We start from the raw sequence: 466580 nt of genomic DNA on the forward strand, positions 1-466580 counted from the left end.
GCAGAGGGGTCAGGTGTGTGGGCTCCGGAGGCAGGCTGTCTTACCAACTGAAGACCCTGGACAGGTCCCTTGACGTCTCCATGTCTCTGCTTCCTCATGTGTAAAATGGGGATAGAGTAGAGCACTTAGGAGGGTTCTACACAAGGCGTGGGGCCCTATTAAGTACTACGTTCCCTCCTGTGGTCACCCACACGTGTGGCACGGTGACAACCACATCTCAGCACCTGATGCTGTCTGAACCTGAGCCCTGTTCCTAGCGTCACTTCTCAGCACTGCTCCCCCAATCCGCTTCCCTTGTCTACACCTGCCCCACCCCACCCTACTTCATCTTTCTTGAGCTTGAAGAGGCAGCAGTCAGAAATGCAGGCTCCCTTCTGGGAGACTATTTTCCCACCACACTCTGCACTCTAGGCAGGAGGGTTGAGAGAGGCCTGCTTCTGGCTGGCTCCTCTCACTTAGGAGGACCTGTCAGGCTGGGCGAAGCCCAGCTCCTACCCCTCAGCCAGGAGCAGCCACCGTCTGAGAATTGTCCAGAAAGACCATGAGCTCTGCCATTGACACTGGCACCTCAATAAACACCCTGTGCCTCAGTTTCCTCAACTGTAAAAGAAGGTAATAAATATCTCACAAAGTGGCTTTGAGGATCAGGGAGACAAAACAGTTTGTAAACCCTAAGGGTCTATACACTTGTTACTCATTTTCTCTGTCCCCTCTCCTCTGGCAGAAGCCTTTACTCTTCTCTAGGAAAGAACTGTGAATGTCTGTACTCCATTGTAAATTAATAGGATTTTTATCAAACATTGGTTGAGAAAGGAAAAAAAGTGACAACACACCCAAACACCTCTGAATGTTCCTGGACAAGTTTCAATTCTGACATGAAGGAGAGTCAATGATTGCTTTCTTCATCCCTCTTTACACACCAAAAGACTGAAAGTTAAGATGAATTCTAAACTAAAACCTGAGCCTATTGTTTGTGCTTTTCATGGCATCATGTATAGGCCTTCAGTGACACTTAACCATTCCTGAGGCTGGGCCAAAAGGCAAGCCGACTCCACTGAATCCGGCTAGGGCAGAGAGCCAGGAGAACCACCTGGAGGCAGAGACACAAAGTCCACAAGGTAAAAGACAAACCTCGGGAAAATGGAAAGTGAGCTGAGAATGTCTACCATCCATTGTCCAGCACAGTGCAGAGCACATAGTGGGTGTTTAATAATGGATACATGAGTGAGAAAAACGATGGAATTTAGCCTTCACAAGACACACTACAACCACGAAACAGGACTAACCCATGCATGCACTGGCAAAGACAGTCTCAAATCTAAAACCAGTTTAAGGTGGCCGGGTGCGGTAGGTCACACCTGCAATCGTAGCACTTTGGGAGGCCAAGGCAGGCAGATCACCCGAAGTCAGGAGTTCAAGACCAGCCTGGCCAACATAGCAAGATCCCATCTCTACTAGAAATACAAAAATTAGCCAGGCCGGCCAGGTGCAGTGGCTCACATCTGTAATCCCAGCACTTTGGGAGGCCAAGGCGGGCAGGTCACGAGGTCAGGAGATGGAGATCATCCTTGCTAACACGGTGAAACCCCATCTCTACTAAAAACACAAAAAAAATTAGTTGGGCATGGTGGCGGGCGCCTGTAGTCCCAGCTACTCGGGAGGCTGAGGCAGGAGAATGGCGTGAACCTGGGAGGCGGAGCTTGCAGTGAGCCAAGATCACACCACTGCACTCCAGCCTGGGCGACAGAGCGAGACTCCGTCTCCAAAAAAAAAAAATTAACCAGGCATGGTAGCACATGCATGTAATCCCAGCTACTCGGGAAGCTGAGGCAGGACAATCGCTTGAACTCGGGAGGCAGAGGTTGCAGTGAGCCAAGATCATGCCACTGCACTCCAGCCTGGGCAGCAGAGCAAGACTCCATCTCAAAAAACAAAACTACAACAACAATAAAACCAGTTTAAGGAGTTTAAAGTACAAGTGTTTGACTCAATTCTGCCTGTAGTTACTACATAGTGACTCTATGCAAAGCCTAGACACAGAGGCAAAGGGAAAAGCAGCATCAAACACACCCTCTGACAAGTGGTGGCACCAGGACCCTGTCAGCCCAAGCCAAAGGCCAAAGACCCCAGCTTTTAGTGCACTCCTCAGGGACTCTGTGCAATGCAAATAAGTGCTCAGATCCACATATAGGTGCCATGACTGGGCTGGCCACACACATCACAACTGCATTTGAAAACAGAGTTAAATATATACGTGATCATCTCAGTAATGAAGGCAGCCTAGGCAAAGAAAGTGCTCTCTGAGTCGTCTCTGAAATAGACCTGGCATTTGTTTCTGGGAAAGCTGTTTTCTCAGATACAAAAGGAATCAAACCCATACAGTAGGCTGTGACATTTGCCACTCTACAGACTAGGTTGGCTGTCCAGATAATTTGCAATATGAGAAATTTTTTTTTTTTTTTTTTTTGAGACTGAGTTTTGCTCTTGTTGTCCAGGCTGGAGTGCAATGGCGCAATCTTGGCTCACCGCAACCTCCGCCTACCGGGTTCAGGCGATTCTTCTGCCTCAGCCTCCCAAGTAGCTGAGATTACAGGCATGCACTACCATGCCCAGCTAATTTTTTTGTATTTTTAGTAGAGACGGGGTTTCTCCATGTTGGTCGGGCTGGTATTGAACTCCTGACCTCAGGTGATCTGCCTGCCTCAGCCTCCCAAAGTGCTGGGATTACAGACGTGAGCCACCGCGCCCGGCGCAGTGTGAGAAATTTTTAAAGCAGCCTTGCAGAAGAATCACAGATGCTCCGGCCTGAAAGGGTAAGACGTGATGGAAATCCCAACCTTGATGGGCATCTCATTAAAGCAAAGAAAAAGGATTACAGTTTTGGAGTCAACACCACTGCCAGGGGAGCTGGTCATAATAATGTCAACACTGCCTTCTCATCTAGTGCTCCAATGAGCTTGATTTCCTATCTAATCCATAAACCGCAGTTAGCCTTTCATTTTAGATTTATATAATCTCTGATAAAACACAATGTTTAACAAAATATTTATACTTAGGATGTGCATCTTTAGCTATATGGTTCTTAGAAAGTCTTTCATTTAAAAATATTCTGGGCCAGGCGTGGTGGCTCACGCCTGTAATCTCAACACTTTAGGAGGTCCAGGCGGGTGGATCACCTGAGGTCAGGAGTTTGAGACCAGCCTGGCCAACATGGTGAAACCCCATCTCTTCTAAAAATACAACAATTAGCTGGGTGTGGTGGTGTGTGCCTGTAATCCCAGCTACTTGGGAGGCTGAGGCAGGAGAATCACTTGAACCCGGGAGGTGGAGGTTGCAGTGAGCTGAGATCATGCCATTGCACTCCAGTCTGGGCAACAGAGCAAGACTCCATCTCCAAAAATAAAAATAAAAATATTCTGACACTTTGCAATGAAGTGGATATGAAAGTTCCTAAAGCCATTTCTCAAGTAGAATTTGTATAGAATTTGCAGCTTATAATTTGAAAATAAATATTGTGGCCCAAATGATATGCTAGTAGCACGGTAGATAGAGGACTGCATACAACAAATTATTTTATCTTTACTACTAGGAGATTCATATTCTTCAAAAAGCAAATATTAATACTATTTATGGTGAATGTTACATGTAAGACACAAAATTTCAAAGTTGGCTTATCACACTATGCCAACTATTTCCTTCTGTTTCTTTCTAACTATAACCAGCACTAATGAAAATTTAAGATTAGTACATTATTAATATTTTCATCTTTTTTTTTTTTTCTTTTTTTAAAGACAGAGTCTCGCTCTGTCCCCCAAACTGGAATGCAGTGGCATGATCTCTGATCACTGCATCCTCCCCCTGCCGGGTTCAAGCGATTCTCATACCTCAGCCTCCCAAGTAGCTAGGATTACAGGCACCCGCCACCACATCTGGCTAATTTTTGTGTTTTTAGTAGAGCCAGAGTTTCGTCATGTTGGTCAGGCTGGTCTCGAACTCCTGACCTCAGGTGATCCACCAGCTTCGGCCTCCCAAAATGCCGGGATTACAGGCGTGAGCCACTGCCCCCAGCCCAATATTTTCTTATATAATAGAAGAAGGAAGCAAATACCAGGACACCTCTAAATAGAATATATGTCAATTGAAAAACAATCAAGATTGAACATTTTAGGCATTTCCAGACAGAAGAATACATGCCTACTCAAAGTTGCACATGTTATTTTACCGCCTAAATACAACACAGCCATCATGGATGATAAGGTAAGTTCAGATTACAGAAGCAAGTGCACACTGTTTAGGAATGGCTCACATTAAGGGTGAAGAGAAATAAGAAAGTAGCAGCACAGACTGTGTACGCTTTTCTGAAAGAATATTTCTATACACTGCGTAAGACTCCAATTTCTAAACTTCTTTAATATATGTATTTCTTAAAACATTTTTGTGGTTTAAATACCTTCTGTCCAATTAGCCCCAAGAAAGGACTTTAACCCTAAAGAGGCTTGGTCTCTAGGCAACATGAGGCATTCAGGAAGTGTTACTGTTACTGTGCGGGCTTCTCTGCGGGTGTTTATGATATTTTTAATTGTCTCAGGACAGATGAGCTCATGTTCATGTTTCCACAGATATTTTAGTCTGCCTTCAAGAAAAGATGTTCCATTGGGTATGGACATAAAGATGGCAACGATCAACACTGGGGACTACTGGCGGGAGGCAAGGGTTGAAAAATTAACTGTTGGGTGCTATGCTCAGTACCTAGGTGACAGGATCACTCATACCCCAAGCCTCAGCTTCATGCAATATGCTGAGGTAACAACCTGCACATGAACCCCCTGAATCTAAAATAAAAATTAAAGGGAAAACAAAAAAGGTTTTCCTTTTTCTCCCTAGTTGCAGCCCACCTGAAGCCAAACTTAATTGCAGCCTTTCTTAAGGGGCTTCTCAGAACAACCACCTATGGTCTCTGGGTGAGACGATCCCAGAAAGGGTCTATCGGTACTGGGTCAACAGAGCAAGGCTGTGAACTTAAGAAAGGCTGGCGGTTATTTACCAAAGCATGAGACAAATTTTTATTTAATTCTTTCTTCCCTGGTCAACGAATTGGTTTCTTCCTGCTTCTGGGTTTTTTAACTTTTAAATATTTTACTGTAATAAAATACACATAGCACAAAATTCATCATTTCACCATTTAAAAATTGTATGGCCTTTTAAATTTTGGGTGTTTGTTGTTGTGGTGGTGGTTTTTTTTGTTTTGTTTTGTTTTGTTTTGTTTGAGACAGTGTCTTGCTCTGTCTCCCAGGCTGGAGTGCAATGGCTTAGTCATAACTCATTGCAGCCTCACACTTCTGGGCTCAAGTGATCCTCCTGCCTCAGCTTCCCAAACTGCTGGGATTACTGGCATGAGCCACCACAACTGGCCCTTAACCATTTTTAAGTGTAGTGTTCAGTGAAGTACATGCATTTGAAGTACATTCACAACCACTGCCACCATCCATCTCCAAAACTTCTTCATCTTCCCAAACTGAAATTCTGTACCCATTAAACAATAACTGTCCATCCTCTTCTCCCCTCAACTCCTGGCAACCACCATTCTACTTTCTGGCTCCATGATTTTGACTACTTACTGTAGGTACCTCATATAAATGGACTCATACAGTATGTCCTTTTGTGTCTGGCTTATTTTACTTAGCATAACCTTCTCAAGTTTCATCCATGTTGTAAAATACATCAGAATTTCCTTCCTTTTTAAAGACTAAATGACATTCCATTGTATGAGTATACACCATTTTGTTTATCCATGCATGTACTAATGGTCGTCATTTGGGTTGCATCCACCTTTGAATAATGCTGATATGAACATAGGTGTATAAATATCTCTTTGAGACCCTGCTTTCAATTCTTTGGGGTATTTACCCGGATCAGAACTGCTGGACCATATGGTAATTCCATGTTTAATTTTTTGAGAACTGCCATGTGGGTTTCCACAACAGCTGTATTATTTCACATCCCCACTGGTAATGCACAAGGGTTCCAACTTCCCCACATCTCAGCAACACTTATTTTCTGTTCACTGATTTTCTTTTTTTAAATGACAGCCATCATAATGGGTGTGAAATGCAGGATTTAGTTTTTTGCTGCTCCATTTTTTTTGAAACAGGGTTTCATACCCGTAGCCCAGCTGGAGTGCAGTGGCACTATCACGGCTCACTGCAGCCTCGACTTCACGGGCTCAGGTGATCCTCCCACTTCAGCCTCCCCAGCAGCTAAGAATACAGGCATGCACTATCATGCCTAGCTAACTTTTTGCAATTTTAGTAGAGACAGGGTTTTGCCATGTTGCCCAGGCTGGTCTTGAACTCAAGCCACCCACCTGCCTCGGCCTCCCAAAGTGCTGGGATTACAGGCGTGAGCCACCATACCAGCCAAGTTTTTTGCCTCTTTCATAATCATCTTTTCCTTCCTTTCCTTCTTCCTGCTCTCCCTTAGCCGTGACCTACTGTCCTGTCTCTATTTTATTACACAGTAATCCTGGCAAACTGGCTACGGTCAAACTCCCGGAAAACTTTCCCCGTGCTCACGTGTAACCTGCTGGTCACCAATGCCAGTGGTCTGCCCTGCTCTTTCCTGCCCTCTCTCAGCAGCACTGGACAGGCGCCCATGCCCTACCCTCCCCCTCCTCCCCAGTCCTCAGGCCACAGTACTCCCCTTTCTCCAGGCCCTCCCCACTCCACTGACCACCTCTTCTCTAATCCAACCCTGAGCACTGACATTCTCCAACTGCTGAACTGGGTTCTCTTTTGTCACAGAGGGCTTTAAATATCACGTCCTTGCCAATGACTTCACAATGTATACCTCTTTCCCTGACTTCTTACTGAGCACTATGTCTGTATTTGAAATAGCTAATGAACAGTCGGGCGCAGTGGCTCACGCCTATAATCCCAGCACTTTGGGTGGCCGAGGCAGCCAGATCATGAGGTCAGGAGTTCGAGACCAGCCTGGCCAACATGGTGAAACCCCGTCTCTACTAAAAATATAAAAATTATTTGGGCGTGGTGGCACGTCCCTATAATCCCAGCTACTCGGGAGGCTGAGGCAGGAGAATAGCTTGAAACTGGGAGGCAGAGGTTACAGTGAGCCAAGATCGTACTACTACTGCACTCCAGCCTGGCGACAGAGCGAGACTCAAAAAAAAAAAAGCCCAAACAACAACAACAAAATGAAACAAAAAAAACCTGAACCTACCAACTTCTCTTTCTCCAACAACAAACCTGATCCTCCCTCATCTCTTGGGTCTTGAGCTCACCCTCTTCTCTAGCCAGCTCCGCCTGCCTCCCACATCTAAGCAGCTGCTACATCCTGCTCTCTTGAACTCTGCCATATCCCTCCTTTCCAATGACCCTATCCCACCACACCCTCATCTGAATTCTGGCCCTCATCCCCTTGCACCTTCTCTGCTAGCATCTAGTGCCCTATCCAGTCCCTTCTCTCTCTGCTTCACTTTACCCTGGTGGCCATTATGCTTCCAAAAGCATGTCTTTGACCTCTTTCCTAAATAAATACCTTTGGTGGTTTCTGCAAAGGTCCAAGCTCCCTGGCGTGGCATTTGAAGAGCAACCTGATTCTCCACTTCTCCCCTGCGCTTAAGCCACATCCTAGCCTCTCTCCTGCTCCAGATGCCTGCACAGACCTCTAAGGTCCCCTGCCTTTGACACTGAGTTCATGCCAGTCCCAGACTCTCCCCAATCTCCACAGCTTAACACTCAACTCAAATGCCAACCTCCTCTAATCCCTCTAAACAGAAACAACCCCCACTTCTCTAATGCCCACAGTGCTGTACCTTTCTTGTGCCACTGTCACTTTCACTCTCATTATAGAACTAATGACTCCCCTACAGACCAGAGGAAGGACCACATTATGGTTCTATCTTTAAAGCTCTTTGGTGGCCACTAGCAAAAAGACTTACATGTGGCCAGCACTCAACCAACAGTAGTTGATGAATAAATGAAAGGTCACTCTCCTGAGACAAAGCCAGCCAATCTGTTTCCTAGACCAATCGTCGTGATCAGCACACTAGGTAAATAGGCACGGAAAGAATGGTGGAGAGGCAGCTCTGGCAAGAGAGAAGAGATGATTGCTGGCCCCACATCAAGGAAGGGATGAGGAAAACTAAGAAGCGGCTGCGGCAGCAGTGGAGGGGGAGCACAACAGAAGTGGCAACAAACCCAGAACCTCAAGAATGGGTCAGCTTCCTGCAGGAGAGAGAAGAATCCACTTGATAAACCTTCCTGTCATCAAAGGTTGGGGGGCAGGGGCCTTTGACAACTTCAAGAGAAGATTTTCATCATTTAGAAAAGTCGTGTATGTGAAACAGATCATTTCTCAATGATGGCGAGTTAATGAGGCATCCCATATCTACCCTTACACTCAGTCCTTGGATGGGTATAACTAAACTCCAGACACTAACAGAAATATCAGAATGACTAAAGCTAAAAGACCAAAAAGATACATAGACTTTTTTTTCTCCATAATAAAGGAGGCTTACTAAAGCTACTACCTTAAAGAAATAGATAAGGGGTGGCCATCAGATACGTTTTAGATGGGTCATTTTCATTATTAATTGACCAAAAATGTAAACATGATAAGAAAGCTTGACTCCACATATATAAAATTTTTCATCCAACAATGAACAAATCCGCATTCTTCAGAGACACACACAAAGCATTTATGCAAAATAACCATGTACCAGTCCATAAAGAAAGTCTCTACAAATTTCAAAGATGTGTATCTTTCAAAACCTTTGAAGTCTTAGAGATTTAAGTCTATAGGCTATGACAATATCCCTAAGGAAAAAAACCCTTTCGGCTTTAAAAAATGATCAACAAAAAAAAGAATATAAATTTCACTGACTCTGCCTAACCAACACGCCAACATTTTTCACAATATAATTAATTTCACCCTGATGTTACTGTTGAAAGTATTTAAATGCTCAGGCACTGACTCCAACCCACACACTCCTCCCTGATCCCACATTCCGAGTAGATCAGGTATTTACACACTTGGTTCATCTTTAGTGAAGACTGTAATTAAATCTTTAATTTGAAAAAAAGGGTGAAAGTCCAGCACTCACTGCATTATTGGCTGGCTTCGAAGCTCAGGGCAGACAGCAGTCAAATAACAAATGGCGACCTCAGCTCTTTCAAGCATAAGTAATCTGCTAATTTCAGAAATTACCAGCTCATCTCAAAAGTGACCAATTTACACGTAAAAATGCTTTCCGCTGTTAGGCGCAAGCTTCCTGGGAATCAGGAATGTTATTTCCATTGCACAAACTCTCAGGTTTATGGGCTGCCTGGCCTTTTGATTACACCATAATTTAAAAAGTATAAATTTTAGAACATGCTTTATTTCATATCCCAGATGTTGGAAGAGGCCTCTTTGGGAGCCGAGTACTCCAAGGAAAACAGTAACTACTGTTAGTCCTTTTCTTAATCTACCCCCACAACTAGCTAAAACTCAAGCATAAAAGAAGGCAGTGTGGTGCTAATTTGGTTACTTAATTCACAGAATATTTACTGAGCATCTGTTCTGTGCCCAGCACTGTTCTAGATACAGGGAACATGGCTGTGAATAAAACAAGGCTCTGTTCTCAGAAGAAAAACACCTGTAATCAGACACACCTGGGATTACATTCTGGCTGGGTCACTTACTAGTTATGAGACCCTGGGCAATCATTTAACAGCTCTGAGCCTCAATTCCTCATCTATTAAAGGCAAACAACAGTGTTAAAGGCTGTTGTGATTTTTAAAAATATACATAGCATAGCAAGCTCCTTAGCTCAAAATAGGCATTGAATGGACACTGGCCCCCTCCCTTCCCGTAATAAGAGAGCAGATAATCAGCAAGTGCTTCAAACTGGTACCAGGGACTACCTGAAACAGAATCAGAAGAAGGTACTGGTTTTTTTTCTATTATGTGTTTGCCTGGTCCTCTGCATCTTCCTCACATCTGTGCTTCTTTTCTGTTCTTAGGTACCCTGTGCCCCTTGGTCCACTCCCAGGATCTTGTTTCTGTCAAATTACAACTTATATCCTCCCTCAATCTGCTCCAGAACAGTTCTATTCTTTGAGTATATTGCTTGGAGCTCCTCAAAGAAAAGCATTCAATTAAACTAATTCACCCAAGAGGTACATGCAAGCTCCATGCTGCCAACCCTCTTGTTGGTATTTTCATTTTAAAGAGGAAGCTTCCAGACATTGCAGAGATGTCATCTTTGGGGGCAGGGTAAATTGCAAAAGTGTCATCTATACCATTCAGTATACAGAATGCACTGCTAGGTAAGTGGATAAATCAAGTTTTATTTTTACTACATCAAATTTTCATAATGTACAGAAAAGATGTATTCTTGCTGATCAAGGTTACTGTCTATGTCTGGTCTGTGTTTCCAGCTTACCAGAGGCTCAGCCTTTCAAAGTGATTTACCAGTGAACTAATCTCAAAATCATCATCAGTTGCTCTTTAACTCTGCCTTCCAGGAGCTTAACTGGAATGGAGTCCTTACAGCCAAACAGAAATGACTGGTATTTAAAGAAAAATATATATTAAAATACATTTATTTTTCTGCTAGCAGTTAACTCTCATGTTGTCTAGTGCTTCAGTGAGGCTCTAGAATTTAATTATTTGTCAGAAATTTTAATAAAATGAACTTTTAATTATTTCCATTAGCAAATATTACTAGTTGTAATACTGAATCAGATAAAATTGAGAGAAAAGGCAAAAGACACAAATATTAGCATTAGCTAACTAATATGCCTGGTAGTAAGGGGGATATACTTTTTATAATCCTAAACCAAGGTCATCCATTTATTTAAAAAGCACTTATAACTTTCTATATGAAAACAACTATGAAACAATAAAGTATGAAACATTTTCGTAGTCATAAAAAGTGACAGAAAAAGAAAGCAAGGATAAAAGGAAATCCAAGAAAACAGTCATTTCTGGAAACACTGGTTTTCACTTGAACTGTAGGAGTGCGATGCGTTCTTTAACGAGTCGGGGCCCCGAGATGCTGGAGAAATAAAACAGGAATTCTTACGAAGTCTCATCTACCAGCCTAAGGCAGGAGCTGGTAAATGCTGACTTGGGGAAGCAGGCTTGTGAAATGAAGTTCAGCCCACATTACTTATTAGCATAATTATTAATAATAATTACTGTCATTCATTGAGCCCCTATCATGTTCCAGGCATTGTACTTCACCATCTTCACAAAAACCCTTTGGGGAGGTGGATATTAACATCCTTACTTGACAGATTTTAAAAACAGACTCAGATTAACATACCCAAGCTCACACAACTGCTGAGTCTCAGAGCCAGAATTTGTACTCAGGACCTGAATCTGGGACTGCCCACAAGAGACCACAGTGCATCACAACAAACTTGCTGGTTGTATTCCTCACGCTGCCTTCCTGCTGACCCAGAGAGCCCTCTGCAGTGAGCTTTCCTCCTTCACATCCACAAATCTGTTGCCCAAGTACCTCTCTAGATAGTCATGATTTTGTTGGAAAAAGACAGCTCTCAAGTCTAAGGCATCAACTGAGTTGTAGGTTTGCCTTCTAAAAATGAGCTGAGCAAGGAGAAATCCAAGAGACCCCAATTCCCACATCTTTCAATCCACTTTCCAAGCAGAAGAGACTTCAGCAATAAAACTACTATATGATCCAAGAATGCTACTTCTGAGTGTATATTCAAAGAACTGAAATCGGGATCTTGAAAAGGTATCTGCATACCCATATTTACTGCAGCACTAGTCTCTGTACCCAAGGAATCCATGGAAGCAACCTACACGTCCACTGACAGACAGATGAATAAGGACAACGTGCTATATGCATACAATGGAATATTATTCAGCCTTAAAAAGGAGGAAATCTTACTATTTGCAACTGAGTGAACCTGGAGGACACTGTGCTAAGTGAAATAAGCCAGACACTGAAGGACAAGTACGCCATGATTTCCACTTACACGAGAAATCTAAAATAGCCAAACTCACAGAAGCAGAGTAGAATGGTGGCTACAGGGGCGGAGAGAAAGGGAAAACAGGGAGGTGCTTAAAAGGTACAAAGTTTCAGTTACACAAGATAAGTCCTAGAAATCTCTACAGCTTGGTGCCTACAGTTAACAATATTGTATTTTATGCTTAAAAACTTGCTAAGAGGGTAGGTCTTATGTCAAGTGTTCTTATCACGAATAAACAAAATAACAAAGCAGACAGTAAGAAACTTTGGCAGGTGATGGTTAGGTTCACGACACAGACTGGTGATGGTTTCACGGGTGTATGCTCACCTCCAAACTCACCGAGTTGTATACACTCAATGAGAACAGCTTTCGGTATTGTCGATCATACTTCAGAAAAGTTTTTTTGTGTTTTTTTTTTTTTTAATTTCCCCCCCAAGAGAGGCTCTTGCTGTCCCAGGCTTCAATGCAATGGGGCTATCATAGTTCGCTTGCAGTCTCGAACTCCTGGGCTCAAGCGAGATCCTCCTGCCTCAGCGTCCCAAGTAGCTAGGACTACCTACAGGTATACGTCACCATGCCGGTTAATTGTTTTATTTTTTGCAGAGAAAGGCTTTGTTGCCCAGCCTAGTCTTAAACTCCTGGCCTCAGGGGATTACAGGTGTGAGTCACTGCCCCTGGCAAGTGTGTGTTTATTTTTTGAGATGGAGTCTCGCTCTGTTGCTCAGGCTGGAGTACAGTGGCACGATCTCGGCTCACCGCAACCTCTGCCTCCCAGATTCAAGCGATTCTCCTGCCTCAGCCTACCAAGTAGCTGGAAGTACAGGCACCCACCACCACGCCCGGCTACTTTTTTTTTTTTGCATTTTTAGTAGAGACAGAGTTTCACCAGGTTGGCCAGGCTGGTTTCGAACTCCTGACCTCAAGTGATCCGTCCACCTTGGCCTCCCAAAGTGCTAGGATTACAGGCATAAGCCACCGCACCGGCCTGTTTTGTTTTTTAAAGGAGAGACTTTAAGGACCCATTGTGTGATTCGGTGGAGTAAACTGTCGGGTGGCCACTCATCTGTTTGCTTCCTGGCAGATTGTGAGTGTTTCAGTAAACACAGTGTAAGCTGCTTGATAAAATTCCAGGTTTTCTTTTAAATCAACTACTGTTGCATAGCCTGCTGCGCCCCAACACAGCGGAGCACAGAGGAAGGATGGTCTGTCCCGGGCCAGCAGAGAGGCTTCCAACAGGCCGTGGAGAGGAAGCTGACTTCCACAGACTCTAGGGCATCTAATGGTAGAGTCTGAAATGGAACCGTAAGGTCTGGGAATTTGAAAGCTACCAGACACCCAGATGTCAAAGAGTTTTCAAGAAGTCTTGTTTTTCCCAGTACTTTCATGTCCCTGTGGAGAGGAGAGGAGAAAAAACGGGCCAAATAATCTTCCTAATATAAAAGCTTTGCTTTTCCCTTCATCTGATTTAAGATAATGATGAGAAAAACTGTTCATTAAAGCACACTTTCAACAGAGGGGAGGAGGGGCGGGCCTGAGCAAGCAGGAGGTGGGTTGCAAGCAAGGCAGGCTCCACCCCACAGGCCTCAAGCTCCCCACTGTGTTCCCAAAGCACAAAGCGGCAGCACAGGAGGCCCACATTCCCTGCAAATCCATACAGGTGTGTTTTCAGAGTAGATAAGTAATTACCCAATTCCACCTCATGTGACCTTCCGTGAAGTGAGGGTGGAGAAAATGAAAAATGAACTGATTCACCCCAGTGAGCTCCAGCGCCTCCCAGTCAGCGGCAGCAAGGGCTCCTGGAACATCTAACAGAAACACCGCATGGCTGACCCCAGGCCCACTGCTGGGAGAAATCCATTCATCAAAGAAGCTAACACAAGAGTCCAGCTCCAGCTCAGATCTATGACTCCAGCGACAGGAAATGGTTAGTAGTACAATAATAAAACTTGACTTCAGACTGTATTTGTCTTGAAGGGCTACACCGTCCCCCTTGGGCAAGTCATCTCTGGGGCCTCAGTTTCCACATCTAAAGTGAAGGGGTTGGTAGGGAGGTGGAGGTTGCAGTGAGCCGAGATCGCGCCACTGCATTCCGGCCCGGGCAACCCAGTCAGACTCTGTCTCAAAAAAATAAAATAGAAATAAAGTGAAGGGGTTGAGCTCAGTGACCTCTAACTTCTCTTTCAGAATTTAAATTCTATCATTTTGTTATGATTTCTCCAATCTCCATTTCTTTTCAGCTCTAAAGGTTTGGTGCCTGCTCAAAGTCAGAATAAATGGAGTACAAAACAAGAGTGGATAATTTAGCATTGAGTGATTACTTCTGAAGCAAGAAATTACGAGCTTTCCTTCCTTAATAGACACATTAACATTTTCTGTCAATAATGGACTAGGCCGGGGGATTCAACCTTTTGGCTTCCCTGGGCCACATTGGAAGAATAATAATTGTCTTGGGCCAGACGTAAAATGCACTAACAACAGCTAGAGAGCTTTAAAAAAAAAATCGCAAAACAATCTCATAATGTTTTAAGAAAGTTTACAAATATTTGTTGGGCCACATTCAAAGCCATTCTGGGCTGCATGTGGCTGTCGTCCCAGGGGTTAGACAAGCTTGGATTAGGCTCTTTCCATTTACTGGAATTCAGCCACTAAATGGGGTAAGGATCAATTCCTCTATCCTTCGGCTGCTGTAGACGAGTTGCTTCAAATGACATGACAGCCTCTGCCTCATAATAAACTGCCAATCATGTAACTGGTCAAAATCAAATCATTAGTTAAATCTGCATGATGAATTTCCTCACATTATTGGCTCTTTGGTATCTTGATGGGCACAGTCTATGAATCCAGTCCCTGCATTGTCAAGCACTGCTCTATTGTGTGAATCTCAATTACTGCCAGTGTAACCTTGCAGACCTGGACGTACACACCCATTAGCACAGAAAGGACATACTCCCCAACCTTTCCTACCAAGGAGACAGCACATTTTTTAGCCCAAATGGAAACACAATTGTCCCCACACCATGTCAACAAGAGAGCAGGGTGGAATTGCCTTCTGCTTTCTGGTTTTATTTTGGGGAGATCGCCTAGTAATGAGAAAGTAGCTACAAGGAAGGAAAGTCGCAAGGCTCTTTACCAGAACCTCTGTTTGTACAAAAGCCAGCGTTTTTATGTGGAGATTGATTGGGATTCAGTGTGAGGTGGCTGTTAGGCAGAGATGGACTATGCCGGGGCTTGTCTTATGACCTGTGACCCACTCTTGTACTTTTTTTGCAGAGGGAGGAGAGAGCCATGGTAGATGAAATGGTCCAGTTACCTGGCACTTCAGGCACTGCACAGATGCTGGCTGGGGCACTTCCCTTACCACGCTGGCTCTGATGGAAATGGAAATAAAAACCACCACTAGACTCCATTTCCCATCCATCCAATAGACAAAAATGTACATGTTGGATAATACCGAATTGCTAGGAATACATTGCTGCTAGGATTGTAAATGGGTGCAGCCAGTCTTGGGGTTAATTTGGCAGTATTCAATACAACCTTACTTGCAGGCTTTCATCTCTCCAGAAAAACACCAGCACAATTGCACAAGGAGAGGGCAGCATTTATTTGTCAAATCAAAAAAAAGAAAAATAACATGACTGCCAATAAATAAGGAAATTAACTAATAAACCATGCTCCATCCAAACTGTGGAATAGTGATGCCAGTTAAGAATAATAAAGTAGACCGACATGTACTGAACACGTAAGATCTCTAAGACCAAAGCATTGAGTGAAAAAAGGAAAGCACTGAGGAACAATACATTGACTACGATACCCCTTATGTTAAAAAGCCAAGCAAACTGCATTTCTACAGAAACACACATCTGCATGTGATTTCATAGCAAAAGGTCTGGAACGACACACACCAAGAGTTTAGCTCTTGAGGTAACTGTTAAATAAAATGAGGGAAAAGTAGACCATAACACGGTATTACGCCAAGATTACAACTGGCAAAAAAAAAGTGTTTGTTTTTTTTTTTTAAAGCAACTCATCAGGAACTACAGAGAATAAAAACAGCAGTGTTCTGTTCATTTAAGAAAAAAAAAATAAAGCTGTCTTAACTATACGTTGAGTAACATGTTCTGAAAAACCAGTTTTCCAGTTATTTCTGACTGCTCTCTTTTAAATCTCTGCTTTTAAAGGTATTTTTTAGATGAATAAAAGTACAAAACACAGCAGTGTAGCAAGTTTCATCTTGATGAAAGTATGAAATGGCTGATTGGAAATTATTTTAAAAGACAAAAACAGGCCAGGCGCGGTGGCTCACGCCTGTAATCTCAGCACTTTGGGAGGCTGAGGCTGGTGGATCACCTGAGGTCACGAGTTCAAGACCAGTCTGGCCAAGATGGTGAAACCCTGTCTCTACTACAAATACAAAAAAATTAGCCTGGTGTGGTGGCAGGCACCTGTAATCCCAGCTACTCAAAAGGCTGAAGCAGGAGAATCACTTGAACCTGGGAGGCGGAGGTTGCAGTGAGCTGAGATCGAGCCACTGCCCTTCAGCCTAGGCAACAGGGCAAGACTCCATGTCAGGAGAAAAAAAAAAAAAAAAGACAAAAACATTAGAATCTAGCTAGCTACACTGTTAAGATGAAGCACTTCATTTTCATTTTTTGAAAATGCTATTTTGCAAAAGATCTAATTTGTTGATAAAACTTGCAGTAGATTTCATTATTATTGTCAATGTGTTTTTATACAGCTCCTTTATCTGACACAGGTCTGGACAATTCCCTAGATTAAGTCGGCTGTTTGGGGGACATGAATTTTAGGCAACTAGATTTACTAAATTATCTTGTTAACTTTGTAAGTGGTCACGTGCTTTCCAAAGCAAGTAATTGACTAATAGAACTAAAATATACCATAGTGCCTATGTTTGAAACACCATAGAATAGTAATATTTTACAACAACATAACCTTTTATTATAAGCATTTGATATCATAATGGGTGCACAAATATAGTATTTGGAATAAAACACAATTTAAAGCACTTCAAAAGGCAAGAATCAGGGCTTGGTACCACTTATCCAAAAAAGGTTGTTACTTATAAATGAAGGCAACAGATTTCTGTTCTCAAAATGTGCCTGCCACCCAAGGACCGAAATATCTGAAATTCCACCATTAAAGATCCATTTCTTCAGAATAAATACCGATCTCTTTTTACAATGCAAATAATCAGGAGGACCAAGACGCAAAATCAATTTTATTTTACCATGTTATTTATCAAATCGTTTTCTCTCAAAGGAGGGAGAGGTAAGAGGGGAGTGAGCTGCTGAAAATTGTATGTGCGTTTATGTGCTTATTGTGTGAGGATGCTGGAGGGGAGATTACAACAGTCTAATCCTACTAAGCATACTGTTTCCTGGAATTACTCTTGACTGTAATCTTTCCACTGAAATCTTTCAAAAAACTGTGGCAGGTTCAAAATCAGAAATACATAATAATTAATGAGATCATGGAACTCCTGGACAACTAATAAAGGTAACTACAAATTAGTGAACATTACTCATGTGCCAGGTGCAGTGTTAAGCCCTTTACAAACACCATTTCACTTACTCCACACAAAAACTAAATGAAATGCATCCTATCACCTCCAACTTACAGTCAGGAAAACTAAGGTTTAGAGAGGGGAAGAAATTTGCCCAAGTCAAATGATGCCCAAGGTTATATGGTTACTAACTGATGACCCCGGTCTGAGAGACCCCAAACGCAGTACTCTCAACCATTATGCAATGCTGCCCCACTCTAACAAATACAAGGGAAAAGAATCTGGCCACAAATGAGTGCTTAAGCCCAAAAGCCAACCACATACTCTGAAGGATACCTTTAAACTCATCTTTTCTTTAAATCAGTGTATTTTGGTTAAGAAAAATAACTTCTTTCCCATCGTGCTTTTTCGGCTTTTCTTACAAAAAATAAATCCTCTTGAGAATGGGGTACTTCAGTACATTGTAATCTGCTGGCAGATCTTTAACACGTTATTTCCAACAATCCTCCCTAACCTCTTGCTTCTAGCGGGAGAAGAAGTCCATTTCACTATGGACCACATACATATCCCCACCATCCCCATGACCTTCAGACTTAAAGGAAATAAAAATAATTATCAGCACCCCAAATCCAGGACATAAGTGTTAGACAACTGTGTATTACTTTCATAGAAAATATCTGGGTAAATGTACTGTCATTTGTGAGTTCCAGTGACATGCCTGTTGAGAGAGTGTCCTAGTAGCCCCTGGTGCCAGCTCTCATTCTCCAGCCAACACCTCTGTGAAAGCATCACCTCACCTCCTTGCAACCTGCATGGAGAAGAGACTATCAGTCACATCCTGTCCCGGGGTTATTATCTTTCAAGTACACAGGTGCAACTTAGAAGTGAGGGGGTTCAACACCTCATTGAGAGATAAGGGCCGATGGGAAGGTAAATACTCTATTTTATCCTCAGATGAATGACTCTGGGAAACTCAATAGGAACTCTGCAGAAAGCCCCGAATCTAACACTTTGCCTTCACAATTTTATGTTGGGTTTTCTTCCTCGCCCTGATCTTTCACTCTTACTCCTTGGAATAACAACCTGATATGCTATCAAAATGCAAATCCTTATTGTCTTTGGTTCTGCTTTTATGTGAAACCCAAACTAAGACACAGATATCCTGTATACTTCACTAAGCAGCATCATGTAGGGTTGGGGGCGGTGGGGGTGAGCAGACGTTTAAAGTCAGATCTGGGTTTGAATTCCTGCTCTGCTATTTATTTGCCACATTCCTTAAGGGAGAAATTCTTTGAGGCAGGTGGCTTAAATAACACCCCAATGTTTTTTGTGAGGATTGAAAAAAAAAAAAAGAAATAAAGAATTTCAAAAGTCTCTTTAGAAACAACTCTAAGTTATATTAACCAAAATTTACACATGCACAAGTAAAGTCATGATGTTGCTATGAAATGACCAATAAAACCAGCGAACCTCTGGAAAATCTTTGAACACAAGAAAATAAACAAAAGAAAAGCAAGAAACTTGAAACATACCTCCAGAACCACAGGTATAGCGTTTTTAAAAATTTAAGAGATCACCATTACAATTTTATATCAAGTTTAAAATGAAAAATAGGCCACGCACAGTGGCTCAAACCTGTAATCCCAACACTTTGGGAGGCCAAGGCAAGCAGATCACTTGAGCTCAGGAGTTCGAGACTAGCTTGGGCAACATGGCAAAACCCTGTCGCTACAAAAAATACAAAAATTAGCTGGGTGTGGTGGCACACGCCTGTAGTCTCAGCTACTCAGGAGGCTGAGGTGGGAGGATAAACTAAACCTGGGAGGTTGGGGTTGCAGTGAGCCATGATCATACCACTTCACTCCAGCCTAGGTGACACACTGAGGCCCTGTCTCAAATAAAAAGGAAAAAGAAAATTGTTATTTCTCTTTCAAGAAGGACATTGCCAAAACTGAGGAAGAAAGCTTGTTTTTAAAAGACTACCATAAAAGAAACAGAAAAGTTAATCAAAAGATTTACTCCCCATCTCCAAAAAGACCAAGGCCTAGACAGTCATGGGCAATTTTATTCAAATACCAAGATGTGGTCACATCTATGTCACTTAAAATGTCTCAGAGAATAAAGGAAGATGAATGGCTTCTGTTTCATGGTATACATTCATTATAACCATGATATAATAACATTACAAGGATACCACAAACTAGGATAGAAAGCCAAGCTCACTTCTGGATGTCAGTGCAGAAGTCCTAAATAAATAAAAGTAACATGAATCCAGCAATGTACTAAAAGGATAACGTCTCATAACCAGGTAAGATTTATTCCAGGAATATAAGAATCATTCCACATTAGGACATTCATTAATGTCACCTACTACATCAATAAGGAGAAAATAACGTGATCATTTTGATACATGCAAAAAAGATACTTGATATAAATATAATGTCCATACTTTTTTCTTTTCTTCCTATTTTTTTGGTGGTGAAATACATGTAAACATAAAATTTACCATCCTAACCATTTTTTAACTGTACAGTTCAATAGCAATTAAGTTCATTCAGGCTGTTGTGTAACTAACCATCTCTACCCTCCATCTCCAGAACTTTTTACGTTCTCAAACTGTAACTCTGTACCCATAAAACAGTAATTCTCCATTCTCTCCTCCTCTCGACACCCAGCAACCACTACTCCACTTCTTTCCTCTATGTTTTGACTACTCTAAGTACCTTAAATACATGGAATCATACAGTATTTGTCTTCTTGTGAATGACATATGTAACTTGGCATAATGTCCTCAAGGTTCATCCATGTCATAACAAGTGTCAGATCTTCCTTCCTTTAATATTCCATTGCGCGTGTGTGTGTATGTGTGCGCTCACGCATGCACCATATTTTCTTTGTCCACCCTCTGTTGATGGACACTTAGATTGACTCCCATTTATGCTGCTGTGAACAGGAGTATACAAATGTCTCTTTGGACCCTGCTTTCACTTCTTTGGGGTATATATCAAGAAGTGTAATTGCTGGATCATATGGTAATTCGGGTTCATATTTTGAGGACCCACCATACTGTGTGCATAAAGGCTAAACCACTTTACATTCCCACCAACTGGGCCCAAGGGTTCCAATTATTCCACATCCTTGTCAACATCTGTTTTTTTTTTATAGTAGCCATCCTAATGAGTGTGAGGCAGTATCTCCTTGTTGTTCTTATTTGCCTTCCCTAATGATTAGATATTGAGCATCCTTTCATATGCGTATTAGCCATTAGTATATCTGGTTTATAGAAATGTCTATTCAAGTCCTTTGGCCATTTTTGAAATGGGTTGTTTTGCTGTTGATGAGTTTTAGCAGATCTCTGTGTATTTTGGATATTAATTCCTTATCAGACATATGATTTGCAAATATTTTCTCCCATTCTGAAGGTTGTACCTCTTAACTCTGTTGAATAGTGTCTTTTGATGTACAGATTTTAAAACTTTTCAAGTTCAATTTTTTTCCCTTGTTGCCTGAGCCTTTATTCAAGAAGTCATTGCCAAATCCAATGTCATGAAGCTTTTCCTCTGTTTTCTTCTAAGCCTTTCATAATTTTAGGTCCTTCATTTAGGTCTTTGATCCATTTTGAGTTAATTTTTGTATATGGTATAAGGTAAGGGTCCAGCTTCATTTTTTCTATATGGATAGTCAGTTTTCCTAGCTCATTTGTTGAGGAGAATGTTCTGTATTGAATGTTCTTAGCACTCTTATCAAAAATCATCTGACCATACATGTGGGAGTTATTTCTGGGCTCTCTATCCTAGTCTATTGGTCTCTATGTCTATCTTTCTGCCAGTATAATGTCCACCCTATAGCTACTAATGACTATTTCTACAATATACAGAGGAGGGAGAGGAAAAATATGTAGTATCTATATGAAAGAAATCATAAAACTTCACTACAAAATTTCTGGTTTTATTTTGTACATTCCTATATTATTTGACTTTTCTCCCCAGTGAGCTTGTATTACTTTTGGTAAAAATGATAAAAATCACCTTGTATGAAGCACTAAAATAGGAGTTAAGCAGAGAATAATACAAAGCTGTCTTTGTAGCTGAGGTGTGCATTAAATGCCAATAAAGAAACAATAAAGTCCAGAGAACAAACGAGAGAAAGAATATACAACAGAGAACAGGACAAAATATTTTCAACATGTGTGAGGAAGTTTCATATTTCAAAACAAGACTGGCCACGGTAAATTTACTGTTTTTGTCATTCATTTTGGAAAATATCCTGACATAGGAGTTTTAGAGACGGCTAATTAAAGAAGAGGACTTGGTAAATGAGGGAAGTTAGGAGGAACTCGGTAGGGAGTTAACATTGTTCCCAGCATATGGTGCAATCTGAGAGTTAAGTGCAACAGGAATGAGCAGACAGTTAAAAGGAGATCCTTAGTGGCCTGGTAAGTGGTCTCTAGAGCAGAGGGTAAGCACTGTGATGGAAGCATCTTGAAAGGAAGAAGCTGAACTATCTAGGACAGACAGAAGATGAGCAGGGCTAGACCAGGATCCACTAAATCACGTAAACGAAGAGGATTCTTAGGGGAAAAGGATGCATATGGCATAAATGGGATGTCACTGGTACCTTTGAGGTAGGCCTAGAAGGCTATGGAGTGGGGCAACCCCACCTAACCAGTGAAGGCAGGGGTGAGTTACAAGATCACCCAGCAGTTGACAACTCCACCACCCACTTCTTCATAGATTAATGATTATTTTAGATTAAAGATTCCAGAAAACAAGCAAATCAGGCTATTAATGTTCAACATAATTAAGGTCGTACACGAAAAACCCACAGTTAAACATCACATTCAATGGTGAAATAATAATGCTTTCCTCCAAAATCAGAAAGCAAAGAAGGATGCCCACTTGTGCCACCTCTGTTCAATACAACACTATAAATTCTAGTCAGAGCAAATAGGCTAGAAATAAAAAAGCATCCAAATTGGAAAGAAAGAAGTACAATTATCTTTGTTCACAGAGGACGTAAACTTATTGTAGAAAATACTAGAGAATTCACAAAAAAACTGATAGAGCTAATAAATTCAGCAAAGTTGGAGGATATAAAATCAACACACAAAAATCAGTTGTATTTCTATGCCCTAGTAACAAAATATTAAGAAATTCTATTTACAATACCATCAAAAATAATACTCAGAAATAAGTTTAACCAGGGAGGTGACAGGCACAGATAAAACTACTAAAAAATGCCTAAAGAAAGTATTAAATACCTAAATAAACAGAAAGACATCATCCCATTTCATGGACTGGAAGACCTGATATTGTTAAGATGACAATAGTACCCAAAACAATCTATAGATTCAATTCGATTTCTATCAAAATCTCAAAATTTGTTTTTTTGCAGAAATAGAAAAACCCATTGTAAAAATCATATGGAATTCCAAGGCACATCAAATAGCCAAAACAACTTGAAAAGAAAGAACAAAATTGGAGGGATCACATTTCATGATTTCAAAACTCACTACAAAAGCTGCAATATAAACTCTCAAATATACAGTCAACTGATTTTTGACAAGTGTGCTAAGACCACTCACTGGGAAAAGGAGTCTTTTCAATAAATAATGTTGGGAAAATGGGATATCCACATACCAAAGAATAGAGTTAGATCCTTACCTTACATTATATACAAAAATCAATTTAAAATTAATCAAAGATCTTAAGAGCTAAAACTGTGACTATAAAACTCTTTAAAAAAAACAGAAGTAAATCTTTACAACCTTGCATTTGACAATGGTTTCTTCAATATGACACCGAAAGCACAGGCAACAAAAGAAAAAATAAGTAACTTGGACTTTATCAAATAAAAAAACAAAACTTTTGTGCAAAAGACACTAAAAAGAGAGTAAAAAGACAACCCACAGAATGGGAAAAATAATACTTGGAAATCATAGCTTATAAAGGATTTGTATACAGAACATAATAAAGAACTCCTACAACAACAAAAACAAAAAACCAAACAGCCCAATTTAAAAATGGGCAAATGACTTGAATAGGCATTTCTCCAAAGACGATATAAAAATGGCCAAGCAGCACATGAAAAAAACGCTCAACACCATTAGTCATCAGTGAAATGCAAATCAAACCCACAATCAGATTCCACTTTACACCCATTAGAAAGGCTATGATCAAAAAAACGGAAAATTGTAACAAGGGTTGGGAAAGACGTGGAAAACGCTGAACCATCATGCACTGCTGACTGGAATGTAAAATCATGCTGACACTGTGGAAACTAGTTTGGCAGTTCTGCAAAAACGTAAGCATAAGATTACCATTTAACATAGCAATTCTTACACCTAGATATATATCCAGAAGAACTGAAAGCAGGTTGCAGGTTACGCACACAGATACTTGTACACCAAACTTCACAGCAGCATTATTTCACAATAGCCAAAGAGTGGAAACCCAAGTGCCCATCAACAGACGAACAGATAAACAAAAGGCATACACATACAATGCAATATTATTTAGCCATAAAAAGGAATGAGGTTCTGACAACCACATGCCACAACATGGATGAACCTTGAAAACACTGTGCTTAGTGAAATCAGCCAGATACAAAAGGACAAATATGGTATCATTCCATTTACATGAGGTATGTGAAATAGGTGAATTCATAAAGATGGAAAGTAGAATAGAGATTACCAGGGGCAGGAGGAAATGGAAAATGGGAAGTTATTGCTTAAGAGGTAAAGAGTTTCTGTTTAGAATGATTAAAAAAAAAAGTTCTGCAAATACTGGTGATGGTTATACAAGATTGTGAATGCATTTAATGCTACTGAATTGTATGCTTAAAAAATGTTAAAATGGGAAATTTTGACATTTTATGTTTTATATATATATTTAACACAGTACGAAAAAATGTAATAAGAAAGGACTATCAGGGCTTCCTTGAAGAAGACTTTTTTTTTTTTTTTTTTTTTTTGAGATGAAGTTTTGCTCTGTTGCGCAGGCTGGAGTGCAATGGTGCGATCTCGGCTCACTGCAACCTCTGCCTCCCAGGTTCAAGCGATTCTCCTGACTCAGCCTCCCGAGTAGGTGGGATTGCAGGCACCTGCCACCAAACCCGGCTAATTTTTTTTGTATTTTTAGTAGAAACGGGGTTTTGCCATGTTGGTCAGGCTGGTCTGGAGCTCCTGACCTCAGGTGATCCACCTGCCTCAGCCTCCCAAAGTGCTAGGATTATAGGCATGAGCCACCACACCTGGCCTGAAGAAGGTATTATTAATATAGCTTAATAACCTCATAGGAAATGTTAAGTGGAAGAAGACAATGGCCCATCAAAAAAGCGAAGAAGAAAGCCAGGAGATAGTTCTTTCATCTGGTATTAAATATGAAACACGTATTTCATAACCACAGAGCTACTACAATCAAACTGCAGCATCTATGTCCTACCAAGAAGGGGCAGACTTCTGATAAGTCTAATTTGCAAAAGGAATGCATACATTTCAACAGTTCTCTCTTGACTCCCAAGTAAATAAATATCAAGCAACACACATCCTTCATAAAGAAGTGGAGACAAGCAATCCAAAGAGAGAGAAATATATTTTCCAAAATTCACTTTCTTTTCATAGAAATGATTGGGACAAGAAACCATGCTTTTCTGAGTTCTGTGCATCGTTGCCACATATGAAGTAGTGGTTAGAGACAGGCTGCTCCCCAGAGTTGTAGAATTACAATAAAGTGTCTCCAGCCTTGAAAACGACTTTGGGATATTTCACTTATGGGAGGGTGGGGATAGGTGGCACTTTTCCACCTAACAATACACAGAATTTCCTCTCTGGTTTCACAGCAGTGGAGTGCTATTCACAGGATTAAAAAATGAACAAATCATCTGCCTCCACTTCCTGGAGACAAACATTTGGTTTGATAAGTAAACAAAAAAGTCATTTATACTCAAAAGACCACTTGGATGGATATAAACAGTTCTGATTTACTCCAACGGGTCTGGAGGGGGTGTAATTTATTACAGTCCACTTAGCGCTGTAACAACTGCTTTTCAAAACCCGACATTGATTCATGAAAATGAACATACGGACTCTCTTTGCAGCATAAACCCTCACAGCCTCAGGCAAGTGCTGATAGAAATGTAGTACAAGGCATTGCGAGACTGGTATGCGGAAGCAAGCAATTACGCCAGTACTTAACCCAATCTATCGCTCATCAGAAAAGTGTTTAGCACCGGAGTCAGACCCAGACAGGCTGACAAGGAGCAGAGCCACTTAACTGTCCCCTTCAGCAATTACACTCTCTCAACCCAAGAGTGTGTCAAATTAAAACAACTACACATTGACTTTTCACTTCTGTAAACATTAAGAGGTGATTGACAATTTCAGGCTGCAACCAGCCAGGCATTATCCATTTGCCCCTCCTTTGCCTATCTGCTCTTAGCTCTGATAGTCTGTTTCTTTAGGAATATTCCTACAGGACACCAGAGGATATAGGGGCTTTTCCACTGGAGCTTACCATCTTTTACATATAAGCAGTTATAGATGACCCTTAAAAACTGGGTATTTCACCCAAAGGATTATAAATCATGCTGCTATAAAGACACACGTACACGTATGTTTACTGCGGCACTATTCACAACAGCAAAGACTTGGAACCAACCCAAATGTTCATCAATGATAGACTGGAATAAGAAAATGTGGCACATATACACCATGGAATACTATGCAGCCATAAAAAAAAGATGAGTTCATGTCCTTTGTAGGGACATGGATGAAGCTGGAAACCATCATTCACAGCAAACTATCACAAGGGCAGAAAACCAAACACTGCATGTTCTCACTCATAGGTGGGAATTGAACAATGAGATCACTTGGACACAGGGTGGGGAACATGACACACCAGAGCTTGTTCAGGGGCGGGGGGCTGGGGGAGGGATAGCATTAGGAAATAGCTAATATAAATGACGAGTTACTGGGTGCAGCACACCAACATGGCACATGTATACTGTTTGGACGAACGGAGGCAAGATGGTGCACTTCCGGGTTCTTCTTCACCACCAACTCTTCCCGCGCGCGCGAAAATGCAGCCGGCTCCCAGGGAGGGTGCAGACCAACTGGGCATGCGCCAGGTGACGTCAATCCGAAGAGACCAAGATTTACCTGGTCGCACCTGCGGAACGCCCCTGACACGCCCGTGCCCCGCCTATTGCCCTCCCACTCCTAGAAAAGCCGCTCTCCGCCATTGAGCCACGCGGCCTTCTCACAGCCCGGCGGCCTTCTCACAGCCCGGCGGCCTTCTTGCAGCCCCACTCCTGTCGGGATGTCGGGACTGTGGGAAGTCCGTCCGAGAGCCCCACGGGGGACTCTGCCGGCCTCCTTCGCTGGAGGCCGACAGACTTCTCCCACACACCTTAGGTTACCAAAATAAACCAGCAGTTTTGCTGTTACACTTGCCTACCCGCTGGTTCTTTTGCACCAGGCTGGCTCGGCTGGTCTTAGAAAAACAAGACATATACATATGTAACAAACCTGCACGTTGTGCACATGTACCCTATAACTTAAAGTATAATAAAAAAAAAAACTGGGTATTTAAAAAATTACCATTAGTCACTTTCAATTAGAAAAAAGCTAGTCACTTAGAACTAGAAAAATTGAAAATCACCCACAGTCTTTAAATGCACTACTATTTTCACTGCTTCTATTATAAGTCCTTATTTTGGAGGATTCCCTTCCCTGGTTAACCTATACGCCTTTATTTCAGAACTGTAGGAAAGATATAGTTGAGACAGCTGGGAGAGACAAACCAAAGGAAGAAAACCTAGAAAATATTCATCAGAGAGATCCAGGTGTGTCAACAATTGCCAATTTTATAGGCTTGTGCTTAGGACTCAACATTCAATGTCTGGTGTTCTCTGATGCTCACAGAAAAGGGCCACAGTCACTTGAAAGTGTCAAAACTTTCCTCTTTTGCCACTTTGTCCTCTTGGCACCAAGACCATTTAATGGGGGAAAGGAGAGTGTTTAACAAATAGCGCTGGGAAAAACTGGATATTCACGTGCAAAAGAATGAAGCTGGACTCTTCCCTTACACCGCATACAAAAATTAACTCAAAATGGATCAAAGACCTGGATTAAACCTAACAGCTAAAACTATCAAATGCTTAGAAGACAATGTGACACTGGATTTAGCAATGATTTCTCTTTTGAACATTTTTAAATTTTTTAATTTTTGAGACAAGGTCTCAATCTTTTGCCCAAGCTGGAGAGCACTGGTGTGATTACAGCTCACTGCAGCCTCAAACTCCTGGGGCTCAAGTGATCCTCCTGCCTCAGCCTCCTGAATAGCTAGGACTACAGGTGCATGCCACCACACCCAGCTCTGATTTCTTAAATATAACATCAAAAGCACAGGCAACAGATGAAGAAACAAGACAAACTGGACTTCATCAAAAATTAAAAATACGTATGCATCAAAGGTCACTATCAACAGAGTGAAGAGGCAACTCACGAAACGGGAGAAAAGATGTACACATCTTCTATCTGATAAGGGATGAATTGGGCCACATCCCCACTTTTGCTTTTAATGAAAGCATCCTTGCCGAGTCTCCAAGGCTCACATGCTGCTCCAAGGCCATAAGACAAGTTTTCCACTCTCGGCAAGTACTATTCTTAGACCGAAATCAACCAAGTTCTAGCTGAGTTACTCACTTACATCATCCATTTTTTTTTGTTGTTGTTGTTAAGTGTGCATCACAGGTTAGGTCCAAGGATCAACTAATTCTATCAGCAGTCACTCAACAAGTCTGTCAGAAACAGCTCCTCAACCCCACAGGATATTACAATAAGGGCTGATGTTCGCACAAAAGTCAAGATCTTTAAATGATGTTTGTGACCATATGGGACTTGTTTTCTCAGGTTTAAACCCTGCATTATCCTTTCCTGTCACTGTAAAAGAACCGAAAAGTTGCCAAATAGAACTGCCTATGATGATGTAAATATTTTGTTTCTGCACTATCCAATACAATTGAACTAGTCTCTTGTAGCCACAGAGCACCTGAAATGGGCCTGGTGTGACAGAGGAATTGCATTTTCCATTGCAATTAAAATTGAAATAACCCTATGTGCTGGTAGCTGCTGTACTGGATGGTGCAGGTCTACGACATCAGGCTGAAGACAAGGGTTTCAACGCGGTTTGACAGCTTGAGGGTGAAAAGTGTCCCGGGAAGAAACCAGGTCAGGAGAGATAAGGTCACCCTGCTCCACTCCTAGCTGTGTTACCCATTCTCTCTACTCAGCAATCGGCTTACGGATAAAATAGGGTCAGTGATTTTTGCTCTACCTACCTGTGGTATCACAGAAACATATTTGGTCTTTGTCCTTCGTTCCTGGCACGGAGTTCCTAAAACGCTTGGAATTTCCTGAGTGATAAGGATGTCAGAAACCTCTTTTGTTCTAATAAGGTGACTTGGCGGCAGGCAGCTAGATAACTTCAGGATGGGGGCTGGTCGCCTGAAAGACCCTAAACCTTGATTAAAACCTTGGAGCTCTCGCCCGGTCGCGGTGGCTCACACTTGTAATCCCAGCACTTTGGGAGGCCGAGGAGGGTGGATTGATCACCTGAGGTCAGGACTTCGAGACCAGCCTGGCCAACATGGTGAAAGCCCATCTCTACTAAAAATACAAAAATTTGCTGGGCATGGTGGTGTGCACCTGTAATCCCAGCCACTCGGGAGGCTGAGGTAGGAGAATCGCTTGAACCTGGGAGATGGAGGTTGCAGTGGGCCGAGATCACACCATTGCACTCAAGCCTGGGTGACAAGAGCAAAACTTATCCCAAAAACAATTTAAAAAATAAAAAAATAATAAAAGCTTGGAACTCTCAAAGGGCAAGGAGATACCCTGCCCTACGCACATCTTCCATTTGACTGCTCCTGAGTTGTATCCTTTATTTAAAAACTGCTAAGAGTAAGTAAAGCACTTTCTGAGTTCTGTGAGTCATACAGAGAATTAATGGACTAAAAGGGGACTGTAGGAACCCCTAACTTGTAGTCAGTTGGGTAGAAATGTGGATAGCCTGGGCACCCCATTTTCAACTGGAGCCTAAAATGGGGGCAGTTTTGTGGGACTGAGCCCTTAACCTGTGACATCTGGGCCAACTTCAGAAAGTTAGTGTCAGAATTGAATTGAATTGTAGGACACCCAGTTTGTGTCAAAAGGAAAAAAACCTCTCATTACCTAGTAAGATTGTTGTTAGGACTGAACAAAATGATCTATGTCAAAGTGCTTCCAAGAGTAAAAGATTATTTTTCATATTTGGATGGTCTATACAGACATTAGTTCATGAATGTTAGCCATGATCAGTTTACTCTGAAGTTACCATTGCATTGGCTCATTATAACCTCAAGAAATGACGCACTGCTCTCTCATTCACGTCCCTGCGTGTGGAGGCCCAAATTCTGCCGGATCTGCCAGAAAACTTGGCAAAGTCTTTCACTTCAGCAGTACATCAGAGTTAAATTGTTTAAGGTTATGCAGAGCACTTCTTAAAAGGCAAAGATGGCATGGGTTAGAAATTTTCTGAAATTCAGAGGTAGAAATGAAATGAAATGAAATGATATTCTAGGGAGTTAAATGAGGAAAAGAAGAGCAACAACCTGGAAAAGGGTTCCTGTGAGTGGGGTGTGAGTAAGCACTGCGTTCTCCATCTCTGAGAGCCACCGCTGGCTCTAGGGATGCAATCTGCAGATGAGGACCTGACGTGGGCTGGGGTCTCTGTGCTGGAGACTTAGGAAGGTAAGTGATCAGCAAAGACCAGAATTGAGGCAGTAAGACCTGGAAACATACAACATACTCCATTCATTTTACACACACTGACCCACCAAATCTCATCAAGAAGAGACATTTAAAGACATAAAACCCTTCAATAGTGTTAGTGACCGAACGCAGTCTCCCTGCCAAAACTACTGAAGCCTAGCTCCCAATGTGACTGTATTTGGAGACAGGGCCTTGAGGGAGATAACTGGGGTTAAATGAGGTCATACTCTCTAAGACTACTGTCCTTATAAGAAGAAGAGAGACCAGAGCTCACATTCCATTCTCTCTCTGTGTGTGTCTGTCTCCACACACACACACAGGAAAAGCCATGTGAGGACATAAGACAGCAGTCTACAACCCAGGAGAGAAGCCTTACCGGAAAGCAACTCTTGACTGCACCTTGATCTTGGAATTCCAGCCTCCAGACTGTGAGAAAATAAATTTCTGTTGTTGGGACCACCTAGTCTGTGCCTTTTTGTTACGGCAGCCTGACCAGACTAATGGAAATAGTATTAGCATAAAACGGGAAAATAACACGGCCTGGACTGCTCAATGTCCATATGCACCACATTCCTCTCACTGCATAGAGGAGGTTCTACTCATTACATTCGTATGCTGAATTCAAAGAACTGGAGATTTAATGAAATGAGACAGAACAGATATTTCACTTTGATAATCTTGTGGTTTAATAGTCTTTCTTGGTCCTATAATAGTTTTTGAACTAAAAATAAACCAAGTCCCTCCATATAATGAAATGTTACTTGATTACAAAAAGAAGTGAAGCTCTGATACAGGCTGCAACATGGACAAACCCAGAAAATATTATGTTAAATGAAAGAAGTCAGACACAAAAGACCACATAGTCTATGATCCCATTTATACAAAAAGTCCAGAATAGGCAAATTCATAGAGACAGAAAGTAAACTAGTATTTTGGCAGGGGCTGGAAGGGAGTTAGAAATGGGAGTGATATGGGGATGGTTTTGAGGATGATAGAATGTTCTGGAATTAGATAGCGGTGATGGTTCCATAGCTTTGTTAGTGTACTAAAATCCACTGAATTATACATTTTAAAATGATTAATTTTATGATACGTGAATTATATTTTAATAAAGCCATTATAAAAACAAACAAACAAACAGGGCTGGGCACAATGGCTTATGCCTGTAATCCCAGTGCTTTGCGAGGCTGAAAACAGGAGGGCCACTTGAGGCCCAGAGTTTAAGACCAGCCTAGGCAACACAGCAAGAACCTGTGTCTACAAAAAAATTTTAAAAATAAAAAAATAGGCCGGGCGCGGTGGCTCAAGCCTGTAATCCCAGCACTTTGGGAGGCCGAGACAGGCGGATCACGAGGTCAGGAGATCGAGACCATCCTGACTAACCCGGTGAAACCCCGTCTCTACTAAAAATACAAAAAAAAACTAGCCAGGTGAGGTGGCGGGCGCCTGTAGTTCCAGCTATTCGGAAGGCTGAGGCAGGAGAATGGCGTGAACCCAGGAGGCGGAGCTTGCAGTGAGCTGAGATCTGGCCACTGCACTCCAGCCTGGGCGACAGAGCGAGACTCTGTCTCAAAAAATAAATAAATAAATAAATAATAAAAAAATAGCCAGGTGTGGTGCTGCGCACCTGCAGTCCTATCTACTTGAGAGGCTGAGGCAGGAGCATCACTTGGGCCAAGGAGTTCAAGGCTACAGTGAGCTATTATCACGCCACTGCACTCTGGCCTGGGTAACAGACAGGGACCCTGTCTCTAAAAACCAAATAGAACAATCAAGCTCCATCCTACCTCTATAGCTATGTGATAACAAAGGTGAAGCATGCCTGGAAAAGGCTCCATATTTGGAGCATTTATCAAGAATCTGACTGTAATCCTGGTTTCTCTAACTTGAGAAGAAAACACCCTCTTAAGTTTATGAGGAAGACTTCAACCAGGTCTTGAATAAGGTCAAGAGGACTAGGCACAAAGCTACTCCATCCCACACCCTACAGAGGCACAGAGGCAAGGTTGTTCTGCAGATAGGAAGGGAAGGGAGGTGTCCCTAAGACTGCTGACCTTTCGCTATCACTGCAGCCACGCCTTCTCTCATGGTTCAGCTCCCAGAGCATTATGCGAGGCCCAGACACTAACTGGCACTCAATGAATTTCTCACTTGTTTACTGACGGAGCCATCAGTTTACATCCCGGGGGGATTTAAGGAAAGAGACACTGAGGAACTGGCCCTGCAGAAGAGCTTTAAGAGTCACCGTTTGGCCTGGCACAACCAAGGGGACAACGAAACAAAATGCATGAAAAGTATAAATTTCCATGTTCATTCTGAACAGCAGTGGATTAACTTTCATTTACCATATACCAATGTGTCTAGCCTATAAAATAGAAAGAAAGAAATAACAGGCCGGGCTTGGTGGCTCATGCCTGTAATCTCAGCACTTTGGGAGGCCGAGAGGTCAGGAGATCGAGATCATCCTGGCTGATACAGTGAAACCCTGTCTCTACTAAAAATAAACAAAAAAAAAATTAGCCGAGCTGGTGGCGGGCACCCGTAGTCCCAGCTACTCAGGAGGCTGAGGCAGGAGAATGGTTTGAGCCCAGGAGGCGGAGCTTGCAATGAGCCGAGATCATGCCACTGCACTCCAGCCTGGGTGACAGAGCGAGACTCCGTCAAAAAACAAAAAAGGGAAAGGGAAAGGAAAGGAAATTCTTTTGACCTTTCTGGACCTATGTATCACCCAAACAGAAGAAGAAATAATATGTTAACATGTTCAAGGATAAACTGCAATCCAGAAACTTTTCACCAAAAAATTACTAAACAACATCAACCAAAATAAGACCTTTCCAAGCATGATTAGCATTGCTCTCTTATACTATTTTTGTAGAAATAAAAATGATACTCTGGAGGCTAAGGCAGGAGGATCACTTGAGCCCAGGAGCTTCAGTCCAGCCTGGGCAACATAGTGAGATCCTCATCTCAAAAAAAGAAAAAAGCTGAAACCACCCTTAGAATTGCTGAACATGCTTAGAGAAGGTACTGCGCTCCTTTGTGGACTTTCCATTTTTGCCTTCTATCCCAGGGTGTTTCAGAGAAGACACAGATGAAGTACGAGGTTGTCAGATTTAGCAAATAAAAATACAAGATGCTGATTTAATTTAGGCCGGGCATGGTGACTCATGCCTGTAGTCCTAACACTTTAGGAGGTTGAGGCAGGTAGATCACTTGAGATCAGGAGTTTGAGACCAGCCTGGCCAACATAGCGAAACCCCATCTGTACTAAAAATACAAAAAATTAGCCAGGCTTGGTAGCGTGCGCCTGTAGTCCCAGCTACTCAGGAGGGTGAGGCACAAGAATCTCTTAAACCTGGGAGGTGGAGGTTGCAGTGAGCCAAGATCACACCACTGCACTCCAGCCAGGGTGACAGAGACTCTGTCTCCAAAAATAAATAAATAAATAAAAATAAATAAATAAAATTTAAATTTCAGAAACAATTCTTAGTATAATAAAATATTCATATAACATGCTTATACTAAACATTTGTTGTTGTACATCTTAAACTTAAATTTAACTGAGTGTTCTATATTTTATCGCTAAATCTTAATAAAGTGACTGGACGTGTTGGGCCGACCACCCTGGCAAAAACAAACCACTGGGCTGATTTGGGGACAGTCTCTCCTTCTCCAGGAGTCAAAGCCAACGGAAAGCTTCTGGCTCCTCTACTGCCCCTAGAGGTCAAGTGCCATACGCCTGTGGTTGTTTCCTTTGCTGCCTCAGGAAGCTCAGACCTGGCTGAGGTTAATCATCTCTAGTAAGAAGACACCGCAACTAAGAGGCAGAGAGTATGGCTGGGAAGGATATGTTAACCCCTGCATTTCAAGTGAGGAAATCCCTAACCCAGATTTTATGCAAGTATACAAGGGGGAGAGATACTGGATCCAATGTAGAGCCAGGTGTTTAAAGACCACAAAATGATTCTCCTAACAATCCTGCTACACTTAACAGAATTTTAAAATATGTGTGTTAAGCAGATGATCATGGGACTGCAGAGCCGGCTGTTGTCTCTGAATATTACTTTTTTATGGAGCTCATTTTTAATATCGGCATTTTTAGCGTGAATGTAAATAAACCTGATCATGCAATAAATTCAGTGTGCTCTTTTATTTTGCAGATTTAAGCTAAAACACCATCAATCTCTTGGAAGCAGCATCTTTCAGTATAACCCTAGGCAGCACTAGGATTTTGACACCCACTAAAAAAATTAATAAAGAAACCACTGACTTCACAGACCTCCCCAAGCAGATGTGCTCAACAGGACAGGCAAGATGCTCCACAATGGGTGGCAACAGTTGTACGGGTTTCTCCTCTTTGCCCTCCTATCAAAGGGGCATTCCAGTGTACCACAATACTCCCAGGAAAAAGTGTTCCAAGTTTTCATAAGAAACGATGGCAAATATGATCGCTTCACACACAGCAAAATCAAAGCTGCTTCTAAAATGAAATAGCCATCTACTCTAGTTCCCCCCGAAGATTCCATTTACGCCAATTTCAATGGACAACAGTTTGGAAGGTACATAAAACCTGGTCACCATTCTTTACACCAGGAAGCACATTTGGAACCTGACCTCAGCATCTATTGTATACCCTGTGTATATGGGCAAGATGGGAAGTATATGCCTATATATAAATATAAATACATATAAAGCTAACTTTCAGTGTTCAGAAAACAAAAGCTATCCCCATATAACAGCCAAATTCTGACATAACTCAATTTGGACACCTCATCTGGTGTGCACTGCACTCATTCCTAGTGTAAACCCCACCGCGCCGGGCAATGATATACTGTAATGTCACATCGCAATCTGGATTTACTATAAAGGGCCGCTGACGAGCTTCAAAGCAGTAAACATTGCAGCGAGGTGTATTTCACACTGAGCTGGTTTTTATGAAGAACACTTCACCGCCCAGGCACGGCACCTGGATGATGAATGGTGAAAGATGCATGACAAGCTTCATCATTGTTTGTAAATCTTAACTGTTCCTGCTCACTAACTCTGGAGGCAATTTTCAAAGACAGCGGCCGACAGAAGGACAGCACAGCTTTCCTGAAGGTTATTCAAGTTGTACTTGGCCTGGGCCGTGCCGCTGAAGAGGCAAGCAGGGAAAATAAACTCCAGAAGTACTCCACACCATCCCTGAAAAAAATCGCTAGGGCCCTGTGGATTCAGGTCAGATTCAAATGAGGAAATCTTATGAGTGATGATGCTGGAAGCTCTAACCCAACTGGCTACTGTCACATCCAAGGAGTGCCCAACAGACACACGCCAGTTCTCCAGGATGTTTAAATACAAATGGTTTCTAAATGAGTAACAGAAACTGGCCAGCTTGATTTGTGATGTGCCCACAAGAGAATTGGGTCAATCTACTGAGCAGGCAGGGAGGGAACTCACTGTCACACCTGAATCCCATGAAGATAACATCAGCATTGAAAACATAGACAAACAATGTTTTCTAGTAATTGTGTTCAACCTGGCTACGTCAGAGCATTTAGGAATTCCTAAAATGTAGTTTCCAGAGCTTCTCTCTCTCTCTCTCTCTCTCTCCCTGTATCTTCTCTAGGCTGCAATTTTTAGCCAAAATGAAAACTCTGTGTAGTTGCTCTGTGTACTGAATCTATAGCTTTTAAAGAATAATGACGTAAAAGCAATCTCATGATAAGCTACTGACAGACTAGGTGAAGATTAAATAACATCTTCCTCAAAAATTATCTGAGGAAAACTGCCAGGCCTCTTAGTCACAGTAATTTAACAATAAAATAACAAGTAGAATATGTAATCACTTAACAGCTGATGCCCACAGGGAAAAAAGAGAATAAATATTTTTGAAAGTAGTTCATTGTGTTTCTACTTGCACTTATGATTTCAAAGCTAATCACTAGTCATTTAATTTTGTGATTTCTGCCCTTATCAAGTATCAACCCTTCCACTTGACTCTCTCTTATTAAATAAAAGGAAAATTCAAATATAACCACAAAATTAAAAGTGACTTTACTGTGCTTATAAAGGTATCTTAAAGTCTATACTGAGCTTTGGGAATAGCCATGTAAAGAGAAATACCACCCCTGATATGCCGAAGGGTTTAAGTTTGCTTTTGAGTTTTTAACTATGACACAAATGTGCTACTGAAAGACACCCCCAGATGGGGGCATTTCTGCATAAGGCATGTGCTAACAGAGCAGGTTTTGGAATCTCATCATTACAGCTAAAGAAATTGCATCCACGCCTTTAGTCCCTGCAAATAGAATATTCCCAAGTGCATTCTCAACCCCAGTCACAGCCCATTTCCTTGAAAATACTTAAGACAGGAGGGTGCTAGACTGTAGCCCAGTGAGGCCTTAGATAAACGGCATCATCACTGAGTTTCAGTTCCTTCATGTGCCACGCAGGAACAGGACCCCTCCTTTCCCCTACCTAACAGGCACTGTCTCTATGCTTTAATATCCTCATCTGTAAAATGGGGATAATAGCATTATTCAGAGAATTAAATGAGTTACACACAGAGTGGTCAGACATTGTCTTACAGACACTGGAGGAGCTGGACATGTGTTTGTAAGGGAAGAAAAAGAAAAGGAAGGAAATGAACAGAAAAACACAGGATATACTAGACGAAAGAGTGCCCAGGAAAGTGATTCAGGATCTGAGTTCGTAGGCTGGCTCCTCCTCTTAAACACTTAGCAACAAGGCTGAGAGGAAGTCACGGCACTCAGCTGCACACCCACCCTCTGTTAAGTGTGAATACGGAACAAGCACTCTGACCCTCCGGCGGTGCTGCATTCTTAATCAAAACACCAGTCGCATATAAAGAACTAAGTCCCTAAAATTCAAGTTTTCCAAAGGGAAGATTCTACATGGCATAAATCCAGGATGTCTGTGGCCTGGGGACAGTACACCATGTTTGCTGGTGTCTGATTTATTTCACTGAATGCCTCCCTGGAATATCCAACTCCAGGTAGATGAGGAATGAACAGAAAAGATTCCACAGTTGGTTTCTTACTCATTTAAGAAACGACAAACCATCCCGGGAGTCATCTGAGAACACTGCACAATGGCGGGCACCTGGAGGAGTACAGAGCTGACCCTCCGTGTGGGCACACGCCCTGATCATTCTTGCTAACGTGCTGCAGTGAATGGACCTTATCCTTACATGAGTGAGCCTGACCTCCCTGAGGTAGGCCCCTGGGAAGTGCCTGCTATTTCCACACTACAGCCTGGAGGAGGTCTTGTCAAATGGCACTGCTTTACACAGAGGACATGTTGCTCTCAATCTTGCCCACAGTTTGCCTTGTGGGGTGCTCTTTGTATGGAGAAAGAGAAAAGGTTTGAAGGAAAGACAGAAATCTGCTTTTCCTCATCCAACAGCATGTCAGCTTGCTTCTGTACTACTGTCCTTTAGGCATAAAGGGACCTGCTGATGTTCTTCACATTCCCTGTAAAGCACCGGTGTGTTTTACTTGGCAAACATATCATAAGTGTAATATATTAAAAATACATCTTTAAAGCTGCCATTTCCAAATGTTTATTATCTGCTTAAAATTAGTACGCTCCATCTTCCTCACTCTGCAGACCATGATGTCTAGCTAATTTCAAGAATCATGATACACATACGCTTAGCCCTCCTTAATGATAGTAATCATTTTCATTTGTACAGCCCACTGCCAGGCACCTGCTGAAACAGAAAGATACATAAGCCATGGTAAAAGGTCTACATACAAGAATAGGAGAGTTGACAGATTCTGTCATACTTTTACATAATTCCTTATGTGATCCATATATATAAAAATAGATACATCTGTTATTATTGTCTTCCACTTTTCAGATGTAACTGAAGCTCTAAGGGATTGATCAGGCCAGGCGCAGAGGCTCACGTCTGTAATCCCAGCACTGTGGGAGGTTGAGGTGGGCAGATCACTTGAGGTCAGGAGTTCGAGACTAGCCTGGCCGACATGGAGAAACCCCGTCTCTACTAAAAATACAAAAGTTAGCTGAGTGTGGTGGTGCACACCTGTAATCCCAGCTATTCAGGACGCTGAGGTAGGAGAACTGCTTGAACCTGGGAAGTAGAGGTTGCAGTGAGCCGAGATCATGCCATTGCACTCCAGCCCGGGAGACAGAGCAAGACTCTATGTAAAAAAAAAAAAAAAAGAGAGAGAGAGAGAGAGACTGATCATCTTATTACTGGCTCCAGAGCTGGGGACGTGAGCAAGACCTCGTCTCCTGGGATAGCTCCAACACCCTTCCATTCACTGGCCTTGTTGCCACTGAAAGCCCCACTTACTTCTCTGTTCCAAGTTAAAGCTGAGAACAAAATGGTCACATAAGGAAAACTGATTTACCTACAAAGTGCTCTTTTCTTTGAAATTTAGCAAATAATAAGTCATTTCTAAAGTGTCAAGTTTAAGTTAAACTGAACATTTTCTAAACGTTGCATAAAACACATTCAGCTTTCCTTAAAGCAGAGAAAGACAAGGGTTGATGCTTTTCTCTCCTACTGGCTGAGAAATACAGCTCAGGGCAGGATGCACACACAACAAACACAGCCTTCTGAGTCCTTACCCCACTATCCTTCGTGCCAGAGCCAAACTCTACAACATTTCGAAAGCATCATTTTCCCTTACAAGAAGAGCTATGTGAAATGCCCACACAGCCCTCACAGGAAAAACTGGGGAAAGTCATGATAACACCTGCCATTTTTTACCTGTATTTTCCTCACCCTCTCTCAGCAGGTAGGGAAACCGAGGCTCTCAGGGAAGCATCTGGTACTGCCACATAACCTGCTAAGTCATGGGTCTCATTCAGATTCCACGTACAGAATTCTCTACCACCCTACATGGCCACTTGTCACAGAATGTCGCCTCACCTCACATAAAGGGCACCTTTGGCATTCTGGATCAAGAGCAAGTAGATCTGAGGGTGCTCCCAACAGAGGGAAGAACCTCAGTGTTCTCACCCGCAAACTTGGGGGGTGCAGCCAGATGACCTTCCCTAAAAGTCCAACTCTGACGTGCAGCATTAAGCAAGTCCACTCCCTGAGGTGCAAGCTACCCATTTTGCATGCAGTCCTGGTCATCATGAAGGACAGGCCTATGGTTATCAGTGAAATCAGGCACTGCTAGACTCCCTGGTCCACGGCATTATTAACGCCAAATGGATTCGAAGAGTCGTATTTGGGAGCAGAGAGGCTTCTGCAAGCTGCTCACACATCACAGAGGAGCATGAAGCCTTCACCTGCATGGAGCCTGTCACTGCCGGTGGCCCTCTGACCTTTGGGTAAAATGTAGATGCTCTGCACTCGCTTCACGGAGCTGCTGGCAGCCTCTGTGTGTTACATGAGTCATACATGAACACTCCATGATCTCTAAGAAGCACCTCAAATGTTTCTTTCTCCTGAAAAGAGTGCAGCTTGGATGTGAAGGAAGGCTGAGGTTGCACAGGAGGCTGCCACTCTGAGTCAGAACCAAAAGAAGTAAGGCACCATTTCTTTTTTTTTTTTGAGACGAAGTCTTGCTCTGTCTCTCACGCTGGAGTACAGTGGCGCGATCTCGACTCACTGCAAGCTCCGCCTCCCGGGTTCAAGCCATTCTCCTGAGAAATAAGGCACCATTTTTAACTTTTAAACCGAGATCACAAAATAAATAGACAAACATATCTAAGTGTATTACCTTGACCATCTGAAACCTAAATCTTTTTGCAGGTGTTGGCCAACCATGTACTCCAGCAACTTATACTCAAGAATTCAACACGCAGAGAACGATGTCTGTTCTCAGATGTGCAGTGCCACCCACCTCTAGACAGAGGTGCATCTGTTAAAACAGAGGGGCTGCTGCAGAGATGTCTTTTCATTCCCAGTTGGGGAAGCATCATTTCAAAGCTGTTCCCACTATCACTTCCCGAACAGCTTGCATCTGTTACTATGATGCGGCCACACTCAGATAAGGCAACCTTCCATGCAGGCACTAGACAAGTGATCTTCAAACAGTCTATGGAGGGGGAGGGGCCTGCTTTAATTTTTTTTTTTTTTTTTTTTTTTTTTTCAGTTTCCAACCCACCATGGTCTGGTACTTTGGCAGAATACAATAAAAATGAATTACTAGAGCCCCCCAAACTTTTTTCTTGGCCAGGTACAGTGGCTTACACCTATAATCCCGGTATTTTAGGAGGCTGACACGGGAGGATCGCATGAGCCCAGGAGTTCAAGACCAGCCTGGGCAATATGGCAAAACTCTGTCTCTACAAAAAAAAAAAAAAAAATTAGCTGGGCATTGCGGTGCTCACCTGTAGTCCTAGCTACCCAGGAGGCTGAGGTGGGAGGATCACCTGAGCCTGGGAGGTTGAGGCTGTAGTGAGCTATGACTGCACCCCGCATGCTTGCCTGTGCTACAAAGCTGGAGGGCTGCATCGTGATGCAGTGCTGGATGCAGTGTGAGTCTCAGGGTCTCGCTCTGTCACCCAGGCTGGAGTGCAGTGGTGTGATCATAGCTCACTGCAGCCTGAAACCCCTGGGCTCCAGCGATCTTCCTGCCTCACCCTCCCAGGTAGTCAGGTAGTCAGAACTACAGGCATGTGCCACCAAACCCAGCTAATTGGTTTTTTTTAATTTTTTTTGTAGAGATGGGGTCTCACTATGTTGCTCAGGCTGGAAACTATATTTTTTAAATAGAAAACAAGTGTTGGCAAGGATATGGAGAATTGGAACCCTCATATATTATGGTAAGAATGTAAAACGATGCAGCTGCTGTGAAAAACAGTAACGTGTTCCTCAAAAATTAAATACAGACTTACCATAGGACCCAGCGATTCCACTTCTAGGCATGTACCCAGAAGAAGTGAAATCAGACATTCAAACAAAGACTTGTACACAAACATTCAAAGCGGCACTATTCACATTAGCCAAAAGGTGAAAACAACCCAATATCCGATGAAAGGCTAAACAAAATGTGATCTATCTATCCATACTATGGAATGATACTGAGCCACAAACAGGAATGAAATACTCATCTATAAGACAGTGTAGCTGAATCAGGAAAACATTTAAGTTACGCGAAGCAAGACACAAAAGGCTACATATTATGAGATTCCATTCCAGGACAGGCAAATCCATAGAGACAGAAAGCAGATTAGTGATTACCAGGGGGCTGGAGGAGGGAAGATGGGGGTTTCCTTTTGGGGTGATGAAAGTGCCTTGGAACCAGATAGAGGTGACGGTTGCCCAACTCTGTGAATGTACCAAATGCCACTGAATTGTACACTTTAATAATGGTTCATCATGTTAGGTGGATTTTACCTCAACAAAAAATGGGCTACTAGAAAAATGAAAGACAAAAAATATAAGCCCCAATATTTTATTAGACTCAACAGACAAAACTGCTCTATCAAATTGCTGTCAAGTTTGTTTCCTCTCTATTTCTCATCGCCCCTCTTAGACAAGTAACAAAGCACCCCCAGACCCACATCAGACCATGGTCCCCACTCTGCAGACCCTTGGATCCCACCCCACCTGGCTTGCTCAGGGTCACCCCTACAGCAATTGTGACCCCACGCACTCCGTGTATCCACAAATTCTTCCTCTGTTGGGATCACTTCATCAGCATACAAGCCTATTATAAAATCTCTCTTCTTTAAAGAAAGAGCTAAGGCCCTTCCTTGAACTCACTTCCCCATGGGTTGATGCCCCATCCCACTATTCCTCTTACAGCAAAACTCCTGAAGAGCTGCCTGTACTCACTGCCCCAGTTCTTGTCTCCCATGCACTCCTAAATACGCAGGCAGGCTTTGGTTCTCACCTCCCACCAAAGTGGCCACTAAGAAGTTCATTGATCACTTCCAACTTGCAACAGCCAACAGTCGATTCCAGTCCTCATCTCATTTGACCTATCAGCACTCTTTGGCTCTTATTAAAATCCTTTCATTTGGCTTCTAAGGCACCAGTCACCCACAGTTTCCCTCCTGCCTCCTCCCTCTTTTCTTTGCTAGTCCTCCTCATCTACAAGGGCATAAACACTGGAGACATGCAGGGCTCAGTCCTTGTCCTTTGTTCTACACCTACATTCATCTCTCCAAATGATCTCATCACATTGACTTCAAATAACACCTATGCACTGAACCCCCAAATCTTCATCTCCAGCAGAGGTATTTCCCCTCCACCACAGACTCCACACATCCAACTCCTAATCAACAATCCACTTGGGTGGTTCATGGACATCTCAAACTTAACGCATGCAAAGTTAAACTCGTAATGCACACAAACTTGTTTCTCCCATAGTCTTCTTTACCTTAATAATTGGAAACTCCAATCTTCCATTTGGTCAGGTCAAAAATTAAGGAGACATCCTTTGCTCCTCTCTTCCTGTCCAATCCAAAGCCCAACAGCAAATCTTGTTGGTTCTATCTTCAAAATATATCCAGAATTCGACCACCCATCATCACCACCACGCTCCCACCCTCACTCAGCCACCATCTTCTTTTGCCAGAATTACTGCCATCACCTTCTAACTGGTCTCTCAGCTTCCACCCTTGCATCCCTAGAGTCTATAAGAAAACAGTCATTAGGGTGATCATTTAAAAGCACAAGAGAGACAAATCACCCTGTGCTTGAACCCTCCTATGGCTCCCCATCTCACTTGAAATAAAAGTCTAATTGTTTGCAATAGCTCTCAAAGACCTGCATGATCTGACTCCACCATCTCTCTGATCTACCCACTTAACATTTTTCAGGATAAGGAAAGAAGGAATGGCTCCTATCCTTTTACAAAAAAAAGCATTAAAAAGCAGTAACATGACACAAAGAAAACGTTCCCTATAAAATTCCTGCCCACCCCCTGCCCAATATCCAATTTTTTTCATGTTGCCAGCTTTAGCAAATCCAGAGAAAGACACTGAACTTGGACTCATTTTTTTAGATGATAGAGAAGCTAAGCTTAAATTTATTTTTAAAGAAACTGAAGAAACATGGATTTAATGGGCAAATTCATACCTGAATAAGACTTTAAAGACATGAAACCTACTGAAAACTCTGTCTTTCAAGTTATTTAGAAATCCCTATTTAGAATAAATAATAACTTATGTATTAACACAATCAACCAAAGGAACTTAAACTTGATGGATCTGCTAAATGTACCTGGTTATGAGACAGCCTTTGCCAATGTCTCACAAATGAATATACTGATGCCCACATCCCCACCCATCATTTCCTGTCTCTAGCCTCAGCCCTGCCTCCCAGAAGGGCTAACATGCTCTCAAAGAACTCCCCACTGTGTCAATGCTGATAAAACTGAGGGTCCAATGTCCCATGAGATGATCTTTGAGGTGTCCTTACTGACTTCCAAACACAATACTTCCTTTACCTTCCCACTTGCTTTGTAAAAATTCATGCAATATTAAAAAACCCAAAATAGCTCACATTTGGAAGACATTAAGCCACACTTCTTTCAAAACTTAGCTGGGATTTTGATTTTTCTACATATTTGTACACTCCTTCTCGAAGATAATTCCAAAGTAGATAATGCTGAGATTTTACTGTAGTTCTTCCCGGCTCTCCTTTCTGAAGCTTGAGCCTCCTACTTGTTAGTGGGTTAGCGGGGTCCCAGGAATTTAAGCCTGGGGTCTCCTCACACACTACTCTTTCAAATAAACACATGGCCAGAAAAAAGTTATAAGAAATTGTAGGTGGTGTTCACCTATTCTTCTTTCCCTACGAGCGCTGGTACGGCTGGTCTTTTTCTTTCCTGGACTGTAACCTCTTTCCTTCTGAGTCGCTTCCTTTTCTGCCATAAATTCAAATGCCTACTGCTCCTCTCCAAATTCACTCTTCTCTGCTCTAATAAATTGCCTCTTATATTTTTGTCTTACTGCCTTGCTCTGAATTTACACCTTTGTCTCACGAATGCCAACGCTTCTAAAAATATTCCATTATTCCTGGAGTAAGAAGCGCAGGCAATTTCTTCCTGAAAGTGGGTTTCATTCTTAATTCTTTGTATAAACAAATGTTCCTTTAACTGCTTCATCCCCAAATTGTGCAGAGGCTCCATCAGACAAGCCAGTTAGGATTCTGACCTTTCATGCTTGCGCTCCCTTCCAGGGCAAGCTGGGTTAAAAATAATACCAGATTCCTTTGGGAGGCTGAGACGGGCGGATCACAAGCTCAGGAGATCGAGACCATCCTGGCTAACATGGTGAAACCTCCCGTCTCGACTAAAAAAATACAAAAAAAAAAAAAAAAAAAAAAAACTAGCCGGGCGAGGTGGCGGGCGCTTGTAGTCCCAGCTACTCGGGAGGCTGAGGCAGGAGAATGGCGTAAACCCGGGAGGCGGAGCTTGCAGTGAGCAGAGATCCGGCCACTGCACTCCAGCCTGGGCGACAGGGCAAGACTCCATCTCAAAAAAAATAATAATAATAATAATAATAACACCAGATTCATTCATTCACTCAACCAACAAATAACAAATAAAAGGCATCATAGCAGGTAAGAAGGTATAGAAAATGTGTTGTTTGTTCTTAGGGAGCTTATAAACAAACAAATACATAGACTCAAAAGCAGTATGAAAGAAGGACCTATGGGCACATATTATATAGTATGAATACTTACAAAACAGAGTTCTGCTTGTCCACTCCCAATAGAAAGTAATTCTTAATAAAAGTGAAACTTCAATCAACAATGTGTGCTTCCACCTCTCTGCAGCTCAAGCTATAGAGGCTCCCGTGACCTATATATTTCATATTAATAGGACTCCTTTATTTTAGGTTAATATGGTAAATAAAGCATACCTTGCCAAGCTATTTTAGACTTTATGGCTCTGAATTTGGAAATCAAAGCATGGTTCTGATTCTCATTCTCTAAGTTCTCTAGAGAGTCAAGTTATTTAGAAAATGAACATATCCATTTACTTAGTACAGAGTAAGTTCTCCTAGATTGGTTTCTCTTCCAAGACACTCGCTACTGCCCTGATTTCCACTTACTGCCTGTTGTGTATGTTTCTCACTTTCCTACATCAAAAGAGGATACTTAACTATAAAGAACTTAAACATGGGATCTGGAAACGCAGCAGCTGTAAAGACCTGCCTCTCACCACAGTGAAAATGCTGGGGGATGTTAAAATTGAAGTTGAGGAACTATGTATTTCAAAGTGCTTTGATTCATTAAACAGTCATTTTTTATTTCAAAGCCATTATATCAGAGTTATTTGCATTGCTACTGCATAAACTCTGAGATCTATTGTATTCAAAAATGTTTTATTATGTTATTTCCCCCCAAAAGATGAATATGCCTTCAATTTCAAAACGAAAGTCTTCGGGAAATGAATTTTCAATATACAGAAACTCACTTCACAAAAAATACCAGGTCTTGAACCACATTTAAAGTGCCCCTGTATTTCATATTGATCCTCTATAAAATACATTTTTAGCTTCCAAAGGGGAGTCTCTCATCTTACTCCTGTCACTCTAAGAATCCAGAAAGGAAAAAAAAAACATGGTATTAAGAATCAAGCAAAGCAAAGTCATTTTATAACTAAATTCTTTAAAGGATACTTACCCAAGCTTCACACAGCAGTAAACTTTCCAACAATTACTAACAGCTAAGCCATTAGAGACAGCTAATGACCCAGTACTGTATAGCCATCCTCTCTCAACCCCAAATCCAGTCTGTATGACCAGATACCTACCGCTCGCCCTGGCTTCCGGGTAAGGGGGAGCATCCTCGAAAGTGAAGAACTGGGGCACGCTCTGGCCCAGGTAAGAGGGAGGCGGGTAGTAAGAATGCATCCTGTACTGGGAGCTCATTGCATGGCGGTTCTCCATGTTCTTCATCTGCTTAAGAAAAAAGAAGAAATATATTGAGACCAACATTGGATGTTACAACTAGTACAATAATTACCTAACACTTTAAAATAAGGTAACAGGCTGGGCACAGTGGCTCATGCCTATATTCCCAACACCTTGGGAGGCCAGGGTGGGAGGATCACTTCAGCCCAGGAGTTCAAGACCAGCCAAGGCAACACAGTGAAACCTCTTTTCCACATAAAAATCAAAAAAATGGCTGGGTGTGATAGTGCACAAGTGAGATCTCAGCTCAGGAGGCTGAGGTGGGAAGATCACTTGAACCCAGGAGTTTGAGGCTGCAGTGAGCCATGATTGCTTGCATTACTGCACTCCAGCCTGGGCAACAGAGCAAGATCCTGTCTCAAAAAAAAAAAAAAAAGCAAATTAAGGGAATGGCCTATTTAAGTTGGAAGTGGCCTCAGCCATGAACATGCTCCTCCAATGTACTGGACCTAGAACTATGATGGTGCCCTTTATATCTTAAGGTCCCCTCTAAAGCACCCCTGAAATTCCTTCTGGTCATTTGGTGCTCAATTAACCAGTATAAAAGAGAACAGGGTGGTGGAGAGGGGACAGTGCTGCTTAGGAGACAACACAATCTGCTGTAACACTAACACATCTGTTTGAACGGGAGCAAGTTATCAGACCTCTTCCCATGTTTCTTCATGTGTAAAACTGGCATTTTATCTTGGTTACCTTACAGAGTTCATATGAGGAGAGTATTTAAAAAGAATGTAGGCTGGGTGCAGTGGCTCACACCTGTAATCCCAGCATTTTGGGAGGCCAAGATGGGTGGATCACGAGGTCAGGAGATCAAGACCATCCTGGCTAACACGGTGTGGTGTTAGCCAGGGTGTGGTGGCAGGTGCCTGTGGCCCCAGCTACTCAGGAGGCTGAGGCGGGAGAATGGCGTGAACTCGGGAGGCGGAGCTTGTAGTGAGCTGAGACAGTGCCACTGCACTCCAGCCTGGGCGACAGAGCAAGACTCTGCCTCAAAAAAAAAAAAAAAAAAAGATTGTAAAACAACACGCAAACCATGTGTAATGGGAAGCTGTGGACATCAGCACGATGCCATGCTGGATCCTGTTACTCAGTGTCTATTCCCAGCTCCTTCTGTGCTGCTCCCTGCAGCAAGGAACAGGAGTCTGAGATCTGAATTCTGGAGGCGATTTGGATTCTGCTAACTGGACACATGAAGCAGAGCGAAACGGGGAAGGCAGGAAGGAGGCACAAGCGCCCCTCCAGCAGCAGTGGCAGCTGCACGTGAGCTCAGCAGTCATTCACTTTTTTCTGGCAACCAGACCCTGCCTTTAGGATCATGAGATAGCTTTTATATAAGAAGCAGTTCATTCCCTGTGGCTTCCTGACTCTCATTCAAAGCTAAGAAGATACGACCTGATGACTCAGAAAGCGCCCCCCACCATTTCCACTTTCCAGGCCAGGTTGATGACTCTGATAGTGTAAGACCCACTTCCATGCACATCTAGATCCTGGTACAGACACTGAGCGTCCAACTCATGATCGTATCTTTATGGCAACAACAGAGCTGGACTCCAGTTATTTATATAGTTCTTAAAAAATTAAATTTAGATGGTACTCACTTTTAAACAAAATCCAATCTAAGGGAATGTTCAAGATAAACCAGTTCTGTTCAGAAATATGAATAATTTCAAAATCATCTAGAATAATTCAAAATCATGTTTTTCAATCAAATATTTTAAGTGCTACTTGAAAAAGAAAATAGGACTAACTTGACAGAGCCTGGTAGTATAAAACTAGGTACTGGGCTTCCTCATTTTCTATGAACATCTAGATTCTGGACAATTCGCCAACTAACGCTGGCCTAAGTGTACTTTGGGTATTACGGTGCTATTTGGTAGGAAGAGCTAAGTCCCTGATTTCTGCCTGATGCTTTGGGCAGCTCAAGGAATTTATTTTTGATCTCTACTGCTCTCAAGCTCAAATCTACGTTCTCATGAGTGGATTACTTCTTCTGGAGAAGCAAAGAAAACACCACTACAGGTGATTATTTCCTCTCAAGTGAAGTTTACCTGGGCAAATCCCCTCTGTCCTTTCTGGTTTGTTTTTCTAGAGTACATTACATGGTGTCTCTTCTAGGCCAATCACCCCGTTTTCACTTTCTACCATTACATTAAATTTTTACTAAATAAAAGGTTAAAGAAGCTATACTTGGAAAATAGCAAAAAAGGACAAACTGGCTACCCCTAATGAGTAAGACCACACGGCAGGAGAGCCATTAAGAAGCCATTAAACCATTTAAGAGAAAAGGGACAATCGTGGTACCTATTTACTACACATACCCAGTTATCAATTAGAACAGTGCAGCATCTTTCAGTGATTCCCAGCATCTCTCAATGTGCATATGAATGGCCGGGGGTCCTGTTAAAATTCAGGTCCTGATGTATAGTTAAGACTGGGGTGGAGGCCGGTCACAATTACTCACGCCTGTAATCCCAGCACTTTGGGAGGCTGAGGCAGGCGGATCACCAGGTCAGGAGATCGAGACCATTCTGGCTAACACGGTGAAACCCCATCTCTACTTAAAAAAATACAAAAAATTAGCTGGGCATGGTGGCAGGTGCCTGTAGTCCCAGCTACTCGGGAGGCTGAGGCAGGAGAATGGAGTGAACCAGGAGGTAGAGCCTGCAGTGAGCCGAGATTGCACTCTAGCCTGGGCAATACAGTGAGACTCTGTCTCATAAAAAAAAGACTGGGGTGGAGATGCTGATACTGCTGGTGCCCAGGGACTAGAATAAGTGATCCTTCCTCTGATATTTAGTAACCTCTCACAGCCCATGACCAAAGGAAAACCTTCTAAAAAAATTTTTTTTTTGAGACAGAGTCTCATTCTGTTGCACAGACTGGAGTGCAATAGCACAATTTTGGCTCACTGCAACCTCTGCTTCCTGGGTTCCAGCGATTCTCCTGCCTCAGCCTCCTGAGTAGCTAGAGTACAGACGCCTACTCTACAGACACGCACCACCACTCCCAGCTAATTTTTGTATTTTTAGTATAAACGGTGTTTCGCCATGTTGCCCTGGCTGGTCTCGAATTCACTTGAGAGTGATCCGCCCGCCTCGGCAACCCAAAGTGCTGGGATTACAAGCGTGAGCCACTGCCCTTGGCTTAAAAATTTTTTTACCAGCTGTTTACAACCATCCAGGTTCCAGCTGAACTGGAAGAGGGAAAATATGTAAATAGCAATTTTTAATTTTCATTCTTTTTTATTTTTATACAGAAAATTCGCCAGAACTAAAAGTTTTTTTTTCAGGGGTCTGCTGCCATCTATAACTGCTGCAGCAGTAAAAACAAACTCAAACACACTTTGAATTGAAAAGCCATTTCTGTCTCCATAGACTTCCTTAAGTCAATTACACAGTCTGAGTAATGAATACTGAATTTAGAAGCAAGGTGCCGACGTAAGCCGTAATATAAATAATGGAGCCTCTCTACTCTGGGTGCTGAGTTTGTCACATCTACTTCAGGTTTGACAATATCTTCAAGCCAGTCCTTCAAGGCAAATGCCTTTCAATTTTTCCAGGGTACAAGAAAAGTGATAGGATTTGAGCCTAAATGCTCTGCAAAATGCTGGATTTTTTTTTTAATACTATGAAAGTTTACACAAATCTTCCTTTCAAAATGTTTGAAAAATGTTAACCGTGAGTCTATAGCAGGGGTCAGCAAACTTTTTATTGTAAATGGTCAAACAGTAAGTATATTTTAGGCAAGCCATACAGTCTCTAGCAATTTGTAAAATGAATGGACATGGCTGTGTTCCAATAAAACTTTACTTGTAAACAGTGGTACTGATTTCTTCTCAAACTTCACTCTCGCTGGAGTAAGGTGAGAAGGGAACCCAGTACTGATGCCTGGACTCCACTCAAGAAAATCTGGTTTAACTGCTCTGGCATGTGGCCTGGGCCCCAGGTATTTTCAAAGATCCCAGGTAATTCTAATATGACACCAAGATTGAGAACCACTGCTCTACAATTACCAACATATTGTCCACATACCTTGGAAGTACGAGATCCCAACAATCCCCTATATTAACTAAAACATGTGAAAGGCTAAACCTGATAAATAGACTGGCTAACTGCTGCCAATCCCAATGTATATATTATCTGACAAAAAGATGAAGATGAACAGTAAAATTCTTTTTTTTTAAACTAACGCTTACTGGAAAATAAACAATTTCAAATCCATGCGTATGCTTATTTATTCCCTTAATTCCTTTTCCATGTTTTCAGAAAGCATGAAATAAAAAGAATTATTAGGAAATAGGAATTTAGTTATTTATACTCAAACATTCACTATCCTTAATGAATCCCCAAGATCACTGAGCTATAAAAGACTTCCAATAAAAGAAGAAAAAGATACGAAGGGTCAGCCTCCATTTGAGGTTACTAGAATGTGAACTGATATGGTTTGGCTCTGCATCCTCACCCAAATCTCATCTCACACTGTAATCCCCACGTGTCGAAGAACAGACCTGGCAGGCAGTGACTGGATCATGTGGGCGGTTCCCTCGATCTGTTCTGATGATATGGAGGGAGTTCTACTGAGATCTGATGCTTTAAACGTGTTTGGCAGTTTCTCCTGTTCTCTTTCTCCTCTCTCCTGCTGCCTTGTGAAGAAGAGAAGGTGCCTACTTCCCCTTCGCTTTCTGCCATGCTACAAGTTTCCTGAGGTCTCCCCAGCCATGCTGAACCGTGAGTTACTTGGACCTCTTTTTTGTTTACAAATTACCCAGTCTCAGGTATATCTTTATAGCAGTGTGAGACCAGACTAATACATGAACTTACTGAGGTCATCAGTCACTTCAGCTACACCCACCTCAAAGAATAATCCACAAACAACCCATCCACGTGCAACTTGCTCATAGGAGGACAGTTCTATGTGTTTCTAAGTGCACGTGTAGTCATGTAAACATGACGTTAAAACTGCAATTCATGGATGGGCGTGGTGGCTTACGCCTGTAATCCCAACACTTTGGGAGGCTGAGGCGGGTGGATCACCTGAGGTCAGGAGTTCAAGACCAGCCTGACCAACATGGTGAAACCCCATCTCTACTAAATACAAAAAAATTTAGCTGGGTGTGGTGGCAGGTGCCTGTAATCCCAGCTACTTGGGGGGACTGAGGCAGGAGAATTGCTTGAACCCAGGAGGCAGAAGTTGCAGTGAGCTGAGATTGCACCATTGCACTCCAGCCTGGACGACAGAGTGGGACACCGTCTAAAACCAAAAACAGAAACTGCAGTTAACCCAGAAAAAGGCATGGCAGAATGCAATTTCAAACTAAATCACTTACTGCTCTCTTCTAACTTTAAAAAGAAAATCACAACCCTGCTACTTTTGGCTTAAACAAAATGGGAAAATAACGAAGCCTTTGAAACTCACTTTACTTTAAGCCAGTAGTTCTCAATGAGGGGCAGTCTGGTCCTCCACGGGGCATCTGGCAACATCTGGCGACGCTTTTGATTGTGACAAGGGGGCAGGGAGTTGATGCTGGCATCTAGTGGTCAAGGTCAGGGATGCTGCTGACTGTTACTACAGGGCAGTGTCCTACAGTTCCCACAGGATTACCCAACCCAAGGCCTGAACAGCACCAAGGTGAGAAGCTCGCTTTAAACTAACCTAGCACCACCCCTGTGCTCAGTCCCTCACCTCCAGCTAGAAGAAAACAGCTAAGTGCTGCTGAGGGACAAGAGCGGCAAAGAAATTAGAGGAGCCATCGTTTTCCTGAAGGGATATATATTTTTCTCCTTTGTGTAATGCCTCCTTGTTTCCTCTCAAGGGTTTTTTTATTCCTTTAAGCTAAGCAAATAAATAAACCAAGTAAACCCTAAAAACCCAGGATTCCAGTGAATGATGACTACCATTATTATTAGCAGTGGTCACTGGCAAGCAAGAGGCATGTTTTATATGTTATTACCCATCCAAAGTCTCTGAACCAGAGTACGACTCATGGATAAGAGTTGGCTGGCAGAGGATGCTCATGGTGTTAGTATTAACCTTGCAGGAAACCCAAGACCTTGGAGTTCTGTTTCATTAAATTGTTAAGAATATGCATCACAGTAAATCTGAGCCATCATTTCCTTTCATACATGTTAGTCACCCTATTTTATAGTAACAGTAATATCTGAAAAAAAAGCATAAACATGTTTGAGTTCACTTCTTTTTTTAAAAAAAAATCCCAAATACCAGTCATTGGTTGTCTAGTAACAATTTAGGTAAGGTGAGTGTCTGGTCTTGCATCAAAGTGAACAGTCTCTCCAGGTGAATAACTAAAAGGGATTTGTGAAGACCAAATTGCCATCTAGTTGTTTACTAAACATGGCTCAGCTGCATAAAACTGGAGTTGATGTAAGAAAGGGGAACAGTCTTAATGAGAAGAGTTTTTCTATAGGATAACATTCCTAACTGCAAACTGGTATTTAAACAAATAGTGTAACGACTCAGCCAGGCACAATGGCTCATACCTGTAAATCTCAGCACGTGGGAGGCTGAGGAGGAAGGATTGCTTGAGCCCAGGAGTTGGAGACCAGTCTGGGCAACATGGTGAGACTTCATCTCTACTAAAAATTTACAAAATTAGGCAGGCGTGGTGGCGCACACCTGTGGTCCCAGCTACTCAGGAGGCTGGGGTGGGAGGATCACTTAAGCCCAGGAGGTTGAGGCTGCAGTGAGCTGTGTTTGCCCTGCTGACTCCAACCTGGGTAACAGGGTAAGACCCTGTTTCAAAAAAACAGAAACAAAAAAAAACTCCCTTGGTATTGATATGTGGCTTACAGTCTTTTAAATGGCAAAAGCCGTATTTGGGGTAAACATTTGGATTCCCGAACAGAAACCTTTTTATACAGGTAGGACTCTTCACAGGCTGTGGAATTCTGGGTCTTCTGGTGGTGCTGAGTGTGAAGGCTGGGGTGGACTTTTACCCTCATTAAATGATGGCTTTAGTTTTAACAGACACTTCTTTTCAAACCATCTAAATGGGATGCCTGTTCCCAAGCTCACCTAAGCACACATTGTGAACTGTCTCAGCCTACAGACTTCACCTGTGCAAAGGGCTTCACCCAAAAAGTCCTGTTCACCTTCCAAAATACACACCTCATTCATTTTTCAGCATTCCACATTTCATGCTGAGAAGAAAATTTTAATATATAGGCTAAAAATGATTGCTATTATGCACACATTTCAGAGATTACCGAAGCACCAGGCCAAATGCTGAGGTGTGTGACCCAAGCAGATTCCCATAGCGAAAACCCGCCCTCCTGACTTCCTTTCCTTTTGTGTCCAGTGCTCTGAAGATGAGTCCTTTGCTCCCTTCCTCTCCTGCGCTCACCTTGCTTTCTCTTAGGTGGTCCTGCTATGGAACGCCCTCCACTCCCCTCTTAGAGGGAGGAAAGGAGCGGAGGCAGACAGAGACAGGCATTTGTGAGGACTCGGCCTTCATCAGGGATTCCCACAAAGGCCAAGAGGATCCTTCAATGTGTGTGGGGGCGAGGGGTGGACAGGGGTGAAGGTGCTGTGCTACGCGTGGGACTGGGGCTGGGCATTCAGATGCTGAAGAACCCAAGAGTCCTTTTTCCAAACGAAAGCTCTTCCTCCAAATGCGCCCAGGAGAGGTGGGAGGGGACAATGGGGTAGGAGTGGAGAGGAGGGTGCTCACACAACAGGGCAGAGAGAACTAATCATTTAAGAACTGATACATTTAAGATGTTTTAAGTTGTAAATTCCAAATTTTCCACTACACCTGCAAAAACAAAAGAAAAAGTGTGGGTGGGTTTTTCAAAAAAAAGAACCCAAGGAAAGTTTGTATCACAGTAGCTCTAAAAATAAAAATAAAAACCAGCCCTAAGATGAACCATAAAAAAATAAACAAGTCATATGGAAATACAGAACCAAAATTGACCATGAGGATATAAAGCAAGCCCTCCCCCAGTTTCCAGAAATTGTGGAGAGGGCATAGAAGAGAATTCACATCAGTCTTTTTTAAAAAAAAAAATTTAGAGACAGGGTCTCTCTCTGTCACCCAGGCTGGAGTACAGTGGTGTGATCGCAGCTCACTGCAGCCTCTGATATCATGGGCTCAAGAGATCTTCCCACCTCAGGCTCCTGAGTAGCTAGAACTACAGGCGCACACCACCAAGCCCAGCTAAAATTTTTAATAGTTTTTGTAGAAACAGGGTCCCACTATGTTGTCCAGGCTGGTCTTGAATTCCTGGCCTCAAGTGATCCTCTCACCTTGGGCCCCGCAAAGAGCTGCAATTACAGGCATGAGCCACCATGCCCAGCCCACAACAATCGTGAATACCCATTAAGGACAGAAACCCCATAGGATATCAGAATTACACTTGTATTTATTAGTGGTCCATTTTGCTTATCTTTAGCCAAGAAGCAATTCAGATGTGAGTATTGTGACATTTTACAAAGGCCAAATTATTTTTTTAACTTGTATTGCTCAACTGTTTTCACCATCTGCCATCAGTGGTACTGACAGAACAACAGTGTACTTCTTGAGACCATGTTTTCCAAAAGGCGGGAAGTGCTACCTTTTATAGGGCCCTCAAATAATTCAGTTTGCAGTGTGTCTACATATATATGTGTGTGTGTGTGTGTGTGTGTGTGTGTGTGTGTATCGTGCACACATATATATTTTAGAGAACTGTATGGAATTGAACAGAATGCAATAGAACAGAATAGAAGAGAACAGTATATAAGAATTCACTGCATATACAATTTGGGTAAGGGGTAAGAGCTGTTCTACAAAACTTGCCATTTTGTGTACGTGTGTGTAAATATATACTGGAATACAGTTTCTTACTATGGGTTCTCAATCTAAAATATTTGAAAGACACCGATGTATAAATCAGGTAAAAGGACGCAAGTACCTCTAAAAGGAGGTAAATAGTAAGAAAAAGCCAAATTTTAAAAAATGTTTCCTTTTCCTAAAACCTCAAAGGGTCTTGGTGCATTTCAGGGGGTTCAAAAAGAGTGGTCGGTTTGGACCAGTGTCTGGCTGGGACTAGCTCAGCACCTTCTTCATCTTAAGAAATCCATGAAAGACTTTCCAGTTCCTAGGTTGGAAACCTACATTTGTCTAGTTCACAAATCTAAAATACAGACCCTGACTTCCCAGCTGAACCCACATATACCAGGCATAAATGCAGGTAACATTTACATAAAAGCCACTAAGAAACAGAGTTTCAGTAAAATGGCTGGAGAGAAAAGACATTTAAAAGGTTGTATTTTTAAAATTCAGTTAATAATGATCAGCATACTCCACTCTCTCACATGTCCAGTCTCTGAAGGTGTTCTACAACACTTCTGAAGACTGTGGTGTGTGTTTGTATGGATGGGGGTTGTACTGGTGATATTCTTAATGTTAATTTTCCTGAGAAAATACTGGTTACTGACAATGAGATTAACCAAATTTCAGAGGAGGAAAATGAGCATCTATTGAGAAATAAATATAGAAACTTGTCTCATTATCTCACGAGTCTTCATAATTTAATAATCATTGATATAGGAAGAAACTGCTCAGAGAGATCAAATAACTTGGTTCTGGTCGCAAGGGATTAAGTAGAGATGGCAAGATTCAAAGTAAATCACCCTCAGACGCTTCTGATATTTCTCTCTACTCAACCGAGGAAACTTTCTAATTTTAAATGAAGATATCTGCTTAGTATAAAGACCTACTTTGCTGCCTTTAGCTTTTAACAACTCTTCACTTTTTCTCTACTTCTGGAGCAAATAAACTTTATTTTTTGATTGTCTGAAAATGAGAAGAAAAGATGCCCACAACCGCACATTCAGAAACTTTGATTTCAGAACCAGAAACATCAGAGGCATCCATATCTGCTCCCACCTTGATGGACAAACTTAATTAACCTTTGCTACTCTGTTCCAACCTACTGTTTTAGACAAAACTAGTGACCCAGAAACAATATGTTACCATCACAATCTCCAGGGCTGCGACATCAAGAGATATAGCCCTATCAGCAGTATAGGGAAATAAGCCACTTGAATTAGCTGCTCTAAGAAATATGGATTATATTCATGTCACACATGAGCTGTCAGAAACATTAGGATACTTTTAGCATAAATCAGCAGTGTGAAGGGTATCTTATGAGTACAGAACATGAGAGCCTGCCGGGAGGGCAAGGTGAGGCTGTCTGGGGCCACATTCTAACTAAGCACACGTGCACACTCACATCCTTTACCAAACTGGTATTCACGATCTGAATGCAGGCTGGTGACTCTGATGGACACTCTCAATTTGTGGGTGGCATGAAAAAGCCCTGCCCATTCTAAGACCATGAAGAGAGTCCACCTCCAACTAATTGAAATGACACAAGAATGACCAAAAGCATCACGTTACTACTGTTCCCTAAAGTACTTTGATTTGGAAGAGTGTGTGTGTGTGTGCGCGTGCGTGTCACAGAAGCATGCATGAGAGACAGCATGCCTAGTGATTTTCCAGAATTTCAGGGTTTTACAAGGAAAACCAAGAAATGTGCACTGCACTGCAAGGAAGGCAGAGCCACCATGGGAACAAAGGTGCCCTCTGCAGTCAGGCAAACTCCAGTTCAAACTCCAGCTTCCCCGCTTCCAGCTGTGCCATACTAGCTAGCTACTGTATCTCCCTGAGCCCCAGTTTCCTCAGTCACACAAGGAGGCTCACAGCCCTGAAAGGTTGTGTTTATGGATGAAACGCAATAGGAGACAGGAAGTGCCCAGCAGCGTGACGCTGTTCCAGGGCTGTTCTGCTCACACCCTCCTCTTCCCCTCACAGGTCCACCTGTTTCTATCGACAGGAGAATGGACGACCGCAATGAAAGACTCCTCTTCAGGGTTTGCAAACAAATGACTCAAACAAAAAACCTTTCCATTACACACTTTAAAGATTATTTTAAGTACATAGACTTTAGTTTGACATATCCTTCAGTGCCACAAACACACACACATACACAGAGGCAAGGGAGTGAGGAGACAGCGAAATTTCCAGGCCTTCCCATTTTTTGGTTTTATACAAATACTCCAGACATAGAATTATGTCTGCCTTCCTTCTCCTAGAACTGGGACTTGCCAGAATGAATGTTGTGAGAAGGAATGTGATAAATAAAATGTGGAGATAATACCTTTTCCTCGTTCCTCAGTGTTGATCCTACAGCAAGGGTAGTTGTAAGAATTGGTGCCTGCGATGACAATTTTCCCAGTGGCTCTTTGTCTGGAGCCAAAGCTCAGGGAGGGTGGTGGTGGGCAGTTTCACGCCCACCCCCAAACTGTAGGGGTGTTCCTGTGAACACCCTTTCCAGGAGGTTGTGCATCTCAATGGTGATGCCCGCAGGGCCAATGCTATACCAAGGAGGGGGTGCTGAGGGCAACCCATGCTGGGTGGAGGCAGTAAGGGGGTGTACTCAGTGTGGGATAATTTTTTAAAAATAAAACCCACTAAAGTCAATCTATCACCATGCACTGGAAATTCTAAACAAAGTTGTGATCAAACACTCGTCCCCACCCTGCCTCTTGGAATGCCATAGCAAGGGCGCATCTTTCCACAAGGGATCACAGCTCTCCCAGGCTCTGATCGAAACAGGAATAACAGAATTACATGTGTCCTTTTTTTTTTTTTTTTGAGACGGAGTTTTGCTCTTGTTGCCCAGGCTGGAGCGCAGAGGCACAATCTCTGCTCACCACAACCTACGCCTCCCGGGTCCAGGCGATTCTCCTGCCTCAGCCTCTCAAATAGCTGGGATTACAGGCAGGCGCCACCACACCCAGCTGATTTTGTATCTTCAGTAGAGACAGGGTTTCTCCATGTTAGTTGGACTGATCTCAAACTCCTGACCTCAGGTGATGCACCCGCCTCCGCCTCTCGAAGTGCTGGGATTACAGGCATGAGCCACCGCGACCGGCAACATGTGTCTTTTGAGTTTTCTTTCTCATCCATTCTACCGTGAGCCAGTACTTGAGTCTCTAGCACAGTGCCATGCACGGAGCAGCCACTCACTAAAAACAATCAACGAATGCATAAAGGAGTCTCTTATACATACTCTGTAATACAGTGGATATTTTTTGGCAATTCTAGTCTTTTTTTTCTATCCTATTCCTATTATGGTATTTTAAAAAAACAGGGCAAACCTGTCTGTTACGCATTCCTCTGATTTTCATCTTTATTCAAATGATGAGGAACATTTAAGAGACCACAGAAGTACAGACTCCTAAGAAATCTGAGAATCACTTATACATGTACTTAAACATTCTAAAAAAGCAACTAATTTTATGTCATATTCATGTCTACTTAACAGGAAAAAAAAGTAAGCTAAAAGGGCAAACATAAATGGGTAAGATTTTGCCCACCGGCCCAACCAAATCAAATCTGAAAGCTTTCAAAAACTGTGATCTAATTATCTAAATTTCAAGCCAATTACAGAATCCCCAAATGACTGTATTATTTACTAACCTAATGCTATTGTGTCAGATAATAGGTAATGCAACAGCCTCACAAGACTAACAATATACTTCTGCCTCCGAGTCCATTGTGAAGTAGCCCCTGGAGTACATCAGCACTTTACAGTGCAGATTTCTTCCTCAGCCCAGATCAAACTGAAGTCATCTAACAATGGAAATGAATCTCTATGACAGCCCAGGACTTTCACAAGTCTTCCGAAGGTTCCTGAAAAACCTAAGGTTACACTCTCTCTGGCTTTCCTGGGATACTACCGGACCACTTCAACCAGACTGAGAAAACAATCCCTTAGGATGCCCAGGTCCGCACTCCTTCCAGATATTCTCTGAGTCAGAGCTGCCTGTTCTCCAGGGCCCCAGGTATCTAGAGGCCAGTTCTAGTTTCTTCTAGAATTTACATATTTTTAACCAAAATGCACTGCAAAAATGTCTCTCCTGTGCACTACACTGTAGCTAAGGGATATTCCTAAACCCAACCTCTCACCATCTATCTGGGCTTAGTGTCTAAACTGCCCACCACCACCCTCCCTGAGCTTTGGCTCCAGACAAAGAGCCACTGGGAAAATTGTCATCGCAGGCACCAGTTCTTACAAACAACTACCCTTGCTGTAGGATCAAAAGCGTGCAAGTCATTAAGCTTTCATCATCTGTGAAACAAAACAGCAATTCCTTCAAGGAAAGGTGTAATAAAAACCAGATGACGAATGTCACGATCATCACTTGTCATCAGTTAAAACGAGACAAAATAGAAACTCCTTGGTGAAAGTGCAGGCAGGTGAGGTGATCACTTAGAAACAGAAAGCCAGGACTGCATTCACCCAGGCTTAATGCTTCAGAGGAGTAATGGGGGGAGACGGGAGGGACAAGGCCTTCTCACTGCTCCTTACAGGGCCAGCTGGAGAAAGAAAGCTTTGCTCCCTGCAGGAGTAGGACTATGTTGTAAAGACCCAAGAGAATTGGGTCCACTATTTCTCCTTAAAAGAGAGGAATCTAATGAGCAATTATGTTTCAGAGAAAACATCATAGGCATGGCTAAGACTTGACAAGCCATTTAAGGCAAAGTTTATAGTAATGGCAATGTGACCCCCAAACTCAAGGAGCCTGACATCTTTAATTCCACTGGCTTTAAATTTTCTAGGGTCTATCATGACTTTGGAGTTGCATTTCCTTAAACAGAAGAGTCTCCAAAACTTGCCTACTGACCTAGTAGGCCCAGTCATTACATCCTCACCGTGTACCTGATGGCAGAACCTACTTGGGGTTCCTGTGAATGAATTCCTCAAAATGCTAGACTAGCACGAGGGTGTTCCCATAGCTGTCATAAAAAGGAGGAGAAAGCTGGGCACGGTGACCCACGCCTGTAATCCCAGCACTTTGGGAGGCTGAGGTGGGCGGATCACTTGAGGTGAGGAGTTCAAGACCAGCCTGGCCAACATGGCGAAACCCTGTCTCTACTAAAAATATAAAAATTAGCTGGGTATGGTGGCGTGTGCCTGTAGTCCCAGCTACTCAGGAGGCTGAGGCAGGAGAATCACTTGAACCTGGGAGGCAGAGGCTGCAGTGAGCCGAGACTACATCAGTGCACTCCAGCCTGGGCAAGACAGCAAGACTCCGTCTCAGGGAAAAAAAAAAAAAAAAGTGGTGGGGGAGGGGAAGCACCCTGCGGGTCAAAAAGTAAGCACAAATTTAAGTCCACATAAGGGAGCACACTGAAGCCTCTAAAGAACTTCACTGTTGTCACAAGGACACACTGAGTACTGCAGTGGTCTTTCTGGATTTCATAGACCAGTAAAATGTGAAAAAAAAAAAGAAAAAAGAGGGGGGAGAGGGGGGTGCAGGAAGAAGGCAAGAGACAATGGGTATCAACTTTCTATATTGCTGAATAAGAGCATTAACAAAAAAAATCCCGCCATCTAATAGAATCATCACTTTACAGTTTAAAAAGTTGAAAAGTGGCCGGCAGGATGGCTCACGCCTATAATCTCAGCACTTTGGGAGGCTGACGGAGGTGGATCACCTGAGGTCAGGAGTTTGAGACCAGCCTGGTCAACATGGCAAAACCACATCTCTACTAAAAATACAAAAATCAACCGGGCATGGTGGTCCATGCCTGTAATCCCACCTACTCGAGAGGCTGAGGCAGGAGAATTGCTTGAACCCAGGAGGCAGAGGTTGCAGTGAGCCGAGGTCATACCTCTGCCCTCCAGCCTTGGCGACAGAGTGAGACTCTGCCTCAATAAAAACGATTTCTTGAACTGAATAATCTGGCCTTAAAAAAAACTCACTTGTCCTTATTTTCCTCGTTTCTCTGTAAACCGGCACTGGTAACGTCCTGTATATACAATAGTGAACCACTAGAAACATTCCCAGTAAAATAAGGAACAAGACAATGACACCTGTGCCTGCCATCACTGTCTAAAGTGAACAATGCACTAAGAACATGAATTAGAACCGCAGGAATGTAGAGAGAAGTGAAAATGTCAGGAGCAATGTTTCCATGGAACAAATGCCTGCCTAGAAACTCCAAAATAAGCAACTATAAAATTATTAGAATTACAGAGTTCATAAAGGTGGCCAAATACAAAATAAATACCACATCATAGCAACCGAACATGTATAAAAGAAATATTTTCAGTCATCAACAAGAATTTATGTCTTTATAATCCCCTTGAAAAAACAAATTATGGTTGTTAGCCTAAGAGCCCACAGCAAATATCTATTTTCAATCTCCTTTCCTGAGGAAAAAAATTACTTTAAATGCTTCCAACTGAATATGTCTTCATGAATTCCTTTTATGCCTGCTTACAAACTTTGTCAATTTTTCTTTCCAGAGGGAAAAGCCAGTCAATGTGGGCCTACCAGTAGAGAATGGCCAATAACCAGTTGGCTGTAAAAAGGGACACTAGGGCCGGGCACGGTAGCCCATGCCTGTAATCCCAGCACTTTGGGAGCCTGAAGTGGGCGGATCACGAGGTCACGAGTTGGAGACCAGCCTGACCAACATGGTGAAACCCCGTCTCTACTAAAAATACAAAAATTAGCTGGGCCTGGTGGTGCGCGCCTGTAATCCCAGCCACTCAGGAGGCTGAGGCAGGAGAACCACTTGAACTAGGGAGGAGGTTGCAATGAGCTGAGATCGCGCCACTGCACTCTAGCCTGGGTGACAAAGCGAGACTCTGTCTCAAAAAAAAAAAAAAAGGCAACAGGGCTAGTTTCACCTGCTGATGGTGTGGGCCATGGGGGTGAGAGGGCAGCCTTGGTGACAGGGTGTGATCTTGTGGATCACAAGACTGTGAAGGGTTCCTGGCCAAAGGTGAGAGGGCCCAGGGCAGGTTCCCAAGGCAAGTCACTCCCGCTTTCTCCATCCAGAGCTTCCCAGGAGTTTCCAGTGAACAGATAGATGCACATCATCCTGGGAAACCTGACCGTGGAGCTCAGTGGCAAAAAAAACTCATGTGAAGTCTCCTACTATGTCTTAAAAATTGGTCAGGCGGCCGGGCTTGGTGGCTCCTGCCTATAATGCCAGCACTTTAGGAGGCTGAGGCAGGCAGATCACCTGAGGTCAGGAGTTCGAGACCAGCCTGGCCAACATGATGAAACCCCATCTCTACTAAAAATACAAAAATTAGCCAGGCATGGGGGCGGGTGCCTGTAATCCCAGCTACTTGGGAGGCTGTGGCAGGAGAATTGTTTGAACCCAGGAGGTGAAGGCTGTAGTGAGCAGAGATCACACCACTGCACTCCAGCCTGGGCAACAGAGTGAGACTCTGACTCACAAAAAAAAAAAAAAAAAAAAATTGGTCAGGCTTTGATGACTCATGCCTGCAATCCCAGCACTGTGGGAGGCCAGGGTAGGCAGATCACTTGAGAGCCCAGGAGTTCAAGACCAGCCCAGGCAACATGGTGAAACCCCATCTCTACAAAAAGCATAAAAATTAGCCAGGTAAGTAGTGGTACATGCCTGTAGTCTCAGCTACTCAGGGGGCTGAGGTAGGAGGATCGCTTAAGCCCAGGAGGTGGAGGCTACAGTGAACTGAGATTACGCTACTGCACTCTGGCCTGGGTGAGACAGCGAGATCCTGTCTCAATTAAAAAAAAAAAAAAAATGAAATGGAGCTAGGCACAGCAGCTCATGCCTGTAATCCTAGCACTTCTAGAGGCTGAGGCATGAGGATCACTTGAGCCAGAAGTTTAAGATCAGCCTCAGCACCATAGTGAGACCTCCATCTCTACAAAAAAAGTTTTTTAATTAGCCAGGTGTGGCATGGTGGCACACACCTGTAGTTCCCAGCTACTCATGAGACTGAGATGGGAGGATCACTCGAGCCCAGGAGTTGGAGGCTGCAGTGAGCTATGATTGCACTATTGCACTCCAGCCTGGGTAACAGAACACGACACTGTCTCCAAAAAAAAAAAAAAAAAAAAAAAAAATTTAGAATTTGCATTCTGCTGTCTTCTCCCTGTTATGTCTTTTTTTTTTATTGAAGAATATTTTTAAATCATATTTGTTCATTATAACTGTCTGCTGAGAGCCAGCTTCCGCCTTGTCTTCCCATGGCCCCACCTTCACTGCTCCTTCCTACAGCACAAATGTGGCACAGCTGCAGAGAGCGCTCTGGCCGCACCCGCACAGCAGATGCTTTGGAAAGTGACTTGTTTTGACCATTCTTTTAAGCTAACAAACAGGTTGTCTTGATGCTGAGCCACACTTAAAAAAAAAAAAAAAGCGGGGGGGGGGGCGGTGGTGGCAGTGTGACAATGAGAGCCCGTCTGGCTGCTCCTCATGGCGGACAAGCAGTGAAAAGGTACTGGCTTTTCTGACTGCCCTGCCCAACCCTCCCACCCTCAGCAGGCAGAAGGTGCTGGAGCACCAGCCCAGGAACACTCACAAGGGGGCACTTCTTTCTGTGCTTCAAGCCCCAGATGCCAGAAGTCGGTTTCCTTCCTACCTGTATCTCAGTTTCAAATATGGAGTGGTTTAGGTGCTCCCCAACTACAGGGATCAAGAAAAAACAGCCTTCTCCCAAGACCTACTTTTCTCGATTTTTGTGTGTTGTTCATTGGTAGATCCCTAGCACGTAGTAGGCTCTCGAAGCATGTTAAGACATGAATGCATTCCTGCGAGGTGCCTTATCATCAACAGACAACCATAAAATACTTCAGAGGAAACCACATAACCACCAGAAAGAATGAAATCACTGCCAGTGCTGCCATCTGACCACACCCTAAACGTGGCTGGAATGTAAGTCTACACATCTGGTGGCACAAGCTTTGGAAAAGCAGTCAAGAGGGCGCCTGCCATAGGGCCTGAAAGGAGATCCGAGGCATAGCTCAGAGTCCTCCCATATTTATTTCTGCTCACTTGATATGCACCTCTCCCTTGTCAACCTGGTACAACATGTTTATTTAAGAGATAATGTTGCCGTGGAGGAGTGCACAAGGCAATAAACAGCTTTTGCAGGCAATTAAATGCAGAAGTGAAATTGAGCTGCTGGTCAGCGGAACCAGCCATTCATCGTGAGTTTGTTCCAGTGTCACAAATGTTATTCCTGTTTCACAACAGGACAGGAATCTATGATTGGGCCACAAATCTCCTCCACTGGCTGAGGCAGACCAGAAGCAATTAAAAGCAGCTCTCAGCAGGCAGGGCATTTACACAAAAGAGCCTTAAGATTCTGGAATGCTGAGCTAGGAGACTGCTCTATTTTTTAAGTAGGTTTGGCACTTAGTAGGTGCTCAGTAATTATTTGTGGCTTACTTGTTTTTATAGGGAGGCTTGCAGGAAGTCTCAACTGTACAATAAAAAGTTTAAACCCTTTCTACTCATCTCTAAGAATTCGTTCTGGCTTTCAAAAGTTATGATGATCTCCACTAGAGTCAGTTTTGTTTTGTTTTTTCTAGGAATCAAAAAGGAGTTACTGGTTTTAATACAAATTGTTTTCTTGTTTCTTTTTTAAAATGTTGATTTTTTTTTTTTTTTTTTGAAGAAGTATTTGAATCTTTCTTGATCCTGACATAAATCAGAAAGGAGTTATCCTACAGGATACAAAAATCAACATACAAAAATTAGTTAGCATTTCTACATATGACTAGTGAACCATATGAAAAAGAAATCAAGAAAACAATCCCATTTACAATGGTTAAAAAAATACATGTAATCAAAGAGGTGAAAGATTTCTATACTGAGAACTATAAAACACTGATGAGAGAAACCAAAGACAGATAAATGGAAAGATAATTCCATGTTCATGGACTGTAAGAATTAATATGGCTAAAATGTCCACACTTCCCAAATTTGCATCAGAATCTAAAAGAAAAAGAGACTTTGTATCCTGCTAGGCAGGATAGCTAATAAAAAGATGACTCCATCTGGTGAAGTTAGGAGGAGAGTTCGGCCTTAGCAACACAGTCAAGAAAGTAGTTGAAGACCCAACCTCAGATTCTGGCCCTCAAGGTTGAGCCATTTTCACACCAAGTAAACGAACAGCACAGGTGCTCTCCAAGCACAGCTGTGGGGCACCTTCTACAGAGAAGAGAGAAAAGCAAGGCAGCAACCAAAGAAGAGCCCCCGACTCTGCCCTCTCCTAGGAAGCTGCCACCAGGAGGGGTAAGGCATTGTCCAAAGAGCAGAGTGAGAGAGCCTTCCAGGAATAGCAAAAAAAGCGAAGTGCCAAACGGATCACTGTTTCTGACACTTCTGCTACCTCTCTGAGCCGGCCACGATGACTCATGCCTGTAATCCCAGCACTTTGGGAGGCCGAGTGGGCGGATCACTTGAGGCCAGGAGTTCGAGACCAGACTGGACAACATGGTGAAACCTGGTGTCTACTAAAAATACAAAAATTAGCCGGGCGTGGTGGCACATGCCTGTAATCCCAGCTACTTGGGAGGCTGAGGCACAGGAATCACTTGAACCTAGGAAGTGGAGGATGCAGTGAGCCAAGATCACTCTACTACACTCCAGCCTGAAAGACAGAGTGAGGCACTGTCTCAAAAAAAAAGAAAAAGAAAACAAGGAAAAAAGAAGAACGACTACGGTTAAAAAGTGGGCCATCCAGTTTCTCTCCCTTCGACATTAGCTAAAGGTATTATTTGTAGGTTTTTACTATTTAAATACTTTACAAAAACATCTATGTCTTAACCCATTTTGCACCATTATAATTTTTACCTATGCTTTATGTTTTTTATTTCCTAAGGGGATCAAATTCTTCTCTGACGATATAGAAATCAATCCATACACATTCATACTTGGTCCATATTCACATGTCAGTCTTTTAATAATAATTAACATATGTATTTTTGTACCCTATCTTGCTACAAAACGGATTTGAGGTAGCTAACGAAAATACATTATGAACAAACAGTGAAGAATTCAATAGATTTTTTAGGCTGGGTGCGGTGGCTCTCACAGTTATAATGAACAAATATGATTTTAAAACATTCTTAGAAAAAACCAACAACAACATAATAGGGAGAAGATAGTAGAATACAAAATCTCCTTAATCTTTTTTTTTTTTTTTTTTTTTTAGGGAGACAGCGTCTTGCTCTGTTACCCAGGCTGGAGTCCAGTAGCGCAATCATAGCTCACTGCAGCCTCCAGTTCCCGGGCTCTCATCTTAGTCTCAGTTCCATAAATCATTGCATTTCCTTTATATGCATATTACTTCTCAATTCCAATATCAATGTGCTTTAAGCTGCCTTCAAAAATAGTATGATTCCCTCACGCCTATAATCCCAGCACTTTGGGAGTCCGAGGCTGATGGATCACGAGGTCAGGAGATCGAGACCATCCTGGCTAACATGGTGAAACCCCGTCTCTACTAAAAATACAGAAAAAAAATAGCCATGCATAATGGCACCTGCCTGTAGTCCCAGCTACTCAGGAGGCTGAGGCAGGAGAATCACTTGAATCTGGGAGGCAGAAGTTGCAGTGAGCCGGGATCGCGCCACTGCCCTCTAGCCTGGGTGACAGAGTGAAACTCTGTCTCAATAATAATAATAATAATAATTCCAAATATAAAACGTATGGAAAACTTAAGAAAATTTGTAGCTCAGGGGATTAAAATTGACATTTTAATATGCCCAAGAAGTCAGATCCCTGAGGATAGCAAGAGAACCAAAAAGGGGAATGACTTCAATTTTATCAACCTAATGACTTCAATTTTAACAACATTTTAATACCTAAAAAAGGCAGAGGCAAAATGGAACAGAATGGCTCAGAGGAAAATTTCAACTCACATTTTCTTGAAGTGGGCTTAGGAAGGTCAAATAATTATTTTTTTCTTTTAAGACAGAGTCTCACTCTGTTGCCCAGGCTGGAGTACAGAGTCTTACTCTGTCATCTAGGCTGGAGTTCAGTGGCATGATCTCCACTCACTGCAACCTCCGCCTCCCAGGTTCAAGGGATTCTCCTGCCTCAGCCTTCTGAGTAGCTGGAACTACAGGCGTGCGCCACCACACCCAGCTAATTTTTATATTTTTAGTAGAGACAGGGTTTCACCATGATGGCCAGGCAGGTCTTGAACTCCTGGCCTCAAGTGATCTGCCCACTCGGCCTCCCAAAGTGCTGGGATTACAGGCGTGAGCCACCGTGCCTGGCCCAAATAATCCTTAAAAAGTCAAACTCACAGAATCAGAGAACAGAGGTTGCCAGGAGCTCAAGGTGGAGGAAATAAAGAGATGTTGCATTAGCCGGGAGTGGTGGCTCACGCCTATAATCCCAGCTACTCAGAAGGCTGAGGCAGGAGAATCACTTGAACCCAGGAGATGGAGGTTGCAGTGAGCCAAGATCGCACCAGCCTGGGTAACAGAGGGAGACTCTGTCTCAGGAAAAAAAAAAAAAAAGACTAGAAAAAAAATCTCAGCTTAAAATGTTCTTACTCCTTCAACAGAACCAAGATACTAATGGTTGACAAATATCTACTGGTCAAATCAAAGCATTTATAAACAACAAGAGAAATAAAATTCATTGAGCTGGGGGGAAAAAAAAGATGATGGGCAAAGGGTAAGTAATTTCAGTTACAGCTGGAAGTGGTGGCTCATGTCCAGCACTTTGGGAGGCTGAGGTGGGCAGATCACGAGGTCAAGAGATCCTGGTGAAACCCTGTCTCTACTAAAAATACAAAAATTAGCTGGGCGTGCTGGCAGGTGCCTGTAGTCCCAGCTACTTGGGAGGCTGAGGCAGGAGAATCACTTTAACCCCAGGAGGTGGAAGTTGCAGTGAGCCGAGATTGCACCACTGCACTCCAGCCTGGGCGACAGAGCGAGACTCCCTCTCAAACAACAACAACAACAACAACAACAAAAGTTTCAGCTATAGGATGAGTAAGTTCTGGGAATCTAATGTACAGCATGGTGACTGTAGTTAGTAATATATTGTATACCTGTAAAATGCTAAGAGCGTAGGTCTTAAATGTTATCACCACACACATAAAAATGGTAACTATGTGAGGTGATTAATGTGTTTGCTAATTAGCTTAATTGTGGCAATCATTGTGCAAGGTATACATACATCAAATCATCACATTGTACACCTTAAATATATACAACTTTTATTTACCCATGATACCTCAATAAAGCTGGGAAAACGAAAAAGAGGGTCAAACACTTGCACTGAACTCCCAAATATATATGTGGCACTGCATTGAATCAAATCCCTACTGAGAAAGCCTGAGCATGGCAAATGCATCCAGAATGAGAACAGTTCTTGCAGAATCCTGTCTTTCACTTGGAAGGGGGCTTGGAGGTGTTGAGTCTAATCTTTCACCTACATATTCCCACAACATACCTCTGTACATGGTAATCTAGCCTCCGAATGCTTTTGATGCCTTGAATCTGCTGCTAACAAACAGGCATGATGAAAATGGTTGCAACTGAGGAAGCAGAAGAGCCCTGGATAAACGCTCCCTTCTCCGATACAGTAAAATGTTTTGTTTTACTCCAAATATCAAACGCTCTTGATTGCATGCTATTTTAAAAACACATACTTGGGGCCAGACATGGTGGCTCATGTCTGTTATATCCCAGCACTTTGGGAGGCCGAGGCGGGCGGATCACTTAAGGTCAGGAGTTCAAGACCAGCCTGGCCAACATGGTGAAAGCCCATCTCTAAGAAAAACACAAAAAATTAGCCGGGTGGGGTGGTGGGCGCCTGTAATCCCAGCTACTTGGCAGGCTGAGGTGAAAAGAATCACTTGAACCCAGAAAACAGAAGTTGCAGTGAGCCGAGATCCCACCACTGCACTCCAGCCAGGGCAACAGAGTGAGACTCTGTCTCAAAAACAAAAACAAAACAAACATACTTGGAGAATGAAAGACTGACCTCTATTCCTAGCAAAAAATACACCCAGGTTGGGTTCAGCTCAACAGTGACCTAATTCCTTTTCTTATCTTTCTTCCATGCAGATTATGGCCTGTTTCCTTCCCAAGGTGCCAGTTCATCACGCAGAGTACTGCCACCCAGAAGGCTTTACCAAGCATCTTCTAAGGTGCCCAAGGAAAGCAGTGGACAAAGCTGGAGGAGGTGGTACCTCACTCAGCACTGGTGAATCTGCCTCTGGCCAACTGGTTATTTATGCAACATTCAAAACATGAGAAAAAATTTGAAAAAGAAAACAAGTTTGTACATTATTTCTTTCCAATTCCTTGCAGCCAACCTTTGGGGCTAAAGGGCATTATTGACAGAGTAAAAACATCCTTACACGTTTTGCATATTGTGCCTACATGTGTGCAAAATGGCACACACACATACGTGTTATGTGTGTACTTGTGTGTATGTCACCTGTGTGTGCCTCTGTGTACACAAGTGCATGTGTGCCTCTGTGTGTATGTGCATGTGTGTGCACATGCATGTGGCTTTCACACATCCAGTTCACTCTCTGGGTAATTAATGTCATACCTGCCACTGGTTTCCTGTCTGACCAGGCACGTAAGGTCCTGGGAGGCCCCGAAGGCTGTTCTTCACAGGGGATCCCGCAAGGGGATTTCCCACCTCCCCAGAAGCAGAATCAGCAGCCAAGGCCATGGAGTACTGCGGGTAGTTGTATAGATTGTTGTAGTAAGGAAACAGAGACGGCTGGTAGAAGCTGCTGTAGTAGGTGGAGTCTGAAACCACGTCAGGTGTGTTCTCCACGTGCCCTCTGCTGGTGACAGCAGGAATATCCTGGATGACCATACGTCCCTCTAAATTGGAAGAAAAAAGAAAGACAACATGGTATTAATGTGAGTCCACGAAACTTTACCTCTATACCTTCCTACTCGAGACCTGCGGAGGAAAGCACCTGAATATGCAGAGGACAAAACCGTCTGTTGCTTCTCCTATAGCCAAGATAAGGGAGGGTTTCTAAGGTTCGTTGCACTCTGGTGGCACAACCGAAAGACTCAGCTGATTGTTTTTACTCACAGTACCAAAACCATTTTAGAGGTGATTTGAATTACATAAAGCCCGACACCACAACTTCTATCCAGAAATTCCTATCCTAATGTCAAGATACTGAAGACCAAACCTAGTTGACCTGATTGTGCATTCTTAAAACAAAATTAATTGTAGCCACATAGATATGTCAGAAGGTCAAAAAGCAAGTGGTCAAGAGTTTAAGCGAATTTAGGTGAACACTGTTTCCTTAACTTCCTTCCACAGCTGATCATGTATCTTCAGAAATCTGGCCAAAGGTATGGACCATGGGCAAACTTCTAGTGTAAGAGGTCAGTAACTATTTCAGGCTTTCTCAACTATTCCGTCACTGCTGCAGCATGCTTGTACTGCAATAAAACTTTATTTATAAAAACAGGCAGTGGGCTGATCTGACCCAAAGACTAGTTTGCCAACCTCTGGCATAGACATTAAACAGTTTATTGTCAATTCCAATAAATGAATTCCTAAGTTACCCATCCAATGGACATTTATTAAACAATGTTCTAAGAACCAGTCCGGGTGCCTGAAACGTCTGCCAGGCTGTCTTGCCCACAGGGAGTCTACAGTCTAGGACAGAGGATAAGAAGGGATTACAAATACCACCACCTACCATCATACAGGAAGACCCATAAACTTTCATGGGAAGTCAGAGGAAAGAGAGACGGTGTGTAGCCTAGTTAGGAATTCATGGACAAAACTACACCAGAGTTGCACTTAAAAAAAGAAGGACACAGGTGAAAAATGAAAAAAGGAGAGGAAGGAGAAAGGACCAGCAAGGACAAAGGAGTGGAAGCAGGAAAGTGGGGATAGAGTTTGGAATGATGGGCAGGGCAGTCAGGCTGAGGAACTAGATGAGAAAAGGTAAGGAGGCCGAGCGCGGTGGCTCAAGCCTGTAATCCCAGTACTTTGGGAGGCCGAGATGGGCGGATCACGAGGTCAGGAGATCGAGACCATCCTGGCTAACCCGGTGAAACCCCATCTCTACTAAAAAAAAATACAAAAAAAAAAAAAAAAAAAACTAGCCGGGCGAGATGGCGGGCGCCTGTAGTCCCAGCTACTCGGGAGGCTGGGCAGGAGAATGGCGTGAACTCAGGAGGCAGAGCATGCAGTGACCTGAGATCCGGCCACTGCACTCCAGCCTGGGCGACAGAGTGTTGACTCCGTCTCAAAAAAATAAATAAATAAAATAAAATAAAAGAGAAAAGGGAAGGAGACATCTAGTATGAAAGATGGGCTAGGACAAGGTGAGGCGGGCCTCAGTCCAGCTCTCCTGACTCTGGGATGTAATGGGAACCACTGAGATCTGAGCAAGGAGGTTACACCCTCAGAGCTGTGCTTGGAGAAGATTTATCTAAGGGCAATTGCTTAGGGCAAGTGAAGGAGAGAGAGATCAGAGGCAGAAAGACCTGCTAGGGAACCACCAAAGTAATTCAGGGACAGATCTCTAAGGCCTGCAAATACAAGAGAGGAGCCCGTTCCAGGGACATGTGGGGGATGAAACGCAACAGAACTGGAGGGCTGAGGGGTTGCCAGGAATTAAGATGCAGGAAAGGCAGAGAGCAGGAGCCTGGATGTGTAGAGCAGAGGGCGGGCAGGTGCGCAGGTAGAGGGCTGGGTGAGGGTGAGGAACATGAAACGCGTGCTTTTGGGAGAGGCTGAGACTAGAAGCCAGATCCAAGAGCCACCACTGGAGGTGCTAGCTCCATCTGGGCAAGGAAGGGAGGAGCTGTTATGGAATCAAGGAGAGCCAACGCCAGGAGTGTGAAAAACAGAGAATACAATGTCAGGGAGGTTAAAGCTGACATGAATCACAGAGCGAGCAGGCTGTGGTGTCAACTGCTGCTAGGACATCAAGCAAACAGTTCTGGAAAAGACCAACACACAACTAGGTCTTCAGGGCCTTGTGTTTTTAACCATGATGAAAGGAGCAGACGCAGGCCTGTAAGACAGCAAGGAGCAACAAGCAACAAGAAATCCAAAGAGAAGACTCCAGTGAATGGCCTCCCTCCTACCAGGACTACCAGGATGCAAGAAGGCCCCCAGACTCCGGGCACACCACGGTGTCCTCCATGCTTAGCACGCTGCCAGACACAGTGGCTCAGTATTTGCTGACAGGACTGAGGAATAGTCATTTTTCAAGTCGCTTGGCATCAAAAATAATGTGAGTTAAAAGTAAAAGCTCCAGCTAGGCGTGATGGCTCACGCCTGTAATCCCAGCACTTTGGGAGGCTGAGGCAGGCGGATCACGAGGTCAGGAAATCAAGACTATCCTGGCTAACATGGCAAAACCCTGTGTCTACTAAAAATACAAAAAAGAAAAAAAAATTAGCCAGGCGTGGTGGCACACGCCTGTACTCCCAGCTACTCAGGAGGCTGAGGCAGGAGAATCTCTTGAACCTGGGATGCAGAGGCTGCAGTGAGCTGATATCAGGCCACTGCGCTCCAGCCTGGGCAAAAGAGCAAGACTCTGTCTCCAAAAAAAAAAAAAGTAAAAGCTCCAGGGAGTCGTAAGATCATGTCGTTTCACTTTTATTTTGTTTATTTATTTGAGACAAGGTCTCACTCTGTGGCCCAGGCTGGAGTGCAGTGGCGCGATCTCGGCTCACTGCAACTTCCTCCTCCTGGGTTCAAGCGATCCTCCCGCCTCAGCCACCCAAGTAGTTGGGAATACAGGCGCAAGACACCATGCCTGGCTGATTTTTGTATCTTTTTTCAGTAGAGACGGGGTTTCACCATGTTGTCCAGGCTGATCTCGAACTCCTGAGCCCAAACAATCTGAATTTTAGTAAGCTCTTAGGAGATTTTTTTTTTTTAATAGGGTCTCACTACATTGCCCAGGCTGGTCGCAAACTCCTGAGCTCCAGCGATCGACCCACCTTGACCTCCCAAAGTGCTAGGATTACAAGCATGAGCCACTGCACCTGGCCTTGTTTCACTTTTTAAAAAGGTTTAAGGCAGGGCGCGCGGTGGCTCATGCCCGTGATCCCAGTAGTCTGGGAGTCTGAGGCAGACCTGATCATTTGAGGTCAGGAGTTTGAGACCAACCTGACCAACACGGTGAAACCCCGTCTCTACTAAAAAAAAAAAATACAATAAAAAAAAATTAGCCAGGCATCAGTGTGGTGGCACGCACCTGCAGACCCAGCCACTCTGGAGGCTGAGGCAGGAGAATCACTTGAACCTGGGAGGTGGAGGTTATAGTGAGCAGAGATCGCACCACTGCACTCCAGCCTGGGTGACAGAATGAGACTCTGTCTCAAATTAAAAAAATAAATAAATAAATAATATAAATAAAGAGGTTTAGGCATCCTTAAGCAGGGAGAAGGGCATAACTAAAGTGCAAGCTCTGGAAGGTTTGGCTGAGATCTACAACAGAATTATTTTTGAAGCCTCATTTTAAAGTCAGCACTGGTGTCTCTTTTCTCTGAAAGGAGACCAAATCCACCTATCCTAGGCTCCTGAAAATGCACTCCCAAACCACTATTTTATTCTATTCCTTTCCTTTCTTCTCTCCTCTTCCCAGCTAATGAGATGAGACATTCCAATGTCATTATTCCACACCCCCAAGTCTGGAGAGGGCACATATCCATTTGCTCCTCCTTAACTTCCCCCTTGGGCCTTTCTCTTATTTTAAACACCAGTTTGGGCCAGACGCGGTGGCTCACACCTGTAATCCCAGCACTTTGGGAGGCTGAGGCGGGCAGCCTGAGATCTTGGCCTGAGCCGAGATCATGCCACTGCACTCCAGCCTGGGTGACAGACCAAGACTCCGTCTCAAAAACAAACAAACAAACAAACACAAACACCAGTTTGGTGGCGTAAGTGGTGGTTTTCTATATCATTCTTTTGTTTTCAAGGTCATATCTCTATAGTTTATCTGATTACAAAAGCAGTATGAGCTTCCCAAATTTAATAAATTATATGAGCATGTAAGTCAGAAAAAGAATAAATGACCTATCCTACCATGCAGTCATAAGCATTAATGGTTCATTCCTATACAATCTCATAGACGTTTAGGAAGGCATTTTAGACACTTAGGCCTGTCCCTGCAGTAAAAAAAACACTGAATACCTCCCACTTAGGGCCTGTCTTTCAAAAGCAAGCTTCTTAAAAAAGAAAATAAAATACAGTAGCAGACGAATAATTAAATAGAAACCCAAGGATTCCAGCATTCTAGAATCACGGCACAGCACAAGTTGTTGAATTTCTGCAGTATAACCTTAATCTGCACCTTTCATCAGGCCTCAGTTTATCAAGCAACAAAATAATGGCAGTAATAACTCTGCAGGAAACAAGAGAACGGCTTCAATAAACTGCACAGTAAACCTCAAATAAAATGTTATGTCAGGTCAAAGCAATAATTTGTTTTGTTACAGCTGACTGTAATTAGTTAACACCACCATCACTTTTCCCCTTACCCATATTTTATTTACTCTTTCAAGTTATACCAGGCTTTAAGAATAAGTATGAGATATGTATTGGAAAAGTTGTTCCATACCAGTATTTAAATAATAAAACCATTTGAACTTTGGAAGAGGAGATGTCTACCTTTACACTGTTAAAATGTTTAACCACTTTTAAAAAGTTAGATTTGACAAAGTACCATGTTTATAAACCACCAACTCTATTTGTTAAAAATCCAAATTAAAATTCTCAGTCAGTGTTAAAAACAGCTTTATAACTCCTGGCATTTATATGAACACTACTAGTACATGGAAAGGTTGAAATTAATATCTGTCAAGCTACATGTCTCTAATCCAATGGTTTGCACCATGTGGTCCCTCAATCAGTAGTGTCAGCATTACCTGGGAACGTAAAGAAATGCAAATTCTCGGGTCCCACCATAGACTGACAAAATCACACACCCTGAGAATGGCGCCCAACAATCTGAATTTTACTAACCTCTCCAGAGATTCTTTTTTTTTTTATACAGATGAGGTCTCACCATGTTGCCCAGGCTGGTCTCAAACTCCTGGGCTCAAGATATCCTCCTCTCAGCCTCCCAAAGTGCTGGGATTACAGGTGTGAGCCACTGCACCCAGCCCAGGAAATTCTGATGTGCTAAATTTGTTGAGACACACTGGTCTACTCTGGAAATTCAAAGCAACTGCTCCATACGCTATTCCTAAAAATATGAGATACCTTCATGCCGCTGACTGCATCATTGTGACAGTCCTGACAATTAAATAAAAGTATACAACAAATGAGGTCAGGCACAGTGGCTCATGGCTATAATCCCAGTACTCTGGGAGGCCAAGACGTGAGGTTCACTTGAGCCCAGGAGTTCGAGACCAGCCTGGGCAAACAAAATCCCTCTACAAAACTAAAAATTAGCTGGGCATGGTGGTGCATGCCTGTAATCCCAGCTACTAAGGGAGGCTGAAGAAGGAGAATCACTTCAGTCTAGGAGGCAGAGGGTGCAGTGAGCCGAGATTGCATCACTGCACTCCAGCCTGGGCAATGGGGCAAGACTCTGTCTCAAAAGGAAATAATAATAAAAAAAAGAATTCCATCGTATTGAAAAGGTGGGCTTCTACCTCAATCACTCAGAGCTCAGATCCCAAGCTGTATGTGCTGTGTGTGTATCGCTGCCAAATGGTTGTGACTTTCATGGCTTACATCCAGACTTTCTTCATTTATTCTAACCACAATAACTTAATTCATCTAGTCAAGTGCTTACTCCAGTTGACAAATATTTATTAAGCACCTACTATTTGTCAGGCATTTGGTTAGGTACAAAACATTGCAGAATCAAAACTTAATATTCTTCAGAAGACTTCTGGGTAATCCAGAGGAGCAGGTGTTACAAAAATCATTTACTCTTGACCTGAAGTTATATTTTTATATTTAGATCTGATTCACTCATTAGTTATCGTATAACAACTATGCTCAAAGCTTTCTTTAAATGTTGTCAAAGGCACAAAAAACATTTTAAACATTTCATTTCTTCTTAAGAATTTGCCATCTATTTGGGAAAATCAGGTGCAAACTGGGAAATCTACAAAGCAGTAATCCAAGTGCCACAGTGACAGTACAGATAATATCACCAAATGGTTCTATATAGAGAGGTGTCAGAAAAGGCCACGGTGAGTGATGAGCCAGAATGGAGGTGATTTAGAGACAGTGGGTAAACACTCAAAAAAGGAGAATAATACCAACAGAGTCATGAGGGAGGTCAACAGACTCCCAAAGGAGAGAAAGGACAAGACGCATTCCAGTCACAGTGACCAGATGAGCCTGGCTGGAGTGCAGAGTTCACAAGAGACGACTGCAAATGCGAATGGAAGGTTATGCTGGAGTTAACTGCTGAAGACCTTGAATGTGAATGCCAGGCCAACAAGTTCTCCTCTAGGGAATCAATGAAGGTTTTCAGAGCAAGGGAGTAGCAGAAAAATATTTAGGAATCTGATCAAAGCACAAAAGACAGACCTAAGAGAATAAGGAGGTAGGGGAATAGACTAGGCGCTTTAAATACTCCAGGCAAGAAGTCACTACAAGCTTGCATAAGGAGGCTGTAATAGAGGGACTTCATGAAAGTCACTGGCAGGTCTCCTATTCCATGAATTCCCTCCAAACAACTAAGTTACATTGTTTTGTTTGTTTGTTTGTTTGTTTGAGAGGGAGTCTCGCACTGTTGCCCGGGCTGGGGTGCAGTGGGGTGATCTCCGCTCACTGCAACCTCCGCCTCCCAGGTTCAAGTGATTCTCCTGCCTCAGCCTCCGGGGTAGCTGGGATTACAGGCGCCCACCACCTCACCCAGCTAATAAGTTACATTGTTAATATCTATCACCCAGGGACCAGGAAAGCCATCCAGGTTCCCTTTTGATGCTTGTTCACCTGCTGAGTGATCATAGGATACTCTAGCTTCAGAAGGAACATCTGACTCCTTGCCCAGACTGACAGAGGATAAGCATATGAGCAGAGTATACCTACCATCTGTCCAGCCCGTGCTACAGCAAACTCCCCAGAGAGAAGCCAGCAACATTCGCTTCAACACTGGGGTGTCAGCAAAGATGGCAGGCCAACCTAAGTGTCCCTATTAATTGACGATAAACCTAACAGTAATATTTCCAACTGATATGCCACAAAATATACAAATTTATCATACAAAATTTAAAATACATACATATATTTATATATACATAAAATTTTCAAAAAGTGGTTTTCCACATACAATTAATAAGCTCCCCCAACTATATCCATTCCCACCCTGAGCCACAGAAAAAAAAAAAAGTCACAGTAAGAAGTGAGTTTGGCCATGCGTGTGGTTCATGCCTGTAATCCCAGCACTTTGTGAGGCTTGAGGTCAGGTGTTTGGGACCAGCCTGGCCAACACGGCGAAACCCTGTCTCCACTAAAAATACAAAAATTAGCCAGGCATGTTGGCCCGTGCCTGTAGTATCAGCTACTCAGAAGGCTGAGGCAGGAGAATCGCTTGAACCCAAAAGGAGGAGGTTGCAGTGAGCCGAGATCGCGCCATTGCACTCCAGCCTTAGTGACAGAGCGAGACTCCGCTCAAAAATAAAAAAAATTGGCTCCATGAACCTGAGCTGAATGCACCAATGTTTATCAAGCTCTGACTGTGAATTACTCCTGCCAGTCTCCATGGCTCATGTGCACTGTCACAGGGACTTTTAAAACTGCATAGCCAATACAACTAAGTACAGCAACCACAGAAGTATATTGAAGGGAAACATTTTAATGAGTCTGCTGAAAATTCTTAAGCTAGATCTCACTCTCTTATTTTTCTAGAATGATAACTGGCCAAAATTGCTCAATGAATAATAACAGAAAGCTAGCAGCCCTGTTTTCAAGAGAATGTGCTGTATTATTATAATGAATAACAACAGAAAGCTAGCAGCACTGTTTCCAAGAGAATGTGTTGACTTTCTTAACCAGCAGTCCCTTACAGAATTATCAATCTGTACATCTGATACAGAAGTGGGCAGGGAAGTGCTGGGTAGAGGAGAGCGTGGCCCCTGGAGAAGGCTCCACTGCCGGGGCCTGTGCCCATTGACCAGGTGAAGACAGGCACTTCTGCCTTCACACCTAAATGCTGCATTTCCCAAGACCACCCTGGACTGCCACGCCTCCATCCGTGCCTATAAAAACCCCCGAAACCCTAGTGGGCAGACATACAGTGGCTGGGCGTTGAGAGGACTAGATTGGTGAAAGAGGGCAAGCAGCTCAACATCGAGAACAGAATGACAGGCACTGGCAGGTCATTGACGGGCCTAAGCCATTGACCAGCAGAACAACGCTGAGTTTGGCTGGGAAGTAGAAGAGAAGAGTCAGGCCGCTCGACAGCCTGATTCCAGGGGAAATCATCTCCTTTCTGGCTCCCCCATCTGCTGAGAGCTACTTCCATTCAGTAAAACCTTACACTCATTCTCCAAGCCCATGTGTGATCTGATTCTTCTGGTACACCAAGGCAAGAACCAGGGGATACAGAAAGCCCTCTATCCTTGCAGTAAGGCAGAGGATCTAATTGAGCTGACTAATACAAGCCACCTACGGACAGCTAAACTAAAAGGCACCCTATAACACACACCCACTGGGGCTTAAGCTGTAAACATTCACCCCTAGACACTGCCATGGGGTCGGAGCCCCACAACCTGCCCATCTGTATGCTCCCCTAGAGGCTTGAGCAGTGCAGCACTGAAGAAGCAAGCCATGCCCCCTTCACACGCTCTACAAGGGGGACAAGGGAACCTTTCCCATTTCAGATCTGCTGTTATGACACAAATGGAAATATGAAGTTAGATGTTTTCGTTTTTGTTTGAGACCAGGTCTCACTCTGTTGCCCACGCTGGAGTGTAGTGGTGTGATCTTGGCTCACTGCAACCTCCACTTTCTGGGTTCAAGTGATTCTCCTGCCTCAGCCTTCCGAGTAGCTGGGATTACAGGTGCAAACCACCATGCCCGGCTAATTTTTTAGTAGAGATGGGGTTTCACCATGTTGGCCAGGCTGGTCTCAAACTCCTGACCTCAAATGATCTGCCCGCCTCGGCCTCCCAAAATGCTGGGATTCCAGGCGTGAGCCCTTCACCTGGCCAGATGTTTTAAGTGCTACTATTGGTATATACTCCTAATTTGTGCAGTAAGAACAAAAGATCAGAAGGACTGGATCCAACCACTCCGAAAGGCAGCAGGAACTCAATAAATATATATCTGGAAAGATTACCAATAGCATTTGTCCCCCAGACCGTAACAGAGCTCACTGTCTCCCCTCAGATGCATCTGCAGAGATGTTGCTTATGAGCTCAATCACTTCTTATTCTAATAGTCATGTTTATGGCTCCACCCGTTTACCTTCTGCACATCCAGTTCTTTGACAGGGCTTCACAATCCCTCTGCTACTTTTTTTTTTTTTTTTTTTGCACTTACATAGGCAGTGTGAAATATGATTCACTCCTTCATGAGGGATCAATACCTGCACATGATAAATACCCTTATCGATCCCGAGTGTTATATGCTGGTCTCTGGGCCCATGGCATATTAATAGTAGTTAACCAGTAATTCATTTTAAGGTGGGTGAAGGCTTGCGGCCCTCTTTGCTGGTGTCATGATTCCCAAAGTTGTTGCACTTTGAGTCCTTTGTGTTCAAATCTGGATCTACCTCCATGAAAAAACCAAATGTCACAGTTTTCAGCACGAAGTAAAAAAAGGTACCAAATAAAATCAAATTTACCATTTACAAACAGTAAGACTACTTGTGACTCACATGAGCTCATGTAAATGATTAATTTATATACTCCAGATTTTCTCTTTGTAACCCCATACCTTGCATGGTGCTTGTGCTACTTAGCTTCTGAGTTTTAAGTTACATATCAGTCAGGCAAAATTATTCACCAGTAAGTGTGAAAACTATCCATCACCAACTAAAATGTTGTGTTGAGCGCTAGGAGGGTATAGCAAAAGCGTAAGCTGTTTCCCCGCCCCCCCCCCCTTTTTTTTAAAGAAATAGTTCTTTCTCCGCCCAGGCTGAAGTGCAGTGGTGTGATCATGGCTCACGGCAGCCTCCAACTGCTAGGCTCAAGTGATCCTCCTGCCTCTGCCTCTCAAGTAGCTGGGACTAAAGGTGCACGCCACCATACCTGGCTAATTTTTTTTTTTTTTTTCTTTTTTTAGAGACGGGGTCATGCTACGTTGGCCAGGCTGGTCTCAAATTCTGGCCTCAAGTGATCCTCCCACCTCAGTCTCCCAAAGTGCTGGGATTGCAAGTGTGAGCCACTGCACCCGGGCTCTCCTTCTGGGGGTGGGGGGGTTAACGTATTTTTTTAAAAGACTGTATCATTCGATGATGACTGATTTCATGGAATCTGGAGGATGGCACTGGGATGCTCCTCACTGAGGGGAGAGAAGGATTCATCCCAACCTTCAAAGTACAGGTTCCGCTGATGTTGGCTCACTAGTGTCGCTCTTGTAGCACAAGACACGGAATGTGGTAGAGCCTATTTCTCCTTTCTCCCAGGAAGAGATTTTTGTCTTGTCTTTTTAATGTAATTTGGTTCTGAAGGAATGTCAGCTCCTTTTTTTTTTTTCTTGGTGTGAACTCTTTCCATAGCAAAGTGAATCTAAAGTTGGCTTTTAAAGATAGGAGCAGGCTTGGTTCAAAGGGGAGTGGAGCATCAGTGTGGGAGGGATGGCAGGCTATGTGCATGGAATCTGGAAAGAGTGAGAGAATGAAAAGGGCGGGATGGGCAGGCTTGGTGGCTCATGCCTGTAGTCCCAGCACTTCGGGAGGCTGAGGCAGGAGGATCACTGGAGGCCAAGAGTTCAAAACCAGTGTGGTCAACATGGCGAAACCCCGTCTCTACTAAAAATACAAAAATTAGCTGGGCGTGGTGGCAGGCACCTGTAATCCCAGCTACTCAGGAGACTGAGGCAGGAGAATCTCTTGAACCTGAGAGGCAGAGGTTGCAGTGAGCCGAGATCACTCCACTGTACTCCAGCCTGGGGATCAGAGTGAGTGAGACTGTCTCAGAGAAAAAAAAAAAAAAAGATGCAGGGGAGAGGGGGGCATCGTTGAGCACAACCAGATCAAAGAAATCAAGCAGGGAGAAGACAGGAAAATACAAACGTGAGGCTGAGCAAACACAGGCCTTGAAGGTGAGCAGGTCTTGATTTGAAACAGGCTGCCCTGGGGCTACTGAAAAACCCAGGGAGTCAAAGTCCACCCATTGTGTGCAGCAACTCCCAAAGTGCTGGCTGAGAAGAATGCAAATCCCTGGCCTGGAGGAGCTCAGGTGATTAACAGTGCAAAGGAGAATGTAAAGGATCCAAAAAGGTTTCCCAGAAGACACCTTTAAGCAAGAGAAGGTTCTGGATGTAAAAAGGGTAAGAAAGGAATTCCCAGTCAAGGAAAGAGAGGAGACACACAACAAGAGCTTCGAGGCACAAGTAAGGTTAAGAGAAGAGCCTGCAGAGCAGGTAGAGCACAGGGTACACTGCAGGAGGAGAATGGGGGTGCTCCTGGCACAGTGGTATGGAATTTGGGATCCCCCTTCACACCCCCAGAGAAACTTAATTGGGCCTGAAAAGGCTGGCATGTAAGGCACAGTGGCATGCCAACGTTCGTGGAATCCCACTTCCACCTGCACGGGTTTCTGCCTCTCCCTGCCCTGATTCCTGCTCTCTGCAGCTTCCTCCTTCTTCCACACCTCTGCCTGTGCCTCAGAATTCTCCCAAGTCACTGAGGAAAACTGTTAATCCTACAGTGAGAGTCAGATTTGGAGGAAATGCCATTTCTCTGACCCTCCAAGGCAATGGCTCATGGCCATGAAAGCCTGTCCCACGGCCAAGACACAGATTTCTCTCTTTAGGCCAATTCAGAATGTCCTACCATTGGCAAGATACCAGAGACAGTTTGGGACTCTATCAACACCTCCCAGCAGATTGGAGGAGCAGGTTGTGCCACAAACAGGCCAATGGGAAAGCTTGAGTTTGGGGGTGGAGGAGAAGAAACAGATGATTCCCAACACAGTTCCTCTCCATCAAGGGCTACATTCTAAAAGAGGTCTTACGGAGCATCCCTAATCGAACCTTTCAAATATTTCATACACTGAGGATGTTTTAAATTAGGAACTTGTTTGGCTGACTGTGTACATGTGTTTAGATCCCCAGAGAAAAGATCTGCTCTGAACTGTAATCAAACAACTTAAAACAGAGAAGCTTAATTTATCAGGGTCTTTCTCTCTAGAGCATGAAGGGAGCTGGACAGAAAGGTAGCGAAGATACATGTTTAAGTTTGCTCATGGTCAACTCCATGTAGATTTAGGATTCAGATCCTGCTTTGATAACTTTCTTCTACTAGTAAGATCATAGATGTTTTGTCTTTGTCCCTGCAGGTCCCAGAAAGTGATGTGCAGGAGTGAGTGGACCTTTACATAAATGTAAACAGTTAAGAAACAGAATTATACCTCACCATATTGTTTCACATAGCTTCCGTTCAACTCAAGATTATACCTAGTTCAATTCATTATCGCCAATTTTCAATCAGGCATTTGTCTTGTAAATTTTTCCACTGTCATGAACAGTAACTTACCCAATTGTACAGGACTGCAGAGCCCCCTCCTTACCAAGAATGTTTCAGAACCTGCCTCTAAATCATAAGTTTTCAAACTTGGCTGCACAGGAGGAGGAGGTCGGAGGGGGGCCGTCTATAGAACTCCCCATGATCAGACCACACCCCAGACCACTTTGCATGACAGCCTCCCGCAATGGGACCCAGGCCCCAAAATTGTTCAGCACTCCCAGGGTGACCCCCTTACATACACACACACATAAAGCAAGTTGAGAACTGCTTTAAACCCATTCAAGCTTGGTGCTTTGACGTCAAGAAATCACACCCTTATATCTTATCACAGCAGCTGTCAAAATGTGGTTGGAGGTCCTGGCCTACAACTTCCTTCTGAGGGCCCAAGAGGTCAAAAGTATTTTTGCAATAACATAAGGATGTAATCTGCCTTTTTCGCTGTGGTGACGGGCACTGATGATGCAGGGGCAAGGGTGGAGAAGACCGCTGGTCCTTAGAACACAGCAAGCAACCCAAAGTATACTTTTTTTTTCTTTTCTTTTCTTTTGTTTTTTGAGACGGAGTTTTCATTGCCCAGATTGGAGTGCAATGACGCAATCTCGGCTCACCGCAACCTCTGCCTCCCGGGTTCAAGCAATTCTCCTGCCTCAGCCTCCTGAATAGTTGGGATTATAAGCATGCACCACCATGCCCGGGTAATTTTGTAATTTTAGTAGAGACAGGGATTCACTATGTTGGCCAGGCTGGTCTTGAACTCCTGACCTCAGGTGATCCGCCCACCTCGGCCTCCCAGAGAGCTGGGATTTACAGGCGTGAGCCACCACACCTGGCCCAAGCTACCCAAGTAGCTTGCGTATTCCTCATTGCTATGAAGGAAAACATTAAAACTTTTTAAAAATGTTATGTCAATTTTGCTAAAGATGCCCTTGATGAAGCAGAAATAGTAACTTGATCAAATCTGTACCTCAGAGTACTCGTCTTTTTAAAAACTGTGTGACTCAATGGGAAGGACTCATACAGCCTTTCTGCACACCAAAGGAAAAAGGGCATTTGTACAACTGTTGAAGAGCTACACTCACTGCTTTTTCTTAAAGGAACACCACATCCTTGGAAGAATGACTGATGACAAACTACACTTGCTGAAACTCGGATATTTGGCGGCATTCTCTTGAAAATGAACTAAGTGAGTCTGTCACTTCAAGGAAAACAACTGACAGTATTTATTGCCGAAATTTGAGTTTTCAAGTAAAAATTATAATTTTAGAAAATTTATGGCCCCCCACTATGTCACTGACAGCTTCCAAACTTGAAGATTATTCTAACAAGATCAGCAGTAGTATTCATGAATATGATTTTCTGGTATTTTGTAATAAAATGTGTCAACATTTGGAAGTTGTACATAACTTGTCAACTAATATTTCCCAAATGACCAATGCATAATGTTATAAAGTCATACACGGATGAAAGAGCCATCCAAAGTACAAGAGCGTCTACAGCCATACCACCTTGAATGCACCGGCAGATCTAGTCTTGGAAGCCAAGTCTTGGATCTAGTCTTGGAAGCCAAGATCTAATCTTGGAAGCCAAGTCTGAGACAGATCAATAGATTTTAATGAAACAGAGTACAAAATGTTCATTAGCATAGTTTTAGTTTCCACACCACAACTAATCTTTAAGCAATTACCACTTGTCAAGTTTTGGGTCTAGTATCAAAGAATAGTGACGATGACGTAAAAGGCTATTAAAATACTTCTATCCCTCTTCTAACTATCTACGGGAAGCTGAATTTTCTTCTTGTATTTCCATTAAAATAACAGCCTGCCTGAAGCAGCAGCTATGCAAACCCACCTACATCCTATTAAGCCAAACATAAAAGAGATTTGCAAAAATGTAAAAAAAATGCCACTGTCTTCCTTTGTTTTTAACTTTGAAAAATGTAGTAATTTTTATTGAAATATGTTATGTATGCTAAGAGATAATGAGTTTATTATTTTAAAAGGATATTTTTTTTTCATTTCTCAATTTTAGTTTCTAGTATGGTATTGATATAACCCACATAAATAAAAGCCCTTGAGGTCCTCAATACTTTTTGAGGTTGTAGAGAGATTCTGCAAATCAAAAGTTTGAGAACTTCCATCTTACAGGCTCCTGTCTTTTTAGGGGGACTGATTTGAGAGAATTAGAGCCTGGCATCTCATTCTGAGCTGGCTCTCAGGGTTGTGTTATTAGTAGACAGCAATAAAGTCCCAGCCAGGCAGCTCTAGCTTTATCCTTATATCTGAAATATTTCTTTCCATGAAACAGGCATTAAGAATGACACAATATGGCCAGGCAGTGCAACTTCAGGTTGAGAGCACTGGCTCCCAAGCAAAACTAACTGATCGGATCTGAAATCTACTGCCATGCAACCATGGGGCAAATTATATACGTTTTGCATGTCCCAGCCTTTGCATGTAGCACAGAAATACTACTACTTGAGAATTATATGAGAGAATACATGTACTTAGAAAGGTTCTGCCTCGTGTTGAGTGCTCAGTAAATGTTAGCTATTATTATTATCACAATCACAACACAGTGATAACATTTTCTGCCATCAAGCAAGAAAGCCACCAAATAACTCCGCACAAAAAGTTATCCTTGCTCCAAATCCTCATCATCAGGGTACTGCAGGAGGGCTGGGCTGCACCTGGCCAGGCTTCCCAAACTCAGCTGAACTTGGAATCTTCCACTCCTGGCCTTCTCTGAGGTCAGACAGTAGCCTTGAGTGCATTTGGTGTGATATTACTCCCTAAAGTCATAATCAGGAAATGCGGGAACAATGTGTTTCTCCCACAAGGCAATCATGACAGGGCTATTTTAAACGTCAAACACAAACCTGGCGCCAGGAAAGCAACAACCGCTTACTGTGCACCTCCTGCAAGCCACCACCTCTACTTACTGAGGCAAATGCAACCCAGTGGAATAGAGTGCACCATTCCTTCCCTTTTCCAAAGTCTGTCTCCCCCAGCCCCATCTCCTCCTTTATTCGATTCTGCTTTTGAGAAGTGCAGCCACTCCTGTGATTCCCTTAAGACAGGCAGACATTTTTATTGGAGGAGGGCGGGGCGGCAGCTGCAGTTCCAGGGCTGAACTTTTAGCTTGCTATAAAGTTAATGTGCTATTCAGTGTTCGTTCCAGGCAAGGCTGTGGGGCTGTGTATTTTCTGCCACCCCCGGAAGGCCATTATCTGTAATTGCCCATTACCATGCATAATTATTTCTCCTAGCATGGTCTATGACCTCCAGGGTTGCTGGTTGTTTTAGCAACCTGCTCCACCTAACCAAATTTGTGAAGGAAGCTTTTCTGACCTCCAGTACTTTAATGGTATATTCCAAAGCCAACCTTGGGTCATTGTACAGGCACACTTATCCAGAATCAGGAATATTTCAGATCTCTTCCAGGTGTACTTTCCTCACCTCCATGGAGTTTTACCTCCCCTAAAAAAAATAATCAACTCTCCATTGTGTGGGAGCTGATAACCCAAACTGGGAATTATCTGGAGCCCTTTATACTCCCTTTGCTTTGATTCTGCTGTTTAATTGTATCGTGCTTTTTTTTTTTTTTTTTTGAGACGGAGTCTCGCTCTGTCGCCCAGGCTGGAGTGCAGTGGCCGGATCTCAGCTCACTGCAAGCTCCGCCTCCCGGGTTTACGCCATTCTCCTGCCTCAGCCTCCTGAGTAGCTGGGACTACAGTCGCATGCCACCTTGCCCGGCTCGTTTTTTGTATTTTTCAGTAGAGACGGGGTTTCACCATGTTAGCCAGGATGGTCTCGATCTCCTGACCTCATGATCCGCCTGTCTCAGCCTCCCAAAGTGCTGGGATTACAGGCTTGAACCACTGCGCCTGGCCTGTATCGTGCTTTTTAAAGATTGCTACTGGGAAAGTTAACAGACACAGGGAAACTTTACATCTTAAATTCAATATATACAATCCCATAATTTAGCTTCTTTTTTTGGAATGGGAGGAGGAATTATGTTCAAATTAGTGACTGAAATGAGATGTGCAGATTCCCTGTGGATTTAAAATATTAATGCTGGAACTGACATCTAGTGCTACATTTGAAAGTGTAGCTTTACATTTAGCTTGCTTTTCAACATTAGCAGGGAAAGAAAAGGGGCAAACAGGGTTGCTGGCCATACATGTGCCCAGCAAATGCTTAGCCACTTGTGGGCATTTCTTTGTCTCCTCCACCATCGCCTCCTTCAGAAATCTTACTGCAGGTGGGTGAGACATACCTCTAAGGTATTACATGGTTCAAAAATTGTTCAGCAGAGTGTACGCATATCCTGGGAACGAGACCACTCAACTTTTGCGTGGCCCCTACTAATGTCTTTACTTTCCTTCTGTCTTCCCCTCCTTTGGAATAAAGCTTCTTTGACATTAAAAGAAGGTGATTCTATAAATAAAAACTCATCCGTTCTTTCAACCATCATTTTTACCAAAGTCAGGGAAGGTGAACCACAGAAAATTAAATCCAATAGCCTTTCACAGAATGTGACCACAGAGAAGTCCTCGGAGGTAATTTTATCCCTTGTTTCTACACCCAGAGAAGTTCAAGTGGCAAGTCTGAGGACACACATGTAACTGGAAGTGGGACATGGTTGAGGCAGCCTCATCTGAGACCTCACAGTTGTCTACCATGCTGTGTCAGAAGGGGAAGAGGAAGTCATGGAGACTGGCTGATACACCTTCTCAGACACCTGTTACCTGGGCACAGTGGTCATGCCCGTAATATCAGCACTTTGAGAGGCCAAGGCAGGAGGATTGCTTGAGGTCGAAAGTTCCAGACCAACCTGAGCAACATGGCGAGACTCCATCTCTACAAAACATTTTAAAATAGCTGGGCATAGTGGCACAAGCCTACAGGCTCAGCTACTCAGGAGGCTGAGTGGGGAGGATACTTGAGCCCAGGTGGTGGGGGTTACAGTCAGCCATGATTTCACCACTGCACTCCAGACTGGATGATAGGGCAAGAGTCTGTCTCCATAGATTGAAAAAGAAAAAAAAGAAAAAAAAAAAGGCCTATTGACAAGGAGTCAACCTAGCAGTTTCCTGGAAGAGAATATAAATGACTACTAACTTTAAGTACTCACATGAGAGTGTGTCAAGCACAGAGGTCAAGTTCTTAAGCTCCAAAGACAGACTGTGATGGTCAGAGCCTTCTCTCTTTTTCAGCAGGGAATGTCAGGTAAGGCAGTGGCTGAGAGTCATCATTTGGCCCCAGGTCACTTCCCACTGGCCCAAAGTCCCTGACTTGTGGCTCTTCTACCTTATCCTGGAAGCAGCTCCCTCTAAATTCTGGCTTCTTGTTTAGCTCTGTACTTGGAAACTGCAGCCTCACTGTCAGCTGCTGCTAACCTAACTGTGTTGTGCTATTCTCAAAGGATGTACACAAGCCACTCTGAACCACGTAAGAAGATCTGTCGCCCAGCTCTCAATTGTGTCCCTAGGGCTAACTGCTCCACCAAATCTACCACTAACCACAGGGATAAAAGGGTGCAGCAAAACATGCCACACTGTGTCAATTCCAGCAGCCCCGGTGTGGGGACGGGAACTCAAGTTCCCAGCCAGGCATGTGACACAGCTCTGACAATCACATGTGGCATCTCTTTTTGGCCAGAGACAGAGGCTTCTGGCTTTTAAATACTGGAGGCAGCTATTTTCCAGCAGTTCAAAAGCCCTGAAGGCTCTGGTAACTTGCGATATGAGTGTATATATCTGTGTGTGTGTACATACACACATGCACACACACACACGTACACACACATCCATGCATACACATACAAATGTCTCAAAATCTTACCTGAAAAAATCAAATCTGAACTGAAAGAAATGACTACCAAGAGCCATTCTGGGCTTCTTAGCTAAAATGTCTCTATAGCAACCAAGAAATAAACAGCATGGCAGAAGCTATCTAACTGGCCCACAACTATAGTCACACCATCATCCATATATTTTTATCTTCCTCATGTGGTGATCTTCATTGTACAGAATTCGTACATCTGGATCACCAGAAACCTAACATGCTTTCTGAAATTTTTCCTCACAAGGTCTTGATACCTCTCAAGTATCAAGAACTATGTGACAGTACTCAGAATAGATGCAGAACCTAGGAAAATCTCTGTGGGGAGGGTCCAGCCTGTGTCAGAGAAGTACAAAGACTCTAAAGCCCTCGAGCCCAGGTTTGGGAGCCCTATCTGTGGAAAGTGAGTTTGCAAAGTCTGTGGGCAGCACCTAGTATCATCTGAACTGCGTCAACCACTAGCCTCACCCGCAATTTTCAAGGTTTATTCCACCACGGAAACAATACTGGTTTTAAGAGTAAAAGAATAAAGATATGCTTTTTTAAAATTTACAATGAGGCAAGGGTCATTATCAGAATGACAAGCACATACTCCTACAAACATACAGGTTTTAAGATTAAGTTGCTGGCCGGGCGCAGTGGCTCACGCCTGTAATCCCAGCACTTTGGGAGGCTGAGGCGGGTGGATCACAAGGTCAGGAGATCGAGACCATCCTGGCTAACACAGTTAAACTCCGTCTGTACTAAAAAACTACAAAAAATTGGCTAAGCGTGGTGGCAGGCACCTGTAGTCCCAGCTACTCCGGAGGCTGAGGCAGGAGAATGGTGTGAACCCGGGAGGCAGAGCGTGCAGTGAGGCAAAATCGCACCACTGCCCTCCAGCCGGGGCAACAGAGTGAGACTCCATCTCAAAAAAAAAAAGAAAAAAAAGATTAAACTGTTGTTATTGTTTTTAATAGAGGGTTATGACAAGTCCCAAGAAGAGAGGAAGGAAGGCCGAAACAGCCAAGAAGGAAGTTCCTTTTGTGTTCACAGAGAGGATGCATACCTAAATTTTACTCAAGAAATTAACGCATCAAGATTTGAAGAAAGGGGTGCTGCTTTGTTCCAAATTCCTTTCAGGCATCATGGCCCTTTTTCTAACTAGGAGCAGGAATTTTATGGCAGTTGCCATCATTAACAAGAATATCCAACTTAGTATGCACAGACATGTATTTAAGGCTTGTGTGTGTCTCATACACATTTGCTGTATATATTAAGATTGTGTATAATAAACTTATATACACGTTCAGAAACAAAGGGCTGAAAATGACAATGAAGGTCAAACAAAGAACTAAATCTAGATATAAAAGGGATCCAACTATATCTCAACTGTATAAATATTAGATGCAGGTGCTATGATTCTGATGTTCTAATCCATGAATCAAAATGTACACAATCTCAAAAAACAAAACAAAACAATGTAATAGAATCTCAAGACTGGGAAAAAATTTCAAGAGGTATTGTTGACTCATCCATTACCTTCAAAGAGAATCACACACTCAAGGAGAAATGGGATTCTATCCCCTATTCAAAGCTGAGAGAGCACCATGCCAATGCTAAAATCTCACTTACCAAAAGGACTACATTTTAAATTTGCTTCCTCATTTAATCTTAGAGAAATACAAAATACATGGTCACCATACTCTGTAAGAATAATTTATTTCCTTGAAAGTTTTTAGGTACTTTCCATTTCCAAGTTAAATATACCCACTTCCTATATTTCTTTTCCCCTAATAATTGAATTTCTAGGGGAGTACTAGAAGGTGAACTTTTTCTCTTCTTTTCTTTTTCTCACTTCCAAATCTATGCATTGTCTATTCTCTCCCTGCAGGTCATCTTTATCCTTAGTCTCTCCAAAAGGACAATACAATACTTAAAAGGCATTAGAAGGCCATTCCCCCAGTTACTAAAACACCTTTCCACTGCCTTTCACCTCACCTTTGCCACTGCCAAGCTAATGGGTTTCCCTTCCTTTATTTCACTCATTCACAAGACCTAGGATAACCTAAGAACATAAATGTTTATAGAGGCCAGGCATGGTGGCTCACGCCTATAATCCCAACACTTTGGGAGGCCGAGGCGGGTGGATCACCTGAGGTCGGGAGTTCAAGACCAGCCTGGCCAACATGATGAAACCCCATCTGTACTAAAACAAACAAACAAACAAACAAACAAACAAACAAAAAATACAAAAAATTAGCTGGGTGTGGTGGCGGGCGCCTGTAACCCCAGCTACTCGGCAGGCTGAAGTGGAGAATCACTTGAACCTGGGAGGCAGAGGCTGCAGTGAGCCGAGATCATGCCACTGCCCTCCAGCCTGGGCAACAAGAGCAAAATCCATCTCAAAAAAAAAAAATAGTTTATAGAAATGTGTTTTAAAATTCAAACTTAAAAAACAAACAAAAAGACTTACAAATGGGCAAAGGACTTGAATAGCCATTTTCTCTAAAGCAGATAGACAAAAATGGCGCGGAAGTGCTGAGAAGATGCACAACATCATTAGCCATCAGCAAACTGCAAATCAGAACCACAAATGATACTACTTCATGCTCACTAGGATGGTGTGATGGTTAATTTTAGATGTCACCTTGACTGGGTTAAGGGTTACCTAGCGAACTGCTAAAGGATTATTTCTGGGGTGTGTCTGTGAGTGTTTCCGAAAGACACTGGCATGTGAATCCGTGAACAGAGTAGAGAAGATCTGCCTTTCATGTGGGGGAGCCAGCTGGCTCAGACGGAACAAGTTTTTGTGTAAATGTATGTTACACTGCTGGAAATGTAAAACAGTGCACCCACTTTTGAAAAACCTAGCAGTCCCTCAAAATGTTAAACACACACCCACCACATGAACCACCAAGTCCGCTTTGAAGTATAAACCCAGGAGAATACATACATTTACACAAAAATTTGAACATAAAATGTTCTCCATTAACTGATGAGTAAACAAAATGTTGTATATTCTTACAATAAAATACTAGTAAGTAATAAAAAGAAGTCCTGATGTCCTGAAATATGCTACAACATGCATGAACTTCAAAAACATGCTAAGTGAAAGAAGTCAGACACAAACAATCCCACAGTGTATGATTCCATTTACATGCAATGTCTGGAACAGGCAAGCCTATCAAGATAGAAAGTAGATTAGCAGTTACCAGAGGCTGGGGAAAGGAAGAAACCCGAGTAACCAGTAAGGGCTATGAGTATTTGGAGAGGGTATGAGGATGTTTTAGAATTTGATAGTGGTGATGTTTACCCAACTCTGTGAATATATTAAACACCACTTTAAGATAGTGAGTTTTGGCCAGGCGCGGTGGCTGAAAGCCTGTAATCCCAGCACTTTCGGAGGCCGAAAGTGGATCACGAGGTCAGGTGGACCACGAGGTCAGGAGTTTCAGACCAGCCTGGCCAACATGGTGAAACTCCGTCTCTACTAAAAATACAAAAAATTAGCCAGGCATGGTGGCAGGTGCCTATAATCCCAGCTACTCGGGAGGCTGAGGCAGGAGAATGATATGAACCTGGGAGGCAGAGCTTGCAGTGAGCCGAGATCGCGCCACTGCACTCCAGCCTGGGCGACAGAGCGAGACTCCGTCTCAAAAAAAAAAAGAAAGAAAAATAATTCAAAGACCAATAGGACACAGTGGTTCATGCCTGTAATCCCAGCACTTTGGGAGGCCAAGGTGGAGTATTGCTTGAGCTCAATAATTCAGGACTAGCCTGGGCAACATGGCAAAACCCAGTCTCTACAAAAAATTAGCTGGGCATGGTGCTGCACACGCCTGTAGTCCCAGCTACTCAGGAGGCTAAGGTAGGATCTTAGGCAGGTCATCTTTATCCTTAGTCTCTCCAAAAGGACAATACAATACTTAAAAGGCATTAGAAGGCTATGCCCAGAAGGCAAAGGTTGCAATGAGCCTATGATTGCCCCACTGCACTCCAGCCTGGGCAACAGAGCCAGACCTTGAGTTCAAAGACCCCCTGAAACCCAAGAATACAGTTTTAAAAGGCTTGAATGTATGAGCACAATGGCTCACAACTGTAATCCCAGCACTTTGGGTGTCAGGAGGATCAGCTGAGCCCAGGAGTTCAAAACCAGCCTGGGCAACATGGCGAAACCCTGTTTCTACCAAAAAAAAAAAAAAAAAAAATTAGCCACGCATGGCAGTGCACACCTATTATAGTTCCAGCTACTTGGGAGGCTGAGGTGGGAGAATCACCTGAGCCCCAGGACTAGAGACTGCAGTGAGCCATGATCACGCCACTGCACTCCAGCTTGGGCAATGGAGTAAGACCCTGTCCCAGAAAAAAAAAAAAAAAGTCAAGAAAATGAGAAATATGAGATCCTAAGGTTAAAGTGTAAACAAAATAAGCAAAGCCTTTAGACTCACCAGGGGTTCTTTCTTGGACACAACAGAGACCAGAAAAGTGACAGACTAGAAAAGTATCAGAAAGCTGCCGGGCGCAGTGACTCACGCCTGTAATCCCAGCACTTTGGAGGCTGACGCGGGCAGATCACAAGGACAGGAGATCGAGACCATCCTGGCTAACTCGGTGAAACCCCGTCTCTACTAAAAATACAAAAAAATTAGCCAGGCGTGGTGGCAGGCGCCTGTAGTCCCAGCTAGTCGGGAGGCTGAGGCAGGAGAATGGTGTGAAGCCGGGAGGCGGAGCTTGCAGTGAGCCAAGATCGCACCACTGCACTCCAGCCTGGGCGACAGAGTGAGACTCTGTCTCAAAAAAAAAAAAAAAGAAAAGAAAAGTATCGGAAAGCTTAACCTTCTGAGAAGAGACTACAATGCTGTGGCTAAAAGGTTTTCAGAGCTGAAGAGCTAACCTTAGTGAAAAAATTATGATGGATGCTTGTCACAGGAAGGATTCACCAAAAAGTCAACCACAGGATAGCTACCAGAGCTGGGTTTTCTTGTTTTGTTTTGTTTTGTTTTTTTTGGTTGTTGTTGTTTTTGTATTTTTGAGACAGAGTTTCATTCTTGTTGCCCTAGCTGGAGTGCAATGGCGTGATCTCGGCTCACGGCAACCTCCACCTCCCGGGTTCAAGCGATTCTCCTGCCTCAGACTCCCGAGTAGCTGGGATTACATGCGCATGTCACCACGCCCGACTAATTGTTTTGTATTTTTAGTAGAAACGGGGTTTCACCATATTAGCCAGGATGGTCTCAAACTCCTGACCTCAGGTGATCCACGTGCTTCAGCCTCCCAAAGTATTGGGATTACAGGCCTGAGCCACCACGCCCGGCAAGCTGTTCTTTCTTACAAGTGGAGTAGTCACAGTAATTTGCCCCAAAAAGGTCAACTTCTGAGAGAAAGCTCTCAAAAACTTAAGAAATTTATTCATTCAACACAAACTGGGTGCTCAACTGTTTATCTCCAGGGCCGTATTTTTACATTACCATATACACGTGCAGGGGTCTTCAGGTTCAGCCAAGTCTGTAACTAGGAAGCCCACCAACTACACAGAATACACAGGACTTTATTACAAGCCAAAATACAGACACAATGCAGAGACTTGCATTAATAGCTAATATAAACCAAATGGGGAGAAGAGGAGAAAAGACCATTAACTGTGCGACAGAGAATGTGACACCTTAAGAAAAAATAGAAAATAATGAGAAACAGATTATTAAATTCTCGGGGACTGAAAAAGCCAAACTAGGGAGGAGAAACAAAGTCACTGTAGATTAAATATAGAGAGCTTTAAGCCAATTATAAAAGATCAAAGAGAACAAGAGAGGGGAGGAGTAGCCTTACAAGTAACCGAGATAGGAGACCTTGGGAGAAATATGGCCAGAGTCAAATCATTACAGTTTACAGTAAAAGTAATCTAGGGATGACTATGGCGAAGAATTCACTAGAGACGACAACTAGGAGCAATGACCTGGAGACGGAAATTCAAAAAGCTCTTAATTTTAAAAGGTACACAATTCCAAAGAGAAGGTAATTCCTATGGAGGACAGCTAGGAGGATTGGCAAATGGAAAGGTGCAGATGAATACACCTTTGTATTCACAATGCAAACGTAGATGAATATGCCAGTGCCTTGAGCCACATTTTGATTTCCATGCCACCCACCTTTAAGATGTGGCATGGTCTCCATTGCATGTCACCATAGTGAAAGGGGAAGAAGAGGCAAAAGTTGTGGCCTTAGTAGAATATCCTTGAAATTCACTGGGTACTTTCTGTTCTGCCCCTGATAAAAATCTAACAAGGTCCTTTGGATGTCAACTTCCTCAGAAGCCTCAACCATCCTAACTATATCAGATTTTTACCAAGAGGAGCTGCACTGAGAAAAGAGCTGCTACTATAAAGGATGCTAACTTTTACTTTTATTATTATTTTTTTCAGATAGCGTCTCACTCTGTCACCCAGGCTGGAGTGAGGGGGCACGATCACGGCTCAATCTAGCCTCAACCTCCCCAGGCTCAGGTAATCCTCCCAACTCCGCCTCCTGAGTAGCTGGGACCACAGGTGTGTGCCATCATACCCAGCAAATTTTTTTGTTTTTTGTAGAAACGGGGTTTCACCATGTTGCCCAGGCTGGTCTCAAATTCCTGGGCTCAAGCCATCTACCTGCCTTGGCCTCCCAAAGTGCTGGGATTATAGGCATGAGACCACGCGCCCAGTCAATGCTAACTTTTAAACTTAACATTTTTCATGTAAGTATACTCTGCAATTCATAAACAACATTTTACGTATATTCATTCAAACGCTACCTACGACAACCTTGTAAGGTTGAGAGACCAGGAAGTACAATGGCCCGAGACAGAGGAGCTCGCTATGCTTAGAAAGGTGCCCAGCACACAAAGAAACATAGCTGGAACTGCGATTGAAACCCAGGCCTTTTGATTCCAAGTTCAGTAACTTCTTGTAATAACACGAAAAACCCAGACACACAGCTCTTCACTTTTATTCTAAGTAGTGAATACTTCTATGAATTTTGTTTTTTTAAAGCTATCATCATCAATACACCGGATATTATCAAATATCAGAGACAGAAAGCTAAAGAAAATACATAATACAGCTAAGAGATCCCCTGTAAGATCCAGGATAATGCTTCCCTTGTAAAATATTTTCTTTCAGGCCAGGTACAGTGGTCACGCCTGTAATCCCAGCACTCTGGGAGGCAGAAACGGGCAGATCGCTTGAGCTTAGGAGTTTGAGACCACCCTGGGCAGCATGGTAAAACCCCATCTCTACAGAAAGATACAAAAATTAGCCGTGCATGGTGGCTTGCTCCTGTAGTCCCAGCTAATCGGGAGGCTGAGGTGGGAGGACTACTTGAGCCCAGGAAGTCAAGGCTGTAGTGAGCTGTGATCGCATGACTGCACTCCAACCTGGGCGATAGAGACCCTGTCTCAAAAAATAAAAAACAACAATCGCTTATTTCCTAAGTGAGATTGTACATATCACTATATAATCACAAGGATGACTAAAAGCCTATAGTGTAACTTAATTTACAGAATGATAAAAGGTAGTATGTTAATAACACTGCACTTACTGGTGCAGAGAAAGTATATCTCAAGAAAGGAAAATAAGAGAAAAAGAAAGCAAAGGCAGCCTTGGCCATCAATTATTTTACTTACCCCTGTACCAGAATACAAACCACCTGGCCACCTACTGGGTCCCAATTACTACTCTCATGACCACAATGACGGAGTAACGGAGCCCGATGTAGGGCATGAGCATGGGCTGTGGGTCACAGACCTGGGTCTGAGTTCCAACTCCACCACTTAATACATGTGCCATCTTGCGGAAGTTACTGAACCTCAATTTCCCTATAATTGAAAAAAACATACTTCCTATTTACAGAGTTGTGGTAAAGATTAAATGAGAATATAAATAACAAAGCAGCTAAGACAACACCTGCCACAAGGCAGACACTCGGTGAATGAGAGCTACTCGGATTATAATTATTACTACCACCTATGAAAATGTAATGCCAAAGAGTTGAGAATTAAACCGACTGCATGCTCAGGAGGCACAGAATAAAGCACTGCCCGCTCTCCTGGCTTCACAGAGAGGAATTAGGAAAATGTGATTCAGTCGTGTGTGGATCTTCAGTTTGACAAACGTCACTTCTTCCTCCTACCATACTGCATCCTGGAAACACAAACTAATGCGAGAATTACATTTCTTTGCTTAATCACCTTATTATGCTTTGTTTTTTTCAGTCCTACCCAATTTCCCCCGGCTCCTAGATGCATGCTTTTGTTCCCTGTCAAACTCCTCTCCACTGCTGTAAATAATCTCTCTCCCTCTTTTATATTACCTTTCAAATATTTATAGACTGTTATTCTCCTTCTCTCCAAGTCATACATCATTTTTGTTGCCCTTCCCCTGGATTCTCTCTGGTTTATCTACATCTTTTAGAAAAAAACAAACCCCAGGTGCTTCATGATGAAAATAGCACACCCAAAGCTAACAACCCCAAACCAATAAGGCCCCTTATTCAAAGCCACACAAAAAGGCTTTGATGTGCCTCTTACTCCTTTCTCCTGTAACTCATAATTCCATCTCTCAGATAAAAATTGAGGGAGAGGGTGATAAGGAAAATGAACACCACCCTCATCAAGTGGATGACTGCACTCTACAAGGTAGCAGCTCCTGGGGTGGGAAGCCATGGGACAGTCTCACACACATCTCAGACTCGCTAATGAGGAATTATGCACCACATACATACATTGCTTCCGTTTGTTACTTTCTTGCCCATCCACTGCATTTGGTATCAGTGTAATAGCCCAATAGTGTCCTTGAGACTCCCTCATTGCTTTCTGTTTTGCCCCTAATGAAAAATCTGACAGTTTATTTTCAAGTAAACACAAGTTTTGAGAGTGTTTTCAAGAAGGAAAACTTCTGAAACTAAACACTTAAAAATACTATCCCCACCACGGGGTAAGTGAGTCCCTTTTGCAATGGATCACAGTGTGACACACTTAGTTCAGCTTTCCCACGTTGCTTCTTAAAGGTGGTGATGACGTTCCCTTGTCCCACCCGCAGCTCAGTGCTGATGCCTCCTGCTTCTTAATCTGACATGCATGTCCTGATGATTTCTAAGCGTGCATTGATGGTGCTTTACCTGTTATGCTGAAGGTAACGTCCCAGTGTCTCTCTTTTTTTTTTTTTGGAGATAGACTCTCACTCTGTCACCCAGGCTGTAATGCAGTGACGAGATCTTGGCTCACTACAGCTGCTGCCTCCTGGGTTCAAGCGTTTCTCCTGCCTCAGCCTCCTGAGCAGCTGGGATTATAGGTGCCCACGACCACATCCACCTAATTTTTGTATTTTTAGTAGAGACGGGGTTTCACCATGTTGGCCAGGCTGGTCTCGAACTCCTGACCTTAGGTGATCTGCCAGCCTTGGCCTCCCAAAGTGCTGGGATTACAGGCGTGAGCCACTGTGCCGTGCCCTGCCCTCTCTCTCTTTAGAAAGGATGACAGATGGCCAATACTGAAGGCATCTATCAGTGAAGTCAACAAAACAGAAAAAGAAAAGCAAGGTCATGAAAAGAAGGGGGAATACTTATATTCTAATGGGACAGTTTAATACATTTACCATGTTTGAGCATAGATTCCTGGCAACTAGGGGTGTAGGGAAATGTGATGGGTTACGTAATCCTCACCCAAAGATGTAATTCTTGTTGTATCTGTTCATGTAGCTTCATTTTGCAAAAACTAGTTTATGGCTACAGGATAAATCATATCCTGGCTCATTAATCTGCTCCTCCTATTAATATCTGAAATGTGGGCTCTATGACATGTTCATGTACTTCATCACAGTGTACAAAGTTATTTTTTCATAAATATCTTATATTTCATATACATCATATATAAGATTTATGAAAAAATTAAGTACCACACATATTTTAAGAAAACAATGAGCACTCTAACAATTCTATAAGATACACTAGATAGATATAATTTTATTCATTTCACAAATGAACAAATAGACAAAGTTAAATGAACTGCTGAAAATCAGAGAGGTGGTAAGAAACTGGGCCAGGTCTTTTGACTCCAGATCTTAGGTTCTTTCACTGAGAGTCCTTTCCAGGTATGAAGTTATCAAGATAACAACCAATCTCTTTTCCAGGTGTCTTCAATATTCGAGACCTTTGATCGAGCTTCCACACTACCATATACCATTCTCTCAGGGAAAACCTGGAAATGTCATGCAGGAATAATGACAATGCTCATTCCACATCAACGCAAACAGTAAAATGACTCTGAGACAGCTGAAGGTAACATGCATTCTAATTCCATGCACACTGACCATACCAGTAAGAATAAGATTAGCCTCTAGTAACCAGAATATGTGACTGGATAGTATATCTCCCCATTCCTGCATCATGGTCAAACCACAGTTTATTATATAATGGATGGAACTGTGAAACTTCCAAGCCATGACTGTGAAATGATTTAGTCACTGAAGCTTTTGGCGTAAAACTTGAGACCTACTCATGGTTAAAATTGAACTGAGGAACAGAAGTTAAAAGAATACTGGCGGGCAGGCGCAGTGGCTCATGCCTGTAATCCCAGCACTTTGGGAGGCTGAGGTGGCTGGATCACGAGGTCAGGAGATCAAGACCATCCTGGCTAACACGGTGAAACCCTATCTCTACTAAAAATACAAAAAATTAACTGGGCACGGTGGTGGGCGCCTGTCGTCTTAGCTGCTCAGAAGGCTGAGGCACGAGAATGGCGTGAACCCGGGAGGCAGAGCTTGCAGTGAGCCAAGATTGCGCCACTGCACTCCAGCCTGGGCAACAGAGCGAGATTTGGTGGCTCACACCTGTAATCCCAGCACTTTGGGAGGACAAGGCGGGCAAATCACCTGAGGGCAGGAGTTCAAGACCAGCCTGGCCATCATGGTGCAACCTCATCTCTACTAAAAATATGAAAATTAGCTGGGCGTGGTGGCAGGCACCTTTAATCCCAGCTACTCCTCAGGCTAAAGTGGAGAATCGCTTGAACCTGGGAGACAGAGGTTGCAGTGAGCCGAGATCATGCCACTGCACTCCAGCCTGGCGACAGAGCAAGACTCTGTCTCAAAAAAAAAAAAAAGAAAGAAAGAAAAAAGAAGAAGAGGAAGACGGAGAAGGAGAAAGAGGAGAAGAAGAAGAGGAAGGGGAAGGGGAAGGAGAAGAAGGAGGAGGAGGAGGAGGAGGAGGAAAGAAAGAATACAAAGAACACATTGGTTTAGCCATTCTATGGCCATTTTCATTTGGACTGAAGAACGGCCTACCAACAGGAACTGGAAAAGTTACAGGCTTCTCTGCTCCTCTGCTTGTCCTCCAAAGAGTGCAGTGACGAGGACTCAGTCCTGGGGCTCTTCTCACCTCTGCAGTCTGTCTCCTGCCAGTCTCATATAGTTTCCTGGTTTAAAACACCAAATAGTGGGGGGAAACTTGCAGCTCCTATCAAAAAGGGCCCATCTCCACAATAAATAAGGAATTTCTTGATGTTGGCCGGGATCAATAGAGAAATAGGCAAAGGACATAGACAGTTCAGAGAAAAAAATACAAAAGACCTTTAAACATATGGAACGATGTTCAACCCCACTAACAAGGGAAATCTAGATTATAAACTATACCAGTTGCATTAGTCATCTTTCATTGTGTTAACAAATCACCAGAAATTCAGTGGCGCAAATGACACAAATTGATTATCTTAGAGTTCTGTGGGTCCAAAGTCTGACGCCAGTCTCTGTCAAGGTGTCTGTGGGGCTGCATTTCTTTCTGGAACCTTTAGCAGAGACTGTTTCTTTGCTCAATCAGTTAGTTGGCAGAATTCCGCTCCCTGTGTGTTAGTGGGACTGAGGTCCCATTCCTTGCTGGCTGTCGGCTGAGGGCTGTTGCTAGCCTGTAGAGGCCTCCCATATTCTTTGGCTGAGGGGTTCCCCTCCTCTACCTTCAAAGCCAGCAACAGCAGGTCAAGTCTCCCTTAAGCTTGGAAACTTGCCTGTGTCTTTTGTCATAGCATCTCTGGGAGCAGCCAGGAAAGGTTCTGTCCACCCTTCCCCTGCCCTGTATTTTTTTAAGAGACATGGCCTCACTCTGTCACCCAGGCTGAAATGCAGTAGCATGATCACTGTTCACTGCAGCCTCAAACTCCTGGGATCAGGCAATCCTCCCGCTTTAGCCTCCCAAGCAGCTGGGACTAAAAGCACTCACCACCACACCTGGCTAATTTTTTTTTTGTAGAGTCCTGATCTCGCTGTTGCCCAGGCTGGTCCCAAACTCTTGAGCTTAAGCAATCCTTCAGCATCAGCCTCCCAGAGTGCTGGGATGACAGGCATGAGCTACCACACCCAGGGAGCGCTCCAGTTTTAAGGATTCATGCCATTAAATTGTGCCCATCCGGAAAATCCAGGACCATCTCGCTCATCTCAAGACTCTTGACTCAATCACATTTGCAAAGTCCCTTCTGCCATGTAAGGTACCATCTTCACAGGTTCCAGGGATTAGGGCACAGGCATCTTTTGGGGCCATTATTCACCTGACCACACTGATGTACGTAACCTCACCTAACTAGGAAAACCCCAACAACCTAGTACTGGCAACGCTGTAGCAGCCACTCTTGTAAGGGAATACCATTGACAACACCTACCAAAATTACACATAAATGTACCCCCAATATAGACTTCCCGTCCCAGCCTTTCTTTCCATCTCTACTGCCACCACCCTAGTCTAAGCAGCTCTCCCCTTCACCTGGACAACAGCACAACCTTCCCATCAATCTCTCACCTAGGTCCCTTCGAACACCACCACACAACAGCAGAGAGATATTTTTTAAGAAAGTAAATGAGATCACACCATTCACTGCTTTAATAGTTAATGGCTTTCCACTGCATTCATGCTAAACTCCCAACCCTTTCCGTGGCCTACACAGGCAGCTGTGCAGCCCTACTGCTAAGAGCCCATGACACAACCCCACTGGTGTCACCCTGTATGCACAGCACTCGGGCTCACAGCTGCCTGCCTCAGCACAATCTCACCTTGCTGCTCCTTTCTCCTAAAATGCTCCTTCCCCAGATCTTGATGAAAAGAGCTCACTGTCATTTGGGACTAGCTCTGATTTAACTTCCTTAGACAGACCTTCCTTCTTTGACCACCCTATTTAAAACAGCCACTGTCCCCTTGGTCACATCCATCATATCACTTTGTTTTTCTTTACAGCACTTACCACTTACAGCAAATATCTTGTTTATTGATGTACTTGTTTATCAACTGTCTTCCCCGGCAGCCCCCCCAGAGATATAAGATCCATGAGAGACATATATGCACTGCTATATATCCTGCACCTACAACAGGATCTGGCTCAATGCAGCCACAGAATGAACATTTGTTGAATGAATAAAGAAGTAAAATGGAAAAACAGAGGAAGAGGAGCGAGGGAGGAAATCTTGCTCAGACAGCAAACTCTCCAGCAGAGATGAATTCAATTCAATTCAGCAAACATTTATTGTCCTTTGATAAATTCAATCTGCTTCACTGAACTAATTTGCATTTTATATATATATTATTTTACTTTTTATGTATTTAATTTTTTTTTGCGATGGAGTCTTGCTCTGTCGTCCAGGCTGGAGTACAATGGCACGACCTTGGCTCACTGCAACCTCTGCCTCCTGGGTTCAAGCAATTCTCCTGCCCCAGTCTCCCAAGTAGCTAGGACTACAGGCATGTGCCACCACGCCCGGCTAATTTTTGTATTTTTAGTGGAGACAGGAGTTTCATCATGCTGGCCAGGCTGGTCTTGAACTCCTGACCTCAACTGATCCACCTGCCTCGGCCTCCCAAAGTGCTGGGATTACAGGTGTGAGCCACCGTGCCCCATTATATATTTGAGATAAACCCTAAAACCTCAGGACTAGAGTTAACAGGTAGTTAAGGGCAATTTTTATAAGTGCTGAAATCAACATTGAAAGTCATCTGTTAGTACACACTGAATGGCAATGGATGGCTGAAGCAGTATCTAAGAACCCTCAATGCCAATAAACATCAGAAAATCTGCTATTACTATAACACTGAATTGATTATTTTCTTTTGACAACTACCCAGTATTTATAGTCTACTTTAAGAGTTTCTTATACATTTTTTTCTGGAAAGCATGTTCAGTGGTATTGTACAATAAGACCAGATTAGCAACTACGAAGTCTGCCTGCAGATGTTAAAGAGATTAGCATAAACTTGGTTTGAAGTGTAATTTGGTTCAACAACAGTTATCAGTATTTATGTGAATTTTCATAGGAGAGTCAAAAACACTGGTTTTTTTATCATTTGGAAAGTGAAGACACCTTCAGGCTGAAACAGAAATGCACATATACATTTGCACAGCTGCTTCTAACAACCGCAAAAGGGACCTTGACAAGTCAAGACTCAGTGAGAGAGCATTTAGAGCCCCACAGGACCCACAGGCACCCCTACTCCACTTCCTTTGCTTCCCGGTACAACTAAGGGCACTCCTAGGCTCAGAGTCCAGATCATCAGACAGAATTTACAGTGTACTGCGTAAGGTGTTAGTATACAGTCCCCTGCATCCCTTCCCTATAAACCTCAGTTATTTGATAGACTTTGGAGCCCACCATTACCCAACAGGCATAGGTTTGAGCAGCACATAAAACAAAGAAAGAAGTCAGCAATACAGGAAACATTTGGGAGTTAAGAGAAGAGAGCAAGAAGGGATGCTGGCAAAGATCAAAGGAATCACCTTAATTCATGTGAGTCTACAGGTGATTTCAGAAGCCAGGAAGCTTTGAAGAAAACTGGGCTTGCAGAAGAGACTGGCCTCAGTCATAAGTTAGTTCATGAGAGAGGTAAATGGGAAATAACCGTTTAATGGGTACAAAGTTTCTGTCTGGGAAGTTCTGGAGATGGATGGTGGTGACGGTTGCACATTATGGTGAATGTACCTAATACCACTGAACTCTATGCTTAAAAATGGTTACAAGGATATATATATTTATTTATTTATTTATTTATTTTTTGAGACAGACTGGAATGCAATGGCGCAATCTCAGCTCACTGCAACCTCTGCCTCCCAGGTTCAAGCGATTCTTCTGCCTTAACCTCCCAAGTAGTTGGAATTACAGGCACCCACCACCATGTCTAACTAATTTTTGTATTTTTAGTAGAGACAGGGATTTGCCATGTTGGTCAGGCTGGTCTCGAACTCCTGATCTCAGGTGATCCACCCACCTTGGCCTCCCAAAGTGTTGGGATTACAGCCGTGAGCCACCGTGCCCAGCCTAAAATGATAAATTTTAAGTTGTGCATATTTTACCACAATAAAAGATTTAAAAAATAAATTACTTAATATAAAAAGAGGAAAAAAAGACATTCACAAGACTCCAAAAGTAGTAGGTACCTGAGGGGTGATCAACAGGACAAGATTCTCAAACCACGAGGTAACTAGGAATACGTGAGTTAAAGAACTCCAGGGGGACGCTGCTGAGTAAGCAGGTGACACTGATGACACAGATGACCTTTGTGACCTTCCAAAAGTTCCCTATGGCAGCAAGTGCAAGGCAGCACCATACAAGGACGATACCTAGTATCACCACCTATGAAAGTTCCCCAATACTAAAACCGGGTATGAAAGTCTGTGAACTGCCCTCTTCCCACTGGCCACATGAAGGACAGCTGTCCATTTTTACCAGCTCTCAGGTTTTCTCTTTCACTCCCCAGAAGAGTGACAGTGGTTCTCCAATTTTAGAAACTCACAGATTAAAATTATTCTTGCCAAGTTTTAGGGCAACAGAATTCTTGCTCCCTCGTTTTCAGGAAACACATGTCACCCAAAGTCCAAAATGTTACTTTAGCCCTTCCTATAAGATACCAATATTTCTACCAACCAATAATACAGCTACAGCAAAGAAAGCCTTTCCCCAGGTCCCTTTATGAATCGCTTGACTTCCACAAACACTGTTCCTTCCAATATAAACTCTATGTGACAATGAAGTAAGAAAGGAACATTTTTCTTTCTTTTTTTTTTTTTTTTTTTTTTTGAGACGGAGTCTCGCTGTGCCGCCCAGGCTGGAGTGCAGTGGCGCGATCTCGGCTCACTGCAAGCTCCGCCTCCCGGGTTCACGCCATTCTCCCGCCTCAGCCTCCGAGTAGCTGGGACTACAGGCGCCCGCCACCACGCCCCGCTAGTTTTTTTTTTTTTTGTATTTTTAGTAGAGACGGGGTTTCACCATGTTAGCCAGGATGGTCTCGATCTCCTGACCTCGTGATCCACCGGCCTCGGCCTCCCAAAGTGCTGGGATTACAGGCTTGAGCCACCGCGCCCGGCCTAGGAATATTTTTCAAAGACTGAGAAATATATATATATATATAAATTTTTTTTTTTTTTTTGAGACAGTCTTGCTCTGTCGCCTAGGCTGGAGTGCAGTGGGGCAATCTCAGCTCCCTGCAACCTCCACCTCCTGGGCTCAGACAATTCTCCCACCTCAGCCTCCTGAGTAGCTGGGATTACAGGCATGTGCCAGCACATGCCTGTAATTTTTGTATTTTTGGTAGAGACGGGATGTCACCATGGCAGGTTTTGAACTCCTGACCTCAGGTGATCCACCCACCTCAGCCTCCCAAAGTACTGGCATTACAGGTGTGAGCCACTGCACCCAGCCTGACTATTAACATGTATCTACTGATAATAAAATGCAAACCTATAGAATCCTTCATAATCTAAACTTGCCATGAGAGGCTCTCACAGGGTTTTAATTATCTGTGGCTTGCTGGGATAAAGGCATCTTCCCTTGTAACGTAAAAAAAACTTAGTTTGAATTTTCTGGGACCCTCATAGACTGTTGGTAGGAATGTAAAACAGTGCAGCCTCTTTGGAAAAGTGTGGCAGTTCCTCAAAATGTTAAGGACAGAGTTACCATAAAACTCAGCAACACCACTCCTTGATATATACCCAAGAGAATGAAACACATATTCATTCAAAAACTTGGGCGCACAAGTTCACAGCAACATTACTCATAATAGCCGAAAACCATAAGCAACCCAGACGTTCATCAGCTGATAAACAGAAACATAATGTGGCATATATCCATATAATGAAATATTACTTAGTAATAAAAAGGAACGATAATAATTAAAAATACATACTACGACGTGGATAAACTTACAAACATCAGGCTAAGTAAGAGAAGACACAAAAGGTTACACATCTTATCATTCCAGTTATATAAAATTTCCAGGATAGACACCTCTGTAGAGACAGAAAATATACTAGTGTCTGTCTAGGGCTGGAGTGACGAGTACATGGGGAGTGACTAAAACGTTCTGAAACCAGAATCTTGTGACTGTGGTATGCTGTTATAAAATTTATTTGTAAATTTAACCCTGTATTTAAGTGTTTCCTGGCTCTAGATGTTTTCTAAACTTCCTTTCTAGTCAAAGGTAGACCAGTAGGTTACTTCCTGTGTACTCTGTTTTTATAATTGCTTTATTAAAATACTTCCCACAAAAAGTTTCAATCTGACCAATTAAACTGCTATACTTGACATATAAGCAGACTATCCCTGAGATAAACAAAACTGAGACACTATCTAAAATGGGCTATCAAAACCATCAGCCCCTGGCCGGGCACGGCGGCTTACCCCTGTAATCCCAGCACTTTGGGAGGCCGAGGCAGGCAGATCAGGTCAGGAGATCGAGCATCCTGGCTAACACAGTGAAGCCCCGTTTCTACTAAAAATACAAAAACAAAAAATTATCTGGGCGTGGTGGTGGGCGGCTGTAGTCCCAGCTACTTGAGAGGCTGAGGCAGGAGAATGGCGAGAACCCGGGAGGCGGAGCTTGAAGTGAGCTGAGATCGCGCCACTGCACTCTAGCCTGGGTGACAAAGGGAGACTCTCACTCAAAGTAAATAAATAAAATAAATAAATAAATAAATAAATAAATAAATAAATAAATAATACAAAAACAAACGAACCAAAAAAAAACCCACCAGTCCCATTAATCTTAAGTGTTTTCTTTCATTTCTGCCTCTACTGCTTCAGTTTAAGGAGTTTTGTTTTGCTAGAAACTCTGAAAAATTGTTTTATTTGAAAGTAAAATTTGGGAATGTTTTTATCTGAAAGCCTTTTTCTTAATCTAATATCATTTCCCATTCTAGCTGTAATTGAAAGCTGTCTAAAATCAAATGGATCTCATTTAAGTGGCCAAAATCTTTCAAAAATAAACTCCCAATCCAATTTGTATAAAACACTTTTATTGCTTATTTGAATAAAGTATTTCCTTCTTTACAACATAAGAAAACTCCAAAGATAAGACCAGCTTGGCCAACATGGCAAAACCCTGTCTCTACAAAAAATACAAAAATTAGCCAGGTATGGTCGCATGCGCCTGTAGTCCCAGCTACTCAGGAGGCTGAGGCATGAGAATCACTTGACCTGGGAGGTGGAGGGTGCAGTGAGCCAAGATCACGCCACTGCACTCCAACCTGGGCAAGATTGAGACTCTGTTTCCAAAAAAAAAAATTAGCTGAACATGTAGCACACCTGTAGTTCCAGCTACTTGGGAGGCTGAGGCAGGAGAATTACTTGAGTCCAGGAGTTTGAGGCTATGGTGAGCTATGATTGTGCCACTGCATTCCAGCCTGGGCAACAGAACGAACCTCTGTGTCTTGAAAAATTAAAAAAAAAAAAAAAAAAAAGGCCTTAGTGTGTAGGCTCACACCTGTAACCCCAGCACTTTGGGAGCTGAAGCCGGAGTTCAACTCCTGGCTGCTTGAAGCCAGGAGTTCAAGACCAGCCTGGGCAACAAAGCAAGACCCTGTCTCCACAAAACGAAAAAATGTTTAAATTAGCCAGGCATGATAGTGTGCACCTGTAGTCCTAACTGCTCAGGAGGCTGAGGAAGGAAAATTGCTTGAGCCCAGGAGTTGGAGGATGCAGTGAGCCATGATGGAGCCACTACACTCCAGCCTGGGAGACAGAATGAGACCCTGTCTCTAAATAAATAATAATGGTCAGTCCTGGTGGCTCATGCCTGTAATCCCAGCATTTTGGGAGGCCAAGGTGGGCGGAGGACCTGAGGTCAGGAGTTCGAGACCAACTTGGCCAACATGGTGAAACTGCCTCTACCAAAAATTAAAAATTAGTGGGAGTGGCTAATTTAAAATACAAAAATTAGCCAGGTGTGGTGGCGCATGCCTGTAATCCCAGCTACTAAGCAGGCTGAGACAGGAAAATCCCTTAAACCTGGGAGGCAGAGGTTGCAGTGAGCCGAGATCGCACCACTGCAACCCAGCATGGGCAACAAGACCAAGACTTCGTCTCAAAAAACAAAAAAAGAAAAATTAATTAATTAATTAAATAAAAATTTAAAATAAAATAAAAATTTGCAAAAAACTCTAAAATGTTTAAAATGCTATCTGAAATTTAAATAACCTCACAGAGATTTTTTAGGACAGTGGCAATGCTCTGAATACTACAGTGGTGGACACAGGCTATTATACATTTGTCCAAACCCATAAAAAGTACATCAACGAGAGCAAACCCCTATGCAAACTACGGATTCTGGATGACAATGATGCATCAACGTAAGTTCATCGATGCTAGCCAATACACCAGTCTGATGGGGGATGCTGGTAACATGGGAGAGGCTCTGCATGTGTGGGGTGCAGGGAGTATATAAAAAAATCTCTGTACCTTCCTCTCCATTTTGCTGTGAACCTAAAACTGCTCTTAAAAAGTGTTTTTAATTTAAACAACTCAGTAGCTTCCACTGTGAATTCACCAGCCATATCTCTTACTTGTAAAAACTGCATGGGACACTATTCCATTTTCAAATGAACACATTTCATGTTTTATGAACTTTCAAGCACTTAAACATACAACACAATGTGTTTCCCAACTGGCATGCGCTCTCTTGCTGTATGCTCTCCAAGTGGAGTAACTGCCGAATAAAAGTGAAGGAAAAGCCCCTTCAACATGAGACACAGATCCTGACTGACTCTCCTAACAGGGGAAAGGTGACTGAAACTGGGCCACGAGCCACGGAAGAGGCTGGAGCTGCCCAGGGGGGCCCAAGGTGGTTTGATCTGGGGGAGGGTGAATGTGAGTGTGGATGGAAGTCCCGGGTGCTCCAAAAGGGAGGGCCCCAAGACAGATAACATTCAGGTCCTTACAAAGGGCACACATGCAGAAGTGAATTATCTACAATGCAACCCTTCATCTGACACTTTCTGCACAGAAAAGGAGAGGCAGAGAACTATGCAGACCCTAGCATAAGTACTGTGTCAAACAGCATTCTGTAGGAACATGGAAAGTTAAAGAAAAAGTAGAATATTAAATAAAACAAACAAAGAGGAGCCTAAATTTACAAAGAGGAAGAAGACCTGAGATTTAAGTCAGCTAATAACTTTTGAAAAAAAAAAAAAAAGTACATTTTATGCCAAAGTTCAAAAAATGAAACCACAGGAAAAAAAATGTAAATTTGCCATTAATTCTTTGTCATTTGTAGCCAAAAACGTTTATCTATTTTTTTTCCTGAATACTCAAAAATGGCTGGGAATAAACTATTTGCTTATCAATAGCGTATCTGCGGCTGGGCACGGTAGCTCACACCTGTAATCCCAGCACTTTGGGAGGCCGAGGCAGGAGGATAACTTGAGGTCAAGAGTTCAAGACCAGCCTGGCCAACATGGTGAAACCCCTTCTCTACTAAAATACAAAAAATGGGTAGTGGCAAGTGCCTGTAATCCCAGTTACTCAAGACGCTTAGGTACCAGAATCTCTTGAACCCGGGAGGCGGAGGCTACAGTGAGCTGGGATCGCGCCACAGCACTCCAGCCTGAGCAACAGAGTGAGACTGTCTCAAAGAAAAAAAAAAAAAGTGTACTGTTAACAACTCTTCCTGATAGCACAAGCAAAAGCAACAGCAATAAACAGAATTTCTTCAAAAGGCTATTTCTTTCCACAGTAATACCCACAGTCATATAAGAAAATAACAACAAAAATATTTTATACTTGTTATTCAAAGGCTATCCAGTTAATGTGGTCAGCCTTAACCAATCTTTGGCTAAAGATTTTAGAGGTTTTCTTCCAATATATGTTATCCTCCTCAGAGAGGCCAGTTTCTCCAATAAATGAAACAATACTTAATTTCCTTCTAAGCGTCCTCAGAATTTGGCCAATAATCTTGGCAATAAATCTTCAGCACTTCTCTTCTTCACTTTTGGCCCTTTTGGGAGCCCAAAGGAGATAACTAAGAAACTTCAAGGACTTTAAAGTCTACTAAGGCCGGATGCAGTGGCTCACGCCTGTAATCTCAGCACTTTGGGAGGCTGAGGCGGGCAGATCACTTGAGGTGAAACCCTGTCTCTACTAGAAGTACAAAAATTAGCTGGGCATTGCCATGCACACCTGTAATCTCAGCTACTCAAGAGGCTGAGGGGAGAGAATCGTCTGAGCCCAGGAAGTGGAGGTTGCAGTGAGCCAAGATTGCGCCACTGCACTTGAGTCTGGGCAATAGAGTGAGATTCTGTCTCAAAAAATAAATAAATAAATAAAAGTCGACTAAATTTCACTAAGCTACTGACCTAGTAAACACTAGACATCAGGTATCAGAAAGTAGAAAGTTAGTAACTTGCCCCAAGGTGTGCCAGGTTGCTAGGTTTTACTCCTACATGACAACTCCTACAACTTTCACCTCTCACTGCATAACTACAAATCGTAGCCTTCCACATCTATTTTTCTTTCTTTCTTTTTTTTTTTTTTTGAGACAGAGTCTCACTCTATCGCCCAGGCTGGAGTGCAATGACACAATCTCGGCTCACTGCAACCTCCACCTCCCAGGTTCAAGAGATTCTCTTGCCTCAGCCTCCCAAGTAACTGGGATTACAGGCGTGTGCCACCATGCCCGGCTAATTTTTATATTTTCAGTAGAGACAGGGTTTCCCCATGTTGACCAGGCTGGTCTAGAACTCCTGACCTCAGGTGATCCACCTGCCTCGGCCTCCCAAAGTGCTAGGATTACAGGCATGAGCCACTGTGCCTGGCTGGCCTTCCACATCTATACAGTGGAATTCTAGGTCACTAAAAATTCTCAGCTGTAGTAAATGAAAAAAGCTAATTAGACACAAGTAGGAACAATACACTTGCACTATATTAATTATGTAAATATTTTACATGTACATATGAAAAGGATAAACAGACACATACATCTGTACATGTAGTAAGTTATCCTGGAATGACAAAGAGAGCTGCAGGTTGGGGTTAGAAGAACAATGATCTTTTATGGAATATATTTTTGTACTCCACTATACATGTTTACCATTTACCTGCATGAAATTATTTTAAGTAAAGCCAATCTCTGAAAAATGAATATAAACTTGTTAGTAGGAAGCTATCGAAGAAGTTAAGCTCCCTTTGCTGTATACAAGCTTCAGGACTCTCCACAGTCAGTCAGTCTGTTTTTTTCTCTCTCCCCCACACTCCCACATCCCATCTTTCTGTGTCTATATTTATGTAATTTAATTCTGCTGGCATTTCAATTTCCCTCTTGCTCACATCCTAACCCAGTCCAGAAGTTATCAATCCCCACTCGGGAGGTCTGGTAGCAAATCCCATGAATGACAGCAACCTGTGGCTCCTGCCCCACAGAGATGAGCTGGTTAGCAGAGAACCTATTGTTGGCTGGGCGTGGTGGCTCATGCCTGTAACCCCAGAACTTTGGGAGGCTGAGGCGGGCGGATCACCTGAGGTCGGGAGTTCGAGACCAGCCTGACCAACATGGAGGAAACCCCGTCTCTACTAAAAATACAAAACTAGCCAAGTGACGCATGCCTGTAATCCCAGCTACTTGAAAGGCTGAGGCAGGAGAATCGCTTGAACCTGGGAGGCGGAGGTTGCGGTGAGCCAAAATTGTGCCATTGCCCTCCAGCCTGGGCAACAGGAGCAAAACTCCGTCTCAAAAAAAAAAAAAAAGAGAGAGAGAGTGAGCCCATCGTCCTCAGAAGGTAAAGGCTTCCCCGGAGCCACTTGCCCATCTGTGCCTGAGCAAATGAGCACAGCACATTGTAGGCTTCCACATTCCCCTTCCCTATGAGTGCTAGTTGAAGGCTGTAGAATGACTCCGAGGTCTGTCAACTCCACAGGTGAGGAAGGGACTCTGGTAAAATCCTCCTCGACCCTGAACCCTCCATCTTGCCCCGCTACTGCTTCCTTTTATAACTTTCCCTATCACCACTCTGAAACACACTTGTGAGAGTCGTTCTGAACTCTGCACAACCTAAAGTCCTTCTCTAAAGCTCTACTATCTTAGGGTTTATAATCAAACTGTGATATCATGCCACATCCAGCACTGACACTGATCCATCACTGGCCTTTCCCTGTATTTCTTCCTGTGAAGATCCACGGCTGCTGTCTTCTATGCCAAGATAGAATGGCAGGAACTTTTCCCCTAACATTGTTGCTTACTGTCCACCAGCCCTAAATTGCTCTGAGGATTAGACCACAGCCTCTAAACAATCATAAGTGTCCATTTTTCAAGGAAACATGACAACTGGTCCCAGTTAAGTAGAATGGGAAATCCATGGGTTTTGGAACTAGACAGGCCTGGAATAAATCCTAGCTCAGCCAGCTCCATTCTGTGGCAGCCTCCTTACCATTTACTAAGCCTTGGTTTTCTTACCTGTAAATGAGGATAATTCCTACCTCCTGAGACGTTTGTGAAAATCAAATGAGTTACTCCCCTACGGAAAACCTGGCACTGGGACTTGCCATCTTTACTCATGTGACACATCCCATTTCTCATCTCAGCCCCACAACTAAATCCACCAGATCAGCCGTGCCCTGTATCATTTAGTCACTAAACCTTGGACACATCTTAAAATCTTAAAGCATAAAGATCATATTTCTGATATACTCCTTCCTTTCTATGAAAAGCAAAGTTTTGGCTGGGCACGGCAGCTCACGCCTGTAATCCCAGCACTTTGGGAGGCTGAGGTGGGTGGATCACTTGAGGTCAGGAGTTCAAGGCCAGCCTGGCCAACATGGAAAACTCCATTTCTACTAAAAAATACAAAAATTAGTCGGGTGTGGTGGCAGGCGCCTGTAGTCCTAGCTACTCAGGAGGCTGAGACAGGAGAATCATTTGAACCGAGGAGGTGGAGGCTGCAGTGAGCCAAGATCACACCACTGCACTCCAGCCTGGCAACAGAGCGAGACTCCATCTCAAAAAAAAAGAAAAGAAAACTATTAAAAGGACATACTATTGAGCAGCCAATCCAAGCAAAGAAAAAAAGAGTATCTTGACCTCTGTTAATTACATAGTCAATAACTTCAGTAAAATACACAGAGACAGACACAGACACACCTTCCTGCTTTCTTTGGTGCTTAACTTCTTTTTTAACTTCTTTTCTGCTTAACTTCCTTTTTAATAATGGCCAAGATTCATAAGATCTTTATGACCCTCAGGAACCCTTTCCCTCATTTTTGACAAGAGGAAAACAATGGCCCAGAGAGCTTAAGTAACTTCTCCAAAGTTGCACAGCTAGTTAATGTATACAGTTGTGTGACTTTAGTCACACAGTGGTTAAGCCCAGCAAACTGAGTAATTCATGAAAGCTTAATCAAGGTGATTAACACACTGCTAGGCTGTATTTCATGGAGTTTAGAACACTTTAAAGACATTTACAGATATTCTGTGAATTATAGTATGTGTATTTAATTGCCAGGAACAACAAGATTCCACAGGTCTTTATTTGGTGGATGTCTTATAGCTCCCACATTCTAGACCAGTGCCATCAAATTAGACTTTCTAAGAGACAGAAATGCATTATCCAATATGGTAGCCCTGAGCTGTATGTGGCTATTGAGCACACGAAATGTGGCTAGTATCATGAAGAAACTGAATGTTTTCATTTATTTCATTGTAATGAATTTAAATTTAAATAGCCACATGTGGCTGGGGGCTTCCATACTGGAACAGACTCCAGACTCCTGTAATTTAGAGACCTAGTGCAGTAAGCACATTGAGTATTGAGCTTTGGAGACAGATAAACTCATTCAGATACTTTCTAATTCAGTAAACTTGGCCAATCCCGTAACTGCCTATGTCTCAGGTTTCACATGTGTAAAACAGAACACACTCCTCCTTAGCACCCAGGGGAGAGAATTCAAGCCAATGTGGCCTGCCTTCCTGTGTTACTTTCCAGTGCTCATTCAAATCTGACACTAGGATTGGGCCTTTCTAGACGCTTTCCCCAAATGGATGCAGTGGAGAAGTGGACTTCTAGTTCTAGGAAACAAGGACATTTAGTTCCCACAAGGATGACTGGAAAATGAAGGGGTGGACTGAGATGAAATCTGAACAAACTCACCTCTCTCTGACATCATTCCCTGTCCAGATTCAGTCTTGACTAATAATCAACAGGAAAGAGTTGAACCTGCATTTCTAGAATGCATGGCCCCTGCCTTTGTGATGCAGGCAAAAACAGACCTTCAGAGGGAGAATCCTTTACAAAATCCTCTAAGCTCTAAACACTGTATGTAGCTCAGGGGAGTCCTGTTTCTGTGGCTGCAGCCCTTCTTCCTCCCTCATGCCCAGTCTCCATGTGAACCTCAGCGCCCCCAGATTACCTGAAGCTGCAGTGGTGGGGACACTGGCTGGTGGTGGCTGAGAGGGGCCACTGCTCTCAGTCATGAGGCACGGGTTGCCGCCATTGTTCTCTCTTTTGACAAGTAGCTCGGCTGCATTGGGCAGTGGGATGGGGTGGCTGATGCCCAATTCCTCCTCCTGGGCCTGCTGCCTTCTCAGGGCCACCTGGAAGCACACGACAACGAGTCATCCTCCAGCACTCCAGAATCAGCTTTGCCAAAGCACAGAAGCCCCACCCATCCCAGACACCACAATTCACTAGCTCTGGAGGTGAGGTCTGAAAATCTCCCATTTCTTCTTAAACCCACCCAGGTAACTATGATATGCAAAGCTTAGAAACAGTTTTGAGCCAGACAGTAGGTGCTCAAAAAATGCTTGTTGTCAGATATGGTGGCACATGCCTGGAATCCCAGCTACTCAGGAGCCTAAGGCAGGAGAATCACTTCAGCCCAGGCGTTTGACGCTGCCATGGGCTATGATCGAGCCACTGCACTACAGCCTAGGAGACAGAGTAAGACCCAGTCTCTTAACAAACAAACAGAAAAGCTTGTTAAACAAATCATTGTGTAGAATAAGGTTGGCTAGGGAGGATCAGGAAAAAACTGTAGTCAGCCAAGTGAAGGAGTACAATCTGAAGAGCAGAGTGGGTCAGAAGCACTGACAGATTAGGAAGGAAAATGGGATCACTCACTCCTTCATTCCACAAACTTGTAAAAGGCCACTGTACTAAAAACAGGGATCAGTAAGAGTAGATTGGATCCTACATTATTTACAGTTTAACAAATGAAACAGGGCCAAGAATGGTGGTTAACATCTGTAATCCCAGCACTTTTGCCGTGGAGGCACAGGTGGGCCAATCACCGGAGGTCAGGAGTTCGAGATCAGCCAGGCCAACATGGTGAAACCCCATCTTCACTAAAAAAAAAATACAAAAATTAGCCGGGCATATTGGCCCACCTGTAGTCCCAGCTACTCGGGAGGCTGAGGCAGGAGAATCGCTTAAACCCAGGAGGCAGAGGTTGCAGTGAGCCGAGATAGCAACACTGCACTCCAGCCTAGGCAACAAAGCAAGACTACGTCTCCAAAAAAAAATTTTTTTAAAGGTGAAACAGGAGGCAAGCAAACATGCCACTACAACACAAGGCAAACTGTGACAAACACCACAAGAGTGGTACACAGAAGAAAGTACCTTTCACTCCTACAGAAGAAAGAGAGAGAAATGTCTTTAACACGTTAAAATCAGCCAGCAGTAGTATTTGGACAGAACATTGAAGAATAGGATGAGGAGGACTTGGATAGGCAAGGATGAAGGGGCAGAACATACTGGAACAATATGGAACAGGGTGGACAGGAAAGGCAGGAGCTGCTTAGGAAAGCCTGGAAAGCCCTGTTTCCTGGGGTGGAGGGAGCATGTGGGAGAAGCAGTGGAGAAAGGGACTGGAATCTGGCGTTGAAGTCCCTGAAGGCAGAAGAGGCAGAAGGCAGGGAGGAAGGGTGAAGACAGGTGTGTGATATTCCAGACAGACGAAAGGAGAGTCAGAACTGGAGACTGGAAAGGACCTGACATAGTCTTCATGGTCCCTCTTCAATTTATCTTTTTAAATAACATTGTTAAAGACTGAAAAAAGGCCAGGTGGGGTGGCTCACACCTGTAATCCCATCACTTCGGGAGGCCAAGGCAGGGGTAACACCTGAGGTCAGCAGCTCCAGACCAGCCTGACCAATATGGTAAAACCCCGTCTACTGAAAATACAAAAATTAGCCAGGCATGGTAGCATGCGCCAGTAATCCCAGCTACTCAGGAGGTGTAAAGGAGAATTACTTGAATCCAGGAGGCGGAGGTTGCAGTGAGCCGAAATCAAGCCACTGCACTCCAGCCTGGGCGATGGAGCAAGACTGCTTCTCAAAATAAATAAATAAGATTAAAAAATAGGTTTAAAGAAAATTAATTGTATTTTTACTTACTGCATGTAAAAAGACTTTCTGTTGAAACTGACTAAGGTATGGTGCTCATGAAATGACAGTGAAGCCCCAGCACCGCAGAGCTGCCCAAATATAAGCCAAAGGTAAAATCAAAACATTAGATTACAAAACTCAACTACAGGCCAGGTGCAGTGGCTCACACCTGTAATCCCAGCACTGTGGGAGGCCGAGGCAGGTGGATCACCTGAGGTCAGGAGTTTGAGACCAGCCTGGCCAATATGGTGAAATCCCGTCTCTACTAAAAATACAAAAATCAGCCGGGTGTGGTGGCGTGTGCCTGCAGTCCCAGCTACTCGGGAGGCTGTGGCAGAAGAATCACTTGAACCCGGGAGGTGGAGGTTGCAGTGAGCCAAGATCAAGTCACTGCACTCCAGCCTGGGGGACAGAGCGAGACTCCAGTTTAAAAAAAAAAAAGAAAGGAAGAAAAAACAACTACAATTTATATGTTGCTTTAGGAAAACTACAGTCCAAACATAGAAAGCTGATGAATTGGGAAGTAATTTTTCCTCATAGCCAAAAATAGTCTTTGACTTAGAAAAATTGACCTTAAATAATTAATGACTTAAGATTAAATAATTAAGCTTGAATTTCCTATTACTAACCAAGAGGCTTAGAAAGAGAACATCAATGAATCTGACCAGAAAGAAGTTTTAAACCCCTGCAAACCTCTGAAGTATGTCAGTGCATACTCACATCCTTACTTACACAAACCCGATGCATATCCCAAATGCTCAGGTATCTCACTAAGGACCTTCTCTCAATGTTTCTTAGGAAATATTATATAAAAAGGAAAGGGGATAACAATTGATTAAAAATGCAACTACATATGATTTTAGAATCATATGTAAGATCAGTTTCAAATTACTTAAAAATGACTAAAAAGTAGTTGTTTTACGGATTTTTAAGGATTCATCTGGCACAGGACACACATTCTGGTGTAGAAAAAAATACTTAAGTTTCCCATTCTAAGTGACCTTGAGTTGCTTTTGTTTTTAACCGTGTAAGCAGCCTCCTCTACTAATAAAGGTTATTCAAAATTAATTTCTCTACTAGAATATTTTTACTACATTTTGAGAAATCCCCCAAGCATGTTCTCCACACTAAACATTTAAGCCAACGACTAAATGTTTAAAATATTTTTCTACCCAGTGTAATTTAAAAGTCCATTAATTTTTTTCAGTAAACTCATTGTGACGCATTTTATTGCCACACCCAGTGTATTCTTTTCATCCACTATAAATTAAGCTTAAAATGTCTATTAAGAAATTAAGCAAAACAATATCTATTTTCATGATTGCACTCGCCATCTGTGAAGTCAAAACAGGTTTAGTATAAAACATATTTGTAAAAATCTAAAGTATTACATAAAAGCATATAACCTTCGGGCATTTGTTTTCAATGGAGGATATTTACACGTTCCTAATCAAAACTAGCACATCGTTAGCAAACATTTCTTTGTTATCTTTTCATTTTAAATAACCTGTCTTAAAAAGATAAAACAACTTTTAGCTGGAAATAACGTAGATTACTGCCTTCTAAAAATCCTTTTAGAATACTAACGACGTTAACTTTCCGTTAAAATGTTAAATTACTAGCCGACTTACGACCCTTTAAAAAAACAAAACCACAGACGGACAAAAATCTCAAACCCTAGCGCGCTTTTTTCCACCTGCGCATATTTTTTTAAATTCCTAAGCATGCTTTATAACATATTCAAAGAATTTGCACTTTAATCCTTGGTAGAGAATGCAAATTTTAAAACGCTAACAAAATTTCCAGAGTTCTCAAAATGGCTGAGACGCTCAGCCTCCATCCACGCGGGACAAAGATAAAAAGTGCGCCAGGCGCTCAGGGAAGACCACGCAACGCGCGTCCACTGCTGCGACTTTTCCAGAAAGACAAACAAGGCTTTCCACAGGTTACCCTGGTAAGCAGCAGCCGGGCCGAGTCTCCCTTTCCCCCAACCGAGCGGCCAGCACTGGCGCCCTCCAAGATCCTTTCTTATTTAAGTGCAACTCAGCAAAGAGGCAGAGTCAGGGATTCTGGGGCGCTCGATGAAATCGAACCCCGAAACCCTCAGCTCCCAAGGCACGGTCGGAGATCTTGGGACCCTGAAGCGGAGAGAATTCCGCAATACTCTGCTGGGAGAGTGGGGCTAGAGATCCCGGGGATTCCCTTGGAGTCGAATCCTCCCCACTACCCTCACTTCGGAGGGCCGGAGCGAAGATCCTGAAGACTCCTCGAGACCAACCAACCCTGCCAGCTCTGTTGGAGCGCGGGCTCTGGGATCGCGGGGAAGCCCAGAGGGGCGAACCCCGAAATTCCCTGCCCTGAGAGCGGGATCAGGGATCTCAGGGACCCGGGAGCACAGGGAACCCCCGCGACTCTCTTCAGCGGCGCGAGTTAGAGATCCCATGGACTCCCGTACAGGCTAAGCCCGCAACTCCGCTGAAAGGCAGGGTCAGAGATCGTGTGGAACCCCGAGCCGAGCGAAGCCCGCAACTCTGCCCGGTGGGCGGGATCAGAGACAAGTCTCTGGCCCTCCCAGACTGGCGTTGTAGCGTGGCCGGGAGCCCAGGCCCCCAAGCGCCGCGGCCGTCGGCAAGTACCGCGGCATCTCTCCACCCAGGACCCACATGGCGACGGCCATGCTGGGGGGACTTCATTCAAAAAACTCGGGCCCCGCCGGGAGCGGTGGCCCACGCCTGTAATCCCAGCACTTTGGGAGGCCGAGGCGGGTGGATCACCTGAGGTCAGGAGTTCGAGACCAGTCTGACCAATATGGTGAAACCCCCATCTCTACTAAAAATACAAAAATTAGCCGGGCATGGTGGCGTGCGCCTGTAGTCCCAGCTACTTGGGAGGCTGAGACAGGAAAACTGCTTGAACCCGGGAGGCTGAGGTTGCAGTGCGCCGAGATCGCGCCACTACAGTCCAGCCTGGGGCAACACAGCGAGACTCCATCTAAAAAAAAAAAAAAAAAACTAGGGCTGAACCCCGGCTCCCGGACGCCCGCACCCACCTGCGCGGCCATCACGCGCTGCCTCTCGGCGATCAGGTTGCACTTCTTGCACTGGCAGTCCCGCCACATGCAGAAGCGCTTGTGGCCCTTGAGCGGCGACGCGTAGCCGTGGTTCCTACAGCGTGCGCACTTGGGCAGCCGTGGGGACTTCTTGCTCCCGGCACCCAGGCCCGACGCCCCGGAGCTGGAGCCGCCTCCGCCGCTGCTGCCCCCGGCGCTCGAACCGCCGGCCGCCCCCACTAGCGCCCCAGACGCTTTGCCAAAGCCCCCGGCTTTGCCCTGCGGCGGTGCCCCGGGGGCGTGAGGGGCTTCCGACGGTGTAGAGGGCTTGCTGAATGCCTCGTCGTTGGGCATGGTGCCCCTAGGAGAAGTGCAAGCACTCTGGCCGCCTCTCTCGCCTGGTGATTGCTGCGAGGTATGAACCCGAAGCAAGGCTCGGGAGGAGGAGGCGCAGGAGACGTGTTCGCTGCAGCCGGAGGTGCAGCTGGAGTGGCGAGGTCTGGACACGCCACGCCCGGAGTGGTGGGGGGTTGTGCCTTTTCTTTTGGCGCGCGCGCGCGCGACTCAGAACTTTTGGATACTTTTCAGAACATTCCCGGGACTGCCTGGGAGGGAGCGTGGCCACGCCCACCGCCCCCCGACTCCAGCCACCGCTCTCCAGCTGCTTGCAAACTTGCACCGGCTGCAAGCATCCAGGGCTTTGCTGCAGGGTCCCTGCAAGCCCACCGGGAGGTACAGAGCCGCCTGGGAATCGTGGGCACCCCTCCCCCCGCTCTCGGAGGCGCCAAGACCCGGTTGCCAAAGCACGTTGCACCGAGGAAGCTGGACTCCCCGGGTCAAGAGCAGAGCCATGCTTGCATGCTTGGAGGAGGTGCAAACCACCCTACGGGGTCTTCTAGCTCCCTTTCGCCCAGAGAGGCGCACCGGATTTGATAGAGCCTACTTTGGCAACAGCCAAGTCAGAAAAAAAAATTTTTTTCTCTCTTAAGAGATATGAGGTGGAAGGCCTCAGAAATGTATAGGGTAAATAAGATTTGCCCTATTTGTACGGCAAATAAGATCCTCAGTGTGCGGGGCACGAGCACTTCAAAAATGTCAAAGGTTGGAACTTTCTGTTCTCCGTTTATCCCTTCCTGTACCAGTGTTCATTTGCTCACAAGACTTCTACCTCCTTCGCTCCAGATAAATTTACGATCTACGATCTACTGTTCCAGCCCGTATTCCTGTTCACTTCAGGTGCATATAGCTTCTTGCCTGTGAGGCCGCTTAAACTTACACTCTGCAGGCACGGGAAACTCAAAAAGAAACATATATATTAAAAAACTGAGATGGGGGGTGGTTACACATATGTAGACATTTATCAAAACTCATTCTACACTTCATATCTGTGCGTTTTACTGTATGTCATTATACCTCCAAAAAAAATAAATAAATAAACAAACCTGGTTCGATCATCTTACAGCCCGTCCCAGGGTTCTCATCCTGAACTCTCGCCCCAGCCATGCCTGTGTCCTTTCTGCACCTGCACAACAAACGCTCAGCAGCTAAGGCCTGCTGAGCAGTTCTTCCTACTCACCCACGTGCTCCCTAAGGCCAGTCCTTCACCTCAAGTCTGAATCTCTGCAGTAGCTCCCAGCTGGTATCTCCATGTCTTAGTCTTCCGGTATATTCTATACACACAGCAGGGGCCCCAGCAGTGCTTTGCTATTGTTTTCCATGTTAACGAGTTAAAGACCCCAGGGTGGGTCTTAATGCACTTTGAATGCTCCTTATTTTCCACCAGCACTGGTATTAACCTTCAGGATCCTGCGCCACCTCCAGACCTAGGGGATTATTTCTCCAAAGAGGCATAGTCACCCTGTTCAGCTTCTCATCAAAATGGTTGTACTGTGGCCACCTCTTTCAGCAGTTTGGTGTTTTCAGTACTGAGTTCTGAAATCCTCGAATCTGCCTTTGGAGCTCTAATTCTGAGGCCTCTCTCACGGGTCCTTTCCCTCAGTCTGAAATTTCTCCATTAGTATTCTCTGTCTGAAAGTGACTTCCAAAAGAAGCTTCTAGCTTTACACAGCACCTCTACCTGTGAAACCAGTGAAACTCTACTCCTGACAGGAGCTAGGATGCAACCATCTATCCCATTCTGGAACCTTATAAATGATAACCACTACTTTGTTCAGAATAGCTCATGCTTCTTAAATCTTCCATTAAAACACGCATGTCAGTTGCTATTATCCAATATTTATATTTTTTTTCCAGATTTATATTTTATTTATTTATTTATTTTTTAGAGATAGAGTCTTGCTCTGTTGCCCAGGCTAAAGTGCAGTGGCACAGTCATAGCTCACTGTAGCCTCCAGCTTCTGGGCTAAAGGGATCCTCCTGCCTCAGCCTTCCAAGTAGCTAGGACTAAAGGCATGTGCTACCACGCCTAATTTTTCTTTTTCTTCTTCCTTTTTTTTGAGACAGAGTCTCGCTCTCTCGCCCAGCCTGGAGTGCAGTGGCGTGATCTCGGCTTACTGCAAGCTCCGCCTACTGGGTTCACACCATTCTCCTGCCTCAGCGTCCCAAGTAGCTGGGACTACAGGTGCCTGCCACCATGCCCAACTAATTTTTTGTATTTTTAGTAGAGACGGGGTTTCACCATGTTAGCCAGGATGGTCTTGATCTCTTGACCTCGTGATCCGCCCGCCTCCCAAGGTGCTGGGATGACAGGTGTGAGCCACCGAGCCTGGCCCCAATTTTTAATTTTTTGTGGAGACAGGGGCTTACTATGTTGCTCAGGCTGGTCTCAAACTCCTGGCCTCAAGTAATTCTCCTCCCTCCACCTCCCAAAGCACTGAGATTTATAGGTGTGAGCCACCATGCCTGAGCCATATTTATATTTTAATACTAAACTGGAGCTGAATCATTCCTAAGGTCCTGTCCAGTTTTAGACACTGAAGTAGATGCAGGAAGAAGCAGCTGTCAAATCCCAAATTACAAGGGAATATGTGTTCTTTACAAGCATCCTATCACTGGAATCTGTGAAGGAGGAATTTAAGCCCACAGAAAATTCAAGGCTAAGAATCTGTGTGACCAAGGCATAAAAACATAAAATGTTGTGATGAAGTTGATGGCCTAGTAAAGTTTTTATTCACAAAACACAGAAGAGGTACCAGACAGGAGACCACCAAAAATAGAGACAGGCCCTGCACAGTGGCTCACGCCTATAATCTCAGCACTTTGGGAGGCCGAGGCGAGCGGATCACCTGAGGTCAGGAGTTCGAGACCAACCTGGTCAACATGGTGAAACCCCTTATCTATTAAAAATGCAAAATTAGCCAGGCATGGTGGTGCATGCCTGTAATCCCAGCTACTCGGGAGGCTGAGGCAGAATAATCACTTGAATTCGGGAGGCGGAGGTTGCAGTGAGCCAAGATCATGCCTTTGCACTCCAGCCTGGGCAAAAAGGGCAAAACTCCGTCTCAAAAAAAAAAAAAAAAAAAAAGTGGCCGGGCGCAGTGGCTCACACCTGTAATCCCAGCACTTTGGGAGGCAGAGGCAGGTGCCTCATGAGGTCAGGAGTTCAAGACCAGCCTGACCAACATGGTAAAACCTCGTCTCCACTAAAAATACAAAACTTAGCCAGGCGCGGTGGGGCGTGCCTGTAATCTCAGCTACTCAGGAGCTGAGGCAGGAGAATCTCTTAAAACCCGGGAGGCAGAGCTTGCAGTGAGCCGAGATCGCTCCATTGCACTCTAGCCTGGGCGACAGAGGGAGGCTCTGTTTCAAGAAAGAAAGAAAAAAAACAGTCTGGGCGCAGTGGCTCGTGCCTGTAATCCCAGCACTTTGGGAGGCCAAGGCAGGCAGATCACTTGAGGTCAGGAGTTCGAGACCAGCCTGGCCAACATGGTGAAACCCCATCTCTACTAAAATACAAAAATTAGCTGGGCAGGGTGGTGGGCACCTGTAATTCCAGCTACTTGGGGAGGCTGAGGCTAGAGAATCGCTTGAATCCTGGAGGCAGAGGTTGCAGTGATCTGAGATAGTGCCACTGCACTCTAGCCTGGGTGACAGAGTGAGACTCTGCCTCAAGAAAAAAAAAAGAGACAGAGACAGGAAGTCCCCAAGAATGACCAGATTTGTACTGGATATTTCGAGTAGCCTGGCTTTGTTGTCTCCTTTCTCTCCTCTCCTTTTTCCAGACATGGAAGCCATAAAGATGATACAGATCCGTATTTACTGAAATAGAAATATGTCCAAGACATATTGGTAAGTGGGGGGAAGGGCAGTTCTAAAACATGTCAGGGTTAGGCAAAGACTTCTTAGGCATAACACCAAAAGCAAAAGTGGGCCGGGTGCAGTGGCTCATGCCTGTAATCCTAGCACTTTGGGAGGCCGAGGCAGGTAGATCACCTGAGCTCAGGAGTTCGAGACCAACCTGGGCAACATGGTGAAACGCCATCTCTACTAAAATACAAAAAATTAGCCAGGCGTGGCAGCCTGCTCCTGTAATCCCAGCTACTGAGGAGGCTGAGGCAGGAGAATTGCTTGAACTGGGGAGGCAGAGGTTGCAGTGAGGCAAGATCACAACACTGCACTCTAGCCTGGGCCGCAGAACAAGACTCCAGCTCCAAAAAAAAAAAAAACAACAACAAAAGCAGAAGTGTTAAAAGGAACAAAACTGACAAACTGGACTTCACCAAAATTCAAAACTTTTGTGTCTTCAAAAGATACCATTAAGAAAATGAAAATATGGCCTGATGTGGTGGCTCATGCCCATAATCCCAGCACTTTGGGAGGCCAAGGCGGGCAGATCACCTGATGTCAGGAGTTCGAGACCAGCCTGGCCAACTTGGCGAAACTCCATCTCTACTAAAAATACAACAATTAGCCAGGCGTGGTGGCAGGTGCCTGTAATCTCAGCTTATCAGGAGGCTGAGGCAGGAGAATCATTTGAACCCTGGAGGTGGAGGTTGCAGTGAGCCAAGATGGCGCCACCACACTGTAGCCTGGGCAACAAGGGGAGACTCCATCTCAAAGAAAAAAAAAAAAGAGAGAGAAGAAAAATGAAAATACAAGCCAAAACATTTTGTGAGAAAATATTTGAAAATCACATATCTGATCATCATACACCTGATTTGCATCCAGAATATATAAATAACTCTTAAAATTTAATAATGAAAAGACACCCCATTTGAAAAAATGCGTTTAATATAGCCGGGCATGGTGGCTTACACCTGCAATCCCAGCACTTTGAGAGGCTGAGGCAGGAGGATCTCTTGAACCCAGGAGTTCAAGACCAGCCTGGGTAATATAGGGAGACCCCATCTCTGTAAATAATTTGAAAATTAGCCAAGTGTAATAGCGTGCACCTGTAGTCCCAGCTACTCAGGAGGCTGAGGTGGAAGGATCACTTGAGCCTGGGAGGCTGCAGTGAGCTGAGATGGTGCCACTGCACCCCAGCCTGGGAGACAGAGCGAAACCCTGTTTAAAAAAAAAAAAAAAACGGCCGGGCGCCGTGGCTCAAGCCTGTAATCCCAGCACTTTGGGAGGCCGAGGTGGGCGGATCACGAGGTCAGGAGATCGAGACCATCCTGGCTAACACGGTGAAACCCCATCTCTACTAAAAAATACAAAAACCTAGCCGGGAGACGTGGCGGGCGCCTATAGTCCCAGCTACTCGGGAGGCTGAGGCAGGAGAATGGCGTAAAACCCGGGAGGCGGAGCTTGCAGTGAGCTGAGATCCGGCCACTGCACTCCAGCCTGGGCGGCAGAGCGAGACTCCGTCTCAAAAAAAAAACAAGATTTGATTAGACATTTTACCAAAGAAAATATTCAAATAGCCAAAAGATGTTCAGTATATTTACTCATTAGAGAAATACAAATAAAAAACATGATAAACTATTGCTTCACACTCGCTAGGATACCTATAATAAAAAAGACCATAGCAAGTATTGACTAGGATGTGAAGAAACCAGACTCTCATATACTGCTGAAGGGTATGTAAAATTGTGGAAAACTTTTTTTTTTTTTTTTTGAGGCGGAGTCTCGCTCTGTCGCCCGGACTGGAGTGCAGTGGCCAGATCTCAGCTCACTGCAAGCTCCGCCTCCTGGGTTTACACCATTCTCCTGCCTCAGCCTCCGGAGTAGCTGGGACTACAGGCGCCCGCCACCTCGCCCGGCTAGTTTTTGTATTTTTAGTAGAGACGGGGTTTCACCGTGTTAGCCAGGATGGTCTCGATCTCCTGACCTCGTGATCCGCCCGTCTCGGCCTCCCAAAGTGCTGGGATTACAGGCTTGAGCCACCGCGCCCGGCCCAAATTGTGGAAAACGTAATATATGACCCAACAATTTCAATACTAGGTTTCTTCCTCAGAGAGGTGAAAACATACGCCCATGCAAAGACTCGTACATTAAAATGTATAGCAACATTTTTTTTTCTTTTTAAGCAGAGTCTCACTGTTGCCCAGGCTGGAGTGCAGTGGCACGATCTCGGCTCACTGTAACCTCTGTCTCTCTGGCTCAAGCAGTAAGCCCTGCCTCAGCCCCCTGAGTAGCTGGGATTACAGGCGCCTGCCACCACACCTGGCTAATTTTTTTTTTTTTTTTTTTTTTTTTGGAGACGGAGTTTCACGCTTGTTGCTCAGGCTGGAGTGCAAAGACGAGATCTCAGCTCACCGCAATCTCTGCCTCCTGGGTTCAAGTGAGTCTCCTGCCTCAGCCTCCCAAGTAAGTGGGATTACAGGCATGTGCCACCATGCCTGGCTAATTTTCATATTTTTAGTAGAGACGGGGTTTCTCCATGTTGGTCAGGGTGGCCTCAAACTCCTGACCTCAGGTGATCTGCCCACTCAGCCTCCCAAAGTCCTATGATTACAGGCGTGAGCCACCACACCCAGCCTAATTTTTGTATTTTTTAGTAGATGTGGGGTTTTACCATGTTGGCCAGGCTGGTCTTGAATGCCTGATCTTAGGTGATCTGCCCGCTTTGGCCTCCCAAAGTGCTAGGATTACAGGTGTGAGCCACCACGCCCAGCCCAGCATTATTTATTTGAAACAATTCAAATGTCCATCAACAGGTGAATGAAAGAACAAACTGTGCTATAGCCATACAATGGAATATTATTGAGCTGTCAAAGGGAATGAAGTAATGATACATACTACACCATAGATGAACCTTGAAAACATTACGCTACGTAGAAGAAGCCAGATTCAAAAGACTACCTATGGTAAAACCACATTTATATGAAATGTTCACAAAAGGCAAAATCAATAGAGACAGAAATTAGATTAGCAGTTGCCAAGAACCGGAGGTAGATACTGGGAGTAAGTGCAAATGCATATAAAATATTCTTTGGGAAGCCAGGCATGGTGGCTTGTGCCTTTTGCCTGTAATCCCAGCTCCTTGGGAGGCTGTGGTGGGAGGATGGCTTGAGTCCAGGAGTTTGAGGCTGTAGTAAGCTATGATCATACCATTGCACTCCAGCCTGGGCAACAGAGTGAGACTCCATCTCCAAAAATAAATAAATAAATAAGTAAGTAAATAAATAAATAAATAAATAAATAAGGCCGGGTGTAGTGGCTCACACCCATAATCTCAACACTTTGGGAGGCAGAGGCGGACGGATCATGAGGTCAAGGGGTCAAGACCATCCTGGCCAACATGGTGAAACCCTGTCTCTACTAAAAATACAAAAAGTTAACTGGGCATGATGGCATGCCTGTAGTCCCAGCTACTCAAGAGGCTGAGGCAACAGAATCACTTGAACTCAGGAGGCAGAGGCTGCAGTGAGCCAAGATCTCACTATTGCACTCCGGGCTGGTGACAGAGCGAGACTCTCTCAAAATAATAAAAACTGTTTAAAAATAATAAATAAATAAATATATTTTAGGGGTAACGAAATGATCTAAAATTGGATTGCAGTAATGGTTGCAAAACTGTAAATTTACTAAAATTATTTGTATGATTAAAACAAATTTTATGGTATATGAATTATACCTCTAGGAAGCTATTCCAATTTTTTAATTAAAAAACACAAAGAAAACTAGCCATAATGTACAGTGTGGCTCCACTGTGCTTTTTTTCATTGTTGAAATACAAACTAATGCATGTTTCTATCTGCTTGAGCAGGTTATATAATTTTCCCTGTGTGATAGGATTATTTATGGATGGTATCCTACTTTACACTCTTTTTTTTTTTTTTTTCTCCCAAGACAGAGTCTTGCTCTGCTGCCCAGGCTGGAGTCCAGTGGTGGGATCTCAGCTCACTGCAACCTCCCCTTCTGGGGTCCAAGCGATTCTCGTGTCTCAGCCTCCCAAGTAGCTGGGATCTCAGCTCACTGCAACCTCTGCTTCTGGGGTCCAAGCGATTCTCACGTCTCAGCCTCCCTAGTAGCTGGGATTACAGGCGCCTGCCACCACACCCAGCTAATTTTTATTTTTATTTTTATTTGTTTTTTGTTTGTTTTTGAGACGGAGTCTCGCTCTGTCGCCCAGGCTGGAGTGCAGTGAGTGGCGCGATCTCGGCTCATTGCAAGCTCCGCCTCCCGGGTTTACGCCATTCTCCCGCCTCAGCCTCCCGAGTAGCTGGGACTACAGGCGCCCGCCACCTCGCCCAGCTAGTTTTTTTGTATTTTTTTTTTAGTAGAGACGGGGTTTCACCGTGTTAGCCAGGATGGTCTTGATCTCCTGACCTCATGATCCGCCCGTCTCGGCCTCCCAAAGTGCTGGGATTACAGGCTTGAGCCACCGTTCCCGGCCTATTTTTATTTTTAGTAGGGACAGGATTTCACCATGTTGACCAGGCTGGTCTGGAACTCCTGGTCTCAAGTGATCTGCCCGCCTCAGCCTCCCAAAGTGCTGGGATTACAGGAGTGAGCCACCATGCCCGCCCTATCTGATTTTTTTTTTAACACTTAGCAGGCATTACTTTTACTATTAGAATAAAACAATACATTGTTTTATTGGTGAGGCAATATAGCATATTGATTAAATGCATAGTTTTGAATCCAAGCTCTGTGACCTTAGGCTCCTTAACCGCTCTGTGACTCAGTCTCCTCACCTATAAAAAGGGGTTAATACTAATGCCTACTTCAAAGGGTTACTGGGAAGACTAAATTAGTTAATACTTGTGGAGTGCTGAGAAAAGTGGTGCACAGTAACATGTCTTTTATTGTGGTTGTTATTTCCCAATTGGAAAGAAAAAAAAAGAGTACAGAGAAAGTAGATATATATACATATACACCTTCCACATATTGGAAGAACCTGTGGGGAGGGGAAGCTACAGAAGGCACTGATGATCAATTCCATCTACTTTGCATTTCGTCCACAAAAAGCTGTTTTTGTCCCTTGGTACAACAGGTCAAGGGAAACTTCTCTGTGTTGCCTCTGACCATATATATGAAGTGAGATACTATATGATCAAAATATTCAGCTCCCTGTGTCAAACGTGCAGCTGTGAGTCAGCTGGCCTGAACGGACAATAAGGTGCACAGCTGTGTGTGATCAATGTCCCTGTTGATTCCATCTCATGCAAGTCCTCCTCCACTAAATGCTACTACTCCTACCAGCAGGGAGAAGGGACAAGCGGGACTGCTAGGACCTGAAGCATTTAGTGGAGGAGGACCTTGTATGAATGGAAGATTGAACTGTAGCCACACAGGATTTGAGGAGGCTGAGAGGAGAAAACAAGACATTCTAGGTCATGGGAACAACGGATGGAAGGCTGGGCATTGGGAGTGTGCCTGTAGGTTGGGGGAGAGGGCACAGACATGCCAGTCTGGAACAGAGGAGTCAAGCTGGAGCCCAGCGGGAGATAAGGTTGGAAAGATAGCATGGCACCTTGCCTGCCAGTGAGGAATTTGGCTTCTATTCTTTAGGCAATTGAGAGTGATGGAGGCTTTTGTCCTTGGGGTGTTTGAGGAATGAAAGTGTAAATGTGGGTTCTGCCAATCACTGCCTGATCGGAACAAACCAGTTAGCAGCGTCTTTGAGCTTTCTGTCCTTACACAGGGACAATATTAGGTATTAGGGATGTTTGTGAAACACCCAGATGTTTGTTCTATGCCTGCCACATAGAAATTGCTTGATCATTGTTGGTAGCTGATGCTGACTGTAGTTTGGATTGGAGGAACAGGAGGAACCTGAAAGCAGATAGTGCTGGCATGGACCTAGTTGTTCAGAAAGATGGCTATGTTTGAGGTTGCAGCAGTGAAATCTAATTACCAACCACTTTCCTCTACACATTGAGTTCCCACCAACATCCATGCAGACAAACAAAGGCAGTCAGGATCCTGTGTATCTTAGGTAAGAACACAGGCCTCACAATCAGACTCCCTGTGTTGGAGTCCCAGTTTTGCTATTTACCAGCCATATGCCTGTGGACAAGTCACTTACCCTCTTTGTGCCACCCTTTCCCCATCTGAAAATTGAAAATAACCTGACAACTGTTGTGAAGATGCCATAATTGATGGATGTAAAGGGCTTAAAACAGTGCCTATGAGAGAATAAAGACTGCCCGAGTGTGAGCTATTACTGTTTTCTAATTCTGTCAGAGGAATTTTTTTTTTTTTTTTTTTTTTTTTTAGACGGAGTTTCACTCTTGTTGCCCAGGCTGGAGTGCAATGGTTCGATCTTGGCTCACCGCAATCTCCGCCTCCCGGGTTCGAGCGATTCTCCTGCCTCAGCCTCCCGAGTAGCTGGGATTACAAGCATGTGCCACCACACCCAGCTAATTTTATATTTTTAGTAAAGATGGGGTTTCTCCATGTTGGTAAGGCTAGTCTTGAACTCCTGACATCAGGTGATCCGCCTGCCCTGGCCTCCCAAAGTGCTGGGATTACAGGCGTGAGCCACTGCATCTGGCTCTTGTAAGAGAAATTTTGAAGCACAAATTGAAGATGAAGGGAACTAGGAGGCAGGTTTTAGGATCTGAGCAGTTTGCTAGTTCTTCCCAAATAACGTGTTCTCAACAATGTAAGTAATTAGAACCCCAGCTTGGAAACTGGAAGTAAATGACAAAGCCTCTAGGTTGTAAACATTTGTCACCAGCACAGCATCCTGATGTTATCTGAGCATCCAGAGCCTGTCTCAGGCTCTTAGGAAGATGAGGGGTACACTAAGGTGGCACATCATAAGCAGCACACTGGCAGGCTAGCAAAATGGAAGGCTGATGACATGGGGTTTCACTACTTTGGCCAGGATGGTCTCAATCTCTTGACCTTGTGATCTGCCTGCCTTAGCCTCCCAAAGTGCTGGGATTACAGGCGTGAGCCACCTCGCCTGGCCAAGATATTTATTTATTTATTTTTTTTGAGACAGAGTCTCACTCTGTCGGCCATGCTGGAGTGCAGCAGTGTGATCTCAGCTCACTGCAACCTCTGCCTCCCGGGTTTAAACAATTCTCCTGCCTCAGCTTCCTGAATAGCTGGGATTACAGGCGCCTGACATGGTGCCTGGCAAATTTTTGTGTTTTTAGTTAGAGATGGGGTTTCACCATCTTGGCCAGGCTGGTCTCAAACTCCTGACCTTGTGATCCACCCACCTCAGCCTCCCAAAGTGCTGGGATTACAGGCATGAGCCATTGCACCGGCCCCAGGATATTTATTTTTAAGATAATTGTAGATGACTTTTCAGTATTAACTGCTGTTTTGAAACAATCAGGAGAATGACTCACATTAATCTAAAGAAAAAAAACGGTTTACCATCATACATTTTTCTTGTAGAATCAATTGCTTAAAACTCCAAGAAGAGGGCCAGCACAGTGGCTCACGCCTGTAATCCCAGCACTTTGGGAGGCTGAGGCGGGGGTGGATCACTTGCAGTCAGCAGTTCAAGACCAGCCTGGCCAACATTATGAAACCCTGTCTCTACTAAAAATACAAAAAACTGCTAGGCTCGGTGGCTCACACCTGTAATTCCAGCACTTTGGGAGGCCAAGGTAGGTGGATTGCCTGAGGTCAGGAGTTTGAGACCAGTCTGGCCAACATGGTGAAACCCTGTCTGTACTAAAAATACAAAAAAATTAGCCGGGTGTGGTGGCATGCACCTGTAATCCCAGCTACTCAGGAGGCTGAGACAGGAGAATCACTTGAACCAGGGAAGTGGAAGTTGCACTGAGATGCACCACTGCACTCCAGCCTGCGTGACAATGTGAGACTCTGTCTCAAAAACAAACAAACAAAAAACCCAAAAAATTAGCTGGGCGTGGTGGCATACACCTGTAATTCCAGCTACTCGGGAAGCTGAGACAGTAGAATCACTTGAACCCGGGAGGCAGAGGTTGTAGTGAGCCCAGATCATGCCTGGGTGACAGAGCAAGACTTCATGGCAAAAAAAAAAAAAAAAAAAGGCCGGGCACGGTGGCTCAAGTCTGTAATCCCAGCACTTTGGGAGGCCGAGACGGGCGGATCACCAGGTCAGGAGATCGAGACCATCCTGGCTGACACGGTGAAACACCGTCTCTACTAAAAAATACAAAAAAACTAGCCAGGCGAGGTGGCGGGCTCCTGTAGTCCCAGCTACTCCGGAGGCTGAGGCAGGAGAATAGTGTAAACCCGGGAGGCGGAGCTTGCAGTGAGCTGAGATCCAGCCACTGCACTCCAGCCTGGGCGACAGAGCATGATTCCGTCTCAGGAAAAAAAAAAAAAAAAAAAAAACTTCAAGAAGAAATCTGCTTTTAAAAATATCTATTTTGGGCCGGGTGCGGTGGCTCATGCCTGTAATCCCAGCACTTCGGGAGGCCGAGGAGGGTGGATCACGAGGTCAGGAGGTCAGGAGATTGAGACCATCCTGGCTAACATGGTGAAACCCCGTCTCTACTAAAAATACAAAGAAAAAATAGCCAGGCTTGGTGGCAGGCACCTGTAGTCCCAGCTGCTGGGGAGGCTGAGGCAGGAGAATGGCGTGAACCCGGGAGGCGGAGCTTGCAGTGAGCCGAAATCACGCCACTGCACTCCAGCCTGGGCAACAAGAGCGAGACCCCGTCTCAAAAAACACGAAAAAACAAACAAAAAACCATCTATTTTGCAGCTGGGCCATGTGGCTCAAGCCTGTAATTCCAACACTGTGAGAGGCTGGGACAGGTGGATTGCTTGAGCCTGGGAGTTTGAGACCAGCCTAGGTAACATGGAGAAACCCTGTCTCTACACAAAATAGGAAAAATAGAAAAATAGAAAAATTAGCCAAGCATGGTGGTGCACCCTGGTATTCCAGCTACTCAGGAGGCTGAGGTGGGAGGATCACCTGAGCCTGGGGAGGCTGAGGAGCCAGGGAGCTGAGATTCTGCCACTGCACTCCAGTCTGGGCAGCTGAATGAGACCCTGTCTCAGAAAAATAAATAAATAAAAATCTATTTTGCAAAATTGAATTTGATGGGGGATAAACTAACAATATACATGTACTGCTTGAAGTTTGTTAACAACAAACAAATGTCAAATTGCTATATTAGATTTTTTGTTGTTGTTGAGACCGAGTCTCCCTCTGTCACCCAGGCTGGAGTGCAGTGGCGGGATCTCGGCTCACTAAAACCTACACCTCCTGGGTTCAAGCGATTCTCGAGCCCCAGCCTCCGAGTAGCTGGGATTACAGGCATGAACCACCACACTTGGCTAATTTTTGTATTTTTATTAGAGACGGGGTTTTTACCATGTTGGTCAGGCTGGTCTCGAACTCCTGACCTCAGGTGATCTGCCAATCTTGGCCTTCCAAAGTGCTGAGATTACAGGTGTGAGCCACCACGCCTGGCCTGCTTTATTAGATTTTAACTTATTTTAAACAACTTTTTTTTTTTTTTTTGAGATGGAGTCTCACTCTCTCACCCAGACTGGAGTCCAGTGCTGCGTTCTTGGCTCACTGCAACCTCTGTCTCCCGGGTTCAAGCAATTCTCCTGCCTCAGCCTTCCGAGTAGCTGGGATTAGAGGCGCCCACCACGCCTCGCTAATTTTTGTATTTTCAGTAGAGACGGGGTTTCACCATGTTGGCCAAGCTGGTCTTGAACTCCTGGCCTCAAGTGATCCACCTGCCTAGGCCTCCCAAAGTGCTAGGAGTATAGGCGTGAGCCACTGCGCCCCACCTAACCAACTTTTTTTTTTTTTTTTATATGGAGTCTCACTCTGTCGCCAGTCTGGAGTGCAGTGGTGTGATCTCGGCTCACTGCAACCTCCACCTCCTGGGTTCAAGCAATTCTCCTGTGTCAGCCTCCCGAGAAACTGGGACTACAGGCGCGTGTCACCATGCCCATCTAATTTTTGTATTTTTAGTAGAGACAGGGTTTCACCATGTTGGCCAGGATGATCTCGGTCTCTTGACCTCGTGATCCACCCTCCTTGGCCTCTCAAAACACTGGGATTACAGGCATGAGCCACCATGCCCGGCTCAACTATTTTTTAAAAAGGAGATGATTGCTTTCTGAATTTAACAATCCATCCAAAATTATTGTCTATTTAAATACTTTCTTGTACAATTAATGATCTGATAAACCAAGACTATCTCAAGCTTTCCTGTGCCTTCTGCTATAAGAGACCTAAAAGAATAGAGGAAACAGTGAAAACAAATACTGAAATAAAATTTCATTTAAGAGTTTCAAGATGAATTGGAAGTTAAAATGTATATCACCAAAAGTGGTCAGATACATCCCCTATTGGGTTCAATAGCCACTATCTTTCTGATTTTTCAGCTTGTCAACAAAATAAAAACAAGTCAAAGAGATTAGCATATGGATATTGCTAGGATAAATAACAATGTAAGTGTACCTGTATTTTTATCATAGATCACTTACACCGGGTAGAGAGTTGGGAATAGTAAAATGAATATTTTGTGACTGATTCAAAGTTTAACAATTGAAACCCTAAGTAGACACATATATGTAGGCTATTAGGTATTTTATCAATATTTTTTCAAAGAAGGCCTTGTTAGGTTTCTGCTTTACCAGCTATTGGAGAAAACTACACCATTTTAGAGATACATTATAGAAACAACAACTCACCTAATTACAGAATAGAGATGAGCCAACAGACACAGTCTGGCTCTGTCAACCAGGCTGGAGTGCAGTGACATGATCTCGGCTCACTGCAACCTCCAACTCCATGGTTCAAGTGATTCTCCTGCCTCAGCCTCCCGAGTAGCTGGAACTACAGGCGCATCATCACACCCAGCTAATTTTTGTATTTTGGGTAGAGACGGGGTTTTGCCATGTTGCCCAGGCTGCTCTTGAACACCTGACCTCAAGTGATCCACCTGCCTCAGTCTCCCAAAGTGGTGCTTATATATTTCTATATGCCAGAGTTGATTATATGATTATTGCCACAGCCGTCTGCTGCGACTTGAAGGGTCAAAACTACCTTTAGCCAACCATGCCTTCAGGTCCACTGATAAAAAGCATGTTCCTGGCCCTTGGAAAATAAGGAAAATGAGTGAAATATTTCACCATAGAAAAAAATTAGCAACAGTTCCAGAGGTGTTGTGACTCATTGCTGAACCATTAGTGCAAGATTCATTGCTAAAGTTTACCTTAAGGAAGTTAAGGAGTTTAGAAGAGAAAAACACTTAGGATTCGAGCGGGACGGGAGGCTTCCTGGAAGAAGCAGGCTTCCAGGAGAGCAGTTTTTGGATTTATGAAGCATATCAAGGAGTGGTAAACATACAAAGTAGAATTCGATCTTCTAGGAAAGGGCTGGGTCTCATGGTGGGGACATTCACGCAGTCCTGACTCTGCCCTCGACATTCCATCCCTGGCACAGTTCCCTGTCCCCCAGCATTCCTTGCAGACTTACACTGTCCTACTCTCATAGGCTCAGGAGGAATACAAAGCCTTTCCTTTGTTTACAGATTCTTTTTGGAGACAAGACTGGGGTATTTTTATTTATTACTATTTACAAATACTAATAAAAGCTGCAAACAGTTACAGAAGAGATCATCATAGTGCCATGAATTGACACACTGGGGCCTGCAAATTGTAACCTCCCGTTCTTCTTCCTGAGAACACCAAAAAGAATTGTTCTTGACTGGGGCTTTACCAGCCCGCAGCCAGGCTGCCCCTGCCCCATAGACTCACCCCACGTGACTGGCGCCATCTTCCTGCAGCTCACGTGCTGGGGAGAGGCGGTCCTCAGGCCCGCTCCCCACTGATTGACAGGGAATGTCTTTGTTTTCCCGCCCACACGGTGAGGTCAAAGGGCTCTCCACGTGGGACTATACAGTGGTAACCGGTAACTCTCACTGCGGGAGAGGATGGAGGTGGGGAAATGGAGCTGGGGGTGTGGGGGAAGGGAAAAGTAGGGAAGACAGGAAGGAAAAAGACTGGGAGCACGGTGAGGGGTGGGCGATGGGCCAGTAGTGTGGGGGATGGGGGTGAAGGATGAGAATATGTTTGCACCTGGAGAGTACTATAATATTTGAATTAGGCGTGTCGGAGAAAATACGTAAATATTGCATGGGACATATACTTTTAAAAAGTATCCCTTGTGGCCGGGCGCGGTGGCTCAAACCTGTAATCCCAGCACTTTCGGAGGCCGAGGCGGGCGGATCACGAGGTCAGGAGATGGAGACCATCCTGGCTAACACGGTAAAACCCCGTCTCTACTAAAAACTACAAAAAACTAGCCGGGCGAGGTGGCGGCGCCTGTAGTCCCAGCTACTCGGGAGGCTGAGGCAGGAGAATGGCGTGAATCCGGGAGGCGGAGCTTGCAGTGAACTGAGATCCGGCCACTGCACTCCAGTCTGGGCGACAGAGCGAGACTCCGTCTCAAAAAAAAAAAAAAAAGTATCCCTTGTTTACCTAAAATTCAAATTAGCTGGGTGTTCTGTATTTTTATTGCTAAATCTGGCAATCCTACTTTTAAGGGTCCTTGGATACACTATTTCCCCCAAGGATTCATAGAAATAGAAAAAAGGACCGACGCGGTGGTTCACGCATGTAATCCCAGCACTTTGGGAGGCTAAGGCAGGCGGATCACTTGAGGTCAGGAGTTTGAGACCAGCCTGACCAACATGGTGAAACCCCCTCTCTACTAAACATACAAAAATTATACAGGCGTGGTGGCGCCCGCCTGTAGCCCCAGCTACTCGGGAGGCTGAGGCAGGAGAATCGCTTGAATTGGGAGGCAGAAGCTGCCGTGAGTCGAGATCATGCCACTGCACTCCAGCTCTGGGCCACAGAGCGAGAGTCCACCTAAAAAAAAAAAAAAGTCTGGGCAACTTAGCATGCAAGACCTGTTCTCTACCAAAAAAAAAAAAAAAGTGCTGGGCATGGGCATGACTATAGTCCACAGATGGGAGGATCACTTGAGCCCTGGAGGTCCAGGCTGCAGTGAGCTATGATTGAGCTATTGCAGTCCAGCGTGGGCGACAGAGCGAGACCCTGTCTCTAAAACAAACAAACAACAATTGAAAAGCAGTGGAAAAAAAGATCCTTTATACCAGTAGTCTACAAGCCACAGGCACTTCCGCCAAATCCACCTATCTTCTGTGTTTGTATGGGCTCCAGCAAAAAAATGAGTTTTACTTTTCTTTTTGAGGCGCAGTCGGTCTTGCTTATTGCCCAGGCTGGAGTGCAGTGGTGTGATCATGGCTCACAGCAGCCTCAGCCTCCCAGACTCAAACAATCCTCCCACCTCAACCTCCCAAGTAGGTGGTACTGGAGGAGCATCCCACCACACTCCGCTAATTTTTTTTTTTTGGTAGAGACAGTGTCTAGCTATGTTGCCCAGGCTGGTTTAGAACTCCTGGGCTCAAAGGATCCTCCTGTATTGGCCTCCCAGTGCTGGGATCACAGGTGTGATCTATTGTCTCCTGCCAAGTTTTACTGGTTTTTTTTTTGTTTGTTTTTTGTTTTTTGTTTTTTGTTTTTGAGACAGGGTCTCACTCTGTCGCCCAGGCTGGAGTGCAGTGGCACAATCACAGCTCACTGCAGCCCCTGCCTCCTGGGTTCAAGCGATTCTCCCACCTCAGCCTCCTCAGTGGCTGGAACTACAGGCTCGCGCCACCACACCCCGCTAAAGTTTGTGTTTTTTGGTAGAGAAGGGGCTTCACCATGTTGGCCACGCTGGCCTCAAGTTTCACATTTTTAATGGGTGAATGAAAGTCAAAAGTAAACTATTTTGTGACACATGAAAATGGTATGAAATTCAAATTTCAGGGTCCATTTATAAAATGTTATTGGAACGCAGCCACACTCACCCCATTCTTGTACTGTTGAGCTACTTTGAAGGTAGAAGGGCAGTCAGTGTTCAATAGTTGCAACAGGGACCAGATGACCCACAGATCCTAAAATATTATCAGATCCTTTACAAAACAGTGCATGACTCCTGCTATAAACTTTCCTTTTTCTTTTTTTTTTGAGACTCCCAGTATGATTTTTTAAATGAAGATAAGTCAAAAGGGTCTAACATTTGGAGGTATGTCCAAAGTCTTATAAATGGCAGGTATGGTCTAAAGTGGTCATCCTGTCCTTGCCCCTCAGACAGTCCCCTCTCCCAGGCACCTGCTAGCTTAACAGATGAACAGGACGTAGACCCTGCCATTGCAGATCTCATGATTACCAGGAAAGGTGGCCATGTAAGTCAAGTAGGACAATGGCACTTTGAGGAGGGAGCAGCTAATTTCACCTGAGAAAATGGGGAGAGTTATTCTGAGAGTCCAGCCTTACCAGGCAGACAGGGAAGACAAGAAACCTAGTCAGCCAAGCAGGCAGGTGCATGATATATTCCAGAAGTGGAGACATGTTATGTTTGGCTGAAATTGAGGGAGATGGGTGGTAGGCAAGGAAGGAATGACTAAAGATAATAGCAGTAACTAACAAAATCCGCATATTGCTTTCTACATGCCTACCACTGTTATGAGTGCTTTGTGTATTCATTTTTATTTTTATTTTTTTGAGACAGAGTCTTGCTGTGTTGCTCAGGCAGGAATACAATGGTGCCATCACAACTCGCTGCAGCCTCAACCTCCCAGGATCAAGTGATCCTCCCACCTCAGCCTCCTGAGTAGCTGGGGCTGTAGGTAGGTGCCACCATGGCTAATTTTTTTTTTTTTTTTTTTTGTAGAGATGGGGTCTCTGTATGTTGCCCAGTCTGATCTTGAACTCTGATTCAAATGATCCTCCTGCCCTGGCCTCCCAAAGTGCTGGGATTAGGGGCATGAGCCACTGTAGCAGGCCATATTAATTTATTTAGTTATGTGGCCTGTATATTTATTTAGTTATCACAACAACCATCAACAGAAGTCATGTCATTATCACCACTTTAGACTTGTGGAATCTGAGGTGTACAGAGGTTGACTGATTTGCCTATCTAAAAAAAGGGGAAGAGCAGTCGGACCCAGGTTCACTTTTTTTGTTGTTTTTTAAAGAAACGCTGTCTTGTTCTATTGCCCAAGCTTGAGTGCAGTGGTGTGCATGCGTTCTATTTTTTTGTAGAGCCAGGGTCTTGCTAGGTTGCCCAGGCTGGTCTAGAACTCCTGACCTCAAGCAATCCTCCCACCTCTGGCCTCCCAAATGTGAACCTAGGTTCACATTTTTAACCACATCCTAGGAAGGTCCCATTGCTCTCTCTTGTTCCTCAGATGGTGGCAGTGGGAACAAGTGGGTAGTGGGAAGGGAGAAGTGGGATATTTCTTAGGTCCTGGGATGATCTTGGACAATTGTGTGAACAGTGACAACAACTGAGTGTAGGTGTTCTACACTGAGCACTCTTGAAGCCACAGCAAACAAAACAAAGGGGCAGATAAGTAATTGTTAAGTGTGCTGCAGACTAGTTCTAAATGCTATGGAAAAATCCGGAGAGAAGTGGAAGATTTCTGTTCATAGAGGAGTTATGACTGGTGTCAAAGGAGCTGTCTTTTGGATACAGAAAACAAGGGGGTGTAATTAGCTGGGTGTGGTGGTGCACACCTGTAATCTCAGCTACAGGGAGGCTGAAGGAGGAAGATCACTTGAGCCCAGGAGTTTGAGGTTATAGTGAACTACGATTGTGCCACTGCACTCCAGCCTGGGTGACAGAGTGAGCCCCGCTCTCAAAACAAAACAAAACAACAAGAGGTGTGACGTCTACAGAAGTCTTTCCCATCTTTTCTATTTGGCTTTGTTCCTATCGGTATCCCTAGCACCCAGACCAAAACCTGTTATCCCCAGGGGGCTCATGAATTTTTTTTTTTTTTTTTTTCTAGACAGAGTCTTGCTCTGTCACCCAGGCTAGAGCTCAGTGGCACGATCTCGACTCACTGCAACCTCTGCCTCCTGGTTCAAGTGATTCTCCTGCCTCAGCCTCCTGAGTAGCTGAGACTACAGGCACGCACCACCATGCTCAGCTAATTTTTGTATTTTTAGTAGAGATGAGTTTTCACCATGTTGGCCAGGCTGGTCTTGAACTCCTGACCTCAGGTGACCTGCCTGCCTCGGCCTCCAAAAATGTTGGGATTACAGGTGTGAGCCACTGCACCTGGCCGGTTTTACATTTTCTGAGATTTCTTGCAGAGTTACTGTGTGCAAACACAAGTAAAAACGTGCATATGTGTGTTACTTTCCACTTCCCCTCCACATTTTTTATACACATGGTGGCATAGTATACATACTGTTCTATATGTGGCTTTTGTTCACTGTGTATATCAAGATTATTCCCTATTTGTTCACTGTGTATATCAAGATTATTCCCTATCAGTCCAGAAGGATCTTTTTCAACCTGTTTGACTGCTGAATCCACTGCATGGATGTGCCACACTTTATCAAGTCCTTTACATTAGTCATATAGGTCTTGTTCTTCCTTGGCTCTTAGAAACAGTACTGCTATGAGGAATGTAAGGATGATGAATGAGGAGGTTCTGGGCTAGGGAAGTAAAATGATTTAAAATCATCACTCTTTTTGACTAACCAGAAGTCCCCACCACTCATGAGTGTGAAACCACCCACTGTCAGAATCTGATAGCCTAAAAAGTGGCCCAGTCTAATGAAAGAAAGACAGTGGGCTTTGGGGCCAGACAAACTTGAATTCCTATCCTTGCTCTACTCCTTATGACTTTGATTCCCTTGGAAAACCTATCAAATTCCTTTTCAGTTTTTCACATCTAAATAGGGGATGGTAGTGCTCCTAGACTATGAAGATTAAATTAAATAAGACAATAAATATTAATAGATTGCTTAGGTACATGGTACATAGAAGGGCATTTATTTCTGCCATCATCTCATTGTGCTGTTGTGTCATAGCCCTCAGAATTCTCTTTCTCATTCTTCTCTTTCTTATTATTCTCTTTGCCCCTTTATTCCACTTATCTTGACAAGAGCAATTGAATAATCTGGAGGGCTATGGCCTGGATAAAACCTGAAGACATTACGCTAAGTGGAAAAAGCCAGTCACAAAGACCCACGTATTATATAAATCCACTAATACGAAATGTGCAGAAAAGGCAAATCTATAGACTGATGGTTTCCTAGGGTTAGGGGTTGAGGGAAAATGGGGAGTGACCACTAATGAGTACAGGATTTCTTTTTGAGGTGATGAGAGTTTTTGAAAATTGACTTGGTTGCATAACACTCAGTATACTAAAACTCATTGAATTGTACATTTTGAATGGGTAAATGTTAAGACATATGAATTAAAACTCAGTAAAGTGCTAGACCAGGCGCGGTGGCTCAAGCCTGTAATCCCAGCACTTTGGGAGGCCAAGGCAGGCAGATCACGAGGTCAGGAGATCGAGACCATCCTGGCTAACACAGTGAAACCCCGTCTCTACTAAAAATACAAAAAATTAGCCGGGCGTGGTGGTGGGCGTCTGTAGTGCCAGCTACTAGGGAGGCTGAGGCAGGAGAATGGTGTGAACCTAGGAGGCAGAGCTTGCAGTGAGCCAAGGTCATGTCACTGCAGTCCAGCCTGGGTGACAGAGCAAGACTCCATCTCAAAAAAAAAAAAAAAAAAAAAACTCAGTAAAGTGCTTATAAAAAGTGCTCCAGGCCAGGTACCGTGGTTCACGCCTATAATCCCAGCATTTTGGGAGGCCGAGACAGGAGGATCTCTTGAACCCAGGAGTTCAAGACCAGTCTATGCAACATAGGAAGACCCCCATCTCTACAAAAAGCTTAAAAATTAGCTGGCATGGTGGCACACACCTGTAGTCCCAGGTACTCGGGGGCTGAGGTGGGAGGATTGCTTGAGCCCTGGAGGTTGAGGCTGCAGTGAGTTGTGATCACGCCACTGCACTCTAGCCTGGGCAACATAGCAAGATCCTGTCTAAAAAAAAGAGAAAAAAAAAAAAAAAAAAGCTCCAGCAGGAAGGTAGAAGAGAAAGAGAGGAGAGGATTCTGGAGCAGCAGAGAGATAAGACTGCACACAAGGTACAGACCTCAGATAGCACTGGGCATCAGAGGGCCTAAACTTTAATCCTGGCTCTGCCTCTTGCTGACTGTGTGACCTTGGAAAAGCTCTTTCACCTCTCTCTACTTTGTTCGCCTCATTTAAAAATGAAATGAAATGATGACCTAGGGTCTCTCTCCTGACTAAAAGTCTACAATTTGCCCCCTGCCTCAGGCTGGGGGAGGAGAGGTGAGGGGAAGCCAGAGATAGGAGGAGAGCAGAGATCCTTGCAGGGCCTTTCTCTCCTTTCTGCCCTGCCTGCACCCTGCCCTCCCCTTGAACCCTAAGCCTTTGTTCAGCTTCCCCCAGCCCTGGAAGTCATGCATGCAGGGGAGAGTATGAGGGTTGGGTCGGGTGCAGGTCATGAGGAGGCTGGGACAGGAGCCACGCTGTCCAATACTATTCCATTTTCTAGTAGAGATTATAGACCTTGGGAAGAAAGCAACTTGGGAAAATGAGTGAAGAACCAAGGCAAATGTTCCAGGCAGAGAGGTGGTTTTTCCATCTACTTATAATGTTAACTTTTCCATCATTAGGGTCAAGTAGCATCCTTTATTTATTTATTTACTTTTTTAAAAAATTTTTGAGACAGGTGTGCTCCACCACACCCAGCTAGTTTTTGTATTTTTAGTAGAGACAGGGTTTCGCCATGTTGCCTAGGCTGGTCTCGAACCCCTCAGCCCAAGCAGCCTACCTGCCTCAGCCTCCCAGAGTGTTGGGATTACAGGCGTAAGGCACTGTACCCAACCAGTAGCATCCTTTAATATATGGTAGTGAGCTGTACTCAATTAAGTATGTGCGTTTCAATTTTTTATTGTGGTAAAATATACATAAAATGTTCCATTTTAACCTTTTTTAAAATGTACAGTTCAATGGCATTAAATACATTCACTTGGTTGTGCAACCACCACCACCATCCATCTGTTTTTAAATTTTTATAATGAAGTATAAGGCCAGGAGCAGTGGCTCACACCTGTAATCCCAGCACTTTGGGAGGCCGAGGCGGCCAGATCACCTGAGATCAGGAGTTTGAGACCAGCCTGGCCAACGCGGTGAAACCCTGTCTGTACTAAAAATACAAAATTAGCTGGGTGAGGTGGCACATACCTGTAATCCCAGCTACTCAGGAGGCTGAGGCACGAGAATCACTTGAACCCAGGAGGTGGAGGCTGCAGTAAACCGAGATTATACCACTGTACTCCAGCCTGGGCAACAAAACGAGACTCCATCTCAAAAAAAAAAAAAAAGTTGGCCGGGCGCGGTGGCTCAAGCCTGTAATCCCAGCACTTTGGGAGGCCGAGACGGGCGGATCACGAGGTCAGGAGATCGAGACCATCCTGGCTAACATGGTGAAACCCCGTCTCTACTAAAAAATACAAAAATCTAGCCGGGCGAGGTGGCGGGCGCCTGTAGTCCCAGCTACTCGGGAGGCTGAGGCAGGAGTATGGCGTAAACCCGGGAGGCGGAGCTTGCAGTGAGCTGAGATCCGGCCACTGCACTCCAGCCCGCGCGACAGAGCGAGACTCTGTCTCAAAAAAAAAAAAAAAAAAGAAAAGAAAAAAGAAAAAGAAAAAAAAAGGAAGTATAATACATATAAAGTGCAAGAATCTTAAGTGTTTACGAGTCAGTTTTTACATTTGTATGTATCCACATAACTAATACTCAGATTATGATACAGACTATTTACAGCACACCAGAAGTCTTCCTCTTGCTCCTTCTCATCAATTATGTTTTTTGTCTTTGCTAAATTTAAGTCTTTGCTGGAAGAAAAAACAAAAAACAAAACGTGGTTCTTTTGCAAGCAACTTAAGTGGTTTTACAAATTGCATAGTTAGTATTTCAATGTTTCATTCCTAAAGGTTCAAGTCCCAGTGTACTCTGGCAGGAAGGCGCTGTGCTAGCACAGCGAACACATTGCTCTGCAGAGAATCTGCTCTCCTTCAGTCGGATGGAATCCCCTGTTGCACATCCCAGGGCCAGTTTCCAGATTAAAGAATTCTGAATGTGCTCTAAATTCTCACTGCAGATGGGTCAATGGTAACAATCCTTTTGCTAAACAAAATGCAGAAGATACATTCTACTAGCTGCCAGGTAATTTACTGGGTAAGGCATCTACACTTATGCCCCACCAGTGACTTCAAAATATTTGCTGATTCTGTAGCTGGATTAGAAATGACATTTTAGCCCACTTTACCATTCTGTAGCAGAAGCTGAAAGCTATAGAAGGTTAGCATTAGCCTGTGATTTATTTTTCTTTTCAGTAATTACATTTATTTATAAATTATTTATAAATAAATATTTATATTATCTATTTTGCCTTGTTCAAGCAAAATAGATAACATAAATATATATCTAAATATAGCTATATTATAAATATTTATATATTTATAAATATATACATTTATAAATATATTTATATATTTATATTTATATTTATATTTATATTTTTTGAGATGGAGTCTCGCTGTGTTGCTCAGGCTGGAGTGCAGTGGCGCCATGTCGCTCACTGCAACCCCAGCCTCCCAGGATCAAGCAATTATCTGCCTCAGCCTCCTGAGTAGCTGGGATTACAGGCACCGGCCACCATGCCTGGCTAATTTTTTGGAGAGACAGGGTTTCACCATCTTGGCCAGGCTGGTCTTGAACTCCTGACCCCATGATCCACCTGCCTCGGCCTCCCAAAGTGCTAGGATTACAGGCATGAGCCACCACGCTTGGCCTATTTATATATATATATGTTTTTTTGAGATGGAGTCTCACTCTGTCACCCAGGCTGGAGTGCATGGCGCGATCTCAGCTCACTGCAACTTCCGCCTCCCAGGTTCAAGTGATTCTCCTGGCTCAGCCTGCTAAGTAGCTGGGATTATAGGTGACAGGCACCACGCCTGGCTAATTTATATGTATGTATGTATGTATGTTTGTATGTATGTATGTATGTATTGAGACGAAATCTAGCTCTGTTGCCCAGGCTGGAGTGCAGTTGCGCGATCTCAGCTCACTGCAAGCTCCGCCTCCCGGGTTCACGCCATTCTCCTGCCTCAGCCTCCCGAGTAGCTGGGACTGCAGTTGTCTGCCACCATGCCCAGCTAATTTTTTGTACTTTTAGTAGAGACGGGGTTTTACCGTATTAGCCAGGATAGTCTCCATCTCCTGACCTCGTGATCTGCCTGCCTCAGCCTCCCAAAGTGATGGGATTACAGGCGTCAGCCACTGCGCCTGGCCAATTTTTGAATTTTTTAGCAGAGATGAGGTTTCACCATGTTGGCCAGGCTAGGCTGGTCTCGAACTCCTGATCGCAAGTGATCCGCCCATCTTGGCCTCCCCAAAGTGCTGGGATTACAGGTGTGAACCACCGCCCCTGGCCTAGGAAGGTGACTTTTTCTTTTTTTTTCTCTCTGTTGCCCAGGCTGGAGTGCAGTGGCGCCATCTCGGCTCACTGCAACCTCCACTTCCTGAGTTCAAGCGAGTTGCCTCAGCCTCTCAAGTAGGTGGGACTACAGGCAGGAGCCACAACACCCAGCTAATTTTTTTGTATTTTCAGTAGAGACAGGGTGTCACCATGTTGGCCAGGCTGGTCTCAAACTTCTGACCTCAAGTGATCCACCCACCTCAGCCTCCTAAAGTGCTGGGATTACAGGCGTGAGCAACCGCACCTGGCCAGGCAGATGATTTTCAAAATGAATTTTGTGGACTTTCTGGCAACAACAAAATTCATGTAATGCTATTTTCCTAAAAATAAATTCTGATATTTAGAATGTATTGAGCTTTCCTGTGTGACTTAATCCTTAATGATAATTTGGGAGTGTGGTCTATGGCTATTTTAAAAGGCTGTATTATCTCTGGTAGGTTCAAAATCTTATTTATACACAGATACATGCAGTCAGGCTCATTTTGTTTTCAAATGCTCCACATTCTTGCTTGATGCCCACTGGATTTGTTGATTTCTGAAGAAAGTGTGAACACAGAGCTGTTCATTTCCTCTCTTGAATTAATTCGGATTTTCCCTGTATAGTTTAAAGCTCTGTTGTTGGGGCATAAAGACTCATGATTATTACATTTTCTCAGTAGATTATACTTGTTATGGAGGATGAAATGTCTTGTCACTTTTAATGATTTTTTTCTTGAATTTCATTTTGTCTGGATCAGTAGTTTTTACACTTGGTTTTCTTTTTCTCATCTTCTACATGTAGTTGTTTCATTCGTATTTTACAGTGCAGACTGAATCAACATAAAAAAACATGCAAAACTTTTAATTTTGCATTAATTCTTAAAAACCTAGACAAAAATTCATTAGGCTAACAGAATAGACTTTTTTTTTTTAGAGATGGAGTCTCACTCTGTCGCCCAGGCTGGAGTGCAATGGCATGATCTTGGCTCACTGCAGCCTCCGCCTCCCAGGTTCAAGTGATTCTCCTGCTTCAGCCTCCTGAGCATCTGGGACTACAGGCGTGTGCCACCACACCCAATTAATTTTTGTATTTTTAGTAGAGACGGGGTTTCATTATATTGGCCAGGCTAGTCTCAAACGCCTGGCCTCGTGATCCACCTACCTCAGCCTCCCAAAGTGCTGGGATTACAGGCGTGAGCCACTGCACCCAGCCTTTTTTCTTTTTGAAGAGACAGGGTCTCACTGTGTTGCATACTGGAGTGTGGTGGCACAATCGTAACTCACTGTAACCTCGACATCCAAGGGTCTGGGGATCCTCCCACCTCAGTCTCCTGAGTAACTGGGACTACATCTGCACACCACCACGCCTAGCTAATTTTTAATTTTTTTTATAGAGATAGGGTCTCACTATGTTGCCCAGGCTAGTCTCAAACTCCTGGCCTCAAGCTGTCCACCTACCTCAGCACTCTATAGTGCTGAGATTATAGGTGTGAGCCACCATACCCAGCCTAAAAATAACTTTTGTAAAGTATAATTTAGAAATCATAAAATTCACCTGATTCAAGTATAGAATTGGATGATTGTTAGTAAATGTACAAGTTGTGCAAATATCACTGTAGTCACAGTCTTAGAATATTTCATCACTCCAGTGAGATTCCTCTTATCCATTTACAGTCATTGGCTATCCTTCCTACCAGCCCAAGGTAGCTACTAATCACTTTCTCTCTCTAAGATTTGTCTTGCTTGGACATTTCATGAAAATGAAATGATACAATATAGAGACTTTGGAACCGGCCTTCTGTTGCCTAATATAATGGTTTTGTGGTTCATCCATACTGATGTGGAATACCACATTTTGTGTATTTATTAACCATTTGATGGACATTTGCATTGTTTCCACATTTTTTAGTGTGATGAATGAAGCTGCTGTATGTCTTTGTAAAGGCATATGTTTTCATTTCTCTTGGATAGATACCTAGGGGTGGAATTGCTAGGTTATAGGGTAATTTTATATTTAACGTTTTAAGAAACTGCTAAATTCTTTTCCAAAATGGCTACACTGGCTGGGCATGTTGGCTCACACCAGTAATCCTAGCAATTTGGGAGGCTGAGGCAGGCGGATCACCTGAGGTCAGGAGTTTGAGACCAGCCCGGCTAACACGGTGAAACCCTGACTCTACTAAAAATACAAAAATTAGCTGCGTGTGGTGGCGGGTGCCTGTAATCTCAGCTACTTGGGAGGCTAAGGCAGGAGAATCACTTGAACCTGGGAGGCGGAGGTTGCAGTGAGCTGAGATCCCGCCATTGCACTCCAGCCTGGGTGACAAGAACAAAATTCCATCTAAAAAAAAAAAAAAAAAAAGCAAAGTGGCTACACCATTTTACATTCCCACCAGCAATGTATGAGGGGTCTAGTTTTTCTGCATCCTCCACAACACTTATTATTATCTGTATTTTTTATTATAGTGATCCTAGTGGGTGTAAAATATATCTCACTGTGCTTTTAATTTACATTTCCCTAAGGCTAATGATGCTAAGCATCTTTTATGTGCTTATTAATTATTCCTATACCTTGTTTAATAATCTATTCAAATTATTTGCTATCTTAATATGAGATTGTTTATCTTCTTCTTACCAAGTTTTAAGAGTTCTTATTCTAGGCCAGGCATGGTGGCTTATGCCTGTGATCCCAGCACCTTGGGAGGCTGAGGCAAGAGGATTGCCTGAGCCCAGGAATTTCAAGACCAGCCTGGGCAACATAGTGAGATCCCGTCTCTACTGAAAATAAAAAATTAGCCAGGTGTGGTGGAACACAGTTGTGTTCCCACCTACTCAGGAAGCTGAGGCAGGAGGATTGCTTGAGCCCAGGAGGTCAAAGCTGCAGTTAGTCATGATCACACCACCGCACGCCAGCCTAGGCAACAAAGCAAGACCCGCTCTCAAAAGAAAAAAAAAGAAAAAGAAAAAGAAATAAGCCAGGCACAGTGGCTCACACCTGTAATCCCAGCCTTTTGGGAGGCAGGTGGATCACTTGAGGTCAGGAGTTCGAGACCAGCCTGGCCAACGTGGTGAAACCCCATCTCCACTAAAAATACAAAAAATTAGCTGGGCATGGTGGTATGTGCCTGTAATCTCAGCTACTAGGGAGGCTAAGGCAGGAGAATTGCTTGAACCCGGGAGGCGGAGGTTGCAGTCAGCTGAGATTGTGCCACCACACTCTAGCCTGGGCAACAGAGTAAGACTCTATGTCAAAAAAAAAGAATAGAAAATGAAAAGACAAGCCACAGACTGGGAGAAAATATTCACAAGTCATGTATCTAGTAAAGGTCTTATGTCCATAACTCTCTTTCTCTCTCTCTTTTTTTTTTTATTTTTTGAGAGAGTGTCTCACTCTATCACCTAGGCTGGAGTATAGTGGCATGATCATGGCTCACTGCTGCTTTGACATCCTGGGTTCAAGCGATCCTCCTGCCTCAGCCTCCTGAATAGCTGGGACTACAGGTGCATGCCAACATGACTGGCTAATTTTTTAAAACATTTTTGTAGAGATAAGATCTTGCTCTGTTGTGCAGGCTGATCTTGAACTCCTGGGCTCAGGCAATCCTCCTGTCTTGGCCTCCCAAAGTGCTGAGATTATAGGCATGAGCCACTGTGCTGGGCCCCGTGGCCTCTTTTTATTTTCTTAATGGTGTCTTTGGAAGTATAAAAGTTTTGAATTTTGATCAAGTCTAATTTATCCATTATTTTCTATTATGTCTTGTGTTTTTGAACGTTCTAGCTAAGAACTCTGCCTAACACAAAGAAAACCGACCTGATTTTGCTGAATATACAGTTGGAGAGGAAAGGATAAGTTGATTGCTTTAGTAGTTTTTTTTTTTTTTTTTTTGAGACAGGGTCATGCTTTGTCGCCCGGGCTAGCATGCAGTGCTGTGATTACAGCTCACTGCAGCCTCAAACTCCTCGGCTCAAGGAATCCTCCTGTCTTAGCCTCTTGAGTAGCTATAGGTGCTACTCAGGACTATAGGTGCACAGCACCATGCCCAGTTAATTATTTTTAGTTTTATTGTTCTTAGAACCTCACTGTGTTGCCCGGTTTGCTCTTAAACTCTGGCCTCAAGTGATCCTCCCTCCTTGGCCTCCCAGAGTGCTGGGGTTATCGACATGAGCCACCATGCCTAGCGTGGCCCTAGGAGGTGACATTTCTTTGTTGTTGTTTTTTTTTTTTTGAGACGGAGTCTTGCTCTGTCGCCCGGGCTGGAGTGCAGTGGCCGGAGTGCAGTGGCCGGATCTCAGCTCACTGCAAGCTCCGCCTCCCGGGTTTACGCCATTCTTCTGCCTCAGCCTCCCGAGTAGCTGGGACTACAGGCGCCCGCCACCTCGCCCGGCTAGTTTTTTGTTTTTTGTTTTTGTTTTTTTTTTTTTTTTTTGAGACGGGGTCTGGTTCTGTCGCCCAGGCTGGAGTGCAGTGGCGCAATCTCGGCTCACTGCAAGCTCCGCCTCCCGGGTTTACGCCATTCTCCTGCCTCAGCCTCCCGAGTAGCTGGGACTACAGGCGCCCGCCATCTCGCCCGGCTAATTTTTTGTAATTTTTAGTAGAGATGGGGTTTCACCGTGTTAGCCAGGATGGTCTCGATCTCCTGACCTCGTGATCCACCCGTCTCGGCCTCCCAAAGTGCTGGGATTACAGGCTTGAGCCACCGCGCCCGGCCTAGTTTTTTGTATTTTTAGTAAAGACGGGATTTCACCGTGTTAGCCAGGATGGTCTGGATCTCCTGACCTCGTGATCCGCCCGTCTCGGCCTCCCAAAGTGCTGGGATTACAGGCTTGAGCCACCGCGCCCGGCCTGAGGTGACATTTCTATGTGTCGTTGGTTTAGAACTTTCCGAATGCTTTTTGAGGTAATATTTGAATGCATGTCTCATGAAAAATAATTTAAATCTGGTAATCAGTTTATAATCAGAATAAGAATGGCTAATATTTATTAAACTGGCACTTGGCTGAACTCTTTAAATGAACAAATCTCACTTAATCATGATACCCAACCTCTGGAGTAACCACTGTTATTCTCATTGTGTTAAAGATGGGGGAACTGAGGCACTGAGAGGATAAGTAAAGGGATGAAGTAAGGGTTGTAACCCAGGCAGTCATAAACGAGAGTTCAAGTATGCTCAATCATGATGATATACTCACTCCATGGTGGGTAATACTTCAACTTCTGGCTCCAGAATTCTGTGAGCCTCATCTGAATGCACAAGTACAAGCCTCCTGATTCTCAGCTACTCACTGGGAGCTAGCTGTGGGATCAACAAGTCTTAAGTGATTTTTAGGTCTTGCCTGTATAAAAGTTTTTTCTTTTTCCCCTTTCCTTCCTCCCTTCCTTCCCTCCCTCCCTCCCTCCCTCCCTCCCTCCCTCCTTCCTTCCTTCCTTCCTTCCTTCCTTCCTTCCTTCCTTCCTTCCTTCCTTCCTTCCTTCCTTCCCCTCTCTCTCTTTCTTAGGCAGAGTCTTGCTCACCCAGACTGGCGTGCAGTAGCACAATCTCATCTCACTGCAACCTCCATCTCCCGGTTCAAGTGATTCACCTGTCTCAGCCTTCCAGGTAGCTAGGATTACAGGCGCCTGCCACCACGCCTGGCTAATTTTTTATATTTTTAGTAGAGATGGGGTTTTGCCATGTTGGCCAGGCTGATCTTGAACTCCTGACCTCAAGTGATCCACTCGCCTTGGCCTCCCAAAGTGCTAAGATCACAGGTGTGAGCCACCACGCCAGGCCCATAACATTTCATTGAATGTGAATCTAGGCCTACTCTTTCTGAATGATTATAAACTCCAAGATGGTTGGAATCATGTTTTCTTTTTGCATGCATTTTAAAATGTGGGTTTCTGGGCTCATGGTCTGTGAAGCTTTATCTGTGGGAAAGGCAATCTAGGTTGAGGGTATGGTCCTGTGGAAAAGTTCTGCATTTGCTTCTGCCAGCTGCTCCTGAGGGTGTTAACAGCCCATAACCATTTCTTGACATTAATATCTCAGCCCTCACAGGTAGTTTAACTTCCAGCCCTAAAACTCTGTGAAGATAGGTTTGTGGTTACAAATTTTCATGGAAGATGTCTTCCCCATATCTTGTCCCATGCATCCAAAGCCAAGGCCCAGGTAGACAAGCTCCCTCATCATCTTTCTTGGCCAATGGTGTGATTTTCTAGTCCACTCTTTCATTCAGGATATATCCCTTTGACAACCCGAGCTTTGTGTTGGTTATCAATTCTAACTCGCTTTTAGGAGAAGCCAAAGGCCTTGTCTCTTGGCCCTGTGAGACCCTTAAAACCCAAGTCCCTTCATCACTAAAACAGGTGCAGCCCACACTAGGGTATCCAAAGTGTCCATTCTCTTACCTTCAGTTGTTTAGCTGCTTCTTTGTGTTTGACCTCTGGGGATTTTCTTCATTTCCTTGTGAGATCAACCATGTATTTATAGGATAATTATAATATTTTGTTCATAATGTATAGGTCTTGTGTTGTGGGGAGTTGTTCAAAGCATCTACCTTGCCATTTTGTTGGAAATGGAAGTCTACCAAAAACCGTATTTTTATGTCTTTCCATTTTCTGCAATACCAACACTGTTTTGTACACAGATTGATTGCTTAATCATAAATAATGACTGAATGAATATCCATGCTATTCCCAAGGGATAACATATTATTCCATGAAAATATATTTGATTATCATATTTTCATTTTGCACTGACACCAGATTCATTCCCTTAACAGATACAACACATCTAAGATAGGGGAGCTTTAGTGGAAAAATAGAGAAGAAATGAACGACAAGGACAAGATTCAAAAGTTAGGCCCAGGCAGGTCCTTCATAGGTTAGGGAAAGGGACAGGGTTGTCAGGCAGCAGGTCACTGTGATTTCATTAAAGGGAGGGACTTCTGGGAACCTAGTCCCAACTTCTGCAAATTATTATATGGAGGGCAGTTTCTTGAGTATCACTTTTCCATTTATAAAGTCTCTAAAAGTTTGATAAGAAAATGTGGTAATGTGTGAACAGAGGTTAAACTTGCTTTCCTCAATTTTCTTTTCTTTTCTTTTCTTTCTTTTTTTTAAAAAAAGGGTCCTTTTGGAAAAATTAGGAAGAGAAAAGAAACTCCATATTTTCTCTTCAAACGTGTGCGTGGTGAGATTTAGAAGGGGCAGACATGTTCACTAATTCTTAGTAAAAATATTTGTTGAACACCCACTGAGTACCAAGCCATGTGCTGGACACAGGGCTATAGCTGGGAACATGGAGTGAGGGCCTGGCTCTGTGGTACTTCCATTCCATTTTACAGATAATCACAGAAAGAGATGTAAACATGCAGATTATGAAGCATGTTAGGAATGCAAGTCCATGAGAGTGTGGTGGGCCGGGCGCGGTGGCTCACGCCTGGAATCCCAACACTTTGGGAGGCCGAGGCGGATGGATCATGAGGTCAGGAGATCGAGACCATCCTGGCTAACATGGTGAAACCCCATCTCTACTAAAAATACAAAAAATTAGCCGGGTGTGGTGGCAGGCATCTGTAGTCCCAGCTACTCGAGAGGCCAAGGCAGAATAATGGTGTGAACCCAGGAGGTGGAGCTTGCAGTGAGCTGAGATTGCATCACCGCACTCCAGCCTGGGTGACAGAGCGAGGCTCCATCTCAAAAAAACAAAAACAAAAAACAACAACAACAACAACAACAAAAACAGTGTGGTGAAAGACTATAACCTGGGGTTGGTAGGGAAGGGAAATCAAGGAGCATCAAGAAAGGCTTCTCAGAGGAAGCAGCTCTATGCAGAGATCAGAAGGATGGGCCTGTGTTAGGCCAATAACATGCAGAAGAACAAATGGTGGAGGGAACAGCCTGTGTGCAGTTTCTCATTAGTCATAAACGTATTTGCAGAAAATACTGAAGTGTCTGCTTCATTATAATATTACCTGCCATGCGGTGGCATGTGGCGGCTCCCTGATTGTTTTCCTTGAGCTGGGCAGCCCGGCATCATCATCTCCACTTTCAGGATGAAGGTAGCAAGGCTCTAAGGTGCCTGGCTACCTGCCCAGGTCACTCTTTATATTTTAAAGAGTCATAAGGCTGGGCACAGTGCCTCATGCCTGTGATCCCAGCACTCTGGGAGGCTGAGTCGGGCAGATCACTTGAGGCCAGGAGTTGGAAACCCGCCTGGCCAACATGGTGAAATCCCATCTCTAATAAAATACAAAAACTAGCCGGATGTGGTGGTGTGCGCCTGTAGTCCCAGCTACTTCTGCTTGGGAGACTGAGGCAGGAGAATTGCTTGAACCTGGAAAGTGGAGGTTGCAGTGAGCTGAGATGACTCCACTGCACTCCAGCCTCAGCAACAGTGCAAGACTCTGTTAAAAAAAAAAAAAAAAAAGTCATTCATGGAGCTGGAGGTTGTGCTCTGGTTGGTTAAGTAGTTTGTGTTTAAAGGGAAAGTTTGAAAGGCCCCCAGAAACAAGTGGTTTTCTTTCAGACAGCAGCCTGGAAGCTTATGGGATGCCCAACAGAAATGACTAGCAGTCTCTCGAAATAAATGACATTTTGAATAGGACAGAGGCTCAGGAGGAAGAGGTCCTAGCGGTAGATTTAACTGCAAGTCATCATCATAAATATAACCTGTTTCATCAGAGCTGTAATAAGGTTCTTATGGGTGGAGTGTGCTGGTTTTGCTGTCAGAAATTGAGTAATGCAGTGTTAGTGCTACAGCTATTGACAACAAAACAATTTCTATGGAAATTACTTTTAATATTGAGTTACTACAACTTAATGGCCACATTTTTTTAAAGATCAGCTAAATCAAAGAATACTAACTCCTCTCATCATTCATAAAATTACAGGTGAAACAGCAAACAGAGTTGAAAACCCTACCTAGTCAATGAAAAACACTGCCTCGTACCTTTCCCTTTATTTTTATGTATGTATGTATGTATGTATTTATGTATTTTTATTTATTTATTTTTTGAGACAGAGTCTCGCTCTGTCACCCAGGCTGGAGTGCAGTGGCGCGTTCTCTGCTCACTGCAAGCTCCACCTCCCGGGTTCACGCCATTCTCCTGCCTCAGCCTCCCAAGTAGCTGGGACTACAGGTGCCCGCCACCATGCCTGGCTAACTTTTTGTATTTTTAGTAGAGATGGGGTTTCACCGTGTTAGCCAGGATGGTATCGATCTCCTGACGTCGTGATCTGCCCACCTCGGCCTCCCAAAGTGCTGGGATTACAGGCGTGAGCCACCACGCCCGGCCAATGTATGTATTTATTTTTGAGAGACAGGGTCTCGTTCTGTTGACCGGGCTGGAGTGCAGTGGTGTGATTATGGCTCACTGCAGCCTCGACTTTCCTGGGCTCAAGTGATCCTCCCATCTAAGCCTCCTGAATAGCTGCAGCTACAAGTGCACACCACCATACCCAGCTAATTGAAAAAAAGATTGGTAGAGATGGGGTATCACTACATGCCTAGGCTAATCTCAAACTCCTAGGCTCAAGCAGTCCTCCTGCCTCAGCCTCCCAAAGTGCTGGGATCAGGCATGAGACACATTTCCTTTTATTGCTAGAGATAGTTCTAATATGTTCTGCAAAAGGGCCTAAAGCATGTTTCTCACGTTTTTTGATATTGTTAATTTTTACTCTGCTTTAGCTCAGGCTGCTGTAACAAAATGCCATAGAATGAATAATTTAAACAATAGACATTTATTTTCTTACAATTTTGGAGACTGGAAATCCAAGATGAGGGTCCAGCACAGTGAGATTCAGGTGAGGGACCTCTTCTGGGTTGCAGACCGGTGACTTCTTTATCCTCACCTGGTAGGAAGACAGTGAGAGCTCTCCAGGGACTCTTTTTTTTGTTTTGAGACGGAGTCTTACTCTGTCACCCAGGCTGGGGTGTAGTGGTACGATCTCGGCTCACTGCAAGCTCCGCCTCCCGGGTTCACGTCATTTTCCTTCCTCAGCCTCCCGAGTAGCTGGGATCACAGGCATGCACCACCACACCCGAGTCGTTTTTGTATTTTTAGTAGAGACGGGGTTTCACCATCTTGGCCAGGCTGGTCTTGAACTCCTGACCTCGTGATCCACCCACTTTGGCCTCCCAAAGTGCTGGGATTACAGGTGTGAGCCACTGTGCCTGGCCTTTCTGGGGTATCTTATAAAAAGCACCAATCCCACTCATGAGGATTCCACCCCCCATGACCTAATCACCTCCCAAAGGCCCCACCTCCTAATACCATTACATTTGGGGTTAGGATTTCTTTTTTTTTTTTTTTTTTGAGATGGAGTTTCGCTCTGTCGCCCAGGCAGGAACTGGAGTGTAGTGGCACAATCTCAGCTCGCTGCAACCTCTGCCTCCCAGGTTTAAGCGATTCTCCTGCCTCAGCCTCCAGAGTAGCTGGGATTATAGGCTTGCACCACCATGCCCGGCTAATTTTTTGTATTTTTAGTAGAGGGTTTCACCATATTGTTCAGGCTGGTCTCAAACTCCTGACTTCGTGATCTGCCCACTTCAGCCTCCCAAAGTGCTGGGATTACAGGCATGAGCCACTGCGCCCGGTGGGGTTTAGGATTTCAGTATATGAATTTTGAGGGAATACAAACATTCCGTCTATAACATACTTTCTAAGGAGAAAATTTATGGTAATTTAATAACTTTAAACTAATTAAAGTTAAACAAATTAAGTTCCATAATAGGAAATTATAACATATATATAATTTAATTTCTCTATAATGTGAGAAATATTAAAGAAGATTTTGTCAGGTACTTTGGAAGGCTACACACTATTGTAGTATCTAGGATTTCTTGGCCACCCCCAAGAACTAGTTTTAACTTCTGAGAATTCATGACCTAAAGGAGAAACAAAGAAAACACACACACACACACACACACACACACACACACATTGCAGAGCTGCGTTATCTTATAAAGAATTGTACTAAATGGGGCCTAAATGGTCATTGTGATGGTTAATTTTTTTGTTTTTTTGTTTTTTTGTCTTTGGGGTTTTTTGTTTTTTGTATTTTTTGAGACCGAGTCTCTCTCTGTCACCAAGCTGGAGTGCAGTGGTGCGATCTCGGCTCACTGCAACCTCTGCCTCCTCAGTTCAAGCGATTCTCCTGCCTCAGCCTCCCGAGTAGCTGGGACGACAGGCACAAGCCACCATGCCCAGCTAATTGTTTTGTATTTTTAGTGGAGACAGGGTTTCACCATGTTGGCCAGGATGATCACTACAGTAAGCATTTTGCTTGCATTATTTATTTAATCCTCAGAACAACCCTATGAAGCATATACTACTGTTGTTCACCTTTTATAAATTAAGAGAGGCTCTGAGAGATTAAGAGCTATCAGCTTTTAAGTAGCAGAGCTGTGAATCCTGTCATCTCTGTTCCCCACACAGTGCCCAGGCTGCAGCCACTGCAGAGGATAGCATCCTCTGGAAGTCGTCTTAGTATCTCTGCGAATTTTATCCTTGGGGCCATCTCACCTCTCATTCCCCTTCTCTTCCACTCCTGGCCTGCTCCCGTGTTCCTATTCCCCAGTATAAAACTTATTCCTCGTGAATCAGGGTTGGAAAGCAATCTGATAAATAGTTATTATTGACTTGGGATTCCTAGCATTTGCCTTTCAACAAAGGATACCTGTAACTCCCAAAAACTGAGTGATGGGATTTGAGTGGGGGGGGAGGAATTTCAGCAGGTGGGTAAGGTATTTGGAGGTGGGTGGTATCCTTAGGTGGGGAATGGAGGAGAATTTAATACAGAGATAAGTTACAGAGGTTTGAGGAAGTATAAGGGAAACCAACATGGGATAGCAACAGCCCTCCCCGGGGATGGCAACACAGGGAGCCAGCACCACCTGACACCTGAAGGGACAAGGAGTATCCTAGGAACCCAAGAAAGGGGCTGAAGCTTTGGAGAAGGCCACCTGGCAGAGGTCATAGCTTCAGCAGAGACCTACAGCCAACCTCTGGTCACCAGCAGGGAGAAAACCAGGGAAAGAAACACTCCTTCCTCGCCCTTTTCCTACCCTCCTACTTGTATGGGTACCTCTTATGGCCGCACGCAAACTGAAGCCAGAGGACAAGGGGCCCGTTGATGCAGTCCATAGAGGCCAGATTTCAGGACACAGAGCAGAGTGGAGAAGAGGGCACAGGGGACCTGGAGGGCAGCGCTACAGCCTAGCATGGTGGCCCTCTGTGACAGGTGAACACAGGGCCAGTTTCATAAATGAAGCACAGGATACCTCAGTTTTCATCAAGTGGCTGGGAGAACAGCAAAGAAGGACAAAGGGAGCTGGACTGCCTGGCTTGAAGACTGCCCTGCCACTTCTACATTGGTGGCCTTGGTGAAGTTCCTTAACCCTCTGTGCCTTGGTTTCCTTATCTGTGAAACAGGCATGATAATCTGTACTCATAGGGTTGTGAGGATAGAATGAATTATAGCACTTGAACAAGGTCTGACTGAATTAACACCATCCTTATGACATTCCAGGTAGAAAGCAGGTAGGAAGAAGCAATGTGCCCCCAGGTACTTACACGCTAAGGGGGAGACAGACACACCAGCCCCACAACACAAGGTTAGGTGAGCTCTCAACTGAGGAGAAAGACTTGGCCGAAGGAGGGGCTGATCCTGCACCTCAGTGGGTCAGGTAGGGTTTTGCAGAGGAGGAGCCTTGAGCAAGGACTTGCAGAATGAGTTGATTTTCAGATGCGCCCAGTGCACATCAGTTAACAGTTCTGGACCTTTAAGGAAGGAAGGAAGGCCAGCTGGGTATTAAAAAGACCAGTGGATTTGTGGATTGTCAGAGGACGAGAATGAACCCTGGAAATTAGGGCGTGACTAAGCAGTGCAAAAAGAATCCAGTAGGTGGCATAAATATACCATTCATTTGGAGTTCCATTGTCTTTTTTTGTTTGTTTTTGTTTTTTTGTTTTGATTTGGGGGCTTTCTTTTTTTCTTCTTCCCTTCCTTAAGCTGCCCATTTCACCAACACTGTTGTTAGCAGTTTAATGTGATCTTTATTTAATGAGATTAGATTTGACTTTAGATCAAAGCCAACTATTTACAATTGATATAGTAACTAGGCACTTCTCCAGAAACAAGCTTGACTGCTTTGCAAGTATGAGCCCATTGTCTTAGTCCATCTGTGGTGCTGTAATGAAATATCACAGACTGGGTAATTTACAGCCATGAGCCACTACGCCCAAGGTGCTAAGGCCACCTCTTCACCTTTTTTTTTTTTTTTTGGAGATGGAGTTTCACTCTGGTTGCCCAAGCCGGAGTGCAGTGGCGTGATCTCAGCTCATTGCAACCTCTGCCTCCCAGGTCCAAGCGATTCTCCAGCCTCAGGCTCCCAAGTAGCTGGGATTACAGGCACACACCACCACACCTGGCTAATTTTTTTGCGTGTTTAGTAGAAATGGGGTTTCACCATGTTAGCCAGGCTGGTCTCAAATTCCTGTCCTCAGATGATCCGGCCGCCTTGGCCTCCCAAAGTGCTGGGATTACAGGTGTGAGCCACCGCACCCAGCCTAAGACCACCTCTTAATACATCATATTGGTGATTAAGTTTGAACACATGAATTTTGCAGTACATTCAGACCATAGTACCATAGTTACAGAATGGCTGATTCACATTGAGGTTAACCATCTAAACCCAATTGTCATTATATTGTTTTCTAGAAAATAGATTAAAAAATAAAATACTCCCAAGCTTGGCATGGTGGCTCACACTTGTAATCCCAGCTACTTGGGAGGCTGAGGCAGGAGAACCGATTGAGCCCAGGAGGCAGAGGTTGCAGCGAGCCAAGATCACCCCACTGCACTCCAGCCTAGGCAACAGAGCAAGATGCTGTCAAAAATAAATAAATAAATAAAATAAGGAAGGGAGGGAGGGAAATAATATTCTAGAAAGCATATAAAAATATTAAGAAAGGGAAAAAAATGTTAACTCAGGTATCTTTGTAGAAAATGCTAGCAATTTGAGGTATTGCCTTCCCTTTTCTTTTTTTAAGAAAATTAAATCACTTATTGATTACAGATGATAATAGATGATACACAAGCTTTCATTGCCATCTATAATTTTATCTGGCAGCATCATTCAATTTAGATACGTTGCATAGGATGTGCCAACAACCATTTTTAGAACCACATGATTTAGCTTGGGTGATCCCTTTTAACAGTGAACTTCAGGTCAGAACAGTAACTGTCAGATCAACTACACCAAGATTTCTGAAGACAATGGCATCTCCACCCAAGCAGGTTGTAAACAGATTCCAAATAGAACCTGTCATCACCCTGAAGGAATTCTAACTTCACACTGTTGGGAAAATTTACCAAGACAGCTTCAGAATAGACTAACTTTACACAGCACATTTTTCAAAAAGACATTTATTCAGCATCATGATCAGACTATTACATTTAGCAATCAACAGCATGGGTGCAAAATAAATACATTAAAACCCTTTGTTGGAATGCTCTTCACTTTCCACAGAGCAGAAACTAAAATAAACTGTTACACAATAAGTCACAAATACAGTCCTTGAGTTTTTTGCCCGTACACATGAGTATTTGTCTAAAACGTGTCTTCTTTGGAGCAGCTATTGCCTTTCTTTTCCTTTGCATATTTTCTTTTCTTTTTTTTTTTCTTGTTTTGAGACGGTATCTCGATCTGTTGCCCAGGGTGGAGTGCAGTGGCGTGATCTTGGCTCACTGCAACCTCCGCCTCCCAGATTCAAACAATTCTCCAGCCTCAGCCTACTGAGTAGCTGGGATTACAGGTGCACGCCGCCATGCCTGGCTAATTTTTTGTGTTTTAGTAGAGACAGGGTTTCACCGTGTTGGCAGGCTGGTCTCTAACTCCTGACCTCAAGTGATACACTTACTTCGGCCTCCCAAAGTGCTGGGATTACAGGCATGAGCCACCGCACCCAGCCACGTATTTTCATTTATTCATAGAACAGATACTAACTGACCACCTTTTATTCTAGGATATGGGGATGTGATAGTCAATAATTGGCAAAGCTCCTGTTATCATAAAGTAAACCAGAAAATGAATGAATAAGCTGAAATAAGGATAATTTCACATTCACCAGAGAAGAAAATTGAAGAAGGTGATAAGGAGGCTTGTGTTCTCTTCTTTAGATTGGGCTTTCAGGGAAAGTCTCATAAGGGCATGATGTTGAGCCACGCTTGACTTCAATTGCTAGGAAGGATATAGCATGTGAAGAGAGGGAGAAGGGCATTCCAGTCAGAGGGAAGAGCTGTGCAGAGATCCTGGGATGCAAACAAGCTGCATGTGTATGAGGCACCAAAAGAGGTCCTGAGTAACTGGAACTCAGCAAGAGACCAGGAGAGAGGGAGGAGATGTGGTCAGAGAGCTGGACAGAGGACTGAATCATGCAGGCCCAGACAAAGGTGTGGGACTTTATTATAACTGTTAATCATTGTATATGAATTTGTCTTTTTTTTTTTTTTTTTTTTGAGACGGAGTCTCGCTCTGTCACCCAGGCTGGAGTGCAGTGGCCGGATCTCGGCTCACTGCAAGCTCCGCCTCCCGGGTTTATGCCATTCTCCTGCCTCAGCCTCCCAATTGGCTGGGACTACAGGCGCCCGCCACCTCGCCCGGCTAGTTTTTTGTATTTTTTAGTAGAGACGGGGTTTCATAGTGTTAGCCAGGATGGTCTCGATCTCCTGACCTCGTGATCCGCCCGTCTCGGCCTCCCAAAGTGCTGGGATTACAGGCTTGAGCCACCGCGCCCGGCCATTGTATATGAATTTGTAAGAACACATTTGTCGTTCTGCCTTTTTCCCTTTGATATTATTAATACACTTTCCCCATGTCATTACATAGAGCTCAAAGCCATCATTTAAAATCAATACATACAATTCCTTCAAGGAGATAATAATTTACTTAACTACTTCCCCCATGAAAAGCATGTCCTCTTAACAAATATCCCTGAGCGGAAATATGTAGGCCAAGCACAGTGGCTTATGCCTGTAATCCCAGCACTTTGTGAGGCTGAGGCACAGATCATCTGAGGTCAGGAGTTCAAGACCAGCCTGGCCAACCTGGTAAAACCCCATCTCAACTAAAAATACAAAAAAAATTAGTTGGGTGTGGTGGTGGGCGCCTGTAGTCCCAGTTACTCAGGAGGCTGAGGCATAAGAATCTCTTGAACCTGGGAGGCGGAGGTTGCAGTGAGCCGAGATTACGCCACTGATTACGTGACAGAGATCACGTGACAGAGAGAGACTCCATCTCAAAAAAGCAAAAACAAAAATCAAAAACAACAACAAAGAAAATCACGGAAATAGTTTGGGACATAGACATGTGCACAGGGAGAACACCACGTGAAGATGAAAGCGAAGATGAGAGTGATGCTTCTGCAAGCCAAGGAACAACAAAGATTGCCAGCAGACATCAGGAGCTAGGGGAGGGCCTGGAACAGAGCCTTTCCTCACATCCCACAGGAAACCAACCCTGCTGACACCTTGATCTTGGACTTTAGCCTCTGGAACTGTAAGACGGTAAATTTCTGTTGTGTGTAAGCCACCCAGTTTGTGCGAAGCCCTAGCAAGCTAATACAATAGCTGTGCCTGCTGGACAGCTAATGAATTAGAGAGTTCAAAAATATGTGACTCTGTCTTGGAAAATACAGAAGAAATAAAGCCCATAAATACATGATATTCATCTGAAGCCAATTTGTGGCTGTGGGCTTGAGTGCCACAAATTGCCAACTACAAATTACAAAGATTTCCTAAAATTCAAATTAAAGCCCATGTGGTTTCTGGAGACTTTGAATGGTCTGGCTTTGCTCAACTATGGTGTGTTATAGACAAATTATGCTACCCCATATTAACGCTGTTGGAGGGAGGAGCTAGGAACTGAATGTAAGCATCTTGGTTAATTCTTTGTATTTTTAGAGGGTTTTCATGTTTTTCTTTGATTTCTAGGTGATATAATACATGGCAGTTGTTTTAAATTTTGTTCCTTTTCTTTCTTGAGAGCTATACCTTTGTATATGGGAAAAGTCACATTCCTGTTCAATTTTAAATTCTCCTCTTCTAAGTTGTGATTTCCTTTAGCTGTCCCCAGCCCATCAGCTCTAATATTCCTGCATAACAGTACACAGTGATGTTATGGAGGAAGATGACGAGTGGACATGGTAGGGACAATCTGCAACCCCCCAGCTCACTCACACCACGGGGAGGAAAGTGTCTCCTGAAGGAGCAGTGGCCAAGCCATCTGAAGGGCAGATAGAGCCGCCCTTCCCTTCCCAAAGCGCTACAAGGAGGTGGCCCTTTGGGGAGACTGACTCTTGGTTTAGATGACAAAATCTCTCTTCTGAGGACTCAGCAGTGAAAGTACAAAGTCTCAGCACAAAATCCAGTACAGTATAACCTTTTAAAGCCTTTGTCCTATTAAAGACTATTTACCTGAGTTGGCAGGTAAAATTATGGCCTGAGGATAAAAACATGTAGGGCAGCAAATGAAAGAATCAGTGCACTGTTAAAATGAGATTTGTCATTCAAGCAGAGAAACCTTTGCCTGTTAGGGCTGTTGAGGGCACCTTCAAAGGTCTTGGGCCAAGGACGCTGACAGGGCCAGAGAGGAGCACATTTGTATCCACATTTCAGCAAGACCCCTTTCCTGCACTCGCCTCCCAATTCTGCTCTGGCAAGAAGAGTACAGGAAAGGATGGATTCATTGTGAGCACTGCATTTAAAGTCCCCTTGCCAATCCCCTCACCATTTTGATGTATTTATTTTTCTTGTTTGGCTCTGATAATGAGTTTGATTATCAGGTGGCCTGGGGTTTGGGCCACTGGGATGCCTTTGCTTTTTAAAGTGCAAGAAAATGGGCAAGAATTACAAAAAGGCAAGTCAGAACCAAGGCATCTCAAAAACAACTTGATCGCTCTGCCTCCAGTGGCCTTTGGAGGAGGAAACATAATTGAATCAGTGACTTTGAATACTGAGCCACTTTGCATGACTCATTAAACTGCCATTTCCAACACTTTTGGCTCGTGCTGTAAGAATGATAGAATCCTATAACAATCTATATGTTTAAATTCTTTTCTATTTGAAAGCGCCTTGTGGTACAAGTGCCTTCAGATGTGAGCGCAGACATCAACTGAAATACAAGACAGTCATAATAGAGCTAAATTTGATAAGGCACTCAAGCATGACCTAGGCAACCCAGCCTGTTAAATCAGGATGCAGAATTAATTGCTACTCTTTTATTTATTATCTTTAATCCCTCATTGGATACAGTTGACTTGTTACTTCCTGGGATGAGGCCACAGCATAGGCGGGGATGAATAATTTTTAAATTATGAAGCTATTTCTTTGTTACAAACCTGGGCTCAGATGTAAATTCTAATCATTTCCTTTTCCCAGGACAGCGTCCTCTGAACTCAAAAGGGCATTCATCCTTTTCTTCCTTCTACTCATAGCGGGTAGAAAGCCAGGCATGTCTAATGCTTAGAGGTCATTATTGTTTTTCTTGCCCTCACTAAGGAATTGGCATATTCCCCTGAGACTCCTTTTTGACACCCTAAAGTCTCATTTAAACCTTATCTTATATTACAAATAATAAAACTCTCCTGGGTGAACTCGTTCTTTCTCCAACCCTCTCACACCCTGCCTCTGACATGGCTTCTTCATTCATGTTCATTTTTTATTGTTGTTTTTTTTTTTTTTTTCTGAGACAGAGTCTCACTCCATCACCCAGGCTAGAATGCAGTGGCGAGATTTGAGCTCACTGCAACCTCCACCTCCCGGGTTCAAGTGATTCTCCTGCCTCAGCTTCCAAAGTAGCTGGGATTACAGGTGCATGCCATTATGTCCAGCTAATTTTTGTATTTTTAATAGAGAGGGGGGGTTTCATCATGTTGGTCAGGCTGATCTTGAACTCCTGACCTCAAGTGATCCACCCTCTTTTGCCTCCCAACATTCATGTTTATTTTAGCAAGTTTTATACCTCTTAGGAAATAAGGTTTTTCTCACTCTGAGCTGTCAGTGGTTTTGAGCTGAGCCAGAATGAATAAATCAACCAAATGAATTGACAGGCTTTGATTTCAGGAGCCTCAGGAAGCAATTTTCCTTCCTGCTTATTCCACAGCTTCCTCCATTGTCTTGATGTTGCCTAAAATGCCACTCTTAGGAATTTCATCCTTTGTCTTTGTTTCCTGGTAAACATACATTCTTATGGCAAGCATAATGCTTTATACCTTTTTACAGTTGAGCTTAAGTTCACATAATCCCATCCTGAGAGGAGGCCATGTAAGGGGGAGGAGAGGAGGGAAGTGAAGAGTGGGACAGTTGTGATGGGGGAAGGGCCACACATCTGGAGATACCCAGAGAGCTGGAAATTGCATTGAGGGAGCACTGATGTGGGAGAAAGGCATTACCATGGAGGGGTGCAGCACAATCACCCCTCGGTCTCCACGGGGAATGGGTTCCAGGACCCCCCTTTTTTTTTTTTGAGGTGGTGTATCACTCTGTTGCCCAGGTTGGAGTGCTGCAGTGTGATCTCAGCTCACTGAAACCTCCACCTCCCGGGTTCAAGCAATTCTCCTGCCTCAGCCTCCGCAGTAGCTGGGATTACAGATGTGTGCCACCACGCCCAGCTAATTTAAAAAAAATTTTTTAGTAGAGACAGGGTTTCGCCATGTTGGCCAGGCTTGTCTCGAACTTCTGACCTCAAGTGATCCTCCTGCCTCAGCCCCCCAAAGTGCTGGGATTGCAGGCATGAGCCACCCCGCCCAGCCCAGGACCCCTTTCAGATACCAAAATCCATGGATGCTCAAGTCCCATGGCATAATGTTTGCATATAATTTACATAGACTCTCTTGTGTACCTTAAATCATCTCTGAATAACTTATAATACCTAAAACGATGTAAATGCTATGTAAATAGTTATTATACTGTATCAGGCAGGGAATAATAACAGAAAAAAGTATACATTTTAGGTACAGAAGCAACCATCCATTTTTTGCCCCAAATATTTTCCATCTGCCATTGGTTGAATCCACTGATGAGGGTACCCACAGATACGGATGGCTGACTGTACATATATACCCTAAGATGCTTCTTTATTAAAACAACTCTTCCTGATTATAAAAGTAATTGATACTTATGGCAGAAAACTTTATAAAACTTGTAAAATATTTAAAATGCCCATAATCTTTACAGTCCAGAGATATCTAATAATTTTCCATGGCGATTTTTCATGGCCCCATAATATCCTGTCATTTATTTTACCAATTCCCCAACAATTTTTGCTATTACAAGTGATAATAGCTAACATTTACAAAGCCTTCTAGGTTGTTTTCTAAATGGCTGTTGTCAGTTAATTCACTCAACCTTCAAAGCAGCCCAATGAGGAGGTACAGGTATTATTCTCATTTTAAAGATGAGGAGACAGGCAGTGGGGGATAACCTGTCCAAAGCCACACACTAGACAACAGTGAATTCAAGATTCATACCCTGGCAGTTTGTCTCCAGGGCGTGGGCTCTTAATGTTTCTGCACAAATTGTTTTCTGAGGCTATTTTCCCTAAGATAGCATCGCTGGGTCCAAAGTTCAAGAGCATATTTAAGGCTCTTGAAACACCGCTAAATTGCTCGCTGTAAAATTTACTCTTTTGGCAATGTGTTTCCACTTCATTTGCTTCCTTGATGTTTAAAAACAAAACGAAACACCTGTGTTGCTGCAGCTGACTAGCTCTATTGACATTTTGTGTCCCATCCCTGAGCTGACAGCAGGAGAAGGGACCAGAGAAACAAAGATTTGTCGGCACAGGAGGCCTGAAGTCCTTGAATTAAGGCAGCTTTGGAGATTTCTAAAAGCACATTTAGATCAGGCACATCCTGGACTTGGCCTCCCTGTTCTTTGAGTTGCCTTGGATATGAGGCAAATTATCAGTGTCACTCCTTTTGGACTTTTTTTTTTTTAACCCCATGTCTGGGAGTCACTGACAGAATCCTCCCCAGCCCCCTGTCTTCAGAGCACAGTATGTGCACTTAGGACGCTGGCGTGGGGGAGGTGCCCCCTGGAAGGGCAGCAGGGACCAGATAGTAGCCTGAGCTAGAAAGCCCAGAGATTTACTTGGTTGGTTGGTTGGTTGGTTGGTTGTTTTTTGGAGATGGAGTCTCACTCTGTTGCCCAGGCTGGAGTGCAATGGCGTGATCTTGGTCCACTGCAACCTCTGCCTCCTTGGTTCAAGAGATTCTCCTGCCTCAGCCTCCCGAGTAGGTTGGATTACAGGCACATACCACCACGCCCAGCTAATTTTGCATTTTTAGTAGAGATGGGGTTTCACCATGTTAGCCAGGCTGGTCTTGAACTCCCGACCTCAGGTGATCCACCCTCCTTGGCCTCCCAAAGTGCTGGGATTACAGGCATGAGCCACCGTGCCCAGCCTATTTGTTTTTTATAAAAAAGGCTTTTAAATGTCTCGATACCCATTCAATGGGATACTATGAATGAGGTAGATCAGTATACACTGACATGGAAAGATGACCAAGGCATTCTTTCAAGTAAAAAAAGAAACAAAGAACAAGTTACAGAACTACACCCATCATATAATCCCATTTCAGAAAATGCATAGAAAACATTTCCTCTAGAAACTGGGATGGATAGAGTTTAGGGCCTTCCATTTTCTTTTTGAGATGGTGTTCACTCCTGTCACCCAGGCTAGAGTGCAATGGTGAGGTCTTGGCTCACTGCAACTTCTGCCTCCTGAGTTCAAGTGATTCTCCTGCCTCAGACTCCAGAAGAGCTGGAATTACAGGTGTGCACCACCACTCCCAGCTAATTTTTGTATTTTTTGTAGAGATGGGGTTTCGCCATGTTGACCATCCTGGTCTCAAACTCCTGACCTCAATTTGCCCGCCTCAGCTTCCCAAAATGCTGGGATTACAGGTGTGAGCCACCGTGCTGAGCCCCATTTCCTATTTTGTATATATTTCCTTGAAATTTTCAGTGAACATATGTTCGTTTTAAAATTAATATAAAATCAATAGAGACTTTATAGTAAGGTAGAACAGTTGGATTATAAAAATTTAAAATATGCATCACTTGAGCCCAGGAGCTTAAGACCAGTCTGGGCAACACAGCAAGACCTCATCTCTCCTAAATAAATAAATAAATAAATAAATAAATAAATAAATAAATAAATAAATAAATAGGCTGGGCGCGGTGGCTCACGCCTGTAATCCCAGCACTTTGGGAGGCTGAGGAAGGTGGATCATGAGGTCAGGAGTTTGAGACCAGCCTGACCAACATGGTGAAACCCTGTGTCTACTAAAAATACAAAAATTCGCCAGGTGCGGTGGTGTGTGCCTATAGTCCTAGCTACTTGGGAGGCTGAGGCAGAAGAATCGTTTGAACCCAGGAGGCGGAGGTCGCAGTGAGCCAAGATCGCGCCACTTGCACTCCAGCCTGGGTGACAGAGTGAGACTCCATCTCAAAACATAAAATAAATGAATGAAATTAAAAAATTGTATCTTAATTAGCTGGGCATGATGGTATATACCTGTGGTCCCAGCTGCTCAGGGGACTGAGGTGGGAGGAGCCCTTGAGACAAGGAGGTTGAGGCTGCAGTGAGCCATGGTCACCCCATTGCATTCCAATGTGGGTGACAGAGTAAGATCCTGTCTCTAAAAAATATTAAAATAAACATTTTAAACATGCAAACATATAAACTCATATTTATAAATAGAGAAAATTTTATATGATAAGTAGAAAACAGGATCTCAGGGAATATTAAAATAGTACTAATTGAACTGGTGTTTGGGGAATGGAAATATGTTTTTTTCCCTTTGTATTTTCTAAATGCTTGGTAATTTGATGGCATAGCTACTGTACACTATTAACATATTTTAAATATAGATGCAATGAAAGAAGGAATGAAATCATATTAAAATTAAAAAGGCAACTCTGAAAGGAAAGGAGAGAATGTGGAGCAGCCTCAACAGTGGAAACCTGGGATCCAGACACCTGACTTGTCCCTGAGGCTTCAACTGTGTGATCTGGGGCAAGTCACTCGACCTTTCTGGGCTTCAGATTCTGCATCTAGCTTGGGTGTTCTCAAACCTAACTACACATCAGAATCACCTCAGGGGCTTTAAAGCAATCAATGTTCCAGCCCCTCTGAGGTGGGGGCCTGGGAAGACTCAGCAGGTGATTCTGATGAGCAGACAAGGCTGGGAACACTGAGTCAGCCTCAGCTCTGGGAGGGGCCCCACCCTTAACCCAGGCCCAGAGTGACCATTTAAATAAGTAAATAAGTAGATGTTTGTGCAGATCTTGAAGAGCCAAAGACACAATGTGGCCAGATCACCCATCGGTTTTGAAAAGTGGTTGTCCCTGGTGGTGGTGGCTCACGCCTCTAATCCCAACACTTTGGGAGGCTGAGGTAGGCGGATCACCTGAGGTCAGGAGTTCAAGACCAGCTTGGCCGACATGGTGAAACCCCATCTCGACTAAAAATACAAAAATTAGCCGGGGGTGGTGGCGCACACCTGTAATCCCAGCTACTCGGCAGACTGAGGCAGGAGAATTGCTTGAGCCCAGGAGGCGGAGAGTGCAGTGAGCCAAGACTGTGCCACTGTACTCCAGTGTGGTCGACAGAGTGAGACTGTGTCTCAAAAAAAAAAAAAAAAGAAAGAAAAGAAAAGTGGTTGATCTTTGCTTATAACAGCCGCTTTCCACTGGGGCCTTCACTCGGCATTTGGATGTAAAGAGTATGCATTTTTAAAGCTGTCCAAATGCCTATTTATGCAGCAGACCATAACTCCTCTCTTGATAGGCTGCTATGCTTTATCAAGTAAATGATACACATTTAAAAAACTGTCTGAAGGAGCATTTACCTGAGGGACTGTTATTGTGTTTGGGTTTTTTTTTTTTTTTTTTTTTTTTGAGCTCTCATGGTTCATTGGGTAAATAATATCTTTCAACCAATTTTTAAATAGACATGTCTAGCAAGATGCCATTTTATCAATCTTACACACTCTCGTACCCTTCAGAGAGGGCTCCTTTAGGTCATTTTAGTTTTAAATTTCACATTAAGGCCCGGTGCAGTGGCTCACGCCTGTAATCCCAGCACTTTGGGAGGCCGAGGCGGGCGGATCATCTGAGGTCAGGAGTTCAAGACCAGTCTGGCCAACATGGGGAAACCCCGTCTCTACTAAAAATACAAAAAAGAAAATCAGCCAGGCGTGGTGGTGGGCGCCTGTAATCCCAGCTACTCAGGAGGCTGCAGCAGGAGAATCACTTGAACCTGGGAGGCAGAGGTTGCAGTGGGCCGAGATTGTGCCATTGCACTCCAGCCTGGGTGACAAGAGTGAAACTGTCTCAAAAAAAATAAATAAATACAAATAAAAAATAGTTTCACAGTAAGATATTTTACCAAAAAAGGAAAAAGAAAGGATCAAATCTTTAAAAATGGGTTTGAAGCAGGCATCTGGCACCTGACTTTTTTTTTTTTTTTTTTTACCTTTAGTAGATAAAAAGACTTTTTTCACTTATTATTCTGTGGTGCTACTTCAATACTAAATTCAGAACATTTTTGCCTTTATGGTAATAGACCTTAGCCCTGTTGTTCAGTGAGGATTTGTGGTTGGATTATTTTTGGAGAAGGTGGGGAGATTGGAAATGTTACAGAATGAGAGGGAGTTACTTAGATATGATTGGGAAGTGGAACAACTTCTGGTAGGACAGGGTTTGTGTCAGCATGAGCCATGTGACTCCTCTAAGAACTAGAGACAGGGACAGGGCATTGACATAGGGATCCTAATTAGGAGAAGAGGAGGATTCAGTAGAAAATGGCAAGTAACTAGAGCATCAGTAAATAAGACCAAGGATCATATGTGGATCAATGTTCTTAGTTGCAGACAACGGAATTCACTCAAGCTAGTTTAAGCAGAAAGGGGTTTACCAATGGGTATTACTGGATTAACAGAACCCCCAGGAAAGTCACACAACCTTGGAAGTTATACAAAGGAACAGTGCAGCCACAGATAGAGCAGCCACGAGAAATGAATCACACTTTTAAAGAGTGGTTTCCAAAGTGTGTCCCCCAACTACCAGCATCAGCATCACCTGCAAACTTCGCACAAGTGGGAACTCTCAGGCCACTCCTCAGACCTACTGAAGGAGTTGGGGCCCAGCAATCTGTGTTTAATAAGCTTTCCAGGTGATTCTGATGTACTGTGAAGTTTACAAACCACTGCCTGATGATTCTAATGCAAGCATTAATGCTGCTGCTTCCCACTCTTTGGCACCTGCGAAATTGGGGACTGGATGCTGGAGATTCTGCCAGAGCTAATGCAGAAGAATCAGCTGTGTCTGCTCATGTCTTTGCCGAAAGAACTCATCCCTCCTGTCTATATATGGCTGCTGCCTCACACTGTTCAGTTGTAGCTCTGAGACTCCTGGAAGTCATGCTCTGGGGAGAACCAGAACCATGTTATGTATCTGCACCCTAGCTGCAGAGGACACAAGAAATGAAATTTAGGCCAGGCGCAGTGGCTCCTTCCTGTAGCTCCAGCATCTTGAGAGGCTGAGGTAGGTGGATGACTTGAGCCCAGGAGTTTGAGACCAGCCTGGGCAACATGGCGAAACCCCATCTGTCCAAAAAAATATGAAAATTAGCCAGGCAGGGCGGCATGTGCCTGTAGTCCCAGCTACTTAGGAGGATGAGGTGGGAGGGTCATTTGAGCCCAGGAGGTCAAGGCCGCAGTGAGCCAAGATTGTGTCACTGTATTCCAGCCTAGACAACAGAGTGAGACCCTGTTTCAAAAGTTAAAAAAAATGGAATTTAGCTTTCCAGAATCTTTAGTTCAGAATTTAGCTAGAAAGCAATTGGAATGGACATTGAGAGAGCCAACATCAAGCCATTGACTCCATGTCGCCTTCCTCTTGTGGATGGCCATGACTACATGTAAGGCAGCCTTTTACAGCAGGGTGGGTACAGAAAATGAAAGCTATTGAGGCTGGTTACCCGGTCCTGGCTCCACACAGGACAGACAACATCCCATAGGAACCCCAGCTCTGTGAAGTCTACTCCAGCCACTGCGTGGAATCCAAAGACTTCCCCTAGATTTCAGGGAGCCTTAACTCAGACACAGTCTGAGTTACCGTAACCACAACAGAAGAATGGTAGAAGTGGCCTGTGGTTTAAAGAAAATAACGTCCTTCCTAGCTCCCTTTTAAAACAGTAAATCGAGGTAGAAGTTGTTCCCAAGGGAACATCCCTTCCTTGCCTTGATGAAGGGGATTGTTTCCCAATACTGAACAGTTAACAAGCTTATATCCAACTGCGTGCACACATTTCACAATTGGAGCAAAATCTTTGTAAATACGTTATTTGTATTTACGCTTGTCCTATTAAGTAGCATTGCTTTAACAGTACTAACTGGAAGGTATATCAAGGCTCATTACCAACAGCAGAAGTTCATTTACTTGGTAGGCTCTGCCTGCCCCAGGTGGAGGCAGTCCAGGAAGACCGAATAAATTCAGCGTTGTCTCTTGAGGCCCCGCTTCAACCTAACAAAGCTGTACCTCCTTGTAATTCTGCTCAAACATCGTCTCCTTAAAGAGGCTCTGCTTGAGCACACAGCTCACCTTGTCCACCCAGAGGTCACCGTGGATCACAGCACCTGCATCAGCAGCTTCTCAGTACTTAGCACGCTGAAATGGGCTCATGTTTATTTCCCTGGCAGAACGGAAGCTCCATGGGGGAGGGACTGGTCCATCTTGTTCACCATGGCGGCTCCATGCCTTCCTTCCCCAGTGTCTAATAGGCCCACAATGCAATGAATATTGTGGAATGGACAAGTGAGTTTGGGTGGCCCCAGGGCTGCAGTGCTGATGTCATTAGAGTGTGGTGGGAAGCTATCACTCACCTCGCAGGTGGGAGAGGTGATGTTGGATGTGGCTCCTTTAAAATATCCACCTGTTCTGGCCAGCGCAGTGTCTCATGCCTGTAATCCCAGCACTTTGGGAAGCCGAGGTGGGTGGATCATGAGGTCAGGAGATGGAGACCATCCTGGCCAACACGGAGAAACCCCGTCTCTACTAAAAATACAAAAATTAGCCGGGTATGGTGGCACACACCTGTAATCCCAGCTACTCAGGAGGCTGAAGCAGGAGAATCTCTTGAACCTGGGAGGCGGAGGTTGCTGTGAGCTGAGATCGCACCACTGCACTCCAGCCTGGTAACAGAGCGAGACCCTGTCAAAAAAAAAAAAAAAAAAAAAAAAATTCCTGCCTGTTCTTTTCTTTAGAGATGGGTAGAGCAGACTCACAGGGCACAGCTGGGAGGGAGGCACCCCGTGGAAGAGGCATCTCGGGCATGGCCTCGGGAAGGATTGTGTTTGTGCCAGAAGGATTGTTTCCTCCAGGCTACTCCTGAACCTGGAAACGAGCTTCTCTCTCAATCAAGGAGAAACTAGAGGCAGCACCTTCCCTTCGGGTGCTCATGGATGGCGTCAGGGAAGAAACCCAAATCATGACACGACACGAAGGTATCTTACCCGGGGTCTTTGGTTGAAATTTGCTGTGTGTGACTGATTTGAAGAGATTTGTACTGTTTCTCACAGGTAGGCTTTTGCGTTCTCATTGCTACGCAGCTGTTCTAATTATCCTGGTTAATTTCCTTTCAGATGTTTTTGTTTTATTTTAAAAATGTGAACATTGACCAGGTGCAGTGGCTTACACCTGTAATCCCAGCACTTTGGGAGGCTGAGGCGGGTGGACCATTTGAGGTCAGGAGTTCAAGACTAGCCTGGCCAACGTGGTGAGATCCCTGTCTCTACTGAAAATACAAAACTTAGCAGGGCATGGTGGTGTGCACCTGTAGTCCCAGCTACTCGGGAAGCTGAGGTAGGAGAATCATTTGGACCCGAACCTGGGAGGCGGAGGTTGCAGTGAGCCAAGATAGTGCTGCTACACTCCAGCCTGGGTAATGGAGTGAGACTCTGTCTCAAATAAAGATGAAAATAAAAATGTGAACATTAATGTAGTATTTCCCCCACATATTATAGTTTTACATTTCCTAAAACTACAAAAAGTAAAATCAGCATAAAAGAAGCATACTTTGTTCAGACCTAAGTGCGCTGATACCCTAGTTGCCCCCATACGCAGCAGAGCGTGTGGGTTAAGAACATGGGCGCAGAGGTAGTTTGGTTCACTTATGGGGGCCTCTGTAGTTCGTTTAACATCTCAGAGCCTTTAGTGCCCTCCTTTTTTAGATGAGGATAAGAACGTCTTAAGATTTCTGTGGTAATGTAATGAGCTACTGCCTGTAAAATTAGATATAGCCTGGCCCAGAATAAGTGCTCACCTATCATTACCTAGGGGCAGACCAGGGGCTAAGGTAAAGGTATCCTCAGAGTAAGCTAATCAGCCACTTTGGAACATGTCCCCAGCTCTCACACAGGAAGATTTAGTCACTGTCCTGGGTTGACAAGTGTCGTACCACCACCCCCACCCAATTCATGTTCACCTGGAACCTCAGAATATCTGATTTGGAAATAGGATCTTTGTAGATGTGATTAGTCAATTTAAAGTGAGGTCAGGCTGGGCACAGTGGCTCATGCCCATAATCCCAGCACTTTGGGAGGCTGAGGCGGGCAGATTGCTTGAGCCTAGGAGTTGGAGACCAGCCTGGGCAACATGGCAAAACTCCATCCCTACCAAAAATACAAAAAGTATCCTGATGTGGTGGCATGCACCTGTAGTCTCAGCTATTCAAGGGGTTGAGGTGGGAGGGTTGCTTTAGCCCTAGAGGTCAAGGCTGCAGTGAGTCGGGATCCACTGCACTCTAGCGTGGGTGACGGAGAACGGGTCCAAAAAGCCAACATAAAACAAATTGATACCATACTGGATGACTGGATTAGAGAGGGCTAATTCCTGGTATCCTTATACGAAGAGGGAGAATGTGGACACAGACACACGGGGGAGAGCACCATGTGAAGACCCAGACACAGGGAAGAGGCCCTCATGAAGACAGGCAGAGTTTGCAGAGATGCATCTACACACCAAGGAATGCCAGGGTTGCTGGCCACCCCTGGAAGTGAGTGGAGACAAGGGCTCTCGTAGTCTTCAAAGAAAGCTTAGTGATGCTAGCACCTTGATTTTGGACTTCCAGCCTCCAGAACTGTGAGACAATTTATATTGTTATTTATTTATTTATTTATTTATTTATTTATTTATTTATTTATTTATTTATTTTGAGACGGAGTCTGGCTCTGTCACCCAGGCTGGAGTGCAGTGGCGCGATCTCGGCTCACTGCAAGCTCCGCCTCCCGGGTTCACGCCATTCTCCTGTCTCAGCCTCCTAAGTAGCTGGGACTACAGGTGCCCACCACCACGCCCAGCTAATTTTTTGTACTTTTAGTAGAGACGGGGTTTCACCGTGGTCTCGATCTCCTGACCTTGTGATCCGCCCGCCTCGGCCTCCCAAAGTGCTGGGATTAGAGGCGTGAGCCACTGCACCTGGCTGACAATTTATATTGTTTTAAGTCACCCAGTTTGTAGTAATTTTGTTATAGTAGTCCTTGCAAACTAATAGTCATTTAGCAGAGACCGCACTGCATTGTGCAGGCCTTATGCCCTGCCTTCAGCTAAAGCCTCTTGCTTTCTTTAATTGGAAATTTTAGCATGAATGAGATTAAGAGAACAAGACTTTAGGGTTTTGACAAATGGGCTGTAGCTGATACTTTATTAGATGATCAGGCATGCAAGCAGATTGAGGAGGATCTTAGAACTTGCATTAATTACTGTTGAACTCAGAAATGTTGCTGCTGCAGCAGCACCGACAAAAGCTTTCCCTGTGACTTTTTTTTTTTTTGCCAAGGTCTCACTCTGTTGCCCAGGCTGAAGGGCAGCGGCACCATCACGGCTCACTGCAGTCTCAACCAGGGCTCAGGCAATCCTCCACTTCAGCTGTCCGAGTAGCTGGGACTACAGGCATGTGCCACCATGCCTGGCTAATTTAATATTTTTTGTAGAGATGAGGTCCTACTGTGTTGCCCAGGCTAGGGTCAAACTCCTGGAGTCAAGCAATCCTCCTGTCTTGGCCTCCCAGGGAGTTGGGATTACAGGTGTGAGCCACCACACCCAGTCCCTGTGACTTTTTTTTTGATGGAGTCTCACTCTGTGCCATGCTGGAGTGCAGTGGCATGATCTTGGCTCATTGCAGCCTCCACCTCCCAGGTTCAAGCGATTCTCCTGCCTCAGCCTTCTGAGTAGCTGGGACTACAGGCGTGTGCCACCATGCCCAGCTAATTTTTGTAGTTTTAGTAGAGATGGGGTTTCACTATGTTGGCCAGGATGATCTCAGTCTCCTGACCTCATGATCTGTCTGCCTTGGCCTCCCAAAGTGTTGGGATTACAGGCACGAGCCACCGTGCCCGGCCCCCTGTGACTTTTGAGAGTATGTGTAGTACTGTGCAGTTAGGGTATTTTACAGTGCAAAGTGCCCATCAACAGAAAACAAGTGAGAAATCAGCATCACTCAGCGTGGTGCAGCCTTCCCTCATTAGACCCTGTGCCCTGGCCTGCAGGGTATGTGCGGTGGCCCAAGAAGCAGCCGCCCCTACTATAGCATCTTAGCTGGGCTCCAGCCCCGCACAGGGTCTTGTTCATTTATTTGCTTACTACACATCTACATCTCTCCTAAACAAAATCAATTGAAGCGACAACAAAAAACTATTGCTCCATCTTGCAGCCCTGGCTACTGCCATTTAGCCAACCATCTTTCCCCATTCAAATGTCCATTTCCTTATTCAACATAGATAGATGGAGCTCATTTATTGTGCTGAACACTGTACAAGCTGGGAATAACAGCAGATCCTTAGCACTCTGTTAGGCACTGTGCTGAAGGATTTGTATATATTATCCCTTCCAATCTTCACAACCCCACTAAATAGGTCATAGAAAATTTTCTATTTTACAGATGAGGAAACAGGCACAGTGATGGCAGGTGACTGGTTCAAAGTCATAGAACTAGATCAGCTAGGTCTGTGAGCTGATCACAGAGCTAGACCAGCCAGCTCAAGGCCTATGTTCTTTTTTTTTTTTTTTTGAGACGGAGTCTCGCTCTGTTGCCCAGGCTGGAGTGCAGTGGCCGGATCTCAGCTCACTGCAAGCTCCGCCTCCCGGGTTTATGCCATTCTCCTGCCTCAGCCTCCCCAGTAGCTGGGACCACAGGCGCCCACCACCTCACCTGGCTAGTTTTTTGTATTTTTTAGTAGAGACGGGGTTTCACCGGGTTAGCCAGGATGGTCTCGATCTCCTGACCTTGTGATCCGCCCGTCTCGGCCTCCCAAAGTGCTGGGATTACAGGCTTGAGCCACCGCGCCCGGCAAGGCCTATGTTCTTTACCACTGAGGCCTGTGTGTCTCTTAGAGTAAGATACAATCCCACCCTCCAAGGAGCCCATCTGGAAACTTCCCAGCACCTTTTCCTACAAGCTTTGATCCTGGCCGGACGACCTCAGCTTTCGTTTCTTCATCTATAAAATAGGAAATCTAATACTCTCAGCTTCTTAGAATTGTTAAGTGATGCCTAAGAGTGATAAGCTGAGTGCTCCAAGGTGTCTGTTGAATGGAAGTGACAACAATTTATATTAATTGATTACAAATGAGTATTCATTTATTGTCATGGAATCAGGTGTGTTCAGCTCAGTTTTGTGGGTTCAAGGTCATGACACCCCTTTCTGTCCTCTCTGCTACATACTGGGCAAAAGGGGCCTGAAAAGGGTGGCCTCCCCTGCTACAGAAGCATGTGATAGGGTAAGACCACATAGATGAGAACAGAGCTAAGATTTTCTCAGTCCTTTTCATCTTTCTTCAACCAAATGCATCCTGCAAATGAATTGACCATATACAGATACCTTCTCAAGCTCGTAAAGACTCCAAACAGTACCTTTTAGAGGGTGGCTCTTATGGGCTGAGTTGTGTACTCCCCACCAAAATTCCTATGTTGAAGTCCTAACATTGCAGGACCTTAGAAAGTGACTATATTTGGAGATAGGGTCTTTAAATAAGTAATTCCATTAACATGAGATAAATAGGGTGGGCCCTGATCAGTGTGACTGGTGACCTTTTAAGAAGAGGAAATTTGGCACGGTGGCTTATGCTTTAATCCCAGGCCTTTGGGAGGCCAAGGCAGGCAGATCACCTGAGGTCGGGAGTTCGTGACCAGCCTGGCCAACATGGTGAAACCCCGTCTCTACTAAATACAAAAATTAGCTAGGCGTGATGATGGGCACCTATAGTCCTAGCTACTCGGGAGACTGAGGTAGGAGAATTGCTTAAACCCAGGATGAGGAGGTTGCAGTGAGTCAAAATCAGGCCATTGCACTCCAGATTGGGTGACAAGAGTGAAACTGTCTCAAAAAAAAAAAAAAAAAAAAAATTTAGATACAAACATACATGGAAAGAAGATGTGAATACACCTGGGAAAGACGACCATGTACAAGCTAAAAAGAGGCTCCAACAGATCTTTTTTTGTGGTCTTAGAAGGAACCGACCCTCCAGAAACCTTGCTCTGAGACCCATCCTGTGGAACTGTGATGCATACACTGCTGTGAGGCCACACAGTCTGTGGTGCTTTGTTCCTGCAGCCCTAGAAACCGAATACAGTGGCTTGCACATTAACAGGTTAAACTCTTTAGGTTCCAGAAGGTTGGGGGGCAGGGAGATTTTGTGGTTTAATCAAAGTCTTTAGCGATATCTATACAAAAAGGCCTGAACTGTAGTGTGAGACAATCAGTGAAGACACTAAGATTTGTAACTTTTAGCTCCCAAAGAGTATTTTGGACTCAACTTTATGGAACGTTCCTAAAAACTGAGCAGACTCTCCCTTGCTTATTAGGGATTAAATCACTGTAGAAAGAGTTTTGGAGTAGCTATTAGGAAGAGGCTTGATTTTTTAGTCCTTTCTGTGCTAGTATTAGGATGGGTTGGGTTATGCTGTAGAAGCCTACAAGCTAAAAATTTAAGTGGCTTTAAATGACATATTTTTGCTTTTTTGTTTTTGAGACAGCTTTGCTCTGTTGCTCAGGCTGGAGTGAAGTGGCATGATCTCAGCTCACTGCAACCTCTGCTTCTGAGGTTCAAGTGATCCTTCCATCTCAACCTCCCAAGTAGCTGGGACTCTACGTGCACACTACCACACCCGGTTAATGTTTTTGTTGTTCTTGTTGTTTGTTTTATAGAAACAGGTTTTACTTTGTTACCCAAGGTGGTCTTGAACTTCTGAGCTCAAACAGTCCACCCCCGTCAGCCTCCCACAGTGCTGGGATTACAGGGTGAGCCACTGAGCCTGGCCTGTTGGGTTTTTGCTCATCCCACTTGTCCATCAGTGTTTGGTTGGAGGCTCTACTTTGCATCCTTCCTGCATGCCCCAGGCTAATAGAGCAGCCATTCTCTAGAACATTCCCAGTCATTGTAAAGGGAAAGGGAGCTCTGGAGGGTCTCACACTGATAATTACATGCCCAGGCTCAGAAGTGACACATGTCACTTCTGCTCATGATTCATTGGTCAGAACTAGTCAGTCTCTACCAACAAGGGGGACAGGAAGTGCAGCCCTACCCTGTCCCCGGAATAGGAGAGAGCTAGAATACTTGGTGAACATCACTAATATCTGTAACAGTCTACCCATCTGGTAACCAAATATTCAATTCACCCCTCCTTCACACACAATATAACCATCCCCCTCCCATTTCCCAGGGAGCCCAAGCGTCCCATCCAGTTTCAGTATTCAGCTCAAAGTTTAGGATCTCATGACAGTCTACTTTAGTGAATGAGGCGCAGTCTCATTGATGTGGGGTACGGCTCCTCTTCATTTTGAAACCAGTGAACTAGAAAGATGAGCTATTCGTGTTCTCCTCTCTCTAAAAAGGCAATAGTTGAATAAGGCTGGGATAGCAGCATTAAATGCTCCCAGTGGAAATGGGAGAAGTGGGAGATATACAGCATTCACTGGTCCATAGCAATCCTGAAGTAGACTAAGGGTGGGCGGACATTCTGAGGCCTCCACTCCTGCAGAGACGGTGTGTTTCTTGAATCGGGTGGCCCTGAGTCAACTCCCATGAGTAGTTCCTTCTGTGTTCTCCGTGGCACTTGGTTCTGCTTTTTTACTTTCCTGGATATCATCTGAAGAGGGCACTAGTGAGATGATCTGTTAAATACTGTGATATATATGTCATATATTTGAAAGAATACACTCAGGTTTTCACCCACATTTCCTGGCTCATAACTCCCATAGCCCTTGTTATAATGTTAGGGCACTTTAGGCCTTAGAAAACAGAATCTCTCTGACTTTCTCCTGCCCTCCTTTCACTTGCTCGTTTTCTTTCTGAGGCAGGAATCTTCCCCCAGCCTTTCTGTCTTAGAGCTGACCATAAAGAAATTCTCTGATCTATCTTGTCTGATTATAGGTCATAAGATGTAAACAAAGGGTCCTGCCCCATACGCAGGAGGAAGGAATGCTGCACAGAGAGGCCAAGAAGAATCTGAACAGGCAGGCCTTGCTGAGTTTCCCCACTCAGTCTATTAGTATTTATTAGATCACACCTTTTTTGTCCAGCCATTTCCATATGGCTATCCCATACCTTTTTTGCCTAGCCATTTCCACATGGCTATCCATCTTTCAGTCATGCCTATCAAATGAAGTCTCTGTAAAAGGCCCAAGGGGATGGATTCTCCATACCTCCCTAAAAGTGTGGAGAACTTCTGGATAGCTGAATACGTGGAGGTTCCTGGAATGCAGTGTCCCTAGGGAGGGCATGGACGCTCCACACCCCTTCCATACATCTCTATGTATCTTTTTATCTGTATCCTTTGTAATATTCTTTTTTTTTTTTTTTTGAGATGGCGTCTCACTGTGTCACCCAGGCTGGAGTACAGTGGCATGATCTTGGCTCACTGCAATCTCTGCCTCCCGGGCTCAAGCAGTTCTCTTGCCTCAGCCTCCTGAGTAACTGCGGTTACAGGGGCGCACCACTATGCCTGGCTAATTTTTTTGTATTTTTAGTAGAGACAGAGTTTCACCATATTGGCCAGCCTGGTCTCGAACTCCTGACCTCAGGTGATTGACCTGCCTTGGCCTCCCAAAGTACTGCGATTACAGGCATGAGCCACTGTGCTTGGCCTGTAATATTCTAATAAACCAGTAAACCTAAGTGTTTCCCTGAGTTCTGTAAGCTATCCTAGCAAATTAATCAAACTCAGAGGAGGTTGTGGGATCCCCAATTTACAGCTTGTTGGTCAGAAGTATGTAACACAACCTTAGGCTTTCAGCTGGCATCAGAATTGGGGGCAGTCTTGGGGGACTGAGCTCTCAGCATGTGGTATCTGACACTGTCTCCAGGTAGATAGTGTTGGAGTTGAACTGGATTGGAGGACACCCAGATGATGTCACTGCATGTTGGTTACTTGCTTGGCATGTAGGGAAAAACCCCTACACATCTGGTCACGGAAGCCCTCAGTGTTGATTATTGTGGAATAAGCATAGAGGAAAGACAGTTTGTGATTTGACCTTACCACCTCCTTGGGGAATGAACAGCATTCTCAGACTGGTTGCTGCTCCAAAGTGATGATGGGCGGCGGGGAGGGGAGGAATAAGGACTGGGGAGGGGAGAAGGAAAGGGGAAAATGGGGAGAAGCTGACCAATATGTACCAGGTTACAATTAGACAGAAGTAAGTTCTGGTGTTCTGTCAGGTGATGATGATTAATGGTAAGGTACTGAATATTATGAAACAGCTAAAATAGAGGCTTCTGTGTGTTCTCGCTGCAAAGAAATAAGTGCATGAGGTGACACATTAAATACCCTGATTTGATCATTATACAGTATATAATATCACAACATCAAATTGTATCCCTTAAATATCTGTAATTACAAGATGTCATTACAAGGATCATTTAAAATCTCAAGCAGTCACAAACATTTTTAGGCTGGGCTAGTGATTCTTTTAAAAACATGGTTAACTTCTTGACTATTTTAGTCAGTGTGGAGGCTAAAGCAGCTCCATCTTTGATGCTAATCCTGGGAATGCCTGTGTAAGATTTCTACTTTCATATACCACAGATCCTGCCCTTCGACTGTTTACCTTGATGTTAATGTAAACACATACTTACCATAAATTCTGCCCTGAGGCAAATTCTGTCTAATATGTAAGCCCTGGGTCTGGGGTGGGGGTAACGGAGAGGGGGATACACCATCTCTTCACTTGCAGCCTGAGGCGTGGCTTCTGTTTTTAAGGGCCTGTTAGATGTCCTCCCCCCGAGAAAATGGATTTGTTGCCTCCTCCTTTGGCCCTCAGCTGCCTCAGACTTTGAGGGTAGGTTTACATAGACCTGCTTAGGACACAACATTTTCAGGTGCTTTTTTTTTTTTTTTTTTTTTATAACTGACATCTTGTAATTATAGATATTTATGAAATACAATTTGATTTTTTGATATATATTGTATAATCAAATCAGGGTATTTAATGTGTCATCTTATGCACTTATTTCTTTGTGACGAGAACATGCAAAAGCCTCTATTTTAGCTATTTTATACGGTACTTTACCGTTAATCATCATCACCTGACTAACAGAATGCCAGAACTTCTAATTGTAACCTGGTACCTGTCGGCCAGCTTCTCCCCATTTTCCCCTTCTCCCCTCCCCAGTCCTTATTTCACTTGATGTCCTACAGGTTCATGCATATTGTCACAAATGACAGGACTTCATTCTTTTTTATGGTGGAATAGTATTGTGTATGATACTACATTTTCTTTATCCATTTGTCAGTTGTTGGTCACTTAGGCTGATTCCATAGTTTGGCTATTGTGACTAGTCCTGTGATAAACACGGATGTACAGCTATCTCTCCAACATACTGCATTTCCTTTAGCTATCTGGTAGTGAGACTGCTAGATCATGTGGTAGTTGTATTTTTAATTTTTTGTGAAACTCTGTACAGTTTTCCACTATACTAAAATACAGTCCCATCAACACTGTGTTCCCTTTTCTTTGCATTTCCCTGATAATTAGTGATGCTGAAAATTTTTTCCTGTATCCTCTAGCCATTTGTTTGTCTTCTTTTAAGAAATGTCTATTAAGGTTTTTTGCCCATTTTAAAATTAGGTTATTATTATTTGCTGTTAAGTTTCTTATATATTCTGGGCTGGGAGCGGTGGCTTATGCCTATAATCCCAGCACTTTGGGAGGCCGAGGCAGGTGGATCATCTGAGGGTCAGGAGTTCGAGAGCAGCCTGGCCAACATGGTGAAACCCCCTCTCTGCTAAAAATGCAAAAATTAGCCAGGTGTGGTGGCATGCACCTGTAATCCCAGCTACTCGGGAGGTTGAGGTAGGAGAATTGCTTGAAGCTGGGAGGCAGAGGTTGCAGTGAGCCGAGATTGGGCCACTGCACTCCAGCCTGGGCAACAAAGCAAGACTCTGTCTTGGGTGGGGGAAAAAAGTTCCTTATATATTCTGGATGTTAATCCCTTGTCAGGTGTAGAGTTTGTAAATATTTTCTCCCATTTTGTAGATTGTCTCTTCACTCTGTTAATTGTTTCCTTTGCTATGCAGGAGGTTTTTAGTTTGATGTAATCCAATTTGTCTATTTTTGCTTTTGTTACTTGTGCTTTTGAGGTCTTTAAAAAATCCTTGCTGAGTCCAATGTTGTAAAGCATTTCCCCTATGTTTTCTTCTAGTAGTTTTATAGTGTTGGGTTTTACATTTAAATCTTTAATCCATTTTGAATTGATTTTTGTATAAGGTGAGAGGTAGGGGTCTAGTTCCATTTATTGAAGAGACTACCTTTTCCCTAATGTATGTTCCTGATACATTTATTGAAAATCAGGTGGAGTATGGTGGCTCAGGCCTGTAATCCCAGCACTTTGGGAGGCCAAGGCGGGTAGATCACTTGAGGTCAGGAGTTTGAGACCAGCCTGGCCAACATGGTGAAACCCCCTCTCTACTAAAAATACAAAAATATTAGCCGGGTGTGGTGATCCTTGCCTGTAGTCCCAGCTATTCAGGAGGCTGAGGTGGGAGAATCGCTTGAACCTGGGAGATGGAGGTTGCAGTGAGCCAAAATGGTGCCACCACACTCCAGCTTGGGTGATAGAGTGAGACTCCGTCTCAAAACAACCAAAAACAAAAATATCAGTTGGCTGTGGGTATATGAACTTATTTTTGGGCCCTCTATACTGTTCCATTGTTCTGGGTGTCTGTATTTATGTCAAATTTAACCATAGTGTTTTGTTTACTAGAGTATAATTTGAAATAAAGTAGTATGATACCTCTAGATTTGTTCTTTTTGCTCAGGATTGCTTTGGCTATTTGAGGTCTTTTGTGGTTCCATATGAATTTTAGTATTTTTTCTATTCCTGTGAAAAATGTCATTGGCATTTTGATAGGGATTGTGTTGAATCTCTGGATCACTTTGGGTAGTATGGTCATCTTAACAAAATTATTCTAATTCATTAACATAGGATATCTTTCCATTTATTTGTGTCATCTTTCATCAGTGTTTTATAGTTTTTATTGTAGAGATCTTTCACTGTCTTGGTAAAGTTTATCCCTAGGTATCTTATTGGTTTTGTAGCTATTGTAAATAGAATTGTTAATTTCTTTTTCAGATAGTTAACTATTAACAAATAGAAACACTTGATTTTTGTGTGTTTATTTTGTTTCCTGTGACCCTAAATTCATTTATTAGTTCTAACAGCTTTTTGGTGGAGTCTTGAGGGTTTTCTATATGTAAGATCCTGTAGTCTGAAAACAGGGACAATTTGACTCCCCTCTTTCCAATTTGGATGCCTTTTCTTATTGTCTAATGGCTGTGACTAGGACTTCCAGTACTATGTTGAATAGGAGTGGTAAAAGTGGGCATCCTTATCTTGTTCCTGATCTTACCCCATTCAGTATGTTAGCTATGGGTTTGTCATATATGGCCTTTATTGTTGAGGTACATTCTTTCTCTACGTAATTTGTTGAGAGTTTTTTCATGAAATTCATGATTTGAATTTGTCAAATACTTTTCTGCATATATTTAAATGATTTTTCTTTTTGTTAATGTGACATATCACATTTATTGATTTGAGTATATTGAACCATCCTTGTATCTCTTGGATGAATCCTATTTCATCACAATGAATTATATTTTTAGTGTGCTATTGAATTTCTTTACTAGTATCTTGTTGAGAATTTTTGCATCTATGTTTATCAAAGATATTGGCCTGTAGTTTTATGTCTTGTGTCCTTGTCTGGTTTTGGAATCATGGTAATATTGGCCTCATAAAATGAGTTTGAAAGTATTCCTTCCTGTCAAGTTTCTGGAATAGTTTGAGGAAAATGGTGTTAGTTATTCTCTAAATGTGTAGTAGAATTCAGCAGTGAAGCCATCACGTTCTGGGCTTTTCTTTTTTTTTTTTTTTTTTTTTTTTGGGAAGACTTCAAATTTCCTGAATTGCTACTGATCTGTTCAGATTTTCTATTTATTCATAATTTAATTTTGGTAGGTTGTATGTATCTAGGATTTATCCATTTCTTCAGTGTTCTCACATTTCTTGGCATATAGTTATTCATAATGATCTCTTCTGATCCTTCACATTTCTACGATGTAAGTTGTAATGTCTACTTTTTCATCTATGATTTCATTTATTCGCGTCTTTTTTTCCTTGGTCTAGCTAAAGGTTTATTGATTTTGTTTATCTTTTCAAAAAGCCAACTCTTCATTTTGTTGATCTTCTGAAATGTTTATATTTTATTTCTGCTCTGAGCTTTATTCTTTTCTTCCTTCTACCAATTTTGGGTTTAGTTTGTTCTTGTAGTTCCCTGAGGTGCATGGTTAGCTTGTTTATTATAAATCTTTCTCCTTTGTCGATGTAGGCATTTGTTGCTGTGAACTTCTCTCTCTCAGAACTGTTTTGCTGTGACCCATAGGTTTTGGAACATGCTTCCAGTCTCATTTGTTTTAAGGAATTTTAAAATTTTCCCCCCTTATTGTCTTCATTGACCCACTGGTTATTTAGAAGCATGCTCCATTTATTTCTAGGGTTCCTAAAGATTTTCCTGTTGATTTCTAGTTTTATACCATTGTGTTCCAAAAAGATACTACTTGAGTTTGTTAAAACTTGTTTTGTGGCCTACTGAGATTTCTTAGCTTTTGCTTGTCTGAGAAGGTCTTTATTTTGCCTTCATTTCTGAAGGATAGCTTTGCCAAATAGTTTATTCTTGGCTGAAAGTTTTTTTTTCTTTCAGCACTTTGAAGTTTATAATCCCATTCTCTCCTGACCTATAAAGTTTCTGCTGATAAATCTGCTGATAGTATAATGGAGATTCCCTTATATGTGACTTGATGTTTTCTCTTACAGCTTTTAGAATCCTTACTTTGCCTTTGACTTTTGACAGTTTGATTATAATGTACCTTGAAAGGGTTTCTGGGGGTTGAATCTTTTTGGGGACTTTTTTTTTTTTTTGAGACGGAATCTCGCTCTGTCGCCCAGGCTGGAGTGCAGTGGCTGATCTCGGCTCACTGCAAGCTCTGCCTCCTGGGTTCACGCCATTCTCCTGCCTCAGCCGCCCGAGTAGCTGGAACTACAGGTGCCCGCCACCATGCCTGGCTAGTTTTTTGTATTTTTAATAGAGACGGGGTTTCGTTGTGTTAGCCAGGATGGTCTCAATCTCCTGACTTCCTGATCCGCCTGCCTCGGCCTCCCAAAGTGCTGGGATTCCAGGCGTGACCCACTGCACCTGGGACTGGGCCCTTTTTTTTTTTTTTTTTTTTTTTTTTTGAGGCAGGATCTTGTTCTCTGTTGACCAGACTGGGGTGTAGTAGTGTGACCATAGTTGATTGCAACTTCAAATTCCTGGACTCAAGTCCTGCCCCAGCCTCCCAAGTAGCTGGTAGTTATTATTAGTATTGTTTTTTTGTTGGAGACAGGGTATCACTGTGTTGCCCAGGCTGGTCTCAAACTCCTGGACTCAAGTGATCCTCCTGCCTCAGCCTCTCAAAGTGCTAATATTGCAGACGTGAGCCACCATGCCTGGTCTCATTGGGGACTTTTAAGCTTCCTGGATTTGGATATACATCTCTCTCAAGATTTAGAAAGTCTTTAGCTGTTATTTCATTAAATAGGTTTTGTATTCCTTTCTTCACTTCCTCTCCCTTTGACATTTCTATAATATACTTGTTTGCTTAATGTTGTACCATATGCTTTTCTTCATTTTACATTTTCATTTCTTTCTTTCTTTTTTTTTTTTTTTTTAAATGCTTTGTCACCCAGGCTGGAGTGCGGTGGTGTAAACATGGTTCATTGCGACCTCAACCTCCCAGGCTCAAGTAATCTTCCTGCCTTAGCCTCCTGAGTAGCTGGGACCACAGGCACTTGCCACCATGGCTGGCTAATTTTCATGTTTTGTAGACACGAGGTTTTGCCATGTTGCCCAGGCTGATCTTGAAGTCCTGAGCTCAAACAATCTGCCCATCTCAGCCTCCCAAAGTGCTGGGATTACAGGCAACAGCCACCATGCCCAGTCAACACCTGTCTTAAAGTTCAGAAATTCTTTCTTTTGCTTAATCTAGTCTGCTGCTGAAGCTCTCAGTTGTATTTTTTTATTTCATTCATTGAACTCTCCAGCTCTAAGATTTCTTTTTTTTTTCATGGTATCTATCTCTGTGGAATTTCTCATTCAGATTATAAATTGTTTTCTGGTTTCACTAAATTGTATTCTCTTGTATCTTGCTGTGTTTCCTTAAGATCATTACTTGGAATTTATTTTCAGGCATTTCATAAATATCCTTTTCTTTGGGCTCTATTATGGAGATGTATTGTGTTCCATTGGGGGTGTCATGTTTCCTTGATTTTTTTATGTTTCTTATATCCCTACATTGATATCGATGCATCTAGTGGAACAGGCACTTTTTCCGATTTTATGGAGTGGCTTTTGTAGGAAGAGGTTTTTTCCCTGTAGCTGGGTCCTAGGATATTGATTGGGAATGGTGCATTGCTTTTGGTTCTGGATGAACTCGGTAACATGGTATTTATACAGATTCTTCCACTGTAATTCTTGATTGTGATGTCTGCAATTGTCTCAGTGACCTAGGCCATGGGGGTTCATGATAGTGGTCCTGCAGTTTTGCTGGGGCTGGGGGCACTGGGTTGGTTGTTAGGTCAGAGGGGGTGTGTGTATGTCATGAGCTAGCAAGCTGTACAGTGAGCTCTGCAGAAGGGCAGGGCCACCACTAGGCTGGGTGCAGGCATGGCATGCCAGGGAGCTGTGTGGGGCTCTCTGGAGGAACAGGGTTGCATCCTCTTGGCTGGATGTTTGGCTGAGGGTGTGTACATGAGAGCTGGGTAGCTATGAGTAGCTCTCTCTGGGAAGCAGGGGGCATCTCTAGGCTGGCTGTCATGCCAGGGGCAGGCACATGCAGGCTAGGCTGCTGTTACAGCTTCCCCACTGTGCAGGTCCTCCTGTTTCCCTGGGGAATAGGGTGTCTCATGGGTTCAGACATTGGGGTTTTGGTCATTCCTCCAGGCCTAGGCTCTGCGCAATTGGAGTATTGGTGCTGCAAGTCCCATGTGAATGTCGTGGGATGATGGCAGGGCCTCAGGAATGGGGGGGGTTAGTGGCTACTGGTCCCTAGGACAGGATGTACTGCAGCTATGGGTCTGGTTTTAAGATGGCATTGTGCCCTACCAGCTTAGATCATGGAGGCTGGGAGTACCAAGAGTGTTTCTGTCTTAGGGCAGGGCAGTGGTGTGGACTCCTGGCAACTCTTTCTCCTGGATTGAAGGCCTGTGAGGACTGGGAGACCCTCCTATAGCAATGACTTCCGGTATTTATGGCAGTCACGGGGACCCGTAAAGGGTCTTCAGCTTACCTTTTTCCCCCTAAGAAGAGGTCTCCTCTGGCTCTGAGCTGAATCCAGTTGGGGAGACAGTGTGTCAGAGGCAGGATGCCTCACGCCCCCTCTGTGGTGCCAGCCTGAGCTTCTGGCCCTGCAGGGATTTTACCACTCCACTGGTACTTTCCAGCATTTAGTCGAAATACAGTTTTTTGGTTTTTTGGTCTTCCTCAAAGCCAACAGGGAAGAGTCTTTTTCACAAGACAGGCATTAGAAGCTTCGTAATAAGGGTCAGACGTGGTGGCTTACTCCTATAGTCTCAGCACTTCGGGAGGCCAAAGCGGGCAGGTCACTTGAGGCCAGGAGTTTAAGACCAGCCTGATCAACATGGCAAAACCTCATCTCTACTAAAAATACAAAAGTTAGCTGGGTGTGGTGATGCATGCTTGTAATCCCAACTACTTGGGAGATTGAGGCATGAGAATCACTTGAACCTAGGAGGCAGTGAGCCGAGAATGCATCACTGCAATGGTAACGTTGCTAGCCTGAGCAACAGAGCAAGACTCTGTCTCAAAAAAAAAAAAAAAAAAAAAAAGTTGCTACATCATATGATCAAAAGTGACACTCTATCACCCTTTGCCATATTGTTTTGATTGAATCAAGTCCCGGGTCCCACCCACAGTCGAAGATGAACATCACAAAGGTGTGAATGTCCCAGGCCCAGATGATGGGACAACCATAGAGTCTGTCTGCCACACTAATTTTCTGATTTTATATATATATATATATATGAGAGAGGCAGAGGCAGGGGGGCAGGCGGTTGGTAGAGAGAGGAAGAGAAAGAGAGGTGGAGTTTTGCTCTTGTTGCCTAGGCTGGAGTGCAATGGCGTGATCTCAGCTCACTGCAACTTCTGCCTCCCAGGTTCAAGTGATTCTCCTGCTTCAACCTCCTTAGTAGCTGGGATTGCAGGCACACACCACCGTGCCTGGTTAATTTTGTATTTTTAGTAGAGGCAGGGTTTCTCCATGTTGGTCAGGCTGGTCATGAGCTCCCGACCTCAGGTGATCCACCCGCCTCGGACTCCTAAAGCGTTGGGATTATAGGCATGAGCCACTGTGCTGGGCCAATTTTCTAATAATTTGACGTGCACATCTAGCTTCTGTAATAATGTGCTATTTTAAAAATATTGGGCCAGATGCAGTGGCTCATGCCTGTAATCCCAGCACTTTGGGAAGCCGAGGTGGGCAGATCACCTGAGGTCAGGAGTTCCAGATCAGCCTGGCCGACATGGTGAAACCCCATCTCTACTAAAAATACAAAACAATTTGGCTGAGCATGGTGGCACTTGCCTGTAATCCCACCACTTTGGAAGGCTGAGGCGGTGGGGGGCTCACCTGAGGTCAGGAGTTCGAGACCAGCCTGGTCAACTTGGTGAAACTCTGTCTCTACTAAAAATGTAAAAATTAGCAGGGTGTGGTGGCATGCACCTGTAATCCTAGCTACTCAGAAGGCTGAGGCAGGAGAATGGCTTGAACCTGGGAGGCAAAGGTTGCAGTGAGCTGAGATTGTGCCACTGCACTCCAGCTGGGGTGACAGAGCAAGATTTGGTCTCAAAAAAAAAAAAAAAAAAAAAAAAAAAAAAAAAAAAAAAAAAAAAAAATTAGCTGAGCATGGCGGCCAGTGCTTCTAATCCCAGCTACTTGGGAGGCTGAGGCACGAGAATTGCTTGAACCTGGGAGGCAGAGGTTGCAGTGAGCCAAAATTGCACCATTGCACTCCAACCTGGGTGACAAGAGCAAGACTCTCAAAAAATGAATAATGTTGTATTAAAGTTCTAAAACTATAAAAATTCAACAGAAAAAAAGATTATAAATGACCCTACAGGGTACTGATTTCTTTGTCAAAATTTTTTTAAAGTTATGCTCAGTTCTAATTATTGTGCTTCTAAAGTTAAAGTGTATTTAATAAAGCTATAATAGGAAAGATTGAATTTTTTTTTTTTTTTGAGACGGAGTTTTGCTCTTCTTGCCCAGGCTGGAGTGCAATGGTGCGATCTCAGCTCACTGCAGCCTCTGCCTCTGGGTTCAAGTGGTTCTTCTGCCTCATTCTCCTGAGTAGCTGGGATTACAGGTGCACGCCACCATGCCCAGCTAATTTTGTATTTTTAGTAGAGATGGGGCAGACTGGTCTCGAACTTCTGACTTCAAGTGATTTGCCTGCCTCAGCCTCCCAAAGTGCTGGGATTACAGGCCTTTTTTTTTTTTTCTCTGAAACCTTACCTCAGATAGGTGGAGGGTCACCAAAAATTAAAATAATCTCAGCATTTAGGGAGGTCGAGGTGGCTGGACCACCTGAGGTCAAGAGTTCAAGACCAGCCTGGCCAACATGGTGACACTCTCTGTCTCTACTTGAAAAAAAAAAAAAAAATTTAGCTGGGCATGGTGGCAGGCTCCTGTAGTTCCAGCTACTCCAGAGGCTGAGACAGAATTGCTTAAACTGGCGAGGTGGAGGTTGCAGTGAGCCGAGATCATGCCACTACACTCCAGCTTGGGTGACAGTCACTCTATCTCAAAAAAAAAAAAAAAAGCACACTCGTTGGCAATGGGGGTCATGTCCAGAAGGCGATGCCTCTCATCAAACCTTCATGGAGTTGTCTCTAGAAATCCAAATGTTTCCTCCGGAGGCTGTCATGGAAGGAGATCTAAACTAGAATATGGAGGACCTGGGTTCACTTCTCTGGGCTTTAATTTTCTTTTTCTTTTATTGAGATAGAATTTTGCTCTGTTGCCTAGGCTGCAGTGCAATTTTGGCTCACTACAACCTCCGCCTCCTGGGTTCAAGCAGTTATCATGCCTCAGCCTCCCGAGTTAGCTGGGAGTATAGGTGCGTGCCACCACACCCAGCTAATTTTTTATATTTTTAGTAGAAACAGGGTTTGGCTGTATTGGCCAGGCTGGTCTCAAACTCCTGACCTCAGGTGATCTGCCTGCCTTGGCCTCCCAAAGTGCTGGGATTATAGGTGTGACCCACTGTGCCCGGCCTAATTTTCTTATATTTAAGATAGGAATAAAAATGATACTTGCACCAGTTGACTCTTTAGAGGCAGATGAATGAGAAAAATCAATCTATACCATTTGGCTTTCTAGAAGTTCAATGTCTAGAGTCTATAGATGGGGCATTCTTAATCCTCAGTTTTTCTTTTTTTAATTTCATTTTACTTTGAATTCTGGGATACATGGGCAGAACATGCAGGTTTGTTACATAAGTATACATGTGCCATGGTAGTTTGCTGCACCTATCAACCCATCTAGGTTTTAAGCCCCACGTGCATTAGGTATTTGTCTAATGCTCTCCCTCCCCTTGCCCCTTACCCCACCAACAGGCCCCAGTGTGTAATGTTCCCCTCCCTGTGTCCATATGTTCTCATTGCTCAACTCCCACTTATGAGTGAGAACATGTGGTGTTTGGTTTTCTGTTCCTTTGTTAGTTTGCTGAGAATGATGGTTTCCAGCTTCATTCATGTCCCTGCAAAGGATATGAACTCATTCATTTTTATGGCTGCATAGTATTCCATGGTGTATATGTGCCACATTTTCTTTATCCAGTCTATTATTGATGGACATTTGGGTTGGTTCCAAGTCCTTGCTATTGTGAATAGTGCTGCAATAAACATACATATGCATGTGTTTTTTTTAATAGTAGCATGATTTCTAATCCTTTGGGTATACACCCAGTAATGGGATGGCTGGGTCCAATCGTATTTTTGGTTCTAGATCCTTGAGGAATCGCCACACTGTCTTCCACAATGGTTGAACTAGTTTACACTCCCACCAACAGTGTAAAAGCATTCCTATTTCTCCACATCCTCGCCAGCATCTGTTGTTTCCTGACATTTTAATGATCGCCATTCTAACTGGTGTGAGATGATATCTCATTGTGGTTTTGATTTGCATTTCTTTAATGACCAGTGATGATGAGCTTTTTTTCATATGTTTGTTGGCTGCATACATGTCTTCTTTTGAGAAGTGTCTGTTCATATCCTTCATCCACTTTTTGATGGGGTTATTTCTTTCTTGTAAATTTAAGTTCCTTGTACATTCTGGATATTAGACCTTTGTCAGATGCATAGATTGCAAAAATTTTCTCCCATTCTGTAGGTTGCCTGTTCACTCTGATAGTTTGTTTTGCTGTGTAGAAGCTCTTTAGTTTAATTAGATAGGAATTGGTTAATTTTAGCTTTTGTTGCAATTGCTTTTGGTGTTTTAGTTATGACTTTGCCCATGCATATGTCCTGAATGGTATTGTCTTGGTTTTCTTCTAGGGTTTTTATGGTTTTAGTTTTTATATTTAAGTCTTTAATCCATCTTAAGTTAATTTTTGTATAAGGTGTAAGGAAAGTGTCTAGTTTCAGTTTTCTGCATATGGCTAGCCAGTTTTCCCAACACCACTTATCAAACATGGCATCCTTTCCCCCATTGCTTGTTCTTGTCAGGTTTGTCAAAGATTAGATGGTTGTAGATGTGTGGTATTATTTCTGAGGCCTCTGTTCTGTTCCATTGGTCTATATATCTGTTTTGGTACCAGTACCATACTGTTTTGGTTACTGTAGCCTTGTAGTATAGTTTGAAGTCAGGTAGCATGATGCTTCCAGCATTGTTCTTTTTGCTTAGGATTGTCTTGGCTATATGGACTCTTCCTTGTGTTCCATATGAAATTTAAAGTATTTTTTTCTAATTCTGTGAAGAAAGTCAATGGTAGCTTGATGGGGATAGCATTGAATCTATAAATTACTTTGGCCAGTATAGCCATTTTTCACAATATTGATTCTTCCTATCCATGTGCATGGAATTTTTTTCCATTTGTTTGTGTCCTTATTTCCTTGAGCAGTGTTGTAGTTCTTGAAGAGGTCCTTCATATCCCTTGTAAGTTGTATTCCTAGGTATTTTATTCTCTTTATAGCAATTGTGAATGGAAGTTCACTCATGATTTGGCTCTCTATTATTGGTATAAGGGAATGCTTGTGATTTTTGCACATTGATTTTGTATCCTGAGACTTTGGTGAAGTTGCTTATCAGCTTAAGGAGTTTTGGGGCTGAGATCATGGGGTTTCTAAATATACAATCATATCATCTACAAACAGAGACAATTTGACCTCCTCTCTTCCTATTTGAACACTATATTTCTTTCTCTTGCCTGATTGTCCTGGCCAGAACTTCCGATACTATATTGAATAGGAGTGGTGCGAGAGGACATCCCTGTCTTGTGCTGGTTTTCAAAGGGAATGCTTCCTGCTTTTGGCCATTCAGTGTGATATTGGCTATGGATTTGTCATAAACAGCTCTTATTTTGAGATGTGTTCCATCAATACCTAGTTTATTGAGTTTTTAGCATGAAGGGGTGTTGAATTTTATTGAAGGCATTTTCTGTGTCTATTGAGATAATTGTGGTTTTTGTCATTGGTTCTGTTTATGTGATTACGTTTATTGATTTCTGTATGTTGAACCAGCCTTGCATCCCAGGGATGAAGCCAACTTGATCATGGTAGTTAAACTTTTTGATATGCTGCTGGATTCAGTTTGCCAGTGTTTTGAGGATTCTCGCATTGATATTCATCAGGGCTATTGGCCTGAAATTTTCTTTTTTTGTTATGTCTCTGCCAGGTTTTGGTATCAGGAGGATGCTGGCCTCATAAAATGAGTTAGGGAGGAGTCCCTCTTTTTCTATTGTTTGGAATAGTTTCAGAAGGAATGTACCAGCTTCTCTTTGTACCTCTGGTAGAATTTGGCTGTGAATCCATCCGTTCCTGGACTTTTTTTGGTTGGTAGGCTATTAATTACTGCCTCAATTTCAGAACTTGTTATTGGTCTATTCAGGGATTCAACTTCTTGATTTAGTCTTGGAAGGGTGTATGTGTCCAGGAATTTATCCATTTCTTCTAGATTTTCTAGTTTATTTGTGTAGAAGTGTTTATAGTATTCTCTCATGGTAGTTTGTATTTCTGTGGGATTAGCAGTGATATCCCCTTTATCACTTTTTATTTATTTGATTCTTCTCTCTTTTCTTCATTAGTCTGGCTAGCAGTTTATCTGTTTTGTTAATCTTCAAAAAACCAGCTCCTGGATTCCTTGATATTTTTCGAAGGGTTTTTTGTGTCTTTCTCATTCAGTTCTGCTCTGATCTTAGTTATTTCTTGTCTTCTGCTGGCTTTTGAATTTGTTTGCTCTTGCTTCTCTACTTTTTAATTGTGATGTTACAGTGTCAATTTCAGATCTTGCCCGCTTTCTGATGTGGGCATTCAGTGCTATAAATTTCCCTTTTAACACTGCTTTAGCTGTGTCCCAGAGATTCTGGTACATTATGTCTTTGTTTTCACTGATTTCAAAGAACTTATTTCTGCCTTAATTTTGTAATTTTCCAGTAGTCATTCAGGAACAGATTGTTCAATTTCCATGTAGTTGTGAGGTTTTGAGTGAGTTTCTTAATCTTAAATTCTAATTGATTACACTGTGGCCTGAGGAGACTGTTATGATTTCCATTCTTTTGCATTTGCTGAGGAGTGTCTTCCAATTATGTGGTCAATTTTAGAAAAAGTGCAGTGTGGTGCTGAGAAGAATGTATATTCTGTTGATTTGGGGTGGAGAGTTCTGTAGGATTCTATTCCACTTGGTCCAGAGCTGAGTTAAAGTCCTGAATATCCTTGTTAATTTTCTGTCTCATTGATCTAATATTGACAGTGGGGTGTTAAAGTCTCCCACTATTATTGTGTGGGAGTCTAAGTTTCTTTGTAGGTCTCTAAGAAATTGCTTTATGAATCTGGGTGCTCCTGTATTGGGTGGATACGTATTTAGGATAGTTAGCTCTTGTTGCATTGATCCCTTTACCATTATGTATTGCCCTTCTTTGTCTTTTTCAGCTTTGTTGGCTTAGTCTGTCTTTTCAGAGACTAGGAATGCAACCCCTACTTTTTTTCCGCTTTCCATTTGCTTTGCTTGGTAAATATTCCTCCATCCCTTTATTTTGAGCCCCTGTGTGTCTCTGCACATGAGATGTGTCTCCTGAATATAGCACACCAATGGGTCTTAGCTCTTTATCCAATTTGCCAGTCTGTGTCTTTTAATTGGGGGCATTTAGCCCATCTACATTTAAGGTTAATATTGTTATGTGTGAATTTGATCCTGTCGCTAGCTGGTTATTTTGCATGTTAGTTGATGCAGTTTCTTCATAGTGTCATTGGTCTTTATATTTTTGTGTGTTTTTACAGTGGCTGGTACCAGTTTTTCTTTTCCGTTTAGTACTTCCTTCAGGAGCTCTTATAAGGCAGGCCTGGTGGTGACAAAATCCCTCAGCATTTGCTTGTCTATAAAGGATTTTAATTCTCCTTTGCTTATGAAGCTTAGTTTGGCTGGATAAAAAATTCTGGGTTGAAAATTCTTTAAGAATGTTGAATATTGGCTCCCACTCTCTTCTGGCTTGTAGGGTTTCTACAGAGAGATCTGCTCTTAGTCTGATGGGCTTCCCTTTGTAGGTAACCTAATCTTTCTCTCTGGCTGCCCTTAACATTTTTTCCTTCGTTTCAACCTTGTAGAATCTGACAATTATGTGTCTTGGGGTTGCTCTTCTTGAGGAGTATCTTAGTAGTGTTCTCTGTATTTCCTGAATTTGAATGTTGGCCTGTCGTGCTAGGTTGTGGAAGTTCTCCTGGATAATATCCTGAAATGTGTTTTCCAACTTGGTTCCATTCTCCCTGTCAGTTTCAGGTACACCAATCAGTTGTAGGTCTTTTCACATAATCCCATATTTCTTGGAGGCTTTGTTCGTTCCTTTTCATTCTTTTTTCTCTAATCTTGTCTTCATGCCGTATTTCAGTAAGTTGATCTTCAATCTCTGATCTTTTTTTCTACTTGATTTGGCTATTGATACTTGTGTGTGCTTCATAAAGTTCCTATGCTATGTTTTTCAGCTCCATCAGGTCATTTATGTCCTTTTCTAAACTGGTTATTCTAGTTAGCAGTCTCTGTAACCTTTTATCTAGGTTCTTAGCTTCTTTGCATTGGGTTAGAACATGCTCCTTTAGCTCAGAGGAGTTTATTACCCACCTTCTGAAGCCTACTTCTGTCAATTCATCAAATTCACTCTCTATCCAGTTTTGTGCCCTTGCTGGAGAGGAGTTGCAATCATTTGGAGGAGAAGAGGCATTCTGGTTTTTGGAAGTTTCAGCATTTTTGCTCTGGTTTTTCCTCATCTTTGTGGATTTACCCTCAGTCTTTGAGGCTGGTGACCTTTGGATGGGGTTTTTGTGCGGAGATCCTTTTTGTTGATGTTGATGTTACTGCTTTCTGTTTCTCTTCTAATAGGACTGGCTGCTGCAGTTCTGCCGCAGCTTGCTGGAAGTCCACTCCAGGCCCTGTTTGCCTGGGTATCACCAGCGGAGGCTGCAGAACAGAAAGATTGCAGCCTGGCCCTTCCTCTGAAAGCTTCATCCCAGAGGGGCACTAGCCCAATGCCAACCAGAGCTCTCCTGTATGAGATGTCTGTCGACCCCTGTTGGGAAGTCTCTCCCAGTCAGGGGGCGCTGGGGTCAGGGACCCACCTGAGGCAGTCTTGTTCCTTAGCAGAGCTCGAGTACTGTGCTGGGAGAATCCTCCTTGTCAGGATCCGCTGCTCTCGTCAGAGCCCGCAGGCAGGAATGTTGAAGTCTGCTGAAGCTGTGCCCACAGCAGCCCCTTCCCGCAGGTGCTCTGTCCCAGGTAGATGGGAGTTTTAGCTATACGCTCCTGACTGGGGATGCTACCTTTCTTTCAGAGATGCCCTGCCCAGTGAGGAGGAATCTAGAGAGGCAGTCTGGCCACAGCCGCTTTGCAGTGCTGTGGTGAGTTCTGCCCAGTCCGAACTTCCTGGCATCCTTAGAACTATCAGGGGAAAGCCACCTACCCAAGCCTCAGTAATGGTGGACGTCCCTCCCCCACCAAGCTCGAGCGTCCCAGGTGAACTATCAGAATGCTATGCTGGCTGCAGGAATTTCAAGCCAGTGGTTCTTAGCTTGCTGGGCTCCATGGGGGTGGGACCTGCTGAGTGAGACCACTTGGCTCCCTGGCTTCAGCCCCGTTTCCAGGGGAATGGACAGTTCTGTCTTGCTGGGGTTCTGGGCACTGCTGGGGTACAAAAAAAAAAAAAAAAAAAAGCTCCTGCTGCTAGCTCGGTGTCTGCCCAAACAGCCACCTAGTTTTGAGCTTGAAACCCAAAGCCCTGGTGGTATAGACACACGAGAGAATCTCCTCATCTGCGAATTGCAAAAACGATGGTGAAAGCATAGTACCTGGGCCAGATAGCACAGTCCCTTATGACTTCCCTTGGCTTGGGGAGGGAGGCCCCTGGGTCCTTGCGCTTGCCAGGTAAGGTAGCGCCTCACGCTGCTTCTGCTTGCCCTCTGTGGGCTGCACCCACTGTCTAACCAGTCCTAATGAGATGAACAGGGTACCTCAGTTGGAAATGCAGAAATCACCTGCCTTCTGCATTGGTCTTGCTGGGAGCTGCAGACCAGAGCTGTTCCTATTTGGCCATCTTGCCAGAGCCACCCCTAATCCTCAGTTTTTCTAGGAACTCAAATTTGGAAATCAAAAGGTAGATTTATTTTTTTTTTCTATTTGTATTCCTCCTATAACAATCTCAAATCTCCCTGAGGCATAAGAATTACCTTAGGCTAACTAGGGGAAAAGTCATTCACAAAATGTAAAAGGGAAAAATACATCTAAAATATATTATCCTTATTACATTCTTTCAAGCTTTCCATAATGTCCTTTACCTTATCACCTGTCACCCAAAATCCCTGTTGAGCCCTGCCCAAATTGCCAACTGGAATAATGACAGTAATGGTTGTTTATTGGCTACTTAGTATCCGACAGATGTGCTTTTAAACTTTACCATAACCTTGTAGATGTTCATATCCCCACTGAACAGATGAGAAGCTGGATCTTAGAAAAGGAGACTTGTACAAAGTAGCAGAGCTAATTTTGGGGAGAAAAACTGTTTAGAAAACTCATTTGTGTCTTTGCTTTTTCTCACTTTGGCTCAAGTCATTCATTCAAATGCTGCAACTTTAAAACTTTAAAACACAGCTAGAAAAACATCCATTAAATAACATGGATGCTTAACACACTGCTCAATAAATGGCAACCAATATTATTTATTAATATTTCTACTGATGACCAGGAAGATAAGTATCTTAGTGTGCAGAGAACAGTCCATCATGGCCAAAATCTTGGTACAGTTTGATGTTTCAACAGCTGGGCAGGAAAGAAGGTAAAGTGCTTTGAGAAGACAGAGTCCTGGGTGAGATGGAAACGGGGGGTTGGGTTTCCCCTTTTCTTTTGGATGGGAATCTAGAACACCTGGGATCTTGTTCAGGTTTGGCTAATACTGTGGAGAGGCCATTTAAGGACCTTGTGGTTTAGTTTCCTTACCCATAAAATGGCAGGTCGGGATGTTGGCGGCGAATCTGTACGGGTCTGCAGCAACTTCAATGCTTGCCTCCTCAGAAGAAAGAATTTGAGGGGCATAAGGCAGAGGGAGAGACTGAGGCAAGGTTTAGAGAGTGTCGATGAAAAAGTCAAACTCTATAAAATATTCGAAGACATTTATTCTGAGCCAAATATGAGTGACACAGCCCTCAGGAGGTCCTGAAAACAGATGCCCAAAGTGGTCAGGGTGCAGCTTGGTTTTATACATTTTAGGGAGGGAAGAGACATCAATCAAATACATTTGAGAAATACATTGGTTTAGTCCAGAAAGGTGGGGCAATTCAAAGGCTTCCAGGCTACAGGTGAATTTAAACATTTTCTGGTTGGCAATTGGTTGAGTTTGTCTAAAGACCTGTGATTCATAGAAAAGGAGTGTTCTTAGTTCATCTCTTCAGGATTGGGAGGGTCTGGAAGAAAAAGATCTAGCTATGTTAATAGAGGTTCTTTACAGGTGCAAATTTTCCCTCATAACAGCTTTGCAGGACTGTTACAAAATATGATGAACATGTTTTGGGGTAAAATATTTTGATTTTATCCCTTGTTTCATAATGTTATGCCAGAGTCAGGTTGGAAAATAAGTCATAATATATTGGGCTGAATAAAACCCATCTGATGAGAATTTATGATTTGTAGGGTATGACTCCCCAGACCCCTTAGATAGGAATTTGGGCAAGATTAAAAAAAAAACAAAAAAAACAGATTTTAGTCCTCATGGAGTTTCACCATGTTGCCCAGGCTGGTCTTGAACTCCTGACCTCAAGTGATCTGCTTGCCTCAGCCTCCCAAAGGGCTGGGATTATAGATGTGAGCCACTGCACCCAGCCTGACCATATGCTTTGCAGGCACTTTATCTGTGATATTTCATTTAATGTTTATAACATCACACCCATTTGCCTTTCTTAGAAGTTCAGTGGTTACAAGTCTAGGGACAGGCATTTTTACCGTCCATATTCTACAGATGTAGAAACTCGGGCTTGAAAAGGTAAAGTCCCTTGCTCAAAGTCTCGACTGGTAAACGGGAAGCTAGGAGTCTAAGTTAGGTCTGTCTGGTTCCAGGGGCTCCTCCTTTCTTGAACCCTGCAACATGGTGGCGCTTGTTCTCCACTGCAGAGCACTGGGGATGGTCGTAAGGTGATGGTGATGGCGGTGGCCAAATGGTAGAAGGAACTTCATCCCTCGCAGACCAAGGGATATCGGGAGTGCAGTATGCAGATTCAGACACTAGGTGGCAGAGTGCCACAGGGCAGACAGCTCCCTACGCCTGGATCTGCGGGGTGTGGTTCTCTCCTGCGTCCTGAATTCTTTTAAATTAAGAAAAGGCTACATTCTCCTGTAAACCCTGCGGTCTTTTACACTAGGACCAAGATATGTGCACCTAGATATATGCTCAAATTGTATGTGTTTCATCCTTTATTGCGAGACATGAAGGAATTAACGAAAAACAAGTGGAAAGGAAAAGAGCAGTGGACTCAATACTGTAAAAGGCAAAGATTCCCTTTAAATTGCTTTTTAAAAAGTTTTTTTCAAAAAGATGTTTAAAATTTTTTAAAAAGAATTTTAATAAGAAATTACAATGTTTTATTTGGAAACATTTAATATTAAATTTCCTTTAATTTCCACTTAGTTTTTTTAATTGTTATTTTTATTTTACTCTGTCGCCCAGGCTGGAGTGCACTGGTGCCATCTCCACTTACTGCAACCTCCACCTCCTCAGCTCAAGCGATTCTCCTGCCTCAGCTTCCAGGGTAGCTATGATTACAGGCGCCCACCACCATGCGCAGCTAATTTTTTGTTTTCAGTAGAGAAGGAGTTTCGCCATGTTGGCCAGGCTGGTCTCAAACTCCTGACCTCAGGTGATCTGCCCACCTGGGCCTCCTAAAGTGCTAGGACTATGGGCGTGAGTCACCATGCCCAGCCTCCGCTTAGCTTTTGAAAGAAGTATTTAATCTCTTTGAATTCTTTTCTTTTTCTTTTTTTAAAAGACAGATTGTTGCTCCTCGCCTAGGCTGAAGTACAGTGGCATGATCTCGGCTCATTGCAACCTCTGCCTCCTGGGTTCAAGCAATTCTCCTGCCTCAGCCTCCCAAGTAGCTGGATTATAGGCTCCTGCTACCACCCCTGGCTAATTTTTTGTATTTTTAGTAAAGACAGGGTTTTGCCATGTTGGTCAGACTGGTCTCGAACTGCTGACCTCAGGTGATCCACCTGCCTCGGTTTCCCAAAATGTTGGGAATATAGGCACAAGCTACCATGCCCAGCCAATTCTTTCCCTTTGTTTTACTGGAGGGAAAAATATCATTCTTCCAATTCTGGAAGGAAAGTATGTATCATTTTATAAGAAAGAAGTCTAGTTTGCTGTTTTATTCTAGTCTTAAAGTATTTTAGAGTGTTAGACTAAGGCTCAAAATCATGTGTTTCTACTATAGGTAAAAATAGGCTTTTTGAATTTGTGTGTGTGTGTGTGTGTGTGTGTGTGTGATGGAGTCTCCATCTCCCAGGCTGGAGTGCAATGGCATGATTTTGGCTCATTGCAACCTCCACCTTCCAGGTTCAAGCCCTTCTCCTGGCTCAGCCTCCTGAGTAGCTAGGATTACAGGTGCGTGCTACCATGCCTGGCTAATTTTTATATATTTTTAGCAGAGACAGGGTTTCACTATGTTGGCCCAGATGGTCTCAAGCTCCTGACCTCCAATGATCTGCCTGCCTCGGCCTCCCAAAGTGCTGGGATTATGGGCGTGAGCCACCATGCCTGGCCCCAAAATAGGCTCATCTCTTGATGTTGCCCATAAGTGAATAAAGTTAAGGCAAGAGGTAGATCTCGTGTAGCTGGCTCCAGAAGCCCCTCTTTTGGCTCTTACCTTACTTTAGGACAAAGTAGAGTCTGTCCAGTGGCCTACAAGAGGAAGTAATTCTGCCTTTTCCAAAGTTGTCTCTGGAGCATGTTTTCAAAAATGCAGACTCTCACTTTAACCATATGAAGTCTGGAGCACACTATTTTGCATGCCATGATTACTGGTTATTTAAGCTTCATCAATGAAAAGAAACAGCAGAGCAAGAGTCAAGCTTTAGTCTAATAAGAAATGAGAAACTGAAGCTGTCAGCCACCGAATGGGAATGAGGGGACACTGAGCCAAGGACATGTCACCTTCCTACCCTACAACTCAGAACCTCACAAGGGGAGGCTGTTTTGCCTCTTTAGTCCCATGTTAAGCTGGTTTTAATCTCCATCTTAATTGCCTTCCTTCCAAATGGATGGATATATTCAGAGAGAGGATCCTGATCAATCCTGATTGTCTGCCAGGATATCCGCTGATATGGATAGGGCCACCTGGCATACCCTTATAGGGCCATGCTCCTGTGAATCAGGCAGTCACATTCGGTGGCAAAGGAGACCTGCATTTGATGTTCAAAATGAGCCCAAGCAGCTTCAGCTCTTGGTTGCAACACTGGGGACAAACTATGAATATTAAAGTGAGTGACACAAGGGCTTACGGTCAAGAACTCCTGTGGCATTTTGGTTTAGCTCAGTTGGAGGTGTGGGAGGAGTGTGATGGAGCTGAACCCAGATTACAGAGGAAGCTCCATCATGCCAGACCAACTTGAAGCCATTGAGTGACTTTCAACAAGAATAACATGACTGCACTGAAGGGGACAGGGCTGGCAGTGGGGAGACCGGTTCGGATGCCCTTGCAGCAATCCAGGAGAAATGCTGGTGCTCTGACCTGTTAGCAGCAGTGGGAGAAGAGGGTGGACCCGAGAGCCGTGGGGAGGAAGAATCTGTAGACTTGACCCACCTCGCTGACGTATTCCTGGGAATGAGTCTTGGAAGTTCTACAGCGCACCTGGAGGGACGGTGGGGTCAGCGAGGCCGACACTGAGGAACACAGGCGTGGATGCTTGCGCACAGCCTCGCAGCAGATCCTGATTCCGGGGAGGACCCCCTTTCCTCCCACTTTTTTTTTTTTTTTTTTTTTTGAGACGGAGTCTCGCTCCGTCGCCCAGGCTGGAGTGCAGTGGCCGGATCTCGGCTCACTGCAAGCTCCGCCTCCCGGGTTTACACCATTCTCCTGCCTCAGCCTCCTGAGTAGCTGGGACTACAGGCGCCCGCCACCTTGCCTAGCTAGTTTTTTGTATTTTTTAGTAGAGACAGGGTTTCACCGTGTTAGCCAGGCTGGTCTTCATTTCCTGACCTCGTGATCCCCCCGCCTCGGCCTCCCAAAGTGCTGGGATTACAGGCGTGAGCCACCGCGCCCGGCCTCCTCCCACATTTGACATGGACAGTCTAGGCGGATTCCTCAGAAAAACCTCCTCACTGCCCACAGGTTGCTTTTCCTTGTTCCCCATGGGAGCAGCCTGCTGGAACTCAGCAATGCAGTGGACGGTCCAGGGGTCAGACCAGCTATTGCCCATAGTTGGGGGATAACTTGGAAGACAGTGGTTTTTGTGTGAGTGCCTGTGTGCTCTGGGGAGATATGCCAGTGAGTGAAACTGGAATGAACAACCTGACCTCAAGGAAAAAAGTGACCTTATCGTTAGCAAAACAGCAAACGCTTCCACAATGCCTGTTTCCAGAGCACTTCACAAGCATGAGCTCATGTGATTTCCTCATCACTTGCTTTTCCAGCTACGACAGGTTTGGAGAAGGCAGCTGTGGATTCTCTTTGGCTTTTGTTTGAGAAGTTTCTCTTTTCCTGGTCAGGAAGCCACATGACCTGAATGTAACTCGGACGGTGTTGTTGAGCGCTTGCTTGTGGGCTCCTCTGGGGTCTGCAGATGACTGGCAGGACGCTGGAGCCTGCAGGTTTTGCTAGTTTCCTGTTTGCATGGATTCTTTGTTGCCCCAGCTCTGGATAGGTTCCCAGCCTTCATTAGAATTCAAGGATGTTTATCTGCAGAGACTTCTGGACAAGAAGGTGTAATGGTTCTTTTATGTGTCAATTTGTGTTAGGTGATGCCCAGAAAGCTGGCAAACCTCTATGCGGCTGTCTGACAGGGATGAGCATTTGAGTTGGTGACCGAGTAAAGAAGGCTTTCCTCACCACTGCGGGGGGTACCATCCAGTCTATAGAGGGCTTGAATAGGACAGAAATGTATAGGAAGGTAGAGTTCCTGTCCCGCTTGAGCTGGGACCTCCATCCTCTCCTGCCCTCAGACACTGGCTTCCCTGGTTCTCAGGCCTTTGGGTCTGGGCTGGAGCCACACCGCTGCCTTTCCCGGGCCTCCAGCTCACAGATGGCAGACCACGGGACTTCCTAGCCTCAGTAATTGTATATGCCAATCCCTTGTAATTCAATCACTTTCTATATATCTCGATGTATATCCTATTGGTTCTCCTCCTCTAGAGAGCCCTAATACAATGGAGTATCATGGGACTGTGCCCTGCAAACCCTATGCTGTGTAGCACCCTGATTCTTGTGACACCTTCCTTGTGATGTAGGAGATGTTAATACTGGTGGTAAGATTGAAAATAATTTTTTAGAATGGCTAGACACACAAAGTAGCAGTGCGTTTAAACCTTGTCTCCTATTTTAGTAGCGTGAGGCATTCCCGAATAAAAAGGAAATAGCAGAAACAAGCAGGCCGGTTGCTTGGGAAGGGCGCCTTGAGGGGCCCTTATCAGGGCTACAGCCCGAGGTACTGTGGCAGGTAAATAAGTTCTGTTCTTGACTGATCAATGGAAGTGTTCAGACTTGCTGGCGAAAACCACAACCTAGAGAACGCAGATGGCCTCACTGCAAGGACAAGGCGTCTCTTGGAGCTCAGACTTTCTAATGATATATTTTCTCCACAGCGCCTGGAAATTGTGTCCTTGTTGGTTTTCTGGGAGACAGCAAAGCCTCCCTCCTCTTTTCCCCCATCCTCAGGGTGGGAGTGATAGCCTCATCACTTGCATTTCCAAGTAAATCTGGCTTGGAGAAAGCAGCTGTGGATTCTTTGGCTTTCTTTCTAGAAGTTTCTGTCTTCCCAGTCAATGAATCCCATGACTTAAATGTAACAAGGGCAGGGTTCTCAGGTGCCTGTGTGATGCTTCTGGGCTTTGTAGAGTACTGGCAAACCCTCCATGGGGGCCAGGGTAGGCTGGGGTGTGGGACTCAGGCACACGGAACCCTGCACAGTTGGGATTTCAGGAGCAAGGGCATCTCCAGAATCAGACTTCTGTGTCCTTAAGCAGGGTCTAGAATGTGTCAGGGAACCCATTCCGGGCCTGAAGAATTGTCATTTGTCCTGTTGTTCCTAGACTGTCATGGTCAGACGAAGAGACTGTCTCACAAGCCCCATGCAGAATTTGGGACCATTGTTTGTGTAAAGGCAGGTATAACTTTGCAGTCTTTCCCTTGGAATATATTTGTCTTCCTAAGTTAATCTGTTACAGGACACCTTATTTGATTTCTTGTCTGGAATTTGAGTCTCTTATCACTAGAAATACGATGTTGCTTTGAAGAATGCTTTTCTCTCTGCAAGAGGGGCAGTGCGGCGAAGTGATTGAGTGCAGGGACTTGGCGCAGCTCTGCCTGGCTTTCTCACTAATAACTGTGTGATCTTGGACAAGTTACTTAACCTCTTGATGTTTCTGTTGCTTCATCTATAAAAAGGAGATAGTAATGGTGTTCAACTACTTCATAGGTTTGTGGTAAGGAGAAAGTCAGTTAACATGAACAGAGCACTCACAACAGTGCCTACTGTGTAGTTAAGTGCTATCTGAGGGTTTGTTGTTTTTCACGACTTGAAATTGGAACAGAATATGAAATAAAGGGTGTCAAGGCAAAGCAGGCTCTCAGTAACTTGGAGTAGTGACAGAAGTCTTGGCTTAGAAGGCAGGAGGCCTGCTCTTTCTGATCAGGCTTCTCACAAAGTAGTGGGCTCACCCTGAACCAGCCTGAGCTTCACTTCCTTTATTTTAAAATGAGGTGGTGGCTGGGTGTGGTGGCTCATGCCTGTAATCCTAGCACTTTGGGAGGCCGAGGCAGGAGGATCATTTGAGAACAACCTGGGCAACATGGTGAAACCCCATCTCTACAAAAAATTCGCCAGGCGTGGCAGTGCACACCTGTAATTGCAGCTACCGGGGGGCTTGAGGGGGGAGGATCACCTGAGCCCGGGAAGTCCAGGCTGCAGTGAGCCATGACTGAGCCACTGCACTCCAGCCTGGGTGACAGAGTAAGACCTTGTCTCAAATAAGATGAGGTGGTGATAACAGATGAATGGATAAACAAAAGGTGGAATATACAGACAGTGCACTGTTATTCAGCCATGAAAAAAAATTAAGATCTGACATGTGCTACAACATGGATGAACCTTGAGGACAATATGCTGAGTGAAATAAATCAGACGCAAAAGGCCAACTGTTGCATAATTCCACTGTGTAAGCTATCTAGAATAGGCAAAGGCATAGAGACAGGAAGTGGGACTGAAGCTACCAGGGGATGAGGGAGGGGATATGGACAGTATTGCTTAATGGTTATGGAGTTTCTTTTATGGGTGATGAAAATGTTTTGGATATGAATAGTGGTGCTAGTTAGAAAACATTGTAAATACACTTCATGCCACTGAATTATACACTTAAAATAGTAAAAATGGCAAACTTCATAGTATGTATGTTTTACTACAATAAAAAAGTCAAACATAATTAAAAAGAAGAGTGAAGTAGGCTGATGTTGAAAGAAAAAGTTACTTGCTATAAACTTTGAAACTTTTCTAGACCATGAGGCTACCAGAAAAAAAAAGTGCCCAGCCTGGGCAACATAGAGAGATCCTGCTTCACCATTAGCCGGGTGTGGTAGAGTGTGCCTGTGGTCCCAGCCACTTGGGAGGCTTCCGTGGGAGGATTTCTTGAGCCTAGGAGGTTGAGGCTGCAGTGAGCCATGACTGCACAACTGCACTCCAGCCTGGGTGACAGAGTGAGTCCCTGTCTTAAGGAGAAACCAAAAAACCCCAAACACATCTTATTTTGTGACTGAGATGATACATATATATACACACACATGTAAAGTTTCATGAAATGATGTTGACCATTACTATATCTGATACAATCAAAATTTCAGATTCATTCCACTTAAAAATGTTTGTAGTTACATTAATTTTGTAACCCATTACGTCCTGTTTAAAAAACCTTGTTGGCCAGGCACGGTGGCTCATGCCTGTAATACCTGCGCTTTGGAAGGCCGAGGCAGGTGGATCACCTGAGGTCAGGAGTTTGAGACCAGCCTGGATAACATGGTGAAACCCTGTCTGTACTAAAAATACAAAAATTAGCCTATGTGGTGGCCTGTGCCTGTAATCCCAGCTACTTGGGAGGCCAAGGCAGGAGAATCGCTTGAACCCAGGAGGTGGAGGTTGCAATGAGCTGAGATCGCACCACTGCACTCCACCCTGGGTAACAGAGCGAGACTGTCTCAAAAAATAAAAAAATAATAATAAAAAATAAAAAACATTGTTATTGGGAGACTGGTTCATGCTTGGATGTGTCTATCACTGGCCACTAGGGGGAGCTTCACTCCTCAGGCTGAGGAGTGAAGGGAACTGGTGGGGTTGCAGGTGGTCGTAGTCTCTGTGCTGGCTGGGACCCCACTCAGCTAGCCTCTTGCACTCCTTACTAAGGCCTTTCACAGAGGGGCGGGTGGTGCTTGTTTGCAGTTTAGCTGAACGAATGTCTATTTGAAGAAACCTTTCGTGTCTCATTCCCGCCTGGGGGGAGTCCATTTAAATGTGTGCTAGTTGGATTTTTGGCTCAGCACTTGGACCCTCTTCCTCCTGGAGAAACACAGAACGTGTCTCTTTCCTGTTGGCATAATGGCCCCCTTCAGATGTGTTACTGACAGCCTTAAGACTTGCCATGAATGGCGCGGTGGCTCACACCTGTGATTCGAGTACTTTGGGAGGCTGAGGCAGGCGAATCATGAGGTCAGGAGTTCGAGACCAGTCTGGCCAACCTAGTGAAACCCCGTGTCTACAAAATATACAAAAAAATTAGCCGGGTGTGGTGGTGGGTGCCTATAATCCCAGCTACTCGGGAGGCTGAGGCAGGAGAATCATGTGAACCCAGGAGGTGGAGCTTGCAGTGAGCCGAGATCGCACTTTTGCACTCCAGCCTGGTGAAAGAGTGAGACTCTGTGTCAAAAAAAAAAAAAAAAAAAAAAACTTGCCATGAACAACCTGCAAAATTCACCTCATTGGACAGGTTATGAACCCTACTGTGCGTCAGGTGCCCTCCTCTCAACCTCAGCAAATCAGGCTGGTTCTGCCTGCCATTTTGGTTGTTAGGAAAATGGCATCCCTAGAAGGGAGTTTGAAGCTTGAAGCTCAGCAGGGAAGCAGCATAGAGAAGCAGCCCTGCACGGTGTCAGAAGCCAGCTGCATTGGGGACTGCCTTACCTGCCCTGGGCTTTCTCTGAAGCAGGTGTGAGAAGTCACCTATCTTGGCTGGGTGCAGTGGTTCACGCCTGTAATCCCAGCACTTTGGGAGGCCGAGGTGGGTGGATCACCTGAGGTCAGGAGTTCGAGACCAGCCTGGCCAACATGGCAAAACCCCGTCCCTACTAAAAATACAAAAAAAAAAATTCAGCCGGGCGTAGTGGTGGGCGCCTGTAATCCCAGCTACTCGGAAGGCTGAGGCAAGAGAATCGCTTGAACCTAGGAGTTGAAGGTTGCAGTGAGCGGAGATCGCGCCACTGCACTCTAGTCTGCGTGACAGAGCGGGACTCCTCAAAAAAATAAAAAAGGTCCCCTATCTTAGCTCCAGGATCTCTTCAGTGTTTGCAGGGAGAAACCAGAGGTCCTGAGGCATTTCATCCTCCCTCCATGAGCACAAGGAGGATCAGATCACTGGTTGATGAACCCCATCATCTTTAGTGCTTCCAAAAATGTTGAACATGATTTTTATCTGTGTTCCCCCATTGCCTCCACCTGCTCTCCTATAAGGCTGCTGTTCATGCTTGACCAAAGTGATGACTGCGGCATGTTCCACCTTCAGAGCAGGCAGAAGAGCTGAAACGTCCTTGGGCAATGAGGATTCCCTTAACTTTATTAGCAAGCGGTAATGCTCTCCTCTCAGTCAGCTCCTCCACTTCCATCTCCTGGGGTCAGTATGGCACAACCAATGTCCAACCCCTATGTGACAAGTTAGTCTGGGATCAGCTGTCAAGGTAAAGAAGATGCCTTCAGGTCACTGCCCAGAGACAGAGCTAGACTTGCTGGATAAGACTGCCTCAGAGTCGTTCTTCCACAGGAATTCAGAAATGACTCTGCAGCCTTTTCCTGTTGGCCACAGGAAATAGCCATGGCTTGTGGTGAAATAACGCTCACCAGCTAAGGGTTTAAGGGGACTCTGTGATTCATGCCTGTCCCTGCTTTGATTCTCAGTTGGAAGCCAAAGGCTGTGGAGGTCAGATTTCCCCAGTGCTTTATGGTACAGTCTCCTCAGTGGGAACAGGCTAGAGATGGAATTCTTCCCTCACTAGTGCCTCACCCCGGTACTCCTCAAAAATACCGCTTGAAACTAGCTCCCAAGGCCGTGCATGGTGGTCATGTGTGTAATCTCAGCAGTTTGGGAGGCCAAGGTGGGTGGATCACTTGAGGCCAGGAGTTCGAGACCAGCCTGGCCAACATGTTGAAACCCTGTCTCTACTAAAAATACAAAAATTAGTCAGGCGTGGTGGCACATGTCTGTAATCCCAGCTACTCAGGAGGCTGAGGCAGGAGACTCGCTTGAACCCAGGAGGCAGAGGTTGAAGTGAGCTGAGATCGTACCACCGCATTATAGCCTGGTGACAGAGCGACACTCTGCTTTAAAAAAACAACCCCCCAAAAACTAGCTCCCAAGACTTTTATGATAGCTGTCTTCTCTTACAGCTGTTTTCGGGTTACCACCCCCATATTTTCCAACAAGCTACCGTTTTCTACCTTCTGCTTACATTCACAGTCACTGGACACTTAGCAGATGGCGGCTCTTTGCAGGGGCTTCTTGATGGCAGCACTCAGGGTAGTGATAATGGTGTGGCTGAGAGCTTACAAAAGGGCTCCACCACAGAAAAGGCTCTGCAGTCATCAGTCTCAAGGGTGGACCAGAGTTCCTAGCTCCACCCTTCCCCACAGGTATTTAAGTAGGTTATTAGAAGTATGTCTCCCGATCAATTCCAGAATCCTGGCTGGAGCTATTATTGGGAGAGGATCCCACTGTGATGGATTCATTGCATTTTATGGCTCCAAATCCTTTCTTTCTATAGCCAAACATTGCGGCATGTGGCTTTGCAGTTCCTTTCACTGAAGGATTTGTTTCCCAATCTCTTTGAATCTGGACTGGTCTTCCATGAAGTTAATGGAGTATGAGTTCTGAGCCTGAGCCTCCAGGATCCTTGTCCACTTGTATTCTTCATTTCTGTTATGGCCATGAGAACACACTTTAGCTATCCAGCCTAGGTCAGGTGATAGCTGTGAGACTGGCCAAGGTCACAGAGCCTCTTCGCTGAGCACCCAGAGGTGTGAGCAATACATGCATACTATGGTAGGCTACTGAGGCTTTGAGGACTGTTTCCTAACAATATCGTGACCATAAATAACCGACATGTTCCACTTAGAAATCAGAATGATGCACTACTTGAAGAGTTATCAGAAGCAACTTTCGCCTTCAAATAAAATAGTTCCCTGTAGATTGCTTCTTTCCTTGCATTGCCCCAAACTGAATATCTTTCATTGATCTTCAGTGCTATAGATGTATTTCATATCTTGCTAAAAACTGGACAGTGAGCACAAGTGCAAAGTCATTCTTTATTAGGCATCAAATGAACAAGAGGGGGAGGCAAAGGGAAGAGTGACTGCCTACATTTCTGTAGACTCTGGCTAACAGCCTGTCCACCCAGTAGGTGGATTGCTAGTAGCAGTTAATGTTCATATGCTGGCACCTGGGTGAAACTCCTCTCCATGCAGAGGTAAATGTAGGTACAGATCATTGAAAAGTAATCTTTAATTGTTTTTGAGACAGAGTCTCACTCTTGTCACCCATGCTGAAGTGCAGTGGTGTGATCTCAGCTCACCGCAACCTCTGCCTCCTGGGTTCAAGGGATTTTTCTGCCTCAGCCTCCCAAGTAGGTGAGTAGCTGGGATTACAGGGGCAAGCTACCACAACCGGCTAATTTTTGCATTTTTTAGTAGTGACCGGGTTTCACCATGTTGGCCAGGCTGGTTTCCAACTCCTGACCTCAGGTGATCCCCCTCTCCACCTTGGCCTCCCAAAGTGCTGGGATTATAGGTGTGAGCCAACTATGCCTGACCAAAAGGCAATCTTCAGAAGACTTATTGTGGGTGATGATAGTGTTTGGGTCCCCTAATTTAAAAAAGGGTTAGAAGCAGTGACAAGAATTTGGCAAAACAAATCTCTGAGACCAAGACTGTTGTGCACTGGCAAGTGTGGGATGTTTGTCCTCAGCTGGAGTCCCTAAACTCCGACACACAAAGGTAAGTAAAGTGACTGTGCTCTACCCTTTTAAATACTGAAGGCCAGGCACAGTGACTCATGCCTGTAATCTTAGCACTTTGGGAAGCTGAGGTGGGCAGATCACCTGACATCAGGAGTTTGAGACCAGCCTGGCCAACGTAATGAAACCCCATCTTCTAAAAATACAAAAATTAGCCAGGCATGGTGGTGTGTGCCTGTAATCCCAGCTACTCGGGAGGCTGAGGCATGAGAATCGCTTGAACCCGGGAGGTGGAGGTTGCAGTGAGCCAAGATGTTGCCAGTGCACTATAGTTTGGGCAGCAGAGTGAGACTCCACCTCAAAAAAAAGCTCTACAGACCAATATCTACAGCAAGGTTTATAAGAGACAACAAGCTTCTGGCTGTTTGGTTATGTAGTGATCATATATCTCTGACGATGATTGAAGCATATGGGGAACTTCTTTAACGTTCCTTTGGTCATTCAAGGCCTTCCATCAGTCAGTCTCAGCAAGTGTACTTTCTGAGTGTCCTGTCTCCTGGAGGTTAATTTATAGATGAGAGAAGATGTAAACAAGTTGCCCCTTTCCCAGTGAAACACGATGTCTTCTCCCTCTTCTCAGACTCATCTTCGTCTCTGACCTCAGAGCTGTGGACATACGGTATATATCCTTAGGCAAGAGGATCTTCCGTTGGTTTCTGGGTCCACTGGGCCCCTGTGGCTTTCCAACACAGATTACTCAGTCTCTTGGATCTTAGTGTGAACACTTAGGATGACAGTTTTTCTGCTCTGGAACGGAAAAACTGTGCAGTTCTGCCCGATGGCAGAATCAGAACCCAGGAAGGAATGCAGAGGCAGCAGCTGAGAGGGCAGCAGTGCAGCACACTCTGCTCCATACCACCCGGGTTTCCAGAGGAGACCATGATTTATTTTAAATTTTTATTTTTTGAGACAGAGTTTTGCTCTGGTTGCCCAGGCTAGAGTGCAACGGCACTATCTTGGCTCATTGGGTTCAAGCGATTCCCCTGCCTCAGCCTCCTGAGTAGCTGGGATTACAGGCGCCCACCACCACGCCCGGCTAATTTTTGTATTTTTAGTAGAGACAGGATTTCACTATGTTGGCCAGGCTGGTCTCGAACTCCTGACCTCAGGCGATCCACCCACCTCAGCCTCCCAAAGTAGTGGGATTACAGGCGTGAGCACCCGGCCAACCATGATGTTTAAAATATGCATTCATAAGGGAGTGAGCCGACACAGACTCATGGGATTAGCATAAAGAAACATTTCTTTCCAAGTGAAATGTATGAGTCATTTTTTTTTTTTCTTATAAGACTGCTGTGAGTCAAGTTGTATGGCCAAATTCTGGATGAATACAGGATTTATAAACACTTGATATGTTGTCCAAGCTGTAGAAAGACAGACTTCCTATTGGGCAATGGTATCTTTGTAGAATTTGTTTATACTGGGGAGCAAAAGTTCCACAGGGAACAGGTTAACCCCATAAGGCTCAGTCACTGGAAACTGCAAATAGATGAAAGCCCTACAAAGATGAAAGAACACACACTTAGAGCTCCCTGATGGACAGGAATCCTGTTTATCAGAGCCCTTCCTTTAGAGCAGCATTTCTCAAAGTGGGGTTTCGGGACCAGAAGCACCAGCATCACCTGGGAACTTGTTAGAAATGCCAGTTCTTGAGCCTTTCCAGACCTACTGAATTGGAAACGCGGGGTTGAGGCCCAGCAATGTGTTTTCACAAGCCCTCCCGGGGATTCCGATGCACACCAAAGTTTGAGAGCTACACATTTCTAAGAGACAATCTAGGCAGACTGTACAAAGGAAGTGGCTTTCCTTTCACAAAAATATTTAGTCCCTAGTGCCCTAAGGCATCCGTTGTAGATAATAGGATTACTTTCTCTCTCTGCAGCTAGGATGGTACTGGTCTGTACCATCCCTGGGGATTATTAAGACAGGCATCCAAATAGTTGGCATTGTTCTATGATTAAGTCCCCCGTGACAGTTTTGCTGCTGTCCACCAATCAACTACTAAGCCTTTTGGTTACACAGTAGCACGCCACTCCGAGGAACCAGTTTCTGTATCAGTAAAGGAAACCTAAGTGATGCTGTGCCAGCAAATCTCTCCCTAGCTTCTCTGGCTTAGCATGATAAAGGATTATTTATTGTTCCTAATACACCTGTGGCACAGCTTGGCAAGGGGACTCTATTCCACATAGTCACTCAGGAACGACGCTAATGGGATGTCTATGTCAACACTTGCTTCCGTGATCATCACTATGACAAGGGAGTGTAAGATATGGTAAACTGGACTGGCTTTTAAAGCTTCTATCTGGAACTGACACATAACCTCTTCTGTTTCATTGGAGAAGTCACATGGCCATGTCTAACTTCAAAAGTAGGTGGGTAGTACATCCTATCCTGTTGTGCCCAGAAAAAGAACTGGAGTATCTGAGAACAGCCCTCGTGACTGCTATTCAAGGTTATGAGTGGGCCACAAGGGCCATCATGCAAAGCTATGTGTTCACATTCAAGAAATAGCAGGGCTAAGACTTTCCAGGTTTTACATTCTTTCACTATGTCTTTGATCATATTGACTCTCAAATCTACACCCTCCTTCCCAAGATCTTTTTTGATCAAACTTTTTCATTTTCTTAAATGGGGGAAAAAAAGAAGTTAATACACATACAGGAAAGCACACAAATCCGTGTGTCTACAGCCTGATGAATGGTCACAAAGTGAGCATAACAGTGCAGCTACCCCCCAGGCAAGAAATCGACCATTACCAGGAGCTCACCAGCCCCGTCTGGGCTCCTTCCAGGTCCCTCATGGCAACACTCCTGATTTCCAACACCATACTTCAGCTATTTTTTTACACTCATTCATTCAACTAGTATTTCTCAAGTAGGCACCGGAACTTCTCAGTCCTGGCAGATGGTGTTACAAACCCAAACACAAGATTTCATCCTAGTAAGCTTCCTGTTGGTAGACTGGATTTTCTGGGGCGTGACATATTTTAGGCAGGATTGGGGGTGGGTGAGCTCTCTGAACTCTCAGGGATTTTACCTAATAAATATTTTTCTTATTACCTGTTTATTTAAGCACATCTAGTACTTCCTAAAAGAGCAGATGGGACCATAGCAAGAATCTCTTTGCTGCCTGACACATGAGAAGCAGCCTGCCCAGCTGGCACCTGCTGTCCTACAACCAGCCTCAACACGGCATCGAGCTGCCTGCACCAGTGACAGCAAAGCAGCACTCGCCTGTCTACAGCTCAGGTATTTTCTCTCGCTCTCAGTCTCACAGCCTCAGCCTTCCAGGAGGTTTCTAGGGCTGGGTAACTAGTTCCTTCTGGGTTGGGGAATGGGGAACAAGTGTACAACTTACTTTGGCTCAAATATAAGATTGACATTTGGTTTTAGAAATAGGAATATTTCTTATGCAGCTTCCATTTTATGAAAATTAGGGATACATTTCCCATCCTCTTATCTATTTAATCAACAAAGGTCTTAATGGAGGAGTGGACAGCTGGATTCTTAAAATCCCAGTATCCTCCAAATCAGACATTTCTGTTTGAGTATGCACCTGCAAAAATGCTATGTTGTTTTCCAGCTTCACTGCAAGATCCTTGCCAGAATTCAGGATAGGTATCTCAAGGATACCATTACAAGTTCCAAATAATTCCATCTTTCATGCTTGAAAAGCTGTGACTGTAGGGTCCCTGTAGGGAATAGCTGGTGCCTTCCGTGGGGAGGGGCTCGAGAGTGAGCAGCTCAGGGACACTGTGGTCTACAGTTCAGCCACATCCTTTGTGGTAATAAACTGCAACAAAATGTACTTTAAATATATTTTTATAATCAGTTGGCTTTTAAATTACAGCCATGCTGAATAAGAGCAGAGAAAACATATGATTAGTAATTTCCTTATGTAGAAAGTGGAACAGTTTCTGGCTAAGGCCCAGGGCTTTAAAAAATGTGCTTTTAGTAAAAAATCAAAATGGAAAACTGTCTTTATTCCAAAGCCAAAGCGATGGTTCATGGCCTCCTGAGCAGTAACAGTCCAGCTCCACGAGGAAGTGGAAATGGAAAAGATTAGCTTGGGAAATATTCTAAGAGCTGTCTGCCTACCCAGCCACTGTCATCTATATACTGAGCCACCCTCTCTGGTCCTTATAAGCACAGAAAAATGGATCTGTGGCAGCCGTGGTTACTGGCCTTTTAGAAATGACTATTCCAGGAGATGCAGAAATGCTACTGAACATGGATGTGTAGCACAGAAAGCCTGATCACCAGTGAAAGGCCGGCTCCTTATAGAGCTAAGGTAAAGCCAATGTTTGTTTTGATGTAGCTCCCCCACCTTGCCTAACACATCTGGGGAAGAACAGATGTATGTCTCATAATTTGGGAGCAACAGCTTCTTAGTGTGGACCAAAGGCTATGTTCAGAAACACCTGGAATGCTTGTTAAGGACGGGGATTCTCAGACTGAAAGATAGAATCCTCAGAGCAGGCTGGAAATGTGCTTTTTTTTTGAGAACAGAGTCTCGTTCTATTGCCCAGGCTGGAGTGCCATGGGGTGATCTCGGCTCATTGCAACCTCCGCCTCCCAAGTAGCTGAGATTACAGGCATGCACCACCATGCCCAGCTAGTTTTTTGTAGTTTTAGTAGAGATGGGGTTTCGCCATGCTGCCCAGGCTGATCTCGAATTCCTGAGTTCAGGTGATCTGCCTGCCTCGGCCTCCCAAAGTGCTGGGATAATGGGCGTGTGCCACCGTGCCCGACTGAAATTTGTATTTTCTACCTGCTCCTTCTGGGAATTTTTAAGTATCCTGTGAAGGGAAGGCTTATATAAGATCATAAAAATGTAATTCTACTTGTAGCAAGCTCCCCCCAAAAGATCTAGCAGGATTTACAGAAAGGTTATATTTGGGCATTATTTCCTTTGAAGGAGAAATGGTTTTCGTATGTGATTCCATCTGCAAGGATTGTCAGATATCGTCAGTACTTCAGTGCTACAAAAATCAGGGATACTGTTCTTCTCCCAAGTATTGACAACTTATAAGGAAAGGGCTCAGTGCTTCATTTATTTTGGAGACCAGTGCTAGATGAAATGTTCCTAGTAAATTTCTCCAGAAGCACCCTTCCTCCCCCTTGGTGAGACATTTAGTTGTCAGTTTAGTCGTAATAGTGTCAGGACAAGTTGCCAGGTTTTCTTTTTCCTTTTTTTTTTTTTTTTTTTTTTGTAAAAAGAGATGGGGGTCTCACTACATTGGCCAGGCTGGCCTCAAACTTCTGGACTTAAGCAATCCTCCCACCTCAGCCTCTGTCCCGGTAGCTGGGATTACAGGTGTGAGCCACCACACTTGGCTTAGTTTTACTTTCTTAACATTAAACTCTCAAAAGTCCCACTGTTCCATTCCTGTTGTCTTGGGGTGGCTCCCAACTGTCAGTGGCTTGACTTCCCAGGCAAGGTTTCTGGGAAATTGGCTCTTCGTCACTTAAAGGTTTAAACCTTGTGTGTGTGTGTGAGACAGGGTCTCACTCTACCACCCAGGCTGGAGTGCAGTGGCACAATCATGGCTTACTGTAGCCTTGACTTCCTGGGCCAAGGTGATTCTCCCGTCTCAGCCCCCAAGTAGCTGGCACTACACTGCATGCCACCACACCCAGCTAATTTTTATCTGTTGTAGAGATGGGGTCTTGCTATATTGCCTAGGCTTGTCTCGAATTCCTACTCTCAAGTGATCTGCCTGCCTCAGCCTCCCAAAGTGCTAAGATCATGGGTGTGAGCCACCACACCCGCCTAGACTTCTCTTAAGCTGGAAAATAAGATCAGGAGTTGCCAACCCCATGCTGGCCTTACTTGGGAACCTTGCCCAAGTCTCCTGTCACAAATCCCTTTTATGGAGTTTGTACCTCAATAAACTGTAGCCGTACCAATGGGGATAATCAGGCTTGTTTATATAGTGTACCAGGATCCCAAGATAAAAGGCATTCCAAATGCCTAGTGTGATTAGAGCAAACAAGGTACCAGCTAGCACTCATTACATAGAGGTTAGATACATATCGTGTAAGACCTTACTCAACAATAAAAAAGGCACTCATTTTCTTTTTCAAAATCTAGCATGAGAAATCAGAGGGCAGCATGCGGACACGGGGGTTCATTTGCTCATTTATTTACATTCATGCCTTTCCTTTCTCAGATGGAACAAAGAAAATTCCCAGGCCCACAAACCACCAGAGATATAACAAACCACCAGAGATATAACCTTATTTGCTCAAAAGGTAGGTCATGTCCATAAGGGGCAGGCCACGCACAGCTCTACCTCTACACACACACACACACACACCCACCCACCAAGGGGCAGGCCACGCACAGCTCTGCCTCTTGCTACACACACACACACAGACACCAAGGGGCAGGCCACGCACAGCTCTGCCTCTCTCTACACACACACACAGTCTTCGGCTTTTATTGTGCCATTTTGGATCTGTAGGAACTTGGGCTTGAACAGCTACATGATCCGAAACTTAGCACGAATCTCAGAGCTAGCAGGTTATGTCCTGAGAGGGACGTGCCTCTAGGTGGCTGTGACCTCACTTTCACAGTTCATGCAGAGGAGGAAGGTCGTCCATGTGGTCCTGGGAGAGCTGGTCTGTTGCTGCCCAGGTCTGCCTGCATGGCTCTCACAGCCCCCCCAAGTTTTCCTCCAAAAGGTTCAGATCTTGACTCTGAAACAGACCTCATAATGAAACACCTATGGGAAAAGTCTGTTCTCTGGCCTTTTTCCTGAGCTCAATAATGTTTAATTTTTAAAAAGGGAAAGGAGGGAGGGAGGGAAAGAAGTCTGATATTTCTCCAGTGCACTTGGCTCTCACAGGTGGCCTTGGTCAAAATTCACCACCAGCAATTGTGCCAAAATGCCTAGTTTGAATTCTGGCTGTCATGCTGCTTCATTTAATGAGATGGTTCCAATTTCCTTTACTGTTTAAAAAGAATTTGAGGCCAGATACAGTGGCTCATGCTTGTAATCCCAGCACTTCAGGAGGCCGAGGCGGGTAGATCACGAGGGGTCAGGAGATCAAGACCATCCTGGCCAACACGGTGAAACCCCGTGTCTACTAAAAATACAAAAAATTAGCTGGGCGTGGTGGTGGGTGCCTGTAGTCCCAGCCAAATTCTGGAAGCTGAGGCAGGAGAATGGTGTGAACCTGAGAAGCAAAGCTTGCAATGAGCTGAGATCACGCCACTGCACTCCAGCCTGGGCAACAGAGCGAGATTCCGTCTCAAAAAAAAAAAAAAAAAAAGCCCAGCTTCATCTCTCCTTTATTGTCACTACACGTTTCACCCAGTCACCGGGCAGTTGTACTCAGAGTCAACGTCCGCATCTGAGAAGAACCACCTCGGGCTCCCCTTGGAGGCTACCTGTCGGAAGAATGCTTTGCCTAAGGAGGCCTCAAACTTCAGCCTCCTGACTCGCAATCCCAGTCAGGAGTCAAACTCTGGAAGTGGACAAGCGCCCTTGGAAGATGCTGTCTCCCTGTCGGAGCCTGGAGCCTGGGACCAGTGGACTGGCATACGCGCCCTCCCTGCTCAGCTCAATCCATCAGCGTGCGCTGCCACTGCTGTTAAGTCAATCGGCTCGGGGTGGACAGCTGTCAGAGATGAATCAGGGACAAGGAAAAGAGCTTAATGAAATTTTATTTTGAAAATATGGCAAGAGTCTAAGGCACTTCAAACATTTAAATACATAGAGGACCAAAGTAAATGTGACATGGTATAAAGGAATCCATAAATACAAAGAGAACTACACCATGTTTCTCTAGAGGCAAATACAAGAGCCAATTCCTCTAACACAATCCAACCTTTATCATTAGAGTTGTGCAATTAATAAAAATGATAATGTTACATGTAGTTCTTCATATCTTTAGTATGGAATATAAAAGTTGAAAATACTATGTCAATTTCATATAGATACTCTTTTTATAAAAAGTCATATATTACATCTACCTAGATAAAACCAAATGAGAATATTCTTTTGTAAGTTTTACACTTTGAGTGTTTTGTCTAGCCCAGGCCCAAGTCACCGATGATCAAAGTCATCTCAACTTCCTTATTTTAAAATAAGACAAGAAAACTCAAAACTATGCTAGAATGAGATTTTGGAAGAGCTTCCTAATAGTTCCACATTTAATAAATGCAAATATTTGAGGAAAAATTTTAAAACATCTCGATGAAAACCTGACACTTCTTTGTGGGAGTGAACAGAAGGTGCCCCTTCCGATCAGGTCAGAATTTCCTATGACTGTACAAAACGGAGCAGAGACTCAACAGCAACAGAGACTGGGTTAAAGTGTACCCTACACAGAGAGAAGACGAAAGGAGGCGCGCGTGCCCAGGCTGGCAATCTCTGCACTATGAAAGCTTCAGCCTTTACCCCTGGGCTTGATGCTTCCATTTGCTGGTGAGCTCAGGCACAATACATATACATTCAGTATCTGTCACCCCAACAGGAACAATTAGCAGCTTAATGGTGGCATGTAAATGAGGGCTATTTGCATACAATCAATCAAATGAACCTCGGTGGGTGGGGCCAGGAGACGTCTTCCTTCCAAGCCTAGGGGTGCCCTAGAGACCAGGAAAGGAAAAAAACTGGGGGTTAATAAGTGACCTCAGGCAGATGTGTACCCTGTGATATAGGATCTTGGCCCACCACAGCCAACAACCAGCTGTGAGCCCGAGCCAGGAGAGCTCTGAGAAGAGGGAACAGGTGTCCACAGCTCCAAGGCCAGCTGGGCTCAGCAGTGCTATGTCCGGCTGTCCTGGGAAGTCATCTTCCCACTCAGAGTGAACTGTGGACTACAGGCTGCCTGCCATCTGCTTCAGGAACAATGCCAGAACCATGGAGAAATATCCCCATGGGCTCGGAGGGTACTATCTGGATAATTCTGCACAGAATCAAAACCTCTATGGGAAGCTGTGAGAGCATCCGTCTTGCAAGGACAAGCAGGGCCCAGCCTCTGCTAAAACAGTTCTCCTGCCCTTTGAGGGGCGGAGGCAGAAAGGAAGAACCCTTAAGCTCCAGACTAAAACTTGCATTTTCTGAATCAACATAAAATCTGTTTCCTGTCAGTTCCTGGAGGAAGGGAGTCCACCAGTCTGGTGGATTTCAGCCTATTTACAAATGCCAAATGCACAACACTGACCGGAGACTGGGCTTTTGCAAAGTTGACATGGGCATACAGAAGAACGGCGATGTCCTTGTGTCCTGCTTCCAGGGCGATCGAGAGCGCAGTGCTGCCATCCTTAAGATAAGATGGAAAGAACAAGCCATGTTGGGTTTCTCAAACCTCCAGACAACCAAAATGTAGCAGAACAAAACACCCTCCAGTAATTGGCAAGGTTCCCCAATATCCCTCCTTGTTCCGTCCTCTGGGAAACTTTTTCAGGACCTGTAAGTGTGAAGGCCTGAGGATGTGAAGATGAACGAGGCAAGCCTCCACCCTCCAGAGGTCCCAGTTAAGAGAATTATCTTATCCAACCATTCTGCCCACCAGGAGGGGGAAGCAGAAGATGGGGACAGAAAGTTTTTTTCTTCTTATAATTATGAATGACCAGGCAAGCAGCAGTAGTGTGTGTTTAGAGACTCTGCAATTTGCCAAAGATCGTTTACCTTCCCTCTTAGGGCACTGTGATCCTAAAACCCTAACCACCTCTGTTTAAGGCTCCAAGGAACGTCTGTGTGGAGGCACACAATCCCAGTGGGTTACATAGATACGTATTCCTGAAATAAGAGGGAAAACACTACATATGGGGGAAGAAAGCTTCATTTAACTGCTTGATTTCCATTAAATTTCAGGGATTATAGATGGATATAAAGGAGTATCAAGGGAAGAATAACATAACTTGCTTTCTGTCTAGTCTGTTTTTTGAGACGGGGTCTGCCTCCCAGGCTGCAGTGCAGTGGGACGATCACACATCACTGTAGCCTTGACCTCCAGGTCTCAAATAATTCACCCACCTCAACCTCCAAGGTAGCTGGGACTACAGGTGTGTACCACCACACCTGGATAATTTTTTTTTGTAGAGATGGGAGTCTCACTATGTTGCCCAGGCTGGTCTCCAACTCCTGGGCTAGAGCGATCCTCCTGTCTTAGCCTCCCAAAGTGCTGGAATTACAGGAGTGACCCACTGTGCCCAGCCTATCTAGTCTTGAAATAAAGATTTCCCTCTGGTCAGCAGCAGCAGGACGACACAGTTCTCCTTTGGCTTAATCTTAGGATCCTTCCCTCACACGCTTTGAATTTTGAAAGAGAATAGAAGTAAAATCAAACAAAAACCACAGCACAGCTAACAAACTCTTCTGGAAGAAACAAGTCAGAAGCTCTCCCTCCCACAGGGGAAGAAGGGAATCTGGTACAGCTGTAGCTCCTGTGTGCTCCTGTGGAGGTAGCTGACTGTGAAGCTAGTCAGTCCCTCATACCAGTGGAAAAGCTCGGCTGGTTTGTTCTCCCTACTGGCTTGGGCCCAGAAGGATCTGACCTACAAAGGATATTTTCCTAACTTTTTGGTGTTTTGAGCTGAAGCAGCTCTGATCCAAACCTGTGATCCGTAGAGAGAAACTTTCACAAACAGAACCAAGCCAGCCTGACCTCTATGACCTTTAAACCATCTCACTTGCCTACACACCAGTTCCCACGCCTTCTACCTATCGCCACGCCTCTGCTTTGGCCTGCAGACACCCAGAAGTACCCCACTTGCTTGGGTTTCCCGGTCAAGGGGTTAGATGGAAATGTGGACAGCCTGGGAACTAGGAGAAGAGAGCCGAGTGGTGTTGATGGGACAGACTGAGAAGACACGGGAAAATGCTTCAAGAAGTCAAGCTACTCTGCAGGCTCTGGGGTAGGCTGTGTCATAAGCTACTCACTTTGATGGGTCACAATGCCTTCACTTTGGGTGGGAAAGGTTCACACTGTAGTAGGAACTGGTTTTAGTCACTGTGTAACCCTAGCCTCTAATGATTAATAATCCAGATTTCCAAGTGGATCTGTCAGAAGTCACCTACAGTGAATTTGATTCTGCAGTGCAAATCCATTGATTCCCCTTTAGTAGAGTGGCTCTTGGACATGCCCGTTAAGTCACTTTTTCATTTCATGAATTTTGGGGTAGGACCTACTCTGCTTTGGGCACTAGTTTGAGAGTGTTAGTTTGCACACATTAAGTGTAGCCAAGCTTGGCTGTCAAGGGCGGTGCCTGGATGGCAACACAAATCCAAGAGGAGAAGAAAGGAGGATGTGGTCTCCCCTGGCCAAACAGCACTCCCAGAGCTCCCACCCAGAGTCCCCCAGACCCCTGGCCAGGAGGCCCAATGGAGATGGCTTACGTTGTCCTCCAGGTGACCATTGCAGCCGGGCTGGGCCAGCAGCAGCTTGACAATCTCCACATGCCCGTGCTCACTGGCACACATGAGGGCCGTGGAGCCCTCGTCATCCTGGATGTTGACATCAGCCCCACAGGCCAGCAGGCCTTTCACCATGTCTATCCGTCCATGACTGACGGCCAGCATGAGGGCCGTCTGTCCCGCCTGTGGGAAGAGATCACAGGGGACTTCAGAAGTACATACTGAGCTGGCAGTGGCGGCCCCTAGTGGGGCTGTGCTAGGGAAAGGGGGAAAACTGTGGTGGCAGAAGGGAAAGAACTGGCCATGGAACTACTTGGGGTGGGTGGTGGCAAGCAGGGAGAAACCAGCTTCCTATGAGCTAAGGAAGGGCATAAAGTAAGGAGCCAATTTTCCTTTAGTGTGGAGGATGTCTCAGTACAGTGAGGGGCTGGAAGTACATGGTGGTTAAAGTCAAACTGGGCGGTGGGTCATGCCTGTAACCCTAGCACTTTGGGAGGCCGAGGCGGGCGGATTGCCTGAGCTCAGGAGTTCAAGAGCAACCTGGGCAACACTGAAACCCCGTCTCTACTTTAAAAAAAAAAAAAAAAAAAAAAAAAAAACCAGGTGTGGTAGCACATGCCTGTTAGTCCCAGCTACTCCGGAGGCTAAGGCAGGAGAATCGCTTGAACCCAGGAGGTGGAGGTTGCAGTGAACCAAGATCATGCCACTGCACTCCAGCCTGGGCGACAGAGCGAGACTGTCTCTTTAAAAAAAAGTCAAGCTGTGAACACATCTGGACCTGGGACATTGCCTGCGATGAAGACACTGCAACACAGGAAGCAACAGTCACCAAGTATCTGATGGGGATGCCAGTCATTTATATGTAAGGGAACTAACAGCATTTCCATGCAAACTATGCAAGTGGAGGAAAGGCAAGGCAAAGGAGGGAGAAGTTTCCAGTGTGAAATTTAAGCCCATATTTCCCTGGTGTGTTTGCTCAGCAAGGAGCACCAGGCAGTGCATGGACTCAGGGCAGGCCTGCGAACAAGTGCACCGTGGTAGGAGCGTGGCAACTACGCCTGCTCTGCCAGAGTGGCCACCAGAGTCCTGTCTGCTGGTCAGGGGTGCATTCCTGAGCACGGGAACCAAGCGCGCTAACCTGACTAGCTTTGGCGTTCACATCCCCACAGCCAAAGAGTTCTTCCACAACCCGCATGTCCTTCTCTGCTTCCACAGCGGCAAGGGCTGCCAGCATGATGGGGGTGTAGCCTGCCTTGTTCTGGTGATCAACGTTACACACATCTGCAAAAAACAAAAGTCTCTTAGGAAGCAGACCCTTCTAACAGCAGCCGCTTACAGAGCCACTGAGGGATGGTGTTTACAGGAGCCCAGTGAAATGGCACCAGGTGGCTGGAGACCAAGAGTGACTTAGAATGAAATGTGAGAGATGTTTTCATACTAAACCAAAAACTTTTTTTTTTTTCCTATTTCACAAGACCTTAAGCAACAGAAACAATGGTAAGCTTCTACAGCATATCTTGTTTGCAACTGGTGGCAGAAATGCAATGGCTTAGGAAGTCTGGGTGGTGGTTTAATGGCTGCTCTTGAGAATAAATGATCATATGGAATCTAGGCACTTAGCTGTATTTGGAAAGTGAAGTAGGTAGTGAGCTACTCATCCAAGAAGTGTTTGTAAAGGCTTATGTATGGAACGTTGGACAGGGTGGTACCTACTTATCCAAACACTATTTATTCTGAGACTCTGAATTTACTACTCTGGCCTGTCAGGGGTCCTGAGAAGCAGAATTCCAATCATGTAACACCCAGCTCTAGAATTTATGGTCTGAGAGCAAATGCAGTTAAGTCTCCTTAACAGACTCGATGAACCAGACCTTTTCTATTCCTGTAATTCTTAAGCGCTTTCTCTGAAATGACCAGAATGGTGAGTGTCAGAAAGCAGCTTTTATGTGGGACCAAATATGAAGTTAAAATGTTTAGAATGTTTCTATCATAAAGGAAAAGAAAAGGTACCATGAACATTTACCTTAAGATCCCAAACAACTCCACGCTAAGGACATGTTTTTAAAAGTGGGTGTTTTTTATACAGAAAATAAAAGGCCCTGTGGTGGAGAAGCGGGTGAGTTCGTGTGCACTTTGGGGCTCCTCAGCATCTCAGACTTTGCTCTGCATAGATGCTGAAGTATCCTAGATCTGCACCTTATGGAGCCAGAATCTCAGTCTAGAAGGATGAGCAGTAACACTTAAGAAAAGTGATTAACCCAAACCATCCAACAATGGAATTAAAATTATTTAATTTGCCAAGATGTTTTATCTACTTCTAAGTATACTAAGCTGTTCCTGTCAGGAGTGATAGTGAAATCTTGTTTTCAGCTTCCCTGGATATTATCCACTTCTGTTTAAACAGTTTAATCACTCCGGCTGACTGTATCACCAGCTCTGTTTATAGTTTGGAAAGCCTGAAGAGGAGCGGCTTGAAATTCCTTCCTGTAAGATGGAAGCAGTTATATCCTAACATGGCTCCAAAAACAGGGAACACACAATTATAAAAGAAGGATAAATCTGCTTGGGTTTCTTCTCTGCATCAATTCCAAGTTCCCAAAACAGAGGAGAAGAGATTGGACAGTGGATGAAGAAAAAGTTTTGGAAGAATATGCAGTAAAACTGTCTAAGTCAGGTTCACATTGTATCCTCATTAATCAGACTGAGGTTCTGTGGATTCTCTGTGACACACTAGAAGTAAAAATATGTATTATAAAAATTGAAAGATTTGGGGACTAGGTGACACAGGGCTGTTCCATTTGAACAAGAAGTTGAAAGCTCCGAGTTTGAGGGGACTATCTGTGTATGTGCCCCTCCCTCACTTCATGTCTAAGACGTCCACTGGCTCTATTCTGGGATGACAAGTTTCTACTATTATGGTTGAGAGACAAGAATCATAGGCCCTTTACTCTATGCTGTTTCCCCAATAACAGTATGTTTTGGTGCGAATGGTGATCATTTGACCATCTGTTATGGTGGCTTTGCTTAGTCCTCATCTTGACCACACATTTCTTCAAGGACAGCAGTCATGGAGTAAGGACAAATCAAGTGGTCCACAAGCACCAAGGCTGTGACTCTGGGCTTGTAAGCAGTACTCTGCCTCCTGAGTGCAAACCAGCCAAGCCTGCGTGATTCAGCTCAGGAGGGAACGTGAGTCATGCTTCTTACCAGGGATACACCTCTCACTTGAATGCAGCTGAACTGCAGCAGCAAGAAGATCCTCAAAACCTCCTTTCAAAACAGATCTGGAATCTGTGTCACCCAGTTTTGCTTAAACTTCAACCCTCTTGACTCAAGAAAACTCTTGCCATGTCATGTGGAAAAGCAATAGAAAGGATTTTAGCATGGTCAGAGAATTCAGGAGCAGCTCAACCAGGTTCTCTGAGATGAGTCACAACCCAAGTGCTGTTAGAGAAGAGATGGGGTGGAGGGGCAGCCAACATACCGGCATCCAACAGCAGCTTCACAATCTCGAAGTTGGAGTGGGACACGCTGTAATGGAGGGCTGTGTTGCCGTTGCCATCTGCCAAGTTGATGACATAGCGGAGGACATCTGGGGAGATGGCCTCAAAAGCAGCTATGTAGTCCCCCACCATGGCTGGAATGGCTGACTTCTGACTGGACACGCGGAACCACTCGTGCTGGAGGGTGTTCAGACAGAACCTCTGCCAAAACACAGTGTGGTCATTAGTTCTATTTCTAGACTTTGAGACCTAGTTGAAAGCGCAAGTAACCTGTCCTTTTATAGTCAAACTATATATGCAGTTAGAATCTGCTCTCAAAAACCAACAGTGCTAAGGGAAGCTTCAAACACCAAACTGGGACATTCCTCCTGATTTTAAACTGCATGCAGATTAGATCTAATGTCTATAAAGGAGACCAGACAGCACCGTGCAGAAGCAGAGGCTCTGGAGCCAGACCACCGAGTTTCAAATGCAGGCTCTGCTACCTAAAAGCTTTATGACCCTAGGGAAGTTATTCTGCTTCCGTTTCCTCATCTGAAAAATTGGGATAATACCATTCTTTCAGTTTTTGTGATGAGAATAAACACAAAGGCTTGGCTCAATTTATTAAGCTATTAATATATGTAATCATACTGGCCTTGAAAACAACTTTCATAGCAATTAGGAAGAAATTAACTAGCCTACACTGAATTATGCTGCTTCCTTCCTATCCAAACTCACTTCCTTCAACTCCTCAGCACAGCACTAGATTGAGAGACTGTAAGGGTATAGCCAACCCAATTCCCACCCCAATCCCAAATACAACTGTTCAACCATGGAAAGGGAAAATAAAAAGGAAGCCCATCTGGAACTAATTTCATTTTCTCATCAGCTCCACTCTGACTTTCTTAAGCTGCGGACACATGAAGAAGGCACTTGCTTTGTAGATGATCAACTCAAACCTGGGTCACATGAAGCTCAATGGAGACTGAGCATAGTCAGTGCTGGTGATGAGGATGACTACAATGTCTTTTCAACAGGCCTTCCTTCATATGAGTTTAATATTCATTTCTGCTGTGCTTACTCTTTAAAAGTTTAAAAACGTATCAAAGACAGCCTATGTCAAAAGCATCAGAACCTAAGAAGTCCTCTTTCTGCAGAAAAGGTAGAGTTGGGAATATACAGCTTCCATCTCCTTATCATCCTGCTACTGATTATTTAGTTTGAACCCTTTCAATCACATTTTGGGTCACCTGAAAAGTATCCTTTTTTCCCTGTATTTTATGTATTCAGATTCCTATTTCTTTGGAGTTGTCACACTGAAAGAAGGGAAATTATGTCTTCTGGTCATCCTAACTCTATTACTGCTAAATAATTGGTGTCCTGATATGATTATCTAGCCCTGGCACTGTGTTCACTCGTCCACTACTTTTCACAACACAACACTTTCACACCAAATGAAAATTCAATTAACAAAAAAATGTACCCATCACAGAGGGTGCGGATGACACCATGCTTGGCAATTTGTAGGATGCAGGAAAACAAAATCCTTCCCAAAGGCCATGTAACGTATTTTGAGAGCAGGGAAAGAAAAGTATACTATGGCTATAAAATTTGGGGTTGTAAAGCACCAAGTTTTAAGATTAGGTTAAACCTGATGGGAAATATTGACACTGCAGTGAGATTTTATGGTTTTACTAGTGACCAAGGTATAGCCAGGTATTTTCATGAATACAAATCCAAGAATTTCAATATGTAGTTCTAGGTTTCCCCTTGACTAGGATTTTTTTTTTTTTTTTTTTTTTTTGAGAGAGGGTGTTGCTCTGTCTCCCAGGCTGGAGTGCAGCGGCATGATCATGGATCACTGTAGCCTCAATTTCCTAGGCCTCCAGCTATCTTCTTACCTCAGCCTCCTAAGCAGCTAGGACCACAGGTACATGCCACCATGCCTGGATAACTTTTGTATTTTTTGTAGAGACAGGGTTTTGCCATGTTTCCCAGGCTGGTCTCAAACTGAACTCCTGGGCTCAAGGGATCCACTGCCTTGGTCTCCCAAAGTGCTGGGATTACAGGTGTGAGCCACTGTGCCTGGCCTTGACCAGGAATTTTATTTAGTACAGCTGGCCCTCTGTATCCACAGGTTACATTTCCATAGATTGAACCACTGGCAGAGTGAAAATATTTGAAAAATATGCAATACAAAACAATACAGTATAACAACTATTTATATAGCATTTACATTGTATTAAGTTTTTGAGGCCGGGTGCGGTGGCTCACGCCTGTAATCCCAGCACTTTGGGAGGCCGAGACAGAAGGATCACAACGTCAGGAGATTGAGACCATCCTGACTAACATGGTGAAACCCCATCTCTACTAAAAACACAAAAAATTAGTCGGGCGTTGTGACGGGCACCTGTAGTCCCAGCTACTTGGGAGGCTGAGGCAGGAGAATGGCCTGAACCCGGGAGGCAGAGCTTGCAGTGAGCTGAGACTGCGCCACTGCACTCCGGCCTGGGTGACACTGTCAGCATTTCACCATGTTGGCTAGGCTAGTCTCGAACTCCAGACCTCAACTGATCCACCCACATCGGCCTCCCAAAGTTTTGGGATTATAGGCATGAGCCACTGCGCCCGGCCTTGTATTAGGTATTATTACATAGAAATGATTTAAAGTATATGGCAGAATTTCAACTATATGTGTAGTTTATATGCAAATACTACACCATTTTACATAAGGGACTTGGGCATCTGTGCCTTTTGGTATCCTTAGGGGATCCTACATTTTCTCAATGCACTGAAGACAGATGTCAACCAGTGAAAGAATGTGCACATAACTTCATATAACTTCAACACATGAGAATGTGTCATTCTTGGCCTTGGTGTCAGATTAACCATTGCCATAGAAACACTTATGTGTCCTATGTGGTACCATTCATGATCACTAAGGCAACCACAAACTCTGCTGTTTGAATCTCAGACTGTGAGAAGATGACAAGTAGTTATTTTTATGTTGAAAAATAGTGGCCGCCTGCATTCCACATCAGAGCATAGCATACAGTTTCATAACTTTCATAACTGAAAGGAATGCTGACCTCAGCCCAGATAGCATATGTTTTTAAAAGAAACCTAACTTTAAAAAAAAAATTCTTGGATGCTGCTCCCTGGATCTTAATGTTCTATAAATAGAAATGAAATATGTAGAAAGATGACTGACTGCAATTAGCCCTCCTTTCTGTCTGCAAGTGTATGCCTCACAGATGCCTCCACCCCCAAAAAACTACAGGGTGGGTAAAGGATATCCGAAGTTGGGCCTCAAGGAAACACTGGCAGTGAGCAAGACATGATGTTCACCCAGCCCACTCATGCTGCAAACAGTTCAGGAGAAAAGCATGCCAGCAACAACTCGGGCAGCCTACAGTTGGCCTCGACAATGAGCCCACTTATGCACCTTGTACACATGGGGAATGGTGTTTGCAGGTCAGACTCACCATATCTTTGCTGGTCAAAGCTTTGGGGTCATTTATATTATTTTTCAGTAAGTTGCATGCAGACAACATCTTTTCACTTAATTCATACCTGAAAGGGAAAAAAAGAACTTACGATTGGGCACAAGAGGAAAATCATTTTTATTTCAACCCAAATATATATATATATATATAAATTTTTTTTGAGACAGGGTCTTGCTTTGTCACCCAGGCTGCAGTGCAGTGGCATGATCTCGGCTCACTACAACCACGGCCTCCTGGATTCAAGCAATCCTCCTGCCTCAGTCTCCCTAGTAGCTGGGACTACAGGTATGTACCACCAGGTCCGGCTAATTTTTGTATTTTTAGTAGAGACAGGGTTTCACTATGTTGGCCAGGCTGGTCTTGAACTCCTGACCTCAGGTGATGCACCCGCCTCGGCCTCCCAAAGTGCTGGGATTACAAGTGTGGGACAGACACTGTGTCCAGCTTCAACTTTAAAAGGCAAGTGGCCCCAAGCCAGCCTAAGCGGGTCATTATGGCACAAGGTGCTTGGATAGAGGCAGCACAGGCATCCTTAGGTGTCCAAGGGTCATGTGCACTGTGCAGAGTCAATACCTCCAGCCAGAGATTGAGGCCTTGTTTGGGAGGGTGACTTTAGGCTTCACCAATGTGACCTTTATGACACTCTGGAGTAACACTTAGAGACTTTTTTTTTTTTGCAATTTTTTTTTTTTTTTTTTTTGAGACAAAGTCTCGCTCTGTTGCCCAGCCTGCTCACTGCAGTTTTATTGTCCCAGGCTCAAGCAATCTTCCTACCTCAGCCTCCCAAGTAACTGGGAATACACGTGTAGTGCCACCACACTCGGCTTTGTATTATTTGTAGAGACAGGGTTTCACCATGTTGCCCAGGCTGCTCTCGAACTCTTGGGCTCAAGTTATCTGCTTGTCTGCCTCAGCCTCCCAAAGTATTGGGATTATGGGTGTGAGCCACTGTGTCCAACCTGTTCTAAGTTTTTAAAAATATTTTTAATCTTAAGGGGGTTTAAGGAGACCCACATTACTTTTTTTCTGAGATAGGGTCTTGCTCTGTCACCCAGACTAGAGTATACTGGCATGATCATGGCTCACTGCAGCCTCAACCTTCAGGGTTCAAGTGATCCTCCCACCTTATCCTCCTGAGTAGCTGGCACGATGCCCAGGTAATTGATTTTATAGGGATGAGGTCTTCACTATGAACTCCTGTGCTCAAGTGATCCTCTTGCCTTGATTTTCCACAAATTACCATATATCCATTGTGCTGACCAGTAAACCACACATCCGAACCCATACTTGGTGACTCATGTGTTTAACCCATATAAAAAATAACATCTGGTATATAAATTACATCTCAAAGCTGTTAAAGAGCCATGTGAAACATAAACTAAAAACACTTACCTTGTGTTAATGCAGTTAAACTTTTATTTGCCAAATTAAATAGAGGTAAGTTTTCTGAAATGTTCTATTTATACTTCACATAGTGAAAAACCATACTGAAGTTTCCATCTTTTCTATTCTCTATTTTATGAGCATCAAATCCTTATCAATGGTCTTGAAAGCTTACATTTTTAGGCACGTGTTTCAGCTACTATTTATGATATACTCAAATCCATTCTCGTGGTATTCCTGATCACTCAGTGTGTAACAAAATACAAACACGTGATACTGCATCATCTTTACAGTAAATGTGATCTTTGGCTGAAGCCTCATCCACACAATGATCCTGTAATAGTGATACTGACACCCGCATCAACACGAATAGCTAAAGATAAAATCTGAAGTCTTAAAGTATGCTAGCCACCAAAAAAAAAAAAATGTCTTTAAGGTAAGGTGTTCAAACAATGGAAGTTTTAGTGGATTGTGGTTCCATACATTAAATTATATAGCAGAGTTGAGGTTTCAGAGAACAAGGGTGATTAGGTATCAGGCCATTCTCTTTTCTACCATAAGAGATTTAAGAGTTGCCATAATCTGTACTTGTATATATTAGTATCTCAAGATGTGTGTACCTCTGAGGAACAGATAAAAGCAAACACATTTAATTACAAACACTCTGGCCAACTCGATTGCCAAAGTACATTAAATGTGGGAGGGGCAAGGGAGGGAAGGGGAATGTACCACACCTCTCTCTGATTTCCACCTTCTCAGGTTCACATTCTTGAACCTGCATTTCATCTTCCACCCTGGCAGACTTGAAACCTTCAATATTAACTGCATGGTGCCCTTCTGCCATTCCCCGAGTGTCTTCATCCTCCTCTTCCTCTTCTTCAAGAGGATACTCAATGACATCACACTCGTCATCTGACTCGGAAGAAGAGCTTTCATCTGAGCTGGAATCATCACTTGAAGTTGTTTCATACCTAGGTGGCAATTGGGATTTCAGGAGATGCAAGCTGTGCCCACAAAGCCCCAGTGATAGAAATTTCTATGAAGGGATTTGCTAATTGACTCCAGAAATTCCACTAGCGATTTTAGATCCTGCACTTAGAAGTTCAAAGTAAGGTCTATTTAAATGCCTGGTGGTTTTGAATGGATTCTAACTTAAATTGGTAATCGGTATCATATAACGAATTGGTATCATGTAACACTTGTTAAAGAAAATAATGGCATCTCTGGCTTAGTATAAATCAAGAGAAAACATTTTATGGAAAACAGATTGGTAGTTGCTAACTTTTTGTCCCCTCCAACCCCATTTCTTCCTATTTCATCCTATTAATCCTCCCAGTATCAAGGTGAATAGATTACATAGGCAATCAATAGTTCTGCTGGTGTATGCCCTCCAAAATCTCCTGGTCATATCACTGAATAAAACTTTTAAGATTTGGAAAACAGGCACCATAAGGTTAAACCCTGATGGTACACTTTGCTATAAACATTATCTTAACTAACTTTGTATTCTTTCTTGTGGAGGCCATGTATCAATTCATTGATTTGATTCAATTGTAGGACGACAAAGAGGCTTAATTATATACGTGGGGCAATGGAAAGAGAAGGAACAAACAATAACCATTCTATTTAGAAAGCAAACTGGTGATATGGCTATCAATTGTGAAAGGCCCTACGATTTGGGTGGTAAACATGGAGCGCTAAGCAAAAGAACCCATTTTGAAGGAATAGATCACTATTGTTGGCTCAGAGAGTGATGCTCTCAGTCTTTTTCTGCTCAATTGTGAGTTCTCATACAGGTTAAGTACAAGTTGTCCAACACAGTGCAGGAACCCTGCTGCGTTCGTTGAAGACTATTTCTTTCAGCTCAGAGGTGAGGAGATGTAAACTGCTCGGCTTCATCAGGTATCCTTAAGACAGTGACAAATCCTTAAAGATAGCAAGAGGAGGAAAGAAAAGAAGCCCAAATGCACCTTTCTGCCTTTCTGAGGAGGGAATCTTCCATCACCGCGCTGTGGCCGCTTCCCCAACTAGGCACCTTGAAATGTGACTTAGATAGGCAGGAGGCAAAGGAGACCGACAGCATTAGCCTCTAGAACCACCATCTTTCCTTACCCTCCATTAATGCCAACAAACTGAAGATTCTTTTTCGCGCCATTTGAATCTTTGTTACCATCTTTCTTCTTCATGATGGACTTCAGTGTACTTTCATTGTTTGTACATGCTGTGAAAAAGTCAAGGTAATAAAAATGAAAACTCATACCCATACATGTTAAATGAATAATCTTTTTTCCTGTACAATTTTTTTCTCACGCATGTAAATGTAGATCTTGGCATGTGTATGTGAGAAGTTCCCACAAAATTCAATGGGAAAGTGTGGGCATGCAAAGAAAATAATTCAGAGTTCCATTAATAACATTCTTCACATGGGAAAAAAATCAATTAGTACTTCCAGACATAACATTAAGTGGTGACAACTGACATCTGTATCCGGCTTTATTGCTTATAAAGTGATGTTGTGTCTCATTTGAGCCTCAAGGACCATTTAGGCACTAAACAGGGATTACTATTTTTCTTCAGCTGTGATAACCTGCCAGAATGTGAATAAAAGGCTATTTAAAATATTTCATAATTTGTAATATCAGGTAAGCTTTCTTGTGCAGCTTTCTTTCTTGGGTAATTTTGAGACAGGGTCGCTTTCTGTCACCCAGGCTGGAGTGCAGTGGCGTGATCTCAGCTCACTGGAACCTCCACCTCCCAGGTTCAAGTGATTCTCCCACCTCAGCCACCTGAGTAGCTGGGACTAACAGGTGTGCACCACCATGCCTGGCTAATTTTTGTATTTTTTAGTAGAGATGGGGTTTCACCATGTTGGCCAGGCTGGTCTCGAACTTCTGGCCTCAATGATCTGCCTGCCTTGGCCTCCCAAAGTGCCGGGATTACAGGTGTGAACCACCATGCCCGGCCTCTGTGGTAACCTTATTTAAAGATATTCTGGGCCTACCTTCCAAACAACGATATTAACTTTCCTCTAGGTCAATTTAAAAGGTACACTGACATTAAACTGGAATGCTGGCAATGCTGGCCCTAGAATCCCGATGCCAATGACTGTAAGAAAAGTTACCATAGAGGCCAGCTGCGATCTGGTCGTCTGTCAGGTTCACTGGAGACAGCGTATCTTCCTGAGTGGGGAAGGCATCCAGGCTGCTGACTGGCTTTCCTTCTGAAGTCCCCACTTCTTGCTCAGGTTGGGATGTCTGGGAGCTTAAGGGACTTCCTGACTGAAGGCCTCCACACTTACAGGTATATCCCAAATTACTGCCTATCAGGAAAAAGAAAGGTACAGAGTATGTGATGCTAGGACTGAAAAAGCAGGATTAAAAAAACAACTCTTGCAATTCATAATTTAAAATGGGACTACTATCCCAGCCACCAAAACGCAGAACCCCCTTTGACTCTTCACCTTTCCTGATTTCATTAGCATACGCAGACTGCTGAGCCTCGTCATTCTAACTCCACAGCATCTCTTCTTTTCTCTCTGTTTTGGCTGCTACCATCGTAGCCTTGGTTTCTAGTCATGGAAGTAGCATCCTTACTGCCCCTCTTCGATCACTATTTCCACTCTGGCACAATGCTTCAGAGCATTACTCCCAGCCAGCTCCAGTGCCATTGTTATTCTAGCTAAAACAAAATGTGACAACTCCTAAATAGCACCCACTGCTCAGGAAATGTAGTCCACACTGCAGAGCCAGAGATTCTAAACTATCCATAATCTGGCATCAGCTGACCCTCCCAACTTCATTTCCCACTCCTCCTGTCATCCTTACTGGTACAGGGACTGCATCCCATTAAGTGCCAGTACTCACTGTATCAAGATGCAGGTCTTGTTTCCTGGCAGCATGCCTCAGCTTATGCCCTTCTACCTGGAATACCTTTCTTCCCCCATCTTCACACAGCGGCACCCTCCCATCACTGCCTCTTCAGACCCTTTCCTGATCTCCTTCGCCAACAACGTTCCTTGCCCTGAACTCTCACAGCCCATCTTTTGTACCTTCTCCTGGGATCTGTGATACAAGGTATAAGATGATGTGGATGATGGTTTTAGACTCCCTTGTAGATGGTAAATATTTTGAGGGCATCAAACAGTTCTGATCAACCTTGTTTCTCTTACCAAGTCTACTAGAGTGCTTTTCTATGTGTTAGCCACTTAAACTCTGTTCACTGACCAAAGCAGAAAATTTGGATTAAATAATACTTTGTAATTAATGTATACAGATATGTCAATGAAAAGAGTCAAACTCTGTAAAAAAAAAAAAAAAAAGAGGTTTACTCTGAGTCAAGTATGAATGACCAAGGCCAAAAGCACAATCTCACGAGGTCCTGAGAACATGTGCCCAAGGTGGCTGGGTTACAGCTTAATGTTATACATTTTAGGGGACTAGAAGTTACAGGCAAACACAAATCAATACATGTAAGGTGTACAGTGGTTTAGTCTAGAAAGGTGGTAGAACTCAAACGAGGGTGGGGCTTCCAGGTCTTAGGTAGATTCAAAGATACTCTGATTGGCAACTGGTTGAAAAAGTTAACTTATTATCTAAAGGCCTAGGAATCAACAGAAAGGAGTGTCTGGGTTAAGATAAGGGGTTGTGAAGACCAGGGTCCTTATTATGTAGATGAAGCCTCCAGCTAGCAGGCTTCATCTACATAGATGGTAAATGTCTCTTTTCAGACCTCTACATAGATGGTAAATGTCTCTTTTCAGATCTAAATAGGTACCAGACTCTTAATCTCTCCTGGATCAGGAAAAGACCTGGACAGGTAAGGGGATTCTCTACATAACGCAGATATTCCCCACAAGAGACAACCTTTGCAGGGCCATTTCAAAACACATCAGAGAGGCCAGGAGTGGTGGCTCACGCCTGTAATCCCAGCACTTTGGGAGGCCAAGGCAGGTGGATCACCTGAGGTCAGGAATTTGAGACCAGCCTGGTCAACATGGTAAAACCCCGTCTCTACTAAAAATACAAAAGTTAGCTAGGCATGGTGGTGGGTGCCTGCAATCCCAGCTACTTGGGAGGCTGAGGCAGGAAAATGGCTTGAACCCGGGAGGCAGAGGTTGTAGTGCCGAGATTGTGCCATTGCACTCCAGCCTGGGTGACAGAGTGAGACTCCACCTCAAAAAAAAAAACAAAACAAAGACAAAATACATCGAAGAAATATATTTCAGGGTAAAATACTTCGATTTCTTTTAGGGTCTGCTATTTGTCATGTGATACTATACTAGAGTCAGGTTGGAATTTGTTATCTTATTGCTATAAAGAGTCTGTTTTGGCCGGGCGCGGTGGCTCAAGCCTGTAATCCCAGCACTTTGGGAGGCCGAGACGGGTGGATCACGAGGTCAGGAGATCGAGACCATCCTGGCTAACACGGTGAAACCCCGTCTCTACTAAAAAATACAAAAATTAGCCGGGCGAGATGGCGGGCGCCTGTAGTCCCAGCTACTTGGGAGGCTGAGGCAGGAGAATGGCGTGAACCCGGGAGGCGGAGCCTGCAGTGAGCCGAGAGCGCGCCACTGCACTCCAACTGCACTCCAGCCTGGGCGACAGATCGAGACTCCGTCTCAAAAAAAAAAAAAAAAAAAAAAAAAAAGAGTCTGTTTTGTCACTCCTAAGAGTTCTGTTTTAATGTTAATGCTGGTCAGTTGTGCCTGAATTCCAAAGGGAGGAGGGTATAATGAAGCATGTTTCACACCTCTTTCCCATCATGGCCTGAACTAGTTTTTCAGGTTTACTAGGGAATCCCCTGGCCCTATTCAGTTGGTTAGGGGGCTTAGAATTTTATTTTTGGTTTACAGGTATATCACAGAATTTTCAACGTGGGCGATGTGCAAAAATGTTTGTAATATATGGTTAACTGAAAAAAGCAGATAATAAAATTCCATGTATTGTGTGATCCTATTAAAATACATTCACACACACACACACACACAAAGTTATCTGAAAGACTTCGTGCTAAATAAAACAGCTGTGGTAGTTTTAATTTTTCCCTGGATTAGGCTGGGCACGGTGGCTCATGCCTGTAATTCCAGCACTTTGGGAGGCTGAGGCAGGTAGATTACTTGAGGTCAGGAGTTTGAGACCAGCCTGGCCAACATGGTGAAACTCCATCTCTACAAAAATACAAAAATTAGCTGGGCATGGTGGTGAGTGCCTGTAATCCCAGCTACTCGGTAGACTGAGGCAGGACAATCACTTGAACCCGGGAGGTGGAGGTTGCAGTGAATCAAGATCGTGCCACTATACTCCAGCCTGGGTGACAGAGCAAGACTCTGTCTCACCAAAAAAAAAAAAAAAAAAATTTCTCTGGATTTGCCATTTTTTCTGTAGTGAATATGGGTTAACTGTGTTCAAAATCACTTTTAAAAATGAAAAATTATTGACTTAATTGTCTAAAAATTTTATCCTAAGGATGTACAAAAAGATACAGAAGGCTACTGTTTCTATGTTTAAAACAGTAAAAAGAGGCAGACAGTCTGCCTATAACCAACTAGCACATAAGCACTGGTATATTTATACAAAGGAATTCTATACAGCCATTAAAAACCTTTATGTAGAAGAATATTAACATAGAAAGATGAGCATGATGTGTATTAAAAATAGGTCATACAATAGTATGAAGAAAATAAACCTACTTTGGTAAATAATTTTAATTTTTTTTTTTTTAATTGAGAGAGAGTTTTGTGCTGTTGCCCAAGCTGGAGTACAGTGGTGTGATCTCAGCTCACTCCACCCTCTGCCCTCTTGGTTCAAAAGATTCTTGTGCCTCAGCCTCCCGAGTAGCTGGCATTACAGGTACCTGCCATCATGCCTGGCTAATTTTTGTATTTTTAGTAGAGATGGGGTTTCACCATGTTGGCCAGGCTGGTCTTGAACTTGTGACCTCAGGTGATCTGCCTGCCTTGGCCTCCCAAGGTGCTGGGATTACAGGCATGAGTCACCGCACCTGGCCTTATGTTTAATTTTTGTCTCAGTTCAGGTTGTCTTCTTTCAAGCCGGAGTCTTACTCTATCGCCAGGTTACAGTGCAGTGGTGCGATCTCAGCTCACTGCAACTGCACCTTCCAGGTTTAAGCAATTCTCCTGCCTCAGCCTCCCGAGTAGCTGGGGCTACAGGTACAGGCCACCATGCCCGGCTAATTTTTGTATTTTTAGTAGACTCAGTTTCACCATGTTGGCCAGGTTGGACTCGAACTCCTGACCCCAGGTGATCCACTTGACTCGGCCTCCCAAAGTGCTGGGGTTAGAGGCGTGAGCCACTGTGCCCAGCCTTTCAGTTCAAGTTTAATGGAAACTAGAAAAGATCACTGGGCTGATTCCCTCTTATGATACATAACCCAAATCAGCATCTACAACACAGCTCAGGCCATTCCCACCAAGGCAAGAAAGGCTGGCCTCTCCACCCCTTGTAGGGAAGGCCTGCTTTATAACACACCAGAATTCATCTGAATCTGAAGTCTTAAGTTTTACTCATGGGAAACAAATATACAAAAGAGGTTTTGTTCTCATTGCTGCCTACTGGCATTAGTAAATAATTATATTTACATATATATGTATTAGAAAAATCATGGAAGGATATACAGGAAAACTGCTTTGCTAAGGCTACTATAACATTTTTCTTTTTTTCTCTAATATTTCCTAAATTATACTTTATAAACATAAATTACAAACAAAAATTAAACATTTAAATCTACTCACAATGTCAGGTGATTACAACTTTATCCCTTTCAAAGTAAAGCTCTGGAATCTCTTAGATTCTTAGAAGAAAAGCAGTTTAAGTGTTGACTGTATTTTGAGGCAATTTGAAGAAAAAGAACTAATAACAAGCCCTAAAACTGCTCTGAGGTCTACTCTTCATAAGAATCATCTGCGACGTTGGCTAAAATGCAGATTCTCAGGCACATGGTGCCAGAAGATCATTCTGTAGTTCCGGGATGGGGGCCAAGTGATGGTATTTCTGACCTTCCCCACCACCTACAAGAATCACTGATGCAGGTGGCTCACTTTGAAAACTGGTTTAAAACAATGACGCTATAATGAAAGAGAGCTGGCAAAAAATTTAAAGTGAGGCATTAGAGATCACCTAAATTTTGTTGTTGTTGTTTTTTGTTTGTTTGTTTTGAGACTGAATCTTGTTCTGTCGCCCAGGCTAGAGTGAGTGCTGTGGTGCAATCTCAGCTCACTGCAACCTCTGCCTCCCAGGTTCAAGCGATTCTCCTGCCTCAACCTCCCAAGTAGCTGGGGCTCCAGGTGCACCAACTGTGCCTGGCTAATTTTTGTATTTTTAGTAGAGACTGAGTTACTCAGTCTCTACTAAATTTGGTTAGCCTGGCCTCAAATTTCTGACCTCAAGGGATATCATCTAAATTTTAATTCTCATACTTCCAGCTAAGGATTCTGAAGGCCAGCTAGGTTCAGTGACTTGCCCCAGGCCACAGAGCTGAACTAGAACTCATGTTTCCTAATTCTGTGAACAGTCCCTTGTCCACAAATCAACAGCACAATTCTTCCTCCTTTAGCTGTGGGACACGGGGGCTACCTGGACGATTCCTTTACAAATCCAACTTCCTCAACACACACACGCAATACTGAATTCAGTGGTCCAAACAGTGTTTAACGTCATGTAACCTGATGTCCCCTATGTGTCCCCTAACTGCAAATATGAAAAGCCTAACTTACCTTTGATTTATTTTAAGCAAAGTAAATAAAGCAGGACATTTATCTTCATTTTTCCTTCTCCAAGTCCATTCATCATTACTTAGAAAATATTGCAGTGGCCTCCAAAAACTCTCACTAGTTAATCAGAGTGCCAGAACACTTTTTTTTTTTTTTTTTTTTTTTTGAGATTGAGTCTTGCTCTGTTGCCCAGCCTGGAATGCAGTGGTGTGATCTCCGCTCACTGCAACCTCCACCTCCTGGGTTCAAGTGACTCTCCTGCTTCAGCCTCCTGAGTAGCTGGTACAAGCGCTCGCCACCATGCCCAGCTATTTTTTGTATTTTTAGTAGAGACGGGATTTTACCATGTTGGCCAGGCTGGACACGAACTCCTACCTCGGCCTCCCAAAATTCTGGGATTACAGGCGTGAGCCACCGCACCTGGCTGCCAGAACACTGTTTTTAAACACTTGTACGAAGCATTTTCCTCTTCAAGAACCAACAACTTTTTAAATGCAAATACATGATAGTTTTGACTACTATTGAAACCGTAAACATGAAAAAAAGTAGATAATAGTTTAATAAACTCCTGTGGCCAGGCGCGGTGGCTCAAGCCTGTAATCCCAGCACTTTGGGAGGCCGAGATGGGTGGATCATGAGGTCAGGAGATCGAGACCATCCTGGCTAACATGGTGAAACCCCGTCTCTAGTAAAAAATACAAAAAACTAGCCGGGCGACGTGGCGGGCGCCTGTAGTCCCAGCTACTTGGGAGGCTGAGGCAGGAGAATGGTGTAAACCCAGGAGGCGGGGCTTGCAGTGAGCTGAGATCCGGCCATTGTACTCCAGCCCGGGCAGCAGAGCGAGACTCCGTCTCAAAATAAATAAATAAATAAATAAATAAAAAATAAAAAAAATAAAAAAATAAACTCCTGTGTTTCCATTACTAGCTTCAACAATGATTAGAAGATATCTGGTTTCCCTGATAACTCCCTCTGCCCACTCACACTGGATTATTTTGAAGCAACAGCTAGAGATTCTATCATTTTCATCCATAAATATTTCAGTATATATCCCTAAAAGAACAAACTCTAAAAAATGCAAACCATTGAGGCTAAAACTATCAAACCTTAAAGATAATGCTTTATGATTATCACATAATCCAGTCAGTATTCAAATTTCTTTTCTTTGGTATGGCATCTCACTCTGTCACCCAGGCTGGACTGCAGTGGTGTGAGCTCACTGCAACCTCTGCCTCCCAGGCTCAAGCGATCCTTCCACCTCAGCCCTCGCTCCAAGTAGCTGGGACCACAGACGTGCACCACCATGTCTGGCTAATTTTTTTTTTTTTTTTTTTTTGTATATTTTAGTAGAGATGGGTTTCACTATGTTGCCCAGGCGGGTCTCAAACCGCTGGGTTCAAGCTATCTGCCCACCTTGGCCTCTGAAAGTACTGGAATTACAGGCATGAGCTAGCGTGCTGAACCTCTAATAGTCTCTTAAAAATTTCTTTTATAGGGTGTTTGCATCAGAATCCCAGTCATGTGTTTCCATTGGCTGCTATTAGTCTTTTAATCCATAAGTTATCTTTGTTTAAATACAGCTTAAAATTTTAAAAAAATTCAAATACAATTTATAGACAATAAAATGCACAGAATTAATTAATTACAGACAGGGTCTCACACTGTCACCCAGGCTAGAGTGCAATGGAATGTGATCATAGCTAACTGCAGCCTTGAACTCTTGGGCTCCAGCAATCCTCCCACCTTGGCCTCTGGAGTAGCTAGGACCACAGGACCCAGGTGCATGCCATCATGCCCCATGAAAATGCACAGATTTTAAGTGTAAGTCAGATGGAACTTGGTAAATGTATATGCCTGTGTAACCACCTCTGTAACAGAGATACAGAACATTTCTAACAACCTGGTAAGCCTTGCCTCCCACCCCTTCCAGATAGTGTCACCCAGTGATACCCAGTGCTATAATTTTTCTCACCACAGCTTACTTTTGTAAACCAGGGCTTTTGAAAGCTTCTCCAATCAAGGTCCACTTCCTCATGCAGGCATCCAAGGGTCAATGTGGAAGGTTTCATCTTGCCTGTGGGAATTTTACCTCTCAACTACTCCTTCACTCTGTCCATTCTGTTCAGAGTGGTCCTGTGACTGAATTACGAGTGGGGAGTAATTAGATCGTCCTACAGGTCTGGAAATTCACCATCCTTCACCAGCTGAATTCGACCTATAATCTTTTCAAGGCTTGGCCCAAATTCTATCTTCTCTAGTCTTTCTTCTATGATACCATTCCAACCATTCCACAGAGATCTCTTTTATCACCCATCATTGTCCTGTAACACTTACTATCCAGACTAAAATATGCCCTGTCTCCTCAGTGAGATGGTCAGCATCTTGAGTTCCTCCATGCTACATTCTTATTTGGTGTCCTGTCCAGTGCTTAGAACAGTGCTGGACCATTGAGAGCCTTTAATAAGTGTCCATGTAATTCAACTGAAGGTCATGAGGATTCTACTGAGGCTAACTGGTAAGGCAAAGAACCTCATTAAATTCCGAACTGGCTCTCATTTGTCAGGTCAGAGGGAACTGGTCACCTATATTGCCAGAAAACGTTCTTTGGATGGTGCTGAAACTCTGGCTGGTCTTGAGTGGCCTATAAACAACTCTCTGAACTTGATAAGGACCCATTTGTAGTTGTAGGCACCACATGCATCAACATAAGACTGACAAATGACTGCTGTGTTTGAGCAAAGCAAAGAAAATGTGCAGCCAGGAAAACCAAAGAATAAAGGAGGCCAACAAACAAAATTCAACAGTTTCAACCTTAGCTACCCTTTAGAATCACCTGAATTGAGGGTGGGACTTTAAAGAATGTAGATACAATAAACTATCTGGGTGGGTCCAGGTATGAGAGAGAAAGAGAACATATATTTGCAGTTGAAGTAGAACTCCATCTCAAAAAAATAAAATAAATAAATAAAATAGAATTCAGGGGCCTTCCATAATTCTAACCTTGTGGGCTTTCATTAGTTTTACAAAGGCAGTTTAGTCTTGGGAAAGGCTATTATCATCCTTGCTTTAAGGTTAAACTATAAACCAAATTCCACCCACAGTTAGCATGGCCTGTGCCTAGGAATGAACAAGGACAGCTTGGAGGTCAGAGGTAAGATGGAGTCAGCTATGTCAGGTTTCTTTTACTGTCATGATTTTGGAAAGGCAGTTTCAATGCCCCCACCCCCTTGGGTTTCAGTCCACCTCAATCCTGAGGTGTGAGCTATGGAGATGGGAAAGGCTGATGACAGCTCTAATTCCTTCTTGCTTATGGGACATGGTTGGGGAAGGGGTTGCCCCCAAGGTAAGAGGAGTAAAACCGTCTTTAAGTTAACTGTATGCATTCACTGGTGTCTGGTTGCAGTAATTCTTATCCACAGTTTTAGTACAGCACTAAGTGAACGGCAGACTGTAAGATTAATGATAAGCGCTACCATAAGGAGTGAAAGTCCTAGCTTCAGGAGTCCCTGTAGAACCAACCTGAAGCCTTGAGGGACCCAGGTAAATGACCCTGAGAACCAATCAATTATTGGGTTATCAGCAGATAACCCTGTCCAAAAAAATGGACAAGGCTGGAGTCTAATAAAAGGGGTACTACAGTTTTTCTGAAACATAATTTTTCTCTCTCTGGTTTTCTGTTTCTACCAAAGACCAATCATAGTAGGACCAATTTATTTCCAAAATAAGTTTTAGTTTTATTATGCTTGGGCTAATTATTTGCATAAAATGCAGCAAGAATAAGTATTTGCCATATAGTCCCCTGCCTCCCCCCCTTTTTTTTACATTGACTTTGCTGAAATTTTTCATAAGGAATCTCAGATTAGACCTTATAAAAACCTTTTGAGCCCAGCCAAGGATTTATTTGTGCCTGCAGATACCTATATAAATTAGGTGACTTCCTCTTTTCCCAAGGGCCCAAAATAACTTGGGGCTCCTGAGCTTGTCAGAAAGTGACACTCTTTACTTATCACAGGTTAGGAACCCTGTAAAGGACAAGGTATGAGGTCAGTTTTTCCAAGGGGCTTTCACTGGCTCTAAAGGTCAACTTCAGTTCCCCAAAGTAGTCCGTAAACATGCCATTCCAGTCAAAGCCTTGGTAATATAACCAGTGTCTCCAATTGCAGGCATATTTTTAAACTTCTCCCTAGGTGATTCTATTGTGCAGCCAGGATTGAGATCCACTGAATTAAATTAACCAATATAAAAGTTGACTACTGAAAATAAGAGTTTGGACTCCCCTCTAGTTTCAAACCATCAACTTGGATCCATGTGAATTCTTAGGAATTGCTGATGGTTTAATTAACAGCCCTGGACCACTAATAGTAGATGTTCATGCTAAACAGACAGTAAATGCTACCTGAACAACAGGGATAAAAACAGGAGTAATTACGGGCTGGGAGTGGCTCACACCTGTAATCCCAGTACTTTGAGGGGCTGAGACAGGAGGATGGTTTGAGGTTGGGAGATTGAGGCTGCACTCCAACCTGGGTGACAGAATGAAACCCTGTCTCTATGGAAAAACAAAAAACAGGCTGGGTACATTGGCTTATGCCTGTAATCCCAGCACTTAGTGAGGCTGAGGTAGGTTAATTGCTTGAGCCCAGGAGTTGCAGACGAGCCTGAGCAACATAGTGAGATCCCCTGTCTAACAAAAAACAAAACAAAACAAAAAACAGCTGGGCATGGTGGTAAGTGCCTGTAGTCCTAGCTACTGGGAGGTTCATGTGTGAGGATAGGTTGAGCTTGGCAGTTAGGGTCTATGGTGAGCTATGACTGCACTCCAGCCCAGGAGATAGAGTGAGACCTTTTTTCAACAAAACAAAACAACATGTGGAATAATTACAAAACACTTTCAGAATTCTAGCACTCTGGTCTAGATGCTCAAAATTCCCACCGGGTGGCAATGGTTTTCACAGGCGCAATTGGGAAGTTAATGAACAGCAGAGTGGGCAACTGTGAAGTCTTCTGTCATTAACTCAAACTTATTGGCCATAAACACCAATAAAGCATGAGCCTCATTTTACGACTTGGTCAGATTAGTGATCACTAAAGGACAACAAGTGACAGAAATCTCAGTGTTCTGGAAAATAAGAGGAATACCTTTGATGTATTAATTATCATTCCAAAGTGTACTTAGCTTTTATAATTATCTATCTATTAAATTCTAAGGCAAATGAGATGACTATAATGAAAAACAAGTCACTTAAAATGAAAACTTGATGTCCTTGACTTTAGGAATGTTAAAAGCAAACTGCTTTACAAGAAAAATAATTCAATGAAACTAGAGCTGGGAGGTGGGAGGGTCACTTGAGCCCTGAGCCCAGAGGTTGGGGGCTGCAGTGAGCCCCGATCATGCCACTGCACTCTAGTCTGGGTGACAAAGCAAGACCCCATCTCTTAAAAAAGAAAAAAAAAAAACAAAAAAAAAAAACACCCAACACTAGAGCTGAACGGGTTTTAAAGAGATCACTTCTCCAGTTTTCTGTGTAACATTTATCTGTCCAGAATGGGTATTAGTTATTGGTATATAGCAATGGGCTTCCAAATTCATTAGAAAATTGATTTAAAAAAATATATTAAAATGGATTTTAAAAGTTGCTCTGTTCACCTATTCCAACTGTTCTGGTATGCTGATCTTTATTTGTATTGATAGTGCCAAGTGCTTTCTGAAAACACAAAAAAGAAGAGTGTAGCCAGCTAATTAACCATGTTGCTGTGCCAAATTTTCAGCTTGACATTCTGATTTAATTTTTAAAGAACATCTAAACTTACTTGTTGAGAACAGGTAGGACTGAAATTTCCAATTCATTATGGAATCCTTTCAAATATTCAGGTTAATTTCCCAAAGTATGACTAAAAATTCAAAGGGATCTGAAATAATGTTTGTTTTTCTTTAAGAAAAAGGGTTTGAGGCCAGGCGCGGTGGTTCATGTCTGTAATCCCAGAACTTTGGGAGGCCGAGGCGGGTGGATCATGACAGTCAGGACATCGAGACCAGCCTGGCCAACAAGGTGAAACCTCGTCTCTACTAAAAATAATAATAATAAAAAAAATTAGCCGGGCGTGGTGCTGCGTGCCTGTAATCCCAGCTACTCAGGAGGCTGAGGCAGGACAATCACTTGAACCTGGGAGGCAGAGGCTGCAGTGAGCTGAGACTGTGCCACTTCACTCCAGCCTGGGCGACAGAGCAAGACTCCGTCTCAAAAAAACAAAAACAAACAAACAAACAAAAAAAACAGAAAAAGGGCTTGAGTATGAATTCACTCTTTAAGCCCAAATGATGGTTTGGGGAACAGGCAGTAGAGATTATTCATGAAGGACCATCTTCTTTTTTGGTACATACTACTTTGTGAGGAAAAGCATGTAGCTTTGATAGAGGAGAAAGGACAAATATGTTGTTTCTATGCTCTCCTCTCAGAACTCAGCCTGAATGCTAATGCATGTGTGGTCAACAACATAAACAGTTAACTCACACTTGTATAGACTAATCCTGCTGCAGGGACTGTAGGAGAAAAACTAATCTCACCCTATTCGTTTGACACAGGAGGCCACGGAGGTCCACCACCTCCCTGTCTAAAATGATACAGTGGCCTGGTGTGGTGGCTCACATCTGTAATCCCAATAATTTGGGAGGCTGAGGCAGGCAAATTGCTTGAAACCAAAAGTTCAAGACCAGCTGGGCAACATGGGGAGACCTCATCTCTAAAAATAATACAAAAATTAGCCAGGCATGGTGACATGCACCTGTAGTCCCAGCTACTTGGGAAGCTGAAGAGGGAGGATGGCTAGAGCTCGGGAAGTTGAGGCTACAGCAAGCTGTGATCATGCCATTGCACTCTAGCCTGGGTGACAGAGAGAGACCCTGTCTCAAAAGTAAAAAAAAAAAAAAAAAAAAAAAAAAGATACAGCAAGTTACCTATACAGCCAGTATGAGAGGTCAACTCTTCTGACTTCTGGGCCTTCCACTACCTACATCATGCTTTTATACCTGCAGAGTCCCAGAAACACCTGGACCCAGAAACACTTGGACTGCATTGTTTTGGTGCTTTTGAGCATTAAAAGAAAGTGATTAAAAAGCCAAGTGCTAAGACAGGTGAATGATATATTATTTGAACAAGGAGAAAACTACCTAGAAACGTATTTTGTAATGGCTTATTTCCCTGCTTTTGCTTTTGCTTTGGCTCAGACCTCTTGGCTATGACTTACTTTCATAGTTATGGGAATGACTTTGAGTTCATTAACTTTTGATGAACTAAGATAACCAAGAGTATAAATATGGAAGCTGATTTTAAAAAGCAGTTCTTGTCAGTATGAGAGATGAATGTTCTATAAATCATGGGGCAGGCAGTTAAATTCCACTGTTACAGTTTTGTTTGTATTTGCTCAGAGACAGTTATATATTTTTAGAGTATTTGTAACTATAAGTCATTTGTCTGGAATTTTCTCTCTCCTCTTCCCTCTCTAGAAGAAAATAGTAATTAAAAAAAGAAAACACTAATCTATGCCTCAAACGAAAATAATCCAACTGATTTATGGGAAGAATAAACTTTTTTTACCAACGTTTTTGTTATAACAGAAACTCATTTCCTCTTAACTTTTTTATTTTATATAAGAAAATATTAAATGCATTAAACTCAAACTATCAGGAATTAAAAAATACAGAATACTTCTGGTCACCATCAGGTTCCAATTCCATCAAAACCAAGACATTGTCTCTCAAATCCTAGAAAAATGTTCGTGACCTTTTAGCTGAAAAAACACAGAAGCAAACTATGTATGATTCAAATTTTATTACAAAAATGTATGTTTCTAAAATACAGACCTGCAAGCATGCACATCTATAAATACCAAACACACGTGGGCTATCACGGGAGTGCGCCAGGGAGGCTTTAACTCTTTTATTATATACTCTTCTGAACTTTTAATTTCTTTTTCTTTTCTTTTTTTGAGACAGGGTCTCACTCTGTTACCCAGGCTGGGGGGGTGACAATCACGGCTCACTGCAGCCTGCACCTCCCGGGCTCAGGTGAACTTCGCACCTCAGCCTCCTGAGTAGCTGCGACTACAGGCGTCCGTCATCATGACTGGCTAATTTTTGTATTTTTAGTAAAGACGGGGTTTCACCATGTTGCCCAGGCTGGTCTCTAACTCTGGGCTCAAGCAATCTACCAGCCTCAGCCTCCCAGAGTGCTAGGATTACAGGTGTGAGCCACCATGAACAATCTTCCCCCACCCCGCCCTCCCCCCGCCACAGACAAGGTCTCATTCTGTCACTGAGGCTGGAGTGTAGTGGCGTGATCGCAGCTCACTGCAGCCTCAACCTCTTGGGCTCAAGAGATCATCTCACCTCAGTTTCCTGAGTAGCTGAGGCTACAGACATAGGATAACATGACCAGGTAATTAAAAAAATTTTTTTTGTAGAGACAAGGTCTCACTATGTTGCCTAGGCTTGAACTATTAATTTCTTATGATGCATGCTCCAGTTGTAATTTTAAGAAATTAAATACAGTGTTAAACATTATGATGCTACTAAAAATGACACTTTTATGCATACTGAAAAGTGACACCATCAACAAATCTTCAACTCTAGGAGAAATGAAAAGAATTCTATGGATTGGCCACTAATACTCTTCGTTTTGAGCTTTGACACGGATTCTGAATGACTCTGGACTGAAAATTTATCAATTTATTTTGTGTTTCCCATTGTTATCTATTTACTTCTTTATACTGATACAACGGTTAGTTGGAGAGGTGTAATAATTGAGTGGGGGCATCACCCAGAATAATGAAGATGAAAATTTAGGTTGAAAACAAAAGACCATTTGTACAATTTCTGTGTGTAATCATTTGTTCTAGATCTACATTTCTATTTCTGGAAATACTCTAACAACAACATCAGTCAGCTTTCATTGAGCATTTATACTCTGTGCTTTACTCCTATTGACTCACTGAATCTTCATTACAACCCTGTGAAGGAACAAAGACAATCTGTTCTAGCGACAGAGAAACAATGTGAACCCACACTGTCTGGTTTCACAGCCCAAACTCAACAACTTCTTTAAATTAGAATGCTGTGTTAGGTTCATATAAATGATCATTTATATGCTGTTTTTGGTAGGTGTCAGACCCAAATTCCCTACTGTTTTATTTGGAGGAAGAAAATATTGAGATGAATACCCTTCTATACTCCAGTATATCTTTTGGTACAGAAATGCATTCTAGACTGTGGTGAGTGCTATTCTCTATGGTATGGTGTGGACAGGAATGCATGGTGCACCCTGAGCCACTTAGTTTCTGAAAGCTTCTAAGTGTTGAGAATCTCCACTTTACTATACCAAGTTGCTTTAATTTTCAGTACACGTAACAAATGCCAGATAACAAAAATGGAACACTCCGCATTCATTTCCTAATTCATTCCTCATTAGAACTTGGTGAAAACACAAATATGATGTGTATTACAGAAATACTTTAAAGTTGTTCTTGTGTGTGCTGAGAGGGGCTACCATTGTGACTAAATAAGTGCTGTTAAAAATATTTATTGTTTTGTTCACAAGTGCTGTAGGTCTCCTGTATTTTAGCTGATTAATTAGGTGTTTGCTAACAGGGTCGGATCTAACCAGCGATGTGTGGCATGTCAGTGTAACTGGAAATAGACCAAAAAACACTGTCACACAGCCAGACCAAACTTGCTCCCTGGTCTCCGTGCTCAAGGGGTCAGCAAATTACTTCAGTGTTACAGCTGAATATTTTTGGCAAGAATGTGAAATAGAAACCCCAGTTTGGGGAGGAGGGTGGAAGGCTGGGAACAAAATGCTTTTATAATGGATGATCCATTGTGCCATCTGTGTCTGGAGGTATTTAAGAATTTTATTGTGACTTCATCTAACATCATGATTTTTAAAAGGATGTCAAAAAGCAGACATGGCATGAGTTCCTGCACACTCTGTTTCAGTCCACAGATCATTTTAATCCTGTTTATTCTAAAATGACTTCTCTGTATGTTTATTAGACTCTTTGAATTCTAAAAGGCAAAACCTCACACATGAACTGTGACGTTCATTTTTTTCTTCCACAACAAACTAACTGTCCTATAGCACAGATACTGAAAATTAACAATAATTGAGGTTTGAAAGTGGAAACCAGCCGGGCATGGTGGCTCACGCCTGTAATCCCAGCACTTTGGGAGGCTGAGGCGGGCGGATCACGAGGTCAGGAGATCGAGACCATCCTGGCAAACATGGTGAAACCCCGTCTCTACTAAAAATACAAAAAATTAGCTGGGCGCGGTGGTGGGCACCTGTAGTCCCAGCTACTCAGAGGCTGAGGCAGGAGAATGGCGTGAACCTGGGAGGCGGAGCTTGCAGTGAGCCGAGATGACTGCACTCCAGCCTGGGTGACAAAGCGAGACTCTGTCTCCAAAAAAAAAAAAAAAGTGGAAACCTAGGAAGATATAAAAATAATGTATTTCAGTCTATTTTAATCATTGCCCCATTGGACACTAACAGTCAGAAAGACTGGAATTTCTGTGGATGGCTTACTTAAATCTGTATTACACATTTTCAAGTAAAATTAATCTAATGCAAACTCTTTCCCAGGTCACACTGATTCATGAGAATTGGAGAGCCAGAAACAGAAGCCAGGCAGTGTGGTCCCAAGCTGAGGATAATGTTACATGCTGTGAGAGGCAGTGCACATGGTCACAAGCAAAATCAGGTTGGTGAGGCCACCAGGGAATTACTGTAAGTCATAAAATCATCCAGGTTGGTTTTCTGATTATTAGCTTCAATTTCAAGAAGGAAGGGTGAGCAGGAATCCCAATGAATACGAGAAAGAATAAGAAAGACAAAAATTTAAGTGCCTATCAGACCAGGTGCAGTGGCTCATGTCCGTAATCCCAGCACTTGGGGAGGCCGAGGCGGGTAGATCACCTGAGGTCAGGAGTTTGAGACCAGCCTGACCAATATGGTGAAACCCCATCTCTACTAAAATACAAAAAAGTGGCTGGGTATAGTGGTGGGCACCTGCAGTCCCAGCTACTCGGGAGCTGAGACATGAGAATCGCCTGTACCCGGGAGGCAGAGGTTGCAGTGAGCCAAGATGGCACCTCTACACTCCAGCCTGGGTGACACAGCACCTCTGTCTTTACAAAAAAAAAAAAAGTAAGCACCTATGAAAATGAAGACCGGGAAAAGACTCCCTTCTCTCCATGTTCTTGCTCAAGGGTCCCTTCTTTGCCCACCTCATCTCAAACAGCCCTCACCCTGACTACTACCACTTGCTGTTCCCACAACTGGAGTTAATTTCTTCACAGTATTTATCACCTCCTGACATATTATAGGTCTACTGTCTATCTCCTGCACCCCACCTAGAATGTAAGCACCGCAAGGACAGAGGCTCTGTTCTTGTTTTGTTCACACTATCTTCACAGCCTACACCTATGCTTGAGACCAAGTAGGAATCCAAGTAATAATTTTTACTTCATATTTTTTTAGAGATGGAGGTCTTACTATGTTGCCTAGGCTGGCCTCAAATTCCTGGGTTCTAGCAATCCTCCCGCCTCAGCTTCCAGAGTAGCTGGGACTACAGATGTGTACCATTGTGCCTGGCTCAAATTCAGTAATTATTTGCTGAATTAATGAATGAATTAATGGAGTCTCTCCTCTCATACACGTTTTAACTGAAAACATTTTATGCCAGCATTTCTAATTGATAATATACTGGTAATAGTGGGTACAGACAGGGTAGGATTTTTTTTAAAGGCAGTTCTATAAATAATGAGCAAGTAAATAACTGAAAGACAAAGAATAAAGCATCTTACCAAACTAGCAGCCCCAGAAGACAACCTCTAGGCCAGCCAACGCCAGTTTACTTTTCTTCCAGCGTTAGTCCTCAGCCAGAGGCCAGTGAGGCTACCAGATAGTAAGAATCAGCAGAGGTGCTTATAGATTTTGATTCTTAGTTTTCATTCTACAGATTACCACTCTAAAGCTTTCTCCATTTCTCCTCCAAAAATGGTTCCAGCAGTTAAAAAATAATCCTTAGCTCCTGGAAAGACATTTTCCCCCATCCTTCCTCATCCCCAGGTCCTCAGGGTACCACCTACCTGTGATTTTACCCAGACTGGTTTTCTGGAAGTCAGGGTTCCTCAGCTCTTCCGTGCTTGCAGATTTCATGACAGAGTTGATAGACGACAGGGTGCTGATGAGCTGAGAGTTGAGGGAGCCAATCTGTGAGTGAGGCTCCCCGAAAGCTTCTGCCAGTTCACTATAGTTCTCAGCCAGCAGTGTCTGCTGTTCTGCCAGCAGCTTCTGGATGCGCTCAATGTAGTGATCCAGGCCGGTCATCATTCCAGGTGGAGCCTGCGGCTGGGAGTTCTCCAGAGACTCCCCTACAGGGTCATCCCCAACCCCAACGCTCCTTCTGCTGGCTGTCAGCCCCACAGTCAACTGTGGTGGCCCACAAGCTATGGTCCTCATTTTGAGACCAACTAGATAGTTGTCGTTAATATTTATCTGCCCCACGCCTGACTCTTTGGTCTTCACAGCTGATGGCCTGTCAAACCCAGAATGGCCAGAAAGCAACGTTCCAACACCAATGGACCGCGTCTTGGTGGAGGAGTTGATGTCCTTGACACGGCCTTCTCCTACAGCTACTGTCCGCGTCTCCACAGTCTGGGTGCTGGTTTGCTTGTCCAAAGTGCTTAGGCAAGTGTTGGTGCAGGAATCTATGAGGGTGGCCGTCTCGGTGTTGGTGAACTGGTGCACCTGTTCCAAATCCGTGCTAGTGTCCTGGTCTGCGGTACGAGGCACTGCCATGACGGCAGCTTCCACTTGGCCAACAGCCTCAGTGTTCACGCCCCGGGAGGCACACTCCTTTGGAGAGCAGACAGTCACGTCAACAGAACAATCTCCACAACCGATAGACCGCACTTCTTTGAGATTCAAGTTTGTCTTGAGGAGTGTGAGGTCATTCACAGACTCCTCTGTGTTGCTGCCTGTTTCGCAGATGCTGACTTCCACACTCACACTCTTGTCACACATTTCCACAGACCTCCCAGCACAACAGTCGTGCATTTCCACCCTCTCCTTAACAATCCACCAATTCATGGGCAGCTCAGGCCCTATGACTTTGTTCTTACATTCGGGCTGGCAGGAGATGCCTACACTGTTTGTTTCCACGGAGGTCCCAACACACGTGTCCACCAGGTCTGTGTGACTGCCGACCATTTGGTCTCTGGTCTGCACCACCGCCTCCACCACCTTACTGAAAACAAGCGGCTGGGCCATCGTGGCTTTGTCAACCTTTTTCCTCGATCCAGCAGCCTGCAGCTCTTGTTTTAGTTTAGTCATCTCCCGGTCATGGGTGGTTTCTCTAAGCTGTACTTCTAGGCGATAGATCTTTTCCTTCAAGGCTTCTATGGTCTGCTGTTGCAGCTCAATTTCTTTGTCAGCTTCAGTTGTCACTCCAAGCATGGCCTCTGTCACACTGACCCCACAATTCCTCATCTCAATAAGTGTCCCTACAGCTGCATCCTTACAGGACCTGGAGCCTCTGTGGTACACGATGATGTCATTCATGTTCTCTTCGGCACCCACAGCCACAGACCGGCACTCTCCATTCTCCCTGAACTCTGAGGAGGCCTCACAGCTGCTGTCCTGGATCTTCTGCTCCAGGGCTTGCATGTCTGCTGTAAGCTGCCGGAACTCCTTTATCCTCTGGGTGGTCTGTTCTACGCTCTCCATTTCTTCCTCCTCGTAGTCGATGTATAATTCCCCGCCACTTCTTTGGGCCCGGGAGAGCTGTTCCAGCTGGGAGGCGTTCCCTGCACTGTAGGACCGCTTCCTCACACCACAGACATTGTTCTGGGATGCAGCCCTTTGGTTTTTCAGCTGTGAGGCCAACTGCCTTTTCTCTTCTTGCAAGACAGAGATCTTTACCTGGAGCACAGGGATGGTTCGCACCTGCTCCTCCAGTTCCTTCAGGCGTTTCAGAGCAACGGCCATCTGCTCACGGATGTGCTGCAGGTGCATAGGGCTCACGTTGGTCACTGGGGTGGAGATCCCTGAGCTCAGGGGGCTGTGGCGGATGGAGCTCCCCATGGAGGAAGTGGTGGGAGCAGCTGGGGCATAGCCACCATAATCCCCATTACCTTGGTATCCATTGTGAAGCTGGTGTATGGCAGGATTGTGGTTTCCAGAACCCACAAAAGAGGGGAGGGAGCTTGTGGAGCCCATGCCTCCAAAACTGGCCAGCCTGGGCCTTCTGAACTCACCCGGGGTCATCTGCATGGTGGCTCTCTCCTGTTCCAGTCTTCTCCGGGTCTCCATCAGTGTCTTGGTGACATGAAGGTTATGTTTTGGGAGTTGTGGTGAGGGAGGTGGCAGCTGTTGATTTTCTGGGATGGTAAGAAAAGGGAGTGAGGTCTCCAGAGGGGCAGGTGGCTTTGAGATTGGAGTTGACGTAACTTGGCTTCTGGCTAGGAGGAAGTTGGGGCACTGCTTGTTGTCATCACTGTTGGAGGATGAGAGGGATTCGGTGGAAGTCCATATACCTTGCTGACCAGATGTGGTCCTGGGTTCTGGGCATGGCACAGATGGCTTCCGCCTCGTCTGGATGTTCAGTCTTTTGATGGTGTTTCCCTTCTGTATGTCATCCACATATTTGAGGAAATCTAAGTCTAGTTGATAACCATAGGGGGTCTCCACAAAGTAAGGGTCTTTTTGTTCCTTGTCCTGGTCTCCATTCAGAATATCATCTGCTTTTCCTAGAAGAGGGAGAAAAGAGTATTATAATGACATGCAATACACATAATGGCAAAAACTAATATTTTTGTTTGTTGCAGTACAGCAAGCTGGTATGATTTTAAGAGTTGACACACCTATGTTGTAAACCTGGATCTACAACAACTGGGTCAGCAAGTTTTTTTTTTTGAGACAGGTCACTCTGTCACCCAGGCTGGAGTTGCAATGGCGCGATCTCGGCTCACTGCAGCCTCCGCCTCCCGGGATCAAGCAATTCTCCTACCTCAGCCTCCTGAGTTGCTGGGATTATAGAGGCGCACCACCACGCCTGGCTAATTTTTACATTTTTAGTAGAGACAGGGTTTCACCATGTTGGCCAGGCTGGTCTGGAACTCCTCACCTTAGGTGATCCACCCTCCCCGGCCTCCCAAACTGCTGGGATTACGGGCATGAGTCACTGCACCTGGCCTGGGTAAGCACGTTAATAAACCTCTCTGAACTTCAGTTTCTCCCTGAGTAAAAATGGAGATGCAAATATTTAACTCACAGGCTTAAAACAATGTAATGAGATAATGATTGTATTATTTTTTAAAATTTTATCTTAGATTCAGGGAGTACATGTGCAGGCTTGTTACATGGATCTATTGTGTAATGATGAGCTTTGAGCTTCTAGTGTACACATCACCCAAATAGTGAACACTGTACCCAATAGGTAATTTTTCAACCCTCACTCCCCTCCTTCCCCACTCTTGTAGTCTAAAATCTCTACTATTTCTATCTTTTTCCATCTTTATGTCCATCAGTACTCAGAGATAATGATTTCAACGAGTCAAGCACACAGTAAGTCCTTACTAACTATTTTTAAAAGAATTCATTATAAAAGACACGAAAGGCCAGGCATGGTGGCTCACTCCTGTAATCCTAGCCCTTTGGGAGGCCAAGGTGGGTGGATCACCTGAGATCAAGAGTTTGAGACCAGCCTGGCCAACACGTGGTAAAACCTCGTCTCTACTAAAAATACAAAAATTGGCTGGGCATGGTGGCAGGTGCCTGTAATCTCAGTTGCTCAGGAGGCTGAGGCAGGAGAATCGCTTGAATCCAGGAGGTGGAGGTTGCAATGAGCCAAGATCGTGCCATTGCACTCCAGCCTGGGCAACAGAGCAAAAACCCTGTCTCAAAAAAAAGACATGAAAGCATTGTCCAGTAGATAATTTCATTGGTCATCTACAGTCTCTTGGAATATAGACAGCAGACATTAAGATTCCTGTTTTTCAAAGTGTTATCTGAGGCACACAAAAAAACCGAAAGTCAGCAGCAGACAGACAACGTCAGCAGCAGAACCAGGAGGCCTGGGATGAGATGTCCCTGCCGCTGTCTTTTGCAGACTGGGCTGCTTTTCTAAATGGAGGCCAAGGGCACTCAGCTCCTGACTACCTCCACAGGATTACAATTTGCCTTGACACCTCCCTGGCTGAGAAAGCGGGGGCATGGGATATTTAGTGATTAACTCTGGCAGCAAGGGTACAAGCACACAGAAGAAAGACTTCAACTCCATTTCGTATTTTCCACTTCTCAGTTTCTCTCCTCATTTAAAAACAAAACCAAACCCTGTCTTAACCATAGGAAAAGTTTTCTCCGTGTTGACTTCTTTTGGACAAAACATTCCCTATCCCAGGAACACTTTGTTTTGTATTGTGATGAGTTCAAACAGATGCAAAGAATGAAGATAAGGGCAAAACCTACATACTCCAACCACTGGATCACGTGGCATTCAGTAAATACTACTTAAGGCTAAACCAGACATTTAAAAGAGGAAACACAAGAACCTTTCAAAGCACAGACCTTGTCGCTGACCTGGGCTATGCATTTCAAATTTAAAAACAAGGTCATTTTTATTTGTTTAAATTGTAGGATCAAGTCATGTGTTGTGTTTTCCCAGAGCCACACTAACAAGCCATGCATTTTTAGAGCTATGGAAAGAACCCAAAAGCAATGAGTGAAAATGTAAGCCATCAGTCTCCTTGCCCTCTTCGGAGTATACAAACCTACTTGACTGCTGTCAAGTTTGAAGGAACTTCCAGCAAACCTGGTTGCTGTCTGCCCTCCCAACCCCCAGCACTGCCGAACATTTACACCGCCAGTGTGAATGCTCTGAAGAACACTTCTGTCTCCATCTGCCTGCTTTCTTCCCAAATGTTGGAAAGAAAAGTACAAAAATAAGTTTGCCAAGCAGAGGAATAAAAAGGACACATATTCTTTATGTCCCAATTTGAAAGAATATTTAACTGTTCTAGCTGTTCGATTCTAACACGTGTGGGAAGTGAGTTATATGTGAAAGAAGTGCCCAGCAGCGGTCATGCCCTAGCCTAAGAATGGGAGGACTGGCCGGGAGCGCTGTGCCTGGAAATTTGTGCTCATGTTCATAGTGCTCAGGTTAATAGAATGTAGCTGTCCTTCTCTCTTTCCTTTTTAGCTTTCATCTCCACATGGAGAAGGTGATCACTCAAAATATGCAGCCAGACCTGTTTCCAGTACTGTCTGAAATTCCATAAACAAAGAGAAACTACAGCTTCGGTGTCAGACAGGCAGGCTAATCTGGCCCACCCGGGATGTGTGTGTGAGCCGGCAAGTCTAAGCTGGACCCCTGTAGACCTGTGGGGTCGCTGTGGTCAAGTAAAGTGGCCAAGCAGCGCGCAGCCTTCCCGGTCACCCTCGCCCAAGGCCCCCCGGGGATTCGGCCAGAGGTGACTGCCCCACGCCACTCGCAGCTCACCTACCAGGTGGCGCCCGCTGCGCTCTCTGCCGGTCCGCGCTGCACCGCACACCAGCTTGCTCCCAGCTCACCCGGACCCAGCCTCAGACGTCCTCGATCCTCACCCCATAAGGAAGTTTCAACATTCGTGTAAACTCAGCCAGCCACGCACAAATGCCATAGGCTGAGTTTTCACCAATGAAGTCTCCCTCCGGCTGCAGTGACACCACCCCCAGCACACTCAGCTGTTCCGCATTCCTTGTTTTCTTAATGAAAACAGGAAACCGGGATCTTCTGAAAATGTGTGTTCTTCACTCCAGTTTTGCCAGTTGATTTTTAAATAAAGCTAGCACTTTAAGCATCTCTACAGAGAGGCTCTGTTTTTCCTATACTAGTCACTTCTTCATGAAAGAGTCTGTGTTCTCCTGCTCAGCCCTCGGTCACCTGAGGAATTGCAGAGGCACAATCAGCCCCACTGTTCTCTGTGGGTTCTCAGGGTCCCAGCAGCACTCACTGGTTTCAGAGCACTGCAGGATTCTGCTCAGCCCTGGGCTCATGACACGTGGCAAGTAGTTATCCTTTATCATTAATTTCAACTGAGCCTTTGCCACTGATGAAAGCTTCTTCTTAAAAAATGAAACAAAAACAAATCTTTTTTTCCAGATACAAAAGTAGTACACGCTTGTAAAAAAAAAAAAAAAAAAAAGCCATATACAGATAATTTAAAGAACGTAAGAAAAGGTACTCAGATCTTACCATCTAGTGGCAAGCGTTAATATTTTAGTGTAACTCCTAGTTTTTCTATGTATTTATTAACATAGCTACTTTTCCCACTTAAGGATTTTCAGTAGGAAAGATGAACTGATTCAACATCAGTATTTAAAACACAACAAAACATATCACAGTTTTTACCAAAACCTAACTGGTCCATCTTTAGTTATTTCTTTAGTTCACCTTGTAGAAATCACAAAAGACATGGATCACGCTGCATTACCCCTAAATGAACTTTGGACTTCTGGGAATCAGGAGAGGTTAGAATTTAACCAAGTTAGGCTTGCTTATTTCCTAATAGTGCTCAAACCAGGCTACCCAAAAGACTTGTAATTCAAGCTTCCTTCTCCAGCAAGTAAAAAAGTGAGATGTGTTTTCAAGGTGTCATTTTCACAAACAATTGTCCATGGTAAAAATTATGCTACAATAAAACTACCCAGTGTCATTATTTTTTTAATATCCTGCTTTCTAGTGTATGTTTGCATACATCAACATACATTAGGCATTTATGAGTCCCTGATTTATTTCCAAACTTTAACAAGACCAAAAAACTTTTTTGTCTTTTGTACCAGACTGTAAGCCTGCAGACAACAAAAAATTTAATTAAAAAATATTTTTTTTGGCAGGGAGTGCTAGCTCAGGCCTGTAATCCCAGCACTTCAGGAGACCGAGAAGGGTGGATCATCTGAAGGTCAGGAGTTCGAGACCAGCCTGGCCAACATGGTGAAACCCCATCTCTACTAAAAATATAAAAAATTACCCAAGCATAGTGGCGGGCACCTGTAATCCCAGCTACTCGGGCTAAGGCAGGAGAATCGTTTGAACCTGGGAGGTGAAGGCTGCAGTGAGCTGAGAACACTGCATATACATTATATATATATATATATATATTTTTTTTTTTTTTTTTCATTGCTTCCTCTCCCAACCACACACCAACTATCAATATGCTGGGAAGAAAGGAGATGTTTAACAATGTTTACTGAAGGAATAAATAACTGAATATATAGTATAACATAATAATCTTGCTAGAGTACAGTGGCACCATCTTGGCTCACTGCAACCTCCACCTCCCTGGTTCAAGGGATTCTCCTGCCTCAGCCTCCCGAGGAGCTGGGATTACAGGCGCATGCCACCATGCCCAGCTCATTCTTGTATTTTTAGTACAGATGGGGTTTCACTATATTGGCCAGGCTGATTTCAAACTCCTAACCTCAGGTAATCTGCCTGCCTTGGCCTCCCAGAGTGCTAAGATTACAGCTGTGAGCCACTGTGCCCAGCCAACAGTATAAGAGAATAAACTTTGAAAAACATCTTGATGCTCTGAAGACAGAAGTTGTTTGTTAAATATTAGTGTTAAGGACATTTCTTACATGATACTATTTCAGTTGTTATCTTTAGGTTGTGGAATTATAGGTGATTTTTATTTTGTTCTTTATATTTTATAATTTTTACAACACATGGGTATTTGTCCTTTCTTTTTTTTCTGAGACAGGGTCCCACTCTGTTGCCCAGGCTGGAGGGTGGCGGTACGATCATGGCTCACTATAGTCTGTATTCCCTGGGCTCAAGTGATCCTCCTGCCTCAGCTTCCTGAGTAGCTGGGAACTACAGATATGTAGCACCATGCCTGACCATTTTAATTTTTATTTATTTATTTTTATTTTTTATTTTTAGTAGAGATGAGATCTTGCTATTTTGCTCAGGCTGGTCTTGAACTCCTGGCCTCAAGCCTCTCCCACCTCAGTCTCTCAAAATGCTGGGATTACAGGTATGAGCCACTATACCTGGCCTGGGCATTTGTCTTAAAATATATTACAAGAAGTCACTGTTTGGAAGGCAAAATGGAATTGATTGCAATAAACTGAGAAAGTTCATTTGGGAGGTGAATGAATGGGGGTGGCCATGGCAAAGACAGCTTGATGTTCTTTAGTATACATTATCCCCTCCTTGCACACTAATGGGGGCAAATAAAAGTCTATACGCAGAAGTGTCATGTAGTATATCCCAGGAACCTCCATTAAAAAAACACAGAAATAATTCTTTCATCTATGTTCTTATTTGTGCCTTCCGCCATCCTGCTGCCTGGAATGCAGATTTGATGACTAGAACACTAGTGTAACTTTGAAACATGAGTTCATATCTAGGGGTGGAGGAACAATGTACTAGAAGGAACTTGGGCCTCAAAGGACTTTGTGGATCAAAGCTACTATAACATTCCTGAAAAGCTTACCTCTATACTTTTAAGTGAAAAAGATACAAAGGTCTATTTTGTTTTAGATACTGTTTGTTTTGGTCTTGTTTACTTGGCGTTACACTGAATCCTAACAGATACTGCAGTTCTTCCCCCATTCCCTCTCAAAAATTAAGACTAAATCTTAAAAAAGGAGAAAGATGCTAAATGATTAACTGGAAAAGTGTTACAATAAAACTTAAATTATTAATTCAGGATGAAGAGGAAGTATAAAAACAACAGTTTTGGCTGGCAGCGGTGGCTCACGCCTGTAATCCCAGCACTCTGGGAGGCCAAGGTGGGCAGATTGCCTGAGGTCAGGAGTTCAAGACCAGTCTGGCCAACATGGTGAAACTAGGTGTCTACTAAAAATGCAAAACATTTAGCCAGGCATGGTGGTGTGCACCTGTAATCCCAGCTTTTCAGGAGGCTAAGGCAGGGGAATTGCTTAAACCAGGAAGGTGGAAGTTGCAGTGAGCCAAGATCACGCCACTGCACTCTAGCCTGGGCGACAGAGCGAGACTCTATCTTAAAAAAAAAAAAAAAAAAAAAAAAAGTTAAAAAAAAAAAAACTCTACCTGGGTTATAAAGAGACTCTCAACTGCTTTAAAAGTCTTTTTGGACTAACAGAACTATGCCTGCTTTCGCACAGTCAAAATTCCACTGGCTATATCTGCAACTGAAATCCTGAGAGTAACAGCTTCCAACTAAGTATTCTGGAATTGGAGGGCTGTCCCTGGTGTTTACAAGAATTTTTTGAATGTCTGGAAATCCAGCGGTGGAGACTGCTCCTGGCACCACCTCTACCTTCATTATATAAACATTTATTGAAAGCTTAACTAGGTACAGAAAATGGTCCTATTCAGTGTAAGGAGTAGGAGGAAAAATTTATAAGAAATAAAATAAGATATAGTCTAGCTGAGAGATGACTACCAAACACCCTTAACATAACACTAATTGAGACCAGTTACAAAGGCATATGTCAACAATGCAGGCCGGGAGCGGAGACTCATGCCTGTAATCCCAGCACTTCGGGAGGCCAGGGTGGGCAGTTCACTTGAGGTCATGAGTTTGAGACCAGCCTGGCCAACATGGTGAAACCTTGTGTCTACTAAAAATACAAAAATTAGCCAGGTGTGGTGGTGCATGCCTGTAATCCGAGCTACTTGGGAGGCTGAATGCAGGAGAATCGCTTCAACTTAAGAGGTGGAGGTTGCAGAGAACCGAGATCGCACCACCGCATTCCAGCCTGGGCGACAGAGAAAGACTCAGTCTAAAAAAATCCAAAAAACAACAACCCTGACCCCACTCTGAAAAACCAAAACACAATGCAGTATGAAAGTATGTAAACTAGTGATCAGAACAGAACCAAGTTAACCAGAGATGAGTTCTGAAGACAAGGTAAATGACAGAGTAAAAAGGTGAAGGGCTAGGGCAGAGCCTGTTGGTGCTGCTGAAGGAATGCCAAGGTTAGACAAGGAGAAGACGAGTACAGGAGAGGTCACCAATCTCACAGCCTGGAGCAGGGCAAGTTTTTCCACTGAAACTAGGGACTAAAAGGCATCAACAAAGATTGTCTTGGCAATTGTGTGTGTGTGAGACTGAGGTAGGGAAAGAGGCTAAATTCAATGGGACCAGTTAAAATGTTATAATACCCAGGGGGCAGTGTAGACCGAATAAAACATTTATTCACACATTCAACTTACATTTATAATTGATATTGATAATAAAGGCACATGAATTAGTATCTACTTTCTATCTCTGTCTCTATCTCTCTAGTTTTCTATGGATCTTCACTTACTATTTAGCATGAACTGTTCTAGGAGCTGGGAACACTGAACAAAAGGAACAAAGCCTCTGCTCTCGCAAGGCTCACAGTCTAGTGAGGAGGGGGTGCATAGAAAAGTAATTAAAGGCAGAAGTGAAGCAAACAGCTACATGACAGCTGTCATTGCCAGAAATTATACCAGTGTCTCAAGGTAAGTGGATGGACTGTTAACTAACACTGGGCTCCATGTTGTCTTAGGTTGGCATCATCTCTGAGCAAACTTACTCCTAGACACCAAGGGTCACAGAGTCCATTTCCTCCCTCTCTCTCCCAACTAAGTTTGCACAGTCTGCAATTTGGGGTAACCAAACACCAATGTGACAGCATCAATTAGAGAAAACTCTCCAAGTTCAGACCAAATTCCCATGTGTTCAGAGAAAAGGTGAAATCAACAAACTGATGGCAACTCTGCTCCTTATTTATATATTTATCTCCTATAAAACTTAGTGCTCTGTGAGAGGGGCCCAATTTACGGCCTCGAGCACAGTGCGACATTTGCTTGCAATTCTTCTGCATTAACAAAGTGAAATGGAGTTACGGGTATTTAAAAAATCATTAATCTAGATTCATAAAGTACTATATGATTTTAACTTTCAGTGAAACTAAACTTGCTGTCCAAATAATACATGGTTTGGAAAGACATAAAAATTAACGTACTTACCAGGAAGATTAGATCACAGGAAACTAGTCTGGGAGTACTAACCTGCTTGCAGTGATTCTCAACTGGAGGTAATTTTTCTTTTAAACCAACCAAACGAGGCGTGGAGGTGATTTTGCCCCATGAAGAGACATCTGGCAATGCCTGAAGATATTTATCCTTGTCACTGCTTGGGGTGCTACTGGAATCTAGTGTGTAGAGGCTAGAGCTGCTGCACACATTCTGCCATGCACAAGACAGGCCCTCCCTCCCACAACAAAGAATTATCTAGCCCATAATGTCAGTAGCGCTGAGGCTGAGACAGCCTGTGCTGGAGACAGTGAGAAGAATAAAAATTCACAGATAGCAACTGAAATTTTGGCTGTATAATCTGTAGTCTTCTGCTGGGCGCGGTGGCTCACGCCTGTAATCCCAGTACTTTATGAGGTGGAGGCAGGTGGATCACCTGAGGTGTAGAGTTCAAGAGCAGGCTGACCAACATGGAAAAACTCCATCTCTACCAAAAATACAAAATTAGCCAGGCATGGTGGTGCATGCCTGTAATCCTAGGTACTTGGGAGGCTGAGGCAGGAAAATCACTTGAACCTAGGAGGCAAAGGTTGTGGTGAGCCAAGATCATGCCATTGCACTCCAGCCTGGGCAAGAGCGAAACTCCGTCTTGGGGAAAAAAAAAAAATCTGTAGTCTTCAAGTCTTTCATTTCCTATTGGGGCCAATAACACTATGCTCAGGTGACAGAGTGACAAAAATGCCACTTTTGAGTAAAAAAAGCATTCAATACTTTTCTACATACTCTACCACAATGAGCCATTCTTTAACATGAGCAAAAAGCACTGGGGTGAAATAATGTGTCCTGTGGACTTTATAACGGAGGAGACTTTGATATTATTACTTTATCTATTAATTAGGACACACTGACTTCTTTGTTCTGATTTCACTGCTGCACACTCTAGGCCCAATTACTGACTGATGGTGCTGTGAAAAATAATTACACTCTTGTGCCACAACTTTCACACACTATTTATGTGCTTTTCTTTGCCAGATACCACACCTGACTGTTGAAACTGAAGAACTTTGCTAATTCCCATTAATGTTATTGTCCCCTCTCAGATGAAGCATGAAGATTTTGCCTGAAGAGCTGAGTCAGTCCTAGAGAAGTACATAATTATCACAGATTTCCACATTTAAAAGCCCCAGAGTGTAAGCATCCTGCTGTTCAAAGCAGTCAAAAAGATTCCACGTCAGCAGGAAAGCAAAGTAGGATGAACTCAGGAAGAGAGGCAAGTTCTCATGAAGCTAATTACTCAGAGTACGAAAGTAATTAAGTTAGCACATCAACTTTTCCAAGAGTGGAAAGTGTTCTAAGAAGACAGGGAAGTACAACAGCGTCCTTCTGAACGGGTTTAGCAGGCGGCATCTCTTGATGACACTGTTCGCATTAAGCTCTTTGAGACCCAGTAGCTTCGCTTCCTGTATCAAATTTGTGTGAGGAACACCATTTGTTAGAGAACACGCAATAAAAAGGGTAGCAATATGAGTGTTCCTCCCTCTGGTTTAAAAGAATGTATAGCAAATGAGATTTTCTTTTGCTTTTGCGTTTACCAAAGAGTTATTTTTAAGCCTGCTCTTTTCCCTCCCAGATAAAACCTACTCATTCAGTCATTCAAATCATGGGCACCTGCCAAGTGCTAGGCTTTTTCTAAGAAGCCTGAAATCCTTCTACTCACCGAGTTTATACTGCCTATTGCAATTTCACCAATACTTCTTCAGGTTATAGATAGGTAGGTAGGTAGGTAGGTAAGTATGTATTCATTCATTCTTTTAGAGACAGGGTCTAGCTCTGTCACCCAGGGTGGAGTGTAGTGGCACAGTCACAGCTCACTGCAGCCTTGAACTCCCCAGCTCAAGTGATCCTCCTGCCTCAGCCTCTCTAGTAGCTAGGACTACAGATGTGTGTCATCAAACTTGGCTAATTTTTAAATTTTTTGTAGAGATGGGGTCCCACTATGTTGCCCAGGCTAGTATAGCTGTTTTAAATAGCTACCTAAACACTTCATGCAAATAAAATTGTAACATTAAAGAAAGCAAAACTATTTGCCAGAAGTTCATAAGAAATATCAGGTCAGTTGACACATATGTAGCATAACTGCAATTTTACAGGCTTGGTTTGTTTATATGATTAAGTTAGAATGTGGTGTTGCTTCCTGTACTCCTCTTTCTAACTCCTTTTGGCTTCTCCCCCCAAATCTTTGGATTTCCTCTCATGGATACTCTTATCTTGACGTTTTTTTAACAGACATTAACTAGCACACTACTCCTATATCTCACTGTCTCTCATCACTACCCCTCTCCAGACCAGCTCCATCTTCCATGTTTACCTGTTCCCACACTCCGTAAAGAGAATGCTGATCTAAGGAAGATGCAGTTGTTACACTGAAAGATGGACATATTCTTTCATTCAGCAAATATTTATTAAGTGCCTGCAATAGACCAAACACTGCTAGGTGCTAAGCAAAACAGACACAGAGCCTGTCTGGGTAGAATTTATGAAGTATAGGAGGAGACCGACAAGTGATCACATAAATAACAACCGTACTAAGCGTTGTCAAAGTAAAATACAGGCGTTATGCTGGAACAGAGCAGGGACCCCGCCTAGGCTACGGGTAGAGAGGGTTCTTCAAGGGAGTGGTAGCTAAGGAATCCACCGGGCAGTGTGCTGGGGATGTGTGGAGGGATGGGAGAAATTCTAGGCAGAGGAAAGAGCATATGCAAAACCTGCCACTTTTAAGAAATGGGAAGGGGACTTTGTAAAGACTGCAGTGAGGCAGAAAGGGGACAGACAGAGCCCAAACCCAACAGCACCCTGGGGATCAAGTTTTTGCATCACAGATGCATTGGTAAGCTATTGAATGGTTTTAAACAAGGGAGTGAAATGATCAGATTTGCATTTTAATAAGATTGCTCTGGCTAGATGCTGGAGATTAAAATTCTCCTCAGTATCCTCCATTAGGGTTTCCATGGATTATTCAAGTCCCCATGAATTTTTGTCTAGGTATAACAAATTCCTTTGCACCATGTGAATTTTATCTACCCAATTAGAAAATAAGTGGTAATAGTAAGATAAGTTCTGGTGGTATTCAGCCACCAGAACTTTGACACTGTCTGCATTTGGGCTAGCCAGCCTGTAGCCTTAACTCTGTCTGCCCCTAATACTTAGGAGGAAACTGAGAAGGCCCAACAAATTCCAGCTACTCTGGGCTGACTTGGAGACCAGGATCAGGTCTCCGGGCTTGTCTTCTAGGGCTGTTACCTCATTCTGCTACTAAAAAAAAAAAAAAAATTTCTTTAAACCAGTGGATGACTCACTGCAGAGAAAAGTGATGGGATTCCTTTTCTGAAGGTCATTCAAGTATGAGAAATCTAACCTGGGAAGGACGGATATGGCATGAATGAGGGCAGGAAGAAAGAGGAAACAACATTTTAGGGAATCCAGGTTCTGATTTAGCATGTTGAGATGCAGAACACAGACTTGCTCTGTGTTTGAAACTCTAGGATGGGAAGAGCAAGGACTGAAAATGCCCGTGAGGCTAAGACAACGCAGACCCTGGCAGCCAGCAAGTGTCTCTGGAGGCAGGAGAGAAAGGCGGGCAGCATGCTGTTTCCAGCTTTGTGTACCTCTCCACCCACACCTGACCAGGGCCCGAACTGGCCAACAGGGAAAACTAAAAGCAGATGATAGGGCCTGGGGAACTTAAGCAATATACTTTGAAAATACAAAACTTCCACCCATCAGATGGTCTCTGACAAGCTGAATTTCAGGTTGGCTTGCCTCTAGTGTCCCGAGTGTTACTGCCTACCACAGATCTTGTTGCAGGTGACCCATACTGTCAGAGATAAATACATATCTAGAACTCAGATAACACCCTCTGCCTACCAGTTATTATTCTCAATCATCATAAGACATCAGATTGGCTATTTAATGCCAGTGTCAAGGGTCTATTTGATTCAAACTCTTCTGAACCCCCACTAGCCAAATCTAGGATAATTTGAGCATTAAAATAATATAATTAATGATAGTAACAAGTTACAATCCAGTGAATAAACTAGGTATCTACTTGTGAGTCCATTATGCTATAAAATATGTTGGAATACCAATTAATATATACAAGGAATTATGTAAAAAGAAAATCACCATGGACCAATTATTAGAATAGTGGCTGATTCAGGTAGGAATCACTAGCTAAGGTTAGTGGGTAGAGATTTCCTACTAAAGACTAGGACACTGGTGTGGTCTTAGAATATCTCACCAGAAAATAACATCAATCATAAAAAAAAAATGGTGACTCTATGATGAGAAAGCTGACAAATAACCACCTCGACCAGGTGATCAAAGTTGATATCATGTATTTGCACGGGGAAGAGCAGAGCATCACTTTTGTACTGTCCTGCCAAGAAGGCATGGCCTGGACCCTGCTTGAAACACATTCAATAGAACATCAGGCCTCTCTTTTTAAAACCATCAAGGCCATGAAAAGTAAAAATGAGAACTTTTCAGATGGAAGGAGACTAGACAGACATGACAACTGCATTTCTACATACACACACACACACACACACACGGAACAAATATGGTAAAATGCTAACCACTGGGAAATCTGAATCTGGGTGAGGGAGCCATGAGAGCTCTTTTAACAAATTTTCTGTATGATTATAATTATTTAAAAATAAATTTTATTTATGTCTTTCTTTGTTTGCGCATCAATGTCCTTAGGGTGCATGAGTGCAGTCAGCCTGTCACCAGGGAGCACAGACCAGACTCTGCTATTGCTCATACTGCAAATATGCAGCCTGTTTTCAGGGGCAGATGGCTTTGCTTTCCTGTATTACACATTATTTGAGAAATTTTACATTTGTTTCAGGTATTCCTGGAAATGTCTACAACTTCTCAATTACTATCCTTGCAAATTGATGTGCCAGGAGCTCCATTTTAAAGAATAAAGCGTAAAAGCTCTTTCCTGTGGCATGAAATGTCAACAATTTAACCACAATCCAGCACACCTTCCAGGTTCCTCTCCAGCCCAAACCTCAACATACTGGGAAGCTTTCAAGCTTATCTAACTTTGCTCATTCTATCCCCTCTACCCAGCTCATTCTATACCTCTACCCTTCCCCATACTCTCCCATCTGTCAAAATCAGCTGCATCATCCTTTTTAAAGGGCCCAACCCAGATGTCTCATTTTTATAAAGCCCTACTTACCCTCAACTGCTCTGTCCTGGGAAGAACTGGTCCCCTTCTTCCCTCTTTTTTCCTAAGTCACTTTGCCTATATATGCGGAACTGTGTTACGGTTAGAAGGCACATGCCTATGTTTCTACCAGACTCTAAGTGTCTAGGGGAGGCAGAAGTCAAAAACATTTTTTTTGAGACGGAGTCTTGCTCTGTGGCCCAGGCTGGAGTGCAGTAGCGCGATCTCAGCTCACTGCAAGCTCCGCCTCACGGGTTCACACCATTCTCCTGCCTCAGCCTCCTAAGTAGCTGGGACTACAGGCGCCCACCACCACGCCTGGCTAATTTTTGGTATTTTTAGTAGAGACGGGGTTTCATCGTGTTAGCCAGGATGGTCTCGATCTCCTGACGTCATGATCCGCCTGCCTCGGCTTCCCAAAGTGTTGGGATTATAGGCGTGAGACACCACACCCGGCCCTCAAGCAGTATTTATGTTTGTATTCCTCAGTACTTGGCGCTTGGTACATGGCGCTCTTAGTATCTGTTGAAGTGAAAAGTCCCACATGTAGGCATCTACTGATGAGTAAGTATAACAGAGGAAGAGAGGAAGACATGTAGTGATTTAAAGCAGGCACTCTGGGGCCAGACTGCCTGGGTTTGAATCCTGGCTCTGCTGCTTTGCAGCTGTCAGCAAATTAGATTATATTCCAATTGTTTGAGAAAATAATAGTACCTGCATCAGTGTGTTGTCACTTAGAACAATGTGTGGGTTCTAGTGTCACTACTAGTGGTACCGGATCACCCTCTGTTGTCTGGAGAAGCACACAGCCCTGGCCCCCCAGAGAGGATCCAGAACTCTTCCTCCTCTATACCCTGCCCCCACCCCCATGAAGTCTGGGTTTAAGGTATTTGTGATACTTGTTCAAGATCAAGTAAGTCTGCTAAAATCTTGAGTTCTACTTTGGTTTCTTCTTCTTAGAGTGGATGAGGGAGATGCCAGCAGGGCCCTGTAGGGGATGTGTGAGTGTGTGCATGCACTGCTTGGGCAGACGGTATGTACTAGTTAGATAAGGGGGAGTCCTAGTCCAGCACAGGAAAGAAATAAAAACAAAAGCAGACAAACACCCCCTAACTTTTAGAGTATATTATGGCCAGGTTAAAATGTCTCCATCTCACAACATGAGGACAAAGGTGAGTGCTGATTATTCTGCACACTCATTCTGCAGCTCTCCTGAGGTCCTCAGGGCACAGTGCTCTCTGACACACCATGCAGAGACGGTGCTTTAAACCACCTAGAGCACCTCCATGGTAGTCATCCTGAATGGCCTGCCTAGGCTGGGGGAAGGTATACTTTTCTTTTCATGAAACAAGAACAGGAACTATGATCACTTCCTAGTTCATGGATGAGCAATGGGCAGGAGAGCCCTGGAATCATACAATGCAGTGATGTGATTCATACCCTTAAAACGAGGGGGTCAGTGGGACTCTGATTCCCAAAGTTGCTACCAGGCTATGAGTAACTGTTGACTATACTTGATAAAAAATTTCTTAACATGGCATGCTATGTAACCAAGTGAAGAAAAATGAATCACAGCAGGTGTCAGACCAGATGAGCTCAGGCAGACAGAGCCTGCAGTCTTCCCCTCTGCACATCCCACTCAGTGGCACCTTTCCAGCTGCATCCTAACTGGCATGACCTAACGATCCCCAGTGCAGTGTCCCTCCTGGGTATTGCCAGTTCTACTCTGGGCATGATTTTAGAGGCCAGAAGCCAGGCTGCACGTAAGAGTGAGGGGAAGACAGTGGAAAGGGTTACTATTCTCAGTAGTGGAACAGCCTGTCTTAATAAAGGGCACATTGTGCTAGGGAGGCATGTGATGGTAACAGGGGCCTTGCGATTTATACAGTGGCCCTCTTCTCCAGTGTTCAGTGCCGACTACAAGAGGCAGCAACTCTTTACCCCAAATCTGTCTCAAAAGAGCCAAAATGCCATGGGTACCTCAGTGCAACCCCAACTATGCTGCTCTCTAATGTCCACTGTCTAATTTTAAAAGTTATCGCTGAAATACAGCCCAAATCGATCATGCATGCACAGAAGAGAATGAGCTTGGACCGTTATTTTCCAAACTTTCTTCAAAAGTAACATGCTGTTCTAAGCGTAAAAAGGAAATGTGCCAGTTCAGAGAGTAACTCTGTGAAAAGCAGAAAAGGAGCACCGGCTAACTGAGGGATAAAACAGGCTTTTCTAACAAAACATTACAGTTTTTTGGCCAGGGGGAGGTGGGGTGGCAGTGGAAAACTATTATTTGTATGAATCCCTGTCTTTATTTTGTTGTATAGTGTTTATAAGAGAAAAAGAAGCCAGCTTTAATGAATATTGAGCAACTCCCTATTAGAAAAACAGAGCTGAAAACAAATACCCAAAGATGGACTTAGCAACAAAAAAGGAAATTCTTGAATTGAACTAAACCTTAAACTTAAAAACTAAAATCTTAGCATATATATATGTACAACCATTCACTCCTGCAACAATGACATCTTTATGTTAAAGCCATAGGTAAAGCTGAAATTTTCACTGGACCAAAAATCAAGTACTGGGTTATTCTTTCTGGCTTGAAGTAAAAGCAAATCTTTTTCACAACACACAGAGCTCGAGTTTATATTTCACCAACCCCCACTCAAACATCATGCTCTCCTCCTCTCTTTCTTTTGTGGGCATTCTTACTTACCCACCCAGAAACAAAATAACTGTGATTTTCAGCGAGCAGGAAGCCAGGTCTCAGGCAAACTTCCCTCAGCATTAAAGGGACTCCACACATTAGCAGGCATAGAGCCCAGGAGCTGTTGCAGAGAATTTATTTATACCCATTTGGAATTTCCTGACGAACTAACAGCCTGCTGGCCACGGGGTTTAATTCCAGGACTCTCGGCGTCAGTGAGACAGCAAAAATTACCAACAAATAAAACTGCTAGCAAGATCTTAAAAAAGAGACAAAGACCTCTCTCATCTCCCTTCTGATTTTTCACACTATCCTCGTATTCTTTAAACATATGAAATGCTGACCTAGAAATGCAGCTGTAAGCCTGTTAATTCTAGGAAGAAATCAGAAAGGCAGCAAATGTTTCCTTATTGTTTGTGCTGACTTACTCCCTCTTTTCCCAACCCTCCACTGCAGAGAAAAGCTCTCTGTTATAATTTAAGCTATAGCACAGCAGCTGGCTTGTGAAGGAAATGATTTAGTTTTATGCTGAACCGAGGCTGGAGTGGGAGGCAAGTGGTTCCTTTTTGGTTTCAACATATAATTAGAAGGCTAAAAACAATTACCATTTGTAAACCATAGGCCCAAACCTCTTTCCCTTGCTCTGTACCTTCATACACTTAAACACTGCATTGCTAACATCTTCAGCAACCTTTGTTTTTGTTTCAAAAAGTTAGTAAGAATGGTATGTTCCCCTAATGATTTAAATTCATCACCTCAAAAAAAAGAAAAAAAAGTTTTTTTGGGATAGTGTATCACTCTGTCACTTAGGCTGGAGTGCAGCAGTGCAATCACAGCTCACTGCAGCCTCAACCTCCTGGGCTCATGTGAGCCTCCCACCTCAGCCTCCAGGCATATGATACCATGCCCAGCTAATTTCTGTATTTTTTGTAGCGATGGGGTCTTACTATGTTGCCCAGGTTGGGCTCGAATGCCTGAGCTCAAGAAGTCCTCCGGCTTTGGTTTCCCAAAGTGCTGGGATTATAGGCATGAACCAAAACACATGGCCCAGAATTTTTTTTTTTTCAAAAGCAGAAGAAAACATTTTTGTCAAAAGTAAATGATAAAATAAAGCTCAAGAGAATTTTTAGAGTTATGGGTATGTTCTAAAACTGGATTGTGGATATACAACTGTCCACATTTACTAAAACTTATCAAACCATACACTTAAAATGGGTGAATTCTATGGTATGTAAAACAGCTCAATAAAGTTTAATTTTTAAGTCAAAAAAAAGGAAGAAATAATGTAACCCAAATCTCTTACTAATGGAGGTCTTGTGGAAAGTAATATGAAATTACTTGGATCTGCTATTTCAAAATATCTGGCACTTGGAAGCTTTGTTGTTAGTTATTTTTTAATCTGTTGGTTTATTTGGTATAAACCAAGCCCAAATAAGTGCCACGGTCTTACAGAGTTTAATCTTTGTATCTTCACACAGGAAAATGTGTGTCTCAAGGATAATCACCTTTAAGGTCTCCCATCAGTAACTGTGGTCACCAGTAAGAGAACAGACAGAACGAAAGTAAATGGAATAAGGCAAGGCATGTGCAGGCACCAAGATGAGCCAAACTAGGCAGGTCCAGTAGATTCTTATAAAACTGTGCCTCTCTCTACACAGCTGTCCCCTGTTTTGAATTTTACAAAACAGTCTCTTTAGAGTCATCCCTCATCTTTGTTAATCTCTGTTTTATTGTTTAGAACTGGCTTTGCTTGTCTGCCATGTGATAAAATTCAGTAAATCTTGTTCAACTAGTGCCACATTTACTCAATGTACTTAGACACAGGTGAAGAAGGCATTTAAAAGAATTCTGGGGCTGGGGGGGGGGGTGTGGTGGCTCATGCGTGTAATCCCAATTCTTTGGGAAGCTGAGGAAGGAGGATTACTTGAGCCCAAGAGTTTGAGACCAGCCTGATGACACAGTGAGACCCTGTCTCTACCAAAAAAAAAAAAAAAAAAAAAAATTAGCCAGGTATGGCGGCTTGCCCGTGTAGTCTCAGTTTATTGGGAGCTGAGACTGGCAGAATTACTTGAGCCTGGGAGGCTGAGACTGCAGTGAGCTATGATCGTGCTACTGCACTCCAGCCTGGGTGACAGAGTGTTCTGGTATTACTCCTTAGTTACATTATTATATTCCAAACCAAGAATTAATACAGGCTGGGTGCAGTGGCTCATGCCTGCAATTCTAGCACTTTGGGAGGCCAAGGCAGGAGGATCACTTGAGCTCAGGAGTTTGAGACCAGCCTAAGCAAAATAGTGAGACCTTGTCTCTATTAAAAAAAAAAAAAAAAATACACACACACATAATTTAAAAAATATCAAAAGACTTGTTCTTATAAGTTAAAGGAGTAAAGTACTGAACGTAGTGTTTCTTGATCCTGCAAAAAAAAATTCTGCTACATTTTTATTCATAAATAATGTGTTCTGGTAAGAGTATAGATTATATAAAGCAGTCGAAGGCAATTATTTTGCTAAAGTAGCTTGTATCTGACCCTGTGGGTGTTTGCCTGTGTGCTTCTGTGAAGGTGAGGTCCAGCAGAAAAAGTCATTGTATGCAAATAAATGTCTAGTCCTTTATCAGATGATGACAAGGGTTGGGAAGGGAAACAATTAAAAATATGAACCCCTTCTGCCTGGAAACCATCAGTCACAAAGGTTCCCACTGAAGAGAGAAAGACACACCTATGTGCCTTCACTCTCTCAATATACGTACAAAGAAAGAAGCCAAATAAGATGTGGGAAGATGAAGATGTACTCAAGGCCTGGCCTCTGACAGGCAGAGAGTAGCCAGAAAAGGTGACGCCCAGTGAGCAAAGGAACCTGATGGAGACAAAAGCCTTCTGTGATACCAAGCTGGCTGAGAGTATACCAGCACAGTCTTTATCCCTGGGATGGTGGCCTCAGAACTTTGAGACCTGAACCCTCAGTTCTTACGTTTAACAGGATTACTGCTGCAAGACTTTTCCCCCAGAGGGCCTGCTCCCTTTGTAGAGATAAGAACAAAGTTAAATTAAGTAGTTTGCGGTGGCCTGAATTACACTGTGGACAGGTCAAGATGTCTATTTCCTGACATCCACTGAATTTACCTTTCTTCCCCAATGTTCCCTGTCCCTGTCTTTCCCCACCACCCTCTGTGCACAATTCTTCTGGACTCCACTGCTCCAGGTGCCTTATACATACACGAACTCATTTAATCCTCACAAGCCTACAGCAAGGTATGACTATTTTGGTCTTTCACAGGTGAAGTGTATGTCATGCATAAGCATGCTACTATTCTACTGCTACTGCCTACTCTACTGTTGAATTCATACTACTTTGGTACTGAAAAGCCACAAACTAGGGACATTCTCTCTTATAGTTCTTTCTTTTTTTTTTTTTTTGAGACAGAGTCGCGCTCTGTCACCCAGGCTGGAGTGCAATGGCGGGATGTTGGCTTACTGCAACCTCTGCCTCCCGGGTTCAACCAATTCTCCTGCCTCAGTCTCTCAAATAGCTGGGATTACAGGTGCCCACCACCACACACAGCTAAATTTTTTTTTTTTTGTATTTTTAGAAGAGATGGGGTTTCACCATGTTGGCCAGCCTGGTCTCAAACCCCTGACCTCAGGTGATCTACCCACCTTGGCCTCCCAAAGTGCTAGGATTACAGGCATGAGCCACCATGTGCAGCCTCTTGTAGCTCATGTAAACACCACCACCACCACCACCACCACCCAAGGACAACAATCAAAACAATCTCACATTCCTCCCACCCTTTCTGTGTCAGGTAAGCTCACCTTGTAAAAACTCTACCTAAGAGTATTTGCCTTAGAGATAGACTGAAAGGAGGATGCGCTGCTATCCCACGCCGAGGGCCTGGGTTATTTCTGTTATACTGGACTTCCCCAAACCCCTAAAGAGTTCAAATACTGTATTGTGCTACTTTAATCCACCCCTCCTTAGATGCTTGGGATGGGTGTGAGATCTACACTGTCTGAGCTATAATGAGGGAGAAAGTGGGTATGGCCCTTTCCACAGCACCAAGGCTCTTCTCCTCCACCCACCTTTTTCATAGTCTTAGGGTGTGACAGGATTTAGGGGATTAAAAGGAAAGTCAAGGAAAGTCCAGCAAAGGCACCTGCTTTTCCATTCCTCCTCCTGTGAGGTGTGCACCACGTTGGGTCTTGCAAAACGACTCCTCCTTTACATGCCTGGATTAGCAGGATCTGCTCAGAAGACTTAATGTGAGGGGAGATTTTCCAAGGAGAGGCCACCCTCTCTTCCACATGAGGAGGGTGTGCCCTGGCAGAGGGGTCTGATTCTTGTCAGGAGAGTGACTAGGAAGAGGATGCTATCTGATGGTCCTATCTTAAAAGACAAGAAAAATAAAAAGTCTTGTGTCTTCTTATCCTTTATTCAACAAATGCATTACCCCAAATACATGTGAAGGCTTAAAACTAGTGTCGCACGGACTTTCTACACCTTAGACTTTCTTTACAGTCTGGATTGCCCCATGGTTATTACCTTTATCACATCTAAATAAGAGACGGTCTCATAATATATTTTCATCCAAGATTTGAAATCAGCATTAAGAAAACCAATACCAAATGAATTGGGGGACACAGAACTATATAAGAGAATTAAGACCTTAACTTAGATTACTACAAAGACTCTATAAAGGCTGTAAATAAGGGATAATAAGGACAATTTATCTCCTCACACCTAAAAGAGGTGAGGTCTGTAGAGACATTCCCAAGAAAACAGTGGGAAAGAAGGAAAGCAGGCCAGCCAGCCACAGTCCCAGGGCCTACCAGCTCAGGTTCTTACCTACAGTTGCAACCAGCCCACCAAGCTGCACCAGAGAATAAGCCTGAGACAAAAGGAACCAACTGGAGTCCTACCTCCTCACTCTCTGGCTGTGTTGTTAACATGCTGCAAAAGGCAAAGAAAGGCCATGGCAGCTAGAAAGAATGTTCCCAATGGCCCCTGACAATAATCTCCCCCTTGGATAGCCACGATGTACCTGGTCACCTCTCTCTGGAACCCAAGGCATTTAACAGACAATACCATGTTTCTTTCTCTCTCTTTTTTTTTTTGGGAGACACAGTCTTGCTCCATCGCCCAGGCTGGAGTGCAGATCTCGGCTCACTGCAACCTCCGCCTCTTGGGTTCAAGCTATTCTCCTGCCTCAGCTTCCCAAGTAGCTGGGATTACAGGCGCCTGCCGCCACACCCAGCTAATTTTTGTATTTTTACTAGAGATGGGATTTCACCCTGTTGGCCAGGCTGATCTCAAACTCCTGACTTCAAGTGATCTGCCTGCCTTGGCCTCCCAAAGTGCTGGGATTACAGGCCTGAGCCACCTCACCAGCAGCAATACCAGCTTAAGCCTGCCTTAGAGCAAGTGATAGAGAGAAAGCAGATAACTACAACTTTCACAAGAGGAGGCAGAACGCAAAAGTATGTGTGTGACATGGTGAAAGCCATCTGTTCACCCAGGAAACATACCCAGGTGAAACGTCACACATGGATTCACAGAGCGACCAACTGGGAACTTAGGGGAAAAGGCTGCAAGAAAACTGCAAAGTGTATAGCACATCAGATTGGCAACTGGCAGGGCTCAGGCCCACAAATTCTTATGCAGGTGATGCAGGTGCTGGGCCTGATTTTTGACCTGTATATATGCCCAGCATCATGCCAGCACAAAGTAGATGCTCTGCAAATATTTGCTAGTTGAACACTGAGTCTGCTGACTCTACAAGGACTACTAAGCAAGGCATTGTTGAGCATACAAAGAAGATGACACGATTCTTGCCTCTTAAAACACTCAAGTTTATAAGATTAGTGAGGCACACAACTGTCACTCTTAATTAAAAGCAACTGATGGCAACTATTTAATAGAAATAATAATAGAATAATAACAGAATAATAGGAATAAAGAAGAAGAGAGGAACTCCCACTGGGAGTATCTGAGAATGCTTGTTGGGAGAGGTAAGAGAGGTTGCAGGACTTGAAGGATAAGAAGGGCTTATATTAATAGATATGCGAAAGATATTCATGTTAAGAGAAGAAAGCCACTAACTGGGGAACAGGGCAGGGTAGGACTGGGAAACAGCGCTGGGAGGGAGCAGATGCCCCTATTTCTTACACAACTCTTTGGATACAGCTGGTCTCTGAGTACCTGTTGTCATGGACCTCTGGAAAGGCCTACTGTGATTTTTACACACACAAGAACGAAGAAACAGAAACAGACCATGATTTCAGCCAAAATAAGGCCCAAAACAAAAGTTCAGAGTTAAGAGAAGGAAATAATAGTTAGAGAATAAAGTTTGTGAAAGTGAGAATGTTTGGGGAGACAGAAAAGTAACAGAAGAATACAAAGCTCAATGATCCTTAATCTTGCCAGCCATCCTTATGTATACAAAACCACAAAGCAGGGAGAAAAAGGCAAAGAAGGACCAATGCTCACAGCCTCAGGGCTGGTCCATTACATAAAGAAGGAAAATGGCCACCCTTCTGCCAAATAAACCTGTATGGTCATTTAAAAGTGAGTGACTGAATGAATGAACTCACTGAATTGACGTATTTCTATGGAGTTACATATCATTCCTTCCAGTAGTCCCCAAACACCACCCCAATTTAAATTCAGCAGTATGTGCAAAGTCTCATCAAAGCGTCCAGGGACAATATGCCAAAGGATAATACCCCAGAGGAAAAGCCCCCAGCCCTAAGCTCCCTTTACCTTTCTGGAAGATGTTCTGTCTCAGGTTTCTTCATTTACAATCAGTGTCCTGAGGTGTTGTGAATTCCAGCTGCTGTTTTCTAGCACCCAAGTAACATCTAGCATGTTCCTCAGAGAACACGCAGCTCCAGCACGTGTGTGATGCTCGGGCCCACTGGGATCCCTTACCGGATAGGCTCATAGGTAAGAATCATTGCTCTTAGGATGCGATGCCGCTATTTCCCCTCACACTGCCAAACAGCTGTCCCTGGGGCAGATTTGGAAGCGTGTAAAGTGTGGTGTTAATGGAAAAATCCAGTGGCAAAGGGCATCAGTGTTTTGCAATTAATTTTTTTTTCCTGTAAGCTGCATTGTTGAAATGGTTTGACATGCAAATCATCCCTCCCTCCCGACCAGTGTACAGACTTCCAGGTCTCCACCCTAGTGTGTTCTAAAAATCAGTGTATCATCAGGCTGATTCACCAGTTGAAGAGGCGGGACACTGGTTGGGTTACATGCTGCATAAGCTCAGCAGGTACTTCTGCCTCCTCTGCCAGGTCACAAGAAGACAAACCAGTCTTTGTCGCATAGCTGAGGGGGAACATGCCAAACGGGCTGCCCCAAAAAACATATTCACAGTGCGTCCCTGAGTTGAATAAAGCATCCCACTCAATCCACCTAAAAATGTGAGGGATAAATAAATAAATCAGCTGCACCGTGTTGGGTATACAGACTTACATGAGGGGGATACTGAGAACAGAGGAAGAGAGAACTTTTTTCTGGTTTTAGTTAGGAAAAAGTGAGAGCTGACGCACGCGAGTAGAGTTTTTAAGATATTAAGCACCGGGCATATAAGTTACTGGAAATACCCCATCTCTCTCTTTTATGTTTTTAGTTGGGAATATTCTTCCCCCTTTCTTCCTGGAGAGTCTTAAATATACCTGCTGTACAGAAATACTTCAATTGCCTTGGCCTAATGGACAGTTGATGCAAATGGAAAAGGCACTCAGTAAATTGGGCAGGGACGGGAAAATTGGGCAGGACAAGCTGAATCAATGTTTTCACAAAATTATTTGCAAAGCGGATGGATGGGATTTATCAACTAAACCAAATATTGTGAGACTAAATTCAGAAAGCCACACAGCTATCTTTTGATTCTACCTAACAGAGATCATGTCCAAAGTATAAAAGATCCCTAAGGGAAAACTTTTCCAATGGAATAAAATAATGAAAAAGGAAATAAAATAAACTCAGTACTAGTAACTATTAGTAGCAAACTGTTTCCATAAATAGTTACTCTAGTACTACCTCCTTTAAGTAAAGATTTGTATGGTGAAATTCTAATTCCACAACCTCTGATCCAGTTGGGAGGGAAATCAGGGATCAGGCAAATCTGGCCATAAACAAGGTAAGAGTACAAAGATTTAACTTTCAGGATAAGAACAAATCCCACAAATCCAACAGTTTGTCCCTCAGCACAGCTCTCCCTTATGTCTGTAGTTCCGTTTTTCTATCTGTTGATTAGAATGGCCTTCTCATTTTTATAGAATATTATTTAATCTGAGTTTCAGCCATGGCTTGCTTTAACTAGGACAAGAAATCTGGTCACTATATGTATTTTTAAATCTCAAAACAGCAGCATACTTATTTTTAAGTGGTCAGATAACTCATCATATAGACCTACCAGCTGAGATGACTAATGCTATACGTACAAATGGGCTGCATTTCAAAAACTTGTGTTTTCAGGATTCATAATGAACAGCAGCCCAAAAGCAGAACCAGGCTTAGCCTGTAAAACATGAGCATACTTTTCCTAAAGCATGTGGAAATGAGTAACTCAGTTAAGGCTCACTCCAAAAATATCCAACACAGAAGCCAAGGAAGGAAAAAGAAAATAGTCTGCTTTTGGTTTTTTGAACTTAGAACTTCTACAACTGTTTGAATGAATCTTATAAAATCTGATTTCCTCAATGGGTCTTCTAAAAGGTTTTATTAGAGAAGTCTACCCAATGCAATTAAAATTCTTTTGCCAGAAAAGAGCAAGAACTTATCGTTTCTGTGACTTTGAGAATTATGATAATATTTTTCATGCCAGATCAAATCAAACCACCTTTTATAGAAAAGGAGCCAAAGCAGTGGCTGTGAGCTTTAGTCACGATCGTTTTCCTCCAAGCCCATACAAACCTTTCTCAGAAACTGCACAAAGGAGATGAACTGAAATTATCCCAGACACAGGAAGAAGGCAAACCCTGGAAAAGGAAGCAAATGAGCTATACCTTTGATGGGTTCAGCGAGCCCACCCCAGTCATTCAAGAAAGAAGGGAAGTGCATAATCAGAAATAAATGCCAATACTCACAATGGGAAGTCTGCTGAGGAAGAGCAGAGCACAGAGTTTTCAAATCCTTGTAGGAAGGGCTGTTTTAATCCTTTGACTGGCTACCCAGTCTCTTAGAATAATAGCAACAGCTCGAGTCCTTAACACAGCGAATCTCCCTGTTGGGTATTTATTTTGTGTGTGTGTGTGTGTGGTTTTTTTTCCTTGTTGGCACCTATAAAGTTGGTACAACCCTTTGGTTGGGGACAAAAATCCCCAACCAAAGGGTTTCTTTGCTCAGTACCCAGGAGCAGGAGCACAGATTTTCTCCTCCCTACACTCAAATAGGCTGGTACTCACTGGAAGATAAATCATTCTTCCTTGGCTTAGCTTGAGAGCTAATCGCCTGTCTGAAATCTGATGCTTAAGCCATTATGATTGGCTCAAAGCTTGGAGCAAGAAAGCTTATAAGGTGAAGCTGGCTACAGGTTAAAACAAAGCCTTAAGAGTTTATAAAACAAGCAAGCTCTGATGAGCGAGGGGCTTTTCAAAACCTCTCCGGGGAGTGGGTGAATTCTGGGGTTCTGATTAACCAGACAAGCAAGACTTCAAAACCCAGGATGTCCCCTATTTGTAGGTGCTCCCAGCATTTTAAGAGTTATGAAACTGAAATCTAAGAAGTAGTTACATTATCTTCTCAAACACCACCACTATAAGAAAATTATTTCATCTATAAACTTCAGTGTGAAATTAGCTTTCAAAAGACAACTACAGTTTCACTGAAAGTTGAAATGCATAATCTAATTAAATGCAATTATTAAACACACTAATACTAGGATGAAGCTGTATGATGCAATAAATAAAGGAATTAGAATATGTTTATTAATTTGAAATAATCCACACTAAAAAAAAAAAAAAAACTTACCAACGTAATCCCTATCAGGGAGGACATTTTATTTTCAACCACTATACTTTAGGGTTTTATGCAGTTTTCTGAAATACATACTTTTCCCTTCATCTGTTTAATCAGAACTTCACAGATATCACACTTCTGATTTTAAATGTCAACATAATAAAGAACCTTGAACAAAGGAAAAACGTTCTACATGTCTAATTTCTGGCTTAGTCATTAGCTGTGTGAGTTCAGCAAGTTGTGTTTTGTCATCTGAGAGTATGGAAGGAAGTCTGGACAACTGAAATGAAAAGATGCCCTTTTAGTTCTTACCTACAAGCTTATGGTAGGCTCCTACCTATGTGTTTATCTTTTACCCTCTCAGCTATTCTAATAGTATCCAACACACTACTTATGGGAGAATACAAAGCACAAATAAGAACACACATTTTAATCCTTCTGCAAATTCATTCAACTAGGAGACCCTGAAAAGTCACGAAGGGTACCCATGAATTAAAGCAGCCATAGTTTCTAATCAGCGAACCCTCTGCCTTCAGGGTAATGCTAACACAGATGACAGGTCTAAGACTCACCACTATGGGTACACCGCCTCTGCTGTGCTGTGTCTTTCCTTACAGATGGTCTCAGAAAACACCAGGTTGGTTCTAGCCAGACCAGTCAGTGCAAACTAGTCTTACACTTGACAAACAGCACATAATTCCTGCTGTCAGGTTCACCGCAGTGGGCTCAGAGTTCTGTTTGAGAAACGCTCCTGCCCAGAAAAATATTTACACAAGTGAGAGTGGGGTGCACTGCACTGCAGCATTCTGCCTACCCTGCCATGAGTCTGGCTCTGTCTGATTGACCCGGTCTTATCAGTGGCCTTTGTACTCATTTGAGATCAGCATAGAGACAAAAGCTGGAGCCAAATAACTGACCAAGATAACAAGATTCAAGCCCCACAACAGTTAGTAAAGCCATGAAAACATTGTGCCCTTTAACTCAGTCATCCTGCTTCTCTGAAATTGTTGGGAAATAATAAAAAAGGAGGAGAAAAAAGACCAGGCAAGATGTTCTCTGCAAAATCAGGTACCATAGGGAAAATCTGGAAGCAGTCCAAATATCCAAACAAAAAAAGAATAATTCAACTGCTAGAAACACCATGAGGAATATTATACAGTCATCAAAAATAATAATTTGAAAATTGTTTTCCATGAAGACTTGGAAAAATGCAAAGAATGTTAAAGTCAAGAGTTGATATCCAAATCTATAAAAGCTTATTGAAACTGCATTTAAGTTTGTTAGCCTGAAAAGGTTGAAAAAGAAATACTAAAAATAAGACCTAGTGTGGAATTTTGAGTAATTCTTCTCTTCTGGTTTCCTATCAAATTTTATGTTATCATTAATTTAAATAACTTTTTTTTTTTTTGAGATGGATTCTCACTCTGTCACACAGGCTGGAGTGCAGTGGTACCATGTCAGGTAACTGCAACCTCCATCTCCTGGGTTCAAACAGTTCTCCTGCCTCAGCCTTCCGAGTAGCTGGAATTACAGGCGCCCACTACCACGCCCGGCTAGTTTTTATATTTTTAGTAGAGACAGATTTTCACCATGTTGGCCAGGCTGGTCTCCAGCTCCTGACCTCAGGTGATCTACCTGCTTCGGCCTCCCAAAGTGCTGGGATTACAGACATGAGCCACTGTGCCCGGCCTAAATAACATTTTAATGCAATTCAATAAGCATCTTGAATAAATAAATATGTATCTGTCTGAAAAAATATATATCCAGGCTGTAAAAAAAGAAATAGCATGAAGCAAAAGCTATAATAAATTGGGGAAGGCAACTATTAGCAAAAATAAAGACGATGAGAGCAGGCATAAAAAGTCACCTCCCAGTGCTCACCCATTATGTCATTTAACTGGGTTTAATGAGGATGTTAATACAACTCTGGCCCCAATATCATGGCGTCCAGCATGGCCTGACAGGAGGGTACCTGGGGTGTTTCCTGATCAGCAGCTCATGACAGGGACAAGAGAACAAGGGGAATGGTACTATCCCCTGATATCTGACCAGTACTTTGTTTTAAAAAGTGTTTTTACAGCTATTGTTTTATTTTTGCCCCACATAACCACCTTGTGAAGAAGGTAGGATAGCTATTATTATCTTTCTTTCACAAATAAGTCACTTATTTGGCTTCTAAAGCATATCTAAGCTCTAATTAAAGTTTCACAACATTAATTAGTGTTTAGAGAGGTATCAATCAGTGCATCCAATTTACAACATGATTCAAAAACTTGGGGAAAAAGCAGACTGCCTCATCCCTACACCCCAAAGAAATACGGCTATTTTCCTAACCAACGATCACCACTTACTTCCTAGCTGGCTATGAGAGAACAGTCAAGAGCAATTTATGATGCTCTTATCTCCTTAACAAAAGACATTAGAGTACTGTTAGCAGTACCATAATAACATGTTTTTTGCTTTAGAGGTAGGGTCTGGCTCTGTCACCTAGGCTGGAGTGCAGTGGTACCATCATAACTCACTGCAGCCTCAAACTCCTGGGCTCAAGCAATCCTCCCACCTCAGCCTCCTGAGTAGCTGGGACTACAGGTGCATGCCACTATGCCTGGCTAATTAAAAAAAAATTTTTTTTTTTGGTAGAGATAGACTCTTGCTATGTTGCCCACACTGGTCTTGAACTCCTGGCCTCAAGCAATACTCCCTCATCGGCCTTCCAAAATGTTGGGATTACAGGTATGAGCCATGCCATCTGGCCTAAAATGTTTTAAATTAAAGAAAACAATACCGTACTGATCAAGAGAAGTAGGATGGAGGATCTGGTGAAAAAGAGATAACACTATGAGGAGTGACTGATATTGATGGGCTGGTGGTAAGGAAGGGCAGGGGGTGCAATCCGGAAGGGGTACACAGGTAGGGCTGCACACAAAAGTAGAACACCATTAAACTGAATTTTAGATAAACAATGAACACTTTTTTAGTATTTTTTTTTTTCTGGCAACTGTGTACACAGACTTCAACTTTCCCTAGAATGTACAATCCTTGAGGGCAGAAATTTTTGCCTCTTTTGTTCACTGCTGTATCCCCAGTACCTAAAACAGCACATAGTAGGTGCTCATGTATATCTGGCCTATATTAATAAGGTTTATTTCTTAAGCTAAGTAGTGTGTACAAAGGTGCTTGTTATATAACTTTCACACATTATGTATGTCTGAAGTGTGGCACAATACATTTTACAAATTACAGCATTAACGAATAGCTCGTTTTAAAAGCAGTTTCTTTTACCCAACCTCACTGAAGGACTCCAATGGGAAGTCAGAGTATAAAAGGTTGTGAATCACCCCTTACACCCCATTTAAATGTTACATGGGGATGTCAACTTGAGATGATCAGTCGTCAGATGTATTTTGTGCCAAGGGCATGGTTTGGCCTTTCCCAGAGGCTCCTCTTTGGCTTGTTTTATTATATTTCCATAGTCTTATTTTATTAAGACTATGGAAAGTGCTTCCTTTGCCACTGCCCTGACTCCATCGTCACATGAAATTTCCCCTCATGCTCTATGGAGCCCGAGCAGCAATTTTCGGAAATTGAAAAAACATATAATTTACTCCACATCTAAAACTCGTACTAAACCCAAATAGCTTATCCTTCTCTCATAGGAGACCAGTAATTGGCCCTCACTGGCTGCCATGAAGCCCTTTTTATCTCACCTTCTTCTAGGCTCTCTAAATGTTATTTACATGCACAGACGTGTATTTATAACCTGCATCTCTTACATTGAGTATTTTTTTAAACATCGGAGAGGTGTTTCTTTTGTAATACAAAGTGCGAAAAGGTAAAGGAATGATTTTTATAAACATATTCTCAACCATGTGAAATATATAACATTTGAAGACTATATAAAAAATAAGAAGACATTTATTTCTAGGTGGTATTATCACCAGTAATTCTTGCTTTTGTTTTGTTTTGTTTTCAGACAATACGACACTTTAAAATTTTCAGCTGGGTGCGGTGGCTCATGCCTGTAATCCCAGCACTTTGGGAGGCCAAGGTGGGCAGATCACCTGAGGTCATGAGTTCAACACCAGCCTGGTCAACATGGTGAAACCTGATCTCTACTAAAAATACAAAAATTAGCCAGGCGTGATGGCATGGGCCTGTAATCCCAGCTACTTGGGAAGTTGAGGCACAAGAATCGTTTGAACCCAGGAGGCAGAGGTTGCAGTGAGCTGATATCGCGCCACTGCACTCCAGCCTGGGTGACAGAGCGAGACTCCATATCAAAAAAAAAATTTTTTTTTCTATGAGTGTCATATATATGGTGTACACACATTTGTGTTTGTATATACATATATGTACGGATATGTGTACTATTGTGTGCGTATATACATATACAGACACAGACACATATATGTATGTTTGTGTATATATTACTGTTCATGGTTGAGTCTCTAATTAGATTTGCTTACAGACGTACAGGGGTCATGGTGACTAGAATAAGTAAAAAATCTCCCCCTGCACAGTCCAGATACCTGTCTGCAGTAACAATTCATACTCTGACACCCTGAAAGTCACAAATCAGAGAGCCTTCTTTTGCTTTCCATCTCAATGCCCAGACCTGTTAGGCAGGATACCAGGTAGGAAGGAAAAGTTATAGCTTGCTTATTAGATCTCAGAAACAAAGAAAAAAGGTACGTACAGAACAAACCAAGTTGGAAAGGAATTAGTGGGGTATGTATTTAAACCTATGAAGAAAGGATTTTGCCCAAGGCACCAGAAGAAGGTTGAGGTCTTGAGGCACCAACAACCGTAAACACCTCTTCTCCTGAGTGTGTGAATGGAAGCAAATGGAGGGCAAGGGAGGAAACCACATCATCAGAGGGAATTGAAACCCACCCACTATGCTTGAAATTTCATGTTTCAATTTCCTCTCTCATCAAATATTTTACTACAGAAAGCCATCATAATTCTGATTTATTTATTTATTTCTTTATTTATTTTTTTGATATGGAGTCTCACTCTGTCACCTAGGCTGGAGGGCAGTGGTACAATCTGGGCCCACTGCAACCTCTGCCTACCAGGTTCCAGCCATTCCTGTCTTAGCCTCCTAAGTAGCTGAGATTACAGGCATGCGCCACCATGCCTGGCTAATTTTTGTATTTTTGTAGAGACGGGGTTTCGTTATGTTGGCCAGGCTGGTCTTGAACTACTGACTTTGGGTGATCCATCCCCCTTGGCCTCCCCAAGTGCTGGGATTACAGGTGTGAGCCACCACCCATAATTCTGATTTTTCTTACTTCATTTAGGTAAGTCCCTGAACTTCTCTGGGACATTACATAGGGATGATGATGACAGTAAAATAACAGCTTAATCTCATTAGATTATTGTGAGGATTACGTATGAAAATGCAGGCAAAGCATTTTAGGCACTATGGTGCATACTAAGTCTTCAATGAATGTTAGATGTTATCATTCATGTCTTTATTATTGATAGTAGTCCCACAGCAGAATCTACAAAAGTCTCAAGAAGCTGGGCAGTGAAAAGGTCAAAAATGGAACGGACAGGGAGAGATCAGTCATCCCAGAACAAACAACTGAGTTTATCTGGGTTTGGGTTACAGTGTTCTACCCAGAGGAGATACTTGCAGCTGAGACTGCTAGAATAAAAAGTCACATTCACGGGCTGGGAATGCCCACTTTAGAAGTATTTCCTGCTGTTGTCTTCAAAAGTGCTTTACGGCTTACATAGCTCCTGTAAGTATGTTTCTGGTGCGCTCACTGGTCCTAAACCAGCAGGTGGATATGCTTACCGATGGTTTACATGTGGAGAAATAGCCCTGTCCAATATTTCATGGTTACTGCTGGAACTAGGACTCAAATTCAGGTTTCCTAGCTCCAATTCTACACTTGCTCCAGTATATAATGCTGTCATTTGAAGGCGTTCAGAGCCAGCAGAGGTAGGACTCTGAACTCAGACGCTCAGAAAAAATTTCTGCATAGACGATTACTGTTCTCACTCATTCAGCTATCTGGCAGATAACTCAAAAAAGAAACGAACACTCGGCATGCCATTTTGGGCAGATTGTCCCCATGGTGATGTATCTCTTAGGAGGATCTTCTCTGCATTTCTCCCAAATCTCACAGGAGCGATATTGGAACTGAAAGTGAAACTACATAAATCTCTAATATAACCAAAATAAGAATTCAAATACAGGTCTTTATGATACATAATATGGCTTGTTGCACATTCCTAATAGAATCACTTTACAGAATATATACTTCTCTTCCCCCCTTTCTCTTTGTTTAGCAACATCAAACAAAAGCTGCTTGGAAGTGGATACTAGGAATTGGTTTTAAGCATCCAAACTAATTTCCTCTCTCCTCATTCAATCCCTCAGAAAGAAGTACAAGAGGAGTATACATTACATTTGCATCAGCATTCAGGATTTAAATTTGTCTTTCAACACTTCAACAGAATTGACTTAGGTAATAATTTACTCAACTGATTTCAGTGTAAGACTCTAAGATAAAAGCAAATTTTCTGAGAGTAAAACAAAACAAAACCAAACTTCAATGGATAGAAAATTGCTTTGAAATCCTAGTTATCTAGGCAACTTGCTATTATCCGTTCATTATTAAAGAGAATAAAAAATTAGTCTGAGAAAAGACATACATTTAACACACACACTCCACAGCACAGGGTTACCTGAGGCACTGCCGTTAACCTTTGTGGTATGAGCCATGCTGGCTTGAGCCCAATGATAGATCCAGAAAGGAGTGAGGAGTCATGCAAATTTTATGCATCAAGTTCTCAAAGGCATTCAACCTGAAACAATAAAGAGAGCCCCATCAAAATGGATCATTTAAAAATATGTACAACACTAAATCTTAGACTTCTGTTTACAAAGATGACTGCTAACAGAGAAAGCAAATCATAATGGGGGAAGAAAGACTGTAGATCCAGGAGGGGACTGCACTGGACCTGGCAGTATGGAGATAACACCCATGGATGTACCAGTGGCTACATACTGAAAGGAGGTCTCTACACATAATACTCTATGGGAAACAAAATTGGTTCTCTAGGAATGTGACTATTTTAGGAAAGTGGTCACCAAATACAAATGACCTCCTAATGTGTAGCGCTCTACAAACTATTTTTGTTTTTTAAAGCATATCTTCCTTTCCAAATTCTGGTTCAAAAGGTTCATTTATTCAACTGCATTTCAAAGCAATTATTGCACCAAATGTTTACATTTTTAAAAAGATTAACTTTATGGAAATTCTTTTGAGATATCTGAAGTCTTTCTACCAACGCCTCTTTCTTACATGCAACCACCGTTCTAACGCACAAATCTGATCCAGTCAGTCCTCCTCCTCTTAAAATAAACAAACAAAAATTCATTATCTCCCACTGTGCTGTTGGATAAACTTCAAATTGTTAGAGGCATTCGAACCACAGTAACTCCATCTTGAATAGGGGCTAGATAAAATAAGGCTGAGACCTTTATTTTAAGTCTACATGCCCATGAGGTTAGGCATTCTTAGTCACAGGATGAGAAAGGTCAACACAAAATACAGGTCACAAAGACCTTGCTGATAAACAGGTTGTGGTAAAAAAGCTGGCCAAAACCCACAAAAACCAAGATGGTGATGAAAGTGATCTCTGGTCATTCTCACTGCTCATTATACACTAATTAGAATGCATCAGCATGCTAAAAAACACTCCCACCAGTACCAGGACAGTTTACAAATGCCATGGCAATGTCAGGAAGTTATCCTATATGGTCTAAAAAGGGGGGGACCCCTCAGTTCCAGGAACTGCCCACCCTTTCCTGCAAAACTCACGAATAATCCACCTCTTGTTTAGCATATAATCAAGAAGTAACTGTAAGTATAATTAGTTGAGCAGCACATGCTTCTGCTCTGCCTATGGAGTAGCCATGCTTTATTCCTTTACTTTCTTAATAAACTTGCTTTCACTTTACTCTATGGATTCGCCTCTTATTCCTTCTTGTGAGAGATCCAAGATCTTGCAGTCTGCATGAGGACCCCTTTCCAGTAACAAAATGATAGAGCATGGCATATAGTTTTGAAACACCAGGGTCCACACTGGGCAATATATTCATTTTATATTGATATTTCTATTTAAAAGCTACCTGAGATTACCATAATAAGACTTATATTTCAATCACAAAATTTAAAACAAAAAAAGAAAAAAAATGAAAAAAACACTGATTCCCCTTTGGTTTTTCCAAATACTATCTGAAAATACTAGCAAACAGTAAACAATAGTATATATATAAATTCCATTTCCATGGTGCTCAAACTCTGACTCTAAACCCATGAAATCAGAAGAACTTGGGTGAAATAAATTCTAAGTTGAGAAGTGAAGTGTCAATTCAGAAACCCACATGTCCTCCTAGCAACAGGATGCTAAAATAATATCTGTATACACTAATTCTAACACAGCCATTGAAATTGTAAGTTTTTAATAAGGTAAAATATTCAAAGCATGTTGGTTAAAAGAAAAACAAAACTGTATACTATCCTAAACCTAATTTTATTAAAAATACGTATGTGTATATGTACAAATTTAATTTAAACGATGAGAAGTAAATGTACCAAAATGTTCACTGTGGTTGCCTCTGGGTGATGAAATCATGGATTTTAGCTCTTTCCTTATTTTTGTAATAATAATTATTAAAAATAAATACTTAGGCCGGACGCGGTGGCTCTCACCTGTAATCCCAGCACTTTGGGAAGCCGACGCGGGCGGATCACCTGAGGTCAGAGTTTGAGACCAGCCTGGCCAACATAGCAAAACCTCTACTAAAAATACTCTACTAAAAAATACAAAAATTACCCAGGCTTGGTGGTGTACGCCTGTAATCCCATCTACTTGGGAGGCTGAGGCACCAGAACCACTTGAACCTGGGGGGGCAGAGGTTGTGGTGAGCCAACACTGCACTGCTGCACCCCAGCCTGGGTGACAGAATGAGACTGTCTCAAAAAATAAAAATAAAAAATAAATATTTAGACCCTTTCTGTCAACGTTGTTTTATTTGCTTTAAAATCTTCAGGGAAAAAAAAGGTATTTTTTAAAACGCTATGCAAAAAAGGAAACTATCAGGCTACAATCATGAAGGTTATAAGGGGTCAGAAATACAAGTAAATAAAAAGGAAGGGAAAGGAAATGGCTGATTGCTTTGATCACACAGGGTGAGAATTTCTTGCCACTTAGCTAGTGAAATTTTCCTCATTGTTTAAATGGGTTTGCACCACAGTTCAAAGCTAACTACCATGAAAGCAACTCAGGGTAAACTGAAAAGGAATCTTTTTTCTCTTTTTTTTTTTTTTTTTCTTTTTTAAACAGATTGCTTCTGACAAGCCTGCCCCCTGCATGGCTTTTCCAGCTACACTGACTAGCACTGTGTTCACCTGGAGAGAGGAGATTCTAAACCGTCCACTCCCTGCTGATCCTTAGTTTCTGGCTGGTGGCATACCAGGACAGGATGGCTCCAAGCTCCCTGATGAAGGGGTAATCACCTGACTTTCTCTTGAAAACAGAGGCACTGGTTCAGGTCTACAACATTGAACTTGGAGAGCAATAACCTTTGTGTGCACAGTCATTGGTGGCTGAATCAAAAGGCAGGCTTTAGGGATAGAGTAAATACTGTCTTTTAAGAATAGGAGTGAACGTCTATAAATTTCTAACAAACGCAGTTTTATTTAAAAAAAAAAAAAAAAAAGTGGAGACTGGGAAGACCAGAGAGGGAGGCGGTGGGGAAATGAAGGGGCAGAGGAAAGAAGCCCAGTTTCTGGAATTATTCAACTAAGCATGCTTTTAAAAGCTAATAACCACAAAACCCTAAGCCAAACCCTGTTTACTGGCCCCCTCCTAGCCTTGTGTGTTTGCACTCTTGCTCCATAACGGCTTGTAAATACCACCATGTAAAACCTTGAAGGCAAACAGAAGACAAGAAGGGACAAGCTGCATGTGCTGGGGGTGAATGAAGTATGTGTCAAGGTATTTGGATGGAGAAGTGCCCAGAATCTTCCTAGTCAAGCTTAATAAACTTTGGCCCAAGGTCCTCTCCTGCTATTGAAACTCTTTCATCTGGCAGATCTTTTTCTCAGATCCAAATTGGTGCCTCCCACCCTTCCCCAAACTGAACAATAAAACCAAGTTAAGTAGGAAACCTAAAATTAGGAACTACAAGCGTATCACTCATAAAATAACAAGACACCGTCGGCTGGGCACAGTGGCTCACGCCTGTAATCCCAGCACTTTGGGAGGCCGAGGTGGGTGGATCTCCTGAGGCCAGGAGTTTGAGACCTGCCTGGTCAACATGGCAAAACCCCATCTCTACTACAACTACAAAAATTAGCTGCGTGTGGTGGTGCACGCCTGTGATCCCAGCTACTTGGGAGGCTGAGGCACAAGAATCACCTGAACAGGGAGGCAGAGACTGCAGTGAGCCAAGATCATGCCACTGCATTCCAGCCTGCACAGCAGAGTGAGACCCTGTCTCAAAAAAAAAAGACACTGTCACTGGGTGTGGATCCTGGCAGTGTCTGTGCAAAGAGAACGGCTGTATATTGTGCATTGTTTTTTCTCAGTTATTGTTCATGCTGACAGGCGGCCTCAAATTGTGAGGGCTCATTCTTCTTAATGCTATGCAGATTCTTAAGTCGGTACATCGTATAAACCAGAAAAGGTTTGGCCACAGTCCATTCCTGTGTTACAGATCGATATACTGCTTCTTTTCTCCCTAGAGAATGCAAACCAGTAAATCTTAAGTGGTACAATGGTGGCTTAGTTCTCCTAGCTAAGAAAAAAGCACTCCTGCAAAAGGATTTAGGAAAATACATCAACAGAGAAAATAAAGAATTTGTCTTCCTCTATATTTCGGGAGACTGAATGAAGGATGCTGATGCATGTTTTAGTAGATCACCAAGTAAGGTACAATGAATGACGGAAACATTGCATGAGCTGACCCCATAAATACTTTACATTAGCTAAAATGATACAAATATGAAAAACAGCACACTAGAACTTTGCTAAAAAGACACCAATGCAAACAAGTAGTTATATAAAATTGAGATTTGATATATACTCTGCACTGCTAAACTATCAAATGCCACTATCTCAGCTAGAAACAAGGTAATGCTGATGATAATATTGATGGTAATGTTGATGGCAGCTAATGTTAATAGACCTCTTACTACTATTATTGAAATATAAAATGTCACCCAAGTGTATCATTAAGTACTACTGATAAAAAAGATGTCACTTAAATGACAAAATGCTAATCAAGAAATTACATTCATTAAAAGACACATCCTCAATTCAGAGGCGATATGAGAAAAATGTGTATCTTACAAGTGATGAAATTGTTACATTCAAGGGACTTTTAAACATACTTAACAGTTATTACCTTGTTTAAACTTCACAACAACCCTACAAAGTACTACCCCTTCTCTCCATTGTATACATAAGAAACAAGCACAGGGAGTTTTAGAACTTGCTCACATGACACAGCTAGTACGACAGCACTGACACATTTAAAGCTGTGCAATTCAGCCCTAGAGTTTTGTGATTATGTGATTTAGAGTAAGGGCACCATGGTTTCAACAAATGAGAACTTAGGGCATAAATGAGTGATGCATATACATAAGGTAGTCACCTTAGTTACGTATATGCTTACTGCAAGGAGGCTTTGCGCAAATCCTTTTTAGATAAGAAAGCTGCATCTCGGAATTTCATGTTTTTTTGTTTTTTTTTTCTTTTTTTCTTTTTCGAGATGGAATCTTGCTCTGTTGCCCAGGCTGGAGTGCAGTGGCGCAATCTCAGCTCACTGCAATCTCTGCCTCCCAGGTTCAGGCGATTCTCCTACCTCAGCCTCCCAAGCAGCTGGGATTACAGGTGTGTGCCACCATGCCCAGCTAATTTTTGCATTTTTAGTAGAGATGGGGTTTCACCATGTTGGCCAGGCTGGTATAATATGTTTTTAGAGCAATTGTATTTGCAACCTTGTTCCTTGGAGTAACACATTTAAGAGCCTGAAGTACTTATATGACACACAGGAAATGTTTCTCAGTACTTAACCAGTACACTCTTTTCTCTCTCTTTTTTTTTTTTTGAGACGGAGTCTCGCTCTGTCACCCAGGCTGGAGTGCAGTGGCACCATCTCGGCTCACTGCAAGTTCCGCCTCCCAGGTTCACGCCATTCTTCTGCCTCCGCCTCCCCAGTAGCTGGGACTTCAGGCCCATGCCACCATGTCCAGGTAAGTTTTTGTATTTTTAGTAGAGATGGGGTTTCACTGTGTTAGCCAGGATGGTCTCGATCTCCTGACCTCGTGATCCGCACGCCTTGGCCTCCCAAAGTGCTGGGATTAGAGGCGTGAGCCCCTGCATCTGGCCCCAGTACACTCTTTTCTAGACTGCACAGTATTAGCAGAGCAGACTTGACTATCATCCTTGTTCTTCACATGAATGTGAACTGTTTCAAAATATCAAACACTTTCTCAACTGAAAAACGAAAAACAAAAAATCCACCAGGTGGAAGGTTCTAAATGCCATGGTAGGAGTTTTCAAAATGCATAAAAACTAGGGCAGGATATTGGAATCAGAATCTTGCCACTCAAAATAAGAATTATACTTAAAAAATGTAGATGAAAGCTGGCTTCACTTCTCCCCACAGAATAACCAAAATAAATATACATCATTGAGATTATCACCAGCAATCTCCCAGAACTCATGAAAGAGAATGGGTCAGTTCCTGGGGCCACTGAGAAGTAAAAAAAAAAAAAAAAACTCGAGGAAACAGTAAAAGAATCAGATTTTCATATCTGTGACACCCTTCTGCTTGGTATCAAGCACATGTAATACTCCCCCCAACTCAGATTCTACACTAGAAAAAGTGAGATTAAGGTGGACACATAACTTGCCTACCATCTTGGCTTCTTTGGCAGGAGACCTATTCATGCCTCAACCCATGAGAAGCATCAGGGGTGCCTGAAGGGAGACACCACCCTGTGGACAGCCACACACAAAGGGAGGAGGTGGGATTACCATCTCCAGCCCTGGAAGCTCCGCTCTCAACCAAAGGAGATGCCAAATCAGCGTGGCTGTTCAGCAGCACTATGCTGTAGGAGGTCTCTTGGGCATGAGCTCCTAGCCAGCCTTTCCATACCACAGGGATAGCTCCTTTGGAACCTCCCCCATTTCAGCCAGGCAATCCTCTGATCCTTTGCTAGAAGAACAGAGGCAAATCTGGGTTTTAAGTACCACTTAGTGCGGAAAAAGAGGCAGTGACCTAGCAGAAAAAATATGTAAGAAATTCAACAGATAAATTACAAATAATCTCTAAGCAAATGTAACCAGTGAAAACCAAAATAGACTAGACAGAGAATACTGGAATAATAATAAATCCTTTAATGCAAAGACACAGACATATATCTACAAGAACATGGAACCATGACCTCCCCAAATGTATAAAGCAAGGAACCAGTGACTGACCCTGAGATGGTGATTCATGAGCTCTCTGACCAAGAATTCAAAAATAGCAGTTTTATGGAAACTCAGGCATCTCCACGATAACACAGAAAAGCAATTCAGAAACTTATCAGAGGAATTTAACAGAGATTGAAGTGATAAAAAAAATCAAATGAATCTTGAAACTGAAAAATATATTTGCTAACTGAAAAATTCATTGGAGGCTCTCAACAGCAGAATGCATCAAGCAGAGGAAAGAATTAGCGAGCCCAAAGACAGGCTCTTTGAAATTACATAGAGGAGAAAAAGTAAAATGAATGGAAAGATATTATAGAAAGATTGCCTACAAGATATAGAAAATTACCTTAAAAGACCAAATCTAAGAATTATTGGTATTCAAGAGAAAGTTGAGCAAGAGTAAGGGGTAGAAAAAAGCTTACTCATATGAGAAAAATATCCAGGTAGAGGAAGGTCAGAAAACACCAAACAGATATGACCCAAATAAAACTACCCCCAATGCATATAATAATCAAACTCTCAAAGGTCAAGGACAAAAAGAGGATACTAAAAGCAGCAAGAAAAAAGGAGGAAATAATATACAAAAAAACTCCACTTCATTTGGCAACAGACTTCTCAATGGAAACCATATTAAGTCAGGAGGAAGTGGAATGATATTTTCAAAATGCTGAAAGAAAAACCCCCCAAAACCCTGCTATCCTCAAATACTTTATCCAGCAAACAGCAGAAATAGCCTTCAAGTATGAAGGAGACAGAGTCTTTTTCTGACAAACAAAAACTAAGAGAATTTACCATCACTAGATCTGTCTTACAAGAAATGTTAAAGAGGGTTCTTCAATCTGAAACGAAAAAACATTAATGTGCAAAAAGAAAACATTTGAAGGTATAAAACCTACAGGTAACATCAAGTATAGAAACCCCCAGAATATTCAAATACTATAATTGTCATGTGCAGTCCACCCATAAGTAGCCCATAAGTCCAGCACGACACCTAGAAGACAACCTATCAAAAACCATAACAGCGACAGCAACCTGTTAAGAGACAGGCAATATAAAAATATGTAAATTGAGACCAACAAAAGTCAAAATGTCAGGAGATGGAATTAAAGATGGAGGGTTGTTTTAAAGTTTTTTATTTATTCTATTTTGTGATCTAAGACAGGGATCTCCAACCCCTGAGCCAGGGACCAGTACTGGTCCATGGCATGCTGGGAACCAGGTCACACAGCAGGAGGTGAGCACAGGCCAGCAAGCATTACTACCTGAGCTCCACCTCCTGTCAGATCATCGGCAGCATAGATTCTCATAAGAGTGCAAACCCTATTGTGAACTGCAAGTGTGAAGGATCTAGGTTGAGCATTCCTTATGAGCATCTAATGCCTGATGATCTGAGATAGAACAGTTTCATCCCAAAACCATCCCCACTGCTCTATGGAAAAATTGTCTTCCATGAAACTGGTCCCTGGTGCCAAAACAGATTGGGGACTGCTTATCTAAAATAAGCTGTCATCTCTTTAAAATAACTTGTTATATCTATAAGATGTTTTCTATAAGCCTCATGGTAACCACAATGCAAAAACCTATAATAAACACACTATAAAATAAACAACAACAAATTAAAACATAGTACCAGAAAAAGTCACTTAACCATAAAGGATGACAGGAAGAAAGGAGGACAAGAGTTACAAAACAACCAGAATACAAGAAACAAAATGGTAATTCTCCATTCAGAAATTTATCGGAGAAATTTAACAAAGAGGCATTATTCAAAAAAATCAAACAGAAATCTTAGAACTAATACATTTGATGGCCTGAAATTCAGCTCCCAAGTATACAAAGCAAACATTAATAGATACAAAGAGAGAGAGACTGTAATACAATAATAGTGGAGGACGTCAAATACCCCACTTTCATCAACGAACATAACATCTAGACAGAAAATTAACAAAGAAACCACTGTATCAAACTACACATCAGACCAAATAGGTCTAACTGGTATTTATAAAACACTTCACTCAACTGTTCAAATATACGTTTGTTTCATCAGTACACGGAACATTCCCAAGAATAAACCATATTTTAGGCCATAAAACAAGTTTCAGCAAATTTTAAAAAGTAGAAATTATATCAAGTATCTTTTCTGACCACAATGGAATAAAACTCGGTATCAATAAGAAGAGGAATTTTGGGCCGGGTGTGGTGGTTCATGTCTGTAATCCCAGCACTTTGGGAGGCTGAGGTGGGCGGGTCATCTGATGTCAGGAGTTCAGGACCAGCCTGGCCAACATGGCAAAACCCTGTCTTATTAAAAATACAAAAATTAGCTGGGTATGGTGATGTACGCCTGTAATCCCAGCTACTTGGGAGGCTGAGGCAGGAGAACCACTTGAACCCAGGAGGTGGAGGTTGCAGATTGCGCCACCGCACTCCAGCCTAGATGACAGAACAAGACTCCACCTCAAAAAACAAAAACAAAAACCTTTGGTAATTATACAAAAACATGGAAATTAAACAACATGCTCTTGAACAAACAATGAGTTGATGAAGAAATAAGAACATTTAAAAATTTCTCAAAACAAATACAAATGGAAACACAACACACCAAAATCTATGGGATACAGTAAACACAGTACTAAGAGGGAGGGTTATAGCAATAAACATCTACATCAAAAAAGTTGAAAGACTTCCAAAAGACAACCTAAGAATACAGCATCTCAAGGAACTAGAAAAGCAGGACCAAGCCAAACCCAAATTTACTAGAAGAAAGGAAATAAGGATCAGAGCAAAAATAAATGAAATTGAGATTAAAACATTACAGAAGATCAACAAAACAGAAGTTTAGTTAAAAAAAAAATGACAAACCTTTAGCTAGACTGAAAAGAGAGGACACGAATAAATAAAATGAGAAATAAAAGATACAAAACAACAGAGACCATAGAAGTACAAAGAATCATTAGAGACAACTGCCAACAAATTGAAAAATCTAGAATAAAAAGATACATTCCTGGACATATACAACCAAAATTGAACCATGACGAAAGAGAAAACCTCAACAAACCAATAGCAAGTAATAAGATCAAAGCTATAATTTAAAAGTCTCCTATCAAAGAAAAGTCCAGGATCTGATGAATTCTACTAAACATTTCAAGAAGAACTATAATAATTCTACTCAAACTCTTCAAAAAAAAAAAAAAAATTGAAGAGGAGGGAATGCTCAAACTCATCCTGCAAGGCCAGCATTACCCTGATACCAAAACCAGATAAGGCCACGATGAAAAAAAAAAAAAGACGATGATAGGCTAATTTCACTGATGAACACAGACAGAAAAATCCTCAACAAAACACTAACAAACTGAATTCAACAACATATTAAAAAGATCATTCAACATTATCAAGTGGGATTCATCCCAGGGATGCAAAGATGGTTCAGCATATGCAAATCAATAAATGTTATACACATTAACAGAACCAAGAACAAAAGCCATATGATCATTTCAATAAGTGCTGAAAAGTATTCAATTAAATTCAATATCCCTTTATTTTAAAAACCTTCAACAAACCGGGTACAGAGGAAACATACCTCAAAATAATAAAGGCCATATATGACAAATTCACAGCTGACATCATACCAAACAGGGAAAACCTAAAAGCCTTTCCACTAAGATCTGGAACAAGACAAGGGTGTGCACTTTCACTACCTTTATTCAACATAAAGTGGAAGTCCTGGCCAGACAATTAGTCAAGAAAAATAAATAAAGGAAAAATATTCATATTGGAAAGAAAGAAGTCAAATTAGCTTTCAATGTAGATGACAGGATCTTCTATTTTTAAAAATCAAAAAACTACTAGAATAAGTGAATTCAGTAAAGTTTCAGGATACAAAACCAACATACAAAATTCACTAGCATTTATATATATCAACAGTGAACAATCTGGAAAAGAAAGAAAGCTATCTAATTTATTATATCTACACAGAATGTAAAATACCCAGGAATCTTTTTTTTTTTTTTTTTTTTTTTTTTGAGACAGGGTTTTGCTCTGTCACCCAGGTTGCAGTGCAGCAGCGTGATCACAGCTCACTGCAGTCTTGATCTCTTGGTCTCAAGCGATCCTCCAACTTCAGCCTCCCAAGTAGCTGCAACCACAGACACGTGCCACCATGTCTGGCTAATATTTTGATTTTTTTTTGTAGAGATGACATCACACTATGCTGCCCAGGCTGGTCTCAAACTCCTGGGTTCAAGCAATTCTCCTGCTTTGGCCTCTCAAAGTGTTGGGATTGCAGGTGTCAGCCACTGTGCCTGGCCCCTAAGAATCGATTTAACCAAAGTTGTGAAAGATCTTTACAAGGAACACTATAAAACAATGATTCAATAGATGACACAAAAAATGGAAAAGATATTATTCCATGCTCATGGATTGAGAGAATACTGTTAAAATGACAATCCTACCCAAAGCAATTTACTGATTCAATGCAATCCCTATCAAAATACCAGTGATACTCCCCATAGAAATGGAGCAGACAATCCTAAATTTTATACGGAACCCCAAATAACCAAAGCAATCTTGCACAAAAAGAGCAAAGCTGGAGGTCTCACACTACTTGACTTAAAAATATACTACAAGGCTATAGTAGCCAGATCAGCATGGTACTGGCATAAAAAACAGACACAAACACCAACTGAACAGAATAGTGAACTCAGATATAAATCCATGCCATTTGCAGCCAACTGATTTTTGACAGAGGTGCCAACAATATGCAACAGAGAAAGGACAGTCTCTTCAATAAATGGCATTGGGAAAACTGGACAACTATATGTAGAAGAATGAAACTAGACCTGTATCTCTCACCATGTACAAAAATCAAATACAAATGGATTTAGACTTAAATCTAACACCTGAAATTATAAAACTACTAAAAGAAAACATTGGGGAAATGCTCCAGGACATTGGTCGGGGCAAAAATTTTTTGTTTAAGTTCTCAAAAGCACAGGCAACAAAAGCAAAAATGGACAAATTTTATATCAAGCTGAAAAGCTTCTGCACAGCAAAGGAAACAATCGACAAGCTGAAGAAACAACCCATAGAATGAGAGAAAGTATTTGCAAACTATCCATCTGACAAGAGATAAACAACCAGAATATATAAGGAGCTTAAACAACTCAACAGCAAAAAGTCATTAATCTGATTTTTAGAAGGGCAAAAGGCCTGAACAGATATTTCTCAACAAATGACCAATGGGTATAGGAAGTGCTCAACATCAGTAATTATCCAGAAAATGCAAATCAAAACCACAATGAGATATAATCTCACCCCAATTAGAATAGCTTTTATCAAAAAAGACAGGGACTAACACGCTGGTGAGGATGTAGAGAAAGAAAAATCCTCACACGTTGTTGGTGGGAATGTAAATTACGACAGTCACTGTAGAAAACAGTTCAGAGGTTCCTCAAAAATCTAAAAGTAGAATACCATATGATCCAGCAATTCCACTGCTGAGTATACATCTAAAAGAAAGAAAACCAACATATTGAAGAGAGATCTATAGTCGCATGTTTATTGCAGCACTATTCATAATAGCCAAAATATGGAATCAATCTAAGTGTCCCTCAATGGATGAACAAAGAAAATGTGGAGGCCAAGGCAGGTGGATCGCTTGAGTCCAGGAGTTTGAGACCAGCCTGGACAACACAGCAGGACCCCATCTCTACAATATAATAATAAATATTTAAAAATAAAATATGGCAAAAATACACAATAGAATATTATACAGCCATAAAAAGAATGAAATCCTGTCATTTGGAGCAACGTGGATGAAACTGGAGGTCCTTATGTTCAAAGAAATAAGCAAAGCACAGAAAGACAATTATCGCATGTTCTCACTCATATGTGGGAGCTAAAAAAGTGAATCTCATGAAGACAGCGAGTAGACTGGTGGTTACCAGAGGCCGGCAAGGGTAGAGGGAATGGGGGATGAAGAGCAGTTGATTAATGGGTACAAATAAACTTAGAAGAAATAAGACTTTGTGTTCGATAGATCAGTAGGATAATTACAGTTAACATTAATCAAGTGTATTATTAATACACTCAAAATAGCTTGAAGAGAATAATTCAAATGTTCCTAGCATAAACAACAGATAAAAATTTAAGGTGACTGATATCCCAATTACCCTGATTTGATTGTATGAATGTATGAAATTATCACATGGACCCCCAAAATATGTACAATATATATCAATTTTAAAAATGAAAAATATGAAAGGAGAAACCACCGTTTTGATATGAAAGTTGTAGAATCTTTTTATAATACATCACAGTATTTTTGTTCATTTAACAATAAAATTTAAAAGGCAATATAATTAACTTTACCTAAAATCTGGAAAAGACAGAATATACAAAAATTATTCAATCTTGCAACCCTAACAATTGTTATCACTGGAAGCTATTTTCAATATTTTATATACTTGTATGAATATTTTAATTAATTACCATAATACATTTTAAAGATCTACAATATCCTAGAATTTGTACCAGGCACTCTTTAAGTTTCTATGTTGGAGGCATAACATAGACTAAGGCATTGTACCTTCCCTAGAAGTTCATACACTAGGACTGGAGGCAAATATTATAGAAACAATTAGAAGAGTAGTGTATACACAGTTCAATTTCAGTCCATAGAAAGGTGGTCTTATTTTGCCTGACAAGGGTGCATGTGGCCAAAAAAATTATTCATAATAAGAGATCACTTGGCCTAAGTCTTAAAGGATGAGTGAGTGCTTTTCAGGTCAAGTAAGGTGGAAGGGCATTCTAGGCAGAGGGGATGGCACATGCAAAGGCGCAAGATGAGAAGAAGTGCATGGCAAGTAGCAGCTGGGGCCAGAGCATGGTCTCCTTATGAGGACTTAGTCATAAATGAAGCAAACTGCCCGAGACAAAGGTGACCTAAGGAGACTGGGTAATAAAGAGGAACCTTAAGGAACTAGATTCTACAAGAACCAAACTGAAAAACGCACATACACAAATACAAATATTTGACCCTAACAAAAAATGCAGAGCTCATTTGACTTCTTCAAGTAAGTTATTTTTCGTATGGGCAACCAAAAATCTGTCTTATTATACATCAAGTATGATTACTCACATATTCCTGTAGACTACACAAAAATAGTCAATAATTAAAGTAACAAAAGTATGCTGGAGTAGAAACTCTCGCCACAGTTTATTGTCTGATTATCTTCTGGTGATTTCCAATACTGGCTCCTACCATAGGAAGAGTAGGAGTAATATTAACCAGGTCTTAAGACATTTTGCAACCAAATTACCCAACATGACCCAATCCCATTTGGCTTCTTGGAACATAGTAGATAATTTTCTTGGTATGAGTGGGTTAGAGGTGAAAAGAAAAGAAATTACGGATCAAGATCTAAATTATAATCTGTGTTAGTCAGTTTCTATTGCTACAAAGCAATACCTGAGACTGGGTAATTTATAAAGAAATGAGGTTTATTTTGGCTCATGGTTCTGCAAGATGTACGGGAAGTGCAGTGCCAGCATCTGCTTCTGGTGAGGGCCTCGAGAAACTTAGAGAAGGAAAGGGAGAGCTGGCATATTACATGGTGAGCTGTGGAGCGAGAGAGAGAAAGGAAAAGTGCCAGGCTTTTTTTAAACAGCCAGCTCTCTCATGAAGTCAGGGGAAAAAGCTCATTCCTATATAGGAAGGCACCAAGCCATTCATGAGGGATCTGCCCCTGTGATCCAGACATCTCCCACCAGGCCCCACCTCCAACATTGGGGATCACGTTTTAACACGAGATTTGGAGGGGACACAGATACAAACCAGATCAGAATCTTACCTGGATACTGGCTTTCATTTCTAATGTAGGAAAAAGGTTGAGATTTGCCTATTAGGGAAATTTTATGCTGTGTTTGTCCAAACAATTATACTTGCAACTTTATTCTTTGGGGTAATAAAGGTAAGAAGCTGGTGGAGGTATTTTTATCACAGGCACAGAAACAAATAAAAATGTAGACAATAAAGAGAAAACATGGAAGAAACAACAGTAAATAAATTCATTTATTCATTTAACAAATGAGTGCCCTTTGTGTGCCAGGCACTGTTTTTGGCACTGAAGATATAGCAATGAACAAATTAGATACCTACCCACCCTCACCCCCAAAAGTAATCTAACTAGAGAACTGTGCTTTGAGCCCAAAGAAAATTAGGTTCATACTGTGCTTAACAGATTAGCCGTACTAAAAGCTAATTTCTGACTCATCTTTTTTGCCTTAGGTATTAGTCCATTCTCACAATGCTAACAAAGACACACCAGAGACTGGGTAATTTATAAAGGGAAGAGGTTTAACTGACTCACAGTTCAGCGTGGCTGGGGAGGCCTCAGGAAACTTACAATCATGGCAGAAGGGGAAGCAAATGCATCCTTCACATGGCAGCAGCAAGGAGAAGTGCCAAGCAAAAGGGGGGAAAGCCCCTTATAAAACCATTAGATCTCATGTAAACTCACTATCACAAGAATAGAATCAGGGTAACTGCCCCCATGATTCAATTACCTCCTAACAAGTCCCTCCTATGACACACGAGATTATGGGAACTACAATTCAAGATGAGATTTGGGTGGGGATACAGCCAAACCATACCACCTTATTTGAAGAGTTCCCATGATAGCATCTGCCTCCTTGTGTCCCAAAGTGGGCATGAGTGTGTTCAGCCTTTCTAGAAACCCTCACTGCTCATCCATTCTACATCATCAAAGTACACATCAGCACCTTTCCAAGAGTGTACACAAGGGCTGCACTGCCAACCAACAGGTTAAAACCATCTCGGAGCTGCATATGCTTTCAGAATCCCGTGCTGGCTCTGCTCCAGCTGGGTCTCTGAGACCCACACAGCTTCCTGAACATTTAAAGAAAACTGACACTTATCAGTGAAGGTTTATCAGATCATGAAAACCTAGGCTGAAAATCAGCTGTTTTGCTACAAAAGAAAGCAGCAATAGATAGTTTAAAGAAGAGCATCTGAATGAAAATCAGAATCATTAAACTTTCTTCTTTTTCAGTTAACCACCTTTATGTTTCTTCCTGAGTTGGGAGGAAAATAATTTTATGACTCAGTATAGGTAAAATAAAACAGTATTCATTTGTTTGTAATCGATCTAGGGAAAACAGACCCTAGCAGAAACCTAAACCTTGACTTTATAAACATGATTGTATTAGTGGAGTCTTGCTCTTACTGAGCAAACATTCCTACTGCTGGTAGTTTCAACTAAAGTATCAGTGCTTTTACCTATTTAAGCATTAAGGAACAACAATGTAGTGGCCACAGATATAAGAGTTAGTTTAGCGTGATTTGAAAGGCTTTCTCTTCATTTCTTATTTATTTTAAATGTACAGTTCTCATTTACTTTCTGCTTTAGCTAAAATTTTTCCTTTAATTCCACTGAGATTGGATTCTTATGTGACCTTCTCTGATCAACTCTTAAATTGATGAATACTGTTAACAACAAGCTCAAGTGTGCCTGGGACTGTCACTAAGTAAAAGGGCGACATGTAACACATCCTCAGACTCATTTTTTTTCTGAAAACAAATTTTATTTAAATAAGGGTTTAGGCCCAGCGTGGTGGCTCACGCCTGTAATCCTAGGACTTTGGGAGGCCAAGGTGGGTGGATCATCTGAGGTCAGGAGTTTGAGACTAGCTTGGCCAACATGGCGAAACACCATCTCTACTAAAAATACAAAAATTAGCCAGGTGTGGGGGCAGGTGCCTGTAATCCCAGCTACTCAGGAGACTGAGGCAGGAGAATCACTTGAACCCAGGAGGTGGAGATTGCAGTGAGCTGAGATCACACCACTGCACTCCAGCCTGGGCGACAGAGCAAGATTCTGTCTCAAAAAAAAGAAAAAAAAAAAAACATTAATTTTTGTATAAGGTATAAGGAAGGGATGCAGTTTCAGCTTTCTATATATAGCTAGCCAGTTTTCCCAGCACCACTTACTAAATAGGGAATTCTTTCCCCATTTCTTGTTTTTGTCAGGTTTGTCAAAGATCAGATGGCTGTAGATGTGTGGTGTTATTTCTGAGGCCTCTGTTCTGCTCCATTGGTCTCTATCTCTGTTTTGGTACCAGTGCCATGCTGTTTTGGTTACTGTAGACTGTAGTATAGTTTGAAGTCTGGCAGTGTGATGCCTCCAGCTTTGTTCTTTTTGCTTAGGATTGTCTTGGCAATGCGGGCTCTTTTTTGGTTCCATATGAACTTTAAAGTAGTTTTTTCCAATTCTGTGAAGAAAGTAACTGGTAGCTTGAAGGGGATGGCACTGAATCTATAAATTACCTTGGGCAGTATGGCCATTTTCACGATATTGATTCCACGATATTGACTCCATGAGCATGGAGTGTTCTTCCATTTGTTTGTGTCCTCTTTTATTTTGTTGAGCAGTGGTTTGTAGTTTTCCTTGAAGAGGTCCTTCACATCCCTTGTAAGTTGGATTCCTAGATTATTTTATTCTCTTTGAAGCAATTGTGAATGGGAGTTCACTCATGATTTGGTTTCTATCCATCTGACAAAGGGCTAATATCCAGATTCAACAAAGAACTTAAATTTTCAAGAAAAAATGAAACAACCCCATCAAAAAGTGGGCGAAGGATATGAACAGACACTTCTCAAAAGAAGACATTTATGCAGCCAACAGACATGAAAAAATGCTCATCATCACTGGTTATCAGAGAAATGTAAATCAAAACCACAATGAGATACCACCTCACACCAGTTAGGATGGCGATCATTATAAAGTCAGGAAACAACAGGTGCTACAGAGGGTGTGGAGAAACAGGAACACTTTTACACTGCTGGTGAGACTGTAAACTAGTTCAACCATTGTGGAAGACAGTGTGGCAATTCCTCAAGGATCTAGAACTAGAAATATCATTTGACCCAGTGATCCCATTACTAGGTATATACCCAAAGGATTATAAATCATGCTACTATAAAGACACATGCACACATATGTTTATTGCAGCACTATTCACAATTCACAAGAGCAAAGACTTGGAACCAACCCAAATGTCCATCAATGACAGACTGAATTAAGAAAATGTGGCACATATACACCATGGAATACTACGTAGCCATTAAAAAGGATGAGTTCATGTCCTTTGTCGGGACATGGATGAAGCTGGAAACCATCATTCTGAGCAAACTATCACAAGGACAGAAAACCAAACACCACAGGTTCTCACTCATAGGTGAGAATTGAACAATGAGAACACTTGGACACAGGAAGGGGAACATCACACACCGGGGCCTGTTGTGGGGTGGGGGAAGCGGGGAGGGATAGCATTAAGAGAAATACCTAATGTAAACGACGAGTTAATGGGTGTAGCACACCAACATGGCACATATATACATAAGTAACAAACTTGCATGTTGTGCACATGTACCCTAGAACTTAAATTAAAAAAAAGGGGGGGGGTTAAATACATTACACATAATATTAAAACTGGAGGGGGAAAACAAAACAAAACAAAACCTCAAAACCAGTTTGTTACTTCCCATGGCACTGGACAGCTGTTGCCATTAAGTTGCAAGCTCTACAGCTAGCTACATGACTGCTACATCAGTTTGAGATTTGTTCCCTTGTCAAAGGTTTAACTTTGATGGAAGGTTGGCCTCACATCCTGGTGTTTGGACATCCCTTAGCTAGGATATGGCTGGTCAAAAAGACCTTTGTGGCAAGCCAGATGTCCTATCATCTCACTACTGGGAAGGGGGCCTCTCTAAAACTCTGCTCCTGGTCAGGCTGGGGACACCAGGGGATCTTTCTTTGACCACCAAAGGCTCCCTTCCAGTGGTAGAGCCTGCTGTTGCTGCCTTACCCCATCCTCTTCTCTCAGATTCACCCAGGATTGTTCGGGTGGTGACATTCTCTTAGGGCAGGGAACTCTGCAGAGGGAGAGCAGAGGAGCATCTGGCCAGACGTAGTTGTCTATGATCTTAGGGCTGAGTGTGGCTGAAACATGATGGTATTGCTTTGTTTCAGGCTTGACACTGCCAGGTGCCTACTGCTTGACCTCTGTTTAAATGAGGCACTTCAAGACTAAACAGCATGGTTCTTTTCAGTTTACTGCATGAAGGAGTTACCCTAGGCCAAGTTAAAAGCAGACCACAAATGGTTACGTTATACAAGCTGTGAGGTTTTTAAACTTGTGACAAGGGACAGAAAGGAAATTCTACTCATTGCAAGGAAATCCTCACTCACGCTTCAGCGAGCCATAGCACTTAAAACCCACGATCATTTAGCTGGTTGTCCTTAGCCATTCCAATCTCTATGAGGAACTGCCATATGTTCTTGCGCTAGTCACCCTGTAGCTGAATGACTTCTCCATATTCTGGACGCTCAATTACAGTACCATTGCAGGCAAATTTCTTTTTAAATGCCTGCATTGGTTTATTTTTATCATAATCATCAGCAATCCCTTGGACAGAGTAAGGGTCTTCCTGCTGTTCCTGTTGGATGAATTCTTATACGGATATAATCCTCAGTGCCAGCAGGGAGCAGGTCATCACCCTTACTTGTATCAGCAAAAGGGTGGAAAGAATGGAGGTTCTGGATTGTGGACATACGATTCCTTGTCCTCAGTGGAAATGGCTGCAAAAGCAGGAAGTGGCAGGAGAAGGGGGAGCTGAGTCCTTGGCAGTGGCGGTGACTCAGTGACTCGGGGCTCCTCAGATTCTTGACCTTAAAACACTAGTGCTTGATATGGTTTGGATTTGTGTCCCCACCCAAATCTTGTGAGTTCTAATCCTCCATGCTGGAAGAGGGGCCTGGTGGGAAGCGATTAGATCATGGGGGCGGACTTCCCCCACGAACTGGTTGTTTAAAAGTGCATAGCATCACCTTCTTCCCTCTTTTTTACCTGCTCCCACCACGTAGGACATGACACCTTCCCCTTCGCCATCTACCATGACTGTAAGTTTCCTGAGGCTTCCCAGTCATGCCTCCTTTACAGCCTGTGGAACTGTGAGTCAATTAAACCTTTTTACTTCATAAATTACCCAGTCTCAGGTAGTTCTTTGTAGCAGTACAAGAACAGACTAATACAGTTCTCAAAGTGGGTTCCCAGAACAGCAGCAATCAGCATTATCTTCTGGGAACTTGCTAGAAATCCAAATTTTGGGGTCCATCCCATCTGGGTTTGGGGCCCTGTAATGTGCATTTTGATAACCCTCTAGGTGACTCTGAGGTAGGCCAAAAGATGTCAAAACCCCCGTCTTCAAAGATGGGTTAATTGGGAAAAAATTATGCCCTAAGGCTCCAAGAGCCAAGAATATCTTCTGATTTTAAGAAAATGACACCTAGGGATTTAGAAAACATCCCTCAGGAGGCCTTTGTTTCACTAATTTATTCAAAAACAGTAACTGAGAACTCAGCATGCAATAGGCACAGTACTAGGCACTACAGTGGTGAACAAAATAAACTCAGTTCTTGCCTTTTTGAGGCTTTAGGCACGAACTGTATGTGCACAAACGAAAAAAGTTATAAACATATTATTGTAAATGCTACGAAGGAGAAAAAAACAGCTGATGAGTGAGAATAACAGAGGCACCCTTCCTTAAGACTGAAATTGAGCGCATGCAGATGCATAGGAATGGGTGGTCCTTAAGGGTCTTTCCAGGGAAACAGCATTGAAACTAAGACCTAAAGGATAAGTAGGAGTTAACTAGGGGGAAGGTGGAAGGTAAAAATAATGGTCCCAGGAACAGCATACGGCCCAGAAATAGACCCACACAAATGTGCCCATGTGATTTTTGACAAAGGCATTTCAGAAAATAAAAACTCTTTCAGAAAAGGAAGGGAAGTCTTTTCAACAAACAGTGCTACAGCAATCTGATATCTATAGTCAAAATAATGAATCTTCTTGACCTTCTGTCTTATATAAAAGTTAATTCCAAATGGATCCTAAATCTAAAATTAAAACAAAAAACTATAAAACTTAAGAAAACCTAGAAGATCTTTAAGGCCTAGGGTTTGGAGAGGTCTAGACACAATACCAAAAGTAAAAGCCATAGAAATAAAAATTCACAATGTGGTCTTCACCAAAATTATAATCTTTTTTTTTTTTTTTCTTTAAAAGGTCTGGAGGCTCAGGGCCAGAAAGAGCTCCATGTATTTGAGCTACTGAGTTTTTACGAGAGGGAAAGAGCAGGCTGGGCTGAAGTGAGAGGTAAGCAGAGGCTAGCTTATGAGATTTGCTTAGTCCTGTTGGTCATAGTAGGAACACTAGGTTTTCTTCTAAGTTAAAAGTCATTGATGGGTTTAAGCTGATGAGTAAAATAAAATAAATGATCTTATTTTTAAGTGTTATGTTTATGCATCGGCTTCTTACTATCTTTAAAGAGAGGCAGCTCTGGGCTTCCTTAGTTTATCATCATGGGGAAAGGACACTGGATATTCCAGGAATAGTTTATTCAGATTTCACATAGAGGATTTCACCTTGAAGAGATAACCAGCCCTTCAATTTAAAAAATACATGTATTTTTTCCACTGTTTAAAGCAGAAAGGAGCTGGGTATGGTGGTATATGCCTGTAGTCCCAGCTACTTGTGAGGCTGAGACAGGAGTTCGAGGCTGTAGTGAGGTATGATTGCACCTGTGAATAGGCACTGCATTCCAGCCTGGGCAACCTAGGGAGACACTGTATGACCCCCACACCACCACCACCAAGAAAACAGAAAGGTTCATGCTAAATGGAAATTTCCCAGATTTTCTTGTGTTTTCTTCAGAACATACAAGTTCCTAACTTAAGCTTTAAAGAGGTCAAGTGTCTGACCTGGAGGGGGCTTTACAATTTGCTGCCTGATAAAAGCCCTCACAATGTTAAATTTATGTTACCAACACAGCATATGCACCTCAGCTGAAAATGGATATGGGAAAAGCTGTAACCAGAGATTGAATTTGGAGTTTAAAAAGGTAGAACCAAATCAAAACCACAATATCACCTTATACTCATTAGAATGGCCACTATTAAAAAAAAAAAAAAGACAAAAACAAACAACAAAAAAACAAAGCATTTGGTAGCATGTGGAGAAACTGGAACCCTACATTGGTGAGGGTTGTTGGTGAAACTGTAAAACGGTGCAGCTGCTACAGAAAACAGTATAGAGGTTCCTCAAAAAAATAAGAACTACCATATGATCCAACAACCCTACTTCCGAGTATATGTCCAAAAGAACTAAAAACAGGAACTCGAAGAGATATTTGTACCCTATGTTCACTACAGAATTATTCACAATGACCAAGGTGCAGAAGCAACCTAAATGTCCATTAACAGATGAGTGCCTAAGGAAAATGTGGTACACAATGGACTATTAGTTTACAAAAAAGAAAATTCTATCACATGCTACAACATGAATAGAATGGAAACTTAAGGACACTACGCTAAGTGAAATAAGCCAATCACAAAAAGCCAAATCTCTATGACATATACATGTAATTAAACTCAGAAACAGAAAGTAGAAAGGTTGGTGCCAGGGGCTGGTGCTAGGGGGAGGGGGAAAATAGTCGTTTGATGAGTATAGCATTTTAGTCATGTGAAATGGAGAAGTTCTAGAGATCTGTCATATGGCAATGTGCATACAGTTAACAATAATGAAATGTACACTTAAAAATTAAGAGGGCAAATCTGTGCTATGTGTTTTTTACCACAATAAAAAAAAAAAGGAAAAAAGTAAAAGTAGCATTTACAGTGCTCCTATCATACTCAAGGTCAAGCTGCCTTACGTTGCTTTCCTTTAGTAGATATAAACCTCGCTTAAGCTTTTCCCTTTTTAATAGAGGAGACTCAGAACATTATCTTCTTTTGTATTGTCACAGACTCTCCTGCTAGGAGAAGCACATCCCTTTCATGATTCTTTAAGAGTTCAGCTGACGTTCGCCTGCTCACGCTAGACAGGCAAATATTCAGGCACAGGGAGGGAGCAGGGGCATCTCCCATGTAGATGCCTATTTAAAAATCAGAAATGACTGAAAAAGCCTGATCCCATTCTGTTGAGGAATGCCTTGGAAAACAGGAGTATGGTCAGAGACTGACCAATGACAGGCCACACCCAGGAGACAGAGCCTTGTCCCCTGGTCAGCATGAGGTAGAGGCAGAAGGGGAAGACCACTGGCTCAGCCCCATCCATTTCCCAAGGAAGCTTTCGTAGCCTCTAATTCAAGTATCAACCACTTCCGCCACGTTCAGCTGAGAAAATGCAACAGGCCAGAGGAAACAGATTCCACAGAAGGGGCTTAAACTCCTCCTTCCTCACACGAAGGTCTTGTCTCTCCCTCTCTCCTTCTGAAAAGGCTCTGACAGCAAGGTCTCAACTCCACCACACTAGGAAAGGCGCCAGACTGTGGGACCTGCCAGAGAAAAGGCTTCACCCCTAACACAGGCCTGAAAGGTTGGGCTCAAGCCAGAGACACAGGATGAACTCTTGTCACAAGAAGACTGGCTCCCAGAGCCTGCAGTGTGACAGCAAGAAAGTACCAAAAGTGACTGGCTCCTGCAACGAGGCCCTGGGGCATTACTAAACTTTCAGCCTCCTAGGGCAATAATACCTAAAGGGCAGGGTCTGAGGCAAGGAGGAAGCCAGAAGGCAAGATTCTCAAACTCAGTGAATCCTGGGACTCAGTTATAAAGGGGAAAGGCCTGTTAATACATGTGTCATACTAAAGCAAAATTAATTTACAAACATTTGATTGAAACTCTGAGTAAGCAGGTAGGGAGAAGCAAAAACAAAATGTTTTAGCTATCAAAGGAAGGGAAATAGTCATTAATGGCAAAATATTTATTGTTTCTAAGTTACGGTATCTGCAACCTCAATGATATTGCTTTTGTTTGTTCTATACTACTTAAAAATATATAAAAACTGTGTGTTGATAAGCACTTACAGTAGGTCAACACTTTGTAACCACCTCACTACTCAAAGTGCAGACCCCCAGGCAATCGCAGCAGCATCTGCCGGACTTGATTAAAAAAAGCAGTATCTTGGGCCCTGCCCTAGACCTATGGACTCAATCTGCATTCCAGCAAGACCCCCAGGTGATGTGTATGCACATTGAAGTGGGAGGAGCACTGGTTTGACCTTTATTTTTCCTCATCAAGTCTTAAGCCTCCTAACCCATTACCTTTTTATCTGGAGCCACCTACAGTGATGGTTCACAATTTTGGATTTTTTTTTTTTTTTTTTTTTTTTTGAGACAGAGTTTTGCTCTTGTTTCCCAGGCTGGAGTGCCATGGAGTGATCTCCACTCACTGCAACCTCTGCCTCCCGGGTTCAAGCGATTCTCCTGCCTCAGCCTCCTGAGTAGCTGGGATTACAAGTGTGTGCCATCATGCCTGGCTAATTTCTTGTATATTTAGTAGAGACGGGGTTTCCCCATGTTGGCCAGGCTGGTCCTGAACTCCTGACTGCAGGTGATCCACTTGCTTTGGCCTCCTGGAGTGCTGGGGTTACAGGCGTGAGCCACTGCGCCCAGCTGGATGATTATCAGAATTACTGTCTAGGCCTTACCAAAGACCAATTAAACTATTCTCTGGGGGTGGGACCTGAGCAGAAGTGTATTTCAAAGCTCCTCCAGGAGATTCCAACTGCTACATTTGAGAGTTACTGGTCTATTCCAGTGGTTCTCAAAACGTGTTTCGAGATCAGCAGCATCACCATCACTAGGGAACTTGAACTTGTCAGAAAACCACGTTTCTTTTTCCTTCCTCCCTTTATCTTTCTCTCTCTCTCTCTCTCACACACACACACAAATGCATATCCTGACTATGCTTATTAAAAAGGAACTCAGTAAAACTTGAGGAAATTCTCAGAAAGCAGGTATTCTGGTATCTCTTTCATACAATATATTTGGTACCTGAAACAAAAATATTTATGTCTTAGAAGGATGACTTAAAATTCACTTAAAAATGTGGATGCTGCTAGGGGCTGATGTGGTCGTAGGGTCAAAGCAGACAACGGATGAGAAAACCATTAGAGTGGTAAATATATTGTCCCTTCTGGTTGAGTGTTTGAAAAAAAATTCTATTGTCCTTTGAGTGGTTTGCAAACAAGTGACGCTCTATGGGGCTTACCTGATAGCAACAGAATAGTAGTTCCTCCAAATCTGATAACATAGTATGTCAAGATTCTCCCAGAGATTTTGATTCAGTGAGTCTGACATAGGGTTAAAATTTACATTTCCAACAAACATTCTCAAGTGATTCTTGTCTTCAGCAAAATTTGGAAAACACACTGCCTTCTAAGACTCTTATTCTCTGGGCCACTGTTTCTCAAAGTGTGGCCGTGGACCAGTGGTGTCAGCATCACCTGAGGACTTATTAGAAATGCGTATTCTTGGGCCCCACACTGGGCTACTGAATCAGAAACTCTTCAGGTAAGTCCAGTCATCAGTGTGTTAACCACTGCATGTGGCCATTTTCAAAACTTATATCTTTTAAGTAAGAACTATCTGCTCTTATCCAAATACCTAATTTTTGGTAAGAAGCCACTCAATTTCAGCCTCAGCTTGTGTCTTTCATGTGGAAGCATGAAAGGGCATAATGAACAGTCTTTGGCTGTAACCATGAAGTATCCATGCGGACAGCAACGCAGTGGAACACACTGCAAACAGATGAAAGCAGTTGTGCTAGTGTGATGGGAGCTTTAAAAAGTACTACACAATTTTACTTTTATTGGAATGACAATCTAACAGCAACTGTAAACACAAAGAAAACACTAAGTATCCAATGTGATGAGGCTTGTTCATCATCCTAGTTGCTTTCCTTTCCTTCTCTTTTTTTTGTTTGAAGAAAACATATCAGCAACAAAGGTATGAAAACCAAACCAGATCAGTTCCATTACCTCCAAATGCAAGAGAACTGCTTGAAAACAGGGGAGCACAAGACAAAGGACATTTATAACCCAGGGACAGGCTTTACAGAGCTCTGGAAACCTCCGAAATCAAACGCAAAGTTTTGTGGTTTTCAGCAAACATGCATCATTCAAGGGAGAGGTTTTGCAGCCTTTATTAAATATCCAAAAGAGGCCAGACCCAAGGAAAGTCAACAACCCTTGAATTTCCATGTATCTCAATGAATGCAGATCTGAACAAAAGTTCTATTAATTTAATCTTCTCTTACATGAAAAAAAATTATCTTACCTGGAAACCTTTTGCTCTGGCCTTAAAAACTGCTTGTGAGAACTGGAGACTCATCCACCACAGCAGAGCTTGGAGACATGCAAAGTAGTAGCACTAGAGAGACCAAGAGCCTGGGAACTGCATTTTCATTTTCACTTGGCCTCAAACCACCTTTGGGACTCTGGAAATATTACTTAAATGCGCTGGGCCTCGGATTCTTCATGTCCAGACTGGGACAGCCCTAACGACACTTCCAGGCCTGACAGACATTCTATGATTATGCTCTTCTAAATCCTGGGCCCACAGGGAACACAAGGCTCCCTTGAGCTGATGCTGCTAAATAAAGTTAAGGCCATATGGGATGCTGTGTATGAGTCAGCAGGACACAGGTCTTGCCTCACAGGACCCAGCTGTGTGCAGGAAGCTTCTCTGGCACAGTGAGGACTAGTCAGAGAATTCCCATTACCGATGCCAGAAGAGATGCTGCAACACCTGGGCTCTGTGTTCTCCTCTAACTCAGCTCCAAGGGTGGCTACTTTTGTCCCATTCCTTCCAAATTAAGTTTTCTATTCCCTCTGCATGTACTAGTACTAAATATTCAACAATAAAGAAATGAATGAGAAAGAAAGTAAAAAAATCAGCCGTAATTCTACTACTATCAACATTTTGGTGTATTGCTTCCCAGTTCTTCCTTATGCTTATATAAGTATGTATGTACCTATACATTTTCCCCAAATGTTCCTTTATAACTTTTAACTTCATATTAATCTTCCTAAGATAATAACCACGGCCGGGCGCGGTGGCTCAAGCCTGTAATCCCAGCACTTTGGGAGGCCGAGACGGGCGGATCACGAGGTCAGGAAATCGAGACCATCCTGGCTAACATGGTGAAACCCCGTCTCTACTAAAAATACAAAAAAAAACTAGCCAGGCGAGGTGGCGGGCGCCTGTAGTCCCAGCTACTCGGGAGGCTGAGGCAGGAGAATGGCGTAAACCCGGGAGGCGGAGCTTGCAGTGAGCTGAGATCCGGCCACCGCACTCCAGCCCGGGCAACAGAGCAAGACTCCGTCTCAAAAAAAAAAAAAAAAAAGATAATAACCACATCATCTCTTTTTAATGGCTGCATAGTACTCCCCTTTCATATTTGTGTCATTTGGCCTTCCTTTATTGTTGAATATTTAGATTCTTTCTTCACACTGCAAACATTTCATTTTATCTTTGAGACAGAGTTTCGTCCTTGTCACCCAGGCTAGAGTGCAATGAATGGCATGATCTCGACTCACTGCAAACTCTGCCTCCCAGATTCAAGTGATTCTCCTGCCTCAGCCTCCTGAGTAGCTGGGATTACAGGTGCGCACCACTATGCCTGGCTAATTTTTTTGTATTTTTAGTAGAGACGGGGTTTCACCATGTTGGCCAGGCTGGACTCAAACTCCTGACCTCAGATGATCCAACCCGCCTTAGCCTCCCACAGTGCTGGGATTACAGGTGTAAGCCATCACACCTGGCCCATGCTGCGAACACTTTGATGAACATACTTTTACATGCAGCTTTCTGTACCCGTCCAATAATTCCAAACGAATATGTGCAATAATTAATTATAAATGGGTAAGTTACAAGAAGTGAATCTGTGAGATGAAGAAAATAGAGCCTACACATTCTAATGGATAATGTCAGGTTGTCCTTCAAAAAGCAGGTATTCAGTTATATTCTCACCAAAATATTATAGGAGGGCTAATGAAACTAGATTCCATTCATAAATTTATTGCTTTGAACACAGTAAACACATCCTCAAAACAATGTATCAAAAATCCCTGCATACTATTAATTTTAATATAGCAACTTTAGTTTTTTAACATGGGATTCTATGTTTATTTTTCATTTCTGGCTCAGAGCAATTTATATATTATAAAACTCAACCTCTGTATATCATACGGACATTATCTATGAGGGTAAATTTGCAGATAATTATTGAAATTCTCTCATCCACAAGTCTTAGAATTGAAAATCCCTAACTTACTTAGAGTATTTCATTATCCACTACATTATATGGAGCTTGATGTGTAAAACAATTAGTCAAAATAGAGATGTGAATAAACTCCAGACTTCTGTCCTAAGACTGAAGAGGTCATTGTGTTGAGAGAACAGACTGAGTATAGAACAGAGTTGGACCCAAGGTAACTTGTGGAATAAGCATTCCTTTATCCTTTCAACAGAGGACATATCTAATGCATGGTACTTACACATACACCCAACACATGCAGATGCTTAGGGAAAATGCCAGTAAGTCAAAGAAGAAAGTTCTAGCTATTTCTGCCACTATTAGGCCAGGTTTCCTAAATTAGTATGATGGAAGCAGAAATTAACACAGCCAACTCTGGATTACATAAAAAGATAGAAAATTTTTCAAGAATTTTGAAGCAATGAAACAAAATAGATTTTCTTAAAAGGAAGAGAACAAAGAATATAAAGAAAAATATAAAATACACATATATTAACACACATATGTGTTTTGGAGGTGCTCTTACAGTAATAAAACCCCATTCCTAAGGACATATGTATGATTTTTAATGTTGTATGACCACAGAATTCTTCGTTGCTATGCTTTAACAATTGAAGGGGCTCTGAAAACTGTCCCGAGTTCAAATTCTTCCTTTCACAGATGAGGATGTTTTTGTGAAATAGCAGAGGTTAAACAGCCAGAATATAGTCACACAAACTAGTTAGTGGTGGCCCTGTTGCTTTATTTAGAGGTGGAAAGAGAACGCACATATTTTTTTTTTTTCTTTGATAGAAGCAGGAGGAAATGGAACTCTCCTTTCTGCATTTCTTCTCATTTCCTATTTTCTTAGTCTTCTGGCCCTTCCCTCCACTTCTTTCCTTGTAGCCTTTAATAGATGTAAAATAAGCCATTACTGGAAGTCCAAATCCATGGACTATAACATTTCTTTATTCAGTTCATTAGCAGGAACACTGGGCCTCTGTTAGGGATACCTTAAGATTGGTCGAGAGACTGGAGACAATACTTAGGCTTTAAAAGTCTGGGTGGTCCCTCTCACCCTAACCTCTAGCTAAAACACAGCTCCTCCTGACAGCTGAGGGTCTGGTGTGTGCCACTCTAATCTGCATATTTTACAACAGTGATACTCGAGTCGGAGCCTGCTGAAGCACACACTTCCTGACAACCTGCTACTCAAGTCATGGCCTGTGGTCCAGCAGCACCAGCATGCTCTACAGCTAGTTAGAAATGCAGAATCATAGGCCCCCATCCTAGACCCCGGAGTCAGAATCTACATAACAAGAGTCTCACATTAAAGTGTGAGAAGCCCTGTTGTAACAGAGATCTTTAAGCCACTTTTCTCTGCTGGAGAGTAAAACAGGGATCGCACTAAAAATGTTCCATTCCCCTGATTTTCATTTCCTGATCCTTTACTTTCACTTTGCAAGAATTAAATAATATACATTCTTTGGCTCTAATAAGCACAGAGGCCAATCCCAAACTCCAGTACAGCTGCCAACAGAGAAAGGTAGATTTATGTATTTGATTTTAACTCAGCACAATTTGCAATGAACTTTTTGCAAGCTGCCCTACAATGAAAATATTGGGATTGCATATTAATAAAACGGTAAAGTAATCCCTCCACCTTTATACAAATTTCATAATGCTGGCAGTAGGGATAGTTTTATTCTATTATATTGGGGATTGCAAGCAGTCATACAAAGTGGCACCTTCCCCTCTGCTCGGAAAAACACAGGACTGCAGAATTTTCTCTCTAGGCTTTTGGACCTTTCAATCCTCTTTTCTCATTCTAAAAGGGTAGCGGGAATGAGGCAGAGAAGCTGTAATGTAGGGCCATCCCTCCAAGCTGCGTCGTAACTGTCATCCCATGGGTCACACCAAAGGAGGTGCACAGGTGGGGAGGGGGGACAAAAGCATTTTACATCTCCCTGGTTGGCTGCCATGGGTGAACGATGGTCAAAAACAAGATCAATACTAGCTTAACACATAGCTCACAGTGAATGAAAACCTTGATGGGCCTTTAAGAAGGAATGTCAGTCTTCAAGCTCCAACAAGCCATGCTATGGTGAAAACTACTGAAGTGTCAAAGCTACTGTTCTGTGCCAGAGTGAACAAACACATGCTTTCGTTTTAACAGCTCATTAGGAAACCTGCTGTAGTGTGTAGCTATAATCAGGCACTACTTACTTAACTCTCTAAGTTGCATTCCAGGATATTACTGGACCAAATCCACACTCTGTAAATCAGCTCAGCTCAGTAACTGGAAGTCATTTATCACAGATCTGTTCAATTTCACTAATTTTCTGGCTCTTCATTTAATTTTCTTCTATGCTTTGAGCCAGGGTGACCAGTTAAGGTGAGGTCCAAATTGGGGTGCTTTTGAGGGTGTTAAAATGTTAAGTAGATGGGATGTAGGGACAAGAGACATAAACTAGAACAGGGAAACTGGGACATATAATCTCCCTACCTGTAAAGAACTAATGGTAAAAAAACAAGGGGAGGGGGAATAGGAATAAAGAGAAATACTGGAAGATTGCTATGAAGACACTCTAGAAACCAACTATACAACACGTATCTTATATATATCCTTATATGCAAGGAGGCTTAATATATTATTTTATTCACAAGATACAGTAAAAACATACCATGGGTACTAAGAACGGCTGACAATAGTGTGAGATGTCAGATGAAGCTGTGCTGTTCTCAATGTCATCACCACTTAGTATAAATGCCAACAAAATGATTTCTGGAATGAGAGTCTCCCAATAATACAATCTCAAACATTTTCCCAGGTACTGCATTTGACATGCAGGTACATTGTTTTCCTCACTTTAACTAGAGTCTCATCCCTGGATTATCTACATGGTTTCAGAATAAAGAGTCTCCCAGCTTCTATTTTAAACCACACATGACAACTGACATGTCCACAGCTTTATAATTTTACAGTGTTTTCACATGCATTATCTTAGACACGCTTCAAAACAGCTTCATGAGATACTCTTCCTCGCGACAGATAAAGAAATTGAAGTTCAAAGACGTGAGCTCCCCTTGGCCTGTGATTCCACAACAGCATTTATTATACTCCACCTTTGTTCCCATCATGTTGCTCTTCCCCACTGGGCTTTACGCTTTGCAAGTGTGATGATTATGTCATTTAAATTTTCCGAGATCCTCACACTCAGAGCCTAGGATACCCAACGTTCAAAATTATTTTTAATTAATTCTAATACTTCTTTTGCATGAATGGATAAATTTCATAAAAAAGGAATTGGTACATTTCTATTTCTATGTCTGTGATGTCATTTAATGACCCAGAGATGGCAAATCTTTTTTATATATATAAAATATATATATGGCATATTTTTAAAATATGTTGAGATGATCCTATTAAAGAAAGAAGAAAGAGAAACTTAACTACTATGCAGTTAATACAAGTTAAAGGAAAAGAACCAGACAGGCATGGTGGCTCACGCCTATAATCCCAGTACTTTGGGAGGCCAAGGTGGGCAGATCACGAGGTCAAGAGATCAAGACCATCCTGGCCAACATGATGAAACCCCGTCTCTATTAAAAATACAAAAATTAGCCAGGCATGGTGGTGCGTGCATGTGGTCCCAGCTACTCGGGAGGCTGAGGCAGGAGAACTGCTTGAACTTGGGAGGCAGAGGTTGCAGTGAGCCAAGATTGCACCACTGTACCACTCTAGCCTGGCGACAGACCAAGACTCTGTCTCAAAAAAAAAAAAAAGGAAAAGAACACCCAGAAATGGTGGTCTCTAACCTGTAGACTGGCTGTGTGTGAGGTGCACATGAGAGCAGACGGTTGCAATGTACCGGCTCAACTGGGTCCTTTAGTGTTCTACCTGATTTCCATGGACTTCAACAACATCTCTACGAAAAACACTTTCCCAAAATTACCCACTGAAGATCTGGGATTGGGGCTATTTCATATCTCTGCTATATATAAGTGCGAGCCAGAAGAACTGAGGTTGTTTGGCACTTTCTTTAGTATTTGTTGTTCTGAGTTAACAAGTAAAAAATAGCTCAGGACATCTGATGAGATTGTGGTGAGAACTTTTGCTCCTAACAACATCCTTACAATGCTTCTCCTCATTTGACACTATGGATGCTCACAACTATACTAAGAGTTTTCTCAAGACCACTCCCCTTAAGGCAAAGTGAAACTTAAAAAGAGTGGGGATTAAATATATTTTTGTAAAACGGAAGACTATATCTACTAAAAAACTGCACTTGTTTCTGTAGTTTTCACTAGTTTGGAACCTGACCAATGTTAAAAAGACAGAGAAAGAGACCAAAGAGATATGAAGTGATTGAGTCTTCTTAAAGTTTATTATTTCTCATATTTCATAAATATAATAAAAGTATAACACAGTATAGTCATTTATAATGCCAAGAATTTTAATAAATTATTATGTAATAATGACATATCTTACCTAGAACTTAGTTGTCTAGTCACAATAATTAGAAAATTAATGAGAACAGAAATAATCAAATAAGTAAATAAACTACCAAAAATACTATGGATGAATTTATCTTATACAGAAGGCTTAAATCCATGACAAATGTATACTTGGTTCTAATTAACTTTGGATGTCTCCCTCCCCACTCCCCACGCTATAGCTTAGGCCAGATGACAAAGTCATGGCGATTGCTTCTGGAAGGCCTAGTAACTCAAAGCCAAATTCCTATAGCAAGGGAAGTGATTTTTACAATGATGTTTAAAGGTGGGTATGGTGGCTCATGCCTGTAATCCCAATACTTTGGCAGGCTGAGGTGGGCGGATCACTTGAGGTCAGGAGTTTGAGAGCAGCCTGGTCAACATGGTGAAACCCTGTCTCTACTAAAAATATAAAAAAAATTAGCCAGGCATGGTGGCATGCACCTGTAGTCCCATCCCAGCTGCTTGGGAGGCTGAGATGCATGAATTGCTTGAACCTGGGAGGCGGAGATTGCAGTGAGCCGAGATCGTACAACTGCACTCTAGCCTGGGTGACAGAGAGAGACTGTCTTTAAAGAAAAAGATACTTAAAAACAAAAATGATCAGGCAAATTGCTCTATAAACTGTCCAGTTCCTAGGGACACTGTCATCACAGCACAGTACAATAATATGATTGAAAATAATGAACCTAACTAAGAGATGATTAAATCATGTTCAATATATTATTATACAGACTGAAAGCATATAACTTTAGAAAGTTTTCAAAAGAAAATTATTTAAATGAGAGAGGAATACAAAGGATATAATTAGAGAGAGAACTCACGTACCACTGGGAAAGCTTAGCTTTTCAGAATAGCTTATTTTCAGACAGAGAAACATAACCTACATTTTTACTACAATTGACTTACTTATTTTAAATTTTATTTTATTAAAAAATTTTTTTAAGTAGATACGGGTCTTACCATGTTGCCCAGACTGGTCTTGAACTCCTGGCCTCAAGTGATCCTCCTACCTTGGCTTCCCAAATCACATGCTGAGATTACAGGCATTAACCACCATGCTTGGCTTACAATTTATTTTTAAATATTTTTCCACCTATTTCCTTGTGGTACCTGGTGATAATCCCTATTTTCTGAAGATCTGTATGGTTGTCAAAATAGATATCCTAAACAAACTTAGAGAAACTTACAAAGTGTCTACTCTGCCTTGAAATTATCAGCTCCATGGGTCCACTACGATGCCTCAGACCTCTTGTTATTACTACACATCATCCAGTCAAATGGGTAAGCATTCAATAAATGTTTGTTGAAATAAATCTTTTAATTTTGTGCCTAAATAATGAGATAATTTCCTAATGCTTTGTTTTTGTTGTATAGACCATTTTTTTTTTTTTTTTTTTTTTTTTTTTAGATGGAGTCTTGCTCTGTCGTCCAAGCTGAAGTGCAGTAGCATGATCTCAGCTCACTGCAACCTCCACCTCTGGGGTTCAAGCAATTCTCCTGCCTCAGCCTCCCAAGTAGATAGGATTACAGGTGCATGCCACCATCACGCCCAGCTAATTTCTGTATTTTTAGTAGAAATGGGGTTTCACCATGTTGGCCAGGCTGGTCTTGAACTCCTGATCTCAGGTGATCCACCCATCTTGGCCTCCGAAAGTGCTGGGATTACAGGCATAAGCCACCACGCCTGGCTTGAAGTCATGTTTTAAAAAATGAAATCCCTAATATATAAAAATAGACAAATTTATACATTAAATACTTTTTAAACATTAGGGATTTCATTTCTTAAATATATGACTTCTTTTATTTCACTGCTTATTATTTTAAGGTCTAATTCTTTTTTTTTTTTTTTAAAGACAGAGTCTCATTGTGTCACCCAGCCTGGAGTGAAATGGTATGATCTCAGCTCACTGCAACCTCCACCTCCAGGGTTCAAGCGATTCTCCTGCCTCAGCCTTCTCAGTAGCTTGGATTACAGATGTCCACCACCATGACCAGCTAATTTTTATAGTTTTGTATAGATGGAATTTTGCCATGTTGGCCAGGCTGGTCTCAAACTCCTAACCTTAAGCAATCTGCCCACCTCAGCTTCCCAAAGTGCTGAGATTACAGACGTGAGCCACCACGCGCTCCCTAAGCCTAATTCTTTTTTTTTTTTTTTTTTTTTTGTAGAGATGGAGTCTCGTCCCGTCACTGAGGTTGGAGTACAGTGGCGTGATCTCCGCTCACTGCAACCTCCACCTCCCGGGTTCAAGCTATTCTCCTGTCTGAGCCTCCCGAGTAGCTGAGATTACAGGTGCACACCACCATGCCTGGATAATTTCTTTTGTATTTTAGTGGAGACTGGGTTTCACCATGTTGCCCAGGCTGGTCTGAACTCCTGAGCTCAGGCACTCCACCTGCCTCAGCCTCTCAAAGTGCTAGGATTACAGGCGTGAGGCACCGTGCCCGCTAGGGCCTAATTCTTAAACAAAAAATGTCACAGCAGAATTCAGTCCCTTTTCACACAGATTAATAGTAATACTAATGCTTGATATGCTTTAGGTCTGTGTTCCCCACCAAGTTTCACGCTGAACTGTAATCCCCAGTGTTAGAGGTGGGGCCTAGTGGGAGGTGATTGGATCATGGGGGCAGAGCTCTCATGAATGGGCCAGCACCATCCCCTGGGTGCTGTTCTTGTGATAGTGAGTCAGTGAGTTACTGTGAAATCTGGTTATTTAAGTGTGTAGCATCTCTCTCCTCTCTTCCTCCTGCTCTGGCCACGTAAGACGTGCCTACTTTCCCTTTGCCTTCTGCCATGATTCTAAGTTTCCTGAGGCCTTCCCAGAAGCCACCATGCTTCCCGCATGGCCTGCGGAACCTTGAGTCAATTAAACCCCTTTTCTTTATAAATTGCCCAGTCTCCAGTATTTCTTTATAGCAGTGAGAGAACGGACTAATCAATGCTTCTCAAAAGGGTAGCACATACACACAAATCATAGGTACTTACCATCTTGATTGAAACCTTAGTGACCACAGCAATTTATAAACCTGTGTTTTGTTTAAGTGCCTTCCCAGAAGACACTATAGCTCAGTCTCTAGACCTACAAGGCCAGGATCTGCTCTACTTTTGCTTCCTCTGTTATGGAGATTAAAAAGACTGGTGACTAGCATTACCACATTACTAGTAGCATTCTACTGCATGTAGAAGAACCAATGTAATCGCTGCATTGATAAGAACAAATCATGCTCCTTATGACACATGATACTGCACTAGAACACACATTTTCTCTTATGCAAAAACAAATCAAGGCCAGGCGTGGCAGCTCACACCTGCAATCCCAGCACTTTGGGAGGCCAAGGTGGGTGGACCAACTGAATTCAGGAGTTTGAGACCAGTCTGGGCAACATGGTGAAACCCCATCTCTACCAAAAATACAAAAATTAGCTGGGCACAGTAGCAGGCACCTGTAATCCCAGCTACTCAAGAGGCTGAGGCAGAAGAATTGCTTGAACCCAGGAGGCAGAGGCTGCAGTGAGCCAAGATCATCCCACTGCACTCCAGCCTGAGCAATAGAGCGAGACTCTGTCTCAAAAAATAAATAAATAAATAGATAAATAATTTTTAAAAAACCCCCGCAAATTCTAGTTTATTTACGTTAAAAATCTTTTGCTTTTAAACTGAATTCTTATGGGAGAAGGCCCCTAGAGCTTGGACCAAAATTTTGGGTAAGTATTAAACAAACAAAAAAAAGGTACTGCAAAAAGGATCTTATATCTGCCAAAAAAGCATTTAAGAGTTAACTAGTATTTGAAAGATGTTTTTAAATGGCAAAAAGCAAATCTTAAAACAATAACTACAGTAAAAGTAATAAAAAAGATATTTAAAGGCAGTGACTTTGATGCTTATTAAAGTTAGGGATCTTCTCACCAGAAAATAAAGACACACACCAAACACACATCAAAAAGTCTGTATGAAATTTCAAAGGAAGATGGAGATGAAGGAAGGTCACTCCCTACCTTCAACAGATCCTTGGTTCAAAACTTTTGTTTTAAAGGATAAGATCTTTCCAAACTGTGATCTGACCAGAACCTTAAAAATGACCTATCCTGTGCTATTTTTATATGTTTCCGAATAGGCTTTCCTCTTTTTTATTAAAAGGTTCCACCGTATTTAATGCGGAGCTATAAAGTAGAAGAAAAGGAGATAAATTACTTAGTAATAAACATGCATTAAAAAAATTTAGAATGCTAAGCATACTTACCATTGCCATTACTTTGACACTGGCTTTACAAGGAGAAAAGAAAGCCAAGGAGAGGCCTAAAAATAAAACTCTCAAAATATCAAAAGGAAGCACTAACTTTCTTCCATCTATAGAAGCAGCTCACTAGATAGAGAGAAAAAAAAAAAAAGGTGACAGGCCCCTATTTATTGTGAAAGAGAGAGAAATTAATTTGCCTCTAGAAATTCAAATAAATTTCAAGTAAGAGTTACCTGCCACAAAAGTTCTTGTCTGGCTTTAATTCTTCTCCCACTCAAAGGAGGAGAATTTTATCAGCTGGTAATTCATAGAAATGTAAACCATCCCACTGTTCTGTGTCCAAGAACCAAGAATTTTTCTACAGGAAATTTACACAAGTGACCTTATGCACTACCAAGATTAGCAAAATCAAATACTTGTTCAAAATCAGGTCTGCCAGCTAAGCTCTACTCTTCTTGCAGTTTTTAGTTTGTTCAAGTGTAAGTCAATTTAGAGAAGCTGCTGTAAAAATAATGTCGATTTTTTAAGGTTAGGCAGGATGAGAAAATCGCTTTTTGTATGTGACCCTCAAAGATAAAGGTTATTCCCTTCCACTATCTTTGTAAAACACAAATGGGGTAACTTAACCATGCAGTTTTTTGCAGACCCATTTATTCTAGGACCTTTCATGCTTCTATGATACAGAGGTAACAAGCCAGAGAGCACAATGAGGAAAGAGGTTAAAAAGTCCAGCACCTGCTGTGTCAGAAGTAAGCTGGTTTAATCCGCACAGAAATCCAAGCCAACAGTTCATGTGAGCTCAACCTTTCTGACTACTGGCATCCTATCCCCCAATTAAAACACAGTATTTAATATACCCATGGACATAGGAAGTAGAATAATGATTGCCTAGTGCTGGGGGCTGTGTGGTGGTTGGGAGGGAAATGGGCTTTTGATTGCCAATGGGCATGGGTTCTCTTTTTGGGGTGATGAAAATGTTTGAATGTTGTTTGTGGCAGTGGTCACATGATTATGTGAATTTACTAAAAACCATTGCATCATATATTTTAAAGGGTGGACTGTACAGTTTGTGAATTATATCTCAATAAAGTAGTTCTTAAAAAAACTAAAATGTATGAATTTCCTTGTCATTAAGATCAGGGTAAGTTGATAGGTGAAGGTTAAGGTAGGACAAAAAGGTATTAGAAGAAATGGCAAGAGTGTAAGATAAAAATAGGTAGAGAAAAAAATCACCGGGTTCTTTCTTATTGAATCACTCCCCCATCAACAAAGGACACGGGCTAAGCTTCCCTGCATTTAGGATTTGACGATGCCTTTGTTCCATGTTTCTTTAGTACACGGCAACACGCCTTAAAATTATCTGGAATCCCAATGCTTACTAGAACACCCTAAACTTTGTGCAGCAGCTCCATTTGCATGTTGTTCATGGTGGTGGTGATGATCTTAGCCATTTCATAACACAAACGCGTTTCTTGGAAAGGATATACAGAGTACTAAGAAACAAGGAGGATCACCAAGATGGATGTTCTACTTTCCTTCCAGTGACCAAAGCAGATATCTGATAAGGAGGATTCTTCTAACTCAGGAAACAACGATTAGCTCAAACACTTTTATTTGTTTATCTGATAAAGACAGATTATACACATTCAAGTCCAGACTATCCTTAAACATACTGTTCACATCTGATTGCATTAATTATCAGTTCCATGGGAAAACCCAGTTTCTTACTGCATTTCTCACCATCACAGGGCTTCTTCCCACACTGGACTATATTTTTCAGGCTTGAAGTGTATCACTGGTGTAAATGGAAAATTGGTTTGGGCTATCAACATGGCTCTTGGCAGCATCTATTTAAAAACTGACATCAAGCCTGTAATCCCAGCACTTTGGGAGGCCGAGACGGGCGGATCACAAGGTCAGGAGATCGAGACCATCCTGGCTAACACGGTGAAACCCCGTCTCTACTAAAAATACAAAAACTTGCCGGGCGAGGTGGCGGGCGCCTGTAGTCCCAGCTACTCCGGAGGCTGAGGCAGGAGAATGGCATAAACCCGGGAGGCAGAGCTTGCAGTGAGCTGAGATCCAGCCACTGCACTCCAGTCCGGGCGACAGAGCAAGACTCCGCCTCAAAAAAAAAAATAAAATAAAATAAAAACTGACATCAAAATTTAGCTCTCCCTTTTAAAATTTCACTGCAACACAGACATTTAAAAATGGTGGCTGAGTGCAGTGGCTCAGGCCTGTAATCCCAGCACTTTGGGAGGCCGAGGCAGGTAGATCACCCGAGGTCAGGAGTTCAAGACCAGCCTGGCCAATGTGGAGAAATCCCGTGTCTACTAAAAATACAAAAATTAGGCTGGGCACAGTGGCTCACGCCTGTAATCCCAGCACTTTGGGAGGCCGAGGCAGGTGGATCACCTGAGGTCAGGAGTTCAAGACCAGCCTGGCCAACACAGTGAAACCCTGTCTGTACAAAAATTAGCTGGGCATGATGGTGGGTATCTGTAATCCCAGCTACTCGGGAGGCTGAGGTGAAAGAATTCCTTGAACCCAGGAGGCAGAGGTTGTAGTAATCCGAGATTACGCCATTGCAGTCCAGTCTGGGAGACAGAGCCAGACTCCATTAAAAAAAAAAAAAAAAAAAAAAATTAGCTGGGCGTCATGGCATACACCTATAATTCCAGCTACTTGGGAGGCTGAGGTGCATGAGAACCACTTGAACCGAGGAGGTGGAGGCTACAGAGAGCCAAGATTACACACTCCAGCCTGGGCGACAGAGCGAGACTCTGTCTCAAAAAATAAAAATAAATAAAATAAAAATGATGATGCGTGCCCCCCAAACAGGAGTTTCCATTCAGATGGACTACCCCTGCCTGAGCAGTGAGAATGAGAAGCCAAGAGTCTTTAATCTCATGAAGCATAGAGTTGGGAAGACAAACTCTTGGTTTCTTAACTCAAATGTGGAGTTACCCTAAAATGAAGCTGAGTACAATGTGGTCTGAGAGACTGCTATGGTCTCAATGTTTGTGTCTCCCTAGATTTATATTTTGAAGCCCAACCTTCAAGGTGTTGGCATTAAGAGTGGGTCCGCTGGAAGACGATTAAATCATCAGGGTAGAACCCTCATGAATGGGATTAGTGCCCTTACAAAGGGTTTGAGGAAGCTTGTTAGCTCTTTTGCTCATCTGCCATGTAAGGACATAGAAGGTGCTATTCTTGAGGAACAGGCCCTCACCAGACACTGAATTTGCTGGCACCTTGATCTTGGACTTCCCAGCCTTCAGAACTGTGAGCAATAAATGTATGCTGCTTATAAATTACGCAGCCTGCAGCATTTTGTTACAGCAGCCTGAATGGACTAAGACAGAGACTTTCCTTAGAGCCTGAGACACACACAGAAGGCAGAGGGTGTGGCACTGTTAGGTAAATCATCTAAGATCAGGCCAGGCACAGTGGCTCATGCCTGTAATCCCAGCACTTTGGGAGGCCAAGGTGGGCAGATCACTTGAGGCCATGAGTTCAAGACCAGCCTGGCCAACATGGTGAAACCCCACCTCTACTATGAATACAAAAATTAGCCAGGTGTGGTGGTGTGTGCCTGTAATCCTAGCTACTTGGGAGGCTGAGGCACAAGAATGGCTTAAGCCAGGGAGGAGGAGGTTACAGTGAGACAAGATCGTGCCACTGTACTCTAGCCTGGGCAATAAGAGTGAGTCTCTGTCTCAAAAATAATAATAAATAAATAAAAATAAAATCATCTAAGATCAAATCTCCATGTGAAAAGAAAGTGAACTCTTGCCACACTGATTACTGCCAATGATAAGATTGAGAGAAAATTAAAGGGAAGGTATATATTTAAGTGAAATAGGGTGGAATGTAATCCCAGCTAAAGTAAAATGACAGCTTTGAAGAAACCTGTTGAAGCCTATTGAAACAAAGTGTTCAGCAATCAGATCTGTGGGGGAAAAGTATGTCTTAAGAGTGTTTTTATGGGACTCCTGTAGGAAGGTAGGACTGAGGTGTGATTTTGTTACGCACTATTCATTTTATGAAGCTTCTAGATCATTGACTTTGCTCAAGTGAACGTATTAAAATACACAAAAATAAGTACAGTCAAATCTACTTGCTCAGCCATAGGAAAAAGGAATGAACTGCTTCTAAGTTGTGGACATTGCTGACGCCCCTTTATCTGTCTCTTCCTGGCAGTAACACAGTCAAATTGAATGGCAGAGAGAAGAATTATTCTCTGGAAGGGATAGAAGAGAAAATTTCAATACTCTGATGGAGGATCAGAGGAATCTACAGCAAAGAATTAGAAGGAACTAAGTACTTCTTCAAGGGCAGATAGCAAATTTAACAAGTTTACGAAAGACAACAAAGTCAATCTATCTCAAAAGAATGGAAACTCAAAGTTTGCCCAGAATCTGGAGGTAAAGAACCAATATATTCTTTGCCAAATATTTTGCCTTTGGTTGAAAAAACACATTGAGGCACTTTACAGAGCTGGTGCTAATAATATAACTTGAGCCCCAGTGGCCAGGAAATAGAGATTTACCTGAAACTCTGTTTATATGCTTATCCTGAATCAAACAATCTCTCTGACATAGCAGAGGGTCACAAGTTAGTTACCTTCTTGAAAGGCAAGATGATGACGAGAGCAAAACCTCAGGACCAATGTAGGAAGAGAAAGCAAAAGTGGCGAAATATGATTCAAGTGACACTCCCGCTCAGTAGGCTCTACTGGTATCAGCAAGAAGGCTTTTACCACGTGCCCTGACCCTGGACTTCTCAGCCTCCGCAGCTGTAAGAAAAAAATTTCTTTACTTGCCACCCAGTTTTAGGAATTCTATCATAAGCCACAGAAAACAGGCTAAGAAACTACTCAATGACTGCTCTGTTTGTATCTTAAGGATTATATTTGATAAGAAGTTCTGGATCCTCCATTTCAGTTCCTCTAATAGTTACTGATCCTGCATAAGCTTGGATATTAAACAGTGTACATCTGTATGTAACCTGGATGTGATGCTTGGCACTTCTACAGCCATTCAGAGTGAGTCTGAACATGTACCAGTACATGGTCCACGGCACAGTGGAATGAAGAGTAGGAACCAGAGTCTCTGATGGTTTCACTGAGCCACTGAATCAATCAACCCCAAAAGCTGCTTTTGGGACTTACAAAAAATACTGGCTTTTCTTATGCTGAAGGCAATTTCCCATCTGTTCCAGTCTAAGAGTTTTTTAAAAATATATGACATATTGGGAGTCTCACATAAAATACTCTGAGTACCCACTATTAAGAAAAGTATCTGACAAGCACTTCCCTAAAAAAACTCTAAACATCTTAATATTAAATATTTAACCAGAAAAAATATACACTCCTTACTGGCTTATTTCTTGATCCCATAGGACAGTGGTTCTCAAAGTGTGATCCCCAGATAAAGCATTAGCATCACTGGGGAACTTAACAGAAATACATATTCTCAGGCTTCACCCCAGACTTGGTGAGTTAGATATCCTTGAAGGTAAGTCCCAGTAATATGTACTTCAGTAAGTATCCCAAGTGATTCTGATGCATGCTAAAATTTATGAAACTTTGCTGCAAGAAACACTACTTATGTCATCAGCTATCAGTCATCATTAGTCACAATGTAATGAATGTTGAACCATACAAAATGGGCTATATAAGTGCCACCTTACCTTCCATATTCTAAACAAAGTACTGTCATAGATGATGAAAGGCCAGAGAAAAATGAATATTCAACAAATGCTGAAACAAAAGCTTTCACATCATTATTATAAATAGATAATGAGACTATTTGGTAGTGTTTGAAGAAAACAGAAGACCTGGGAATAGCAAACTTGAGAAAGAATAGGGTTGAGAGAAGGACAACTCTTCCAATTACCTAGGAGAAGTTCTGCTGATACAGCTGAAATTAAGCAGTTGTTGGAGGAATGGAATAAAGCAGAAACTGTTAAAAAAAAAAAAAATGGGGGGAAGGGGCACATAACTGGATGAAATAAATAAAGCACTAGATAAAATATTCCTGAAACGTACAAAGTTTTGAATAGGGGACTACAGAAGGGCTGGCAAAGTCTGAAGTGGCTTGGTTTAAAAAACGTCTCTGAGGGAAAGGTTGGCTCTCTGGGACTAAAGGAAGGGTTTTTGTTTTTGTTTTGAGACAGAGTCTCACACTGTCGCCCGGCTGGAGTGCAATGGTGCAATCTCGGCTCATTGCAACCTCCGCCTCCCGGGTTCATGCAATTCTCCTGCCTCAGCCTCCTGAGCAGCTGGGATTACAGGTGCCCAACACCACGCCCAAATAATTTTTTGTAGTTTTAGTAGAGATGGGGTTTCATTATGTTGGCCAGACTGGTCTCTAACTCCTGAGCTCATGATCCGCCCGCCTTGGCCTCCCAAAGTGTTGGGATTACAGGCGTGAGCCACCACGCCAGGGCAGGAAGGTTGTTTAAAGGTGTACAGGACAGAATGCCCAGCAAATTATGAAGTGGACAATGTTCCAGACTCTGTTGATGGGAACTGACTGAGCCTCCATGATCTCTTTAATATTGTTCTGAATGCTGTGGAACAGAAGAGAAGTGAGATGTTTTCCAGGCAGGAAAAAGGAAAAAGGGAAGGTGGATATTTAGCCATCGAACACAAAAGAAATCACGACATACCTTGCACAATCAGAGGTGCTAATATGAGAAGCAGTAATATATGGCAGCAGTCTGGATAAGAGCTCTGAAAAGTTTGAAATTATTCTGATAATTCTCAGCAAGGAGAGTTTTGCATATAAAGATCTAAGAGCAGAGCTCTCAACCTGGCCGCCCACTAGAATCCCTGCAAACTTTTACAGAAACAGCCTGGGCCCTAACCCAGGCCAAATGAAACTGAATCTTTAATGCTTGGATAGGCAAATGTTTTGAAAGCTCCTCTGATAATTCTGATGTATAATCATTTGTCTTGAGAATATCAGAAAAACAGTAAAACTATGAAAATCTAAATGCTATGTGTACCATGCAGAAACTGAGTTAGTGCCTCATTAAGAAGGAATAAAGCCAGGCATGGTGGCTCACGCCTGTAATCCCAGCACTTTGGGAGGCCGACGCAGGTGGATCACCAGAGGCCAGGAGTTCAAGACCAGCCTGACCAATATAGCGAAACCTGTCTCTACTAAAAATACAAAAATTAGCCAGGCATAGTTGTGTTCATCTGTATTGCCAGCAACTTGGGAGGCTGAGACAGGGGAATCACTTGAACCCGGGAGGCAGAGGTTGCAGTGAGCTGAGATTGTGCCACTGCACTCCAGCCTGGGCGACAGAGTAAGACTCTGTCTCAATAAATAAATAAATTAGTAATAAAAAGGAATGTGAGTAAATGGATGAAGGGACATTAATAAATTGTGAACGCTACATTAACTTTTTCTTATTCTACTAATATAGAATTCTTACTATTCTAATAATAGAAAGGGAACACTATTATTCCATTTTAAAGACTAGCTCCAGTCTCAAGGGGCTGATTATGAATACGATGTAAGAGTACTTCCATCTGTGGGTTATATTAGTCTCAGCATTTTGGGGAAAAGGTTTGCACAAATAAAGTCAGCATTTGTGGTTCTCTGCGAAGTACATGAGGGAATAGAGAGCAGCACAGGCATGCCCCAAAGGACCTCAGGGTCCAGCTAGAGAGACGTGACCTTCACACAGGTGGCAAAGGGGTAGAACAGGGACAGGGCAAGGAAAGTTCCAGGGAGCAAAGGGAACTTGGGTAAAGGCCTGGGGGGCTGGGTACCTAGGATCGAGAGGGTCAGAGAGGTTTGATGGTAGGCAGGCACAGGCTTTTTAGGGCTACCATGAGGTCGGGGTGGAGGAGGGATATATAAAGGGAGAAAAGGAAGCCCTATAGTCCTGGTGGTTGACTCTCCACCTCTGTTCCCCCTATGCTGGTTACCATAGTAATGACATTCCCTTTACCTGTGATTGGCTTGTTAAGGACCATGTGACTCATTTTTGGTCAATGTGATGTAAGATGTTCTCTAGGGTGTGCCTGGAAATGTTTCCTCACTCCTACAAGAGCCACAAGATGCCCTGCCTAGATGTGATGCCTGGCACTTCCGTAGTCATTTTGCCAACAGGCAGAGCAAGTCTCAGGATGTACCAGTGCATAGTGGATGACAGAGTGAAGTGACAATAAGAACCTGGGCCTCTAATGATATCAGTGGGCCACTAAATCTGAAAGCCCTTTTGCAAAAATTATGACAGTGAGAGAAATCTAGCATGGTTCAACCCCATCCTGCTTCTGGCCTCACAGGCTGGCTCATTCCTGGGCATGGGCTACGACAACCACAGGAGAAATTTAGTTTATAATTTAACTTTGAAACAAGGATGATAACAGTCCCACCCTAAAACTGATTCTCCTCCTTGTTCAGGTGCTGAAACTGCCTTTGTAAGACGAATAAAAGGCCACAAGATTATAATTATGGGAGGGGCCTAAATAGTATGCCGAAAAGTATGCCTAAAATGTAGGCATACTTTCTATAATCCCTTATTGCTCAGGAGTCAGGTGACCAGAGGTTGCAAGGTTTGTGACTTCCCCAGTTGCTCCCATAGATAACATGACTACTATAGAACCTAAGATTGGTCTTTTGAGATGCTAGTCAGACTTCTGCATTCAGGCAATTGAGTGACCCCACCGGGAGCCAGAACTCATAACTCAACCAATCCTGTGCTTCACCCAGGAAGTCCAGAGATGGACTCAGTGCAGGTGAGGTGGCAAAGGATTGGACCATTTTCCACACCCCTATGATTTCATCCCCAACCAATCAGCAGCACCCATTCCCTAAGTCCTCTGCTCACCAAACTATCCTTGAAGAGCCCGAACTCTCCGAGCCTTTGGGGAGACTGATTCGAATAATAACTCCATCTTCCACATTGTTAGCCTAGCATTCATAAAACTCTTTCTTTACTGCAATACCACAGCCTCAGTGAACTGGCTTTGTCTGTGCAGTTGGGCAATTACAACTCAACCCCAGAAGTTCATCTCTGAACTTATGAAAAAGATAAACCTTTCTTACCATGTAAGGCAATTTGTTTCAAGGTTTTCTTGGATTTTGACTTGCATCTATTTATGGCCTGGTGCAGTGGCTCATGCCTATAATCCCAGCACTTTCGGAGGCTGAGGTCAGAGGATCACTTGAGGCCAGGAGTTTGGGCCCAGCCTGGGCAACATAAGGAGACCCTGTCCCTACTAAAAATACAAACTTAACCAGGTGTGGTGGCATGTGCTTGTAATCTCAGCTACTTGGGAGGCTGAGGCAGGAAGATCTTTTGGGTCTAGGAGTTCAGGGCTTCAGTGAGCTATGAACAAGCCACTGCACGCTACCTGTGTCACAAAGGGAGACCATCTCAAACATTAACAAATAAAACAAAACACCACTCTCATTGTCTAATGAGGATCAAAGCAGATAATGTAATAATTACAAGATAAATCCTCAATGTGACTCAGTGGAATGAAACTGTCCTCCCCTGTCCCTCACCTTGGCAGTCTATGTGCAGCTATAAAATTAATTTTAAAAGACCCATCCAAAAGGAAGGACTCGCCCTGTGCCTGAAGGTTACTAAACTTGCATTTGAAAGAAGTTGTAAAAAATTATAAGCTGCTTTATTTTTCACAAAACCTCCATCTGCACCAGTTACAGTATATGTAGTAATTATCTTCTCAACCAGTTTTTAAAATATTTTCCATTCAACTTTCATTTTAATACTAACAATACAATTACTAACCACTGACTCCTTTAACCTCTTCTCTTATACCCCTAAGGTAAAGCTCAATTATTGAGACAAATAATTACACGCTGTTGATGTACCATCCTAGAGATCAAAATCTAGGGGCATGAAATTTCAGTAATATTTTTGGCCTAAAAAATCTGGAAAAGCTCGCTGCCAATATCTGATGTTAAAGGAAAATATGAATTCTGACTTCAAAAGAAGTTCACTGCTACTTTTTAAAGTTTGACCATACCAAATGGTCAAATTAAGGGTTAAATGTTATGTCCTTTTCATTCAAGCCTTTGTTAAGTGACTATTAAGGGCTAGACACAATCCTAGGGAGACAGGGATTAATGACATAGTCTTTGTACTCATGGAATACAGAATGATGGAAGAGAAGTTATTATGGCATGCTGTAATTTAGCAATGTGTTAAGCACTTATCCTATTGGTGTGAGCTGAGAGCTATAGAACTACAGTGGTAGATCACCCAAACTGGCATGTGAAGAAGGGTTATCTGAGGACACCACCCCTGAAATGAGGCTTAAAGATGACTAAATTGGCCCGAAAGGGGAGGAAGTACAGTCTTCAAAGAGCACTCAGAGCAGATGCAAAGGGAAGAAGAGACCACAGAATGGGGTGTGTGAGGAGTTAAATATGCAAGGGATGGATAACTACAGGTTTTGCATACCAAGCTAAACAGTTGGACTTTATTTTGGAAACAGCAGGAGTCACTGAAAGACACCTGAGCTCAGAAGCCGCCGTACTGGGTTAGTTTTCAGTAATTACTGCTCTGGCTGAGATGAGGAAAATGACTTGCCTTGCCTAGAGGAGGAAGAATGTGTTAAAAAGGAGATCCCAAAAGGTTGTTTCAGTGCAGAGGTATAGTGTGGGGATTAGGAGGGAGGTCTGGGCTGGAAGTACAGATGAGAAGCCTCAGTGCGTGGGATGGCTGAGCTCAAGGGTATAGTTGATGGTCCTCAAGGAGATGAAAGGAGAAGTCTTAAATCTTGGGATGGAACACCAAGGAGACTATGAAATTTTCCTGGTTAAGGCCGCCCGGGGGGAAGCCCCACAAATTCTGGGGTGCTAATGAAGCCACACAGCATTTCTTTTTCTGTGTGGGCTGCATAACTTGCATAGATAGGTCTGTTTCATGGGCATAGGCTGTACTATATATTTAATCTATTTTCAACTCAACTTATAAATTCATGCCCTTTGTCTCAAAGGCAAAGGAGTAAGGAAATATTTGTGGTGCAATGAAAAACATATTAACACTGAACAGGAACAACAATAACAACAGCAAAAGATACCTATCACTCCTAGAACTGCTTATACCAAGATACATATTTCTACCAACCAGTCATACCCTCACTTGGCCTTTTCCTTAAACAACCAACAACCAGATCTTGACTAAGCTTTTTTTTTTTTTTTTTTTTTTTTGGAGACGGAGGGTTGCTCTGTCACCCAGGCTAGAGTGCAGTGGCTCAATCTCGGCTCATTACCACCTCTGCCTCCTGGGTTCCAGTGATTCTTGAGCCTCAGCCTCCCAAGTAGTTGGGATTACAGGCGCCTGCCAGCACACGTGTCTAAATTTTTGTATTTTTAATAGAAACAGGGTTTTACCATGTTCGCCAGGCTGTTCTCAAACTCCTAACTTAAGGCGATCTGCCCGCCTTGGCCTCCCGAAGTGTTGGGATTACAGGTATGAGCCACAGCATCCAGCCCTAAGCTTTCTGCAGCCTCTCTCACCTTCCACCTGAAACAAAGCTATGCTTCCGATTATTACTTTTTAATCCTTTTTTGTTTTTAATTTTTATTTATTTATTTATTTTTTGAGACAGAGTCTCGCTCTGTCGCTCAAGCTGGAGTGCAGTGGCGCGATCTCAGCTCACTGCAAGCTCCAAGTCCCGGGTTCACACCATTCTCCTGCCTCAGCCTCCCGAATAGCTGGGACTACAGGCACCCGTCACCATGCCCGGCTAATTTTTTTGAATTTTTAGTAGAGATGGGGTTTTACCGTGTTAGCCAGGATGGTCTCGATCTCTTGACCTTGTGATCCGCCCACCTTGGCCTCCCAAATTGCTGGGATTACAGGCGTGAGCCACCGCGCCTGGACCCCTGCCTTTTTTTTTTTTTTTTTTAAAGTCACAGTCTCGCTCTATTGACCAGGCTGGAATGCAGCGGTGCAACCTCAGCTCACTGCAGCCTTGTCCTCCCAGCCTCAAGCAGTCCTCCCATCAAGCCTCCTGAGTAGCTGGGACTATAGGCACATGCTACCACGTCTGCTAGTTTTGTATTTTTTAGTGGAGACAGGGTTTTGCAATGTTGGCCAGCGTGGTCTTGAACTCCTGGTCTCAAGAGATTGGCCTTTCTTGGCCTCCCAAAGTGCTGGGATTATAGACGTGAGCCACTGCGCCTGGCCTTCACTTTTATTTTTATCATTATTCCCTTGGTTCTTGAAAAACAAGCACTCTTCCACTTACAGATGAGCAAAGTGCCTAGTACAATGCCTGACACACAGAAAACACTCAGTAAATGAGTTATTACTGCCTGCTGTTTAAAATGTGGTCCTCCCCCTGAATCACTGATTGGGGCACCCATTAGTCTAACTGTCCTCTCTACTTTGTTATGCCACTTCTCGCTACATATGCATACAAGGTGTTATATCTCCAACACGTTTGTACTATAGGTTACAACTGTGAGGCACTGTAACTGAGTTTTTTGAGATCTCCACTGGAAGAAGGAAGAATCAGGCATCATTTGCTATTTATATCTGCTTCAGAGACCAATACACTTCTCTCAGGATGTGTTTGGATGTTGTATAATTTATTCATATGTGATGTGCCTTTACAGAAGACACTAGAATAGTTAAGTTACTGAATCATAAAATGTCACTGCCTTTCCTAACAATGTATCTGAGCAGATGGCAAACAACTACTTTTATGGCTTGTTTCTCCATTACACATAGAAATATTTATTAACATTGTATTTCTGTCATATGTGTGCAACCAGCAAGAAACCAAGTCAGGCAGCTGCTACTGTGGCTGGGGGAAGAGAGAGTGACTGCTGATCCACTCTGGTTTTTGTCTTAGCAGGTGACCAAGCAAAGCTTCAGCCTGAGGGAGGGGGAGCAAGAACACGGCTTACTCCCCTGGTGCTAAAGAGTAGTGAACAAGGCAACCCCATCAGCGGTGGGGAGCAACTCTCATGACAAAACAGTGTTTTCTCAGATCTGATATCTCACTGACCATAAACATACATTATTTTACATACTACTGAGAAAGGAAAAGCACGCAAGATGGGATTTTTTTTTTTTGGAGACAGAGTCGCACTCTGTTGCCCAGGGTGGAGTGCAGTGGCGTGATCTCAGCTCACTGCAACCTCAGCTCCTGGGTTCAAGTGATTCTCCTGCCTCAGCCTGCCGAGTCGCTGTGATTACAGGTGCTCATCACCATGCCCAGCTAATTTTTTGTATTTTTAGAGACGGGGTTTCACCATGTTGTCCAGGTTGGTTTCGAACTCCTGGCCTCAAGTGATCTGTGCACTTTGACCTCCCAAAGTGCTAGGATTACAGGTGTGAGCCACCATGCCCAGCCCAAGATGGAAAACTGAACAGGGATCAGGGACCACTTGAATCCAGGGAACCAAAAGGCCGCAAAGAAACTCGCCATGCAGAAAGGGATGGCAAAGAGCCTTGCATGTTTCAACCTGGGAACTGGGCAGAGAGGGGAGGAATCTCCCCTGAAGATTTGAATCCTAAGTCAGTAGTTACTCTCATTTGTATTCTGAACTCACACCACCACTGTGGTTCAAATGCCCTCAAGCAGGGAATCTAAACTTTGGTCTTAGTTTACCAGCACCTCAGGCCCTATTTGGCCTGAAATTCCTGAGGGTTGGTTACCACTATTGCTGAAAATAGAAAGGGAAAAACAAGAACAAACCCCACCAATCCAAGACAGAATGTATTTGTGCTTAATTAAACAAGCACACAGCACTCTCCCATCCACCCTTGGTCTCCCTGAAACTCAGACCTGCAAAACCAAGATACGAGCTGGAATGACATGATGCTTTCACAATAGCAGACTGAGGAAGACTCCAGAAGACAACTTTACAATGTATTAAACAAGATAAAAGGCAGCTTCGAAACAAGAAGATTGTTCATTACTGGCAAAAAGACCCACAACATCATCAAAGAGCACCTTGGGAGAAGAGACTAAATTTTAGGTTCCCAGGAATATCCTGATAATCAAGCTTACCAGCAGAGATAAGAGAAAGGTCCTCGCCTAGGCACAATGCTTCCAGTGGGAGGGGGAGAAGCTCTGTGGCTGGGAGTGAGAAATCCCGGGCAGAAGATGAGGACTTCCATTTCCAACCTGGGTAGCCCTGGGTACTCAAAGTAGGCTTTGTGGTTTAGGGAGGAGGAGGAGGGAATGGAGACTTGGGTTCTTCCAGGCTCTGCCCTCATCCATCACATGTTTCTGGGTGGACTTGTCCATAAAATGAAGAGTAGGACAGGAGGATCTAGGGCACAATCTGTATCTTACACTTCATGATTCTAGATTTTCCAAGATGGCATTATTTAAGGAAAGGAATTCTGTGTTCTTCATTCTCTACTGTCCAACCCCACCTTTTTTTTCCCCCTTGGAATAAAGGGTACAAGAAAAGAACAAATCAGATAAATATGAAATAAAGACCAAAAAAGATACACAGAACACCAAAAGGAATGAGTTAGAATGTGAAGAGAAGCACCAGTGTACACCAGTGCAAAACACCAATGGCAGCTGTCTGTCTTCTATCTGATTTAACACATTGTAAAGCTGTCTTCTGGAGTCTAACTTCAGTCTGCTATTGTGAAAGTATCATGTCATTCCAGCTTGTATCTTGGTTTTGCAGGTCTGAGTTTCAGGGAGACCAAGGGTAGTTGGGAGAGTGCTGTGTGCTTGTTTAAGCACAAATATATTGCGTCCTGAATTGATGGGTTTTGTTTTTTGTTTCTCGTTTTCTATTTTCAGCAATAGTGGTAACCAGCCCTCAGAAATTTGAGGCCAAATAGGGCTGGGGCTAGATGTTGGCAGTATTTATTTATTCACTAAATAAGGATTTACTAAGGGCTTGATTTATGTACAGCCTCCTGCTAAGTGAAAATTACAACAACAAAAGAGAAAACACAGAATCTGACTAAAGGAACATTCAGAATATTTATATCTAGAATAGCAAGTATAATTTTATTGGCACAGCTTTTTTTTTTTGAGATGGAGTCTCCCGGCTCTGTGACCTGGCTCACTGCAACCTCTGCCTCTCGAATTCAAGCAATTCTCCCACCTCAGCCTCCCAAGTAGCTGGGACTACAGGCGTGTGCCACCATGCCTGGCTAATTTTTTTATTTTTAGTAGAAATGGGGTTTCACCATGTTGGTCAGTCACTCCCGACCTCAGATGATCTGCCTGCCTCGGCCTCCCGAAGTGCTGGGATTACAGGCATGAACCACTGCACCCGGATGCACAATGCTTTTATAGTACATAAAATATTTAAAATACAGTTGCTTATTTCATTTCTTCGGTAATCCTAGAGAGTATTTTCTGTATCTTATTGATGAGGAATTGAAGCTGGGATAGCTCCTTTCCTGACTCTTGAGGTCAGAAAACAAGTGGACAGAGCTGTGGAATGCACAAAGGCCAAGCATTAAAGGGGAGGGCCAGAAAGTTGACTGGAGTGCAGGGGAGTTTCTGAAGTGATTTAAGGTGGGAATAAGAGGCTCAGGATGAATATGATCATATGGGGACCGTGGAGAATGGTTAAAATTGGGAAATGAACTGAATGGTGAGAGATATGGGCAGCCTAGAAAGAGGCTAAACTATCACAGACTTTCAGTACACAGTGCAACACTGAAAAAACACTCAGGGCTGAGCTTTTTAAAGCACGGGTCCATGTTTGGTCAAGGAGACTCAAAACTTCTTTCCATTCATTTTAGTCTGAATACTTGTTTGAGTAATTCTTTCAGAATTACTGAAAGAATTCAGTATGTTTCTATGGGGGCTGTTTCAGTTAACAAAGCAGAGAAAAGCAGAAACCTGTCTAAAACACTAATTTTTAAAGAGTGATCTCAATGTTGTTGTTTTCCAGATATTCCTCGCACAAGAAGGTTTGTAGAAATACAGAACTTTTAACAATGGATAACTATGAGAAGACCCAACCCACAAGTTTCCTGTAGATTAAGATAAAAGAAAAACAAAAACATAGGCAATCTTGGAGGCCCAAGATTTGCCCAGTAATAAACAATTTTTCTGGAAAACTGGAAACAAGGTTTATTTCACGAACTCAGTCAGGCTGTTAGCCAGCATTTTTGTTGGACTCGAGTTCTTAAAGATTCAAATATTTCCTATTTTCAACCTCTGGCTTACAGCTAAATACTTCACGGTTTTTATCTGGGGGCTGGCCCTACTTGATAAGGACTTAGAAAACTGTACTAAAAAATACGTTTAAACAAATCTTTCCCGTGACAGTAGCAGTCTTTTCCTCCATGAGGAAATCTGGCCCTTACAGCTAATCTGCAGGAATCTGCTGCCAAATAAGAGATCTGTGAGCTGTGGGTTTGCCCAGGACACTAATAGTGCTAACTGCTGCACACTCTTAGGAGCACCTTTCAGACCCCAGGGCATCGTACAAACACAATTTCATATTCTATTTCATTCCACTGTCATTTCATAACTTAGAAATTAAGGAACAAAAAAGTTAAATAGCTTGCTCGGGACATAAAGTAAGTCTAAGTCAAGGTTTAAGCTTTTAAACTGAAGCCTGTCTGGCTGCACACCCCTTTTCCTCAGAGAGGGGCTCTCATTGGTGGTTTGGTAAGGTAGCTTTTTTTTTAGTTGCATTTTTTAAAAGGGATATTGTTTTTGTTTGTTTGTTTGTTTTTTGAGACAGAGTCTTGCTCTGTCGCCCAGGCTGGGGTGCAGTGGTGTGATCTTAACTCACTGCACCCTCCACTTCCCAGGTTCAAGCGATTCTTCTGCCTCAGCCTCCCGAGTAGCTGGGACTACAGGAATGAATATGCCCGACTAATTTTTGTATTTTTAATAGAGATGGGGTTTCACCATGTTGGCCAGGCCGGTCTCAAACTCCTGACCTCAAGTGATCACCCACCTCAGCCTCTCAAAGTGCTGGGATTACAGGCGTGAGCCAACGCACCCGGCCTGTTGTCACCCTTGTTTTTAATGTAACTTTTACGATACTTCTGGTTTTCCTTATTGAGGAATAATTAATAGAAACTGTACATATTCAAGGTATGCAATGTGATTATTTGATATATAGATTGTGTATTGATTACCACAATCAAATTAATCAACACATCTGTCATCACACTTAGTTACCGCCTACATGGGGAGGGAAGAGAGTAAGGATACTTCCTAATCTCCAGAACATATTCATCTTATAAATAAAAGCTGTACCCTTTGACCAACATCAACCCCAGACCCTGACAATCACCATTCTACTCTTGGCTTGTGGATTCAACTTTTTTATATTCTACATATAACTGAGATCATACAGTATTTGTTTTTCTGTGTCTGGATTATTCCACTTAGCATAATGTACTCCACGATCATCCATGTTGTTGCAAATGGCAGGCTTTCCTTATTTTCACGGCTAAATATTGTTCTATCCTGTATATATACACCACATTTTCTTTAACCATTCTTAGGATAAATGGCCCTGGGGTTGTTTCTGTATCTTTGCTATTGTGAGTAATGCTGAAATAAATATGAAAGTGAAGATATCTCTTTGATATACTTATGTGATGTCTTTCAAATATATATCCAGAAGTGGGATTGCTGGATCATATATATAGCTGAATTTTTACAAAACTTCCATACTCATGTCCATAATGGTTGTACCAATTTTCACCCTAATAGTGTACAAGGGTTCCCTTTCCTCCATATCCTTGCCAAAACTTGTTACATTTTGTCTTTTTGACAACAGGCATCCTAACAAACGTGAGATACTATCTCATTGTGGTTTTGATTTGCATTTCTCTAATGATTAGTGATGTCAAACACCATTTTGTTTCTTTTTCTTTCTTTTTTTTTTTTGAGACAGAATCTCACTCTGTTGCCCAGGCTGAGGGCAGTGGCATGATCTTGGCTCAATGCAGTCTCGACCTCTTAAGGTTCAGGTGATCCTCCCACCTCAGCCTCCTCACCTCAGTCTTGCTGGTAACTGAGATTATAGGTGCATGCCACCGCGCCTAGCTAATTTTTGTATTTCTTGTAGAGACAGGGTTTCGCCATGTTGTTCAGGCTGGTCTGGAACTCCTAGACTCGAGCAATCCACTTGCCTTGGCTTCCCAAAATGGTGAGATTACAGGCATAAGCCAGTGCACCTGAAAAGCATCTTTTCATTTACCTGTTGGCTATCTGTATGTCTTCTTTGGAAAAGGGTCTATTAAAGTCCTTTGCCCCCACCTTCACTTTTCTATTTTAGTATTGAGTTGTACGAGTCCCTCATATATTATGGACATTGACCTCTTATCAGATATATGGTTTGTAGACATTCTCTCCCAGCCTGTATATTACCTTTTCATTTTGTTGGTTGTTTCCTTTGCTGTGCAGAAGCTTTTTGGCTTGATGTAGTCCCACTTGTGTGCTTTTGCTTTTGTTGCCTGTGCTTTGAGGTAATAGCAACAAAATCATTGCCAAGGTCAATGTACAGAAGATTTTTTCCCCGTGTTTTCTTCTAGAAATTATATGGTTTCCGGCCTTACCGTTAAGGGTAATCCATTTCAAGTTGATTTTTGTATACAGTGTTAAGGGTCCAGTTTTATGTTTTAGCACGTGGATATCCAGTTTTCCCAACAGTATTCATTGAAGACACTGTCCTTTCCCTCATTGCGTATTCTTGGCACCCCTTGTCAGGGTGTTTCTGTGCAATCCTCCAGGTAGGTACTAGATCCATCTGACATTTAGGTAATTATGCATTTATCATTTACTCCCACTGGATTTTAAGCTTCTTTCCAGGGCAGTGACCATGCCTTATTTATCCTGTAGCAGCCTTTCACCACACTTAGAGCAGTGCCCCAACACACAGAGCTTAAGAAGAGCATGAAGTGATGACATACACAGATTATTAACTTCTTTGTGCTCCAAGGGAAGTCTTTTATGGAGACTAAAAGTACAAGTCATCAGTTCCAAATGAATTTAAATAGGTTTCAGGTATTCTTCTACTGACCCAAATTAGACCACTCCTTGTTCCCCTTTTCCTTCCATCTCTTGTAAATTCCCATGACACAACAAACCAACAAAAACTCTAAAAGTAGACTGTTGTATGAAAAAGACCCTAAACCTATCAGTTTAAAGAAGAGCTGGAAAAATTTTTAATGAAAACCAAACTCAGTATAAACTTTTCTTCCCCTCTTCCCTCCTTCCTTCTCAAGAGGCTTCGGCAGCACCAGAGCTCCCTAGAACAAACCAAAGCCCTCTGGTGGAGCATTTGGATTTCATCTCCCATCTGGACTGTACCCCTTCCACCGGTGAGGGCAAAGTTCACATGTGAAGTCCACAGAGTAAGATGCCTCGATGGGTAATGTGGGGATTCAGGAACAAGCGAGTAAGCAGGGTTGGAAACAGATTCGAGTTGCATTTGTGGTAGGTTCTGCTTAGGAGATGGGAAGGCAACCCATGCTCTTGTTGACAGCAAAGGAAAGAGGAACTCACCACTGGCTGGAGGAATGTCCACTAGTCATGGCAAGGCAGAAATGGATGTCAAGTTTCAGACTTAAAAAACAAAAAACAAAACAAAACAAAAAACTGTAATTGCGGATGTTCCTTGCAGTTTAAGATCAGAGTAAATATAACAGTACAAAATCACTGGAGTCAAAGGCCTTTGTATGTGTGGTTTTTTCCCCCAGTAATGGGTCACATGGTCAGAAATCCCTGTATGAACTCTCTTTTTTGGTAATGATGACTTGAGAATTTCCACACTTGCCAAGTCAGTATTACGTGGAACTCAAACCTGACTTGGTGCATATGAAGACTTTGCTCACACTTGTTTTTACTACAGTCAGCAACACTTCATAAAGCCAAATTTAATGATATAATTTTGGCAGACAAAATTATTAATTTACCATTGGTTGCAATTATTAACCAGTATCTGCGTTATGTGACAGCTGTCAGTTTTCTATTTACCTTTATTAGGTGAGGCCCCAAAGTAAAATTTTTAGCTAAATATATTAGGTTCCCCAAAGGGTCAGGAAAGGAGCCTGAAAACAGAGAAGAGACTGAATTGAATAGCTTAGATTTCTAGTACTAGGCATTCTGAAAGCATTGGCAATTTATCCCATAAATGAGAATTTAGATCAGATGGGAGATAACAAATTAGAGACTTTGATTCAAGAGGCTTAACTCTGGTTAGTCAAATGATGACTAATTTCCAATCTGGAATCTGATCAATTAGTAAACTGGTACGTCAAAATTGGTTAAGAGTAAAATTGTTGAGAGCTGTAGTCATTTTAAAAAGGTGTTATTTCTTATTCCCAATCAAATCTCATATTGCTGAATTCTATTATGCTCCAATATTAAATTTTAAAAAGTTGGCTTTTTAAAAATTGGTTTTTGAAAAATTTTAAAAGTTGGTTTTTAAAAATTTAAAAAATTTTTAAAAGTTGGCTCATGCCTGTAATCCTAGCACTTTGGGAAGTTGAGGCAGGCAGATCACGAGGTTAGGCGTTTGAGACCAGCCTGGCCAACATAGTGAAACCCCATCTCCACTAAAAAATACAAAAAATTAGCCAGGTGTGATGGCGGGCGCCTATAATCCCAGCTACTCAGGAGGCTGAGGTAGGAGAATTGTTTGAACCTGGGAGGCAGAGGTTGCCATGAGCGGAAATCACATCATTGTTCTCCAACCTGAGTGACAGTGCAAGACTCTGTCTCAGGAAAAAAAAAAAAAAGAAAAAAAAAGTTATAATTATCATTGTTATTTTGCTTTTCTCACAAAGAATTATGTCTTGCTTACCTTGGCCCAAGAGAGTAGGTTTTATTTAGGTGTCAGGTCACTTAAGAGTTAACATCCTATTCCAAGACAGGGTGGGAAAGGAATGGATATGATTAATGACACTGAGTAATAGAGGGTATGAGTATGCGCATTTTGGAAGACAACAGTGTACCTAACAAAGTTTTCTTGCCTGCCTAGACGTGAACTAGACAACTGAGAATACAATGAAAGAAATTTTTTTTTTTTTTTGAGATGGTGTCTTGCTGTTGCCCAGGCTGGAGTGCAGTGGCGCGATCTTGGCTCAACCTCCAGCTCCTAGGTTCAAGCGATTCTCCTGCCTCAGCCTCCCTAGCAGCTGGGATTACAGGCGCACACCACCACACTCGGCTAATTTTTGTATTTTTAGTAGAGAGGGGGTTTTGCCACATTGGCCAGGCTGGTCTCGAACTCCTGACCTCAGGTGATCTGCTCACTTCAGCCTCCCAAAGTGCTGGGATTACAAGCGGGAGCCACTGCACCCAGCCACAACGAAAGAATTTAAACTAGCTAACTCTACTTGGAAAAACAATCTCACCAGTGGAAGACTCTGTTTAAAGCATTTAAAAATCACTGCAAATTATTAATATTTTAACATTTCAACATCTTAATATGGGAATGTATTACACATTAAATCCTTGAAAATTACTGTATGGCTGATCTACGAACATCTGCATTCTACAGTCTGTGCGCACCCGCAAGTCAAAGGTAAACTTTCTTGAGGATCATCACTTATCTTTATCACTAGATGAATGCTGGAGAGCTATTATGATTATATAGTAGCAAATCTGATTCTAAAAGAATGACGAATTCAGCTATTCTGAACTAATGTTGGCTCTTCTTTGCATTAATATTCACATGTTTTCAAAATTTAAAGCAACTGGGCCACCCAAATCTGACAATAGGCAAAAGGACAATTATATAGTACCTGTTCCAAGAAAGAAGTTGCTCTCACATCAGCCTGTCCCTGATGCTGCTGCCCTAATTTAATACTGCTTTTTTCTCTTGCCCCCTCTTCTACCCAACTAGATAAATTAAACTGTGTGATGGTTTTAAGTGCTGTGTGGCTTGAAATATAACATTTATACAAACTATTCTTGAGGCACAAATAAGAGGCCTCTCTGAATTTCAGAAGCACTGTAGCTCTCCCCTGTTCCTTTAAGTATTGACTCTAAAGCAAGAACTGAGGATTCAGACCTAAAAGGAAGTTTTTAACTGACCTGGGTAAGCATTTAAAAAGAGAGGCATGTACTTAGTTATGGCCATTTTCTCTCCTAAAGGTCCTGTGGATTTTGACCAACAGATACTAAATTTACGTTCAGAAAATGTAGAGCTCACATTTTAAAACATTTTCTTAAGTCACAAGGTACCTGAAAATAAGTAGCGTGGTTATTTTCTCTAATTTTCTACTTTTCTTCTTTGATAAGTTTATTCTCTGTTTTAAGGCTTGTGAGGAGCAATGGATTAATAAGGTGGAGCCAATTTTGCCTAAGGACAGATATTAAATGTCAGGGATGAGAGGAGGAAACACTGCCTGTTCACCCAGTGTGCAGGAGCTTTCTTACTGAATGGAAGCACCACTTCCCAAATGATCAGTCTGGGTGTTGTGGTTGAAGACTTAAAAAAAAAAAAAAATTAAGCAATCTCTGGCATTCATCATCATTAAAAAAAAAATCATTTCATGAATGTCTACTGTGCATGTGAAGCAGTGATTCAGATGCCTAGCAGTGAATATGTTTTTTTTAAACGATGCAATCTTTGCTTTAAAAAAAACTGTTCCCATAAGTATTTTGACAAAGAGACAATATCTGTTTCTTCATTTTAAAAATGTGATCTGGGGCCAGGCACGGTGGCTCATGACTGTAATCCAAGCACTTTGGGAGGTCGAGGTGGGCAGATCACTTGAAGTCAGGAGTTTGAGACCAGCCTGGACCAACATGGTGAAACCGTTTCTACTAAAAATACAAAAAGTAGCCAGGTGTGGTGGTGTGTGCCTGTAGTCCCAGCTGCTTGGGAGGCTGAGGCAGGAGAATTGCTTGAACCAGAAGGTGGAGGTTGCAGTGAGCCAAGATCACGCCATTGCACTTTAGCCTGGGTGACAGAGCAAGACTCTGTCTGATAAATAAATAAATAAATAAGATCTGGAATAAGAATAGCCTATATTTTATTCAATGAATGTCATAATTTTACATTACATGGGCTCTAATCTGTATATTTTATTCTTGGGAATACTTTTCTTTACCCAAAGGAAGCAGAATTCCATGAGTAGTACTGAAATAACCTTCAAGATAATGCCTTGTGTGCAGGACGAATTATAGTAGGAGGCAGGTAGGCCAAACTGATTTTTTTGATAACTGCCTATAATAAGTGGCATCCGGAGAGTGGTCCCATAAATGTTACTGACTGAGTCAGGATTCATGTCATCCTCCACTCTGCCCACACCCTCTTTCAGTGAGAAATTCCATTCTATAAATACATGTTTTCTTTTTCACAAAAGAGAGAAGTCTTACACGGAGCCTACTCCTATGAGAAACCCGAGCAGGAAAGAGAAAAGTGGAAGAAGCAATCTGAAGTGTGCACATGCACGTGTCACAAACTGGCCTGCTAAATTTCTGCCAAGGAAGACAGGTGCAGAGTGTCAGCCTATCAGCCTAAGTTTACGTTGGGAAAATTTCAGCCTGGGAAGTAACTTTTCCTGCCCACCCATATTGGTGTGCCTCCCCCAATAGCCAGGTGAAAGAAGAGCAGCTGGCTCCTTATCAACATCAAATAGCTGTAAAGGTGATACTGGGCTCTGCCTGCCAGGCTGCCTTCAGGGTCCCAAAGAACAAAGCTCCAGGGGGTCCTGAACGTCTTTAGCCAGAGAAGAAAAGTAACTAATTCTTAGACTAAACAGATAAACCCGTGTGAACATGAGCTAACATTTTTGAGAAAATAAGGGAATAAAACGTAGGCTATTAGACATTTGCCACACGTTCCTCCTCCCCAATCCTTCTCCTAACCAATTCCATTTATCCTTTGAAGATAAAAGACAAGTCTGGTTTTGAAAAATAAATGTTAAACAATGAAGGCAACAAGTGACAGTTGTAGAATACAGACTGTTAAAGAAACTAAACCACTGCCAAAAGAACTGGACTCAGTAAAATAACATTAAGGACAGTTCAAATATATCATAAATTCTTCATATTTTATTAGACATAATGATTCCTTGTAAGAAAGAAAAAAAAAAAAATCGACCTAACTGACCCACCATTCACTTATGGTACTATATTTAAAATATATATATATATTCTTAGACTACTGAGATCTTCTAGAGAAGGGACTGCATTTTAGACACGTGGTAGATCACATTACTATTCACCAAAATTTCCCGCTCCTTCCTAAGGAGGAATCACATATCCTCACCCCAACTCAACTCGGGTGTGGCCATGTGACTTGCTTTAACCAATGAAGTGGTAGCAGAAATACCATGTCTTGCTTCCCAGAAGAAGCTTTAAGGGCTAGTGTGGAACTTTGCCTTGCTTTCTTTCCCTCCTCTGCTATGAAGAACAGCAATGACATAAACAGAGGCTGCTCCATCACAGATTGAGGTCAACACTGAACAGAGGTGCAGCTGACAAATAATGGACATGTAGCATGAGTGAAAAATCAATGTGTGTTGTTGAAAGCCACTGAGATTTGGGGTCTTGTAGAATAATTACTATCTTGATGGATACTGAGTGGCTTACAAAGGGCACTTAGTAAAGCCAAGCCTGGATGGAAGGACAGAGGATATAAAGTATTCAGAAATTCTAGGGGTGAAATTTGGTAGGTATCAAGTGAATATAAATCAAATATTTCTTTGATTTATATGTGTAAAGACAGCAGCTTTTAGGTTAAATGACAGCTTGGAGAAGTGACAAAATAGAGGTTTCATAAATTAAAGATCTGGCTATGCAGTTTGATAGTAATTTAAGTGGTGTTCAGGATGTCTATTCTAATTATCAGCACAAGATCTATTATCTTTATTCCAAGTCGTTTCAGATGTGAGTTGATACAATATCACCTAAGTGCTGAGGAGTCACTGAAGTGACTGCTGAAATGGCTTCACTTTAGTCCTCATGGATATGTCATGCAATAAGGTAGGACTGGATAAAAGTTAGAAGTCTAGTAACCCAAACAAGTTCCTAAGTTTACCTAAACCTGAAAATTTCATCTTGCTGATTGAAACTCTTCAGCATTAAACATTTCTTTATTGAGCTTCAGTGGGTGTGGTGCTCAGCTGATGCTGGGTGGGGAGGTGACACTGGTATGATGGATACAGAAGAGTCCCTGTTGATCCTTATTATGAGAAACTTTCCTTAGGCTTTCCTGCCTGAAGAGGCTTGTCTGGGCAGGCAAATGACATCAACACAGGTGTTGAACATATGCTATCAGCTGGCACCACCTTTGGCTCTTGGCATACCAAGGACTAGAAGTAGCCAGCATTTTCCCACCTGGATTCAGCAGTTGTTTTCCCTGTTCATTCTTTCATTCCTCATGGGTCTTTAGCTAGGTCAGGCATCACTTGGGATCTCTTCTACCACTATCTTCTGTCTTTAAACGTCAAAGAGAATATATAACATTTGTTCTTGATGTCTTGAACATACTTCATGGTAACCTAATATCCAGAAGCTGGTGTTAATTGAACAAATGCAAAGACCAACCAGGAAAAATAAACTGAAAACACACCAATTAATCAAGTGTTTACCTAGAGTATATACTACGGGACTGACTCTGTGCTAGGTACCACAAGAACAAGTGGGAATCAAATTCCAGCCCTTCAGCTTGAGTCGTCTTTTTAGTCTATTTGATAAGAAAAAGAGAAAAGCAACAAGATTATCTCCCCTCTTCTTAACTAGCACAATTTTAAAATGTGGGTACTCAAACCATCACAGGTAAGGCTTTCTCTCAACCAATGATACTTCTGTAGGAAGAAAAAAAGAGGGAATTCTAGCAAAAAGGAAGAGCACATGATGCCAGATGGACTAAAAGAGCAAAGAATACAATTCATCAGCAAATTATTTGTCTATTAACAGTTTCAAATAAAATGCAATAAAATATATTTATAGAATGCTGGTATCAAGAAGATGATATACTATGTCAGGTGCAGTAGCTCAAGCCTATAATCCCAGCATTTTGGAAGGCCAATGCAGGAGGACTTGCTTGAGGCCAGGAGTTTGGGACCAGTCTGGGCAACACAGGGAGATCCTCTACAAAAAATTAAAAATTAGCTGGGTATGGTGGCGCACACCTGTGGTACCAGCTACTCAGAAGGCTGAGGTAAGAGAATTGCTTGAGCCCAGGAAATGGAGGCTGCAGTGAGCCATAATTACATCACTGCACTCCAGCCTGAGACCCTGTCTCAAAAAAAAAAGGCGGGGGGTGTGGGTACCATAAAGTTATATATGTACAATTTTGTACTATGTTAAAAACTGTATGTAGGAGTAATCACAATGAGCATACATACATAAATATGAATGAGTAGAAGTTTAAGGTGATGTGCTGTAGTTGTGATTTTTTAAAAATATAAAGTAGATTTACATCCATTTATTTAAAAGATCACACTCACTAAATCCACAAGGCCCATAACCTACACCAAAACCTCTAGTCCAGCAGTTTTCAACACTAGACAGTACTGACCCCACTCCAGGAGGCACATGGAAATGCATGGGAGTGTTACTGGGCAATTATGTCTGAGGGGCACTCCTGGTATTTAGTGGGCAAGGGCCAGGAATGCATAATACCCTGCCGCACACAAGACAGCCCCACACAATGAGAAACTGTCCTACTCATAACACCAGCAGCACCACTGTTAAGAAACTGCCACTAGGATAGGACCAGGATCAGCGTCACCCAAGATAAGCTATAAAAATCCTAAAATTTAACAAAATACCATTAACTTTACGCCAGTATGATTTACAAATAAATCTTTTTCATTTAAAACACTGCAGAAGTATATAATCACTCCTCAAAGATGGAAATGGGTAAAAGATCATATTACCTGAATAGAGAAAATAATCTCATTTCCTGAGAGAGATCATACTGCTTTCATGTTAGAAACAATTTAAACAAACACTGAGGATCAAAAAATTATCCTCATCTGCTAAACACACTTTTGTACCTTATCAATACACCATTATCCCACAGGTGATTTGTGAACTCGTCAGTAACTCCTGCCCCGGATTGAAAGTTCAAAAAGAAAGAAGCAAGGACAAGTGGCTAGAAACCCAGCAGCCACTGGCATGACCAAGAACTGAACACTCCGCTGGCCAACCTGCTCCTTGTGAAAAATGGCCCTCCAGTGCCACCCAGAGATGCTTGGAGCTGCTATGAACAGCGCCTTCTTCCTGGCCTCAAATAAGAGGAGAGGAGAAAATGGAAAACTACTCTTTCATATAGGGTGTAGAAATGAGATCCTTTATGCTCAATTAAATGGTTTTCCTACTTTGATGCATGTTTAGTACTTAAGACAGTCATGCTCATATTTAACTTCTCAAAAGGCTGTTGATACTGCCATCTAGTGAATACAGTCCTTTTTACAACAGTCACAAAACTTAAAGAGTTCATAAGCCTACATTTCTAAAGTAAAGTTCAAGAAGTATAAGTATCCTGTTTTTAATCTCATTTGAAATACTACTTATTTTACATTGAGAAGAGGAAAAAAAGTTAGTAATAAAGAGTTTGCATTCTGTGGATTCCTTTTAGGAATTAGCAAAATTTCAAAAATGAATACAACAGGAGAAGGTAAGCAAATTTGATTTTCCATAAAGCAGGGGAGTCCAATCTTTTGACTTCCCTGGGCCACACTAGAAGAACTGTCTTGAACCACAAGTAAAATACACTAACACTAATGATAGCTGATGAGCTTTAAAAAAAAAATCTAATGTTTTAAGAAGTTTACAAATTTGTGTTGGGCTGCATTCAAAGCTGTCCTGGGCCGCATGCAGCCTGTGGGCCATGGGCTGGACAAGCTTGTCATAAAGAACTGAAGCTCTGCACTGTCTCCAGCAATGATTGTTACAGCTGTACTTGCTATCTACTGTGCTGTTCAGAGCATAGTCCACTTGTCCCTATATGGTGAGTACTTGTACTTTTCTTGAGTTGCTAGATTACTGAATCTTAAAGACACTAGGAAGTATGTATCTGGTCACAATTCCTTCTTTGCCTTGGCTGCTAGGAAGCATGGAGCCAAATTACTGGCCTATTTCCATCTGTTTACAAGATCTTGTACAGTACATGCTATCTCTATCTTCACTCCATATTTCTTCCTCTTGATATCTTCCTTCTGTCCCAATATGTTCACCCACTCATTTTAAATTTTATTTTGTATGCCCCTTTACTTTGGTACATATAAATAAAACACATTAGTGTTATTTACTGTGTGTATGATGCTCCTGTTGGGATCCTCTGCATATAACCATAGGCATATGGATGGCAAATATCACAGGCAAAGGTGATTTGTGTCTTACATGACTCTTAGGGCCTCTTTCTACTTCTTAACTCCCCATTAGGAGAGCTGCTGCTGGACTAAACCGGGGTTTGAAAGATACAGTCAAAGGTATTGCTCACGTGTAACTGCTACCTTTTTCACATTCCATTCCAGCATGGCCGCCTGAGATGTCTGGCTTAAATTTCTGCAGCTTCTTCAACTGAAGGGACTGCTTTTTTTTTACTTCTAATCCCACAAATCCTGTCTCATTGTTTCTGTACTTTGCCCCATTCCTAGATAGTTGACCTATGTATCCCAAATATTTTTTTTAATATGAACCTTTTTTTTTTTTTTTAACATAAAGGCTTACTAAAAGGCAGAACATAAACTGTTGTAGCAAAAGGCATAAAGATGATGATACTGAAACCCTAAAGGCTCTCCTTCAAAAACAACAGATAATGTGGGATACCTTATCACCACTAGCAGACATTATGCTTGTCTGAGGAGCTGGGCCTACATACTGTTGAACTGTATTCATTCCTGTTGAGATAGTCACACCCAGTGAGAGTTCATCACTGGGACATCTTAGACTTTGTACTGAATTTCTCTTTATCTCCAATAACTGGCTATTAAAAAAATATAGACTACAAAAATCACATTCTCAGTCTTACCCAAGAGCCACAACACCTGGCTTTGTGTATTTTCTCTACAGCTGCCAAAAGCACAAAACAAGAAATAGTTTCCTATTAACAAAGTGCAAAGTAAGAGGTATGGGTGGGTTTGTGTGGGAGGTACTATGGGTAGTATGTGTGCTCATTATGCAAATAAAAGCCAATCCTATTTTTAAATGTACTTTTATATGTATAGGCAAGTACACATAAGAGTTACATGATCGGCCGGGCACAGTGGCTCACACCTGTAATTCCAGCACTCTGGGAAGCCGAGATGGGCAGATCACAAGGTCAGGAGATCGAGACCATCCTGGCTAACACGGTGAAACCCCATCTCTACTAAACATACAAAAAATCGGCCAGGTGTGGTGGTATGCGCGTGTAATCCCAGCTACTCAGGAGGCTGAGGCAGGAAAATCGTTTGAACCTGGGAGGCGGAGGCTGCAATGAGCCGAGATCGCACCACTGCACTCCAGCCTGGGTGACAGAGCAAGACTCTGTCTCCAACAAAAAGAAAAAAAAAAAGAGTTAGATGGTCAAGGTCAAGGTGATGAAGGTTACGAAAATATTACTGGGAAGATAAACTATCAAAAATGCCTACAAAATGTAATGACAGTGTCATTTGACAGTCAGATAATTAGTGTCAAAGGTTCTGAATTTTAGACATGCTCATATCTAATGGGATTGACATACCTATCTTATGAAAAAGTGAGGTGAAATGTAACCTCCTCAGTGGCTTGTTTGGAATTCAGCTTCTGTGCAAGAAGCAGGCATTAAGACACATCTGAAAAGCATGATAGACAGAAGACATGTGCCGTAAAGTTTTTATTCCAAGTTCAATCATTACTTGAGTCCTGTACTTTTTTCTGTGTCCTACACAGAATCCTAGAGATAAGTGTAGTCATCCAAGCTTACACATTGGAAATTAAGGCATAGAGTCGCTGAGGAACTGGCCCAGTGAGCTGGGCTCTTGGTTGAGCAACAACTGTCGGTGACTTACTAAAAGATTCTGTAGTTTGCCTTTGTTTTTAGTAGAAAGCTGTGGGCTGGACCCAATACTAGCAAATGGAACTCAGGGGGCTGACAGCGACATCTCTGAAGGCCAAAAACCCTCCTCACATGTCAAGTCAACCATCCCTTTAGGTCCTGGGGATGGAGACAGGGCTGGCAGGTAGAGTGGCAGGAGACAGGGCTGGCAGGTAATCTAATTATAATCATGCCAGAGCAATAAAGTGAGTGAGAACACAATGGACACAGAAGACGCTTTCTGTCAGAGACAAAGAATTCAAAAACCACCAAACAGGAGAATACCATTGCATTCTTCTTCTATGGGACTGTGGATGATGTTAACCATTTATAAACAGCACTCTTGTGTACTGGACTCTTTCTCTTTGCCCAGTCTCAGTGCCCAGAAAAATAACCACAAACATTATTTCTGCCTCCAGGTCTAGAAGATAAAATCAAATCTCAAAGATACTCAGGTCACAGATGTTCAAGTCTAAAGCTGTCTCAACTAACCCTCTGAGCTTTCCAAGGCTAGCTATGCCTCCAGTTCCTGGAATGTACAATTCTTCTCTTACCTACAAGGATTCTTCAATGACCCTTAAACCCAGGAAAGCTGGAACCTGCAGGTTCTAGCCATCTCTTGATCAGAGTCAAGGGGGCACGGACATCATTTAACATTACCTAATGCAGCAGACGGTACTCTGTCAAACCAGCTGCTATATTAAACTAACACTGGACACCTCTATGGCTTGTCCGCAGAGGGAACTGCCAGGATTCTATTTTTTATATCACGCATCTAAACCAGTACTTTATGTTTTCACTCATTTAGTACACCATTATCACTTCCATATCACTCAATTCTTCAGGACTATCTTTTCTCATTCTATATAACATTTGCTTAAGGTCTCATCATGGTTCACTTTGGAGAGCAGGACTGAAGTTCAGTGAGAATTTTTTTTCATCTTATATACTTCTAATATTCTAATTTATTAGGATAATTGTGTGCTACTTTTATAAAGAGTTTGGTAAACATAAGTGTTTAACCAAATTAAAATGTATTCATACCTTTAATCTAGTTTTCTTGTGAATTTATCACAAGGAAATAACTTATTATGGCCTGAAGATTTCATTGCAATGATACCTAAAGTAGCAAAGAATTAGACATAATCTAAATTTTAAATATGAGAAAGTCAGTTTTAGAAATTATTGTACCTTAATGTAACAATATTTATCATTATAATTGTAAAGGCTTCATAAATGAGTGGGAAGTCCTGATACCTCATTTATATGAGGTATCATATAAAAAAAGCATTCCAAATAAAAATTAAATCACATAAATATATGTATAAGAAAGATAAAAACATTTGTGAGAGTGGTAAAATTCATAGGTAATTTGAAATTTTAAAAATTTTCTTTAGTGAATATAAAATACTTGCCAGTAGCCTGAGAAACAATAATTTTGCCACAGTTCCAAACTATGATATTAATCAAATTAAGATACTTCTCCTTTATTTAGAATTAACTTCAAAGGGAATGAAAGAAGTACCAATAGATTAAAAGGCAAAATATGTTAACAGGATCAATGTCTATTGAATCTATTTGTTATTTAATTTAATTTATTTATTTAGGTTTTGAGACAGAGTCTCACTCTGTCACCCAGGCTGGAGTGCAGTGGAGTGATCTCGGCTCATTGCAACCTCCACCTCCTGGGTTCAAATGATTCTCCTGTCTCAGCCCTTTTAGTAGCCAGGACTATAGGTGGCATGACACCACACCCAGCTAATTTTTTGTATTTTTAGTAGAGATGGGGTTTCACCATATCGGCCAGGCTGGTTTTGAACTCCTGACCTCAGGTGATCCACCCTCCTTGGCCTCCCAAAGTGCTGGGATTACAAGTGTGAGCCACCGTGCCCAGCCTATTGATTCTATTTAAAATGGACTTGTAGCTAGCAATAAAGTTTAAGGAATTCTCAAACAACTGTTAAGCAAATCTATTTAATTTATAAACAATAAATTTATAAAGTGTTATCTAAATTAAAATAATATAGTATATTTATAATAACACCACTGCAATTAGTAGTTTAATAATGTGGTAAATAATACTAGGTAAAGCCAACTGCTATTTGTGGAAAATCTTTTTTTTTTCAACCAGCTTTCTGAAGGGTTAGGGATCAAGTTTTCCTCCCTTTGAGTTCTGAGAACATGAAGATTTTCAATGATCTTGCAGGAGTTCAAGTCCCACTGAACAAGGAAGGAGAGAGATCAGCAGTGTCCCCGAAAGCTAACAACAAGCGTGAGTATAGCCCATGTGTTATTTCCCATGCTTCCATCCAAGAAAATGCTCTATTGAAGCAATGTGTATGAATGCATCTATTATGCATATCACCATGGCCTTATCCCACTCAGTCTCAACACTGGCTTAGTTCACCTCCCCTGGAGACAATCTGGACCATCAACTGGGGTGGAGGCTGTTAAGTAACTCTATGAGTTGTCCTCAGCTAGGTAGCTCTTCAGGTGTGGTTCATCAGCCACACCCTAGTAACTGACAACCTTTGTGAACAATTTTTCAGTTCTGTTTACTGTTTATCTCCCTCGCTTGATGGAAGACAGACTGACCAAATCAGCCGGCGTGATAACGGCACTCCTCCTGAAGTGACTAGAGAGACAGCCCACTCTTGTAAACTTCAACTACCTTGACAGTTTCCACATGTAAATGCCCTAAAGTCAATCATCTTCATCTTACATGCTCTGAAACAATGATCTTTTCTTATAGGTAACATTGGCCAACATTATATATAAAGAAATTTTTAAAAATGATTTCTTTTAGCTCTTTAAGAGAATACAGAAATACTGATAAAGGAGAGTTGGCCTATTGTCATGTAGAATGTGCTACACAACAAATGAAACCGTTATAATTCTGAAAGTTTTTTAGTCTTTCCTTCAAAGATTCCATGACACTAGAAAAATTACACACATATACGCACACACAAAGATTTTCACAAGGAAAAATGAACATTACAATACAACCAGGTAAAGGTACTAAGAACATGAAAGGAGGTTGCTAAGGTGTTTCCAAAAGATTGGCCTAATTTTAACACCACATCCATTTCAGTGCTTTTTTCTTTGCCTAAAATCCTTACCACCACACCATAGTATTTCCTCCCAACATAGTAAGTTAGGAGAACAAGGAAACGGGAAGAAACTACAGAGGTTCTTACAGCCCTGCCAGCAAATTTTCCTAGCACTCTGCTGCTGGGTTGGGTGAAGAGAAAAAGGCTAGCCATCCTGGACTGGGTGAGGCACATGTGCAGGTATGTGCAGCTGGTCCTGGACTTGAGCGGGAGCAGGAATCTGCGCAAGAACTAACAAGCCCACAGGAGAGGTATTCAACCAAACCAGTGTTTAATAGGCATAGCCATCTCCTTTTCTTTTTCTTTCTTTTTTTTTTTTTTTTGAGATGGAGTCTTGCTGACACCTAGGCTGGAGTGCAATGGCACGATCTTGGCTCACTGCAACCTCTGCTTCCCGAATTCAAGCGATTCTGCCTCAGCCTCCCAAATAGCTGGGACTACAAGTGTGTGTCACCACACCCAGCTAATTTTTGTATTTATAGTAGGGATGGGATTTCACCATATTGGCCAGGCTGGTCTTGAACTTCTGACCCCAAGTGATCCACCCGCCTTGGCCTCCCAACGTGCTGGGATTATAGGCATAAGCCACTGCACCTTGCTAACCATCTGCTTTCAAGTGGATTTTTATATGCCAAAGTTTACCTCAGTGCCACTCCAAATGACCCAACAAGCATGCAAAGGAATTGAGGAAGGTGAAAGAGTGTCATTGTATTAATTACTAGTCTAAGACCCTGTTTTAGAGAATGACCCAGGAAAACATAAAACTAGAATTCAAGTCCCAGTGCCACAGTTTTCCTTAGGCATAAAACACTTAAAAATAAAAATCTGAATGGGCAACTACACCTCACTAGTTTCTTCTTAGTTTTTAAGCCAACTCAGTAGCCTGCCTTATCTCATTCTAAACCTTCTGAGAGCAGGGACTTTGTTTTTCCTTTCTGCTGTTTCCACAGTAGTAAGAACATAGGGTAGGTCCATATATATTTGATAATAGGATAAACACATTTCAAGAGCTTACTAGTTTCAGTCCTCTCCACAAAAAAGTAGATAAAAAGTAGATAAAAAAGTAGATAAAAAGTAGATAAAAAGAACTTTTATCTACTAAAAAGTAGATTAAAAAGAACTTTTATCTACTAAAAAGTAGATAAATATTTATCTACTTTTGAAAAGCTTTAATCTTCCTTTGTTGCTACCACTGTCATAACAAAGCACTGACATACTGCATCTTTTATTTTCTAAAAAATACGTATGTATACATATAAAATATAGATGGAAATAAAATATATATGTGCATATATAAATATATAAAAACGTGTGTGTGTGTGTGTGTGTGTGTGTGTATATACACGCATACAGAATTTCGCTCTTGTTGCCCAGGCTGGAGTACAATGGTGGGATCTCAGCTCACTACAACCTCCACCACCTGGGTTCAAGCGATTCTCCTGTCTCAGCCTCCTAAGTAGCTGGGATTACACGCACGCACCACCACACCCGGCTAATTTTATATTTTTAGTAAAGACAGGGTTTCACCATGTTAGGCTAGTCTCAAACTCCTGACCTCAGGTGATCCACCTGCCTTGGCCTCTCAAAGTGCTGGGATTACAGGTGTGAGTCACTGCCCCTACCACCCCCAGCCCTTCTAAAAATATATTTTTAAAAATTTTACATATTATATAAAAGTTCTATTATATATGTATGTACGTATGTATGTGTGAGTGTGTGTGTGTGTAGGAATATGTGTAATTCAATGCCATATACTGGGGGAAAGCTCTATGGTTTTTCTTCCCCTATAATTTTTCAAAAGGGAAGACATGATCATCTTAATTTGATAAAACTGACTGAACAGTAAAACCCAGAACCAGAATTTAGGGTGTGGCAGAGCTTGTTTAATCACCACCTATTCTAATGGGAAGGGAGTCAGAACACAGGGCCCCCTGACAACAAAGACCTGGCATTCCCCTCAAATGCCATCTGGTGTATGGGCCAGTGAGTTCCATTACCATTTCTCTCTCCCATCCTGATCACTGCTCAACCCATAATAAAATCTGGGCACAGTGGCTCTCTGTTCATTTCCCCATATTCCAAAGCACTGAGGGAGAGTGGGCCACTGGGTGATCTCCATCTCTATCCCCCTTCTTTCCCTTCAATATCCCCAGCCTGATCATGCTTCTTCTCTTTTAAAACCCAGGATTTTACTATGGCATGGCACTCACAGTCATTAATCATTTGGTCTCTCCCTGCCTCTCCACCTGTGGAGAAGAGATTATAGGAAACAGTATTACACAGCTGCCTCATGTAGATGTAGAGGAGTAAGAGTTTAATGCTCTCTTACTCCTCTACATCTTCTCCCAGGCTGATCATTCTGTTTACAGCAGGAGGGCTTCATCGGTTTTTCCTCCCACGTGCTCTTTAAGACTGAGTGTAGGCACTTCCTCCTCCAGGAAGTCCTTCCTGATGCTCTCTGCCTGTTTTAGATGACCCTTCCCTGTGTCTCCACAGGAACCTGTGCGTGAATTCAGAACTTAACATACAGTTAAGCACATGCTTTACTATCTGAGAGTGAGTGATTATCTTGCCTCATGGCTAGTATTAGGGGGTTTCCTTTTTTTTTTTTTTGAGACAGAGTCTTACTTTGTCACCCAGGCTAGAGTGCAGTGGCACAACCTCAGCTCACTGCAACCTCTGCCTCCCGGGTTCAAGTGATTCTCCTGCCTCAGTCTCCTGAGTAGCTGGGATTACAGGTGCACACCACCACGCCCAGCTAATTTTTCTATTTTTAGTAGACACAGGGTTTTATCATGTTGGTCAGGCTGGTCTTGAACTCCTGATCATGTGATCTGCCTGCCCCAGCCTCCCAAAGAGCTGGGATTACAGGCGTGAACCACCACTCCCGGCTGGAGGTTTCTATTAAAAACAAATGAGATGGTATTTGCAAACTGTCAGACACTGCCCAATTGCATTAGTGCATTTTCACACTGCTATAAAGAACTACCTGAGACTGGGCAATTTACGAAGAAAAAAGGTTTAATTGACTCACAATTCTGCATGGCTAGGGAAGCCTCAGGAAACTTACTATTACCATTATTTTTTGAGACAGAGTCTTGCTGTCACCCAGGCTAAAGTGCAGTGGCACAATCTTGGCTCACTACCACCTCCATCTGTCAGGTTCAATTTGATTCTCCTGCCTCAGCTTCCCGAATAGCTGAGATTACAGGTGTGCGCCGCCCGCTCGGCTAATTATTGTTGTTTTAGTAGAGACAGGTTTCGTCATGTTGGCGAGACTGGTCTTGAACTCCTGACCTCAAGTGATCTGCCCACCTTGGACTCCCAAAGTTCTGGGATTACAGGCGTGAGCCACTGCACCCAGCCAGGAAACTTATAATCATGGTGGAAGGCCAAGGGAAGGCAAGGACCTCTTCTTCACATGACAGCAGGAGAGACAGAGAGAGACGCGGGTGCAAGGGGGAAACTGCCAAACACTTTTAAACCATTAGATCTCATGAGAACTCCCTCACTATCAAGAGGGCAGCATGGGGTAAACTATCCTCATGATCTAATCACCTCCCACCAGGTCCCTCCCTCAACATGTGAGGATTACAATCTGAGATGAGATTTGGGTAGGGACACAGAGCCAAACCATGTCACCAGTACAATGTCTGCTACATAGTGCTCGTTCAATAAATGGTCATTATCAGCATCATGATTATTGTTTACCACATATGTCTCCAGGAAAAATACAAATTTAAGGACCATAATAATCAGAACAATAACATATTTGGTCCTTTGAATATCAGCTGTAACATTAATCTTAGACACTTATTTATTTATGAACTGGTACCCAAAGTCAAGATTCCATAGGATGGGAAACCTTTTTGCTGAAATCACTGACACTCCATTCTCCTCCCCAAACATAAAGTTAATGAAAAAACAAAGACAATGAAACCAAGCATTGTAAGGCCAAAATAATTTTACTTTTTTTTTTTTTTTTTTTTTTTTTTTGTTGAGACAGTCTTGTTCTGTCACCCAGGCTGGAATGCAGTGGTGTGATCTTGGCTCACCGCAACCTCTGCCTCCCAGGTTCAAGTGATTCTCATGCCTCAGCCTCCAGAGTAGCTGGGACTACAGGCGCACACCACCACGCCCAGCTAATTTTTGTATGTTTAGTAGAGCCGGGGTTTCGCTACATTGGTCAGACTGGTCTCAGACTCCTGACCTCAGGTGATCTGCCCACCTCGACCTCCCAAAGTCCTGGGATTACAGATGTGAGCCACCATGCCTGGCCTACATTTTTTAGAAGAGAAAAATTCAAACCAGTACACTTATTAATTAATAATAGAATCGAAGTAAACTATTTTGCTGTTCTAGAAGTAGGGAAAGGTAAAGAAAATGATGATTTTAGAGTTAAGGTACTGTTAAGAGTAAGAATTACTGAATGTCAATGTGATGTCTCTCTACATAACTAGGTCTAAAGGCACCAAGAATATGACTTACATTATTCACCTTTACATTAGGTGGAAGACACACAAACTGCTCTTAGTAAATTCTTCTGGCTGAGTTATCATACAATGATTAGTTATCAAAGCTACTTCAAATTCTCTTATTGCTGCAAAGATAATTTACACATTCAGGGTCAGAGTCAGCCAGCCATGTTTCTGAACTGCACACAATTCAATACTAGGCTGTATTTGCCAGTTGAGATTTGTGCCACACTGACACATTTAACATCATCTCCAAATTAATGTGCACCAGAGATGGGATGAATGGGGAAATTTCTTACAAAATGCCATGGTCCAGAGGAAAAACATCCTTGAAAAAGATTCATCTTTCAAATCCTGATATAAATCTACTCTTAGATCTATATTCTGAAAGAGAGTAAGAGACCCTTTACCCATATATAAGAAACAGGTGGTAAGGCCCACAAATGAGTTCTGAAATAGAACAAAATGCTTAAGAAGATAATTATCACTGTGGATAAATATGCTTTGTAACTATGATAACCCCATCAGCCACATGTGGAATGTGCCTTGACTGCATGTTTGGTTTTCACAGAAATAGCTGTTCAAGAGTTGAGATGTAATACCAGAAATATGAAAAATTACAAAGGAGTCATGCTGGAATCTCATCTAAACAAGATCCATTTTGCAAGAACTGAAAACAGCAGTCAAAAGAAGTTATACTGAATCACTGAATCATCAAGGAGAACAGGCTTTCAATCTTAAATATTTTGTCAATGTCCTCTGACTGTAAAGACTTCACACATCAAATTATAAGGACAAAAATAACTTATCAAAAGTTTATGCAAAAAGAGTTACTTTATTATAGGATGATGAATCTGTACTTAGACACTGTAAATCAGGTATTTACCTCTATAACTAACCAAAAGATATTCTCATTAAAATATGGAATAGGGGCCGGGCGCGGTAGCTCACACCTGGGTAATCCCAGCACTTTGGGAGGCCAAGGCGGGCGGATCACAAGGTCAAGAGATTGAGACCATCCTGGCCAACATGGTGAAATCCCATCTCTACTAAATATACAAAAATTAGCTGGGCATGGTGGTGCGCACCTGTAGTCCCAGCTACTTGGGAGGCTGAGGCAGAAGAATCGCTTGAACCCAAGAGTGGGAGGTTGCAGTGAGCCAAGACCACGCCACTGCACTCCAGCCTGGCGACAGAGCAAGACTCCATCTCAAAAATATATATATACACAAAATTTTTAAAAAAATGTAATGGGCTAAAAATGAGAGTAAAAAACCCAGGAACAGTTATTGAAGGTATGTCAAAAATGTCTGGATGCTAATGCTAGCCTGTCAATGTAAAAGCATTTTTCCACAAAAAGTTAATCTATTCCATTGATAATCAAAGTATCCATTTTTCTACAGGGTATGTGCATTGATTTTAACAACTCAACATTAAGTGATCAAAATGACTTTACATCAAAGTGACTGACTACCTAGAAGTGTCAAAAATGAGTTTCAGACCTGGTACAACCATGTTCACAGGAAAGAGCTTACCATAAAACTCATGGAAGACAAAAGCAATGCCACCCCAGTTGCAATGTGCCTGTCTGGTACCCAGATATTTGTTTCTAAACACCATGTCCAATAAAAGGACCCAGGCTCCTTAGAGAAGTGATTGATTCCAAAAGTAGGGCAAGGAAAATACAAGATTAGCCTGGAGCATCAGAGGATGCCATAAAGTGAGGAAGTACTTGAAAAAAGATGGAAGCATGTCAAAAGGACATCAGAGTCAGCTTGAAGGAGCTCCCAGGGGCCAAAGCTAGAATAATTTAAACAACAAAATAATGATGATAATATTGGGTTATAACCCACAGAATGAAGCAACTGTCCATGATGAGTCCACACTAATGGCACTAGCAATAAGGGAAACTGACATCAAGTAACCTCTGTTATGAGACAATAAAAAAGATATATCATTGCTTCTGTGGTATTCTTTCAAAAAAAAAAAAAAAAGCATAACCTAAAAGTAAACATTAGAAAACATCAGACAGCCCCAAATTTAGAGTCATTCTATAAGACAACTGACCAGAAACAACTGACAAGGAATGACAAGGAACTATCACAAACTGATAGTTTAAGGAGTCAGAACAACTCAATACAATGTGGATTCTGGATTGGATCATGGAACAGAAAAAAAGGATAGTGGAAAACTGTATAGAAAGCTAGTAAGGTCTGTTGTTTAGCTGGAAGTATTAGACCAATTTAAATCCCCAATTTTGATAATTATATTAACAATAGTTTAATATGGTTATGTAAGAATGTTAACATTAGGAGAAACTGAGTGAAGTGTACGCGAGCTCTGTACTACCTTTGCAACATATCTCTAAATCTAACGTTACTTCAAAATAAAAAGTTTTTAAAGACTGATAGAAGAGGAAAGCACCGGTGGTTACTCTTACTCCTCACTTCCATCTGGCTTTCTTTTCTTTGGGCATTTTACAAAAGTATCTCCCTCTGCTTTAGTTAATTGTGAAAGAGCACAGAAAGGTACAAGACACGAGACTCTGAAAGACAGAACATCACAGTGACCCTGCTGAAAAATGAAGATGGGCTGCCTTTTGGAGTGTAGCTAAACTTTTCAGTTATCTCAGAACAAAAAATATTTAACTTCAGAATGTGTTAGCAAATTCCCAAACTCGTCTTTCTTGCACAGTGCAAAAGAAGAGAACACCGGTTGTTCACAGAATCTGTCAACAAGCAGAAGATCTTTTGGCATAAAATCCAAAGCTATTTAAAAATGACTGCCAGCAATGGGTAGAGGGATAATGAAAGATATGTTGGGAGTCAGGTGAGGTGAACAGAGGGCAAGAATACAAGAAGCCCAAGAAGCATATATGTGCTACTAATTGTTTCCTCACCTAATAATATGAAGTTGGATCCACAATGCATTTACAAATAACTGTTTATATAGCTCATACACATACCTAAAAGGATTTCATTTTATTTATTTATATTCTATTTAGATTATTACGTATGTTACCACATTGCATGGGAATGAAAAGAGTCAGACATACCTTTCTTTTTCTTCTTTCTTTCCAAGTATTTATAATTACTCAATGTGATGCTCTTAGATAACAGTGAATAGCATCTACAATGATATAAACAAGCACTTTAAAAAAAAGGAAAAAATATATTTTCTTGTCCATTAAAAAGTACAACGTGCAACAATGGAATATTATTCAGCCTTAGAAAGGAATGAAATTCGAACACGTTACAACATATATGAGCCTTGAGGACATTACACTAGGTAAAATAAGCCAGTCACAAAAAGACATTGTGTGATTCCACTTATGAGGTACCTGGAATGGTCAAAATTACAGAGATAGTAGAATGGCCGCCAGGGGAAGAGGGGAGTGGCGAGTTGTTGTATAATAGATATAGCGCTTTTGTTTTGAAAGATGAAAAAAAGTTTTAGAGACTGGTTGCACAATAATGTGAATGTAAATAACATTACTGAGTTGTACAATTAAAGAAACAATTAAGATGGCAAATTATATGTTATGTATAACACAAAACTTTAAAAAAAAAAATTTTAAGGTGATTATGTGCATTTTTTTCCTCAGCAATTCTTATTACCTTAAAGACTTACACGAGTATATGTTGATTTGGGTACAAAATTGTTAATTGTTGCATTATTTATAATATAAAACACCAAAAACACACTAAATGATCATTAAAATAAAGCCTTAAGCAAAGTACAGTCATCCCTTGATATACGAGGACTGGTTCCATGACTGCCTGCAAATACCCAAATCCTCACATACTGAAGTTCTATAGCCAGCTCTGAAGAACCCGCATATATGAAAAATCAATTCTCTCTTTATGCAAGTTGCGCATCCCTCAAATGCTTTATTTTCAATCCATGTTGGGTTGAAAATATCTGCATAAAAGTATGTGGACCTGCATTTAAGTGGACCTGCATATAAGTGGACCCTTAAGTGGACCCATCTTGTTCAAGGGTCAGCTAGGTAGCACATCAGTATGATGGGTTACTCTGCAGCACTTAAGAGAAATAAGTACACTCACAGAGAAACACACAATCTATAATTATGTAAAATAATAAGTTAAAATGTAAGACAAATTATATGATTTTATTCATAGTAAGAAAGTATGTTTGTATACAAATGCATGGAAAGTATGTAGAAGGATGTATATCAAACTTAACAGGGACCACTCTAAGGAACATTTGGAGGAATAGTGGGGTTCTTACCTTGAATTTTAAAATAACCACTAGAGATCTTTTTTAAAAAATAAAAATATTACTTCTTGCCGGGCATTGTGGCTCACAACTATAATCCCAGCATTCTGGGAGGCCGAAATGGGCGGATCACCTAAGGTCAGGAGTTTGAGACCAGCCTGACCAACATGGAAAAACCCCGTCTCTACTAATAATACAAAATTAGTCAGGCATGGTGGCACACACACGTAATCCCAGCTACTCGGGAGGCTGAGGCAGGAGAATCGCTTGAACCCAGGAGGCGGAGCCAAGATCACACCACCACACTCCAGCCTAGGTGACAAGAGCAAAACTCTGTCCCCCACCAAAAAAAAATGAATAAAAACAAATCATTCATAAAGGAAATTAAGAAAACAATCATATTTATAATTGCATATAAAGAATAAAATACCTAGGGATGGCCGGGCATGGTGGCTCACACCCGTAATCCTTGCACTTTGGGAGACCAAGACGAGCAGATCACCTGAGGTCAGGAGTCTGAGACCAGTCTGGCCAACATGGCGAGACTCTGTCTCTACTAAAAATACAAAAAATTAGCCGGGTGTGGTGGTGTGAGCCTGTAATTTCAGCTACTCAGGAGGTTGAGGCACGAGGATCACTTGAACCCGGGAGGTGGAGGTTGCAGTGAGCTGAGGTTGCACCACTGCACTCCAGCCTGGGCAACAGAATGAGACTCTGTCTCCAAAAACAAACAAACAACCTAGGAACAAATTTAACACAGGAGGCAAAAGACTTACACACTGGAAATTACAAGACACTGCTGAAGAATAAGAGCTAAATAAATGGAAATACATCCTACATTCACGGATTCGAAGTCTTAATATTTTTAAGATGACAGTATTACTCCAAATCATCTGGAGATTCAATGTACTGCTTATCAAAAATCCAACAGCCTTTTGCAGAAACGAACAAAGAGATCCTTAAATTCATATGAAGCTGAAAGGGATCCAAATAGCCAAACAACACTAAAAAAACAAGAGGAAAAAAGTGAAGAACCCTCACTTCCCAATTTCAAAACTTACTACAAAGCTACAGTAATCAAAAACGGTGTGGTACTAGTATAGGGATACACATATGGACGAATAAAGAGTCCAGAAATAAAATCTCACATATGTGGCCAACAGATTTTTAACAAGGGTACAAAGACCATTCAAATGGGGAAATATAGTCTCTTCAGCAAATGGTGCTGGGAAAACTGGATATCCACATACAAAAGAACAGAGTTGGGCCCCTACCCCATCCCATATGGAAAATTAACTCAAAATGAATTAACAACCTAAGTATAAAAAATAAAAGCATAACTTCTTAGAAGAAAACATAGGGAGGCCAGGTGTGGTGGCTCACATAATGCCAGTACTTTGGGAGGCCGAGGCAGGTGGATCACCCAAAGTCAGGGGTTTGAGACAGCCTGGCCAACATGGTGAAACCCCGTCTCTACTAAAAATACAAAAAAATTAGCCGGGCGTGGTGATGCATGCCTGTAATCCCAGCTATCCGGGAGGCTGAGGCAGGAAAATCACTTGAACTCAGGAGGCAGAGGTTGCAGTGAGCCAAGATCTTGCCACTGTACTCCAGCCTGGGCAACAGAGCAAGACTCTGTTTCAAAAATAAAAATTTAAAAATTAAAAAAAAAACCTTTAACAATGAGAAAAACTGTGTGCAAATCATGTATCTATTAAGGGTCTAGTATCCAGAATATACAAAGCACTCTTACAAGTCAACAACAAATAACAATTTTTAAAGGGGCAAAGGACTTGAACAGACATGTCTCCAAAGAAGATATGCAAATGGCCAAAGTGCACATGGAAAGATACATAGCATTAATCATTAGGAAAATATAAATCAAAACCATGATAAAATACTACTTTATATCCACAAGGACAACTATAATTTTTTTAAAAAGGAAAATAAGTGTTTGCAAAGATGTGGAATAATTGGAACCTTGTGCATTGTTGGTGGGACTAGAAATGGTTTGGCCCTATGGAAAACAGTTTTGCAAAAGGTTACACAGAATTGCCATATGACCCAGCAATTACACCTCTAAGTATGAACCTAAAATAACTGAAAACAGGGACTCAAGTACTTGTACACCCATGTTCATAGTAGCCTTATTCATAAGAATCAAAAGGTGGGGAAAAAAATCAAAAGTCTATTAACAGATGAATGGATAAACTATGATATATCCATACCAGGGACTATTCAGACATAAAATGGCTGAGACATTACAACATGGATGAAGTTACTAAGTGAAAGAGGCCAGACACAAAAGGTCATATATTGTATGAGAACATTTATTTTACACGTGCTATGTAGAATTGTAAATTCATAGAGACTGAAAGCAGATGAATGATTATCAGGGATGAGAGAGAGGAGAGAATAGTGTGTCACTGATTACTGATTAGAGGGTTTTCTTTTGTAGTGAAAAAAATGTTTTGGAGCTAGAGAGAGATGGCAGCTATACAATATTACGAATGTACTAAATACATCTGAATTATCAATTATTAAACTGCCTATTGTTATATTATGTAAATTCCATCTCATTAATAAATAAAAGTTAAAAAAATAATGCATAGGTAAGACCAAAATACCAACAGGGAATTGGTAAAGTAATGACGGTGTAACAAGACAGTAGTACCACTGTAAATGGGCATCTTCTGAATACCGTTGCCTCTCTGTGGAACACTCTAAATAAAGAGCTATTGCCAAGGGAAAAGGAAACCTACTCAAAACCAGGGATGGTAAATAATCACTGGCTCCGTGACAGCAAAACGATCCATTGCCAGAAACAAAAGCCTAGTTCAGCTTAGCACAAGGGCTCAGAGGACAGCCAGCCTTGGTTGCCTTTAGTCTTTTCTCTATCCGAACTTAACCTACAGTGATGTACATTAAAAGAAGTTCCTTACAGGTGAGGAAACTAAACTATGGCTGCTTCTAAAGCCCATACACAGGGATGTGAGTAGGATATCAAAAAATATTTACTAACTTGGTATACAAGTTGAACGACCTTAATCCAAAAATCTGAAATAGAAATGCTCCAAAATCCAACACTTTTTGAATGCTAACATGACATCAAAAGTGGAAATTTCACACCTCACCTCATGTGACAGGTTACAGTCAAAACGCGGTCAAAACTTTATTTCATGCACAAAATTATTAAAAATATTGTATAAAGTTACCTTCAGGCTTTGTATCTAAGGTATATATGAAACAAAATGAACTCTGTATTTAGACTTGTATCCCATCCCCAAGAAATTTCATTATGTATATACAAATATTGCCAAATTCAAAAAAGTCCAAAGTCCAAAATACTTCTAGTCCCAAGCATTTGGGATAGGGGGATGCTCAAACTGTGAAAGTTATTTGTTGTCCTTTGTCAAGCTGTGGAAATTAACAATTCTTCTATCTATCATCATAAATCTTCTCATGAGCCTGGGTGCAGTGGCTCATGCCTATAATCCCAGCACTTTGGGAGGCCCATGCAGGAGGATCACCAGAGACCAGGAGTTTCAGACCAACCCATGCAACAAAGCAAGACTTCACCTCTACAAAAAATAAATTAGCCAGATGTGGTGGTGCATTCCTGTAGTCCCAGCTACTCAGGAGACTGAGGTGGGAGGATCACTTGAGCCCAGGAATTCGAGGCCTCAGTAAGCTATGATCATGCCACTGCTCTCTAGCCTGGGCAACAGAGTGAGACCCTGTCTCAAAAAAAAAAAAAAAAAAGAAAAAGAAAAAGGAAAAAAATTCTTATGAATAACTGTCCAAAAGTACACCCTAAATCACAGCAGGCTCATTTTGCAAGCTTTTCCTCAGGTTCTTGTTCTATTTGCAATGTTCAAGTTTGGAGCTGAGGTGCTCCTACAATGGCATTAGGTCTCCCCTTCAGAGTGCTTTCACAGCAAGAGAGAAATTCACACCAGAAAAGGCACTGTCCTTTTAGCCACTTTCTGGGCCATGTGAATAACTCTTAGTTAACCCTTCTCTCAACAGGTATCAATCACCACATTTTATAAACAGAGACAAGGTCTCACTATGTTGCCCCAGCTGGTCTTGAACTCCTGGGCTCAAGCAATCTGCTGGCCTTAGCCTCCTGAGTAGCTGGGACTACAGTCATGTGCCACCATGCCAGGCCATCATTGCATTTTAATTTAAACTATTTGTTTTGGCTATTTCAATGTGATTATTAGGACAAAACAAGAAATTTATATTAAAAGGCAACTTTTCTAAAAATTCTTTTTTTCTTTTCGAATCTGTGTTCTGCTGAATAAAAATTCTTAAAACCAAACTGTTTCTATAATAAGAAAAGATGTCAAAGTATCTATATATCTTTGTTGTTTAATTCCTCTGACTGTAATAAATAAGCCATTATCAATACAGAATGGCTAAATCCGAAAGGATTTGTTTTATATATTAGACGTTGGAAGAGGAGAGATAGGGAATCTGAACTCTCCAGTTTTTTATATTTGGTTTTAAGTCTTTTCCTCATTTAAAGTGTCATTATTAAAAATTATTAATTTTTTAAAAATTCTAGACACAATTGAAATCACATTCAATATTTTTGAACATTCCAAAACATCTATAATTGTGGATCAGAGTTTAGGAAATCAAAAAAAACATTCAGGGATTCTCTACTTCATTTCATTGTATCTTAAGACATTTTACAAAATATAAACAATCTCACACTTATTAACTATTCAAGACTTTAGAGTGTTTCTGGCTCACTTTAGTCTCTGGCAGGGCTGGTTCCCATTTTGAAATGAGAACTCTATGTTAAGGTGGAGGATTTAGAGACTTACAAAGTCAAAAAGAAATCATAACTCCTACATTTTTAATCATCCATCCTTCTGGTATATGATTTGTCCCATAATTCTCACCAGAAAATGAAGAAAGTTTGAAGAACGAGTTATTCTCAATGTAAATCTCCAGCCAGCCTCTGTCAATCATGTTGGCCTTTTCCCCCTAGTTAGCCTTTTTCCACCTCCTGCCTGAAAACTACACGACTATTTAATTGCTTTGTGACTTCACATTTTATTAAAGGCAGAAAAACATAAAGAGCTAAAACAAGGAGATAAGCCTATTGCCATAAATTGTCCCCTTAAGCAATGAAACTTGCCTCTCTAGTATAATAAGGTGGGTACTGTGAAAACCCCCAACAAGTGCAATTCTGCATAAGTCCACAGCCCCCATCACTTACAGCACACCTTACAGTTCTCTCTCGAGTGCAGTGCCATAGATCAGATCCCAGGGCAGTCAGCTGCATGCTTTCTAAAGCCAGTGTGAAGGGCACAGCCCAGGGAGTCACTTTGCTCTATACCCTCACTCACTCCAAATTTATCTTGTGTTCTCATGTCCAGGTGGGGGGGCGGGGGGCCGAGCAGAAATAAGAGACAAGGTTATAAAAAATTTTATAAACTGATAGCACCCCACCTGTCATCCCGTTCCCTAGAAATCCAGTCATAACCCAGTGAACACATTTTAGCTAAGTATCCATTTTCATAAATTTAGAAGAATTCACTTCTGTCCCTTTTGAGTCTCCATTTCTTCCTCTGTAGTGGGAAGGAAATCATCATTATCAGATTATATCATGTTTCTGAATGTGCCCAAGCCCCTGTCCTCTGGAAGATTACGTCCAATGATTTACACAAACAAATCAGGTCTTTGTGTTTAAAGCCCTATGAAAACATCAATGAGTAACTTCTCTAAGTTACTCTGGTTTTTTTGCGACCAGCCAAAAAACAAAGGCTTGTGTCTAGAATTTTAAAAACATTAATAATTTTTAATAATGACACTTTAAATGAGGAAAAGGCCTTTAAAACCAAATATAAAAATCTGGAGAGCTCGGATTCCCTGTCTCTCCTCTTCCAACCTCTAATGTATAAAACACTGAGGTGTATAACAAAGTTTATGACATTAGTGAAAAAAACCATGCAAGTATACGGTGGGGTGGGGGAGATGTGTAAAGATCTAATAAATCCACTAAGCATAAAAAATGTCTGGAAGGATATACAATAAACTTAGCAGTGGTTATATTAGGAATAGGATCAAAAAATGGGATACAAGAATCCTTTTTTTGGCCCTATAAATGTTTGTTTGAATATGTGACAATGGGCACATGTGACTTTTGTCATTAATCTTTATTTTCAAAGAGTTAAAATAAGGAAAAGAATAATGACCAGTATTTTCCAAACCAAAAACTGGAACACGTGGTCTGTCAAAGAATTTTTATTCCACATCTAGAGATAAGAGGCAGTTAAGAAAAGTAGTCACTGGAATGTTCAAATTTCCAGGTTTCAATGGTTTAAAAAAAAATGGCAGCCAGAATAATCTAAAACAAGATTGTCTACTAGCATTAGATATTGAGCAAATAGTACAAATCCCTAAGTCAGTCACACTGTGTCTTCTTTCCTCTTAGAAGGCAGGCTACGGTGAGTGACCCCAAGATCATCTTTCTTGGTATTGAGCCAGCATGCTCATGAGGAATTTGGCTCAAGTCAATGAACAGTTTCTGCATTTACGTTTTGCACAAAGGACTACCCAAGGAGAGAAAAGCAAATAAAAGAAACAAAAAAACAATATAACAGTGCTTAAGGACTATAATTTGAGTAAGACTCTCTAATAAACAGGAACTACAAAAATTGCAGGTGCTATTCATTTGGGAAAGAAATGAATTTTAATTCCTATCTCAAATCACATTTCAAACTAAGTTTCACACAGATAAAATATTTTAAAATGTGAAATGAAACCATAAAACTACAATAAGGTAAATATAGGTAAATGTCTGTGAATCTTGTGGTTAGAGATGTAATATTGATTCACTTCCTCTGTAAATACTTGCCAGGTCTGACCGGCAGATCCTGGCCAAGCGACGGATGAAAAAACGCACTCAGACACAGGTATCCAGTGAAAGAGCGGGCTAGGGGACCGGGCTGCTCACAGAAAGAGTCGTAGCAGCTGTGATCCTGACAAGCCAGCGCTGTGGGCATTTATTCAGTACAGATTTAATGACAAAGGCTCTGAGTCAACATACTTGTGGGTAATTAACATGGTTCCCCTCCCCCAGGTTTCCACAGCTCTCCCCAGGCGTGCCCCCGCCCAGAGAGCAGTCCTGCACACAGATGATTAAAGGCCAGGCTCCAAGGCCTAAGTAACTTCTCTAGATCAATTCCTTTACATCCCCTTGTTATCTAACCTTTGCTCTCAGGCTCCAGGTAAGAGAATTTGGCCTTAGGTTTGCATCTTTTCCTACAATTTCTCCCACCCTGACCGATCTCCTACAAATACTACATGTTAAGTACTAGAGACCTCGCTGTGGACAACACAGACAAGGTCCCTGTCCCTATGGAGTTACAGGCTAGAGGGGGAAACAGGAAAAGAGTAAGTTAGTAAGAAATAGTAACTATGGTTGGGCACAGTGGCTCACTTCTATAATCCCAGCACTTTGGGAGGCTGAAGTGGGCGGATCACCTGAGGTCAGGAGTTTGAGATCGGCCTGGCTAATACTATGAAACCCCGACTCCAATAAAAATATAAAAATTAGCTGGGCATGATAGTGGGCACTTGTAATCCCAGCTACCTGGTAGGCTGAGGCAGGAGAATCACTTGAACCCAGGAGGCAAAGGTTGCAGAGTGAGCCGAGATCGCACCACAGAACTCGAGCCTGGGCAACAGAATGAGACTGCATCTCAAAAATAAGTAAATATATAAATAAAAAATTGCATACTGAGAAATGCTCAAAAGGGTATGTGTGCACGTGCATACACATGCATGCCTACATTTTCCAAGCAAAGAAACTGCACCTGCAGAATCTCAGGGACAGGAAGGAGGTTGGCATATTCCCTGGACTGAGAAGAGACCAGTGGGGCTGGAACACAGTGTTCAAGGGTGAGTGACAACAGGTGGGGCTTTACAGCAGGCAAAGCAAGATCATGCCAGGCCTTGCAGCCCATGGTAACAAGAATGCCATGACGAGCTCAGGCAGGGGTATGCCAAGATGTGATCACACTTGAAAGAGATTATTCTGCTATGTGAAGAACTGACAGTGGGCAACAAATACCAAGGCATTCTTACATCCTAGTTAGCCTATATGGAAAACATAAAGGAAAAGATTTGACAACCTAAATTTAAATATATACATTTAAATGCAGTATAAAAATTGGAGGAAATTATCAAAACAATGAACATACTTTTATAACAAAAGAAATTTTTAAAAATTTAGATCTTTAAAATCTTGTTGCTGCAAGTCAGTAACAAAAATAGCAAATACCCCTCTGGAGAAATGGGCAAAGGATTTGAACAGAAAAATCAGAAAGGAATATAAATGGCATATGAAGAGATGTTCCTCTGTCTATAAAACTGTTAAGGTTTTTTTGTTTGTTTGTTTTAAACTGCACTATCCAATGTTAAGAAGGGTGTGGGAGAAGAGACCTCTTGCATACTGGTGATGGAATTGTACATTGGTTCAGTCTTCCAGGCAGTATGTGTTATACATTAAACCTCTTTCCTAATCTTATAAGGAAATAATTAAGAGCAGCCTCACAAATATAGTTAGAAGGATGTACAGTAATGTACATGTCCAAAGTGAGATTTGATAAAATACATTCCTGAAGCAGAATCTTCATCAACCTTTAATAATTACACAGCAGTGACTACTTGATAAGGAGAGAGGTTTATAATTTTCAACTGAGAAAAGCAGGGTATGTTTCTGTATTTAAGAATCTTATTTAGGCATATACACCTAAAAAAAAATCTCTGGAAGAATACAAACAGTGGTTATTTAATGGTGGTAAAGTTACACGTTTTTAACAGGTTTTTTATTTATCGATACATCTTTCATTTTCCTACAGTCACCATATACTGCCTTTAATAATGCATGAAGTCTCTAAGCAAAAAATATATATATATATGTGTGTGTGTGTGTGTGTGTGTGTGTGTGTGTGTATATATATCTAAAGCACCATAAAATAAAGCTTGAGACATACTAAACTGTATGGTAAAGGAGGAGATGGAGAGGAGGCAGTGTAGACTGGAGATGGATGAGAAAATGGTAATGTTACAAAGGGACTTTGGGGGGCATCTGCCTAGTCCAACTCCTCATTTTGCAGATTGGGAAAGCATCTACCATCTCCTCACTTCACCTCCCTGACTGTAATAACAAAGGCTATTAGAACACAAAACAAAACTATTGCTACTAGGTCTTCACTAATTAAAAAATCACGTACCCCGTGAGAAGCAACCATAAATATCATCACTGTGGCACTTAACTCCTGAGTAAAAAGTACCCAGACAAGAGCACAGCCTGACAGCTGCTTTGGTATTTGGAAACAAGAGGGTTATTGTGGAGTGCCGTTTTTTTCCTCACTCCTCAAGCAATTAAGAAATATTTCCATTCTAATATTGCTCCTGTGCCTGTCTAGCACTGAGCTCACAAAGAAACATCCTCAGATGGTTACATACATCTGGCAAGGATATCCTCAGCATGCCTAAGGCGTTCACAGAATCTGTCGACTTGGAGCCCAGACGTTTTTATCTGGGTCCTGCCTCCTGCACACAGCAGAGGTCTTTGGCAGGCATTTCTAATTCCTTGGCCCATTTCCCACAACAGATACTCTAAATGGTTTCCCTTTCTCAAATCTAAAACCTCAAACCTACCACTTTTACGCTCCAGAAATAAATACTTTCTTCTTTCTTTATTCAGGCCACAACCCGTCAGCCCTCTTAATGTTCCTTTCTATTTCAAATCACCTGTGTCTACCTACTCCATCTCCTCCCTCCTTCCTGGCTCAGTGGTGGCATCCCTTCTGTCTCAAAGATGAAGCCCTCCACCCTGATCTATTCAGCCAGTCCTGTAGTCACAGAAGTCCTGGCCCCCTAAGTTTTCCCTTTTTTTTATGACTCCCTCCCCCCACCTCTCTCCCCACTGGGTACCTCCCTCTCTTTTAGTATATCTAAGTTTCCTTACCCCAACTCTGCTGCCTCCTCCCAGTGGCATCCTCTTTTGCTCCTTCTTTTCCAGCAAATCTCTAGACCTGGGCATCTACACCTGCACCTCCTTAGCTTATCATGATGTTAAAAAGCATCAAGAGTAAGTATTTACAGTCAGAAGGCCCAGAGTACACCTTCAGCTCTGCCACTGACCATTTCCACAACCTTCAGTGAGCAAGCCACTGAATCCTCCAAGTCAATTTCCTCCTCTGTAAGATGAGATTAATAACACCTGCTCCATCTCCTTCACAGCCGTGTTGTGAGGATCAAATGAGGTAATGTGTGTGGAAGTGCACTGGCAGCTTAATATAAAGCACTTTAACATTCTAGTTATTCCTGTTATTACTCTATCCCTGACCTCTCAGCATCAACTGAGTCAGGCAAGGTAATTTGTGATCTTCAGGTTGGTCACAGTGTTAACACTAACAATGCTTCAGTGTCAGCTTTTTAGCTTAATTCATTCAAAAACAAGTACAACCTTGCGTTTTTTTAATCATATGGGCAGGGACTTCTGCAAAACAATAGTAGTAAGCCAACAATTATTGAACACATACCAAAAGTCAGGCGCTGTTCTAAAGTACTTTACCAGAGAGTTTTATTACTATTTTCATTTTACTTATGGGGAAATTGAGGCAGAGCACAGTCATGATTTGAACCCAGGCATCTAACTTTAGAGTCTATACCCTATCCGATTCTGTTAGTGGCAAAGTGAGTGCCAGATAGAAATAAACCAGTCAGGAGATCACGACTACTACAGCATTAGAGGCAAGAGATAATATGGGTTAACAGGAATACCTAGAATGTTTTTTAAAAACATGTACCTTTCTTTTTTCAAATAGCTAACTACCAATGCTGCTGAGAGCTGAAAGTTACCAGGTACTTCAATATACTGCTACTGAGAGTACAAACTGTTGTGAACTTTTGAGAAAACAGAGTACATCAATAGAGCAAATTAACAGAATACATCAAGACCTGAGTGCTACATTCTATCAGTGTTCAGCAATGCCACTTGTAGCAATTTATCCTAGGGAAATAATCACAGATGTGCATGACAGATGTTCACTGCAATGTTATTTCTAAAAGTAAATAACAAGAAACAATATAAATGTCCAATAAAAGGAGATGGGATAGAGAAACCATTACATTTCCATATATCTGAACACTTTGCTGTCATTTAAAATGATGCTGCAGAAAAAAGGAATAAGCATTTTATTAAGGAAAAGAAGTATGTAAAAAAGTCCATTGATACGGGCTTTGGTATCTGACTGGTTAAGTTCTGAACCGGTGGGTTTACCAGCTATGTGAACATAGGCAAGTCATTTCCTTCCTTCCTTCCTTTTTTTTTTTTTTAACCGAGTCTAGCTCTGTCACCCTGGCTAGAGTGCAGTGGTATGATCTCAGCACAATGCAACCTCTGTCTCCCAGGTTCAAGCGATTCTCCTGCCTCAGCCTCTCTAGTAGCTGGGATTACAGGTGTGTGCCACCATGCCCAGCTAATTTTTGTATTTTTATTAGAGACAGGGTTTCGCCGTGTTGGCCAAGCTGGTCTCGAACTCCTGACCTCAAGTGATCTGCCTACCTTGACCTCCCAAAGTGCTGGCATTACAGGAGTGAGCCACTGTGCCTGGCTAATCTCTCTGAGCCTCAATTGTCCTGTGTGTAAATGCGGATAATAAAAGTACTAACCCCAAGGGTTATGAGAATAAATTAATATATATAAAATGTTTGGTATTTAGCTTGGCACAGCACAAACATGCAATAAATGTTACTCAAGTGTAAAAATAGAGAAAGCTGGCCGGGCGCGGTGGCTCAAGCCTGTAATCCCAGCACTTTGGGAGGCCAAGACGGGCGGATCACGAGGTCAGGAGATCGAGACCATCCTGGCTAACACGGTGAAACTCCGTCTCTACTAAAAAATACAAAAAGCTAGCCAGGCGAGGTGGCGGGCGCCTGTAGTCCCAGCTACTCAGGAGGCTGAGGCAGGAGAATGGCGTAAACCCGGGAGGCAGAGCTTGCAGTGAGCTGAGATCCGGCCACTGCATTCCAGGCCGGGCGACAGAGCGAGACTCCGTCTCAAAAAATAAAAAAACAGAGAAAGCTAACACAACACATACACATATTCTAAAAACTTGGAAAATAATATAGTACAATTTTAACACTGATTATCTCTAAAAACAGAGTAACAGATTTTGATTTAAACTCTATTTTCTAGATTTTATTTATTGAATAAAGTCAGCAACATATTAATACTTGAGTATCTCCATTTTTTTCAAGTAGTCTTAATACTCCTTTTGATCTATTAAGTTTCCCTAGTATTATCCAGTCTATGCATATTGTGTTTATGAAAATGGGGTATTTATTGATTTAACCTGAAGAGTAATACAATTCACTTTTATTCTTCAGAGTAAAACAGCTTGCTCATATTTCATCCTATAAAAGTCTTTTCCACAATCATACAGATCAAGAGCAGTCTGAACAGATTATCGGAGCATAAAACACTAGAGAATGGATTTGTATCTCTAAAAATCAAAGTTAAAGGAGACAAACATGACAACTTCATGACAGTTATAAAGAAAAAAATGATATGTTACCTTAATTATGTAAGGTCAGAAATTACTGCAATAAATATTTCAACTCCATGGACAATTTCCTAGTGTGATCAAAAGATGAAAGTAATTCACTAGTTCAGAAGTCCATCCAGTATAGTGACCACCATTCTGAAAGGAAAAAGAAATCTCTTTGAGGGAAATGTAATGGAACAATACTCATTTTTAGGCTTGAGATCCACAGGAGAGAAGAATCAATTAGACAGCTATGCATTTTGGAAATCAAAGTACAGTTAAGCCACTTTCCTGCTGGGGGTGCAGGGGCAGGCCAGAATAAAAGGGAGTCTAAGACACCATGCAAAAAGTCCCTTTTGCTTTAGGTAAAGGCTAGCTATTTGCTCTTGTGACTCACCACCACTGCAAAGAAAAGCACTGGATCCCTCACAGCTTTCCACCTTCTGTCTGTTCTCCTTCTCCGTGTGTTTGGTAGTACATACATAAGAAGGCACATGCATACCTCTCTATTTTTATATATTTTTTAAACTCTGTCATACTTACTCAGACCACTCCATAACAAACACATGGCCTTTCTACTAAAACTATTAATGGCAGTTCCCTGGGACTAAAACCTTGGAACTGTTTTCAAGTCATCCCTCTCATCGTTACCTTCCACTATCAGTCCACCACCACTTTTCCCCGAATGTCCAGCTGCTCTCTACCCCTTCTTTTTCACTCCTATCACACTGCTAAACCAAACTTCCTTGGCATACCCCATCTGTTTATAACAGGAGCCTCTAACCTAGCCCCTCTGCAGATCACAGCCTATCCACTCTCTTACAGAAAAACTGCTTTCATCCTATTTCTGTAACCTTGAACAGGATTGGGCCCATCCCTTTGACTATAAAATGAAGAACTGGTCTCAACGTTCTCCATCCTCACTGTGCTTTGAAGTCAGATGTTACTGGACATGAATCCTGATCGAGCCACTCTGCAAAACTTAGACAAGTATGTCTGCTCACAATTCAGTCTTACAATGCATAAAATAAAATGGGAACTAGTACATCTACTCCAAAGGCTGCTGTAAAATAATAATGGGATCTTATGCCTTACAGATCACACAGCAGGTACTGAACAATATTGGTTATTCCCATCCCACCTTACAGAATCCCACAAGCTTTGAAGTTCTCTGGTCTTATAACTTCCAAACTTAACATTTTCTTACATCTATATCCGTAGTGATAATGATTTTCTCTTCCATCACATATAAACTCCTCTGTTGACCTTCAGTTCTTCCATTATCTATCACTACTTTATCTTCCTCTAATGTCCAATAAATGCCTTCTATTCAATCAGATTAGTCTGATCATTTTCCCAAGAACACACACTTACACCCTGCCTTTGTGCCCATCAGTTCCCTTTCCTTATCCCCTCTGTCAAGGCCCAGTTTGAATCCAAAGCCGCCCAATGCCGACCTTGCAAATAATTTAACCCTCACACACTGCCTTAACATTATTGTCTACTCTTTCATGTTTACCGAGATGAGCTGTCCAGCTGACAAAGACTATTCCGATTATTCCAAGTTAAGCCTTTTACTTCAGTGTGGATTGTATTAGAGTTTTTACAAACTACATATTTTCTGGATCGGTTCTGTCAATGCTTTTTGAAATTCATAGGCCTTTGTGCCTTAAGGTAAGAGTCTTTTATTAATTCCATCATTTTTATTTGAGGCTCACACAAGGAGCTGGTTTCATTACCAATGGGTAGACCATTGGCAGACAATCTGACAGCTGTCTCATGAAGCCAGATAACAGTTTTAAGTACGTCTAATGTCTGTCAGATTTTGTGACAAAGTGAACGTGTTCTAATTTCAAGTACCATTTTAAGACTAAACTCTCAATGGCAGCAAGGATGATGCATGGTGAACGATGACTGGTCACTAGAGTTTCACCTGAAGATGATGGTTGAAGCTCCAGGGATAAATGAAGGTTCTAAGGGGAATCAGTAGAAGACACAGTGAAGTGTCAAGGGACATGGAAGAAGACACTGAGTGGTTACAGAGGCAGGAGAGTAACTACAAGGGTGGAGAGGCACACAAGCCCAAAGAGACCTGAGTAACACATCAAATGCTGCAGATGAGGACAAAATGTCACTGGGTTTAACGAAGGGGGTCACTCATGACCCCTTAAGGCAATTTTCAAAATGGCGGATACAGGATGCTGACTCAGGGCATTGAGGAGAAACTAGGAGGAAGGCAAATGGAAACAAGCAGAGACTGCCTGCCAAGAACTTTGGCTCTCAAGGCAAAAGGTTTGTGCTGGTCATTTTCTAACCTTGAACTTAACAGCTCAATGAAATACCCAAGCTCACTCTTCTTCCCTTGCTTCTCACCTGTCCATGTGCAGAGATAACCGACAGTTGACTGCAAACCCTTCCTGACTTTTTTCTTCCAACACCACCTTCACATGCCTGGTTTTGGTTCCCTAACAAATCTTACAGAACTATTCAACAGCTATATGTTATCAGGTCTCAAAAGCTAAGTTATATTCTTCTTCTGCTATAGGTAAATGATAGTTACTTAACATAAAAGGAAAGACACCAAAATGTGTCAAATCAACAGACCAGAAGTCCAGGTTCGGATCAAATACCATATTACTATCTTTGGGTAACCTATGTAATTTGTGCTGAATTATTAAAAAATAGTTTTTCTTCCTTCAAAGTAGTGTTTTGTTCTTTACTGTTAAGTTTAGAAAAATCAAAGAAAAAAATAAAAATCATGAGGATAATTAGCACTTTGTTGAACCTCCTTCCACTTTGATATGTATGCATGACACATATAAACATAATACACAATGTGTAAATGCATATAAGTTTCACTAAAAGTGAATCATATGGTATTACTTGTAACTTGTTTTCCCACTTATTCTGATGGAAATTCTGTATCACTGAATAGTCTTGTATGCTTTCATTTTTAATGACTGCTCAACAATCCATTTTAATAAATTCCCTTGAAGCACTTACGTCACCTCCAATTTTTGATTATATATTTAATGCTGAGAAAGACATCCTTCACTATACCATCAAGTATTTGCCTGGGATAAGGTCAAGGTCAAATGTATAGAAAATGTGAGGATCTGATATTGACAATTTGCCCTACACAATGTTTGACCCAGTGGCACATAACAATACCCACTCCTCCACACCCCCTCTAACACTGGGTAATGTTATTTTTTAAATTGTATTCTATAGATTTAATTTAAAAATTTTGATTAGCATATCTTTGGGGTTGAACACTTTGTACCTTTTTACACTCTTGTTCATGTTCTCTACTTTTCTATTAGTGTGTTCATCTTATTGATCTGGAATACCTTTTCGTATATCCAGGATATTAATTTCATATATCCAGAATATTAATTAAAGATGTATAGATTGATATATATTAATATATAATGGATTTTTACATTTATATATTAATATTAATCTATATATCCTGGATAATGGAGAGAAAATAGTGTATTTATTGAAACTTTTGCCTATAAGGAACAAAATCAACTCAAGCATATTAGAGCCAGAAAGGATCTTTATATAAGGATACTGAGGGATCCTTCACATAGAAGGATACTAATATATAAGCTTTGTCATGTGTGTATTACAATTCATTTCCCCAGTGTATTTTATTTCTAAAATGGAAACATGACTACTTCACTAATCTATTTTGAAGATTCAAGAACATGCAAATATTAAGTCATGAGTGGAATTAATCATCCTAAAAACAAAAACAAAATTGCTGCTACTTAGGACTTAATAAGGTCCCGTATTCTCTGTCCTTATGATGAACCTACTAGGCAGGCATTTCCATTCCTCTTTTACAGAGAAAATGTAACAGATATCCATAGACAGTAAAGTGATAGTTAGATTTTAATTTTTACAAATAAGCTCTGTATTGATCCTAAAAAAGACTTGGTAACAGATTCATTCCCAGCTGTGTTTGTAGTAAAATTTCCTCCTTAGAAGTAATTCCAGGGACTACTCCCATTTGTCTGCCAGCCACAAACTAAGTTACTAGGTTCTTCAGCAACCATTCTTTTAAGTTTCTCTAAATTCTCTTCTTCCCCTTCCTCTATGACATCTTTACTATTAAGTGTCATTCTGATAGCAAGAAAAATATTTTTGGTTAGGGGCCAAGGCTACATTATCAGTCACTACAAGTTTAACCTGATGACAGATACTTTGCTAACATTATAAATACATTAAAGGGACTTCAGTGGCTTATACGTTAGTGATGTTTATAGTAACAGCATACATCTGAACCCACGCTTTTGTCAGTGGCAAAGCACACTGTGCTGTATAAATATTTTATGTACAGCCTGTACTGAAATTCTAGATTAAGAGGCATTCACAGAACCTCTGTAATATGCTGGTTGCTCAAGACAGCATATTTTTATCACAATTGTGTGCAAGCTTTGCCATATTCTACAGAGATCTCCTTTATTTAATCATAGTTCCCCCACCTCCAAGTGTTTTTATTTTTTAAATGCATTGGTTGTGCTATGGGCAAGCCAGCATCTGAAATAATGGCAAAAGGAAGGTAGCTGATCATCGAACTGGTTGTACTCAATAAGGCTAGCCACTGAGGATTCCACTGAGGATTCTGAAGGCAAAAGAGCACAGTGTGAGTGAGCCTGGTAGATGAGATTTTTGCAGGAATATTAACAGAGCTAGACTACCCATTGCCAGAAAAGGGAAAAGGAAATACTTTTATTAGTTCACTGAAGACTTACAGAAAATGCTTAGGAATTTGAAGGCTACTCTTATGGAACAACGGGTTTCCAAATGGGTTTTGGAAACAGACAACAACAACAAGAAATACCTCAAATCCTCCTGCTAATTTGGGGCAGGTACAGCCACACACCCCCATACTTCCCTCCTCCCACAAACCCCCAGCAAGTAGCCATGAGGAAGGGCAGTTGCCACCTCTACGTGGGGAACTGGCCAACAGGCGACTGTTGCTAGGTGACCACAGAGGAAGCAGTGCCTCTTGCACCACCTGGCGGCAGCCAGCATTTGAGCAGTTACCGACTCTGGGGCAGGGGGAGTTCTCAATGTTTTTCTCTCTGAAATTTCCTCACTCGCAAGGGTGGAGGGCTCTGGCTTACCTGCTTCAGGGAGGTTGTGGTAGGGTTCCTTAAGGAGAACAGTGGGTGAGAAGATAGAAAGGTCTGCCACACTTAGGGGAGATCTTGGAAGTGAATGAATGTGAAACTCTGAGCGGCAGATGGCCATACCTGCGCTCTGGCTGCACCCTCAGGTGTGCAGCAACCCCAGGGGGATGGCTGGATGCGGACAAAGCATCCTCCCTAGCCTCAAATGCAGCCCAGAAGCAGTAGGGACTGGTATAAACGGATAACTTAGGAGGTCTTCCTGACATCATGACATTAGTAAAGCCTGGAACCTTGGCACAACTCTGGGAGGGTGATATGGGAAACAAATCCAAGAATAATCGAAATGAATCTTTCTGCTACCCAAAAGCAGTAGAAGCTTAAAGTCAAGATTAAGTCTATTCACTCCAGTCTGGGTGACAGAGCAAGACTCCGTCTCAAAAAAAGAAAAAAGAAAGAAAAAAAAAAAAACATTAAGTCTGTTTAGCAAACTGCAATATTCTCTGCACCTCTAGTTTGTGGACTAAGATTCATTCCCAACTCAAATTAACCCCTTGGTAAACAAGTGCACTACTGAAGGAAGGGTTCACAGCTAGTAATCTATACATTTTTCTCAGTCCAACATCATTGACTTCCATCACTGGATCAGAGATCAAAATGGTATTCAGAATAAAGGACCCTTTTAAAGCAGATTCACGAGAAGGCTCTTGTATCATGCAAGCATTTCACAAAGAACTTCCAGTCTTACTTGCCACCAATCCCATGTAAAGGGTCTGTTTAAGATAGGCATCACTGGAGACAGCAGATGCTGACAGCCATGAAGCCTCATGGGGTGGAGTCACTTTGGAAAATTCAGCACAATCCAGGACTGATTCACTGTCTGGCCTGAGGTTTTTCACGTCCAACCTCCAGATTTTCTTAGAGCCAAAGATGATTACTTTCCAAGTGTGGGGTTAATGAATAAACCCACAGCAACATGTCAATGGAATAACATAGGGAGAATGCTTTTGTTCCATCTATGCAAGCTACTCCCCTCTTTGGGGTCTTCTAACTGGGTCACAGGGTCAGAGGTGGACCTCCCATAGTGCCTCCCTGCACTCAATTACCTCCCCCACCATGGCTCACTGGACCACATAAAGACGTGAGACCTACGCTGAGCAAGACGCTCCTTCCCTAGGGCTTTAAAATTTGGGCTGAGGAGCTGCCAGGCAGGCTCCAGATGGAGCTGGATCTGTGTGTTGCATGCTGTGGACGACACAACAGAGCTGGAGTGCAGAAAGGTGAGGATGGAGCTGAGAGAAGCAGGGACAACACACAGAGACAGAGTTCTTCAACTTCCTTGGGCTTTTCTGTTTTTGATTCTAGGTTTTCTCTGAGGATCTGGATTTTGGGGAGGACTTCAGTATCCTGATAACATCTTTCCCAAGTTTGTTTTGTTCCTGGAAGCCAAAGATTCCCAGTTGAATACCATCCTTTTCCCATTACCAAGCTAATACCCAGCTGTGCTAGGGGAGCCCACACCGGGGGCAGAGGGAAGCAGACCCAGGGTGGGTGGGTCGGGGAAGTCTACAGGGAGGGCACCAGTCCTCAACTGAATACCTCCCCGTTACTAGACCTCCCATCCCTGCAGCTTCAGTGTGCCTTCCCTGTCACACTGTGCCTCACTGAACCCGATTTTTCTAGGCTTGCATGTGGAATACTCTGCTTCAGCTGGCATGTTTTATGTCTATGTGTTCAAACATGCATATAGTCAATTTTTCCTATTTTCAGCTGCAAACATTTTATTAAATCAAGATATAACAGTCAAATTCCTAGAGTTATGAGGGTGCTCTGCCCTCCATCCCCTCCCCATGGATAAGCTCGTCATCTTTGAGATGGAATTTTTAGCATGGCTTGAGCCTACATTTCAAATAAAAGTTAAATATTACACAGAGGTGGGTGAAAATGATTATCTAGAGTAATATCAGTTTTCTGACAGAACTGGTAGGATCTGGAATAATTTCTCTCATAAACATCCAAGTACAATTTCCTGAGGGTAAAGAAGAGTCCAACTTAGTAATGAGTATTTTATTTTCAATTGTCACGCTTGATTTTTTCCTAAAACTTGCACTGATACTATAACAATGCATAAATCTAGCTGTTTACACATGTATTTTCAAAAATCAACATTGAGATATACTCCTAAACTATGATGATGTCCCAGGGGAAAACAATTAGAATAGATATAATTTTTAAGATTTTTGTATAGAGGGTTGCACCACCCCACATACACACAAAAAAAGGCTTTTTCTTTCAGGATTAATAAGAAATGAAACATTTAATTGTCTGTGGTCCATGTAAACAATGTTGCTAATATATATCATTTTTACCCTCCATGGCTTGGCAAAGGCAAACACACACACACACACACACACACTTGAAAGATAAAAAGTAGGAGACTCAAGAATCCAAATCATACTTCCTTACTTGATATCTAGATATATAAAGCAAGAAGAATGTTTCCTACTTTGTTTGAAGCAAAGAAAACAAAAGGTGAATGCTTTTACTGATTTATTTCTGGGGTGATCCAATGAGAAAGTAGTTTTCTGAGGGATCCTCATTTGGCTCAGTTCTGCCCTTTAAACCATAAGCCAGGACGGCCAGTTCCATAACCTCTGGTGTTTTTCTCTTCTCTCTCAGTTCTTCTGGAGGAAGTGACCACATCTAAGGGTGACCTGGTTACAAGGTGGAAGGAGACCTCCTAGCTGGGCTCTGAGTGAGGGAATGATGTGTGCACAGGTAATGATAAGCAACTAGCACTCTTTCGGGCTTTGCAGGATGCCATCGTGAGCTTCAGGGTGCTCCTATCCCCAGAGTTTACAGGTGAAACAGCTTTACTCTCCCAGAAAATTATAATAAAAAGTACAATTTCAAAATCCTACTTCTCATGTGTAAATCCAGTGGTTCTCAAACGTTAGCATAAATCAAAATCACCTGCAGGGCTTGTTGAAACATAAATTCCTGGGCCCTACCCTCAGAATTTCTGATCCAAGAGGTTTGGGGTGGAACCTGAGAATGTGCACTTCTACCAAGTTTCCAAGTGATGCTGTTTCTGGTCAAGGGACATTTTGAGAATCAATGCCTTAAACAAAAAAGTTTGAAGGGCGGGCATAAATTATCTGGGAGATGATATTAAGAGGTGAAGCCGGCTGGGCTTCTGGGTCCAGTGGGGACTTGGAGAACTTTTCTGTCTAGCTAAAGAGCTGTAAACACACCAATTAGCGCTCTGTGTCTAGCTAAAGGTTTGTAAGTACACCAATCAGCACTCTAAAAATGCACCAATCAGTGCTCTGTGTCTAGCTAAAGGTTTCTAAACGCACCAATCAGCGCTCTGTGTCTAGCTAAAGGTTTGTAAGCACACCAATCAGTACTCTAAAAACACACCAATCAGCACTCTGTGTCTAGCTAAAGGATTGTAAATGCACCAATCAGCACTCTGTGTCTAGCTAAAGATTTGTAAACGCACCAATCAGCACTTTGTAAAAACGGACCGATCAGCACGCTGTAAAATGGACCAATCAGCAGGATGTGGGCGGGGTCAAATAAGGGAATAAAATTTGGCCAACCAAGCCAGGAGCGGCAACCCACTCGGGTCCCCTTCCACGCTGTGGAAGCTTTGTTGTTCTTTAGCTCTTTACAATAAATTGTGCTGTTGCCCACTCTTTGGGTCTGCACTACCTCCACGAGCTGTAACACTCACTGCAAACGTCTGCGGCTTCACTCCTGAAGTCAGTGAGACCATGAACCCACTGGAAGGAAGAAACTGGACACATCTCAACATCTGAAAGCACAAACTCCAGACACACCATCTTTAAGAACTGTAACACTCACCACGAGGGTCCGCGACTTCATTCTTGAAGTCAGCGAGACCAAGAACCCACCAGAAGGAACCAATTCCGGACATAATACAAGCTTTCTGTTAACAGTATGGGAATCTAACAGTTATTTATCACGCACCAGGTACATGGTATGTACAGGGAATGTCATGGTTTGCAAAAAAGACAAGGTCCCTCCTCCTCCTCTCCCACAAACCTGAAATAAAATTACTGTTCCAGGAAGAAGCACCAACTTCAGGATGAAGCTTTCTGTATCTCCAACACAAACTGCATGCCCCATGAGGAAATGTACAGTCCCCTAAACGAAACATTGTCAAATCTCCTTGATTGCCCGTGGAAGAATTAAAGCAAATATCTGAGCCTGCTCTCAAGACTGAGATTACAACTAGAAAATGATGATGCACCCAAAAGACATAAGGAGCACACTATGACAAGAACATGATTGGCATGAGGGCTAAATGCAGGGGACCTGTGGGAAAGACAGACACAGTGCCTGGCAGAGCACAGGCAGCTCAAATATTGGTTCCTCTTCTGCTTTCTTACCTATCTGTACATTACAAGTGAGGCCCAGTAAGGTTGTCTATGCTGGGCCTTCAAGGAGGCTGCCAGCTGCTTCTTACCGTGTATATACTCAGGACCCAAGGGTAAGTTATCTCAGTAGCCCCAAGCATTTAAACTCATAAAATTATAAAAGGATGGTATGAAGCTAGTGGTACTAAAACTTTATCATGTATCAGAAGTATTTGGAGGGCTTTTTAAAAACACAGATTCCTAGACTCACACCTTCAGAGTGAGTAGTAGGTCTGGTAGGGCCCAAGAATTTAAAATTTCCCAGATGATGTGAATGACACTGGTCCATAGACCATACTTTGGGAATCATTCATTAAACTTACTGTTTTTTGTTTTGAGATGCAGTCGCACTCTCGCCTAGGCTGCAGTCCAGTGGCACAATCTCAGCTTACTGCAACCTCCACCTACTGGGTTCAAGTGATCTTCCTGCCTCAGCCTCTCAAGTGGCTGGGATTACAGGCATGCACCACATCATCTGACGAATTTTTGTATTTTTAATAGAGACAGGGTTTCACCATGTTGGCCAGGCTGGTCTTGAACTCCTGACCTCAAGTGATCGGCCCACCTTGGCCTCCCAAAGTGCTGGGATTACAGGCACGAGCCACTGTGCCCGGCTTATCTTATTGTTTAAGCCATTCCTTCCTTGCTATTAACTAGAACACTATCTCTGTAATTATTTTTTTTTTGAGAAAGGGTCCTGCTCTGTTGCCCAGGCTGGAGTGCAGACTACATGATCATGACTAACTGCAGACTCAACCTCCCAGGCTCAAGCAATCCTCCCACCTCAGTCTCCTGAGTAGCTGGAACACAGGTGTTCATCACTGTTCCTGGCTTTTTTTTTTTTTTTTTAAGAGACAGGGTCTTGCTATATTGCCCAGCTGGTCTCAAACTTCTGGGCTCAAGTGATCCTCCCACCTCAGTCTCCCAAAGTGCTGGAATTACAGGCAAGAGCCACTGTACCTGGCCTCTATAATCTATCATATAAAACAGAAGTCTCATATAAAGTACTAAGAATGGTGGCTTTTATCACCAACTGTGTGACTTACCTCAGGCAAATACTGTACTAACTTTCTCTTTGCTTTAACTTTCCCGATATAAGTGGAGCTTACCTCCAAATTATATAAATCTCACTGAAGGTTATTACTATGCAGTTTCAAGGACATTACCAAGTATCAGCTGCTGCCTTATCTTCTAGAATATTGTTCACTGCTTTAACTGAAATATGTCAGAACATTTAAGACAAGTACCCTAGACTGCTCATATGCCAAGCACGATGGGAGAAGCCCAGGAGCTTTTTCTGTTTTTGTTTTTTTAAACATAAAGCCTAGCAAATGTTAGCCTTCTCAAAATTCAGAATAATCTGAGAAGATGCTTTTGATATAAAATGACTTCAAGTTTAACTGTGGGCGTAAAGACAAGGCAAACACAAGTTTCAACTTAAAAAATATAGGCCAGGCACCGTGGCTCACGCCTGTAACCCCAGCACTTTGGGAGGCCAAAGTGGGTGGATCACAAGGTCAGGAGATCGAGATTATCCTGGCTAACACGGTGAAACCCCATCTCTACTAAAAGACACAAAAAATTAGCCGGGCATGGTGGCGGCTGCCTGTACTCCCAGCTACTCAGGAGGCTGAGGCAGGAGAATGGCGTGAGCCCGGGATCGCGCCACTGCACTCCAGCCTGGGTGACAGAGCGAGACTCTGTCTCAAAAAACAATAAACATATATATATATGTGTATATACACATACACTTAAAAAGAGAAAAAATATTTTCCTTTTTTTTTTTTGAGACGGAGTCTTACTCTGTCACCTGAGCTGGAGTGCAGTGGTGCGATCTTGGCTCACTGCAACCTCTGCCCCTCAGGGTCAAGCGATTCTCCTGCCTCAACCTCCCTGGTAGCTGGGACCACAGGCACGTACCACTATACCTGGCTAATTTTTGTATTTTTAGTAGAGATGGGGTTTCATCATGTTAGCCAGGCTGGTCTCAAACTCCTCATCTCAAGTGATCCACCCGCCTTAGCCTCCCAAAGTGCTGGGATTACAGGCATGAGCCACCACGCCTGGCTGAGAAAGAATATTTACAATCGTTACAAATAAAAAGGTTTCCTCCCTGTTGAGAACAGAGTGGTACAGCTGCTCATTTCAATATTAACAATCATATAAATGACATACTTCAATCTAAGGTGGAAAAGCAGGAAGTGAGGCTCGTTTTCCCAGAGCATTCCAGTCAACTAGGTCAAGCATTAAAATACACCAAGGAAATGTTCTCTCCAGCCTCATTCATTATCAGAGTGCGGACTCGGGTATTTCAGTAAAGACCACTGGGACCCTGCCCACTCAACATCCTCATGATCTTTAGCCTTTATGGAATGTTACAGGTGCAGAGCTTCGGCCCCCTTTCCTAAGGGAGGAAGCTTTCAAACATGTCCGGCCAGAGAACAAAGGCCACATGATGCTAGTGATGCATCAGTGATTTCTACTTCTACAGGACAAGACTCCTTCCACTATAATAAAGACAAATCCAGGTTGCCCTGGCAAACTTCTTGGAAGCACAGAGCTGCAGTGGATGGGCACAGCCCATTAATCTCCTCCTTGGCTCCTCCAAGCAACTCTCAGCTTTCTACTCTAAACCTCTAATTAAAGCTAAATGCAATTACAAAACAAAAAGTACACTGTTAATCTATAGTCCACACAGTTTAACAGAAAACCTTTCCAAAGTGTATACGAATCTTGTAAATGTAGGGAAATTGACCTTCTGACATCAGTCACTCTCACCACAGTGAAATAATTCCTGTCTTTTCACGCAGGATTTTTAAAGCAAATAATCAGTGGGTGAGGGTGGGGGTGGGACTGCTGACCTAGAAAATATCAACCATTTTAACATTTTCTTTAAAATAAAAATAAAATGTCTGCGACTTACTTAATCCCTGCTATCCTCACCACCTTTTCTCGCTGATAATGGCTTATACTACTTCTCGCTTTAAAAAAAAAATCCTCGGCCGGGCGCGGTGGCTCACGCCTGTAATCCCAGCACTTTGGGAGGCCGAGGAGGGCGGATCACAAGGTCAGGAGATTGAAACCATCCTGGCTAACACGGTGAAACCCCGTCTCTACTAAAAAATAGAAACAATAAGCTGGGCGAGGTGGCGGGCGCCTGTAGTCCCAGCTACTTGGGAGGCTGAGGCAGGAGAATGGCGTGAACCGGGGAGGCGGAGCTTGCAGTGAGCTGAGATGGTGCCACTGCACTCCAGCCTGGGTGACAGAACGAGACTCTATCTTAAAAATAATAATAATAATAATAAATCCTCATTTTTATTTATTAGATAAGTTTAGTGACTGGTAAGGCAACAACTTTATTCCTCTAGGTCCTCCACATTTACAAATGATACTTTATTCTCTGATTATAGACTGTCCTTTGGTAATGACATTAACTCATGTAGCACTTGACTAATTGCAGCAGCATATCAGTATCATGAATACTCAGCGTCAGACTCTCTTCCATATCTGCCAGTAATTACAATTTACACCAGCTCAAATATTTCCTCACAAAGCATGCCAGAAGAAAAGAGAACTTTTGGTTAAACCTCAACCTTATTGTATTAGGACATACATTGTGATAATAGTAATGAGATTGCGAAGTATGAAAAGGCAAGTCCTAAACAGATCACTGGATCCAATCTTACCTTTCACTAGCCCCAAAAGAAATTTTATTTCAGAAGTTTTTAATATAAAGATGGAAACGTGGAAAGACCGTTATGTCAGAAACACTATGTTTTAACTCATGAGTTAAAAATGAAAAGTCAGTGTTTTCCCTCCACGAATACATCTCTAACTTATGGCTGTAATAAACAGTGATTAGAAATACAATTTTTTTTTTAAACTCATGAGTTAAAACACGTTCTGATGCAAAGAATGCACTGACATTAGAAATTTCTGTTTAACACACATGTCCTTCAAAAAAGCAAAAGTAGGGCTGGACATGGTGGCTTATGTCCATACTGTAATCCCAATGCTTTGGGAGGCCACAGCAGCAGGATTGCTTGAGGCCAGGAATTCAAGACCAGCCTGGGCAACATATCGAGACCATCTCTACAAAAAAAATTTTTTAAATAGCCGGGTATGGCAGCACAAGCAAGTAGTCCTAGCTACTCAGGAGGCTGAGGCATGAGGATGCCTTGAGCCCAGGAGTTTAAGGCTGTAGTGAGTTACAATTTCTCCACTGCACTCAAGCCTGGAAAATGAGCAAGGCCCTGTCTCTTAAGAAAAAAAAAAAAAGTATATTTCTAATCACTGTTTATTACAACCATAAGTTAGAGATGTATTAGTGGAGGGAAAAAACTGACTTTCCATTTTTAATTTGTTTTAAACTGAAATGCACTAAAAAAGGAAAATAAGCATTTTCTCCCAGCAACCTCCAAAGTTGGATGGCAGAAAAAGACGCCCAACCACAACATTCCAAGTCGTTCTGCACCTCGACCCACAAGTAACCTGGGAATACTATCACTTGGTGATCTTGGGACTTGATTTATGAGACATAAAGCTAAAGTACAAACTCAGAGTCCTTACCAAATAGGTAAGAATTTTCCTATAAACCCATATTTTTCTCTCTCTGAATAATCTATGTGCCACCTTGTAAACAATATGAATTGCCTTTAACTTTTCTGATAAATGACGGAATATACCTTGCTCCACATGTCTGTTTCTCAGCTGAGACTCTACAGTCCAACTGTATTTCAGGCATTCATTCAAAAAAGCCAAATTGTTAAGTCTCTAAATGTAAATTTATATGAGATTAAAAAGTGCCTAGGAATGAGACAGTTATCTTAGTCATGTTTTTCTTTTTAAAAAATGTATTCTCTTTTTTAAATATTTTTTTATTTAGAAGTGAAGCATAGCTATTTCCTTGCCTCCTACAAAGAAAAAAGTAATCTACCTTGTTAAATAACATGTGACCTTCTTGGCTAAATCTTAACAAGCGATACATTCCTGACTAAGGCTTTTTATTTTATTATTTTTCCAGTGTAGGTGTTCAGAATTTTCATTAAAAAGGGCTCTAACACTGGAACAAATCCATTAACACATGTTGCCAAAGGAACACTCTGTAACTTCTGCATTATCATACCCTCTAGCAATTGTCAACAATCTCTCTGGCAAAGGCTTCTTCTGGTTTATACATAACGGTATCAAGTATCTCTGTTTGCCTTGGTAACAATGCCTTTTCTTGTAGAGAAGACATAAGACACCAGCATGTCACACAAAACACCCCACAGTGAAGCGGTTTTGGATGGAGCACTGGAACCATCAAGGGGCTAGGTCCCCAAGGAGATGGGCACTCTCTCATACCTCAACAGAGGTGCAAACTGGTCCCATTTTTACAAGAAATCAATTTGACAAAATGCATCAAGGGTCTTTAGAGTGGTTAGTTTTTTAAAAAATATATGTTTGTAACTCCTGACCCAAACATTTCACCTCTAATAATATACAGTAAGAAAATAATGTTCAAAAAAATTCCACACAGACTTCAGCATAAATATATTCACTGTCCATTATAATAGCAAAAAGTCAAAAACTTACATTATTATTAAAATAGTATGCAGAGATTAAGCATGTTTAGAAAGTCTCATGAAAAACTAAGCCAAGGGGTCTTAAAACAACTTTACTAAATTCACATGAAAAGCAACATAATTTAGTCACTATCTAATTAGCATGCATATTTCCTAAAAACTTACAAAAACTACAAATTTTCAAAGGCTTGGTATATATGACAATTAGTGTAAGTTACTGGTGGCAAGTGGTGTTAAAAAGGAAAATAAGTCTCCAATGCTCAGTTTCCATAATAGAATGAAGGAGCATGCACTCACATTTTATTAACAGCATTTAGAAAATTATTTCTGCCTTTTATGTTGATGACAGATCCTCTAACAGATTAACTTTCTGGTAAGAGCACCCCAGAGACAGGGTCTAGGTCACAGATTAGGCTTCTAGGGACTTGTGTCTAGATTTCTATTTATACGGCAAGCTGTATACCCAGCTGGGCCCACTGGACAACAGTGCAGCCATCAGTGCAACTGCCAGCAAACCTCTCTCTTATCTCAACACTGTTAACTATGCTCAAAAAGCAAGTCAAGGCTTTATACTCAGGGCATGCTAAGGACATCAAATTTTCATTGTAATGAAAACACAGCTACAGATTTAAAATTTTAAGTCTACATTATCTCCACAAAAACATTTTGTCCCCACATGTACACACACAATCATACTAGGCCAAAGAAAAATACATTCTGCAAAGTAGCAATGAAAGACCACTCTCTAAGCACAGATTAAAACAAAGCCATCACAGAAGTAACAGACATTTAAACAAACAAAAAACCCAATACATGGAGGAAAAAACTATTCTATTCTCCTAAATGTTTTAAAAAACATAAATCCTAATATGAGACTGTGTGTAAAGTAATGAAAAGGCCTGGGGTCGGGAAGGTGTATAATGAATGAAAACAGAAACCCTACAACATATCAAATGTTATGGAATCTGATGCAGGTTGAGAACAAAGAAAAATGTAAGCCCTACATAATTAACATAAGTCAACTACATATTGAAATGAGAAAAAAAAAACCCAATCTGTTTGAAAAATGATTACAAAATATTTCACTAATAATGAATGTATTAATAGAAAAATCAGAAGTGATAAATTCAAAAGCTTCCTTGAAAAGCCAACCAGAGAAGTAAATTTCTTGTAAGTCTAGATGAAAGAAAAGTGAACATGATTAGAATAAATGTATTGTCAGTCAATTTTCTGTTGCTTATAACAGAATACCTGAAACTGGGTAATTTATACAGAAAAGGTATTTATTTCTTACAGGTACGAAAGCTGAGAAGTCCAAACTGTAGGGCTGCATCTGGTGAGGGCCTTCTTGCTGGTGAGGACTTGGCAGAGTCTTGAGGCAGCACAGAGAATCACATGGTGAGAGGGCCGAGTGTGCTAGCTCAGGTCCCTTCCTCTTCTTAAAAGCCACCAGTCCCACTCCTGTGATAACCCATTAATCCATTAATCCATTAATCCATGAATGGATTAATGCATTCATGAGGGTAGAGCCACCTCTTAAAGGCCCCACCTCTCAATATTGCCACATTGGGGATTAAGTTTCAACATGAGATTCACATGAGACATTCAAACCTTAGCAAGCACTATAATGTACTGAGGGACCATAAATAGGAGAGTGACGAACATACAGAGACAGGAAGGTATGCTTTTTGAGACAAAGTTGATAAAACAGAGCGGAGGCAGGAAGAAAGGAAGGCAGGTGGGCAGGACTGGGTCAGGCACCTGGATACAGTAGTGTGTCAGGCAGATACTGAGAAGATACCTCTGCACTAATAGCCTTCCACTGCCCCACAGTGGAGCTGGTCTCTAGATGAAGCTCTACAGCTGGGTAGAAGAGCACCAGAGCCATCCATCCCTCCCCAGGAGCTCTGTCTACAGTGAGCTACGTACTCAAACATACCCCGATGAGTATGGAAATCGATCCCATTTTTAAAAGACATCAATTTGGCAAAATGTATTAAGGGTTTCTTAAGTGATCATGATCTTTCAAAATGTGACTTCTGACCTGTAATTTTGCTTCTAATAATACACATACTAAGGAAATAATGTTTTTAAAAAATCAACCTTGGCCAGGCATGGTGGCTCATGCCCGTAATCCCAGGGCTTTGGGAGGTTAAGGTGGGAGTCCAGGAGTTCGAGATCAGCCTGGGCAACATACTGAGATCTTGTCCCTACAAAAAAATTTTTAAAAATTAGGCAGGCATGGTGATGCACACCTGTAGTCCTTGCTATTCAGCAGGCTGAGGCGGGATGATAGCTTGAGCCCAGGAGTTTGAGGTTAAAGCATGCCATGATTGCACCACTGCACTCCAACCTGGGCAACAGAGTGACAATCATACCACTGCACTCCAGCCTGGGACATAGAGCAAGTCTCTGCCTCTATGGGAGAGAGAGAGAGAGAAAAAAAAAAAACCCACAGACTTACACATAAATACATTCACTGCCTCACTATTGTAAAACAAAAATTTCAGAAATGTAATAATTATTAAACTATGATACAGATCTTAAACATGTTTATGAAGATTAAGGAAATGCTTACTTTATAAAGTTAGGTTGAAAACTGGGTATGATGTTGAAGATTTTAAACAAAAATACAAAAATGAATGGAAGGGAATATATCAACATTTGAACATTTTTGCCTTTGGTGTAAAAAATCTTGAGAGGTTGATTTTTAACATGCATTATAGATAAGATAATGGTTACAACCATATCATTAAGATAAATGTAAACTACTCTCACACAGGATCACTCTCTACCTCATACCTGACTCATCTGTGACTTTAGTCAAATTAACTTTTGAGCTTTGTTTTCTTCTCTGTAAAATGAAGGTAATCATAGTTACCTGATATGGGTGCAAAGAAAAAAAATAAAACCAAGAATGCCAAGTGCTGAACTTTGGCACTCTCTCTCTTTCGAAGACTGTAAGTTTTGTCCATGCTGGTGACTTTGGAGCCCGTTTTAAAAACTAACTCTAAATTCAATACCACTAGGCCTCTTAAAGTTGTAAAACATCCGCAACCTTCTATACTGCAAGAACGTACTCAAATGAGAAAGTCTAATTCTGATAAGCTCGGGCATCTCCCAAGGTAACCAATAAATTTTTAAATGGGCCAACACTGCATCAAAGTTCCATGAGGAAGGGACTTATCAAGAAGCGCTGCCTTTCAGAGGAAACCATTCTCATGGATGACTAGGTTTCACATTTCCAAACATGTTTCATTTATATGGCACAAACTAAGAAATGCTGCAAAAGTTCTCTTTGCTGGCTCCAATCAATGTAGAAGGGACGTAGAAGAGGGAAGTGAAACTGCTTTTGCAAAACTGTGACAGTAAGAGATATCTGACCCTTGCTTCTAACCTCCAAGCTGTGCTTGGTCATTCCTGGGCATGGGCAAAGCTAACTTCGGGGAAAATTTAGTTTCTAGTTTAACTTTAAAGCAAGAAAGAGAATAGCACTTCCCAAAACAAATTCAACTTTGTAAAACTAATGAAACACCACAAGATTAGGATTATGAGAAGGGCCTGAATTCTGCTAAGATGTAGGCATAGAAGGCAACCCTAAGCAAAAAGAACAAAGCTGGAGGCATTACACTACCCAACTTCAAACTATACTACAGGGCTACAATAACCAAAACAGCATGGTACTGGTACAAAACCAGACACATAGATCAAGGGAACAGACTAGAGAACCCAGAAATAAGGCCACATATCTACAACTATCTGATCTCTGACAAACCTGACAAAAACAAGCAATGGGAAAAGGACTCCCTATTGAATAAATGGTGCTAGGATAACTGGCTAGCCATGTGCAGAAAATTCAACCTAGACCCCTTCCTTACATCATATACAAAAATCAACTCAAGATGGATTAAAAACTTAAATGTCAAACTCAAAAACTTGGAAGATAACCTAAGCAGTACCATTCTGGACACAGGAATGGGTAAAGATTTCATGATGAATATGTCAAAAGCAATTGCAACAAAAGCAAAAATTGACAAATGGGATCTAATTAAACTAAAAGGCTTCTGCACAGCAAAAGAAACTATCAACAAAGAAAACAGACAACCTACAGAATGGGAGAAAATTTTTGCAAACTATCCATCTGACAAAAGTCTAATATCCAGCACCTACAAGGAACTTAAATTTGTAAGAACACAAAACAACTCCATTAAAAAGTAGGCAAAGGCATGAACAGACACCTTTCAAAAGAAGATACAAATGCGGCCAACAAGTATGTGGAAAAAAAGTTCAACATCACTGATCATTAGAGAAATGCAAATAAAGACCACAAGGAGATACCATCTTGCACCTGTCAGAATGGCTATTATCAAGAAGTCAAAAAGTAACAGGTGCTGGTGAGGTTGCAGAGAAAAAGGAACATTTACACACTATTGGTGGAAGTATAAATTAGTTCAACCATTGTGGAAGACAATGTGACAATTCCTCAAAGTTCTAAAAATAGAACTACCATTCCACCTAGAAATCCCATTACTGGGTGTATACCCAAAGAAATATAAATCATTCTATCATAAAGACGCATGCACAAGTATGTTCACTGCAGCACTATTCACAATAGCAAAGATATGGAATCAACTAAACGCCCATCAGTGGTACAGTGGATAAAGAAAATGTGGTACATATATACCATGAAAATACCATGCAGCCATAAAAAAGAATAAGATCATGTCCTTTGCATGATAGCTAGAAGCCATCATCCACAGCAAACTAACGCAGGAACAGAAAACCAAATACTACACTTTCTCACTTATAAAAATGGGAGCTAAATGATGAGAACACATGGGCACGTAGAGGACAACAGACACTGAGGCCTAATGGAGGGTGGTGGGTGGGAGGAAGGAGAAGATGAAGAAAAATAACTAATGGATACTAGGCTTAACACCTGGGTGATAAAACAATCTGTACAACAAACCCCCATGACACAAGTTCACCTATATAACAAACCTGCACATGCACCCCTGAACCTAAAATAAAAGTTTTTTAAAAGTGTAGGTATAAATGATAACCAGCCATTGTTCTGGAAGTCACAAGATTTGTAACTTCCCCAATTACTGTTGGAAATAGCATCCCTCTTGTGGAATCTAAGATTGGCCTTTAGAGATGTCTTTTCAGACTGTTGCATTTTTGAAGACTGGCTGACCCCACCTGGGCCTGCAACTCATGACTCAACTGGTCCTATAGCCCCTAACCCAGAGGCAGACTCAGCGAATGAGGGCTGTTTTCCACACTCCTATGATGGCATCCCCAGCCAATCAGCAGCATCCATTCTATAGTCCCCTGTCCACCAAACTATCCTTGAAAAACCTCAACCCCCAAAACTTCAGGGAGATTCATTTGAGTGGTAACTTCATTTCCCATGTGGCTAGCCAGCTTTGCGTCAATTAAACTGTTTACTGCAATACCATGGTCTCGGTGAACCAGAAGACCCTATCGGGTGACTACACAAGTTGTGCTCTGCAGAAGAAATTCTTAAACTACTGCCTGCACAAGGTAGAATGGGAGCAAACATGAAACCATTCTTTAGGGTTGACTTTCCCACTGCAAGAACTATGGGCTAAATCTTAAAAGATGAAGCTGCTACCATTTTTCTCTTCAGCAGCAACTAGTCAGGGAGTTGAATGGGTGGGAAAGATCTTAACAGGAATAAATGTTCTCCAGCTCTCCGATTAACTTAAGTTGCGAAAAGTTTACCTGACATACCTAGTGGTCTTCAAAAGATATAGGTATGGATTTGCAAAGGAAAAAAAGGGGATTTTTCTGTTTCTAAAGTCACACTTAGGTCTCTCTTCTCTAACCACCGACATTTGTCTAATGGTGAAAGCAGTCACCATTCTAGCCTCACCAGGCTCCTTCTCAGTGGAGCCGCCCTGCACACACTCCTTGTTACCAGCCACGTCTGTGCCAGTGTCTTCATTTCCCACTTCATGCAGTCACCTGTGTGTACCAGAGTGGGCTTCCCAAGAGGAGCCAAAAATAACACTGTATGTCAGTGAGACTCACATGAGTTGACCTGGAATGATAAGGTGAACTGAATCAATCAGATACTGACTCTCAAGAATATGAATTAAGAAGCATAGAGAATAAGCAGTTAGCAGTAAGGAAAGAGTGTTAGGAAGTGGAAGAGGAGCTGCAAAGAGCCAGACCTGGGTGCATGCTCAGATTATGAGAACACCAAAAGTAGGCATGGGCAGAAATAGGTATAGTTTTTAATATTAATATGAAGTCATCATGGTTATCAATACATCCTAAAACATTACCTTTCATCTCTTCTTTTAACATTGCAACTATGTATGTTTCATATTAGCATAAAGCAATCCGAACATGACATGTGTTCTCAATAGAGATATGTACACGTATATAATTTACAACTAAGTGTACATATTGAGGATACATGTTCAGATTTTTTGTATGTATGAGGGTGTCTGGTAAGAAAAAGTTTTACAAATTCTACTTTGCTATAGAAAGTGCACATTCTATGACACTAGGAGACAGACGTGAGAAGTTAAGACAGCTGCCAAGGACAGTAAGACAAAGATCCTGTCCTCTAGAGGTTCACAGGCCATAATGTGTTACAGGGAAGAAAGAAAAAACAGTGATTTTTATTGGGTTTCCAACAAATGGTTTAGCACCTATGTGTGCCCTGTGCTAGTCTAGGGATTTTATATCACTTTCTAGTGACACAGTCACCCTGAATCAAATAAGCTATCAGGGCTGAACTGAATTTGCTGGGTCAGTGGTCCCTAAACATTTCTGAACCACAGAGCAATTTGAGATTCTGATTAAAAAGAAAAGAAAAGAAACCTCTCCCTAGGAAAGCACACATAACTATAATTCTGGACTCAATTTCACTGACACTTCTGACCTAACACCCAAGGATAAGAAACTAATGGGTCTACTGCCTATTTGAAAATATAGGCATTCATATCTATTAAATCATGTGATCCTACACTGAAGGATTGTTTCAACAATGCAAAGTACTTATGAGGTTTATTAATAGCCTTATATTTTCAGTTAACAACATATTATGAGTGGCAATGAGAGAAGTCTCACCACAAATAAAACAGCATGTTTATTCTCAAGTACAATGCATCCAACTGACACAGACTATCACTCCAGTTACACAATGGCTATTCAGAGTTCTCAGTTAATGGAATATTCACAGTTTAAGACCAAACACAATGCACAAAGAACAGAAAAATAGACAAAGTTGCCATATTAGGGGTAGCAACATTAGCTTCCTGGCAACAGAGACTCTGGGAAGGGCTACACATAAAATTATTTTCTATTAAGGGTCAGTAATTACTGTAAAAATAAAGTCTGACAAAATATTTCATTCATTTGCTCTAAGTGATTTTACGCAACAGAGCTACAGAACAGAGGTTTGGTTCCATCTTTCCTCTTAAATAACCAAAAAAGGTACTTGATCTAATCTCTTTCATGTAATTAGAAATCACCTGAAAAATGCAGAATCTGGCTGTGAGAGTGATTTGAGAATCGGTGGATCTCAGTTTCCCTGCTTGTAAGATACGAATAGCAGTACTTACTTCACAGAGATAAGAAGCACACGTTAGAGGGTGCCTCTCTAACATGTTAATAAAACAATTTCATTTTTTTCATTCAACAAATATTTAGTGAATTGTAACTATGAGCCAAACACAAACAGTAAGGCAAAATCAAGCAAAATCAGACCCAACTTCTACCTTGATGAAGTTCACTAGCTCTTTCATCCATTAGAAAGCTTTAAGTTGGAAAGTTCCACTAGAATCAGTTGTCTAACTTGACAACTAATATTTGTACAGCACTTTACAGATTATAAAGCACTATCCGATATATCATCTCAGGAAATCCTCACCGTAACTCTCTCTCTGACTTGTATTGGTAATTCATCTCCTATACAGGTTAAGAAACTACAGCTCAGAGAGGCCCAGTGGCTTACTCAAGCAGAGAAGCTGGAATCCCCTTTGCTGATCATCTCAGTGCACTACACCATCTCACTGCAGTTGAGCTTTAGGTCATGAGGATAAAACATGTGCGAAATCACTTTGAGCTCTCTACTGGGAACATGATCTAGAGCAGTTTTGTCTGTTCCCATCTTCCCAAGAAGCAGTTGTTACCCAGCTCTGGCAGGATGTAGATAATGCAATTTACTTAGCTGGAAAACCCCAACTTACCTAAGTTATAAAATGGTTAATCTGCTGAAAGACTCCTTTACTATTTCTATCATACATGCAACCTAACAGCATTGCGTTGTTGCCTGCCATGTGCCTCTCTTCCTTGGTCAATTTCTACAGTGCTTTCCGAATACAGAAAACTTCTGCAGTTATTTTCCCTGTTACAGACTCTTAACAGTTTTCTACAACAGTGTGACTTACATAGTAAGACTGAAATGTGAAAATTCTAGATGAAACAGTCACCTGGTCCTACATTAAAACTTTCACGAGTTTTTAAAGGAGCCTGAGATCACTGTCCAACATTCAACCCACTGCCAAAATCCCTATGACAACATCTCTAATTTGGGGTGATCTGCCTTCTTTAACACATGCAGTTCCTATTACTGGTAACAAGCAGTTTGGCAATAAGTATCCAAAGCCATAAGTAAATAGTACTAATGTCGACTCAGCTATTCTGCTGCTAAGAATTTGTCCTAAGGAAACAACTCAACAAATATACAGGGATGAGTGTATTTGAGATATCTTCATTGTCGTGTTGTTGTTTATACTAAGAAATTGGAAATGACCAAAGTAACTATCAGCCAGGGATGGTTTTAATAAATAAGACTGCATTCATATAGAGAGATGCTATGTAGCCATTAAAAATCATATGAACATATAAATAGTAACATAAGATATACAAGCTCTATCAATTGAAAACAGTGATTACTAAATAGTATATGATATCCATTTTATGTGTGTTTACAAAGCAAAAAATCTTAATTTATTGAACCAGAAAAACATGTCCTTCTTATGTCTACTCATAAGTTCCAATCCTGCCCCCTGAAGTTGAGAATTAACTTTGCTCTCCTTTCCACCTGATAGCCTTTCAACTATTCCTGGCAGGGCACAGTTTCTAGTCCACTGACTTCCCTGGCTTACCCTCTTAAAATGTAGAACTTGTTTGAAAACAAGCCCTTGGAAGCAGCCTAACAAAGTCAGCAAACAACGGGATGATTATCTCCTTAATTCTGAGTACTGTGCCATTAAAGCTGCCAGAGAAGGCCACCCATATCAAATGGTTGGCTGAAATCTTAAATCTTTTTAACAAGAGCTGCTACTGATCCAGGTCTCCCATTCTGTAAACATGCACTTTTTCCCCTGACTCTAGGAAGCTGCATTCAGTAGAGCTTAATTGTATATGTGTTCATGTTGATTGCCTTCAACTTTTTGCAGCCTTTTCTATTATGATGTCTGACATCCAGTTGGTTAGCTTCCCTCCCAAAAATGGGATAGACACAAATTTGATCCACCTTTCTTGATCAAAGGCCACTCTTCTCAAACTAGAATACCATGACATTTGGAAAGGACTACTAGAACATTTTATTTGGTGATAATTTAAAATATTTTAAAACAAACATGGTATGTTGAAAATACAAAGTGAATGCATCTTTATGTGAAAACATGAGACTTCAAAGACATTTTGCTCCTGGTTGTGCTTCTAAAGTCTCCCTATACCCACCCATAACCCAACCTTTAATTCCTGTACCCTCAATCCTCTAAACCCTCCAAAATAAAGTATAAACTTTCCTCTTCCTTAATAGTTCCTTGATGGAAAAGTTAGAATAGCACTGGCAAGGCAGCGAATTGCACAAAGTCAACAGTTAATCAACCTGCAACACATTCATCTGTCTTATTATAATGAAGCCCATGCTTTTCTAGCTTATCCATAAAAAATCCTAAGAAACTCAATGAAACATGAGGTTTTTTATTGTGATGTCCCGTAACAACGTTACCCAAATTCTCTCTCCAATAAGTATCTGATTTATACAGGAAATGAGGTTAATTCAAGAAAGGCTTGTTCTTGAGAAACCCATGCTGACTTAACCATACTTCTTTCCCAGGTAATCACAAACTATCCCTTCTTCTCTCCATTTATTCCATTAGAGGATTATTCCATGTCTGCTGATTAAAAGGCACTCAACGAGGGTCTACAATATAAAACATGGAATAAGACAGAAACTTCTCTTCTAGGAGGAAGAAAGATGACACATAACTACAATACAAATAACTACAATACATGGTAAAAATGCTTAAGAAAGTTCCAGAAACAGGGAAGCACTAGCCAGCAGAAGGAAGGGTATGTGAAGAACAGAGTTATGTGTGAAGGGGCATAACAAAGATAAGACTGGGGCACATGGTAGAGAGCCACAACCATCCTTAACCTGAGAAAACTCAAATCTTATTAGGAAATCACCTGAAAGCCTTCTGGGTCACATTTAGAAAAATCTCTCATTCTCTATTTCAGAAAATTTACATGTTTTTAATTTCTGAAAAATATGTTTGTCTTTTCAGTCTTTTTCACCTTTCTCCTGTCTTGAAAGATTGTCAACAGAAGTCTACAAATCAGAAATTATTATGCACTTAACATTTGACAGTTTACAGAGGTTTAAGATTTATACAGCATTTTCAAGCAGATTGCCTCTGCAAGACTTTTTTAAGTATCCCAAGATACAATGAAATCAGGGCTGGACACTCAAACTCAATTTCAAGTACCACATATTCAGTCACCACCCTCAGCCTAGGCATCCATCGCTTTTACCTACATTTTTTTTTTAACCTTTCCAATAAAAAAGTCATCATCCTTCAAGTTTTCTAAGCTTGGAAAAAATGAAAATCACAAGCGAATGACAGTGTTGACTGTACAATTAAAACCTTCAGTGCACAAAAATATTAAATGGATGATCTCTGCAAAAACCTCTGCAAGAAATTATAAATGGCAACTACCATTAACTTGTAGTTTAGAATACATCTATAAAACCAAAAGAACAGACTAGACAATTCACAAGAAGGTGACAAATCTTTGGGAAAAACACTCGATGACTATCAAGCTCCCCAAAAAAGGCTCATTAAAAATACAGATCACAGTTGTCAATTTAAGAAATAAAGATGAAAAAATACAGTGCATCCTTATTATTCATGGATTCCATATTTGCAAATTCATCTTCTAAAACTTATTTATAATCCCAAGACCAATGCTCATGGTCATTTGTGCACATGTGGAGAGAACCAGTATTTTTTTTTTCTTTTTTCATTATGGGACGTTTCACTAATTTGTGTCATCCTTGCACAGGAGCCATACTAATCTTCTCCGTATCATTCCAATTTTAGTACATGTGCCAACTGCAGCGAGTACACACCAAAATATTTGAGTCACTCCACATACACGTACCCAGCTAAAGCCAAACCAGCCTACACTTTTTGTTTTAGCCCTTATACTATAAACAAATGTCCTTTTTGTGACCAGTTTTTAGGACTATTGTTTTTTTGTGGGTTTCTTGGTGATTTTGCTGTTTAAAATGAGCCCCAAACATCACGCCTTAGTGTTCTCTAATGTTCTTAATCACAACAAGGCCATGATGTGCCTTAGGGAGAAGAGATGCATTGGATAAACTTCATTCAGGCATGAGATATAGTGCTCTTGGCCATGAGGTCAATGTTAATGAACCAACAATGTATACTAAACAAGGTATCTTTAAACAGAAACACATGTAAAATAAGGCTATGTATTGATGGGTTGACAGCTGACAAAATCGTTAGAACCAGATTTTGTACAACAGGAATCTAACTCTGTATTGTTCCCCTAGGAGCAACGGCTCAGTATTCACTAATTATGTCCTTAGCGACTTTATAGAACGTAACTGCCACAAATAATAACAGTGGGGTGTTTTTCCAAATTATCCTCTATTTCCCCTATTTCCTATCTCTGGATATCCTATTTATGTAACAGAATGTTATATAAATTGTTACAGGTGGTTTGTTCAAATAGGAGTCCAAACGAGGTCCCCATACTGCATGTCATTACTGAGCTCCAAGTCATAGGTCTAGACTTCCTTGCTATGCTCCTCCTTAATGCCCTTCTAAAATGTTCCTCTAGGCTTTTCAAAGGTGCGTGCCCATTCTACACTGGCTTTCTCCACCTCCCCTCACAGCATCTAACTAATCCTCTCTTCACTCCTGGGTTTCTTGACATTCCTACCATTGTATAGCTTTGTTTGTTTGTTTGTTTTCTGAGAGAGTGTCTCGCTCTGTCATCCAGGTTGGAGTGCGGTGGCACGATCATAGCTCACTGTAGCCTCAACCACCCAGGCTCAAACAACCCTCCCACCTCAGCCTCCCGAGTAGTTGGGACCACAGGCATGTGCCACCATGCCCAGCTAATTTAATTAAACCAACCCAGGCTGGTCTCAAACTTCCGGGCTCATGCAGTCCTCCCACCTCAGCCTCCCAAAGTGCTGGGATTACAGGTGTGAGCCACCACACCTGGCCGTACAGGTCCTTTTACAAAACAGATTTCCTTAGTTCTTGGGGGCCCTCAGTAACTTCTTGGGCTGCCTTCTCCTGTTCTTCCTCACCCAAGGATTACTACTCTTGTTACCTGTCTTCTACATTACTATCTGTGGCCATGAGATCATATATACATTTTTGACTAACAGGTTGGCTATTTTTCAATAGCTGCCTACCAAAAATTCCTTGTCTTAAACTCCAGGATGATATGGACATTTTTCCCCATTGTCACTTCAAGTTCCTTTAGAAACATCTGGTAGGATCCTGAAACTCCACATTCATTTTTGTTCTAATTTTTTAAACCTTCTAATATGAAAAACTTCAAATATATTCAAAAGAGAATACTATAATGAATACAATGCACCCATCACTAAGCTTCAACAATGATACATATTTTGTCAGTCTTTTTACTATAGTCCCTCTTTTTCTGTTTTATTGTTTTATTTTTGCTGAAATCTTAAAGCAAAACCAAAACAATATATCTTTTCACTTATAAGAACATCAGTGTGTGTTTATAATTAATGAATAAATTTTTTTTTTTTTTTTTTTTTTTTTCCTTTTGAGACAGGGTCTTGCTCTGTCACACAGGCTGGAGTGCATTGGTGCAATCTCATCTCACTGCAGGCTCTTGAGCTCATGTGATCCTCCTCCTGCCTTGGCCTCCCAAAGTGCTAGAATTACAGGCATGAGCCACCACACTCGGCCAGAAATTTGTTTTTAAAGTAACTACCATGCCATCAACAAACCTAACAAAATTAACAATTTCTTATCATCAAGAACTCAATCTATATTCAAATTTTTATCATCTCAAACGTGTCTTGTTACAGTTGGTTTGTTCAAATAGGAGTCCAAACAAAGTCCCCATACTGCATGTCACTACTGAGACCATACTGGGACTAAGGCAGAGAGGAATGAGCTCTAAGTGAGTCTGTAACAAGGAAGAAAGCAGCTCATTCAACTAAAAGAATTAAATTGGAGTCCTGGCCCGAGAAAGTGGAAAAATAAACAAAGAAAACTAAAACCATTCAGGAACATCATCAAGCAGGGCAAGAGCTAGAGAGAAAGTACCAAAGGGGCTAGGAATTTGAGTAAGGCGAGTAATGACAGAATTATCTTAATGGAACAAGGACTTTAGCTTTAAAAATCTCACTTTGGATCAATGAAGTAATGAAAAACAGTTACTAAAAAGCAAAACCTCATAGTCATTGTATCTAATTTAATTCCCCACATTTTAGTTCCATAAGCACTTTCGTACACCATAGCACTTTAATAACTATAAGTTTAAAATGATCATGGCTGATTCCATGAGACTAAGATCTGGATCTGGCTGACTCCCGAGACTAAGACTCACCACATAGAGGAGAGCACAACTCAGAAACCAAAGTTCCCAAAGTCTTCCCTGGGAATCACTAAATTCACATTGAACTTCTATCTGCATCAGATATGGACACACACAGAGAAATGTTTTATATAAGCAATGCATGCTCATTAATTTTTTTAAAAAAAAGAAAATAAGCAAGATAAATACTTCTCAGTTTTTGAGGTTTATTATCAGAAATAGGTCTAAAATTTCTCCTCCTCTTTAAAATAAGATTTTAAAAAATGCTTCTGTATTCAGTTACAATTCTTTGGGAATTTTCCCCCCAAGGTAAAGCCAAAACAGACTCTAGAGAAAGAAGAAATAAGAACTACAACTTATTACAACTACCCCACCAACAACTTTGCAGTAATATTTTAGAGTAGTAAGATTAAAAAGTCATTTTAAGTATAACTCTGAAAATGTTTAATGATTACTTTAAATGTGAGCACTGATGCTTGTCTACACAAGTTAACGATGTATTATAACATCATGAAAGTTAAAAGTTGTTTGTTTTTATTTAAACAGAAGGGGTTGTTGGCATCCTTATCACCACTAAAGGTAGTTTTAACATTTCAAAGGAATTTTTTCCTAATTGTATTTTGAGAAACACATTTTTAAAAACACGTATGTACTAGGAACTCGCAGATCTTGTCAAACTGAGTATTTCATATTCCAGTACAAGTCTGGACACATCAAATCTAAAGGAATTTCTTAAGGCTTAGTAAACCAGCCGCTGTGATTTAGTTTCCAGCCAAATGGGACTCTTACACTTTTACAGTTATTTCAGCTAATTCTCAGTCACTACAAGAAGAGAAACTCAGCAAAGGTTTGATGCTGAAACATTCCAGGAAAAGGATAATCCCCACCATATACAAACTACAGTATTTTACCTAATTGGTATCTCAATCCTGATTTATGTTCACTCATTTAATTTAGCAGTATAGTGACTATGCCATATACGTAGTAGACTGAGTGGAAGAGTTTATCATCATAAAGCTGACACTGTGTACACTTTGCACATCTAAGTCACATGCCATCATGTACATGGTGTGGAAGGTAGGGGAGGCACGTGCCCCACTGTCTTCCCAATAGTGGTGATGGCTCCATAGAGTCATCGTATCATCCTTGACTATGAAGGACTTCAGATCACCATCCTGCTTTGGATTACTGATGTGGTATAAGACTAGGAAATGGCTTTCTCAGAGATTATCAACTGGCCAGCTCATTTCACTAGCACTTATTACTATGTAGGGGTTCTACTGTCTTACAACCTGAATGACAGCTCTGGTCATTCAGATGATTCTGATGTTAGTTCTGTTTAGAAATAATATTTTCCATTTTATTTTGACATTGAAAATCAGTCCAATTTGCTTCAGTCTCCAAGAGCATGTTTATGTAAAATTAAATGAGCACTGGCCACAAGCTGCACTTTTTTTCTAAGTGGGAAAATGGTTAAGAAGACCGCCATTGTGGATGCCCATCAGTGTGGATCCAATCACTGAGGACCAGAATAGAACAAAAAGGGAGAGGAAAGGCAAATAACAGGCTCTCTACTTGAGCTGGAACTTCCATCTTTCCCTGCCCTCAGACATCAGCACACCTGGTTCTTGGATCTTCAGACTCAGACGGAGACGGAAACTTATGCCAGGTGCTCCCGGGTTCTCAGCCCTCAGACTCAGACTGAATTAGACCAATGGCCTTCTCGGTTCTTTAGTTTGCAGATGGCAGACCTTGAGACTTCTTGGGGAACATCCTGGGACTTCCTGGTCTTCATAATCACATGAGCCAATTCCTACAATGAATCTCCTTCCTAATATACCTATGCTGTCTCTTTGGAGAACCCTAATTCTCTTTGGAGAACCCTAATATCTAATAGAGCTGGTAACTTGTCAAAAATGTAAATCTGTAGGCCAGTCCCAGACCTCCTGAATCAGAAGGTCTGGGATTGGGGCCCAGCTATCTGTGTTTTAACATAATCCTCCAGAGGACCCAAATGCATGCTAAAGTCTGAGAACCACTGCTATAAATTACATTTTTTAAATGAGCATTCATTCAGATTTCCATTATATTTGGGTTTAATTTCCATTAAACCCTATTAAGTACAGTTTATTTTCTAATATTGCTAAGTATAGATTTTATAATATTCCTATAAAAGTAAATTCGTATAGAGGGAAGCTTTGAATTTACCAACAGTTCAGTAGAAGAGGATGACTAATATGAAACTGAACAATTGGCTTCTATTTTTCTCATACTTGGTCTCTGGAACAAAATCTTTACAATAGTTTATATGGAAACGCTTCATTACATTTCTCACATTTACTTCATCCCCTGTGTTACACAGGTTCTTGGCATTTGAGGTGACTTCTGATAATTGCCTAAAATGAACCAGAATTACAGGGTGCTGAAGATCAAGGACCCTGAGAAGACATATGCTGAGGACTCAGCTTCATCGCTTTCCACCTGTGTGCTCTAAGAAAACTCCGCCACTTCAAGCCTCAGTTTCCCCAAATGTACAATAAAAATTACAGTATACCCCTCATCACAGAGAGAAAATCAAAGGTGTTTAAAGCTGACTGCCTGGCACAAAGTAGCCCTCAATGCTCCACAGTAATTTAGTCATTATTAGCTGAGAGAATTATTTCATTTTAAATACTTCTGAACACAAGTTAAGTCCCTAGAAGGTAGAGACAGTCAACATCTAACTGCTTTTCACAGCACACACCTGATACACGATTTTTTAAAATAAAAGTGATGAAATTACAATTGCATTCTTTTACAAATACTGTCACCCAGGCTGGAATGCAGTGACACAATCATGGCTCACTGCAGCCTCAACCTCCTAGGCTCAAGCGATCCTGCCATCTTAGCCTCCCAAGTAGCTGGGATTACAGATGTGTGCCACCAGACCTGGATGATTTTCTGATTTTTTGTAGAGAAGGGGTCTTGCTATGTTGCCCAGGCTGGTCTCAAACTCCTGAGCTCAAGCTATCCTCTTGCCTCGGCTTCCCAAAGTGCCAGGACTTCAGGCGTGAGCCACTGAGCCCAGCCACAATCATATTCATTTCTAACAAAGGATCCCATGGTAGAAAAATAGCTCATTCTGCAAATAAAAGCAGTGTATGCAATATATCTAACCACAAACACCCTGATCAAGAGAAAAACATTTCAAAATATATTCTTTAAAGATTCCTAAACTGTCATAGGGAAAAAGGCCAAGGCATGGTATAGACTTGAGCAGATTAGTCAAGAATGTGATATGATGAATTAAAGAAATTTTGGCAGGGCTAAAGCAGAAGGCAGGCAAAATTCCAAGTTTCTTCCGGTTAATTCAAATGAGCAGTACCCTTCCTTTGTGCAGCTAATAACATAATATTAAAATATATTATATTTAAAAGGTCAAAAAGCCATGTGAAAAGAAAAAGTCACATAAGAATCTTTTAGATATGTACCAGGTTGACATGAATACTATCATCAAATATTGTTTAACAACTGCTGAGGAGGGTGCGGGGTCTTCACAAAAATAAGTTTGAGTCTTGGCTTGGGCAATCCCCAGCTAACTGACCTTAGTTAGGCAACCTCCTGACTGGTCTTCTTCTACTTTTGTCTTCTTACTGTTCATTCTCCCACAGTAATCACACAAGCAGGCCAGAGCTCCCTTTCTACCTCAGTGTCTTTGCATATGCCGTTTCCATTTTTCCCTCTCAGAGCACCCACTGCCAATCTTCACACGGACAATTCGATCAATCCTTCAGGTCTTAAGGCACTTCTCAAGAATGCCGTTCTTGCCTAGGTTAGATTAGATCCTCCTGTTACATGCTCCCTTTATTTTTGTTTTTTTTGAGACAGGGTCTCACTCACCCAGGCTGGAATCACAGCTCTTTGCAGCCTTGACCTTCTGAGCTCAAGTGATCCTCCCACCTCAGCCTACTGAGTAGCTGGGACCACAGGTGCACGCCAACACATCCAGCTAATTTTTGATATTTTTTTGTAGAACAAGGTCTTGCTTTTGTTGCCCAGGGTAGTCTCCAACTCCTGGGCTCAAGTAATCCTCCTGCCTTGGCCTCTCAAAGTGCTGGGGTTACAGGCGTGAGACACTGCATCCGGCCCCTTATTTTGAAACTCTTATCACCATTATAACAACACTGATGGTGTCTTTTAATGTCGTCAGTCTGCCCTGCTAAACTGCAAGCTGTGTGGAGGCAAGAACATGTCTGTTCACTGCTGTATTTCTAGCACCAAGTGGAGAGTCTGGAGCACAGGTGAGAGTAACCATTATACCCGGTCCTCGCCATTGTCTCAGCCATCCAGGATCACCTGTTGACTTCATAGAGTTAAGAGGTAAACACTTTCAGATCAGTTGGGTTCACAGACGTGCAATATTGTCAGATGAAAAGTAAATTCAACATCTTTCTGGTTTCCAAAAGCAGAATCAAGAAAAATCTGAAAAACTGTGGACCCTCTGAATTTAAACTGACAGCTAACTTCAGATTCAAAATTTGGGAATCATGCCTATAAAACCTAACAAACTAGTAGATTGAATCTGGTATGAAATACCATCATGGTGGTAACAGCTATGCCTCCCATCTACTCAATCTGGGTAAAAAGAGGGAAAACATGCAAATGTGTGTTTTCTGCTTGCTCTCATTCTTCATCTTTCCACCTTTATTGTAACTGCAAAAAGCCCCAGGCAACAGAGGGGGAGAGCTGCCTGAGCTTCTTATGACAATCTGGTTATACTGAGCCATACATGTTGTATTAACCATGAATTGCCACGCCAACCCACATCATGTTCCTCATTCATTCCCATCCATTTTCCATCTTGGCTTTCCTCCCTCACCCATCTCTTTTTCAGCTTTACTTTCTACCGCTCAACTTCTCTCAAGATGTGAGGCCCAAAGATACAGCAGAAAGAGGGCTGGATTTAAAGACTCCTAGAGCCTTCTCTTGGAGAAACTGCTAAAACATTATCACAGGAAATTATTCTGGAGTCTGGGAAAGAGAAGAGTTTAATAAAGTACAAAGACAGTTCGGAGAAAGAATGGAAAAAGAAGTAGGATAACATGAAATTGTTAGGAAGAAAAGACTCCTGGGCCTTACACTCATAATTAACCTTGTAACTCCCACACTGCCAAATATCTACAGTGAAGAGCCTGTGTATCTTCTTAGGCTGCTGGCCACCACCCTGCACGTGAGATAATTTAATCCAACAAAGGAGACCAAGTCCCTTTCTGACAATGGTGTAATGTTTTTGTTTTATTAGAGACAGGGTCTCCCTCTGTTGCTGAGGCTGGAGTGCAGTGGCGCGATAACTCATTGCAGCCTCCTGACCTCAAGCAATCCTCCCACCTCAGCTTCCCAAATGGCTGGGATTGTAGGTGTGAGCCACGCCACTTGGCCCTGATAGTGGTGTTTTGGTAAGATATCTTATCTGTTCTTGCTGCTTAGTCCAAAGAAATATACTGTTCAAGATCTGCAATCAGGCTTCATGTATGGATGTGGAGACAAAGGAGTGGCTAGGCACCGTGTTATTAAATAATAAGAGGGTTTTTTTTTTTAGAATAAATACTCTATAACAGCTTTCATAAAACCCAGTTAAGACTGGAGCTTTAGAATTAACAATATCCAAAACAATACTTAAAATTACAATCTCCCCTGGTCGGGGGGTGGTTGAGGGGGGGAACCTACCACAGACTGCTTATTTATCCCACCTACAATGTGATTGCTTGCAAACAGGTAACTCGTGATTCTGAATAATTATCCTGCATCCAACCCAGTGGTGTTGCAACTGCTGACATTCCACACGAGAAAGCAAGTCCTTGCTATGAAAGGTGTCAGTTATGTGGAAAGGACCAAAGCCCACCTCAGTGTCCCCAGCATTAATTCTCCTTTGTATATTTCCCTAGGGAACTTTCTGACCACCGCCCCCTCAACCCAGGACTGTGTGTCTACAATCCCCCAACCTCCATTAAGGTTCACTTCACCCTCTGGAAGCTAGGAGATGAAAGCACATCTCCAGGAAGAATTGGGCTTATTTCCTCCACACAGACAATAACTGCCACCTGCGTGAGGATTTACACGCTCCCCTCCCAACCCCAGCTTCCTAGTTCCTATGTCATAGAGTCACAGCCACTCGTACTCCAGAGAACAATGAGGAGAAAGAACAAAGGGGCCAGGTGGCTCGGGCAGAGGGAGGAAAAGGTGGCAGAGGGAGGAAAAGGTGGCGTCTCTCTCACACTCCCACAATACAGCTATTGCCAGTGGAAGCCAGGTTCATCCCCATCTCGGGCTGTGTTGAGACAGCTGTTGGAGCCAGAATAGGAAAAGGAAGGAAAAAACTGTCCTCCCTAAGGACTGCTAGTTTTTTTATTTTGAAGGAAGGAAAACTGCTGAACATGAATGGGAGCCTGTCTTGAAGCACTGTGGAGCTTTCATCTATCAGTTTAGTTCTATCCTGCCATGAACCACTCCTTGGCAATTCTCACCAGCAAGTTGGAGAGTCTGAACATGCACCAAGTCAGCCACAGGAGGAGGCCACTGTTTACTCTTTTCCCAAAGGGCACAGTCAGTGACAGGAGTCTTCGGCAGGCACCTGGCACACAGTCACATCCACTACAGGAAGTCAGTGGGGAGATCTTACAGGAAGGTTCTGGGAGGGGGTCTTCTCTATTCTCTCAAGAGGCCTGGGAGGACTGTTAGAGTAAGAGTGAGGAAGAAATAAAATCAGAGAAGAAAAGGTGAAAAGCTGAAAATTCACACAGGTTTCCTTGTCCTGTTTTTCTGTGGAAGTAGGAGGGAAAAAAAAGAGAAAAGAAACTTTACAATTATTGGTGGGATTATAACGAAAAAAGGTAACTCTATGTGACCATATCTATAATTTCATGCAATGACAGTTCTTTGACCAGACCATAAAATTTCTGTCATTCACTTTGGGAGGCTGAGACGGGCGGATCACGAGGTAAGAAGATCAAGACCATCCTGGCTAACACGGTGAAACCCCGTCTCTACTAAAAAATACAAAAATCTAGCCAGGCGTAGTGGCGGGCGCCTGTAGTCCCAGCTACTCGGGAGGCTGAGGCAGGAGAATGGCGTAAACCCGGGAGGCGGAGCTTGCAGTGAGCTGAGATCCGGCCACTGCACTCCAGCCTGGGCGACAGAGCGAGACTCCGTCTCAAAAAAAAAAAAAAAAAAAAAAAAAAAAAAAAAAAAAAAAAAAAAAATTTCTGTCATTTATATATTTGCATTTACTGTCCCTCTCTCTTATTTTATTTTTTTAAAATAGAGTTTTACTATGTTGCCCAGGCTGGTCTTAACTCCTGGGCTCAGGCAATCCTCCCATCTCAGCCTCCCAAAGTGCTGGGATTACAGGTGTGAGCCACTGTGCCTAGCCTCTATTTTATTTTTATTACACAAACATAACATGATCATTATAAAACTTTAAAAATCTTGATAAAAATTTTTAATTAAATTCAATTCCCAGAGAAACTTTGCAATTAACATTTTAGTATTTCCTTTCATATTTTTTCTATACACACATAAAAATACACGATGGATTAGTTGGTAGGGGTGTGTTTATAAAAATTTCCTCTATTACAACTATTGGAATTTTTTCACAGAAGTCACAAATATCTGTGCAAATAAATCTGTTTGCATTCTTTTCTTAAACTTTCTTGAGAAATACCCCTGCTATTTAGTGTTAAAGTCAACCCAGAAAGCATGTGAGGGCATCTGTACATGCTGCTGAGGGTTTAAAAGCCAAAGAAGTAAGTACCAAGTTCACCTACAGCAATGAAAAGCTCAGGAACCCCCCAACTATCTCACCAACAAACCTTCAGAAAGCCCTCCTGAGTTAATACCTAAAATAACACCAAGAAAAAGCCAGGACTCTTTCCTGGAGGATCTTTTGCTAGCTGCCTGAAGTGAGAAAAACCTTTTGTAACCACTTTTACTGAAGGTGTGCAATGTGGTTTAGAATGACTGCTGATACTAAGGTTTCATAATTGTCTTACTTTCCCTTATTTATCCACAATAAATATTCTTCTCAAGAAATCATAAGGAATTGTTTAGTACTAATGTAATAAAAGGATTTGGCCAAACCATGAAATACATGAGAAATAGTTTTCTTAACTACAGAAAACCATATGCTATCATAGTTATGAACGAAGATTATGGATTTCATGGTGTAGGCAACTTAAACAGATGTTTAACAATACTTCCTGCAGTCCTAAGGGGGAAAAAAAAAGTTAGATGATCTCAGGCTTTTTTTTACATCAACATCCCTCAACCTAAAACTTACCACTTTTTGTCCACCACCACCTTCCTCTTTCACAGCATGGGTTAGTCCACTACAGAAATGTAAAAGCTCCAATGTGGTTTACTCTTTTGTAGTGTGGCAGACCAGTTATACACAGACACAAGAAAAGCATGCTTATATCATTTATGTAACGGTACCTATCATGCAGGAAGAGAATTCTTATCACTAGCCCTATCTTTGAAACTCTCTCTTAAATGTGAAAGACAATTTAATAGAAAGAGGTCTAAAATATATCTGCACAAACAGTAATTCAGAAGGGAACGTGCCCACAACCAAGGCCTGCCTATTTCAGATTCAACATGGCCAGCAGTTTATCTTAATCTGTCTCCCCATCACCATCTTTAAATTAAGACACTTCCTGTTTTTAACCCAGTCTCATGGCTTGCGCACACTCTGTGCCAAATCTTAATATTCAAGCTTGTTTTCATTCTTGCATAGGCTTTAGATTTATACATTGTTTCAGGGTAAAATATTTCTGAAAACAGAAAAGGCAACTTTGCTCTTGAAACTTACCCAGGGCTTTCCAAGACAGTTCTGTGAATTCAAGTCCTTCCCCATTGACAAAATGTTACTGTAAACGTTCTTGTTAATTGAACCCAAGACACTGTCAGCCTGACATTAGAGGGGCTCACAAAACTTAGCCAGCAACCTTTTGTACTGAGCAAAATACAGATTACCAAATGAGCAGCCAGCATGTCTAAGGGACTCTCGTGCTGCAATTTGAGAAGGCTGAAAAAGAACACCAAGAGAGGGAGCTGCTAATTCATTCTTCTCCTCAGTATCAGCCCCAAATGTTTCAAACAACAACTGATCTGGGAACACAGTTTTGACATTGTTGAGATAATGATCTGATTTGTTCCCAAAATGCTGGGAGAGCTGCTGCAACCCTATCTGGTGAGAACCATTTGCACGCTTTCCTTCCCAAAGCCAGAGTAGGCTCCTTTCCAAAGACAAGGAATACTTCCTGTCTTTTTTCCAAGCCTGACAGTCAAGGGGCTAACTATGCATTAAAGCCTTATCAACACAGCACTGAAGTATGGGCTACTTTAGATTAGCCCGTACTTGGTTGCCAAAATAGAATTTCCTAACAGATACTATTAAAATACAGATGTTTTACAGTGTGCCCAGAAACAGAAATTAAGGACACAAGATTGCACAGAATTTACTGCTCAGGGAGAGCGGGGGTGGGAGAGGGAACAGTGAAAATGGCTACGTAAGAATAAACAGATGAAACCTACAACGTGATGAATAAGAGTTCTATGGTAGAGAGGTGGGAGAGGCAAGGTGAAAACTGCCACAAGCAAATGAGACTGCAGCAAAGTATGTAAGGAGATTGTTCTCAGGTCCACCCACCTCCAGCTATCACCCTCTCTCACCGCCTTTCCCCTTAAGCCTGAAAGGTTCACAGACACCAGGGTTTCTCAGCACAACTGGTATTTGGGGCTCGATAATTCTTTGTTGTTGGGGGTTGTCCTGGACACTGCAGAGTGTTTAGCAGCATCTCTGGCCTTTACCCACTAGATGACAGTAGCACCTACCCTCTCTGGTTCAGTTTTAACCATCATAAATTTCTTCGGATATTGTCAAATGTCCCGGAGGCAACACTGCCCTAGATTGAGCAGTGCAGATATATCCTAGGCCACCATGCATGGAAGGTGTATTCCGCATACTAAACAAGTGCACCCAGCTAAGGTGGCACCTAAGAGCTGAAGTCCCATGTACCGTCCACTCACCAAACCAGGGACTATGTCCATCCAGAAATGCACACATTTTCTAATGTCCTCAAAGGCTCTGTACTAGGAGGGCGTGGTGGCTCATGCCTGTAATCCCAGCACTTTGGGAGGCAGAGGTGGGCGGATCACTTGAGGTCAGGAGTTTGAGACCAGCCTGGCCAACATAGCAAAACCCTGTCTCTACTAAAAATACAAAAAAATTACCTGGCATCGTGGTGCACACCTGTAATCCCAGCTACTTGGGAGGCTGAGGCAGGAGAATCCCCTGAACCCATGAGGCAGAGGTTGCAGTGAGCTAAGATCACGTCACTGCACTCCAGCTTGGGTGACAGAGCAGCGAAACTCCATCTCGGGGGGTGGGGGGAAGGCTCTGTACAGGCCAACGGAAGTACTGCATCTCCATATGCTGTCACTCTGCCATGAAGCCCCTGAAAGTGCTTGTTGCTAAGCCCAGCAGAAATGACTCAATTCTCATGGCTCTGCAGGAGCTAATGCTGGTAACCACTGCCTCCTTGAAATGCACCCTTGAAGGTTTCCTCCATGCTTTCTGTCCATTCTTCCTCAGTCTCCTTTGCAGGTTGCTCTTCAGAGTTCTGCCCTAAGCCCTCTTCTGCTCCCCCACCTCTAACTAGGTGATCTTATTATCTCATCTGCTGCAGTTACCATTCACATGGGAAAGACTCCCAGAACTCAATTCATTGTGCTCTGTTTTCTGAACTTAAATGCACGGTTCAAGCTCACATTTCCCCTTCAATGACCTATAGATCCTTGAACTCGATATGTCCATAAATGGGCTCATCATCTGCCCTCAAAAACCTCCCAGGCTTCCTTTCACTGAGTAGCAGCCAGATTCTCCCAGAAGTCTGGGCACTGGGCTTGATGTTTCCCTCTCCCCCTTCAATCAGCTCACAGAGACTCTACTCCTAAACCGCCATTTGTCCACTTTTTCTAGTCCCAAGGCCAGCTCAGGCTACAATTTCTCTCACTGGGGGATCACTACAGGTGCCTCCATTCTCAGGCCACCCTCACATATCTAAGCTGGAGGCGTTCTTCCAGCCAGCACTTCACCTACCAACTTAAAACTTGTCAGTGATTTCCCACCACTCTTGAGATAAAGTTTAAAATTTCTTAACAGTTTACCAGGCCCTTTATGACCTACCCTCCCACCCCCACACCCAACAATCACACACTAAACTCTCTTTGGTTCTAAACACAGGATGCTCCCCCTCCTCTCCTCTTCCCCAAATCTACAACTTCACCTGGCTAACTCCACCTCACCCAATAGGTTTCAGCTTCAACTCTCTGACCTCCACCTCCCACTAATGTTCCCAGGATTATGTGCCCGTAACAGCCCGTACTTCCCCTATCAGAGGGCTTACTCTGCTTATTTGTCCGGTTCCCCAACGAAATACGTTACATCTCCGCTTTGCATCATCCATCAGCTTCAGCCTCACTTATTCCTCCACATAGTGTTTGTTGGCCGGTCCATCTATGAATTGTTAATCTCAAATTTGTTATGGCTCATCAGCAACAGTAAAGATAAGAAGTACCATGACTACAGAATGCCCCTCTCTGCACCAGATGCTGTAGTGATGTTAAAATACATAGACAACACAGAACTAGGCCTCAAATATATTAAAGTGGGGAAATGACATAGGAAGTTAACAGGGCCCAGTGCAGTGGCTCATGCCTGTATTCCTAGCACTTTGGGAGGCTGAGTGGGGGGTGGCTTGTTTGATTCCAGGAGTTCGAGACCAGTCTGGGCAACATGGCGAAAGCCTGTCTTTACAAAAAATAAAAAAACTGGCCGGGCATGGTGGTGTACACTTGTGATTCCAGCTACTCAGGAGGCTGAAGTGGGAAGATCACTTGAGCCTAGGAAACAGAGGTTACAGTGAGCCATGATCATGCCATTGCACTCCAGCCTGGGCAACAGAACCTTATCTCAAAAATAAAAATAAAATAAAATAAAAGTAACAGAACATGAAATGTTATATTTACTAAGCAAATAAAGGTAGCCTAAGAAAATAGGTAGGTATGTAGCAAACAAAAAATTGAGAAATTATCAGGATTAATGAGATACGATATGGAGCCTCCTAACAGAGAAGCCCTGGATGTGGATTCAGATTTTGAAGATGGTAAGGGGCAAAACATCAGGCACAGAAATTAACTAGAGAAATGTCAAGTCTTGCAACAATCAACTACTTTTAAAAATCAATTAGTTATGTTTTTTCAAGTGGTAACTTTGTAAACTGCTGCTACTTTTCCATCTGCACTGATAGCATGACGCAGAATGGTCATTTTTTGGTGAAATGAGAACAAGTCATTGAGATCTGTGCCGACTTCCACAGGAGGACAAACACACAGCAGTGAGTCTTCTGAAGCTTGGGGATTTTCAAACATCAATGTTTTTTGTTTTGTTTTGTTTTTTGAGACGGAGTTTCACTCTTGTTGCCCAGGCTGGATTGCAATGGTGTGATCTTGACTCACTGCAACCTCCAACTCCTGGGTTCGAGCCATTCTCCCGCCTCAGCCTTCCGAGTAGCTGGGATTACAGGCGCCCGCTACCATGCCCAGCTAATTTTTTTTTGTAGTTTTAGTAGAGACAGGGTTTCACCATGTTGGCCAGGCTGGTCTCGAACTCCTGTCCTCAAGTTATCTGCCCACCCCGGCCTCCCAAAGTGCTGAGATTACAAGCGTGAGCCACTGCGCCCAGTCTCAATGTTCTCAAAATACATTATATTGTATAGAAAAATTAATAAATAGGTTGGGTGACAAGTTAACTTGTTACCTTTAACAGTTTATCACTTTCCTCCCACTTTTATTAAGGTTATAATTAAAAAATAAAAACTGTATATATTTACAATGTACATGGTTTGATGTACATAGACTTTGTGAAATTAAATCTAGCTAATTAACATATCCACCTCACACTTATTTGTGCTGAGAACATTTAAGAGCTAATCTCTTAGTAATTTCCAAGTACACATTAACTACAGTCACCACACTGTACAACAGATCTCCAGAACATATTTATCCTAACTGAAACTTTTTACCTTTAACCAACATCTTCCCAAGTACCCCTAATCTCCCACACCCTGACAACCACCATTCCACTCTCTGCTTCTGCGAGAGTTTGACTTTCTTGGATGCCACATACAAGTGAGAAAATGCAGTATTTGTCTTTCTGTGTCTGGCTATTTCATTTATGAATAGGTTCATCTATATTGTTGCAAATGACAGGATTTCTTCTTTTTTAAGGCTGAAGAGTATTCCATTGTACACATATACCATATTTTCTTTACCCATTCATCTACTGATGAACACTTCCATCGTCTCCATTATCTTGACTATTGTGAATCATGCTGCGAGGGACACAGGCGTACAGGTATCTCTTTGATTTCAGTTCCTTTGGATATATACCCAGAAGTAGGATTGGTGGATCATACAGAAGTTCAGTTTTTATATTCTGCGGAACTTCCATACTCACACTATTTTCCATATTGGTTGTACTAACATTCTCATCAACAGTCTAAGAGGGTCCCTTTATCTCACATTTTCCCAACACACTTGTTACCTTTTGCCTTTGATAATACCCATTCTAGTAGATGTGAGGTGGTATCTCACTGTGATTTTGTATTTTTTAGCAGAGACGAGGTTTTGCCATGTGGCTAGGCCAGTCTTGAACTCCTGACCTCAAGTGATCTGCCTGCCTCGGCCTCCCAAAGTGCCGGGATTACAGGCATGAGCTACTGCACCCGGCCGCTCACTGTGGCTTTAATATGCATTTCCCTGATTAGTTACATTGAGCACCTTTTCATACATCTGTTGGTCATTCGTATGTCTTCTATTGAGAAATGTCTATTAAGGTCCTTTATTCATTTTTTAATCAGATTATTTGTTTTCTTGCTATCGAGTTGTATGGGTTGCTTGTATATTTCAGATATTACCCCCTTATCAGATGTATGGTCTGCAAACACTTTATCCCATTCTGTAGGCTGTCTCTTCATTCTATTGTGTGTTTCCTTTTCTATGCAGCATTTTTTTTTAGTTTAACACAATCCCATTTGTCTATGTTTGCTTCTGTTGTACTTTTGAGGTCATATCCAAAATATCACTGCCCAGACTAATGTCAAGAAGCTTTTTCTCTGTGTGTTCTTCAAGTAGTTTTGTACTTTTGGATCTTACTAAGTCTTTAGTCCATTCTGCAGTCAAATCCTCTACCCCTGAGCCATGCCCCTCAATCTTTAGTCCATTTTGAGTTGATTTTTGTACACGGTGTGAGAAAGGGGTTTAATTTTTCTGAATGTGGATGTCCAGTTTTTCCAACACCATTTATTGAAGAGACTCTTTCCTCCATTGTGTGTTCTTGGCAACTTTGTCAAAGAGCCACCGACTGTAAATACGAATTATTTCTGGGGTCTCTATTCTGTTCCATTGGTCTATATGTCTATTTTTATGCTATTATTATGCTGTTTCGATGACAGCTTTTTAGTATATTTTGAAGTCAATAGTATGATGCCTCCGGGGTTTTTTTGGGTTTTCAACAAACCAAAACTTAAGAGATGCAGCAAAAGCAGTACTACAAGGAAGTTTACAGCAATAAACTCCTATATTAAGGAGGAAAGATCTCAAATAAATTTAACTTTACACGTCAAGGAATTAGAAAAAGAACAGCCCAAAGTCAGCAGAAGGAAAAAAATGAATATCACAGCAAAAATAAATGGAGACTAGAAAAACAATAGAAAAGATTAATAAAACCAAGAGTTTTCTGAAAAGATAAAATTGACAAATTTTATCAATTTTAGCTGAACTAAAAAAAAGACAAAATTATAAATGAAAGATGAGACATTACAATTGATACCACAGAAATACAAATGATTATAAGAGACTACTATAGACAAATATACGCCGACAAATTAGATAACCTAGAAGAAATGGATAAATTCCTGGAAACATACAACTTATGCCAAGGCTGAATACAGAAATAGAAAATCTGAAGAGACCAATAGTAAGTAAGGAGATTGAATCAGAAATCAAAAACCTCTCAACAAAGAATATTATTCCAGGACATCATGGCTTCACTGGTGAATTTTACCAAACATTTAAAGAGAAGAATTAACACCAACCCTTCTCAAACTCTTTCCCACAACTGAAGAGGAGTGAATCAACCCTTCCAAACTCATTTTACAAGGCTAGCAAGGAAACTACAAGAAAATAAAATTATGGGTCAATATCCTTGATGGCTATAGAAGCAAAAATCCTCAATATAACACTAGCAAACCAAATTCAACAGCACATTAAAAGGATCATACACCATGAACAAGTGGAACTTGTCCCTGGGATGCAAAGATGGTTCAACATATGTAAATTAATTAAAATTAACACCACATTAACAAAATGAAGGATAAAAATCATGTGATCATCTCAATAGATGGATAAAAATCATTTGAAAGAATTCAATATCCTTTCATGATAAAAACTCTCAACAGATTAGGTATAAAGAATGGACCTCAACATAATAAAGGCCACATATGGCATGCCCATAGCTAATATACTCAGTGGTAAAAAGCTGAACGCCTTTCCTCTAAGATCAGAAGCAAAACAGGAGGCCCACTCTTATCACTTCTATTCAATATAGTACTAGAAGTTTTAGCCAGAGCTATTAGGCAAGAAAAATACAACACATCAAAAATGGAAAGCAAGAAGTTAATCTGTCTCTGTTTGCAGATGATATAATCTTATATATAGAAAATCTTCAGAACTTCACCAAAAAATTGTTAGAATAAATGCAGTAAAGTTGTAGGATACTAAAATCAACATATAAAAATCAGTAGCGTTTCTATTATATATACTAATAATGAACTATCTAAAAAACAAAGAAAATGATTTCATTTACAATAGCATCAAGAAAGAATAAGGCCAGGTGCAATGGCTCACACCTGTAATCCTAGCACTTTGGGAAGCCGATGCAGAAGGACTGCTTGAGTCCAGGAGTTTAAGACCAGCCTGGGCAACAGAGAGAGATGTCTCTACAAAAAAATTTTAAAATGAGCCAGACATGGTGGCACACACTTGTAGTCACAGTTACTTGGGAGGCTGAGGCAAGAGGATCACTTGAGCCCAGGAGTTCAATGCTGCAGTGAGCTGTGATCGCACCACTGCACTCTAGCCCAGGCAACACAGCAAGACCCTGTCTCAAAAAAAAAAGAAAGAATGAATGAATGAAGTACTAAGTAATAAATTTAACCGAGGAGGTGAAAGATCTGTGTGCTGAAAACTATAAAACATCGCAGAAAGAAACTCAAGATATAAATAAATGGAAAGATATCCTGTATTAATGGATTGGAAGAATTAACACTGTTAAAATGTTCATACTCCCCCAAGTGACCTACAGATTTAATACTATTCCTATCAAAATGCCAATGTAATTTTTTACAGAAGAAAAAAATTCTAAAATTTGTATGGAACTACAAAACGCCCCGAATAGCCAAAGCAATCTTGAGCAAAAAATGTACATGACATGTAAAAACTGGAAAGTTTTAAGCCAGGCATGACGGTTCTTGTCTATAATCCCAGCACTTAGGGAGGCCAAGGCAGATGGATTGCTTGAGGCCAGGAGTTCAAGACCAGTCAGGCCAACATGGTGAAATCCTGTCGCTACCAAAAATACAAATATTAGCCAGGTGTGGTGGCTTATGCCTGTAATTCCAGCTACTTGGGAGGCTGAATCAGAAGAATTGCTTGAACCCAGGAGGTGAGGTTGGGAGTTTGAGACCAGCCTGGCCAACATGGTGAAACCCCATCTCTACTAAAAATACAAAACAATTAGCCGGGCGTGGTGGCCGGTGCCTGTAACCCCAGCTGCTTGGGAGGCTGAGGCAGGAGAATCACTTGAACCCGGGAGGTAGAGGTTGCAGTGAGCTGAGACTGTGCCACTGTACTCCAGCCTAGGCAACACAGCAAGACTGTCTCAAAAAATAAATAAATAAAACAAACACACACACAAAAAAGGAAAATTTTCAAACAAAAACTTTTACAGGTGTCATTTATGAAGTACTTACTATGCTAAATGTCTAACAAATATGTTGTCAATTGACCCTTATAACCATCCTCTGAAAGACAATCATTATTTCCGTATTACAAATAGGAAAAACGGAGGCTCCGATCCAATCAGAGACAGAATTCAACCCCAAATCTGACTCCTTCCTTATGTTCTAAGCTGACTCTCAAACAAATAACTAAGTAAACAACAGCTTTTGCTAGATAGCACCATGCTGCTGAAACCCACCTGTTTGAAAGAACCTCTGCAAGTATCTATAATTAAGTTAGGACTGTTCCAACTTGAACTAGTTGCTGTCAGTTTAGTTTTAAAAATTACTCCAGCCTGAGGCAGAATGTGCATCTTAGGAACCTCAAAATTGTTTTGTCAATCATGGAGAAACTTTTACTGAAATGCTATAAATGCTTTTCTTTTTCTCTTCTTCCTGGAGAACTGAGAACAATTCGGAAATGTGTAAGATGTCTGCCCCTCCTTTATGCAACTTTTTACAAAAAATAGGGTCCTAAGATAGAGGACCTTGCACACAATCTCCTGTTCAGCTGCCTGAGAAGGCACTACTGAGCACTTACTGCATCCCCAATTTTTTGCAACACAATCTTTCTCAAATACAACCATCCTAAGTTGGGCACTGTTATTAACTCTTTTTTTTTTTTTTTTTTTTTTTTTTTTTTTACAGACGAGAAAGCAGGGGTTGAGAGAAGTCCAGAGCTTGTGTTCTTTCCGCTCTCCCAACCATGCTGATTCTGCCACAGCTCTACCATCTGCTTACCAGCACTGCCCTCAATAGCTCTGCTCCAAGACAATAAAAGGATGAATAGCTAATAAGAGAGAGGGGAATCAACAGTAAATAGATGTTTGAGCCTACTCAGGGCAACTTGTTGTGTTGAGTGAGAAAACAAAAGGATGGACCCTATCCTCAAAGAAATTAAATCCACGAATAGTGTTAAACACATGAAAACAAGTAAAATAGAAAACATTCCTTTCTCAATCAAGAGTTCTCCACCTCAGCACTGCCGACATTCTACAGCTCTCTGTTGTGGGCTGTTCTGGGCATCTCTGGCCTCTACTCCCTAAGATGTCAGTAGCACCCCTGCCCAAAATCATGGCAATCAAAAATGTCTCGGAACACTGCCAAATGCCCCTGGGGGGCAAAAATCAATCTCCCACCCCCACCTGTTGAGAATCACTGCTCTGAATGACACAGGTGTTGAAATATACCTATTATTATTATTTCAGGTTATTCCAGGGCTTCATCTTAGGTGCAAGCTTTCAGAGTTCTTTTTCAACATACGAATCAATCAAGATTTATAATCTCAAGAGAAAAAAGGGCCCCCCAAATTACTTGTTTATCAAAGACATTAGCAACACTTGAGAGACAATTATCCCAAACCTGTGGCTTGTTGAAAAATCAATTTACCCCATCCATGCTTTGATCTTCTAGCAAATTATTTTCTGAGACAAGATTTAACTTGTGAGGGCCTGACAGGCTAACCAGCTGTCAGACAGGAACCAGCATCAAATTCCAAGTGTCGAGTGGAGAGGGGGCTTCTCGTCCTCCCCAAGGGAACCCTGCTCAGTAACATACCAAATGTCACAGAGGGGTCCAATTTTCCCACGAAAGAGCAGAGGTGCAAGCATCAGCACAGCTTAGCTTTGTTTTCAAAGGAAAAAGGGTCCTTTAGGAGGTGATTTAATTTTATATTTCAGTATTTCCGTTATGAAAGCGTTCTTGTTTTAGTTCTTAATTTCACCATAAGCAAGACAGTCACAACTCAAGTGATCTCCTTGCTTCTCTCTCGCTTCCTTACTCTAAAAGAGACAAGGAGGTAGCTTCCAGTCTTCCAAAAGCTCTTGTTCATCTCACGCCTGACCTGCAAGGTGTGTGCTGCCATCCAGGTGAAACAGATGCACCCTGAATAAAATGCTTGATTAGAAACCACACACTTTACCTAAAGGGGTACCGACTGTGAACTAAGACAGATAATGGTATTGTGTTTACACCTTATTGTGTGTGGCAGGCAGAAAAATGCACCCCCCAAAGGTGTCCAACTTCTAATCCCCAAACCTGTGAATATGTTACATTCATGGCAAAAGTCATTGTGCAGATGGCATTAAGGACTTTGGGATGGAGAGATTTTCCTGAATTATCTAGATGGACCCAACCTAACGAGTCTTTTAAAAAAGTCTTTTCTCTCTGTGGTCAAAGACAGAAAGGTGGGATCACAGAAGAGGAGCCAGAAGAAACGTCAGGCGTAAAAGGGACTAAACTTGCCACTGGTGGCTTTGAAGATGAAGGAAGGGGTCACAAGCCAAGGAATACAGGTGACCTCTAGAAGCTGCAGCAGTAGGGAAATAGATTCTCTTCTAAAACCTTCAGAAGGAACTGGTCCTGCTGACTCCTTGATTTTATTCCATTCTGTGCTTTTGTGTATTTTTTTTTTTTGTTTTTTGTTTTTTTTTTTTGAGACAGTCTTGCTCTGTTGCCCAAGTTGGAGTGCAGTGGCACAATCTCAGCTCACTGCAAACTCTTGCCTTCCGGGTTCAAGTGATTCTCTTGCCTCAGCTTCCCGAGTAGCTGGGATTACAGGTGACTGCAACCACGTCTCACTATTTTTTTTGTATTTTTAGTAGAGACAGTTTCACTATGTTAGCTAGGCTGGTCTTGAACTCCTGACCTCAAGTGATCCGTCCACCTCAGCCTCCTAAAGTGCTGGGATTACAGATGTGAGCCACCACGCCCCACACGTGTGCTGTTTTAAGCATGAAATTTGTAGGTTTTATTACAGCAGGAATAGAAAACTAACAGACTTCAGTACCTGGAAGTAGGGTGCTGCTACAACAAATGCCAAAAAATGTGGAAGTGCCTTTGGAATTGGGTAGTGAAGGAGCCTGGAAGAATTCTGAGGAACGTGGTAGGAAAGGTTTATGTTGCCTTAAACAGACCTGTTAATAGAAATATAAACAATAAAGACTGCTTGTGAGGACTCAGAAGACTGCTTGTGAGGAGCATGGTAGAGAGAACATAAATAGCCTCAGAGAATACCTCAACTGTCAAAAACACAGGAAATCACAAATACCATGATTCTACAGCCCATTTGCTGCCTACTGTGCACCAAGCAAGTGGAGCCCCAAAGTGGGCAAAGGCCCTAACACTCAGGGACAACTCTGTCACCCAGCAGGTGTACTGTATTGTCTGTCTCACTTCACGCCAAGAGTAAAGCCATTTTCCTTGCATGTTACTAATTTCCTAGCCCTGTGACCTGGGGCGGACCACCCCTGTGAACATCACTCGGGGATGATCGTAGTACCTGTGAGGTCACACGTGAAAACTCACAGTACAGTGCCCAGTAAACAGTGGGCACTAAAAATGTGAGCAATTTCTCTACCTGGAGAGAAAGAAGGCTGGGCAGGAATAGATCCTTCCTTTCTCCCACAGGAAAGCTCCTGAGGACTCTTCCCCCAGCGAAGACTTAGGGCTTCTGCATAAGGGAAGGAAACAGAGGCAAATGTAGGGAATCCTCAGGAAGCCACATAAATCAAAGGCAAGGTTCGGGGACCTAATGGGGTTATTCCAAAAGCAAGGGACATAGGTACTGAGGTCTGAAGAAACTGCCCTCAGCAACAGAGAAAGAAAAAAAGGAGGCTGCGTTGTTTCTTTGGGTGACTCTATTGCTGGAAATTTGCCCACTGCAGTCTGAGAACACTGGGCAGAGTTACTGTGCCACTGCCAGTGCCAACTTGGACAGGAAGTGATGCGGCCAATCCCACGGTTGTGAGGCCAGCAGGAGGGGCAAAGGGGACATCCTCAAAGAAAGACATCATTTTAAATTCTCTGGCCTGGCTTCTTACCTCAGCTTCCCCTCGCCCCAACCCACTCATCTCCATCCATGGAATTACAAAACACAACTCAAATTAAAAGACTAATTGTTCCTACATGGCCAAAGTTTTACAGAAACACAGAATTTTCTACTTAAGATGAATAAACAGCTTTCTTATTGTAAACATGTTTTAGTGTTGGTGCTTTTATCAAGTTTCTGGGAGAAGCCATCAGAGGAAGAAAAAAGGCACTAGAAACATCTGATCCTTTCTGTCTTTTTACATCTGTACCCTTGACTATAAATTACAGTAATTCATTCCCCAGGATGAACAGTCAATAGTTAAATGTCAGCCAGTAGGCTGCTGCCTAACTAAGAGGGGAAAAATCACCCTAGGAGTGATCAAGATAAAACTAAGAGGCAAATAATTAAATAATTCTCTGTTGGTATTTTAAAGACGTATGTCTGCCAACACGGTCCACATTTTTTGCTTGAGAGTGGCATTTTCCCCTTTTCTTTCAAGAAAATCTCCTTAGTGCCTGCTGAGAAGATATCACATCTTACATCACTTTCTATTGATAGTGAAATCCACAGCCTCCCCAGCAATGTGATTAAGGCACAAACTTTTGAGACCAAAGCACATGTACCCAACTGAGCACAATAATGTTTTCAAAAAAAGAACAAGTTTCAAAAGTTCTTCTAACAATTCCATTGTTCAGGATTCACAAGCTGGAAGAACGTACATTTCTGCATTTTCTGAATTTCCACAAGTTGGGTCAGTCTAAAGGCTCATTCTTCACACTCCCACAAACTATTTATTACTCTATGCCCTTTCCAAGTAAATCAAGACAGGCAGTTATCAAAGCAGATGCATTATTTGGGTCCAGCAGAAAACAGAAATGGTTCTGCCCACCCCTTTCTCCCAATCTGCAAGCCTCTGTTCATCCCTGTGAATAAAAATGCAGAATGACAAAAAGGCTGGGTGACTTACATTATTCTCCTTATCTCAACACAAATGTGAAATCTGGGAGTGTCAGCTAGTCAATCTCCAGGTCCTCCTAAAAGATAATGTGCCTGGTGGTTTTGTTTTGCTTTTCACAAACATGGAAAAGGGGAGACATGGCTTAGAGGCAACTACATAATGAACTTAGCAGCCGAAAACAAATTTCAGCCTACTTTCAGAAGATGAAAAACAACACATAATGCATAGAAACTGTTCAAAGCTCCCATGACCTTTGCATCTGTCTCACTCTATCAGGAACTAGAAATGCCACCTCAGTTTTGACATACTGGGCCTCCAAAAAACAGCCCTCATCCTTGGCTTCTCACCCAGCAGCACCACCTTCAAACTAGGACAGTCCAGATACCAGAATATGATCCAGTAAAACCTATTCAGGATTCAGATAAGTCAAATAAAGATCAGATGGTCTTAAGAGTGTTTTGGAGGAGGGGAAAATATACAAATAATTTTCCATTTTCTATTTAGACTGTGCCTGCCACTTTAAATGCATTATGCGTTACCTCATCGGTCCCCCACAAAGAGCCCAGTGATAAACTTTCTCTATGTCCATTTTTCAGATGGAGAAACAGGCTTAGAAAGGTTAAACATGCCTAAAGTCACAAACTGGCAAATCTAAACTCTGCACCCACACTAATGCTCTTAACCTAGGCTTAATATCTATGATATACGGTGATCAGCAACAGATTCTAAAAACAGCTATGACCCCTCCAAATCGCCCTTAGGGTTCAAATGAATTTTACTGAAAAAATTAATGATTATCTCCTTTTTTTAACAACCTTTGTTCAACACTTCACACACGCAGCTTTGCCTCTGACTGGCAATAAGTCACAATATCTCCATGGCACCTGCTTCAAAGCAATGCGAATATTCAAAAGTGCTTTCCTCTTCAAAGACATCACTGCAGGACAAAATCCAATTCGAAAACTGTTCCGACCAGCAACATTGTGCCAGAGATGCCCCATTATCTTCGGCAAAACACCCAGCCTCCAAGCACAGCCACCTCCCTGCTTGCTCCTGCAGCTGTGTACACAAGGTTTATTATACTCAAATGGCCAGCTTTGCTTTCTTGCCAAGAGATAAGAAAAACAAGGTTGAGACCCTACTGCTGGTATGAAAATCTTCGATTCACACTCCAGAAATCTGGAAATGCACTTCCACATAATAAACTCAAGCAGTTTTACCCACTTCCAAGATGTTTCAAAAACAGTGATAAAGGCTGTATTTTATTCCCAGGGTAAGGCTTAAGCGGCAAATAAGATGCTCAAGCCAAGTAGCTTGGTGAAGACTTTCGTATAAGGAATGTTAAGTTTCTGAGTATCAACTATATATCTAAATTTAAAAATAACACAATTAGAACGTAGAATGGTTGTTACCAGGGGCTGGAGGGAGTGGAGGGAAATGGGGAGTTAAGGATTGAATGGGGGCACAGTTTCTATTTAAGAAGATGAAAGAGTTCCGGAGATGGATGGTGATGATGGCTGCACAACAATGTAAACATACTTAACATCACTGAACTATACACTCAAAATGATTGAAATGGTTAAAAAAAGAAGAAAAAAAAAAAAGAGGCTTGAGGCAGGAGAATTGCTTGAACCCAGGAGGCAGAGGTTGCGGTGAGGCGAGATTGTGCCATTGCACTCCAGCCTGGGCAACAAGAGCGAAACTCTGTCTCAAAAAAAAAAAAAAAGGATGAATGCTCTCAAATTCCTTTTAAATCTGTATACACTGTTATGTCTAAGTGGGGACCAAGTCCTCTTTAGAGTCATCCAAGAAAAGGACTGACCACCGGGGCTCAGAGTGGCCCACAGATGATTTTACAGTCTAGTCTATAATATCTCTGTGTTTGTGCTCATGTCCAATGTTTTACATTAATTATCCTATAGGAAAAAAACAAGTTGCTGAAATTCCTCACTCATGTGCATGCTGCTTGGAGGCCAGGTGGATGTCTCAGGTGAGCATCTAGACAAAAGTTCTCTTCTCTCTTGGTATCACAATATAACACAACAACAATCTAGCCCACACACACACAACACACACACATAGAAGCAGCCACCTTTTTTCCCAATATATGGGCTATTGCAGAGTAACACTGAGGACATACGCCACAAGGCATTTTATTCTGCCACAGTTCAGAATAAAATGGTCTCTGGTTCACCACAGTCTCTTTTCTTCACCTTAGGCAAATAAAGCCTTTCCACAGAAAGAAAATCACTGATGCTGCTGTATTCCAGATAACTACTGATGCTGTATTTTCATCACCTGAGACTGGACCGCAAGTCGCATCTCAAATGACAGAGAGTCCCCACAATCAAATCTCTTTATCCAACTCTCAAACTGAGTTTGGCTTTGCAATTGTTGACCTATTTAATTGCTTTTTCTCTTCCTCAAGTCTGCATGTTCTGATTTGTAAGCCGATCTTGATCCCAAATTAAGTACTACCTTATTTTTTCTTTTTTGAGACAGGGTCTCACTCTGTCACCCAGGATGGAGTGTAGGGGTACAATTACAGCTCACTGCAGCCTCAACCTCCTGGGTTCAAGCGACCCTCACACCTCAGTCTCCTGAGTAGCTGGGACTACAGGCACGTACCACCACATCTGGCTAATTTATTTTTTATAGAGGGAAGGTTCTTGCTTTGTTGACCAGGCTGTTCTCAAACTCCTGGCCTCAAGAGATCCTCCTGCATGGACTTCCCAAAGTCCTGGGATTATAGGCATGACCCACCACACCCAGCCAATTAAGTACTTCTCACCACTGTTTTAGCATCTGTCTCCCCCTCATTGGAGGGATTTAAAAAAAAAAAAAAGGAAGCAAATCTTGTGTTAGAAAACTCTGACCTTTACCAGCCTGGGTCCCTAAACATTTTTTTGAGTTACATAAAATATGACTCGTTTCCTTTAAAGTTTGCATAATTCATTTTTTAAAATTATTTTATTTTATTGAGATGTTGTCTCACTTTGTCACCCAGGATGGAGTGCAGTGGCACAATCATGGCTCACTGCAGCCTCAGCCTCCCAAGTAGTTGGAACTACAGGCATGCCCCACCACGTCCGGCTAATTTTGTATTTTTCATAGAGACAGAGTTTCATCATGTTGTCCAGTCTGGTCTTGAACTCCTGGGCTCAAGCACTCCACCCTCCTGGGCCTCCCAAAGTGCTAGGATTACAGGCATGAGCCACCACTCCCAGCCACATAATTCATTTTTAAATGCCACTACAAAACTGACAGTTAACATCAACAATAAAATATTTAATGCAAGCCCAATCCTCCCTAATGCAAACATATTCTGAACAATTAGAATAGTGTCACAACTAAAACATGAATAGCTCAACACCACAGAGCTAGGCAGAGCAACGCAACAGAAGTCAAGAAACAGACACACAGGTATGTGGGATTTAGTCAGAGGGAAAATGGACTATTAATAAATGATTGGGAAAATCAGTAGCCATCTGGGAAAAAAGTGAACTGGGATCCATATGTACTAAAATAAATTCAATATGGATAAATAATTTAAATATAAAAATACTGAAACTACAGTAGTTCCAAAAGAAACCCTGGACATTTGAAAAATAATAATTTTAAGATGGGGAACTCCTTTTTCTCTTCATGACATTAAATCCAAAGACTTTAAAATAAGCTGCTGATAAATTCATTTACATGGAAAAATGTAATATAACCTGAGCCAAAAGATGAACAAACTGCAAACAACTCCAATTCTTATCACATGAGGGGCTTATTTCCCTTAGGTATAATGTAATACAACTTGGTAACAGCCCAATGGCAAAGGATATGAACAGTTCACAGAAAGATAAATACAAACATCTTTTACAAATTTGTGAAAATATGCTCATTTTCCTAAGAGAAATGCAAATTAAAACCAGATGAGACACCACTTTTTACTCAACAGATTGGCAAAGATTAAGAAACGTCATAACATACTGTGCCGGCAAGGATATAAGGAAACAGGTACTTTCATACCTTGCCTGTGACAGCATATGTTAGCACAGCTTCCATGAAAGGCAGTTAGAGTAGTATCTGTGACAAGTACAAACGCACATATCCTTTCACCTGGTAATTACACATTCATCACACATGGCACTATCACCTGTGAGCATAATAGTACATGTACAAAGTTACCCCTTGCAGCACTGTTGGATGTAGCAAAATCAATAGGAAACCGATTAAACAAAATAAGGAGTTAAAATAATACTATGCTGCCATTTAAAATGATTTTTTTAAAAAAAACCCATACTTCCATATGGAGCAGTCTGAAGACATATGGTTTTAAGAAAAAAAGATGCATAACAATATATAAAGTCTATTATCATCTGTGATTTAACAGGGAGAGAGAATATGATCATACACACACACTTTTAAAAATATATATGAGGCTGGGCATGGTGGCACACGCCTGTAATCCCAGCACTCTGGGAGGCCAAGGCGAGCGGATCATGAGGTCAAGAGATTGAGACCATCCTGGCCAACATGGTGAAAACCCGTCTCTACTGAAAATACAAAAATTAGCTGGGCATGGTGGCACCACTGCTCATGGTGGTCAGGAGTTCGAGATCAGCCTGGCCAAAATAGTGAAACCCTCTCTCTACCAAAAATACATAATTAGCCGGGTGTGCTGGCACCTGTCTGTAATCCCAGCTACTTGGGGGGCTGAGGCAGGAGAATCATTTCAACCTGGGTGGTGGAGGCTGCAGTGAGCCGAGATCCCACCACTGCACTCCAGCCTGGGCAACAAGAGTGAAACTCCATCTCAAAAAAAAAAAAACAAAAAAAAAGACCAGAGACAAAAAGAAACCACAAGGAAGGAGGATACCACAGTATCCAGGGAAGAGAACGTACAGAATGGCCTGGACTCTTCAGAAGGGATGCCTTCAGGAAGAAAGGATGAATGGACAGCCACCCTGAGGTGTGCAAACACACAGAGAGCAGGGTTAGGCTTCAGTTTGGGAGTAAGTCAGTGACAGGTACTTAAAACAAGCACTCAAAACAATTATTAACTCTGGGTGGGCAAAAGCTATATGAGGAAGGAAATGTCATTTAAATTACATGTCTTGGCTGTGAATTATTTCCAGTAAAAATAATACTATAAATATTATATATTAACCAAATAAAAATCATATTAATATTAGAGCGGGAGAAGAGAGGTGTTGGGGGAAGTCATAAGAGTTTATCTTCATCTTCCAGTGTGAGGAAAGTAAATATCCAAAACTGAATTTAAAAAAATCAAGAACTGACATGGTAAGAATGCTTTCTCAAGGTACCGTCATTTCCACAGGTCTAAAGCAGTCAAATATCAGCATTTTCTTATCGCTCAACCTCAGAAGATAGATGAGAGATTCCTCTGAGGAGAGGGAATCAGGTGGGAAAAGCAGGGCAGACAGCTACTGTTTTCATGGATGGTTTTGTAGAACAACTTGACTTTTTGAAGTGTGAGAAGACACGTATATAAAACATTGCTAAATTTTTTCATTTAAAGAATTTTTTGTAATTTTTATTTTTTTGTACAGAGAGGGTCTTGCTAGGTTGTGCAGACTGGTCTTGAACTCACGGCCTCAAGCAATCCTCCAGCCCCAGCCTCCCAAAGTGTTGGAATTACAGGCATGAGCCACCGCACCCAGCCTTAAAATCTGTCCTAGAGCCAATATTCAAGTGTTTTTCCCATATGAGAACCAATGATGGTCTTATGTGTGCTGCTCCCATAACAAAAGTCATATTTCAAATCACATCTAAGACAGTCTAAGACTTCTAGGTCGACCACTGCTGGTGCTGCCCACCAGCTCCCACCTGTGAGCTGGGGAACAGTCATTGCTCTGCCATCCCATTCGCTGGGAGAAATGCCTGAGAGACAGCACCAGAATCACACTCCTTGAAGACTTCAGGATTTTGCAGGTTTCTCATTAGCTCCATAATTTTTATAATTGTAAAGTGACTAAGATCACAAAATAAAATCATAATTCCTACTTTTGTGTTCTCCAAGAAAGGCCTCATTCTCCTCAGAAGCAGAGAGGGATACATGTGGGTTTCCATGCAGAACTCAATTAAAAGCAACCTGAATAAGAAACAACTAATTTGTCAATGGCTTCAGGTGACCAAATTTCAGAAACAAACTGATCCTTTATTTTAGAAAGTTTAGAAAAATACTGATCCTTTGGGTGACAAATGCAATTTTTTGTGTAAAACTAACTGTGCGGTTTCCAAGGGGTCCTTGTGAAATCCCCAATTCCAGGTCTAATGGAGAAACAGCAGACAGGGGAGCAGGGAAACCAGCCCAACCTTTGCTGCTTATTCTCCTAAATCACAGGGCTAACGTCACCACATGCCTCCTTAAATAAAAATACAACACTTATTAGAGCCATTGACAAATCTGGCCAGCTCAAAAATACAAAATTCTACAGTTTTTTGTATTCCTCAGTTTGGGAAGCCAAGGCAGGCAGATCACTTGAGCCCATGAATTCGAGACCAGACTGGCCAACATGGTAAAATCCCATCTCTACTAAAAAAATACAAAAATTAGCTGGGCATGGTGGCACATGCCTGCAATCCTAGCTACTCAGGAGACTGAGGCACAAGAATCGCTTGAACCAGAGAGGTGGAGGTTGCAGTGAGCCGAGATCATGCCACTGTACTTCAGCCTGGGCCACAAAGCGAGACTCTGTCTCAAATAAACAAACATAAATATATATACACACACACGTGTATGTGTATATATATATATATATGTTCTGTCAGAAATCAGGGTCTTTGGGTTTCAGAAGCAAGAGTTGGCTGGGAGCAGTAGCTCACGCCTGTAATCCCAGCACTTTGGGAGGCCAAGACGAGCGGATCACCTGAGGTCAGGGGTTCGAGACCAGCCTGGCCAACATGGCAAAACTCCATCTCTACCAAAAATATAAAAATTGGCCAGGTGTGGTGGTGAGCGCCTGTAGTCCCAGCTACTTGGGAGGCTGAGGCAGGAGAATACCTTGAATCCGGGAGGCAGAGGTTGCAGTGAGCCGAGATCGTGCCACTGCACTCTAGCCTAGGTGACAGTGAGACTCCATTTCAAAAAAAAAAAGAAACAGCAAGAGTTTGGGATTGACTAACCAAAGCAATAAAGCAATAGACAACAATAGTTTACAAGCAAGTTAATACCTGTATAAGTGAAATTCAATCAAACAGAAGCCTGTAGAGAGACAGCATACCTAAAATTACTTTCAGAACACTGATAAAAACCAGTAACTAGCCGGGCACAGTGGCTCACACCCATAATCCCAGCACTTTGGGAGGCCAAGATGAGCGGATCACCTGAGGTCAGGAGTTTGAGACCAGCTGCCCAACATGGTGAAACCCTGTCTCTATTAAAAATACAAAAATTAGCTGGGTGTGGTAGTGGACACCTGTAACTACTTGGGAGGCTGTGGCAGAAGAATCGCTTGAACGTGGGAGGCGGAGGTTGCAGTGAGCTGAGATCACAGCACTGCACTTCAGTCTGGGTGACAGGCCAAGACCCATTTAAAAAAAAAACAAAAGCAGTAAGTGACATACTACCTGAAACAATGGTGCCAACCTGGCCAAAGCTAAAATAAAACCAGCCATAAGCTAAGATAAATCTCTGTAATAAACGAATTCTCTTCCTTTGAAGATTGACTTGAATTCTTATATACCATACACTCCCAAAAGTTACTTGAAAAGTCAAACAATAGGCAAGGCGCGGTGGCTCACGCCTGTAATCCCAGCACTTTGGGAGGCCAAGGCGGGCAGATCATGAGATCAGGAGATCGAGACCATCCTGGCTAACACAGTGAAACCGTGTCTCTACTAAAAATAGAAAAAATTAGCCAGGCGTGGTGGCGGGCACCTGCAGTCCCAGCTACTCAGGAGGCTGAGGCAGGAGAATGGAGTGAACCCGGGAGGTGGAGCTTGCAGTGAGCGGAGATCACACCACTGCACTCCAGCCTGGGCGCTCGGCGACAGAGCGAGACTCTGTCTAAAAAAAAAAAAAAAAAAAAAAAAGTCAAACAATAAAAGGCAGAGTTATGGTCAAGAAAAAAAACAAAAAGAACTACAGAACTACTTAATCAAGTAAAGGCTGGGGAAAGGGGAAAGGAAGGGAAAGGCTGTATTATTCCACCAGCAAGTTGAAGCCAATCACTTTTGCGAGTAAGCATGACACTTAGTTCCTGGCATCCTGGTAGCCAAAGCAGAAAAGGGAATCAGGTAAGTTTGGGACTCCCTGTTCATCAAGGAAATAAACATTTTCCTAACAGTGAACTAAAATATATATTTCCTCACATAATGGATTCTGAACAGCATAGTAAATCTTTATCGGCAGTTCATTTAACAGCAAATATCTATTCAAGTGTCTTCTGTGTTTCCAGGTTCTGTTCTAGGAGCTTGATGTACCACCAACCAGCAAACCAGCTAAAGGTTCCTGCCCTGGAGAAGCCCATATTCTACTGGGATATGCTGAAAATAAACAATAAATATAATAGGTAAATTCCATAATACTACTAGTTAATTTTGTGATATAAAAAAAAAAAAAAAACAAGAAGAGGCCAAGCTGATTAAGAGGGACCAGGAGTACCAGGAGAAGACAGGTTATAACTTTGAATAGTCATGGTCCTGACATGGGGACATCTGAGCAAGCACCTCACTGAGGTGAGGACAGAGCACTTCAAGTACAGGAAGGAGTCAGTGCAAAGGCCCTAAGGGAGGCAACAGGGTTATCTGTGGAAGAGCAGAGAAGGGGCGAGCACAGGAGAGGTTACAGAATAACAAGGGACCAGGCAAGGACAGCCATGGAGTTCACTGTAAAAACTTGTCCTCCCAGGGAAACAAGGAGCCAACAGAGAGTCTCCACAGTGCCACAATGTGAATTTTGTTTCTAAAAGATGGGTGTTGAGAATGGATTGCAAGGGAAGCAGAGAGTCCAGGTATCAGGCTAGTGCAGTAATCCAGGTGAGAGAGGATGGTGGCAGTGGAAAGAGGAAGGAGGATGCAGATTCTACACATATTTGAAGGTGGAACAGGATTTGCTACTGAATTAAAGGTAGGTTGTATGAGATAGGAGAGTGAAGATGATCACAAAGTTTAGGGGTTTTACCACCAGAAGCCTGTGGCGAGAAGGAGTTTGGGGGAAGTAAGAAATTCTGTTTGGGTGACGTTGAATTCAAGGTGGCCACCACGCACTCGGGTGTAGATACTGGGGAAGTAGTTGGACCTTATGGAGTGGAACTGGAGAAAAAAAGTCAGAGCTGGAGACCTAAATGTGGGAATGATTGGAATATCAACCACACTTAAAGTCATGAGAGAAGATTAGGTCACCATGAGAATGAGTGTCTACAGAAGAGATCAAGAACTGAAACCTTACAGAAGATTTTTTGCATTATCCATCAATAAAAGCAAAAGGCTAACATTAAGTCAGGGAAGGCATTTTCATGGGAAACCACAGCTCAGCAGTGCAGGCATTTAGCTTTTGGGCCAATTCTGGCTTGATTCCCATGAGCTGTCAGCACCAAGGGAGGAGTAATGAAGTGAAAACCAGGGCAGGTCAGAGGCTGGTGGTCAGGAGAGCAGAGGCAGGCACACATTGCTAAGCCTAAAGAGTGCATTAGAGTTTATAGAGTGAGCTACATTAGATACCAAAGTCACTCATCAAAAAATACCAACTTAAAAACCCCAAAGTCAGCACGAAGTCCCTTCCGGTCTGTCCCTGCAGAAGTAACCATTATGGTATTTGCCTTCTGCCAGTTCAACCCCACTCTGGGTCCCAGGCCTGGAGAACAGACCCTGGGGCACACCAGGACCCCCTTCCTCATGAGTAAAAGGGCTCAAAAAGAACGCCTTTCTCTGAGTCTCAGTACTGAGACAGAGTACTGGGTACTCTCGGTATGACACCAAGTATATGCTCTGCTTGTGAGAACCATACAGGAGACCGAGTGAGCACGGAAACGAGCGTTAGGAGTGCTATCTAGTTGTGTGTATGTGCACTCCCTTACACAGAGCCCTCTTAAAACTTTTAACAGAACGAAGGAACCATGATATATGTATCTGTACCCAATCTTGGTCCAAAACACCTGCAGCATCTTTCAAAACTAGATGTAATATTTACCTTTAATTTAAAAATAAATAAAATTCAGCACAAGGGAAAACAGAATTGTAAAATGAGACCTAAATTAGTAAATAACCATCATGAAGCTCTCCATTTCTTTTTAACAGTGGGATATAAATTTGGTCAAAGCAATGAGGAAATCACAATCTCTTACAATATTTACATTATTCAATAAATCAAACATTTTCCCAAGAAATGCGCCAACATGTTCTAATGCCAAGGCCTACAGCAACTTTTCTAACAGTTCTCAAAAAAAAAAAGGGCCACTGAGAGAGGCAAAAGGGATTACTATGTGTGAGTTTCCTGTGGCTGTTTCTTAAACTCTTCTCTATTTCTAAATAATGTAAGCTGAAGACATACTAGATGTTCATTCAACAAAAGAATGTGAGCCAGGCACCGTGGCTCATGCCTGTAATCCTAGCACTTTGGGAGGCCGAGGTGGTTGGATCTCCCTAGGTCAGGAGTTCGAGACCAGTCTGGCCAACATGGTGAAACCCCATCTCTACTAATAATACAAAAATCAGCCAGGCGTGGTGGCATGCACCTGTAATCCCAGTTACTTGGGAGGCTGAGGCAGGAGAATCGCTTGAACCCGGGAGGCAGAGGTTTCAGTGACCCAAGATTGCACCACTGCACTCCAGCCTGAGCAACAAGAGCAAAACTCTGTCTCCAAAAAAAAAAAAAAAGAATCTGGAGGTAAAAGAAAGTAGAGAATTCCAAGTGCCCAGTGTTTTCATGAAATTTCATGAATGAACACTATTTCCCAAAAACGAGTTTTCATGAAGAGTTGGAAGTAGGTTAACAGCTCAGGAAGAACTCCAAGTGCAGCAGTCTGACATCAGCTGAGGCTTGGTCCACCTACACTAAAAGTCAATCAAGCAGAAGAGACGTCAGCATTCTCATAAAAATTACAGCATCTACCTCAGACTCTTGCCTAAGGAGATGCCCCCACACCTCAGAAAAAGGAGTGTGAGGGTAAACATGCAGAAATGGCCAAGCTTCCCCACAAAAAGAATCTCAACATGTAGAAGGTGAATAACCAACTGAGGCACAAACGTTCTCTTCCTCACAGCAATGTGTGATTATATTTTGTCAACTTGCTTCAAAGAATTCTGACTTTATATCTTTTATATAAGACAGAAATTTCCTAGTAAGAATATCAGCAAGAGTTCAGCAGTTTCATTTCTGAAAGAAAAATACCAAGACGGATTGATGAGGCCTTAATAAATTTTATTTCTGTCAAAAGGCCCCATCTCTACCCTTCTCTTGACAGTAGCATCCACTTTTAATTGGCTGCCAAAACCATATTAATTCAGGCAATTAAACAAAAATCAACTGACCAATAGGATAGCAACAATGCATGGAAAATCAAAATATAAAAGTCAAGAGAAGAAGAAGTGTAATTTCTTGATTAAAATATAGATATAGAGCCATGGGAAACAACTAATGGAAAGTTACCAAGGTGTTGGTACAGCTCTCCAACTCATAAAAGATTAATCAGTCCTGTCCAAAAACAAGACCCTATTTTCCATATCTAGGCAGATTTCTGAGGCATAACCTTTTCAAAATAAAACCCAAAGTACAGATTTAACCAATTCTAAAAACTATTTCTGAATCAGAATACAGGCCAGTAAATATTTTCGAGTTAAATATAGTTTTCCATTATGGTAGATTATATTGTTGTTTTCAATTATTCGCTAACCTCCCTGAAAGAGGATTATATCCTCCATGATCATGTGACTTATAGCATTTCCAGATGGAAGAATTAATCGCACTTCTCCACCCCATCGCTGGCAGGCCTGGCCATATGACTTTTTTCCGCCAAACGAAGGCAAGTAGAAGTGACACACAAGCAGAAGTGTTAATAACTATGAATGAACTGGTCATTTCCTTTTTAATTTTTATTTATTGTTTTGAGACAGGGTCTCACTCTATCAAGCAGGCTGAAGCGCAGTGGTACGATCACAGCTCACTGCAGCCGCAACCTCCTCAAGCTCAGGTGACCTCCCACCTCCCCCTCCCAGGTAGCCGGGTCTACAGGTGCGTGCTACCACACACTGCTAATTTTTGTATTTTTTGTAGAGATGGGGTTTTGCAATGTTGCCCAGGCTAGTCTTGAACTTCTGGGCTCAAGTGATCTATCCACCTCGGCCTCCCAAAATGCTGGGATTACAGGCGTGAGCCACCGCACCCGGCCATGGTCATTTCCTTTCTTACCCTCTACCATAAGTATGTCCCAGAGTAGAATGGCTCATTAAGTCTAGAAATTAAAATATATTGTTTTAAGTCACTGAGCATAACTAGACTAATGTAAGTAATGAAACCACTTCATTTTTAAAGCTGTTTTAATGATCAATGGAATGGAATGAATGATCATTAAGTTTTTGCCTTATAAATGCATGATTTAAGGGGAGGAGAAAAACCCAAATGACTTGTTTGACCTTTAGAAGACCTTATTGAGAACAACAGTACGTTCAAAGACGACAAGGTTCAACAGCTTGCCATTCCAAAGGCATGTAATTAATCTCTGACTGATGGAGGATAAAACAAGGATCGAGGTTATAAACTTAACCGGCATACCAGTCTCCTGGAAAAATAAGGAAATGTAATTGTTTGAGATTTTATGAGAGGTCAAAATCATTCCAAAAAGTCCAGGTTCTTCTTTAGCTTTTTAGTATTAGTCTCTGCATGGAAATCTTACCAAGATCTGAGGAAGTGAATAGTTTCACAAATGACTACTTAAAAAAGAACTTGATGAAAATTACTAGACCTCTCCAACTTTTTTCTAGAAGCCAAAGAAAAACAATACCCAAAGTTAAGACTCCTCTCATAGCTACTCTCATGAAAATATACAAGAATTAAAAACTTAACTTCTGAAGGAAAAACACTCAATACCACCTCTTGCAAATTTGTGGCATATCCTGACAAGTTGGAAGTCCAGAGAAGCTCAGAACACTTACTAAGTTAAGGCTGACAGATCTTGATATCCATAGGCTGTGGTGAGAGTGGGCTTTGGGGGAAAAGACACAATTATAAGGTGCCTAGTAAAAGCTGAAAGACACCAGATGCAGTGGCTCATGCCTATAATCCCAGCACTTTGGGAGGCCGAGGCAGGCGGATCACCTGAGGTCAGGAGTTTGAGACCAGCCTGACCAACATGGAGAAACCTCGTTTCTACTAAACATACAAAATTAGCCAGGCGTGGTGGTACATGCCTGTAGTCCCAGCTACTCGGGAGGCTGAGGCAGGAGAATCGCTTGAACCTGGAAGGCGGAGTTTGTGGTGAGCCGAGATCACGCCATCGCACCACAGCCTGGGCAACAAGAGCGAAACTCTGTCTCAAAAAAAAAAAAAAAAAAAATTTAACACAATGCTAAGAAACTCCATACAGGTTTCATGGAGTTGTGGTTTCCTACAAGACTTGGGTCCCTGAGCCTGCCTCTACCCTTTACTTCCTGCCAGAGTTCTACCTCTCTTGGTCACTATACCTCATCTAGGGTCACTGCCCTTTCTCTGCTCCTCTGGCCTAAAGTAAACAAGGTGGCTCTTTGGGGACTTTTCCTAGGGAGTTTTATAGTCCGGAAATACCACATCCTAGGTCTTCCCTCCTTTATCTTCCTCCCAGCTCCTCCTCCTTACACACTTAAACACCATGGAACGACAATAATATTTCTTTCCAAACACAAAGAAGCAAAGAAAACATACCCCTGGCAGGAAATAGTAGAGTTTTGATTCTAGAACCCATGCTCCCAAACCCATGCTCCTAACCCCTAGCCTAGATTGAATCAGAACCCCTTGAAGTGTCCGGCCAAAAATAAAAGTAAAAAGCCAAGAAGAAACGGGAAAGTAAAAACTGCCCTGGGTCACTGGGGGTCAAGGAGGGAGAATGGGAGGCTCAGGATGAAACAACCGAGCCTGGGACCTGAGCTTAAATACAGACTTCAACATGTGAACAACTGCTTTAAGCCAGGACTCAAATTAGATGGGCCTCCTAAACAGGTAAGCACAGTTATCTGGTCAAACTGGATGTGAGGTCAGAGGTTTACAACACTTTCTTTGAAACGTTCCCAAGAAAATGATTCATAAACCATACAAACATCAAGCCCCTTTAGCAGTGTTTCCTCCTTTTGCTATCAAAGTTGACAAAGCATGAAAGAGTGACAGTTTTATCCACAGTACTAAGGCTACTTTATCAGGTCATTTGGGGATGGCTAAGAACCCTCAAGGTTGGCCAGGTGTGGCGGCTCATGCCTGTAATCCCAGCACTTTGGAAGGCTGAGGCAGGTGAATCACTTGAGGTCAGGAGTTCAAGACCAACCTGGCCAATAATGTGAAACTCCGTCTCTACTAGAAATACAAAAATTAGCCAGGCATGGTGGGGCAATCCATAATTCCAGCTACTTGGGAGGCTGAGGCGGGAGAACTGCTTGAACCTGGGAGGCGGAGGTTCCAGTGAGCCGAGAGCACACCACCGCACCCCAGCCTGGGCGACAGAGTAAGACTCTGTCTCACACACACACACACACACACACACACAAAAATCCTCAAGGTCTTATTACTCATTCTTAACCTCAAAAGGTGAGCCACTGGCACACCCTTCCCCACAACAGGCAGAACTGAGCCCAGGCATATTATCCCCTCTCTTTCTCAGTAAGAGATGCTTACCTTCTCTAGAAAGTGTGAAAAAGCTCTATAAGCACATAGGATTTCACTAAAGGAAAAAAAAAAGAAAGGCTTCCAATTAGGTTTTCCTATTTTCCCATGAATATCCTAACAGTAGGCTTTTGTTTCCTGAGGTTGACTAAAATAAACCTAAAAAAGAAACAAAAAGAAAGAGTGTTCTTTATTGACCTAAAAACTAATCAAAACTGTCCTGACAAAACACAGCTTGCAGCCCGGCCACAGTGGCTCATGCTTGTAATCCCAGCGTTATGGGAGGCCGAGGCGGGCAGATCATGAGATCAGGAAATCGAGACCATCCTGGCCAACGTGGTGAAACCCCGTCTCTACTCAAACTAGAAAAATTAGCTAGGCAAGGTTCTGCATGCCTGCAATCCCAGCTACTTGGGAAGCTGAAGCAGGAGAATCACTTGAACCAGAGAGTCAGAAGTTGCAGTAGCTGAGATCACGCCACTGCACTCCAGACTGGGCGACAGAGCGAGACTCTGTCTCAAAAACAAAAACAAAAAAAAGCAGCTTGCTGAATTTTGGAAGGATAACTAATAGCTCCCTCATGGCTCTAAGCTCACCAAAAAACACAAGAAGGGTGTGTGTGTGTGTGTAGAGGGTGGTGAAGAACAGAAACCACATTCAGATGCACACCTGGCAGGGCATTAGGACAAATCTCTTCATAACCCAAGTGTTCAAACCTACGCTGACAGAGGCATGAAATTCCTCATCACCTGAAGGACAGGTCCCATCCAAATCAATCACCTGAAGGACAGGTACCACCCAGTGGGCTGCTAAGCCACTATAATGATAACTACTGAATCAATAGCTTCATGCAGATCTGACAGCCTTAGTATGCTACTGATAAAATGATCCATATTCATTCAACAAATATTTCTGAATGTCTATGAAGTATAACCTAGTAACTCCCCTCCCACCTGGGCACATCATAAAAGGCCTTGCTATTCCTCAAGCCGGTGTCTCTGCACTGCACCTCCCACCCACATTTCTGTCATTCCCGCATTATGAACAATTTTCAGATTCCACTCTACAGCCAAAACCGCTCCCCTTCCCTCCTCACTGACTCTAATAAAGACCCACCAGAAAGAACATCACTAAGTTCATATGATCTCATTTGGGAGCTAGCCCTGAATTCCCTAAACTTTAAAAAAGTAAAAACAATATACAACTTTCATCAGCAGTTATTTGAATCGCTTCTCCGAACTGTTACTGAAACATGTCAGAGCTGAGAAACTGCGATGAATTAAGCAATCTTCAATCATGTCTCTCAACCAACTTTCCTTCATAGGAATTTAGCAAACTTTCCTCCTACTCCTGAATTATAACTCCAAAAGGAGTTAAAAGTGTGATGTCTCTGGAGGCAGAGAAATCTTATTCGCCTTCAAGGTCAGAAGCCTGAATTCTCCAAAAACCCTTTAGATTATTCAACCCAGGACACAGTCTTGCCACCAAGAGGTCAAACAATACCTGTAAGTACCTTACAGATATTTAAGACTACCTTGTGTCTATTCCGTGATCAGCAATACCCCAATAATATTTAAGGGAAGATGGAATATATGCACCGAAGTACGAAGCTAGATGACAGCGGCATGTTGGATTCCTAAAGAGGCATACCGGTCTTAAAAAGAACTGAGAGGATAAAACAGGTGCCCAGAATAAAAGCTAAAGGAAGAAATTTCAAAATGTCAACAGAAAATAAATTAAACTCAAACACATCAAACCTTATGTGAGTTTTCCTTGAAACTACCCATTTCATTTGCTAAGAAGTTACAAAAACTTACAGCACTGCTATTGATGCCTCACACTATCTAGCTTATCCCTACCTTAACAATTCCTCTTTTATCGTTTAAAAAATCGTGCATCAGCTTCTCAAGTTTTCTTTTACATTTATGTGGAAATTTAATTCCTGGAAACTACAGAACATGATTCAGTCAAATTCTCCTATGAAAATGTCAAAGTGAAAGGCAAAAATCAATAGACTGATTTAATAAATTAGAAAACCTGAAAGAGTAATACAGTAGGAGCAAAGCTTCACCCTTTAAATACCTTAATTCTCTGAACTAGTAGAGTTATCCAAAAACTTCTGTTCTTTAATTTTTTATTAGAAGTAAATTCCTTGAAATACATCTCTCATAAAACTAAAAGAAAAAACCACAATAAATGAGTGTAGAGAAACAGAAAAGCTAGAGTGGTTAAAGAACTGATACAATGTCTCTAGATGAATTCTTTAATTGGCTTTGTTTTTCTACTTTGCTATGCAATAAAATAAAAAGTATGAACCCTTTTTGAGGTGTTCATCTTCATTAGTCATCCAGGAAATCAATAACACACATTTACCAGATTAGTTAAACTAAGACAACAGACAACAACAAGCACTGTGAAGCAACTGAAACTAATACACCACTGTTGGGAATATCATTTGATAAAACCACTTTGACAGTATCTACTCCAGCTGAACTGCACGGCCCAAAAATTGCACTCCTAGATATATATCTAACTTAAATGTGTAGATACATTCACCAGAAAATACAAAATCATTCATGACAGTACTGTTCATACTAGTCCAAAACTGGAAACCCAGCGTACATCTACAATAGGATGAATAGCAGTATTCACATGATGGAACACGATACAGCAATAAGCATGAACGCATAACCACATACAACATGGATCAATCTCACAAATATAACATGGAGAGAAGCTAGACACAAAAGAGTGCATGCTCTGTGATCCCAGGTACATGAAGTTCAAAAACTGACTAAATTGATCTATGGTATTAGATGTAAGGATACCCTCAGGGTAAGAGTTGTGACTAGAAGGGGATATGACACCAAGATGGTCAGACTGGTCTGTGGCTCCATTTGGGTAAAGGAGATGAGGGAGTATTTGGCAGAACACTGAACTGAACCATCTCGTAACAGGGATAAGCCCATCCCCTAAAAAGGGCTACCCTGAAGCTATTATTTTCATAGGAAAAAGCAGCTCTATTGAGATGAATAGGGAGGGAGATATGGAGGGAGGGAGAGAGGGAGGGAGAGAGGGAGGGAGGGAGAGAGGGAGGGAGGGAGGGAGGGAGGGAGGAAAAGAGAAAAAGGTGAATACAGCATTCAGGTTTCATTTCTACTTTTGTTCTTTGAGATGGAGTCTCGCTCTGTCACCCAGACTGGAATACAGTGGCGTGATCTTGGCTCACTGCAACCTCCACCTCCCGGGTTCAAGCAGTTCTCCTGCCACAGCCTCCCGAGTAGCTAGGACTACAGGTGTGCACCACCAAGCCCAGCTAATTTTTGTATTTTTAGTACAGATGGGGTTTTGCCATGTTGGCCATGGCTGGTCTTGAACTCCTGACCTCAAGTGATCTGCCTGCCTCAGCCTCCCAAAGTATCTACTTTTGTTCTAATTGCTTTTATTCTATTTTTCCCCAAGGTCAAAGGGTGAACCAGTCAGAATTAACAACAGAAATCTGAAAAAATTTAGCCAAAAATATTAGGCAGATATCAAACACAAATTTACATTCTTGCCACTAACCAAGCCATATTTTATTAATAAGACAAATATCAAAAGAGGTTATATCTGCAATATACAATGAATGCAAACCAACAAGACAAGAGGTTCTTATGTGTTTCTTGGATGATCAGATAATTATAAACAGGGATTACTTATGTGTTCTGAGAGTTAAACTAAGCCCCATTGCTCAATTATATTAACTAAATGAATTCAAAAAAAGAAAAAACCCAAAACACCCCCAACAGAGTTACAGGGCTCCTGACACTCTGTTTCCAATTAACTGATTGCTTTGGTAATGCAAAAAGCAAGAGAGCACCTATTTCTGACAGGTTTTTCTGCATGCACATCCACATACAAACACTCAACTCAGCCATGTGTCTGTAATAAGATTCTTCATTGGTGAAAATGTCATTTGCTTCCAGCATTCATAATTTAAATGCAAAGTGCAGGGAAGGAAAAGGCAAACAGGTATCTGAGTTTAAAAGCCAAAGAGAGAAAATAAAAACTGTCAAATTATGTCACCTGCTAGGCTCACAAAGAGGACATGCTCATAGGCAATTCCCATCTCTAGTGGCTGCAGTGTTTTAACAAGAGCCTCATTGTCAAGCCTCCCCCATTCCAGACAATTTTGCTGTTTTTCTGCCGTGTCCCTCCCCAGCACCATACCATTCAACGAACCTGAGTTTTCCCTATCTCTATGGCCTGGTAAAGAATGGACTGCTTTATTTTAAATCAGAAAGGTAACCAAAAGAAGACAACTAAAAATAATAAGACAAAAATAATAAGATACCTAATAAAAACCAGGAGGCAGAGAGAAGAGGAAAGAAAGGTGTGAGGGAATATAAATTCCACTTCTTCCTTAGCAGGAAATTAACAGATACTGTCAAATTTATGAACCCAAGGATAGACTGGCAGTATATTTTATACTGCAAATTCTTTGACACTCCCATCAAGTGGCAGGTCGATGTCCCCTCTTCTTGAGTCTGAGCAAGTTTTGTGCTACAACCAATAGTTTGGCAAAAGGTAAGTTATGTAACTTCTGACACTATATCATAAAGGGCCATGAAGCTTCCAACTGGTTTGCCCAAGGTGCTCGTAGCAGGGTGTGATGGTTAATTTTATGTGTTGACTTGGAGGATGTTTTTAGATGAGATTCACATTTAAATTAGGTAACTATGGGTAAAAAAGACTGCCCTCCATAATGTGGGTGGGCCTCACCCAAACAGCTGAAGGTATGAACTGAACAAAAAGACCGACCTCCCTGAGCTAGAGGGAATTCTCCAGCAGACCACCTTCAGTCTTCTTGTAGATTCTCCTCATCTCCATCTGTCGGCTAACACTGCAGATTTAGGACTAGCCAGCCTCTAAACTGAATAAGCCAATTCCTTGTTTTAAAAATCTCGTGTGTGTGTGTGTGTGTTGTGTATATATATACACACACAATGTATGTGTATATATATACACACATATATGTATACACACATATGTATATATGTGTATGTATGTGTGTGTATATATATACACACACAACACACAGACACACAGACACAATTGGTTATGTTTCTCTGGAGAACCCTTAGCAATACATGAGGGAAGCCTGCTGCCACACAAGTTCAACTACCTGGAGCCACCATGCTGAAGTCACCACAAAGACATGTAGTTGCCATGAAGAAAAATGAAGTCAACATGTGTAGGTGCTCTGCTCAACAGTCATTGCTGAGCCCAGCATTCCAGCTACTCCCACCAAGGCAACAAGTCATGGGAACGAAGCCTTTTTGGACCCTGTGGACCAGCACATCCACCAGCTGGGTACCAGGGAATGACCTCAGTCAACACCAAAAGCAGCAGAATCACCCAGCCCTCCCTGAATCCCTGACCCACAGAATTCAAAATACCATAAAACAAATTTTTAAGCCACTAAAGTTTGGGCAGTAATTTGCTAAAATAACAACTAGAAGAACTAAAAACAGAAACAGCAGTTATCACACCTAACCCAAGACTGTAGCTGAGTTGGGACCAGACAAGAGTGATGAGTTTTGTTTTTATTTTAAACTCTTTGTGGTTTATATTATTTACACTATGTGTATTAGAAATTTTAAAATTCAGAAATTTAAAAATTAAGGGAATAACAGCAAACATGTTTTCTGTTTCCCTTCTAAGTGTTCTTGAGTCTGGACAGGTTTGTGATTGCCACCTTCTAAGTGTTCTTGAGTCTGGACAGGTTTGTGATTGCCTCAACCAACAGAGTTGGTTTTAACTCATTCAGTCCTCACAAGAACCCAATAAAGGAGGTGCTTTTATTATCCCTGTTTATAAATAGGTAATTGACACACAGAGAAGTTCAGTAACTGTGTCAAAGGTCACACAGCAAGCAACAGATCCTAGATTAAAAGTAGCCAGCCTGGGCCTACACCTACAAAACTTCCAGAGATCACCAGGCTGGCTTGGCAGTCATAAGTCACACGAGGAAAGGTACAACCTCAAATTGCCATTCACCTGGGTCTCCAAGCACATGACTGACCATGGTATTATGTATCAAGCACCGCCAACTTTTACTTTTTCAAAACCTATTGCCTAAATGCAGTGCCCTTTACTCTAATTCCCACCTGTACACATTTTTCAAGGCCAAATCCCCCTAAATATCACCCAGATCTCTCAACATTAATTTCTCCATCTCCTTCCTTTCCAGAGTGAACCTTTTATATCAATATTGGGTATTTCTATCATTTTGCCTATTATTAATATGATTTTGCATCATTATACATTCATTCCTTACGAACTCTTAGCTTTCTAGTCTCTGATTTCTCCCCACCAAGGCCTTGCACATAACAGAAATTTAAGTACTGTTTACTAAAGTTAAGTGATATTGGCTTATTCTGAATGAAGGCTGGTCTAGTAGCCTTCATCTTAGAGAAATTATCACTGAATTTTACCTGAGGGGAAAGGAGAGGAGTTAAGATCTACAATTAGGCAAAGAAGCAGCCTACTGCATTCTAATCTCTGGCAGGTGTTTACCATTAAACTCCATGATGCTGACTAGAATGTACCAAATAGCTTTCTCCCAAAAAGCTCTAAGTACTTTTTTCTGCCTATATATTAGAGTTCACTTATTTCTGGTATCTTCCAGAAAAAGAATGGTAAGGAAGCCAGCATCACCAACCCCACTGTCCAGTGGTCAACTGGGGCTCTCCCTGTGCACCGTTGATCTCTCTCCTTGAGAAGCCTCAGTGTCTCTTCAGTGATGTCTGCTCCCTAGCCAATTTCTAGAGATTCCTTAAAGCTAAGCTCAAGTCTTACTTTCGGGGGAAGCAACTCCTAACCATCCAGACAAAAAAGACTTCTCCCTCAGAACTTAAACAAGCACTGCATTTGTAGAATAAACACTCCTTGGTCATGTGTAAGAATTTTGCCTAACTGGTATTTTTAATTCTTAGATACAATTTCTGGACAATCAACTACTTAATGGTATGATTCTTCTTACATCCTTTCAAGCTCTTGGCTCAATACCTTTGCAAACAGTATCATATAAAGAAAACTAATAAGTGATCGGTAAATGAAACTGCCACAAAAGTTCAATTTATGCTATTTTTAAAGAAGATATCAGGGTCAACCTCACCATTATTTTCAGAATTGCAGTTTAACCCAACGAGACACCCTTTTGCAGGTAATGTATTAGCAATTTAAAGATTTCTTAGACTGGGTGCAGTGACTCACACCTGTGTGCCAGCACTTTTAGGAGGCCAAGGAGGGAGGACTGTTTGAGGCCAGGAGTTTGAGACATGCCTGGACAACCTAGCAAGACCCTGTCTCTTCAATTAAAAAAAAAAAAAAAAAAAAGGAAAAATTAGCTGAGCGCAGTGGTATGTGCCGGTAGTCCCAGCTACTCGGCAGGCAGGCTGAGGCAGGAGGATTGCTTGGGCCTAGGAGTTCACGGTTACAGTGAGCTCTGATCCTGTCACTGCACTCCAGCCTGGGTGACACAATGATATTCTGCCTCAAAAAAACTTAAAAGAAAAAGATTTCTTTAATCAATTCCATATTAGGTTCAAGGACAACTCTGCAGGCAGCAGTTTAACAATAAAGATCCCAAGCCACATAAACAAAAATCTGAAATTTATGAAATACCCAAGAGGGAGGTAAAAACTATATGCACAAAGATGATTTCCACAACAGTATGTACTAGTAAAACACCAGAAATTAACACACATTTCTAATGAGAGGATTATTAAATGAAAGCATATCCTTAGACATATGCAGGGATTAAAAAGTCAGAGACTAAAGCAATATTAAGATATTGTGTTAAGAAACAAAATACAAAATTGAATATTAGAATTGTGACTTCATAAAAACATGAACAGATATGGAAAAGCACTGGAAGTGCAGACAACAAATAATTAGTCTGCTAGGATGGGTTAAATACAGGTCATATTGGGCCGACGGCTCACGTCTGTAATCCCAGCATTTTGGGAGGCTGAGGTGGGCAGATCACGAGGTCAGGAGATGGAGACCATCCAGGTCAACATGGTGAAACCCTGTGTCTACTAAAAGTACAAAAATTAGCTGGGTGTGGTGCATGTGAATGTAGTTCCAGCTACTCGGGAGGCTGAGGCAGGAGAATCGCTTGAACTCGAGAGGCAGAGGTTCCAGTGAGTCCAGATTGCACCACTGCACTCAGCCTGGCGACAGAGCGAGACTCCGTCACCAAAAAAAAAATAATGAATACGTCATATTTTGTCCATGTGCCAAACTCTGTAGATCTACTGCTCTTCCAATTTAAAAAGGATGCAACAGACTCTCTCACACTGCGGGTAGAAGTATAAACTCTACAACCACTTCAGAAATCTGCTTGACCGTATCCTCTAAACTGAATCCTAGTTCAGAACTTGGAAATTCTACTTCTGAACAGAATTTGTACAAATGTACACATTTATATTGGGTATTGTGTATCAAGACATATACTAGAATTAGAATGTTCAAAGTCACACTACTTGCCATGGAAGAAATTGGAAACTATGCAAATGCCCCTCGACCCTAAAAATTGATAAACTGTAGTCATACAATTGAATATTACACAGCAGTGAAAATAATTGTACAGCCACAAGCAACACAGCTGAATCTCACAAATATCATGTTGAGAGAAAGAAACCCGGATACTAAAAGCTATATACTGTGTGGGTCTGTGTACAGCATGAAAACAGACAAATCTATCCACAGTTGGTATAACGGTTACTCTTCGGGAGGGGCAGTGATTGGACAAGAGTACAGGGGCACTTCTGCAATGCTGGCAATATTTTGGTTCTCTCCATGGGTACCTGTTATATGTTTATGTTCACTTTGTGAAGATGTACTCTTAAGATGTACAGCTACGGGCCAGGCACGGTGGCTCACGCCTGTAATCCCAGCATTTTGAGGGGCCAAGGCATGGCGGATTACCTGAGGTCGGGAGTTCGAGACCAGCCTGACTACGATGGAGAAACCCCATCTCTACTAAACATACAAAATTAGCCGGGCATAGTGGTGCATGCCTGTAATCCCAGCTACTCGGGAGGTTGAGGCAGGAGAATCACTTGCACCTGGGAGGCAGAGGTTGCAGTGAGCTGAGATCACACCATTGCACTCCAGCCTGGGCAACAAGAATGAACCCCATCTCCAGGGGGAAAAAAAAGGGCCGAGCGGGGTGGCTCACGCCTGTAATCCCAACACTTTGGGAGTCAGAGGCGGATAGATAACCTGATGTCAGGAGTTCCAGACCAGCCTGGCCAACATGGCGAAACCCCATCTCTACTGAAAATACAAAAATTGGCGTGGTGGCTCACGCCTGTAATCCCAACACTTTGGGAGGCTGAGGTGGGCGCATCATGATGTCAAGAGATCGAGACCATCCTGGCCAACATAGTGAAACCCTGCCTCTACTAAAAATACAAAAATTAGCTGGGTGTGGTGGCACGTGCCTACAGTCCCAGCTACTTGGGAGGCTGAGGCAGGAGAATTGCTTGAACCCAGGAGGTGGAGGTTGCAGTGAGCCAAGATCTCACTACTGCACTCCAGCCTGGCAACAGAGCGAGACTCTGTCTCAAAAAAAAAAAAAAAAAAAAAAAAATTAGCCGGGCATGGTGGCAGATGCCTGTAATCCCAGCTACTTGGAAGGCTGAGGCAGGAGAATCGCTTAAACCTGGGAGGCAGAGGTTGCAGTGAGCTGATATTGTGCCATTACACTGTAGCCTGGGTGACAAGAGCGAAACTCCGTTGACGGGGGTGTGGGGTGTGGGAGATGTATACCTATGGTACAGCTCTTCCTCTTGTTTTGAGAGAGGATATTGCTCGGTTGTCTAGGCTGGAGTGCAGTGGCATGATCACAGTTCACTGCAACGTCAAACTCCTGGGTTCAAGTGATCCTCCTGCCTCGGCCTCCCAAGTAGTTGGGACTACAGGTGCATGTGCCACCACACCTGGTTATTTTTTATTTTTTAAGTAGAGACGGAGTCCTGCTATGTCAATGTTCTAAATTACAAAAAAAAAAAAAAAAAAAAAAAAGATGGCATAAGCCAACTCACCCATGCAACAGGCCTAAAACTTCCTGAAACACTTGAAAACAACTTGACTTTTCATTGAAGGGTGAGTGAGAAGTGTACTGAATATTGCATAATTTAGATAGCTTCAACTCTCCTTACTAAAAATGATTTTTAAATACATGCACACATTATCCAACAAAAAGCCAGAGTGAAGGGTCCAATTTTTCAGACCCACTCTGCTGCTTCAGAATCTGCTCACCCTACAGTTACTCCATCTTAACAGTCCTCAGCTCCCACAAGCACTGCCCCTTTGGGCCATTCTCCCATCCCTCTCCCCAGTTCCTTGCACTGCCCCCAACTAGATCCTTTTCCATCCTCCTCCTCCCACCTGGGCTAAAAAGTTAATGTATGCACACATTAACTCAGAACTATTTATGAACAGACACCGATACTCATGAAATGAAACTAGTCTTCAGTGTATCAATTCCAGTAGCCATTTGCCTGTGGTTTTTTGGTTTCTTTCCTTGGGGCCAGTCTGGACATTTTAAAAAATTATTTTTAAGCTTACAGTCTTTTTTTCCAACATTCCCTGCCGAGCGCGCATACACACACACACCCAGAACTCACTTTTGCTGCGGCAGAACCTCGACTAGAGTGATTTATGGACTAGGCAAGTCTAGAGTCCAGAAAGCATCCCTGTGCCCTAAGGGGATAAAATGTATTCCCAATTTGTGTATCTCTAAAGGAGGCAATTATTCCTCTACTGGAAGCTTCTCTTCCATCCTTATTCATTTTAACCTCCACATAGGACAGTCAATACTTAATTTTTCTTCCATTGCTTCAACAGCACCTTTCCCCAAACCTAGTAACAGAAAAAGGACTGAAGTTAATAACCTCTCAGTTTTCTCACTCAACCTCTATCTTGGAAAAACTTCCTAAGTAGCTGCCGTAAAATGAGGGAGAAGGGCTGGGAGATGGAAGAATGACTGCTAATCGGTACAGGGTTTCTTTTTGGGGGCAACGAAACGGAATTAGATAGTAGTGATGATTTCATAACTTTATGGATATATTAAAAACCACTGAATTTTACACTTTAGAAGAGTAAATTTTTATGTTTATCACACTTCAACTTTTTAAATAAAACGTGGCACTTCTCAACATTTTAGTAGAGAAAGTTGGATGAAAAGAGAAACTGGCAGATGAATAGCTACTTAGCTGTTATACCACCTAAAAATGAACTTGAATAAACTCAGGAATCCAAAATAAGCAAACAGACCCTAATTTCCATTCAACTCCAGAGGTGAGGGGCAATGAAGGTGAGGACAGGAATTGCACGATTATAGATCTGGATGATTAAGCTTCCTTATTAGTCTCGGGTATCAGGGTCTAATAGAAGCCATTATTTAATAAGATGGGCTTACCCTCCGCAGAGGCCATGTGCAGAAAGCGAGCGCTGGGGGACGCCATAAATTGTTGTTAACGCTAACACGGCCAAGGCCTTCACTAGGTCATGCTCGTGCAGCACGGCTCGTGCTGACCTGCAAGAGCCACCAAGAACAGTTGCCTCTGAAAGTTCCATGGGACCCAGGTGAAGAAGACGAATGGTCAAGGGGCAGTGGCTGCTGCGAGTGCCACTGCGTGTTGGCAAAAGCGGCATGGAAAACGGGACATTCATGGACAAGTCCGCTTAAGGGCCCCTGCACCTTCCTTCGACCCGGAACCGCGGGTCCTCCGAAACCCCTGCTGTCCGCGCCCGGCTGGGCTGCCCCCAGAGGCCCTCAGCGCCGCAGCGCCCACACACACCCCTCCCCCACCTCCCCGCCCTCCAACCCTGGCCGGAGCCATCTCGGAGTTGGCGGAGGGCGACCTGGAGACACCTGCCCCTCTGGGGCCGAAGATAAAGGGGTCTTGACCGCCACTCCCTCCTGCAGAGCACAGCACCGAACTTAACGGAGAGCCGCTTCAGAGAGGGTCCCCCATTCCACCCTGGGCTAGGGAACGGCCCAGAGGCATCCAAAGGCCAGAGCTCCGGGCCGTGGGCGGGCAGGCGCCCGCACCTTCCCGCCGGCCGGCCCAGTCCGAACTTTCTCGCTGCTCTGTGCCCGGCGCGCCTCTCCGTCTTCCAGACCCGCCGAGCTCCGTCGCTGCACAGCGCGCCAAACTCCGACGGCCGCGGGGCCGACGCCACCTCTCGGACCCCTCCCTAGGACCGCCCCGAGGCCGCCGGGTTCACCCGGGCGAGCGGGAGCCCGCGGGGCTGCCCTCCGCCACCGCCACGGCCACTGTGCGACCCCAGCGCGCGCCAAGTTGGCTCGGCGCGGGGGCCAGCCTGAGGCAGCGGTAGGGACCTGGCGCTCCGGGGCAACCCCGCCGCAGAAAGGGGCGCAGCGCAACACCGCCGCGTCACTCACCTTCAGCCGCTCTTCCCAACCTGCCGGCCGTTCGCTCGCTCCACCGCGGACCCGGAGCTCGGGGAGGGGCGGGGCGCAGGGGGCGGAGTCGGCCCCGGCTGGCAAGCGCCAGAATTAAACCCTGAATCGCACAGGAGCCGCCGGGCTCTGCGGCCGCCGCCTGGGCGGGGAAGCTGGGGCAGACCAGCAAGCCTCTCACCCGGGGTGGGAGACAGCTGTGGCTGTGGCTGCACTCCGAAGCGGCGCGTGAGAACGGCGCGGCCGGTGAAGCCCTGACTGCTCCCTCAGTCCCGCGGACGCCCGGCTCTCCGCGGCGCGCTCTTTGTACCGCGGAGCCGGCAGCGGGCGGATCTCTGCGCCTGCGCGCCGCTGCAACTCCACTAGGCCCACGAGGCACCTTCGTGCACCTTCGCCGCCTCGCATGGCCCGCGGGCCTTGCCGCGGTGAGAACTAAGCAGAAGAGCTTCGTCCACCCCGGCTTGCTCCTTCTACCAACCCGTATTTACCACCTCCATCCTCGCACACACACCCGCAAGGGGAAAAGAAATCCACCCCACCGTGAGACGGTGCGGTCCTCCCATCTCCGACTGGGGCGGGGCGGGGGGTCCTCGCAACGAGGATGGCCTGCTTAATGTCCACCCGAGCGCGTTTGTACCGCCCCTCCCTCCACGCCGCCAAGAAGTTTGCTGACCACGGATGAGAGAGGGACCGGAGCGTGCAGATCTGTTTCCCACAGGTGCCTCATCAGCGGCCAGAAACCTCCCGCCTACAAAGGCACCTCCCTTGTGACCTCCGTGCATTCGCCCTGGCTCGGCGGCAGGACAGAGTCCTCGGCGGAAAGGGGAGGATGCGTGTTCAGAAGGTTCCAGGTGTCTGGGGACTCCATAGAAGACCCAATGCCTGCCTCGGGGACTCAGGATTGAACTGGCTTCCTAGTTCAGTCCTAAATACGCGATTTAGAGCAATCCAGTAGGTACAAGAGAAATTAGTAGGGATTGAGAAGTTGTAATTTAGTCTTTCAACTTGAAGGTAGCTAGAATAAACAGAAGAAGAGCTTGGGAACAGAAGGAACGACTTTATAAAAACCAGGTATTACTTAAAAAACAATGTTAGCTCTTCAATCAACTCATTTTCTTAAGGGGGAGAGTCCTCCCCTCACCCCCAAGCTCTCTAGCATCGCACACATCCAGCAGGACGTTGCACGCGCTTAGTCTTTTTTGTAAGTGTGCAAGTGAAGAGCCATCAAACTTCACAAGGCGACACGCTTGCCTCTGGGGAGGAGACGCTGCTTCCCCACAGTTCACAGCGAAGCACACCTGCAAATTCCTGAACTTGATGGCTCCTGACTGTTTAGGGAATAGGCAAAGGGCAGCTGGAAGAGATGTGAAGGCAGGAAACCTCATTTTGAATCTCAGCCCCTTTGCCAGCTCACTGGGTGGCAGTAAGCAAACTCTTTCCCCCTCCTGGGCCTTTTTCATCTGTAGAATAGGGCATTGGATGCAGTAGATATTTTCTAAAATCGCCCCCCCCCCCCCCACCACCACTCCGCCCCAAATGTCTACTATTCTATGAAAAAGAGAATTATTTCCATGGTGATAAGGGATGAGATATCAGAGGCAGGAGGACTCCTGCATTTAAAAAGTACTCGTGGGCCGGGTGCGGCGGCTCAGGCCTCCCAATCCTCGCATTTTGGGAGGCAGAGGCAGGTGGATCACTTGACTCCAGGAGGACAATACGGTGAATTCCTGTTTCCACCACAAAAAAAAAAAAAAAAAAAAAATTAGCTGGGAGTGATGGTGCGGGCCTGTAGTCCCAGCTACCCTGGAGGCTAAGGTGGGAGGATCACCTGAGCCCTGGAGGTTGAGGCTGCAGTAAGCAGAGATCATGCCACTGCCCTGTAGCCCAGGCGATAGAGTGTAACCCTGTCTCAAAAATAAATAAATAGTGCCCTCGACTGGGTGTGGTGGCGCACACCTATAATCCCAGCACTTTGTGAGGCCGAGATGGGCAGATCACTTGAGGCCAGGAGTTCAACACCAGCCTGACCAACATGGTGAAACCCCATGTCTACTGAAAATACAAAAAATTTGCTGGGCATGGTGATGCTCACCTGTAATCCCAACTACTCAGAAGGCTGAGGCAGGAGAATCCTTGAACCCGGGAGGCGGAGGTTGCAGTGAGCCAAGATCATGCCACTGCACTTCAGCCTGGGCGACACAGCGTATCTCTTGTCTTAAAAAAACAAAAAGAAACAACAACAACAACAACAAAAAACTCCCCAGAATTCCCAGCCTTCATCTCTCCTTTATTTCTCCTTCTTTGCATTTAGTCAGTAAACATTGATAGGCCCTCAAGAGTAAGCAAAACTAATCAATCAAAAGTATGGCAGATTCTGAATTTGTAGTGGATTTATACTTGAAATTTCGTTTTTAATTTAGTCATTTTATTGACATACAACTCACATGCCATACAATTTACTCCTAAAATATATAATTCAGTGGTTTTGAATTTACTCCCAAAGTCACGCAACCACCACCACTAATTCCAGAACATTGTCATCCCAGTAAGAAACTTCATACCCATTAGTTGCTCCCCATTCCTCCCTACTCGCAGCCGCTGGCTACCACTAATTTACTTTCTGTCTCTATGGATTTGCTGATTCTGGACGTTGCATATAACTAGGAACATAACAACATGCTACTTTTGGTCCAGCTTCTTTCACTTAAGGTAATAGTTGCAAGGCTCATCCATGCTGTAGTATGTTTCTGTACTTTCTTCCTCCCCCCACCCATTATACCATTTATTGATGATAGAATTATACTGGAAAACAGTCACAAAAGAACAATCTTTGAATAGAACTGTTTACTAAGTGAAACATTTCTTGAAATATAACATGCGAAAGATTGTCAAACATGTCAGCATAGAAGCCCTTGGATTTATACAGAGACTCTTGGCTGGGTGCTCGTGCCTGTAATCCCAGCATTTGGGGAGCCCAAAACAGGAGGATAGCTTGAGCCCAGGAATTTGATTGAGACCAGCCTGGGCAATAAAGTGAGACCTCATCTCTATTTTAAAAAATTAACAATTAAGAAAATTAAAATACTCTCAGCAGTAATTTTCACAAATTCCAATTGTGTGTGTGTGTGTGTGTGTGTGAGAATACCTGTATCTTGGAACAACGAACCGTATTTTAGCTGGGCTCACACTGGAATAGATGTGCTCACACTGAGATATATGAAAGAAAAGAATTATTTTTGGTCAATGGATAAGCCCTTAGCTATAAATGAAGGCAACAAATAGCTTCTAAATATCGAATGGTCTATTCAACACTATTTTTTTTTTGTAAAGTTTGTGATTGGTCCTTGGTGCCTTGATTGATTTCTTCTCATTTTCAAGAAAAGACAGAGACTAGTATTGAAGACCTTGTGGGCAGACACCTTATTGAGGCCACTTTAACCAGTCAGTGAGTTGTTTGTTCCTCATTGAAAGTTCTTGGCATGGATTTAAAATGGAACTTTTAAGAGTTTTAAAGTCCTAAGTTGCAACCAACTGTTTTGTGGTGGATGAACTTTTTAGAGAGGGTGGTCTAGAATTTCATTTATATTTTCCAGCATTGCTCCAAATCCATTCTGAAGCATTTTGCTCAAGCTCGAAAGAACCAGAATTATTTTTTTTTCTTTTTTCTCAACTTTTATCTACACAAGATGTCTGAAGACTCAATGAATCAGAAAGTTTTGGCTGTCCCACTCTCAGTATAGATTTGGAAGAAGAAAGTCGTTCAGTAACTGCTGGAGTACAGAAGGTAGCTTGTAACATTGACCTCTCTTTTTATATAGTCATATGTTGTAATCTTTCCTTTTCCAATAATAGAACTTTCTGAAGGTTCCACTGTTGCTTTCCAATTTTCAGATTGTGAGAGGGCCTCATCTGTGCAAGTCCAGGGTATTGAAGCGCCGTAGGAGGGAGAAAATCAGGGTATGGAAAAACTTCACTTGGCTCCTCTGTGAAAGATTCTACATTTGCTATTGTTTCTGGCTTTTAAGTTTAGGTGCATCCTTTAAATATAATTGAGTAAAGTATCCTTTACCTTTTTGTTTTCTGATAAATCACCTTTATCTGTTAAATTTCCTTCCACACTGCTGTTTCCATATTTCAGTTTCCAATTTGGAGCAAACAAAGTTTCACTTGTTGTTTTCTGTAGCTGAACATGAATTAATATGGGACTTATTTTCGTCCTTAAAAAAGTCTTCACCAGCATAGGACCAGCAGAGACCTAATGGCATCTGCAGTCCAGGGTAAGAACAAACTTGCTCATCAACTGAAGCACTTGTTAGTGAGTGGTTCAGAGTGAAGAGCCTTATGGAGTTACCAGTTACATTAAAGCCAGTTTCCATTACAGATTTTTTGGAATTCCCATTATCTATGAGATCTCTTTCAGTAAGAGGATAACTCCATAACTGACATGTCACTTGTTTATTATTATTGTTAATTTTGCTTCATGAGAGATATTTGACACACATAGGTTACTGCCACAGTTGTCACTATTTTTTCTCCCCATTTTGTTGTAGCCCCGTCTGCAAGGATGGCAGTTGGTGGCAGCCTTGTCGGCAGTGGCGGATCTTCAAGGTCTGGGGGCTGGCAATAGTGGAACTGTGGCAGCAAGAATTGGGCCCAGGGATGCCAGCTTCAGCTTGAAGGAGTTAAAAATATGCTACTGTAGCATATTGACCATTTTTAGTTAAAGGCACTTTAAAAACAGCAGGTGCAAGAAGATCACTCGGCCCTTCCTTGTGTTTCTTAAAAGCAGCAGATAAAATTCCCATGCAAAAGATGTTCTCTTTCTACCAGAAGAAAATATTCTCATCATAAAGGAGGGAAAGAATCTGAGGGAAATATTACAAACAAACTTGTTAGACTAATCCTTGTCCTCTTCGCCACTTCTTCACCAATTAACTAGCAAGCCCCTTTTCCTTGTCACATTTTCGTGATGTACTTCTCTTTGTCTAAATCAGTATATACATGTTCATCTCTAATTGCATCTTTGGGTCTTCATTTCCTTGTAAAGTCTCCTGTGCAACAAAAAACTTGTATTAAACAAATTCGTATGTTTCTCCTATTGATCTGTCTATGTCAATTTAATTATCAGTCTTAGCCAAAAATCCCAAAAGGGTGTAGGTAAAAAATGCCTCCCCTTCATGTTCCTCGGGGCTCTTTCGATTTTAAGGTGTCTCACGCCCATGTGTCCTTTCCAGAGTCCTCTTCCCTGGCCCCTGCTTCAAGTACAAGGCAAATGATTTAGCAGGAGCCCCCTCTGCAAGGATGGCAGTTGGTGGCAGCCTTGTCGGCGGTGGAGGATTTTCAAGGTCTGGGGGCTGGCAATAGCGGAACTGTGGCAGCAGGAATTGGGCCCAGGGATGCCAGCTTCAGCTGGGGCTGTGACTCCTGGGGTTTCAGTACATCTTTCCTTTTTATTGCTGGACAATATTCTATTGTATGGATGTATCACATTTTGTTTATCCATTCATCCTTTGATGGCCATTGGGGTTGTTCCACTTTGGGCTATTATTAGTAATGCTGCTATGAATATTCAAGTGCATGTTTTTGAATAAATGTGTTTTCCTCTCTCTTGGGTATATATCTAGGAATGGAATTTCTTGGTCATATGATAACTCTATGTTTAACTTTTTTTTTTTTTTTTTTTTTTTGAGACGGAGTCTCACTCTGTTGCCCAGGCTGGAGTGCAGTGGTACGATCTTGGTTCACCACAAGCTCTGCCTCCTGGGTTCACGCCATTCTCCTGCCTCAGCCTCCCGAGTAGCTGGGAGGTGCCCACCACCACGCCCGGCTAATTTTTTGTATCTTTAGTAGAGGCAGGGTTCCACTGTGCTAGCCAGGATGGTCTCGATCTCCTGACCTCGTGATCTGCTGGCCTCAGCCTCCCAAAGTGCTGGGATTACAGGCATGAGCCACTGCACCCAGCCGAGTCTATGTTTAACTTTTTGAGGAACTACCAAACTGTTTTCCAAAGTGGCTATACACTTTTAGATTCCCGTTAACAATGTATAAGGGTCCTAATTTATCCAAATCTTTGCCAACAGTTGTTGTTATCCTCTTTTTGATCATAGATATCCTAGTGGCTATGAAGTAGTATCTCATTGTGGCTTTAATTTGCTTTTCTCTAAGACTATGTTGAGAATTTGTATTGGCCATTTGTATATTTTCTTTGGAGAAATGTCCATTCACATCTTTTGTCTTTTTAAATTAGGTTATATGTCTTTTTATTGTTGAATTGTGAGAAGTCATTGTTCATATCTGATAAGTGATACTAGTCCTTTATCTGATATATGATTTAAAATATTTTCCTCCATTCTGTGAGTTGTGTTTTCACTTTTTTGATTAATGTCCTTTGAAACACAAATGTTTTTAACTTGATAGTCATGTATTTTTACAATATAATGTAAACTAACTCATGTTTCTCAGATAATAAAAGTACTGCATACTAGTGTAACAAAATACCTTTGAAAATACATTTTTAAAAGGATAAAGGAAAAATAACAATTACTTATGGCTCCATCACCTAGATATAGCCACTGTTAAGATTACAGCAAATTTCCTATAGCAAATTTTTAAACACACATTACTTACTTGATATCACACCCAAGGAAAACATGTGGCCTTGTACTCTACACATAGGTCATAAGGAGGACTATCCTACTGACAGCATGCCCATGTTCAGAACCTTTTCCTCTCCCTCCTTTCTCATCAAATCTAATTTGTCTTGTGTCCATTGTCTCAGAATTCAGTTAAACTAATCTAGTATTAATACTGAACATGACCACGCGTTATACAAGCTTTGCAGTTAAAGAGCATCTGCCCTGGTTCTGAGTTTCACCCCATCAGCCCATTTGTGTAGTAGACTTTCGTGTGGTACATTTAGTTATCTGCTAAATACTTGGAATTGTGCAACTCTGGAATCTCCCCGAGCTTCAAGTTTCTTGTCTGTAAAATGGCTGTAATACTTACCTGTGCCTCTTTCATCAAGTTGCAGTAAGGATCAAACCTCTCAGAGTAAGTTGGATCAGAATGAGCCGTGGGTATGCTGCAGGTAGAAATCTCGTGCCCTGAGTTTCCCATCAGGGCCTAAGAGGGCATATGGCAGCAGGGAAACAAGTCAGGAGGGAGCAAGGAAGACACCCCAGCGAGAGATCCCCGAAGTCATACCAGACCTTTGGGACGGATGGAACTGGGGTAGTCCCTAGAAGTAATTTTCTTCTTTATACTCGTGTGTGTGTGTGTGTGTGTGTGTGTTGGGGTGGGGCATTAATACAGGGTCTCACTCTGTCTCCCAGGCTGGAGTGCAGTGGCACAATCACAGCTCACTGCAGCCTTCACCTCCCAGGCTCAATTGATCCTCCTACCTCTGCTTCCCAAGTAGCTGGAACCATAGGCACATGCCACCATGCCCGGCTAATTTTTTGTATTTTTTGTCAAGACAGGTTTTGCCATGTTTCCCAGGCTGATCTCAAACTCTTGAGCTCAAGCAATCTGCCCACCTCAGCCTTCCAATTTATACTCTCCTTAATTTCATTTTAAAAAATGGTTATATACTACAGTTATAATTAAGAGGTTTTTTGAAAGTTTTTGTCATTCTCAAATATTTTACTGAGCTGTGAGAGAAGGATTCTTGAACATTAAAGGGAAATCATGGTGGCAAGAGTGTGAGAGAGAGAGAGAGAGTGTGTGTGTGTGTGTGTGTGTGTGTAGAGTCACATGCACACCTGAAAACCAATGAGTCTCCTTCAGAGAACAGGTGAACTGGGGAGGGTGTGCACAGTGGGACAGCTGGATTTGCCACCTGCGGATCCTTCCCAATGCCAATCCCAGAGGCTTCAGATGTACTAAGGAAGGCTGCGTGTTCCCTCACCCTTGCCCACGGTCATACTGCCCTTAAGGAGTCTTCTTTCTTTTTTTTCTTTTCCTTTTTCTTTTCTTTTCTTTTTTTTTTTTTTTTTTTTTTTTTTTTTTTTTTTTTTTTTTTTTTTTGAGGCTAAATGTTAAGGAAAAGACCTAATATATCACAACCTGCATATGATAGCCCCACACTTCTGATTCCTGGAAACAACTGTTTGAAAGGTAAAAGACATATTGATTCATTTGCTTTAGTCCCCTATTTTAAAAATCAAGTTACAGTTCAGTTTGCATTAAGCTGGAACCCTGTATGAATACATTTTCTATGTGGCTGATGGACATAATTCTAGTTCAGGAAATTGAGCTAGGAGTAATCTTCATTCATAATTATAATTATGATATCATTGTTACTATTATAAAATATTTATAGAGCATTCAAAATGTGTATGGCATTCTACTAGGATCCTACGTAGAGGGATTATGTGTACAAAGCTGTCCCTGCAGATCCACTTTATTTAGAACAATTATTTATTTATTTACCAAATATTTGTTGAAGGCCTGCTGTGCTGAAAGTGCTGGGTTAGGCTTCATAAAGGACAAAAATATGAATAATCCCAGGAAACTACCTGTCCTTTAAAGGCAGATAATATATGTACAAAAATCACTGTAATGCTATTAGACTTTGGCTTGAGAGATATGTAAAATGTTGTTATAACTAAAACAAGAATATAATTTTATTTCATTAATTAAATTATTTATTTATTTATTTTGAGATGGAGTCTTGCTCTGTTGCCTAGGCTGGAGTGCAATGGCATGATCTCAGCTCACTGCAACCTCTGCTTCTCGAGTTCAAGCAATTCTCCCACCTCAGCCTCCCGAGTAGCTGGGATTATAGGCATATGTGCCACCATGCCTGGCTAATTTTTGTGTTTTTAGTAGCGATGGGATTTCACCCTGTTGGCCAGGCTGGTCTGGGACTCTTGGCCTCAATTGATTCACTCGCCTTGGCCTCCTAGAGTACTGGGATTACAGGTGTGAGCCATTGCACCTGGCCAAGAATATAATTTTAATAATCAATAATTCTTGTTGAGAGCTTACTTCCATGCTTGGCACTGTACTAAGTGTGTTCCCTGAACCAACTTACTTCTCCTGTAAGGTAGTCATGATGATTATCTGCAGTTTGCAGAAAAGAAGAAGGGGGCTCACAGAGGTTCAAATAGCTGCAAGAAGCCACAGTGCCAAGTGGTGGAGGCAGAATTTGAACTCAGGTTGCTGGAGGCCAGAGCCAGAAGTCCACCCTGACCCCTTCCAGCTGGGACAGTGTATGCATTATGGGGTGTGTGTGTGTGTGTGTGTGTGTGTGTGTGTGGTGTGGTGTGTGTGTGTGTGTGTAACTATGCTAGTGATAACTTTACACTGAGTCACTGTCACTGAAGCTTTTCTTCCTCAGCAAGGAAACCCTGACGTGGTGACCTTTTGATCTTAACCTTATAGCACCATTCTCTAACCCAGCAGGTTTCAAACAACTGGGCTGTCATTTGAGCCTCAGAGCCTTTTCATCAAATAAACTTTAATGGGAGATAAAAATGAAGATTTTCTGAACGAAGCTGAATGGGGCTGGGGTGGGGTGGAGGGAGTCTTCCAAGGGAGGCAGGGCACTGGGGGGAAGAAAGGAGACTGCTCCACATGATCATCATAGCTGAAGCCAAATACACTGATGTCAATAGAACCTCATGGCCTGATGAAGTTTTAGAGTTAGTTATATTCAATGCTCCTTGATATATGAAGTGCAGCTCCCTTCAATGATGATTTTTTTTTTTTTAATGTAGAAGATGGCATGCTTACCTAGTGGTCCTCAAAACTTTGTCAGGAAGGTGGGTCAAGTCAAAAGTTGAGCACCAAAACCAGCCAGTCTGAAGAAACTGAGTTGGTGGCGTGATGGCTCTCTGCTCATAGGATCTGGTTACATAAGAGCCTTTAAATGAAGGCTGTATTTGAATGAGACCTGGTATCTCTAACATAGTCCCGAATTTCAACAAAGAACAGTTAAGTCAACTTTTTTCTTCTAGCCATGATTGTAGAGAAAGGACATGTCTACATGATTGTAGACAAAGGACAGCCAGACGAGGGGAGGAGAATGCTGAAAGAGAAGGAGGCAGAAACTCACAGTCTGGGGACAATGACTTTAGTGCAGGAGGACCCTCTCCGAAATTCGGCTTTGATACTTGGAGCCAAAGCAATTATTTATAAGATTTTTCGGCCGGGCGCGGTGGCTCAAGCCTGTAATCCCAGCACTTTGGGAGGCCGAGACGGGCGGATTACGAGGTCAGGAGATCGAGACCATCCTGGCTAACCCGGTGAAACCCCGTCTCTACTAAAAAATACAAAAAAAAAAAAAACTAGCCGGGCGAGGTGGCGGGCGCCTGTAGTCCCAGCTACTCTGGAGGCTGAGGCAGGAGAATGGCGGGAACCCGGGAGACGGAGCTTGCAGTGAGCTGAGATCTGGCCACTGCACTCCAGCCTGGGCGACAGAGCGAGACTCCGTCTCAAA

General features: G+C 42.6%; 2 protein-coding genes, 1 non-coding gene and 1 pseudogene across 13 annotated transcripts in view; all 4 read right to left on the bottom strand.

Annotated features, from left to right (window-relative positions):
* DMRT1 (doublesex and mab-3 related transcription factor 1) overlaps positions 1-119683 on the bottom strand; it is a 127302-nt gene extending 7619 nt beyond the window's left edge. The window contains exons 1-4 of the mRNA XM_023213407.1: positions 119149-119683; positions 114125-114308; positions 69585-69868; positions 46039-46183 (exon numbers count right to left, since the gene is read on the bottom strand). Coding sequence (XP_023069175.1) covers positions 46039-46183; positions 69585-69868; positions 114125-114308; positions 119149-119502 — 967 coding nt within the window. The 5' untranslated portion in view covers positions 119503-119683. The remainder of the gene's footprint in view (positions 1-46038; positions 46184-69584; positions 69869-114124; positions 114309-119148) is intronic.
* Positions 119684-218383: 98700 nt separating this feature from the next.
* On the bottom strand, positions 218384-456340 carry KANK1 (KN motif and ankyrin repeat domains 1). 11 transcript variants are annotated; one of them, XM_023213206.1, is made up of 13 exons: positions 456122-456340; positions 422043-422205; positions 286838-286957; positions 251348-254008; positions 233599-233796; positions 232590-232698; positions 231212-231448; positions 229074-229161; positions 225588-225807; positions 223242-223384; positions 222086-222286; positions 219909-220007; positions 218387-219330 (listed from the first exon to the last, which is right to left on the bottom strand). In XM_023213206.1, exons 3-13 carry the CDS (start codon positions 286872-286874, stop codon positions 219268-219270), a joined length of 4056 nt encoding a protein of 1351 aa, XP_023068974.1. In that variant the 5' UTR covers positions 286875-286957; positions 422043-422205; positions 456122-456340; the 3' UTR covers positions 218387-219267. The 11 variants fall into 11 exon arrangements, with proteins under 11 accessions (XP_023068976.1, XP_023068985.1, XP_023068983.1 ...); XM_023213210.1 differs by lacking the exon at positions 422043-422205 and having other exon boundaries at positions 286805-286957; XM_023213207.2 differs by lacking the exon at positions 422043-422205 and having other exon boundaries at positions 456122-456181.
* LOC111543324 lies at positions 305937-306279 on the bottom strand (annotated as a pseudogene).
* On the bottom strand, positions 404338-404443 carry LOC111543449. The gene has a single exon (XR_002731870.1). It is a non-coding gene; the product is annotated as a U6 spliceosomal RNA (small nuclear RNA).
* Positions 456341-466580: the final 10240 nt, after the last annotated feature.

This window comes from Piliocolobus tephrosceles, chromosome 14, assembly GCF_002776525.5.
Source record: "Piliocolobus tephrosceles isolate RC106 chromosome 14, ASM277652v3, whole genome shotgun sequence".
Taxonomy (NCBI): Eukaryota; Metazoa; Chordata; class Mammalia; order Primates; family Cercopithecidae; genus Piliocolobus; species Piliocolobus tephrosceles.

Coding starts and splice junctions, on each gene's coding strand:
- KANK1 (XM_023213206.1), bottom strand. CDS start 286,874: ATGGCTCATACCACAAAGGTTAACGGCAGTGCCTCAG. Junction 232,699..233,598: donor GATCGCAGCTGGCCTCTATG/GTAACTTTTCTT, acceptor ACTTTTTCACAG/CATGTACAAACAATGAAAGT. Junction 220,008..222,085: donor ATGGTCACCTGGAGGACAAC/GTAAGCCATCTC, acceptor TCTTATCTTAAG/GATGGCAGCACTGCGCTCTC.